This window comes from Homo sapiens, chromosome 2, assembly GCF_000001405.40.
Source record: "Homo sapiens chromosome 2, GRCh38.p14 Primary Assembly".
NCBI lineage: Eukaryota > Metazoa > Chordata > Mammalia > Primates > Hominidae > Homo > Homo sapiens.
In genome coordinates this window covers 84411683-84885422 of record NC_000002.12, presented here as the reverse complement: position 1 = coordinate 84885422, position 473740 = coordinate 84411683, and the positions used below count along the sequence as shown (strand labels likewise).

Below are 473740 nucleotides of genomic sequence, written 5' to 3'. Positions count from 1 at the left end.
TTCATCACAGAGTGGCCTTGTCTGATGTTGATGCTCTGTGAAGTTGTTTATGTTCAACAGGAGAACACCATGGCTTAGCTGTGAGTGCCAGGCCAGCTTGTAGCAACACCAAGGCCTGACTGATAAAACCAGACCAGTTCCCAGCTGTCCAGGGATGTTTTCTCTTTTTCACAATCTGGTACAAGCAGTGTGCTGCAAAGCAAATGCAGCTTTGGCATACTTGCCACTCTTTCCTACTTAGAAATTCTTGTGCCAACACTGGGTGGGCGAGGGAGTGTGGCAACATTCAGCCCCTTTCCAAGAATGCACGGAGCCTGCACACCTGGCAGTGGAGGGAGTAGGTGTTTCCACACCTCCATCAACTTAGGTCTTCAACTGCTCACCTTGAGGACGGACACAGCCTGCTGGCCGAGCACCATGCTGGAACTCCTGGGAATGTGCTTAGCATCCCACTTCCCCTGGTGTATTAGTTATCTATTGCTGCTGCAACAAATTACCACAAACCTGGTGGCTTAAAACAGCACACATTTATTTTCCCAGTTGCTTTGGATCAGGAGTGTAGACAGAGCTTAATTGAGTCCTCTGCTTAGGGTCTCACAAGGCTACAGTCAGGGTGTTGTTGGCTAGGACTGGATTTTCATTGGAGGCTCAACTGGAGAGGGATCTGCTCCTGAGCTCTCTTAGGTTGTTGGCAGAATTCATGTCTTCATGAATTCTGTAGGTCTCATGGCAACTTGCTTAGCAATGGAGAGAGAGATTTTCACTGCTTCTGAACCTTCCCCTAGTCCTTTCTCTTTCCCCTTTCATGTATGGTTGATATTCTTGGCAACTCTCCCATATTAGTCCATTTTGTGCTGCTATAGAAGAATAGCACAGACTGGGTCATTTATAAGTAACAGAATGCATTTCCTTACAGTTCTGGAGGCTGGGAAAGATAGCAATGGAGAGAGAGACTTTAGCAAGACTAGCAGTACATGTTTATGTAGTCATGTACAAGTAATCACAGCACTGCCCATGACCTTTGCCGTATTTCATTGTTAGAAGCAAGTCTCAGGTTCTGGTTACAATAAAGGACAGGGTATGAAACATAAGTGTGAATATCAGGAGGCAGAATCAAGGGGAACTGCCACCACACCTCTGATGTCCCGATCACCTCTGGAAATCTGTGGATGACTGCAGGTCAGCCAAGCCAGGTAGAAAAAGGCAGGGTGAAGGCACAGAGTGTTGCTGAAGCCATAGCAAATCCTCTGCATACTCTGAAAACTTTATTTTTGAGGGTAAATCTGATTTTGGGGAAAGAGCAAAAAGGTATCAGCAGTATAATTTTCTCAGGTACTGCTATGAAGGGGACAAGCCTCACAGGTTTGTGTAAATTCAGAAAGTCATTACTAGGGGCACAAAAGAAGCACTTAAGAGTAGATGGACCTAAGCGGATGCTATACTTTGAAGGTGTCCTCCAAAAGCATATGTTGGAAACTTAATCCCTAATGCAACAGTGTTGGGAGCTGGGACATCATGGGAGGGCTTTACCCTCATGACCTCATGAATGGCTTGAGGATGACTTTAGCTCTCAATCTCGATTTTTCTCTCTTTCTCACTCTCTTGTGCTCTCACCTTCCACAGTGGGATGATGCAGTAAGGAGGCCCTTGCCAGATGCTAGGCACCTTGATCTCAGATTTTCCAGCCTCCAGAACTGTAAGGAAATACATTTCTGTTCTTTATAAATGACCCAGTCTGTGGTATTCTTCTATAGCAGCACAAAATGGACTAATATGGGAGGGTTGCCAAGGATATCAACCATACATGAAAGGGGAAAGAGAAAGGACCAGGGAAGGTTCAGAAGCAATTCAGGGCTCTGGCAATGGGCAGCCAGAGGTATGATCCAGTAACAAAGCTGAAGTTAAGGAGCTAAACTTGATACAGAAACTCGGCAGATAAGCAGAGAGGAGGACATGGGTACATTTAACATCTCCTTCCTAACCAGGAAGGGAAAGGCAGAAAGGCCTGCAACCCAGATGTCTGTATAAGGCAAGTGAGGACCAGGCCATGTCAGCCTGTCACCAGGTCTGGGTCAGCACTGTGGGATGATAGTGAACTTAGGAATGTCTGTGGAAACATGTAAGTAGAGTAGATGTGATTCTATAGAATATTCGGACACTGAGTGTCTTACAGAATAAATCCTACTTGATGATGGGTCTGGCTAAGAGAAAAAACAAAACGAAACAAAGCAACAACAGCAACAAAAAAAACACTTCATTTAAAAACTGTCAGAATCAAACAAAATTATCTAGGTACTTTGGATATGGATATGATATTTCATACTCAGTATCTGACCATATGCTGAGCCATAAAACAAGTCCCAATAAATTCAAAATAATCAAAATCATACAGAGTATGTTTTCTGTTTACAACAGAATTGGATTATAAATCTGTTGATATTGCAAAAACCACAATTACTTTTGCACCAACCTAATATTTAGGACAATTCCATAGTTTGGAAATCAATCAACCTACTTCTAAATAATCCACGGGCAAAGAAGAAAATCACCAGGGAAAGTAGATAATGAAAGATAATGAAATACAGTTTTTCAAAATTTGGGTGATGTAGCTAAAGCAGTGCTTATAGGGAAATTTATAACTTTAAATGCTTATATTACAAAAGCAAGAAGACTTAAAGTCAATGACTTAAGGTACCACCTTAAGAATCCAGAAAAAAAGCAAAGTAAACCCAAAAGTAAACAAACAGAAGGAAATAACAAAGATAAGAGCAGAAACCAACGAAATAAAAGAGAGACAAACAACAGGAGAAAATAAACAAATTCAGCCATGTTTTGTGTGGCCAGAGAGAAGCCCAGCTCAGAGAGAAGCTGGGCGGGCTTCTCTGTGGCCACACGGATTGATTCATTTGGAGTGGGAGAGATAACATGAAATAATAGGTAATTACATCCTTTTGAGTTTTTTGTTTTGTTTTGTTTTGTTTTATTTTAAATAAGAGACAGGGTCTCACTTTGTGGCCCAGGCTGGAGTGCAGTGGTTCGATCTTAGCTCAGGGCAACTTACGTTCTTGATGCTTTTTGCTTTTCCCCCTCACAACCGAAAGAGAAAGTTTTTGCCAGCAGGTGGCAGCGCTGGTGCCTGAAAACGCCAAAAAGCATCGTCCTGGGTTGGCCCGGAGACTAACGATTGCCGCCGGGCTGACACGGGGCAGTCATCTGAAGACAGGAGACAGTCAATTCCAGAAAGCAAATCCCCACTCAAACTTAGAAAAAAGCGATTTTACAAAAACATCTGAACTCTAAATGTTGGTGGAGTTAAATCTCGAAAGACTTGGCTCTTCAAAGCCAGGGGTTCTTTACGGGAAAGTTGGAAATGGGCTTCAGAAAACCTCTCCCCGCATTGTATGCAAATCTGCCCCCCCCCTTTTCTTTTTCCCTGGGAGATCGTCCAGTTATCAGATTCTCAAAATGGACAGCGACTTAAAGCAATTAAAGACCACTGCGACAAATGCTCCTGCGAACACCACTCCGAAGTTAATGGCGCAGACGTCTGGACTTTAAAAGGTGGTGGTAAAGTGCGCTCAGGCATGGGTAGGAGGTGCGGCAGGCGGGGCACAGCTACTTGCTTTCATAATTTTTTTTTCTTCCTGATGGACCAATGCTGTGAAAAATCCTCAGTGGGGTTTTGGAGCCGAAAGGGAGCGACTGCAGTTTGCAGGCTTGCTATGTGTGCCAATCAAGGTGTTTCTCATAAATTTCCTCTTTTAATCCTTGCGGCAATCCTCTGAGTTCGGTGTTAACATCCTTAATATTATTCCTAAAAATCCATTAAGAGGGCTCTTAATGGAGTGCCAGCTTTTGTGGTCCTGGATTTTCAGTGGATGCACACACTGACCATTCCCCTCTCTCTTTTACATTCAAAACTTCCGTGAGATTTCCTTTGTTTAAATGAACTTTCCTTTATAGATAGCCTTTCATTTGTTTATTTTGTCTGCCTCTTTCAATCAAGAGGCACCCTCCCCTCACAATCGGCAGCATAAGCACAGACGTAAACGCAGGAACCAATGCGATTTTAGGTTGAATTTAGGACAGCGCTGGAACTTCACTTTACCCCTCTTGCGGTCACACGAGGTGGGCGGCGGCCCCGGCAGGGTTTGGGCGGGAGAAACGCGGTTCGGGACTCCGCTGCCGCCTAGGCGCGGGGCTGACCTGCGGGGGTGGGGTGGGGGGAGGGAGGTCGAGGCCCGGCCCCACGTGGCCGCTGCTGCCGGGCTCACCCCAGCCCCGCCCGGAGGCGCCCCGCGGCCCCGGCTAGCCAGGGCGGGCGGCCACCTCTGCCCTACTCCTTCCCTCCGCGTTCCGGGCCTCGGAGCCGCCTTGAGGAGGATGAGTCCCTGGAGCTGGTTCCTGCTGCAGACCCTCTGCCTCCTGCCCACGGGCGCAGCTTCGCGGCGCGGGGCGCCCGGCACCGCCAACTGCGAGCTCAAGCCCCAAGTAAGGCGCGCGTCGGGTGCTGGAGAGCCGGCCTCTCTGCACCTCCTTGGGATGGTTTCCCTCCGAACCCCGCGAAGCAGCGCTTTCGGACCCCGAGCCGACTTCCGCGGCTGGGCTTTCACCTAGCACCGCGGCGCTCCTTGCTCGCTCTCCTCTCCGTGCCCTCGGGTTCCCCTTTCCCGCGGGGGCGCAGCCCGCAGGCTCCAAGCGACTCAGTGCCCTGGCCTTTGCCCTCCGCCAGCCCAAGGGCGTCCGAGAGAGCCTCTGGGGTCTCGCCAGCCATTTTCGCGAGCTTTCGGGGGACGGATCCGCCAGGGAGTACCGGACCAGGAACTTGGGCACATTTATTTGAAGTTTCTTCTTCCCTCTCTTCCTTAAGAGTTTAATTTCACCTGCTCTTATCAAAATATTAACAGCGCCCTGAAGCTGCTTGGCTTAACCTTCATATGTTCAGTGCCTGAGTTAGAAGGGACTTTAGGGAGTTGAAGCCATTTCCCTTGTTTTTACCGATCTGGGAAACTGACACTCAGCGGGGGACCTGTGTGCTCCAGGTCACAGAGTGCGTTCGCGGAGTGACCACTGTCCGAGCCTTGCGTGTCCAGCCGGGCGCTTTAGATGTTCGCATCAACGTTTTGTGGGTGAGGGAAACCCAGGCAAGGGAGGCTCAGTGACCTGCCCGAGTCAACACAGCTCTATAGCGGACAGGTCTTGCGTCTCCGAGGCTGGACCTCTTTCGAGATGAATATTTCCTTCTCTGATCAGTTTTCCTACACTCAGAATTTTCTGTGGTTCTCGAGTCCCTCTCTTCTGAGTGCGGCATAGGTTGAATTTCGCGCATTTGTTCCGGTGGGTTTGATATCTGTGCGTCCCTGGCTCTGGAGAGGGCCATGCCAGGCTTATCCTTCTGGTGCGCCCGCGACGCGGGGGTGGGGGGGGTTGGGGGTGGGTTGAGGGAGTGGGGGCTGGAATTTAGAGGCCCACCTTTGATGACACCTGCGCAGCTCCCCGGTCTGCCTCCACCCCTGGCCATTCGCAATTTTATTCCTCATCCCAACTGCAGCAAAGCAGAGGACGGCCAAATAGAGCCGATCCTGGAGCTCCGGGCTGGGAAGACGCACGGTGTTCGCCTCTGTAAGGCGTCGCGGGGCTGCGGACGGCCCTCTACCAAGGCAGGAGGCGCGGCAGCTGGAGAGGGGAGTCTGCACCAGGCATGGTTTCAAACTCTGTTGCGGTGTGGCCGCTTCATGCTTGTTAGACAAGGCAGGAGTCCATCTCCTCACAAGAAAGCACATTGCCTTTCACTTCTGCAAAACCTATTACCGACTGGTAATTATGACGAGTGAGTCTGGATAAGATCTCTCTCCTTTAGAATCTGTCTTTATGAGTCCTTTATTCCATCGTCCTACCTTTTGGTCTCAGGACTCCTTTACGTTACAAAAAATTATCAAAGAAGCCCGGCATGGTAGCTCACTCCTGTAATCCCAGCACTTTGGGAGGCCAAGGCGGTGGATCACTTGAGCCCAGGAGTTGCAGACCAGCCTGGCCAACATGGCGAGACCCTTGTCTCTACAAAAAAATAAAAAAAATTACCAGCGTGGGGACATGTGCCTGCAGTCCCAGCTACTCCAGAGACTGAGGTGGAAGGAAACCTTGAGCCTGGGAGTGGAGGCCAGTGAGGTGTGATTGTGCCACTGCACTCCAGCTTGGGTGAAAGAGCGAGACCCTATATCCAAAAAAAAAAAAAAAAAAGTATTGAAAACCTCAAAGACTTTTACTTTATGTGAATTAATGGAGATAGTAGTAAAACACAACATAGCACACATTCCATTAGCCATCAGAGCAGTGACCTCATCACACACATGTAGCCTCCAGAAAATTCTACAGTACCTTGTGAGAAAATGAGGGTGAAAGGAAAATATCTTAGTTTTATAAAAACAGTTTTGACCTTATAGACTCCCTGAAAGGCTCTTGGGGACACCCACAGGTCCCTGGACCATACTTTGAGAATTGCTGTTCTATTCTGTGGGCAAACTCTGTCTTACCCCCTGCGGAATTGGGAAGGCCAATCAGCGGCACACATGCTGTATGTCTGACCCACATGCTGTAAGGGCATTGTGGTTGGGTTCCTCAGTGGGTTGGGGTCTTGAGATTCTAGAGTGGAAGTCCTGGGATCCAGCCTCCAATCCAGTGCAGCAGCCCCTATAGGATTCTGCAGGACTGTAGCCTTGAGAGCTGGTTTGGTTTTCATGGTTGGTTAATCATTAGAGAGGTCTTCTGAGCCCAAATTGGCCCCTAGACACTGCAGGGTTTACCCTGAGCACCACGCAGGTTGAGTCTCTTTCTTGTCAAACAGAACTCTTAGTGTTCTTTCCTATTCCTGCCTGCTGCCTTTTTTTTTTTTTTGAGACAGAGTCTTGCTCTATCTGTCACCCAGGCTAGAGTGCAGTGATGCTACATTGGCTCACTGCAACCTCTGCCTCCAGGGTTCAAGTGATTCTCCTGCCTCAGCCTCCTGAGCAGCTGGGATTACAGGCGCCCACCACCAAGCCCGGCTAATTTTTGTATTTTTAGTAGAGATGGGGTTCCACTATCTTGAGCAGGCTGGTCTCGAACTCCTGACCTCATGATCCACCCGCCTCAGCCTCCCAAAGTGCTGGGATTATAGGCGTGAGCCACCGTGTCCAGCCTGATGCCTTTTATACTTGCTCTTTCTTCCCCCTGGGAAATTCTCCCCTCATTTATCCACAGGCTTGCTCCCTTACCTCCATCTGGCTTTGGCTCAAGCGTCTCTCAATGAGTTTCTTCCTGATTACTCTCGTAAAGGTGACATCAACTGCTGCCACCACTACCATCTGCCTTCCCTGCTTTATTTTTATTTATAGCACTTAATCACCATCTGATAAAAATTTTTGTTTATTGCTGCCCCTTCCCCTATGTCATCTTCATAAGGGTAGGGATTTTTGTCTGTTTTGTTTGCTTCTGCATCCCCAGTATCCAGAAGAGTGCCTTGCCATAGCAGATGCTCAAAAAATATTTGTTGAATGAAAAGGATAATGTAAAGCCAGCTTCATTGTGGCTGGTCTGCTGAAGAGTAATCTTGGAAAAGTGCAGTTATTGCAGGTCCAGGGATGCTAGGATGGGAGGAGCTGAGGGTGTGCTGGGTGTTACGGAGTTAGCTTGCAATATGCAGTTGTCATTGTGCCTTGTTCTTTTTCACTGGATGGACTACACAGGTGTCTGTTAAAATCTCAGTTTGATTCAGAAGCTTGTAGCTTCTGTGTCTCAGTCACCCATGGCCATGTTTTCTCTCTCTCTTTTTTCTTTTTTGAGACACAGTCCTGCTCTGTCACCCAGGATGGAGGGCAGTGTCGTGATCATAGCTCATTGTAACCTTCAACTCCAGGCCTCAAATGGTCCTCCTGCCTCAGCTTCCCAAAGTCTTGGGATTACAGGCATGAGCCACCATGCCCGGTTGTCTTTTCCTTCTGGGAACAGTTGCAACAAGTTAGAAGGGACATGTTAATCGTGGTTCAGTTTTTTTTTCTTTTAAACCACCCTAATGTTAAAATCTATGGCTTCTTCTAATTGCCATATATTTTAACAGTGAAATGGGGTAGTGAAGGATTTTTTTTTTTTGTAGAGATAAATAGCCCTACCCTGAGGATATCAGTATGAGAGAGGCAGAGGCAGTTGCACCAGTACAGTAAGTGCAAGGGTCCGGGGGCTCGCCAGTGGGCAAAGTAAGGTAAAGAAGAGTCCTGAAGACTCTTCTTTCAGCCTGTGCCCTGCTGAAGACATGTCTGGTAGGGCAGGATCAGTGTTCCACAGGAATGGTTATTGGTGCACACAGTGGGAATCCGGGTGCCCTTTGGTCAGAACAGATCTGTAGGTATTGAAGAAATTGTACAAGATAAGATTCATTTCTTTAAAAAACTCTTTTTGAGCTCCTATGTAGTAGTATATGGCAAGTATTTCAGTATTTGGGGATATGAAGGTGAATAAGATACAGCCCTTGGCATAAAAAAGCAGAAAAGCCCCTGAGCTGTGTTAACTTGAAAAGAGAAAATGGGAAAGGTGGCACCTGAGGATGTAACAAGGTCAGTGTGGTTTATCTGGGCAATCATCTGGGATCGGGAAGATGAGCTGGACAGAGCCTTTCTAGATTTGGAATCAGGTGGTGCTCCTCAGCAACAATACAACTAGCAGGGTATTAACTGAAAAAAGATATGACTCTGAATCAGAGGTAAAGTCTATTGCATGTTAAGGCTGCATAAATATGGCGTTTAAAAGCTTGGACTCAGGAGTCAGCCTACCTGTCCACCACTTAGCATGGGGCATATTTTTGCTCCCACCACACCACTAAAACTGTTCTTGTCTGAGTCCCTAGTGACTTCAGTGTTGCTCAATCCAGAGGTCAGTTCTCAAATTCTTGATTTATTTGGCCTACCATCCACATTTAACCCGCTTGCTTACTTTCTGCTCCTTGAAGTACTTTCTTCAATCGGCCTCCTACTCTTCTGATTTTCCCAGCAACCTTGCTGGCCACTTCTCATTCTCCCTTGCTAGCTGCTCTTCTTTCCCCAGACTTCTTAGGGTGAGAGGGCCCTGAGTCTATTCCTAGAACTTTTCTCCTGTGGACATCCTGTTGGAGACCTTGTCTAGTCCCATGGCTTTAAAGAACATCTACATGGTGATGATGCCCTCATCTTCATCTCTGACCCAGGCCTCTCCCAAGCTCCAGACTTACATATTCACCTACCACCTGGACCTTGGCACAAGTTGTATGCTTGACATGTCAATTGGACAGATCCAAAACCAAATTTCTGACCTTCCCCTCTAATCCTGTTTCACCCCCGTCCTTCTCCATATCTGTTAATGATAACCTCATCCTTTCATCAGGAAGTCCTGTTTTCTTTCCTTTTTTTTTTTTTTTAATTTTGAGATAGGGTCTCACTCTGTTGCCCAGGCAGGAGTGCAGTGGTGCAATCATAGCTCACTGCAGCCTCATCCTCCCAGGCTCAAACCATCTTCCTACCTCAACCTCCTAAGTAGCTGGGACTGGAGGTGCCTGCCACCATGCCTGGCTAATTTTTAAATATTTTGTAGAGACAGGGTCTTGCTATGTTGTCCAGGCTGATCTCAAACTTTTGGGCTCAAGCTTCCCAAAGTGTTGGGATTACAGGCATGAGGCACCGTGCTGGCCAGCAAATCCTGTTTTCTAGACTACATCTGGAATTTGATCACTTCCCATCAATCCTGTCACTCCCACTCAGATTATTTTGGTAATGTCCTAACTGACCTACTTGTGTCTGCCCTCATCCCTCTATTCATCCCAGCCTCCAGGGCGAGCCTTTGAACACACTGTCAGCTGATGTCACTCCTCTCTCAAAAACCTGGGCTAGCTCCCATCTGAATCAGTTGAAAGCCTGAGCCCTTCCTGGGGCCTTTCCAGAGGCCCACCGACCCTGCATGGCTTGACCTCACTCACCTCTCTGACCTCTGCCTCCTGCTTTTCTGTTCAGCTATCCCTCTCTGTCGTGCTGGCCTCCTTGCTGGTCTTCCAGTACATGGAGGCCCTCCCTGCCTCAGGGCCTTTGCATGCTGTTTCTGCCTCCTGGAGGGAATGCTCTTCTCTTAGATATCCCCATAGTGGGCCCCTCGTCTCCTTCACGGCAAGGCTTAGATGTCTTTATAGACATTCAGTGACTTTTCTGGTCCCCCTACTTAAAGTCACCCCTGCAACCCTGTGCCACAGTACTCACTGTCCCTTTTCTGGCTTACATGTTCTTTTTGTGGTTTTTGCTGTCAAATGATCCCTTATTGAAATGTTTTCCTTTGTGCTTCTTAACTAGCTGGGCATTCCACTGCACCATTGTTGATGTCATGAGTGTGGCAGCCATCAAGATTCAGCCCACAGACTGGGAAGTCCCCAGGATCTCTTTAATGGTTCCAGAAAGTTCTCTGGCTAAAGATTGGTGATGCATCTGTTGAGCAACGTTGACGACCTCATCAAAAGTGATATTTCCACTGTGTTTAATGTTTTCCTGTTTCTTTCTATTTCTTGGTGGTTCCTTGAAGGCTTCGAGGGCAGAAGCAGAAGGTACCACCTCAATCTGGGCCTCTCTGTTCTGAATGGTCAGTTTCACTGTAGTCCTCAGACCCCTCCAGTCACTGGTTGGCTTGGCAATGTCATCACCAACCTTTTTTGGAGACAGACGCAGGGGGGCTGATCTTGGTGGCCAGCACAGATGAGGCATTGACTTCACTCCCGGTGCAACTCAGGTATACGACTTTGATCTTGTTAGGGTCCAACTTAGGTGGCATGGTCAAGTCGGCTGGTGTCAGATGAACCCAGATTTGGGACACTGGAAGAAAGTTACATCTTGGCCTCCTCCAGGCTGAAAGACTTAAAGCCAGCTTACATGTTCTCCACAGCAATTGGCACCAACAGGGAACTGTGTGTCACTCACTGTTGTATTCTCTGTGCCTAGAACAGTGTCTGGCACATGGTAGGCTCAGCAGAAATAATTGTGTTGAATGCAGGCAGTGGGACAGTCCAGGCGAAATGCTTGGGTGGAGGCTGGCACACAGTGAACAGCTGCTGTTAGCATCGGTACTGCCATTACATGGCTAGAGGCCAGACGTGTATGTGCGTGTGTGTGTGTTTTTAAATTTAATCAGTTTTCAGTGAAAAGATCATACAGTGACCTTATTTCTAGACCAGTAATAGTTGAAAAGGCAACAATAAATAAATAATAAAATGAAAATGGATGCATACTGAACAGACTGCTTCTGAAGAGAAATGCAGGTATTTTGAGGTAGGATGGGGACCTTAGGCAGATTAAGTGTATTGGATAAAAACAAACCAAAACCAAACCAAAACGAACCCCACCCCTCCATTATCCTGCAGTATGGGTTTGATTTTCCTGGGAATATATTTGTTTAACATGATGGTGTCCTGATAGATGACAATGAATCAGGTGTCCATGGGTTTAATAATAACATTTCAGCTTGTTTGCTGTGTCTCCCAGTTGGAAACTATGTAGAAGTTCTTGGGTAGACTGCCTGGACATTGTGCAATTAGATCTCTTATATAGGTCAGTGGTCCCCAGACATTTCATGAACCAGACCTCTAAATGAACAAATAAACTAAAATTACTCTTCGAAGGCTGCCTCTACCTATTTGTAGGTAATAATTCTTACCTGTTTACAATTAACCAAAGACATAACTGTCAATCTCAACTTTTGATTAGCATCTATTTTAGTTACCCAGTGTCTTCTACCCTTTTGATCTAATTCTAACCAACAGTGAGACATTTGATTGCTTAATTCGCCTTAGCAGGCGTTCTTGGTAGATGTACAGTTTCCATTTCGTTTTTGAAGTATTTAAATAACCTCAGGGGCCCTTATTACTGCATAAGAGGATGCCTAGGGGATGGGGACCCTGTACGTGATTCATCTGTTAATATTACTTCAACAATCAATGGTTTTTAATTTTTTTTTTTCTTTTTTGAGACAGCATCTTGCTCTGTTGCCCAGGCTGGAGTGCAGTGGCGGGATCTTGGCTCACTGAAACCTCTGCCTCCCGGTTCAAGCGATTCTCCTGCCTCAGCCTCCTAAGTAGAGTAGCTGGGACTACAGGCGCTTGCCACCATGTCCGGCTAATTTTTGTCTTTTTAGTAGAGGTGGAGTTTCATCATGTTGGACAGGCTTGAACTCCTGACCTCAAGTGATCCACCCTCCTCGGCCTCCCAAAGTGCTGGGATTATAGGCGTCAGCAACTGCGCTCGGCCTAAATTTTTTTTTTTTTTTTTTTTGAGATGAAGTCTCGCTCTGTCCCCTAGGCTGGAGTGCAGTGGCGCTATCTCTGCTCACTGCAACCTCCACCTCCTAGGTTCAAGCAATTCTCCTGCCTCAGCCTCCCAAATAGCTGGGACTACAGGCGCAGGCCACCACACCTGGCTAATTTTTTGTATTTTAGTAGAGACACGGTTTCACCATGTTGCCCAGGCTGATCGCGAACTCCTGAGCTCAGGCAATCCCCCCGCCTCGGCCTCCCGAAGTGCTGGAATTACAGGCGTGAGCTACTATGCCTGGCCAATAAGGTGCCTTTCAGTAGAAGCACACATAAAACAAGGCTATGTATTGATCAATTGATGAAAATGTTATGAACAAGAACTTAACCCTATGTTTCCCCTAGGAACAACAGTTTAGTATTTGCTAATTTTGTGGCAACTTTATAAAATATAACTACCATGAATAATAAGAATTGCCTGTAGATAGAAACTTCATGATCCAAGGGAAGCATGTTACTTAAAAGGCTGAAGTCAAATACTTTAGTAAAGGGAATATGTTCCAAATATTTCTTTCTCCCTCCCTTCTTCCCTCCCTCCCTCTAGTCCTTCCTTCTCTCTCTCTTTCTTTCTTTTTCTGAGACAAAGTCTCATTCTGTTGCCCAGGCTGAAGCACAGTGGTGCAATCTGCAGACTCAACCTGATGGGCTCAAGCAATCCTCCCACCTCAGCCTCTTGAGTAGCTGGGACTACAGGCATGCACCACCATGCCCGACTAATTTTGGTATTTTTTGTAGAGATGGGGCTTTGCTGTGTTGCCCAGGCTGGTCTCAAACTCCTGAGCTCAAGTGATCTGCCTGCCTCAGCCTCTAAAGTACTGGGATTACAGGTGTGAGTCACCATGCCTGGCCGAAATATATATAGTCTTTCTATAACCCTAGATTTTCACATTTCCGGCTTTCTTAATACATTGTTCTTGTCACTGGTATGTCTGCCATTTACACCTAATTCCTTGAGCACTGCACTTCTTTGTACAGTGCCTCTTAATAAGCAGATATGTTATAAATGCCAGTTGTTGAGGATGAGAGACACTCAGGGGCCAGGAGTGAAATGGCCTGGCTTCAGACGAACATGCACCGCTGCTCAGCATGTGCAACTGCTTGGAGAGAATCCATCCAGCAGAGATCATCCAGATCTCTGTGATTGAAACTGAAGGCTTTGTGAGAGAAATAAGTGTGATCCACGTCCTAAAGGGACAAGAGCAAACTGTAAAATCATAGGCTCATTAGGACCCTAGTTTCAACCTTGGCGGTACATTGGGGTCACCAGGGGAGCTTTAAAAGTAGCATCTCTGTGGCCGGAGCAATGGCTCACGCCTGTAATTCCAGCACTTTGGGAGGCTGAGGTGGGCGGATCACAAGGTCAGGAGTTTGAGACCAGCCTGGCCAATATGGTGAAACCCCGTCTCTACTAAAAATACAAAAATTAGCTGGGCGTGGTGGCGAGTGCCAGTAGTCCCAGCTACTCAGGAGGCTGAGGCAGGAGAATTGCTTGAATCCGGGAGGCTGAGGTTGCAGTGAAGTGAGCCAGGATTGCGCCATTGCACTCCAGCCTGGGCAACAGAGTGAGACTCCTTCTCAAAAAAAAAAAAAAGTAGCATTTCTGAGTTCCACCTCCAGAGATTCTGATGTGATTGGTCTGGGGTGGGACCCAGGCATTGGACTTTCAAAAGCTTTGGGGGTGATTCCAGTGCATAGCTAGAGTTGAAGCCTCTGCCTTTGGGGATGTTGGTTTTGAGATCTGAAAGAGCAGGGATCATCAGGTCTGCCTGGGAGACAGTGGGCTTCTCAGGTGTCTCTTAGATGGTATCAGGTATATCCTTGGAGGCCCCTGAGACTCACTTCTTTAACTCTTGCCCAGTTCATTGCTAGGGCAGGCATGGCACAATCTCAAAACTGGTGACTGCTATTGCTTTCTCATCTTGGAATCAACATTTTGATTGAAAAGGGGGTCCCATCCCCTTTTGATTGAAAAGCTGAGTCTCATCCCAGACCAATCAGATCAGAATGTCTGGAGGTAGGACTCAGAGATGCTTCTTTTAAAGCTCCGCTGGTGATCCCAACATACAGCCAAGGTTGAAACTAGAGTCCTAATGAGCCCCTGATTTCATAATTTGCTCCTGTCTATTTAGGGCAATGGATTGTCCTGGCAGGTGAATCTACACGGACTCAAAAGTCTAAATTCTACTTTGATATCTTTTCTCTTGAAATGTGACTGATTCATTTCCTCTCACAGGTTCCTGACCATGCCTCTCCCCCATATTATACCTTGATGTTACCTCTTTTCTTTTCAGCAAAGCGAGCTGAATTCCTTCTTGTGGACCATTAAGCGAGACCCACCATCTTACTTCTTTGGCACAATCCATGTCCCGTACACCCGAGTTTGGGACTTCATCCCCGACAACTCTAAGGAGGCTTTCCTGCAGAGCAGCATTGTGTACTTTGAGTTGGATCTCACAGACCCCTATACCATCTCAGCTCTCACCAGCTGTCAGATGCTGCCACAGGGCGAGAACCTCCAAGATGTGCTCCCCAGGGACATCTACTGCCGCCTCAAGCGCCACCTGGAGTATGTCAAGCTCATGATGCCCTTGTGGATGACCCCAGACCAGCGCGGCAAGGGGCTCTACGCAGACTACCTCTTCAATGCTATTGCCGGAAACTGGGAGCGCAAGAGGCCTGTCTGGGTGATGCTCATGGTCAACTCCCTGACTGAAGTGGACATTAAGTCCCGTGGAGTGCCTGTCTTAGACCTGTTCCTTGCCCAGGAGGCTGAGCGGCTGAGGAAACAGACTGGGGCAGTGGAAAAGGTGGAAGAGCAGTGCCATCCATTGAATGGGTTGAACTTTTCACAGGTAAGACTCTCTTTGCATAAAAGACTTAGTGGCATTTGGTTGTATGGGTGAATCTGTTGAGTTTCAGGGCAGGTGATGGATCACGGGCACAGCTTGTCTAGAAATTGTCTTTGCTTAAAAATGCTTTTCCGGGGGTTAAAAAAAAAGCCAAGTGGTCAGTTATATCACTTATTTGAGTATTGCCAAGAAAAAAAACTTGTTTTTTTCTTATCATTCCAACAAATACTGTGTACTTTTTTTTTTTTTTTTTTGGGACAGAGTCATTCCACCCAGGCTGGAGTGCAGTGGTGCGATCTCAGTTCACTGCAACCTCTGCCCTCTGGGTTCAAGCATTTCTCCTGTCTCAGCCTCCCTAGTAGCTGGGATTACAGGTGTGTGCTACCACGCCCGACTACTTTTTGTATTTTTAGTAGAGACGAGGTTTTGCCATGTTGCCAGGCTGGTCTCGAACTCCTGACCTCAAGTGATCTGCCTGCCTCGGCCTCCCAAAGTGCTGGGATTACAGGTGTGAGCCACTGTGCCTGGCCCATACTGTGTGCTTTTAAAATGCATCTTAGTTCAGATCCTTCATTAAAAAGCTGCTTTGAGACGTTGTGGACATGTGGATGCCACACTGGTTGTCACAGGGCATGGCCTGGTTTGAAAATATACTGGCCATTGCTACTTTAGGAGACAGCAGTCTCTTTGAGGTCACTACTGTCCCTCTTTAGGACACTGCCCCAGGACAGTTCCTTTCCTAGGCAGAGTTATGCTCTTCTTACCCCTGGTTTAAGGATCCTACCCCAGGGCATTGGAATTTAATTTGATGTTCAAGAAGTTGGTTCTTCAATTCTCATAAGTAATACTTGATTAAAGTGCCATGGTTTAGTTGTTTCCATAAAAGTTGTTTAAAGTGCATTAGACACTTCTGGAGACCAATGGGAGTCTTGCAATATGAAATAAAGTGTTCTTGTTTTGTAAATGTTCTCATTGGGTCACGTTGAGGTTTTGTTCCTCAGAATTTGAGATTACTGTTAATCCAAATAGCTCAGCCTTAGCAGATCTTGACATACTGAACTAAGGTTGTTATTTAAAAGGTGTAAGGACATGTAACAATCTAAAAATAATGTTCCTGAGTTGATAATGATATCTTTAGGGAATTTATCTTGCTAAAATTCTATAATATTAATAAGTAATCCGATGCTATTCTATATGCTATAGTATTTGTTTGGCACACTAAGATTTATAGATAAGATAAGGGATCATTAATTGTCTGCATTGATCTCCTGGGAAAGATTTTCTTGCATTATTATGGAAACCCAAAGAGCCAATGTTATAACCTTTTCAATGTCTGCATTTAATATAATATTTTGAAAAAGAAAGGTGCTTTGATTTGAAGGCTTATTGATTTTGACGGAATGAATTTGAAATTGGTGAGCATTTTAACCTGAGCCAAAGCCTTCTTTCATACTCCCAATTGGGGAAAAAAAGCTTGGAAGTAAAATATTAGCTCAAGCAAGGTATCTTTGAAGGAAGGTGTGCAACACTGTCTCTTTTTTCCTTTCTTTCTTTTTTTCTTATACTTTAAGTTCTAGGGTACATGTGCACAACGTGCAGGTTTGTTACATATATATACATGCGCCATATTGGTGTGCTGCACCCATTAGTTAATTAGTTAATGTTAATTAGTTAACTAGTTAATTAACTAATTAACTAGTTAACTAATTAACTAATTAGTTAATTAGTTAATAGCTGCACCATTAGTTAATGGGGGAGGATAATGCTATCCCTCCCCCCTCCCCCTACCCCATGACAGGCCCTGGTGTGTGATGTTCCCCTTCCTGTGTCCAAGTGTTCTCATTGTTCAATTCCCACCTGTGAATGAGAACATGCGGTGTTTGGTTTTTTGTCCTTGCGATAGTTTGCTGAGAATGATGGTTTCCAGCTTCATCCATGTCCCTACAAAGGACATGAACTCATCCTTTTTTATGGCTGCATAGTATTCCAAGGCGTATATGTGCCCCATTTTCTTAATCCAGTCTATCATTGATGGACAATTTCGGTTGGTTCCAAGTCTTTGCTATTGTGGATAGTGCCACAATAAACATGTGTATGCATGTGCCTTTATAGCAGCATGATTTATAATCCTTTGGGTATATAACCAGTAATGGCATGGCTGGGCCAAATGGTATTTCTAGTTCTAGATCCTTGAGGAATTGCCACACTGTCTTCCACAATGGTTGAACTAGTTTACAGTCCCACCAACAGTGTAAAAGCGTTCCTATTTCTCCACATCCTCTCCAGTACCTGTTGTTTCCTGACTTTTTAATGATTGCCATTCTAACTGGTGTGAGATGATATCTCATTGTGGTTTTGATTTGCATTTCTCTGATGGCCAGTGATGATGAGCATTTGTTCATGTGTCTGTTGGCTGCCAAAATGTCTTCTTTGAGAAGTGTCTGTTCATATCCTTTGCCCACTTTGTGATGGGGTTGTTTGTTTTTTTCTTGTAAATTTGTTTGAGTTCTTTGTAGATTCTGGATATTAGCCCTTTGTCAGATAAGTAGATTGCAAAAATTTTCTCCCATTCTGTAGGCTGCCTGTTCACTCTGATGGTAGTTTCTTTTGCTGTGCAGAAGCTCTTTAGTTTAATTAGATCCCATTTGTCAATTTTGGCTTTTGTTGCCATTGCTTTTGGTGTTTTAGTCATGAAGTCCTTGCCCATGCCTATGTCCTGAATGGTATTGCCTAGGTTTGCTTGTAGGGTTTTTATGGTTTTAGGTCTAACATTTAAGTCTTTAATCCATCTTGAATTAATTTTTGTATAAGGTGTAAGTAAGGGATCCAGTTTCAGCTTTCTACATATGGCTAGCCAGCAACACTGTCTCTTAAGATAACATATTTCAGAGATATTTTAGAGCACTATAATTATAGACTACAGTGTCATGTTGATTTTATAACACATTCTTAGGGTTTGTGTAGGTGTTTAAGATGTATAAACTAAATTTCTTATAAGACCTTGAGGTTAAGCTAGCAAGGTAGAGTTGTTTAAATTCAGGAGGAAAACGACTTGTTCTTAAAAGTCTTTTTTTCATGTAACTTCCCCATGTTTCATTTCTAGAGATAAACAGTAAAATACTCACAACCTGAGTATACAGCCCAATGACTTTTTTTTTTTGAGACAGAGTCTCACTCTGTTGCCCAGGCTGAAGTGTAATGGCACGATCTCAGCTCACTGCAGCCTCTGCCTCCCAGGTTGAAGTCATCCTCCTGTCTGGGATTACAGGCACCCGCCACCACGCCTGGCTAATTTTTATATTTTTAGTAGAGATGGAGTTTCACCATGTTGGCCAGGCTAGTCTTGAACTTCTGGCCTCAAGCGATCTTCCTGCCTCAGTCTCCCAAAGTGCTGCGATTACAGGCGTGAGCCGCCACACCTGGCCTCAGTGTATGACTTTCAACCATCACTTAACTTCTCTAAACTTTAGTTTTCTCATCTTTCCAATGGGGATAATAATACTTGCCCTACCATCCTGTTGTCAGAAGCAAAAAAAAAAAAAAAAGCAGGAAATTGGAAAGCACTTCATAAATAAGATATAAGCAGAAGGGAGTGAACATACAGTGCCTACCATGAGACAGTCCTCACTGATAATTTTATATTTAACTCTCAAACTTCTCAAGATGAGTGGTATCATTGATTTTGCAAAGGGAAATTGTTTTTCTTCTTGGTTTCCTATAGACAAAGATTTTTTTTCAAAGAAGTTAAAGGAAAAGAGGACAGAAGCATAAAACAGAAGGGCTAGCAGAGGTTGCAAATAAGAGGCATATGGGCTGAATCCGACTTGCAGTTCTGTTTTATGTGGTTAGCATGATTTTTTTTCTTTTTTAATGACTAAGTTGACAATATTTAAAAATTGAGAAATACCATATGGAGAACAGCCTGGATTCTCTTGGGCCATGCTCCCACATAGCAGCAGTTGGCTGGACTGAGCACTGGCCGCCCCCTTTAGATGTGGCCAATATTGTCTTTCCAGTTTGGCCGCAGTCCCCACTCCTCCCTGTTACCTTTCACCTAGACATCTTGACTTCTTTTAACTCATCTGCCTGGCCCCTGTAGGCCTTGTGGCTCTTGGTTTGTGGGGTGTAGTCCCTGAATCTAACTGAAGTCTGGCAACAGGTTAGGACCCTGACACGGATGCCTGGATTTGATCTTGTCATCTCAGGGCAGACATCATCCTTGCCCCTCGGTATCGAATCAAGTTATGACTCCTGTTCTCCTTCACCTGAAGTTCATGCCTGCTTGGTACTGCCAGCTGCATTGGCATTCCCTATGTGAAGGAAGCACATAGCTTGGACCTGGAGGCTCAGCGGAGTGGGCTCAGCAGGGTGGTGTCTCACTTCTTCTCTGTCTGCACAGGTAGGTTCCCCTAGAGAAATGGTCTTGCTAAATCCCATCTCCATGTTCACACATCACCAGGCATCTATGGACAGGCTCCGGGCATAGGGAATTGCAATGCCTGCTCTGCCCATCTAAGCATAGGACTCTCCTGTCCACTTCCCCACCAAGTGATCGGACGTCGTGGTGGGGTGGGGCAGGAATCTGGGAAAGCTCCGGTCTCCTCAGCATGGAATCTGTCCTTTGGGACCCAGTCACATCTTGGCTTGGGCTCTTTCTTGTCATATCCCTAAGTGAACATGAATGTAGCCAACAGTTCTGGAGTTTCCCTCTGCTTTCCACATGCAAAGCCTGCATCTTTGGGCTTTCAACATCCTAAGAGGCAGTTAGTTGGATGTAAAACTCCTTTTGCAAACCCCAGAGTTGACGCTGAGGTGCTCTTATTTGAATTGCTACTGTGCAAAGCATCACTTCTTTGTTATTGTTTACTCTTGCCAATAGATGGCACTAACATATTTCATATTTGCCTTTTTGGCTGTCATTCTTTTGTACTTTCCAGGAGGATGGTCACTGCCAGTTCTTGTTCTTCAGGACCCTAACAACTCACTTTCTCTTTTTTTTTCCCCACAATGCAACATTCAATAGTGGTTTGGGCTCAGTGGACATACTTCCAGATTGTATGAAACTGCAATTCTTGAGCTATAGTTTTGGGGTGTTGGAGAAGATGGGGAGCAAGTTGTCTTTAGTTTGGTCGGTCACCTAATAGAAGAAACAGATGGCTCCAGGATGATTCTCTGGAAAGGTCCAGGGCAGAGTGGAGTGGTTGAGGCAGCCCACTCCCCAGGAGCCCTGTGGTCTGACTGAGGAGGAAGGGGAAATTCCTAGAAGGATGCCACCTCTCTCAGCCTGTGGTTATTAAGGGCTAGGTGGATGCTGGAGGAGTGGGAGCTGGGGAGGTGCTAGATGGCCTGAGGAAGACTCCTGTGGAGGAAGGGGTCAGATTCTTTGAGGATGGGGTGGCCTGCCAGGCCTAAGGAGAGGATCCCGGGGATACCATGTGGTGCCTTGTTTTGTACTTTGCAGGTTTCTGCATATTCTCACATCAGTGCCATGGGTCTTAAGAACAACCCCTGGGGCTAGGAGGTCTCTGTTCCTAGAGGCCAAGGCAAGATTGTGGGGGGTCAGCCAGCAGAGGTCACTGGGGATGGTTTCCTGCTGGACTAACCCGAGAGAGGCCCATCTGGAAGCAGAGGGTGGGCTGGCCTGGGGTCACAGCAAGAGTTAGTGCAGGACAGGCCTAGGTTCTCAGATCTCCTGTTTCTAATCCAACTCTGCCTCTGAGTGTCATGCGGGACCCCTATTGACTTCAGTGGGGATGGCACTAGGTTCAAAAGGCGGAAGAAGAGACCCAGAGCCAGCAAATGAGACACAGGGTTTATTGAGAGGACTGACTTACAGGGTGATCCAGTGGCAGTGGGCTGGACAGGAGAATCCCAATCGCTTGCAAAAAGCCTGCAGTTGATAAATCACCTTCACTTAGCACCTGCTCCTACATGGCAATCCTCATTTAACTCAAAGCAAAGGGCCTCAATCCCTTGTGTGGTCCATGTTCCACAGGATGGGCCAGGGGTTCACATGTTCCTTATAGACAAGGAATGAATCTCTGGATTCCTTAGCTCGGAATTCTGAACACACATTCTTCTTCTGAAGTTATTGCTGTCAGGTGCACCTACACTGAATGCTGCCAACTGCCAGACTTAGAGGAGTAATTGGCTGAGGGATTCTGGCTTCCCCATCATAAATTCCAAAAAAAGCAGGAGATCTCATTAAAAAAAAAAAATTGACTATGATGCTCATAGATGACTTTTCCACATTTTCCATGATCGATTTGGAAGTTGGTTGAAGATGGAGATCCTGACATTCTATTTTTCCTCGATAGTCTTGGTTTAAAATAAAGGCCTAGGAAAAATATGTGAACTTTCTGAAAGAGAACTCTTCCCTTTCTCGTCAGGAGATCGAGACCATCCTGGCTAACACGGTGAAACCCCGTCTCTACTAAAAATACAAAAAATTAGCCAGGTGTGGTGGCGGGCGCCTGTTGTCCCAGCTACTCAGGAGGCTGAGGCAGGATAATCACTTGAACTCGGAGGGCAGAGGTTGCAGTGAGCCGAGATTGCGCCACTGCACTCCAGCCTGGGCATCAGAGCGAGACTCTGTCTCAAAAAGACAAAAAAAAAAAAAAAAAAAAAAAAGAAAATTTGAATAGAGCCTTTCTAAGAGCTATGTAGATATAGACTGGCATCTTAAGATTCACATGGGGCCAGGCGCGGTGGCTCACACCTGTAATCCCAGCACTTTGGGAGGCCGAGGCGGGCGGATCACGAGGTCAGGAAATCGAGACCATGGTGAAACCCCGTGTCTACTAAAAATACAAAAAATTAGCCGGGCGTGATGGCTGGCGCCTGTAGTCCCAGCTACTTGGGAGGCTGAGGCAGGAGAATGGTGTGAACCCAGGAGGCGGAGCTTGCAGTGAGCCGAGATTGCGCCACTGCACTCCAGCCTGGGCGACAGAGCGAGACTCCGTCTCAAAAAAAAAAAAAAAAAAAAAAAGATTCACATGAAGTCTAACCTTTTGGGAGCAATTTGCTTTTATCTCAGTCTTTTGCTTTTTTACATAATTTCCCAACACTGCTATGTATTATTTCCTGTTCTTAGGCATGGTTGGGCTGAAGTGCTGCAGTTACTGTCGGTACCCTGGGAGTCTGACACGTCTATTCCTTGGATAAACCATGTCCCGGCTTTCACATAGGCGTCAATACAGATGTTGTACGTGGACCGTGTCTTCACAAATTAGAAGTCTGGGTGGGTTCTTAGCTCTCTCGGGAGTGTCTTTTGCAGTTATTTTTTTCATGTTGGACATCCCTTTAGTTTCTGATTTTTTTGAGCAGAGCAGAAAATCAAACCAACGTTGTACCTGAATGGCTGGCTGTGAAGCTCCTGGGCTCGCAGGTGCAGACTTTAGCTCTGCTTCCCCCTGGGCACAGGCCTGCTCAGGACTTGAGCTGTCTTTCATTTTATGGCCCCTTTTTATTTGGGACACATTTCTTAAGCACTCAGCATAGGTGATGCACTCTGTTTCTAATTTTGGGGATTCAAAGACAAAGCAAGTGTTGATTCTCCCTTCCCCTGGCTCTGGGCTGCCCCTCTAAAGTCCAAAGCGAACTTAAAAAAAACCAAGAATAGGTATTTTTGTACCTATTTTTGTACAGGTACCTGGATGCCACACATGCTGCTGGGGTTCTGACCATGTTGTGGCTGTGTCTGACCCTGCCCAGCTGCTTTTGGGGTCCTAAGAGAGGCCCTTCAAGGGAAGTGCAGCCTAGTTTCTGCCTCATATCCCTGCCTCCTGCCCTGGTGAACTAGGCTGGCAGTAGAGAGCTCCTTTGAAACCCTAGCAGCCAGCTCTTCCTTGACACCTGCTTGGTGGATCAGCCCAATGACACGTCTAGACTTCAGGAATAACTCCCAGCATGTCTCCATGCGAGAAAAAGTGAGAACACGAATTCTTCATCCCTCCTCCAAAGAGTCCCCCTGCCAGGTAGGGGTAGTTGAGGCAGAGTCTACCCCACTTGGGGGAGAGGAAGAAGGGCAAGGAGCCAGGTGGGACTGGGGCCAAGTTGTACTGGGATCCTCCAAGGAGCTGGTTAAGGTGTTGGGGTCAAGGTGCTCCATGGCCCAGGGACAGAGGAAGTGGGGGCTGCCCTGGACCCTGAGGTGGTTACTGGTGGTGTAGCATCACGTCATGCCACGGGCATTAGGGCGCTTCTTCTCTGTATTCTTTTTCTCTGTCCCTCCTGACACTTTTTGTGTACCTCCCTGAACTCTTCCACGAGGCTCTTCCCTTTGCATTCACAGTCATTTAGAGCTTAAAAGGGAGCTTCAGCAAGAGCTTCAGAATCATAAAATGAGGAATCCTAACAGGAGAGACCTCATTAGCCTCTCAATGCTCAGGTGAGAACTGCAGCTCACACTGAGCTTCTGCTCTTGCGGGTGCTTTGGGCAGGTGAGGTTGTTTATCGCTGAGCAGAATACAGGCAGGTAGGTTGCTGCTGCCTGACTTTCGGGGAAAGGACAGCTCTGGGATGCTCTGTGCTCTCTGGGGCTTCAGTGCTGTCTGAAGAGGCTGCCGATGGTTGTTGACACAACCCAGGCCCAGAAGTGACTTTGAAATGCTGTAGAGCAGGGGTCCCCAATCACCACGCCACAGATGGGTACTGAAGCTTCATCTGTATTTACAGCTGCTCCCCGGCCATTCCCTATCACTCGCATTACTGCCTGATCTCCTCCTCCTGTCAGATCAGTGGCAGCATTAGATTCTTATAGGAGCATGAAGCCTATTGTGAACTGTGCATGCGAGATCTAGGTTGTGTGCTCCTTATGAAAATCTGATGCCTGATGATCTGTCACTGTGCCCCAACACTCCCAGATGGGACTGTCTAGTTGTAGGAAAACAAGCTCAGGGCTCCTACGGATTCTACTCTATGGAGAGTTGTAGAATTCTTTTATTAGATATTACAAAGTAATAATAATAGAAATAAAGTGCACAATAAATGTCATGTGCTTGAATCATCCCAAAACACTCCCCCAACAGCACCCCTCACCTGCTCTGTGGAAAAATTGTCTTCCACCAAACTGTACCTGGTGCCAAAGGTAAAGCCCTATTGGCCTCACCTCCCTGTAAATCGATCTACGGCCCTGTAAATCGATCGCCAGGCTGATGGAAAGTGTTTGCAGATGTCTGAGGCATCTTGTGACTGAATCCAAGCTCGAGGGCCTGATACCTGCCTGAGCACCTCCCCACTGCTCCCACCTCCCTTTCTGGATCCAAGACTTTCAAGATCCTGTCAACCCTTCACATTCCTACCCAGCCCTGGCTCTGCTTCTCAAATGTGGCCTACATCTGGCTTCTGCCAGTGGGTGATCTGGGGATGACCCCACACACCTTCTCCACCTCACCAACAACCCCCAACCCTGACTCTGCTGTTGCTGTGACATTTCAGAAAGCAGGCGCCATTGCCTACAAGGCAGAGAGGAGAAACTGTGGAGGATGAAAGAGAGAAGGAAATAAGCAGAGAAAAGGAGGCTTAGGAAATGGATTCTAACAGCACAAGACTGGAGCTTTCTTCTTGCTTTTCTGGTCCTCTCCCTAGGAGATGATGTAGAAATCACTGTTAAATAACTGCAGTGGACATGAGGGTTTGTATTAGTTTGCTAGGGCTGCCATAAACCAAGTACCACCAACCGGGTGGCTTAAACAACAGAAAGTGTCGGCCTCATGATTCTAGAGGCTAGAAGTCTGAGAATTTCTAGTGTCGGCAAGGCTGGTTTCTTCCAAGGCCTCTCTCCTTGACTTGCACATGGCTGTCTTCTCCTTCTGTCTTCACGTCTTCGTCCCTCTGTCTGTCTGTGACCTAGTCTCCTCTTCTTATATGGACACCAGTCATACTGGATTATGGCCCGCCCTTTTCACTTAAAGGCTCTATCTCCAAATAGTCATTTCCAGAGGTATGGGGGGATGGATGGTTAGGACTTGGGCATATGAACTTAAGGGGTACACAGTTCAGCCCATAACACAGACCCAGGGTAAAGTTGCAAAGTTTGAGCAACTTTGACAGGAAGGAGATTTTGCATCATTTCAAAGCTGTCTTTAGGTGTCCAATCAAAGTGAAAACATTCTGTAGAAGGTTTTTCACCTTGATGCGTGTGTGGTGGGGAGGAGAGTGTCCAGCTGTGCCAAGTTCATGGCAGGTGCTTGCATTGTGGCTAATTCTCTTATAGCAAAGTTCACTTGAGCCCAGGAGTTCGAGACCAGCCTGGACAACATAGTGAGACCCCCCCCCATCTCTCCAAAAAATAAATGAGACCGAGCCATGAGCCAGATAGGCCATTTGGACTGCCAGTTTCCTACCTGTGATGTAGAATGTTCAGGCTAAACCAGTGGTTCTCAAAGTGTGTCCCTGGACTGGCAGCATCAGCATCATCTGCAACTTATTAGTAATGCAAAATTTGGAACCCCCATCCCAGACCTCCTGAACTGGAAACTCTGGGGTGGGGCCAGCCATCTTTGATCTAACCGGCCCTCTGGGTGTTTCTGATGCACAAGCAAGTTGGAGAACCATTGGGTCCTATTCTTGGTCCCTGCTCCAGTCCTGTTCTTGTATTGCCACAGTGCGTTACCTCAAGTTGCAGGGCTCAGAAGACCCTCTTTTCTCCTGAACTCATAGCGTCTGCTGTCCATACCACCAATGAGAAGTTATTCATTTGCTTCCATGCGGTGGCTGTTGAATTATCACGCTTATGGTTATTTAATTCTTTTGTTGGTGATTAACTTTCCAGATGTTTATTTTGTCTTCTGGCCTGGCACATAAACTTCTAGAGAGCAAGGATCTTGATTTACCCCCACTTTTTTTTGGTATGGGTCTAGCATAGTGCCTTGCACATGTGGGTGTTTACTAATTGCTGGGTGCAATTGGAGGGAGGTAGTTTTCTGATAGCTCAATCCGGCCATACTGTATTAAAAGACCAAACTACAGCATTTACTCTTTGCTGGCTGTTTCCATCTTTACCCTGACTTTTTCTCTTCTGTTGATCTTCCCAGAATCATTTCCTTCCTGCCACCAGGGCAGAGATGCTGCTTACACAATAATGTTAGTGTGCCATTTTCCTGGGGAGTAACTTCTAAACAATAAAAAAGTGAAAGTTAAACACACCCCGAGGGCAGTAGTCGGTGTGTGGCTCATGGGCTGTGGGGGCAGAGACCTTCCTTCCCTTGTGAGGGGTAGTTTTTGAATCTGTGATGCAGGTTTTTAAAAAATTTTTTATTTCTGTAGAGATGGGGTCTTGCTATGTTGCTTGGCTGGCCTCAAACTCCTGGCATCTAAAGATCCTCCCACCTCTGCCTCCCAAAGCATGGGGATTACAGGTGTGGACCACTGTGCATGGCCAAATGGGAATCAACCACCCCATGGTTCCACTGGAGTTTGAACCCAGGACCTTCAGTGTGTAAAGCAGACATGATAACTGTTACACTATGGAACCATGTGTGGTGCAGCTTTGTAGCTTCTCTCCAAACCAGTCCTGAACTTCAGGGAGCCTCATATTGATTGAAGAGCCTGAAAATGAAGGCTGCCCCGAGGCCCTTGGTTGCTGGGAGCAGAAGTGACAGACATCCCTGTGGTGGGGTGGATTTTGGGCACAGCCTATCCTCATGAACCCAGTTTTAGTCCCTTCCTCCTTCTCTGGGGCTGTCATGGTAGAATAACTGCCTAAGAATGTGATTGATGAGGAAAAGGTATACAAACTTTATTTTCTAAATGTTATCCAGATTAATGAACATACTGGAATTTGAGCTGGATTTTCAAGGGAAGGCTAGCATTTAGTCAGGTAGGAAAAACAGACAGCTATTCTGAATGGGCCAAAAGCGCAGGCAAATCTGGGAAAATTTGTGCTCTGCTGGCCACAGGGTGGCAGGCTGGGTTGGCTATATGAGCATTTGTGTAGGGGTCTGGTGGGAGACGATGTTGGAGGGAGCTAGAGTGTGGGGCTGGGAAACTCAGGTGTGTTCTATGCATAGAACGGCTATACAGAAGCTATTTTTAGTGGGGAGGGAGAGGCTGGACATGGTGACTCAAGCCTTTAATCCTAGCATTTTGGGAGGCTGAGGCAGGAGGATTGCTTGAGGCTGGCTGGGAGTTCAAGACCAGCCTGGGTAACATAACAAGACCCCGTCTCTACAAAAAGTGAAACATTAGCTGGGCATGGTGGTGAGCGCCTGTAGTCCTAGCTACTCAGGAGGCTAAGGCAGGAAGATCACTTGGGCCCACAAGTTTGAGGCTACAATGAGCTATGATTGTGCCATTGCATTCTGGCCCGGGTGACAGAGCAAGACTCTGTCTCTCTAACAAAATAGAAAATAAAGTGGAGGGAGGGATAGCACACAGCAGTGCTGCAGGACAAGGCATTTGACCGCTGAGTGTGGCTGGGTAGGGGGAGACACCCATCTACCTGGCAGTGGTGTTGGAGGTTGCCTCTTTGCTGGGATCCCGGGCCGTCAGAAGGAAGACATCGGGAGTCTGGGAACTAAGACAGCTGGGGAGTGAGATATTTGACTTATTGAGTTGCTTCATGTGTGGACTTGATAGTGATTGTCATGTAGTTTGTTGTACAAGGGAAAACCTGACATGGATGCTGATCATGGATATTGCAGAAAATTAAGAGAAATGCCAGGGACTCTGTGGAACTGATATAGTTGATAATCATTCAGATGAACTGCTTAGCACTCATGCCTAACTGGCCCCAGGCACAAGTTCACATGCGGTTAAGGGTGGGTTATTAGCTTTATTGTGCTTTTGATTTGGTTCTTCATATGATTCTTCATAGTTTGTTGACATAGTCTTGAAGCTGGGTTGTCTTGTCACAACTTTATAAAATGTAAAGGAAACTTACCTACCAAGCAGTAAAAGTTACAAGAATGGAGACCTTCTGAGACAGTCAGGAAGTGCTTGGTAGAGGCTGGACATTTACTAGGCCTTGGAGATGGAGAAATTAGTATTTATTCTTATTGTTGCCCCAGCATTGTGTGGGATTTGGGGGAAGGAAGTGTATTAGCCTGCTTGGGCTGCTGTAACAGAATACCACAGCCTAGGTGGCTTCAACCACAGAAACTTATGTCTCACAGTTCTGGAGGCTCCAAGTTCAAGATCAGGGCGAATCCTCTCTCCTTGGCTTGCAGACGGTGTCTTCTTGCTGTGACCTCACACAGCCTTTTCTCTGTGTGAGCCTCAGGAGAGACAGCTCTGGCGACTCTTCCTCTTTTTACAAGGTCACAGTCCTGTTGGGTCAGGGCCCCGCCCTTATGACCTCATTCAACTTTAATTACCTTCTTAAAGGCCCTTTCTCCAAATATGGTGACATGGGAGGTTAGAACTTCAACATGACCTTTGGCGGGGACACAATTTAGTGTGTAACGGGAGAAGATGGATGTGCTCATTTAGCCCTTGGAAGTCAGGGCTGGAGCTGAACTGATTGAAAAGGAGAAAAAATGGTCAGGAGATGTGACCAAAGCGAGCAGAAGACTTCGGGGGTGTCCAGGAGGCAGCGGGAAGAAAAGAGAGGGAAGGTCCAGCTGGCCATGTGCATTCTTCCAGGCTGTGTGCCCTCCTGGTGTTCAGGAACCGTCATCATTGACAACATAGCACTTCTTCAGATTAAAATGTCACTGAAGATCAGTTTATCTCGTCCTTATGCTTGAGTCCTTTTGTTGAGAACTCAGGTTCAAGTTTTGAGAAGCGCTTCCCTGCTGCCTCTGCCAAAAAGCAGACCTAGACATCCAAAGAAGTGTGTGGAAGCTTTAGCTCCCGAGTCTGGCAGCATCCATTCACATGACAAGAAGGAGCAGGACTTTCATCACCTCCTTGGTTTGAGGGGCCAGTCTAGACTCTTCCAAGGGAATAGTCCCTTTTCAGGTAAGGGAGGAGGTATTTGGAAGAGTGGCTGCGAAGGTAGAAAATGAGCCTGAGAAGGACCTCCCCACTGCACGGAGACCTAGGTGAGGTGGGGAGGCAAGGACCAGACACCCTCAAGATGTCTTAAAAAATTATCTGGGTGAATGGTCTGAGGGCAAGGGAGACCCTTCCCCTACTCTTCTTAACTATACTTCAAGGGACTGAATGGCTCTCAAAAGTGAACTAAGATAAAAAGAAGACACAACAACTCCACACTCCAGAAGGTGAGGCCTGCGCTTGAACAGATGCGAGGCCCTTTGTTTGAGTGCGGGGAGGCTAGTGGGGTGGTGCGGGCCACTGTGAGCCGCGTAATGGGCGGTGCCTTTCATATGCAGAGCAGGTCTTTGATCTGAGGGGAATGAAAGTGCTGGAAAGAGGAGAGACTCGCTGGGGGGCCTTTGTTTTTGACAAAAAAGACATCTGCCGGACTCGAACCCCCTCACCCACCCCCTCAACCCCTGGGCTAACGCAACAATGCCCCAACTGGGACTTGGGTCTCCCCACAGCTGAACAAGTCTCAGGAAAGAGAAAAAGGTCTGCTGCAAATGTGGACAGGAGCTTAATCGATTCTTTCCACAGCCCAGAAAGAAAGGGAGAGAGAAGAAGGGCTGTGGGGAGGCAAGGGGAGAGTGGAAAGGGGGACGTGGGGGCTAGGGGGCAAGGAAGGGTAGAATTTGAACCCTGAAGTAAACTGTCTGGTGATAAGCCTGTAAAGTATTCTCCAGTGAGCACAACGTTCAGAAGGCAGTGCAGGTGGAGTGAATATGTGTCATTGGAGGGAGGGAGAAGGGGATTCAGCTGATGATAAGCCATGATTATGGTTAGACTGATAACCATTTTTTTTTAAAAAAAGGGAGTATAATGTTCGGCAAGCACTAATGTGAAAGTAGCAATCTGTGTATCTTACTTACTGTGTTTTCCAAGGGGAAAATTAAGTCCCTTTAGTTTTTGCACCGTAGGAAATGCCATATCAGGGGTGTTTTATCTTAGTTGTAATATTTCCAATAGTTCTTTTCTTGTGGTCTCCTGTATCTTGCCCTTCTTGAAATCTACACGAATGCAAATTAAAAGAGATTTGAAATGAGGCAATTGGTATTTGGCCTATAAAGATGAGCATTTTCTGCTTGTGGACGATTTTAAAGTCCATTCTGTGGGGTAGATGTACTCTTTGAATGTAAAGCTGATGATTCAGCCAGTGCCATATCATCGAGTCAGGTGTCCACTCAGGTGTAACTGGCATGGCTTGGGGAGGGAGGGGGCACGTGGAATCATGTCCTACATAGGGCTGTCCCTTCAGAGGCTGTGGTTTGGGTAGGGGTTGGTAGAGGAAGGGCACAGTGATTTGACACCTTTGGTACACCCAGTAGGAGAGAAAGGTCTGTAATCCAAGGATGGTTTTGTGGAGCTTTTCCCCAGAGGTGGACCTGACACCATGATCTCTGGGGGGGCAAGGGGCATTAGTTAACAGGACAGGAAGGGTGAATTTGAGGCTGTCTGTGCATCTTACCTGGTGGTGCTGTCATAACCAGGACAGGGCATTCAGGAGAAGTAGGTGTATTGCCTCTCCTTGCCTTAGAGTTGCATGGGTCTGGGCAGTCAGGCAGGTCTTGCCTGAGGAGAGGTTGGCTTTAGAGGCCTGGGAGGCACCAAGGCCAGTCTTCCTGCCTATTGCCCTGTTATTCTGTGCAGTTTCTCAGTGGAGAGTATCAACTTTGGAGACCGTGGATCTGGGTTTGAATCCTGGCTCCCCCATTTCCTAGTATTGTGACCTTGGGTGAGATATTGAACCTTTCTGAGTCTGTTTTCTTATTTCTAAAAGGGGTATGATGAAACAAACATTGTCAGTTTGTAGTAAAGAATAAATAGAGAACCTTTGTAAAGTGCCCAGTGCATAATGTTTTGGTAAGTTTGCTGTTGCTTTTGCTCCATCCACTGTAAGTGGTTGGGCTTACTCGTATCTAGCCTGTACAGTTGTCCCTCAGTATCCATGGGGGATTGGTTCCAAGACCCACTTGGATACCAAAATTCAAAGATGCTCAAGTTCCTGCTATAAAATGGCAAGTTGCATTTGGATATAACCTACGCACACCCTCCCAAATACTTTGTCATCTCTGCGTTACTTACAATACATAATACAATGTAAATGCAATGTAAATAGTTGTTATACTGTATTTTTGTTTTTAAAAATTGTATTATTTTTATTTTTTCAAATATAAATAATATATATTTATATATAATATATGAAATATAAATAAATAAATATTTTTTGAGATGGAGTCTCGCTCTGTGCCCAGGCAGGAGTGCAGTGGGGCGATCTCTGCTCACTGCAACCTCTGCCTCCCAGGTTCAAGTGATTCTTCTGCCTCAGCCTCCCAAGAAGCTGGGACCACAGGTGTGCGCCACCATGCCTAGCTAATTTTTGTATTTTTAGTACAGATGGAGTTTCACCATATTGGCCAGGCTGGTCTCGAAATCCTGACCTTGTGTGCCTTGGCCTCCCAAAGTGCTGGGATTATAGGCGTAAGCCACTGCACCCATCAAGGCTGGAAATCTTAAATTGAGGTATTGGCCAGTCAGTGTTCTCTCTGAAGGACCTAGAGGAGAATCCCCCCTTCCAGCTTCTGGTGGTTGACACCTATCCTTGGTGTTTCTTGTCTTGTAGGAGCCTCACTCCAGTCTCTGCCTGATATGGTTTGGCTGTGTCCCCACCCAAATCTTACACTGAACTGTAGTTTCCATAATCCCCATGTGTCATGGGCGGGACCAGGTGGGAGGTAATTGAATCATGGGGGTGGTTACCTCCATGCTGTTCTCCTGATAGTGAGTTCTCATGAGATCTGATAGTTTCATAAGGGGCTTTTCCCCCTTTTGCTCAGCACTTCTCCTTCCTGCTGCCATGTGACGAAGGACATGTTTGCTTCCTCTTCTGCCATGGTTGTAAGTTTCCTGAGGCCTCCTCAGCCCTTCAAAACCGTGAGTCAATTAAACCTTCCTCCTTTATAAATTACCCAGTCTTGGGTATGTCTTTATTAGCAGCGTGAGAACGGACTAACACACTGCCTTTGGCATCACATGGTGTTCTCGGTGGGTGTTTCTGCATGGTCTTCCCCCTGTGGGTGCCTGTCTTTCTGTATCTAAATTTCCCTTTCTTATAAGGACGCAGTCATATTGGATTAGAACCCACCCTAATGATCTTAACTTAAATATATCTGCAAGAGCTTGTTTCCAAATAAGTTCACATTCATAGGTCCTGGGGGTTAGGATGAACATATCTTTTGGGTGGGGGGAAAAATTTAACCCACAACACCCTCTTTTGCCCTCTCTAGTGGTTCCACAGCTGGTTAAGGAGATGATTTTCAGATTGACCTGTCTTCTGTGTCCTGCAGTGACCTTTACCCTCCTGGGCTAATGGAAACTTCTCCCATTGGGAGATCTATTCTTCTTTTTCCTTATTTCCTTCTGGTCTTGCCATTGGCCCAGGAGGCTCTGGCTTCCATCTAATTCACTCAGGGAGCTGTCACTCTGCACAATGGAGATAAAGGTCTCATCACTGGGCCTTTGGCTGCTCCTACATTGGGCATATGGGTCATCTTTGCAGTTGTCACATTCCTGCTGCCCTCTGGGGAAAGCCTGGTGGCTCTTGCTGAGGTGCTGGAAGCACCTCCAGGTACAAGCTGCAACACCCTCCTCCACCCTGCCAACAGCCCCTGAGGACATATTGGCCCTGCTGCTGATAGCCAAGCTAGCAACTCCTGCCACCTCATGGTCATTCTGGCCACCCCTCCCCCCAGCCCATGGTCATTTTGGCCATCCTCCCTCAACTCTGCGGTCATTCTGGCAACCCCTTCCCCAATCCCATGGTCATGCTGGCATTCCTCCCGTAACCCCATGGTCATTCTGGCAACCATCCCCCACCGCATGGTCATGCTGGTTGTGCTTCTTCCTGGACCCTTGGTGGCTACTCCTGTCCTTGCTGCATTGGTCTGTCCTGGGTCTGCAGACTTGGTTGCTGCTACACTAAGAGAGCCTGCTGCAGTGCCTGTGTCTACCTGTGCTGCCACCCCTGTTGTCCTTTGCCAGGCTTCACAGGTTTATGACTGTAGAAGAGTATGTGCTGGGGTAGCTATACTGGCTGTTCCATGAATAGAGTTTGTGTGTGGAGGTTACGTTGGTGTCCCTCCCCACAACATAACCAGAGGAGATGACTCAGACATCTCAGGGACCACGTGGAGCCTCCTGATGCCAACCTGATCCTGACCCCCTTCTCTATGGAGCTCCACAGCCTGTGCCAAGGGGAGGAGAATCAAGCAAGGCAGAGAGGTCAGGATGGAGACCAGAGAGCTCTGCTCCCATTGCTTCTTGAGATGGAGCAAATTAACGGCTTATAAATGTAATTACATTTGAGGTCATCAAATCCAATCTTCCATTCAATGTAGGAATCCCATTTATGGTCAATTCAATTTTGACTGAACAGCCCCAGTACCAGCAGAGCACCATTACAGTTCCCCAGGGAACCTCGTTGAACATGTGTATATTACATACTTGTGCTGGTATTTCTATGGGGGAGACATTCCTAGAAGTAGGACATGCACATTTTCCATTTTGACAGCTACTACTAACAAATTATGCATGTGTGCAAACACACAATGTACTGATATATGCAAATGAGTACATGGCAGTCATGGACAGGGAACTCAAAAAGAAAGGACTTTCTAATAGTTAAAAATGTCTTACAAGACATTTTACAAGTGAGTGACTTGAGAAGGTAAGTGTTCAAAAAGAAGAGCTTGGATGGTTGGGATGCTATGGGGGGATTAAGCATTGGGTAAGAGATTAGAACAGCTGACATCTAAGGTCTTAAATTCAGCCTTCTGGTACACTCTAAAAAAGCACTGAGACTCTCACCAAGGTGACATCACCCACTGGTGGCTCATTTTTTTCTGGGTCCTTCCAAATGCAATGCCTCTTTCAGGTAAGCCTCAGAGAACAACAGCTGTGTATGACCCTGAGCCCATCTCCTTGAGTGTTTGCAGAGACTTAGACTGGGCTGTGCTTGTCCTCTGCCATAGATACAGACGTCCATTGTATCCCTAGTTGGGATGGCCTGGATTTTGCTGGGACCCTCCACTAGTGGCCTCCAATGATAAAGAGTTTTTCTCAATAAATAAGGCCTTTCTGTGTATCTGAAGCAGACACTTTTGCAGGTAGCAAGAATGGCAAGTAGCAAGCTTTAAGCATAGCTACTGTTTCTTATAGCACAGGACAGGACAGGACAGGACAGAAATCTTTATAGACTTCTAGGGAAGCAGCCTGGTTAGTGCTAAGGTCTTGGAGGTCTCTGGCTTCTTCCCCTAATGGCCTGGCCACATCCAGCAGGCTTTTCACAGCCTGTGGCTGGTCAGGCCAGCAGCATGATGTTAGGTGGTGGAGGAAGGGGCTGGTGGAAGCCATGGCCACTGTTACCATTTGGATGCAGTTCTGCACATCAATCACTTCTCTTTTGCTAATCAGGATAATGTTGCTCTCAAACACTCTCCTTCCTTGGATCATTGTTGCTGAAGGCCCCCCATGGAGGGGTTGAGCATGCCTACTGCTTGGCCATCAGGAGCTGGTAATACAGTAACATAGATTCACCGTTCATGGCGCCACCTGTTTTTTGATGAGGGGAGGGGCAAACTATAGTTCTAGGGCAAGGGAGTGACTGAGACAGCTCATCTCTCTCTGGGGCCTCCACCTTGACCCCAAACTCCTACTGAGTGTTTGCATTACCCGCTACTGCCCTCTGTGACTGGTTGCTGTCACACGCCCATTGGTTCTTGCCCCCTCTCCAACCCAAGAGCTACTCTGTCAGGGTAGGACCACCACCATCTTCTTCCCCAAGTGCAGTTCAACCTCCTAGAGGACAGGCGGACTCTGTGGGGGTGGAGGAAGGGTGAGGAATACTATTATTATTATTGTGATGATTATTATAATTGTAAACCCATCCTGCTAACAGCTTTGAGTACTTTGCTGTCCATCTCCTGGATGCTCAGAGTTCTAATATTCCACCACACTTCCTTTTGTCCTTTTTTTCCCAGGGGATTGTGCTTTTCCCCCAGGTGCTGTTGAAAGATTGACAGTGAGTGACAAGGACCTAGGTGAAGGCATTTGCTACCTGGCAATTTTTTGTTCAAGAGAACCCGTTGGAGGTACATCAGTGTTAGTAGCTTGGCAAGACGGCATTAGAGAGGAAATCTCCTTGGAACATTCCACCAACTGGACTTGGAAACTTAAAATGTGAATTTCTTTTGAAATAATGTTTTAAAGGGTGATTTCTAGGCTAGTCCATAGAAAGGCTTATGTTTCTTTGGAAAAACCGTAGAAAACACTACGACTGGCGGAAGCATGCTGGCCCATTCTGCCAACACCTCAACAGCCCACATCCCTTCTGGCGAGAGTGAGTCAGACTCTAAAAGCTATGGTGCAGGGAATTGGCATTCAGACACCTGTTGGCGACTTGAGCCAGCAATTGATTGCAGTGCAGCAAGACCAGCACCTCTCTAAGGCATTTTTTTATTTGCAAGAGTTGGACATGTCGGGTATTCATTTCTTCAGGTTCTTGAGGCTCTAACTCTGACAAGTCCTGTCTGTGGTTTCCAGCCTTGCCTGTGTATTGCAGTCACCTGGGGGTGGAGGTAGGTGGAGATTCATGAGAGCATAGCTATGATTACAGAAGATGCCCATCTGGTGTACAAGCTGGTGTACAAAAGAGCTGGTTTACAAGCTTGGCTTGGTTTATATGCAGCAATTACTCAGCATGGAGCAGCCCTGGATGCACGATGTGAGCTGGTGCCTAAGATGAAGGGAAATAAGCAAGCTTATGGGTGGGTAGATCATGCCAAGGTTTATGTCAACAATGAAGTGGTGGAGAATGAGTTGCAATCTGTGGTTTGGGAAATATTGGCTTCGAAGGCCTCAGGGCAAATCAAATCATCTGGGTGTCTGGAAGAGGAGGCTGGTCTGAGATCTGGGAGAAATGAGCCCTGAATCCTTACAGGATTGTCTGAAATACTGAGCTGTAGAATTCTGCTTGGGTTTCTCCTTGGAGTCAGCCAGGGGCAGCCTGAGCCCAGAGCAGAGGTCTCAGGACGGCTTTGGGTTGGGACAGTAGGGGATACATCTGGGGGTCTGCAGCAAGGGGTTTCCTAAACTGCTTTTTCACTTAAAAGACTGCAGGGAACCTTGATTTTGTCCCTTTTTGTAGTCAGAAATTTTCCTTCTCCATTTCTGTGATTTGCCTCAGTCATTGATGTTATCCTATGGCTAGGATAGCTCGGGCTGCATTTCCTTCAGAAACAGTGAAGGCTACTCGTTCACCAGACTTGGGCTTTTTATTTCCTGCTTGTTTTATCTTACATTATAATATATAGTTTCAGGACCAGGCAGTGGCTTACACCTGTAATCCCAGCACTTTGGGAGGCCGAGTTGGGTGGATCACTTGAGGCCAGGAGTTCAAGACCAGCCTGGCTAATATGGCGAAACTCCGTCTCTACAGAATTACAAAAATAGCTGGGCGTGGTGGTGGGTGCCTGTAATCCCAGCTACTCGGGTGGCTGAGGCACAAGAATCGCTTGAATCTGGGAGGCAGAGGTTTCAGTGAGCCGAGACCATGCCATTGCACTCCAGCCTAGGTGACACAGCAAGACTCCATCTCTTTCTCTCTCTCTGTCTCTCTCTCTATATATGTAATATATATAAAATATATAATATATAATATAAATTATATATATAAAATATATTTTCAGTATTTGTTCATGGAAAGGCTTTTATTGACTAAAGCCTTTGTTTGAGTTTTATTGGCCAAAGCAGCAAAACGAAAGTGGAGACTATCTATCTGTCTGTCTGTCTGTCTGTCTGTCTGTCTGTCTGTCTATCTATCTATCTATCTATCTATCTATCTATCTATCTATCTATCTATCATTTTTATGTGCAGACAGCATCCATGGAAAGAGATACAATGTGTTGACAGCAGTGGTTGCTGATTGGGGAACGGGAATTGGAAGGCAATCTATTTCTTTACACTGTTTAAAATTTTTACCATATGCATACTGTTAGAAAAAAAGGAACGCTGAGATCGACATGTGTTATGGGTTGAATTATGTCTTCATCCCCAAATTCTTACATTGTAGTCCCAATCCCAAGTATCTCAGATTGTGACTATGTTTGGAAACAGGGTCTTTGCAGGTGAGGAAGTTAAGATGAGGTCATTAGGGTTGGCCCTACTCAAAAATGACTGTTCTTATAAAAAAGGGAAATTAAGACACAGAGATAGATACACATGTGGGAAGAACACTATGTAGATCGGAATTATGTAGCCACAAGCCAAGGAACCACCAGAAGCTAGGAGAGAGGCCTGGAATAGATGCTTTCCCAACTTCTTCAGAGGGAGCATGACCTCGTCAACACTTTGGTTGCACACTTCTAGCATCCAGAATGGTGAGGCAATACAATTCTGTTGTTTAAGCTACTCAATTTGTGGTATTTTGTTATGGCAGCCCTAGGAGCCTAACACAACACATGAAAAACGTTAACAGAAACTGTAAAGGAAGGATTTGAATGGAGAAAGGGAGGCACAGTGGGAGGCAGTGAGCACTGGCCGGGTGGATCCATCCAGGACCCTTGTGCCTGCTCCTTTGCCTTTCTCCCCTCCTGGCCACTGTCCCCAGCTCCTGGCTGAGCATACTGCTCATGGCACCTGGCCTTTTTGGATCTCCAGGAACAACAGTCCTTGTACCCCAGGTGTGTTCAGCTGATTCATGTGAGGTGACTTAATCAGTGACAATGCCCCATTCAGGATGGCCCTCCTGGAAGACGCCCTGGGGTCAACTTAACTGGTGGGAGTTTCTGAGCAATTCTCTTATCCACAAGCCACATCCTGAAACCCCAAATTTGTTAGACTGGTTCAGACTTCTCCAAGCACAGCAAGGAGAGTAAATTATGTAAGGATGACTGACAGTCATTAGTTCTATCAGAGAGGGGTCCTTCAGAGATGCCATAGTAGTTTATGAGGATGCTATATCTGGGCCTCAGTCATTTGAATGGGAGTGAGTTTAGGGTTGTGCATTGCTCCTGTGGTGCCCATGGAGATTTCCCTTGGAGCACCGCCCTGCCCTGGACTTGGCTCCTCACTGGAGAGGGAGTTACCTCCTCTAGCTCCACAGATGGCTACCCATGGCCTGACCAAAGGTTCACTCCAAGGGAGGCACCTTCAGCAGGGCCCTGCCCCTGCCCAGCTTCCCTCCAGGGCAGCCTGAGGCATGGACTACTAGGTCTGGGCAGTGCAGGTGATAAAGGGCTGCCATCTGGAGTGGGACAGCTGGATAGCAGTGACCTGCCTCCCTGGTTTGTGGTGGTAGTGTGCGAACAGGCACCTTGAGTCATCAGGGGAGTATTCTGGCTCCAAGGAAACCCTGTAAGGACACTTTGATCCCACTCAGAGACTGTTTCTTCAGGAATCCGTCTTGGGTCTTTCTCCAAGGAGTCTGTTTCAGTGAGGGCTTTGCCTTGCTTAACATAAACAGTGCCCCAGAGACTTCCCCACATCTCAGCTAAGCCAGCGAAGGAGGGATTTGGGGTGGGCTGCCTTGTCTGATGACCCCAGGCCAAGCTGTCTTTGAGGCTCATCATGGAGCCTTCCTCTGACTTTCATTGACTGCGTCTCTTTGGACATACAGCGACCACTGTGTTTGGTGTTTGGCACCTGCTGGTGAGCACAGTGGGGGCAGGATCCTTGCTCTTCTCAGCCAAGGAAATCCAGCCCCTTCTACCTCATCACTTAGCTGGTCTCTCGAGGCACTGTATCTCTTGATCTTTTAGGTCAACGGCTTATCTTGTGCTGGGTTTTAATCTGTGAGAAGCTTAAGGCCTTTCATAAGTAGTTGGGGTATAAATAAGCACACATGAAAGCCATGCTTCCCCTGGGTTGTTATTTGGATCATTGCAGCAGCTCTGAAAGGAAAGGCGTGTGGTGATTACAGGAAATCATGCTAGAGATTTAAAAAGTACATTTCTGTGGTTTTTAGCAACAAAAGAAAGATTCAGCACTAACTCTGATGCACAGCCCACTGTTCAAACTTCCTTAAAAGAAGAGTGTTTATAGTATGGTCTCCTCACCATAGTGCTCAGTGACACAAGGTGACCTCCCTCCCCTCCAGGAAAAATAGAAAGCAATGACCCTGGGATGATCAAGGGTTTTGATTTGCTTGTGTATGTGCTGTCCTGGCAAGCCTGAAATCAGAGAGTTTAACTTTGGGCCTCTGCCTTTCCTTCTCCTCCCAGAAGCTTCTATGATACACTAGACCTCCTTTCCACCCATCTTTTCAAGATTTTTCTTGAAAAATGCCCCCTTTTTCAGGTAAAATGAAAGCTCCATTAAAGGCAAGGATCTTGTCTTGTTCATGACTGTATCTTCAGTGCTTGGAACAGTGGGCATATAATAACTATTTATTGACTGAATTAATGAATAGAAGGGATGAATGATTGAAATTTAGGATCATTTAGTACTGTGACTTGCCTTGATTCTGTCCTTGATTAGTTGACACAGAATGAACTCTCATGATACCCTTCATCATCCCTTATGCCCTTCCATTCTTGATGTTCAGTCTATCAACCACTCAGTTTCCAGAATCCTAGAGTAACTCAGGATCACAGTTGGCATTTTGCTACCCTTCTTCCCCCGCCCTTGTCTCCCCCAACTTTGCTGTTCCCAGGCCTTCTGGTCCTTGAGGACCACAGGGCCAGAAACCTGTCACTGATGAACACCATTAGCCAGGTCACTGTCCTAATGTCCATCTTCCACCAGGGATTGTGTGTAATTCTCAGTAGGGGAGTACCTGATATCTTAAATCATTATAATGCACAAAACTCTCCAGTAGTCATTTTATTTATTTATTTTTTGAGAAGGAATCTTGCTCTGTTGCCCAGGCTGGAGTGCAGTGGCACAATCTCAGCTCACTGCAACCTCTGCCTCCCAGGTTAAAAGCGATTCTCGTGCTTCAGCCTCCCAAGTAGCTGGGATTACAGGCACCTGCCACCATGCCTGGCTAATTTTTGTATTTTTAGTAGAGACAGGGTTTTACCATGTTGGCCAGGCTGGTCTTGAACTCCTGACCTCAAGGGATCCACCTGCATCGGCCTCCCAAAGTGCTGGGATCACAGGTGTGAGCCACCGCGCCTGGCCTAAAGTTCTTATTTAATCTGTGATGTGGCCCATACACAGTCTGCCCCAGTTTGCAGACTGACATGTCTGTTACAATGGGTAACTCAATCTTCTCCAAATACCAAGAAAACCTTAAGAAAGAAAAATGTTTCAAAATTAATGGACACTCTTTGAGGAAGGTATTTAAGCACCAGGTAACCTGGGCTTGTGCTCAATGCCTTTAAGAGAATAGCAAAGCTCATCAGCAGGTATTTGTGAGCCAGTCAGACTGAGGATTTGGCTTGGATGAGTTAGATGGAGACAGAATATGTGGGACTTGGGCCTGGGGCCAGGCATACCTGATAGGTGTTTCATAATGCCCCTCTCTCTTCCCTCCCAAACCTTTGAAGGTTTGTTCCTCCAGCTGATCTGAAGTCAGTTGGCAATTCCCAGTTGTTGTGGGTAGGCCCTAATTGTATGGCTTTAGAATGCAGGGGCTTATACCTGTGGAAGGCTGAGTTGTCTCATTTAGATCAGTTTGCAGACAAGCACCCGGGTGTATCTGCTTTTCTGGCAAGGCTGTGATCCCACATGTACCAGTCTGTTCTCACACTGCTAATGAAGACATACCCAAGACTGGGTAATCTGTAAAGGAAAGGGGTTTAATGGACTCACAGTTCCACTTGCCTGGGGAGGCCTCACAATCATGGCGGAAGGTGAAGGAGGAGGAAAGGCGTGTCTTACATGGTGGAAGGCAAGAGAGCGTGTGCAGGGGAACTCCCCTTTATAGAACCACGAGACTTATTCACTATCACGAGAACGGCATGGGAAAGACCTACCTCCATGATTCAATTACCTCCCACTGGGTCCCTCTCACAACACGTGGGAATTCTAGGAGCTACAATTCAAGATGAGATTTGGGTGGGAACACAGCCAAACCAAATCACCGCATGACCAAGCAGATTTGTTACCTGCTCTGGCTTGTGACCAATAGAGGGATGGGAAGGATGGGAACACAGTATGGTCTAGAGGGTACCAAGACAGAAGAGGCTATTGTGCAGAACCTTGGGGAGACGCCTTCCAGAGAGACTGGAGGTGCCTCTGCCAGAGAAAAGGAGGAGGTATTGAGAGAAGAGAGGATGGAGGGGTTTTACAGAGAGATCTGTCTCCTTTGGTTAAGGTTGCATCACAGGCACAGGAAATATTAGAGTAACTGAGGGAGGTAAACTATGTGGAAGGAGGGATGCTGTGGTTTGAATGTGTCCCCTCCAAAATTCAGATGTTGCTAGTGTGATGGTATTAAAAGGTGAGGCCTTTAGGAGGTGATTAAGCCATGAAGGCTCCTCTTTATAAGGACCTTTTTGGGATTAAGACTCCTCTTTATAAGGCCTTTATGGGATTAAGGCCCTAATAAAAGAGGTGTCATGCAGCCATTCAGTTAGCTTGCCCTTCTGTCTTCTTCCATGTGAGGATGCAGCAAGAAGGCCCTCACCAGACCAAAGGCCAGTGCCTTGATCTCGGACTTCCCAGCCTCCAGAATGGTGAGAAATATATTTCTGTTCCTCATAAATTACCCAGTCTCAGGCATTTTGTTGTAGCAGCACAAATGGACTGAGACAAGGGGTACGCAGTGGGCCTGTGCCACCTTGGCCCATGGGAGGCAAACCAGGAAGCCTTGTCTCCTCACCACTCAGAATGAGGAGAACATGTGAAAGGAGAAAGGGGTTGGGGCTGGGTAGGGTCATTTGCTGACTTAAGACCTCTAATGCGTTGTCTCTGGAGAGTTGAAACATCTTGCTAAAGACCTCATAGTCAGTCTTTGCTGCAACACAGATGGACCAAGCCTGTCTGTATTGCAGCAAAGAGTGAGGAGATATTCCAGCAAAGGCAGCATCCTGTATGCTGATTACTGGGGAAGCACAAGAAAGGGGAGCTGTCAGAGGCTATAGAGCTGCATCTGTACCTGGGGAAAGTGAGAGAGAAAATTCCACGGGTTGTAAGTGTTGTCTGGAGCCTCGTAGGGGGTGGCCAGCCCCACTACCCACCTGATACCAGGAACCCTACCTCCCCACCTCTGACCCAGCTCTCCAGTGCCCAGGAGAATTCCCTGCTTTGTAAAATGAATTCTCCTGGACACTGGAGATCTGGGTCAGAGCTGGAGAGATAGGGTTCCTGGCATCAGGATCTTGAATCTGGATTTTCCCAAAATATGTTTCAACAAAGCTTTCTCTTGTGATGTATGCCTCAAATATGTTTGGGAAACCTGGCATACTCTGTTCCCCATCAAGGAGACCCACATCGCACATTAGTATATTAAAGACTCTGAGAAGTTCTGTAAAATTAAAACCTGTTTAATTTTCTTTTCTTTTCTTTTTTTTTTTTTTGAGACAGAGTCTCACTGTCATCCAGCCTGGAGTACAATGGCACAATCTTGGCTTACTGCAACCTCTGTCTCCTGGGTTCAAACGATTCTCTAGCCTTAGCCTCCCAAGTAGCTGGGACTAGAGGCACATGCCACCATGCCCAGCTAATTTTTGTATTTTTAGTAGAGACATGTTTCACCATGTTGGCCAGGCTGGTGTTTAATTTTCTTTAGCCTTCATTTCCCATTTTTTCACATTAACTTCCCTTAATATCCCATGGATCTAATGACGCCATTAGCTGGGAATGCTGCATTGATGGTTAGAAAAGATGTGGATAATGCACTGGTTTCTGCCCAGTCCTTTACATAATTGGGACCCACTGGTAGGTGTGTCTGTGAGTCCCCAGCCCTCTCGCTGCCCCACCTCCTAGCTTCTATTCCTCACAAGCCAGCTCTTGGGTTCCCTCACCTCTTGGTCACACTCATGGAAGAGTTCCAGGTTGTCTGTGTCCTCCATAAGGCAGTTCCCTAGGTGTGTCTGATTGGGGCTGATTTGGGAAGGACTGTTCTCCTTTTCTTTGGATGCTGTCCAGGGATTTGTGTTCCCTTTTTTAAGTAGCACTATCCACGTCCTTACATAACGAGCACAAAGGTGAAGGTATTTCCAGCCATGGACAAAAGAAATAAGATGGCAGCAAACAGTTGCCTTGTTAGTGAACTTAAAAGAGACCTTTCTTTTAGGTCATCTTTGCTTTGAACCAGACCCTCCTGCAGCAGGAAAGCCTGCGAGCAGGCAGTCTTCAGATCCCCTACACGACGGAGGATCTCATCAAACACTATAACTGCGGGGACCTCAGCTCCGTCATCCTCAGCCATGACAGCTCCCAGGTGAGCACCCTTTCCCCCTGCCAAGCTCAGCACACATTTAATTATAGGAATAAAAACATTACCTGGCAACATGTACATCCTGTGTACAAAGGATTGAGGTCATGAGGGCTCTAGAAATAAAGTGGGCAGATTTAGATGTCATTGAATGAGGCACTACAGCGAATGAAAGCTTTACAAACCTTGTAAGAACAGAGAGGGGCATTGATGAGGGTTAATTCCAGTATTCCAGCCAAAGGATGAAGCTTCAAAGGATTTAACAGTAGGCCACATGAACCAGCCTTGAGGAAGGGAAGGGTTCTGAGTCTGATGGCCTCCTGGCTGACTTAGGTCATACTTTTGCAAAATGATGGGGCAGAACTTTGACTGCAGCTTCAGTGGCCTCTAGGAACATGTGAACATGATATAGCTGTGTATTCACAGAATGCTTACAGGCTTAGGGCATCAGAGCTGGGAAGGCTGCTAGCATTTGCAGACGTGGATCATTGCATCCTGTGGTATTGCAGGATGAGTGTGGCTGAGCTGGTGGATTGAGTGTTTGCCCAGCTCAGGCCTTACCTGTGGGCCATTGAGTGGAAGGAAGTAGCTGCTCAGCCTCAGAAGATCATGGTCTCCTTCCAGGAGGGAAGTGGTACGGATCTTTGTTATGCTTTTATCAACAGGCTTCCCATGGGACAAGCCATGGTGCCTTCGCCTCCTCTCTAGGACTACATGCAAATAGCAAACACCAGCTAAACTTCTGAGGTAGGGGAGTGTGTTGTTTCCCCCACCCAGGACTGGTGTCCACATGCATGAAGACACTGGAGAGGGGAGACAGGAGCTAGTGGGTGTGGGTGATGCTGTACAGGTCTATGTTAAATCTGGGGACCCAACCATAAGGAGACATGTGTGAACATGAGAGCTGAAGGAGGAATAGCAGCAATGGGGAGAAGGACAGTACAGGCTGAGTGCAGCATCAGCCCAGAAAGGTGACATTTCATTAATGACAGAAGCCTCAAAAGATGTAAGGAGCATCCCCAAAAATCTAGAGGAAAAAAAAGTCAAATTGAGACAAAGTGAAGCAGGAGGAAAGGGAGAACAAGAAACACATTAAAGAAGGAAAAATAGAGTTGGTGGTGGTGATAAATCTTACCTGCACTCTTGCTGAGGGTAGGGAAGGGGGGAGAAAAGTCAAGATCAATTGGGAAATTGACATTTGAAGCAGCAGAAAAAAGTTAATGTGGGCGGAGGATTTGGTCATTACGTGGGCAAATGGTGAGGCTGATGGAGCAGATAATACAGATGTCTTATGCATTTTTCTCCTGTGGCTTTCCCATATCTGTTCTGCCCACAGGGCCCCTACAGGAGGTCAGGGAATGTGCTGTCACTGTGAGTGAGGGCCAGGCTGGCCAGCAGGGAGTGGTGCAGGCTTTGGGTGATGTTTGGAATTTAGAAGGTGGAGCAGGATGTCAGAGGGAGGTCACCCTGTGTATCTGACGCTGCCTCTGTAGAGAGGCTGGTAGAGAGGGGGGCTCTGCTGAAGAGAAGAGATTTTGGGAAATGGGCAGGGGATCTTACATAAATGACATGATTAAAAAAAAAGATGACAGAGTAGAAGATGAAGGCTGTCGATTTGAAAATGAAAGAATATCATTTCGAGGCCGTCGCAAAAGGAGATCTGTTATCCATAAGATGGAAGTTAATGCTGTCACAGAGTCTGAGGACTTTGGAAAGCTTTTTGAGAGGCTACTGGAAGCAGCAGCAGCAGGCAGGGTAGATACTGACCAAGATAATGGGTAACATTGTTAAGTCCCTGGGTGGAGGAGAGAGCATGCACCCAGGGGGAGGAGTGGGAGGCTGAGGTTTGGGAAGCCAGACAGCTGAGGGGGTGGGGAGAAAACACAGAGTGCCAGCCTTACCTGTAGCTCCTGGGCTGCAAGAACCACGCTGATTGTCACAATTTTGATGCACTTTCATCCTGTTATTAGCCAAAATACTGAAACTGGCTAACATGTATACCAGAATCAGTGAAATATTTGCCAGGAGGGCAAAGAACATTGGGGAAAGCAAGAGAGAGAAATAGGAAGTGGAGAAATAATGAAAATGTAAAGTAGAGGATTTATAAAACATTTAAGTGTTTATACAAATTTCATGTTTTCGGTAATAGAATCTAAAATATGTAACTATATAAGACTATTTTTATAAGAAAAGCATGTATGAATCACACAAGTTAAAACTATGGATGTACTGTGCAAAGACAGTGTCCTTTTTTTTTTTTTATAAACACACGGCATCAGACAGAGCCATTTAACTAAAACAGAAGTGCAGTTGTAAATAGTGTAAGAGTTCATTCAATGCACTTCACTTAATATTTTTTTCACTTTGGTTACAGGGAATGTGATAGAGTGGGAAACATAGCAGACAGGAAACTCCAAGAATGGTGTCACTCTTCTCTTGACAACGTCTTGACCATCTAGGTTGGGGGATTTGATGCTCCAATGAAGTAACTTTGTTAATAACTCTGTTGCCCCTTATTTTTTTTTCTCTTTATTTTGGTGGAGGTTCCCAATTTTATTAATGCCACGCTACCACCTCAGGAGCGCATCACTGCTCAGGAGATTGACAGCTACTTACGCCGGGAGCTGATCTACAAGCGGAATGAGAGAATAGGGAAGCGGGTGAAGGCCCTTTTGGAGGAGTTCCCTGACAAAGGCTTCTTCTTTGCCTTTGGAGCTGGTGAGTAGTGGGTCACCTCTGATTAGCCTCTGAAATCTGAGGCTTCTCCCAAGAAGGGAATGTTGAGGTGAGCCCCTGCTTAGGGCCTGTGTTAGTCATGAAGCGAGATGAAGGGAGTGACACCTTCCTTGACTTATTTCAGTTGCAGAGTGGCTCCAGCTGGGGATGGAGCATCCAGCATGGTTGAAATGTTGCTGGATGAGCTGGTGCATGTGACATCACCCATAGCTCTCTCCACACATAAGCCAGCTGGGAAAACATTTTTGTCCTCTGAATTTCATACTTAATCCCAACTTCTTTCTGGTACTTTTCACTTTGTAAACTTTCACTACAAATATGTTTGTCTTTACTCTTCTACCTGACAATGAGCCTCCCAAGTCCAAGGCCTGGGGCTGATACATCAGCTGTTATTGACTGTTAGCAGCACACATGGAGACAGAATAGGACAATTATTTTCTTTTGTGGGCTTCTTGAAATAAATTCTCTCCCCCGGAGTGACTCTGACACAGAATTCTTTGCAGCCTCAGGAAATGAGGATAGAAATGCCAGAGGCTGGACAGTATGCAGAAAGATCATTTGCTGGGCTGGGCTTTGTTTCATATTTTTCTGCTAACTTCATAAACTTAAACAAGTCATGTCACTCAGTTTCTTTACCAGTAAGATAGGGGGTTGGAGAGAAGCAATTCTGAAATGGTGGAGTGAGGGCCTCCAAAAACCTGTTCTTCCATAGCAGCAATAAGAACACTGGAAAAAATGGTCAAAATCAACTTTTCCACAGCTCTGGAAATTAATTAAAGGCTTGCAACAATCCTAGAAGTGTTTATTTAAGAAAACTGGATGAATTTTGATAGAAGCAGTGGGCTTTGTGGCATTTTAACTTGTTCTGTTTTTATCTCCCTTTTCCCAGCTTCACAGTAGCCTTGAAAATCAGGAGCCTTGAACTACAGTAGCTGTGAAAACTGTTTGCCTAATGGTTACTGGAGGGGACAGAATGGGTTCAAAGTTCCTCCAAAGCTCCATCCTTAAAGAATCATCACTATTTGACATGTCCAATAGTTCCCTGAAATTTCCATTCCCAAGCTTGTCTTCATTTGACCTGACTCAGAGCTTGCTCTGTGTGAATAGCCCTATTCTTAGGGTGTGTGTTGAAAACAATCAGTAGCAGCTGTTTAACATCATAGTTGCTGGAAATAGCAATATTAATTGAAGCTTACAAGGGGCTGCCCAAAAAACTTAAAAGCAAAATCCCATAGGGGGTATAGAAAAGCTCTAAAATATTCCTAGAGAGTCACATGCATGAGAAGAGCTGTGCACATGCCCAGGAAAGACCTGAGAAGGTCCTAATCTCTCACCTCTGGCTGATCTTGAGGCTCTGTGTAAGCAGAGTGTGAAAGCTAAGGCAAAGTCATAAATTGCCTGTTGAAGCATCAAATACATGCCCCCAAACTCACACAGCCCCTCTGCAAAGGTTGGGAAACTTGCAAGGAATTTAAGGAAATCTCTGTTCAGTCATTAGCCAGCCACTAAACTAACTGAGCAGATCCTTCAGTGATCACACACAACAAAGAATACAGACTTTACAGACTTAGTCCTAGAAAATCACTACACAAACAGCAACAACAATGCACCTGGGACTAAGGGAGAGGAGATGAGTTCCAGAGTTGGTATATTATTTAAATGTCTAGTTTTCAATAAAAACAATTATAAGACACAGAGCAAAACTAGAAAGTATGGCCCATACCCAGGGAAAAACAAGCAACCAATAGAAGCTGTCCTTGAGGAAGTTAATATCTTGGACTTACTAGAAAATGACTTTAACACTAGTTATTATAAATATGTTCAAAAAACTAAAAGAGGCCAGGTGCGGAGGCTCACGCCTATAATCCCAGCACTTTGGGAGGCTGAAGCAGGTGGGTCACCTGAGGTCAGGAGTTTGAGACCAGCCTGACCAATATGGCAAAACCCTATCTCTACTAATAATACAAAAATTAGCCAGGCGTTGTGGCGCACACCTGTAATCCCAGCTACTTGGGAGGCTGAAGCAGGAGAACTGCTTGAAACTGGGAGGAAGAGGTTGCAGTAAGCTGAGATCACACCACTGTACTCCAGCCTGGGCCACAAGAGTGAAACTCCATCTCCAAAAAAAAAAAAAAAAAAAAAAACCCTAAAATTAACCATATCTAAAGAATTAAAGGAAAGTTTGAGAACAATATCTCACCAATACAGAATATCAATAAAAATATAAAAATTATTTTAAAAGAACCAAATAGGAATTCTGGAATTTAAAGTGTAGGAACTGAAATGAAAAATTCACTACGGGGGCTGAACAGTAGATTTGAACTGGCAGAAGAAGAATCAACATACATGAAGATAGGTTGATTGAGATGATTCAGTATGAGAAAGAGAAAGGAAAAGGAATGAAGAAAAATGAATAGATCTTCAGATACCTGTGAGACACCCTCAAGTGTGCCAATGTATACCTAACGGGAGTCCCAGAAGACAGGAGAGAAAAAAAGAAAGAAATAAAAAGAATATTTGAATTTAAAATTGCTTGAAAATGTCTCAAATTTGATGAAAAATATTACTCTGCACATTCAACCCATGAACTATAAGTTGTATAAAATCAAAAAGTTTCACACCAAGGCGTGTCATAGCCAAACTGTCAAAAGCCAAAGACACAGAATCTTGAAAGCAGTGAGAGCAAAGCAGACAAGGGATCCCCAATAGGATTAACAGCAGATTTCTCATCAGAAGCCATGCAAGCCAGAAGGCTATGGGAGACATACTCAAAATGCTGAAATAAAAGACTGTCAACAAACATTTCCACATCCAGCAAAAATCAAAAACGAAGGAGAAATCTGTTGCATGTGAGCTGAATAGAATTTGTATTCTGCTGTTGTTGGATGAAGTATTCTTTAAATGTCAATTAGATCAATTTGATTGATGATGCTCTTCAGTTCAACTATATTCCCTATCTGATAATTCCAGAATCTCTATCATGTCTGAGTCTGGGTCTGATGCTTTCATTGTTTCTTCAGATTGTGATTTTTCTTGCCTCCCAGTGTGACTTGTAATTTTTAATTGAAAGCTGGATATGATGTATTTGGCAATGGGAAGTGAGGGAAATATGTTTTTAGTGTGAGGGTTTATGTTAATCTTTCTCAGAGTTGGGCTGTTTAATGTTTTGCTGTGGTCTGAATGTTCCTTAAAACTTGTGTGTTGAAACTTAATTATTATTGTCATGGTATTAAGAGGTGGGGCCTTTGGGAAGTGATTAAGACATGAAGGCTCCACATTCATGAGTGGATTCATGCTTTTTAAAAGGACTGGAGGAAAGTAGTGTAGGCTATTTTTTTGCCCTTGTGCCTTCCACCATGTGAAGATATAGCATTAGCCCCTCCTGCCATGTAAAGACTCAGGAAGAAGGCCCTCAGCTGGACATGGTGGTGCATGCCTGTAATCCCAGCACCTTGGGAGGCCATGGCAGGAGGATCACTTGAGCTCAGGAGTTTGAGACCAGCCTGGTCAACACAGTGAGACCTCATCTCTACAAAAATTAAATAAAAATTTAGCTAGGCATAGTGATGTGTGCCTGTAGTCCCAGCTACTTGGGAAGCTGAGGTGGGAGGATCACTTGAGCCCTGGAGGTCGAGGCTGAAGTGAGCTGTGAACATGCCACTGCACTCCAGCCTGTGTGACAGAGTAAGACTCTCTGTATTAAAAAAAAAAAAGGCTCTCACTGGGCACTGAATGCCTATGCCTAGATTTTGGACTTCCCAGCCTCTAGAACTGTGAGAAATAAATTTCTATTGCTTATAAATGACCCAGTCTGTGGTATTTTGTAACAGCAACACAGACTAAGGCATGTTTGCTGTAACTCTAGGTCCCAGAGGCTTCAGTTTCCTCTAGTGACCTCTAGTTTTTCCTCTAGTATTTTTTGTCTTGTGCTTTCTTAAGAACCTTCTTAAATAGAGTCTGAGTCTTGCTGCACTTTCACATATAATCCACTGTTATTTTACTGGAGTCCTATTGTTGTGGTGCTAAAGTGAAGATACCATTTCATACTCACTAGGCTATAATAAAAAAGATGGAGAGTAAAAAGTTTTGGTGAAGACATGGAGAAATTGGCACCCTCATACATTGCTACTGGGAATTTAAAATGGTGTAGCCATTTTGGAAAACTGTTTAGCAGTTTTTAAAAATTAAACATGGGGCTACCATTTGATTCAGCATTTCAACTTCCAGATATATGCCTAGGAGAATTGAAAACATATGTCCACACGAAAATTTGTACACAGATGTTCATGGCAGCATTATTTATAATAGCCAAAAAGTGGAACCAATCCAACTATCCATCAACTGACATGGATAAATAAAAGGTGATATATACACACAAATGGAATACTATTTGGCCATAAAAAGGAAAGAGGTACTGATATATGGTACTACATGGATGAACTTTGAAAACATTATGCTAAGTGAAAACAGCCAGTCACAAAATCATATGATTATATTTATATGAAATGTCCAGAACAGGCAAATCTATAGAGACAGAAAGTATTCATAGATTAGTGGTTGCCAGGGGCTGGGGTCAAAACGATGAAAATGTTTTAAAATTAGATAGTGGTCATGATTGCATGATTTTCTGAATATACAGAAAAAATCACCGACTGGCATACGTTAAAAGGATGAATTTTATGTTATGTGAATTATATTCAAATATTAATAAAACTGTTATAGAAATATAAGGGGTTTGGCTCCCACATTATGCTCATTGAAAAGTTCTGCCACAAACAAACTGCAGTTTGTGCCCTCAGCAATGCCCGTGAGTATGTGGTAGTTTTCTTCTTCTGTAAGTCCTGTGTTTCATGTCTGGATTGGGCACCGTGTGCACATTTGTACTGTCTCAACAAATGGCTTCTTGGAACAAAGCTGTTAGCCTGGGCCTCACTCTTGAGGCACCGTAACAGTGGTGCAGACCCCAGATGAGAAAGTTAGGAAACAGAGCCAGTGGTGGTGTCCCAATGCACCACCCCGGGTCTGTGTGGATGGAAGGTGCCCAGGTGCTGGAGTGTGGGCTTCTGCTTTCCACCCCTGCCAGACTTAGGTGAGCTCCCAAAAACTTCCCGTATGTCCCGTGGCAGGGGTAATGGGGCGCTGGGGAGAGGGGAAAGGTCGACTGGGTTCTGGGCTGGTGGGAGGCTGGGGCACAGCTTGGTCTGAGCAGTTCGGTGGGTGGGCCCTCGTGGTGGGGGTTCTGCCAGGCAGGTGGAACAGGCAACACCAACACCTGAGCTTGCCCAGTACTCAGGGCTTGATTTGTCATACTGATGCAGGGCTAGATTGGGGCTGACAGCCCCTGGGCACTCCTGATGCCCGAAGTGCCCAGGGGCTGTGAGCCCCCATCTAGCACTGGCTCCTTCTAAGGCAAAGTTATATTCCTGTAGCTGCTTTCTCTCTGTGCCTTCTGAAGGCTAAGTTGAACAGAGGAAACTACAGAAATTGCTCCGAAACACATTACCGTGTGCTTTTAAAACTTAAAAGCTGTGTGGTTAGCAAACTTTTAATTGCAAAATGAGGATAACTGAAAATGGAAAGTACTGGAGTTTTAAAATCAAGCAGCGACTTTTGTCATGGGGATCTGGATATAAAATGCGAAGATTAGAAATGGAAATCACCTTTGCAGTAGAAGAAAAATTGAAGTCAGAAGTGCTAAGTGGAAACTATAATCACTTGTTCTAAATTGCCAGTTCCTTATTTGCAAATGAATAACCTAGGATCAGTGGTGAAAGACATGACTTTTTTTCTTATTTAGGTGTCGATCTTAAATCAGCTCATGCTGATTTTTGGCTCCTGTTTGCCAGGGTTACTTCTCCAGTGGCCTCCTCTCCTACCCCACATTTCTAGGTTACAGCTATCGCCCCTGCACTGGCAGCTGTCTAGGCTGGTCTAGGCTGTGGGGAGGAGAGGGGAGGATGGGAGGGAATGGTTTTGCCAAACTTCCCTTTCTGAGCCCCTGCTGACCCATGAACACCCCCTTTGATGCATGAGGGTGAAAATGAAAGCAGGAACCATGGGCCTTCTGCTTCCTTCTCGGGGCCTATTTGCTGTACTGCCGCAGGCTCCCAGGGTTCCCTGGTTGTGACTCCTGAGACTACAGTGGGTTTGTCCTATGCAGAAACCTCCAAGAATGACAGATCTTAGATTAGGTTGCCTTTACTTTTTCTAGAAAGTGGTGATTGGGAAGTAGCCATTCCTTCCGTCCCACCAGCCTCCCTGTTTTTTCAGAGAGCACAATTGCATTCCATCCTGTAGTTGGGAATTCCCCCCCCTCCTTTTTTTTTTAATTGAGACAGAGTCTTGCTCTGTCACCCAGGCTGGAATGCAGTGGCATGATCTCGGCTCACTGCAACCTCTGCCTCCCGGGTTCAAGTGATTCTCCTGCCTCAGCCTCTCAAGTAGCTGGGATTACAGGTGCCTGCCACCATGCCCGGCTAATTTTTGTATTTTTAGTAGAGATGGGGTTTAACCATGTTGGCCAGGTGGGTCTTGAACTCCTGACTTCAGGTGATCCACCCGCCTCGGCCTCCCAAAGTGCTGGGATTACAGGTGTGAGCCACTGTGCTCAGCTTGAATTCTTGTATTTTCTCCAGACCAGTGTCCTCACCTTTCAGGATCCTGCTCACATATCACCTCTTCTGGGAGGTCTTACCAGGTTGCAGTTTGATGTCCAGGCTATCCCCTTAGCTTTGTGACTTCAGGTAACTTGCTGCATTGTTCTGATCTTCAGTGTCATTGTCTCTGAAATGCTACTGATGCTGCCCTGCCTGCCTTGCAGGACTGTTGGCAGGCCTGATTCCAGAAGCTCTCTAGAACTGTACTGTGCTGGACAGATAGGCAGGGGGCTTGGCAGGGTAATTTCTTGGTTCTAGGGTGTGTGTTTGGGGAGTATGTTTGGTGGTCCTGAGAGCTGCAGCATTTCAGGTTGTTTTTCTCACTGCAGGTCATTTCATGGGCAACAACACAGTGCTGGATGTTTTGCGGCGTGAAGGCTATGAGGTAGAACACGCCCCTGCTGGACGACCCATCCACAAGTAACCGTCCTGTGCTTCTATCTTGGCTGGGGAGCTGAGACCCTCATGGGGCTGCCTGGGCACCAGGGTGGGCTGCTATCTTGAGGAGCTCCAGAGAACCCCTGCCTCGTCATTTCCCCCACACTTGACCTTACATGGACATTTGGCACCAGCTCAGCTGGCTCTGTGTGGCTGGGGCTGTGTCAGACGTGGTTGGCAGGATGGACACTTTGGGCTGCAGGGGCCACACTGGCGTTTTCCTCAGTGGTGTTTGGCAAGCGGGGGAAGGTGAAGGGAAGGTTGCCCAGGGGTTGAGGGGTAGGGGAAAGGAGGAGTAATTAGGCTTAATGCCCAGTGTCCTTTGCCCTAGGTGTTTTGGAAGTTTTCGGGAGGCAAAATCGGGCCATGACAGTGGTAAACAGGCCAGAGGGGTTAGGGGTGCAGGGAGTGCATGTCTCACCCTTCTCAGGGGCAGGAGAAAGCACCTTTTCTCTGAGCTGTTTCCTCCTCCCTAGGTTTATTTCTCTCTCTTTTTTTTTTTTGGCCAAACTGCCCTCTGCCCTTTCAGACCTTTCTGTAAAGAACTCAGGAGGCCCAGCCCCCAGCCCTCAGCAATGCTGTCCACCCACTGGCCTCCCAACTGGTCGTCCATCCTGGTGGGCCCCAGGTGTCCTTCCCCTTCCCCTGTAGTAGTCTGTTTGGGCTGTCATAACAACAACCACAGACTGAGTGATTTAATCAACAGAAATGCATTTCTCACAGTTCTGGAGGCTGAAAGTCCCAGATCAAGGTGTCAACGGGACTGGTTTCTCTTGGGACCTCTTTGTTTGGCTTGTAGATGGCCGCCTTCTCTTCCTGCCGGCACATGGCATTTTTTTTTTCTGTAAGCGAGCATCCCTGGCCTCTCTTCTACTAAGGACACTAGTCCTATTGGACTAGGGCCCTCATGTGAACTGAATCACCTCTTTAAAGGCCCTAACTCCAAATGGTCACATTCTGAGGTACTGGGGATGGGGCTTCAACATGTGAATGTGGGGGGCACACATCAGCCCCTAATATCCCCTCCATTCCTCTGGCCCCCACTGCCTCCCGATCTGTGGTCAGCAGCCCCCTCTCCTGGCAGAGGTCTCAGCTGTAGCGAGAGAGTTCCAGGATGCAAATGCCCATCCCCTGGCAGAGGATCCAGCAGTTGTGTCTGCCCGAAGGCCGCCCATCTCCAGCTGCCCTCTTTCTCCTCAGAAGGCCCCCCTTCACTGCACCTTGTCTCCCTGTTCCCCCTCACCCCAGAGGCTCCTGCCAGTCTCCCTTCAGGCGGGAAATCCTGGATACATCCTGGACTTCTCTCATCCCCACCTGTCTTCATGCCCTGTATTCAGTATGTCAATACTGACCGCCCTTCACAGAGCACTTTCTAGTTTACAGAAGCGCTGATGTGAGACTGCTCATTTTCCTTCTCCACCAGGCTTTTGGCTTCCTCCACTAAAGACTCGCTGGGATTTGTCCTTCTCCATTTCCATGGCCACCGCCCCCTTCCAGGCCCTTCTCCCTCTGGTTCACTCTTCGCCCTTCTGTGGGACTATTCTTTCCAGTGTCCTATATTCAAACCCTCCGTGGTTTCATGTTGTTCTTTTTCAAGGTCATTGTCTTCACGCGGAGGTCTTGGCACTCAGACCCTACCCTTCCAGCATGGATCTGCTGCTTGCTTCAGAAGAGCCTCCATCCCGTCCCCGCCTCTCCTTTACTGACGCTACTTCCCCCTTCTGAGGAGCCCTCCTCTCCTCCCCTTGACCGGGAGGATCCCGCCCCTGCCTGAGTCAGCTCTGTTGCAGGCTCACGTCTCCTGCCTCTCTCCTTCCTGTTCTCCTGCAGGTCTGGAGGAGCCAGCCCTTAGGGGTTCTCTGCGCCCTGCAGGACTGTGGGTCTTTCCTCCCTCACTGGCCTCTGGTCCCTTCTCAGCTCTTCCCGCTGGGCTGACTGGCCTGGGGTTCAACGCACTGTCCTTAGGGTGCTGGAGAGGGCCCTACCTGGGGAGTGTGTACGTGTGTGTGGTGTAATGTGTGTGGAGTATGTAATGTTTGTGTTTGTGTGTGTCTGGTGTGTGGTGTGTGTGAGGGGTGTGTTGTGTGTGATGTTTGTGTGTAGGGTTTGTGTGGTGTGTATCTAGTGTGGAATATGTGTGGGGTGTATGTGTGTGTGTGTAGTGTGCATGTGTATGGTGTGTGTGTGGTGCATGTCTGGTATGTGTGTTGTTTGGTACCTGTGTGTGAGGGGTGTGTGTGGTATGTGGGGTGTGTGTGGTGTAGTGTGGATGTGTGTGGAACATGGCTGGTGTGTGCATGTGTGGGTACTGTGCATGTGTGTGGTGCATGTTTGGTGTGTGTGTTGTGTGTATGTGTGTGGGGTATGTGTGCTGCATGTCTGATGTGTGTGTTGTGTACGTGTGGGGTTTGCGTTGTGTTGTGGTGTGTGTGGTACGTGTGTTGTGTGTGTACAGTGTGGTACGTGTGGTGTGTATGGTATGTGTGGTGTGTGTATTGTGTATGTGTGTGGGGTATGTGTGGTGCATGTCTGATGTGTGAGTTGTGTATGTGTGGGGTGTGCATTGTGGTATGTGTGGTGTGTGTGGTACGTGTGTTTTGTGTGTGTGTAGTGTGTGTGGTATGTGTGGTGTGTGTGGTGTGTGTGTGTGTGTGTGTGTGTGTGTGTGTGTGTTGCTGGTTGTTCCCAGGCTCCCTAATTCTGCCTCTAACCCTGACACCTGCCCTTGGGGAAAGGAAGGTCAGGAATCCGTCTTTTTAGAAGCTCTCTAGGAGATTCCGATGCCCAGTGAAGGCTGAGAACAAGTGTTCTCACTTCCCCGGGGAGAAAAAGAGCATTTATTGGTGGATCATCAGGTGGTAGCCAGGTTTATATGGGCTCTCTGTTAATTCTCAAAACCAGCCCGCAAGGGAAGTGTTCCTTCTCATTTACTAACGAAGAAACTGTGAAAGGCCACACTATTAACCAGGACCAGGAAATAGCACAGACCCCTCCACCTCCCAAACCTTTTCTTTCTACCCTTTCTTCTCCCACCTTTTACTTCCTAGCCTCTGTCTTTGTTCGTGCAGTTTCCTCTGCCAGAGATCCTTTCCCTACCCACACTACCCCCAGTTCTCTCTATCAGAATCTGTGAGATCCAGCACAATTGCCACATCTTCCTCCATTGCTCCAGCCTGGGTTCATCCTGTGCATGACCCCAAGGAACCTATGGTTTGTGCAAGAGCTCTCTCTTTCTTCTAGAGCCTTCCGGACAAGGATCTAATTTTCAAAATTGGATTTCCAGGAGTACCTATCCTGGCATCTGGCACATGATGGGATCTCAAATAGGATTGATTATGTGTTAATATCATTGCTGGTACTGCTCACATGCATTCATTTATTCAGCCAGTGGGGGACCTGAGAGGTTTTAGGGGTGAACGTGCATACAGTGGTCCCAGGTGAAGCCATGAGGGAGGATGAGGTCTCCAAAGGAGCTCCTGTTCAGGAAGAAGGGACAGGGTCCCGGGAGGCTAAGGGCCCAGGGAAGTGGGTTGGGGAGAATGCCCACAAAGAGGGGCTGGCAAGGAGGACCAGGGCAGTGGAGGGATACCTGTTTCCTTCTTCCCCTCCTCGGCAGCCATCTGGTAGTCCTTAAGGGATGATTCTGGTCATGTGGAACTTGAATCCAGGGCAGGCTGGTGTGGCTGGGGACATGAGGGCTGTTAAGTGGTGATTTAGCTTACTTAAGGCCCTGCCAGCTCCCTTAGTCTTGGGGTAGGCCAGTATTGGGGAGACAGAGATGGGTGTGCATGTTGGTGTGTGGGGAGGGCAACTAGCAGCTGCCACTCTCCACCTGTCAGCAGGCTGGAAAACACAGGAAATGCTCCTGAAGGTGAGGTTGCTGTTCTTAGAACAGAGAAGAGAAAGAGATGGGGTTCCTGTTGGGCTAATCTGCAGAGGGCTTAGCCAGTTCCTCCCTTCTCCCCCTGGGGTAATGGATACTATGTTAGTTTTCTATTGCTGCTATAACAAATTATCACAAACTCAATAGCTTAGAACAACACAGATTCATTATTGTATAGTTCTGGAGATCAGAAGTCTGACACAGGTCTCACTGGCTGAAACTAAGGTGTGGGCAGGGCTGCATTCCCTTCTGGAGGGTCTAGATAATTTGTTTTCTTCCCAGCTTCTAGAGGCTGCCCACATTCCTTGACTTGTGGAGCCTTCCATCTTCAAAGCCAGCAATATTGCATCTCTATAACCATTCTTCCATAGTCATATCCCCCTCTGACCACAGACGGGTTCTCTGCTTTTAAGGGCCCGTGTGATTGGATTGGGCACCCCTGGATAACCTGGGCTACTCTCCTCAACTTAAGGTCCTTAACTTAATACACCTGCAAAGTTCCTTTTACCGTGTAAGGTAATGTGTTCACAGCTTCCAGGGGCTAGGTCATGGACATCTTTGGGGATCTGGCAGATGTCCATTTGGTTACACAGCGGGGTGCTCTAAGGTTCTGGTCAGCCCTGCTAGGGTTTATACAGCTTCATTCATTCTCAGAAGACTGGGAGAAAGGGGGATGCACTTGAAGTAAGGATCTACTGTGTGCTCAGCACTGTGTGAAACATGGTGCTTGGGCTGTTTTAATCCTCACAGCAATGAGGTAGGATAGGTTAATTTTATGCAAGGGGCAGAGGCTCAGAAAGGTCAATTATCTTGTCTAAGGCTCCAAGCCTGGGGTCTTTTCCTTGTCAACCAGTGTGTTTCTTTCTTGGAGACTTCCATGAAGTGAGGAGGCTGCGTGAAATGCAGGTAGGGGGCAAATAAGCTATCAGCACAAGGGGGTAGCCCTATATTGTAGCCAAAATGACCATGGGCTTAGCTTTTGTGGGTAGAAGTTTAGCTAAACTGTGAGAATCCAGGTGGGTCAAAACATGGTAATCTAGATCTTGAGCCTGTGATGGGATCCAGCCCAGAGGCTCTATGATGGATTGGGTGTGTTCAGCAGCTGGGATTTTCTATTTGAGACAGAAGAGCAGCCACCTCTATTGACCTAGGGACCCTTAAACCCCTGTCTGAGCCCATGTGAGCATTTGTCTGTAGGATCTCCCTGGAGATTACAGTGACACTAATTTATACTCTCTATATTTTCTACAATGAGAATGGATTAGCTTTATGACCTGAAAAAAATCTCAACAATGAATGTTACTTAAAAATGGCAAAGAATTGGCCAGGCACGGTGGCTCACGCCTATAATCCCAGCACTTTGGGAGGCCAAGGTGGGTGGATCATGGGGTCAGGAGCTCAAGACCAGCCTGGCCAAGATGGTGAAACCTCGTCTCTACTAAAAATACAAAAAAACTAGCTGGGCGTGGTGGCATGTGCCTGTAATCCCAGCTATTTGGGAGGCTGAGGCAGAGAATTTCTTAAACCTGGGAGGCGGAGGTTGCAGTGAGCCAAGATTGTGCCACTGCACTCCATCCTGGGGGACAGAGCAAGACTCCATCTCAAAACAAAACAAAACAAAAGATGGCATAGAATCCTTCTTGGAACCTTGTGCAGGTCAGTTTCCTCCCCCTGGTCTTCAGTTTCCTTAATTGTAAAGTAGGTGTTATGATTCCTCAGGACTCCTTAACTCACAAATATAAGGGAGATAAAAACCAGGAAGAGTAAAGCTAATTCCTTCCTGATCCCTACTCTCCAACCCCCACCCAGGGCTATTAACTTGGCTCTTAAGCCCTGGCCTTGGCTACCTGGAGTTTCTGGGGTGAGGTCTTTGTTTGTTGTGAGTTGAACAGAAACAAAGCTATGATTTGTCTCACTGTGAGGATCCACTGTTTCAAACCATAGAACACAGCCCTAGTGAGTTAGAGACCATGTTCCTCACTAAATCAAAGCAACAGACTTTTCTTGAGTGCCTACCATGTACCAGGACCTGTTTGGGTCATATGGAGGCCAAGACATAGTTTCGGCCATGGGCAGAGGGCTTGATGGGCATGGAGCTACCTGATCATCTGCTCTTGAACCCTCTAAGACAGTGGCCCTCAACGTTTTTGGCACCAGGGACTAATTTTGTAGAAGAAAATTTTTCCATGGATCGGGGAGGGGGGGATGGTTTTGGGATGAAACTGTTCCACCTCATATCATCAGGTATTAGTTAGATTCTCATAAGGAGTGTGCAACCGAGATCCCTGGCACACACAATTCACAACAGGGTTTGCGATCCTATGAGAATCTGATGTCCCTGCTAATCTGAGAGGATGTGGAGCTCAGGTGGTAATATGGTTGCTTGCCTGCCACTCACATCCTGCTGTGTGGCCCAGTTCCTAACAGGCCACAGACTAGTGCTAGTCCATGGCTTGGGGGCTGGGGACCCCTGCCCTAGGAGGCCACCTGAATCCTAGAGAGCCATGATGGGGGCACATTCCCTTTCTGGGCTCTAGTTTCTTTGTTGTAACAATGAAAGGGTTCATTTAAGTGGCTTCACAGTTATGTACCAGGCATTGCGCTGAGCTCAGGAGACAGTAATAATATATTAAGCCCTGTCCTCCAGGAACCTTCTAGCTATGAATTTATGTTTCTGGGGTCCTTAGTCTCAGGTTCAGAGTAGGGGCATTTTTTAATCCTTTGCCATTTTAGGAATTCCCTTCTTTTAACTTTTTTGCCCAATATAAGTCTTTCCCTTTTTTGCTTTCCTTCTTGTATACCTCCTCCCTTCCTCACACACGGCCATTAATACTAACTGACTTCTCAGGTTCTGCCATGTCGTGGCTCAGAACTGGGACCCACTCTGGTAAGGTAGATGGTTCCTCAAGGCTAAGTAATTGAGTTCTTACATGTGCTGGTCAGTGGCACCTACATCATTGGACGAGGAAAGCCCTAGACATGGCGCATCCACTGCTCCCCTTCCTCAGGCAGATGTGAGTTTCAGGACTCTCACTACCTACCTACATCAGGAGACCAATGGGATTGACATCTAGTAGAATTCTTCTCTTTCTGCTCCCCCATCCCCTTCACCAAACCCTTGACAAAAGTTCTGTTGTTGGAAGAAACTTGGTCCTTATAGTAGCTTATTTCTTCACTCAAAGAAGTATTTGGTGACTATAGTCACCTTTAGGGGAAAACTAGAAGTCAGTCTGAGTTTCCCATTAGTTGTGAAAATCTCTCTTTGGGAAAGATGATTTAAGAACAAATCTGCAATTAAGTGGTTAGAAGACAGCCCTGAGAGCCTCTTCCTGAATAAAGCCCTCATGAGGGTTCAGAAAGTGTTAAGAGGGTTAAGAGCTACTTCAGTGGTTTTAAGCAAATGGCATTTAAACATTTTCCATCTGTCTTTAAAAGCTTTACTGTTCACTAGTCAGATTCGTGACATTTGCTTGTATTTGGGAGGCTGAGGTGGGAGAATCACTTGAGCCCAGGAGTTTGAGGCTACAGTGAGCTATGATTGGGCCACTGCACTCCAGCCTGAGCTACTGAGGGAAACCCGATCTCAAAAAAAAAAAAAAAAAAAAAAGCTATAATTGTCAGTGTCTTTCTAGACAGTGCTGACCTGTTCATTGTTGGAAAACTACAGTAATTACTGTACATGTAATAGTTTAAAAATCTTGGATCTTTCTCCCCAGGACTAGGGGATTTGGAGAAGGTAGGGTGAGGATATCTGAGGGGAAAAAAAAGGCGTCAAAGAGATAAATTCCCAAGGTAATTTCAAGAACTGGGTAATTTCTGCCCTTCCTGGCCAGCTTGAACTTTCAGGTTATCTGCCTTTGTCTTGAAACCCTGAGGTGTAAGAGAGCTGGGGAGGGCGCCATGCTGTGTGACCCTCCTCCAAATACCTTCTCCTTCCACTTGCGTACAGAGGGAAGAGTAAAAAGACCTCCACACGGCCCACTCTGTCCACCATCTTTGCTCCAAAAGTCCCTACCCTGGAAGTACCGGCACCAGAAGCCGTATCCTCAGGGCACTCAACGCTGCCTCCCCTTGTGTCCCGGCCTGGAAGTGCCGACACGCCCAGTGAGGCCGAACAGAGGTTCCGGAAGAAGCGGAGGCGGTCACAGCGGAGGCCGCGACTCCGGCAATTCAGCGATCTGTGGGTCCGCCTGGAGGAGAGGTCAGGCGAGTAGGCTGGGTCGGGTTGGCATCCACCTTTACCCTAGTGAGCGGACCCAGGAATGCCCCTCACACTGGTTGCAATGGGAGCCCCCCTCATGGAGCAACCTTTCCCTTTCCTCATGACCCCAGGCACCCTTTTTCTGTCCACTGTGACAGAAGCGAATCCAGATTTAAGATAGTTGCTTCAAGCCAGGGCAAGGGCAACATGTTTATGCTTGTTAAAGAACAAGTTTCGGGGTAGGATGAGTCTGTTAAAAGTGGAAGGCATCTGGAAAGGTTGCAAAGAACTAGATATTTCATATCTTTCTCCATGGCAGACTTAGGGAGAATGTCATAGACTTGCAGAGCTGGAAGCAGCTCGGTAGGAATGGGCATGTTTAACCCCCACATTGTAAGGGAAGGGTCGTGACCCTACACCAAATGTAGTCTCAGAGATGGCTGGGGAGTAGACCAGAGGTGGATAGGCGAGCCTGAGTCTGCAGGGCACAAGGCTTCTGGAAGAACTACCCCAGAGAGGCTGGGAGCAGGAATCCAGTTAAATTAATCTCAGCCTTATTGAGTCCCTCCTTTGTGCCTGCTGTTGTGTCGGATGCTATGTGTGTGGGGCCAACCAGACACGGGCCCTGCCTTCATGGAACTTGCAGTCTGGTGAAGAAGATGGATTTTTGAATAGATAATCTGCAGTGGAAGTGTAAGCTGCTGTGGGTGTGTGTGTTTGTGGTGCATGCATATGTGTGTGTGTGTTGGAGGTTACTACTTAGGGTCAGAGGTCAGGAAAGTCTTCCCTTGAGGAAGCATCCTTTTGGCTTATACTGAGTAGAAGCCAAAGTGGAACCTTGTGAATAGAGCTTCTGAGTCTGGATCAGTAGACGCAGGGATTCAGGGCCTGCACAGGTGCTTAATAAATGTAGAATGAATGAGTGAGTGAGTGAACAACTGAATAGGGAAGGAGAAGAGTTGAAGGCAGAGGGAACAATGTGAAAGCCTGGTTGGAGGGAACGATTGCGTTAAAGAAGCTGAGATAAAGTAATTCTGGCTGGAGCCTGGGAAGTGAAGGAGTAATGGGGTGAGATGTGTCCAGAGAGGTAAACACGGAGGGAAGTAGGGAGCCATTGAAAGGTTTGAAGCAGATATGTGATATGCTGTGTGATCTGCATTTTAAATGGACAGAAGCTGGCAGCCAGATGGGACCTGGAGAATGGGGACAGCTTCTGATGGTGTTCATGTCCCAGGGTGACTCATGAACCATCCTCCATTGACAGAGGAATAAATTGACCTGTTTAGTACTTTTTCAAACAAGGCCATTGGTGACTACGGGGTTGGGCACTTTATACCTCAGCTGAGTTGAAAGATCTGGGTAAGCCTGAGGTCATGGGCCCCTCAGCTTGAACTGTCTTGACCTGGTATGCCTATATGCTGTGCACATCAGGCCTGGACTTGGGCAGATGAGAGAGGCAGAGACCCAGGGAGGAATCTGCATGGTCTGGCTCTGCCTCTGTGGTGGCCAGTGAGGAGGGTCCCTGCCTAAGATTGCCCAGAGACTAATGTTAGCAAACTTTGAATTCGGCCTTATACGAAGACTTTCACTAATCTTTGAATAAAGAGCCAAATAGCCAGGGACAGTTAGCCAGTCTGCTGGTCTTAATATCCTCTGCCATTTGGTTTTCTGGTAGCAGTGGCCAAAGACATGAAAGAGGGCCAGAGATATAGGAAGCCTATTAATATACTAATACCCATTCCTGTCTATAAGGAGGGGAGATGAAGAGAAGCTGTGTGGGCATTTGGGGGCCTTGGCGTGTGCAGTGGTTTCTGCTGTGACTTCAGACTCTGTCTTTCTCTTTGCCTCCTAGTGACATAGTCCCGCAACTCCAGGTCCCTGTCCTGGACAGGCACATCTCCACTGAACTGCGGCTCCCTCGCCGTGGGCATTCCCACCACAGCCAGATGGTGGCCAGCAGTGCCTGCCTGTCTCTCTGGACTCCTGTGTTCTGGGTGCTGGTGCTGGCTTTCCAAACAGAGACACCCCTCCTGTAACGACTGGAAGCACCAGGCTAAGAACCTGACCCCTCGGACTTGAAGAATGGCCATTCCTGTACTCCACATTCTGGTCTAGCCTTGTTGGGCCCAATCCAGAAGAGACTGCTCTTGAAAAAGCGGCCCAGTGTTGATTCTTCTCTTTCCAAGGAATGTGACTTTGGGTTATCCAACTTTGGGGGCAGGTGTACAGTTTTGTAACATAGTGAGTTGTGTGAAAATAAATTATAAATGAGTTGTATGAAAATAAATACCTTTTTTTGTATAGATTTTTATTCATGATATATATATATATCAGGCAGACAACTTCTTCTCTCACACCCTCTGAATCCTTCCACTGCCTCCCCCTAGGCCCTGCACTTCTCAGCTGCAGCTCTGATCCCTTCAGGCCCTGGCTTTGTATCCTGACCCTTTCTTCTTTCCACTCTCTTTCTTTGTGTCACTCTTGGTTCTGGATGCAGGGGAGTCAGTGGGCCACGGAACTTGTGGTCTGCACCTCTCTATTCAAGCTCTGGTGAATAGGGTGCTCCCTGTGTCCTGAGAGATGCTTTTATTTTGTATAATGTGTGTGTCTCACTGACATGCTGGAGGCTGGGTGGGGGGGTTGGGGGGCGTGGGTAGGCTTTGTCAGAGGTGCTGTGCAAGAAAGTGGTTTTCAAACTACCCCCAATCCCCATTTTGTTATTTATTATTTACATGTTTATTGTCAATGTCTTTTCTAAATACAAATCTTATTGGGACTCTATAAAATGTGTAAGAGTAGAACTTCCCCAGTTGAATCTGAAATGGGAGCTTTTAACCCTGCCCAGGTGATCTCCCTCCCCTAACCACCATGGTTCCAGATCAGGGTCTCCCACCTGTGGCAAGTGTCCTTTATGGTCCTGGGCCTCTGAATAGCCCATAAAAACCCTGGGTAGAAGGTCTGTCCAGGACTTGGGTGGGGTCAATAAGAAGTAGTTGTATTTGTCCCCTAATCTGGCTTAGGGTAAGGCTGATTGCCTGGGTTTGTAGCTCTGGCTTCCCTTCCTTTTCTGAGGCTTTTGTGGGTTCATGTTCAGTTATTTCTAGGGCCCAGAAGATCTCAGTGGCCTTACTAAAACGGTGTGATGGCACTCAGGACCCATGTCCACCACTTTGGTTCCATTCTGCACCACCTGTATTGCAGGCGTAGGCGGGCAAAAACTCCCAAATCCCCTCGCTGCTATGTTCGATTCTCCTAATGAGATACACTCATGGGATATTTGGAAAACAAAAGTGGGCAGAGGGAATTTTTCTTGAGCAGGGGGCGTGGTTATGTGCAGGCTTCAGCAGACACAAGTTTGTGCAGTAGCCAGTCTCTGCAGCCCCCTCTATTCCCCTGCTTCAGCGTGAAGTAGCTGTGAGGTTGGCATAATTTTTCCTTCAGGGTTCCCACCTTGGAGTACAGATGCTGTGATGCCTGATATCAACTCTTTGACTTCTGCAGTGGCAGCCATTCCTGTGCCCATGTTAGTACCTATTTCTGCTTGAAACACCAAGAGTAGTTTCTGATTTGTGCACTGATTTCTGGTAAAAGTGGTGTTCCCTGCTTCTCTGCGACTTGAGTCTGCTCTTAACTTCGATAGGTATGGGGATGAAGTGGGGAGGCAGAGATAAACTGGGAGGGTAGGATCACTGTGGCTGACTCTGTTCCTCCAATTCTTTGTAAGAGGGTGGTATGGCTCCTACCAAGGGCTCAATCCTAGCTGGGTGATTTCCTTGTTTCTTGGGTCACATTATGGCCGAGGAAGCAGGCAGACCATTATTGGCAGGACTGACACAAGATGGTTTGTCACAGTGGCTGCTCCATTTGAGAACTGACCCACCAACCTCTGCTTTTGAGGTGGCAGAGGCTCAAATGCACCTGGCTGGGACTTGGTTAGTTTTCACACAGATTCATCCTAAAGTGGAAGGGGAAAATCCTCCGTACTTGGGCAGGATTGGCCTGCCCTTTTGTGAAAGCACAGGCTCTTCCAAGGATTGTGATGAAGCCCCACAGAACAGGGAACTGACATCATAGGCCAACTTCTTCTTATCCTGCTCATTTGCTCTACCAGTTGTGCTCACTGCATCAACCTCCCATGCACTGGACTCTGAGAGCCTTCATCTTGTCTAGAAATGGAAGCACCTGGGGCCTTTCATATCAGGGTGAAGAGGAAAGGAGCCTGTGAGGGGAAGCGAGTGCTGAGTCCTTACTCTTCCTGGGGGTCCCAGAAAGTAACTGATGGGAAGCTGCCTCTCACTTAGGGTGGGGGAGCAGGCTTAACAGGTGGGTTGTTGAACCCACTGCTTCTACAGCAGAGCTTGGATTGCCAACAGAAAGAACTCAAACACTTTATTTTAAGGTCATAAGAGAAATAAAAGTCACAATACGTTTAAGTCAAATCAGAATTAACACCGTTTTGCTCACATATAAATTATTCAAACCTTTTGCTCCCATTAGGAAAGATCTCTGGCCTGGTTCTTTTTCAGGGCTGAGGTGGCACCTTTTCATTCGCTCAGCTGGCAGAGCAAAGCTGATCCCTTGGCAATCCAGTAGTCTTTGGACCGCTTGGAGGGTAACAGGACGGTTACCACAAAATTGGTTGAATGTCCTAATTAAGGATATAGGAAAAAAAGGTTGTTACTTAAGAGAATAACTTCCTCATACAAAGAGAGAGGCTACAAAGAGTCAAGACATCTGGGTTCCAGGCCTGACTTGCCCCTAAAGATGCTGGACAAATAGTCCTTTATGGGTCTGTTTTATGCTCTATAAAATGAAGATTTTAGAACAAATAATTCTTTAGGACTTGTCCAGCTTAGACTTCATAGAATTTTTTTTTTCGAGACAGGGTCTCACTCTATCACCCAGGCTGGAAGTGTAGTGGCGTGATCTCAGCTTGCTGCAACCTCTGCCCTCCTGGGTTCAAGTGATTCTCCTACCTCAGCCTCTTGAGTAGCTGGGACTATAGGTGCGTACCACCATGCCTGGCTAATTTTTGTATTTTTAGTAGAGGCGGGGTTTCACCAGTTGGCTAGGCTGGTCTCAAACTCTTGGCCTCAAATGATCCGCTTGCCTTGGCCTCCCAAAGTGCTGGGATTACAGGCATGAGCCACTGCACCCAGCCTAATAATTTCTTAATAACCAGGATTCAAATGAGTTTCATATCTTGCAACAGTGATGTGTCTCTTAAATCTTTCAATTGGTAGGTTTCCCTCTGCTTCTTTTGCCGCCCCCTTGTAATATATTTGTTGAAACAACCAGACTGTTTGTCCTGTTAAGTTTCCCAGAATCTGGATTTTATGACAGCACTGCTGTGGTGATTTTAAATATATTCCTCTCTTCCTGTAAGGGGTGGTTAGATCTAGAGGCGTGACTACATTCAGGTTTGAGGTTTTTTTTCCCTTTTTTTTTTTTTTTTTTTTTTTTTTTTTGAGATAGGGTCTCATTCTTTTGCCCAGGCTGGAGTGCAGTGGTTTGATTATGGCTAACTGCAGACTTGAACTGGACTCAAGCGATCCTCCTGCCTCAGTCTCCCAAGCGGCTGGGACTACAGGCGTGTGCACCACACCTTGCTAATTTTTGTATTTTTTGTAGAGACGGGGTCTCGTCATCTTGCCCAGGCTGGCAGGTTTGAGTTTTATGGCAAGAATAATTCTTAGGTAGTAGGTACTTCTATCAGGAAGCACATTATGTCTGATTGTCTTTCTTTTTTGGGATATTAGTGGCCATTGATGACTACTACATAGGACTACCCCTCTTTTAAATAGCTGAAAAAGAGTTTCTTTTGATCCTTGTACAAGATGGGGTTTCTGTCACAGTTTCAGATAATGTTAGTTTGTTGGTCCCCTCTCCTTACTGATTTGTAAGAATTCTTTATGCCAGGCTTCTATAGTTTGGATGTTTGATCCCTCCAAATCTCATGTTGAAATTTGATCCCCAATGTTGGAGATGGGGCTTAATGGAAGGTGTTTGGCTGATGGGGGTCAGATCCCTGATGAGTAGATTAATACTCCTTGGAATGGGGGGTGAGCTGTCACTTTATTAGTTCTTGCGAGAGCTGCTTGTTAAAGAGTCTGGCGCCTCCCTCCCATCTTGCCTACTTCCTCTCTTGCCATGGGACCTCTAAACACCAGCTCCCTTTTGTCTTCTGCTATGAGTGGAAGCATCCTGAGGCTCTCACCAGAAGCAGATGCTGGCACCAGCCTGCAGAACCATGAGCCAAATAAACTTTTCTTTAAAGTTACTCAGCCTCAGGTATTCCTTTATAGCAACACAAACACAAACAAAGACAGTTGGATTTTTTTTTTTTAATTGAGATGGGGGTTTCACTATGTTGCCCAGGCTGGTGTTGAACTCTTGGGCTCAAGTGATCCTCCCACCTTAGCCTCCTGAGTAGCTGGGACTACAGACACATGATACCACACCTGGCTAGACAGCTGGATTGTTTTCAAAATAGAAGGTCAGTGATGATTAATTTAGCGCCTCTGTATGTTCAAAACTGTCTTTATTCACTTCCCTTTTGAAAGATGGTTTGGTTGTGTTTTGAATTCTGGTTCAAAGGTATTTTCCCTCAACCCTTTGAAGGTGATTCTCCATTATCTTTTTATATGCACGGTGGATAATGGGAGTTGACTGATATCAATCTGATTCTCATTCTCTGGGATTTCAGTTCCAGCATATATTATACATTGTCTCTTCTCTTTGGTTATTTTGAGCATTTTTTTTTTTTGGTCTCTGACAGTCTTAAGTATCACTTTGGTATATCTAGGTTTCTTTGAAGATTTGATTACTTGTAGGTTGCTAAAAATCATTCCTTCCACTTTGTGAGACCTCACAATCTAATGATTCAAGTGTTTCTTTAGTTTTGGGAAATTACCAGCCATTATTTTTTCAAACATTCTCTCTCCTCCATTCTTTATTTTCTCCTTTCAGGTTACCTAGAAAACAAGAAAAATGTTGCAATTTCTGGCTCCTTCCACAGGGTCACTTCTTTCCCCTCTCACTGTGCTGTATTCAAGGCGATTTTCCCAGTTCATTCTCTCTTCTCATTCTTCAGCTGTCCCTTGGTGTATCTGTTGAGGTGGCTTTCTTTCTGTCTGGTTTCTTTTTTCAGGGCTGTATCTCAGTTTCAGATGCACTCAGAGTTTTGCATCAGGGCTGTCCATTTATTCATTTGTTTATTTACTTATTTATGATGGAGTTTTCGCTCTTGTTACCTAGGCTGGAGTGCAGTGGCCCAATGTTGGCTCACTGCAACCTCCGCCTCCCAGGTTCAAGTGATTCTCCTGCCTCAGCCTCCCAAGTAGTTGGGAATACTGGCACCCGCCACCATGCCTGGCTAATTTTTTGTATTTAGTAGAGACAGGGTTTCACTATGTTGGTCAGGCTAGTCTTGAACTCCTGACCTCAGGTGATTCATCTGCTTCGGTCTCCCAAAGTGCTGGGATTAAAGGGGTGAGCCACCTTTCCCGGCCTATTCATTTATTTTAAAATTTCTTTTATGATGAGTAAAAATGGATTTAGTGAGAAAAAAGAGATTTTCGTGTCTATTCAGGCCGCCATTTTGAAAGTGGAAGTCTCTACTTGTTAAACTCTATTTTCTACTCCTTGGATTCTAATAGAAGCAAGAATTAATTCTATAATATTAATCTATACTCAGAACAAATAGAATTTATAATTACATTTACGAATTTTGTATGTTATAGGTGGCTTCATTTTAAGTCTAGTTTATTGGCCCAAGGGAGATCTTGAGCCAATCACAGCTTAGTGTTTGGACTTTGATTGAAGATTGCATTTGGTCATTATTTGAACTAATCTTAAGAACATCCTCACCTGTGGTTGAGAGTGTTCCTGCCCGGGCTCCTGTTTTATAAAGTGGGCAGTGGTAAAGTGTTGGGCTTGGCTTATAGTTTTGTTGTGGTTCAAAATGCACCACAGGCAGCACTGGATTCATCTGTCCGGGCAATGCATCTTCTATCACCATCTCCTTATCATCCCATCGAGAAGCATCCATGAACATCCCATGAACAAGAACACCATCCTCAGGAGAGGGCAACTGAAAGATACCCACAAGTCTCAAAGTGAGATGGGGGAAAAGGGATCAGCAGGTGTGAGCCACTTCCTATGTCCCACATCCTCACCAGGTAATTCTAAAAAACACTCTATACATTGCTGTTATTATTCACATTTTAGAGAGGTCAATCCTGAGGCTCTGAGAGGCAAAAAAATGTAATAATAATGTGATGACTTTTCCCCTTTTCATGGGAGGTGGAGGAGTACTGAGATCATCGTCTGTTATTCTTAGCAAGGTTTTTCAAGGATTTGGATGCCCTCCTAGAAGACAGATTATATATCTGCAATAATATTTGCAGAGTGCCCATGGACAATTCCTTTTTGTTCTTTCTCTCTTTTTTAAAAATTATGCTTACTTTTAAATGTTTGTATTAAATAAGAAAGAGGGAGAGGGAGAGACCCTGCCCATCAGATTCCTGTGATGTGATTGGATGTCTCCACCGGTGCACACTTTTTTTTTTTTTTTTCCAATTGTGGGCATCTGAGTCATCCTTCCTCAAACCCTGAGTGGATTTGGCCATTTCTGGCCCGAGGTCTTTGGATAATTGGAGCCTCACGTCTGCAGGCAGAGGACTAAGCTGTTTGGATAATATGTAGTGCATTTTATAGTGAATAAAAGGATGGTAAACTAAATTCTTTTTAGCTGGTCTTTGCTTTTTGGTGTCCTAACCTTTCTGTTTCTTGGGTGCAGCAGGATGGGACTTCCTGTTTTTGGGCTGCACATATGTTTATGCAGGTTTGCCTGAAAACTATCCTGCTACCTACTGGGTGTCCACCAACTGGGCATCACCCAGAGGGAGCACCTTTTCCTATGCTGCGCCAAGGCGGCAAATGGGCTGACAGTGGTCTTGCCTGTTTGCAACAGAGATAAAGCTGTTTAAACACATACCCTGTGTTTAGACCAGTATATGTGCTGGTCACATGACACTGGCTGTTTCTTTCACACCACACTACTGGCCTGTCTCCTGGTCTGTTGGTGGCAGACATTTGCTAGGTGGGCCAGGAGACAGGCCAGTTAGACAGTCTGAAGTCTCCCCAGATCTCAGAGATTGTAAGGCATTGTCATGGCTCAGCGCACATGACCCAAGCAGAGACATGGTATGAACTAGGGTGGAGGGACAGAGCCCTGGTGGTCACTGTAAACTTCTGTCTGTCAGAATCAGCCTCTGTGGCAGATGGAGTGTGCTGAGCATGGACCAGGGCAGGCTGGTCCCGGAAAGCTCCGGTGGGGGCTTTTATGTGGGTGTTGCTTTACCTTCCTGGAGCCTCAAGTTTTCCTGACATGGGAAAGTTGACACTCTCTTCTTAAGACAAGAAGGATCTTAAAATAATATGAGGTGCAGACATGTTAACAATTGCTCCAGCACATGCAGCTGGTGAAAGGTAGTGTCAGAATTCAAACTCAGGCTTCTCTCGTTTTTAAACCCTTGCTTTTAACTTCTTGCTATATTGATTCTGTAAGATGAAGAAGGTTACTAAAGGTAGCTAAAAAATAAAAAAAATATTGCTTTAAAAATATTTCTATAACTTAGACTAGTTTAGGCAGTTCCCATCTGGTCATTGCTAATTGGGGAGCTTATCTTGGAGGTGTGATTACTACCCTGCCCTTCCTGCTCCTGCCAATGGGAGGTGGTGGGGGAGTGGGGCATGGAAGGTTGTCTGAAATCTTCAAAGACAGTGGGATAGAAGCTGCTTTGCCATAACAGCCAGGTGGACAATACCTCCATGTCCATGGGCAGTTCTTGTCCAAATTGCACTGTCTTGGCAGCTTCTATCACTGCAGCTTGATCCCGATAGGTGGGAATTACGCTGTATTTGAAACTCAGCTCATCTATAGGCAAATTGTATTTTCGAGCATGATTTTGAAGAGTTCCTGTAATTGTGAAAATCGGAAAGCTGCGTTCAAACAACACTGCTACTCCCCAGGCACTATTCCCCTTCATCCAAACCAGGCTGCCCTGGCATTAGAGAGCCTTCCCACCACAGAGAAGACCCAACTCTTAATACCTTCCTCTGAGTTAGTTCACAGGGTCAGGAAGCCTGCGGGTCATGTTGGGAGGTAAGGGCCCAAGGGATGGACAAGCTCTGGTCCTGGCTGGGAAGGGAGGGAAGGCCAGTGTTCAGTGCATTGCCCTGTCATGAGGGAGACAAACCAGTGAGGCAGTTTCAGAGCCCAATCTCGCTAACTTTAGGATTTTGCCCAGCTTGTTTTATATGGGCTGTTTAATAGGTATTAAGAATGAGAGAGATGAAGGGCTTGGGTAATTAGCATTGAGTTGCTCACAGGCTCTAGCCCCCTCTGAGGCTCTCTAGCCAGATTCCCCAAGAGCTGATGGAGGCACATCAAGAGAATTTCTCAGAGGGAAGGGAGCTGCTCACAGCTGGGGCCTGAGCAGGTGGACAGCAGTTGATGCCCTTGAGCGTGGGTCATATGGGGAACTGAGGCACATTCTGTGTTTGTGGAGGCAGCAGTGCCTGCACTTATGTAACCTGAGAGGGGCAGGGATTAGGTTGTTGGGGAACATCTGCTATCTCTGCCATCTTTCCTCTGCCCCCCACAAGTGAGGAAGAGCACGACCTTGTTAGATTGCCCTATGATCAATAGCCTCATTGCTAGAGCATTAGCAGCCATGTCATTTCCCCAGCACCTCAAAACCCTGTGTATGAGAAGTCATGGCCATTCCTATGGGGTTTTTCTAGAAAGCGCTGGTACCTGTTAGAAATCCTTGAGGAAAGAAGAAACCAGAGATCCAGTAGGACTTAGGCTGTCCTCTTTTGAGCCACAGCTGAAGGAGAAACATATTCATAATAAACGTTATTTCTGGGATGGAATTTGTTTTCTAAAGCAAAGTCCTATTTGGGGAGAGTTTCTCAGGAGGCAGAATCTAAAGCAGCCCTGAGTTAGTCACCACCCCCATTTCACTGCCTGCCGCATTCCCCTTCCTGTTCTGCCAGCCTGATGACTGTGGACACAGAGCCTGGTTATTGTGGGGTATGTGAGAGGGAGACAGCAGCAAAGTTATCTGGGATCTGGACTCATCTTGGTTGGTCTATACCTCACTGTGGGGTCCCATGAATTAGAGCTGAAACCCCAAGGATGCCTGGAATTAAAGTGGAAGGTGGGGATGAGTGCCTAGGGCAAACGATATTATAATCAGTATAAGACTTTTAAAGTGATGCCATTCTGGACATCTCTTTTTCTCTGGGCTCAGATTATCCATCAGTGACTGTGGATATCTTTAGCCAGTGCTTCCTAGGGACCTTAGGCCAACTATGCCATCAGATTCATCAAAACCCAGTGAAAGGAATTTTCTTACATCCACAAATGAGGTCCTCAGGATAAGGTCTTTGACCCATGATCCTAGTGGCTTCAGGGATGGGTAGGCTGTGTTGGACCACAGAGCGGGAACCTGGTTGTTGAGGAAACTGTTATACACTTTTTCCATTTCTTCAGACATCACCACAAATCCAGCGATGGCTTTGTTGAGTGTTTCCAGAGAAGTCTGAAAGAACAAAAAAGGGGTTGGTGGCCTTTGCAGATGTCATTATCCAGTGTCAGTGACACACATTAATGACAGCAGGGGCTGCCTTGCCTGGAGGCGCCAGTTGCTAGGTTCTATCCTCTTTGCACACTGTCTGCTGGGCCAGACCCTCCAATATTTCACGCATTACTACAATACGTGACCGTTGCGGTGTAACACTTGAGGGTGGCAGTTGAAAGCAGAGTCCAGTGCAGTGGAAAGAAGGAAGCAGAAATGTCTCCTGAAGCCTGGAGAAGTGGCTGGGAGAAATGCCACTGTCCAGCACTCCTCCAGGCCAAAAGAAAAATAGGCCTGACTGTGATTTGGGAAGCACAGAGTGTGAGGAGGAGGGGGAGATGGGGAGTGAGAACCACCTCATGCTACTGGTCATTTTTGCTCAGAGGGTTCCCCCAAACCCCAGAGTTAGTGCAGAAAGAGGAGATTCCTTTTTTTTTTTTTTTTTGAGACAGAATCTTGCTCTGTCGCCAGGCTGGAGTGCAGTGGGATGATCTCGGCTCACTGCAACCTCCTCCTCCTGGGTTCAAGTGATTCTCCTGTCTCAGTCTGCCAAGTAGTTGGGATTACAGGCATGTGCCACCATGCCCAGATAATTTTTGTATTTTTAGTAGAGATGTGGTTTTGCCATGTTGGCCAGGCTGGTCTCGAACTCCTGACCTTAGGAGATCTGCCCACCTTAGCCTCCCAACATGCTGGGATTACAGGTGTGAGCCACCGTGCCCGGCTGGAAAGGGGAGAGTCTTAGATGAGACTAATCTTCCAGCTGGCATCAGAGGGTCTCCTTGAACTGGAAACACCTCCTTAAAACATGTCTCCAAGCCTCTCCTTCTCTCACCAGAAGATGGAGGCAGGCCACAGTCCTGGGAGACACTGGGCTGGAGTGGAGTACAGGGCGATGTTTGCCACCTGGCTAAAGACAAGGGAGAGCATATAGTTGGGTTATGGCCCCCATGGGTCGCAGTGTTGTGAAAACTGCCATATATTGGGAAAATATAATAGGAAGACGTTAGAGGCAAAATTTATGTTGACTAAGCAACCAAATAAGGCCTGGGACCACATGCACAGCATCTTAGCGACAGGCATTGTGTGGATGAAACAAGGCTACGTGTCCTTCCATTCTTTCACAGATTTATTTGTTGGTTCCCTTCTCCCTGTACCTCTTTTCACAAGAGGTAGTGGTAGAAAAAAGAAGTGTTTTACTTAGATTTGTCCTTAGGATCTGAGGAACCATCTGCAGCAGAGTGCAGGAAAGAGGCCCTTAGCCAGAGCCAAGACCATCCTCCATGATAGACCTGGAAATAGGAAGAAGTAGCAGAAGACTCATCTAAAATGCAGAGAGAACACAAAAAATGATAGAGGTGGAGGGAGCAGACTGCTGAGATCTTCAAGGTCTGCTTAAAATAGAAAGAGGTCATGTTGCAGTCGATTCTCCCAAAGGAGGCAGCCAACACACAGATGTATTAAGTGGGAGAAAGAGTACTTCAAAGGCTTTCCTTCTCCTATGGCTCGAAGCCTACACAGGGTGGCCTTGTCACTCCTAGGACCTGTCCTATCCCACGGTTCTGTCTGGAGGAGAGTGGGTTCACCAGGATGGCATTCCCCAAGACTCCTGGGTGCTGCTCCCTTCCCCTGGCTTTCTTATTGCCACCATAGTACTGCCTGGCTGTTCCCAAGGGGAAGGGAAGGTGAGGCTGGGAACAAAGCCATGGCAAGGCAGGACCAGGCCTGAGGTCTAGGACTAGAGGTCAGGTGAGGAAGGCCTCTGGCAATTACAGCATGCCGTGGTGAGCACCTCCCTTCTGATGGGAATGCTTGGCTGTGATTCCTGATGGCCCTGCAGGTCACCTGTCCCTGGGCTCCTCCCCTTATGCTTCCATTAGGGGAATTCCTCTGTTAGTGGTGGACTGGGGTTTGTTTGACCAGAAAAAGTGACCAAAGGAGACCTGAGAGTCACATTTGTTCACTTGTACATTCAAATATTCACGGAAGATTTAGTATGTCAGTTACTAAGGAAACAAAGATGACGAGTGTAACATCTCCCTTGTTTTTAAGAAATTCTTTGTTAGAGTAGCCATACTCATAGGGGGGAAATTACAAAAAATGTAATGAATACAGTGGTGGACACAGAGACCTGAGATGATGGGGCCTTGAGGATGGGACCCTAATTCATCTGGCAGTAGAGGGAAGGGCTGGTCTCCAGGAAGACATTATGGATAAGTGACATCTGGACTTAAATTCAAGTGGGTGAAAGTTCATGATGTGGAAAGGGCAAGACATAAGCTGGTGTTCCTCAGAACAAAAGCACCTCCTTAGTGTTAGCTGGGCACATAGCACCCCATCGAGAGACTCCTTTCCCAGCCACCCTTGAGGCTGGGCTGTGGTCATGTGACCAAGTTTTGGCTAATGGGATATAAGAAGAAAGGATGTATACTACCACTGGATCACATTTTTATAAGGAAGCTGCTTTTCCTTGCCTCTCTCTTTCCTGCTTCCCACTGGCTGGCAAAAGGGGACAACTGGGGCAGCCACCTTAGACCCAGACACAGAAGTTGTCTGTTGAGACTGGAAGAGCCAACCTGTTTATCCCTGGATGAGCTCACAAAGCAGAATTAACTACCTGCCCTAGACAGGGCTCCCTCAGGGCTGTTAGGGGAGAGTAAAGTGAATTTTTCTCTTGTTTTGGACTATGTTATGGGGGTCTTTATCATAGCAGCTTAGTCTGTACCCCAATTCATTCAATATAGAAGGAAATAAGCCCTGACCTGGTGACCTGACCAGGAGACTGAGAGAGGAGAGAGACTTAGCCTGCTGACTTTGGTGCATACCTGACTAGATGCCATAGTCCCAAGGTGAAGACTACATACTCAGCTGACCCGCCTAACCAACAAGCCTAGGTATTGCCAGCCAAGCAGCAACTTCCGGAGACTTTGCCTTTCTGATAGGGAACAGAAATGGTCTTTAGCTGTAAAAGATCTCTCCCAGTTCTCCCCCAATCTTATCCCCAAGTCTTGACCTTGAAGTAGGTGTTTGGTTCCCTGCTTAGCAGTAACACTTTTCCTGTCAATGCTCAATATTTTCTAATAGTTATTCTTTTTCTCTTATCAAAGTTATGCACAGAGAAACTAGGAAGGCCTTTGACCATCATTACAAATGCAAGGCAATGCAGAGAGAAAGTATCTATGAACATAAAGCAGAAGATCAAACAGGTGTTTGCAAATTTTAGTGACATTAAAATTATCTGGGGAGTTTATTTAAAATTCATATTCCCAGGCCCTGCTTCAAGAAATTCTAACTCAGTAGGTCTTGAGTGGGATCAAGTAATCCACATGTTGAACACACCACAGGGGACTCTAATGCAGGCATTCTGTGGCCCACACTTTGACAGATTATGGTTTTCACAGTCTCGCTTAAAGACTATGTTATGAAATGCAAACTAGACATTAGGAACAAACACTGAATTACTCTTAATTGAGTGCTTAGGTCTCTGAACAATTTCTAGTGAGTCAATAGAATCTAAGGGTGTAAGGATAAGGAGGAGACTGAGAATTTGTAATGTTACATATTCACTCCATCATTATTAGAAAATGGGAATACAGATTCATTAGAGAAGGATAAATTCATTTTTAGACTCATTGGGCTTGAAGAGTTGTTAGTGTATCCAAATGGAAATGCTGAAGTGATGGGAATGGAAGAATTTCATATTATACAACTCTCTACAAAGCTTTGATGCTCAATAGCAATGATGAAAGTAAGCTCTCATACATGAATTAACTTCAGCAGGTTGTTAAACCGGTCCACTTCCTGTCCAAGAACGGTGGTCAAGGAGTTCAGACGTCCTTGAAGATCCTTGACAAAAAGGCTCTCAGAAGCACCCTCCATTTCCAGTTTTTCTGAAACATACACAGCGATTCCTCAGGCCAGTCACCATTGATTTGTTCTCACAATATTGCTAAGGCAATGTGCTTATCTTAACATTTTTAAAAAGCCAGCTTCTCTCATTGTTTAAGCCAGATACATAGGATTTAAATGTGATGTTTCTATAATTTAGAATGCTTTTGTGATTCAACTGTGTTTATATAGAAGCAATCACAGAAAATTATGTTTAAATTCATGTGTATCAGTGTATCAGGGCATACACACACACACACACACACACACACACACACACACACATATATATACACTTTTTTTTCTCAAACATTAAACCATTGCATTTTGTTTCTTCCCTTAAAGCATGTTCCCCATGGGTATTTTCATCTTCCCAGCCAGTGTGAGCTATGTGATCTATGGCCCTGGGACAGGAGAGGTAGGTCCTTGTTGCTTAAGTGAGATCATAGAAAGACTGGCTGTGCTAATGTAGAAGGAGGACTGGAAAAAGGAAGGAGAAGCCTGCTTATTTTCATTCTGGTTGACTGTGGGGAGGAGGTGAGGGGTTGAGAGGGAAGAGGATGTAATGGAAGGTCAGCATGGCTCAGTGGTATCTGCAAGTTTGATGAGGGGTTTGAAAGGTCTCCAATGTGGAATGAGGGGGTTGGCAGGAGGGCATAGGAAGGTGTGCCTGGCTTTGGCTGATTGGGAGGCAGAGCCCTGAAGGCTTCAGTGGTAAATGCTAGCAGGATGAAGCGGTTGCCTGGCAGACAAGGAACATTCCAGAGACTAGACGGCCCAGGGACCCTAAGTCTCCCCCTCTACCATACAAGCGTTTAAATCTCCCACTTCCCTGCTCACCTGCACTGCATAGGAAAGGTTGGGGGCAGGAGACTGAGACAGGAGAGAGACTTAGTGTTTATCGCATGTTACTGGGCATTATTTAAAGGGACTGACTGCATTATTAAACAGGCCCATAGTTCAAACTGGATGGAAAATGTAGCTCTTCTTTCTCCCTACAATCCACCAAATGCAGGCTCAGATGAAGAACGATATGAGCTACGAAAGAGGAAGGAACAGCCTTTTTCTTGCGTATTTGAGAAAAGTATGTGTAAACAAATGGCTATGACATACATGTATCAAATTCCTTCTTGACCACACACATTTGGCTGCTGGACAAAAATCCCACAGCAGTGCCAATGAGTCTAATCTCTTGGGTCCGCTGTGCTGTGGTTACATGTCCCTGGTCTTCTCTTTCCACCATTCCTCTCAGGGCTATTTCAAACCCTCAGTTCTTTTGCTGAGCCAATTGTTTTCCTGCCCCTTCAGTCTCAGCAGATGATCTGCTTAGCATTTCACAGTAAAAGTACAAGCTTTATGAAGCCTGGAGAGAAAACCCTCCTAGGTGTCAGTGGGATTCTACCAAACAAGTGCATGGTCTCTGCAGCTATCCATTCATCTCTCCATCCTTTTCCCAACCAGCACTCTATCTTATATTTATTGATCTTATATTTAATGACTCTGTTTGCTTCAACAACAGAATTCTCTACCCAAGTAGACATTCTCTTGAGGGCCTGCTTCTAGGAGGCAGATAACTGACTTCTGAAACCACAAGGCTCCTTTTCTTCCAGGGGCTTTAAGGGCATTAGCAGGACTCAGTTGCTGTTTTTTCTGCCTCAATTTTCTTTTTCCTATAATGACATCTCTTCCAACCATGAATAATGAAGACATCTAAATCTCCTATCGATCTAAGAAAAGTGTTAAAATAGATCTCTTGTGATCATTCAGGAAGACCTTTTTTTTTTTTTTTTTTTTTTTTGAGACTGAGTCTTGCTCTGTCACCCAGGCTGGAGTGCAGTGGTGTGATCTCGGCTCACTGCGAGCTCCGCCTCCCGGGTTCACACCATTCTCCTGCCTCAGCCTCCAGAGTAGCTGGGACTACAGGCGACCGCCACCACGCCCGGCTAATTTTTTGTATTTTTAGTAGAGATGGGGTTTCACCGTGTTAGCCAGGATAGTCTTGATCTCCTGACCTTGTGATCCGCCTGCCTTGGCCTCCCAAAGTGCTAGGATTACAGGCATCAGCCACTGTGCCCGGCCTGGGAAGACTCTTTCACTTATCAGAAAACAAGGTGAAAGTAATTTAGCCATATGTCTTCTAAGTGGAGAAAAAATTTAAATGGATTCTACAGCAGGACTGTCTAGTAGAGCTTTTAGTGGAATTGTTCTCTATCTCTATACTGTCCAATATGATAGCACTTGAAATGTGACTGGTACAAATGAGGAAATGAATTTTAAATTACATTAAGTTTAAATTTAGGTAGCCATATTGGCTAGTGGCTATTTTCTTCCACAGCACAGGTCTAGAGACAGTAGAATAATGAAACCAAGGGAAGCTCAGGAAAGAGTCTGGTTAAAGTTACATTGAGCTGGAAACCAATTTCCTCCTAATGCTTCTGGCAGTTGAGATGTTGAGATGCTGTAAGCTTCTAGTCTATAAATGAAGAGCTCCATGTCAAAAGAGCTCTTTAGGTTAAAAAAAGTCTACATAATAAGCAGGTTTTGACACCTGTTTATCACTCAGTTCTCTGAGTTTATTCCTAAAATTCCCATTACATACAGATTCCTAGAATTATTTATTACCTGGAACTCTGGTCTGGACAGAAGCAACAAGTTCTTGAACAATTTCGTCATTGCTTTTTCCCTCTCCACCAGTAGATGACCTTGGCTGAACCTCAAGTATGGTGTTGATTAAAGTGCTGGTCTCTTTGTACTGTAATGGCAATAAGAGACAGAACAGTGAAGACTCAAATTCTCAGAAAACAAATTTGCAGCACACATAATTATTTACAAAAGTAAAGGCAGTTCTCTAAAACCATATTATTTATTTTCACTTTATTTTATTGTGGTAAGAACAATTAACATGAGATCTACCCTCTTAACAAATTAAGACAGTAATTATTGCTGACTATAGGTACAATGTTGCACAAAAGATCTCTAGTGCTGATTCATCTTGCTTGACTGCAACTTTATGCCTGTTGATTAGTAACTCCCCATTTCCCCCTCTCCCCAGCCCCTGGCAACTACCATTCCACTCTTTAATTCTATGAATTTGACTATTTTAGATAACTCCATAAAAGTTAAATCATGCAGTATTTGTCTTTTTGTGACTGGCTTAAGGAAATTTTATTTTCTGTCTTGGAGGTAGAGTTGGTAAAATGTGGTCATTGGAAATGCCTAGTACATAGTTGTTACTGTTATACTAAAAATTTTTTTGTTGAGCAACAATGTAAATGTACTTAATGGGCCAGGCCCAGTGGCTCATGCCTGTAATCCCAACACTTTGGGTGGTCAAGGCAGGAAGACTGCTTTAGCCCAAAAGGGATTGCTTTAGCCCAATAGTTTGAGACCAGCATGGGCAACATGGTAAGACTCTGTCCCTATAAAAAAAAAAAAATTAGCTGGGTGTGGTGGTGTATACCTGTGGTCCTAGTTACTTGGGAGGCTGAATGGGGAATAGCTTGATCCCAGGAATTAGAAGTTGTGGTGAACTATGATCTCCCCACTGCACTCTAGCCAGGGCAACAGAGGGAGGCCCTATTTCAAAAGGAAATAAAATAAAAATAAATAAATAAATGTACTTAATGCCACTGAACTGTATGCTTAAAAATGATTAAAATGTATATTTTCTGTTATACATATTTTACTACAATAAAGAATGGTTAAACATTTTTAAGTTGATCAGTTAAAAGAAATTATGAAAGTGAGGGAAAAATCATGAGAACACAGTTTCAGGTCATTCTTTTATTCAATTAACTTTTTTTTAAAATTAGAAAAATACGGCTTATTACAGAAAAATTTGAAGGTAGAAAAATATAAATAAAAAATATTCATGATACTTACTTTCCAGATATAATTACTTATAATGAAGTAATATTTAATTAAATAAACTATAGCTTACTTCAACTTGGACACTTTCTGTATATATGTGCATAAAGTTTGCAAAATTGAGCTAATAAATTTATGTAATATTAATTCATTTTCAATATTATGAGTCTTCTAATATCACTGAAAAATCCTCATGAACCATGCTTTAAGTGACTGTGATAATTTAAGTGACAATGTGATACTAATTATGGTATAAATGCATTGTAATTAATATGAGTTACTTATCTATTTTTTGGAAATTTCTAGTTTTTTGATTTTATTAGACTTTTTTTTTTTTTTTTTTTGAGATGGAGTCTCACTCTGTTGCCCAGGCTGGAGTGCAGTGGCGTGATCTTGACTCACTGCAACCTCTGCCTCCCAGGCTCAAGCGATTCTTCTGCCTCAGCCTCCAAGTAGCTGGGATTACAGGCACCTGTCACCACGCCTGGCTAATTTTTATAGTTTTAGTAGAAACAGGGTTTCACCATGTTGGCCAGGCTGGTCCCGAACTCCTGGCCTCAAGTGACTCACGTGGCTTGGCCTCTCAAAGTGCTGGGATTACAAGCGTGAACCACTGTGCCCAGCTGATCTTATTACACTTCGGGAATAGAATATGTTTGTATGAATTTCATCCACCATTTTTGAAATTCTTTAAATGATAGATTAAGTAGAGGCGATATTTTAAAACTGGGTATTACCATATTAATTTCTAAAAACATTGTATCAATTTATATTTCCAACAATAGTGTATCATAAAGCCTTTCTATGTCTTCGCAAGAATTAATATTATTACTTAAACAAATGTTTCTAATTTAATGGATAAAATAGTTTCTCATTTTTTGCACTTTAAGTATTTAAATATTGAAAAATATGTTCATTGACCATCTATATTACTCCTTTATGAATTATTCATAATGTTTTTTTAACATTTTTGATTTTTAGCATTTTATTATTTATTATTAATTTATAAGATAATTCTATAATATAGAAAGCTAAATTTTCTGTTTTTTGTTTCAAAAATGTTTTGATTTGCCACTTGTCTTAATTTTTAAAAAAACATTTTAGATTCAGAGGGTACACGTGCACATTTGTTACACGGATATATTGCATGGTGCTGAGGTTTGGGCTTCTATTGAACTTCATCACCCAAATAGTGAACATAGTATCTAACAGGTTGTTTTTCAACTCTTTTCTTCCTTCCTTTTCCCCCCTTTTGGAGTCCCCAGGGTCTATTGTTCCCATCTTTACGTCCATGTGTACCCAGTGTTTAGCTTCCACTTGTAAGTGAGAACATGCAGTATTTGGTTTTCTGTTTCTGCATTCTTCGAGTTTAGTTTGTTCTTATTTTTCCAGTTCCTTTGGGTGCAACATTAGGTTGTTAATTTGAGGTCTTTCTATTAATACCTTTTTGATGTAGGCAGTTAGCTTTATACACTTTCCCCTTAACACTGTTTTTGTTGCATCTCAGAGCTTTTGGTGTCTTGGGTCTCTTATGTTCATTTGTTTCAAATAATTTTTTGATTTTTGCCTTAATTTCTTTGTTTACCCAAAAGTCATTCAGGAGCAAGTTGTTTAGTTTCCATGCATTTGTGTGGTTTTGAGAGTTCCTTTTGGTATTGATTTCTAATTATATTCCACTGTGTTCTGAGAAGATGCTTGGTATAATTTTGATTTTTTAAATTTGTTGAGACTTGCTTTATGACCAAGCATGTGGTCAATATTAGAGTATGTTTTGTGTGCAGATGAGAAGACTGTATATTCTTTGGTTATTGGTGGAGTATTCTGTAGATGTCTATTAGGTCCAATTAGTCAAGTATTGAATTTAGGTCTAGAATTTCTTTGTTAATTTTCTTCCTTGATGATCTAATGTTGTCAGTGGAGTGTTGAAGTCCCCCCACCCCCTGCTCCTCTGATTATTGTGCGGCTGTAAAAGTCTTTTCTTAGGTAGAAGTAATTATTTTATAAATCTGAGTGCTCCAATGTTGGGAGCATATATATTTAGGATCATCAAATCTTCTTGAATTGAATTCTTTATCATTATATCATGCCCTCTTTGTCCTTTTTTATTCTTGTTAGTTTAGGGTCTGATTTCTCTGATACAAGAATAGCATCCTCTGCTCTTTTTTATTTTGTTTGCATGATAGATCTTTTTCCACCCTTTACTTTGAGCCTATAGTTGTCATTACATGTGAGATGGGTCTCTTGAAGACAGCAGAACGATGGGTCTTGTTTTTTAATTCAATTTGCCATTCTATATCTTTTAAGTGGAATGTTTAGGTCATTTATGTTCAAGGTTAATATTGATATGTGAGGTGTTGTTTTTGTTGTGGTGTTGTTGGCTAGCTGCTTTGTAGTCCCGATTGTGTAGTTGCTTTATGCAGTCTGTAGGCTATGTACTTATGTGTGATTTTGTGGTTACATGTATTGTTCTTTCATTTCTATGTTTAGGATTCCCTTAAGCATTTCTTGTAGAGCTGGTCTGCTGGTGCCAAATTCCCTCAGTGATTACTTGCTTGGGAAAGATTTTATTTGTTTTTTGTTTATAAGGCTTAGTTTGGCAGGATATGAAAGTCTTTGCTGGAATCCCTTCCCTTCCCTTTCTTTCTTTTTTTCTTTTCTTTTTTTTTTTTTCAGAGCCTCACTCTGTCACCCAGGCTGGAGTGCAATGGCGTGATCTCAGCTCACTGCAACCTCTGCCTCCTGGGTTCAAGCAATTCTCCTGTCTCAGCCTCCTGAGTAGCTGGGATTACAGGTTCACACCACCACGTCCAGCTAATTTTTTGTATTTTAGTAGAGACAGGATTTCACCGTGTTGCCCAGGCTGGTCTGGAACTCCTGAGCTGAGGCGAACCACTTGCCTCAGCCTCTCAAAGTGTTAGGATTACAGGCATGAGCCACTGCGCCTGGCCCAGGAATTTCTTTTCTTTAAGAATGCTAAAAATGGGCCCCCAATCTCTTCTGGCTTCTAAGTTTTCTGCTGAGAGTCTGCTCTTACTCTGATAGGATTCCCCTTATAGGTAATATAGCCCTTTTCTCTAATGCCTTAAGATTTTTTCTTTGATTTGACCTTGGAAAGTCTGATGACTATGTCTTAGGGATGGTCAGCTCATACAGTATCTTGCAGGAGTTCTCTGGATTTCTTGTATCTGCATGCCAACTTCTCTAGTGAGATTGGGGAAATATTCCTGGATTATATACTCAAATATGTTTTCCAGTTGCTTACTTTCTTTTTTTTTTTTTTCTTTTTCTTTTTCTTTTTTTTTAATTATACTTTAAGTTTTAGGGTACATGTGCACATTGTGCAGGTTAGTTGCATATGTATACATGTGCCATGCTGGTGCGCTGCACCCACTAACTCGTCATCTAGCATTAGGTATATCTCCCAATGCTATCCCTCCCCCCTCCCCCCACCCCACCACAGTCCCCAGAGTGTGATATTCCCCTTCCTGTGTCCATGTGATCTCATTGTTCAATTCCCACCTATGAGTGAGAATATGGGGTGTTTGGTTTTTTGTTCTTGCGATAGTTTACTGAGAATGATGATTTCCAATTTCATCCATGTCCCTACAAAGGACATGAACTCATCATGTTTTATGGCTGCATAGTATTCCATGGTGAATATGTGCCACATTTTCTTAATCCAGTCTATCATTGTTGGACATTTGGGTTGGTTCCAAGTCTTTGCTATTGTGAATAATACTTTCTTTTCTCTCCAAGGAATGATAATAAATGGTAGATTTAGTCACTTTACATAATCTCATATTTCTCAGAGCCTTTGCTCATTTTTTAAAAAATTCTCTTTTCTTTATTTTTTTCTGACTGGGTTGATTCAAAGGACCAAACTTTGAGCTCTGAAATTCATTCTTCTGCTTGGTCTAATCTGTTGTTAAGACTTCCAGTTTCATTTTGATACTCCCGTAGTGAGATTTTCAATTTCAGAAGCTCTGTTTGGTTCTTTCTTAATATAGCTGTATCATCTTTCAAACCTTGGATTATTTCTCTGGCTTCTTTGCATTGGATTTCAACTTTCTCTTGGATCTCATTGAGTTTCCTTGTCATACATATTCTGAATTCTGTATCTATTATTTCAGACATTTCAATCTGAATAGGATCCATTGCTAGGGAACTAGTGTGATCCTTTGGAGGTAACAAAGCACTCTGGCTTTTTGTATTGCTGAAGTTCTTGTGCTGATTTCTTCTTATCTGAAGGAATTGATGCCTCTTTATCTTTTTGAATTTGCTTGTTTGGATGGAGTTTTTTGACATTTTATTCTTTTTTTTCCTGGAGGATATGACTGTGGTGTATGTTGTGTACAATCAATTGGCTTTGTTTCTGGGTGCTTTCAGAGGGGCAAGGCTCTATATGGGTTCTTTGGTTACATAGAGGTTTGTGCAGTGTGTTTGACAGGCATTGCTTGTAGCAATGTTATTTTTGTTTGGTATTGTAATTCAGGCTGTAGTCCTGGCTTAAAAGAGCCAGCACATAGGCTCTTAGCTGCAATAGCCCTCAGTGGGGGTGGAGGCAACAGAGAAGCATGCTCCTCCAACTCACAGTTACTTTCAGCAGGGTGGGTCCAATGGAGAATCACAGAAAAGCAGCTTACTGAAGTACACACACTTACCAGGCCCCAACAGGAAGGGCTCCAATGGGAATGTGGGTGAGGGTGGAAAATGAGAGACGCTCCCTCTTTAAGTCCATTCCTAGGCCTTGGTGGTGTCTCTTTTAGTGGCTGGCATCACACCCCCATTTCCTTTTTCCCAAGTGGGGCTTTGGTGGAGTGCGCTCCCTCCTTTCTTAGGGGTGCTTTGCACCAAAGACTGTCTCTAGAAGACCATTTACTCCTTAGGTAACTGCCTATCCCCTGTGCTTGCCAAAGTTAGAGTGAGTTGTGGAGTATGTCTGCAGGTGGTTTGGTGATGCAGTTGTTCAAAGGTGGAGACTCCCTGGACAGGTTAGTGGCACTGCCAGTGTACAACCAATATGGCACCTGCTGCCTAGGCTTCTCAGCCCAGCGGATGGTTGTGGGGCCTGCCCAGCTCATGTTCCCTGACCTGGTGGGTCTCCCTCCAGTCTCTGCCCAAGTAGCAGGCCCAACCAGCTAGGCTTGTCCCAAGCCATTTTTGTCCAGATCACTGAGCCAGCCCAGGCATTCTGGGCTATGGAACTCAGTAAGGGAAAAGTGGTGGCTGTTAGGCCATGCTCATCCTGGAAAAAGAGGGGTGGGCTGGGCGCAGTGGCTCATGCCTGTAATCCCAGCACTTTGGGAGGCCGAGGCAGGTGGATCGCCTGAGGTCAGGAATTCGAGACCAGCCTGGTCAACATGGTGAAACCCTGTCTCTACTAAAAACACAAAAATTAGCTGGGCATGATGACAGCCACCTGTAATCCCAGCTACTTGGGAGGCTGAGGCAGGAGAACTGCTCAAACCTGGGAGGTGGAGGTTGCAGTGAGCTGAGATTGTGCCACTGCACTCTAGCCTGAATGACAGAGCGAGACTCCGTCTCAAAAAAAAAAAAAAAAAGGAAAGAAAAAAAGAGGAGTGACCAGCTCCCTTGCTGGCATACAAACCTATGCCATATTCTTCCTTGTGTTCCCCTACTCGAGCTCAGGCCACAGATATCAACTTGATATCCCTGGGTGGTGTGCTTGAGTCCTGGGGAGTTGGGACCAGAACTGTGGATTTTTCCCCTGGCCCCTAGGGGTCAAGCACTGGCTGTGATGGGGGTGGTGAACTACTCCTGGGCTGCCAATAAAACACTCAGGCAGGGCCGTGGAGGCTGTGCTGTGGGCACTCTCCCACAGGAGCGGCCTCAGAGGTGGTCTTGGGAGGGGCCAGCAGGCAAAGGGGTGCATGGAATAGATGCACTTTGGGCCTGTAGCAGTGGTGGTGGGGCCTGTCTTGAGGCATGAGCATGCTCAGGACCTGCTCTTTCTTGGCCTGGCAGATAGCAGGAGCTGCAGCCACTCAGTGTAACATGGAGAGCTTTGGGGGATGAGTGTGGTAGTGTTATCCTGCAGCTGCACAGCACAGCAAAGCCTTCTGGGCTGTGTGTGGGTTCAAACTGTGCCTCTGCTTATTCTTTGGGCTGCTCTGCCTGCCAGTCCAAAGGTCTGTGGGGGTCACAAGAACTCCTGTGTCTAGGATCTCAGAGGTCCATGGCAGGAACGTGGTGCCCTGGGGTTCCTTCACTGACTCCTTCTTTAGGTCCAGTCCAAGTCCAGGGGTTGCTTCTGGTGCCTGGTGACTCTGAGCAGGCCTAGGTCATGGGAGAGCTTCGAGTGCATGCTGAAGAGCTTGGACTACCCTTAGGTAATGGTGCAGCATCACAAGGTCTTACACAGAGGAGTAAAACAACCCAGTTTGCTCTGGGTTATGATCTGGCACTGTGATCATGCTTTTAATAAACCATGTTTTAATTTATCTGCTTTGGACATTTGTCACTGTATTTTTATAATTGAATCACGTATGGATCCACAGACCTTTGTGTAATATGACACAAATGTGCCCAGCCTGGTAGAAGAAGGGCAAAGGGAGAGGGTTATATTATTATTGAAATCCTCATGTAATTGTTGGACTGTGATCAGGTAGATTATGGATGGACTAGGCAGAAGGCCTGGAGATGTAGGGGCTTGGCCAGTGACAGGGAAAATGCATGATGGTCTTAGGATTCTGTGAAGGACCCAGAGGTAACAGGCTAAATTGGAACCAAATGTTGAAGTCAAGGTGAAACAATTATTTTATTTGTTTATTTAGGAAGATTATAATTTCCAGAGTGAGTGGGGGTGATTATTGATGTTTTGAGTTTACATACACAACATAAATATGTATTTTAAGATGAAAGGCCACATACCTGGAAGACTAGATTAGCATTTTCATGCATTCCAAAAATTTCTGGGTCATCGATCAAAGGCAGATTTTCAATGTAGTCCTTAAACTCTTGTAGGCTGTCAGCCATGGGTGCAAAATAGATGCCTGTTATTAAAAACACAGAAGACAAATATGTCTCAAATAGACTGGCTTTGTACTGCCAAGTTTGATTTTTCTTTGTGTGGTGCAGATGGTGGCTGCAATCAGCTGGCTCATGTAGAAAGGGGGATTGTTTTTCCTAAGCTTTCATGCTTTCATTGCTGTGTCTAGTTTTGTTATCTTTTCTTCAGGCCTTGAGAATCTCATTACTGTCCTAACTTGTCAGATGCCTTCTCCAGCGCATTTAAAGATGCGGAGAATCCAGGGATATGCTGCTGAAAGGTGTAACTCATGAAGGGCTCCAAATTTATGTTGAAAGGTGTAACTCATTAAGGGCTTAAATTTATGCTTGTGTTAGAGATTGCTTTTATATTTGTTTGATAAACAACAACAGCCCTCTCTAATTGCCCAAACTAAAAGCTACATTGAAATCTAGGGTTATTCAACTATCTATAGTGATTGCAGGATATACAGTTGAATCCAGCTCTGACTGATGCTCTATGGTAGGAGCTTTTATGAGCTTGTACTAATCAAGTTGCTCCTTCCAAGGGGATCACTCAGGACAATTAATCTGTTTGCTGTCTGACTCATAATAAACTATCTCCAACTCACAGATCTGGTTTTTACTCAACTTGCTGTAATAGACATTTTCTTTTCTTTATTTTTTTAAAAACTTTTATATAGTAGTAATAATAATATTTACTATGATTTAGAGACTGGGTCTTGTTATGTTGCCCAGGCTGGATTTGAACTCCTGAGCTCAAGTGATTCTCCTACCTCAGCCTCCTGAGTATCTGGGACCACAGACATGTGCCACTATGTCTGGATGTTTTATTTGATTACATTCAAAACATACTAGAACATAACATTGAAAACAGATTTAGACACAGTGCAATAAGCTTTAAAATCGAAGTAATTCAAAGTAGTTACCATGTACTATGTATCTCTGTGATCCTACTATCAAACCAGCTCTGAAGGTGGCCAAGCATGGGGATAGGGTGTGGCTATAACAGCGTTGTGGAGACCTGACACAGACAGCCCCTGGGTGGGAAACTGAGAGATGCTGTCAACATCTTCTTGGGAAAGGCCTTTTCTGTAATATTGAAAAGTCATTCACCTGATTCAGAGTATTTATAATCTTCTTCTAATGTTTCAGGAGAAAAAAATCTTTTCAAGATAGTACGAAGGCATCTTTGGTCCCAGCTGTCTGTGACTCTACCACCATAAGTAATTTCACCTGAAAAGAAATTTGTATTTTGAAATTATTGCTGTTTTTAAAAAATTGATAGGCATACCTAATTTTAAATTTTTAATGTTTATTTATACACACATTTATTTGGTACTGAAAATGGAAAGCACACAACAGAATTTCCTTCCACCACCCCCTCAAAGATAATAGAAGTCAATTTTTGAAAAGTAGAAAAAATCTACTATATGTACTCTACTCTCATTATTTTGCTGTTTTAGTTTTCAGAGACTAAAGCCACTGAGCTCTATTTACATATTTCTTTTTTGTTTTTGTTCTTTTGCTTTGAAATACTGATTTTGAGTCTTATCATTGATTGCAGTATTCTAAAACATACACACTTTCCATCAAACAGTGCTTCTTTCGGAGACAATGAGTAAAATGGAATCAAGTATTTGCAGCAAGGCATTCAACCTCTATACATTTCTTATTAATTATTGCTATCAGGGTAAGGAGGAAAGATAGATTCAAAGCAAAAGGGACAATTCACTTCACAGTAATTATAAGGAATTATAACTGATTGGTATCCCATCTCTCTTTCCACAGAGAAGCTACTTTCCATGTGCCCCATTGTCATCCCAAAATTATGTGTAGCAAGGAAGCACACTGGAATCTATTGCTGATATAATTTCTTTAAAATTCCAGATCCATTGCTACAATTCACCATTCACCACTGTAGTGTTCCTGGAAGGATTTCACCTGTGATACCTACATTGTCAACCTCTGAATCCTCCAACTGTTGATCCATTCTTATCTCTATTTCTTCCATCATGTCAGGAAGAAAAAATTGTTTTTTCTTTCTCTTTCTTTTTGTTTTGTTTTATAATTAGTTTATTTTCCAATTTATTAATCATATGAATCTAGACTTTATTTAAATATGAATAACATTTCATTGAATATTTACAGAGCATGTACACAAACTAATAAATTTATGCACTAAACAGATTAAATTTATTTTATTTTATTTTATTTTATTATTATTACACTTTAAGTTTTAGGGTACATGTACACAATGTGCAGGTTAGTTACATATGGATACATGTGCCATGCTGGTGTGCTGCACCCATTAACTTGTCATTTAGCATTAGGTATATCTCCTAATGCTATCCCTCCCCCCTCCCCCCACCCCACAACAGTGATGTTCCCCCTCCTGTGTCCATGTGTTCTCATTGTTCAATTCCCACCTATGAGTGAGAACATGTGGTGTTTGGTTTTTTGTCCTTGCGATAGTTTACTGAGAATGATGATTTCCAATTTCATCCATGTCCCTACAAAGGACATGAACTCATCATTTTTTATGGCTGCATAGTATTCCATGGTGTATATGTGCCACATTTTCTTAATCCAGTGTATCATTGTTGGACATTTGGGTTGGTTCCAAGTCTTTGCTCTTGTGAATAGTGCCGCAATAAACATACGTGTGCATGTGTCTTTATAGCAGCATGATTTATAGTCCTTTGGGTATATACCCAGTAATGGGATGGCTGGGTCAAATGGTATTTCTAGTTCTAGATCCCTGAGGAATCGCCACACTGACTTCCACAATGGTTGAACTAGTTTACAGTCCCACCAACAGTGTAAAAGTGTTCCTATTTCTCCACATCCTCTCCAGCACCTGTTGTTTCCTGACTTTTTAATGATTGCCATTCTAACTGGTGTGAGATGGTATCTCATTGTGGTTTTGATTTGCATTTCTCTGATGGCCAGTGATGGTGAGCATTTGTTCATGTGTTTTTTGGCTGCATAAATGTCTTCTTTTGAGAAGTGTCTGTTCATGTCCTTTGCCCACTTTTTGATGGGGTTGTTTGTTTTTTTCTTGTAAATTTGTTTGAGTTCATTGTAGATTCTGGATATTAACCCTTTGTCAGATGAGTAGGTTGCAAAAATTTTCTCCCATTTTGTGGGTTGCCTGTTCACTCTGATGGTAGTTTCTTTTGCTGTGCAGAAGCTCTTTAGTTTAATTAGATCCCATTTGTCAATTTTGGCTTTTCTTGCCATTGCTTTTGGTGTTTTAGACATGAAGTCCTTGCCCATGCCTATGTCCTGAATGGTAATGCCTAGGTTTTCTTCTAGCGTTTTTATGGTTTTAGGTCTAACGTTTAAGTCTTTAATCCATCTTGAATTAATTTTTGTATAAGGTGTAAGGAAGGGATCCAGTTTCAGCTTTCTGCATATGGCTAGCCAGTTTTCCCAGCACCATTTATTAAATAGGGAATCCTTTCCCCATTGCTTGTTTTTCTCAGGTTTGTCAAAGATCAGATAGTTGTAGATATGCGGCATTATTTCTGAGGGCTCTGTTCTGTTCCATTGATCTATATCTCTGTTTTGGTACCAGTATCATGCTGTTTTGACTACCGTAGCCTTGTAGTATAGCTGAGATGGTTGGTTGAGAGAAAGTTATTTCAGTCTTTGGAATCTCAATAATTTATTTCTTCCAAGACAGCAATGTCTTTATCTGCATATCCTGTAGAGATGCCTGTCTTCCCTCTCCTGTTGGAGTAACTCTTGTCAGTCTTGTTGGACAAGCCACTCAGGGAGAGGGGAAGGGAAGTAGGTACCAGGGCTGATGGTTAAGTTGCTGAATCCCTGTATCGGCAATTCCAAGATGTAAAAAGGAGATGTTCTGTAGCTTCCTAGGAGTATTCTTTAGCGACCCTCTGGGAAATCTTGGAACATAAAGTTGGGTTAAATCTCTGTCGTGGGTCCATCTAATATGGTCGGACTTGAAGCTCCTCTTGGGTCCTTGGCGCTGGAACATAAAGCTCTAGTTTCTCCAATTGCATGATGATGTCAGGGGAAGAAGGGTGTCCTAACATACATTATTCTAAAATAAGTTTCTAACTAAAATATCTGCATTTTGACAAGCAGCACAGAAGTGTTTTCCTTACAAATCAACAGATTTTGCGCTTCTCCATCCAGATTTGACTCTATCCTTTTTCATGGGTCAAACTGAGTAAACAAGGAAATCTGTCATTTTGACTCAGGGTAGATGACTCACAGCTCACTTTCAAGAAGGAGTCTTCTGGCTTTGGTCTTCTTAGAAGAGGGACCGCTTGTGTGTGTGCACGCCCGTGTGTGTGTACGTGTGTGCATGCGTGTGTGTGTGTGGTGGTGTCCACCATCCATGCCACTGCCTGGTCTGGCCCCAGCATCATGGTTCCTGTGGGTACCATTGCAGAACCCAACATAGTGGCTTCCCCTTTCCCTTCCTTTCCCATCCCTGTGGGCTGGCTTGGGCATGGTCCAATAAAAACTGGAGAGGCCTGAGGTCTGACTTTGTCTTTGCCAACTTTGAGCTCAGATCCACCCCCAATACCACTCCTGGATGTATGTATTGCTGTAACCTACACTATAAAATCTGAAGGTCCTCCTCCAATCCCAAACACCTTCCAGTATTTAAAGCCTCCTAAATGTTTCTCTGTTTATTCTCTCCTGTCTGGTTTTCCCATGGGTATTGCTATATCTCCATGTTCAATCCCTCATTTTGCTTTTATTATAGCTTTGTGAATTGTTGCACTTCTTCCTAACCTAAAAGACCATAATTGCTAACCAATGTTTGTAAGTTAGAGCAAAATTTATTAGCAAGACACATAGGCCTTTCAGGATATGCCCCCGGCTTACCTTTTTTAGTGTTGTTGAAGACACAACTGCCCTCCATACACACTTCCTTTTTTGGAGCTACTAACTGTTTCTCTAGTAGTGCCATGTCCCATACACTCTTGGCCTCCCCTCACCCCCGCGCCTTTATTGAGGTATAATTGGTATCCAAAAAACTGCACATAATTAATGTATACAACCTGGGGAGTTTTGACATACGTATATACTTATGTTGCTATCTCCACAATCCATATGGTAAACATATCCATGACCTCCGACAATTTCTTTGTGCCACCCACTTTTTTATTGTGGTTAGAATACTTAACATGAAATCTACTCTCTTGATAAATTAATTTAAAGTACAAAATACCTTCTGATTAACTGTAAGTGCTATATTGTACAACAGATCTCTAACTTACTCATCTTGTATAACTATAACTTTATACTGAACAACAACTCCCCATTTTCCTCCTCCTTCTATCCTGTGATACCCACCATTCTCTTGTCTACTTCTAGACTTTTGACTATTATAGAGGCCTCACATAAGAGGAATCATGCAGTATTTGTCCCTCTGTGACTAACTTATTTCACTTAGCATAATGTCAGTCAGGTCCATCCATGTTGTCACAAATGGTAGGATCTTTCTTTTTTAAGGATAAATAGTATTCCATTGTATGTATATACGATACTCTCTGTGTCCATTTATATGTTGATGGACATTTGGGTTGTTTCCATATTTTGGCTACTACGAATGATTCATTATCTCCATCAGCTTTTGGTAGGCAGAGACTATGTCATCTTTGATATCCAGCATTTATCATAATAGTACTAATCAATATTTTCTGAATTAATCCATAAATGAATGCCTAAAAAAACTCGCCATTAGCAAGTATCGTCACCTGGATAAAGCATTGTCTTTTTACTCCTATCTTTTTTAAAAAACCAGTTTCAATGAGATATAATTTAAAAAACCATAAAATTCACATAAAACATATATAAAAGAATATATATTGAAAATATGTCTATTCTTATATATATAATTATATATATATAAATTCATTAATTTTTGGTAAATTTACAGAGTTGTCCAACCATCATTGCAATCTAATTTTAGAACATTTCCATTTCCCCCCAAAAGAAATCTTGTGTCCATTTGCAGTCAGTCCTCATGTCTACTCCCTGTCCCATGAAACCACTGAACTACTTTCCATCTCTATAGGCTTGACTCGTCTGGAAATTTCATATACATAGAATTGTACTTGTGGGCTTTTGTGTCTGGCTTCTTTTACTTAGCATAATGTTTTTGGGATTTATTTATGTTGTTGTATGTATCAGTACTTTATTCCTTTTTATGGTGGAATAATATTCTATTTATGGATATGCCATATTTTACTTAGCCATTCACCAGTTAATGGACATTTTTGGCCATTATGAACAATGCTGTTATGAACATTTGTGTACAAGTTTTGTTTTTGTGTGTGTTTTTTTTTTCTTTTTTCTTTTTTTTTTTGAGATGGAGTTTTACTCTCTCGCCCAGGCTGGAGTGCAGTGGCGTGATCTCGGCTCACTGCAACATTTGCTTTCTGGTTTCAAGTGATTCTCCTGCCCCAGCCTCCTGAGTAGCTGGGATTACAGGTGTGCACTACCACACCCAGCTAATTTTTGTATTTTTAGTAGAGACAGGGTTTCACCATGTTGGCCAGGCTGGTCTCGAACTCCTGACCTCATGATTCGCCCACCTGGGCCTCCCAAAGTGCTGGGATTACAGGCGTGAGCCACTGCGCCCGGCCTTGTGTACAAGTTTTTGTGAGGACATATGTTTTAATTTTTTCTAAGTACATATCTAGGAGTAGAATTGCTAAGTCATATGGCAACTTTATTTAAAATTTTTTTCAAAGCAGCAGGACAATTTTACATTGCCACCAGCAGGTATGAGGCTTCCAATTTTCTCATATGCTCACCTGCGTTTGTTATTATCTTTTAAAATTATAGTCATCCTAGTAGGTGTGAAGTGGCATTTCATTAGAGATTTAACTTTCATTTCCCTCATGACAAATTGAGCATCTTGACATGTGTTTACTGGGCATTTGTATGTCTTCTTTGGTGAAATGTCTATTCAAATAAAATCTTCAACCATTTTAATATTGAGTTATTTTTCTTATTGTTGAGTTGTAAGAGGTCTTTATATACTTTGGATACAAGCCCTTATCAGATATATGATTTGCAAATATTTTCTTTCAGTCTGTGTCTTGCCTTTTCACTTTCTTGATGGTGTGTGTTGAAGTGTAAAAGTTTTAGATGTTGATGAAGTCCAATTTATTTTTTCTTTTTTGTGTCATATCTCGGAAGTCAGTGACTAACCCCAAATCACAATTCACTCCAAAGCTTTCTTCTAAGAGATTTACATTTATCTGTTAATTGTAGGTCTGTCACCCATTTTGAATTAATTTTTGTGTATGGTATAAGGGTCCAAATTTATCCTTTTGTATATGGACACCCAATTGTCCCAGCATCATGTGTTGAAAAGACTATCCTTCCCCCATTGAATTGCCTTGGCACCTTTGTTGAAAATCAGTGGTCATAAATATAAAGGTCATTTTTGGATTCTCAACTCTGTTCCATTGATTTATAAGCCAATTCTTTTTTTAAAAAATATATATGTTATTTCTCAACACAAGGTCCATCAATTCAAAACATTTTTGTAAGCAATGATACCAGCCATTCAGTCCATCCCCAAAGAACTGATGGTCCTGGGAGTTTAACCATGTCAATGCAGTCTTTTTTTATATTAACCGAAGAAAATGGGTGCCCTTTAACAAAATTTTAATATTAGGAAGCACAGAAGTCAGAGGGAGCCAAATTAGGTCTGTAAAGTGAATACCTAATGATTTCCCATAAAAACTCTTGTAAAAGTGCTCTAGTTTGATGAGAGGCCTGAATAGCATTGTTGGAGTGGAGAAGGACTCTCTGGCGAAGTGTTCTTAGGCATTTTCCTGCTAAAGTTTTGGCTAACTTTTTAAAAATACTCTCATAATAAGCAGATGTTATCATTCTTTGGCCCTCCAGAAAGTCAAGATGCAAAATGCCTTTAGCATTCCAAAAAACTGTTGCCATGAGCTTTGTTCTTGACTAGTCTGCTTTTGCTTTGACTGGACCACTTCCATCCATTGGTAGCCATTGCTTTGATTGTACTTTGCTTTCAGGATTGTACTGGTAAAGCCATGTTCCATCTCCTGTTATAATTCTTCAAAGAAATGCTTCAGGATCTTGACTGCACTTGCTTAAATTTCCATTGAAAGCTTTGCTCTTGTCTGCCTCTGATCTGGATGTAAGAGTTTTGGCACCTATGGAGTGGAAAGTTTGCTCAACTTTAATTTTCAGTAAAAATTGTGTAAAATGAACCTATTGAGATGTCTATGGTGTTGGCTGTTGTTTCTGCTGTTAATTGTTGGTGTGCTTCAGCGAGGGCATGAACAAGATTAATTTTTTCTTTGCAAATTGATGTGGATGGCCTGCTGCTGTGGCCTTCATCTTCAACACTGTCTTGGCCCTTCTTAAAACTAGTTATCCATTTATAAATTGCTACTGATTTGTTTGGGGCACTGTCCCTATAAACTTTTTGTAAAGTATCAATATTTGCCTTTCTTCCACACAAGCTTCACCGTAAATTTGATGCTTGTTCTGCTTCAATTTTAGCAGAATTGATGTTACCCTGGCAAGGGCTCCTTGCAAATTGATGTCTTATCCTTCTTAGTGCCTCAAACTAGATCCAGAAATGGAATTTTCAACATAGATGAAGATCCAAATTTGTAAGAACTACAACACCTTTCTTAATTTTCCCATAAAATCAGTCTTATTTACAGCAATACTTTGGGACATTTGTTGCTGAGATGTCCTGTTTTCTTCAGCGCAACTTTTTGACAGCTCTGAGACTCTTCTGACCAAGACTAGGTGCTGGCCTGGAAGGAACAGTGGATGGGTGCCACATAAAAATAAATCGACCTGATAAAGGCTCTGCTCCCTTCATGCCAGAAACAAAAAATGTGATAAAGCTATGGTCACCACTGCCAAGTCAAAATCTGTCTATTTTTATGCCAGTGCCACAATGACTTGTTATAATTTTGCAGTAAGTTTTGAAATTGGGAAACGTTATTCTTTTGACTTCATTCTTTTTTTCAAGATTGTTCTTGCCATTTGAGGCCCTTCACATTTTCATATGAATTTTATAATCAGCTTATCAATTCCTGCAACATGCTAGTTGATCTGGGTGTAACAGTCTGCTGTTACATAGGGATTGCATTAAATCTACAGACCAGTCTGGCAAATTACTTTTTACCTCCACAATTACTTCCACAGCAGTAGACACTGAGGTAACCTGAAACATCAAGGATTCTAGGAGAGGGAGAAGGAAAAGGAAAATGAGAAACAGGAAAACTCAGGGTAAGCAGAGGATACCAGAGAACAATTTTGCCTACATCATCACTTTGCTAAGCAATTTCGGCCCCATTGGGATGGCTTGGGGCAGGAGTACAAAGTAACCTCCCAAATTCCAGGCCTTTCCCTATTGGTTCACTCTGGGGACTGGTCCTAATCTATTTTTACTGTTATTTTGCTGCCTTCATCTCAAACATGTTTTAAGGTTTCATTTTACCTTTTAGGCTCTAGATCACCTGATACCCTTCTGCTGTTCTCCATTTCCCTTACTTGCCAATGAAAATCATCGATTTCCTTTCTGTCCCTTTTCAGAGCTCCTCCTTCCCCCACTTCCCAGTGCAAATATCCTCTCCCTTACTACTTGAGCCCACATGGTCCAAATTGGTTCTAATTTTGGCAACAAGATCCCTATGTAGTCACAGTTAATATTTACCAAAAATTTAATTCCTGAAAGGTTTTTCCTTTTTTACAGGTATATCTGAATTAACAGGTCTCTACTAGTCAGTTAATGTTTAGGTTCTTTTGAATTTAAGATCATGGACTCTGGAGGCTACACTGTTTGGGTTCAAATCTTGGCCCCAGCACTTTGTAAATGGTGTGCCTCAGTTTTCTCATGTGTAGCACGGTGATAATAATAGTCCTCACATTGTAAGGTTATTACGAGGATTAAATCTGCTAATTCTTGGGAAGTGCTTAAAATAGTGCTTGGCATGTAGCAAGCACTATTTTTCCTATTATTATTATTATTGAGAAAGCAGCTGTCCCATTTTCTGTGTGTGAATATTCTCATGATGTCCTTATATATTTTTGTTACAATCTTGTCTTCACACAAGGAACATAAAATATCATCATCACCACCATTAAACACTGGGGGAGGACACCATCTTTGTAAGGGCCAGGTGGGAGTAAACCAACAACTTTGTGGTACATAGATGGAAGGCCTGGCCACAAGGACGTACTCACCAGTAATGTAAATTAGTGCATCCCAGGGAATCTTTCCTTCTTTACAATAGAGTTTGAGATTCAGTAAAGCACATTCCCTGTCACTGTCATTAAATTCATAGCAGATATTCCAACCAAGGGGGCCAAACTTCTTTCTCTCCTAAAATGAAAAATGAAAATGATCTGAAATAAAATTTGATAAAATTAATTTTGTGTAAAATACTGGAAACTAAAAAGAAATTTCCATTGAAAATGGGCATCCCCACACTGCAAAATCAGTAAAATCATGTGGCTCAACTTCAGCTAGGCTTTCACCAAACAGAGAAAGCACCTCTTCCTTCAATACTGGCTCCTCCCCATATTTCCAAAAGAAAATTTGCTATTACCAGAAATTTGAAAGACCTGTCAAAAGAACATTTTTCCTTCAGGATAAAATAAAGCATTTTCTCATCAAAGCAGAAAAAAAAATTTCACCTACAGTCTTTTGGCATAAAAATACTGACCCTGCAATCATCCATCTGGTGGAGAGAGCTACTCCCTACTGTTTTAAGGAGTCTGTCCATGATTTTTCAGTTATGCCACACACAGAATCATATTTTTTTGTTTCATGGCATACCATCATGAAATCCTCCCCCAACTTCCTTTGTTATCTCCCTATCCTACCTTAATTTCTTAAATTTGAAACTGATAATTATGCCAGAGGTTTGATTCCAAGTTCCTAGCTCTTGATCTCAAAATTTTCCTAAAGCTTAAACTACCTCCTCATCTCAGCTGCTTTTGTTAGCGGAACAAGGGCCTCACCCAGAACCTCTGATCCCAACCTGTCAGACCTCCTCTAAGACCTTTTAACCTATTTATCTTATATCTGGCATCTTTTCTTTTTTTTTTTTTTTTTTTTTGAGACAGAGTCTTTCTCTGTCACCCAGGCTAGAGTGCAGTGGCACAATCACTGTTCATTCAGCCTTGACCTCCCAGGCTCAAGCAATCCTCCCACCTCAGCCTCCTGAGTAGCTGGGACTACAGGTGTGTGCCACCATGCCTGGCTATTTTTTAAAACTTTTGTAGAGATGGGGTTTCGCTGTGTTGCCCAGACTGGTCTTGAACTCCTGGGCTCAAGCGAATTGCCCATGTTGGCCTCCCAAAATGTTGGGATTACAAGGATGAGCCACTGTGCACAGTCTGATTCATTCATTCATTCATTCATTCATTCATTCATTCATTCTTTCTTTCTCTGTAGACCACACACGTTTGAAAACTGGGAAGCTAATATAGTAAATATGCCACCTATGAGGAAATCTATTTTGTGCTTGTTGAACTGAATTGAACCTACTGCATTCATCCAATTGATGGTATTCTGTAGGCAGATCAGACGAGAGGTGAGAGCTGAAGCTGTGAAATACGAAGGCAAGGGGAGTATAGAGATTGAATGAAAACAACTTGGGTTCAGACACAGAATGGGGCCTTCAGCATTTCACAATGACATTTATAAGCTTTCACTTAATTATTACTATTTATTTATTTCATAATACACTTCCTTGTTGCTATTGAAAAGCAGAGTTGAGTGTACCTGAATAATTGCATGGAAGAAACAAATGCCAAATATTATTTGTCTCCATTTTTTTCCAAGTATATTTTCTTCAAAAAACGAAGGTGTCATTTCAGTAAATGCTCGTCTGATATTTGCACGTAAGCCTTTTGGAGGCTCATTGGTCACCTGGATTTAGATAGAATATATGTGGCAGAGAGAGTGATTTTATAGATTTGCATTATTTCTGAATAACACACATAGACTGAAGCCATTGAAATGATGTAGATTGCTGATGTTCATGGGGAGGTGGGGACCATTCCTGGCATGTTCGAGCCTGCTTTGTATCTTGCTCAGGCACAGTCCAGGGAGAATAGGGAATGGCAGGTTTCTCAGACCTACAGTGGTTGAACCACATGACAAGAACCTCAGACACTTCCATTTAGTGTCCATTTTTTCTAAACACAGGTCAGAAAGCATGCTCAGGGTTTCCTCATTGAATTTTGCATCATCCCTACATAGGGCATTGTTCCATAGTTTGTCCCCTGATGTCCCATGACGTGGGACAGGGAGGGAAGAAGCAACTCTTGTTCCTCATATGCAGAGGCTTGCCACAGATCATAAACTTCCAGCATTGAAATCCAGCAGCCATACTAGTATGGCTTGTAGGCCTTCCTGTCTCTCAAATACTGAAACATTCCCTTAACACTAGAAGGGGTTCTCTTCTTATCACTCTGTACCCTTAACATTTTCTTGTGAGGGTGACGGCTGGGAGAGCTGAATGACCCATAGGACTAGAATATGCAAGGATGGGGTTGGGAAATCGTTTCTCTGCTTGTTATAGGTGAAAAGATACTGACTTCACCTCCCCATGCTGGCCACACAGACCTCCACATGCTTCTGTGCAGGCTCTGATCTCCTGGGAGGCACTAGGTGAATATTCTGAAACCAACCATTTCACATTGTTCCAACCATATGCATACATTACCTTGACAGAATTTTGAAGAACTGTAACAGGAAATGTATTACTAGGCATGGAGCTTAAAAAAAGTCGAAAAGTGTCCTTGATAGCACTATCTGCTTAAAACAAAGATAAAACAACAAAAAAGGAAAATGTTTAGTTGGTAGTAGCACTTTTCTATAAGACATGATTATTTCTAGAGAAGGAAAAAATGCTATAAGCTTTGTTTAAAGATCTAGTTAATCTATTACAAGTATAGTGTAAACTGTTTCAAAATGGGAGTAAGATGCATTGTTTTAGAAACTTCACGTTAGGAAGGTTTGGCAGTCTAGAAGCAGGCACATTTGGGTAAATAAATTAGGAACACGATAATTTTTAATACTTGCTGAACTATTAAGGGCCTTATCTTTGAAATAGGAAACATTTTCAGTTGAAAAAGAGGGCAGTTATTGCCCATGTATTTATTTTCATGAGGATTTTTTGACCCTTCAATTTAACACAAGTTGCATGAAAATGGCCAAAAACCCCTACTGAGAAAATTCTCCCCTCAGCAGAAAAGTTGCAAAGGAAACAAGGGAGCCAGGATATGGAGAGACCTCATGTGTGGCATTAGCACGTTAAGTCAATGCACTTACTTTCTGAGATATGGACAGAGGACCCAAGAAAGAATGAGCTCCACTGTAGGTTCAAAAGGCCAAAGTAAAGTTGGAAAAATCATTGTTCCCATCACAGGAAGACACAGGCATCATTCAAGGACAAATTCCTTGGCATTGGTTTTTAAGTACGTATTATGCTGTTTCTCAAACATGCTAGGCTGGCTCCCTCACTAGGGCCTTTGCACTGGCTGTTCCCTCAGATTCCCTCACTTTCTTCATGTCTTGGTCAAATATCACCTTCTGAAAGAGGACTACTCAGATTAAACCACTTAAAATTGCTATCTTCCTTGCTCCCTACTCACATCCCATCTCAATCTTTCTGGTCCTCCTTACCTTACTCTCCTTTTTATTTTTTCCAAAGCACAACCATGTTCTAACACAACGTATACGTTACTTATTTACCATGTGGTTTATTCATTGTCTGTCTCCCCCCAACTAGAATGGAAACTCTACGAGGACAAATATCTATGGTTCTTTTGTTTATCAACATATCCTAGAACAATACATGGTACACTAGGCCCTTAATTATTTATGGAATGAATGACAACAAGTCAAAGCTGATTTCATGCTTCTTGGTTTGGTAATCTAAATTCACAAGCCACATTAAATAGCCCAAATTAAAAGTTAGTTCTACCAAATTCTAGAGCAATACTAACACTGTTTGCATAGTAAAAACTATTAGGCAAAGAAGTCAAACAACAACCAAAGTCTTAGGGCCAATGATTTCAGTAACCAAAAAACCAAAGAAAGAAGAAGGCCAGGTTTGGAGAAGGATTTTTTCCATACTTTTGTTCTTATAATTGCAAAAGCACCAAGCTTCTTAACTTTCATAGACATCATAGAATTTTAGGGCTGGACTAGAAGAGCATCTTAGAAATCATCTTAGTACAGGACTTTTCATGATGATGTCATGTAGTCATTTTATAGCTGGGGAAACTGGCCCAGAAAAAAGATATGACATGCACAGTCAGGAAGTGGTGGGGCAGAACTCTGTGGAGGTGTTAGGATTTCAAGTTCTGAGGTTTTATTTGTTTTGTTTTTTTTCTTTTTCTTCCTTTTGTATTTTCAGCTTATTACCTGAATGTATTTTATTTCCTACTGGTTCAAGTTAAACATCAGAACTTAAATGGTTAGGTGATAAATGATTATAGCAAGGGCCATAAGAGGATTTTTTCTATCCACTTAAGTTTAGTAAGCACTTAAAATACACAAACAACTTCAGCTGGCTTCATTAGCCGATCCAGTCTCCTTGAAGAACTGGCAAATGTTCTTGTCCTAGTTACAGTGAAACTGAATGGCATCTCCATATTCTGGAGCCTCATGTAGTACCACCACAGTAAATTGCTTTTTTGCTGCCTCTCTAGCATTTTTTTCTTAATTATATTCCTAATCACTGGGGACCCCTGACCAGTACTGAAGACCTCCTTGTCATTTCTCTTTAATTATTTAAGTAGAAATAAGCCACAGGCCCAGCAGGAAGCAGGCCCTCTCTTATTTGACAGCAAAAGAGTGGAAATAGTGGAGATTCTGAATGGTGGATAAAAATGAGTCCTTACCTTTGTCAGAAGCAGCCTGCAGAAGGCTTGTGGGTGAGGGCAGGGGGCCAGGAAGTGAAGGGCTTTTAGGGGAAGGCTGCTAAACCCTGAGCTGGCTCAGTGACCAGAGCAGACTGGGGACTCTGTAAAGGAGCAGCTCTTCACCTTAATAAGCAGCACTAAATAAAGTGATTTGCAAGATCATCTGCAGAGCTTTCACCTTTCCAGAAAGCTTTCTGTAGGGAGGGCACAAATAAAGGCCTCAGAGAAAGGGCTCTCTCTGGATATGCTTGCCTGGAGGTTCTCTCCCAGGGCTTCACAGCAGAGTGGTAGAGTGGGACCCACACAATTTGTTACCAATAAAATAGTTCCTGAGGTTTTGATTATTTTTATAGTAACACTTTAAAATGAGTAGATTCTAATTCCACTTCCTCTCTTTGCAGCCCGTTACACTTTCTTGAGTAGGCAAAAAAGTGGTGAGATAAAACTAGTGCTAGCAACTATGAGTAATGCTGAGCACGCCCATGGGTTAGGTGTGGCTCTGAGGCACATGTAAAGGTTAGTTGCCATGCGGGTTACAGAAGATAAAAGGTGGTAAAACACTACTCTAAGGGAATTGGTGGTAATTTGAACTCTGTTCCTTTACATTTCTCATTTTATAGGGAAGGATTTAATTTCCTTTGTTTGTCCTAAGTATATTTTTCTTTTTATTATGCCTATAAGTAATATATTTCAAATTCAAATGACCTCTCATAGAAGGCAATAAGAAACAGAAATGATCCAGTGGATCCTAGCCTCAACTTGGAATTCTGAAGGCCTTTTATCAAACCCTGGTTGTGTAAATTAGCTAAATCTGTCTAGGCCTCAAATTTCTCCTCTTTCATATATGGAAACACAGTGCCTACAATAATGAATTACTATAAGGAATGAATTCAACAAGAAAAGGTTACATAAAAATGTGATTATTATGCAAGGGCTATATGCTCAACATACCTGGATCTGTGAAGGTTTTAATGAGCTCTTCCATTGCCAACATCCAAGAAACAGCAAGATGGCAATTTTGCAAAAATACCCAGTTTCCTGATTTCATTGCATCCTTGACCATTTTTTCAGCAATAGGTCCTTGTCCTTGCCCCAGTGAAATTGACTGCACCCTGAATTGAACAGCAAGAACACAATATCATCTTATGCTATTTTAAAGCAAAATCAATATGAAGAAATATAAATACAGTAGACTCTTGCTTAGGATATATAAACATTTTGAATCCTCATTCCAATAGGAGTACAAGTATGTTTTCCTTATTTCTTGTTTTTAAAAATATTTTTACCATGACCCACATAGAAAAGTGCAAAAACCGAATATACAGCTCTACAAATGATCACAAATCAATACCTGCGGTTGAGAAGAGACCTGTGCTGATACACTAGAGACATTTCTCTCATGCCTCTCTCCACCGCAATGATTTCCCCTTCCTTCTTCCCACAGGTAATCATTATCCTAACTTCTAACAACACTATAGATCAGTTTTTAAACACTTAAAAAATTAAAGTCTAACATATACAGAAAAATACATATTATTAGTGTATGGGTCAATGAATTCTCACAACGCAAATGTGCACATGTACCACCACCTAGGTCAAAAAACAGTACCCCTCCTTATCCCAAAAGGCAAAAACAATTTTGAATTCTAATGCCATTGATTAATCACACAACATCTGTGAAAGCCAATGTGGGAAACTAGCTACAACTAAGAAACCTGTGCAAAGTGTTGGCTCTCTGAAAGCACCCAGAAACAAAGCCAATGAACTATACACAACATACACCACAGTCAAGCCCTCAAAGGAAAACAGGAATACAAAAAAAAAAGCCTCAACGAAATGACAGAAACTTGAAAATGATAAACACTAGCCCCCTTGGATAATTAGGAATCAGCAAAAGAATTCTGGCAATTCAAAAAATCAGTGTTTCCTTACCTCTAAAAGATTGCAATGTATCTAACCAGATTGAAATGTCTGAAATGACAGACATAGAATTCAGAACCTGGATGGCAATGAAACTCAATGAGATCTAACAGAAAGTTGAAATCCAGTCCAAAGAAGCCAGTAAAATGATCCAAGAGTTGAAAGATGACATAGCTATATGAAGAAAAAACAAAACTGAACTCCTGGAATTGAAAAATTCACCACAGGAGTTTCAAAATACAATTGGAAGCATTAACAACATACTAGGCCAAGTCAAAAAACGAATTTCAGAGCTCAAAGACTGTCCCCTCAAAACAACCCAGTTAGGCAAAAATAAAGAAAAAAGAATTTAAAAAATGGACAAAGGCTATGAGAAATATGAGATTATGCAAATAGATAAAACCTATGCCATACTGGCATTCCTGAGACAGGAGAAAAGGTAAACAACTCGGGTAACATATTTGAGAATATAGTCCATGACAGTTTTCCCAATATTGCTAGGGAGGTTGACATGCAATTTCAAGAAATTCAGAGAAACCCTGGGAGATACTATATAAGATGACCATCCCCAAGACACATAGTCATCAAACTTTCCATGATCAATGTGAAAAAAAAAATTCTTAAAGGCAGCTAGAGGAAAAGGTCAGATCCCTTACAAAGGTCGTCCTATCAGGCTAACAGCAGACTTCTCAGCAAAAACATTACAAGCCAGAAGAGATAACAGAACTATATTCAGCATTCTTAAAGAAAAGAAATTCCAACCAACAATTTCATATCCTGTCAGACTAAGCTTCATAAGCAAAGGAGAAATAAAAGCTTTTCCAGATAAGCAATTGCTAAGGCAATTCTTTACCACTAGACTAGCGTTACAAAAGATTCATAAAAGAGCTCTAAACACGGAAATGAAGGAGTGATACCTGCTACCACAAAGACACACTTAAGTCCAGAGCCCATAGACTCTATAAAGCAACTACACAATCAAGACTACAAAGCAACCAGCTAAAAACATCACAATAGGATCAAAACCTTACATATCAATATTAACCTTGGATATAAGTGGTCTAAACACCCCATTTAACAGGCACAGAGTAGCAAGTTGGATAAAAAAATAAGACCCAACCATCTATCTTCAAGAGACCCATTTGTCATGCAACAAAACCAATAGGCTCAAAGTAAAGGGGTGGAGAAAGATCTATCATGCAAAAGGAAAACAAGAGAAGAGGAAGTGACTATTCTTATATTGTAGAAATAAGACTAAATTGACAACAGTAACAAAGGACAAAGTAGGGCATTACATAACGGTAATGGGTTGAATTCAACAAAAAGACTTAACTATCCTAAATATAGATGCACCCAACATTGGAATACCCAGATTCATAAAACAACTACTTCAAGACCTACAAAAAGACTTGGAAAGCCACATCATAATAGTGGGGGTACTTCAAGATCCCACTGACAGTATTAGACACATCATTGTGGCAGAAAACTAACAAAAAAATTCTGGACATAAATCAGACACTTAATCAATTGGATCTAAGATCTATCTACAGAATACTCCACCCATCAACCACAGAATATACATTTTTTTCATCTGTATGTGGAACACAGTCTAAGATCAACCACATGCTCAACCATAATAGATTTGATAGATGCAAAAAGATCAAAATCATACCAAGCATACTCTCAGACAACAGTGGAATTAAAATAGAAATCAATACCATGATCTCTCAAAACCACACAATTACATGGAAACTAAACAACTTTATTCTGAGTGACTTTTGGGTAAACAACATATTAAGGCAGAAATAAAACACTTCTTTGAAACAAATGAAAAGAGAGACACAATATGCTGAAATCTCTGGGATGCAGCAAAGCAGTGTTAAAAGTTTACAGTGTGTCTGGGTGCAGTGCCTGTAATCCCAGCACTTTGGGAGGCGGAGGTGGAGGGCACTTGAACTCAGTTTGAGATCATCCTGGGCAACCTGGCAAAACCCTGTCTCTACAAAAAATACAGAAATTAGCCAGGCATAGTGGTGTGTGCCTGCAGTCCCAGCTACTTGGGAGGTACAGGAGGGAGGATCACCTGACCCTGGGGAGGTTGAGGCTGCAGTGAGCCATGATCACTCCACCACAGTACAGCCTGGGCAACAGAGTGAGACCCTGTCTCAAAAAAAAAAAAAGTTTATAGTGCTAAATTCCTACATTGAGAATTAGATTCATGATCTAATATTGCAATTAGAGGAACTAGAAAAACAAGAACAAACAAATCCTGAAGTTAGCAGAAGAAAAAGAATAACTAAAATCAGAGCAGAACTAAATGAAATTGGGACCCCAAAATCCATACAAAGAATTAATAAAGCCAGGCGCTGGAGCCACTGCCACCAAGTCCGGATCTCATTGCCACATGCCACCGATGCCCGCCGGACATGCATTCCTGATTCCTTTTGGTTCCAAGTCCAATATGGCAACTCTCAAGGATCAGCTGATTCATAATCTTCTACAGGAAGAAGAGACCTCCCCAGGATAAGATTATAGTTGTTGGGGTTGGTGCTGTTGGCATGGCCTGTGCCATGCCACAACTGACGGGCAGTTTAACTGGAAGATAAACTGAAGGGAGAGATGATGGATCTCTAACATGGCAGCCTTTTCCTTAGAACACCAAAGATTGTCTCTGGCAAAGACTATAATGTAACTGCAAATTCCAAGCTGGTCATTATCACTGCTTGGGCATGTGAGCAAGAGGGAGAAAGCCGTCTTAATTTGGTCCAGCCTAACGTGAACATCTTTAAATTCATCATTCCTAATGTTGTAAAATACAGCACGAACTGCAATTTGCTTATTGTTTCAAATCCAGTGGATATCTTGACCTATGTGGCTTGGAAGATAAGTGGCTTCCCCAAAAACTGTATTATTGGAAGTGGTTGCAATCTGGATTCAGCCCGATTCCGTTACCTGATGGGGGAAGGGCTGGGAGTTCACCCATTAAGCTGTCATGGGTAGGTCCTTGGGGAACGTGGAGATTCCAGTGTGCCTGTATGGAGTGGAGTGAATGTTGCTGATGTCTCCCTGAAGACTCTGCACCCAGATTTAGGGACTGATACAGATAAGTAACAGTGGAAAGAGGTTCACAAGTAGGTGGTTGAGAGTGCTTATGAGGTGATCAAACTCAAAGGCTGGGACATTGGACCCTCTGTGGCAGATTTGGCAGAAAGTATAATGAAGAATCTTAGGCGGTTGCACCTAATTTCCACCATGATTAAGGGTCTCTATGGAATAAAGGATAATGTCTTCCTTAATGTTCCTTGCATTTTGGGACAGAATGGAATCTCAGATCTTGTGAAGGTGAGTCTGACTCCTGAGGAAGAGATCTGTTTGAAGAAGAGTGCATTTACACTTTGGGGAATCCAAAAAACCTGCAATTTTATATTTATTTATTTATTGTTATACTTTAAGTTCTAGGGTACGTGTGCACAACGTGCAGGTTTGTTACATATGTATACATGTGCCATGTTAGTGTGCTGCACCCATTAACTCGTCATTTACATTGGGTATATCTCCTAATGCTTTCCCTCCCCAATCCTGCCACCCCACAACAGGCCCCAGTATGTGATGTTTCCCTTCCTGTGTTCAAGTGCTCTCATTGTTCAATTCCCACCTATGAGTGAGAACATGCGGTGTTTGGGTTTTTTGTCCTTGCAACAGTTTGCTGAGAATGATGGTTTCCAGCTTCATCCATGTCCCTACAAAGGACATGAACTCATCCTTTTACATGGCTGCATAGTATTCCACGGTGTATATGTGCCACATTTTCTTAATCCAGTCTATCACTGATGGACATTTGGGTTGGTTCCAAGTCTTTGCTATTGTGAATAGTGTTGCAATAAACATATGTGTGCATGTGCCTTTATAGCAGCATGATTTATAATCCTTTGGGTATATACCCAGTAATGGGATGGCTGGGTCAAATGGTATCATTAAAAAGTCAGGAAACAACAGGTGCTGGAGAGGAGGTGGAGAAATAGGAACACTTTTACACTGTTGGTGGGACTGTAAACTAGTTCAACCATTGTGGAAGACAGTGTGGAGATTCCTCAAGGATCTAGAACTAGAAGACCTGCAATTTTAAAGTCTTCTGATGTCAGATCATTTCACTGTCTAGGCTACAATAGGATTTTAGTTGGAGGTTGTGCATGTTGTCCTTTTTATCTGATCTGTGATCAAAGCAGTTATATTTTAAGATCCACTGGGAAAAACATCAATTCCTGAAGTTGGACATAGGAATGGTTTGTAAAATCCTACAGCTATATCCTGATGCTAGATGGTACTAATCTTGTGTAGTCCTAAACTGGTCAGTATGAAATAGTTCTACCACCTCTGAGGCACCACTGCCAATGCTGCACATGCTGCAGTTGCCCCTTGAGCCAGATGGATGTTTAGTGTGTCTTATATAACTTCCTGGCTCCTTCACTGGACATTTCTAGTCCAACATTCTTTCCCAATCAGTCACATCCTGGGATCCAGTGTATAAATCCAGTATCGTATGTCTTGTGCATAATTGTTCCAAAGGATCTTATTTTGTGATCTATATATGTCAATAGTGTACATTACAATATAATGTGAAAAGATCTACATATAAACAATACAACCAACTATCCAAGTGTCATACCAACTAAAACCCCCAATAAACCTTGAACAGCAAAAATAAAAGAATTAATAAAACAGTTTGTTTTTTGAAAGGATAAACAAGATTGATAGACCACTAACTATATTAACAAAGAAAAAAGAGAGAAGATCCAAATAAACACAATCAGAAATGACAAAGGTGATATCACAACCAATGCTACAGAAATACAAAAGATCCTCAGAGACTATTATTAATAACTCTATGCATTGAAACATGAAAAGTCTAGAGGAAATGGATCAATTTCTGGAGACACACCCAAGACACTCCCAAGATTGAACCAGGAAAAAACAGAAATCCTGAACAGACCAATAATGAGTAATGAAATTGAATTGGGAATAAAAATCCTACCAAGCAAAGCCCTGGACCAGAAAGATTCACAGTGGAATTCTACCAGATATACAAAGAATAGCTGGTACCAATCCTACTGAAACTATTCCAAAAAATCAAAAAAGGAAGGACTCCTCTCTAACTCATTCTGTGAAGTCAGCATCATCCTGATACCAATATCTGGCACAGACACAACAAAAATGAAAACGTCAGGCCAATATCTATGATGAACATAGATGCGAAAATTCTCAACAAAATACTAGGAAAGTGAATCCAGCAGCATATTAAAAAGTTAATTCACCATGACCAAGTAGGCTTCATTCCTGGGATGCAATGTTGGTTCAACATACACAAATCAGCAAATGTGACTCACCACAAAAACTGAATTAAAATAAAAAAGCATATGATCATCTCAATAGACACAGAAAATGCTTTTGATAAAATCCAACATTTCTTCATGACAAAAATTATTAAAAAAGAAACTAGGCATTGAAGGGACATACTTCAAAATATTAAGAATCACCTATGACAGATCCACAGCCAACATCATACTGAATGGGAAAAAGCTGGAACCATTCTCCTTGAGAACTGGAACAAGACAAGGATTCCTACTCTCATCACTCCTTTTTAACATAGTACTGGAAATCATAGCCAAAGCAATCAGGCAAGAGAAAAAAATAAAAGACATCCAAATAGGAAAAGAAGAACTCAAACAATCTTTCTTCTCCAACCATTTGATTTTATAACTAGAAAACTGATAAATGTCTTCAGTAAGTTTCAGGATATAAAATCAATGCACAAAAATCAATAGCATTTCTATACAACGATAACATTTAAACTGAGAGCTAAATCAAGAAAGGAATGGCACTTACAATAGCCACAAAAAGAATAATACATCTAACCAAGGAGGTGAAAGATCTCTACAAGGAGAACTGCAAAATACCACCAGGAGAAATCATAAATGACACAAACAAATGGAAAAACATTCTATGCTAATTCACTTGAAGAATCAATACTGTTAAAATGACCATACTTCCCAAAGCAATATACAAATTTAATGCTATTCCTATCAAACTACCCATATCACTGCAAAACTATTCTAAAATTCATATATAACCAAAAAAGAATCTGAATGGCCAAAGCAATCCCGTGTAAAAAGAACAAAGCTGGGGCATTATATTACCCAACTCCAAACTGTACTATAAGGCTACAGTAACCAAAGCAGCATGGTACTGGTACAAAAATAGACACACAGACCAATAGAATAGAATAGAGACCCCAGAAATAAAGCTGCACACCTACAGTCATCTCATCTTTGACAAAGTTGACACTAATAAACAATGGGGAAAAGATTTTCTGTTTAATAAATGGTGTTAGGATAGCTGACTAGCTATATGCAGAAGAATGAAACTGGACTCTTATGTTTCACTATATACCAAAATTAACTCCAGATGGATTAAAGATTTAAATGTAAGACCTCAAACTATAAAAATCTTAGAAGATAACCTAGGAAACACCATTTTAGACATCAGCCTTGGAAAAGAATTTATGATTAAGTCCTCCAAAGCAATTGCAACAAAACCAAAAATTGATATATGGGACCAAATTAAGTGGAAGACCTTTTGTGCAGAAAAAGAAACTATCAACAGGGTAAACACAACCTACAGAATGGGAGAAAATATGTATCTGAAAAAGTCTAATTTTCAGAATCTATAAGAAAGTTAATTCAACAAGCAAAAAACAACTCCATTAAAAAGTGGACAAAAGATATGAATAGACACTTCTCAAAAGAAGACATACAGGCGTCCAAAAACATATAAAAATTCTCAACATCACTAATCATCAGAGAAATGCAAATAAAAACCACAATGAGATACCATTTCACACCAGTCAGAATGGCTATTATTAAAAAGTCAAAAATTAACAGATGCTGGTGAGGCTGCATTGAAAACGGAACACTTATACACTGTTGGTGTATAAACTGTGCATTTGTTCACAATGTAAACTAATTCAGCCACTTTAAAAAGCAGTTTGGAGATTTATGAAATAACTTAAAATGGAATTACCGTTCAATCCACCATTCCCATTAATGGGTATATATCCAAAAGAAAATCAATTGTTCTACTAAGAAGACACATGCACTTGCAGTATTCACAATAGCAAAGATTCACAATAGCAAAGATATTCAGTCAACCTAGATTCTGTCATCATGGTGGACTGGATAAAGAAAATGTGGCACTATAAACCATGGAATATGATGCAACCACATAAAGGAATATAATCAGGTCCTTTGCAGCAACATGGATGCAGCTGGAGGTCATTATTATAACTAAATTAACACAGAAACAGAAAACTAAATACTCCATGTTCTCATTTATAAGGGGAACCTAAACAATGGGTACACATGGACATAAAGATTGGAAAAATGGACACTGGAGACTACCAGATAGGGGAGGAAGAGAGGGTTGAAAAACTAACTATTGGGTATTATGCTCACTACTTCAGTGATAGGATCATTTGTATCCAAACTTCAGCAACATGCAATATGCACGTGTTAAGAAACCTGAATCTAAGGTAAAAGTTGAAGTTTTAAAAAAATGAATAAAGTATTTTCTAATTTCCCTTGTGATTTCTTAAAAGTGTATCATTTTATTTCCATATATTTGTGAATTGTCCATATTTCCTTCTGTTATTTATTTCTAATTTTATTCCTTTAGTGTTTGAAAGGATGCTTTTTATGGCTCAATCTTTTTAAGTTTATTGAGACTTGTTTTGTGGCCTGACGTATAAACTATCCAGGAGAATGTACTATGTGTACTTGAGAAGAATGTTTATTCTGATATTGTTGGGTACAGTGTTCTATATACATCTGCCAAATCTATTAATATTAGTTTTAATGTTGTTGAAGTCTTCTATTACCTTATTTATTTTTCGTAATTGTTCTATCCCTTATTAAAGATGGGACATTGAAATTTCCAACTGTTTTCATTGAACTATCTCTGCCTTCAATTCTGTCAGTTTTTAATTTATATATTTTGGGACTTGGTTGTTAGGTGCATATGTATTTACAATTGTTATGTCTTTTTGATGATTGTCTTATCATTAAATTATATCCCTGTCTTTTGTAACAACTTTCGTCTTGAAGTCTATTTTTTTCCTGATATTATTATAGCCACTTCAGCTCTTTTAGTCACTGGTTGGATCTAACGTGAATCTCTTGTAGGCAGCATGTAACTGAATTGTGTGTGTGTGTGTGTTTGAAATCCATTCTGCCAATCTCTGTCTTTAAATTGGAGACTTTAATCCATTTGCATTTAATATAATTACTAATAAGGAAGAATTTACTTCTCTGATTTTTTTACATGTCATATCCTTGTTGTTCCTCAATTCCTCAATCACTGCCTTCTTTTTGTTAGTTAGATATTGATTTTGATTCTCTGCTGATTTCTTTTACTATATTGTATATATTTTTAGTTGTTTTCATAGTGATCATGTCATGGACTACAATTGACATCTGAATTCATAAAAATTTAAATTTGAAATAATACCAGCTTAGTTTCAGTTGTATAAAAAATTTGCTACTACATAGCTCTGCCCTCTCTTGTGTTGTTATTGTGTCACAAACTATATTTTTATACATTGCATGACCAACATATATTTATAATTATTGTTTTATGCTTTTGCCTTTTTAATTATATACAAAATGAAAAGAGAAATTATAAGCCAAAAGTATATTCTTAGTGACATATATTTACCTATGTAGTTACGCTTACTTGTGTTATTTATTTCTTCGTGTGAATTCAGTTTACTGTCTAGTGTCCTTTCATTTTAGTCTGAACAACTCCTTTTAGTATTTCTTGTAGGGCAGTTCTACTAGTGACAGACCTTCTCAGTTTTTGTTTATCTGGGAATATCTTAAATTTTTCTTCATTTTTGAAGGATCATTTTGCCAGATATAGAATTCTTGGTTAACAGTCCCTCTTTCCCCCACAGCACTTTGAATATGCCATTCCATTGCCTCTGACATCATGGATTCTGATGAGAATCAGCCATTAATTTTACTGAGAATCTCTTATCTGTTAAAATTCACTTCTCTCTTGCTGCTTTCAGGATTATTTCTTTGTCTGGTCTTTTGATAGTTTGATTATAGCATGTCTTGGTATAGCTGTCTTTGAGTTTATCCTACTTAGAATTCATTAAGGTCTTTGGATGTGTAGATTCATACCTTTCATCAATTTGGGAAGTATGGACCATTATTTCTTCAAATATTCTTTCTTTCCCCTTCTCTCTCCTCTTCTCAGATTTCCATTAGTGTATGTTGGTATGGTTGATGGTATCTCTCAGGTATCTTAGGTTCTGTTAACTTCTTTTTGTTTTTTTTTTTTGAGACTGAGTTTCGTTCTTGTTGCCCAGGCTAGAGTGCAATGGTGCAATCTCAGCTCACTGCAAACTCTGCCTCCCAGATTCAAGTGGTTCTCCTGCCTCAGTCTCCTGAGTATCTGGGATTACAGGCATACACCACTACACCCGGCAAATTTTGTACTTTTAGTAGAGACAGGATTTCTCCATGTTGGGCAAGCTGGTCTCAAACTCCTGACCTCTGGTGATCCACCTACCTTGGCCTCCCAAAGTACTGGGATTACAGGTGTGAGCCACCACGCTGGGCCCCCATTTTTTTTTTTTTGACAGAGGATCTTGCTCTGCCACATAGGCTACAGTGCAGTGGCATGATCTTAGATCACTGGAACCTCAAAGTCCTGGGCTCAAGCAATCTTCCTGCCTCAGCCTTCGAAGTAGCTGGGACTACAGGCGCATGCCACCATGCCAGGCTAATTATTATTATTATTATTTTTTGTAGAGGCAGGGTCTTACCTTGTTGCCTAGGCTGGTCTGTAACTCCTAGCTTCACATGATCCTTCCACCTTGGCCTCCTACAGTGCTGGGGTTACAGGTGTGAGCCACTACACCTGGCAGGTTCTGTTTGTATTTTTTTATTTTTGCTCACCAAATTGAGTAATCTCAATAGACCTATCTGCATGTTCGTGACATTTTCTTCTGTTTCTTAACATCTATTGTTGTATCCCTTTTGTATATTTTTCATTTTAATTATTGTACTTTTTATCTCCAAAAGTTCTACTTGTTTCCTTTTAATAAATTCTATCTCATTGATATTCTCTATTTTGGTGAGTCATCATTCTCATGTTTTCCTTTAGTTATTTGTTCATGTTTCCTTTAACTGTATGAGCACATTTAAAATATTTGATTTAAAGTTTTTGTCTAGTAAGCCCAATGTCTGGCATTCATTAGGGTCAGTTTTTATTGTTTTTGAATGGGTCATAATTTCTTATGTCTTTGGATGCTTTGTATTTTTTGTTGTTGAAAAGCAGACATTTAGAATATTATAATGTCACAACTCTGGAAATTAGACGGTCCCCACTTCCCAGGGTTTCTTGTTGCTGTCTTTGGTTTGTTTAAAGACTTTTATAAACTAATTTTGTAAGGTCAGTATTTTTTGTTGTATGTCTCTATTCAATCAGTTTAGTGTTCAGCTAGTAATTCAACAGAGATTTCATTAAATGTCTGAAACAACAACAAAAATTTCCCAGGTTTTGCAGATGGGCTCTGTGTGTGCCTTGGGGTATGACTTCAACACTCAGCTGGGCAGTTTACAAATCTGCATTAGCCTTCACTTCCTGGTTGGGCCAAGCTGAAGGTTAGCCAGAGGTTAGAGCTTAGTTCTTCTCATGTCTTTTGTGAGTACACACTCAACCTTGAGCATGAGTGTGTCCTTCTGGATTCCCAAAAATATGTAGGAGATTTTCAAAGCTTTTGTTTCCCAAAGCATCTTACTCTCATCTTTCCTCCCAGGCTTTCTGCTTTGTCTGCTAGTTGCCTCAACTGTTATCCCTTGGGCCACGAGGCAGTGGCTCATATATTTGCCTTTATATAATTTTGACAAAATCTTCCAGGGTAGTACCTCTCTACTGGAGCATTCCTAGTTAGATTAAATAAAATTAAGACCTGTGAGCTAGTCCTTCAAAGAGCCACCAGACAGGCCAAAACAAACAACTACAATCCCCCAAGAACAAGATATTTTCTGTTCACTATGGCACCAGGAACTCACACCATTGCTAAGCTAGAGAATGAGGGTTGGGGTAAGTTAAAATGCCACAAAGCTCTCCTGTCTAGATTCAGCTGCTTTTTCTTTATTAAGCATTCACTTGGTTGCTGAAACCTTTGGTTATTTTCCAGAGTTTTGATAAAGTTGATTAGGACAGTTTTTGCCAGACTGTTATTTTTGTGTTGTCACGCCAAGTGTCAGGTTCCAGCCCATGCTGAGGTCTGAGGGGAGTGGGTGGACGGATGGCAGATAGCTGAAAGAACACTCAGGGGGCCATAGGCACGTAAAATATGGCTTTTATTCTCTGGCTGCTCTGTCTTTATCTTGGTTGCCCGCTCTGGCTGCAGCCCTTCTCAGCGGCTGGATCCGCAGCTCCTGCCATCCCCATGGCTCTCCCTTACAGGGTCAGCAGCTCCACTCTCTCTTTCTGGGTGTGAACCATATGTACAGCATCAGCAGGGCAATTGTACCTTTTACAGACAATAGTGGCTGGGAGCCAAGTATGAGTTTACATGAACAGGTTATATAACAAGTAGAGTTTTGCACCTGTGCTCCAAACTCACTGAGTCACACTGGCCCAGATATCTGACTCAACTCACCATAGCACATAGATTTTCCTTACACGTGTAGAGATAGATTTTTGGAATTTCTACTCTGCCATTGCTGATATAACACCTGGCTTGGTTATTCTTGGTCCTTGCATTTATATATAAGTTTTAGAAGTATCTTGTCAATTTCCACCCAAAACACCAAATGGTATTTTGATTTGGTGGCATTGAATATATAGATCAACTTGAGGAGAACTGATATCTTTACAATATTGAGTCTTCCACTTAATAAATATGGCATATCCATCCTTTATTTAGGTATTTTTGATTTCCTTCAGTAATATTATATACTTTTCTGTGGTGAGATCTTGCATATCTTTTATTATATTTGTCTTGAAGTATTTTATTTTTTATGCTTTTATTGTGGGAGGGTTTTTAATAATAAATTTCTTTTAAAATTATTGGACTATTCAGAAATGCTATTTATGCTTATCAATTTTAAAAGTTATGTTTTTTGAGGAACTTTAAATTTCACTAAAATTTTCAAATTCATTGGCAAAAGTTTTTTTTTTAATAATACACTCATTTTAATGTCTGCTGATCTGCAATGATATTCCCTTATTCATTTTGATAAATATTTTTAGACTCTCTCTATTTAATCAGTTTCAGCAGGAATTTTTTAGTTTTATTAAGTTTAAAAAGTCAACTTTTGGTCTTTTGGATCCTGTCTATTGTGTGTTTCCTAAGTCATTAATTCTTGCTCTTATTTTTATTTTTTAAATTCTAGTAGAATTTAACTACTAAGTTTAGATAGTTTTTTATATAACATATATATTTAAGCCTATACATTTCCCTCTAATTCTGAATTTAGGAGCATCTCACAAGTTTTGATATAGTTCCTCCATTATTCTGCTTAATTTATTTTTGGGTTTCCATTTTCAATTTCTTCTTTGTCTAAAAGAGGCTTAATGTTGACTTTATTTTTTAAGAGAAGTTTTGACAGTAATTTGCTTTTCACACGTAGAATATATGTCTTCCAGATTTCATTATTTCTGCAGAGAAATCAGTCAATGGCATATTTGTTGCATCTTTGAAATTAATCTGTTTTTAATATGTTCTTTTTTTTCCCCCCACAATTCACTGTAATGGGTCTAGGTAGAGAATTTTCTTTGCATTTATTATGCTTGGGGTTTAGTAGAGTTTATATAATCTGTGGATTGATGTCTTTTGTTTTGGAAAATTCTCAGTCATTGTTTATTAAAATATTCTGCACTCTTCTCTCCTTCTGGGACTCAAATTACACTTTAATAGATCTTGTCACTGTATCTCTGCCTCTTATCTTCTCTTCCATCTTTTCTATTGTTTTGTCTCTTCATACTTTCAATTCATCAAATTGATATATTGAATTCTTACTTTCAGTTTTATATATATATATATACGCTTATAAATATGTGTATCTATATATATACATTTTTTTTTGACACAGGATCTCACTTTGTTACTCAGGCTGGAGTGCAGTAGCATGAACATGGCTCACTGCAGTCTCAAGCTCCTGGGCTCAGGTGATCCTCTTACTTCAGCCTTCTGAGTAGCTTGGGACTACAGGTGTGCAGCACTCCACCTGGCTAACTTTTTTGTAATGATGGGGTCTCACTATGTTGTCCAGTCTGGTCTCAAACTCCTGGGCTCAAGTGATCTTCCTACGTAGACTCCCAAAGTGCTGAGATTACAGGCATAAGCCACTGTGCCTGGCTCAGTTATATTTTTACATTCTAGAATTTTATTTGAAGTAATTTAAATTGTCTGCCAATTTTCTCAATTTTTTATTTCCTTGAACATTTTAAAGTTATCTTAAAATTAATGTCGTATATCCATTATCAGGATACTCTGTGCTCTGTTTCTAATAGACACTGTTTTTCTTGGTTTTTAAACATGTAGTCCGGGGTTCTCTTGTATACATTTCCTTGTGCAGCTAAAATTTTCTGTTCCCCCAGATAAGATTTATGTTTTCTGGCAGGCATCCAGAGATACTAGTAGTCAGGGATCATCTTCACCTCTTCCACAAACCATTTATTTCTTACCTGGCATTATTTGTTTTGATAAATCTCCTTGGAGTGCAAACCTAAAGTAAGGGGGTTTACCAGCCTCCCCTCCTACTTAGTGGGCTTTGGGTTCTTATTTTGTCTCCTTTGTCCTTTGAAGCAATCAAAATGTCTGGCTCACTTCACAGCCCCTTAGCCTCCTCCTCTGGTGCCTCTAGGAAAAAAATGGCCATGAGTGCCGGGCTCATTGCTCTAGGTTTTCCTTTCCTCCTAAATATTCTTCACTATTTTATTAATTCTCCAGACCTTCAAACATATATTTCCTTAAATATTTTGTCTATGTTTTCTAGGTGTTCTTAGTGGAAATATTGATCTGAGTCCTTAGTTTGTTATTACTGGAATGAGAAGTCCACAAATATGCATCAATTTACCTCTAAGTGCCACATTACTACATCCTACAGGTTTTTATATGTAATATTGTTTTTGTCATCTACTTCCACTTACGGAAATTCCCATTTTGTTTTCCCTTTAACACATGGATGTGCAGAAGTGCATTTTTTTGTTTCCCAAAATGTTTAAAAAATAATGTTTTAAGATAGATTCCCAAGATTTTATTGTGGTCAGAGAAAATATCTGTCTTCTTTTAGAAATATGTGTCTTTCTAAAAGCATGGCTAATTTTTGTAAATGTTCCATGGATACTTGAAAATCTTGCATTTGTTATATTTGTTAAGTATAGAAATCAAAGTTCTTAATTTCACTGTCTGAATATTTTATATTTTTACCCATTTTGCAACTTTTGTTTGCTTCATGACAGTTTCTATCGGATGTGTTAAAATTTTCCATATTAATGTTGATTTATCAATTTTTTCTTGTATAAATTTCTCCATTTTTGCTTTATAAATTCAACATTTGTTGTTAGTTGTGTACAGTTTCACAATTGGTGTCTCTTCTTTGTGGATTGTTTTGTATACCATGTAGTTTTCCTTTTAATCCTTAATAAAATCTTTTGCTTCAAACGCTGTTTTGTGATATACATTGGAACTGTTACTAGCTCTCTTTTCATTAGTATTTGCATGGCATATATCTTTTGAATTTCTTTATTTTCTACCTTCTGTATTGTTTTTGTATTGTACATGTGGTTTCTAAATAGCATATAAATAAAAATTGTTTTTGAAATCTAACTTGATCACTTTTATTTGTTCTTAGGTGAGATATTTATACCTATTTAGGTATTTGCATTAATTTCTACTCTCTAGTTTGACTTTTTGGTTTACTATACTTCATTTTTGATTTTCTTTATTCCTATCTGCTTTTGGATGGAAATATTCGACTGTATATCCTTTTTCTCCTCTGCTTGTTTGGAAACTACAGATCATTTATCCTTTTAGTCTTTTCCCCTAAAATTTTAACACTTACATGAAACCACGAATTTTCCTAAGCGAATATAGTGATTCTATACTTCTTTTTTCCTCCTGAATATATCAAGAAATTAGCACTCATTAGCTACTGATTAATAACCTTCCTAATTTTCTAATTGTCATCTTGAATTCTACCTTTACTTTAAAAATTATTATGAAATAGTTAAGAGTCACAAAAGCGATGAAGTTAATACAACGCATATTCATGTATCCACAATCCAGCTTAAGAAATAAAACATTATCTACATGATCTGAGCCTTCAGTCTGCCTTTCCTTGTTTACTTCTCTCTCATTACCTAACCTCCACTCCCAAGGTCACTTCTATTCTGGATTTCATATAATTTCTCTACCTTTCTTTACACTTTTTAAAAAAATATGAATTCCTAAATAATACATGCAATTATTTGCTTGTTTAATAATTTTACATATTTTATTCTACTTCTTGAATATTTAAGTTCTTCTGAAATGTAATTTTTTTGCTCAATATTAGTTTGTGTGACATAGTCATATTGATAGACATTATTCTAGTTTATTCATTTTCATGGCCATAGTGTATTATATTACATTTTATGAATATATCAATTTATATACTCATTTTCTAGTTGGAAATTTAGGTTATTTCCAACTTTTATTATTACAAACAATGTTTCTGTAAATGTTCTTGACACTATTCACAGTAGCAACGATACGGAATCAACTTAGGTAGGTACTCATCAACAGTGGATTGGATAAAGGAAATGTATATATACACCATGGAATGCTATGCAGTCATAAAAAAGAATAATATGTTCTTTGCAGCAACATGGATGCAGTGGGAGGCCATTATCTTAAATGAATTAATGCAGGAACAGAAAATGAAATATCACAGAAGTCTAAAAGTTGAAATTATAAAAAAAGGACTTGAATGTGGCTTCTCATACAAATATGATTGATTTTTTCTCTATGATGCAAATTCAGTAGTGAATTGTTGAGCTATTGAAGATGCCCTCCGACTTTAATATATACTGCCAAATAATTTTTGCTTATTTTTTACTCCCCTTGCAGTATGAATTGTTTCCATAGCTCCATATCTTTGCTACCATTTTGCCAGTTGGATAGGTGTGAAATGGCATCTTTTCATGGTTTTAATTTGTTGTTTCCAAATTACTAGTAAGGCTGGACATCTTTTCATATGCTCATTGGGCATTTAGTTTTCCTTTTCTGATAATTCTGTTTGTATTTTTTGACTTTATTCCTTTTGGGTTGTTTTCTTTTTCTTACTGATTCACAGAAACTCTTAATAAGTCTGTAGTAATACTTTGTTGAGATTTCAGAACCAAAGGCAAATGTTTAGGATCATTTGATGATTAATTTTGTGTGTCAACTTGTCTGAGGCATGAGATATTTACATATTTGGTCAAACATTATTCTGGATATATCTGTAAGGGTGTTTCTGGGTGAGATTAGCATTTCAATTAATAGATGGAGTAAAGCAAATTGCCCTTCCTAAGCTAAGTGAGCGGGACTTAGCTAATCAATTGAAGACCTGAATATAATAAAAAGGCTGAATAAGAGAGAACTTCTCCTGCCTGACTATTAAGCAGGAACATCGGTTTTTTTCTGGCCTTTAGACTCAGACTGAAACATTGGCTCTTCTTGTGTCTCAAGCCTGCTGAGTTTTGGACTGGTACTTATACCATCAGCTCTCCTGGCTCTCAGGCTTTTGGACTCAGACTGGAACTACACATCAGCTGTGCTGAGTTTCCAGTTGTTGCCTGTAAATCTTGCAACTTCATACACACACACACACACACACACACACACACACACACACACACACACACACACATCCTATCAGTTCTATTTCTCTGGAGACTGCTGACTAATACAGAACATGAACTCCAAATGAAGAAATGGAATCCATCCTTAATTCCACGTCCAGGGACCAGGCCAGACCAGCCACTCCATGAAGGAACCCATCAGAGCTGGAGGCTACCTCGTGGATCTGAGACCCCTATTCTCCTCTGCCATTGTGTGGTCTTGCATACTTTTTTACCTACCTGGATGACATCTTGGAGAGGATTAGGGATAGAAAAAGGAGTCAGGAAGACTGAACTTTCATTAAAAAAAACCAAATCAGCTTACTGTAAAGGAGACATTTAAGTCAGAAGAAAATAATGTAAATGGGCAAGTTTAAACATCCCCCTTGTCCCTATTACCCAGAAGAGTGAAGACTCATGAAAAAGAAGAGATTAATAATAGAACATGAAGAGCTCTTTTTTTGTACATTTGATTATAGAGAGTAAACTGCAGTACCTTTTTGGTTATGTTAAAATCCTGTCTTAAATACCAAACAAATTTCAATAATTATTCCACTAGATTATTAAACTTTAATATTTTAAGCAATTTCTCCTTTGCTTAAATAAAATTTACAGCTACGTTTATGACTTTTGACCCTGTTTTAACAATAGCTAACTATTAACATATCTTAAATTTATGTAGTAAGTGATACCTGAATGTAAGAATTTATGCTCTACAAGGGGAAGAACAAAGGCAAATTTTAACAAAGAGATGTTCATATGCATTTGCATTATTAAAACTGCACAACATGAACTTACCGTTCTGAATATCCACTTTCCCTGGCAAACCTCTGAAATGCACCCATGGGATCTGAGCCTGTGCTTAGGATGAATACCAGGGGAGTGTTGCATGACATGTCTTGATACAGGGTAGGCAGGTCCACAGGTGGTGTCTCTATAAACTGTTTTCCAAGATTTTCTATCACAAAGTCTGTAAGAGCAAAAACCACCTGAAAGTTGAAAAGAAAAAAAAAGTATGTTGAATGAGGATCCTTCATAATTTTATCCTAATTTTCTCCTTCAGCTCCTCAGAGGTTGGTGTCCTGTGTTTTTGTACTTATTCTGTCTTGATTGGGTATACATCTTTTTATAGATATTGTTTGGTGGATTTGTTCACCAAATATCTGTGGACAGCTATGGTTCTCATGACTCACAAGCAGGATGAAATATTAGGTAAGAGGGAAGTCCCTCAACATTCACTCTATTTATGAAGCTGCTGTCTCCCCTTCCTTGCTTCTTCTGTCCTGTTTCACATTCTTGTGGACTTTACTTTCAGCCCCTCCATTGTCTCTTTCTGCATTATTGATCTCTGTTTCCTTGATATTCCTATCATCATACAATTAAGCATTACTATATTCCATCCTTAAAAATAAAACCAAAACAGAGATCTTCCCTTGATGGCAGCTACTTTTCCAGCCACTATTTCATTTCTTTGTAAGCACTCACAAGCCAACTTTTCAGAAAATTGGCTCCATTTATTGTCTCCCTTTCTTCATCTCATTCACTCACCAGCCTCTTCTGACCCTTCTCTGGAACCAACCTCAGCCTTGATGATTACGCCCAGGCCTGGCCATTTCCTACATCAATTTGGTTCTTTCACTGATCCTACCCTACCCTACCTACCCCATTCCTGTTCTTGCTGGCCTTGTCCCTCCCCAACCCATATGGAGCCTTTGTGTGAGATAGAAAAAGGTGTCTCCTCTTCAAGGGACTTTTAATGTGCCAGAAAGCTGTCATGATAAATACACAGCCTATAATATCTACAATGTGAATGGCTCCCCCATGGGTTATTCAGTGGACATCCTGCATAACTGTTAACAGCAGCCCTCCCCTTAGCCCTCCACTAGCTATCAACACCGTTCTGTCCAAACAAGCCTTATTCTGTGTGTGTGTGTGTGTGTGTGTGTGTGTGTGTATGTGTGTGTGTGTATGTAATGCTGTTGGGCAGGGAGGTGTCCCAACCTGGTCTAGGGCCATGGCCTTGGATCACACCCTTCTGTGGCCAACTTGGGAAAAGATGGTGTTCACATGCCTGTTCCTTTAAGTGAGGATGTATTATGGTACTAACTATAAAGGTGTAAAGGTCTAGAAGGAACAGCTATGCAATAGGGCCATCACGTTTGGAGCTTAGTTCTACTTCTAGTTGTGTTACTGTGTGGCTAAGTATAATTCACTTAACCTTTCCAGCATCAATTTCTTTATATTTTTTTTGGGTGGACACTCTTTTCTGTATAAATTTATGGGGTAAAAGTAATTTTGTTACATGTGTAGACTACATTAGTGGTTGAGTCACAGCTTTTAGGGTTTCCATCACCTGAATAATGTACACTGTGCTCATTAAGTAATTTTTTTTTTATCCTCCATCCCCTTCCCACCTTCTCACCCCTCTGAGTCTCCATTGTCTACCATCCCTTTCTCTACATTCATGTGTACATAATATTTAGCTCTCCCTTCTGAGTGAGAACATGTGATATTTGCCTTTCTGTGTCTTACTTGTTTCAATTAAGACAGTGGTCTCCAGTGCCATCTACGTTGCTGCAAGAGACATGATTTTATATATTTTTATGGTCGAATATAGTATTCAACTGTGTATATATATGACATTTTCTTTATCCAGTCATCCATTGATGGACATGTAGGTCGATTCCATGTCTTTGCTACTGTGAACAGTGTTGTGATAAACATATGAGTGCAATTATCTTTTTGATATATTGATTCCTTTCCTTTGGGTAGATACCTAGTAGTGAGACTGCTGGATCAAATGATAGTTCTTTTTACTTCTTTGCGAAATCTCTGCCAGGCATGGTGGCTCATGCCTGTAATCCCAGCACTTCAGGAGGTCGAGGCAGGTGAATTGTTTGAGCCCAGAAATTTGCGATTGCAGTGAGCTGTGATTGTGCCACTGCAATCCAGCCTGGGTGACAGAGTGAGATCATGCCTCAAAAAAAATTTTTTTAAATACTGTTTTCCATGGAGGTTGCACTAATTTACATTCCCACAAAGAGTGGAAATGTGTATTCCCTTTTCTCTGCATCTTCACTCACATTTGTTATTTTTTTACTTTTTAGTAATAGCTATTCTAACTGGGGTATGATAATATCTCATTGTGGTTTTAGTTTGCATTTCTCTGATGATTAGTGATGTTGAGTATTTTTCATATACCTGTTAGCCATTTGTATGTCTTTTGAAAAATGTCTATTTATGTCCCTTTGCCTGTTTTTTAATTGGATTATCTCTTTTCTTTGTTATTGTTGTTGAGTTCCTTGTGTATTGTGGATATTAGTCCCCTGTCAGATGCATAGTTTGCAAGTATTTTCTCCCATTCTGCAGATTATTCATTTATTCTGCTGATTATTTCTTTTGCCGAGCAGAAGCTTCTTAGATAATTAAGTCCCATTTGCCTATTTTTTGTTGCCTGTGCTTTTGAGGTCTTAGTCATTAATTCTTTGCCTAGACCAATGTCAAGAAGAGTTTCCCTTGGTTTTCTTCTAGTATTTTTATAGTTTCAGGTCTTACTTTTAAGTCTTTAGTTCATCTTTAGTTGGTTTTTGTATATAGTGAGAGATAGGGATCCAGTTTCATTCTTCTGCAAATGGCAATCCAATTTTCCCACCACCATTTACTGAAAGAGGTGTCTTTTTCCTATTGTATGTTCTTGTTGACTTTGCCAAAGACTGGTTGGCTGCAAATATGTGGCTTTATTTCTGGGTTTTCTATTCTGTTCCATTGATCTATGTATTTATTTTTATAACAGTGCCATGCTGTTTTCATTACTATAGCCTTGTAATATAATTTGATGTCAGCACTTCATTTATTACAAGGCTACTATAGCCTTGTAATATAATTGATGTCAGATAATGTGATGCTTCCAGCTTTTTTCTTTTTTCTTAGGATTGCATTGGCTATTTGGGGTCTTTTTTGGTTCCACATAATTTTAGGATTGCTTTTTCTAATTCTGTGAAAAGTGATGTTGGTATTTTTTAGGGTTTACATTGAATCTGTGGATTGCTCTGGACAGTATGGTCATTTTATTGATAGTAATTCTTCTTATCCATGGGCATCAGATGTTTTTCCATTTATTTCTGTCATTCACAATTTCTTTCTTCAGTGTTTTGTAGTTTTTTTTGTAGAGATCTTTCACTTCCTTGGTTAAATATATTCCTAGGTATTGGGTTTTTTTTGTTCGTTTGCTTTTTGAGACAGAGTCTTGCTCTGTCGCCCAGGCTGGAGTGCAGTGGCACAATCTTGGGTCATTGCAACCTCTGCCTCCTGGGTTCAAGCAGTTCTCCAGCTTCAGCCTCCCAAGTAGCTGGGATCACAGGCAAGCACCACCACATCTGGCTAATTTTTTGTATTTTTAGTAGAGACAGGGTTTTGCCATGTTGCCCAGGCTGGTCTCGAACTCCTGAGCTCAGGCAATCCACCCATCTTGGCCTCCCAAAGTGTGAGGATTACAGGTGTGAGTCACTGCGCCCAGCCAGGTATTTTTTTTTTTTTGGTAGCTATTATAAATGGGTTTACCTTCTTAATTTCATTCTCAGCTAGATCATTATCAATATCTAGAAATGCTACTGATTTTCGTATGTTGATTTTGTATTCTGCAACTTTCTAAATTCATTTATCAAATTTAAGCGTTTTTGGTGAAGTTTTAAATTTTATTTTTTGGATATATCATACTATACCATATCATCAATAAACAGGAATAATTTGACTTCATCTTTTTCAAACTGTATGCCTTTTACTTCTTTCTCTTGCTTGATTGCTCTGGCTAGGACTCTAGTACTATGTTGAAGACAGGTGGTAAAAGTGGGCATCCTTGTTTTCTTCCAGATTTTTGAGGAAATGTTTTCAACTTTTCCTCATTCAATGTAATGTTGGCTGTGAGGTTATCTTACATGGGCTTTGTTATTTTGAGATATGTTCCTTCTATGCCTAATTTGTTGAGGGTTTTTATCATGAAGGGGTGCTGAATTTTATCAATGCTTTTCTGAGTCTATTGAGATGATCATATGATTTTTGTCCTTAAATCTGTTTATGTGATGTATCACATTTATTGATTTGCATACGTTAAATCATCCTTGCATCCCTGGATAAAACCCACTTGATATTGTCTTTTTGATATTATCTTTATATTATATTATCTTTTTGATGTACCATTGAATTAGTTTGCTAGCATTTTGTTGGGGATTTTTGAGTCTATATTTATCAGGGATATTGGTCTATATTTTTCTTTTTTTGTTGTGTCCTTATCTGGTTTTGGTATCAGGATAATACTGGCCTCATAGAATGTATTAGAGAGAATTCCCTCCTTCTCTATTTTTGGAACAACTTCTTTTATAGTTTTTATTTCAAAAGGCCTTGATTATATAAACCATTTGCTTTTTACTTTGCTGAAAAGTGTTCCAAGAGTTTACAATGAATTACAATATACAAAACACAAATAACTTATTTCTTGGGGTTGCTATTTAAATACCAAAATGGTAACACACTCATGAAATGCTTTTGAACTTAAAAAGTTGGAGAAATATTTTTCTCGCAAACAGGACAAACTGTCATTAATATTACATAGTGATCTTGGTTCTCAGTGGCTTTATCACAAGCTATTGGTCTGTTACAAGCATATGTAACATGTGCAATTTCTCATGTATGTGAACTAATTTTCTTTATGAAACATTTTAAATATGCAGAAAATAAATGTGCATAAAACATACCCTCATGTGGGCTCTAGTCACCCAATACATATACCCAAGAACATGGTTAAGTACATAAAATACAGAAAGGAGATGCATCAGTTAAAGCCATGAAGAGGATTCCTGCAGAATTAGCATGCGGTTTCCTGTCCTTTGATTTGTCCCGGTGATAGTTGTCTCTCAGGAAGGTGGAAGGTGAATGATTCTCAGGTGGAAGAAGGGGCTGTACCATAGAAGTGAGTTATGTATGCATGCCAGCCCAAGGGTTGTATCTCACAATCATTGCTAAATGGTTCTTCCCACTTTCGTATTAGGTGGTTTAGAGTTCTCTGCTGTTTACAATAGTGTATTAAAGATCTTGTTCATACAAAAGATAACATAGTAACTCCTATCTTAGTTAGTCACTTCTTTGATTTTAGTTATTCTAGTCAGTATAAATGAACCAGGCCTGCTTCCTGATGTTGAAACCATCAGTGGCATAATGGCCTGAATAGAGAGTGTTTCCTTATGAACATGCTGAGATGGCAGGAGTATGGAAGATTTCCTGGCTTGACATTTTTGATCAGTTCTTCAGCTTTAGCTTTTGTGCAGTCTGTATATACATTTCCTGACTTTCAAAGTCCGTATCAGATCTCACTCTACCCAGGAAAGTCTTGCCATCCTGCAGTGCACTTGCAGTGGACTTAACTCTGTAGTTATGCTGAGGTCTTTCTCTCTGTGCTCCACTGTACTGTGCTGCTGTAGGTTCCTAGATAGTGACACTGACCTGCTTGGTCCTCAAGGGCTTCTTCATATCACATGGCTGGAACTGATCAACTTCTCCCTGTGCCTCTTTTGGATATTTTTCTGTCCTATTCTCATGGAGATCTTGATGGCAGTAATGGCAAGAATTTGCTGTGGAAATGGCTTGGATTTCTTATAATCTATAAGGCCTAGATATACAGGCATTTCTTAAAGATCACCCTCTGCAAAATCCCATGTCTGGATTGCGGGATCATTAGAGAATGGTCAATCTCTTCCCTCTTTATCACCAAGTTCTTTGCTAGGAGCTCCTCTCTCTTTTTTATAAAAGTAAATTTCCCATTATGATATATGTGACTCTATTATGTTTTGCTTAAAACCCTCTTTTTAGATTTGCTGTTTGATCCTTCACACAGTCTCTGACTGAAGCCCTCAGAGCATTTTTCAGTTTATCCTTTCCATCAGAAGCCATCTGGCATTTCCAAAGGCAATTCCTGGCTTCAGAGGAATACTTTTTTGAAGGTATTGATGGGTGAGTGCACAAATTCACCACTGAAAACTTCTCTGTGACTGGGAATTCCCTGCCCAGAGAAAGGGCATGGTTCTGTGTTTTCTTTGGATGAGAAGATAAGTTTAAATATTTGGGAATAAGGATTCCCTGCTCATCCTTCACTAGTGACAAATCTTATTAAAGCTATAGTGTATTAGGTGACCTATCAGAATCCTGGGTGACCTACTGAAATTGTGCATTATGATAGAACCCTTGTCCTTACACTTCTTAGCATCATACTCAAGTTCCTGAGACCTACAGAAAAAATAAGAGAATGTTAAGTGGAATAAGGAAGTGTATTTTTCCTTGTAGAAGGCTAATGGATAGGTCATTAAACAGGTTATGAGAATTACAGTAACTCAAACTTTAAATTGGTAATAATTATTGCATACTCTTGTAGCAGTATTATCAGCAAAAATCCATCAAAGTAAACTTTCTTTCTCAAGTTCAATATTAGTCTTCCACGATTTATTTAATTTTTCTGTCTTCCTTCACTTGATCCAAATAGTGGCCTAAAAATTCTTGAGAGAAACACTCCACATACTAGGAATATAGAAGAGAACTTCCTCAACCTGATAAGGGATAGTGTATGAGTCCATTTTCACGCTGCTGATAAAGACATACCCAAGACTGGGCAATTTACAAAAGAAAGAGGTTTAATTGGACTTACAATTCCACGTGGCTGGGGAAGCCTCACAATCATGGCATGGCAAGTCACGCCTTACATGGATGGCAGCAGGCAAAGAGAGAATGCTTGCGCAGGGGAACTCCTCTTTTTTAAAACAATCAGATCTCGTGAGACTTATTCACTGTCACGAGAACAGCACGGGAAAGATTTGCTCCCGTGATTCAATTACCTCCCACTGGGTCCCTCCCACAACACATGAGAATTCAAGATGAGATTTGGGTGGGGACACAGCCAAACCATAGAAGATATCCATGAAAAGTTGACAGCTAACATCATGGTTAATGATGAAAGACTGAATGCTTTTCTTCTAAGATCAGGAACAAGGCAAGGATCTGCTCTTATAACATCTATTCAACATTGTGTTGTAGGTTCTATCTAGGGCAATTAAGTAAGAAAAATAAAAGCATCTAGATTGGAAAAGAAGAAGTAAATTTATCTTTATTTGAAGGTGACATGATTTTGTATATACAAAACACTAGGGAACTCACTCAAAAACTATTAAAACCAATAAACAAGTTAGGCAAGATTACAGGATACAAAAATCAACTGTATTTCTATACAGTAGTAATGAGAAGGGAGAAAATGGTTTTAGTCTGTTTTGTGCTGCTATAATAGAATACTTGAGACTGGGTAATTTATAAAGAAAATAAATTATTTGGCTTATGGTTCTGGAGGCTGAAGTCCAAGAGCATGATACGGTATCTGACAAGGGCCTCTATATTGTCTCATTCCATGGTGCAGGGCAGAAAGGCAAGAGAGGGCAAGAGAGCAAGACAGCAAGAGAGGCCCAAACTTGCTTTTATAAGAAGCCCATTCTTGTGATAACTAAATCACTCATATGACAATGACATTAACCCATTCATGAGCTCAGAGTCCTCATGATCTAATCACTGCTTAACACTGCTGTACTGGGGATAAGTTTCTAATAAAGGAACTTTGGGGAACACATTTAAATCATAGCAAAAATTAAGAAAGCAATTCAATTTACAATAGTATCAGAAAGAATAGATTGCTTAAAAATAAGTTTAACAAAAGAAGTATAAAACTTCTTCTCTGAGAACTATGAAATATTGTTGGATAAAGTTAAAGAAGATCCAAATAAGTGGAAAAACACCACATGTTCATAGATCAGATGACTTAATGTTGTTAAGAGGTAAATATTCCCCAAATTGATCTTCAGGTTCAATGCCATTCTTATCAAAATCTTAGCTGGCTTCTTTTCAGGAACTGACAAGCTCATTGTAAAACTCATGTGAAAGTTCAAGGGACCTGGAATAGCCAAAACGATCTTGAAAAAGGAAAACAAAGTTGGAGGAGTCATGCTACTGGATTGTAAAACTTACTTCAAAGCTGCAGTAATCAAGATGGTGTGACATTGGAATAAGGATAGACATATAGGCTAATGGAATAAAATTGAAAATTCAGAAAAAAACTCTCACAATTGTAGTCAACTGATTTTCAGCAAGGCTGCCAGAATCATTCAATGGGTAAGGAGTAGTCTTTCAACAAATGATGCTGTGACAACTGGTAGCAACATGCAAAAGAATGAAGTTGGGGCCAGGCGTGGTGGCTCAGGCCTGTAATCCCAGCACTTTGGGAGGCCAAGGCTGGTGGATCATCTGAGGTCAGGAGTTCGAGACCAGCCTGGCCAACATGGTGAAATCTGTCTCTACTAAAAATACAAAAAGATTAGCCAGGTGTGGTGGTGGCCACTTGTAATCCCAGCTACTTGGGAAGCTGAGGCAGGAGAATTGCTTGAACCCAGGAGGTGGAGGTTGCAGTGAGCCGAGATCGTGCCATTGCACTCCAGCCTGGGCGACAAGGGCAAAACTCCGTCAAAAAGAAAAGAAAAGAAAAAAAAAGAATGTTGGACTCTTACTTCACACTTGACATCATATACAAAAATTAACTCAAGGCCAGGCGTGGTGGCTCACACCTGTAATCCCAGCACTTTGGGAGGCCAAGGCAGGTGGATCCTGAGGTCAAGAGATGGAGACCATTCTGGCCAACATGGTAAACCCCATCTCTACTAAAAATACAAAAATTAGCTGGGCGTGGTGGTGCACACTTGTAGTCCCAGCTACTTGGGAGGCTGAGGCAGGAGAATCACTTGAACCTGGGAGGTGGAGGTTGCAGTGAGCTGAGATTGTGCCACTGCACTCCGGCCTGGCGACAGAGTGAGACTATGTCTCAAAAAAAAAAAAAAAATTAACTCAAAATGTATCAAAGATCTAAATGTAAGAGCCAAAACTGTACTTTTTTTTTTTTTTTTTTTTTTTTAACAGAGTTTCACTCCTGTTGCCCAGGCTGGAATGCAATGGTGTGATCTTGGATCACCACAACCTCTGTCTCCTGGGTTCAAGCCAATCTCCTGCCTCAGCCTCCTGAGTAGCTGGGATTACAGGTATGCACCACCACACCTGGCTAATTTTGTATTTTTAGTAGAGACGGGGTTTCTCCATGTTGGTCAGGCTGGTCTCGAACTCCCGACCTCAGGTGATCTGCCTGCCTTGGCCTCCCAAAGTGCTGGCTAAATTCTCAGAAGAAAACATAGGTGTAAATATTTATGACCTTGGATTAGGCAATGGTTTCTTAGTTGTGACATTAAAAGCACAAGCAACAGAAGAAAAAAAAATAGATAAACTGGACATCATCAAAATTAAAAGCTTTTGTGCTTCAAAAGGACACTACCAAGAAAGCGAAAAGACAGCCCATAGGATGAGAGAACATTCTTGCAAATCATATATCTGATAAGAAACTTGTAGCTAGGATATTAAAAAAAACCTTTTACAACTGCATGATAAAAAGACAAATAATCCAGTTTAAAATGGTAAAGAATCTGAATAGACAGTTCCACAAATAGCCAAAAAGCACAAGAAAAGATGCTCATTATCATTAGGGAAATGCAAATCAAAGTCATAAGGTACCATCTCACACCCACTAGGATGGCTATAATAAAAAAGATAATAACAAATGTTGTGAGGGTGTGGAGAAATTGGAACCCTCATACACTGATGGTGGGAATGTAAAATGATACAGCCTTTTAGGAAAACAGTCTGGCAGTTCATCAAAAAGTTAAACATACCATATAATGCAGCAATTTCACTAAGTAAATACATAAGATAAATTAAAACCCATGTCCACACAAAAACTTGTACACAAATGTTTATGGCAGCATTATTCATAATAGTCAGAAAGTGGAAACAACATAAATGTTCATCAACTGAGAATGAATATATAAAATGTGGCATATCCACGCAATAGTATATTATTTGCAATAAAAGGGAATGAAGTACAGACACTTGATACAACAGAGACGAATCTTTAAAATATTATGTTAAATGAAAGGACAGGATACAAAAAAAACAGAATAGGCAAATCTGTAGAGACAGAAGTAGACTAGTGTTGGTGATGATGGCACTGGGGGATGACGGCTATGGGTATGGCGTTTTTTCGGGGGGTTATTAAAATGCTCTAAATTGTGATGGTTGCACAACTCTGTGAAGATCTTAAATGCCATTGAAGTGAATATCTTAAATGGGTGAATTGTATAATAAGTAAATTATCCCTCAATAAAGTTGTTAGAATTGTTGTTACTACACATGATCAAAGAGTATGTCTGTGACAGCTAACGTGGCATTTTTAACATTTTCAAGTAACTCTTGCTTAATCTGTATGATATAGAGATCTTTCTTACTTAGCAAGTAGTTGTGCCAAGCATCAACGAGACTCTTTTGGGGAATTTTCTTCCATGGGATATTCTGCTTAAATAAATAGTCAGCACATGGCAGAATTAACAATAAGGACTTAACACTGCATTCATACATCTGGGTTTTACCAAATTGGGAAAAACTTGCAATTGTTGCTCTAAGTGAGATTCATCATAATTCTGGTTTCTCTATGGTTTTCAACAGAGAAAACCAGCTGTCACAGAAACTGCCTTCTTTGTGAGGTGGAGGAAACCTGGATGGAAACACCAGTCCTGCCAACATTTGAGTTCCCAGTGGATTTAGCCTTGGAAACCAAGATGCTTCAGGGAACGATGTATGACCTCATCTCTCTGACAGCTTTGAAAACAGTTTCTCCTTATGTATATTTAATCACCTTAAAACAGTGGTTCTCAAAGTATGTTTGCAAAATCCGCAGCATTAGCATCACGTGGTAACTTGTTAGAAATGCAGGTTCTTGGTCTTTAGCCCAGACCTACTGAATCAGAAACTGGGGGATGGGCCCCAGGAGTCTGTTTTAACAAGACCCCCAAATGATTCTGATGTACACCAAAATTTGAGAACACTGGTGTAGAGAACTTGTCTTAGCTTTGTTCTGTGGTGATGAATTATTCTCTATCAAGCAAGCTTTATTCATCTCTGAATTACGGTAGTTTTTTTCTCTTTCTAGTTCAAATTCCTAATAACCTTTTCCTGAGAAGTTGATACTATTGATGCCAAAGAAAGAATTATTGGGATGACAAGCATTCTATTTCCTGTTGCAGTTCTAATGAGCCTATACCATGGGGCTTACTAAGAGTTTTTGAAATGAAATTTTATCTTTAGGTCTAAACACACTATTTATGAAGAAGGCTTGGTTTTTGTGTAAAACTAGAGTTTCCCACAGAAGCCACTTTGTTGGACTATCCTCCTTCTCCCAATAGAGCAGTTGATTCCACCATATAGAGGCACTGGTCACCCAATAAGCTCCGCTTGTGAACAGACCTGGAAACAACAGTTTGGTTATCCTGAACTCTCTCATCACAGAGGTCTTGTTTCTAGTCTTGTCTTAGTTATAAGGCTTCTTCACATACTCTTTTTCTCTAGTCAGGGAATCCAGATCTTCAGTTTTGAAATGGAATTTGGATTCTTCACTCTTGAGCCCCAATTTCTTCAGCAAGTTGTTCTTTGGCATCAATAGCAGGGTAAGGATTGTTCCTAAATGCTTTGATGAGGACTCTAATTGGTAGGAGGTGTAGCTGGGACAACACTGTCATACTTGAATCTTTTCTTCAGGTGATACTGTCCTTGGTCTTGGCTGATCCAGGTTCCTGTGTTCTCTGGAATGGGTGTCTAGCTCTTAATTTCTGAAACCTAATCTGGGTTCTGATTAGTATTGATTTGTGAATATATGCTACCAACTGTTTGGTATCATAACCTGGGTAAGGTTTTTGGTTGAAGGCATTGATAAGAATTTTCAATGAAACCTCTGTGAATTTGGTATGACAGTGTCTACTGTTTGTAGCTTTGGTCACATGTGGACAGCTATGTTATACATGTTGCAAGAGAGTTTAGGTGTTCAAGGATGTGACTAAGAGTCAAAATATTTTTTTACTATGGAAAATTTCAAGTAAATATAAAATGAGAGAATAGTGAACTTGATGCTTCACCCACCTTCAACATTTTTTAGTACAAGGCCAATCTTATTTCATTAACACACCCACCCACTCCCTCAGCCTCTAGGATTATTTTAAAGTAAATCTAAGGCGTCATATGATCTTATCCTTTAGTAATTCAATATGTTTCTACAAGACAAAGTCTCTTTAAAAAAGTATAACCACATAGGCCAGGCATGGTGGCTCACACTTGTAATCCCAGCACTTTGGGAGGCCAAGATGGGAGGAACCCCTGAGCTCAGGAGTTCAAGACCAGCCTGGGTAACATGGCAAAACCCCATTTCTACAAAAAGAATACAAAAATTAGCTGGGCGTGGTGGTACATGTCTGTGGTCCCAGCTACTTGGGAGGCTGAAGTGGGAGGATCCTTTGAGCAGAGGTTGCAGTGAGTGGAGATCATGCCACTGCACTCCCACCCAGGCAACAGAGAGAGACTCCATCTCCAAAAAAAAAAAAAAAAAACCAAACCAAACAAACAAAAAAACCATAATCACAGTACCACAATTACATCTAAAAAATTAACAATAATTCCTTAATATTATCAAATATGTAGTGTTCACATTTCCCTGAATAAATTATAAATGTATGTGAGCGTATGTTTAAATAATGGTATGTTATTGTGTATATTTAATAGTATGTAATTATGTATATTTAGTATGTTAAGTTAGGATCTAAATAAAGCTTATACATAGAGATTATTTTGTCTCCTAAGTCTCTTCTAATCTATAAACTTCATCATCTCCTATTTACCTTTGAAAAGCAAACAAACAAAACGTGTTGTTAAAGAAATCAGATTGTATGACTTGCAAAAATTTTCATAGTCTATAATTTTCTAGCTTCAATGTCTTTATTTGGAAAATTCCTTTTTTTGACTCATGGCATCTAGTCATCCTCTCATGTTTTCACCATCCAACCTGGTAGCTATTGTCCATATTCACTGGAGACTTTCCACCTGGATCACAGCCAGCCTTCTTTTCTATTACATGTCTGTTCCATTGAACAAAGTGTTACTGATTTATCTACTGCATCCCAGGCACCATCTGAGGTGACACAACCCAGGTTCAGGGTTCATGTGGACATCCAACAGCCTAACCTTGCAGTTCCTTGGCTTCTAACTTCAGTGCACATCCTATCTCTTTCACAGTCACCCATACCCATGGTCAACCTCAGAACATTGTCATCACTTGGAACTGCTCCCCATTAGAAATTTTAAGCTCAATTTTGATTATAACCTCTCCCATCTTTCCAGCTGTGCCACATCCCTAGTCTAACTACATCATTTCTCAAAGAAATTTCCACCTACTTGTTCCTTTTCTCCCAGTCTATAAGCCCTTTCTATATCTCTTCTTTTTCCTATAACTACTCTTACCAACACTCTCAATGGTCTTGCATTCTCTATTCTTTTATTATAATCATCTGTATTTAAGGTCAACCACATAACTTATTTTCTGTCTTCCTACAGAATGACAGAGTTTGAATGTTTGTCCCCTCCAAATCTCATGTTGAAATATGATTCCCAATACTGGAGGTGGGGCCTAGTGGGCGGTGTTTGGGTCATGGAGGTGGATCCCTCATGAATGGCTTGGTGCTCTCCCCACAGAAATGAGTGAGTTCTCACTCTATTAGTTCATATAAGAGCTAGTTGTTTAAAAGAGTCTGGTGCCTCTCTCCCCTCTTTCTTGCTCTCTCTCACACCGTGTGACATGTTTGCTCCCCCTTTGCCTTTCACCATATGTAAAAGATTCCTGAGGCCTCACCAGAAGCCAAGAAGATGTTGCTGCCATACTTGTACAGCTTGCAGAACTGTGAGCCCAATGGACTTCTTTTCTTTATAAATTATCCAGCCTCAGGTATTTCTAAATAGCAATGCAAAATGGACCAATACAGAAAGTTGGTACTGAGGAATGGGGCATTGCTACAAAGATACCAGAAAATGTGTAAGCAGCTTTGAACTGAGTAATGAGAAGATACTGGAAGAGTTTGGAGGGCTCAGAAGACAGGAAGATGAGGGAAAGTTTGGGACTTCCTAGAGACTGTCTAAGTTGTGACCAAATGCTGACAGAAATATGAACAGTGAAAGCCAGGCTGATAAAGTCTCAGATGGAAATAAGGAACTTACTGGGAACTGGAACAAAGGTCACCCTTGTTATGCCTTAGCAAAGGACTTGGCTGTATTGTGTCCATGCACTAGGGGTTTGTGGAAGGTTGAATTTAAGAGTGATGACCTAGGTTATCTGGTGGAAGAAATTTCAAATTTTTCATAATCTAATTTTTTCACCACAAAGTGGTCAATAAGTGCCATAGCTCCTTCTAACAGCCTACAATCAGATATGGAAGGAAAGAAATGACTTAAAGTTGCGACTTATAATTAAAAGGGAAACTGAGGGTAAAAATTTGGAAAATTTGTAGCGTGCTTATGTGGTAGGGAAGGAAAGAGCATTTTCAGGAAAGGATTCTAAGAGGCCTGCAGAACAACCACTTGCTAGAGAGATTAGCATGACTAAATGGGAGCCAGGTGCTACCATTCAAGGCAGGGGGAAAAAAGACTTCAAAGGCATTTCAGAAATCTTCCAGGTAGTCCCTTCCATTGCAGGTCCAGAGCCCTGGGAGGCAAGAATAGTTTCAGTAGACAAGCCTTGGGCGTCGCTGTCCTGAGCCACCTATGGAAGCTGCTCCCCAAATCCCAATATCTCCAACTCTACCCTTGGCTCAGAGGGCTCCAGGTACAGCTTGGGCTGCTATTCTGGAGGGCAAAATCCATAAGCCTTGGTGGCTTCCATGTGATGTTAAGCCTGCAGTTGGGCAGAATGCAAGAGTGAAGGAGGCTTGGCAGCATCCACCTAGATTTTATATTGGAAAAATGTATTGGATGTATTGGAAAGCCTGGGTGTCCAGGAAGAAGCCTGCTGTAGGGGTGGGATCCCCATAGAGAGACCCTACTAGAGTAGTGTCAACGGAAAATGTGGGGTTAGAGCCCCCACACAGAGTCCCCACCAGGGTGCTGCCTAGTGGAGCTGTGAGAATGGTAGAGATATTGGCAGTGCGCACCCTCAGTCTGGGAAAGCCATAAGCATTCAACTACAACCCAGCAGGGCAGTCAACATGGACAGCTCCCCAAAAGGCCATGGGGACAGGGCTTACTAAGGCCTTGGGAGCCCACACTTTGCACCGGTATGCTCAGGATGCAGGACATGGTGTCAAGGATTATTCTGGAGCTTTAAGATTTAGTGTCTTCCCTACTGGGTTTCAGACTTGCATGGAGCCTGTTGCCCTTTCCTTTTGGCTGATTTCTCCCTTTTGGAATAGGAATGTTTACCCAATGCCCAAACCATCATTGTGTCTTGGAAGTAAATAACTTGTTTTTGATCTCATGGGTTCGTAGGTGGAAGGAACTTGCCTTGGGTCTTAGATGAGACTTTGGACTTTGAAACTTTGAGTTAGCACTGGGATGAGTTAAGACTTTTGAGGACTGTTGGGAATGCATGATTGTATTTTGTAATATGAGAAGGACATGAGATTTTGGGGGCCAGGAGTGGAATAATATAGTTTGGATGTTTGTCCCCTCCAAATCTCATGTCGAAATGTGATCCCCAATATTGAAAGTAGGGATTAGTGGGAGGTGTTTGAGTCATGGAGATGGATCCCTCATAAATTGCTTGGTGCCCTCTCCATAGAAATGAGTGAATTCTTGCTCTAGTAGCTCACATAAGAGATAGACGTTTAAAACAGTCTGGTGTCTCCCTCCCCTCTTTCTTGCTTCCTCTCTCACCATGTGATGTGCCTGCTCCCCCTTTGCCTTTCACCATATGTAAAAGCTTCCTGAAGCCTCACCAGAAGCCAAGAAAATGCTGGTGTCATGCTTGTACAGCCGCAGAACTGTGAGCCAAATAAACCTCCTTTCTTTATAAATTACCCAGCCTCAGGCATTCCTTTATAGCAATGCAAAGCAGACTAACATACACAGATAGCAGAAAATCCTACAACATAGCATCAACACCTCCCAAATATGCTTTCATCTTTTCCAGTTAGTTTTTTCTCCCTTTTCCCAAAGGAACAATCTCCATTTTTCTCTAATGCTTCCTGAAACTCACCAATCAAATCCTTAGCAGATAATATTATACCCTTATTAACAATAAAATTAGGAATTATATCTAAATGCATAGAAACTGGAACTGCCATGAATGCTTCATTCATTCTGTTGATAACTTGTGCTGTGTTGAAACTTGCACCTCCTTGGCTTCCATGACACTTTTTTTTTCTCCTAGAGCTTTTCCTGACCCTCTGCTATTTCTTCTCATGGGCTCCTTATCCTTTCTCTCTGCCTTTTAAAAGTTGGTGGCAATCAGAGCTTCACTTTTTGCCCATCTTTCCTCTTATTCTATTATGTCTTATTCCTCTACGATCCTAACAACTCCCATAGTTTTACTTTCCAAATGAATGCTGATTCCCAAATCTCTATTTCTAATTCATATATCTCTCTACAGTTTCCTACTTCCATATGAGCTGACTTTCAGACTGCTAACCACTCTGATAGCTGTAGAATCAATAGCATCTCTCTCTCACACATTACTCCTTTCTCATTTGCTTAGTTGTTGGCACAACTATCCCCTTTGGCATGCAAACAGAAACTGGGGGCCATATCAGTTGCCTCATCTCCATGCCCCCCTTCATCTCTCTAATCTACTACCTCTGTCTTAATTCAGACTGTCATAACTTCTTTCATCTTCAAACAGGTCCTGGTAACTATGGCTTTGTACCCTTCAAATGTCTCCTCTCCATTGTTGTCAAGATCTGAAAGGCCCATTACTTCCCTTCTAAAGCTTCCCAACAGACTCCATCCCTCCAGCAGAGAGCACGGTACTCTAATGGCACACACCAGGGAAAGGATAACCATGGCCCTGGCTGGCTCTCTTTCATAATTCTCTACATAAAACATTATGTTCTAGTAATAACACAGAACCATGTTTCTTTTTTTTTTTTTTTTTTTGAGACAGTGTCTCGCTCTGTTGCCCAGGCTGGAGTGCAGTGGCGCGATCTCGGCTCACTGCAAGCTCTGCCTCCTGGGTTCATGCCATTCTCCTGCCTTAGCCTCCCATGTAGCTGGGACTACAGGCGCCTGCCACCATGCCCGGATAATTATTTTGTATTTTTAGTAGAGACGCGGTTTCACCGTGTTAGCCACGATGGTCGCGATCTCCTGACCCCGTGATCCACCTGCCTCGGTCTCCCAAAGTGCTGGGATTACAGGCGTGAGCCACGGCGCTCGGCCCATGTTTCATTTTTTTGAGTCATCTCCCAAACTTGGCCATTGTTACTCTCAAATAAATTTATAAATCATAACTGGCTAGTGAGCTTTAGTAGAAATAATTGTAACACAGTCCTTTAATTAAAAAAATGCCCTACCTTTTCTTCTTTACAACATTTAATAAGAATTAGCTTATGGAAAGAACTCAATCCTGCACTCCATGGATCTTGGTGTGCTGCCTCCTTTTCCTGTCTCATGTGTTTATCTTCGTGTTTCATTTTAGAATAGCCTTCCCATTTCTGTGGGTTAATATAAGTCTCAAAAGATCCTGGAAATACAATTTAAAAAAGATAATTTAATTAGATTTGTTTTGGCTTTGAAATTAAATAATGTTTGGTAATTTAAAAATATCTCTATATTTACTATCAGTTTTAACCACAAGTATACTATAAATACATCAGTCTCCCCTGCTACCCAACCTAATCAAAAAGTAAAGAATTTAAAATGTAATCAGAAAATAGCAGCAAACCACTTACAAAAAACAAAAACAAAACAAAATATTAGGAAGGTTAAAAATAAAAGGATGCATAGAGATACTTAAGCAAATGTGAGCAAAAAGAAGATTGAAGTGATAAGGGTAATATTAACTAGAATTCAAAGCAAACATAATTAAATGGGACAAAGTAGGTTCTTATATTAATAAAAATAACAAATCCATAATAAAAACATAATAAAATGAACCCAGGTGAGCCAGAAAATAGCATAAAAATATGTCAAATAATAACTGTTAGAGGTAGAAGAAAAAGCAAGAAAAAAATAAAATCAGTCTATGATAAATGAAGTAAACTGAAAATTCTAGCATATGTAATTCAAACACTATAAATAATAGCTGAATACGTTGACATATTTACATTATGCCCTAATAAACGATACATCATCCCCTGCTCCCTGGCTATAGAATATTTATAAGAAATGGATTTGTATCTTGTATGAAAGTTAGGATCACAGTTAGTTCTTACAATGGTTATAACATGTACTAAGAATTCGCACTGACATTTCTGTAGGTACAGAATGCATATGGTATAAGCCTTTCAGAAAGCCAAAATAACTAGTGTGTTCTCCAGTAAGGAAACAGGTTTCTTGGGTTGGCCGTTAGGCACAATTGTTGGCTTGCATTTCAGGCTAGAAAGCAACTTTCTCTAGCTTGTCTGCAGGGGCTCTCCTCTGGGGGCTTAATCATAGCAATCAGAAAGCTAGTGACACAAAAATTTAGTGACACTTCTGACCATGGCCTTGGGGTAGTGTTCATCTTTGCAAGATTTATAATTTATATATGGAATATAGACAATTACAAGGTATGAGACGACAAAGCATACCATGTCACAATACTCTTTAGTTAAAGGTGTCTGCATTATTCTGAAGACCAGGTAGCAGAACCATGTATTGCAAAAGGACTCCTTTTCCAGTGAGGTTCTCATTATTTATTGTGTAATCATTAGGACTCCAGGAAATGATGGGAGAAAATAATGTATAAAATATGCATTAGAAGATGGTATCTAATAATGCATTATTTATTTATTCATTTGGAGACAGATTCTTGCTCTGTTGCCCAGGCAAGAGTGCAGTGGCGTGTTCTCGGCTCACTGCAACCTTTGCCTCCCAGGTTCAAGCAATTCTCCAGCCTCAGCCTCCTGAATAGCTGGGACTACAGGTGCACACCACCACACCAGGCTAATTTTTTGTATTTTAGTAGAGATGGGATTTCACCATGTTGGCCAGGCTGGTCTCCAACTCCTGAGCTCAGGCAATCCACTCGCCTCAGCCTCCAAAAGTGCTAGGATTACAGGCATGAGCCACCACACCTAGCTTAATAATGTATATTTTAAATAACTCCCAATAGGACACGAAGCACTTAGAAATCAAGAAAGACAAAAGATTAAGGCAATTAGGAAGTTTCTGAAGGTAAGATTGACAATGGAATTAGACATCACTTGTAAATATCTAAAGCTCACTTTTAGAATACCAGCCACCTATCAAACTATGTACAAACCTTCATAAGTCTGTAGCATTTCTGGAACAAACCTTGAAATCTAACACATAAAAACAGGAAAGTTTTTTTAAATTGTTGCAATTTTAGTCTCAAAGATATGGATAACACATGGTGCTTTCTATGAAAAAATTATGAGTTGTCCCTATAATTACTTTGCTTTTCAACCTCCACACCTTCCCTCTTCCTTTGCCTCTGTGTAGATGAGGCTCCATCTAGCCCTTTCTGCTTTGGGTCTGTCCCTAACTGTCCATCTCTGGGTTTCTTCTATGAGTATTTTTCTTTTTGTGTTCTATCTCTACCTCTAGCTGTCTCATTTAACTGGTGCATAACATAGAAACAATTTTTACTAGTGGGGGACAAAAGACTAGGGGGGAATGCACTTTTCAATAAGTTAATGCATTTATTGAACAGCTTTTTCTCCCCCTAGTCTTCATTTAGAAATCCAATAAATCTATTAGGATCTTAGAAATTCTGGTTAATGTAGACTTTAAACCACCACACTTAATGGGTTTACTTAGTTAAATAAATATTCATATTAGAAGTATAAGAGTAATTACCAAAAAATAAAAATAGAATTTCAAATCAGTAGAGGGGAAAATAAAGAGTGTGGATGATGCAACTGAAGAAGAAAGGAAGGAGAGGAGAAATAAAGGATATAAAGAAAGGAAGAAGGAAGAAGAAAGAAGAAAAAAGGAAGCAAAGAAAAAGCTGGCAGAAAAATATGCCCAAAATAAAGATGACCAATGTAAGTCCAAACAGATCAGAGTTTCTTAACTTTACTAATATTGACATTTTGGATGCTGTAGTTATTTGTTGTGGAGGGTTGTTCTGAGCACTGTAGGATGTGTAGTAGCATCTCTGGTCTCTACCCACCAGACGCCAGTAGCACCACCCCAGTTGTGGCAAACAAAAATGTCTCTAGACATTGTCAAATGGAAATCTTCCTCAGTCAAGAAGAACTTAAATAAATCAATAGCCATAATAAATATAATCAAATTAAAATTTGTCTGTTAAAAGAAAGACTTTCATGTTCCTCAAAACAACAACAAAATCCTACTAAGATACACCAAAAACATAATGATGACACACAAAAAATGGAAAGTAAAGAGTGCAGAAATATATAGAGTGGGAGTACTAAGAGAGGCTTGCTGTAATAATATTAATATTAGAAGATGTATTTTGAGGTTTTAGGTCAGGATGGCTGACTAGATGCAGGTATTGCGTGCTGCCTCCATGGAGAAGAGCCAGAATAGTAAGCAGATACTCACAGTTCAAACAGGTAATCTAGGAGAGAATGCTTGGATTCATTAGAGAAGAGACATGAAGTACCAGAAGTAAGTAAGGAGAGGGTTCAAGTTAGCTTGCGCAGCCAGGAACTGACTGGGCTGGGAGATGGTCCTGGATGCAGGGAAACAGTAAGAGGGAAATCCCTGGAGCTCCAAAACAGGGTTTTAAGATCTTGGCTACAGGAGAAACCCTTGACCCACTAGGGCCTTGTGCCTGACATATGGAACTGCCTAAAGATTGTACAGAGACATTTCTCTAGAAAGGGAACCCACACACAATCCCACAGGAATCCGAGCCTGGTGCAGCCTCAGCTGGGTGCCATTTTGAGAACCCAGATCCTGGGGATTTACAGACACAGCTGCAGCCACTGTGCTGCTCCAGGGAGGGAGAGGGGAGAACGGGCACACTCATGCACCCCCTAGAGGGTACTTGCTGCCCTGCTATGAGCTGCTGTTGAGACTGAGATATGAGTTGACCACACTTCTCACAGCTTCCTGCTTATGCTGCTTGCCTGAATGGTGCCCCACCCTCTTTAGCCCCAGGCCCAAGGTGCCCTTTTGAGAGTTTAATGCTGGGCTGAGCTCCATGCTTTGTTTAGTTTGGGCTGATGTGGCTGTAGCCTCTGCTTGGCTAAGGAAGAACAGGGAGACCAGGTCATCCTACTCATACCTAGGACAATACTCACAGCTCTGTAGCAGGCTGCTGTGAGACAGATGTGAATGAACCACACTCCCCACAGCTTCTTGATCATGCTGCCTGCCTGGGCAGTGATCCGCCCTCCCTGTTTTCAGGCCCAAGGCACCATTTTGAGAATGTAGTGCTGAGCTGTGCCTCATCCTTGGCCTGAGTTTGGGCTGATGTGACTGCTGCTGCCACCCAGCCAAGCAGGGAAAGGGGACCAAGGCTCTCCTATATATACCTAGGACAATGTCCAATGCCTTGCTACGAGCTGCTATGAGACTGAGACTTGAGTGGACCACACTCCTCACAGCTTCTCGTCCATGCTGCTCGCCTGAGAGGGGCTCCCCACTCTCTAGGTGCAAGCCCATGGCTGACACCATTTTGAGAGGTTAGAGCCATTGTTTGGTAACCTGGCAGCGGTGGCCACAGCAAGCATTTTGGTCTTAGGTGAGATTAAAGTGCTTGTTCTGGAAGGGGAGAAGGGTCCCCACAGGCAGAATTGAGCAGTGAGTGTGGAGAGTGCCCCAGTAGTAGGTGGTGGAATTACGCTCTCTCCCATCACAAGACTGGAGTGGGAGGAGAGTTGCTGAAGCTGAGGTTTTTCCCAGAGGGCAAGACTTTCAGTCAGAGACAGCTTTGCAACCTAGAACTGGTCTGCATGGGTCATAACGGGGTGTCCCAGCCTGTTTCCTTGGTCAGTTGGGGAACAGTGCCCCACCAGCTCTGAGGCGTGGGAGGGAGGCAGACTCCACTCCCCTGGAGATCTAACCCTTGCTGCAGACTGTCCCTAAAGGAGGGGAGAGTGCAGCCCACCAAAGACCCCCTTGGATAAAAGAAAACATGGGTGCAGTGCCAGCCACTGAAGGTGGTACCACCAAAGCCTGGGAATGGACATGGAGAGGGGGTCACACTTGCTCCGCCACCCTTCTTCTCAGTGCCCTGTCATGGATTTGGAAGTGACTCTTCACTTTGGAGTCTGGGGAATGCGGGTTGAAAGAGTCTGTGTCTCAAGCTTCTCCAGCAGCTCTGCCCTACTGAGGGTGAATGTGCTCTGCAGAGGTGCTTTTTGTACTTCTCTAGTGCTTCCACCCCTGCTTGTACCCATCAGTTCTTACTCTTAAGCACCATCTACTAGACTGCATCCTGAATTACGCCACCAAATAAAATTACATTGCTACAACAAACAACCTCTGAGAAAGTCACTGCATGAACCTACTTGCAACCAAGGAACCTGTACAGAGAGTTGGCACTCTGAAAGCACCTAGAAATGAAGCCAATTAATCATACACAATATACATCACAGTCATACCCCCAAGGGAAAAACGAATAAACAAGAAGCCCCAACCAAGTGATACCAAATTAAAAAAAAAAAAAAGAGAAGTATCAGCTCTCTCAGATGAGGAGTAACCAGTGCAGAACCCCAGCAATACAAAAAGACAGAGTGTTTCATCACCTCCAAAGGATCCCACTAGCTCCCAAGCAATGGATCCTAACCAGAATGAAATGTCTGAAATGACAGATATAGAATTCAGAATATGATGCAAAGAAACTCAATGAGATCCAGGAGAAAGTTGAAATCCCACACAAAGAAGCCAGAAAAATGATCCAAGATATGAAAGACAACATAGCTATATTAAGAACAGAACAGAAGATATGAAAGACAACATAGCTATATTAAGAACAAAACCAACAGAAGTCCTGGAATTGAAAAATTCGCATCAGGAAATTCAAAATACAAATGGAAGCCTTAACAACAGACTAGACCAGGCAAAAGAAAGACTTTCAGAACTTGAAGACCAATCTGTCAAAATGACCCAGTCAGACAAAAGTAAAAAAGAATTTAAAAAATGAACAAAGCCTTTGAGAAATATGGGATTATGTAAAGTGACCAAACCTATGACTTACTGGCATTCATGAGAGAGAAGAAGAGAGAATAAGCAACTTGGAAAACATATTTGAGGATATAATTCAGGAAAATTTCCCCAATCTTGCTAGAGAGGTCGACATGCAAATACAAGAAATCCAGAGAACTTCTGTAAGATGCTACACAAGATGACAATTCCCAAGACACACTTGGGGATGGATAGGAGGGATAGGACTAACCCAAGTCCACGTGAAAGAGAACTTTAAAGGCACCTAGAGAAAAGGGTCATGTTGCTTATAAAGGGAAACCTATAAGACTAAAAACAGACTTTTCAGCACAAACCTTACAAGTCAGAAGAAACTGGGGCCTATTTTTAGTATTCTTAAAGATAATAAATGTCAGCCAAGAATTTCATATCCTTCCATGCTAAGCTTCATAAATGAAGGAGAAATAAAGTGTTTCCCAAACAAGTAATCACCAAGGGAATTTTCCACCACCAGACTGGCCCTACAATGCATGCTTAAGGGAGTTCTCAATGTGGAAACAAAAGAATAATGCTTGTTACCATGAAAGCACATGAAAGCACATAGCCCACAGTACCCATAAAGCAACTATACAATAAAGACTACAAAGCAACTAAGCTAACAACATTATGACAGCAACAAAACCTCATATATCAATTTTAACACTGAACATAAATGGCCTAAATGCTCAACTTAAAATACATAGAGTATCAAATTGAATGAAAAAACAAGACCCATTCTTCTTCTATCATCAAGAGACCCAATCTCACATGTTATGACACCTATAGGCTCAAAGTAAAGGGATGGAGAAAGATATGTCACGCAACGGAAAACAAAAAAAAGCAAGGGTTACTGTTCTTATATCAGAATTTAAACCAACAAAAATAAAAAAGGACAAAGAAGGGCATTAAATAATGATAAGGGGCTCAATTCAACAAAACATCTTAAGTGTCCTAGATATATGTGTATCCAACATTGGAGTACCCAGACTTATAAAACAAGCACATCTAGGCTTAATGAAAGACTTTGGCAGTACACAACAATAGTCACACAACACACAACACCCCATTGATAGCATTTGATAGATCACTGAGGCAGAAAATTGACCAATTCTGGACATAAATTCGACATGACCATTTGGACCTAATAGACATCTACAGAATACTCTCCCTAACAACCACAAGATACCCATTCTTCTTATCTGCATATGGAACATACTCTAAAATTGACCACATGCTTGGTCATAAAGCAAGTCTCAATAAACACAAAAATATCAATATCATACTGAGCATCTTCTGAGACAACAGTGAAATAAAAATAGAAATCAATACACAGAAGATCTCTCAAAACCATAAAATTACATGGAAACTAAACAAATTGCTCCTGAATGACTTTTGGGTAAACAATGAAATCAAGGCACAAGTAAAAAACTTTTTTGAAACAGATGAAAACAGACATGGAATGTATCAAAACCTCTGGGATGCAGCAAAGCAGTGTTAAAGGAGAGTTTATAGCACTGAAAAACTACATCGAGAAGTTAGAAATGACATCGAGAAGTTAGAAAGGTCTCAAATTAACAAACTAACCTTGTACCTAAAGGAAATAGAAAAATAAAACAAATGAAACTCCAAACTAGCAGAAGAAATAAAAGAACTATAATCAGGGCAGAAATGAACAAAATTGAGACCTCAAAAACCATACAAAGGATCAATGAAACAAAAAGTTGGTTTCTCGAAAGGATAAACAAGATTGATAGACCATAAGCTAGATTAACAAGGAAAAAAATACAGAAGATCCATAATCATAATCAGAAATAACAAAAGTGACATCACAAATGATCCCCCCGAAATATAAAGGATCCTCAGAGGGTATTATGATGAGCATCTCTATGCACACAAACTAGAAAAATCTAGAGAAATGGATCAATTCCTGGAAACACACAACCTCCCAAGATTGAACCCGAAAAAAACAAAAATCCTGAACAGATTAATGATGAGTAATGAAGTTCAATCAGGAATAAAAACCTACCAACCAACCAACTAACGGAAAAAAAAGCCCTTTACAACCAAATTGTACCAGATGTACAAAGAAGAGCTGGTACCAATTCCACTGAAACTATTCCAAAAAATTGAGGAGGAGGGACTCCTCACTATCTCATTCTATGAAGTTAGCATCATCCTGATACAAATATCTGGCACAGACACAAAAAGAAAAGAAAACAAAGGCCAATATCCCTGATGAAAATAGACTCAAAAATCTTCAACAAAATACTAACAAACTGAATTCAGCAGCATATAAAAAAGTTAATTCATCATAATCAAGTGAGCCTTATTCTTGGGATGCAAGGATGATTCAACATATAGAAATCAATAAATGTGATTCACCTCATAAACAGGACTAAAATCAAAAACCATATGATCACCTCAATAGACGAGGAAAAGCATTTGATAAAATTCAACATCCCTTTATGATAAAAATCCTCAACAAACTAGGCATCAAAGGAATATACCTCAAAATAATGAGAGCCATCAATGACAAACCCACAGCCAACATTATACTGAAAGGACAATAGCTGGAAGCATTCCCCCATAAGAACTGGAACAAAACATAGATGTCTACTCTCACCACTCCTATTCAATATAGTACTGGAAGTCCTAGCCAAAGCAATCAGGCAGGAGAAAGAAATTTATCCAAACAGGAAAAGAGGAAGTCAAATGATCTCTCTTCACTAACAATATGATTCTGTCCCTAGAGAATCCTAAGGATTTGACTAAAAGACTCCTAGATCTGATAAATGACTTCAACAAAGTCTTATGATATAAAATGAATGTACAAAAATCAGTAGCATTTCTGTATACCAATAATGTTTAAGCTGAGAAACAAATAAAGAATGCAATCCCATTTAAAATAGCCACAAAAATATTGAGGAACACATCTAACCAAGGAAGTGAAAAATCTCTATAAGAGTAACTACAAAACATTGCCGAAAGAAAGGATGAAACAAACAAATGGAAAAACATCCCACACTTATGGGTTGGAAGAATCAATATCATTAAAATGACTATGCTATCCGAAGCAATCTACAGATTTAATGCTATTCCTATCAAATTACCAATGTCATTTTCCATAGAATTAGAAAAAACTATTCTAAAATTCATAGGAAACAAAAAATATGCCCAAACAGCCAAGGCAATCCTAGTAAAAAAGGACAAAGCCAGAGGCACCATGTTATTCAACATGTAAATATACTACAAGACTACAGTAACCAAACCAACATGGTACTGGTACAAAAGTAGACACATGGAACAGAATAGAGACCCCTGAAATAAAGCCACACACCTACAACCAACTGATCTTTGACAAAGTGAATAAAAATAATGTGGAAAGAATACTCTATTCAATAAATGAGCTGGGAAAACTGGCTAACCATATGCAGAAGAATGAAACTGGACCCCCTACTTCTTACCATATATAAAAATTAACTCAAGGTTGAAGAAAAACCTCAAACTATGAAAATCCTAGAAGAAAACTTAGGAAATACTCTTCTAGACATTGGCCTAGGCAAAGTATTTATGATGAAGAGTCCAAAAGCAAATGCAACAAAATAAAAAATAGACAAATGGGATTTAAACTAAAGAGCTTCTGCATAGCAAAATAAAATATCAACTGAGTGAACAGACAATGTACATAATGGGAGAATATATTTGCAAACTATGCATCTTACAAAGAACTAATATTCAGAATCTATAAAGAACTTAAATCAATAAAATGTAAATAAGCCCATTAAAAAGTGGGCAAAGAACATGAATAGACACTTCTCTAAAGAAGACATACTAACATGAAAAAATGCTCAACATGACTAATCATCAGAGAAATGCAAATCAAAACCACAATGAGATACCATCTTACACCAATCAGAAAGGCTATTATTAAAAAGTCAAAAAAATAGATTTTGGCAAGGTTGTGGAGAAAAGAGAATGCTTACATACTGTTGCTGAGAATACAAATTAGTTCAGCCTCTGTGAAAAGCAGTTTAGAAATTTCTCAAAAAGCTGAAAATAGAATTAACGTTTGACCCACAATCCCATTACTGGGTATATACCCAAAGGAAAAGAAATCATTCTACCAAAACACACCCGCACTCATGTTTATCGCAGCACTATTCACAACAGCAAATACATGGAATCAACCTAGGTGCCCATCAACAGTGAACTGGACAAAGAAAATGTGGTATATATACACATGGAATACTATGCAACCATAGAAAGAATGACATTACGTCCTTTACAGCAACATGCATACAGCTGGAGGCCATTGTCCTAAGTGAATTAACACAGAAACAGAAAACCAAATACTGTATGGTCTCACTTACAAGTGGGAGCTAAACATTGGGTACACACAGACATAAAGGAGGGAACAATAGACCCTGAGGACTCTGAAAGAGCAGATGGAGGGAGGCAGCAAGGGTTGAAAACCTGCTTATTGAGTACTATGTTCACTACCTGGGCAATGAGATCATTAGAAGCCCAAACTTCCCCAGCATGCAATATATCCATGTAACAAACCAGCACACGTACTCCCTGATTCAAAAATAAAATAAAAATAATAAAAAAGAAATATATTTAAGGCAAAAAGCATTATTCAGAGTAAAGAGTGATATTATTTAATAAAAAGGAACAATTACTAAGAACTTAACTGTAAACCTATTTTTATATACTGGCATAGTTTCACAAAGTATAATGGGAAAAATTCTAAAATTACAAAGGGAAATTGCCAATCATAGTGGTATACCTTAATATAGCTGTCTTAGAATCTGACAGATCCAGTATAAGAACATTAGTAAGGTAAATACCACAATTAGTAAGTTTGAGCTAAAGGTCACATATGGAACCTTGCATTCAAGAAATGACATGCATGGAATATTTTATATAAACAAAACATGCACCAGGCTGCAAAAGAAGTGTATATAATTCCAAAGAGTCAATTTCATGAAAACCATGAGTATAATTTCCAGAATGTAATTAAATTATAAATAAGAAAAAGATGGTCCCCTAAATCCTAAAATGGTTTTGAACTAAAAAGTGTAGTTTTTCCCAGCACTTTGGGAGGCCGAGGCAGGCGGATCATGAGGTCAGGAGATCGAGACCATCCTGGCTAACACGGTGAAACCCCATCTCTACTAAAAATACAAAAAATTAGCCGGGTGTGGTGGTGGGCGCCTGAAGTCCCAGCTACTAGGGAGGCTGAGGCCAGAGAATGAACCCGGGAGGCGGAGCTTGCAGTGAGCTGAGATCGCCACTGCACTCCAGCCTGGGCGACAGAACAAGACTCCGTCTCAAAAAAAAAAAAAAAAAAAGTGTAGTTTTAGAATTGAAAGGGCTATATATTAAGACTTGCAGGGAAAAATGAATACAGAATGTTATAATTCAGAGTAGTCGTTACCTCTGAGGAAGAGAGAAGCGAGAGAGAATAAGGGGATTCTGGGATGCTGGTACTGTTCTATTTCTTGATCTTGGTGATGGCTCATAAATAAATCTACACAGTTTGTGATAGCTAATCAAACTATAATTTTGATTTGTCCATTTTTCTGGATTTATGTTATCCTTCAATAAAAAGTAAAAAAAAAAACCTATGGGATACAGCTAAAGCAATACACAAATGTATATTTACATTCTCAAATATATACATAAAATATATGGTGTGTGTATACATATATATAAAGTAAACATGAAATATTAAAAATTCATGGGCCAAGCATTCGACTCAAGAAATTGTGAAAACAAATAATTTACAGTTTCTTAGAAATGAAGGAAGTTCCTAGTGAAAAATGCTGACATTACAGAAGAGGTTAAAGAAAACATTAAGATTAGGATTCAAGAGCCTGTTTATAAGCCTCCTCAGCAGGTTCTTTTTGTCACATTACCTAAGCGTATGGAAATAGGATGTGACAATATATTTTGGGTAAGTCCGTGAAAAACTGGAAATGATTCTTCCAAGTCACAGCATGCGAACCATGTAGCAGTAGGTAGCCAGGGAGCTTCAGGCTTAGGTGGGCGTTCCTGTTTGAAGACAGAAAATGAATAATAATTCACAAAGGCAATCACAAAATATACTTTCACTTTGTCCAAGTGAAAAATCAAGCTCTAATAGTATGTTAAAATAACCATTTTCCTAGGACAAGTAGTACAATATGGTGAAATAGAAATGGTGTTGAATCAATTCTAATTGTGGACCTTTGCACAGAAGTACAGCTGCTAAAAACTTTTCAGATTGACATTTACAGAAAACAAAGTGGATCAATTAAATCTGCTACTTTCAGCCTGTTTTCCAACACCCAACATCGATCTTTCCCCACTTGCCAAATATTCCTAAGGTTAATAATTTTTCTCTAGAGAACTAGTCTCCCAATCAGATTCCCAGATGTTCTCACCCCTAGAAGATACAGAAAGCTGAGTATGGAGCAGTATCAGTAGCAAGACAAATGGCAACCTTATTCTAGCTGTGGTAAGAGTTTGTCTAATTATTTTAGATACTCTTAGAAACTTCTGGGAGAAGTGTTATGCCATCTGGCAATATTCCATGAAGCACTTACATGTGGGCAAACAGTTTTAAAAGAGACAGAAAAATAGCTGTGATTGTAAGACTGAAACTAGTTCTTCAAAATTTCCTGAATATTTGCCTGAGGTTCCTTACTATAATTAAAAGCAGGTTTATTGAGATACAATTTATATGCTAAGCAATTCATTCATTTGAAGTATATAATCTAATGATTTCAGTATATTCACAGATATGTACAACCACCATCACAATTTAGAACATTTAATTTCCTCAAAAAGATACCGTGTACCCCTTAGCTATTACTCCCCTTTAATCCCATCCCTTGAGCCCTAAGCAACTGCTAAACTACTTACTGTCTCTATATATTTGCCCATTATGGACACTTCATGGAAATCAAATTATATAATATGTGGGCTTTTGTGACGGACGTCTTAGCTTAGTGTTTTCAAGGTTCATCCATGTTGTAGCATGTATCAGTACTTCATTCTTTCTTATGGTTGAATAATATTCCATTGTATAAATATACCACATTTTATTTATCTATCAGTTGATGGACTTTTGGGCTGTTTCCACCTTTTGACTAGTATAAACAATGCTGTTATGAATATTTGTGTCCAGCTTTTTGTGCAGACATACGTTTAACCAGTAAGTATAATGGAAATATTCCAAAAACTGAAAAAACTCCAGATCTGAAACACTTCTGGGCCCAGGCGTCTTGAATAAGGAATCTTATTCAATCTGTAATGTATTGTAGCAACTCTGAGCATGCACCCTTTCCCCAAAGGTTTCTTATTGTCACTTGCTTATTTGTTTAACAACTGACTGGATTATTTTAGTGGAGGCTCCCCACACCCCCTGCACAGCATTAAGTCTCTAATGTTGCTCCTCAAGGGGTGCAGCCTTAGGAATGCTCACAGTTACCCTGGGATGATCATAGCTTTTTCAGGGCTCTTTTTGATAGTTTCTTTCCCTGACTGCATCTAGCTGTTAAGCACCACTAATTGTGGGCTGATTGCTCTAATGTTTTTAACAATGCTCTTGGGGATATAAATTTCTCCTCAGACTAAAACATTCAAATTTGGGCCCCTTTGAAGGAGTTGCTGGAGTCAGTGTTTGGGTTTCCTTCTGGTCTTTGGCAGGCTTCAGTGTCTTCTCCTAAGTTATCTCTGGCAAACCAGCTGGCTTATAATGTTGTGTCTCTGTCCAGTAATTCCATCAACCTCCTTTCAATTGCTTTTCACTACAAACTTTATTGTTTTAGACAGCATCATTAGGCTTAAACTTTTCCATACTGTGTTGGAAATGAAGTCAGTTACTCTGTGAGGAGATAAGGAACTATCTGTTTTATAGGTTGCTTCTCCCACTCAGGAAAAACCTCCAAGCCAGGGGCATGACAATGTTGCACTTTTCGCAGGGGCATATTCCAGTTCTAGGAGCTGAGTACGCCATGGATGGGAAGAGAGTAGCTTCAGGTCTCCTCAGCTTGCCTCTGCCATTGAGGAATTACTATCTTAGGAGCTGGGACAACAGTGATGCTGCACCAAACGTGGAGCCTCAGTCTCCTCAGTGGAGGCTGGGTGGAAGAAGGCAGCCCCACCTTTTGGCTACACTCAACTGGGACTTATCTTCAGCAGTAGGTAGCTGTGGGCAGGATGAGAAATGCTGCTGTCTTGTCCTTTCCAGGAATATGGCCCTTTAACTGGCAGTGGGGAGTAGGCAGGAGCCCTGTGCTCTTAGCTGCATCAGTCTTGAGTGCAGTTCCTATCTCACTAAGCTGGGAGCAGGAAGGGAGGGAGTGGGTCTAGGTTCAAAGACCACAAGATTTGCTGTCCTTACTGAACCTCTAGTAAATTTTCTCAAATAAATGTTTATTCATTTGCTATATGTGCCTGGGACCATTTCCAGATGCTTTAAATGATCCTTATATAATTTTCAACAGTTTTGCTGGGGAGCCAGTATGCGAAGATCCTCACACTGTCATGCTGGAAGTGGCATTTCCCTGTGTTACATCTTGATCCTAGATAAATCCCTCAAAGACTCTTAGATTAGTTAACGTTCATAGGCATTTATAAATATCTAATAAACAATTCTGAGTGGTTTTGCTGTATTTTGATCTCTAATAATAATGTGTAAAACAAATCACTGGTCTGCGCAAATTTTAATGAATTTTCCAGGAAATAGATTTCATGTAAAGTTTTCTGATTATGCTATTATTATGTACTAGCATCATTTTTTGGATTCCTAGCATTAAGAGAAAATGCTTTAAAAAAAGCTTGTCCAACCCATGGCCCACAGGCCACATGCAGCCTAGGACGGTTTTGAATGTGGCCCAACACAAATTCGTAAACTTTCTTAAAACATTATGAGATTTTTTTTTTGAGATTTTTTTTTTAAGCTCATCAGCTGTCATTAGTGTTAGTGTATTTTGAGTGTGGCCCAAGACAAGTCTTCTTCCAATGTGGCCCAGGGAAGCCAAAAGATGGGACACCCCTGTTTAAAATATCATCATTTAAAAACATTAGTTGTATGGACTGAATATACCCAATGAGAATAGCCTGGAGACCTCAATTTGCAGAAATCCATTTACCTTGTCCACATGTAATAGAAACCTGCAGATGCTTGAGGCTTTGTGTATTGGTTCCAGTTGTTTTCTGTTTGTCCCTAAACTCTAACTGTTGTGGTTCAATCCTGGAAATGCCTACTTCTGCTCACACCAGCCAGTCTCCAGCTGCAGATCCCAGCATCTCTGCCCACCTTTTGTTGTTGTTGCCACCTTCTAGAAATCTGTGTTTTGCTTATCTGGATTTTCTTTATCTAGTGCATCCAGTCAACTCCAGATTCCATCGGGCATGTATCTCCTTCCTCTCTCTCCTCCCATCCTGGACACTCATCTTTTATTCTTTCTAGGTCTCTTCCAGGGCCCTTTTGCTGCACCATTTCCTTGCATAATGACACAATCTTGTCATAGGTGTTTGGAACTCACTGCACATTTTTCCACAGAAAAAGTTTTATGCATGGAAGTTGGCTTCTGAGGTTATTCCAGAAAATTTAATTTAGATCATAATGAATGTAGCAAAAAACAATGTAGTACTTACGATAAAAATAGAAAATACTAGTGTCAAAATATTAAATGAAGTGACCATATAAAATACACCCCAAATACATTTCTAAAAAAATTATTAGTCAAGAATCATTCCAATTTCCTCATGACAGAGGAAAAGACAGTTTAATTAAAAATAATTCAGAGAGGTTTCTGATGATGGTAATTTTAAATTTTGAGTTTGATGGTATTTAAAACATATTTTAAACTTTTCAAGATATGCTGTTCATGAGAAGTAGGTGGTGCTGGAATGGACATGGGCTTTGGGAGCTTAGAACACAGGTTTGAATCAGACTGTGTTATGCATTATTGTGATTTTGGAAAGCTCTTTAACCTCTTTGAGTTTCTGTTGAGAAAACTGTAAGCAGAGCTGTTGATAAGGCTGCAGTGAGGAAGGAAGGGCGAAAACACACAGGGCAGGGCCTGGCTAAGTGATTGGCTAACAGTCAGCAGCAGAGTGAACTGGTTAAGAGAGCAGGCTTTACAGACTGCAAGTGTTCAAATCCCGGTTCCAGGTCCTGTTAAGTGTGTTATCAGGACAAGTTACTTAACCTTTCTGTGCCTAACTATCTTATCATAGACTAGAGATACAAATTAGGAACTTACCTAAGAAGAATACTGAGAGGAATAAGGGAGTTGATATATATAAAACACATAGCAAGCTCTCTGTAAATATGAACTGTGATTACGAGGATAAAACACATTAAGAGAGGAGTCACAGAATATGTGTGTATGCAAGATGGATGGGGGTCAGGGAGGAAGGAACATCTGGTGGAGAGATCTTGTCTCGGCTTTTTCTGGGAACATGGGGTGCTGAGAGTCAAATAAAAGCATCAGGTTCAACCTCCTAGTGATACACTGGGGTTCAAATACTGGCAAACAGGTGCAGATGTCACTTCTGCAGGGGCCAAGGACAGGACTTGAGATTTGCAGAGTTGGACAGAGCCAAGAATTTAGAGTGGAGCAGAGATCAAATTGTAGGCAAGGTTTGGGGGCTCACCTCTGTGGGCCACTAGCTTTGTGGTATGTGTGTGGGTTAAGCCAGTTTAAGGGACTAGAGCAAGCAGGACAAGCAGATGAACATGAAGGAGGGAACTGTAGCAGAACTCGTATTACAGTATTACAGAAGGCGACAATCAAGTCATTTTGTCACTTCCCATGCTTTATAATGAGATACATCTCCAGGCAAGAGAGGGTCATGGTTTTTTAAAAAAAACTATTGCTAAATCTGTGAATTACAACTTTTATTGGATTTTAACTCTTTACATTTGTAAGAGGTTCAGCTTTGCAAAACATGTTCACTTCTACTAGCTTATTGGTTACTCCCAACATTCCTTTTCTATAGGTGAGGATAGTACACCATACAGAGGTTAAATGATACATTACACAGTTAGTTGGAGGCAGAGCTGAGTTATAACATGGGCCTCCTGACCTCAATACCCCTCCACTGGGCAACACAGCAAAATGTATGGCCTTCGGCCACCAGAGTCACCACAGAGCACTGGTAGGTGCTTGTGGGCTCTATCTAGAATAACGATCATAGTATTATTCTGTTTTCATGCTGCTGATGAAGACATAGCTGAGACTGGGTAATTTATAAAGAAAAAGAGGTTTAATGGAACTCACATGGAACTCACAGTTCCATGCAGCTAGGGAGGCCTCACAATCATGGCAGAAGGCAAAAGGCACATCTTACATGGCAGCAGGCAAGTGAGAATGAAAACGAAGTGAAAAGGGTTTCCCCTTATAAAACCATCAGGTCTCATGAGACTTATTCACTACCACGAGAACAGTATGGGGGAAACTGCCCCCGTGATTCAGTAATCTCCCACCAGGTCCATCCTACAGCACATGGGAATTATGGTAGCTACAATTCAAAATGAGATTTGGGTGGGGACACAGCCAAACCATATCAATCATCACCTAAATGGGAATCAGGTACCTTTTCCAATCCTGCAGAACCTCGGAGAAAGAAATTCCATTCAGCATCAGATAGGGTTCCTTGCTGACGCATCATCTCAACACAAAGCATAAAGCTGTAGATGAGTTTATGTTGCTCAAAAAGTCCTCTTGAAACATTGACATAAGCAGTTAGGAGAGTTTGTTCTAGTAGTACGTCCAGGCGCTGTTGTAGATTTTCTGTCTTTACAGAAGTTTCAATGGTGGTATTGAACAACTGTGTGAAAGAGAGCTCTATCAATGTCTCTGATTTAATTCATTCTCTGCAGAGAACAAAAAATCTGTCTCCCTTGTTCGCATTCAGTGAGTAAATGGCAGCATGGGAGATGAATACAGTAAGTCCTCAATGTGCCCAATAGGTTCTTGGAAACTGAGACTTTAAGTGAAATGATGCACAGCAGGTCTTTGAATTATGAACAATCTTGCATTCAAAGTCATTTTGCTATTACATTGATGAGACCAAAAAAATTGGTTTCATTATATGTCATTTTGCTAAACAAAGTCACAGTTTCCAAGAACCTATCCACAACATTGAGGACTTACTGTACTATGAAAAAGTCTAGAATTCATCCCAAAGTGATATGTGATATTTGTTTTCTACACTCCCCTTTCTCTCCTATTTTTAAGAAATGGACCAACACCAAGCTCTTGACAATATTCAAGAGGCATCATCTTGATGTGAGACATGAAACTCTGGAAAACAGAGGTGAGCTAGCAGGACCAGTTTTTTCACATCTTCAACCCAGATTTGATAAACTCTGCATTTTGGGGTGAGAGATGTAAGAGCAAGGTAAGCTCATGCTTATTTCTTAGCACTTCCCCAAGATAATTTTTAGGGTGTAGAAGTAATGTGCTAGAATTTTCCTGGAAATTTAAGAGAAACTGATTTTTGTGATTTTAAAGGAGATTTCTACCTTGTTTCCTACCTGGAAATTTTGAAAGGAGAATCACTACCACAAAGGTGCCCCATATTATAAAGATACTGGGAAGGCAGTAGAGATGGTGGCATTGAGGGATTAGGCCTGAGGTAGTCCTACCCATTTTCTGCAACTTTTAAGTGGAGTGGAAGGAAGATCAAAAAATTTATTTTTTATTTTATTTTTTTTATTATTATTATACTTTAAGTTTTAGGGTACATGTGCACAATGTGCAGGTTTGTTACATATGTATACATGTGCCATGTTGGTGTGCTGCACCCATTAACTTGTCATTTAGCATTAGGTATATCTCCTAATGCTATCCCTCCCCACTTCCCCCAGTCCCGGAGTGTGATGTTCCCCTTCCTGTGTCCATGTGTTCTCATTGTTCAATTCCCACCTATGAGTGAGAACATGCAGTGTTTGGTTTTTTGTCCTTGTGATAGTTTGCTGAGAATGATGGTTTCCAGTTTCATCCATGTAGGAAGATCAAAAAATTTCTAAAGGTCCCAAGCTGCGTGAGGAAGCTGAGCAGAGCCTGAATGTGTGGCCTTCCATGGAAGTCACGGGGCAAGGAGGGATCTTGCAGCAGAGACTCAGGGGAAGTCCCACCAGGGCCCTGAGGGGCATGTGTTTGCAGTCTCAGGATCCACAGCCTGAGGGGCAAAGGTGGGAGGTGAGGTAGTACCTGCCCAATCCCTGGGATCAAGATATATTGTTCATGGTGAGGGCAGACCAATCAAAACAGACTGGCAGCTAGAAGCCCACTAAGGACCAAAGCAGATCAGGGTCAAGAAGCATCCTCCACTCCTCCCTAGAAATACTGTGCGGAGGCTGTGCAGGCCTTTCCTACCCACCTCTTCTACTAATAGGATGGAGCGCAAAGGTAAAGGGGCCTGATTGTGTCAGTCTCCTCACCAAAATAGGTCTCCATTCCCCCAAGTTAAAAGGGCTTAGAGGAAGCCTACAATTATTTCAGGAAATTGGGAAAGTCTTTGTTGATTCTCCTGAAAGTTTTGTTGACAAAGGTAATAGAGTTTTGTTTTAACACACTCAGGAGAAAAGAGGACTCAGCCCTCTTTAACAACCTGACAAGAACCATAGAGGTTAAAGCCCAGTGAATATGTGATAATATGGTACCAAAATAAAACTGGTAAATCTCAAAATTCTCTAAAGAATTTCACTGTGAAATGGGTTTGGTAGAGGGTATCCTGGCCAAGGCTGTCACCTACAAATATGTTTTGGATTTCTGGTTTCCCTTCTAATCTGTAAAACTCCAGAGCTTTCATGATTCATCCTATATCACTTTTACTTTCAGCCCAAGATATTTTAGGGCCTTTTCACTTTTATTTCTTGAAGGAGATTTTAAAAACTTGAAGAGCATAAATTCCAAAACACCCAAGATAAGAAAAGTATTAACAAAAAGTCATTTAGGTGGCATTACAGGATTTGGTAATCCTTATTTTGCTTGGGTTAATACCTGTCAACTGAAGGAAGGGAGCAGAGATATAAGAACCCAAACCCTTGCCTCTAGGAATTGAGGTTTGAACCCAGCACAGATGGCTTTCAAAGGCTGCTAAAATGAACATCTTGTTGAAAGACAACCCAGGCCTATCTAAACAACTTGACTCCCATTTCTTTCAATTCCTCATTTCCATTCTTTCCTGGAAATAGAAACTGTTCCTGGACCTCCAACCATTATCGAGGGTACTAAATAAGACCTCTAGAGGAAAAATCAAGCTGTCATAAGAATTGTTTGACTATCTGAAGTTCAATAAGAATTGTTGGAATGTTATATGCAGAGATCAAAACAGACTCTTCATTCATGAAACACTCGAGCATTATGTGGTGCTAAGCACCATTGGGGATATGGGATTGGTGAGGCTTCATTTTTGCCTCCTGGGAGTTCAGGCTCCAGCAGGAGAGAGAAGCCAACCACCCAAGACAACGTGGGGTAACATTATGCCAGATGAAGCATATCAAATATTTTGGATAAAGACTGCTGAACCTGTTTGCTACTACTCCCATTGAGAGGTGGAGTCTAAATCCCCTTCTCTCAAACCTGGACTATCCTAGTGATTTGATTGACCAACAGACTGTAGCCGAATTGATGGTGCATGAAATCCAAGGTTAGGTCAGAAGAAGTCCTGGAGCTTCCATCTTGGTTTCTTTGAACGTTTACTTTGGGGAGAGGCCCTCTTGGAACCCAGTTGCCCTGTAGTGAGAAGCCCACGCCACAAGGAGAGGCCATGGCAGGTGCCATGAGTGACAGCCCAGCCATGTGAGTCAGCCATTTTGGATGTTCATTCCAGTCAGCCTCTAGATGTTTGCAGTCCCAGCAGCAGGCTTTGCTGGAGAATTTAGGAGAATTTAGAATGCAGTCCCAGCAGCATTTAGGTTGGGAGGAAGGCCATTTTAAACAGAGGGAGTGTCAGAAACACAAAAGCATCCAGTTAGTCTTGGGAATGTAAGTGGATCAATTTGGCTGTTGCACAGGAGTTGAGAGAAATGTGACTGGAGAGATGAAACAGGGACAGGCTGGATTTGGCTTTGAATTCCAGGCTATAGAGTATGAATTGTGTTGATGGGCAATATCTGTGAAAATTCATTTAGGACCTAGGTCTGTGGAACAGTGTTTTGAAAACACTAGGACTAGGCTGGCCTGGCTTCCAGGTGTGTGAGCCAGCATTGACTATACAGGGGCATATAACAGGAAATAGAGATGTGTTGCAGGGAAAAAGTGTTATGTTTACAATTCTCCACTGTTTTCTACTGAGTGGCATGTATGGAGGGAGAGGCCTTCGTTGGCTGAGTTGTGTCATGGGTAGGGTATAAGCATGGATGAACAGAAAAGTGAGAGTAAGTTAAACTGCTCTGCCCAGAAAAGGAGACAGCACTGCCAACAGGAAGTAGGAGCTGATGGGAAGACTGAGCCAGGGAGGCTTTGGTCGGGTGGGCTGAGAAGAGGCCACTGGCACCTGAGAGAACCTCTGATGCAGATGCTTGGTAGTCTTGCTGTATAGTGAGTAATGCAAACTCTCTGTCTTCCCTGGAAGTCTTTAGCAAAATTGGCATTGCCTGCTGAAGCTTTGTGGCATTGAATTTGCTTTTGAGAAAAAATGAATGCTGCTACAAAGAGGATAAGGGGTGAAAACATCCTACTCATGAGACAGCAGATGAAATTCAACTGTGAATATGAGATAAAGAAGAGAGGCTGAAATAAAACAAGAGAGTCTCATAGTCACATGGTGAAAGTGGGACAGAAACAAAGGAAAGAGATCCCTCTAAGTCAGAAGTGGGCGCAGGGAAGGAAGAACAGGTTGTTGCATAAAAGGTTTGGGAAATAAAAGATACATAAACCAATTTGGTTAAGGTCAGTGCTGTTTGGACTTGAGATACAACAGAAAACACTAATAGTGGAAAGGAATCTAGATTACTGCAGAGGATGTCTAAAGAAATGGGACTCAGCTGTGACTCTTAAAAAAGAGAGAAGGGCAGGCATGAAGGAAAACAAACATGCTAGCTAGTTGAGGAAGTCAGGAGCAAATGAAACTTGCAAAGGAGCTTTCTTCTCTTCCTCTACAGAGTGTTCTGTGCATACTGGGCAATCAAATCTTTAAAAAAAATTCAAATTTTATATATACCTTTTATATATATATATAATAATCACTAACTCTACTCTAAAAACTGCATCTTTGGAAGGGCTGGTGAAACCACTCTTTTTTATTTTTTATTTTTTTTGAGACAGAGTCTCGCTCTGTCGCCCAGGCTGGAGTGCAGTGGCACGATCTTGGCTCATTGAAACATCCACCTCCTGGGTTTAAGCAATTCTCCTGCCCCAGCCTCCCGAGTAGCTGGGATTACAGGCACCTGCCACCACGCCTGGCTAATTTTTGTATTTTTAGTAGAGATGGGGTTTCTCCATGTTGGCCAGGGTGGTCTTGAACTCCTGACCTCAGGTGATCCACCCACCTCGGCCTCCCAAAGTGCTGGGATTACAGGTGTGAGCCACCATGCCTGGCTGGAACCACTCTTGAACCTTGCATGCACCTGGGAGATTTTACCTGATAACTAGACTTATGGCTTATGTGAAGCAAGAAGTAATTCAACAGGTGTAATGGAGGCCAAAGAGATGACTGTCATTAACAACATGAACACACTTACCTGTTTAAAGTATTTTAATGAGTACTGGTACATAGGATCTATTTCTGAGAGGCTTGCAATGACAAAGTACATTACAGAGCCTTGAGTGGCCACTGGACGATACTTCTCACGAGCCACATTGATCATCTGCTCAGTGGACTCTGCTTCTTCCAGCCTGGTTTTAATGGCACCAGAAGTGATCTGAATAAACATACAATAACAAGTTCTTAGGGATCTGTTCCAGAAAAATAGTGGGACTTCTGGAATGTATCCAGTTAGGTCTAGGGAAGAAATAAGGATAGAATGAGTTGGTGATTATAATAAGGGGTCCCCAGGTGGAACGACTGAGTCTCAGGGCTCAGTGACCTTCTGAATAAGCTGACCTTTCTTCCTTCCAGAGTTAGGAATAGGCAGAGGGCAGCAGGCAATACAAGTAGCTTTGAAAACATAGAAGCAGCATGTCTCTGAGACTCAATCTGAATTACTCCTGCAATGCAAACACCATCACAGCACTCCTAATTGCTCCCGAACTTCTTTGTGAGCAGTCCAGGGCAAGCACAATGAATAAAGGAATGAAAGGAGAAGGGATACCCAGGAAGATGCCCAAAAGAAGGGAGTAGAGAGTGGCTGGGAGGCAGTGGCACCACATCCCTCCCTGGAATAACAAGGGTGACTAATATTCTTGTTCTTTACCTAGTATTCCCAGGTATAGACATATGGGATAGAAGCTGTTGTTTGTGGAGGATTATAACCCCAAATGAGTTAGCGATGCTTTCAAGGTCTTTTGGTTTTCTGCATTTTGGGTTTGTGGGTCTGGGGAGCCCTCTGGCCAATGGGCCTTCCAAGATTCCCTTCTCTATGTCTCTCAGTCTCTCTCTTTCTACTGCTGTCTGCCCCTGCCTCCTCTCTCTTCCCCCACTGTTTTTCAGAGGTGGATATCCCTGGGTTGGGAAATCCTTTTCTCTCTAGAAAGTCAAAGGGTCTAGAGCAGGGACCATGAAAAATCACCAAGGGAACTGACTGCTCAGTATTTGCTCCATCAAAGCTAAAAGGAATCATCAAGTTCCTGTATAGACCAGTGCTTTCCAATGGAAATATAATGTGAGCCACATAAATAATCATACATTTTCTAAATTTATTAAAGATAAAAAGAAATTTTAATAGTATATTTTTAATCTACCCAAAATATTATATCAACATATAATCCACATAAAAGTTACTGAGATATTTTGTTTCTTTGGATTTAGCCCTTGAAATCTGTTGTGTATTTTACACTACCAATACATCTTAATTCAGGCTAGCCATATTTGAAGTGCTCAACAGCCACCTATGGCTAGTGGCTACCTACCATAATAAAGAGTATAAGTCTAGACTATTTACCCCAGCCCACCAGGAAAGGGAGGGGAAGGATTCAGTGCAGAAGCTGTTTCCAGGAATCAGAGATCAAACTCTCCCTGTAATAACCCCTTAGGGAGCTGAAGGGGAAATAAAGGGCAGAGTTGAGTAGGAAACCCCTATGTTAATATGGGACTCAACTAAAGCTTTCAAATCCAAGTAGAAAAAAAAAGTTGATATGGGATCAGTTGGTGGATCATGTAGGCCCACTAACAAATAATTCTTTATGTCTTAGGGAGCACAAGGCACTGATAATGTAGAAACCAGGGCTAAAGAGAAGGAAAGTGGATTGTTTTCATCTCCTTGCCAAAGAATATTAGAATACTATATGCTTCCGTTGAGTTTGGCAACTACTTGTAGACATTATGCCCTACAGGCTTGAGGTTTCAGCCGCGTTTAGAGAATATGAGACATATTTTTATGTAAGGATTCTAAGAGCTGAGAGGAGTATAAACTGTAGCCAAGAAGTGGCAGGAAACACAGCCAAGGATCAGTTTGATCCCTGCTGTATAGAAAGGATGACTCCAAAGCAACTCCTTGCAAAACAAATAAACCAGCTTATAGATAAAGATGGCAGTCATCACATGTGTATCTACCTTCACTTCCTACTGAAACTACAATAAAATTGTAGGAAAAGGCTTAAAAATGCAGAGTAAACCAATAAAGATAGGAAGAATGGGCGAGGAAATATCAACGAATTTTGGGAGCTCGAAAGCAGACAGAAGGGTGGCAATGACTTAGCAGACCCAGAAAAATGGATTCCTACACTGGCAAAAGTGGATAGCCACGAACTCACCCGATTTATAAAAATAATCCTCCTCAAAGGCTTAAGAATTAGTAGCAAGAAGCACTCGGCCGGGCGCGGTGGCTCACGCCTGTAATCCCAGCACTTTGGGAGGCCGAGGCGGGCGGATCACGAGGTCAGGAGATCAAGACCATCCCAGCTAAAACGGTGAAACCCCGTCTCTACTAAAAATACAAAAAATTAGCCGGGCGTAGTGGCGGGCGCCTGTAGTCCCAGCTACTTGGGAGGCTGAGGCAGGAGAATGGCGTGAACCCGGGAGGCGGAGCTTGCAGTGAGCCGAGATCCCGCCACTGCACTCCAGCCTGGGCGACAGAGCGAGACTCTGTCTCAAAAAAAAAAAAAAAAAAAAAAAAAAAAAGAAGCACTCTTGGAAGTGGGAAGGGCTTAAAATAAGAATTGGTTGTAAGAGGACCCCCTAGGTCATCTTCCCACACCACCCATGGCCAGGGGTTTGTCCCTTTCTCACCCTGGCAGAAAAAATAGAAATTTCCTTTGGAGAAAGTAAAAGAGAGGGTTTTCTGATGGAAGGAAGGAACTAAAACAGAGTGACTGGGTGACTGCAGACTGGATGCTGAGACCCTAGCCCTTCTCCTCTCAGACCCCAAATACTTAAAGCCAGATCTTCACCCTTAGGCAATGTTAACATTTAATGTTCAGCTATAATCAGGATATAACTACAGTGGGAGGCCAGAGGATGGGAAGGTGTGTGTGTTTGTGTGTGTGTGTCTGTGTGTGTGTGTGTGTGTGTGTGTGTGTTAGAGGTACAGATAACAGTTAAGACACAAAATGAAAGTAGCTGCCTTGGCCGGCACAGTGGTTCACTCCTGTAATTCCGACACTTTGGGAGGCCAAGGCAGGAGGATTGCTTGAGGCTAGGAGTTTAAGACTAGCCTGGGCAACATGGTGAGACACTGTCTCTACAAAAAATAAAAAAAAAAAAGTGAAAAATTAGTTGGGCGTAGTGGCGTGCATTTGTAGTCCCAGATATTCAGGGGGCTGAGGGAGGAGGATGGGTTGAGACCAGAAGATGAAGTCTGCGGTGAGTCATGATCATGCCACTGCACTCCAGCCTGGGTGACAGAGCGAAACCCTGTCTCAAAACAAAACAAAACAAAATAAAAAACAAAAAAAACAAAAACTCAAGAGAGCTGCCTCTGTGAAGGGAGGCATGGGTGGCTGGTGGGAAGAGAAGGCACGGAATGCTATTTTTCATAATAAGCCTTGTAGAATATTTCATTCTTTAAAGAGTTGGCATGTACAACTTTGCTAAAAAATAAAAATAAGTGGGTTAACACACAACCGCCAGAAATAAAAAAATAAAAAACCCAAGGAAGAATGAACGACAGGAGGATAAAGAGATCTATGAACAAACAAGCTAAAGCAGAGAGGAAGAAAACAGAGGCCCAAAATTACTTGCTTATTACTGTTTTAATACTGCAATCTCAAGGGACTATACAATATAAAGCAGTCAACCAGTTTTGATGTCAACAAAAGCAAAAAACATAACCTATGTGTTTCTGGTTTAATAAAGTCAAGGGGATTTTTTTTCAGTAAATTATTTGTTTCTCACAAGTGGATGAAAATCATTTGTTCTTAGTATGCACTCCTTAAATGATAGTTTGAATCTGAGAAATAATTTACTGAAGAATTTTAAGTTTAAGGTAAAACTTCATCTTACTATCGACACGTTTTTGTTGAGTACCAATTGTGTGCAACCACCATGTGTAATCCTTGGAGAAGGAATATCAAAATGAACTATTCACAGATTCCCACTGCATAGAACTTAACAACACAACAAAAGAGATAAGCCATGTAATTGGATAACTGTGACATAGGATAAACAGTGTCAAGTGCTGTAGTAGAGATCCAGATAAGACACTATAGAAGTTCTGAGGAGGAGGAAGTTAATTCCAACTGGGAATATCAGACAGAGGCTTCCTGCAGGTGATGGCATTCATATGAAAGTTTGTTGTGTTTGTTCCTTTCGATTTATATCTTGTCCAGTTCTTTATGTGTTTTATTTAAGAAATGCAGACAAGACAAGAGAAGCAGTGGTCTACAGTTTCTCCAGGTTTCTTTGGTTGGCAAGGAGCCCTGACAGGCAGGCACCCGTCTGTGTGTCCATGGAAGCCCAGTGTGGCCCCCGTCTTGCTTTAAAAGCCCTTGCAGGACCCTCAAAGGCTGTAGTTATAACTTTTGAAGTAACATACTTTCCATAAGTACTAAAAATATTTTACTTGCCTTTGAATCCTGGAGTGTGTCAATAAGTTCTTCATTGTCCAGAATATTTCCTTCAGAGGTAAAGAGCATTCTCAGGATTTTCTCTTCGATAGTTTTCAACTGGTTTTTATCAGTGTTGATCCTCACGATGAGCTTAATTCTTTGTTCTTCCAACCTGGGTTTTTCAAGTCGCACCACATCACTAAAACCAAAGTTCAGATATCTAAATTATGTCTCTGCCAGTGCCTCAAAGTTGCTTCTATTTTTCTTTCTCTGTTTGTAATCGTTCTTATTCTGAATACTATTCAGCTGAGCATTAATGCTGATGGCCATATCTGAATGCACACCATGTCTCTTTTGCTGGGTTTACACAATAGCTTCTGACTCAACTACATGTCAATTCTGATCTTTTATCTTGTATTTTAGAGATGCATACTACTGAAGTTCCCACACCTTCTGCTCATCTCTTAGGAAGACCTGCTTAATACTTGATCTCTCTAATCATTCAATTTCTGTCTCTAACGCTTGCTTGTGCCAAGATGAAAATGGTGCCTGGAATATTTATGATGCCTTGAATATTCTTTCTGTACCAACATGGCAGATTCTGAAATCACACCACCTCCATGAAATGATTTTTGATTGCATATGAGAAAGGAGCCTTACCTCCAGCTTCACCCTTGTATAAACAGGTGAACTTATATCTCCCTTCACTTGTTCTCTCATAATTTGCTCCCAGTCTCCATTTGCAAGTTAATCTTTATTAAGTACTACTCTATGCAATGCACCCTGCTAAGAGTTTTACGTGGATTATCTATTAATCCTTTGAATGCCCCCCCCATAAGGTGGGCACTGTGGTTATCATCCCCAGCTTGCAGGTGAACAAACAGACTCTAGTGGGTCACTTCTTGAGATCACATGGCTATGAGAGGCCAAGCTGGGCTTGTACCTGGGTCTGCTGGCTCCAGAGCATGCACTGTTACTAGTATGCTGCCTTAAGTAACAACCCATTATTTACTTGTTATGTACATGCTGAATTCAGACACCTTGAAATTATTATATAAAGAATACTAAAAATCATAACCTCAAATTCAATTGTTTAAATAAGTTTTTCAGAAGACAGTAGTTTAAGGAATTTTTAAGATAAAGGTAAGCTCAGGAAACAGCTTGAGAGAAACATTAATCAAATTAATCAAGTTAAGAATCAAAAGAGCCTGCCAAGGAAGTCTGTGAGGTGAGTTACAGTTTCTGGAAATAGAAAGGAAGACAGAAGGAGGTGGACAGTCTGGGTGGCTGAATGGAATTCCTTGAAGTTGAAAAATGGCCTTGTGCTGCCCCAGAAGGACTAAGGCATTGTGGTTGGCATTTTCCAGGAGGCAGGGAGGTGAACTGTGGTGTTCAAAATTGAGAGGATCTGAGGAAAATTGCAATGAGAAATTGAGCACAATGTGTATCACTGCCTGTCCAGGAGCTCAGCAGAGCAGAGGGCAACTGAAATAGGTGACGGCCTGTCAGAACACAGGCAGACCCAGCTCCATCCTCACCCTGGCTAAGGGCTGTTAGCTTCCCTTTTCAATGCCATCAATCTAGGAGAAATAGCAGGGAGATACTGCACACCATGACTGAGTCCCAGCATTTCTCGTGTTCTTATCAGGGCACTTCTCCTTCTTGTCCCAGGCAGCCTAACATGCTGGGAGCTTAGTGACACAGCTGAGCTTAACTATGCACAGGAATAAACTGGTATGCAAAGTGTTCAGCCAAGTCCTTAGAATATATTCATAAAATATGTTGAAATAAACTTTAATTGGAAAGAAGTTAACCTAGTGGAAGGTAAGCAAGTTAGCAGCTGGCAGAATAATTCCTAAAACAAACTAGAGAAATAAGACTTAAGCTCATTAGTGACAACATAGGTAAGTCAGGACGATCTTGACTTGAATATAAGGGATATTTCTTTTGAACATGGGTCTAAATTATGTTTCTTTAGAGTGAATAAAAATACATACATAGGTATTCCTATATACATACATATGTGTATATATGTGTTGGTTAAATATATATATTAAATATAAAATTAATTTTGAATCAACATCAATGTTATTATTTTAACAAATATTTTTAAAGTTTGTCTCATGAACCTCTTGGCTAATTCTGATGATTAATATTAACAACTCATAATGCAATATTTGGGAAATAGGGATTTAATCACATACAGAATATACTAAGAAAGGGCATACATATATATATATACCCATATATATGTATATATATGGGTATATATGTATATATGTGTATATATATACACACATATATACATATATATACACACACATATATTTGAAGTGGACAGTTAAATACACTAAGAAAACACCTAAAAACCAGTGAAGCTGGAACAAATATATTTGGAGAAGCTGTTTTTTCACAGGTATGGACCAGTGCATTTCTAGGAACAACAGAAAGACTGACTTCGTTCACTTGCTCAGGATGGAAATCATAGTGAAGGGAAGAGGCAGGGCTGGGCTGCCAGCCTGGTTCAAACAGTGGGGGTGGGGAATTAAGGGTCTATCCTTGACGTCCTTGAGAAGACGGTAGACAAGATCAGCTGCTCTGAACAGCTATGGAAATGGTAAAGAACTTGGCCACTTACTTGTATTTTTTTTTGATTAAGGGTTCATGTGTAGTGCTCTTACACAGCAGAACATTGTCTTTGTCAATATTTCTAAACAAAATATTTAGGAAACCCACAATACCCCCTTCCCTCCCCTCAACTCCCTGTTTTTTTACCTTAACAACTGATCCTCCAGGCCTGATTTTGTTACAGTGAAATTGATAATGGTAACTTTAATGCATACCTGGAAGAGAAGCACAGAGTGCATAAAAATGCTTAAGTGCAAACTAATAAAATACCTTTCTTTATTAGAACACAGCTCATTACTACCCAGGCGGATGTATCTCAGGTCTAATTGCACACACACCTACCCCCACACATACTTTAGGTGTACTGTGGCTTATAAAATCCTCATATGTTTTTCCCTGCCAGTATGAGTAACAATCTTGTTCCTCAAACACCACAGTTACAGAATCCTACATTGTGTTTAATGGAAAGGTGAGCCAGCGAACGATTAAAAGCAGTATTTTGGAATTGATAGCTTGGGTTCAGATTTGAGCTGCACCCTTTAGTGACTGTGTCATCTTGGATGAGCCACTCATCTGTGCTGAGCTTTAGTTTCCGGTATTTAAAAATTTGGATAATTATAGTAAAAACTCATAGGGTAGCCGTGAGAACCAAATGAGGTAATAAAATCACTTAGTTACTTATGATACAGTGTGTCTTTGCTTGAAAGAAGCTATTATTGATAAACAAATAAAGTTTTATATGTTTTGTCTAATAACATTTTAATGAGAAATTATTACTATAATATATTCTGACATCACTCGATAAGTCAATAGCAAAAACCAGTAAGTATAACAAGAGTGTGTGAATGAACATATGGCATCGTACTTCAAGGATTTTGTAATATGGTAAATTACATATTGTAATTTTGTAATATTTACCATATTACAAAATCTTTGAAGTAGGATTGATCTCTTTTTAGAGATGATTGACGTGAGGTTCCTGGAAATGGGATAATTTGCCCCCTGTTACAGAGCTAGGCTTGGGTCTTGTGGGCAATACACCCTCTCAAAAGTTAAATAAGTGAGAAATCAAAGAGTGAAAGTTGGCACGTTGGTCACACTTCTTTTTTGGAGGTGGTATCCATCACCTCAAGCATTTATCATGTCTTTGAGTAAAAAACATTCTGATTATGCTGTTTTAGTTATTTTTAAATGTACAATACATTATTGTTGACTGTAGTCGCCCTGTTGCACTATTATATACTAAATCTTATTTAGTCTATCTAACTATATTTTTGTCCCCATTAACTATCCCTACCTTCCTGCTCCCCTCCATTCTCCTTCCCAGCCTCTGGTAATGTTGGTCACTTTTCTAAACTCTGAAATGGGACTTGGGACATGAGCCCTGGCAGTGGCTGTGTAATTAAACTCCTCGAGGCTGACAAGGAAAATCCTAACTTAAACTTTCAATGATATTTCCCCATCTTATTCAAGAAGTGTGTCAATTTCATTCAACCTGAACACATCTGGTGAAGACAGATAGCTATGAGCAATTCAACAGCTAAAATGAAAGTGACGCTCTTTGGAATGGTATATTTAAGGATATTGGGAGGGTTGTGGTGGTGAAGAAGTAAAGTTCTTGAGGTCAAGTTCCTTTCCTAGGTAAGAGCCTGCAGAGTGCACAGACATGCCTGGAGCTGGGGCAGCACCTGGGCATGTGAGGGGGATTGTGGCCAGGGAGACTCCCGTGGGAGCTTGGTGGGAGGGGCAATGGAGTCCCAGCTGTCTTCATTTCTGTTGCAACTACCTTGGACACTGTAGTACTAGAGTAGGGGTTCTTCTAGAGTCTTCTGAGTCTCAGGGACATATGTATGGAGTGGAGCTCACACAGCTCCACTCAAAGAATCTAAGAGCATGAGAAGGGGACAAGATACCCCCACCACCCATAACTCTAAGTGTAGACACTGGACCTCTAGATCATGATTCTCTAGTGTTGTCTTGTTCCTAGAGTTTTCAAATGGGTGACCTCTTTATTTGGGCACATATGCTGTGGGCATTTGCACATTTAAGTAATGACATCTCCTCCTCCCCCCAACCCCAGCCCCATGGACTCTCAACTAAGCTCTGATTCATTTACTAGTCATAATAACAGGGACAAAAATAGTCTTTGCTGATGGAGGAAAGAGAGAGTTTAAAAGGGGGATGCCCTATGTTTAGGAGGAGTGGCTGTGGACCAGGAGGGAGATGGCGAGGGCACTGGAGAGGTGCACAGTGGAGCGAGACAGAGCATCGGCCTGGGCCCCAGTGGGTAGGGGCTTGCAACCTAACTAGATGGTGATGACAAGGGTGATTGGAATCAGAATCAAAGCTCAGAAGGGAAGCAAGAATGGAAGATGGTGGAAGAAAGGGGAGTGTATAGGAGACAGGGGAGAATGGGGGAGCACTTTCCCTCCGGGTGGGAGCCCATCAAACTTCAGAGATTCATTACACCATGATAATCCAGTTAAGTTGAGAATTCCAGACCAGTAGTTCATACCTCAGGCAGATAGTGGGGATTTGGCATTTTGGTTGTCATATAGAACCTAAAGTTTTTGTCATAATCAATGTCTGAGTCTCCAAGACGGATGAGTAGTCGGCCACCACTGATAAAAATTTGTTTCAAAAGAATGGGTTCTAGAGCTGGATCCAAGGTTTCCTTAAGCTTAGAAATTAAAACAAAACAGGACAATACAAAAAGAAGCAATTAAAATGGATAGCATGAACTTCACAAAATTCCTTAGGCCTCAAAATGTACTGTGAATGAATAATTTTCCAGTGATCTGATGGATATTTATTAACATCCTCACACTACCTCTAACAGTACCTATTTTCCAGTAAGCATTTTATTAGCAGTCTAAGGAAATAAGAGCATCTGAAGGCAATATATCTATTTAGATCAATCTTACACACTATTCATTTCCATGAGAAGAAGAGAGAAACTGGGTAGATTAAGTCATTGTGGGTTGGACTTCAACAGGCTCCACACAAATGAAGATCTGTTCATTTTCATGGTTGTTTAAAACCAGGGATTGGCAAATGACAGCCTATAGGCCAAATCTGGCCCCATGTAGCCATTTTTCTATGACTCTTGAACTACGAATGGCTTTTACCTTTTTAAGGGTTGTAAAAACATACAAACAAAAAACACTAAACCAAAACAAAACAAGGAAGAATATGCACAGAGACTGCATGAGGCCTGCAAAAACTGAAACATTTACTCCCTGGCTCTCTACAGAAAAAGTCTATGAACCCCTATTCTACATGATAGTTATGCCTTTTTCCTCAAAGCAAATCTGACTGTTGGTAGGAACGTGGGCATGGAGACATTGCCCAGGGATCCCATCAGAAACATCTTTATGTCAGGACGTATGTGATGGGGGTCCCATGGCCCAGGGGCTTTCAAAATTTGACTGTCATCCATTTTAACAAATCTGTTCCACATTGTGACATGGTACCCACACATGTAAATTCTTCAAACAAAAGTTTATGAGATAAAATTTACCTTTATTCAATATAATTTTGAGTTTAAAAAATTTTATTTCATTTGAAAATGTTGATTGAGATGGTCTAAACTGATTTCATACTCATGAATGGGTGGAGACAAAGTTTGAATACACCACCCTAGCAAATGTAGAAAGCAGCTAGGTGTATAATGCTGATGACCCCAAGACACAGAGAGTTGGGGAGGACTGGTCAGAGTGTCCTGTTCCTGGCTGGGGCCCTGACAAGGGCCCACCCCCTCTCCCAAGAGCACTCTACTACAGTTAAAACACTCTTCTGTCCAGAGGTAGAACATCACAGAAAACCTTTTGTCTGCTGCCATGAAAGAGGAAAGTCCCTCAGGATCTCTCGTGTCATAAAGTAAACCTGAGTTCAGGAGTCCAGTTTGGAGCTAAAATACCTGTGCCAAAGTTTTCTGGAGACTTCACTCTCTCCTGTGACTGGGATCCATTACAGAATCACCCTTGTGTTGGTCAAGGCCAAGCTTGGTCACACTGAGGTCCCTTGTGCTCTTTGTGGCTTGAGTGGGGAATAGTGTAACCTGTGGATTTCCTAGGCAGGCAAGGTTGCTTGGATAGTTTATGCAACCCTTCCATGCCTCAGTTTCCTCATTGACAAAATGGAATAACAATAGTAACTATCTTGTGATGGGGCAGTGAGGATTAATGAGTTAAAATACATAAAATACTGAGAACAGAGTCTGGCATGGAGTGAACATGCAATAAATATTAGTTAATGCTAACATATTAATTACAATTCCTAGTCATCATGCAGGTGCTGCAGCTAAACTGCCCTGGTCCATGGTCTTTTTGAGCTTTCTTTCTTTCTGATGACGCAGTGATACTTCTAGGCACGGTTAAACTGAGACTCAACTCACAGTCCATGTTTTGGCTCGCTTGTTCTTTTATTACTTATAGGAAAATAAACCATGATCATTAACCAATCTCTTTTGTGCCCAGGGCCTTTGTGCTGTTCCCTTTGCTGGGGAAGCCCTTCTCTCTAAGCCTGGCATATGGCTGAGCTCATCACATAGGTCACAGCTTAAATTACTCCCTTTATCCACATATCTAAGTCAGACCAGCCTTGGTGGCCTATCCATTGGTGACTATCCCAGCCCCCTCTTTACCCTTTCAAACCTCTGATAACAAGTTTCTTCCCCTCCCTCTCTCATTTCTTCTCTCTTTCTTTCTCTGTTTACTGTCTCTGTCCCCACCTCAATTGTAAGCTATTGAGAACAGAAACCACATCTATATTTTTTGCCACTGGTTCCCAAATAATGTTTGAATGAGGGAACAATTTTAAATAACATCCATTCTTGCAATGATAGCCAAAGAAATGGAGCACCTAGACTCAACAAACAACACTGCCCTCCCTTCTTCTTCCTCTTCTTCTTTTTTTTTTTTTAACAAAAGTTAATTCTTATCTAATTCACTTAATCCAATTCTGACTTATGCCCAAGTAAAAAATAATGTTTGTATCCACTAGAATATTTTACTGGCTTCGCATCATTATTGTATGTACATAATCCTGACTGCACTACTGTTGTGAATTTTCAGCGCAGCTCACCATCAAGGGCCATAATGAGGCCTGTGAAACAGCAGTGTCAGGAAACAGAGGCCAGCCCTCTTAACACTAAAACAATGTCTGAAAGTCAACAGGTCCTCCCTCCCACCCCTCTTGCAATGTGATAATGTATTGTTTAAGGAGAAGAGGAACTGGTTTGACCAATTTGAAAATGGAGTTGACTGGTGTCTTTAGCATGATGGGGATGTGGCCTATATAGGATTCCAGATATGATTTGAAAGTTGGGAACTGACATGAGAAAAGGAAGTGAAAATCAAACCTCTTCCAGTAAGACAGGTAAACCAAGTCGGATTGAATTCTCGAGTATTCGTAAGAAATTACTATCTGTAAGCTTAATGATCTTTAAACCACTTTTGCTTTCCTTGTTCCTTATCCAACGGTTTGCCTGTTTGGAAAAGCACAGAGCAGAACATTTGCTTCAGAGCATAATAAATGGCTAGAAAGCGAAAGCTTTAGAAGAAAGTGTGGAAATGTTATTCAATCTAGAAACAAATTTGAAATATATAAACTGTACTCCCCTGTCCCCCGACAATAAAGACATCTTTTAAGCCCAATGTTTGGGACTCTTCTCTTTGTTTAGATGTGGAAGAAATAAAGAAAGAGTCATCTGGGAACAGAGTTCATGCTTATGGTATTCATGTTGGTCTCCCTTGCTTCCACAGTGGCTCCCTCTTCCAAACCCTATTTAGTACAACCTGATCCATGAACTTAGGGAGTCAGAAAATGGGATGCTGTCAACCGTAAATTCCAGTCAGGCTTGCCCTAAAATTTGATCATACCCTGACTTCACTCTCATTCCTCAGACCTTTTAGGAACAAGGACTACAGAAGAATGAAGATCTGTGGATTTCTGCCCTCACAGAAAACAAAAAATGAATGGTCATTCCCCTAAACAAAACCAATCAAAATCAAGTACGGGAGCACTTCAATTCTTCCTTTCTTACTTTCTCATCCACAAAATGAGGGACTTGGACTATAGGACTTTAACACTCTCTTCTAGGTCTAAATCTCCATGTATGTTAAATCTAAATCTCCAAGTACATTGAGGCCCACTTTTATAATTTTTAATAGCTAGCTCAACATTAAGCAGAACCAAAAGCCACTCTCTTAAGCATTTGCTACACACCTGATCTTGGGGATCAATCATCAAAGGCCATCTTCTGCCTTGAGTAACCAAAATGCCATTTTCTGTTGATATCAAGTCACGGGGCAGCCCATCAGTGTTCCACTGCCGTATCTCGTAGGGATCTCCAAGAATGTTAATGAGACTGAAGGAAGGATCGATTGGGATCTCCAGAGACTGACAGTCCTGGATCCAACACTCTATAAGCTGTAGAAGGGGGAAAGCTTACTTGAGTAGAGTCAGGAACACTCAGTAAACGAGGGCACATGCAAAATGTGGTGGGCAGTGGTAAGTCAGTGGCTGAAGAGCTAAGCCCTCCCAGTCTCCACAGATGTGCTTGCATCAGAGCATGGGACACAGGAAGTAGACCAAAATCAGGAGGCCTAGGTACTCTGACTATACCATTAGTTAGATGTGACTTTGGAAACATCATTCCCTCTATTTGGACCTCAGTTGTCTCATGTGTAAATGACTGGGTTGTCGCAGTGGTTTTCAACCAGGTTTGTATTTTCCCTGTTGGGAGAGTCTGAAAGCATATGGAGAAGTTTCGGGTTATCACAATGACTGAGGGTGTACAAGCAATCAGTAGATGAGGGATAGGGATGTTGGCATATGACCTCCTTCAATGAGTGGTGCAGTCATGCAGAAGAGAGAGCTGTCTGTCCCCAAAAAGCACAATTGGCCCCAGTGAGAAACATGGCACCCTAAGAGCTTAGAGCTCCTGGAGAGTCTATATGAGAGTATTATATCAGGTTTTATAACTGAAGGACAAGGGTAAACATTTTTAGGAAGACATTTCAAAAAAATGACTAAAATTCTTTCAAATAATTTCATTTCCTGGAAAATGCATGTAGATGAAACTTTTATTCTCTGATAAATGAAAGGCTCTTTCTTTCTTTCTCTCTTTCTTTCTTCCTCTCCTCTATCTCCCTCTCTTTCCTTCCTTCCTTCCTTCTTTCCTTCCTTCCTCCTTCCTTCCCTCTTTCTTTCCTTCCTTCCTCCTTCCTTCCTTCTTTCTTTTTCTTTCTCTTTCTTTCTTTCCCTTCCTTCCTCCCTCCCTCCCTCCCCCCCCCCTTTCTCTCTTTTTCTCTTTCTCTCTTTCTTTCTTCAGAGTTTTGCTCTTGCTGCTCAGGCTGGAGTGCAATGGCGCAATCTCCACTCACGGCAACCTCCGCTTCCTGGGTTCAGGCAATTTTCCAGCCTCGGCCTCCCCAGTAGCTAGGATCACAGGCACCTGCCCCTACGCCCAGCTAATTTTTGTATTTTTTTTTTTTAGTAGAGACGAGGTTTCACAGTGTTGGCCAGGCTGCTCTTGAACTCCTGACCTCAGGTGATCCACCCGCCTTGGCCTCCCAAAGTGCTGGGATTATAGGCATGAGCCACCGCACCCAGCTGAGGCTTTCTTTCTTATAGAGATAAAAGCCTAAGGAAGCACAGATTCCTCCTGGTCCTGCCTGCTCCTTTCTTTTGACTGGCCCTCTTGCAGTTTCACCAATTGAGAACATCTCATCCAGGCTGGCTTTACATGCCACTTGTGATCATAAGGGTAGGGGACTCACTGTCTCTTTTCCTTCCCCCAGGTTTTTGAGCTGTGTAAATGATGAATAGCTTTCTAAGACAGGAGAAGGAAAGGGAGGAACGTGTTAAGGAAAGCCTAGGGGTAGACCATCACTGGCTTATTGGGGAGTGAAGCGCTGTGAAATATATAAAGAAATTCCACCATGAAGAACCTCTACAGTGGAGAGCCTCCATCTGAACTCAGAAAAATGAACCACCCCTGGCTCCAGTTTCAGCTGCTTCTTACCCCTCCTTACAGAAAGCAGGGTTACTCACTGACTGCCTGTACTGGGCTGTGAAAGCCCCATAGTAGGCCACACAAGCTGCTGCTATGAACACGTTCCCAGTGATATTTGATATTTCTTCCTCAAACTTCTGTATGCTTTCTTCCCATCGAACCTGCTCATCTTCTAATGCTGCTGTCAGCTTTCCAGCACGTACTAGACGTGCTTTTGTCAGGGCCATGGTCTTTGCTAGAAAAATTTTAAGAAAATCAGATTATACTATTAAATATTTTCATAAAGTATTAAAAGCTTATTTACCTGTTTCTTTTTATAGCAGAATAGCATTATTTAGCTAATGATGTCAATACATCTCTATGAAACCTTACACCAATTCAGCATTAATTCCCATTTCAGAACCAAGTCTAAGTTTGCCTTTTCCTTATCGAAAACTCTTTTTTGATACTCCATTACTCTGGTTGAAGACAGTGCTTTCTGTATCCTTGTAGTATTTAGCTTCTGGATCAAATTCACATACTGTTTTGTGTTTTAACGTAACATGCTCCAGTAAGGCTTGTTCAGGTACAGGATGTTGAATATATAAAACACATGAGTTCTTATTTGATCCTAGGAGGCTAATGAAAATACATTCTACACATTGGATAAAAGCTGAAACCTGATTGCCAAAAACTTCTTCCTACTTCTGAAAATCAGGCATTTCCTGGCCAATGTAAATTTTATGAGTTACTTACCCAGGCTTTCTTTTTCATTTACACCTTTGTCATATTCATCTTGTAAGGCCTGTATTTGATCTTCTACTTGTCTTAGTAATGCTTGCTTTTCTCTCAGGGTAGCCATGGTAATGTCAAGTTCAGCCTAATAAAATCAAGCAACTGTTTAAGAACAGGGCCAAAAAAAGGCTGAATTTGCCCATTAATAATACAGATCTAAAAAAAATTTTATATATGTTCCTCTTTTCATGTCCAAAAAGACTTTGATGTGATACATAAAGTTAAAACAAATATAAATTAGAGTAAAATACAAGAACAGAAGTAAATGAAACAAAACAAAATCAATAATAAAGCCCAACAAAATAAATCATAATAGAGAAACAGGTGTACTGAGCATTTGGGATGAATTAGGTATCATAATGGATTATTAATTTTAAATGATGCAACAAATTAAATATTCATGCCATAGTGGAAACTAATATTTCCTAACTAGTTCTCCACATCAGAGGTCGGCACACTATGGCCTGCAGGTCAAATCTAGCCTGCTGCCTGTTTTTGTACAGTATGCAAGCTAAGAATGGTTTTTACATTTTTAAATAATTAGAAAAAAATCTTTAAAAGAATAATATTTCATGAAATGTGATAACTGTGTGAAATTTGAACTCCAGAGTCAATAAATAAAGTTATATTGGAACATAGTCATGCTTATTCATCTATGTATTGTCAATGACTGTTTCTGTGCTGCAACAGCAGAGCTGAGTGCTCGCTGCAGAGACCATATAGCCTGCAATGCATAAAATATTTATTCTCTGGGTCTTCATGGAAAAAGTTTGCCAACCCCTGCTCTATAGCCACAGTTCTTTCAGTAACCTGCTCCACTAAATGATCATTCTTTTTTCTTCTTGGGAAGATGAAGGGCCTCACATCCAATGACAGGGTTAAGCTGGTTCTAAAACCTCAGATGACACCATCAAGCACGGAAGTATTTAGCAAACGGAAATACAGACCATCAGATGGTTGAGCTAAAAAGTACCTTAAAGAAAGAGATTAATTCCTTTTTTTTCAGATGAATATACTGAGGAACTCATGTTCCTCTTATGCTGAAAGAAGGCTGATTTCAGAGGCAATTTCTGAAAAAAAATTGCCAGCTCTTGTTTAAAACAAAAGCTAATTTCCAAGAGTTTTGTCACTGTCTATATTGCGTAGGACCACAGTAACATTATACAGAGAACTTGAAATGACTGGCGATCATGGCCTTCAATTCTATAAAATATCACAATACAGAAAATGTACCTGTGCGGCGCGGAGCTTTTGTCTTTTTGGTTCGACGACCTTGACCACTCGAGAGTACAAATCCATAGCTCTTACCCACATGCACATAGATTTACATGCTTTGGACACTTTCTCCACTTTTTCAGGCACAAAATCAGGATTATTAATATACTTTTGAAGCTTTGCCAATATCTGAGGCTTTATGTTCTCCTTATCATATTCTAAAAGCCTTTTTAGAAAGTTAGAGTCACCAAGAAGTTGCTTTGCTGATGGCCAATCAGGCCTGAAAGACAGACATGATATATTAATGGCACTGAAATGAAGTAATATAAGAACAAAAGAATGTATTTCTTTGAGAACATTATGATATTATCCCAATAAGTGGATAATTTTAATCTTGGTACTATAATTTTAGTAATTGGTAGTTAGGTGCACCACAATTAATTCAGGGGGCGAAAAGAAAATGGGTGACTAAGTTTCCATGCGACCCAGCTTTGGTAGAGAAAGAATTACAAAATCACAGTTTTAGAAATGTAAGGCATTATAGAAACAATAGTTTTATTTTTAAAACGCCGCAGGCACTCACATTTTACCTCCTTTATCATAGTTCCCACCCTTAAAATCACCTGCCAGGACACTACAATTGCTTTCTAACTGGGCTTTATGTCTCTTTGAACTTTGTTCTTCTGAACTTTTGCCAGATTGATCTTCCTACCATGAAAATCTGATTAGATAAAAAATGTTCAACGATTCTCAGTCCCTTCTGCCCACAGCTCTCTATCTGTGCTCTGCAGAGCTCTCTGGGTCCTACCGAGGTACCAGTTTAAGGGTCAGTGGGAACCTCTCCACCCTGTCTCCTGGAAGCCTGGTGGTGATGTGGTGCTCTGAGCCCTTTGCCTAGTTTTACACAGAAAGGTTCATTACAACATAATTTTATTGAAAAAAAGTTTGTATCACTAAAGAAAGTTTGAAAACTACATATCTCCAAGATGAAATCTGAAGTGTTTAGTGCAGCTTTTAAGACCTTTCGTGATGCAATCACTGGCCTCCTGCCCAGCCCCATCCCACTCCAAGAACATTAAAGCTCATTCCTGAGCTCGCCTATGGTCCCACTATCCAACTGAGCAGTGTTTTCCAAAAAACCTACTTGCACATCCCAGCTGGGCTTAGGCACTGTTTTCTCAGCACTCCCAATACTACACAACTCTCACATTGCAATGAAATTATTAGTTTTCATGTCTGTCTTCCCACTAGCCTGTGTATATCTTGCAGAGAAAAACATATCTTCCACCATCTAGTACAAAATAGATGTTGGGGAAGAAAATGCTCCTTGAATCAATTTGTTGAATGACCAACTGAAGCAATGAGAAGGTGGAGAAGGGAATGAATATATACATTACCATGGAGGAAAACAGTAAAGAACTCTTACCAGGTATCATGGCAATACATGACTCTGAATTACTCACTTGGCATTCAAAAGAATGGAGATTGCTTCCATTACTGTCATGACCAAATCTGGGGGCTTTGTAAAAACTCTGATTTCAGATATATCTGCCTTATCTAAGGAATCCAGTGCTTTATTGGCAGCATCTAGTGCAGGTAGTGCCTCGTCAAGATCTCTTTGAGCATCATCAGCTATTGCTTGGGTTTCTTCAGCTTTGACTTTTGCTGTTGCTTCATCCTCCTGCACAGTGTTACGGACCTAACCATTGAAACATGACTGCTTAAGTGGCCTCATTATTTGAATTTTAATATTCAAAACAAAGCCAATAATAGTGAGTCATATTTGCCCTTTGGATTAGAATAATGATGAAAGGGAATTAGCTAGATTGCATTTTATGCTCTCCTTTGTCCATCTATGCCATGCCAATAGCATAATGAATATAAACTTATTATAACAAACAGTTCCATCTTAGGAGAGACATAGTTGCTTTATATTTGTAGGTGGTGCTTTTCTCACAATTCTCTGTCCTATTCATTGGGCTGCATCAATTCTTGGGGACAGAGCCAAACTGATTTAGTAAAGGGAGATTGTTTACAACTTAAAAGCATTGCTAAATTGCTAAAAAAAAAAAAACTTTGCTAAATCTATCACTTAATTATTTTAATAACATATATAATAAAAAAATCCAATCGTGTCTCATTATATATAAGTGATCAGTTGCTGACAGAAGCCTTTTCCACATTCTCAGGAACTGCAGCATACCTGATCGGCACTTTCTTGATCCACTGCCAATTTTTCCATCAGGGCTTCAACATCTTCTGATTTTGCTAAAAGTACAGGCTCTAAAGCTGAAAGATCTAGTTTCATTTTATCTACTAGTATGTTTGTTTCTAGTAGCTTGGTGAGACCATTCTTCACCCGATCTCGTGCCTAAGTGACAATGAAAATTTATATTATAATGAGCATTATAAACTCTAAGTTTACTGGTATCGAACACATATTACTCATGTATTAGACTTTTACGTCTACAGAATTGTTAAATCAGTTTGTAATAATTCAGGTTGTGAACATATTACAAATTGGGAAATGTTCAGATAATGGAACTCTAGAAATGGCCATGACATTCATCACAGTTGTTTGGATCCATGCCCTCTGGCCACAGCAGTGGGACGTCACTGGGCTGTGGCTCACTGAGAGTAAGGACCACATGGTACTGTTTTTATTCCCTGTGGTAGCATGTTGAATGAGTGAGGAACAGGTCCAGATGTGAATCCCTGGAGGCTGCAGCTCTGGGAGCTTGTTTGCTCTGGCCAGCAGGGCTGAGGACCCCTAGGGAGATGAGGTCCAGAGGGTGTAGCTCTAGCTGCTGGATTTGAAACCTACTTCCCTGTGGTAGAAAACTCTTGACCATGATCAAAGGGCTGGTATCTGGTAAAGGAGACACCTGGGAAGAACTGTTTTTCGAAGGTGAGTCAGAAAGCTTGGCTCATGGCTGGGGCAGGGGCTCACATCTGTAATGCCAGCACTTTGGGAGGCTGAGGTGGGCGGATCACGAGGTCAGATTGAGACCATCCTGGCTACAGCAAAACCCCATCTCTACTAAAAATACAAAAAATTAGTCGGGCGTGGTGGCGGTTGACTATAGTCCCAGCTACTTGGGAGGCTGAGGCAGGAGAATGGCACGAACCTGGGAGGCGGAGGTTGCAGTGAGCCGAGATTATGCCACTGCACTCCAGCCTGGGTGACAGAGCGAGACTCCATCTCAAAAAAAAAAAAAAAAAAGCTGGTTCAAATGGGCAGATTTCAAAAATATCAGTCAAGTTATTTCACAAGGCAGGCATTTAACCAGGTAAGAACCCTCTGAAAAAATTTAAATATCTATATTGTAAGTGCTTCCATTTTTAGTGTGTTTAAAATGTAGAAAATTGTAGGTCATGTTAATTTCCTGATGATGATGATGACAGCAGCTTCTATTTTCTGAGCACTTTATATGTGTCAGATCATAGTTTCAGGAATTCACTAACAAAGTGTCCTAAATTCCACGACAATCCAAGAGGTAGATACAGATTTTCTTTTAGCCTTATTTTCTACTAAGGCTTAGAGAAGTTACTAATGTGCTCAAAGTTGCATAGCCAGAGGCAGAACATAGGCTGTACACAGTTTGGCTGATACCCCAGTCCTTGCTCTTAGTCGGAACCACTGGCACATGTTCTTTAAAACACCATCTGTATTGCTTAACAAAATGTTTTCCTCTGTATTAAATACCATAGAGATGACCAGTTCACTGCATAACTTTGATGGTCTTGTGATGCCCATATCATTCTACTGAGTCAAGGATACTTGCATAAATGGCAGAAGGAAAATATATATAATTATTGAAAAGGAGAAGGCCCTCAGACCAACAGCAGGAAACACTTTTTGGTCATATTTTAGGTTGTCAGGGGCACATGTCATGATGGAGAGGGCCTGATATGGTTTGGATCTGTGTCCCCACCCAAATCTCATGTTGAAATGTAATCTTCAATGCTGGAGGTGGGGCCTGGTGGGAGGTAATTGGATCATGGGGACAGTTTCTCATGGCTTACCACCATCCTCCCTTTGGTGCTGTCATCATGATAGTGAGTTCTTGTGAGATCTGGTGTTTAAAAGTGTGTGGCACCACCCCCCTCTCTCTCTTGCTCCTGCTCTTGCCACATAAAATGTGCCTGTTTCCTCTTCACCTTCTGCCATGATTGAAAGTTTCCCGAGGCCTCCCCAAAAGCTGAGCAGATGCCAGCACTATGCTTCCTGTACAACCTGCAGAACTGTGAGCCAATTACATCTCTTTTCTTATAAATTACCCAGTCTCAGGTATTTCTTTATAGCAGTGCGAGAATGGACTAATACAGGGCCCTGACAGGTAAGACAGTGCATAGAGTTTCCATGCATTCTCAAAAGTTCTGAGTTCAAGCAAAACAATATTTTCATGGATAATATTGAACCTACTGAAATAATCTGCTTCCTTTTTTCAGACAGCATAGACAGGTAAAGATTGATAAGCTCCAGGTAGGAGGTGGGTGTCGTGTAGTACCGCCTGCGCAGCTCATTGTAATAGCGCTCTGCCATGCTGGAGACACTCAAGTGAACGTTCACGCACATCAAGGGAAGCTTTTCTTTCAGTTCTTCATTTCCAGCATCGACTTGTGAGAAAAATGTCTTTGACACAGAAAGAAGTGCTTCTCTGGGCCACTGTGAATCAAGGAAAAATCTAGAAAATCTGTTGTGTCATTTCAATAACATACAGTTTAATACCAAGAAAAACATATTTCTCGGGAACTCCTCCCTGCCCAGTCCCCTCTTCACCTAGTTAACTCCTACTCATGTCTATGGTGCTTAATGAACTGAAGGGCTCTGTCCATTTGAGGGGTGCCTGGGTCTGCATTTAGTGACCAGTATGTCTCCACAGTATCATGCACACGGAAGTTGCTCAATACATATTTGTTGACTGAATGAATTAATGATTGGGTGCTTCTAGAATTCCATAAATAAATCATATATGTTACAGGGACCTTACGTCCTCACTCTGTTTGTTACATAGTTGGGACCTCACGTCCATCATTATAATCACTGCCCTGCACACCTCAACTCCTTTGCTCCTCTCTTGCTTCTTTGAACTCACTTGAACATTGGTCAAATGCAACTCTCTTACTTCATGCCTGCAACTGTGCAGCTGAGCATGGCTGCCAATTAGTATCACTTTAAATTTTTGATAATTAGCTTAGTGCAGCCCAGAAATGCTTCTACATTTTCTAATATATCAGTTTTATGCTCTCCTGAGTATTTCACACCGGATTCTACTTCCTTAAACTGCTGACACTTAGTCTTTCTTTTTCACTCTCAGCTGATGATCCTACTGCCCATATCACTAAAAAACAATAGCAATGAAAACAGAACTTCAATGACCTCTTACCCCCACATCTTCCTACCTACCTGCATCTGTGCTCATATATTCTGCCTCCCTACCTGTTACTCAGGGGTAGGCTGTGGATGCACCCTGACCAGGTCAGCCCCTTCTTTGATGACTCATTCTTATCCCTTCTTGCTTATTCAAGGACACTGGTCCCACAGCGCTTAACTCGGTATGCTGCATCATCCATATATTTATCTTTTCTGGATCATTTACATCAGCACACATGCATGCCGCTTGTGTTTCACATTTAAAAATACTTCTCTCTTGACCTCACATGTCCCCTAGCTCTTGCCCCATCTCTCTGCTTTCCTTTGGGGCAAAACTCAAAAGTGTTGCCTATAACCACTGACTCAGATTTCTCTCCCCTCTTCTCTCTTGAACCCTTTCTCCCACCATCCATTGAAACAGATTTTGTCAAGATAGCTGATAACTTCCACATTGCTAAATTCAATGGTCTCTTACTTTACAAATTCTGTTTTGTCTTTGTTCTATGATTGTCACGGTCATTCTCTATATGAATAAATTCCTAGTAGGCTTTAAAGCTAATACAAGTACCCATGAGTTACTCTTGGACAATGTGTTACCCCTTTAAAGTCAAGCAAGTCCAACTTCTCAAAGAGATATCCTGGGATGTCACCAACCTGCACAAACCAGTCAATGGTGCAGCAATTCACAAGGGATGGAAACATCCTGCATCGGGACCGAAAGGCCTCCCCAACTGGGCTCATGCAGAGAACAATGTGCAGCTTCTGACGCACTTTGCTGATAAAGTATTGAAACACCTGACAAAAAGAAAGTTATTTTTTCAGTTTAAAATAATGATTAAGCAACAATGAAAATAAGTGTTGGCTAATGCATCTGAGGCTCCCAATATCAAATATAAAATGTCAGCATAGTAGATATGTAAATTTTCTTGTTCAACATTCACTCCAACCTCTTTCTCTCACACAGTCTGGAAAGATTAAAAATGACATTTTGCAAACTCCATCGTGGCTAGGGTTCTGGATGTGATTTAGGTCCCTTTCACCCGTGTACTTGAGGAGATCCTTTGAATAAAGGGCCATTCATACAAGGTTTTGCTGTGGGGCAGAAGACATCTGGGAGAGAGGGGCAGGGTGCTGCACAGTTGTACAGGTGCAGAGCCTGGCAGAAGTTGCATGGTATGGGAGTTTTTTTTTTTCTTTTTCAACTTTTATTTTAGATTCTGGGGGTACATGTGTAGGTTTGTTACAAAGATATATTGCGTGATGCTGGGGTTTGGAGTATGACTGATCTTGTCACCCAGGAAGTAAGCACAGTATCCAATAGGTAGTTTTTCAACCCTTTCATCCCTCCTTCCCTCTGTGCTCTTTTATTCTGCGTTGTCTATTGTTCCCAACTTTATGTCCATGTTACCCAATGTTTAGCTATAAGTGAGAACAGGTGGTATTTGGTTTTCTGTTTCTGCATTATTTGCTTATGATAATGACCTCCAGCTGCATCCATGTTTCTGTAAAGGACACAATTTCATTATTTTTAATGGCTGTGTAGTATTCCATGGTGTGCACATACCACTTTTTCTATATCTAATCCACCACTGATGGGCACCTGAGTTGGTTCCGTGTCTTTGCTATTGTGAATAGTGCTGCAATGAAACATACAGGTGCATATCTCTTTTTGGTAGAATGATTTATTTTCCTTTGGGTATATACCAGTAATGGGATTGCTGGATCAAATGGTAGTTCAAAGTTCTTTGATAAACTATCCTGGAGCTATTATTTCTGGAAGTGGCTCCTGATTTCAGCTGCTTCCTGATGTGATGGAGGACACATGGCTCTGGAGCTGGCGGCTGATGCAGAGGCACACTGACTGGTTTAGTGGCTCCCTGCTTCAGCAGGAATGGTTGTGGCAGAGGCAGCTACCTCCTTGACCATTGACTTCTACAGTGTACATTTTATATTCATTCCAATCAGTTCAGTCTGGAATTTCTTTCTTTGGCCCTTCCAATGATTCTGTGTCCCTTTAATAAATCCCTTCCTGCTTACATTAGCAGAAGTAGACTTGCATCTGTACCTATAATCTCCGACCTAGCAGGAGAGACAATTCTCACAAAGGGAAACAGTAAAGATATAAGAAAGAACAGCCAGAAACTTAAAGAAGGTGCAAAAACAAGGAAAAAAGCTGGGGTGAACAAGTAGTGGTGTATGGGATCTAGCATGGTGCTGGAGAATGGAAGTGTACAGCAGCCACACTGTTCCCGAGAGAGTGAGAGAAAACACATTCCTGCTTTGTTGTGTCATAACATTGCTGCTAGGCAAGGGCATCAACAATGCTGGACCTATGCCTTCAGCCCGCCACAGGTAGGGTGCTGCAGTGTGTGAAATAAACTGGTGCTTAAAGAGGAATAAGAGAGGCTGGCCAGTTTGGACAAGACTATGACCTCTGTGGGGCAATGGGATTTCTGTTTTCTGCTTCCCACAGAACTTTCTGGAAGTCTGGTGACCCAATGCTTTAAACACCGAAAATAAAATACATCGAATACAAAGGAAACCAATTATATTGAAAAAAATTTTATTCATGGACCCCTTCAGGCAATCAATGAATGGTTAAATAAAAGGTGAAGAAACGTTTTTGTGATAAAGCCACATAACTACTCTGGCACATCCTACCTCGTCTCTGTTCCCCTCAGAAATTCCTACTTCTTTTGCTCTTGGTCTGGTGGCCGCTAAAACCTGCTCCAGTTCATCCTTTTCAAATAAATTAGGCACTTCACCTGAGTTCAGGATGTTATTTATATCTTCTAGGAACTCCTCCACTACAATCTGTAGAAGAAAGCAGTGATCATTACAACTTGCTCAATCATTTTCCATTTATTATAAAGCAAATATTTATTCTAAAATTCACATGAATCAATTTCATCTTTAAGAGAAGATAATCTTAAAAATTTCATGGAACCCTGAAGTTCTAACATAGCAAGTACACTGATTTTTCATTTTTCCTTTGTGTTTTGTTTCTTAGCAGGCATTCCCATTTTACCTTGGTCAAGTCATATGTGCAAGTATTTTATATTCTGCCCCTTTCAGTTACCATTTTATCATTAATACTAACCCATAGTTCTGTAATGTACTCATCATATTTATCAAAAATATAGAAGCAGAATGCACCATTGAGCTGATGCACCATACATTTGCACGGACAGAGATAGTTTACAGTCTTGTTTACATTATAAGAACAATTTTAGGCATATATCTTTTCCCCTTAGTTGGATTATTTTCTTGAAACAAATTCCCAGGAGTGAGATTACCAATTAAATGCACAAATATTTTCTGGATTTTGAAGATTTTACTATTTCTCATTCAATTCAAGTGTGACTTCATCAATTTTTAACATTTATTTTTGTTAATTTGGGAGATATAATAAATGCTTTCTTTTGGAGAATTTATTTTGGATGTTTTTGATTATTAGCAAGGGAAAATATTATCCCACATTTATTATTGTCCATTAAAAAGTCAGTCTAAACTTTGCAACCACCTGCATCTTGGAGTTTTCTTTCAAATTTGCATGAGTAATTTACATATTTTGAAATAGACTTTTTGTCTTTCAACATTGATGCAAATATTTAAAAGCAATCTCTCGTTTACCCTTTATTTCAGTTAACTTTTTAGTTATATAAAAGTTTGAGTACTATATATTTAACTATGACAAGATATCTGTTATTTTGTTTTCTTCATTTGAAACTTTTTGTTTTTCTTAATGAACTTGGTATAATTGTGTCTGTCAATTTTCCCCAAGAGCAAACACTAGTTTTCTGTGTTCTAATTTATTTTTGCTTTATCTTGTTCCATTTTCTTATGTGTCTTGTGACATTTGTTCCCTCCTAAAGTTTTAAGTAAACTAATTTGTGTAGTTTCTAATTTTTGATTCAAATCTACAAATGTAAATTTGAGAACTGCTGGGTTGCATTCCATAGATTTTTATTTATATTAAGTTCATTTTTCTTAGTCTCTAAGAGATTTTGACTTTCTTGATCTTTATATGAATGTTTTAAAGTCCTAAGACACATCATTAATTTCTCCCTTAATTAAAGCATGGGCAAAGAATGTTACGAGTACAGCTTATGCTTTTAACAATTTAATAAAAATTTCTTTAAATCTAGTATATGATTAATTTTTGTAAACATTCAGTAGTATTAGAAAATATTTGCTTTCTCTGTAAAATATGAAATATAGTATATAGCTATTAATTGTAGCTTAGAAATTATATTATGTAAAATATCTAATCATAGTTATTTCTACTTTGTATTTGTTAAGTTACAGCCAATTAAACTCTATTTTTAACATCTTGTTTCTCTCAATTTCTTCTCACATTTATAATGTTTTGTGTATATATAAGTTCATGTATAGACACATGCATTTTTATTTTTATGGTTACGTTTACTCTTCATTATTGTAGAACATTTGAGATTGATTGGGGCTTCCAACAGAATGTAGTAACTTTTTGTCTAAAGAGAAGCAACACAATATGACTTGATCTTTGGAGCTTTAATACTTGGAGACTTTTTACATAACTTGTTTGATTTTTAAAAGCAATGTTAAAAGCACTATCAGAAATATCTTAATTTTAGGATAATCAGAAACTACAGATAAGCAACTAGACAATAAAAATCACTCACAATCCCAAGATTCAAATGTTTTCTCTTTGTACACAGGGCATACATGTCTAGATATACATTAAAATGTGGATGCTTCTAAAATATAATTTTACAGTTTTTACACAGTGCTCTAGTATATGGTTATATCAGATATTATGTATATGACTTTCTCTCACTGGACATTAATACTCTCTCAGATTATTATTTAAAAACATTACAATAGATATTCTTATACATGCAACTTTGTACATAGCTTTGAGTATAACGTAAAAGAAATGTAAAGGCTTTACCTACATATTGCCAACTACCTTCCAGAAAGATTTTGCTAATTTATAATCTCCCAGTGAAGAATAAACAGGCCTATTATTCCCACACCTCTGCCAACTCTGTATATTATGATTTTTTACCATTATCAACTTGCAAGGCCAAGTCACTCGCATTTTTATTTATTACAATTTCCTTCATTAATGGTGAGGTTGAAAATTTCTTCAGGTGTTTAAAGCCCTTTGTTTTCTGGAACTGTGTATTCACATTCTATCACATTTTTTCTATTTCTTCTATAGATGTGCTTGACTTTTCCTTTTTCATTTGTGATAAGTATTTTTATAATAAGATATAAACTCATTGCATGTCATAGATACTAAAAATATTTTTCCAATTTTTTCTTTGTATTTAATTCTGCTTACAATATTTAAAACATTTATGCATCAAATCTATCACTTTTTTATTCGTTGGCTAATTTCTAGATGGGTTTATTTTCTCTAAAGAAAAAATACCCAAGAATAATCAATGTAGAAAGTCCTCTGCTATAGAATTAATTCAAGATCAGTTAATTTAGCTGTTGTAGATATAGATGTAATCCTACTTCAATTTTAAAGGTAATTTAACCCAAAAGATAGCCCTTACTTTTTCCTTTCTGTAGGTAAAGTCATGTTTCCCTAATTGAATTTTTGGTAAATTATTTTCTTATATGCACTTTTATAGTTTATTACCTTCTGTTATCTTTGCCTTTTCCCTCAAAGAAAAGTTAAAAACTTACCTCCTCGACCTTTGATCAAATTTAATTACTAAGAATTTAAAGAGGGAAACAATACTTGGTAAAATAAATAAAAATGTATTATAAAAGTCTTTTACAAGCTGCAGGAAATCTGTTATCAAAGGGAACAATCCCCTTGAACTTCATCCTACAAACTGTTCAAAGCACACACCCGATTGTAACACCCATACATTTCCTGTTCTCACCCATGGGCTATTTAAACACACACCTGGGTGTCAGTGAAAAGGAAAACCATATTCTTGTCTTCTACACCAGCCATTTTGTACAACTTCCTCAGGTCTTCATGAAAACTATCATAATTATATCCCCGGCTGAGTTCAATCTGCAAACATTTGTAACCGCATATATGAGCTGCAAGTCTCGTGAGTGACTGCTTTCCTGTGCCTCCTACTCCAACAAGCAGGGCATTGCCTCTTTCTTGACGTATCATCCGAGCAATCCTGCAAACATCAGAGCAGAGGGTTTATTTCAAGTTCACAGACATGGCTCCTGCTCAGAGAGCCTGCCCCAGAGCCAAAGGCTGGTGGCCAGTGGAGCCTCCTCCCTGGGCAGGATGCTGCAAGGGAAGAGCAGGCTGCATCTGAGGCCAGGGTTTGGTGAACAGCACTGCTGGGCTTTTCTCTTTTTCATTCTTTCCCCCATTCCTAACAGGCTGTTGGGTCTCGGCCCTAGTCGTACAAATTTAGAATAAAGTAAAATCTCTTTTTCCTGAAGTCTGAAGGACTTTGTTGGAGACCCTAGCCGATCTAGGCCACAACTTATATTGTCAATTGCTAAGCCCAGGTTTCCATTTATAAGAATGAGCAAGCAGAAAAATCACTGAACCTAGAAAAAGACACCACAGTGCAGAAGGAGAGACCAACAGAACACTTTGAAATGGATTTACTGCAGGATACCAACAAAATTTTAGAAAGTTTCTGATTCATGTTAACAGGAATTTTTTTTTTTTTTTTGAGATAGAGTCTTGCTCTGTTGCCCAGGCTGGAATGCAGTGGTGTGATCTCGGCTCGCTGCAACCTCCGCCTCCTGGGTTCACGCCTGCCTCAGCCTCCAGAGTAGCTGGGACTACAGGTGGCTGCCACCATGCCCGGCTAATTTTTTGTATTTTTAGTAGAGACGGGGTTTCACCGTCTTAGCCAGGATGGTCTCGATCTCCTGATCTCATGATTCGCCTGCCTTGGCCTCCCAAAGTACTGGGATTACAGGCATGAGCCACCACGCCCGGCCAACAGGAATTTTGAAAAGCCCTACAATGATGATACTAGAGAGAGAGCACTCAAAAAGGAGGGAAACCCCCCCAAATTTAGGAAAAGTTGGGTAGAGATGGAAAATCCACTAAACTGAAAACCTGAGTGGAAGGTGATAAGTCTCACAAATAGAGTACCGTGGAGAGTTGAACAGGAAAAGTAGAGGCCAAACTCCAGGAATATACCCAGAACTCAGAAAAAAGATAGCAATCTTAAAATAATGGGAGAGAAAATGGAAGATAAGGAGGGCAAATCTCGGAGAAACAAATGGCATCCCAGAGGCCACATCATAGAAATTACAGGAATGAGAAGAAGGAATAGAACTGAGGCAATGGTGACTGACATAATAGAAGAAACCACTGGGACTGAACCCACGGACCCAAAGATCAAGAAAGAAAACTAGAGGAGAGACAAAACACTAAATGTTTCCTAGGAGATCTATAAGTAATTTACATGCAGAAGTTTTATAGTAGAAATCTATGTTTTAAACACAATTGAAAAGTTTATGATTATCTAATGCAGAAGTAATAGATTATCCCCAAAGGAAAAAATAATTTTAGGCTGGCTTCAGGCATCTACTCGACAAGATGACATTTTACAAGACAATGGTTGGAGAAAAATACCATGTTATGGCTCAGAGAGTAAATAATCTGCAAAGCCTCCCTAAAAGATTCCTTGAAGATATACACAAGTATGAATGAAATTTAAAAACCTGGGAAGGGGGAAGGGATATTAGTATAAAGGTGACCAGTATGTATGAGAATCAACTCTATACATTGTTGTTAAGATGATAGAAAAGGGGGTGATAACATCAATAAATTCTTCTTAAGAAGACATAAAATATAAACATAATTTAAAACTTATCATTACCATTGTCTAAAATCTAGAAATCATGGGATAAATATAAAAGCAGGTTTAATTATTTTTCCTCTTCCTCCCCTTCCTTCTCTGGGAAATTTATCTATCTATCTATCTATCTATCTATCTATCTATCTATCTATCTATCTATCTATCTATCTATCTACCTTATTTATATTGTTGATAATTGAAGAAAACAATGTTCAAATATTTTAAAATTATAGTGGCTTTATTATTTTTTGATTATGAAAACATCACATGGTCACTGTAACTCATGAGAGAAAACCATTGCTAACTATTTCCCACATGTAAGCTTCATCATGGGGGCCTGGATGCTGTCCATTTCTCTATGAGAACAGTGCATAGCATTTGGCGGGTGCTCCATCAATTCCACATTCAAGTAACCAACTTCTAGAGACTGTAACAGTTAGTTACTATATACATCATCTTTGGTGGCAGGAGATAGGAGCTATGTAGTGTAAGAATACAACAGGGAGTCTACGAGGACTTATTTAAAAAGTCTTCCTCCAGGACAAGGCACAGACTCCCAGTCATTATTTAGGATCTTCTGAAATAAGAATCAAACTTTGAAATTTGTTTCCTCCACCTTTACACCCTCTCCTGCTCCTCAGACAGGTCCACTTTTTCCACATCTTGAGTGCCTTGGTAAGATGGCTTTGTCTAAAACCGGGGTCAGCAAACTATGGCCTGTGGGCCAAATCCTGCCCCTTAACAATGTGGTTTTTTAATGACCCATGAGATAAGAACGGTTTTTAGATTTTTTTTAATGGTTGAAAAAAATTTTTAAAGAGTAATATTTCATGATATGTGAAAATCCTTTGAAATTCAAATATTAATGTCTATAAATAAAGTTTGTTGAAACATACCCAAGCTCATTCATTCACTTACTGTCTGTGGCTGCTTATGCATTATGACAGCAGGGTTGGGTAGTTACAGTATGATCTGCAGATACTGAAATAGTTTTTCTATCTGGCTCTTTACCAAAGTAGTTTGTCAACCTCTTCCCCAGAACTTTTGGCCAACTCCTCTACTAGAACAACGAAGACCCATAGGCACCATTGTCATTGCTATGTGTCTGCCACAGTACACATCTACTCAAAGACACATCAGATGTCTATTTGCTTTTTTCTCTTCAGCTGCCCAGGCGAGCATAAAATTGAGGGCAGAGTGAATAGATAATAATGCTTTCTTATTTTTCCCATAATGTACAAGTGTCCTACAGTTGATGAAATATTGAATATGATAAAAATCTTGCACTTTATATGTCACTCTTTCCTTATTTCATGTACATTATTATTTATAGCAGTTTGATTATTTCTATCTGAAACTACTGGAAACAAATTACTTGTCCATTCTGCTTTGTAGTATTATTTTTTTCTGGCAATTTACTTATAAATGGATTGAAAACTTCCCCTAGTAAGAATCCTCTAATGTAGTAGCTAAGTTATATTTTCTCTCACGTGGTAGGCAAGAGATAGTTCTCCTAATTAGTGGCTTAAAGACTAATAGATTTGTTCTACTATCTTTGGAGTGTGGTGACAACGTTAGGGGCATACAATGGGCAGAAACTGCCTGGTGCATTTGCTCTTTGAAAGCACAGGCTCTGAAGCAAATTTTTCCCCCCGAGTTAAAAGACTTTTACTTACCCTACATTAAAAAGCCAAAAACTAAAATGTCACCAGCAAATGGAAATGTAGTGTGTGCTAAATTACTGAGTATTTAGTAATTAATCCATAACTCACTTTCATAACAAAGACCTTTCCATTGCTAATCAGCATTAGGTGTTTGAACGCTCTTAAAAGCAGAAATATGTTTTCTCTGATTCCTAACTACTGATCCTCTCTTGAATAAAAGAGAACAGTCTACATCATTATTTACATGGCAGTCCTTTGTGCATCTGAAAACCAAATCTTCACCATGCTACAAATGGTTTTTAATTTCCGTCCATAATATTTTAAGCAAACCTTGAGGGGCCTGGTAATTCTCTTTCACAAAAGTAAGAAAGATTATAAATAGAATTAAGCCAACTTTGCTTACGGTCTGGTCTATTCTCCAGGAAGTTTCTCAGACCAAAATGCTGCCATTATTTTTTTCCTTGTAGGCTTAGGGCCTGCCTGAGCGATGGGAATAAAAGTTGTTAGGGGATAGCATGTGGGTATGCTGCCAGGGGGACAGAGGGGAAGCAAGTGGCATCTGGACAAGCCAATGACAAACAACCTATGTTATAACACTTAAGCTGTGACAAACATAAATCTTGAATTAGGGCTAATTAAAGAGCTGAAATATGGAACAGGTGAAGACTTTATTTGCTTATGGTTTATGTGAAAAAAAATTCTAGGGATTTAACTGTCAGTATTAACAAGGACCAACGCTAAAATGTAGTTGACACAGGAAAAAAACCAAAGCCATGAAAATCTTGCTGCAGCAGTAGACCATGGGAAATCCTACTCTCACTGTATTTTACTGTATTTATTCCACAGAATATGATATCAAATCTGGATGCTGCATTTTAAGTAGAACATTGAAAAATTATAAAGTGCTCAGTATGTGAAGACTGGAAATAATCTCCAACACGCAATAAGAAAGATGTGGGATAATTTTGCCTGGAGAAGATAAAGCTAAGAAGAATATGGGAATGATCTTCAAATATCTGGAGAGCTGTTATGAAAAAAGTGAGCCCATTTTGGGTAGGGGCACCCACAGTGGAGTTAGAGCTGAAGCACTGGCTGTGATCCCCACCTGCCACTCACTGACTAGAAGACTTTGGACCATTTACCTAATCTCTCTGTGGCACACAGCGTTGTCCAAAAAGTGGCTGCAATAATGCCTCTGGTCCTACTTGCTCTTTGATTCCATCAAGAGATAGGGTCTCCGTCCTCTTCTTTTGACCTTGAGTGGGCCTGTATGACTGCACTGACTAGAAGAGCACAGTAGAAATGATGCTATGTGACTTCCAAGACTATGTCAAAAAAGCCATTTGGCTTCTGCCTGGCTCTGTCTTGCAGCACTTGCTTTTGGAGCCCTGAGCCACCATGTTGAGAAACCCAGATACCCTGATGCTGCCATGCCGAGAGACAAGTGGAGAGACTATATGGAGGCGGAGATGCTCCAGGCACTCCAGCGGCGGTCTGATTACAACTGTAAGAGAGATGCTCAGAGAACAGTCGCAAAAATTGAGAGATGATAAAATGAATCTGCTAAGGGTAGGAGTGGCTTATTACATAGCAATAGACCACTGGGACATTCTCTGAGCCTTACTTGTAAAGAGATTATGATCCTGAGCTATAGAGAGATTGTTGTACCAGGTAAATGAGATGCTCCATATCATGGTTTCATACCCACACTGAGTACCTTAATCATGACTGCTTCACAGGATGGGATGGATACCAGAAGCACAGGAGGCAGATGTTGGCTTATCCTGGAAGGATCATTTTAGCATTAGAACTGTCAAACAGGACAGGAGCCACTTCAGGAAGTGTGCCCCAAGGACTGCAGATATTTAGGCTGGATGCTCATGAATGTGTCAAGGTTGTCCCTCATAGGACACTTGTAGTGGGTAAGAGTCAGACATGCAAGCAGGTGAAACCTTTGATCCTGGATTGAACTTGTTTTGCTATAATTTTGAAGCTCCTCTTTCTTTAGGCATGCATGGAACTAGCATTGTTATACCGTACATGTATCTCTGTAAACAACCTCATATCCTTTTTGTAACAAGACAGAACAGATAAAAACAAACAGAAACCATCTACTAATATTTAGCAAAAAAATGACTCTGGGGATTCCATAGAAAGCTCATTCCACAAATATTTAAAATATGTTAAACAATAACTCTTAAGTTATGGTGAGAGTTAATAAAAGACCTCTGACCATCTAGCAATCTGTTTGAAGAGTTTATACAACTTATTTTTTTACCCTTTAATACAAAAAATATTAAATCAATGCATTATTGGGCGCCTTATAGCACTATACCTTGAAACATGTTCTATAGCATCCTGGAAGAACACCAACTTTACTTCTTTGGGATTTGTGAGATTATAATCATCAAGATAGTCCTGTAGAACATTTGCAGTTTTCTCTATATCAGGCATGTCATCATAAATCCGATCAGCTTTATCTGCTCCAAACTATAATTTATGGGAGAAGAACCAAGTTGGATCAATTCTGATAGACACATAACCTGGAAAATCCATTTCATTTAACTTCTTCAAGAGCTACACTGGAATTTTGAAGGTCTTTGCAATAAAATTTACATAGGAGCTCAGAAATAGGGTTTTGATTTTTCTCACAATGCTATATTCTGATTTCACTTTTTTTTTTTTTTTTTGAGATGGAGTCTCTCTCTGTTGCCCAGGCTGGGTGGGGTGCAGTGGTGCGATCTCAGCTCACCACAACCTTCGCCTCCTTGGTTCAAGTGATTTTCCTGCCTCAGCCTCCTGAGTAGCTGGGATTACAGGCGCCCACCACCACGCCCAGCTTATTTTTGTATTTTTAGTACAGACGGGGTTTCACTATGTTGGCCAGGCTGATCTCGAGCTCCTGACCTCAAATAATCTGCCCGCTTCTGCCTCCTAAAGTGCTGGGATTACAGGTGTGAGACACTGCGCCCGACCTGGTTTCATTTTTTTGCTGTTAGGTTATTGACATTGGAAAAGCTAACTGGTTAAAAACTATGCATGGCAGACTGCTATTATTATAAAAAATCATGCCAGAACTATTTGTAGTTTTTAAATAGCAGTCATTTAGGGTTACCTAAATTGTTGAGAATGAAATTCAGGTGTGAAGTGTAGGGAGTCGAGTCCTTGTTTTAATCTATTGATGATATCCCTTCTCTATTGTATGTAGCAACGGCCCCAGGGGCACTTTCTCCTGGAATGTTTTACTAAAACACACAGAGGCAATGCAAGAAGAGTCTAGCTGTTTTTTTTCTGTGTGTATTCCCTCATGTGATAATACAATCAACTAGAAACACACAGGAAAATAATCTTTGAAAACAAACTTTGGACCATACTTTTAATAATAAATATAAATATATACTTTACAAAAATACGTAGTTTATCTTTTTTATTTGTCGGGTGGTAATACTTATCTAGAGTGGAGTTACCAGAGTGGTGAGGTATTGTCTACATATAATATAAAGACGAGTTCCTTCATGTGTTGAACCAGCATTGATTGAGAGCCTGCTACGTACCTCTGTGCAGGAACCTGGGAACTTAAGATGAACAAAAAACAGACATGGTCTCTGCCCTCTTGGAGACACTGGGAATGTTTTACTCGAACAAGAGGCACCTTAGTAAAACAACATGGCTATCTGCCAATGTAGGCAGGGCAGTGAGATAGAAGATTTATTCCAGGCAGGTCAAGAGGGTAAAATTTACCAGAGGGTAAAATTAGGTCCAGAGGGTAAAAATTAGACAGAGAGTATTGCAGAGACAGGCTTGAGGAACTCATAAGGGAATAAAAGGAAGTTAAATATATAAAAAAATTTGCTACTAATTAGAGTTACTCTGAAATGAAGAGAACAATTCTCTTAACCAAGTAGCTTCACTATGTAGAGTACAATAAAGGGGAAGTCCTGAGTTAAAAGACTAGACCTCTCCGCTTCCTTCCAAACTGAATACCTGATACCTCTCTGATTCAAACCGTTACCAAAATGAATGTAATTAGATCAGGAGTCAGCAAACTTTTTCTGTAAAGGGTCTGATAGTAAATATTTTAGGCTTTGCAGGTCATATGGTCTTTATCACTACTACTGCACTCTGCTGTTGTAGAGCAAAAGCAACCATATAAAAATCATATACATAAATGGCTGTGGCTATGTTCCATAGAATTTTGCTTACAAAAATAGGCAGCAGGCAGATGTGGCTCATGGGCCATAGTTTGCTGACATCTGGCCTAGATCTTAACTCCTCACACATGTAAAGTTTTTATAGAATATTCATTTGAATTGGAAAATAATAAATGCTTTACAATTTTCAAATGAGGTCAAGTCAATCTAACATACTTGCCTTAATGAAATCTCCAAATATGATGGGCTTATTCAAAAAATATTCCAGGTCAATTGCAATTCCAAAATGTTTGTCTATTTAAAGAACAAAACCAAGTTTTAAATATAATGATAATCTTGAATGGAATATTTTAGTGATAAAACATATAGAATAATAGCTGCATTTTACTTAGAAGACTTAATTAATATACATAAAAACTGAGAGAATACTGTGTTAACTCCATGCCGCTTTAGTTTAGCTGATAATCTCCCAAGTTTAAGATTAAGAATACTTAACAAAGAATTTAAAACATTTGTTAAATAATGAATATTGGATACTTATTTAAGAAATAAGAAGTACTTTAAAATTATCCTGGCTTTTTTTTTTTTTTGAGACGGAGTCTTGCACTGTCACCTGGGCTGGAGTGCAATGATGCGATCTCGGCTCACCGCAACCTCCGCCTCCTGGGTTCACATGATTCTCTTGCCTCAGCCTCCTGAGTAGCTGAGATTATAGGTGCACACCACCACACCCAGCTATTTTTTTGGATTTTTAGTAGAGACAGGGTTTCACTACATTGGCCAGACTGGTCTTGAACTCCTGACTTTGTGATCCGCTTGCCTTGGCCTCCCAAAGTGCTGGGATTACAGGCATGACCACTGCGCCTGGCCTATCCTGGCTTCTTATCAGACAAAATGCTCTTTCTCCTACTTTCTCTCCTCTACTTAAAACTTTATAATAAATTAAAATACAAACACTTCCTGAATTTACTTATTTATTTTGGTATTTTTAGTAGAGATGGGGTCTTGCCTTGTTGCCCAGGCTGGTCTCGAACTCCTGAGCCCAAGGGATCCAAGTACCCAGCCACCGAAAGTACTGGGATTACAGGCATGAGCCACCATGCCCGACTGACCCTTCCTGAATTTTAATAAAATTATTTTATAATATTGCATATTTCATATATTTTAATATATATTTGAACCATCAAAGAAAATAACTTTTACTCATAAATTATGAAAATTCTTTTTGTGTTAATTGTTCTTTGTAGAAACCAAATTGCTTTTCTACTCAAATAAAAAAAAGAATAGGTAAAGATTCATATTTACTGGCCATTTCTGTCAGAATAACATGGAAATAGTGCTTATCTTCATTATTAATCAAGCGATCATGGAAGACCCTTTGGCACTCATGGCAAAAGAGTCTAAATATCTGAATTTCTTCTCTTATTGTTCCTGGATCACATTGGAGGATACCTGTTTTTTAAGAAAAGGAAAAAAAAAAAGAAAAATTCTACATTTGTAGAATCTCCAGTAATAGTTTAATTAGGAAACCCTTAAGTACAACTTTACCCTCATATTGCCAAAAATGACTGCTTCCCCAGTGGATATACACATATACTAATAGTGACCTCATTTTTTGATAACAAATCTGGGATACATTATTTGACAAAAACATTTTTTCCCTGTTTTGTGATGTTTCTTTAACCGAGCATGTGAAGTGGTCAGACTTCACAATATAAGCAAGGTTTATCTCATTATTACATGAATTGCAATATGTTAAGTGAAGGGCCTCACATTACTTTAAAATATACTAAAGTATATATATTTACTTATCTTGCAACTTTCCTCCTCTCAATGCATATACTGTTTTTGAAACTCCCATTTCTCTCTTTCTTCCCCAATGTCAGTCCTCACCAAATGCCCCTGGCCCTTCTGGCTTCTACTAAGATTATTCTGAGTACTCATTTCATTAGTGTAAATTGTTATTGCAAACACAGTTCTAATGATTTCAAGTTACAATCAAAGCAACAATGTACAGGAATTCCTGGAAATGGTACTTCTCCACAGGGACCACCAATATGGGGCTCCTCACACTGTAGACAGGGGCAGGGAGAGTGTCTACTGTGCATGTGGGCACACACAGCAGAGAGTGGGTACCACACAGCATGGTAGGTACTGCTCATGTTGCTTTGGAATACTAGGGTATTTCTATAGATAATGATGCTACCTGTTTTTTGCATCTCACATTGGTGTTTGTGTGTTGTTTGACATATATGTTTCTTGAAATGCTTGAAGTTTTAATTATTTTCAGTTAATATTTGTAGAAATAAGGAAATTTCTAGGACTTTTGATGAAATGCAGAAACAAGGAGAAAGAGATTCAACATTGGAATTTCCTGTGTATTTTATGATGCGTCATTTCAGAAATAAAGTGGATCCTGAATTTTGAAGCTCAAAAATTATCTTAAAAATAGGAATAGAAAGGCAATGGGGAAGGATAAAAAATAAATGACTAGATTAGACAATGTCTGAGGATCAGTGAGTCTGAAGCGGTTCATGAAAGAAACGAAGTCATATTCTAATGTTTTCTAGGAAAATTGAGTTCATGAATCACAGGACTAAACTGCTAGTATAAGAGGGCAAGATTTCAGTGGAGGAAGAGAAAACAAATTATTTTGTCATCCTGTGGCAAGGATGGTGTGCCAGCTTTGAGAGTCCTTCAGGCTCTGGAAGGAGGAAGAAAAAGAAGAATGACAGAGCCTTCAGATCGGGAGTTGGGAAGATCAGGAACCTGTGTGAGAACTGTGCATTAGGAAGAAGCAGGAGGGGTCTGCAGGGTTCTTAATGCCTAAGCTCCTGCCATGGGCCAGCATCTCCCAGTTCATTCCCAGACTTGTTAATGCACAACAGGTAATGACTTAGATTGTGATGAAGACAGGAAAGAGAGCTGGCTTTCAAAGAGGCCAGTCATTGCTTCACATGAAAGCACTCCACAGCTTCTACTTTGGCTACTTTGCAGATATTAAAAACAAACTTATACATGTTAGTTAGAATCTTTTTAGAGAAAAAAAAATATTGGCCGGGCGCAGTGGCTCACACCTGTAATCCCAGCACTTTGGGAGGCCGAGGCAGGTGGATCACCTGAGGTCAGGAGTTCAAAACCAGCCTGACCAACATGGCGAAACCCGGTCTTTACTAAAAATACAAAAATTAGCTGGGCATGGTGGTGTGCACCTGTAATCCAAGCTTTTTGGGAGGCTGAGGCTACAGAATCGCTTGAACCCAGGAGGCGGAGGTTGCAGTGAGCCGAGATCACGCCACTGCACTCCAGCCTGGGCAACAAGAGTGAAACTCTATCTCAAAAAAAAAAAAAAAAAAAAAAAAAAATAAGAGTGGTGTAGAACAAAGGGCACTGGATGGGGAGTCAGGGAACGAAGCAGATTATGGAGCAACTAAGAGTTAGTGTCCTTGTATACAAAATCAGGGGAGACTTGTTTATTCATCTAGACATTCATTCATTCAGTGCCAGGCCCGATTAGGCACTGGGATACAGTGGTGAACTAAGCATACAGCCCTTGGGGAGCTGATGTCCTAATGGGAGAGACAGATACATGAACACACATATATGCAGAGAAATATGTGCGATATGATTACAGGTAATAGGAGCTATGAAGGGACATGGGAAGTTTTGCTGAGAAGGTGACATTTGAGCAGGGAAAGTGAGCTTATGTGGCTATCTGGTGTCAGAGCATTGCAAGCAATGTACAGCGGTCCCTGGGCAGGCCCGATTTCAGGAATGGCAAGGAGGTGGCAGTAGCAAGGAGGAAAGTGGTAGGCAATGAAAGGGAGAGGGAGCCCGGATCCAGATCACACAGAGACTCAACACAGGCAGGTGCTAGAAGCAGCCTCAGGAGGGTCTCAACAGGGCCCATGCTTGGCTGCTGTGCAGAGGGCAGAGCTGGGTCTCTTTGAACAGGGTAAACGGATAATCAGAAGCAGGAGATTAGAGAGGAGGTTAGAAGGGTAGTGGATGGAGTGGTGAGGAGTGGTTAGATTCGGGATATATTCTGAAAATAAAGCTGTCAGGACTATTTGTGGATTGCATAGAGGTTTTCAAGGTTCCTAGCCAGAGCAACTAATGGTAGTCTCCTCTGGGGCCGGGGTATGCATGGCCAAGGTGGAGGGGAAAAGCAAGAGTTCCATTTAGACATGCCAAGTTTAGCAGGCCAGCTGGATGCCTGAGGGTGCACACTGAGAAGGAAGCTGGATATGAAAGTCAGACTCTTAGAGTAGGGGTGGGAGCTAGAGGCAGGCACTCCAGTGCCATCTCTGAGTAGATGGCACTTGATGATGTAGAATTGACCAGAATTACTGAGGGAATATGTGCGTAGATCTAAAGACCGAGCCCTGCGGCCCCAACATTTTGAGGTAGGGAAGAAGAGGAGCAGCTATCAAAACAGACTGAGTGACAGCAGGCAGTGAGGGGGGACCCCAGGAGAGCCTGCCCTGGACCACTGGAGAAGGCGGGGAGGGGAAAGTTGCGTGGACATTGCTGTAAGTTAAGGTGCCGCTGAGAGCTGACCAGTGGATCTGAGCAGATGGAGATGGGACTCAGGTAGAGCAGTTGAGCACAGTGTTGGGTATCACAACTTTGATTGACGTATAGTAAAGGGAGAACTTGAGGGAGTAAGTGAGACAGGGAGGAGAGACCATTCTTTAAGAGGTCTTTCTAGAAAGAGCAGAGAAATGGGAGGGGTACCATCAGGGGATATGGGTCTTAAAGAAAATTATTTTTTTTTAAGATGGGAGGTATGATAGTGGCTTTTTATGCCATTAGGCATGATCCAATAAAAAAAGAAACTTTGAAGATGAGAAGTGGGAATTATGATAGCAAAATCCTTGAGTAGACAGGAGGGGACTGGGTTCGGTATTAGAAGGAGCATTGACACTGACAGATGGAGGGGGAGCTCAGCCCAGGGAAGGAAGATGCAAGTTGTCTGGGAGATTTAGAAGATGAGGCAGCTCTGGTCCAACTGCTTCTATTTTTTTTTTTTTTTCAGTGAAAGACAAGTAATCAGCTGGGAGTGAGAAATGGGAGGCAGTGTTGGCCATGTGAAATAGTTGTGAAGCACTCAGCCTGAATAGGAACAGGTGATGGGATTTCTGGGTGAGTCACCAACACCTGCATACATACAATGTTACTGAGATATTTGGGGGCCAATGGAAAAGTAGGGAGGGTGCAGATCAGAAAACGAGGGTTCAGTACACTACCTTGCACACATTTGGATAAGTCCCTCAAGTTAAAGACATAATGGGACTTGGCGGGTGTTGGCAGGAGGTCAACACTCATTTTGTTATAAATCTCAACTGAGGCTTCTACAATGCTTGATGCAGTTTGCTTTACAGCTGGTGGAAAGTCACTCAGGAAACCATTTAAGATGGCCTAGAACCAGAAACATAATATGAGAGGATTAGATTTATTTTAAACCAAATATCTATCTTTTAAATACTCCGGATGATAACGTTTTCTAATAATAGAAAGCCAAATTCCAACACAAAGTCTTCTGGTATCAAAGCTCTTCTGCTCATTTCAGAAAACATTCTTGAGAATGCGCTCACTCCTGTCTTCTGTGATTGTTTTGTGATGCCTGAGTGGCATTCATATCTGACTAGTGAATTTACATGAACACACTCTCAAGTAATTTAGACCTCTGCTTGAGGTGAGTCCAAGGGGTCATCACGAAGGGCACAAACCCACCTGGAAATGAACAGAAACCCTCTCTCTCACTTTTATGGATGAATGACCACCACTCTCATAGACTTTCATCTTCATGTATATTTTAAATGCGACTTACTTGCAATGGTGAACTCCCTCACACTTCAGCTTCCCCATCTCAGTAGCTGGCCATTCCCTCCTAAGCTTAGATCAGGAGCTTGGAAGTCTCTTTATACACCTCCCATTTTCTGTCCTGCAAAATCAATCTTGAACACATTTCTTGGATCTGTTTGCTTCCCTCTGTTTCCCCGGACATCACCCCATCCTGGCCCCTACTCTTTTTTATCTGGACTTCTCCTCTCTCTCCTTCACTCTGGCCTCTCCATTTCCATTCTGGTCTCCCTGCTGGTCCACCCTTCCCCCAGCATCCTCACTTCACCCCTCCCTTCCATTGCTCCCCATGTCCCCGCCACACTAGTCTGAACACCCACACTCCTTCCCACCTCAGGCCCCTGCACTGCTGCTCCCCTCTTCCTGTGCCCAGCCCTCTCTGCTTGGCAGGTGCCCTTTCATCCTTCATGTTTTAGGTTACATGCCGTCTCTCCAGAGAGGCCTTTCCTGACCACTCAGTCTAAAACAAGTCCTCCCATCAGTCTCTTTGATCTTCTCATCCATAACATCACAACTTGAACATGTGTATTTATTAGCTAGTCCTTGACCCGCAAGTGCTTGGAAAAATCATTATTGTTTTTTAAATAGATAAATTCTTATTACCATTAACCCTGGAGTAACTAATGGGAGAAGCCACGAGAATGCATATCAATGGTTGCAAGTTAGTCTAATCTGAAGTTGTGACTTCAGATTTGGTGTCATATATGAGATCTTTTGAAATAAACCTGAGTATTTGTTTTCAGTGGGTCTCCTGTTTAACATTTGCTTTAACTTGTGAGGATGACCTCTTTAGGTATCCCCTCCTGGGACCCCAACATGAGTTTAACATACTCCACATGGTCTGTATTTTATGTAGGACCATCTCAAACCCAATCTTTAAATTTGATGAAAATCTGTCCATTTGTATGTGTATGATGGAGAATAGACAAGCTGATAATTTTATTTATATATATGTTATATGTATGTAAAAAGCTCCAGCCTTCTGTTCTCCATGACACAAATACAAATAGTTTCTAACATATACATGAGTAACTGTGTGTCTATATCTAGATATCTCATTCATCTCTTCATTATCTGTGTCCATGGAAGAAGATCCATGAGGACAGGGATGATACACCAATATCAGGCGTATGGAAGGTGCTCAACAAATATTTGTTTAATGAATGAATTAAAGGCTACTAAACTGGTATCCATACATTAAAATTAGCGTATCATTATAGAATTTACTGAGGACCACAGCCTAGTATTCTACTTAAGGATCTGGCTTACATGATCTGTTTGGCAACTTTGCAAAACTCTTACTAAGAACATGCACGCAAGATGCAGCCAGGTTTCTTAGTTTTGGGAGGATTCTTTGGCATAAGCACATTATCACTAGTTTATGGAGCTGATCACGGTTTTCAGTTACTGCGTTATAGCTTTCTAACTAGAAATTTCATTAAATTTAATTTACCTGGTTGTGTGCTGTTCGGTTTACCCTTAGAATGTATAGTGATGCATATTTTGGCACATAAATTTCCAGTAAGTAAACATTCAGGTTTGTATGAACTATGGTCTGAGAAAGAGTCACTTATAATGTACATATTCCAACGGTGCAAATCGTGTCTGGGCATTAGTGGTGCGCTCCCTGCATATATGCACTATTTAACTAATTTGCAACAGACTATCAAAGAAAGTACAATGATAGGACTAATCGTGTTAACACTAATAGGTTATTGAAAACATTATATATAATATACATGTACTATTTAGACTCATAGGCTTCTTTTATACAGTAGAAATAAATCTATTTATATATGTTGCTAAAAATAAATTTACTTTATTGATTTTGCTCTTCTTCAATTCTTGATTATATCCAAGTTCTTTTTCCTCCAAACAGTAATGAAGGACAGGACAGACGGGTGATGAATTCTTGGGTCCTGCTAAGGTGGGATGTGATGAAAAATGAAGTTTGAGATCCATGGGCCTAGAGCAAGTTCTTTTTTCCTACAGGCAAAATACCCTGTCCGTTGTAATGAGAGCAATATTCTTTCCCACCTGAATTCAGTCCAACCTGGTAGCCCCCAGAATCTCTCAGTTTTGCCACATATCATTTCTATTTCCCCTTATAGCTAGTGTGGGTTTTAAATGTAAACCTGTAAAGTTACAGTGGGAAGAAGCAGCCTTATCACAGCCAGTTTTTAGCTATGATGTGCTTGCTGGATGATGTTCCCATGGGTGACACATTTCCATGGACATGATAATCCCACAGGAGGTTGAGAGTTGGGGACCATGTCTTTCCCAGTGGCCCAGGCTTCACTGTATTCTTCCCACCCACAAAATGGAAATCATTCCATTTTGGAATGATGAAGAACGATGTTTTTGTAGTCATAAACCTGAATTTGCTTTAACTTAATAAAAAATGAAATAAATTGCAAATTCAGTCTCTTCTAACCAGGCATAAGTTTCTTGAGACACCCCTCACCACTCACCACATCACAGTGTATCTGTGGTGTGGTTGGGAATCACTCACTTCAAACTTCAAAATATAAATATAAAAGTTCTCAAAAAAGTGTGCAGGCCTTAGACAACCCTTCTAATGGCTTTGGTGGTTGCTGTTATGTCTTGTTTTATACTCTGGTGCTTAATTATAGGAGTGAAGCTCCCATCTTTTCCTATTTTCTAAAGCACTCTCCGAAAGTTTTTCAAAATGTGGCAGTTTTTATATACCATTTTGGCATTAGCTCCTAAACAGCTTATTGGAACTACTTCAATTTATTAAAAATAATTTCCCACAGAAATAAGCTATTTCAATACAAACAGAAAATTCCTTTCCATGTACTGAAGGTTGTATACATGCGGGGTCTGTCCCTCTTGAGAGAGGGCTTCTACTGGAAGAAGTTGATGCTGGTGAATGTGGAGGTTCACTTAATTGCCACATCCTTGGGCATCACTGTCCACGTCACTGTCATCAGCTTCTCCAGGCCAGTCACCTGAACTGTCTTATTCTACCTTTGTGCCCACCTTACCATTTCCTGCCTCTGCAGTTGCGTTCACCCAGCACTTCCTGTTCCTAAGATCTGTTCCTCCCTGTCAATTCCCAGCATCCCCAAGACTCAGCTCACAATCTCTCTTCTCTAAGCAACCTTTGCAGGTTGGTTATGCGGGGCTTTAGTCATGCTGCTTCATATTCTCTTACTGTTCTACTCAAAATAATGCCTCTCAATCTGTTGAGCACTTGTAGGGCAGGTGTTATTATTTTTCCCATATAAAGGATGGGGAAGTAGCCTATTAGGGAAGTGAGTACAGATGGACAAAAGATAGGTTATCATTCTTAGCGAGAGTGGCCAAGGAGATGAGTTCTGTTTTAGGTGTGTTGAGCTTGAGCTCTCTGGCATATCAGGTGCCAAGTTTGGTGGCAAGTGGACACGCAGACCTGGTGGTTAGGGATAAGATGAGCACAAAGGCAGGGGCTGGGTAGTGATGAGATCTGCCAAGAACTGTGTGTGGAGTGCTAAGTGGCAGGGACCTAAGATGCAGCCTTCTCTAAAGGTAGGGGTTTTGTCTGCACAATCTTTCTGCATTTCTAGAACTCTCTGAGACCAACAGATACAGAAGGCAGTGATGCAAATGCCTGCCAGCTACTCTCCAGGAGTCCATATTTACCTGCTTCCTGCTCAGGAAAGAGACGGATAGATGGACTCCTTAGAAACACAAGACACCACTTTGATTGTGGGAGCCTTGGAACAAATATGCTTTCTTTTCCTCCTGTTGCCTAAGTTAAAATCGACACTCACCTGAAAAATCTGTTTCAGACTGTGCTCTGAGGGCATTGGGAGGCACAGCATGCTGAAGTGTCTGATGAAGCGGGGAGTCACAGGGTTGCGGCCACCGCCTGGAGGTGCACATGCCGATATGATTGTTACATCCTGTGTGCAGAGAAATCCACTTGGATCACTCAGCAGAGAATGAAATGAGACCTGCCTATCCTAATGGTAGGACTTCCCAAATGCCAGCATTGCATTACATTTTTTTTTGTGCATGTTAAATGACTTAATTCTCACAATCACTCCAAGAGATCACTATAATTACACCTATTTTATAGATTAAAAAACCAAGGCCCTGGATGGTTAAGTAAGTTGCTCAAGGTCACTCAGCTAATTCATCTACTTTGTATAAATACCTTTATGTGAAACTGTAATCCTAAAAACTTTGCTATCTGAAGATAAAACATAGCCATTCTTTCAACAAATATTCATTATTCATGGTAGTTAAGTTTAGTAAAGTTGGCTGGAGCACTGGATTAGTGGTTACTGAACCACTGCTCCTAGGGTTAGGTTTCTGTGAGTCTCTGGTGATGACATTTTTGTCAACCGACCAATCTATAACTTTGTTTTATGTGTGTTTCTGTTTAAAATGCCTTATTTTATATTGTTGAGTCATTAACATTGAACTCATGGACCACAGCACTATTAGTCATGCCTAAATGAAGCTTATCAAACTCATTCATTTTTTTCAGTAAGGCACATCACAGCCTTTTTGTGTTTAGAAATAGTAGACAGCACTTTAGCACCACAACTGGGCCATTTTACATAGCAAAATCACCAACAGAAGGCACAAAAATGTGAAAGTGTGGTCTCAAGTAGACTGCGAAAAGGGCAGTTGTTTACAGCATGGGAGCTGAAAAAGAAGGCAGAGTGTTGTCTTGTTCCACCTCATCTGGGAACTGTGGGTTGGACAGCTAGAATTTTTTGCCACTCCATACATGTCTGCAAAGGACAGAATAAGTGCTATGAATATTGATTTTGCAGTTACAAATAAATTTTGTGAGCATGAGAATCTTCAAACATGGAATCCACAAATAGCCTGGGCTATTGTGAGTTAAATGGAAAGCAAAAGCCCTGTGGGTCTAATGGAGAGAACATGCCACCTATTCCGTCTTAAAGCAGCTTTAGTGGGAAGGACAGAGGTTAATACCATAAATCAATGTTCTTAAAAATAAATATGCAACTTTGGGAGGCTGAGGCAGGCGGATCACTTGAGTCCAGGAGTTCAAGACCAGGTTGGGCAACACGACGAAACCCAGTCCCTACTAAAAATTCAAAAAATTAGCCAGGCATGGTGGCATGCGCCTGTGGTCCCAGCTACTCGGGGGGCTGAGGTGGGAGGATTGCTTGAGCCTGGGAGGTTGAGGCTGTAGTGAGCCTCTATTGTGCCAGTGCAGTCCAGCCTCAGTGACAGAATGAGACCCTACCTCAAAATAAAATAAAACAAAATTGCAATATAAATCACAGTAAGTTTTTTGAAGGAAAGGGATATAATGTTGAGGCAATGCTTGTTGGGGGAACCTAACTTAGTCTGTGAGTCAGAGAAGATTTGGCCAAGGAAGTGGCACTTGCAGTGGAGAGCTGGAAGGTGATAGTAGCAGAAGACAAGGCCATAGGGGTGAAGGAAGCAGGTGCATTTCTGGCAAAGGGAAGAGTGTGTGCCAATTCCTTTGGTAGGAAGAAGAATCTGAAGACCAAGAGGAAGGCACTCTTGATCCCAGATCTAAAGCACCAAGGCTTGAGGTGGACAAGTCCCTGTCTCTACGTGAATCAGTTCCAATAAACAACGGCTTACTATATACAAGGTATTAAGCTTAGCAGGGGCCATAAAAATGAGGGAGATGGAGGTCAGGAGCTCAGAGTCTAACATGAAGGAATGCAACACAAGATGAGCACATCAACAGCTCTGATTCAAGAAAGAATGTGAAGGCCATAAAGACACACAGTGCTCCATGAGGGTGAAAGAGGAGCTCACACTGGAAATGGGGGTTTAAGGAAAGGCCCTGTGAGCAAGGCTATTTGGAGATGGGCCTTGAAGGAGTAGGAAGATTATAAGGGAAGAGCTGGAGAGCAGGGCCCTTCCAGGTAGAGGACACCATCACAAAGGCATGCCGTGGGGGATATGGGTGCCTTCAGAAGACAGCAAGCCTTATGCCTCAGTGGGACTGTGGGGCATGTGCAGGGAGCAGCAAAAGACCCTCGGATCAGAGCAGCCATTCACAGCCATATGTGGGAGCCTCAGAGTGCCAGGGAGAGGCATTTCCATGTGATTTGTTTGGCAGAGAGGAGCCACTGAGCGCTGGCCTGGTGGGAGGTTTGGCAGTCATTCCCTTCCCACCCTCATCCCCATGGCACTGAGTCAGGGGAATTCTAAACCTGCAAAGGGCACGTGATATTCTCTCCTCACTGCGTTGTTGGGAAGATAAAGTTAGATAAACTTATTTGGAAAGTAAAAAGCCTTATATGCAAAAGACTGCTTTGTTTATAAAGATAAAGTTCCCAGGAACTGAATATGCGTTCATCTTGCATCCGGGGCTCCCTGTGTTGGTGACCAAGGCCCCTTTCTCGAGACCTACTACCTGTGACCCCATCAGTTTTCACCTCTGCACAGCCTGACCCTCTCTTCAGTCTCCATTTATCCCTCTGCCTCTTACACTCATCTTATTTTTTCACTTCAAAGAATGTTTATGCCTTGTTTAAGCTCTCATTTTGATAGACAGAAAGTGCTCTACCTGGATTTCCCAGGGAACTGGAGCTTAGCAATGGGGGCAGGGAGGAATCTTAGCTGAAATCACATATTCAGCAGCCAAATGGCCTGGGCTCTAATCCCAGTTTTGCCACTTGCCAGTAGTGTGACCTTGGACCAGTCACATTACTCCATACTCTTGGTCTATTTCTTGATCTATAAAACAGGGCTGATAGCATTATCCATCTTGTAGGGATGTTGGGTGCTAGTAGGTGGGAAATCCTTAGAATAGTGCCTGGTACAATTATTTGTTTTTATTGTGAGCAAAACGAAACATGCCCCCCGCCCTTTTCTTGTCAAGGGTGTTGGTTTCTCCAGAACAGAAATTTTCTCCAGAACAGAAATGGGACAGTTAACCTAGGTTCCCCCTTCTCCCTCTTGACTCTATACCCCACCTGTGATGGTTAATACTGAATATCAACTTGATTGGATTGAAGGATACAAAGTATTGATCCTGGGTGTGTCTGTGAGAGTGTTGCCAAAGGAAACTAACTTTTGAGTCAGTGGGCTGAGAAAGGCAGAATCACCCTTAACCAACCCTTAATTGTGGGCACAATCTAATCAGCTGCCCATGCAGCTAGACTATAAGGAGGCAGAAAAGTGTGAAAAGAGAGTGGCCTAGCCTTCCAGACTACATCTTCCTCCCAGCCTACATCTTTCTCCCATGCTGGATGCTTCCTGCCCTTGAACATCGGACTCCAAGTTCTCCAGTTTTGGAGGTTGGACTGGCTGTCCTTGCTCCTCAGCCTGCAGACAGCCTATTGTGGGACGTCGGGATCATGTGAGTTAATACTTAATAAACTCCCTTTTATGTATATATGTCTATCCCATTAGTTCTGTCCCTCTAGAGAACCCTGACTAACACACCACCAGTCCTGCTGATCTGCCTTCTGGCTTCTAAACCTTTCTGACCACACACATTAGCACAGGAGGCTCGACCCTCATCTCTTGTCCTCTAGGCTACTGCAGTTGCCTCTGGTCTTGCCTCCTCGTTAGCTCATCCCTCCCCTGCAGCCAAGGGGATCTTTCCATAACATTTCCTTCAGCAGCTCCTCAGCACTTACAGGATAAATCCAGATTCCTCCTCATGGGCCCACGGCACCATGGGATGTGACCTCTGCCTCTCCTGTTGGTTTGGTGCTCATAATTCACACCACCGTAGTATTTTACATTCCCTGCTTCTGGGGTGTAAAACGCTCCCTTTCCCTGCTTTGGCATGCATGCCTTCAGAATCCATCACTTCTGGGAGGCTTCTCCCATCCTCAACCCAGCCCCACCCCTGAATCCCTCCTGTCTCTCCCCTCTCACCACTCTGCATTAGAAATGTCTGTCCACCCTCTGAAGCTCTCTGGGAGGCAGGGACTGTTTCACTTGTTCATGGATCTCCTGAACCAAGCATGGCAAAAACTCAATATAGACTGAATACACTGAATTACATGGAGGAAAAACTGAGGCCACATGTTATGGACTGAATTGTGTCCCCTGTCCCCAAATCATATGTTGAAGTCCTAACTCAGGGTCTCAGAATGTGACTGTATTTGGAGATAGTCCAAATAAAGAGGAGATAAGCTAAAATGAGGCCATTAGGGTAAGCCCTAATCCAGTATGACAGGTGTCCTTATAAGAAGAGGTTTGGACACAGACAGACACAGAGAGAAGCCCATGTAAAGACATAAGGAAAGAGTGTTCAGAAGAAACCAATCCTGCAGACACCTTGTTCTTAGACGTCTAGTCTTCAGAATTATGAGAAAATAAATTTCTGTTGTGTAAGCCACCCCATCTGTGGTACTTTGTTATGGTAGTCTCACAAACTATACATCATATTTCCTTGTCATTTAAATTTAAGCACACCAAGTAATTTAAAAGCTAAAGTAACCTGTATTTCTTTCCAAAACAGTTTGTTTCTGTCATAAAATCCCCCAAAATCTTGATACTGCCGAAGTAATTCAATCGGAGGCTGAGAGCCATAGCGATCCAGTCTGGGCATGTTTAAATCATCAACAAAAATCACAATTCGTTTGTTTCCCGGTGCTCCTAGGGAAATAAAATGAATTTAATTTAAGAATTATGATTTTCCCTTAGAAAATGTAAGACAAAGCTAGGGTATGACTTTGGACTCAATGACATCCTACAGGTCATAAAGAGCTCAGTTCTGAGTCCTGCCTGGAGGAGGAGAGACTTCCTTCTGGCCCCACCCAGGCCCCTGCAGGAAGATGTGGTCCTGGTCAAGACGTCCACGTTGTCATGCCAGGTGGCCCCTTATCCTCACTGTCAGGGCACAAGATGGTGGCCTCTCTCCAGCAAGGAGTGAACCTTTCTCTGTCTCAGCCACACTCACTGCCCTCAGCAACCATGTGGCTTAGGCATGAATGAGGAACATCATTTTCTTTCCATAGTAGGAAGAGGAAGAATGCCAAAGTTTCCTTTCATAAATGTCATCACAGTACCCTCACAGGGAAACCAGATTAGATATTCAAAAGCATCCTGATCACATCAAAGGGAAATCCAGTGCAGTGGGGCTGCACAATGCCACATTTAAATGAATATACACACTCATTAGAAAAAGGAATGAGTGATAGCAGAGGAAAGAGAAACCCGATGGGCAAATAGCCATGTCCTTGTGGTTGGGATTACTACAGGAGGTGATTCCAAGGCAAACTGAGTGCTCCACTCCATCCTGTGGCCCCCTGGAAGCCAAGCAGCAGGAAGGGGTGGGGGGTAAGGAAGGGGTCTAAGATAAACCTTTGTAAGAATTTGGGGCCCCCACCAGAAAATAGACTGGCATCTGTTGCCCTTTGCCTACCTAAGCAGGAGAGAGGGGACAGAGACAGAAGGCAGTGAAGCAGCTGGCAGCACCATTGTTTGGCATGACAGGGCCTGCTGGATGGTGGGCAATGTGGGAGGCAGCCAAGCCTGAGCCCTGGCTGGTGCACCACCCCAGAGACTGTGGACTGAGCAAGTGGGGCCCCAGCTGCAAGAGGGTGCAGATGGACTGCTGGAGAGTGAGGGCTGAGGTCCTGACTCCCACCCTCAGGGAAACTTCCAGTGATAAGGTCAATGCCTGGCTTGCAAACAGCTCTTTTGGGAGTTGCTTACAAGAGCCCACTCCTGAAAACCTGCCTCACAGACAGCATAGACACCACTCAGTGCCAGCTAGAGAAGCAGGGACCAGCCACAGAGAGGCCCATCTGAACACTGGCTAGGGAGAAGAAACTTGTCCTTTCCTTCTTCTCCTCCCATTCCCTGCATACTCCAGCCTCCTACAGGGAGGGTGGGGAGGAGTGAAGAGCATCCCATGACCCCTTCACCTCCCATACGTACCTGGAGCCACAAACCTGGCTTAGGACAGATGAGAGGAGGAACTTTGAATTGGGTATTGGATTGAGGCTTAGACTGGCCCAGACTCCAAATGTCTGAAGGTGACCAGAAAGTTATGCTAGTTATCTAAGCAGTTAATAAGGGAGGGTGGGGAAGCTTCCACAAAACCTGGCTGAAAGTACTGACTGAAGAAAAAACCAAAACAGTCTCATACTTATTCCTCACTGAATTCAGATAACCCAATGTGCCAAATATACAGAGGTTTGTTTATTTTAAATAAGGGGAAATCAGTGCATGTTGGAAGAACCTGGGTGGAGAGAGGGAGAGCCATGGAGAGGCAGAGATTGAAGATGTTCTGAGTTGAAGGTGATGACAGAAATAAATGACTTGCTTGGCAACACTAAGACATCTACATAGCTAGCATAAAAATGCCATGAACAGAATCACCTTTACAAGTAAATTAAGCAAATAAAATATCCAACTGTCATTTTATTACATGCACTATTTATGTCATTTATTAGCTTAATGAATAATTTGTGTGGGACAAACTAAAATAATGATTCTTACCTAGAATATTTTTTCTTTTTCTCTCCAGTTTTGACTCAATGATCTCTTGTGTCCTTGCAGATGAAGTTTGAGCAGAAAAATTTAGATAAACAGGGACATAGCCAGCTGATTCTTGAATTTTATTTAGCAATCCTTTTGCAATCACAGACTTAAATTAAAATAAGTTAATTAATGTCACATGAATATAACCTCTTTCAGTTATATCTGTAATAGTTTGGCACAATGAGTAAGAAACAGGATAAAAAGAGAGAGGTTAAAGCCAGATTGAAATGTCTGCTTTCTCTTACTGGAGATTCCATTTAGTTATATTTTTCAGAACCAAAGAGATATTCTAATCAGCACTATCTTAGCAAAAAGTTTTAATTTAGTTTCATGCCAAAATCCATCTTGGCTACTCTTCAAGCCAATATATGGAAAGAGTCATAGAAAGATCCAAATTTCTTTTAGAATATTTTTTTGGGGAAACGGTGAAGTCCTGTTTACGTGGATTCTCCAAAACCAAGAAGCCCAAATCATCAATATTCCTCCCTCCATTCTACTTTAACAAAAAACCCCAAATAGTCAAGGATACCACTGCTGTATCAGGTATAAGTGAACAGGCCAGAGGGGATGAGCTGATCTCTATCAACTGTCTTTTGGGCATGCAAACTCCTCTGCCCAATTCTTATCCAACCAGTGCAGTGGCAGCCCCCAAAATACCAAGGGATAAAGCATAAAAGCCCCTAAACACAAACGCTGGCCCTCTAATTCATATAGTATCAACTCCAAGAATGTGTTCAGAAACTGGCAAACTTTGGAACAATTCCCAGGATCAATATAGATTCAGCATAATATTCTTCCTGCAAAAGTGCTAAACGCTAAACAAAATTCCTCTCAGAAATAATATTACTTCTGGTGCTAACGATTCTAAGTCCATCATGCCCTCACATTTGGAGAGGACTTCTTGTTTGATGTAAGTTTCCTACCTTGCCCACTCCAGTTATTCCAGTAAACAACACGGAATGCTTGACTGCCAGTAGTTTTTCCATTAGATACCCATAGCGCACTGTGTCAGTTGTGGGGACAAGCATTTCAAAAAATGGAACATCTCGGTTGTATTTGAAAGTAGGTATGATTCGTTCCCAGGGATCCAGCCGTTTGGTGTCAAAGTCCATATGAATGCTCCACAGATCACCAGAATTGGGAAGCTAAAGTACAAAATTAAACACCACTTTCAATAGGGAATAAGCAATATTGACACACAGTAGTAGATACACTCACATAGAAAAAAAGGCAGTCAAAAAACCTAACTGGATTTGGATTTCTTTTTCCTTTGTAGATACATAGTTATTTAGGTATCTGAGACTAGTTATTTAAACAAAATCATGCAACACAATGCATGGAAATATCTGTTATACCGATTATATTAAAACCCATGTCAGAATTGTATAGCTTTTTAATTAAATTTAACATTCACAGGGCTTACGCCATGCCAAATACTGTCTGTGATGCTGAGGACAAGTGCTGAATGAGACCCAGCCTCTGTCTTCAATGACCTGGTAATCCCCCTGAGGGACATAAGCACTTCAGTTAATACCCATGGGGAAATAAGGGCTCTAAAGGAGTTTATTACAATCATACACACACACACACACACACACACACACACACACACACACACACACAGAGGGATGGCTCATTTCTACTTGCAGGGGAGTTATGGTGATGGCTAGAGATTCAGGAAGGCTTCCATGGGTGGTAATGCTAAAACTCAGACTTGAAGAACACGCTGGAGTCAGATGGGCAAAAAAGGGATGGCATGGGGTGGGAAAGAAGGGGTTCAGGATTCAGACTGAAAAAACAGGATTAGAAGTCTGATGCCATGGAAAATATGGTGTATGCTGGGAAGCATGAGAGCGCTGCATACAGTGAGATGAGGCTGGAAATACAGATGGATCAAATTATCAAAAGCTTTACTTATTAAAAATCTTAGAGCAACAGTCCAGTGAGGGATTCTAAGCAGGTAGGTAACATAATCAGACTGCATTTCAGAAGTTTCATCCTGGCAGCTGTACAGAGCAATATTGCTCCAAGGTCATTTGACAGTGACTTTTAGTAAGAAATTCATTTTTCATTGTGACTCTGTAAATACATACATATGTGTATCTACAAACATGTAAAATATTTACCTCTACTATGTGCAATTCACTCTACTTTCTTTTTTTATTGTTATCCAGAATCAAAGTTTTTTTTTATTATTATACTTTAAGTTCTAGGGTACATGTGCACAACGTGCAAGTTTATTACGTATGTATACATGTGCCATGTTGGTGCCCTGCACCTGTTAACTCATCACTTACATTAGGTATTTCTCCTAATGCTATCCCTCCCACCTCCCCCCGCCCCACGACAGGCCGTGGTGTGTGATGTTCCCCACCCTGTGTCCAAGTGTTCTCATTGTTCAATTCCCACCTATGAATGAGAACAATGTGGTGTTTGGTTTTCTGTCCTTGCGATAGTTTGCTCAGAATGATGGTTTCTAGCTTCATCCATGTCCCTACAAAGGACATGAACTCATCCCTTTTTATGGCTGCATAATATTCCATGGTGTATATGTGCCACATTTTCTTAATCCAGTCTATCATTGATGGACATTTGGGTTGGTTCCAAGTCTTTGCTATTGTAAATAGTGCCGCAATAAACATACTTGTGCATGTGTCTTTATAGCAGTAGAGTTTATAATCTTTGGGTATATACCCAGTAATGGGATGGCTGGGTCAAACGGTATTTCTAGTTCTAGATCCTTGAGGAATCGCCACACTGTCTTCCACAATGGTTGAACTAGTTTACAGTCCCACCAACAGTGTAAAAGTGTTCCTATTTCTCCACATCCTTTCCAGCACCTGCTGTTTCCTGATTGACATTCTAACTGGTGTGAGATGGTATCTCATTGTGGTTTTGATTTGCATTTGTCTGATGGCCAGTGATGATGACCATTTTTTCATGTGTCTGTTGGCTGCATAAATGTCTTCTTTTGAGAAGTATCTGTTCACATCCTTCGCCCACTTTTTGATGTGGTTGTTTGATTTTTTTTCTTGTAAATTTGTTTAAGTTTTTTATAGATTCTGGATATTAGCCCTTTGTCAGATGGGTAGATTGTAAAAATTTTCTCCCATTCTGTAGGTTGCCTGTTCACACTGATGGTAGTTTCTTTTGCTGTGCAGAAGCTCTTTAGTTTAATTAGATCCCATTTGTCAATTTTGGCTTTTGTTGCCATTGCTTTTGGTGTTTTAGACATGAAGTCCTTGCCCATGCCTATGTCCTGAATGGTATTGCCTAGGTTTTCTTCTAGGGTTTTTATGGTTTTAGGTCTAACATTTAAGTCTTTAATCCATCTTGAAATTAATTTTTGTATAAGGTGTAAGGAAGGGATCCAATTTCAGCTTTCTACATATGGCTAGCCAGTTTTCCCAGCACCATTTATTAAATAGGGAATTGTTTCCCCATTTCTTGTTTTTCAGGTTTGTCAAAGATCAGATGGTTGTAGAAGTGTGGTATTATTTCTGAGGGCTCTGTTCGGTTCCGTTGGTCTATATCTCTGTTTTGGTACCAGTATCATGCTGTTTTGGTTACTGTAGCCTTGTAGTATAGTTTGAAGTCAGGTAGCATGGTGCCTCCAGCTTTGTTCCTTTGGCTTAGGATTGTCTTGGCAATGTGGGCTCTTTTTTGGTTCCATATGAACTTTAAAGTAGTTTCTTCCACTTCTGTGAAGAAAGTCATTGGTAGCTTGATGGGGATGGCATTGAATCTATAAATTACCTTGGGCAGTATGGCCATTTTCACAATATTGATTATTCCTATCCATGAGCATGGAATGTTCTTCCATTTGTGTCATCTTTTATTTTGTTGAGCAGTGATTTGTAGTTCTCCTTGAAGAGGTCCTTCACATTCCTTGTAAGTTGGATTCCTAGGTATTTTATTCTCTTTGAAGCAATTGTGAATGGGAGCTCACGCATGATTTGGCTCTCTGTTTGTCTCTTATTGGTGTATAGGAATGCTTGTGATTTTAGCACATTGATTTTGTATCCTGAGACTTTGCTGAAGTTGCTTATCAGCTTCTTCAGATTTTGGGCTGAGACGATGGGATTTTCTAAATATACAATCATGTCATCTGCAAACAGGGACAATTTGACTTCCTCTTTTCCTAATTGAATACCCTTTATTTCTTTCTCCTGACTGATTGCCCTGGCCAGAACTTCCAACACTATGTTGAATAGGAGTGGTGAGAGAGGGCAACCCTGTCTTGTGCCAGTTTTCAAAGGGAATGCTTCCAGTTTCTGCCCCTTTGATATGATATTGGCTGTGGGTTTGTCATAAATAGCTGTTACTATTTTGAGATACAGCTCATCAATATCTAGTTTATTGAGAGTTTTTAGCATGAAGAGCTGTTGAATTTCGTTGAAGGCCTTTTCTGCATCTATTGAGATAATCATGTGGTTTTTGTCACTGGTTCTGTTTATATGATGCATTACGTTTATTGATTTGTGTATGCTGAACCAGCCGTGCATCCCAGGGATGAAGCCCACTTGATCGTGGTGGATAAGCTTTTTGATGTGCTGCTGGATTCGGTTTGCCAGCATTTTATTGAGGATTTTTGCATCAGTGTTCATCAGGGATATTGGTCTAAAATTCTCTTTTTTTGTGTGTGTCTCTGCCAGGCTTTGGTGTCAGGATGATGCTGGCTTTATAAAATGAGTTAGGGAGGATTCCCTCTTTTTCTATTGATTGGAATAGTTTCAGAAGGAATGGTACCAGCTCCTCTTTGTAGCTCTGGTAGAATTCAGCTGTGAATCCGTCTGGTCCTGGACTTTTTTTCGTTGGTAGGCTATTAATTATTGCCTCAATTTCAGAGCCTGTTTTTGGTCTATTCAGGGATTCAACTTCTTCCTGGTTTAGTCTTGGGAGGGTGTATGTGTCCAGGAATTTATCCATTTCTTCTAGATCTTCTAGTTTATTTGTGTAGAGGTGTTTATAGTATTCTCTGATCGTAGTTTGTATTTCTGTGGGATTGGTGGTGATATCCACTTTATCATTTTTTATTGCATCTATTTGATTCTTCTCTCTTTCCTTCTTTATTAGTCTTGCTAGTGGTCTATCAATTTTGTTGATCTTTTAAAAAAACCAGCTCCTGGATTCATTGATTTTTTTGAAGGGTTTTTTGTGTCTCTCTCTCCTTCAGTTCTGCTCTGATCTTAGTTATTTCTTGCCTTCTGCTAGCTTTTGAATGTGTTTGCTCTTGCTTCTCTAGTTCTTTTAATTGTGATGCTAGGGTGTCAATTTTAGATCTTTCCTGCTTTCTCTTGTGGGCATTTAGTGCTATAAATTTCCCTCTACACACTGCTTTAAATGTGTCCCAGAGATTCTGGTATGTTGTGTCTTTGTTCTCATTGGTTTCAAAGAACATCTTTACTTCTGCCTTCATTTCATTATGTACCCAGTAGTCATTCAGGAGCAGGTTGTTCAGTTTCCATGTAGTTGAGCGGTCTTGAGTGAGTTTCTTAATCCTGAGCTCTAGTTTGATTGCACCGTGGTCTGAGAGACAGTTTGTTACAATTTCTGTTCTTTTACATTTGTTGAGGAGTGCTTTACTTCCACCTATGTGGCCAATTTTGGAATAAGTGCGATGTGGTGCTGAGAAGAATGTATATTCTGTTGATTTGGGGTGGAGAGTTCTGTAGATGTCTATTAGGTCTGCTTGGTGCAGAGCTGAGTTCAATTCCTGGATATCCTTGTTAACTTTCTATCTTGTTGATCTGTTTAATGTTGACAGTGGGGTGTTAAAATCTCCCATTATTATTGTGTGGGAGTCTAAGTCTCTTTGTAGGTCTCTAAGGACTTGCTTTATGAATCTGGGTGCTCCTGTATTGGGTGCATATATTTAGGATAGTTAGCTCTTCTTGTTGAATTGATCCCTTTACTATTATGTAATGGGCTTCTTTGTCTCTTTTGATCTTTGTTGGTTTAAAGTCTGTTTTATCAGAGACTAAGATTGCAACCCCTGCTTTTTTTTTGTTTTCTATTTGCTTGGTAGATCTTCCTGCATCTCTTTATTTTGAGCCTATGTGTGTCTTTGCACGTGAGATGGGTCTCCTGAATACAGCACACCGATGGGTCTTGACTCTTTATCCAATTTGCCAGTCTGTGTCTTTTAATTGGAGCATTTAGCCCATTTACATTTAACGTTAATATTGTTATGTGTGAATTTGACCCTGTCATTATGATGTTAGCTGGTTATTTTGCTCGTTAGTTGATGCAGTTTCTTCCTAGCCTCGATGATGTTTACTATTTGGCATGTTTTTGCAGTGGCTGGTACCGGTTATTCCTTTCCATGTTTAGTGCTTCCTTCAGGAGCTCTTGCAAGGCTGGCCTGGTGGTGACAAAATCTCTCAGTATTTGCTTGTCTGTAAAGGATTTTTATTTCTCTTTCACTTATGAAGCTCAGTTTGGCTGGATATGAAATTCTGGGTTGAAAATTGCTTTCTTTAAGAATGTTGAATATTGGCCACCACTCTCTTTTGGCTTTTAGAGTTTCTGATGAGAGATCAGCTGTTAGTCTGATGGGCTTCCCTTTGTGGGTAACCCGACCTTTCTCTCTAGCTGCCCTTAATATTTTTTCCTTTATTTTAACTTTGGTGAATCTGACAATTGTGTGTCTTGGAGTTGCTCTTCACAAGGAGTATCTTTGTGGCGTTCTCTGTATTTCCTGAATCTGAATGTTGGCCTGTCTTGCTAGGTTGGGGAAGTTCTCCTGGATAATATCCTGCAGAGTGTTTTCCAACTTGGTTCCATTCTCCCCGTCACTTTCAGGTACACCAATCAGACGTAGATTTGGTCTTTTCACACAGTCCCATATATCTTGGAGGCTTTGTTCATTTCTTTTTACTCTTTTTTCTCTAAACTTCTCTTCTCACTTCATTTCATTCATTTGATCTTCAATCTCTGATACCCTTTCTTCCAATTGATAGAATCGGCTGCTGAAGCTTGTGCATGTGTCACGTAGTTCTCGTGCCATGGTTTTCAGCTCCATCAGGTCATTTAAGGTCTTCTTCATGCTGTTTATTCTAGTCAGTCATTTGTCTAATCTTTTTTGTCAAGGTTTTTAGATTCTTTGTGATGGGTTTGAACATCCTCCTTTAGCTCGGAGGAGTTTGTTATTACTGATCGTCTGAGGCCTTCTTCTCTCAACTCGTCAAAGTCATTCTCCATCCAGATTTCTTCCATTGCTGGCGAGGAGCTGTGTTCCTTTGGAGGAGAAGAGGTGCTCTGATTTTTAGAATTTTCAGCTTTTCTGCTCTGGTTTCTCCCCATCTTTGTGGTTTTATCTACCTTTGGTCTTTGATGATGGTGTCGTACAGATGGGGTTTTGGTGTGGATGTCCTTTCTGTTTGTTAGTTTTCCTTCTAACAGTCAGGACCCTCAGCCGAAGGTCTGTTGGAATTTGCTGGAGGTCCACTCCAGACCCTGTTTGCCTGGGTATCACCAGCAGAGGCTGCAGAACAGCAAATATTGCTGCCTGATCCTTCCTCTGGAAGCTTTGTCTCAGAGGGGCACCCAGCTGTATGAGCTGTCAGTCGGCCCCTACTGGGAGATATCTCCCAGTTAGGCTATTCAGGGTTCAAGGACCCACTTAAGGAAGCAGTCTGTCTGCTGTCAGATCTCAAAACTCCATGCTGGGAGAACCACTACTCTCTTCAAAGCTGTCAGACAGGGACGTTTAAGTCTGCAGAAGTTTCTGCTGCCTTTTGTTCAGCTATGCCCTGCCCCCAGAGGTGGAGTCTACAGAGGCAGGTAGGCCTCCTTGAGCTGTGGTGGGCTCCACCCAGTTTGAGCTTTCTGGCCACTTTGTTTACCTACTCAAGCCTCAGCAATGGTGGGCACCCCTCCCCCAGCCTTGCTGCTGCCTTGCAGTTCGATCTCAGACTGCTGTGCTAGCAGTGAGTGAGGATCTGTGGGCGTGGGACCCTCTGAGCCATGTGCAGGATATAATCTCCTGGTGTGCCGTTTTCTAAGACCGTTGGAAAAGCACAGTATTAGGGTGGGAGTGTCCCGATTTTCCAGGTACTGCCTGTCACGGCTTCCCTTGGCTAGGAAAGGGAATTACCCAACCCCTTGTGCTTCCTGGGTGAGGTGATGCCCCACCCTGCTCCATGGGGTGCAGCCACTGTCCGACAAGCCCCAGTGAGATGAACCTGGTACCTCAGTTGGAAATGCAGAAATCAACCATCTTCTGCATTGCTCATGCTGGGAGCTGTAGACTGGAGCTGTTCCTATTTGGCCATCTTGGAACCTCCTCAATTCACTCTACTTTCTGTTCTATTTTTTTTTTAAACCTCAAGGTATAACATAACCTTTTTTGTCAAATTTTAAGAGTCCATTTTAGAGAGTTTCATATATGTAAATATCAATATAACCACCCTAGATTAAAATATAGAACATGTACAGCACCTCAGAAGGGTTCTTTCTTCCACTTCTTTGTCAATACTAGTTTGTCTATTTGATATCCTTTCACCAATGCCACACTCTGAATTGCTGCTGTTTTATTGTCTTGAATTATTCAAGTCATGTAGTTAAGTCCTCCAAATGTGTGTTCCTTCAAGATTATCTCAGTTATAGATCTTTTACATTTTTATATAAATTTTAGAATGAGATTGTCAGATTTCATGGAAAAAATCTGTTGGGATTTTGGGATTGAAGTTGCCTAAAATCTTCAAAATATTTTGGAAAGAACTGATAACTTAATAATAGTATCTCAATCCATGAACATAGTATATCTCTCCATTTATACAGATGTTTTAAAATTTCTCTCAACAATGTTTTGTAATTTTCAGTAGAGGCCTTTCACATCATTCATTACTTTTATTCCTAAGTAGTTGGTATTTTGTTGCTTATATAAATGGTATTCTTTCAAATTTTCATTTGTTAACTCTTTGTGGACCTTATATCCAAGGGCCTTACTAATGTACTTATTAATTGTAATCATTTGTTTGTAGATTTTTTAGGTATTTCTACATATTCAGTCATTTTTTTCTGCAAATAATGACTATTTTACTTCTTCCTTTCCAAAGTTTGTATGTCTTATTTCTTTTTCTTGCCTTATTGCACTGGCTAGACTCTCCAATATAGTGTTTACTAAAAGTTGTAATAGAGGATATTTCCTTTTTAAAAACTGGGTTGTGACCCTTTCACTTGATTTCATGACCAGTTAATAGACTGTGACCTTTAATTTTAAGATTACTAGTAGAGAGGGTGAATTAGATATGACTCTAGCAAAAGGAACAATAAATAGGCTATTTTAATAGCCCATGAAAGAAATGATAAGAACCTGGGTTATCCAAAGGCAGCAAGGATGAAGACAAAAGGACATATTAAAAAAATACTTAGGTGATAAAATTTATTGAATACTGACATATTATTATTTAATTTACATTCTATATTCAAATATTGCCATTTTTTCCAATAATATAATTTATAGCTATATTTTTCCAAGTCTAAGATCCATTCCAGGATCATACATTGCATTTAATTATCTCTCTTTAGTCTTGTTTTATTCAGAGAAGTCTCTCAACTTTGTCTCTTATGACATAGATATATTTGAAGAATATAGTCCAGTTTATTTTATAAAATATTCATTGGTTTGGGTTTTCCAGGTGTAACCTCATGATTAGAATCGAGTTATACATTTTTGAAATAAATATCACAGAAGCAAGATTATATCTTTCACAGTGCCCCATATCAGGAAGCAGGCACAGGTTTGCCTTGATGCTAGTTAAATTAAATTGATCATGTAGCTAAGGTGCTGTTTGCAAGTTTTTTTTTTAAGTAAATACTTAGAAACTATGTAAATACTGCTTATCATGAAACCTCTACCCACTAATTTTAGTATTCATTGATGATTCCTGCCTAAATCAATTATTACAATAATGGTTGCAAGGTGATGACTTTCTAACTTTATCCATTATTCCTTCTGCATAGGTTAGTTGGTATTAGCCATAAGAAAGAGTTTTTCTTTCTTCTCTACTTATTTACATAGTCATGCATATTTTTATTATGAGTATGGACTTACAGATTTTTATTTTACTAAAAGGGTTATGATCCTATACTATGATTATTGATTTTGATGCTTAAATCTATCCATTTTTGACCAGTGGAAGTCTCTTCAAACTGCCTTCTGTGTTCTTTTGACATGTCACATCATTCTTTGAGCACTTTTTTACTATGCAACATAAAATAGTTGTTTTGTATTTTCCCTGATCCAGTCTTGAAATCAACTATTTTACTAAGAATTTCTCATTTTCTTTAGTGGAGGATGACAATAGTATTTAAAAATAAGTATACTAGATATGCTCATTGCTGCTATCAAGGTGTCTTTGTGTCTAGTTCTTTTCAGCACATGGACTGGAAAATTTACATGTATGTATACACACATCAATTTTCATACATTTACTTATTTATTTAAAGACACAGTCTTGCTCTGTTGCCCAGGCCAGAGTGCAGTGGTAAGATCATAGCTCAGTGCAGCCTGAAATTCCTGGGCTCAAGAAATCCTCTTGCCTCAGCCTCCTACGTAGCTAGAACTACAGGTGTGCAATATTGAGCTTGGATACTAAAAAAATTTTTTGTAGAGACAGAGTCTTGCTATATTGCACAGGCTGGTCTCAAACTCCTGGCCTCAAGTGACCCTCTTGCCTAGCCTCCCAAAATGCTGGGATTACAGGTGTAAGCCATGTGCCCAGGCAATTTTCATACATTTACATGTATGTTAACATTTTGAATATCAATGAGTACTGAGACCTGCAATACCAATCCAATAAAACAGAGTGCATTCTAATTTTTCTCCTTCCATACATATTTGTAAATCCCTTCTCTAACAGTGAGAAATTCATTGCCATTATTCTCAACATATTTACTTATTTAGTCAATCTTAGAATATATAGCAAGTACATTCCAGCAATTCAGGATAGCTAACCAATCACACTGTTACTTTCACACTGTGAAAAATAAATTTACTAACTAGAATTCAATATTTGTTTACAGTAGAGAGTTTTTATATACTTATACATCTTACTTTTTTAATATGACTGGGAGAGGGCTCCTAACTTAAAAAATATGATAAATGTTGTCTATGGTTGGAAAAACATGAATAATTTTAGGAACCAGTTTAGTGTATAAGTTATATTTTCAATAGAACTAAAGCTTTTAAAGTTTTAATCTTAAAATTTAAATAATTCAGAATTATTATGTTAAAATATAATTTATTTGGTTCTTACCCTGGCATCAGGATTATCATCAAATTGTGTTCTAATAAATGTATCAAAAGAATCATAGTAGTTTTCAGTTAGGTTTCCACCCAAAGACCACAAATAACAGAATACAAAAGTCTGACATAGTATAGTGTTCAATTTTGTTTGTTCCTGAAAGAATAAAGAGAAACAGACTTAATATTTTATATATGAACATAAAAAGAATCCTAAGCTGCAAAGTGTAAAGATATTTTTCTTTCATTTAGACTCACACATTTTTAAATGGGCACAGTGTATATTTCTTATACTTCACTCAATGGTTCACAGAGTAGTGTTTTCTTATAGTTATACATTATAACCACTGATGAGAAAATGAATGAGAAGGAATATGTAGGGAAAAAAAGTCCAAGTTTGTCTTTCAACTGATTATTATAACTTTTTAAATGCCTGCATGAGGGTATGTAAGCAGATTGAGAATATCTTGTATTGGGAATATGTTGTAGACTGTAAGAGAATTCAAAACTGAGTAGAGGAATAAACTATACATGCTAACATTACTTGTAGCTTTGAGATTCTAAGAATGACATCATAGCTATTAGTCCCCTGAAAAATTAACTTAAAAATCAAATGGTTATATTTTAGAATGGAGTCATTTCTTTGCAAAGAACTTATACAATAATCTAATTTTTCTAGCTTCATAGCAATAAGAAAACTCTTCATACCATTGCCAAGTTAACTCCATCTTTCCCAAGTATCAAGGACTCCAATAAGCAACAGAGTGTAGTAACTTTGCTGATGTCCACTTGTGGAATTGCTTGGCTGCACTTTTTATTGATAAAATGTAAACCTTCATCAACATAACGTTGGAAAAGATTCAATATATATTCTTGGGTTTCCTCAGTCAGCTGAAAATGAAACAAATGATAGTTTAGCAAGACCTGATAAATATATAATTAAGTTTAGAATTAGGTTGGTTAAAATCTGGATATTTCTATATATTCAGTGACCTTTAGACCAAAGGCTATAACTATCACAACATATTAAACAAATTAAATTTTAAGGAAACCTTTTATGACTGGGAAGGGATACATGGGGGAAATTATGGGTAGTTGATGGTGTTCTATTTCTTGGTCTGGCAATGGGTTCAGAGGTGTTAATTTCATAATTATTTCTTAAGCTGTCAATACATATTTCATGCACTCTTCTATACTGATGTTCTTTCACAATTATTAACAATGAAAAAGAAGAAACACAGAAGACAACATTTTAGTATCTATGTAAGGTAGAAAAATAATTTCCAAATATTTAAAAGTGAATTCAGCCCCTCTCACTACTCTTATTCAACTTTGTCCTGAAGTCTTAGCTAATGCAATAGGACAATAAAAGGAAATAAAAGGTATACAGATTGGGAAGGAAGAAGTAAAACTGTCTTTGTTTACAAATAACATAATTGTCTATGTAGAAAATCTACCTAAATTGACAAAACAAAACAAATAAAACTGGAACTCATAGGTAATTATAGCAAAGTTGCAGGATATGAGGTTAACATATACAAGTCAATCATTTTGTTATACACCAGCAAGGAGCAATTGGAATTTGAAATTAAAAATATAACACAATTTACATTAGTGCCAAAATAAATTAACTATAAATATGTACTAGATCTATATAAGACAAGCTATAATACTCTGATGAAAGAAGCTAAAGAACTACTAAATAAATGGAGAGAAATACCACATTCATGGATAGGAAGACTAAATAGTCTTAAGATGTCAATTTCTCTGATGTTATCTATAAATTCAACACAATCTCAGTTAAAATTCCAGCAAGTTACTTTGTGGATTAATTGACAAACTGATTCTAAAGTTTATATGGAAAGGCAAAAAACCCAGAATAACCAACACAACAAAAAAGAACAAAGTTGAAAAACTGACACTACCCAACTTCAAGACTTACTATACAGCTGCAGTAATCAAGACAGTGGGTTATTGTTGAAAGAATGGACAAGTAGATCAATGGAACAGAATGGAGAGCACAGAAATAGACCTGCATAAGTACAGTCAATTGATTTTTAACGAAAAAGCAAAGGCAATCTGATGGAGAAAGGACAGTCTTTTCAAAAAATGGTGCTGGAACAACTGGATATACACATGCAAAAAAACAAATCTAGACACAGACCTTATACCCTTCCTAAAAATTAACTGAAAATGGATTATAAATGTAAAGCAAAAAATATACAGTTTTTAGAAGATAACAGGAGAAAATCTACATGACTTTGGGCTTGGTGATGACTTTTTAGGTATGACACCAAAGGCACCATCCATGAGGGAAAAAACTGGTAAGTTGAATTTCATTAAAATTAACTTCTACTCTGTGAAACACACTGTTAAGAGAATAGAAGATGAAATATTTATACAATCTGAAGAGAAACCGGAGTATTGTTAAGAAAATAAAAAGACAAGCCATAGACTAGGAGAAAATATTTGCAAAAGATATAATCTGATAAAGAATTGAATTCAAAATATATAAAGAACTCTTAAAATTCAACAATAAGAAAACAAACAACCCAATTTCAAAATGGGCCAAAGACCTTCCTTAATAGGCACCTCATGAAATACGATACATAGATAGCAAACAAACATATGAAAAGATGCTCAAACCATTTGTCATTAGAAATTGCAAATTAAAACAATATACTACTACGTGCCCATTAGAATGCATAAAATCCAAAACACTGACAATGCCAAATGCTGGCAAGGATGTGAACAACAGGAATTCTCATTCATTATTGGTGGGAATGCAAAATGATACAGCCACATTAGAAGACAGTCTTGACAGTTTCTTACAAAGCTAAACATATACTAAATAATTCAGCAACCACATTCCTAGGTATTTACCCAAATATGGTGAAAACTATGTCCACACAAAAACCTGCACATTAATGCTTATTAAGAGTTTAATTCATAATTGCCAAAACCAAGATGTCCTTCAGTAGGTGAATTGGTACATGAACTGTGGTACATTCATACAAAAAATATTATCCAATGCTAAAAAGAAATAAGCTACCAACCCACAGAAAGACATGGAAGTATCTTAAATGAATATTACCAAGTGAAAAAAAGCCAGTCTGAAAAGGCTATGTACTATATGATTTCAACTGTATAACATTCTAGAAAAGGTAGAACTACAGAGATAGTAAAAAGATCAGTGGTTGCAGGGGTTAAAGGATGGGGAGTAGGGATGAATATGTAGAGCTTAGAGGAATTTTAGAGCAATGAAACTATTCTGCCTGATACTATAATGGTGGAAACGTGACATTATGCATTTTTCAAAACCCATGAATTGCACACAAAGAGTGAACTCTAATGTAAAATAATAATGTATCAATAGTGGTTCACCATTTATGCAAAGTGTTAATAATAGGCGAAACTGTTTGGGGGTGAGGGAGTGCATGGGAACTCTCATTTCTGTTCAATTTTTCTATAAACTTAAAACTGCCCTAAGCACAAAAATGTCTGTTAATTTTTAAAAAAGTGAATTCAGAAAAGTTAAAAATCTTAAGGTAGCCAATGACAAACTCTCAATTCTGAGAATTACTGTCTTTAATAAGGTACTCTGAGACTAGACCATAATATTCTTAAAACTGTTGATGCCTAAAAAGGAGGAAAACAATAGTTTTCTGGCTCATCTTTGGAGGGGGAGAGGCAGAGATGAAGATGGCTTACTTGGAGTAGGGGATGAGATGTGGGGGAAACATCTCAAAGGACTACTTGTTAAGCTAAGCTAAAGAGGAAAATTCTGTGTTAGAATGCAGAAGCTACAGAAAGTAGTATGAAACTGAGTTGTTTTGAATAACAATGTATAAGCTTTCCTTCACTTTGGGTGGAATTGTACCTCTGAGGTTAGAATGTGTCTTAGGTCTTGCACCTACTATTGGGGTAGGATGTAAATGAGTTTTCTTTTATCTTTGGCTGTCATAGGTGTTAAGGGCTCTCAAAATCCAAAAACAATGACAGTTAGGGTCTGGACTTAAATATTCTTTTTCTTCATTTTGCTTCCTTTTATTACTCCCAAGCTTTCTGCGAAGTCTCAATGCCTCAGGCTGTTGTAGCTGTGTTTTTAGGGACTCAAAAAAGTGGCTTGTGTTTCTAGTCTGGGGAGAAGCCAGGCAGAATAGGCAGGAGGCAGGGTGAGTAGGCAGGCTGGCAGGCTGGGGTAACAAGAAATGAGGACAGATTTGGGGAGTATATAAACATTCCTGGACGATTCCAGGAATTCACAGGGAGGACTAGGTAAAATAATGAAGTCCCCTCAATCAAGAACCATGAGTCCTTAACCTATTGTTATTTGTGCACTAGAAGGCAACATGAGTCCTGACAGATGGAGATATTGGGGAATATCTGATGGCACTTACTTTTTTAGAAATACCCTTCATCCAAGTTTTAACATAAGGCATCCATTTCAGTTCTTCAGGATCCACAAACACCATTCCACATCGACTGACTGTTGCAGGGGAGGCAACCCGCAGATCTTGCACCTAAAGTTGAAGAAAATTGAACAGGAAACAGCTAATATGATACTTCCTTATTTCTCCAACTTCAATGTTCACACTTATAAAATGATTCACACTTTTAAAGTCTAACAACACTGAAGGGCTTCATGTGGAAGAGAGTGGGAGAGCAATAAGTAATTAGAAATGGAGGAAGAAAGTTAAATGACGTATAAGGTGAAAAAAATTCCCACAACTACAGGAGGATACTGTCAAACTCTATGGGCAGGGCTAGTTATTTTTTTCTTTCTTCTCTTTGCTTTTCTCTTTTCTCCTGTTCATTCTTGTATTAGAATCCCTAGCACATACTAGACATTCAATCAGTATTTGATGAATGAATAGAACACAGGTGGCATCCTTCATAATGTTGGTAGCTGTACTTGGTCCACATTCCTCTCCCAATCCCTCATCAAATATTCATATCATGGTGGGATAATTTATTCTTATTAAATGCAATAATTTTTAATTTAAAATGCATTTCAAATGATACAAAGCTCTCTCTCTCTCTCCTCTTTCTTTCTCTCTCTCTCTCTCTTTCTCTCTCTCCCTCTCTCAGGGAAGCCAGAGTTTATTGTACTTCCTATTTATAGAGACAAGAACATTTGAGACTTTGACTGTCAATCTATTACAAAAGGATGACTTAATAAGTAAGTAAACAGAACACAATAATAGACATTATAGATAGTAAAGGCTACATCAGTGTGAGAAAAAAATGTAACGATAGTATGCCAATTTAATGAATGATTTCACTCCACAGTAATGTGTACACTTACCTCAAAAAGCATGTGAATTTGAGGTGTGAGTTTAATCCTCTCACTGTTAGCCAGGCAAAGCATCTTGTTATCATCCAGCACTGTATTCATGTTTTCAATCCAAAGAGCATCTACTGGCCCATCACTGATGATCCATTTATGGTCTTCTGAAGTATCATTCACAGCTGCTCGGACACTTAGTGCCATCAAACCATCTTTCCATTCCAAGGTTAAGTTATTAACCTCTCCATATAATTCACCCATGGTAATTGATTTAGGGTTGAGAACATATGTTTTAACTGCTTGGTAAAAGGAATTTTCTATCCCAAGTTTTTGTAAATTCCCTAAAGTTTCTGCTAGTATTCGGTAAACTGTGGTCTTGCCGCCTCCTGTTGGCCCGACTAACATAACACCATGCCTTACTAGCATAGTTTCATAAAACTGTATCACCTTTCTAACCATACACATCTCAGGCTGAAGATTTTGTCTATTCATGACATCCACAATTGTTGATTGTAAAATACCATAATCATGTTCTGGAATTTGGACTCCAGGAAAAAGGTCAGATATGATTCCACTGTCAAAACAAAAATAAAATCAATTAGGAACAACTGGTCATTGATATTTTCCCGTATTTGTTACAATCAATGAAATATTATGAGTCTTATTGTTTCTCATTGATCTTTCTCTTCTGACATGTACAGTATTAGTTTGTCCTATGTGCTGTACCAGAATCTATCATTTCTCTGATATCATGTATGATTTTGTTTGTTTCCTGTACAGTAGACCAATGTTCCTAAGTATATTAGGAGCTTCTTGGGAGTAAGTGATATCTCTTATGTTTCTTTCTGTATTTCCCACAGTACATGGCATAGTACCAAACATATAGAAGGTGATGAACTTATTTTTAATTATTAAAAAAATTATAAAATATCTCACTTAAAAATTTAAAATTATTTTAAAATTTTGTTTAAAAATTATATTTATAGCTCAACTTTTCCTAAAATCACTTACATATACTCATTAACTGTATGTGGCTATTCAGAAAAATAAGATGAATGTATAATTAAAATTAGCATCATGCAAGAAGGAAGGAAAAATGTGACTATTTCTATAGGAAACAGTTAGTATGAGATGTTTCAATGGGAAAAAAGAAGCTAAATCTTTACCTCACATTATATACACAAATACATTTGTGATACAGTTAAAACCTTACATAAAGTGATGAAAGTACTAGAAGAAAGTAGAAGAGCTAAATTTTGCAACATTGTGGTAAGGCGGTCTTTCTAAGAAAGGCAGGAAATCTACAACTGTAAAAAAAGTTGACAGTGAACAAAGAAAAACAGACAAAAATCAAACTTCTGTGAGATAAAAGGCTTTATATACAAACTTAAAGCATGAATGAGAGACTTAGAAAAACATTTCCAATGTTTATATCAGATAAAGATTATGACTTTCTATAAATCAATAAGTAAGAGTACAATAGGAACATGCTCCAAGAATAATAATTATAAATAAATAATGAACATAGGAAATGATTCCCAATGACTCTAATAGTTAAAGAAATGACTATTAAAATAGGCTACTACATTTGGCCTCTCTTTAAAACACTTATGGGGAAATAGGCGCCTTCGTAAAACCACTTATGTTAATATAAAAGGGTAAGTCATCTTTGGAAGACAATTTGATTTAATCTATTTAAATAAAAAATGTGCAAACCCTATGACCTAGGAAACTTACTTCCAGGAATCTCCCCTGTAGAAATATCATACGTGTGCAAAGATATATGTATAGGAATATTCATTATTAGAATAGAAAACAATTAGGAAAAAATCTAAATGTCCATATAGAAGACCTTTCATGTTAAAGTAGTTCTATAGGTTTATTATGTCTCAAAGTACCATCTTATATAATAGCAATCTAGCAGCAGTAAAAAAAAAAAGACTCATGCATATATACTAACATGAAAAAGATGCTCAAGATATATAACGAATTGAAAAAGCAACAGCTGTAAAAATAGAAATGTATTAAAGGTAATACATGAAAGTGTCAACCAACTTATTTCTCCAGAAAGATGGAACAGATTTACTTTTCCCTATTCCTTCCATTAAGTACAACTAAAATCCCTGTACATTAAATAAAATAAATAAAAGAAGACTCTGAAAGGTAGAGAGAAGTCAGACTGGCTAGGTACCTTAAGATGCAAGCAATAACACAGTGACTAGTCCCTTGTGTCTTTTTGTCTTTTACATCCTGGCAATCTAGAAATGCCAATGGGCACAGATTTAAAAAAAAAAGCCCCAGGAAAAGCTTACTGTCTTTATCCAAAGGACCAGGAAAGGGGCAGCCCAGGAAAGGGGCAGCCCAGCAAGACAGAAAACTTTTAGGCAATAACTGCTCTACTCTAACCAAACACCACAGAAAAATCCTGAGGTATTTATTCCTACCCTCACCAGCAGACACTGAGTGCGGAGCCCAGACTTCCACTCTAGCTAGGGTGTAACAAGTCTCCTGAAATTCCTCTTCTCATTCTCCCACGGTGTCAGAGAAGGCCAAATAGGGATGTACTTTCATCCTCACTGGGAAGTAATGATGCCCCCTTTGGTATTAGTGTAGACCATATGGGAAGCCTGGACTTCCAGCCCTACCCAAGAATAATGAAGCACCCCTTCTGCTCTCTGACAGGTGGAATCAGAGGAGGATCAGTGGAGAGTCAGGACTTTTACCACTGTCCAGGGGTAATAAAGCTGTCTTCCCTTGTGGCATCAGTGGAGGTCACGTGGGGAACAGTAATGAGGCGCTTCTACTCTTCTATCCAGGACAATATCACTGGAGGACTGCCAGGGAGCTGGAACTCCCACCCCTACACAGCAGAAATGACTGCTCCCACCAGATATCAATAAAGCTTGAATTCTATCCCCACCTGGCAGTAACAAAGTTGCATTTCTAATTTCTCTTGCTGGTGTGGCATCAGGAAAAGCCAGCTAAAATAAGTTTAAATAAGATCTAGAGTCTCATAACATAATACCTCAGATAAGTAGGTTTCAATGAAAATCATTCATCACATCAAAAGCCAGAAAGATCTCAAACTGAACTAAGAGAGACAATCAATAGATGCTAACACTGAGATGAGAGAAACGTTAAAACTGTCTGACAAATTTATTTTATTTCTTAAGGGATAGGGTCTCACTATACTGCCCAGGCTGGCCTTGAACTCCTGGGTTCAAACAGTCTTCCCGCCTCAGCCTTCTGACTAGCCAAGACTATAGGTACATGTGACTACACACAGGTGAGATCATTATCTTAAAACAGTCATCATAAAAATGTTTTAAGGACCCATTATGAACACAATAGAAACAAAAGAATATAAGGACATCTCAGCCAAAAAAAAAAAATACAGAGAGCCTATTAGAAATTTTAGAACTGAAAAAATACAATAACAAAAAAATCAATAGATGGGTTCAAGAGCAAAATGGAAGGGACAGAGGAAAGATTTGGTAAACTGCAAGATAGAATAATAGAAGTTACCCAATCTGAACAAGACGGAGAATATTGTCTGAAAAAAGAAATGAGAAGCTCTTGGGGACCTGTGGAAATATAACAAAAGATCTAATATTTGTGTCACTGGAGTCTCAAATGATGGGGAAGGATGAAAGAGCTGAAGAAGTATTCAGAGAAATAATGACTGAAAATGTCACACATTTGCCAAAAAGCATGAACCTACAGATTTAAGAAGTTGATCAAATCTAAAACAGGATAAACCCGAAGAAATCCATATGAAGATACAACATAGTCCAACTTCTAAAAATGGAAGACAAAGAAAACAATTTTAGCAGCAGCCAGAAGAAAAAAAAAATGACACCTTATGAACAGGGAAAAAAACACATAAAATGACAACAGAATTCTCATCAGAGACCATGCAGGCTGACAGGAAGTGGAAAACATCTTTTTAAAAAAATGTTTTATTTTCAGTTCTGGGGTACATGTGCAGGATGTGCAGGTTTGTTACATAGGTAAGTGTGTGCCATGGTGGTTTGCTGCACCTATCAACCCATCATTTTTCAGCTCCCACTTATAAGTGGGAACATGTGGTGTTTGGTTTTCTGTTCCTGCGTTAGTTTGCTGAGGATAATGGTGTCCAGCTTCATCCATGTCCCTGAAAAGGAACATGATCTCATTCCTTTTTATAGTTTGCTGAGGATAATGGTGTCCAGCTTCATCCATGTTCCTGAAAAGGAACATGATCTCATTCCTTTTTATGGCTGCACAGAATTTCATGGTGTACCTGGGAAGTATATGGTACAACAGCTTTCAAGTCCTGAAAGAACTGTCACTCCAGAATCCTATATCCAGGGGAAATATCCCTCTGGAATGAAGGGAAATCAAGACATTCTCAGATAAAGGAAAAGGAAATGAATTTGTAGCCAGCAGATCTACCATGAAGAATGGCTAAAGGGAAGTTCTCTAAGCAAAAAGAAAATGATGAAAGAAGCAAACTTGGAGCATCAGAAAGGAAGAAAGAACATGATAAAATGAAAATATGAGCTCCTATTATGAACATCGTATTACCATTCATTGTGAAACTTAATCGTATATTTATATATAAGCATCCTTCAGAGATGCTGTGGGTTCAGTTTCAGACCACTACAATAAAGTGAATATAGCAATAAAGCAACTCATATGAATTTTTTGGTTTCTCAGTGCATATAAAATTAATCTTCATGCTATACTGTAGTCATTTAAGCATGCAATAGCATTATGTCTAAAAAATGTACATACCTTTATTTAAAAACGCTTTATTGCTAAAAAAGGCTAATGACCATCTGAGCCATCGGCTTTTGCTGGCAGAGGGTCTTACCTCAATGTTGATAGCTGCTGACTGAGCAGGGTGGTAGTTGCTGAAGGCTGGAGTGACTGTGGCAATTTCTTAAAATAAGACAATAATGTTTGCCACGTTCATCGACTCTTTTGTGAAAGATATCTATGTAGCATGTGATGCTGTTTGATAGCATTTTACTCACAGCAGAACTTCTTTCAAAATTGAAGTCAGTTCTCTCAAACTCTTCCATTGCTTTATCAACTATATTTATGCAACAGAGTCTTTTGTTGTCATTTTAACAACGTTCACAGCATCTTCACCAGGAATAGATCCCATCTCAGGAAACTACTTTCTTTGCTAATCCATAAGAAGCAACTCCTCATCTATTCACGTTTGATCATGAGATCGCAGCAATTCAGTCACATCTTCAGGCTCCACTTCTAATTCTAGTTCTTTTGCTATTTCTACCACATCTGTAGTTACTTCCTCCACTGAGGTCTAAAACCCCTCAAAATCATCCATGAGGGTTGGAATCAACTGTTTCCAAACTCTTATTAATGTTGACATTCTGTCTTACCATGAATCATGAATGTTCTTAATGACATCTAGAATGATGAATCCTTTTCAGAAGGTTTTTAAATTAACTTTGCCTGGATCCATTAGAGAAATCACTATCAATGGCAGATAGAGCATCACAAAATATGTTTCTTAAATAATAAGACTTGAAAGTTGAAAGTACTCCTTGATCCATGGGCTACAGAATGGATGTTGTGTTAGCAGACATGAAAACAACATTCATCTTGTACATCTCCCTCAGAGGTCTTGAGTGACCAGGTTCATTGCCAATGAGCAGTAATATTTTAAAAGGAGTCTTTTTTTCTGAGTAGTAGTTCTCAATGGTGATTTAGCCCTTTTCTCATTTAGAACAAAAAAGGGCAGCTTGCTGCCAGTGCTCATTTAATTTTACATAAACATGCTCTTTGAGGCTGAAGCAAATCTGACTGCTTTTCAGTGTGAAAATAAAATATAAAAACTGTTCTTGGAGTTATTTCTAAACAGAACTAACATTAGAATCATCCAAATCATCAGAGTCATCTATTTAGGAAAAATCAGATTCATCAAATGAATCTTGGGCCAACAACTATTAAAAAAACAATGTTAACATCATGCATAGGAATGTTATGCTTTCTAGGATTTGACATTTTCAGTGATCAAGAACTACTATGTTTTGTAAGCAGAAATACCACTACTAAAAACAGAATGCTATAGAATGATGCCTTTTGTTTCCAAAGTCAGTATACTACAGCAATGTGAAAATAATAATAAAAGATAATTCATGGCAAAGTTATCTCGGGTTAAATTCTGCAGCCACAAGTGCTGCCAGCGAGTACTCTTGGGGCAAATGGGAAAAGGGTTAAAATATTCAGTAAACCATTCTCTAAACAGACATACTGTCATCCATGCCTTGTTGTTTCATTTTTAGAGCACAGGTAGAGTAGATTTAGTGTAATTCTTAAGGGCCCTAGGGTTTTTGGAGTGGTAAATGAGCACTGGCTTTAACTTAAAACCACCAGTTGCTTTAGCCCCTAACTAGAGTCAGCCTGGCCTTTAAAGCTTTGAAGCCAGGTGTTGGTTTCTCCTTTTTCACTATGAAAGTCCTATATGGCATCATCTTCTAACAGAAGGCTGTTTTATCTACATTAAAAATCTGTTGCTTAGTGTAGCCACCTTCATCAGTGTTCTTAGCTAGATCTGGATAACTTACTGCAGCCTCTACATCAGCATTTGCTACTTTACCTTGTACCTTATGTTATGGAAATAGCTTCTTTGCTTCAACTTCATGAAGAAACCTTCATGAAGCTAGCGAGGGAAAGAAGTTTGAAGCTAGCTACTTCACCAGGAGTAGATCCCATCACAAGAAACTACTTTTGGCCGGGTACGGTGGCTCACACCTGTAATGCCAGCACTTTGGGAGGCTGAGGCGGGCTGATCACTTGAGGCCAGGAGTTCAAGATCAGCCTGGCCAACATGGTGAAACTCTGTCTCTACCAAAAATACAAAATTAGCCATGGGTGGTGGCATGTGCCTGTAGTCCCAGCTACTCGGGAGGCTGAGGCAGGAGAATTGCTTGAACCCGGGAGGCAGAGGTTGCAGTGAGCCAAGACTGTGTTACTGCACTCCAGCCTGGGGGGCAGAGTGAGACTATCTCAAAGCAAACAAACAAAAAAATGACTTTCTTTGCTAATCTATAAGAAGCAACTCCTCATCCATGCAGGTTTTATTATGAGATTGCAGCAATTCAGTCACATGTCTGCTAGCTTTGAACTTTTCTTCTGCAGCTTCCTCACCACTCTCTCCTCCTTTATAGAATTGAAGAGAGTCAGAGCCTTGATCTGGATTAGGCTTTGGCTTAATGGAATGTTGTGGCTGGTTTAATCTTTTATCCAGACCACTAAAACTTTCTCCATAGCAGCAATAAGGTTACTTTCTCTTTCTTACCATTCATGTATTCACTGGAGTAGCACTTTTAATTTCTTTCAATATCTTTTCCTTTGCATTCACAATTAGGCTATTTGGCACAAGAGGCCTAGCTTTCAGCCTATCTTGGCTTTAGACATGCCTTCCTCACTAAGCTTAATCGTTTCCAGCTTCTGATTTAAGGTGAGAGGTGTGTGACTCTTCCTTTCACTTGAACACTAGAGACCACTGTAGGGTCATTAGTTGGCCTAATTTCAATATTATTATGTCTCAGAGAAGAGGGAGGCCCAAGGAGAAGGAGAGAGATGGGAGAATGGCTGTCTGTGGAGCAGTCAGAGCACACACATTTATCAATTAAGTTTGCTGTTATGTATGGGTGCAGTTTGTGGTGCTCCCAGAACAACTGCAATAGTAACATCAAAGATCAATGATCACAGATCACCATAACAGATACAATAATAAAAAAGTTTGAAATATTGTGAGAATTATTAAAATTGCCACATATACACATGGTGAACACAAGCTACTGGAAAAACTGTGCTGATAAACTTGCTTCATGAAGGGTTGCTACAAACCTTCAATTTGTAAAATATATGATATCTGCGAAGTGCAGTAAAATGAAGTGAAATAAAATGAGGTATGCCTGTAGATACCTCTGCCCTCAACTTTGGAGACACAGACAGTCACATACACAGGATTACAACAAACTAGTATGGGAGCCAGTGCCAGGGTAGGAAAATGTGAGCTGTAATTGATAAATTGCTTGAGGCTAGATGTGGAGATGTCTGAGAGTTAAAAACTCCAGGGGCATCCAGTCATGGGGTGGAGGGGCACATCTTTTGTGAGTTTTACCTCTAGGAGCTCAACCAAGTCTTGGAGTAAATATCTGAGAGAAATCCCATCATGTGAATATTTTTGCAATCTATGCATTTGGCAAAGGTCTAATATCCAGCATCTATAAGGAACTTAAACAAATTTACAAGAAAAAACAAACAGCCCCATTAAAAAGTGGGCAAAGTGCATGAACAGGCACTTCTCTAAAGAAGACACCACATGCGGCCAACAAACATATGAAAAAAAGCTCAACATTACTGATCAATAGAGAAATGCAAATCAAAACCACAATGTGATACCATCTCATGTCAGTTAGAATGGCTATTATTATTATTATTATTTTTTGAGACAGAGTTTCACTTTTGTTGTCCAGGCTGGAGTGCAATGGCACAATCTCGGCTTACTGCAACCTCCACCTCACGGTTTCAAGTGATTCTCCTGCCTCAGCCTCCCAAGTAGCTGGGATTACAGGCATGTGCCACCATGCCCAGCTAATTTTGTATTTTTAGTACAGACAGGGTTTCACCATATTGGTCAGGCTGGTCTCAAACTCCTGACCTCAGATGATCCACCTGCCTCATCCTCCCAAAGTGTTGGGATTACAGGCATGAGCCACCACCCCCGGCCTAGAATGGCTATTACTAAAAAGTCGAAAAAAAACAGATGTTGATGAGGTTGTGGAGGAAAAAAGAATGCTTTTACACTGTTGGTGGGAGTGTAAATTAGTTCAACCACTGTGGAAAGCAGTTTAGTGATTCCCCAAAGAGCTAAAAACAGAACTACCATTTGACCCAGCAATCCCATTACTGGGTATATACTTAAAGAAATACAAGTCATTCTGTTATAAAGACATATGCATGTGTATGTTCATTGCAGTATTATTCAAAATAGCAAAGACGTGTAACCAACCTAAAAGCCCATCAATGATAGACTGGATAAAGAAAATGTGGTACATATGCACCTTGGAATAATACACAGCCATAAAAAGGAATGAGATTATATCCTTTGCAGGAACGTGGATGGAGCTGGAGGCCATTATCCTTAGCAAACTAATGCAGGAACAGAACATCAAATACTGTATGCTCTTACTTATAAGTAGGAGCTAAATGATGAGAGCACATGGACACATGGTGGGGAACAACACACACCAGAGCTGTTGGAGGGTGGGGAGTGGGAGGAGGGAGAGGGTCAGGAAAAATAGCTAGTGGATGCTGGGCTGAATGCCTGGGTGATGGGATGATCTGTGCAGCAAACCACCATGGCACATGTTTACCTACATAACAAAACTGTACATCCTGCACATGTATCCTGGACCTCAAAATAAAAGTTGGAAATGAAAAAAAAAATCACATTTGAAAAAGAAAAGAAATCTCTTCATGCTTCTGTCAGGGGAGGGGAAAAGAAACCATTCTGAAATAGGCTGGAGCACTCTGCTCTTCCTAATAAGGAGAAGCCAGGAGAGTTAATCAGAGCCTAACCTGCTAGAGTTTTGTCAGAGCTTAACAGATCCGGGGGAGGGGAAACATCAACTCCAGCTGGCGCTAGCCTTTCACTGGGAGAAGGGAATTACCCAACTCTAGGCCACTGTAGCCACCCTGTACCACCTAACGGGGAGAAGAAACTGAGAAACACTTATGAAGCCTACCATTCAAAGGCATAGGCTCATTAAAAGACTGAGTCCTAATCCTAGGACAATAGAACACTTTCTCTCCTGCTGCACCTTACCACTACATTACTTACAGCCAATTTACTTTTGGCCCAGTTCCTTTTAACCAGTACATCATGTCCAGCTATCAAGAAAATATTATGAGGCATACTAAAAGGCAAAAAAACAAAAACAAACAAACAAAATAAAACAAAAAAAAACACAATTTGAAGAGACAGAGCAAGCAGTAGAACCAGACATGGGAGGGATGCTGAAATTATCAGACAGGGATTTAGAACAATGATGATTAATATGTGAAAGGCTTTAATGGATAAAATGGACAGCATGCAGAAACAGCTGGGCAATATAAGCAGAGATATGGAAAGCCAAAGAAAGAAGCAGAAAGAAATGAATTATAAAAACCAGCACACTATAACAGAGATGAAGAATGCCTTTGATAGGCTTATTAGTAGATTGGACACAGCTGAGGAAAGTATCTCTGAGCTTGAGGATACCTCAATAGAAACCTCTGAAACTGAAAAGTAAAGAGAATAAAGACTGTAAAAGCAACATAATACCCAAGAACCATGGTACAACTACAAAAGGAGTACCACGTGTGCAGTGGGAATACCAGAGGGTAAGAGAGGGAGAAAAAAACAGAAGAAATATTTGAAAGAATAATGGCAGAATTTCCCCAAATTAATGTCACACACCAAACCTTAGATCCAGGAAACTCAGAAAACACTAAGCAGGATAAATACCTAAAAATTATACCGAAGCAGGTCACTTTAAAACCATAGAAAATTAAAGATAAAGAAAAAATATAGAAATAAGCCAGAAGGAAAAAAAAAACCCCACTTTACCTATAGATGAGCAAAGATAAGAATTACATTTGACTTTTCCTCAGAAACTATGCAAGCAAGAAGAGAGTGGAGTGAAACATATGAGGAAAACCCCACCAACCTAGAATTCTGTACCCTGTGAAATTATCCTTCAAAAGTGAAGGAGAAATAAAGACTTTCTCAGACAAATAAACATTGAGAAAATTTGTTGCCAGTAGCCTTGCCTTGCAAGAAATGTTAAAAGCAGTTCTTTAGAGAGACGAAAAATAACATAGGTCAGAAACTCTGATCTACCTAAAGGAAGAGCATGGAAGAGCATGGCATAATTGAAGGTAAAATGAAAATTTTTATTTTTCTTATTCTTAATTGATCTAACAGACAACAGTTTGTTCAAAATTGTTATAGCAACAATGTATTTGATTATATATGCCTGTGTATATATTATATATGTGCTTATGTGTGCTCATATATAAGTAAAATGAATGACAGCAATGACACAAGGGATGGAGGGAGGAATTAGGATAGAAGGGAGAAATACGATTGTTATTATAAGGTACTCACACTTCCCATGAAATGGTATAGTGTTAATTGAAAGTGGGCTTAGATTAGTTGTAAATGTATATTGCAAAATCTAGGGCAACCACTGAAAAAAGTCAAAAAAGGAAAAAAAAGAAAAAGAAATGGTATAAATGTGGTATTAAGAAGTTTGGAGGGGGATAGCAGAATAAATAAATAAAAGAGTTAGAAAATGATTGTCTTTGGGAAGTGGGAGTTGGTGAAAGGCTGGGGACTGTTGCTTTCCATGAGACTAATTTATGAAACTATTTTCTTTTTAAAACTATATACATGTATAACGTGGAGAAATGTAAAACTAAACAACAAACAACAAAATGGATAAAAGCAATTGTATTTATGTTAAACCCCAAGTCTGACTTTTTTTGAGTCAGAAACTTCTCTTAGGTCAGGAACTTATGGCCAAATGCTAAGTTGTACAGCACATAGTCTGGTGATAAATATTTTGATAAAAAAACACAAATGATTGTAATTATGCCCAAACTTTAGTATCTTCATTTTAAATGAGTATTTCTTAAACTGCAAAATAAGTTTCTCCAGAAAAGATAGGAAAGTTTTCAGCTTGTTAGAGAAAGAAATAATTGAAGAAAAGACTACCATTTGCCTCTACGTGATAGCCATGCTTTACTTGGTAATGTCTACAAACTTACCTGAACAGAAGAGCATCATCTGTTAGAAATTTTGGCAAATTGGAGTCTTGTAAAGCTCTTATCAACACCACATCTTCATTTAGGTCTGGGTTTTCTCTTTTTAAAGATCTAAATTTAAAGGAATATTTCGGATAATATCACAAGAACATAAGGTTGAACATGATTTTCTAAACCTGTGGGGAGGGCAGAGCCCTTCCCCTGAGGATTCCTGTTAGAAGGAGAAGATCATTTTCCCTCGTGTGTTCAGCGTTCATCTCCATCAGAGCATACTGACAAGTCCTGCAATGGCTATGCAGCCTTGGAGAGAATGACAAGGACATCTTCTCATCACCCTCCCCAATCCCGATGTTATTCAACCTGAATTTATAGTTCCCTGAATACACCATGATGATTCCTATCGCTGTGATTTTCTTTTCTCCCTGCCCAGAATATCTTGCCTTGTTCTTTGCCTGCTCTTATTTCCCCTGCGAAACCCAGCCCAGTGACTCCCTTTTCTAGAAAGCTCCTGTCCTCTATCCTCCTTCTCAGTGAACCTCTGGTGGGTGCAGCCCTGTTGCTGCCCTCCCTGCATTGCAGCTACATGACTACACATTGGTCTGTCTCTACGACCCACTGGACTGTAGTTGTGCTCCTCCAGTGCAAGTGTATCTCAAGTTCTTAGTATTCCTAGTCCTTAAATGGCCATCCTGTAAAGAGGGGACATACTATATCTGAGAGGTTAAAAGATAGAACAGAGGGTAGGAAAGTGCAGGGAGATTCATGCAGAGCCCAGTGATGCAGGAGCCAGGCAGAGGGTTCCTGGATGTGCAGAACCTGAGCCAATGAGTCATGGCCTGAGAGGAAGGACTAGAGATAAAATAGGTCTCCTTAGAGGCTCTGGACAAGTTGGGGATTCCAGATGCAGTAGTTTCAAGAAGTTATAAAGAGAAAAGTGGGGTCTGAGAAGAGGAAAGACTCTTTCTTTACTAGATACTAGAAAGAAGCTTAGGCTTGGGCCACGTTATAAAGACAGAGGTGAAATCTAAGACATAAGCTGAACTGAATTGGAATTATGAAGTTTCTTTAAACTCCTGAGGCTTTCTCAGGCAACAAGTATGACTGGCTTTGTTGCATATGCATAACAGACTGTGTGTCTTTTAAGTCTAGTCATACCATCTTATGGTGGTAAAGGTTTTTGTACACAAAAGACCGATGTTTGAATTTGAGTTCAGGAGAAGTGAATATTATCCTAAGCCTAGCTGGGGATCATTTTCTGTCGAGGACAACCATGTTAGGACTCACAGTGAAGAACTGTCACAGGATAAAGAGAGAGAGCCTGTGTCAATCTGTCATGGAGTGTCAAGGTAAGAATGATGACAACAGCAGCAGCCAACATTTATTAATCAGTTACTCTCTGAGAGCCTTTCCTGAGTTACCCATTTAATGCATTTGATCACATGGTTTGGGATTTCACTCTTGACTACTTTGGTTTCTTACCCAGCCATGACCAGGACAGACTTCACAGCTCTCATGCCAAAGTCGTAGTGATCCTGCTGAGACAGCTGCTCACTGCAAAGCTTATACATCTGAGTCATTTTTCTTGCTAATATTTTACTGGATTCAAATCCTTCAGAATATAGAATTACCTAGAATAGAAAAAATAATGCAATGCTTATTATATTGTATTGATAACAATGTATTAGCATGATACCAACATAGTCAAAATTGACTCTAAACATTATACTTTCCAAGTTGTTATGTCTTTTAATCAAGAAACATAAAGATTGAAGGGAAAAAGGCTTTCTGTGCCACAGGAAACGGGAAGGCAGAATATTGTATGGGGATACCTAGGCACTGATTCTGTTTTCCATGTGTAGATGAAGATGTAGCTTTGGGGACATTTGGTTCAAGGAACAGAAGAGCCCAGCTTTTGAAAATGTTCCCATCGTGAAAGTTGGATGGTGTCATTAGGCCCGAGTACAAAAGCAAGAACTGAGCTTCTCTGATCTGACAGGAACACCACCCTAGTGGAGAGTGATTACCACCAGCTCCCTTAGTTTCCCGAGGAGTCAAGGGAAGCCATGCAAAGATTGTCAGCCTCTCCTCTGCCTTTCTTCTGACAAGTTTCTGCATCCTTGGTTAAATTAATCAGATGATGCTTAGTGTCTCTGACAGTGGAGCTGGAAGCGGACCCTTTTTTCTATTTATAATCTGCCTGAAACACTGCAGTTGGCCTCAGATGCAGAATTTAGAATGACGCAGAGTTCTTACTGGTGTCTGTTTTGTTTACTGCCCTATCCCTGCTGATTAGCACAGTGCTCTGCACACAGTAGGTGATTAAAAATATTTACTAACAGGCCAGGTGCAGTGGCTCACACCTGTAATCCCAGCACTTTGGGAGATCGAGATGGGTGAGTCACTTGAGGTCAGGAATTTAAGATCAGCCTGACCAACACGGTGAAACCCCATCTCTACTAAAAATACAAAAAATTAGTCAGGCATGGTGGCAGGAGCCTGTAATCTCAGCTACTTGGGAGGCTGAGGTAGGAGACTTGCTTAAACCTGGGAGATGGAGGTTGCAGTGAGCCGAGATCGTGCCATTGCACTCCAGCCTGGGTGACAGAGCCAGACTCTTTCTCAAAAAAAAAAAAAAAAAAATTACTGACAACAGAATCTAATTCATTTAAACTCTAAAAATAATAGGAATAGCACTCAGAAGACTAGACTTTCAAATTCGTCCAATCCATTACTGAGTACTATAACAACAGGACAAAGCATGAGATATGGAAAACATGTTGGACTGGACTCTAAACCTGGTTTTCTTCCTACCAAGTTGGGACAATGAGCAAGTCATTTATTGTCCCTGTTTGTAGAGAGGGTCAAGAGTAAAGATACTACCTGTCCTAACTGCCCCCCACCCCACCATGCCCACAGTGGGTATGGGGGACCCCTGAGCTGCTGTAAGCATTATACTAATTGACATAGTTTGGATGTTTATCCCAGCCCAAATCTCACATTGGATTATAATTCCCAGTGCTGAAGGTGGGGGCTGATGGGAGGTGTCTGGGTCATGGGGGTGGATCCTTGATCCCTCATGGCTTGGTGCTGCTTTGCAATAGTAACTGAGTTCTGAGATCTGGTCATTTAAAAGTGTGAGGCACCCCCTCACCCACTCTTTCTCTCTTGTTTCTGTTTTCACCATGCACAGTGCCTGCTCCCACTTCACCTTCCACCATGAGTAAAAGCTCCTTAAGGCCACCCTAGAAACCGAGTAGATGCTAGCACCACACTTCCTGTACAGCCTGCAGAACCATGAGCCAATTAAACCTCTTTTCTTCATAAATTACCCAGTCTCAGGTATTTCTTTATGGCAATGCAAGAAAGACCTAATACCCTAATATAGGTTGTAATTTTTCTAATGATAGGATTTGGCACAGTCTACTCTATTCTTAAGCAATTACTTTTATTTCACATAGAAGAATATTTAAAATTAGCTGTTATCACAGGAATTTATTAGCCAAAGGAGTGATCTGTGCTTTCTGAGAAATTCCATCCTAAAGGGGTAGTGTCCCTTGTTATGAAATGTAGCATGGAGCACACAAGGGGTCTTCTGGAGTCCTAAAAATGCCTTATATTTTGGTCTTGGTGGTCACACAGATGAATGCATGTGTAAGAATTCACTGAGCTGCACCCTGTGAGCTGTGCTCTTTATTGTGTATAAATTATACCTCAATAAAAAGTGCCATGAAAAATACGTATAAAATTTAGCTGGATATAGTGTCATGTACCTGTAGTCCCAACTACTCAGAGGCTGAGGTGGGAGGATTGCTTGACCTCCATTTAGTTCCAGCCTGGGTAGCATAGTGAGACCCTGTTTCTCTTTTGTAAAAAAGTACAAAATGTGAATATATCAATTCTTTTTAAAAAACTATTTTATTTTTAACTAATTAAATATTTATTTATTTATTTTGAGACTGGGTTATGAGACTGGCTAATTTTTATATTTTTGGTAGGGACGGGATTTCACCACATTGCCCAGGCTGGTCTCTAACTCCTGGACTCAAGCGATCCTCCCACTTTGGTCTCCCAAAGTGCTGGGATTACAGGCCTGAGCCACTGTGCTTGGCCAAATACATCAATTTTTGGCTAGCATTTAAATTCTTGGCTATTTAAAGCCAGTTTAAATAGAAAGATGCCTAAGTAGATACAGAAAAAACAAACATGATTATAAATAATTTGTTAATGATTACTATTTTTTGACTAAGTTGATACATACTTATAAACCAATCTCCAACCACTTCATAGTGAGGAGGCTTCTACTTAGCATCCCTTGACTCCAGTAAAAAATAATGTGCAAAGAGAAATAAAAATAATCTGTGTTTTTGTAATGAATCCAGACATTTTAATTCCTAGAGAGGAACTGAAAAACCCCAATGAACTGGTTAATTAACTCATTGATTCTTTCCAGTTTTAGGGGCCTATTATATTCCAGATACCATTTTGGGTATTATGGCTATAGCAGTAAACAAACAAACATGCAGAACTTAACATTCCATGTGATAACAATCATATCTACACTTAATAATGTGTAACCATTAATAGGGGCATTCATAAAGGAAACTTTCTACCTTGATAGAATCGAATGGTAAATAAAAGAAAGAAGTTTACATTTCTGCTGCTTTATAATGTGATGCTCACCTCTGCAATCAAGGCATAATTTGGAACCATCATCGCAAATGGTCTAAACAGGGCTTTCAAATTATCTGGCAATTCAGTTCTCCCTGCATAGCCAGGATTCATTGTGATGAAGGCTGCACAAGTCATCACCAACTTTATTTCCCGCCCCTCAAACATGAATCTAGAGAGCTGTTCGAAGATAAAATATAAGTTAACACTCTTCCAGACACTTGTAAAATTTTTCACCTAATTATTACTCGAATACAAGACTCATGTAATGAAGCACTAAAGCAAAGACTACTGAATACCATTGTTGGACAACAGGGAACATTTCTGATTCTGTCCTGTCTACTTCCAATCTCTTCTGGGCTCTGTGTTTCCTGATTTCTGTCTCCCTGCACCTGACTTGCCCAAACTGTCTCTTCCTTCCTAGCCAAGTCCTGAAATCTTCTAGGTCTGAACATATACTGAGCCTCTTCAATTCAACTTTCTATTTTTTTTTTTGAGACAGGGTCTTGCTTTATCTCCCAGGTTGGGGTGCAAGTGGCATGATCAGAGCTCACTGCAGCCTTGACATCTCAGGCTCAAGCAATCCTTCCACCTCACACCTCAGCCTGCCAAGTAGCTGGGACCACAGGCACACCCCACCACGCCCCACTAATTGTAAATTCATCTTAAACTTACTGACCATTAAACCTTCTCCACTCCCACTTTCTGGTATTCCCCAAGAAATTCCAACTTAATCTTAGTCTGAGTTGTTGAGGCCCCACTGTCACTGTTTTTGTCACCACCCCTTCACTTTTACTTAACAGCAAACACTTGTTGAGCACCTGTTGCAGGTGAGGCAATAGGTGAGGCATGGAGGCACACAGCTGAAGGAGCCTCACTCTTGAGATCTCCAGAAACTCCCAGGCTTGCTGTCTGCAATCAACCTGGAAACCATGACCACACAGTGCAACACATACTACAGTGCAGGTGTGTGCAAAGCCCATGGGGGTAGTAGACAACCTGCTTGGGACCTGAAGAAGGAAGAAGGATGTTTCAGGTGGAGGAACAGGGGCAGCCATTCCAGGAAAAGGGAGCAGGAGCAAGAAACAACACTGCATGTTCCGGAAATGATGAGCAATTTACTTTGCTAAAGGGCAAAGTTCCAGAAAGCATAGCTAGGCTGGGCCTGAGCATCAGGAGTCCTGCACACTAAACTAAGGAATTTAGATTTTGTCCCATGTTTGGGGGGAAGCAGAGTGATAGGATCAAAATTGGCAGCAGAGAGGTTGGACAGGCTACAGACAGGGAGACCAGTAAGGAATGATCATTAGGGACATAATGAGAGCCAGAATTCAAGAGGTGTAAGTTGGGAGGAGAGGCATCTAGCAGATAAAATTAACAAGACTTGGTGATGGCTTAGATTCTGGGATTAATAGTGATGGGTCAAATCCAAGGTGAGTTCCAGGTTTCTAGTTGGGCACTAGATGAAGATGCTATCAACAGACATGAGGAATACAGGGAAGACCAGGATGGAGTAAGGTGATGTGCCACAGCCTGGAGGAGAGAATGCATGGTACAACTGGAGACCATTTCTGCTGCTGCTGAATGGTTGCTTGTGCTAGCAAACCTCTCAATTTCTGTGGTTTAGTTTACCTATTCTAAACAGTATACCCCACCCCAACTGTCTCATAGGGCACTGGCAGCTTCAGGACGAGGCTGGTTATTTGCAGATGCTCTCCTGTCTCCTCTGTCCTCATGTAGCTGCTCTCCAGTGGGCAAAGCTTCAATCCTGCCTCTACTCTCTCTGGTCCCTGTCCCCTTACTCCATATACTTTGCTTTCAGTGAATTGCTCAGCCAGATGATAATAACTTGCACAATATAGACTATGCTATCTCTGTATTTAAAGATCTTGTGTTTAATATAGGCCTCCCCAGAGTATGCGGGAACAAGAGGGAGTACAGATAAGGGAGCTTAGACTTTAGAGTCTAATAATTTTTGGTGTCTATGAAAATATTTTTTTAACTTTGAATTCTTTTCACCTATTACCTTGGGGGAAATGACATATACTTCACGTAGATTTGGTGTAAGATGAAATAAGTGTGAGCACATACCATAATGACTTACACAATTTAGTAGCTCACTATAGTCCAAGTCATGATTTCTTTTTATTTGTTCTGTAATTCGCTTTTTTGCAGAGGGCGATAATCAAAATATTTAACAACTCTTATCAGGACACCTTCCAATGAGATAGCCTCTGCCTCTGGAGCTAGAGCTGAGTCCAGAGTCCCCCGTGCTGTGCCAGGATGAACCCTTATTGTTGAATCGAGAGGACGTCTGGGGCTCTTCCGAAAGGGCCAAGGGAGTAGTGGGGGCCCTCACAGGGCTTGGAGCAGTGCTGTTTTGGTTTGTAGAGGCTGAACACCAGTGCTGCCCATTGTGACCAGATCTCCAAAGGTCAACACAGAGTGGTAGAGACTTGGTCCCAACCTTCACTGCCATCAGCTTCTGAATATGAAATCCCTTCTCTAGAGACATGCTAATAAGGGGCTAAAACAAATTTTAAATAACAGGACCACTCAGTGTCTTCATCTGGCACCATATTCCTTGGATTTTCTAGTCCAGTGAGCTCTGGAGAGCCAAGGTCCCCTTGGGCTCCCCAGGATTCCTCCCTAACATTTTTAGCATCTCCTTCCTAAAATGTAACATTCTGTGAGTTAATGACAAATTTAAGGATTGCTACCTTGAAAGTCGATTGCCCAGTGCCTTACCTTTGCCGCTTTGGCGTTCCTAATGGTAATGAGTTGCTGCGCGATGACGGACAGAACTTCTATGTCAATTCGATTAAATTCATCAAAGCAGCACCAGGCCCCTGACTGTGCCAAGCCACTGAAGAAGCGCCCCATCATCTGAAATCAAAATAAAGCAGTTCAACTTTGTATTGTGTAGTTCAGCTCCTTCAAAAATTAAATTCTGAGCTGAAATATTAAAGAAAAAAGAGGTGGTATCTGCAAATAAGCAATAGTTTTATGTGAATACTGGTCTATGTCAGAAGTAAACACTTTTCTACAAGAGGAAATATGTTTTTGAGTCTCTCTAAGTGATTTGAATCTGTTTTATTTTTAAACAAAATGACAATCTGACCAATTTTCCTTCTTGTTTATAACCTCCACTCACCTCTGCAAATACTTGACAGATTCTCAAATAGTTTAACACATGGAACATACAAACTTAAGAACTTTAAAAAAACTTGAAAAATTTTACTAATGGAAGCTTTCATTGTCTTTAGAAGGTATTCTACATGGCAGACACACACAAGGACTACTGAGCAGAAGGCATAGCTGTGCAGATTATAGTAGTGATTCTTAATTTCTTCTACAGCAGAATCCTAATGGTGGAGGAAAATAAGAATGTACCATCTAAAGTGTGGCATTTCTTTTGGGCACTTGAGATATTGGTTAAGCATGTATATAAATCTTGCATTATACCATATATCTATCTCTTTAGTAATAGAACTAGTGGTTTTAAATTTCAAGGTGGTCAACTGAACACATACTACTTCCCCCCTTCCTCCGATTCCCACAAATCACAGAAAGGCTGATAGATCTGTGTGCATATCTCTCTCCTTTTCTGTGACCACACTTATACCTGTACCTGCTTGATAAAAACATAATGGAAAGGGAAGCCAGCAGGAAGAAGGTTTTGAAAAAAAAAAAGCTGGAATATGGAAAGCATAGGGAAACAGACTGTTCAACTGAGAAGGGAGAATTGCAGCCCCAAAACAGAGGGAGAGGAGTAATGCCCATCATGAGGTCTCTAAGAAACTCCAAACCCAATATCAATATACACAAGTTGCAATTCATGCAACATGAATACATACATGCAGCAAAGCAGACACAGGCCCTAGAGAAATATTTGGAAATGAGGCAAAGATCCACACTTGGAATGATTGGGTTTATGGGTCCTTCCTCTCTCTGTTCTCCCTTCCTCTCACCCCAAGCAGACTAAACAGGGCTCTTGAGATTTTAGTGCTGAGATCCCCACCAGGCTAAAATGAAGGACTGCCTCATAAGCAAAGGGGGAGATCTGCCTTGGGGAGATATTAATATTAGGAGATACTGGGAGACGATATTAGGCTTGGGAGATAAGGAAAGCAGAGACAAGGAGAGAAAGATGGTTCCAGACTTCCACTTCAGTCGCCGAGATTCAAAAATAATAAAAGAAAGTGAAACCCACTGAAATGTACTACTTTAGAAGGAAAATCCTTATTATTTGGCATTCGATGTGGGCTTTCTCACTTACTGGCTGCTCCGTGTGCATACATTCTATGAAGAAGCCTGCTGGCCACACATTCTATACTTCCACAGAGCTCTTGGTAGTTCTTTCATTCAAGGAAGGGGCATTTGGGGGAAACAAGCTGTTTACACTAATTAAATTAGTCCTTCATCTATACTTATGAACCAATAGGTGAAGATTCAAGAAAGAGAAAGAATGAGAAGAATAAACTAACGGGCAACTTTGGAGAAAGTGGAGATAATTTAGGGAACAGAAAGTAATTTTACAAAATTGAAATGGAATCCTCAGAGAGATCTGGGAGGGAAACACATTCCTAAAATAAAACAAGATACTCTAAAAAAAGGGATTAGTCAGAGATAAGAAACAGTCCCTGGAAATTAGTAATAATATAGACAAGGTAAGAGAAGTTGAATGAATGCATGGAATGATAGCATGGACAGGACTAAAGACTAAGTTGGTGTTCTGTACAACAAAGCTGCAGAATGCTTCCATATTGTAGAGGAATGGTCTTCATACTTAGCATACATGTAAGTCCTGGCATACGTGGAGACTTCCCAAGGGATACTTTTGAACAGTTTTAAAGGAAGTAACAAAGAAAATTCCAGATCTTGATCTGTGACACAGACTCTTTGCTAATATTTTTCTCTTTGAGAACATGTCTGTGGTCATGGTGGTTCTTCATTTCCGTTTGCTCTTCAAAAATGACCCTCTTTCTCTGCCACTCCTGGCTCTGCAGTTTGTGCCTGGCTGAGGAGGAGAGTGGGGGGTTTGAAATCCAGCCCTGACACGGCTGGTGACTTGGTGAACGCGTGCCACAGGTGTAGAGGCTCAGCAGATGATACTGGCAGCCTTGCTCTTATCCAAACCAGATCTTACTGTGGTGCATTGCCCCAGGATGCAAAAACCTCCAGGGTGCCAAACAAAGGAGCAGTTCCAAATATTGATCATGAACGCAGGAATGCTTGCAATGACTGACTGGTTAACAAATACTTTTTCAAGTCAGGTGATCTCCAATTCTTTGTTTTCAACAAAAGTGAAGGACAGGGTCAATGCCTACAGGCCAAAGATAACCAGGACATACCTGTAGTCAGACGCAATTGGGTTTACCACTTGTTCCAACAAGGGAGACCACACTCTGTGGGGAACCAAGGTTTCTCTTGGTAAAAGGATATTAGGAGGACTTGTCATAGGATTTGGGCTTATGTTAGAAAATTCTGGGGAAGGGTCAGTGAAGAAGGGTTTTGCTCTATTAGTTTTTAAGAGCTACTATAACAAATTGCCATAAACTGAAGGGCTTAAAGCAGCAGAAAATTATTCTCTCACAGTTCTAGAGGCTAGAAGTCTGAAATAAAGGTATCAACAAAGCCATGCTCATTCTGAAGGCTCTTGGGGGTAGGATTCTTTCTTGCCTCTTGGTAGCTTCTAGTGGTTGCCGGCAACCCTTGGGATTCCTTGGCTTCTTGTACTGCATCACTCTGATCTCCACCTCCTGTGTATCTTCACTTGGCTGCCTTCTCTCTGTGTATCTATATCTACATTTTTCTCTTCTTACAAAGGCACTAGTTAGTTATTGGATTAGGGCCTGTAGAATTCCAGTATGGCCTCATTTTAAACATCTGAGTCTTTATAAATGTAAAGGCCCAAATTAGGTAACATTCACAGATATTAGGCATGAGGACTTGAACATATTTTGAGGGGACACAATTCAATCCACAACACTGTGGATTAGGTGCTGGTAGGAAGCAGGGGCAAGTTTATGATGGATATAATAATAACATTATACAGGAGGCTGAGGCTGTCATTGGTAAAGGTGAAGCAGTTACACAGCTTAGCCTGGAGAGGGGGATATTAGATTATTTTTTGTGGTTTGGACAGCATTCTTGTGTGTTTTCAGACACGATTATGGCATCTCATTCCATAATGGATGCATCGTGACCTGGTCTGTAGTTGGTGGTCTGTGAAATTGTTTGTGTTCAACCGGAGAAGCAAATAGTCTGAGTCAGGTCGGCTCTCAGCGGAGAGCAGTCAGGGGCTATTTTGTTTTGTTTTGTTTTGTTTTTCAGAGACGAATTGTGTAGCAATTAATTGACCATTAGAAATAAGTTTTGGTGTTATTTCTATCATTTTATTTTGTGATGATTTCTACTTTAAAAAAACTTTTTATTTTGAAAAATTTCAAACATACACAAGAGGTGAAAGAAGGTATATGCCACCCAGCTTAAAATTACCAACATTCTATTTTCAAAATACTCTCCAACATTTTTTGTTGTTATTTTAAAGCAAACCCTAGACATCATATTGTTTCACAATAAACTCTGTAACACATAAGAACCCCAAATTACCCAAATCAATACTGCTAACCTACCCAAAGAAAAACCCATTACTTAATATCTTGTTCAATTGTCCTCAATGGTACTGATATTATCCTTTTACAATTGGTTTGTTCCGACAAAGATACAAGCAAGGTACAAACATTGCATTTGGTTACTGTGTCTCTTAAATCTCTTTAAATTTATAGCAGTTCCCTGAATCCTCTCTCTTTTATGCAATTTATTTTTGAAGGTCTGTAAGTTATTTTCCCTATAGAATTCCCCTGATTCCATATTTAGCTGATTGTATTCTTGTGGTGTTAACATGGTCCTTTATCTCATACACCTGTACTTCTTGAAAACTGGTATTTAAATCTAGAGACTCCATTAGATTCATTAGGTTGAAGTTTAATTTTTTTTTGAACAGGAATAATTCATAGCTTGTATATCATAACAGGAGATATGTATTTTTTGATTGTCAAAGTTGTGATCGATGGATTACTAGTCTGATTCGTCCATTATAAATTTTCCAATTAGTCTTTAGTGGTTTTAGCAATGATGGCCATTGCTAGATATATTGTTTTTTGAAGGTTGCAAAATAGTAATTTCTAATGTTATCATCCCTTCTGCATTTATTAGTTGTGATTATTCTATAAAAATTTTTCCTCATCAACTTTTTTATTACCCCAAAAAACAGTCCACAGAAAAGGCAGGATAAATACTTAATTCTTTTTCTTTATCAATTTTTCAAATAAGTTGTTTCCCTGGAAACCTCTAAGGTAATCAATGAGTTTTTTGTTTTACATTTTTTGGTTAATCATTGTATATTCATGAATTTAAAAATGTTTTATGTGTTTTGATCCATTCCAGTTATTATTATCATTCTTGCATTGTCCCATCTTTGGTCAATGAGATCCTCTTTAGTAACATTCTGATTATTGATATGGTCACATCAATTTTTGGTATTTTGTTGTGGCTATTTCAGATAGGACAGGATGTTGCAGGCTCATTTTATGCATTTCCTGCCCCAGACCTAGAACCAGCTCTGGTTACTTTCAGTAGGAAAAGGTACTTAAGACCACAGTCTGGGTACTAGAGGTGATCACTATTTTTAGGCTGTCAATGTCCCTTTTTAGAGGACAGAACTAAGAGATAATACCTAACTGAGAGAAGAAATCAGTATCAATAACATATTAAAAACACTATTAATCAATTTAAAAAAGCATAAGCAAGCCAAGAGAACATGGAGAAAAGATGTAAATAGGTATTTCACAGATGAGAAATCCTACAGTATAAACATTTGAAAAGACATTCAACCTCATTAGTAACCAGGAGAATACAATGGGATACCATTTCATACTCCTCAGACTGACAACAGTTATGGAACCTGACAGCATGGGCAAGGATGTGGAGCATAGGCAGCTCTTATACATTTGCAGGGGGAGTATAAATTACCACAATCACGGAAGAAGCATTTGTCCTTATTGAGTCAATATGATACGTATATGTACCTTGAGACCAACTCCTATATTCCAAGCCAAATAAACCAGGCACCCATTCACCTGGAGATCTGTGTAATAATGCTTATTGCAGCATTGCTTACAGTAGCAAATACTATATTAGAAACAACCCAAATACCTATCAGAAAGAGAATGGATGAAAAAAATCATAAAAACAGAGCAGTGAAAACGAATTAAAAAAATAGAGCTATAGTATTAGCCTGGATGAATCTCATAGACAAAGTGCTCAGTGGAAAAACCAAAATGTAGAATGTAGCACACAGAATGATACTACGTTTTAAATTTAGGACCACACACACACATATGCACACATGTGAATAATAACCCCCAAATTCAGAATAGAAGTTACCCCTGGTGAAGAGAGACAGAGGATTTCAAGTGCGCTGGTAACATTTTATCTCTTAGCTGGGAGGTGGCTAAGTAGATATTCATTATTTTATTCTTCATATCTTTTTATGTTTCTAAATTTGCATATAATATGTATTTTTTTTTAAAATGGGAGAGAACATTTGACTTGAATCAAAGGACGTGTTCAAATTCTTTCTCTGACATTTTCTAGTGGTGACTGCTGGCGAGTTACTTCACTGCTCCAAATCTCACTCCCATCTGTGCAGTGATGACAACACCTATCACAGAGGAATGCTGGGAAGGTAAATCAGATAATATGCCTTCTGCTGAGTCTAAACACAAAGTCTCAACCCAGTGCTTGAATATTTCATTTGCTTTTTGTAGAAAGGAAGAGCTTCAAAGTAGACCAAATCCTGAGGAAAACTTTAGGGCAAAAGAGTTCCTGGAGAAGCAGGAACTAGGTCTTGGGAAAGGTAGTGCATCTGACCAAGGATCTGTAGTGTAACCTCCTCCTGCCCAAATCTCTCCTCTCTCTTATGAAGTTGTCAGGAACCGGAAAAAGCAGGTAGAGAAAACAGGAAAAGGGGACTGGTCAGAGCCCTGGGGAACATCCACACATGAAGGGACATTTAAGGCAGAAAATAACAGCCCTTGGAGACAATCTTGTTTTGCTTAGAAATCTTATGTTGCAGAAACCGTTAGAGGATACCATTCCTCTTTCTCTGGAAACTGCTTACCACATCTAGCTCTCAACAGCCATCCATGCCTGTATGAATCAGACTATACCCCCTTCTTCTGGCTATTGCTCACGAATCTAGGGGTGATCACTTGAACCCACTTTGCCAATTAGAATCCTACTTTCAAAAGTTGAAATGTGACCTTGCTGTTTTCTTGGCGAGGTTCTAGAGAGAAGGCTCTAAAGTTCTCAATGCCAAGGAGTTGGCTGCCCTAGTTCCTACTCAGCCTGAGTCATGCTCACCTCTTCTCTGGATTCCATGAGATATCCCACTATCTCAGTAACCTTTCAATAAGTTTATTTATTTTTATTGTTGCTTAAAATATAAAATAAGTGTGTTTATGTGTTTAGCAATCTAAACAAATACAAGAAAATTAGCAACAAGCAAGAGAAAATATGAGGGTAAGAGAAGTGGAGAACAGAAGTAGGAGGCCCAGAGCAGAGAACAGAGACATAATGATAAGCAAAGAAGCAATAAAATGAGGTCTCACTAGGCTGACAAAAGACATATTTTTCTCATTAAAGAGTTCCCCAAAATGACAAACCAAATGAATAAAGAAAATTATTTCATCTAGACACATCCTGGTAGATTTTCATAATACCGAGGATCAAGAGAAAATCCTATAAGCTGCCACAGACAGAGAGGAAGCAAAATATTATTAAACCTCCAAAATGTATTAAGCCATGATCAGTTTTATCATTAGCAAAATGCACACTAGAATACAATGAAGTGAGGCCTTCAAAGTCAGGTGAGAAAATCATTTTAAACCTATAATTCCACCCTCTACAAATTATCAATCAAGTATGATGACTCAGTAAAGACAGAATATTTATAAACTTGAATGGGAAAAAAATTGCTCAAGGAAGTATTCCAACAAAATTAAAATGAAACATAAGAAAGACGCAAAACTGAAATACAAAAAACAGTGGCAGCTGAATCTACTCTAGAACAGTGGTCCTGAAATCTGAGTGTGCATCAGAATCACCTGGAAGTTTGTTTCAAAAAAGCCTCTTGTTGCTGTGCTCTAGCTCCAAAGTTCTGATTAAGTAGGTCTGAGGTGGGGCTTTATAATTTGCATTTCCAACAAGTTGTCAGGTGATGCTAATGCTGTTGGTTCAGGGTTCACGCTCTCAGAACCACGGTCTCAAAGTGGACCAGTATCGATTTGCACCACCTTGGCGGATGTCAGAAATGCATAATTTCAGGCCCCACCCCAGACCTGCAGATCATAATATGTAGTTTAATAAATATCTCCGGGTGATTCACAGCACACAGTAGTTAGAAAAATAATGGTTCTGGCCGGGCGCGGTGGCTCACGCCTGTAATCCCAGCACTTTGGGAGGCCAAAGCGGGTGGATCACGAGGTCAGGAGTTCAAGACCAGACCAGCCTGGCCAAGATGGTGAAACCCCCATCTCCGCTAAAAATACAAAAATTAGCCGGGTGTGGTGGTGGGCACCTGTAATCCCAGCTATTCAGGAGGCTGAGGCAGAGAACTGCTTGAACCCGGGAGGCAGAGGTTGCAGTGAGCCGAGATTGAGCCACTGCATCCTGGGCAATAGAGCGAGACTCCGTCTCAAAATAAAAAATAAAAAAAGAGAAAAATAATGGTTCTAGAAGAAGTAAAGAAAGTGGAAAGAAAACACAGTCCACTAACCCTGAAGCTTAGGATGTTTACTTTGAATGGCAGGGGTTTGTGATATATGTATTGATCTTTCTCTGTGGGGCCAATTATTCTATTAAATTCCACTATGAACAATCTTTGATATTATAAGCACTGTATAAGGGATTTACATTTTTATGTTCAGCCCCCAGACAAAGCAGTGAAGACATAATTTAGTTATAGAATAAAATACAAATTTTATAAAACTTGACATGGTAAAAGTGAGGTTGAAATAGAAAGTCCAACTTCATTAGACACACAAAGTTGTGTCTAATAAAATCCTCATCTATTTAATATGTTGGCAGATAGTGTCCAAAGTGGGTACATAAAAATATAGAAACAAATGTATGTTTTTACAGTTTAAATAGCAACCACCAGAAAAAATAAAGCCAAACAAGGATCCCTGCAAATCCATGAGTTTTTTTTTTAGGGGATCTGTGAGGCCAAAGTGTTTTCATAATAATACTAAGGTGTTATATGCCTTTTTCATTCTCACTCTCTCATGAGAGTATAGAGTACGAAAAGATGTGTATATGGTTTAAGTTTTAACATAGCAAATAACCTTTAAGAAACTAACATTTGTCAAGTTTTGGTGTAGTTCAAAGAAGAGTATAAACAATTAACTGAAAAAGTTATTTAAAAAAATTCCTCTTTTCAGAGTCCATATCTGTGTGAGGTTAGATTTTCTTCAAATGTTCAACCAAAAAAACATATCCCAACAGACTGAATGTAGAAGCAAATCAGAGAATCTGGCTGTCTTCTATTATGCCAAATATTAGCATAATAGCAATATCTTGAAAATATTAGAGATTTTCAAAAATATAAAATAGTGGGACAATGTTTTTTGTTTGGAAGTTTTGTTTTACAAAAACATGTTTAAGTTAACATATAATGGGCTTACTGTTATTTTTTTAACAAATAAATATATAAAACATATTTTACTTAATTTTTTCTAACATGGTAAATATCAACATACGTAACCCATATGAACAAAAGCTCTTTGGAAGTCTCAATAATTTTTAAGAGTGTAAAGGGGTCCCATGACCAAAAAGTTTGAGAACCACTGTATTGAAAAACCTTACCATGAATTCTCACCTCCCACATATTTCATGTTCAATACACCATTCTCTAAATTGCCAATTTCCTACTCTAAGCTTAGTCCTTGTTCTTCGGTTTCCCTGCTATTCTATCTTGTACCTCATCTCGTTTCTTTCTTCTTACTGACATGTACAGATTTTTATTTTTTTCACCATTTGACAAATCATCCCCTGGCCTTGATTCTTATCCAGACTACCCAGACCACCACGTGTTGACTCTTCTCCCTTGCTCTATTTATTCCACTTTAACCATTATTTACCCCATTTCTTTTCTCTTGCTTGTCATCACTCCATTCTTGCCTTATTTTGTTATGTCATGTTGCAAATAGAGAAAGACACATAAAACACTTAATGTTAATATTCAGATGCAAGAACTGTACCTTGTAGTCCAAACCATCTGAACAGTTAAAGACCACACACTGGATGGCAAGAGCTTTTGCCAGATCTTTGGTAGTCTCTGTTTTCCCAGTGCCAGCAGGACCAGCTGGTGCACCCCCAAGGTCAAGCTGCAAAGCTCCCATGAGGCAAAGATAGCAGCGATCCTGAAGAAAGCAATGCATTATCAATATGAAGGGAACCAACTCTGGCCACAAATTAAGGCATTTCCTCTCTATGGGGGAAGGATTATTATTTTCTATGAAAAATATAGCAATTGAAATACACCAAAAGATCCATGCACATAATTAAATAATGCAAATATTTGCTTTACAAAGATGTATTCATAATAAATTCTTTCAAGAGTTAATGTCATATGAAACTTTTCAAGACTTTTGATTGAAAAGCACTCTTGTGTCAATATTAACCCAAGTGATCAATAACTTACTGTGAGTGGAGTAATAACCAATCTTGGGCATGCACCCAAATATTCATAGCCATAAGTGTACTGAGAGAGCGCCATTCTAGCCACACAATTATCCAGGTCTATATCCCAGTAATAGCGCAGTTGTCTCTGCCAGTCAAAAGATTCAACTGTCTCCACCTATATGTGATATACATATTAGATACACTAATTTCAGAAAGAAGTATATAATTTTACTTAAATGAAACAGTTACCTTGGATTGAACAAGTTCAGTGACTATATCTCTTGCATGCACATCAATAGTAATCAATGCAGTTAGGATGTTTCTGTGTAATTTAGGAAGACTGCCTTGAACTATTGCAGCTAGGGCATTTAATCTCTACAAATAAAAAAAATTGTCATGGTGAATTTTCCAATATCAGCTTACATATATACATTATCTCTTTCACCATTCAATTTGGAGAGACATTGCTAAAAACCAGCTAATTTTAAGAATCTATAATTTTGTGACCAAACAGGACAATACTTTTATTTAATTCTCATAAGACTTCTGTGAAATATATACTGTCTTTACCCCTATTGTACATTTGAGGAAACTGAAGGTCAGAGAGCATAAGTAACTTGATGGCAGTCACAGAGTTATGAAGCAGCAAAAATGAGACCTGAGTAGACATTTGCCTCGAGGAAAGCCCACGTTCTTAACCACTATGTGATGATTCTCTAGAGGAGAGTGTCCTCCCTAAAAATTAAATGTGGTTAAAGGTGATACTCTTCAGTTTTAGGGGTGGTTTTCCCATTAATATTCAGAAAATCTGAGCATTTTAAGCTAGCCAATGACTGGTTAAATGAAAACATTTTCAGAAAGAGTTAGCTAAATTTTTACTTGAGTTTTACCTTAATAATTAAATCTTTTTCAAGGAAGAGCAGCGCCTCTGAGGACCTTGCACCATTGTGCTGAAATGTCACTTGGGCCAACCCTGATGAGGGACCACCTCTACACAGAGGCAAAGGAACTTTTTTTAGGGAGTCATTCCTCTTTTCTGAAGCTATGGAGATGAAGTTTCTTTGAGGAATTTCATGAGAGTGTTTTCTCTTACTTCAATAAAGTTGTTTTATTTGATAAATAAATATTGAAAATTTACATATAAATATATATAAAGTTGTTGTATTTCAATAAAGTTGTTTTATTCAATAAGGTTGTTTTATTTTTCTGTTTTAAGGGTGACTCTTTAAAAATGTAGTATTGCTTGGAAGTAGAATTGAATTTGGAGTCAAAAGAGTCGGCCTAGGTCCTTACAAGATATACCGTTTGTAAATATTTTCCTTTATTCCCCAGATTGCCTTTTCACTCTGTTGATTGTTTCCTTGCTGTGCAAAAGCTTTTAAGTTTGATGCAATCCCATTGATCTATTTTTCCTTTTGTTGCTTGTGCTTTTGGTGTTATATCCAAGAAATCAATGCCAACGCCATTGTCAAAGCTTTTCCCCTATGCCTTCTTCTAGGGATTTTACAGTTTCAGGTCTTACATTTAAATCCTTAATCCATTTTGAGTTGATTTTTGTGTATGGTGTAAGACAAGGGTCTAATTGCTCCTACAACTTATGAGCAAAAACCAAATAACCCAATTAAAACTTGAGTAAGGGAAGAGAATAGACATTTATCAGAAAAAGACATATAAAGGGCTAACCGGATATATGAAAAAATGATCAACATCACTAATCATAAGGGAAATGCAAATCAAAAACATAATGAGATGTCACCTCATAACTGTTAGGGTGACTGTTATCAAAAAAACAAAAGATAACCCATGTTGGCAAGGGCGTGGAGAAAAGAGAACCCTGGTATTCTGCCAGTGGGAATATAAACATGGTACAGGCATTATGGAAAACAATATGCCGGCTCCTCAAAAAATTAAAAATGGAACTACCATATGACCCAGTAATCCCACTCTGGTACACATCCAAAAGAAGTGAAGTCAGGATCCGGAGGAGACTATCTGCACTCCTATGTTCATTGCAGCATTATTCACAATAGCCAAAATGTGGAAATAACACAAGTGTCCATCAATGGATGAACGGATAAAGAGAATGTGAGTTGGGCATGATTATCACGCCTGTAATCCAGCACTTTGGGAGGCCAAGGCAGGAGGATTGCTTGAGGGAAGCTTTTGAGACCAGCCTGAGCAATACAGTGAGACCCTGTCTCTACAAAAAATAATAATAATAAAAATAATTAGCTGTGTGCTATGATCGCATCCCTGCACTCCAGCCTGGGCAACAGAGTGAGATCCTGTCTCTTAAAAAAGAAAAAAATAAAAGAAAATGTGGTATACACATACAATGAAATATTTATTATTCAGACTTAAAAAAAGGAAATCCCATAACATGTGGTAGCATGAATAAACCTGGAGGATATTAAGCTAAATGAAATGAGTCAGTCATAGAAGGATAATCCTGCATGATCTATTTATATGACGTATCTAAAATAGTTAAATTCATAGAAAAAGAGTGGTGATTACAGGGAGCTAGGGAGAGGAGGAAATGTGGAGTTGCTGTTCAACAAGTATAAAGTTTTAGTGCTATTTAAATGCTATTTAGCAAAATAGCATTTCCCAGCTATAGCTAAAAGTTCCTGATGGTATTTAAATTCATTGAATTATTTATTGTTTTATTGTTAATTGCCTGACAGTTTTACAAAACAGCAGAAATAGAATTAGAGCCTAGAAATAGTAATGGCATGAATCTGGAGGTTTTCCTGGACTGAATAAACTTCCCTGAGAGGTATCCAGGAACTAGTGAATACAGTTTGTCCTTAAAAGTTGCAAACAATTATAACCCTGGTGTTTTGTTCTGGAATTGTTTTTCCTCCTATTTTCACAAGTATTCACATAAATACTACACAAAAAGTAAGATAGTGTCTCTAAAAAATGTAAAACAAATAATTTTAGAATTGTAAAGCTTTGTAAGAGCTATTACAAATGTCAGAGCATTAGAATTTCTGAAATAAAGTGAATTTGCATTAACTGTGCTTTAAAAAAAAACCCACCAAGACCATCTTGCAGGACAACAATGTCACTTTGTTACAGATCTCACCTCAAAATTTACTTTTTCAAAATTCTTCAGGGCCTGTATATGATTACTGTGTTCTGTTTCCAGACATTCAGTCAAATCACGGCACCACATAATTTGAGAAACAGTCAGGATAACCTGCAAGAAAACATGTTTCTTAAATATGTGATGCATATCACCAAATAAGAATTCAGGGATATGAAATGTGAGTGTGAGTTACTTGAGAAGGGTGGCCAGCAACCACCCAGTCTGTCCTCAGTTTCCCCTGATAGTCAGCGATGGCAGCTTTGCACAGGCGACGCAGAGATGTGAACATGGCTTCTTCCACTTTACCAAGCCATTCCTCTACATTGCCTCGGGCCTTGAGGCCTTTCCCCAAGCTAACCTAAAAGGTAATCAGAGCATTGATAAAGTGGCTTGTGTGGGACTTGTAAGCTGTATGCCTTCTGTATTTCCATTACAGAATCCTAAGCTACATAAACGCTGAAGCCTGACCACAAATACTGAAACTTCTATTGACATTCCACTATGCATCTATCTCCTTTCACCCCACCTATTGCTTTATTTTACTGCTTCCACTTGGAGTCAACTCCCTGAAAGAGGAGTCTATATGCACTGCATGGATTTCTCCACTTATTTTCACTTTCCTACTTGCTGCTATCTGATTTTTGTCCCTGATCACTTCTATTCTCAAGTTTTCCCATGTCCTCCCAACTGAAAAGTCCAAATGACACTTCAGTTCTTGTATCTATTTTTTTGGACTTCCAATGGCTTGACTGTCATGGCTGTTTTGGCTTCCTTCATCTGCTCTTCTTCTAACTTCTCTTTAAATTTCATGTTTTCCCAAGATTCTATCCTTGGTCTTCCCCCTTCTCTTCTGCACCAGTGATGAGCAAATTCTTTTGCAAGAGGATCAATTCAGAACAAATAAAATGTTTATATGTTCCCATAGATACACCACTGTGTTCTTACTGGACCCAATTCCTTAGCATTTCCCTACACAGTTCCTGTGTGTGAAACGTCTCCCATGCCCACATAGAAGATACTCTCCCTTCCATCATACTTGACTTTGTGTGTGTGTGCATATGTGTGGCTCTCCTCTGTGAAGTCACTTGGTTCCTCACAGTATGCTAATATATTCACTCTCTTGGTGTTCCCCATATGCCAGGGGCTGTGCAGTGCCCTGGAGATGCTGCTGCCAGCAACTAACACTTAAATAGTGCTCACAGGGTACTGCTTTAAGTAATTTACATACACTATCCCCTGAACGAGCTCATCATTCCATTAATCAGATACAATTACTAATCCCCATCTTTTGGCTGAGATTAAGGGATGGGACTTAGTCCAAGTGGCCTGATAGTAGAACCAGTACTCTTAACCAGTCCACTAGCGTGCCTCTTGTGGAGAGTTAAATAAGACATGGTTCTAGTTTTATACACTCTATTTCCGGCAACAGAACACATGTTTTTGTTGTTGCATTTTCTGTGGTGATTTTCAGTTGTTTGTTCCACTACTTCTCTGTTAGACTTTGAGCTCTTTGAGGGCAAGAATTTTATCTTGGTTATCCTTGAAACTGCTGAGCCAACAGAGTACCTGTATGCTTAGAGTGAGAATAACCCTAGAGGAGTAGCAAAGTTCATCAATAAAGAAATATAAATAAAAGCACCTCACCCTTTCTCCCTCTGGTGACAGCATTGCTAAAATATCATTAGTATAAACCTTTTCTGGTTCTCCATCAATACCAGGAATCTTTCCTTCGGCAGGAGGCATGAGAGCAAATTCGAGCTTTGAAATGGAGTCGAAGCATTTCCTTAAGTGTGGCTGCACGGCCTGTGGATTTCGTGTCTGGGCCAAAATCTCCAGAAGTTCATCATTTGACAAGAAGTAAAACCTGGATTAAAGAACATCCTTAAAATATAACTTGAAATGGAAGTAAAGTCTTAGACAGACATAAAAGATAAATTCCTTAGCCACATCTCTTCCCTGTCCACCAATTTCCTGGACCTCCAATTATACTGGTCATGGGTTTCTGGGGAAGCCACATATCTCTAAACATGATTTCTGTGAAAATTAGTGATGACGCATTTAGGTGTGATGATGCACACCTAGAATTAGTGTCTAGTACATAAAAGATAGATATTGTTCATAAAATTGTAAAAATGCTAGAAACTGATGTGTTCACATATCTGTCTTACCTGGCTTTAAGCCTCCAGAGTGAAGATGTATTATTTGTTTTCCCTAAAATGTAGCCTAGTATGTCACACATACCTGGTATTCAATACATTATTTGCTGAAGAGTTAACAGATGGATGGGTGGTTGCAGGAGAACCTTATTGGGTTGTGTGAATGTGTACTGGGCCATTCTCTTAACCCAAAGGCATTTGCTATTCCCTGCAGCATGTGCTACTGTGAAAATTGGCATAATGTAATTTTGCCAGCACACCATTTCCAACCATGTGAGGCTATACCTATGTAGAAATAAAACATTTATATATATTCCATATTATTACCAGCAAGATAGGTAAAGGAAATTGTAAACTTAAAGAAGATTATTTTGCTATAGATTGGGGTTGGCAAGTTACAGCCCCAGGCCAAATCTGGCCCACCACCTGTTTTTGTAAATAACGTTTCATTGTCACACAGCCATGCAGACGTACTGTCTGTGGCTCCCTTTGTGTTCCAATAGCGGACCTGACTACAGAGAATGTAAAGCCTACAAAGCCTTGAGTATCTACTATGTGACCTTTTATGAAAAAAAATTGTTTGTCCCTGCTCTAGATAACCAAAAATATTCTAAATGCCAGACTTCATGTAATATAGTTCTTGTATTATGTTTAATCTCTCCAAATCACTCAAAAGGAATTTGATTTATTATCCCAACTGACTATCCTAGTTCATACTAGAATAGGTTACAGCAATTAACTATTAACATTTAAGACAGTGATTTTCAAACTTTTTTTTTTTTTTCCAATCACGGGTCCTTTTTACTGCTGTTCCTATCCCCAACTCTCTCATGTTCTGGAGGACTAAATGTATAAACCAGCATTTAGTGAATGCTCTAGATTGTTGATTGTCAACTTAGCAATATCCCTGCATCAGGGAAAAGCTGGAATGACATTTCTAGAATCTCTTTCCAGTAAGGTTTCAGATTAAATGCTGCCTATGAGATGCTCTTCTATGTGACTGAGAAGGTGGGAGGAAGCAAAGCCATTATTCCCCAACTTGAGCATGGATGACTGAAGCTGGTGGGATTTTATCCTTGGTTTTCAGGTGTCCTCCTGACAATCCCTCCCTTTCTTGTTGCAGGAAGCCGAGACTTTGGTGGCACTTCCCTGAGACCTCTGCCTGTATTTCCAGATTTCCTCAAAGTGGTCCTCAGTTCTTCCCTTCTTCTGCCTCTAGCACCAGTGAAAACTTCTAATTCCCTGCATGAAACTTGCTCTAAACACTTAGAGTGGCTTCTGTGTTTTTGACCAAATCTTTCCCAAGTAATATAACTAGATGTTAAAATTTCAGTTTCAGTTCTGGCTGAAGTTCTAGGACTAGAGTTGTCACATTTCAAAATGAGATGTCAGGTCACCTGGGGCTGACTCATGGGGAGATAGGTGAAGACTCTAGAGTCCTCACTCACTTGAGGGTATGAAAGTGTTAAAGCTGGAGAGGCTGGACAGCTAGAGATAGGAAGATTTTTTGGTAGAGAGATGTACTAAAGGTGCTCGCTATGCCCACGAGAAAGGGTGGGGTTCACTCTCCTCAAGACTAGGCATCTTGGAGAGCTTAACATGCATCCCCACCAATTAATCTAAAGAAAATTGCTCAGGCAACACCGGTCTCTCTTAACTTTTTACACACATGTTTGTGCACATATACACACACACACAGGCACACATATTCATTCAACAATAAAACAGTAAAACAATGGGGTGATCAAGAATCATTTCAATTTGTGGGATCTAAAAATCAAAACAATTGAACTCATGGAGATAGAGAGGAGAAGGATGGTTACCAGAGGCTGGGAAGGGTAGTGGAAGGGTTGGGGCTGGGGAGGTGGGGATATTTAATGGGTACAAAAAATAGGAAGAATGAATAAGACTTAGTATTTGATAGTACAACAGGGTGACTATAGTCAATAATAATTTAATTTAATAATCAATAATAATGATAATTTAATAGTAATAATTTAATTGTGCATTTAAAAATAACTAAAAGAGTATAACTGGATTGTTTGTAACACAAAGGATAAATGCTTGAGGGGATGGATACCCCATTTTACATGATGTGATTATTATGCATTACACGCCTATGTCAAAACATGTTATGTACCCCATAACACACCTACAATATACTGACAAAAATTAAAATAAAAAAAATTGTTTCAGCATCTTACTTACCCACTTAACTATTTATTGAATATTGTATTTTATCCTTGAGACTTATACTCCTCAATTACGATAACTAGTTGGATTTTCATTATCGTAGATCTTTTTTGTTTCTCTCTCTAGTTCCTTCATGCTTTGAGGTTATAATTATAACCTCAACTTGATTGACAGTCATAACTACTAAAAAATATCTTAGGTTGCTTTATAAACTTACCTTGGAAAGATAACTCTTTTTGATTCTAAGTATGCCTCTAGGCACTTCTGAATTTGGTCAAGTAATGCATTATTGTTTTGAAAAGTTTCCAGAAGTCCTGTTCATTAAAAAAAAATAGTATTGGTAAAACTGTGTTAAAATCAAATTTTTTTCTGAAAAAATATCACTTTAAAATGTAATCAATTTATGAATCTTCTCCCTAGAAAACTATTTAATAAAACTCTTATAAAAATATGCTTTGAATTATCCAAACCTAAAGTTAAAATGAGTCATGGAATTGTAATGGCAATAGAAAAATTACAATCACATTATCAGCAAAAGCTGACAGTTTGACTCCCTCTTTACCAATCTGGATGTCCAGACAGTAACTGCTGTCTTCAAGAGACTCACCTAACACATAAGGAATCACATAAACTTAAGGTAAAGGGGTGGAAAAAGATATTCCATGCAAATGGACACCAAAAGTGGGCAGGAGTAGCTATTCTTATTTAAGACAAAACAAATTTTATAGCAACAACAGTTAAAAAAGACAAAGAAGGATATTATATAAGGATAAAAGGACTTTTCCAACAAGAAAATATCACAGTTCTAAATATGTATGCACCTAACACTGGAGCTCCCAAATTTATAAATTTATAAAACAATTACTACCAGACCTTAGAAATGAGATAGACAACAACACAATAATAGTGGGGGACTTCAATACTCCACTGACAGCACTAGACAGGTCATCAAGGCCGAAAGTCAACAAAGAAACAACTTAAACTATACCCTAGAACAAATGGACTCAACAGATATTTACAGAACATTCTATCCAACAAATGAAGAATATACATTCTATTCATCAGCACAGAATATTCTCCAAAATAGACCACATGATAAGACACAAAACAAGTCCCAATAAATTTAAGAAAATCAAAATTATATCAAGTACTCTCTCAGACCACAGTGGAATAAAATTGGAAATCAACTCCAAAAGGAATCCTCAAAACCATACAAATACATAGAAATTAAATAACCCTAAAGACTTATCCAAAAAGCTCCTAGACCTGATCAATGAATTCAGCAAAGTTTCAGGATACAAAATTAATGTACTCAAATCAGTAGCTCTGCTATACACTAACAGTGACCAAGCTGAAAGTCAAATCAAGAACTCAACCCCTTTTACAATAGCTGCAAGAAAATACAATAGCTGCAAAAAAAAAATACTTAGAAATATACTTAACCAAGGAGGTAAAAGACCTCTACAAAGAAAACTACAAAACACTGCTGAAAGAAATCATACAACACAAACAAATGGAAACACATCCTATGTTCATGAATGGGTAGAATCAATATTGTGAAAATGACCATACTGCCATAAGCAATCTATAAACTCAATGCAATTGTCATAAAAATAACACCATAATTCTTCACAGAGTTAGAAAAATATAATTCTAAATTTCATATGGAACCAAAAAAAGAGCCCACATAGCCAAAGCATGACTAAGCAAAAAGAACAAATCTGGAGGCATCACATTACCTGACTTTAAACTATACTACAAGGCCATAGTCACCAAAACAGCATGGTACTGGTATAAAAATAGGCATATAGACCAATGGAACAGAATAGAGAACCTGGAAATAAAGCAAAATACTTATAGCCAACTGATCTTTGACAAAGCAAACAAAAACATAAAGTGGGAAAAGGATACCCTATTCAACAAATGGTGCTGGGATAACTGGCAAGCCACATGTAGAAGAATGAAACTGGATCCTCATCTCTCACCTAAAAATCAAATCAAGATAGATCAAAGACTTAAATCTAAGACCTGAAACCATAACAATTCTGGAAGATAATATTGGAAAAACACCTCTTGACATTGGCTTACGCAAGAACTTCATGACCAAAACCCAAAGGCAAATGCGACCAAAACTCAAAAGCAAATGCAACAAAAGAAAGATAAATAGATGGGACTTAAACTTAAAAGCTTCTGCACAGCAAAAGAAACAGCAAGCAGAGTAAACAGACAACTCACAGAGTGGGAAAAAATCTTCAGAATCTGTACATCTGGCAAAGGACTAATAGCCAGAATCTGCAAGGAACTCAAATCAGCAAGAAAAAAACAAACAATCCCTTCAAAAAGTGAGCTAAGGACATGAATAGACAATTCTCAAAAGAAGGTATACAAATGGGCTATAAACATGAAAAATGCTCAACATCACTAATGATCAGGGAAATGCAAATCAAAACCACAATGCGATACCACCCTACCCCTGCAAGAATGGCTATAATAAAAAAAATAATAGATGTTGGTGTGGATGTGGTGGAAAGGGAACACTTTTCCACTGCTGGTGGGAATGTAAACTAAGACAGCCACTATGGAAAACAGTGTGGAGAATCCTTAAAGAACTAAAAAATTGATCTACCATTTGATCCAGCAATCCCATTACTGGGTATCTACCCAGAAGAAAAGAAGTCATTATATAAAAAAGATTCTTGCACACGTAGTTTATAACAGCACAATTTGCAATTGCAAAAATATGGAACCAGCCCCAATGCACATCAATCAATGAGTGGATAAAGAAAATGTGTGTAGATATACCATGGTATACTACCTCAGCCATAAAACGGAATGAAATAATGGCATTTGCAGCAACCTGAATTGATTTGGAGACCATTATTCCAAGTGAAGTAACTCAGGAATGGAAAACCAAGCATCATATGTTCTCACTCATAAGTGGGAGCTAAGGTATGAGGACACAAAAGTGTAAGAATGATACAATGGACTTAGGCAAGTGGGGGAAAGGATGGGAGGGAGCTGAGGGATAAAAAGATAAAAGACTACGCATTGGGTACAGTACACTGTGCGGGTGGTGGGTGCACCAAAATCTCAGAAATCACCACTAAAGAACTTATTCATAGAACCATACACCACCTGTTTCCCCCAAACCTATTGAAATAAAAATAAATAAATAAATAAATAAATAAAATGGAATGGCAGTGGTATGGTCTTTTCAATAAAAAGTACTAAGTTAACTGAAAAATAACGAGATAATTTAAAGTAAAAGTAAAATATACTGTTAAGATTTTAAAAGCTTTGGCATTATTTGATAAAGGAATGCTCTATTACATTAAAATGGGGGGAATTGACTAAGAATTTTAACTATTACCTTTAATAATAATATTAAGTATTTACCAAGTATGAACAAGTATATTTGATATGAAACATATTTAGCTGGTGTATCCCACTTTTGAGGGGCTAGGAGTACAAAACCAAAGCCAAGCAGTTGCCTTCTCCTTGACTCTCCAAACCAAGCCAGTCTCTATACCTACTCATTGTCACTTTCTTACTGGTATCTTTTCTGTATCCTCTGCCATCTTTAAATGCCAAAATTGTGGTGATGGGATACTATTTCTTTATCACTAAACTACAGCTCCTTAAGGGATAAGATCCATGTCTTGATTATCTTTGTAGTTTTGGTGCTTATCATAGCAGCTGGTGTCCCCACCTGCCCAAGAATCAAATCCGCAGTCTTGATCATGGTTTCCAAGGCTCTATGTAATCAAGGACCCAGTCTGATGCCCAGTCCCCACCTAAGCACTCTTGCCTCTCTTGCTTCACCTCCTAAGCCCTTCTTCTGCATTCCACTTCAGCTCGCATTGGCTTCCTTGCAAACAATTGGGCATGTGAAGCATGCACTCACCTTGGGAGCCTTGCCTTTGATCTTCCCTCCTCCTTTAACAATGCTCCCTTTGATCACATACATGACTCATTCCCTCATTCCTGCAGGTTTCTGCTCAAAAGCCACTTTATCAAAAAAGCCTTCTGTCACAGACACACACACACACACACACTCTCTCTCTCTCTCACCAATTTACCCTACTTTATTTTTCTTCATAGCTTTATTATCCCCTGAAATGATCTATATAAGTCTCTATTCTTATCTTACATCCTTAGGAGCAGATGTATTTTTGAATCAGATTTTTTTTTCATTTCAGAAGTTATATTTTATAACAAGTCTAGTAGGGACTGGGACAGCACTCTGTAATCTAACATACTAGTTTTCCCAGCACAATGTTTCAACATGACAAGTGAGTGCAGTAGACAGAATAATGGCCCCCTAGAGATGTTCATGTCCTAATCCCCCAAACCTGTGGATATGTTAGTATACATGGAAAGGAACTTTGCAGGTGTGATTAAGTTAAGGATCATGGATGGAGAGACTGTCCTGGATTGTCTGGTGGACTGATCGATCATACATGGGCCATTATAAGCAGGAGGCGGGAAGGTCAGAGGCTGATAAGGAGATGTGATGACAGAAACAGAGGTCGGTGTCCTGAGGTTACAGGCTGGAAGAAGGCCATGAGCCAAGGAATGTGGGCTGCCTCGAAAAGACCCAAAGAATTTTCAATTCTATTATTCCATGTAACATTTCTTTTCCATTTCTGTCTTATGTCAGAGTTTTTGGGCAAAGAGTGCAGCCCAGCAAACTTCAGGGAAGCTGTCTGAGGATATTTACCAGGATGGGCCATGTGCTGCTGTTTCCTGAACAACAGGCAAGCTTGCCAAGGCTTTTACTTTAAGCATGAAGTTCAACAGCCACATATATGCACCCTGAAAGACTTTGATTCCACATCCACAGAAATGGAACTTATTCAAACACATTTCAACCTAGAGACTAGAAATGTAATAAGTGGTAATATTTTTACTAGTTTTAATGAATTCATTAAAAATAAGGTGTGGACATTTTTGTGGCTATAAATCTGTGGAGGAGCTTTAACTGAATACATCAACCGAAGGCAAATATTTGTCTCGTTGTCAAAATTCTGAGATGAAAACATTGCTGATACACGGAAGCAACATCCCCCAATCATAAAAACAGCAAAAATAGGCAGATTCTCCTTTTCCGAAACTACAAACTAAGCTGAGAGATAATAATAATAAAAAAAAGTCCAGTGTTCCGTTGACATTGCTTAGCAAGTGTGTCAAATGCAAGGATTCCTAGTCATCCATGCTGACTAGAATCAAGGGTTGAATGGACCATATGTTATTAGATTCCCAGAGAAACATTTTAGTCTGGGACTAAAGTCCCAGACTACTAAAAGATTGTAGTCTTTTTGCTTGTTTGGAATTTTGTTTCATACCTGGCTGAGTAGCGGCTCGAAGAGCATTAGGCAGCCGATTCACCTTTCTCATGATTTCTTTCCATGACTTATCCACCTGAAGGAACATCTTGGCCTCTGCAGGCAATTGCCTCTGAATGTCTGGAGCATTGAAAATACTTTCTAGGTAGAGCCAGTTTCTCTGGCAGGTCAGCCACTCTTCCTAGGAGAAAAATATGGACACTGTCAAATTTTAATTCCCCAATTAAAAACATATGGTTACAGTAAAAATCATGACACAGGGAATCACTGTATCTTTTTCCTTGAGGGTGGTGTTATGACTCCTCACAGGTCCTTTGAAATTAAATTCCTTACAAGGTCCAAGATTCACCTTAGTCTGATTTCATCCCACTGTCTACTGAGCAGAGTTCTAATGGGTCTTCCATATGGTTACCAGAATGGATCCAGAGAAACATGATTAAAATACCCACAGGAGAGATTCAGGGGGCAGCACGATGCCTACTCAAGGAAATCTGAAGGGAAGAGGAAAGTTCAGTGACCATTTTCAAACATACACAAGATTTCCACGAAAAAAAAGTTTGTTTCTTTTATCTCAACCATGTGTTCATTTTTCATTCACCTTTCTTTAAAAAAGAAAATTTTTTTAAAAAACCCTGCTCATGTCAGCATATGTAGTAAATATAGAAGACTGGAAGAAGAAAATCATGCATTCCCTCTGCTTTTAGACAATCACTGTTAATAAAATAAATCAGAAATACACGGTCAGAAATTAAATGTCTATAGACCTCACCTTTCCTCCATGCCTCCTGCTATTACTGCATGTGTGTGCCCAAAATCCATGAAAGAGTTCCTCACTTCCCACTCTAGGTTTGGGAGTAAGCCCAAATGTTACAACCACTTCCTGGTTTGTCTCAGGTCTCACACTTTCCAAGCAATTCATTCTCTGGGGGTTCCTCACTAATCAGCTCAGGCTTCTTTCAGGTACCCTGTATGAAAACGTCCCCCTTGACTTTGATCTGTAGTCCCTCCCTTCACAGGGCTCAATCATCAGTCCAGAAGGCTGGACAGGACTCAGACAATGTGGTTTGTTGAAGAAGATGAATTTCTGAGAAAGTTCTCTTTGAAACAAAGTTGGCACAGGTTATCTTTTCCCTCTTACTGCCTGTATTATTTCATAGATAACTTATCATATTAGCATGTCTAGAAATGTAAACATAATTAAGTCAAGCTAAATATCTGAAGTCTAAGAAAGAGATTGGATGGGAACAAAATGAGATTAGTGTAAGTGGGTTCTTTGTTTTGCTATGGGACAATCAAAGGTGGAATAAAATCAAAAGAACATGTGCACCACAAGGAAAGATTCCAAGGAGACTTCAAGCAACAATGAGCATTCTTCCAGTAAATATAGTCGTTGTAGCAAGACTCATAAGGTGGCCCCCAAGATGTGGCATTCACATCCCTGTGTAATCCTCTCCCCTTGAGTGTGGGTGCCATCTGTGACTTGCTCCCAGGTGCTATGGGATGTGGCAAAGGTAACAGAATGTACATAATTATGTTTATGTTATATAAGACTGTAATAGTCATCTTGCTAGGATCCTTTTTCTTCCTTGCTAGATTGATGCAGCCAATGGTCATGTTGGGGAAGCCCACACATAAAGAAAAAGCTGTTGGCAACATCTAGGAGCTGAGGATGGCCTCTAGCTGAGTGCCAGCAAGAGATTGAAGCCCTTAGCCCAAGAATTCCAAGAAAATAATTTCTGCCAACAACTGGAGTGAGCTTGGAAGTGGATCATTCCCCAGCTAAACTTCTGATGAGAACCCAGTCTGGCTGACATCTTGATTGCAACCTTGTGAGACCCTGAGCAAGAGGCCTCAGTTAAACCATGCCTGAACTCCTGAGCCACAGAAACTGTGAGATAATAAAGGTATATTGTTTAAGTTTGTAGTATTTGTTTCACAGCAAAATAATAATATGGGCATGCTTTGTTTTATTGTGCTTCATTTATTCCATTTTGCAGATATTGCATTTTTCACAAATTGAAGTTTTGTGGCAACCCTGCATCAAGAAAGTTAATTCATGCCATTTTTCCAACAGCATGTGCTCACTTTGTCTCTGGGTCAAAATTATTACAATTACCAATTGTCTTTGGTAATTCTTGCAATATTAAAAATATTATTATTAAACATTATTATTATTATTATTATATCTGTTATGGTGATCTGTGATCAGTGATCTTTGATGTTGTGATTATAATTGTTTGGGGTGCCATGAACCATGCTTATATAAGATGGCAAACTTAATTGATAAGTATTATGTCTATTCGTTCTTTCTGCTCCACTGACTGGCTGTTCCCCTGTTCCCCATCTCATTTCTTCTCCTCCGTGCCCCCTGTTATTCCCTGAGACACAACAATATTGAAATTAGGCCAATTAATAACACTACAATGGCCTTTAAGTGTTCAAGTGAAAGGAAGAGTCACATGTCTCTCAATTTAAATTAAAAGTTAGAAATGATTAAACTTAGTTAAGAAGGCATGTCAAAAGCCAATATAGGTCAAAAGCTTAGCCTCTTGCACCAAACAATTAAGACAGCTGTGAATGCAAAGGAAAAGTTCTTGAAGGAAATTAAAAATGCAACTTCAGTGTAGACACAAATGATAAAAGCCAAAACCCTATTTCTGATATAGAGAAAGTTTGAATGGTTTGAATAGAAGATCAAACCAACCATAACATTCCCTTAAGCCAAAGCCTAGTCTGAGGCAAGACCCTAACTCTTTTCAATTTTAAAAAGGCTAAGAGAGGTGAGGAAGCTGTGGAAGTAAAGTTTGAAGGTAGCAGAGGTTGATTCGTGAGACTGAAAGAAGCTATCACTGTAACATAAAAGGGCAAGGTGAAGTAGCAAGTGCTGATGAAGCTGCAGCAAGTTATCCAGATGATTTAGCTAAGATCATTGATGAAGGTGGCTACTCTCAACAACAGATTTTCAATGAAGACAAAATAGCCTTCTATTAGAAGAAGATGCCATGTAGGACTTTTATAGCTAATGAAGATTAGCCAATGCCTGGCTTCAAAGATTCAAAGGACAGGCTGACTCATGTTAGGGATAAATGCAGCTGGTGACTTTGAGTTAGAACCAATGCTCATTTACCATTCAAAAAATCTCAAGGCCCTTAAGAATTATGCCAAATCTACTCTGACTGTGCTCTAAAAATGAAACAACAAAGCCTGTGTGACAGCACATCTGTTTACAGCATGATTTACTGATTATTTTAAGCCTACTGTTGAGACCTACTGCTTAGAAGAAAAGGCTTCTTTCAAAATATTACTGCTCATTGACAATGGACCTGGTAACCCAAGAGCTCTTATGGAGATGTACAAGGAGTTTAATGTTGCTTTCATGCCTGCTAACACAACATCCGTTCTGCAGCCCATGGATTAAGGAGTACTTTCAACTTGAAAGTCTTATTATTTAAGAAATACATTTTGTAAGGCTATATCTGCCATAGATAGTAATTCCTCTGATGGATCCGGGAAAAGTGAATTTAAAAACCCTCTAGAAAGGACTCATTATTCTAGATGCCATTGAAAATATTTGGAGTTTGGAAGAAGTTGACTCCAACCCTTATAGATGACTTTGAGAGATTCAAGACTTCAGTGGAGGAAATAACTGCAGATATGGTGGAAATAGCAAGAGAACTAGAATTAGAAGTGGAGCCTGAAGAGGCGACTGAATTGCTGCAATCTCATGATAAAACTTGAATAGATAAGGACTTGCTTCTTATGGATGAGCAAAGAAAGTGGTTTCTTGAGATGGAATCTATTCCTGGTGAAAATGCTATAAACATTGTTGAAATGACAACAAAGGATTTAGGATATTACATAAACATAGTTGATAAAGCAGAAGTAGGGCTTGAGAACATTGACTCCAATTTTGAAAGAAGTTCTGTCATGGGGAAAATGCTATAAAATATTGCATGCTACAAAGATTTTTTTTAAATAAAAGGAAGAGTCGATGAATGTGGCAAACTTCATTGTTGTCTTGTTTTAGGAAATTGCCACAGCACCCCCAACCTTCAGCAGCCACCCATCAACACTGAGGCAAGATCTTCCACCAGCCAAAAGATGATGAGTCACTGAAGGCTCAGATAATAGTTAGCAATTTTTAGCAATATAGTATTGCACACTTAATGGACTACAGTACACTATAAACATAACTTTTAAAAAATAATTTCAACTTATATTTTAGATTCAGGGGTTACATGTGCAGGTTTTTTAAATGGGTATGCTGTGTAATGCTGAGGTTTGAGGTATGAATGATCTTGTCATTCAGAGAGTGAGCATAGTATCCAATAGGTAGTTTTTCCACCCTTGCACCCTTCCTCTCTCCCCTCTTTAGTAGTCTCCAGTGTCTATTATGTCTATCTTTATGTCCATGTGTTCCTAATTCAACATAACTTTTATATGTTCTTGGAAACCAAAAAATTCATGTGGCTTTCTTTATTGCAACATTTGGGTTATCATGGTGGTTTGGAACCAAATCTACAATATCATTGAAGTATACCTATGCAAGGGTGATGGTAATAGCATTAAGCTGTATAATTATATAAAGAAGAGCTTAATACCTGTGCATTTCCCTTACATTCTAAACACAATAACATGTCCACAATTAAAACTTACATTTTAAAACCATATAATATTTAAATAATGAAACAAATAATTTCTAAGGTCCTTGTGACTCTCCAATTCTCTGAGTGTATGAATCAAAATTATTCTTACTCACCAGTGTTTGATTAAATAAAGCAAGTTGTTTTTGCCATTCATCCACTCGAGTTTTCAGTGGACCAAGGTAACGTGATGAGGCAAGAGTTGCAACATTGATGGTGCTATCATCAAGAAGGACCTTTAAAGGAAGGGGAAGAAAATACATGCAGCACCCAGTATTTGTGCTTTCAGTAATATTTCAGATACATAATCCCAAGTGTCTACTTAAAAGTCAACTCTTTGAATTAATAGCTTAGCCCCTCTTACTGTTTCCTACTCATCAATTTCCCTTCATTATTCACATCCTTGTGGCACCATGATGTTCTTTCAAAGGTCACCTAGGACTTCTGATTGCCAAATTTCTGCTGATCCTGTAATTAATAATGGCACAAGTTTTTGTTTGGTTTGACACTCTTTTCCTCTCTCCCTTCACTATTAGGTAACTTTTACCTTCTTAACACAATTTGGTCACCTGGGCTTGCCTTTATTTCTCAAAATATCATATACTGGCAAAATTAGCTGTCTTCTGTCCAATGAATTATCACTTTCTCTCAATTATCTCAAGGAAGAGAGAATTGAACTCATTCATATCAAGCTCTGAATGGTTATACAGTTTCTCCTCCACCTCCCTCCCCTACTACTCCCCTTTATACAACAGCATCTCTCACGGAGCATGTGAATTTTTAAAAATGTGCTTGTTAATCTGAAAGATTTAATGGTCCATTTCAATTATAAGCTTTTTGAGAGTAGAACCCTCACCACATGACATCAATTGGCCTAAACTTACTGACCTCTTTGAGTCTGCTCTCCCATCCCCTGCGCAGAGTGATGTCTGGTCTTTCTCTTCCAACCTACACCTGGAAAAGCTATTTTATCTCTAATTCTGGCCTGGATACACCCTATTAGGCCAGGGCTTTGCCTTTTAAGTTGGGCTATGTGACCCAGCTCCCTTTGCTAAACAAATGTGCCTTCAGATTTTAAATGAGAAAGACTATTCCAAACACATGAATTAGATTTATTTTCTTTTGTGGTTGACAGAGCGTGGCCATTGTTTCCTAATTCCAATAAACTCAAGTGAATTTAGCCTTTTCGTGTGCTATAAACAGGAAATGCTCATTCAGGTTTCTTTGCCTTGTTTACAGGGTTTGAAGTGCCCTTTATTTTTTTTTCTAAGTCTTTCAAATCCCATCTAATATTTAAGATCCAGCTTGTTATGACTGGTCTAGGGAAAATGCTCTGATCACTTCAGCTGTAACTGTTCTCTTTGTTTTTCTAAATTCCTCAATAGTTACCAACTACAGGTTGCAACTCTTACATATATATGAAATTTTTAATGCTTTGTTAAATATTTCACGTACAAGCATTCACGTCAATTATTTGCATTCATTTTGCTTTCCCAATTAGATTTTTCTTATTAAGTGACTCTCATGTTTTATTCCCTCATCATAATCTCTCACAGAAGATTTAAGACTAGGTGTGGCTGGGATCTTTACCATAAGTTTTCAATAACCCAGTTACCCACCTGTATGTCATCTGTGCCGCCCAGTATAAACACATCTTTGGAGTCACGGTGAGGCAGAATGACAAATTCAGTTGTTTTCCAAGAGTCCTCCACCTTAGAAATAATTCAAGCCTTAGGATATCTAAATTCAGTGTGTTTAGATACTCAATAAATGCACGTGAAATGAAATAAATAAAAACTCCATAATTATCCCATTTTCCTCCTTATTGCTCTCTAAAATTCTTTTTTTTTTTTTTTTTTGAGATAGAGTCTCACTCTGTCACCCAGGCTGGAGTGCGGTGGTGTAACCTCGGCTCACTGCAAGCTCCACCTCCTGGGTTCACGCCATTCTCCTGCCTCAGCCTCCCGAGTAGCTGGGACTACAGGCACTTGCCACCACGCCTGGCTAATTTTTTTTTTTTGTATTTTTAATAGAGATAGGGTTTCACCATGCTAGCCAGGATAGTCTTGATCTCCTGACCTCGTGATCTGTCTGCCTTGGCCTCCCAAAGTGCTGGGATTACAGGCATGAGCCACCACGCCTGGCCTGCCCTTTAAAATTCTTAAAATCTTCTTCTTGGATAGATGACACTAATTTGCTTAATTTTATTTGATTGACATTAACACATATACTTTGACAGAAAAAGAATTCCTTTTATGCAGAGGGTTAGTAGGTGTGTATATATTTTTGGGGTAAGGAGATAGTATCATAACTAGGAAAATCTTAATGTCTTTTGAAGCATTTAACAGATTTCTCTGGTAGCTTGGAAGATAACGTATTTGGGTTTAAAAGATCATTCTTGGTATATGATTTCTTATATAAGCATGCACATTTCAAACCTTGTGGCCATCAAGTTCCTATGTGTTATAGGATAAGCAGAAGGAGGAGATTTTTAGAGGTGATAACAGTAATATCTGTTGTAAGGAAACAACAGAGGGATGACTGATAATGAGAGAGTGAAAGCTGCAACGTTGAAAAAAACATCCAGATCACCAAATGTTGAATCTGAAAACTTTCACATTCCCTAATGGTATATAGATAAATATATATTCCAGATTTACCTTTTTAAGAATTGCTTCTAAGGCAGCTTCTCCAGAAGCCTGTCCAGATATGTCCTGGATTTCTTGACCAAAGTCAAAAACATGCAACTGGGAGAGCCTCTCCAAGGTTAATGGAATTTCAGCATCCACTAGAGTGGCATCAACTGTTTGTTCAATAGCTGCCCAATGTCTTGCCTTCAAAGTCGGGTTCCTCAAGTCAATGATAACTGGAAGCTGAAAAACAAACACTCTCAGAGACATGAAGCTTTTTATCTTAAAAATATAACCCACAGGTTCTGGTTTCAATTTGTGCATGTAGAGAGCTGGAAAAGAGCACCACTTACCCTCTTTCCACAGAGCAAAATCTGGATGACTGCAAATTAATGACTCTAATTGAGCCTATTAGAAAACCAAGTTTGCGGGGGCAGAACAAACTCCAAATTTGGAGAGAGATTGATACCGACAGGTTTCTCCACAAGGAGAAACAGCAACTGAAAATTTTCCTACCTGGGGCAGATTCCTTGGGATGACATACAAACTATTAAGAAGATTCAGCTAAATTTTAAAAATAGAGCGCTAAATATTAAGTGCGGGGTAGAATGAGAATGGAAAACCTCTGAGCCTACAAATACAGTGGAAATTGACAGTGAAGACTGAAAGGACTCCCAAGAAAGCTTCCCTTATGATGCTGGCTTGGGGAGGGAAACAGCGTCCATTATAGTAGCTCCAACAAATTTATCTGCCTTAGCTCCCTTGTGGAACAAATCCCTTGATGTACAGGGAAAAGAGTAACAAACTGTGCCACCTTAAGGCACTAGTGATAACTCATTGAAGATATCTCTTCCTATAACTGGAGGAATAGAACATGGAAAAAAACAATTTACCCTTGAGGGAGGGACAAAAATAAGTGCTAGGCTCAGCACTATAGCTGGAAAAGGGGGAGGAGCACCTGTGATAGGAATTCTGAGAAAAAGAGTTACAGTGCCTCGTAAGATGAAGGTTTAATGAGAACATGAGGGAATGTTCCTTCTCACCTCTGCCACCATGTTATCAAATACTGAGTAAAAATAGCAGTGGGATACAGAGTGGAAAGCTGCGGGTGACAGATTCTCAGTGAGCACAACACAAAGGGAAGACCCAAGGTCAGAGGAAAATAGAAATTGAGAAAATAACCTTTGGTAAACCAGCCCCACCCGAAATTCGAGGTATCACTAGAAAAATCTGAAGCCTGTGGTGCACTGAGGGTAACCATAGCAACATCAACCCTTAAACCTAGCCCAATTCCTAATTAGATTTAATGCAACATGTTGCACAAAAATCCAAGTAGAAGAAGAGGCATGCTCATTTCCAAGCACAAATATTATTTGCTTTGGTATTTACTGTACTATATAAGATACCTGGCTTTGAACAAAAAATTAAGATGCATGTGAAAAGGCAAGAAAAACCACACATCTAAGAGGCAAGGCAATAATCAGACCCAGAAATGACACACATGTTGGAAGTAGATAATTAAAAATAACTATGATTAACATGTTAAAGGTTCTAATGGAAAAGATAGAAAAGCAAAATCAGTTGGGAAATGTCAACAGAGAGGTGGAAAATACAATTACAAATCGAACAAAAATGCTAGAAATAAAAAAAACAGTATAAGAGATAAAGAATGCCTTTAAAGGGTTTAACACAGCCACGGAATGAATGAACTTGAAGATAAGTGAGTATAAATTCCAGAAACTGACACACAGAGAAAAAAGAGGGAAAAGAAAAAAAAAAAAAAACAGAGCATCCAAGACCTGTGGGACAATGTCAAACAGCCTAAAGTACATATCACAGAAATCATAGAAGGAGAAGAGAGACAGAAAACAGAGCAGAAGAAATGCTTGAAAAATAACAGCTGCAAAAATTTTCAAAATTAAAAACAAACACCAAATCACAGATCCAAGAAACTCAGAGAACATCAAGCAAAATAAATTTGAACAGTAACAATAGCACATGCACACCTAGGCATACTCTACTCCTAACTGATGAGAATCAAGATGAAGAGAAAATCTTGAAAGTAGCCAGACCAAAAAAAAAAAAAAAAAAAAAAAAAAGGGACACAACATCTATAGAACAATGAGAATTTAAAACTACAGCAGACTGCTTGTCCAAAATCATGCAAACAAGAAAAGAATACCTCCAAATTACTGAAGGAAAAACAGAAACAAAAACTGTTGTCTCAGAATTATATACCCAGTGAAAATATCATTCAAAACTAAAGGATAAAGACTTCCTCAAAATAAAAACCGAGGAAATTAATCGTTAGCATACATACTCTATAAGAAATATTAAAGGATATTCTTTAGGCTGAATGAACATGTTATGAGTCAGAAACTTAGATCCACACAAAGCAATGAGGAACACTGGAAATGTAATACTGGTAAAGTAAAATTCATTTTCTTTCTTATTTTTATTGCTCTAAAAGATAACTGTCTGGAGCAAAAACAGTAAAAATAAGTTATATTTATAGTATATGTAAATATAGACATAACATCAGCACAAAGAATGTATGGAGGAATTAATTGGGTGTGTACTATTATAAGGTCTTTACAGTACATGTGAAATAGTAAAATAATTGATTTGGATTAATTATAAATCTATATTTTAAGCTTAGGATAACAATTTTAAACAATTTTCTAAAAAATTGCTTCTAAAAATTATTGAAAAAGTGGTATGAATGATAATCTCATTGAGAAGATAAAATGGAATCATAAAATATGCAATTAAATTAAAAGGCACAAAAAGAGAAAAAAGAAACAAAGAATCAATAGAATAAATAAAACAGCTAGCAAGATGGTAGATTCAATCCAACTGTATAAATAATGACTTTAAATGTGAATGGTCTACACACACCTGTTAAGGGACTAAGAATGTCAGACTGGATTAAAAAAATAGGAATCAATTCTATGCTATCTAAAAAAACCTATTCTAAATATAAAAACACAGATAAGTTAAAAGTAAAAAATGCAGAAAGCCATATCACACAAACACTAAAAGACAGCTGAACTAGCTATGTTAATTTCAGAAAATGTAAATGTTAGAACAAGGAATCTTATCAGAGATAAGAGAGAAAATTAATAATGATGAAGGGGTCAATTCCTCAAAAAGAAGTAACAATACTAAATGTGCACATGTCCAACAACAGAACATCAAAATAAATCAAGCACCACTATCTTGAGGTGGCAGTATCATCATAAAGTTATTCACTCATTCATTCAATCACTCATTTATATCAGTATGAATTCATGGATATTTACTTTATAACTTGGGTTATAATACAATACTACATTTTTTTTTGCCTAAAATTCTTATGGCTTTGGCCATTAAGTCTTCCTTGCCCTTTTGATATTCTCCCATCATTTTGTTTTCTGAGCTCTTTCTTACTTCCCAGCACCTCAAGATGCTCCAGGTTCATCTTGTATATTTCCTGACTCATCCATATAATCAGCCATTTCTACAAGGATTCCTTATAGTATAATAATAACATTATTATTATAGTATAATAATAACATTATTATTATAATATTATTATAGTATATTATTATTATTATACTATAATAATAATATAGTGTTATTATTCCTTATAGTATTATACCTTATAGTATTAAAAATGAAAATCTGGATACAAATTATGCTCATTGCTACTGGGGTGTCAATGCTTTTAGGAGGTGGAACAGAAATTTCCACCCCTTAAGTATGGCTGTGCGTAGTAACTTCCTTTCAAAGAATACAGTATGGAAAGGGCAGTAGTAACTGTACAGTTAAGACAAATGCTACTTCAGCCATGTGGTCAAGCTGAACACCATCAGTGAAAAGTCATGTTGATAGCATGTATTTTGGATATGATGTGATGAAAATGGTACTTTACCTGTCTTGTCTTCTTTGTAAGAATCTATAATTCCAGTGTAATTATGAGAAAAATCTCAGACAAATCCAAATTGAAGGATATTATACAAATTACTTGACCAGTACTTTTCAAAATGATCAAGGTCATAAAAAACAAGGAAAGTCTGAGAAACTGTCACAGCCTAGTAGAGCCTAAGAAGACATGACAATTAAATGTAATGTTTTATCATGGATGAAATCTTGGGATGGAAAAAGAAAAGGATGTTAGGTAAAAACTAAAAAAACTCAGATAAAGCATGGACTTTAGTTACTAATAACGTATTGACATTGGTACATTAGTGGTGACAAATGTATTATACTAATGTAATATGTTAATAAAAGAAATGGAATGTGGAGTATATGGGAACCCTTGGTATTATTGTTATAACTTTTCTATGAATCTAAAACTATTCTGAAATAAAAGTATATTAAAAAATGCATAAACTGATAGAATGGAAAGGAGAATTAGGTAAACCCACAATTATAGTTAGAGAGTTCAACACTCCTCTCTGAGTCCCTAACAGAACAAGCTGGCAGAAAATCAGCAAGGGTATAGATGACCTGAACACCACCACCAACCAAGTCCACCTAATTAACACTTGTAGAATGATCACTGAGCAACAGCAGAATGCACATTCTTCTAAAGTGCATATGGAAAATTCAACAAAATTGACCATATTCTGGGCTATAAAACAAACCTTAAAAAATTTAAAAGGACAGAAATCATAAAAGTATGTTTTTGGACCATAAGACAGTTTTATAGATATTGAGAAGCTAAATATAAAATAGATATGGAAAGGCAAAGGAATTAGAATAGACAAAATAATTGTAAAAAGGAAGAACAAAATTGGAGGATTAAGACTACTTGATTTCAACACTTACTAGCTATCGTAATTAAGAAAGTGTAGTATTGATGAAAGAATAGGCTTATAGAACAATGAAACAGAACAGAGTCCAGAAATAGACTAAAAAATATAGTCAATTGACTTTTGGCAAATGTGCAAAGGTGAGTCAATGGAGAAGAGTGCCTGGGGAGGATAGTCATTTCCAAATAATGACTGAAGAAAAAATAATCATTTCAAATAATGCTGTTCCTTTAATTGGATATAATATGTACAAAAGTACACCTTGATACCTCATATTTATGAAAAAATTAACTCAAAATAGATCATATACCTAAACATAGAAAACAAAACCTTTAAACTTCTAACAGAAGAAACATAGAGAAAATATGTGTGACCTTAAGTTTGAAAAAAAAGTGTTTGGATACTATACTAAAAGCTTGATTCATAAAAGAAAAAAATTATAAATTAGAGTTTATTGAAATTAAAACTTTTTGCTCTGTGAAAATCACTGTACAGGAACTGAAAAGACAAGCAACTGACTGGAAGAAAATATTTTCAAGTTACATATCTGAAAAAAAACTTTTATGCAGAATATATGAATAACTCTTAAAACTCAATTATAACCAAGCAAACAACCCAATTAAAAATGGGCAAAAGATCTGAACAGACATTTAATCAAAGAATATAGATGGATGGCAAATAGCATATAAGAAGATGTTCAACATTATCAGTATTTAGAAAAATGCAAATTATGACTTTTTTTTTTTTTTTTTTTTTGAAACTGAGTCTCACTCTATGGCCCATGCCTGAGTACAGTGGCGCAATTTCGGCTCACTGAAACCTCCACCTCCCAGGTTCAAGCGATTCTCCTGCCTCAGCCTCCCAGGTAGCCAGGACTACAGGCACAAGCCACCACGCCCAGCTAATTTTTGTATTTTTAGTAGAGACGGGGTTTCACCATGTTGGCCAGGATGGTCTTGATCTCTTGACCTCGTGATCCACCTGCCTCGGCCTCCCAAAGTGCTGGGATTATAGGCATGAGCCACCGTGCCCGGCCAATTATGACAATTTTAAGACACTACTATCCATTGGTTAGAATGACTGAAATTAAAAAACAAAACAAAAAGGTCCCTCAAAATAACAAGGGCTAGTGATGATGAGGAGAAACTGGAATTCTCATAAATTGCTAGTGAAAAGCCAAAATGTTGCAGTTCTTTGGAAAACATTTTGGCAACTTCTTATAAAGTTAAACGTATGCTTACTATACAACCTAATAATCCTACTTCTAGTTATTTACCCAAGTTAATAGAAAACTCATGTTCACACAAAACAAAAAGCTGTACATGAAAGTTTATAGCAGCTTTATTAAAAATCACTACAAAATGAGACAGAACTCAGATATCTTTCACCAGGTGAATGGATAAACAAACTATGGTACATCTATATAACAGAATACTAGAAAATAAAAATAAATGAACTGGCTGGGCATGGTGGCTCAGGCCTGTGATTCCAGCACTTTGGGAGGCCAAAGCAGGAGGACTGCTTGAGCCCAGGAATTCAAGACCAGCCTGAGCAACACAGTGAGATCCTGTCTCATAGAAAGAAAGAAAGAAAGAAAAGAAAGAGAGAAAGAAAGAAAGAAAGAAAGAAAGAAAGAAAGAAAGAAAGAAAGAAAGAAAAGAAAGATAGAAAGAACCACGAGTTCCACGAGTAACCACGAGTTCACTTTCTCACTATAGATTTCTTTATTCTGGACATTTCATATAAATGACATATGCTATCTGGCCTTTTTTTTTGACTGGCTTCTCTTACTTGCATCATGTTTTTAAATTTTTTATCTTATTTGTTTGCAGACATCAGGTCCCACTATGTTGTACAGGCTGGTCTTGAACTCCTGGGCTCAAGTGATCCTCCCACCTTGGCCTCCCAAAGTATTGGGATTACAGGCATAAGTCACCTCACCTAGTCCAGCATCATGTTTTTAAGGTTCATCTATTCTGTTGCACATACAACTTAATTTCATTTTACTACTGAATAAAACTCCATCATATAGATATGCCACATTTTATTTCTCCAATTTATTAATTGATGGAAATTTGTTTTTTCCCCTACTTTTGGCTATTATGAACAATGCTGCTGTGAACATTTGTATTGAAGTTTCTGCGTGAACACACGTTTTCAATTATCTTGGCCATATATCTGGGAGCAGAGTCACTTGGTAATATGGTAGGTCTATATTTAACATCTTGAACAAACTGCCAGATTATTTTCCAAAGTGGCTGCACAACCTTACGATCCTACCAGCAACATGTGGAAGTTCTAATTTCTGCATATTCCCTACAACACTTATTCCTATATAATCTGTCTCTTTGATCATAGCCATCCTAGTGAGTGTGAAGTGCTATCTCATTGCAGCTTTGATTTGCATTTCCTTAATAACTAATGGTGTTCAGCATCTTTTCATGTGTCTTCTTTGGGGAAGTGTGTATTCAAATCTTTTGCCCATTTTAAAGGGTTATTTGTCTTTTTATTTGTAAGAGTATGTTACATATTTTAGGTACAACTACATAGAGGGATCTTAAATGCATTTTGCTGAGTGAATGAATCCAGACCCAAAAGGCTGCATGTTGTATTATTTCATTTATATAATATTCTGTAAAAGGCAAAACTATAGAGACAGAAAACAGATCAGTGGTTGTGTGGAATTGTGATAAAGGGAAAGGCTGACTACAAAGGGACAATACAAGCAAATTTTTAGGATAATGAAATTGTTCTGTATGGTACTATTGTATTGGATACATTACTCTACCCATTTGTAAAAACCCATAGAACTGTATGCCACAAAAAGTGACCTCTACTGTATTCAAGTTTAAAAAAATATAAACTAGGATTTCGAGGGAACCCAAGATGGAATGCAGACTTTAACAAATAAATTTGTTTACAATTATATGATGTAATCACACTAAAGGCAATAAAGAAAGAAGCTGACCTAAACAACTTGGGAAAGTGTTTTGACTAGATATTGTAAGCTAAAGGGAAAAATATTATGCAAATAACACTCTTTTCAAGCTGGAAAATTTTCTTCTCATTGTGTCTGAAGCTTTGCTTACTTTTCTTCTCCACATTTGTTTTTTTTTTAGTTCTTTATTTCATCTTTAAAAAAATACCCTAAAATTGTCCAGGCGCAGTGGCTCACGCCTGTAATCCCAGCACTTTGGGAGGCCGAGGCAGGTGGATCACGTGAGGTCAGGATTTTGAGGCCAGCCTGACCAACATAGTGAAACCCTGTCTCTACTGAAAAAACACAAAAAATTAGCCCAGCGTGGTGGGTGGCGGGTGCCTATAATCCCAGCTACTCAGGAGGCTGGGGCAGGAGAATCGCTTGAACCCAGGAGGCCGAGGTTGCAGTGAGCCGAGATCGTGCCACTGCATTCCAACCTGGGCAACAAAAGTGAACAAAAAACAAACAAACAAAACAACAACAACAAAAAACACCCTAAAACTGTTTAAAAAACTAAAATCATATCCCGTTTCTTAACCATTTCAAGCACTGGCTTAGCTGAGATAGTTTCAAAAATTCAGACCTGTACACCTGCAGCCTGGCTTCCCAACTTCCTTCACATCATAGCACATCTGGAAAATGGCATAGTTGTGTGGTGCACTGATGCAAATGGACAAGGCCGATTGGACAAGTCTACCCCAGCCTCATCTGGCTCCCTAAGGGTTTGAGCACATCAGTATCTTAGCATAACTACAACCTATTCCTGCACTATTTCCCTTACCACTTGGGAAACACTCTGAATGCCCCTCCTAACCACAGTATTCAACTGCATGATTTGGCCAAATGAAGACAGGAATGCAGTCTGTGCCACTGCAAAAAAATGAATTTGACTATTGTTTTTTCTGTCTGCAAAGCTGACTAACTTAATCAGGGAAAAATTCCTGATTTTGGTCTCATTAGCATCAATTAATAACCAACTGGCCTACAGTTTTTGAAATAACTTCTACCAACCTTACCTTTTCTTTCATTTTTTCCACCTTGTATTTGAGCTGGGGCACTACACTGTTGGGTGGCAAGCCTTTTTCCAGTTGAGTCACAAATTTAGCATATTTAGAAACTTGACCGTTTAGGACTTCTGGATCCAGGCAATCAAATTTGGACTATGAAAAATTTAAAAACAAAGCAAAACAAGTTAAAACATAAAGTAAAAGTCAGGTTTGAAATACTAAAAAAACTTTTAAAAGTTAATCCAAATCTACACTATGCTTTTGGAAATGGCTTTACTTATTAAATTGCTAATAACATTATATATCCAGCATCACCTGTTTATTCCTTTCATGTTCTTGCCTCCCACATCATCAAATGTAGTACTGGAATCTCCGTAATTTATTTCTGAGGGTCAATATTCATAAAGTCCTCTAAGGAGACAAATAGCTATTTTTTTACTCTTGCTAACCAGAAATTTCTCACCTAGTAGTCTTCTATTATTTGATTATATACCTGTTTAACATACATATTTTAAATTCATAAATTATTCATAAAATTATAGATCTATATACTTACAGATCTATAATTGTTTTTCTCAATTATGTAAACATATAAATATACACATATATTGACATGTCAGATAGCCACACATATATATTGATGGCAGTAGAAAATTTGTAAACCTTCATTTTTCTTTTTTTCTAAGTCCATCATTTTTCTTCTGCTCCCTAGTGTGTTTTCTTGTGCATTTCCTAGGGTGAATGCATCCTACGGTGGAAGCCACTGCTCTAATCCATGGTGGTAATCAGAAAATCCTTTAAGCTGCTTCTTCTCAAGAATATTTTCTTACTTCTGAGATAATTGATAAATGAGTTAAAGGAGAGCACTTAAAACTGTCTGGTGTTATAGCATATATTTGTTTTTTATTTTCTATTTTCTCCACCAAAGAGTTCTACGTTTGAACTTTGTTCTTCTTATTCTCCACTGGTACTCCCAGCACCTAGAACATTACCTGGAACATATTTCCCATGTTACTGTTTTTTAACCAAGACATGTGCCTTCTAATTATAGGCATCAGCACAGGAAGGATGAATAAGAAGTGTAAAACAATATTTGTGAGGTTGATAGTATTTCTAACATGTCCATACCACACTTGAAAGTATAGGTGGCCATCTATTTTGCCTTGTAGAGAGTTGACCTTTGTTAAGGATTGAATATAGGGTAGATCCTAGAAACAAAACTCTCTGATGGCTGTTGATATTTGGCTCTCTAATTTAAAAAGTTTACTATTGAGCTCTCAAAGGAAGATCCTAGATTTTATCACTCTATCCTATTACAGTGAACAAAATGGCTTCCTTTTTTAAAGGACAACAAAAATAGAAATCTAAAGTGTGTAGATCACAAATAAAATCCTACAATCCTCAAGAACACTGAAGTGTATGATGACAACATTGTGTTTAGAAACCACAAAGTGATTAAACGTCATACAGCATTGTCCATTGATGCTTCCACTATGTAGCCTTCTAATATGGAGCCTGTAGCATACAGTGACATAAGGACCTTTGTGCCTTTCACTGGAAAGCTTATAAAAATTATCAGAAAATGATACCATTGCATATTTTACTGACATTAAGAAAAGCACCAGATTGTTAAAAGTTATAATTCAAATTATTAGAATTTTAAGATTAATTCATACAAAAATAATTTGAGAACTGAAGGCTTTTTTCCCCTACCTTTAACCATTCTTGTTGGAGTTTATCCCATTCAGAGAAAGAATCCCAGAGCAATTGTTTGAGCTTCAGTTCAGCACTGACTTCTTCCAAAGCTTCAAACTTGGACACTTCTACCTTTAAAAATGTAGTAAACAAAATGCGTAATTTAGTTTTCAGATATAATGAGCATATGCTATTCTCCTATTAGTAATTCTTGGTACAGTGATTGCTTGGAAGAATGTGCATCCTAAATGGATTAAGAAAAGGAGCACTAGAAACAGATGAAGAAAAAAAAAAAAACTCCACAAAACCCCACATATATTAGACTTTCCATTAGAGAAACAAAATACAACTCCTGGTATTTCCTTAGAACTTAGAACTTAAATATTCTCCAAAGACATAAATATTATAAGAGTAACACTTTTTTGAGTTGGATTGTACATGCACATATATGTTAGGTCTTCTAGGGAAAGCAGATGAGTCTTTAGAGGCACTGATTTCCATTGGGCTTCTGTACTTAAAGGGCAGAAGAGGGAGATGACTGTGCGGTAGCTGGTGGGGAAGATGGTGAAGTTTAAGATGGAGAGGACAGCGTGGTTTCTGACTCTTTTCTAACCACGACTTTATATGAACCCCATGGAGAGGAAGGGTGCAAGAAAATCTGAAGAAGGTGTTTTCATGAGAAGTGTTTAAGATTGCCTTGGTTCAACGCTGGGGAAACCTTCAGGGAGTTGGTTGCACAGAAATTCTTGTGCTTTGACATTAGGAATTTAGTCTTGTCTTCTATTAAGAGTTGCAAATGATTTCCTGCAACCTAGATTAGTTAGGCTTTCACTCCTATTCTCCAAATAATTGAGAGCCACAGAAGGAAGGCTAGATCAGAGACAATCAGGAAGGAATCAGTCTTGAAGTCATAGACATGGAAGATGGAAGGAGGAAGACACAGTTTCATTTCAGGTTCTGTGTTTTTTAAAAATTTATTTTTTAACTTTTCTTTTTATTGTGGTAAAAAACACATTACATGAGATCTATTCTTTTAATAAATTTTTAAGTGTAAAGTACAGTAATGCTAACTATAACAATGTTAACAGGGTTATTTAATGTACTTTTTCTAGTACTTTTTCACCTGGCATAACTGAAACTTTATACACCTAGAACAACTCCTCATTTCCCCTTCCTCCCAGCCTCTGGAAACCACCATTCCACTTTCTGCTTATATGAGTTTGACTACTTTAGATATCTCATATAAATGAGATCATGCAGTATTTGTCCTTTTGTAGCAGGCTTATTTCACTAAGCATAATGTCCTCCAGGTCATCCATGCTGTGGCACAGCAGGATTTTCTTATTTTGCGAGGCTGAGTAAAATTCTATTTTATGTAGATACCATATTTTCTTTATCCATTCATCTGCTGATGGACATTTTAAGTTGTTTCCATATCTTGGCTACTGAGAACAATGCTGCAATGAACACGGGAGTGCAAATATATCTTTAAGAGCCTGATTCAATTATTTGGGATATATGCCCATAAATGGGATCATTGGGTCATTTGTTTTTTAAGTTTTGAGGAACCACCATGCTGTTTTCCATAGTGTTTGCACCATTCTAATTCTCATCTACAGTGTAAAGGATTCCAGTGTCTTCACATCCTTGCCAATATTGGTAATTCATTTTATTTTTGTAATGGCCATTCTAACAGATGTGAGGTGATACCTTCTTGTGGTTTGATTTTAATTTTCCTGATGATTATTGATGTTGGGTGTCTTTTCACATGCCTGTTGACCATTTGTATGTCTTCTTTAGAGAAATGTTCATTCAAGTCCTTTGTCCATTTTAAAAATTTGGGTTTTTTTTTTGGCTATTGTGTTGTAGGAGTTCCTTATCTATAAGGAGTTTAGATAATAACCTCTTATCAAGTATATAATTTGCAAATTTTTTCCCTCATTCTGTATGTTGCCTTTTTACTCTGTTGATTGTTTCCTTTGCTTTGCAGAAGCTGTTTAGTTTGATGTAGTTCCACTTGTCTATTTCTGTTTTTGTTACATTGGTTTTTGGTGTCACATCCAAGAAATCATAGCCAAGGCCAATGTCATGAAGATTTCTCCTACCTTTTCCTCTAGGAATTTTATAGTTTTAGTTCTTTTGAGTCTTTAACCCATTCATTTTGAACTGATTTTTGTGTAAGGGTTCAGCTTCATTCTTTTGCATATGAATATCCAGTTCCTTAACACCGTTTGTTGAAGAGACTATCCTCTCCCTGTTGTGTATTTTTGGCACCTTTGCCATAGATGCGTTGACCATATTTGTTGTTTTGCGGTTTTCCATTCTGTTTCATTGGTCTATATGTCTGAATGCATGCTAGTACCATACTATTTTAATTACTATAGCTTTGTAATATGTTTTTAGATTAGGAAGTGTGAGACCTTTAGCTTTTTTCCTATTTCTCAAGATTGTGTTGGGTACTCGAGGTCCTCTGTGGTTCCCTATAAATTTTAGAATTTGTTTTTAATATTTCTTTAGAAAATGTCATTGGGAAATTGGTAAGGATTGCATTGAATGTATAAGTCACTTTGGGTAGTACAGGTATTTTAACAATATTAAGTCTTTTAATCAATGAACATGGGATATCTTTCTATTTATTTGTGTATTATTTCATTTCTTTCATCATAGTGTGTGAGTCTTTTACCTCCTAGGTTAAGTTTATTTCTACTTTATTATTATTATTTTTGATTCTGTTGTAAATGGCATGATATTTTTTATGCTATTGTAAATTGTTTTCTTTATCTTTTGAATTGTTTGTTGTTAGTATATAGAAATGCAACTAATTCACGTAAGTTGATTTTGTATTCTACAACTTTACTGAGTTTATTTATTATTTTTAAATTTTTCCCCCTGGAGTTTTAGGGTTTTCTACATATGAGATGTCTAGAATATGCTGGATCCTGTCACTACTCCAAGACAGATGATATAGAAGTTTGTCCCTTGAGCAGTCCCCTGATAATGTATCACATTGGACAGCCACTTCAAATCTTCCCCTGTCCAGGTAGAAGCTGAGATTTGGGAATTCTTGCTTGCTTACTCTGCACTGAGTCAGGGGTTTGGGGAGGGGTGTTAATGGCTAGTGAGTGCAAACTGGTCGAAACTGTTGCTTTTGTTCTCAGCGGTTCCAACCTGGGGACCTTTCCTGTCCATAATCAAATTCAGGCAAGAGAGAAACCAATCTCTCAGCCAGACCCCTAAAGTGTCAGAATGCCATGTATTCCATCCAGTCTGTCTTTCCCTCCTTCGCCAGGGAGAAGCTGAGAACTTCCTCCTAATTGTGTAACACTGTGCTGGGGGCAGGAATTATAGTGAAAGGGTGTTAGGAATTATTCTACTGGCTTCCATCAGCTGATTTTATACTTGCCCAGGGTGCAAGAGACTGTCAACTTGCCTTTGTATTTCTGACAAAATAAATTGGTTCAGGGGTTGTTGAGTCAGTGTGTCCAAGGGAAAAAGGAGGGGCTGGGGCTTCATGCTCTGCCGTCTTGCTGACAGGACCAAAGATATTCTTTCTTGCTCAAGGAGTGCTCACATGTGAGTTGTAGCTTTTTTTTTTTTTTTTTTTTGAAATGGAGCCTCGCTCACACTGTCACCCAGGCTGGAGTGCGGTGGCACGATCTCGGCTCACTGCAACCTCCACCTCCTGGGATCAAGTGATTCTCCTGCCTCAGCCTCCCAAGTAGCTGGGATTACAGGCGCCTGCCACTACGCCCAGCTAATTTTTTGTATTTTTAGTAGAGATGGGGTTTTATCATATTGGCCTGGCTGGTCTCGAACTCCTGACCTCGTGATTTGCCAGCCTTGGCCTCCCAAAGTGCTGGGAGTACAGGTGTGAGCCACTGCGCCCAGCCAAGTTGTAGCTTTTTATCAAGTAGTATTTCCTCCATACCTTGCTCCTTACTACATACCTTCCTGTCTTGTAGGTCAGTTAACCCAACCTGGGAACAACTTTGAACTCACACAAATCTGCCTCAAGTATCACCAGCCTTATTGGCTGGTATCAAATTCATTATTTTCAGATTTCTCTACCAATCCCTGGACCCTGGAGTAGACAGCATATCAGATCACTTTCTGGTCATCCATCTGGGGCTCTGAAGAGACAGGTGCATTCCCCTGTGAGGTTCAAGCATGTTCCTCCGAGATTTTTGGGGAGACCAATGGCATCTTCCTTATTGCTAGGGGCTCCCTGGTTTTGACCATAGGAATATTTTCTTTTCTATTCTCTTTTCTTGTTGTTGGTCTCTCTAAAAGCCGTTGAAAGCACCTGCATCTCTTACCCCTTTCTCTTCATGTTTTTTGAGAGACTTCTATTAGCCTTTCAAATATACCTTTCTTTTTTTTTTTTTTTTTTTTGAGACAGGGTCTCACTCTGTCACCTAGGCTGCAGTGCGGTGTCACGATCTTGGCTCACCGCAACCTCCGCCTCCTGGGCTCAAATGATCCTCCCCGTTTAGCCTCCCAAGTACCTGGGACTACAGGCATGTGCCACCATGCCTGGGTAATTTTTGTATTTTTAGTGGAGATGTGGTTTCACTATGTTGGTCAGGCTGGTCTCGAACTCCTGAGCTTAAGTGATCCAAGTGCCTTGGCCTCCCAAAGTGCTGGGATTACAGGCATAAGCCACTGCTCCTGGTCCTCAAATCTACCCTTTTACACCCATTTGTCCCTGGCTTAGCTGGGGATGTCATTTTTATCAAATTGGCACATAAAACCAGGGTAAATCAGGCAATATTAATGGAATCATAACGTACATATGAATGTAAAGGAAGCCTGAATATTACTTAAGAAAGGATAGTGTGGTTTTAATTGACCACATTAAAAAATCCACTTACATTTTAACATAGAAAGTACAGTTCCTTGTCTGAAAGTTTTGCATAATTCACAATTATTTTAATAAGAAAGATATTCGGTATCTCATGTGTGTTAGTCTTTAAACACTTCGAAGGCAAGGAACATATCATATTTTGTATTTGAGACTATTTGTAGCATGCTGACTAGCACATAGTTGTCCAAATATTGAATGTTTACAGTTACATTATTGAAGTCCTTGTGCATATACGCCATTTCTATACACACATTTCTAAGACAGATGGTGTAAAACTGTCATTACCTTAAAATTCTTCTGATAGGACTTATACTGAAATGCACGTTTCTGAAGATCAGCCAGAACAGATTGCAGATTATTCAATATGAGCCTTATTTTGTCTTGGTCAGCAGAGATATCTAAAATCTGTGGATCCTATAAATTTAAGACAGTTTTTGGTTAGCCATTCCTGCTTTTTGATAAAGACCAATTAAATTAAATGAATTAATAAACATTTTTAAAAAGATTCCTTTCTCTTTTCTTTTTGATTTTTAGAAATGATGTTTAAAATTATTGTTTTCCTGAATTTTAAAGCAATGCATAGACATTATAAAAAGTACACATTTATATAAAGTGCCATGGAGATAAAATTGTTTTAAAACATTATCTAATATATTTTCCCTCATCTGCTTTCATTTCCTACACTTCTTCAACCAACATGACCTTAGATAAGGAGAGGTGAATGAAACAGGGAAGAGAAGGAAGGGGATATGATATACGGTAAATTTCCACTTTACAATAAAGGAATGGAAAGTCCTTTGTATTCTAAAATGACAGAAGAGAGAAAATGAAAAATATAAATGGCAAGACATGTTTTATGGCTGACCTGTTAGGGTTGAAACCCCAGTGAATGGGAATGGAATAGTTCAGGAGCAAAGCAGAAGCACTTAACTAGGTTTGGGATAATCTGAGAAAATTGAAGGAATCTGAGAACCTTTATAGCCATAGCTCAGGGAGGCTAGTTAGTCCAAGTCTTAGTCAGCATGGCCATGCATTCAAACTTGCAACATGCTCTAGATTAGAAAAAGCCAAGGGATGTGTCCAGGAAGAAGGGGCTTATATTGACATTCTGGTGTCTTGTGACTTGGCATGATATGCAGGGAATCCTGAAGTTCTCATGTGTCTTGATTCTGGTAGTGGGAACTGTTGAGAGAACTGGTGGACCAGAAGATGTCTGAGGCCAGGATAAGAAAGCCACAGATTACTTGGGATTGTAGGCTATGGAAGAAATTATGGATTGCAGCATAGGGGCTAGCATGGTGCCTAAAGAACCAGGAAAGACCCTTAGTTAACAGCAACCTGGGACAACCAGGTGCAGCCCAGCCAAACTGCACTGGACGCTGCTATGGCCCAAAAGGTAGCATGAAGAACAGATGACCTGCCCCTCCCATCTATTCGCCATGAGGGAATTCAAGCTTCCCTTTATGGGGCAATAGGTAGGAGGGGATGGTGGCATAGGTGAAAAAACGCCCAATAGGAAGTTTAGATTTTCAGCTGAATTAAAATCTATCCAAAAGAGACCCAGGTAGAATGGAACAGACATTTCAAACTGAAATAAATTATCATTAATGGTCACATTTAGGTTTTCTCCCTAATTCTCTGCAACAGCAGGAATGAGGGTCTTGATAGCAAGATAGTATCATTTATGTAAATGATGAAGTTACAGTCCTTTGCCAAAGAGAACTAATTTCAAACCTTCTATAGAAGAAGCACTAGTTAGAATGGGCCATGCTTTCATTTTGTGTAAGTGCATCATGCTATTTAAAATGCATGATTTGCATGCAGATATTCATTGCAGCACTATCCACAATAGCAAAGACATGCAATCAATCTAAATGCCAATCAGTATCAGATTGGATAAAGAAAATCTGGTATGTGGACACACGGAACACTATGAAGCCATAAAAAATAACAAGATAATGTCCTTTGCAGGAATATAGGTGGAGCTGGAGGCCATTATTCATAGCAAACTAATGCAGGAACAGAAAACCAAGTATTGCATGTTCTTACTTATAAGTGAAAGCTAAATGTTGAGAACACATGGACACAAAGAGAGGAACAACAGACACTGGGGCCTACCTGAGGGTGGAGGATGGGAGGAGGGAGAGGATCAGAAAAAATATCTATTGGGTACTAGGCCTTGTATCTGGGTGACAAAATAACCTATGCAGCAAACCTCTGAGACATGAGTTTACCTATATAACAAACCTGCACATGTATCCCTGAACCCAAAATAAAAGTTTCTTAAAAAATAAAAAATGCATGATTATACATCAAGCATGTGCTGGCACTTTTGCTTTCTCTAATGATCTATGTATACATAGATATTCATACTTTTTAACCATATGCTGTGTATAGAATACAGTATATGGTAGAGCAATTAATAGCAGACTATTAACCATTGACAGTAGACTGCTTACGCTTGAATCCAGATTCCTCCATTTAGTAACTGCGTGACCCTTGGCAAGTTACTTAACCCTGTCCCCTAATTTCCTTTTCTGTAAAATGTGAATAATAAAACCCTAAAGTGTTTTGAGATTTAAATGAGTTAAAACATGAAGACATACATAAGAATATTTCTAGGACTATTACTCATGATTGCCCCACATGGTAGATAATCCCAATTTCCATCACCCATGAAATGAATCACTGTAAAATACAATAAAACACTACATAGCAATAAACATGAATAAACTACATCCACAAATAGCAATATGCATAAATCTTAGGAACATACCAAAATAAAATAAAGGGCACACTGTGTGGTTCTAATTAATAGAAGTTCAAAAATAGGAAATTTATAACATTCCCGCTCCAGATGGCCTGCCACTGCCAACACGCCTGCTGCAGCAGGGAGGCATGGCCAGGGCTGCACACTCCATGGAGCCAGTGGCACACTCCATGGAGCCAGTTAGGGACAAGTGGGAGCTTTGCCCCTTCCAAGTTGGGGTGGGAGTTCCTTGGGCGCAGCTGTAGCCACCCAAACTGTTGCTGCAGACTCAGGCAGTCCTGTGCTCTTGGGGGCATGGGAAGACCCCTTTGCCCTCTCAGGCTTGGAAGTGCCTGCTTCTGCAGCCTGGTCTCTCCCTGCTCTGATCTTGGAAGGGAGAGAAGCCAGGCAGTGGGAGCAGGCACTTCTTTGATCTTCTCTGATCTTGGAGCAAAGTCAAGGCCCAACCCTGGTGCCATGAACAGCAGCAGGAGGCAGATAGATTCCTGAATGGAAGGGGGTGGGTCCCCGGTGAGGCCCCACATTGGCCTGAAGGCTGGGGGCTGGGCTGCCAGTCCCACAGACCAGTGTAGGAACTTGTGATGCCTTTTCCAGCCTGCCCATTATCCCCCATGGGCCAATCAGTACACACTTCCTCCCCTCTGAGGTCCATAAAAGCCCTGGGCTCAGCCAGAGCTGAGCAGATAATGGGACAACCAGCTGCAGAGGGCAGCTACCCTCTCTGCTGAGAGGTTCAGAGACCTGCAGAGATGTCGGGGCTACCAGCTGCAGAGAGTAGCAACCCACTTCAGGGTCTCCTCTCTGCTAGGAGCTGGGCATACATCGGGAAAACCAGCTGCAGAGGGGAGCTACCCTCTCCAGGCCTCCTCTCTGCTGAGAGCTGCAGAGATGATGGGACAACCTGCCTGCAGAGAGGAGTCACCCATTCCAGGGCCTCCTCTCTGCTGAGAGCTGAACACTCAATGGGATGACCTGCCTAGAGAGCAGCTACCCACTGCGGATTTCCTCCGAGCTGTTCTAACACTGAATAAAGCTCCTCTTCATCTTGCTCACCCTCCACTTGTCTGCATACCTCATTCTTCCTAGATGCAGGGCAAGAACTTAGGCAAAGGTACTACTGGCCACAGAGGTTTCCAGCCAGAAAAATGACACCCCAAATATCCCATAACAAAAGGATGAGTAATTAGGAGGGGACACTAAGGGTATCATAATGCTTTATTGATATGAGTAGTGGATACATAGATGTGTTTACTTTCAGATAATTCATTGAGTTGTACAGTAATTAGTTATGTACACTTTTGTCTGTAAGAAAATACAAAAGTGCTTCAATACAAAAGTAACAACAGTGCCAAGTCCTTCGAACACTGCTTGAGAAATAGGCAGCACACAATGTGAGCTGTTTTTACATTTCCACGTTAATACATGTAAAGGTATACTGTAATCTTTAATGTCTGTATTATATTCTTTTGAGTCAATGTACCCTATATTTTTTCTATTGTAAAAGTGGTACAAGGTAACCAAATATTCTTCACTACCAATTATCAATGTACACTCTGTCTCTTTCTAAATGGGAATTTTCTAATATACCAGCAAAGTTTATTTTTATTTTTTATTTAGCTTTTATTTTAAGTTCAGGGATACATGTGCAGGTTTGTTATACAGGTAAACTTGTGTCATGGGGGTTTGTTGTATGAATTATTTCATCACCCAGGTATTAAGCAAACTTTAAAATTGTGACAATAGCTGTAAAATGTGCTAGCAAGTCATTAAAACACTCTTCAAAATAATAAATACAAGTTAGGACTAGAATTTAATTGGCTAAATTCAATTTTAATATTACATATATGCTTTGTGATAGTCTGAAATGTATTCACTACTTAAACAGAGATTTTGAAACATTAATTTTTAAGTAGCAGCTCAAAGACATTGTTGATTGGTTAGAATGATACTATAAAAAACTAAAGCTACATCAGTTAAATGTGTTCTCTAAATGGTTTGAAGAGTAGTCTTAATTATTCTCACCACAAAAAATGATGTATGTGACGTGATGGACACATTAATTAGCTTGATTAACAATTTCACAATGTATACGTATATCAAAACATCACATTATATATTGTAAATATATACAATTTTTATCTGTTGATTATACTTTAATAAACAAATGTAATAGTAAAACTTTGCATAGATTATTTTTACAAAATAATGATTTAGCTTACCTGTGCTTGCAGTTTTACTTCATTCACTTCGTTGTTTAATTCTTCAAGATCACTACCCAAATGCACACAAAATTGCTTAATGCTTGATTCTCTATCACCCACTGATTTATCAATGGCATTCCGAACAGCAACAATGGATGGCTTCATAGTTGCAAAAACAGCAAAGTCTTCAGGAGGTGTGGGCACCTGATATTGTTCCATAAGCTTGTACATTTGAGTCACTATATTCCCCTCATCTTCAAGGCTTTCAATCTAAATGGAAACATAGTTTGCTCATTAAATGTAGCAGAATCCTAGTTTAGTCTTGAAGTTTGTTCTAACAGGAGACAGACACTGTACAATATGAACATTGTATTAGTCTGTTCTGCTGCTGCTAATAAAGACATATCTAAGACTGGGTAATTTATAAAAGAAAGGTTTAATGGACTCACAGTTCCACATGGCTGGGGAGGACTCACAGTCACGGCTAAAGGCAAGGGAGAAGCAAAGGCATGTCTTACGTGACAGCAGGCAAGAGAACTTGTGCAGGGAAACTCCCATTTATAAGACCATCAGATATCATGAGACTTATTCACTAGCATGAGAACAGTATGGGGGAAACCACCCCCATGATTCAATTATCTCCACCTGGCCCCATCTTTGACATGTAGGAATTCAATTCAAGGTGAGATTTGGGTGGAGATACAGCCAAACCATATCAAACATCAAACTGAATAGTCAGCACAGAAGGAGTGTATTATAATGTTACGGTCAAATTGGCTAAAGCCTGCTGGATGATAGTCATTGCTATAATACAGGTAATCAGGTTAGGAGGTAAATTATTCAGAGCTGAGCTCTTATAAATGTTTCCTCTTTTTTTCTGTTTTGTTCTTTTGTTGTATTAAACAGTGCCAATATTTAAAGTTTTCTAAGAAAACATGTGCTGTGGGGTTGTTCAGCTGTAGTATCTGAGCTTCCAGGCATGTGTGATGGGCAGTGATCATCCCAGAGCAGCCCGAGGGATCGATAGGCTGTGGACTTGGCTGCATAGGTTAAGAACCCAGATCTATGGTGAGATTCCCACTATCCTTTAATAAATTATTTTACTACAGCCCAGTGACTACTAAACATCTTCACTTTGGTTTCTCACTTCCAGTGGACAGTATTGCTTGTCTTTCCTAATTTTCTGGCAAGGGATACCCCAGTTTTGGGAATGCTCCTTACCCGCAACTCTGCCACATGGTTATAGAGGGAGCAGCCATGTTCGTACTACTTGGCCCAATTTCCTGGCCACAGGCTGAACCAAGGAGCATCAAACTGTGATCTAAAGAACTTGGCTCAGTCTGACCTTTCTCTTGAACACAGGAAGAGTTAGGACTGAGGCCATTTACTTTTATGTGGAAACATAACAGGTCATTAACACGAGAAGATAACTGCAGACAGGCTTTTAGAGAAATAGTTCTCAATCTTTAGCTTCCATTGCAATGACCTTGGAAAGCTTGTTAAAACAGATTGCTGGCCGGGTGCAGTGGCTTACTGCACCTGTAATCCCAGCACTTTGGGAGGCTGAGGCAGGCGGATCATGAGGTCAGGAGATCAAGACCATCCTGGCTAACACGGTGAAACCCCGTCTCTACTAAAAATAGAAAAAAATTAGCTGGGCGCAGTGGCGGATGCCTGTAGTCCCAGCTACTCAGGAGGCTGAGGCAGGAGAATGGCGTGAACCCGGGAGGCGGAGCTTGCAGTGAGCTGAGATGGCGCCACTGCACTCCAGGCCGGGCGACAGAGCGAGACTCCGTCTCAAAGGAAAAAAACAAAAACAAAAACAGATTGCTGAGCCCCTCCCGAGAGTGTCTGATTCAGAAGGTCTAGCAAGTCATAAAAACACTGTAGTCATGTAGGGTGGGTCCGAAGAATATACATTTTTAACCCATTTTCAGATGCTGCTGCTGCTGCTGATCTGGAGTCCCCCTTTGAGAACCACGGTTCTAGAATAGCAGAGATGAGAGAAGGAGAGAGGCCTTTTTGTAAAGACCTGGCTCTATCCATACTTTAGGATTCTGAAAGATATTCCTGCAAACTTAGAATAAATCTTCCCATTTTTCTAAGCTATTTATGTGAGTTTTTGTGACTTTCAACCAAAGTTTCTAACACCTCGAACAAGTTATGTATAGAATTAAGTCTCTCTACATCAAGATCTGTTCATCTTCCTCTATTTCCTCTATTTTGGGCGAGTATATATCCAGGTTTCTCTGGGAATGTCCTGGGTTTACACTTATTGTCCTAGTACAATGATTAATAGTGTCTCTTTCACTCTCAGAAAAATGTCCTGATCGGACAATGAATTATGTAGCCTACCCTCCCTATACCGGTATGAAACTGCTAAATACCCATTCCCTGCAGAATGATACCTATAGGTCACCTCATTCTCCTCTCACTGTCCCCTCATTCAGTTGCCCATTAAGTCCTTTCAATTCTACTTAACATCTTTATAATTAATTTATTCTCTCCTATCTTTGAAAATACTGCTTTAGCTACATAGAGTTCATCAACTTTCAACTAAACATTCTTTCTCCATAGCTAAATCTGTTTTTTAAATTGCTAAATCCTGTTTTTGTCACGTTGCCTCCTGTTTTTGCACATGGCTTTCCCTCTCCCTGGAATGCCCACCTGAATGTTTCATGTATTTTATGACAGCTTAAATATTCCATCCTCCACACAGTCTTCTGTAACCCATAGGCAGGAATTACTACAAACTTCCCAGTGTTACAACAGTATCTTATTCCTATGCTCTTTGTATGAAAATTATCTGCTTGCATTCAAGACTCAACTTCTTTAAAGCAGGTTTATTCATTGTAATTTTTGCACCACGCTAAGTGATGCTCACTAAACTTGCTGACTGAATGAATGACATTCCAAAAAAAAGTTTTTGTGTGTGCAGAGAATCTCCCTAAAGGAAGCTGCTTTCCAAACACACCACCCAGCAAACACAGACAACCTCCTGGAGATGGGACACAGTCTATGTTTTCTGCATACTGCATCAACTAGCTGTTCTGGAACCACAAGGTGATAGCAGCTGACCCTCTGCAGCCATTGATTATGATGTGACCCTACCTTCCTGACATAGTTTATAGAACAGAATAGGAGCTCTGAATCAATTTACTAGGCCTTTAGAATCAATACTGAAAAAGAGAGATTATCTCTTTCTTGCTGACTGGCTAGACTTGCAAGCTATAGCTTGGGAGCTGCTGGTGGCCATGTTTGCTGCTGTGGTAAGAAGAAGCAGAAGTAGCTGTCTGCAGAGGGAGAGAAGTGAAGCAGACCCTCAGAGAGATGCAGAGAGGAGAGATGGAAGGAAGGACTACTGGGGCGTCCTACAGCTGTCCCATTCTGGGTTCTGGTCAGTTCCTGAGCCTACTTACATTCTTGATAGGAAGTTCCATGAAGCACCCCTGAATCCTTAAGTAGGATCCCTATTTTGGCCTAAGCTTTCTCAAGTGGGTTTGGGTTATTTGTTTGAAGTGGCTTAATGAATACAAACAATAATAAGCAATTCGCATCTTTAGACTCCTAGGACAATTTATAAGCAAATCTGAAGAGAACCATGATCATCTGCCTTTTTGAGAAGGCACGATTTCTTGAAATGAGAAACACTGTTACCTTTGTAGTCATGTGAAATAGCATTTATTATTAATTTGGTTAATAATATATAACATTCAGTTTACTTTTTTAATTGAAGCATTTCTTCAATTTTCAGATATTTAAGAAAATAATTTATCTATATTTTAAATGCCAACATAATATGAATGGAAGTTTATGAAAAAACTATTGGAGCCAAATGCTAGATTGCTTCCTACAGGGAAGAGGCTGAGAGGAGGAAACCAAGTTTCCGGAGAAAAAGAAGCAAAAGAGACAAAGGAGTGTGTGTGTGTGTGTGTGTGTGTGTGTGTGTGTGCGTGTGTATGTGTGTGTATAAGAGAGAGAAACAGAGACCTGATTCCATCTGCATCATTTGAGTCCCCATATCCACTTTTTTCTCCCCACCTCCACCTCCCCACTTAAGCGGGTTTGTGTTGGGTTTCTTTCATTCTTAACAGTAAGTTTCCTGACTATTATGCAGCCAGACTTCCATTATGATTAACATCTAGATTACAATGGTATTACCATTTACTAAAAATTAGAATTCCAATAACCTATGGCTGAGAACATTGGTTTTGCAGTCAAAGAGACTCAAATCTAAATTCTAACTCTATCACATCCATACATGTTTGTGATCTCGGATCACACATCCTGTTTTGGTTTCTGTTTCCTTATCTGCAGAATGAGGATAAATATCAACACTTTTCAAGCTTTTGTGAGAATTAAAAATGTAATGCATGTAGAAAGTGTAATACGATGCCTGACTAGTACTAAGAGTCTGATAACTGTCAGCTGGCTTTATTCCTGTGATGTAGAACATCCACTTACTTTGAAAGTGTTTCTGATATTTGACAGCTGTCTTTTGCCCCTTAGTCCTTCACTTTTTCTTGTCCTATGTCTTCCTTCCTACTATAAGATCTGGAATATTGAGTTATATGAGATAATCAACTCACCCGTTCCTGAATTTCATCAAGAAATAATAAGCTATGAACATATTCTGTGGTAGTAGTTGGAACAAACTCAAGTTTATACTCTGCATCTTGTGCCTCAAAGATAATGGCATCCACTTTTTTCTTGCTTTGACGAGGAAGCATAAAATTTAGCACCTAAGAAAGAAACACCGTGTGAATTGTAAATAGTCGAATATTTTCATTTTATTATGTATTTCAGACAAATCCTAATTGGATTTGTTAAATCAGCAGGCATTGGAAGCAGCAGTGAATACGAAGAGACTTTTTTTCTCTTTAAATCACTGCTAGTTAAATGAGCCAACAGGAAGGCCAGGTTTTGAAGATCATTTCCACAGCTTACCAAAAATTTTCCCTAAATGCTCTAATATTTTGCAAGTATGCTTTCTGCTTCTTTGTCCTATGTAGTGGACATTGTGCTGCCCTGTCCAGCATCAGTCCCACTCCTTTCATGTTGGGCGCTAGCCATGCAGTTTGGGGGAATTTGATCTCTCCTTCAGAAACAAATATGCAGTCTGACTGATGACTTGGCAAATAGGAACATGGCTTTTTTGGCCAAACTGATCAGATTAAGATTTTCACGCTACTATAAAGAACTGCCCGAGACTGGGTAATTTATAAAGGAAACAAGTTTAATTGACTCACAGTTCAGCATGGCTGGGGAGGCTTCAGGAAACTTACAATCATGGCAGAAGGTGAAGGGGGAAGCAAGGCACCTTCTTCACAAGGCAGCAGGAAGAAGTATGTGAGAGTGCAGGAAAAACCACGATTTATAAAACCATCAGATCTTGTGAGAATTCACTTACTGTCAGGAGAACAGCATAGGGGAAACCACCCCCATAATCCAATCACTTTCTATCAGGTTCCTCCCTTTACACCTGGGGATTACAATTCAAGGTGGGATTTGGGTGGGCACACAAATCTAAACCATATCAAGTGTGAACCTCTGACTTTAGTTGATTCAATCAGATAAAGGCCCACACTTTTATTTATGGCTGAGAGAGACGTGTACTCAGAACCCCAGGCTTTCTCTGTCTCTCTCCATACAAACAAATAATTGGCTTGTGGAGCTTTTGACAATCACTTTACAAATGCCTTAGGATGAAGCCTGCACATAAGGAGGCTCAGGAAAGAGAAAGAAATAATTGGTTCCTTGGTAACACCACTGAGCCACTAGATCATACCTCCTTGATATCGACCCAATCTCTGGACTTTTTAGATACATATGCCAATAACTCTCCTGATTGCTTAAGCCAGCTTGAGTTCAGTTTTCTTGGGCTTACAGTAAATACATATCCAAGTATTTCTTGAGCATACAGTAGCTAAAAAGTGCTTGTTGAAATTGAATTAAATTTGCTCCAATTATATACATAATTATATATATATTTCTTTTTTTTACCAGATGAAGAAGCAAAACTCTAGAAGGAAGCCCAATGCCATACAATTAATTAATAACAGAAAATACTAGCACTCAGGTCTGCACTCTTTTTTATACAGTGCTCTATCTTCTATCATCTACCAGGGGCCAGAAAATGTTTTCTATAAGGGCCAGATAGTAAATATTTTAGATTTGCAGTCAATACAGTCTCTGTCACAACTACTAAACTTTGTCCTTGTAGGAAGAAAGCAGCCATAGATGATATGTAAACCATTGTCATGGCTGTGTTCTGATAAAACTGTATACAAAACAAGAGGCAGGCTGGGTTGGCTCTGTGGGCTATAGTTTTCCAATTCCTGTTTTATATCATTGTCTTTCTGTGGGCATTGGGAAGACACAAGTATACTCTGGCTCCAAAGGAAATTATTGTATTGGTTCTGAAACTTATTACAGAAATTTCCCTAGTTCTATAACTTACCAAAACATAATCAGACCTGTAGGGACAATTCCAGATCAGAAAATGATTTCCTAAACTTGATCTCGGTGGTCTAGAATCAACCATCACTCCCTCTAGGATATTGAGCTGTTATGGTAGTATCCTCTCTGCAGGTCTTGAAATGCTCCGACAATGGAAAAAGGAGTAGGAGCAAGAGGCCAGTGTGAGGCCTGCAGTCCCCTCCATTATCTCATCTAAAAAGCTGATTATGCTTGTGACAAAAAGACTATAGAGCTTTTCTTAGAAATTAAGGATGTCCAATAGTCTTATGTTAATTTTTATATTTGCAATACTATAAAATAAATACTAGGTTTTTGTGCAGTAGAAAAATCATAAAATAATTGTAGAGGAATAATTATTTTTTTTTCTAGTTTATAGTTACCTCTAAGCATCGCAAAGGTGATGGAATTAATTTTTCTCTTAGAAGCCTAGTATCAATGAGCAGCAATCCTACATTTCTGGTGGGTCTGAGCGCTACTGCGTCCTTGTGCTGTTTGTGATATTTTTCCAGTTGTTCACTAAAAAAGTTAATATCTACATAAAAAAATTCACATAAAGCATAAAATATACCATATTGGATTTTAAAAGATCATTACAAAATATATTAAAAATCATTGCATTGATAAATTTACACATATATGTATAATGTTATTATCTGTACTTAGAGTATCTCATGTAACTTTAAAATGCTAATTGGATTGCTTTATAGGATTTTATTCTTGTGATAAAGAAACTAATATTTTATAATGTAAATATGTCTTCTGGCTCCTATGAAGAGATGACAGATGAAAATAACTTGTAAGTGCATTAGAGAATCTAGTCTGGAATTGACTAGATTTCAGAGTTAGGTTGGTTTCAAGTTGGGATTAATCTAAATGTTCTCTCCCACATGGTGTCTCAAAGTAAAGCATTTTGAGAATATAAACAACAACAAAATTTGAAATATAAGAGATCACACATAGCTAAAATTATCTCTGTTTCTCTTCCCAACACATCTCTCTGCCATTCCTGCACCCTACATCATGGTCAAGGCCTTTGTCAATTTGCATATGCTGCAGTTGCATTTTGATAATCTTCTTGCCTCCATTTCCTCCCTCATCCAATCCATCTGGAACCAATGGAAACCTCATTATCCTTGAATATACTCTCATCATACTATCAGTCAAAAATAGCTCTCTCTCTAATGCATATACAGTTCTAAACTTCTCTGCTTGTCTTTCAAAATTCTGTACCCTCTGGGCCTCTAAAAATTTAGCTAATTTTATTTCTAATTACCTCCTACATTTGGGTCAAATTGATTTCCTTACTGTCTGCCCTTTTTCCTCCTTCCATAATCTTCCTCCACCACCCCAAAGAGAAAGGGGTGCTGTTTCCTGCCTTTATTCATGCCATCTCCTCTCCTAATTATAAGGGGTAGTTTGATATAGTATAAAGAACACACCAGAGAAAGTATTGGAAGACCTGAGCTCAGGTCTTTAACCCATGTGTGGCCTTGGGAAAGTTACTTAGTCTTTCCGAGCTTCAGCTTCCTCATAATATAAGACAGAAACAGCAATTACCTCCCTTACTCACTTCAGAAGGTTTTGATTTGTGTATTTTTGAAAGCCGACTAAATTAAGATGTTAAATGATCTGATAAGTCGTATGGTAAGGATACCCGTATAATGCTGCGCTGTTTAGTATTTTCCAAATTTATTTGAGCACCATCTTTTTTCATGGTATCATGTAATTATCCCTCAGAACAGTGCCAATGAACACAACTTTGGGAACCATTTATTTGGTCCAAAACTCTTATTTCATAGATAGAGAAATTGAGGTCATATGACTTGGCTATGGCCACATAGCCAAAAAGGAATAAAAGATTAAAGCCGATAGTTGAGAAATACGATTTCTTTCTCCTTTTTTTTTGAGACGGAGTCTTGCACTGTCGCCCAGGCTGGAGTGCAGCGGCGCGATCTCGGCTCACTGCAAGCTCCGCCTCCTGGGTTCACACCATTCTCCTGCCTCAGCCCCTGGAGTAGCTGGGACCACAGGCCCCCGCCACCACACCCGGCTAATTTTTTGTACTTTTAGTAGAGACGGGGTTTCACCATGTTAGCCAGGATGGTCTCAATCTCCTGACCTCGTGATCCCCCCGCCTCGGCCTCCCAAAGTTCTGGGATTACAGGCGTGAGCCACCGCGGAGAGGCAGTACGTAAAACGGTTAAGCAGACAAGCTTTCAAGTCAGAGAAATTAGATCTAAACTGCTCACTAGCTGTTTAATCCTGAGGTTGCCTTATCTCTATAGATCTCTGTTTTCCTTTTATAAAATGGTAATACTAATACTCTCCTCAGAATTGTGAGGATTGGATGAAATGTCTAAATATTACTTAGAACAGTATCTATCATGCTGTAAGTGCTCAGTAAAGTGTAGAAATTATTAGTAAATGCTGACATTTATAGGAACTTGGTGGTGAGATGTGGCTGCTTGTCAGGAAGCCAGAACCTATCTGCTGGTCGTTCTCTGAGGCAGGACAGGGAGCAGTCTGGCTAAAAGTTCAGTTAGACATTTATTAAGGATCTACAATATGTGCTAAGCAATGTTGTAGTCGTTTGAGGATATCAAATAACAGGTAAGGTTGATATCCAAGGGCAAAGCCCACCTCTATAACCCTCTGGCAAACAACTGGATTTAGTGGTTTAGGACGTACTGGGGGTTCCAAACAGAGGAGGAGCACAGAGGTTAGGAGTCCAGGCCAAGGTACTCCAAAGTCGCAGCCATCAGAGTGTTGGGACTGGGAGACCTGGTTCCAGGATTGGGTTTCAAAGGCAGGACTGGCAAGACAAGATAGGACTAGCTGAAGAGCAACCTGGGAGTCAGGGGACTGCATGCTGATGGGAACTTGCTGAGGGATCACAGTTATCCAACGTGAGGACTGTGGTAGCAGGAGGCTAGGAAGCCTTGGGCTCAGGATATGAGTAGAAGAGCTCAGGGATTAGAACTGGCTATTTTGATCAGGCCTCCTTCTTGTGCCAAAATTCCAGGCTCCATACCCTGCTGCCACTGTGATGCCATGACATAGCACAGGAGGCATCATGTCCTCACGTCCCTGTCGGTATGCTTCTGTTCAGCACACACTAAGTCTCCATGTGATAGTGTTGTCAAAGAACAGTGGAAGTAGGCTTGTCTAAATTTTGTTTTCTAAATTGGGGCCACATTTTGGTCTAACGACTTAGTATCTTGAAAAAAAGGAGTCAGTTTCAGATTTTTAAAATTTAAGGGACATAACAATCAGATACAATGACTGATCTTGGACTTGATCCCTGGCCAAATCATCTGGAAGCTGCTTTACTTGAGGAATTTTGAAAATGGAATAAGTTAAGATATTAAGGAATTGCTATTTCGGTGGAGGATGATACTATTTTCATTCTGTAGAAACATGTTTTAGAGATGCATATTGAATTATTTAACTTAAGAATACTTCAGCATAGTAAACAATAAGGAATTGAAAGAAAAACATAAAAACATAAAGAAAAAATTAGTGCTGGTTCATAGAGCAAAGTATCAATGTAATTGTAATTATATTTATATATAAGAAAATAAAGGAAGCTCATGAAATAAAAAAGAATATGAAAGACATGCATCATGATTTAAAATAGCAAACAAATATACTTATTTTTTATAATTTTCTGAGAACTTGCTTGCCTGAAATTGCACTTGGATATTGTAGATTATCTTCTATTGTTAAAGACAGTGAAATAAAACAGTTTTCTCCTAGGTCTTATTTCATGACTAAGAGTTGTTGATTCACACCCACCAGATCTTAATGTAGTCCCAGAAGAAAAAAGAATAAGTTCCTGAGATAGAAAAGCTTATGTAAACTTTATTTAATGGAATTGGTAGAGGTATCCATTCCTTTCAACAACTTCTCATATGCAGGCTATATACTCTTAGCACTGATACAACTTTAAACTAAATGATAAGCGATTAGGAAGGAATTGCTTTCCATAATATCCTGAAATAAAAGTAATACTGAATAAGGAGAAAGGAAAAAAGTGATTCTATAGAAAATAACCTAGAAATGAATTAACTCTTGCCTTATGTCAGGCCAACTCTTTTGGGCTACCATTTGTGTCCCCAGACACCACCAAACAGAATCCTAAAAAACAACAAATCTCAGTATCCCTATAAAAATAATTAGTAAGTACAAATGGACAAGTTACCAGGTTCCTGAAGTTTAAGAGCTTGTAAATCAAGACTTTCATTTTCCTTGAAGAATATCTGGAACTTTTCAAAGGTAGCTGCATAGATGCGGGCTGATTCAAATGCGGCCTGAATGGTTTCCTAAATGTTATAAATAAGCAGACAAATATGACCATATTTTTGTTAAGCAGAATTTAATTCAATACAACTAAACAAAGAAACAAGCAAGCACACAAACTCTATGCCCAATAGTATGTTTTGATTTGGGAAACATGAATGAAGAAAGATATATTCTTGATGTCGAGGAGTAATTGATGGATTCAAGAAGAAATTGTTATGAAATAAAAAAAATTCATCTTTAAACCTGACTTTTGAAGAATTATTCCTGTGACTGAAAGGAAACACAATTTGTTTCTGCTTCATGGTGAACTTATATATTGCTAGTAAACATATGGCAAAGAGGCAATACTTGTTTATTTTCCCAACTGCATATTTTATGTCACTGTGTTTTTAAGCAAAGGCAAACCTGTTTAGCATGCCCAGAAAATCACTTGCTTAATCTTACTATCAAATCTTTGGCATTGGCCAGTCTCTTACTCCAAAATATCCTTCATACTTTGCCATAATAAAAACTTTTTCTTCACCCCTCTTAAACTTGGTTCTAACCCATATTTCCCCACAAAGTTTTTTTAAACCAAGACAACGATTTCCAATCACTTCAGTCCCTTTAATAACTGTGTCAAGATATATTATTATATGTTCAAAGTCTATGAAAGGCAGTTAGGATTCACTTGCTGTTGGTCTTGGTCCATGTCTACTTGGCTGTGCTCCACACCTTTTCCTTGTGTTTTCTACTAAGACTTGTAAAAGTCTGCAATTTGTCCCAGGAAAACTAGAGGTGACCAATGGAATTGCACAAATCCAACACACCAATGCTAGGGAAAGTGACTCAGTTATGCCTTGTGGTAGTAGAAAATTTAATTACAAAGAATAGCACACACCCTGTATGTTTACATTTAGTTATTTGTTCATTTATTTTAATAGGCTTTTATGAATATTCCAGAATGTTTCTGCTGTTTCTTCTTTATAATAAACATTGAAAAAAAACTTTATCAAACTATGTTTCCTTTGAACGGACTAAATAGTATCTCTCATATGTCATCATGCAGGTGCTAGAAACAATATAAGGCTTGTAAATGGAAAGCCCCACCGATGTTCAAAATATGATTTCAAAACATTTTTATTTTGAAACAATGTATGATTCACAAGAGTGTTACTGGAATAGTACAAAGAACTGCATATCTCTGTCACCAAAATTCCCTAAACTTCAACAATTTATCATATTTACTTTATAAGTCTGTCTATATACACATATTATTATACTCTGAACCATTTGGGAGAAAGTTACAGACATGTGGCACATTGACCCCTAAATATTTCAGGGGTTACTTACTAAACACAAGGACATTTTCTTACATAACCACAGTATAATGGTCCAAATCAGGAAATTAACATGGATATTAATACTGCTATCTAATTACCGACCTCATACAAATTCTACCATTTGTTCCAGTAATGAATTTCATAGTAAAAGGAAAAAACATTTTTTGTTCTGGTCTACTTTTCTACCTAGGATCATGTATTGCATCTTTTCATCTTTTTGGTTTTCTTTTTTCTTTTTTTTCTTTTTGAGACAGAGTCTCTCTCTGTCACCCAGGCTGGAGTGCAGTGGTGCCATCTCGGCTTGCTGCAACCTCCACCTCTCGGGCTCAAGCAATTCTCCGTCTCAGTCTCCTGGGTAGCTGGGATTACAGGCGCCCGCCACCACGCTAATTTTTTTTTTTTTTTTTGTAATTTTAGTAGAGATGGGGTTTCACAGTCTTGGCCAGGCTGCTCTTGAACTCCTGACCTTGTGATCCGCCCACCTAGGCCTCCCAAAGTGTTGGAATTACAGGCGTGAGCCACTGCGCCTGGATGGTTTTCTTTAATGTGGGACAATATCTCAATCTTTCTTTGCCTTGCATGACCTTCACATTTTTTAAAGGTATCTCAGTTGTGTGTATATGTGCATGTGTGTGTTTTATATTTCCTCATGATTAGACTCAGATTTAAATTTTTGGCAGTAATGCTACATAAGTGATGTATGTTATTTGCAGCATCTCACAAGGCATTTGTTGTCTCATTACTGGTAATACTAACACATTGGCTAAGGCAGCGTTTGGCAGGCTTATCACTGTGAACTATTTTCCCCTTTGAAATCAATAAGTAGCTTATGGACAGAGAATTTGAGGCTATGTAAATAACCCATTTCTTATTATACTTTTGCATACGCATTTTAGTACACATCAGAGATTCTTGGTGATTGCTGATGGCTTCTGTAGTGAATTTTCTAATTGTGTTTTCTTTCTACATTTATTTGCTTGCATTCTACCAAAGAAAAACTTTCTCTTCTCACTCATTCAATTAGTTTGTTAATTCATTATTTCACAACATGGACTCATATATTCTCATTTTATTCAAAGGATTTGGTAGTGATCAAATTGTCCCAGCGTGTCCAGAATTGGTTCCTTCCGGTGGATTCTCGGTCTTGCTGACTTCAAGAATGAAGCCCCGGACTCTCACGGTGAGTGTTACAGCTCTTAAAGATGGTGTGTCCGGAGTTGTTTGTTCCTCCCAGCGGGTTCGTGGTCTTGCTGACTTCATTAGTGAAGCCGCAGACCTTCCCAGTAAGTGTTACAGCTCTTAAAGGTAGTGCGGACCCAAGAGTGAGCAGCAGCAACATTTATTGAGAAGAGCGAAAGAACAAACCTTCCACAGCGTGGAAGGGGACCCGAGTGGGTTGCAGCTACTGGCTCGGGTGGCCAGCTTTTATTCCCTTATTTGGCCCTGCCCATATCCTGCTGATTGGTCCATCTTACAGAGTGCTAATGGGCCCATTTTACAGAGTGCTGATTGGTGCATTTACAATCCTTTAGCTAGAGACAGAGCGCTGATTGGTGTGTTTTCACAGAGTACTGATTGGTGCATTTATAATCCTTTAGCTAGACACAGAGCACTGATTGGTGCATTTTCACAGAGTGCTGACTGGTGCCTTTATAATCCGTTAGCTAGACACAGAGTGCTGATTGGTGCGTTTTTACAGAGTGCTGATTGGTGCATTTACATTCCTTTAGCTAGACACAGAGTGCTGATTGGTGTGTTTTTACAGAGTGCTGATTGGGGCATTTACAATCCTCTAGCTAGACACAGAGCAATGATTGGTGCATTTTTACAGAGTGCTGATTGGGGCATTTACAATCCTCTAGCTAGACAAAAAAGTTCCCCAAGTCCCCACTCAACCCAGGAAGTCCAGCTGGCTTCACCTCTCACCAGGGAGACCCTTCGAGGTGGCTTTTTGTCTTTTTTACATGTCTCCATTGTTATTTGGGCATGTTCTTATTTTTTTAGGTGAATAATATTCTCTAGGCTCATATTGTACTATCCTACCCCACCCCTTGAAGAAGAGAGTACTGCAAAGAGAACAAAGAGAGTTCCTTTCAATTGGGAATGATACATAGAAACTAACATGTGGATACTAGATGTGCTCATTGGTATTGGGATGTCATTGCTTGTAGCCTATTTCAACAGACAGGTCTAGGAAACGCACATACACCCCACATACAATCACAAAACCCTACACATTTCTTTATCTTTCCACAGATCAATTAAAATCCATGAGTTCACAACTCTATTCCAATGCAACAACATAGGGTTCATTCCAGCCTTCCCTCTTCCATATTTGTAACTCCCTTTCTGAGGATGAGTAACCTCATCTCATCATTCACAATATATTTATTTATTTTGCTCAACTCTAAATAAAATACACAGAAAGTAGTTTCAACATTGCGAATACACTAATACCACTGCAAAAAACAAACCTACTAACTAGAGTTCAGTATTTGCTGCAGTTATGGTGGTTTTTCATCCACAGGATACATGGCCAAAATACTGTGCTCAAAAGTTACTTGGTTTAGTTATTTTCCCCCATCCATTTAGTGTGGTTATGTATTTCACTTGAAATACATGTGGGTTTATTTCTTTTTGTTTGTATTTTGTTTTAGGGTTTTGCTCTCCATTTTGTTGATTTTTTAAGAACTATATTAAAAGGTATACTCAGAAAATAGTCACTTCCCCATTTTTTTCACTTTTTACCCACCATCCTCACCCTTCCTACACCATTCACATTACCTCCTCTAGGTAACTAATTTCCTTAGTTTCTGGTTTATCTCCCTTTCCTTCCTACTTCTGACATAAACTTCTGAATATCTATAGTATACTATAGATATTCTTTTGTACTTTGCCTTTTTCATCTAACAATATATCCTGGAAATCACTCTATATTAATTAATAACCAACTTCTTCATCCATTTATTCAGCTGCATAGTATTCCTTTGTGTAGATATACCATAGATTATTCAATAATTTTTCTATACATGGCTATTTTGGTAGTTTACAATATTTTGCAGTCATAAACAATGCTGCAGTAAGTAATCTAGTGCATATGTACTTACGTATTGTTGAAAACGTATTTTTAGGATACATTTTAAAGGTTGTATTGTTGGATCAAAAGGTAAATGCATGTATAGTTTTGTTTTGCAAAATGTTCTTTTATTTTTTGCATTCCCACAAGCTTAATGTGAGAGCGTTTGTTTACCCATAGGGTAATCACCAGAAAGTGTTGGTATATTTTTTAATTTTGCTAATCTGATAGTTGAGAAATTATATCTCAGTTTTAATTCGCATTTATCTTATGAGTAGACTATCTTTTCATATGCTTAGATGCTATGTTTGGTGAATGTTTTATCATAAGTTTTGATCATTTTTCTTTTTTTAAAATTAAATTAAATTTTAAGTTCCAGGATGCATGTGCAGGATAGGATGTGCAGGTTTGTTACATAGGTAAATGTATGCCATGGTGGTTTGCTGCACCTATCAACCCATCACCTAGGTATTAAGCCCCACATGTATTTGCTATTTATCCTGTTGTTCTCCCTCCCCACAGACCCTGATGGGTCCCAGTGTGTGTTGTTCCCCTCCCTGTGTCCATGTGTTCTCATTGTTCAGCTTCTACTTATAAGTGAGAATACATGGTGTTTTCTGTTTCTGTGTTAGTTTGCTGAGGATAATGGCTTCCAGCTCCATCATGTCACTGCAAAGGACATGATCTCATTCTTTTTTATGGCTGCACAGTATTCCACGGTATATATATATCACATTTTCTTTATCCAGTCTATCACTATGGGCATTTGGATTGATTCCATGTCTTTGTGATTGTGAATAGTCCTGCAATGAATGTGTGTATGCATATATCTTTATAATAGAATGAATTTTCCTTTGGGTATATACCCGGTAATGAGATTTCTGGGTCAGATGGTATTTCTGGTTCTAGGTCTTTGAGGAATCACCACACTGTCTTCCACAATGGTTGAACTAATTTCACCAACAGTGTAAAAAGCGTTCCTATTCCTCCACAGCCTCACCATCATCTGTTGTTTCTTAACGTTTTAATAATTGCCATTCTGACTGTGTGAGATGGTATCTCACTGTGGTTTTGATTTGCATTTCTCTAATGATCAGTGATGTTGAGTTTATATATATGCCACATAATGTATTATATAATATACATATGCCACATAAATGTCTTCTTTTGAGAAATGTGTGTTCATGTCCTTTGCCCAGATTGCAAAAATTTTTCCTATTCTGTAGGTTGTCTATTCAGTCTGATGATAGTTTCTTTTGTTGTGCAGAAGCTCTTTAGTTTAATTAAATCCCATTTGTCAATTTTTGCTTTTGTTGCAATTGCTTTTGATGTTTTGTCATGAGATCTTTTTCCATGCCTATGTCCTGAATGGTATTGCCCAGATTTTCTTCTATGGTTTTTATAGTTTTGGGTTTTACATTTAAATCTTTAATCCATCTTGAGTTAATTTTTGTATAAGGTGTAAGGAAGGGGTCCAGTCTCAATTTTCTGCATATGGCTAGCCAGTTCTCCCAGCACCATTTATTAAATAGGGAATCCTTTCCCCATTGATTGTTTTTGTTAGGTTTGTTGAAGATCAGATGGTTGTGAGGTTTAATTTCTGAGATCTCTATTTTGTGCCATTGGTCTACATGTCTGTTTTTGTACCAGCACCATGCTGTTTTGGTTACGGTAGCCTTGTAGTATAGTTTGAAGTTGAGTAGTGTGATGCTTCCAGCTTTGTTCTTTTTGCTTAGGATTGTCTTGGCTATACAGGCTCTTTTTTGGTTCCATAGGAATTTTAAAGCAGTTTTTTTCTATTTCTGTGAAGAATGTGTTTTGACCATTTTTCTACCTAGTTTTGGTTTCCCCTCTCTCTAGTATTGGAAATATTAGCCCTCAGCTATAATATGTAATACAAATAGATTCTCTCTGTTTATAAGTGTATTTTTACTTTGTTTACAATTTTTCATTGCAAAAGATTTATTTGTTGTATAATCAAATTTATCAATTCATTCTATTCTTGCATCCAGATTTTTAAGTCATAGTTAGATAACCCTTTTTATGAACAAATCATAAAATAATTTGTCCATCTTTACTTACAGTTTTATTTTATTTTTAGATCCCTAATTTATATATTGGTGTGTAGAATGTGAACCATAGATCTAATTTTATCTTTATCCAAATAGCTATTCAGTTGTACCAGCTACGTTTATGAAAAATTCATATTTGTTTCAGTGATTTGAGATACTATATATTTTATACATTTCTACATGTATTTTGGCGTCTATTCTACTCTACTGGTCTGACAGCTATTCATGTGCCAGTACCACGTTCTTTTAATTATAGAGTGTTTACATTAAATATTTGGGCAGTATAGTACTCCTCATAGCTATTCTTTTTTCAACATTTTTGGTAGTTATTCTTAGACGTCTATTTATGCATATAAGCTTTATTATAAACTTGTCAGTATTTTCATAGGCATGTGTTAAAATTATAAATTAACCTAGAGAGAAAAAAAATCTTTATCATGTTGAGTCATCCCATTTAAGAAATTTTTATTGGCATGTATTAAAATTATAAATTAACTTAGAGAGAAAAATCATCTTTATTATGTTGAGTCATTCCATTTAAGAAATTTTTTCCAAGCCTATTTTTGTGTCTTCCAGAAGATTTTTTAAAAACATAAAAGTGTCCATCATATGGGTTTTTAGCATTTCTTATTAAATTTATTCCTAAATATATTACCTGCTTTGCTGCTATTATGAAAGAAGTATTTTCTATCAGGCATTTTCAATATTCTAGAATAACTGAGGTGGCATTGTGAATATCTAGTCTTTGGAGATTTGATAAATTTCCCCCATTTGGGCCTGGTGCTTTTTGTGGAGTATTTCTTTGGTAACTTTCTCTATATCTTCTGTGGATATTGGTAGGAGCTCTATTTCTAATGTGAACAATTCCAGTAAAAATATTTCCCTAAAAAATTCTCAATTTTAACTAACCCTGAATGTGGGGTTAGTTAAGCGGTCTAAATGCTCCATGTAAAAGACATAGAGAGGATAGCTGGATAAAAAGACAAGACTCAACCATTTGCTGTCTTCAAGAGAACCATCTCACATGTAACAACACCCATAGGCTCAAAATAAAGAGATGAAAAAGGACCTACCATGAAAATGGAAAACTAAAAAGAGCAGGAGTCACTATTCTAATATCAGATAAAATAGAGTATAAACCAACACCAATTAAGAAGGAAAAAGAAGGACATTACATAATGATAAAGGGTACAATTCAACAAGACTTGGCTATTCTAAATATATACACAGCCAACATTGGAGCACCCAGATTTATTAAAAGATTTATTAAAAAAATACTTCTAGACCTACGAAAAGACATAGACAGTCACACAACAATAGTGGGATACTTGAACACGCCCACTAACAGTGACTGATCATTGAGGCAGAAAACTAACAAAGAAATTGAGGACTTAAACCCAGCACTCCAACAATTGACTCTAGATTAACAAATAAAAAGAAAAAAGAATAAACACAACAAGAATTGACAAAGATGAAATTACAACAGATTCTAGAGAAATAAAAAAGATCCTCAGAGACTATTATGAACAATTCTATATACACGAATTAGAAAATCTAGAGGAAATGGATAAATTCCTGGAAATATACAACCTGCCAAGACTGAACCAGAATGACAGTGAAACCCCGAACAGACCAGTAACAAGTTCTGAAATTGAATAAATAATATAAAAAAACTACAAAAAAAAAAAGCCCTGGACCAGATGGATTCACAGTCAAATTCTACCAGATATACAAAGAGCTGGTACCAGTTCTACTAAAACTATTCCAAAATATCAAAGAGGAAGGTTTCCTTCATAACTCATTCTATTGAATACTAAGCTAGTATCACCCTGACACCAATATCTGGCAGAGACACAATGAAAAAAGAAAACTTCAGGCCAATATCCCTGATGAACATAGATGCAAAAAATCCTTAACAAAATCCTAGTGAACAGAATCTAGAAGCACATCAAAAAGTTAATACACCACAAACAAGTAGACTTTATTCCTGGGATTCAAAGCTGTTTTAACATATGCAAATCAATAAATGTGATTCACCACATGAACAGAATTAAAAGCAAAAATCATATGATCATCTCAATAGACACAGAAACAGCTTTTGATAAAATCCAACATCCCTTCATGATAAAATCCCTAAGCAGACTAGGGATCAAAGGAATAGACTTCAAAATAATAAGAGCCATCTATGACAAACACACAGCCAACATCATACTGCATGGGCAAAAGTTGAAACCATTCCCCTTGAGACCTAGAATGAGACAAGGATGCTCACCCTTACCACTCTTATTCAACATAGTACTGGAAGTTCTAGTCAGAGCAATCATGCAAGAGAAAGAAGTAAAAGGCATACAAATAGGAAGGGAAGAAATCAAATGATCTCTCTTTGCTGATGATATAATTCTATACCTAAAAACCCCTAAAGACTCTGCCAAAAGGCCCCTAGAACTGATAAATGACTTGAGTAAAGTTTTGGAATACAAAATAAATGTACAAAAATCAGTAGCATTTCTATACACCTTAAATGGTCAAGCTGAGATTCAAATCAATAACTCAATCCCATTTATGATAGCCACATACGCACAAAATGAAATGCCCAGGAATACAGCCAAACCAAGGAGATAAAAGATTTCTACATGGAGAACTACAAAACACTGCTGAAATAAATCAGAGATGGAAAAAGATTCCATGCTCGTGGACTGGAAGAATCATTATTGTTAAAATGGCCATAATGCCCAAAGCAATTTACAGATTCAATGCAATTCCTATCAAACTATTTATATCTTTTTTCACAGAATTAGAAAAAACTATTCTAAAATTCATATGGAACCAAAAAAGAGCCAACTAGCCAAAGCAATTCTAACCAAAAACAACAAAGGTAAAGGCAGCACATTACCTGGGCTTCAAACTATGCTACAAGGCTACAGTAACCAAAACAGCAAGGTATTGGTACAAAAACAGACACATAGACCAAGAGAACAGAACAGAAAACCCAGAAATAAAGCTGCACACCCACAACCATCTAATCTTTGACAAAGCTGACAAAAACAAGCAATGGGGAAAAGATTCCCTATTCAATAAATGGTGCTGGAATAACTCACTAGCCATATGCAGAAGAAAGAAACTGCACCTCTACCTTTCCTAATATACAAAAATTAACTCAAGATGGATTAAAGATTTAAATGTACAATCTCAAACTATAAAATTCCTAGAAAACAAGAAAACCTAGAAAATAACCTTTTCGACACAGGCTTGGCAAAGAATTGTTGGTTGTTTGCAAAAACAATTGGAACAAAAACAAAAATTGACAAGTGGCACCAAATTAAACTAAAGAGCACCTGCACAGCAAAAGAAATTTTCAATAAACACACAACCTACATAATGGGAGAAAATATTCACAAACCGCATTTGACAACGGTCTAATATCCAGAATCTATTAAAAACTTAAATCAACAAGCAAAAAACAACCTCATCAAAAAATGGCAAAATACAAGCAGCCAGCAAACATATGAAAAAATGCTAATTATAACTAATCATCAGAGAAATGCAAATCAAAACCACGATGAGATGCCATCTCACACAAGTCAGAATGGCTATTATAAAGCTAATAAATAACAGTTATTTCTCCATACCTAGGGAGGCTATGGAGAAAAGGGAATGCTTATACACAATTAGTGGGAATGTAAATTAGTTCATCCACTATAGAAAGCAGTTTGGAGATTTCTCAAAGAACTTAAAACAGAGCTACCATTTGACCCAGCAATCCCATTATTGGGTATGTACCTGTATTAGTCTGTTCTCACACTGCTAATAAACACATACCCAAGACTGAGTACTTTATAAACAAAAAGAGGTTTAATGGACTCACAGTTCCACATGGCTGGGGAGGCCTCACAATCATGGCAGAAGGCAGAGGAGGAGCAAAGCTGCGTCTTAAGTGGCAGCAGGCAAGAGATCATGTGCGGGGGAACTGCCCTTTATAAAACCATCAGATCTCCTGAGACTTATTCATTATCACGAGAACAGCACGGGAAAACCCGCCCCCATGATTCAATTACCTCCTACCAGGTCCCTCACACTACACTTAGGGATACGGGAGCTACAATTCAAGATAAGATTTGGGTGGAACACGGTGAAACCATATCAATACCCAAAGGAAAATACATCATTCTGCCAAAAAGAAGACAGTCCTCAAATAAAACCTTCCTCATTGAGACCCTAATGAGCTTCCCTGCTAGGTGATATTTCACTTGTGTTGTCAAAATCCACTGCTGGAGGAATTAAGTGCCTCCCGTGTGACTCCAATGGAGAGGACTCTTGGAAGCTGTGCCTGGTTTCCTCTGAACTTTATCCCATGTGCCTTTTCCCTTCGTTAATTTTGCTTTATATCCTTACACTGTAATAATCATAGCCATGAGTAAAATTATACACTGAGTCCTGCGAGGTCTCTTAGCAAATCATAGCATCTGGCATTAAGGATCCATGACTCATAGGATCACAAGCCCCACTTTCTTATTGTTTACCTTTGCCCCTACAACATTGAGCATCTTTTCATTTTTAACCTTTTTGAATCATTTTCTTTTGGATTTCTCTCTTATATCCAGCATACTGTTTTGTCTTGTCTTGTGAGCCAAACTGAAAATCTTTTTCTTTTAATAGATGAATTGAGCTCATTTATATTCATCACATTACTGATATATTTGGTTCCAGCTTGGTCATATTATTTTCTATGTGTCTTATGGTTATATGTGTGCTTCTTTCTTTCTTTCTCTGAGTGACGATATATTTTTTAAAAATACCATTAGTCACTTGTTTCCTTATTAACCTTTCATACTTTGATTTGTTGGGTTTTACTGATATTCTTTAATTCCAGCCTATTAACTGTACCTCAATCAATAACCTTATTCTACTTTTCTCTTATTCTCCTCCTTCTCTATTTTTACAGTTGCACTATTTCTACTTCATTAGAACATACATTTATATACTAGTTTCCTATTCTTGTATCTATCTTTTTTTAGGCTTATATAGATCTACAATTAAATATGTTAAATATTCCCCATCAGCATCAGCTTTTTTCCCCCAAAGTTATTTCTTAGCTAGATGAAACTCATCCTGTAGTAGGTTCCTAATAAGCACCAAATTCCCTGGGTTCTTGCATGTTGAAAACTATTTTTGTATCTCATTGTGGTTTTGATTTGCATTTCTCTGATGGCCAGTGATGATCAGCATTTTTTCATGTGTCTTTTGGCTGCATAAATGTCTTCTTTTGAGAAATGTCTGTTCATATCCTTTGCCCACTTTTTGATGGGGTTGTTTGTTTTTTTCTTGTAAATTTGTTTGAGTTCATTGTAGATTCTGGATATTAGCCCTTTGTCAGATGAGCAGGTTGTGAAAATTTTCTCCCATTTTGTAGGTTGCCTGTTCACTCTGATGGTAGTTTCTTTTGCTGTGCAGAGAAGCTCTTTAGTTTAATTAGATCCTGTTTGTCAATTTTGGCTTTTGTTGCCATTGCTTTTGGTGTTTTAGACATGAAGTCCTTTGCCCATGCCTATGTCTTGAATGGTAATGCCTAGGTTTTCTTCTAGGGTTTTTATGGTTTTAGGTCTAACGTTTAAGTTTTTAATCCATCTTGAATTAATTTTTGTATAAGGTGTAAGGAAGGGATCCAGTTTCAGCTTTCTGCATATGGCTAGCCAGTTTTCCCAGCACCATTTATTAAATAGGGAATCCTTTCCCCATTGCTTGTTTTTCTCAGGTTTGTCAAAGATCAGATAGTTGAAGATATGCGGCGTTATTTCTGAGGGCTCTGTTCTGTTCCATTGATCTATATCTCTGTTTTGGTACCAGTACCATGCTGTTTTGGTTAGAATGGCAATCATTAAAAAAGTCAGGAAACAACAGGTGCTGGAGAGGATGTGGAGAAATAGGAACACTTTTACACTGTTGGTGGGACTGTAAACTAGTTCAACCATTGTGGAAGTCAGTGTGGCGATTCCTCAGGGATCTAGAACTAGAAATACCATTTGACCCAGCCATCCCATTACTGGGTATATACCCAAAGGACTATAAATCATGCTGCTATAAAGACACATGCACACGTATGTTTATTGTGGCACTATTCACAATAGCGAAGACTTGGAACCAACCCAAATGTCCAACAATGATAGACGGGATTAAGAAAATGTGGCACATATACACCATGGAATACTATGCAGCCATAAGAAATGATGAGTTGATGTCGTTTGTAGGGACATGGATGAAATTGGAAATCATCATTCTCAGTAAACTATCACAAGGACAAAAAACCAAACACCACATGTTCTCACTCATAGGTGGGAACTGAACAATGAGAACACATGGACACAGGAAGGGGAACATCACACTCTGGGGACTGTTGTGGGGTGGGGGAAGCGGGGAGGGATAGCATTAGGAGATATACCTAATGCTAAATGACGAGTTAATGGGTGCAGCACACCAGCATGGCACATGTATACATATGTAACTAACCTGCACATTGTGCACATGTACCCTAAAACTTAAAGTATAATAATAATAAAAAAAAAAAGAAAAAAAAAAGAAAACTATTTTTGTATAGCCTTGATACTTAAAAGACTAGGTTGGCTAGATAAAATTCTTGATTCACATTTTCTTTCCATGAGTTTTTTTTTAAATGCTCCTCCATTATTGCCTTACTTCGTATGTTGTTTTTGAGAAGTCTGATGCTAGTCTAATTCTCTTGTCTCTGTAAGACCTGCAGAAAAATTCTTTAGCCTTAAAATCTAATAATTTTAAAAGGCTATATCTTAGAGTTGATTGTTGTGGGTAATTTTCCAAGAAACTCTGTAGGCCCTTTCAATACACAGATTCAAATTTTCTTTTCCTGAACTATAGTTATAAATGTTTGCTCTATCCTCTTCTTTTGATTTTCTCTTACAGACACACCAATTATATGTATGTTATTTCTTCTTTGCCTGTCTTCCATTATAATTATTTTGTCTCTGAACCATTTTACTGATTTCTCTATCTTATTTTCATTCATTCTCTTGGTTGTTTTCTTATCTTTCTTCTATACTCATTACTTTTTCCCATCATTCTTCTATAGTAGTGTTAAACTTTTGAACTTATTCTCCTTTGAGCACTATATAATTTAGTCTTCATTTCTGAGATGATTTTGTCTTTTTTCTTTTCCATTTGTATTTTTAATTTTTAATTCATTGTGGCTTTTTGTATATTTGAATGCTTCTTTGAGAATATTTACTTCAGTGTGTAGTGTTGTTTTTGCTTCATGGCTGTTAGTAGACTTGCATGTAGTTAATTTTTTTAATTTCTTTAGCTCAGGGATTGGGTGATTTATAAAATTTTTAGTTCAAGAGCATTCTGTTCTGTCAGTAGAGCAAAATGAAATATGTTTTATTTTATTTTATGGTAACAGGAAAAGAGTTGGATATACTCTCATTTATTTGATTTTTTCTTGAGACAGAGTCTTGCTCTGCTGCCCAGGCTGGAATGCAGTGGCATGATCTTGGCTCACTACAGCCTTTGCCGCTGGAGCTCAAGTGACCTTCCCACCTCAGCCTCCCAAGTAGGTTCTTTTTTGTTTTGCAGCACTTACATTTTCAGTAGTTGCTTCATTTTCTCTGCACCATCCAATGTTCAAATAATGCCTCATCTTCTTTAGAAATTTTTTAAATTTTTAAATTTTTATTTTTAACCTTGTTTCCTCCCCCAGAACTAATGGCATCTTGAGTAGCTTGCACTTTTAGGCCTCCTTCCTGTAGACAGTCCTCTGATACACCAGGACTTTTTAAAATCATTTCTGCATGTAGGATGGGCTTCTTTCTGGCTGTGACTTTAGATTAACCTCAGCTCCTTAGATTAACTGCTAGCTTATAAGAATTCCACCATAAGCAGAGACAGTAGTAGGTGGAAAATGTTGTTTGCTTTTAAAATCATACCATGACAGTTACAATCATATGTTGATATGAAATAAAGAGATTGAAACACTATGCTAATTTTAAGTTACATAGGAATGTATATATAATGGATATTTATGACTGACAAATGGGTAAATTTTAGGTTTGAAAATTACAGTATCATTTTGGTGTCAAGAAGAAAAGGCATTTGCAGTATATTGAGGGCTGCATTCCTATTTTTCCATACAGGAGATTAGGTTACCCAGAAATGTAGGAGAGAAGCAAGCCGAGGAATAATGCTTGTTTCTTTACCTTCTCACATCGATCACCTCAATAAGTGAGCTTTTGAGTTTAAAAATTGGGACAAGATAAAAATTTTATGTGTAGAATACTATTTTCAAAGTCTTCAAGCATGCTTTAGTTAGTGCTTGCATTTGAGTGGCTATGGCCCAAAATAGTGAAACACCATGTTTTTGTTTTAACAAAACATTAAACATGTAATGAAAAAATGACTTTAGTAAAAGAAATTGTGTTGGCTGGTGAGTCACCCTGGCTCTGCCTGTGTCTCAGCATCCTCAACAGCCAGGATTACTTCCCCAAAAACACATGCATGTGGATCGATGGATTGCTAATGATAAGTAACTGTTTCTCCAGATATTTTAATGCCTTTTTTTTTTTTTTTTTAGATGGAGTCTCGCTCTGTCACCTAGGCTGGAGTGCAGTGGCGCGATCTCGGCTCACTGCAAGTTTGCCTCCCGGGTTCACACCATTCTCCTACCTCAGCCTCCCAAGTTGGGACTACAGGCACCCGCCACCACGCCTGGCTAATTTTTTGTATTTTTTAGTAGAGATGGGGTTTCAATGTGTTAGCCAGGATGGTCTCGATCTCCTGACCTCGTGATCTGCCCGCCTCGGTCTCCCAAAGTGCTGGGATTACAGGTGTGAGCCACTGTGCCAGGCCCTATTTTAATGCTTTTAAAAAATTATTTCATGCTTAACAGGACAATTTCTAGAGAACAAATATTATTTTCAAATTTTACCATTTAGAGATTTAGGCATATGCCAATTTTCACATGTAGAACATTTAAAGATAAGAAAGAAAAAATATATATTACTTAATTTCATAAAAATTGAGAATATTATAGAATAGTTTTAGTCAGAGTAAACATACCTTTATTTGAGAAATAATTGTGTGAAAATTCTTATCATCCTCAAATACTGCTGCTAAACTTGGCCCAGTTCCACAGGTTTTTCCTTCAAGTTTGTTGTTAATATAAGGGCTGGTGAAAGCATCAAAATACGAATCAGGCACGAGATTAGGAACTGATAACACAGTGTTTTGACAGTGATTAACTGCACCCAAAATACCATCCTGTTAAAGAGAAAAGCATAAACATAAATGTGAACACATATATTTATAAATTTTTTTTTTTTTTTTTTTTTTTTTTTTGAGACGGAGTCTCGCTCTGTCGCCCAGGCCGGACTGCGGACTGCAGTGGCGCAATCTCGGCTCACTGCAAGCTCCGCTTCCCGGGTTCACGCCATTCTCCTGCCTCAGCCTCCCGAGTAGCTGGGACTACAGGCGCCCGCCACCGCGCCCAGCTAATTTTTTTTTTGTATTTTTAGTAGAGACGGGGTTTCACCTTGTTAGCCAGGATGGTCTCGATCTCCTGACCTCATGATCCACCCGCCTCGGCCTCCCAAAGTGCTGGGATTACAGGCGTGAGCCACCGCGCCCGGCCTATAAATATTTTTGAATTTTATGAAATGCTAAAATAAATAAGAATAACTGATTCAACCAGGCTAGGTATTGTGCTGATTCTGAGTATATGACAAATCAAAAGACATGGCCCTAACTTCAGGACATATGTTTTCTAATTGAGAGAGACAAAAAAATTGCAACACATGGTGATGAGTTCTATATTTGAAGTGTGAACAAAACACTAGCAAGTCATAATGGAAGGAAAGCCAAGGAAGTCTATGGGAAAATTTAAAGGGAGGGTTCAAAGTTTATATTCTTTGAGTAGTAATCTATATTCCAGAAAGCTAATCTATGGGAAAAATAGACGTGTAAACAAAGATTTATGTGCAAGGACAATCACTGCAGTATTTCTCATATTAATAACTAATTAGAGAAACCCTTAAGGTTCAAAAGTAGAAGTACAGTTATATAAGTTCTGGTGCTTTTAAACAATGGAAAATTACATATCCTTACAAAATGGCATCTCCCAAAAATCATTTAATGACATGAGAAAAAGCTTATGATATAATGTTAAGTTCGAATAAAAGAGAGTGAGCAGGATATAAAACTGGCATATAATATCTCAATGTAAACATGTATCTATATCTATCTCTGTACATAACCTCATGGTAAGTTAGGTATGTCAGCATATCAGTATGCACTAAAACAAGACTGGACAGAAGCATATAAAAATGTTAATGGGTTTTCATTTTTGGTACATAATATTATGGATTATTTTAATAATCTTTTCCTGTGTTTTTCAAAGTCTCTTCAATCAGCATGAATCAGTTTGTAATTTATAATAAATATAAAGTCTAATTAGAGAAAATGAGATAAAGAAAAGGTAAGTCTTTAAATGAGTCTCAAAAGATGAAGAGGAGCTTGTCGAGTATATCAGACAACAGTATAATCCTTGCTAAGTCATTGTGTGTGGGGCCCAAGGGGGCAGGCAGGTGAGTCATTTAGGTACTGGAGCATCAGCGCTACAGTGCAGAAATAGGATACTCTGCAGATGCAGTCAGCCCCTTCATGAAAGGCCTTGTGCATGATGCCAGTGTTAGCCCATAGGCCAGCAATACCCAAACTGTGACCGGGTACTACCCAGAGGATAAAGGGTCCCAACTTCCAAGGTAAATTTGAGAAGAAATCTTGAGTTACATGAAGTTGAACAGGAATTTTCTCAGGACCTGCTAAACAGGATTTTTTCTATCTGTTAATATACAAATGTATATCACAACCCCCTTTCTCCTGGAATGCTTATCAACAACTCACAGAACATCTTGTGAAAGATGCTACTACAGGCAATGGAGAAATTTTAAGCAGGAAAGGGACATGATTAGATTTGCTTATGAGAATAATCTTGCTGTCAGTAATGTGGAAAATGGACTAGAAGGGAGAGAGGCAGGCAGATCAGAGCAGACTATTTCAGGAGGCCAGAAGAGAGATGATGAGGTCCCGATGGAGAGGAGTGGCAGAGTGGGTGCAACCATGGCTCAGCACACAAGAGCTGATGATCTGATCTCAAGGAGGTAAGGGAGACTCTAGGGGAACTCCCAGATTGCTGGCTTGGGCATCTGGGCATCTAGGAGAACTCTCAGATTGCTGTCTTGGGCACCTTTCATTGAGATGGAGACAGGGAGGGAGGAGCAAGTTTTCGAAGAAATCGATAAGTTCAATTCATATTGGTGGGACGTTCAGGTGAAGATTTCCAGATGACCATGAGTGGGGCTTAAAAGAAAAGTATTGGATCTATAGATAGAGACATATAGATATAGGTAGAGATATAGATAGGTAGATATAGATATAAATATATGTTTACGTCTGCATCCTTGGCACAGAAAAAAGCACCCAGAAAGAACTGTAGGGTGTGAAGAGGAGAGAGCCCTTAAGGATAGCAAGAATCAAGGATCAGATAAAAAAGAGGCTCTTGGAAAGATGACTGAGAAGGAAAAAATGTTGCTACAGAAATAGAAACCAGAGGAGGAGTCTATTTCAATTAAACCAAAGGAGGAGTCTATTTCAAGAGGCAGAAGCAGTAAACAGACTCAAATGCAATGGAGGTTTGTCTCACACACCAAGAAATATTAGAATTCAAAAGTATATATTGAATCAAGTATTAGGAAACGATAGGTAACCTAAGCAAGAGCAAAGTAAGAAATCATGACTTAAGTATATAATTTTCCTTTAGATTAATCTCTATGTGTATGTGTGCTTGGAATCATTGGGAATGATTAAGGCTAATGACTAAAATAATAGCGAAAAAATAGAAAATTTATGAATGATAGTCCTATTTATACTTCTATTGGCTGATTTTGGGTTATATGAAATAAAATCTTATTTTGGTATGAATAGACAAGCATGCTAATTATTCCCAGAGCTTGACCATGTATGTTTCATGTGTAGAAGTTAAAAATACCCATGTGGGGAACAGGGTCCTATAATAGGAAATGAGAAGGGTATCCAGTTTTTTGAGGCCCACCCCTTGGGGGTAAAGGACAGCAAGCTGCTTGTGACAGAGCCTCCTTTTGTCATCTGCAGTCTGGGACACCTGCATCCCATGTGAAGGACATGAGTCTTGTGGCCAGGAGGGGACATGAGAGCCCAGTGCCTCTTGGCATGAGAGCTCCTAAGCGAGCTTCCAATCACAGGGACCTCAGTAGTCTGCTTGTCATTGTAAATGCCTTCAAATTGCCTATCCCATAAATTACAGAATCATACACTGTGGAGGAGGAATCAATGCTAGAACTCATATGCCTTCTCATCATATAAACACAGAAACTGAACCCCAGAAGCGGTTTTCCTAAAGTCAAATAGCTTATTAATTGTAAAGGCAGGACTAAAATCTAGAGATCCTGATTACTAGTGCTTTTGAATCAGAGTACAGCAGCTAACAACAGAAGATACAGACATTGACTGGTTTACTAACCTATGCACCTATGCAAATGTAGTAGGCAGAATTCTAAGATGACCCCCAAAATTCCTGCCCCTGTGTACATATGCTGTTCAATCCCCTCCTCTTGAGTATGGGTGGGAATTGTGAATATGATGGGATGCCAGTCCCATGATTAGGTTACGTGATGCAGCAAAGGTAGGGGGATATTGCAGGGTCCCAACTCAGTTGTTTTCGAGTTAGTCAAAAGTGATTATCCTTGATAGATGTGACTGAATCAAGTGAAAGCCCTTAAAAGAGGGATTGAGCCCTTCCTAAGAGAGTGGTCCATCTGCCCTTGAAGAAGTGAATGGCCATATTGTAAACTGCCTAGAGAGTGGGCCACATGGCAAGGAACTACAGATGGTTTCTCGGACCTAAGTAGGGTGGTCCTTGGCTGACACCCCTCAAGGAAATGGGGATCTCAGTCCTACAGTTGCTTAGAGCTGAATTCTTCCAGCAGCCTGAGGGAGACCAAGACTTTGAAACAGACGATAATCTGAGTAGCCAGTGAAGCTCCTGACCTACAGAAACTGAGATGATTCATGGAGGATGTTTCCAACTGCTAACTTTGTGGTAACTTGTTACACCGCTATGGATAACTAAGACAACAAAATTCTCTCAGTTCCAGCATACCTTTAAAAAGATTTCACAAATGGTATTTACAGGCTGGGCATGGTGGTTCACACCTGTAATGCCAGCACTTTGGGAGGCAGAGGCAGGTGGATCACTTGAGCCCAGGAGTTCAAGACCTGCCTGGCCACCATGGCAAAGCCGCATCTCTACAAAAAAAAAAAAAAAAAAAAAATAGCCAGTCCTGGTGGCATACACCTGTAGTCCCAGCTACTCAGGAGGCTGAGGTGAGAGGATTGCTTGAGCCTTGGAGGTTGAGGCTGCAGTGAGCTAAGATCACATCATTGCATTCCAGCCCGGGTGACAGAGTGAATCCCTGTTTCAAAAAAAAAAGAAAGAAAAGAAAGAAAGAGAGAGAGAAAGAGAAAAAGAAAGAAAGAAAGAAAGAAAGAAAGAAAGAAAGAAAGAAAGAAAGAAAGAAAGAAAGAAAGAAAGAAAAGAAAAGAAAAGAAAAGAAAGGAAAAGGTATTCACAAGTGATCTCTTCAGTTGTCCTTAAAGGGATCCCTATAGACACTTTTAAATTTTGTATAGAATGTTTTTCTGTACCTTACCAAGCCTCTAATCTGACTCAAGTTAAAGATAATGTGCTAAACTTTTAGATAGTTTATATATAGCTATAATGCTGTGACAAAACAATGCTTTCTCTCTTTCTCATGATCATCTTGGAGTGGTGACAACTGCAATTCTGACAACCAATTGACAGCAAAACAGCTGCTTCATTTTCCAAATAGGTGCTTGCATGTGGATAATACATGAAAAACACACACCAGAAAGTCTTCCAGAGAAGGCTCAAAGAGCAGTGACTGGACTGTCAACATTAGTTCTGTGAGAAACATGGGGATGAGAGATTCATCTTCTTCTTGCTTTTCCACCATAAGGGTCCCCTGAAATGAATATATGTACAGTGTTATAAAGACACAAGTATCAAGGTCTAAAACAAAATAAAAAAACAAGGGACATGTAAACTGAAGTTTATATAATTAGCTGAATTCATTATCTTGGCATGTGGAAAGTGTTTCAGAGAATAATAAAGAACAGAAAGAAAAAAAGGCAAATATTGAAAGACTACATAACAATGTAAACCTTCTCTCCTTGTAAAAATACTACCAACAAAATGGAAAGGCAAACAAACTGGGAAGACATATCAATAATGTATATAGAAGATAGAAAGTTGATAATATTTGAATAGAACTATAGTTGATATACTTAATAGGAATATATGCCAATAATATATTAATGAATCTTTACATAGAAATATATTCAAATACAAATATACTTAAGTAAAAAAATGGGCAAAGGGCATAATCTGAGAATTCTTGAAAGCAAAATACAAATGATGAATTCACCTCCTTATTCTTCTCTTCCTTAAAATAGTTTATTCAGTAACGACATTTGCAGAGAGTTTACTGTGTGCCAGGCATAGTGCTGGGTATTTGTGTAATTTCCACACCAACCTTCTTAAATAGGTTCCATTATTGTTCCCATAGGGTGAAAATGGGATTTGCAGAAGGTAGAATGTTTCATCCAGATCATACTAGCTAGTAGGCGGCAGACCAGAATTCAACCCAGATATTTCTGATTCCTAGATCCATGCCCTGCTTCCTGCCCTGGGGTCATAATTAGAAGAATACAACATTTGAAAGCAGTGATATACCACCTTGTGTATTACCGACACAGATTAAAACGAATGGTAATATTTAGTATGCATGTGGGTAAATGATCATTTGAGCATTCTTTTTTTTTTTTTTTTTTTGAGACGGAGTTTCACTCTTGTTGCCTAGGCTGGAGTGCAATGGCGCGATCTCAGCTCACTGCAACCTCCATCTCCTGGGTTGAAGCAATTCCCCTGCCTCAGCTTCCTGAGTAGCTGGGATTATAGGCACCCACCACCATGCCTGGCTAATTTTTGTATTTTTGGTAGAGATGGCGTTTCACCAAGTTGGCCAGGCTGGTCTCGAACTCCTCACCTCAGGTGATCCACCCGCCTTGGCCTCCCAAAGTGCTGGGATTACAAACATGAGTCACCACGCCTGGCCTAAATGCTCATTCTTAAACATTGCTGTAAACTGACAAAGCTTTCTGGAGAGTATACGTCAGTGTGTACGTATCAAAAGCCTTAAAAATGTGCATATTTCTGACTCAATTCCACATCTAGGAATTTTTTTCTAAGGGGAAAAATCTGAAATGTGTGAAAAATGTATAGACAAGGATACCCTTTGCAGTATTATTTGAAATAGTGGGAATGTGATCAATAATAGAAAATTATTTACAAGAATTATACATTTCTTTGTGAGAATATCACATGGAAAAATATACATTGACATTGGAAATATTTCATAATACTGTATTGCTAAGAGGAAAAAGCAAGGGATAAAGCAGTAAGGAAAGTATAATATCTTTTTTCCCCTTTGAAGTAATTATCTTTGGGTAGCAAAGGTGCTTTTCTTTGTATATTTCTGTGTTTTCCTAATTTTGTACACTTAGCATAAATTACTTTTAGAATAGAAAAATAAATGTGACTTTTAAAATTTTGATACTATTTATAAAAAGGAGAAATTCAGAATAGGGGAGAAGAGAAAGCTATGAAAAGGAGTTCATGACATGATTTAACTTTTGGAAGAAAGGGAAACTCAGGCTGAGAGCATCAGGTTGTGTATTGCATAATTAGCTTTCTGTGGAGTGGGAGATTTAAGCTGTGAGGGTGGGAGGTTTGATGAAATGAGGTGAGCATGTAGGTATTCTGGAAAGAAGCTATTAGTACTAAGGATGGAGCTAGGGCAAAACTTACTGGGAAATTTGAATATGAGATAATATGATCTTTCTTTTAGCTATGCTGGAATGCACGAATTTGTACTACTTCATCCAAACATCTCATAGTACTCTGTGTCTTTAAGATCAACATCCTCATAAAAGGCCATCCCCTCAAAGCACAATAATTTGCTTCTTTTCACCTCTAAACTATTGTTTATCTCTTTTATTTATACCACTTTTCCTGCTTCTCTCTGCCAGTTTATGCCCACAAGGAGCATTTATGTCCCCACGAACTATAAGCTTTTGGGGACAAAGATCCTATCTATGCTTTTCATCACTATATATTCGACATCCAGCACAGGAACTGGCACACAGTAGATACTTAAGAAATATGTCAATGAACACATGAGCAAGCTTTAGCAAGTTCCTGTGACAGGAACTTTCTCTCAGTATGGTGGATTTTTACTCTATTATTAGATACTTGTTGATATGCTGATTTTCAGTCTGCCATTTCATGTGTATTGTAGGCTTTGATTATAACATGAAATACTCTATGCCAGGGGTCCCCAGTCCCCGGGCCTTGGACCAGGTACTGATCCAGGCTGCACAGCAGGAGGTGAGCAGAGGGTGAGCATTACTGCCTGACTTCTGCCTCCCCTCAGAACAGTGGCGTCATTAGATTCTCATAGGAGCCCAAACCGTACTGTGAACTGTGCATGTGAGGGATCTAGGTTGCATGCTCCTTATGAGACTCTAACTAATGCCTGATGATCTGAGGTGGAACAGTTTCATCCCGAAATCATCCCCCACAGTCTGCAGAAAAAATTATCTTCCATGAAACTGGTCTCTGGTGTCCAAAATGTTGGGGGCCGCTGCTCTATGCATTTCTCTTTTTTTTTTAGTGCACAGAAAATAGCATAATTCATAGAGCGTAGTTTGCACTCCTCAATAAATGCTGACCAATAAAATATTCTTAATTTTGTGTGAGTATACCTTTTTATCAGGGACTTCAGGCTTCTCTTCAGTAATCCATTTCTGAATGACATCTGCTGAAGGTGTTCGTTTTAGCTTGTCAGTGAGATGGTTCAAAAGCGAATTAACAGCATTTACCGTTAAGATGTGCATTGTGTTCTCAATTAGATAGTCGTTTAGACGAATAAAGCTTGAAAAGAAAAAAAACTAATACAATTTCGGTTTCTTATATTCACTACATATTTTTGACAGTGTCTCTAAAGCAAATATTTAAAATGTAAAATATCATAATTTCTCCTTGAATTTCCATTTAATTATATTACAATATCAGAAATGTACTGTCCAGAAGAGTTGTCCTTAGATATTCTTCCTTTTAAAACACAAATATATTCAAATATGTAGCATTAATTCAGTTAGATATTCTAACTTTTCAATAGAATATTTAATGAGTGATATAGCTGTTAGGGAAAATGCATCTAGTTTATCTAGCTAAAAGGGCCATAATATTTTTTAAAAGATGCTTTAAAGGAGAAATCGATGCATACAACATCTGTAACTTGCATTCTAATAGTAAAAGTGTAAAATCTTTGCTATTGAATAAATGTTGATGGCAATTGCTAACCCAAAGGTTTGAATTTTACGTTTCCTTACTTGAGTGCTTACTTAGAATGCAGACTGAGTCAGCAAGACATTTAGAATAGTACTATTCTGCTCAAGTGGAGCTCTAAGGCCTCTAATACTTCTAGGTCCACTATGGTAGCCTCAGAGACCGCTTCACTGATTTCTGTTGCTACACAGACATTTTCATATATAAACTGAGATATAGTTAAGATGTATTACATAATTGCAAAAGTTGGATTAAGTCAGTGAGCACTGAATAACAATAATCAGTATTTTATAGTTCCAAAGACATGCGGTTTTAGAATGATGGGAAATCCAAATTCTGGAACAGTCAAGGTCAAGATCCAGTTGGGTAAGCAGGTGTCAGAGCTAGTGCTAATGAGAGTCCCCTGGTGAGGTCCTAGGAGGGATATTTCTCTCTCTGGCTCCCAGTGGCAAATCCCATTTTAGGGATTGGGTGCACCTTTGTGATGTTATGCAGCTGCCTATAGTTCTTCTGTGACCAAAAAGATGGAGCAAGTCCTTCAGGCCCACTTGAGGAGGTCCATAAATCTGTGTGCCTGATTTCTCCCTGCCACAGTCTGCTGTACTGCGAGTCTCCATGCCCAGGCTGGGCCAGAAGGAAACAAAGCCAGAGAGATCAAAGAGGAGCTCTTGGCCTTGGCCTCATGCTCTGTCTCTACCAGCTCACAGTCCCAGAGCTGCTTTGGTTGGTGGCAGTTTGAAAAGGGGGTCTTCTGGGCCATGCATTCAGGTTACCATGTCCCACAAATTTCTCATCACCATTCATGAACAATGTGGTGAAGGGTTCCATTTTTTTTTTCAAGTGAGACATCACTTAGGTCCTAGAAAAGATTCTACTTTTCATTTTAATTTTTTATTGTGTGTACTTAAGGTATACAACATGATGCTTTGATATACATAGTGATATGATTACTTCAGTTATGCAAATTAACATAGTCATCACTTTCTGGGGTTTAATTTTTAATGCAGCTTAAGATGGGTACTACAATTTTTCTTGAAAATGAGAATAATCTTACCACGTCAGCCTCATGCAATAATGCCTTTTGCTGGCCTGTTCTGTATATGTCATTTTCTCAGAGTCTCCATAAGTGGGCAACTCATGTGGTGTATTAATGAAACTTCCACTGCTCTGCACTTTATGATAATCTAAGAATAACAGAAGGAACAACAACAAGTGTACTTGTGTAAAAGTTCCATCTCTTTCAATATGATTCAAAGAAAAGATAAACAAAATTCAAAAACAACAAAATATTTTGGTACACGAAGCAATTCAAACCTGAAAAACAGCCCAATTATCCAAAATAAGTTTACATCAAAGGATTTCAATTCAACAAGATTATAGATAGTTTACTGACATTCTCATTAACAGGATTTGATCTGTATATTATGCTACCTCTTTCCTAGGAACATCTTTACCCTCCTTTTCTACCTACAATTTAGTCAACCTTTATAGTACATGCTAACTGAGTCAATCCTAAGGTCAATCCAGTTCCTTAATTTTAACAAACCTATTGTCTGTGCTAGTAGGCTGGACATATCTTTAAGCAGAGAGATGCTGAGTCCACTCTAAAGTGCTTATTAATCAAGATTCTGTATCCAGTTTAGAAATACTATATACAAACAGGAGTAATGGGAGAAACATGCAGTATTTTCTATTTCCCTCCCTTCCACAAAATACATTAAATTTATAATATCCATCAAATGTTTGGAACAATTCAAACATAGAATCATTATTTAAACTTAAGAAAAGTCAAATAAAAAAGGGCTGAAATTTTAGAAAGCCACCACTTCTGATATATTGAGGTTCTTTCCCCTTCATACCCTCAAAAGGTCCAAATGCACAGTCATCAGGAACAAATCCTGCAGCACGCAAAGCAAATCGACAAGCCCTCCTGACTACATATTTTGCCTCATTTCGAAATTCTCCTAGGCGTTCTGTCACCTAGATATTGTTGAATATGTACAGTTAGTGATACTGAAGTATCAAAAATAGGGAAAAAAGCTTTGATTCTTATAGACAAAATTTGTTACCTCTGCTAGCCGTATGACTTGTGCGGCCTTAAATTCCTGCAGGGTGTAGGTGTGACACTTTTCAATATAACAAAGTCCCATAAAACTCAAATGATAACACAATTCATTTATTTTAAGAAGAGCTGGTCGCAAATGCTGAATGAAAATAGGAATTTATTATTTAGTAAAAATATTCTGTATTTTAAAAGTATAGAACATTCAAAAAGCAAGAATAGTTATTAAGGATAATAAACACCTCTGTGTGTTAACTTTTGCTACAACTACAAAATGCATATGTTAAAAGATCACTTTTATAACTCTTTTCTAAAAGTACTCCTTGAATTATCAGATATAATTTGTCTGAATTCCTTTCTTTTGATTTTGAAAACACATACATGTCTTCCAGCTATTTAAGGAATAAGGCAAGTGATTTAAGGAACTGAGGGCAAGTAATAGAAAACTGGGTGTTACCTTAAGTACTTTACAATGTCCGGTCATAATGATAATGGAAAGGCCCATCTATTAATTTAAGAGGCTGGGACACAGAAGAAAGCCAAATTTAACATTAAATTGTTATTGGGTAACAAGTTGCTTTGGAAAACTGCTTCATGTTTTCTCAAAAGGTTAAACGTAAAGTTGCTAATGACCCAGCAATTCCACTCCTAGGTATGTGCCAAAGAAAAATGAAAACACATGTCTAGACAAAAACTTGTACATGCATGCTCATAGCAGCATTATTCATAATAGATAAAAAGTGGAAGCAATCCAAATATCCATCAATAGATGGACAAATAAAATAGGCATATCCAACATAATTTGCCAACTTTTAAAAATGCTATGCTACAACATAGAAGAAGAACCTTGAAAACATTAGTTAAATAAACAAAAGTCAGTCATAAAGGACCACATACAGTCCTTCTGTATCCTCGGGTTCCAGAGTCATGGATTCCACCAACTGTAGATTAAAAATTTAGTAGGGTCGACAATGCTTGTGTCCATATTAAAGATGAATAGACTTTTTGGGTCATTATTTTCTAAACAATATAGTATAACAACTATTTACATAGCATTTACATTGTATTAGGTATTAAAAGTAATTTAGAGATGACAAAGTATATAGGAGGATTTTTGTAGGTTATATGCAAATACTGTGCCATTTTATATAAGGGACTTGAGCATCCGTGGATTTTGGTATTTGCTGGGGTGGTCCTGGAACCAGTTCCCCAAGACACTGAGAGCCAAGTGTATTGTATGATTCCATGTGTGAAATGTACAGAACAGGCCACTCTATGGAGATAGAAAGTAGATTAGTGGTTGCCTATAGTTGGGGGAAGGGACAGGTAGGTCAGAAAGAAATAGAGAGTGACCACTAATGGGTAATGAGGTTTTCTTTGGAGCGATGCATATATTCTAAAATTGACTGTGGTAATGGTGGATCAATTCTGTGAATATACTAAAAATAATTGAATTGTGTACTTCAGATGTGTGAATTGTATGGTATGTAAATTATATATCAAAACTGTTATAAGGGAATGACATAGGCACGGGTGCCAACAAAATTGGTTATTTTAAAAAAAATCATAAAAAGAAAACGAGGACAACTCGTATGTCTCCCTTCAACCTTGTCTAGGGGAATCAGCCCTAGTTAACTAATTATAAATATAAGACTAGTGGTAAGTGTGTGGGTGATTATAGCATTTAATACATATTTAAACGACTGCAATGAGTCTGTTATTTAGGCCAATCCTTGCTTAAAAGGATGAGAGCTTTCTAGTCTGCTGGGACTAAATTTAAGAGAAGATACTATAAAGGCCGCAACACCACTGGTATGAATGATGGACACAGAATGAAAACTGTCAGCACATAAAATAAGAGAACATGCCTCGAGGACTGATAGAAGTAATTTCAAAGACAAATCAAGAATGAACTATTTTACATACCTAGCAACAAATGTATGATATATGTAGTGTTCAAGACATGGTAAAAGATGAAAGATGGTAAAATAACTTCAAATGACTGATGTATCCTTAATGAAATTTGAGTTTCATGTCAAGAAGGACTGGAATATTTTTTCACAACTCAGAATGCACAATGGAATGGATGACTTGAGATAGTCCCTCTTATATATTTGTCTTGTACTAATATTTATGTTAGCCAGAGACCTTGAATGTTTCCCTATTGTGTGACTGGCATGTTGATAACAGTCTTTCATATTATCATATGCAAAGTGAAGGAAATGACTAGTAAAAAGCAAACTTGAGATAGTGTCATAGAAATAAGACAGCTGAGGACCAGAACTCTGAGTGTGACAGTAATGATGATTGCAGTTTATTCCTAGGGGCCAAGTAGGAAACTTCCAATGCAAGTTGAAATTCAATAGATAGAAATTATAAATATGGTCACACTTTTTCACAGTTTTGTTTTCATGATCACCCTGTTGTCCAAAGTAAATATTAAAAATTTTCCTACTGTATAAATCCATTGTAAAGGAAATATATGATATATTAGGAGGTACTGACCCATGAAAACAAGGCCCTGACTTATTTTGGACTATAAAATCTAGAGTGTCTCAAAGATGAGGGGAGGTAATAGAGGCTACCAGCCTACTCTGCTCAAAATGACATATAACTTTCCTAATCAACAACAAAGGGGATCACAAATCCAAAAACTCTGAGGTGACTTCTAATCAAAAGGGACCTGTGCAACTCTCTTCTTATACTTTTGCATTTTGCAACCCTAGTTAAAATGTAGAAACACCCCTAGATTGCTAGACTCCTAAATGACAAGACAGGATGAAAACTGGGAATTCTCTTAAGAATATAAAATATTTGATTTCAAGAACAGTCTATACCAACAGCTTAATAGATTCACACTTTCTTTTTTTGTAAGTAATTATTTTAAAATATAAATGATAAATACATACAGGATTAACAATGAACAAATTTTTTTGTAGAGATTTTTGACATCCAGTGATTTTCTTGGAGCGGACATTCTTCCTCCATACACTAAAAGCCTTCCATTTCCGGAACAGTGAAAATATGGGAATCTTAGTGAGTTCTCTGTGATACAGATATTCCTGTTCCCATCGATCAATTTCGATAAATTCAATGTCTTCATTATAAATGTGTGTTACTGCCCTTTGGCTAATAGTATAGTAGTCATTTTTATTGATGTTCTCATAACTTACAACTCTATAAACAAATAAAAATTGGGACTAATAAATAAAGTATTCAATACAAAATGAAGCAATTGCATTGCTTTTTTATTCTACAGAGATAAAACATTTCTGGAAAGCAAATATTATTTAAAGTTAAAAAATTCTAACCAACTACTTTCACATTAAATACATTACTCAAGAAAATGAGTTAAACAAGTTGTGCTTATTAAAAAGATTTCACAACTGTGGCAATATTGGCTTGATGATTTCAGTTACATGATTTTTACATTAAAATGAATTGACTATAAATTAATAAAATTTAATAGTTCTACATTAAAACTATCTGGAGCTATTATTAACTCTTCAGAAACTATTCAATATTAATAGCATAAAAGAATTTGGCACTATTAAGTAATGACAGAATTATGAGAAAGATAAAAGGAAACATTAATTAGGTGAGATAAGAATCAAGACCAATATTATATGCCCAATTTATCACCAACAAAATATTTATTATTGATAAATTGTTTAGTTCATAATATCTCTCTTTCAACTGTTGTCATGGACATTCTTCAACTGTATGATTAACAGAAAACTGATCAAGTAAAGAAAAGAAGCAAGAACAGAGTAAAAACAGAAGAAAGGACAGGAGAAAGAAATGAAGCAATGAAAATAGGGCCGATTCTCTAAAACTGCTTAAAATAAAATTTTTCCTACAGCAAAACGATATTCTCTGTAATTTTAGCTATAATGCTGAAATATTGAATGCAAGAAATATTCAGTAATAGAACAAGTGTGAAATATGATATAGCACCTTATTGAAATATATTTAGGAATTTAGGAAAATAACATTTTTCTAAAATGTTTCTCTCTGTTAGGAGAGCTTAGTAAAACAAGATGAAGGTTAAGGGCAAAAACAAAGCCTTAAATTGTTTCTATGTTAAAACTATGCAAAACTTACATGTACTAGGCAGAAATTAGGAACACTCCAGTGAAAATCAGCTATTTTCCACGGCTTTCAGTCCTTGGCTCTACATTCTGAACCTGGAGTCCATGGTCCTTTATTTTATTTATTATTACTATTACTACTATTATTATGATTATCTTTGAGAGGGAGTCTCGCTCTGTTGCCCAGGATGGAATGCAGCCGTGCAAACTTGGCTCACTGCAACCTCCGCCTCCCGGGTTCAAGAGATTCTCCTGCCTCAGCCTCTGGAGTAAGTGGGATTACAGGCGCCTGCCACTATGCCCGGCTAATTTTTCTATTTTTAGTAGAGATAGGGTTTCACCATGTTGACCAGGCTGGTCTCGAACTGCTAACCTCAAGTGATCTCCCTGCCTCAGACTCCCAAAGTGTTGGGATTAAAAGCGTGAGCCACCATGTCCGGGCCACAGCCCTTTAACACAGCCTTCAAGTTATTCATGAAATCCCTGAAAATGTTGTATGGAAAATTCATGTATATATGTACGATAAGTTTTTAAGACATTGGAACAAAATTCTATGTTTTGGGTCTGTTAAAAGAAGTTAAGAACCACTGGTATAAATCATTTTTAGTTTTTAATTTCTATTTTCATTTTAATAAAACTGAGTAACAAAAATATTTTTAAAATTATGGCACACGGGACCAGAATGAAAGCAAACCCAAACCAACAGCTGTTCATGTGAGCCTGCAAGGAGATGTGGGGGGCTGATGGTGCTGTGCGAAGTGGGAGAGGAATAGTCCCTCCAACTTCAGGGCTGCCATGGAAAAGCTTCAACCTGCTCGGCTTTTACCTGATACCACTATCTGACTTTTTGTCTGTGTTCTAATTAACTCACCCCAGAAATGTCTGGAAAAATGCCAGGTATTGCACAGGGCTGGTGAGGAATATGGAATACATTTTACATGTCTTTCCTTTTCTCGTTGTCAATAGCTAAAGATATAATTAGGGTATTCTTGGGGTGATTCTCTCTAAAATGTAAAACTTCAATTTGCCACTGAAATTATAACAAACTTCAGATGTTTCATTAACATCAGGCATCAAAGCAACCTAAAAACAAGAACAAATTGCTGACCACGGCCCTGGTGCATGTCTGGAAAACTTGCTCTGTGTGATCTATCTGCTACTGATGGCCCTTCTAGAAGATGGTAGCTGTGGTCCATGATGTTGAATTCTAACTTGGTGCTCAGTGCCACTTAGGAATTCCTTTTATTTGTATTTCTCTTCTTATCGCAGAACTTCATTCTCAAGCCCCCAAGTCTTTTCCTTCTTTACACATCTGTACTGTTCATTGAACAACTGAACACACGAGAGCCCTTTCAAAGGTTGGATCATCAGCATCAAAATCATCCGGGGTGCTTATTAAGAATCTAGATTTCTGAGTCCATCGCAGAATGAGAATCTTTATGTATTCCAAGACTCAAGGATAGTGAGATGCCTGGGTGATTGCGATACACAATAATGTTTGTGAACCACCAAACTTTATTTCAAAGCAAATAACAAAAAAAATGTGAAGACAAGGCAAGCTCCCTCTCACATCTTCACTTGAAGTTCAACATACCATGTTTTTTCCCCCTGATTGTTTCTCTCATGCTTTCCTCCAAATGGAGATGGAGAGGTTTCACCTCACTTTTCTCTAACTCTCCCTAGTTTTTTGGTTTCTTTTCCTCCACATCTAAAAGTGTGCAGAATGTCCCTTTAGCACATAGAAAATCTTTTCTTGACCCTGCCACCTACTTAACTAAAATCCCACACTTTTCTTCTTCTTTTAAGTTTCCTTTATAATGGTGTGTGTCAATGGCCACATCCACCTTATCCATTCCTTCTTAGAGTTCCAGAAAAACGGTTTTGTTTCCTGTTACTTTAATGGAATTATTTTTCCAAAGATCAACAGGACTTCCCTCAAGCCCAATCCAGTCGGTAGGTAGAAGGGGCCGCAGGGTGAGGAAAAGATTTGCTTAAAAGACAGTGTATGTACATTTCTCTGTAATCCTATTCTTAGACTTTCCAGTTCATTACTGAGAGGTCATCCCCCAGATCTACTCCTTGGACTGGTGTGTTTTGCTCTAAATGCTCTGCCTCCAAGTGTTTATCCATTTCAGGAGTTGAACCACGACTCCTATGATGATGACTGCTCCCTCGGCATTTCTTAGCACTCAGGATCAAACTTCAGCTGCCTCCTAGAGAGTGGTTTTGGATGTTTGTTCCACTAAGGCCTTTCTTTGAGGAGATAATCAGAAAAAGTAGGCTTCCTTTAAGAAACAAAAAGAAAACTTTTTAAAAATTCAACTGCTGTGTTATAAAATTCCTACATTTCAGATAAAGAAGATGACTTTAGGATCTAGTTAACTAGAGATCCTTGGATAGTTAACTCATTAGATTGAGATGGAAGTCTCAAATAAAATTATATTTAACTATGCTGTACTGTCTCATACTTGCAAAAAATATATGTAGTGCTTTCTTGCTGTTCAATGAAGATCAAGGGGTCCCTTGTCAAATTATTTTACAGTAGAACCTGTCTGTATCCATCTTAAATGAAACTTAGACTTCAAGACTTCTATTAACTTCTAAAAGTATGTGTGTCCCATTTGAGATAACCACATGAACTGAGAGAATTTTGGGGCCCTTGTGGTAGGTCAATCATTGTCCTATTATTATTAGTCATTTCAGATATAACTCAAAGTGAACCTACTTTGGGGCTTAGAACCCCTCTGGGGTTTAAAAAATTTTTTCTCCTCCTGAAATCAATTCATTGACTTCCAAAACAATAAAACCTCAATGTGATGTTATTTCAAATAGCAGTTCAATCTGTTATACACTGCAGTGATTGAAAATGCTTCTATTCATCCTTAAACCAATCTACCAGACTAATATTGCAGAAACATAGTTTGCCTCATGTGACTGTTGTGCTCAAGAACCTTGAATAGCCTCTTATTGCTCCTGTCATTAAATCCAAGTTATTCTCCCAGGTATTTGTGGCACTCTCTTCCTGTTTCACATTAGTTCCTTCTCTGTCAACACAAATCATCCTCTTCAATCAGGCTGATTTCTTCATCATATTCATTTTAGGCCATGCTTGAATGCATACATCTGTCTTTGTTCCCTGTTACCTCCTGCTTCTTTCAAATTTCTGATATCTACAAGAAAGAGAGTTATTCCTTACCTGCTTTAAGGCTGAATTAGATAAGCTCTTGTGGCCCTATACAACTCTAAGTGGTCTATTTTCATTATTACATGGTTTTAAAGTATTATGATTTGGGTGTATTCATTGAATAAAGGTAAGCAAGCAAGTGCTTGGGAAGAAATAGGCCACTTCCTGAGTTCTGCATTTATCAACCTCAATCTGTTTGATGATGGTCCTTGCCATGACTCAATATGAGACTAGATCTAACCTAACCTGGGGAAGAGAAGTGCTTGCTTTACTTCTGGTTTGATTAACCAAAGATGGCAAAATATCTGGTAAAGAACTCTTTTTTTACCTGGAAAATTAAACAAAAGCAAAACTAAGAGGAAACTTCCAAGTTTCATCACCAGGAGAGTGCTCTATGGTCAATGTTTCTCAATGTATGGTCCTTGGAAGAGCAGCATGAGCACAATGTGGGAATTGCACATTCTCGGGCTCCACCCTAGGCCTGTTAAATCATCTAGGGGTTTAACCATCTGTGTTTTAGCAAGTCTTTTAGGGCTTGAGAAATGCTGCTGTAGGTCCATGATGCATAACTCTAATTGAATCTTAGAATCAACTGGTAAGTTTTAAAGAAAAGCTGTTGCTCAGGCTCCACCACAGACTGATCAGATAAATCATAATTAACTGGAAGTAGAGCCTGGGTGATTCTAATGAGCAGCTAAGGCTAAGAGCTACTGCTCTAGTTTCTTCAGATTTTTGTATGAAATGAAACCATCATCCACTAAATCACCATAGCTCCAGAGCAGTGCCAGGATGTGTGTGCATGTATGTTTGTGTGTGCATGTGTTTGAAGGAAGGGTAGGGAGACAATCTGGAGTCTAGATCTAACTGTATTGGGAAAAAATAGATCTAATGTAAACCAGGGAAGAGAAATGCTTGTTTTATTTCTGGTTTGATTAACCAGAAGGAGGGTTTTTGATTATTCCAAATGAAAATCCAAACGGCCCATAGTGTTTCCACTTGCTGACTCAAATTTGACTTAATAGATTTAAATTTCTTCGTAGATTAGCCTAAGAAAACTGCCACTGTGTTAGACAACCTGGTGAGGTTTTTTTGATAATATGGCTTCAAAATGATCTGTTCCTTATTGCATAATATATATACCTAATTCTAAAGTTTTTTTAAAAATAATTATAACTTCACACATAAACTAGAATGCCTCTACTTCAGAAGGTTTCAAGCTGGCATCTGTGTTTTCTGTTCTTGGCCACTAAATAGTAATATAATTTAAAGGATAAAAGAGCTTTAGTGTGAGATTTTAAAAGCTGCCTAAAAAGTACTTTTAACAAGTTTAGAAACAACCAGAGACCAAAATTAGTTGTTTAGAAGGAACATGTCCTAAGCTTAAAGTAGAAGTTGATATAGTTCTAATATCCCAAGTCATGTACCTGTGTTTCAAAGATTCTAATTGGAATCCTAATCCTAACTACTGACTTAACAAAGTTTCTCAAATTTACATGATCACAGAACACATCTGTTAACCATCTATCAATGAGAATCATTTAGGTCTAATGTTCTTGGAAAGACACATAGGGAAACACTGAGGTATAGGAGACATGGTGTCCTGTTTCATGGCATTCTGTGGACCCAAAAGATGCTCAGATTTGGGGGAAGGCTCCGCCATACAATCTGAACTATCTGTTAGATTTTAATAGCTTTAAACTTGACATTGCACAGAGAATGAAATCATAGAATTGAAAGATGGGAGCATCAGACATTATTCTGAATTTCCTACTGCAAATCACAAAACAATATCAAATAGAAAAGTCTTTAATCTATACCTCAATTTTCTTATCTTTCCACTACATATAATGCCATTCTAATGGGATGTTTATGAGGAAGAAAGAAGATTAATGTACAGAAAGCACTTGGCACAATGCCTAACACAGTGTGTGTGACACAAATGCAGGAGTAGTTGTCATTATGAGGATGAGTATATTAAGTGGCGTGCATGAGGACTTGGGTTCTAAAATCCAAATAATCTGAATCTCAGCTCCATGACTCACTAGCTATGTGAACTTAATTCTGTGACTTTCATCATTTGTAAAATGGGTATATCAATCCTACCTACCTTAAAGAGTTGCTGTGGAGATTAAATGAGCTAATACATATAAAACATTTAGAACAAGATTTGGCATATACTATAGTTGGTGTTAATACTATCATGTTGCAGTACTCACCCATTAACATCACAAAGACTTAGTACCCCACTATGCCTTATAAAAGCACCCACAGTTCCTTATCAGTGTGAGCAAGTTTATATTTCAATGGCCAAAACAAAAAACAGCAAAATGTGAATTTATATAATTGAAATAATGGTGAGGTGAAGGGTTACGTAGATATGAAAAACACCTACCATCTACTAGGGAGAGAACTTTTTAATATCAACAGTGGGTCCTTTTATACCAACCTGAAAAAGGAATACTTAAAAATTGCCTCACCAGGGGTCTTCTTAGATACAACTAAATGTTAAAACTCACAAGACTTTCATATACTTCTATTTGGCATCCATCTACTCAGAAAAACCCGGAACCACTTATTGCCTTCAGGGCAGCATCAGACATTACTTTCCCATTGGAGTCCTTGCAGCAGTCTAATAGCCACCTGGGAGCTATCTTCTCCCTAGGTGTCAACTCAGATGCAAAAAGATGAGATCCACATTGAGTGCATATGAAAGCCACTCTGGCCTAAAAGCCTTATTACTCACAGGAGCCAGCATCTCTTGCAATAACCCCATAAGCATAGATTTCAGCATTCCTACAGGGCACATGCTCAGAAAAAAAGAATCTGAACTATGGGAAGTCAAAAGCTATGACTCCCCATAAGGTATTTATAATTATTTCTTAGTTCCTCCTAATGCAGCTATAATTTACTAATTGATGTCATTTTTATCATAAGCAATGTTGCCTATAAACAATATTTTACGTTTTTTAGGTTATTGAGGGTACACAGCTGCAGGATTAGCCAAAGGTCAGATTCTTATGCAGGAGAAAATCATTCTACAATCCTCTAGCACAATGCTTCTCAAACTTTGAATGTTATAAAACCCATGCAATAATAACATTTTATAAGGCACACTGATATAAACTGCAGGGGCTTGGTGAAGACATTAATTACAATTTCTTTATATAATATGACAAAACACAATGCACATAATATGTGAGATTATATAATTTTTAATTTGGGACATAATTATCCCAAATTAGGGATATAATATTTGATAAAACTTCCAATTATGTCTAGCTCATAAGCAACCACAGCTGTGACCATAACTTTTTTGAAGTAGCTACATCATGTCTAATCAAGACATGATGAATGATCTGTCCAAGTTCTTGAAGTCACCACTCCTAAGAAACTTTGTAAAAGTAGCAGGCAGCAAATGGCAGAAGATGATTTATTTATTGTTTTGTCTCTGACAGATGAAAACTCCCTTTTCGACTAGTCAAAATTTGGATACCTTGTTCTCTTGAAATTATTCACCAAAGGTACCACCACTCTTTAACTCTAACAGTTGTTACTTGTCTTTCTTTGATGCAGTGTTGACATTTCTTGTAATGATTTTAGAAACAATGGTGAAGATTTCTCTCAAACACAGAAGTTATTCTATTTGACTTAATAATCTTTCTTTAGGTTCAAATCCACAGCAGCGTCTAAAAAATCATGAGAACCATTTTAAACATTACGTTTCCCAAGTTGAATTTTTGCTGTCGATTCCTAATCTTTGTCAGTAAGTGTTAATATATTTCCTGGCAGCTGCCGTAATTTTTCAGTTAAGCTATTCAGGTGGTCAAATGTCAATTAAGTAACCCAGGTGTGTAACTAAGAACTAACCTTTACTAAATCTGCAAAGTTGGATCATTTGCAAAATACTTCCCAATTCTTGATAAAACTCATCCTTTGGATTGCCAATGCACTTAACTATGAAACAACGAAAAATAGTATTTGTTCTCAGTTTTTTGTAGAAAGCTAAAAACAAATGGTTATGTGGTTGATAGCTTGGATTTTATCATGGACATCATTTTGACAATATTTTTAAATTTGTAATTCATAATTTTAGGAAACCATTTACATATGGAAGTCCCTCTGCAAATAACATATTACTTGAATACCAGTGCTATCAGAGTAAACCTTGGTTGTAACAAACATTTTTAAGAAGTATTTTCATAATACCTCATTTGCCTTGAATATTTAATCCCCAGAGAGTTCTTTTTTCTTCTTCCTAAACAAAGTTCTTCCAGACATTTCACCTCAGAGACTCTAAATAGTGCTGTTGTCTAGCAGTTACTAATGTCTACAGATTCATCAATATGCAATTAAATATTGCAATAAAACTTTAATAATGTCTTGGATTATGATCATCTATATCATCTAATATGTTGGTCTACTAATGATGTTACTGATTTTTTTTTTTTTTTGCTTTTCTGGTTCCAAGTAGTATAAAAAACTTCCACACAAGCTGGTAAAATCACAATTCTACAATAGTGATTCATTCTGATGTTAGATATTATGTGTTCTTGCACTCCTAGCTTCTTGAGCTTCTTTATCTGATACTAATCTAAAAACAGAAATTTGTTTCATATTTTGTTCTTGTAATGCTTTTAAAAGCTCAAACCCTTTTCTGGGTGGGGTGGATATCTCTGAAAAGGTGTTGAAATAACTTGTTTGACACCACTGGTTAATTTGATAACATTTTTATACAAATAAGATATTTAGGCAAAAGGACAGGTCTATTACTGTAGTTTACAAATCTAAGTTTGAGATAATCCTAATTATGCTGCCTAATTTCTCATCTCTTTTGACTTCTGTGTTTGCCATATAGATCTGATAGTTTTCTAGCTTTAACAGAAAATTTTCCTTATAAATGAGCAAAAAGATAAATAAATGTCAAAATTAAATCCATATTACCATGAAGTATTCAAGAGAATTGTAGACCTTAATATCAGCAAATGATTTAAAATTTTTTAAAAACTCAAGGATGTGGTAAGAAAATATAAAGTATTGGTATATAGGTTTCATTAATTTAAGAAGTAAAATTATAAAATTAAAAAAATAAACATTAATTACACTCATATAGGATCAAAAAGACCTTTGAAAATTACGAAAGCCTACAGTGCTCTTTACCAAGATAATTTTATTAGAATATGTTTTCTAATAAAGAAATGTTATTTCTAATGCTAAATCTGTTATTCTATTTGACTTAATAATCTTTCTTTAGGTTCAAACCCACAACAGTGTCTAAAAAATCATGAGAACCATTTTAAACATTACATTTCCCAAGTTGAATTTGAAAATTAAGCTTTGAAAAATTATTTTTTAAGTTTTAAAAACAATTAATTATGAAATTCAATTAAAATTCAGATTTTTCCCAGTTGGTAACATCAAAAACCAAACAAGAGGAAAAGAGGAAAGAAGGGATAGAAAAAATAATCAGAAACATCTTGTTGCTTATTTTTTTAGGAACACCTAATATTGTGTCAAAAGGAAAACACACAAAAAAAGAGCAAATGAAATTAAAAAAAAACTGAACAAGGATTTCTTTGTGTTTCTCACATACACAAAACAAAGAGTTTTGCTGATAAACTGAGTTTGTCTTAGAAACCTAAAGGAAGTGTTTACAGTAACAATCAAACTCAGTGGGATGGTTCAACAGGAAGGTGGCAGAGGCTGTGTTGTGTTCCCACTATAGAGCTGCTCTCTGGCAGCGGGGACTACACAGTCTTACCCACGGAAATATTTTCTGAATTCAGGAAGTTTGACAAGGTAACCATACAAATATTAGAAAAAGAAAATTTCACCCATGGTAAATTTCTGAGCGATTGTGTTTTTTTTTAAAAAATAAGTTTTTACCACCATAAACAACTAGGGCACACTGGGAGTCACTTGCTTGGCTGCAGTACACTCCTTGGGAAGCTTTGCCTTATAGCTGTGTTAAACATTTAGCATCTGGAACCACTGACTGGGCATTTGATACTCACTCAGACCATCAGTGTTATGTAAATTTTGTGAAGGTCTCATTGCAAATTTTAAAATAATAAATATGTCATAATTTTAAAAAATTAATAAGAAGGTTCTCTTTAGCCATCTGAATGATGGGTAGTGTGAGCCACAGATGAGGGTTCACACACAGCTAGCTCCTTTTCCCCATTGTAATTTTTAAAAAAAATTAAAAGATCTTCAATAACAACCTTAGTTTTTGGAAATGAGACCATGTAACTAGAACTTCTGTCACATAGTTCTGGACCTCTAGACAATCTATGGATCCAGAATTTCTTGATCATTTCACTGGAGTCTGCTTTTAGCACTGAATCAGATGGTAAGCCAATAAGTACATTATGCTATAAAGCTGCAAGGCTGAGTGTTTCAATTTAGAAAATGGAAGTAAACAAATTCTTATCAGCTCTTTGGTTAAATTTGGATTGAAAAGTTATCTCCTCAGGTTTTTGAGTTTAAATATGATTTTTGGATAGATATGCCCACTAATACATGATCAATTATTTTCCTCCAACTAGTAAAATCATAAGATGCTGGAAAGAGCCAAATCCGTCCTAAGGTACATTCGCCATATACACTATAATTCAGTCAGCCTAAAATTCCAATATTGTATTCTTATCTTCAAAGTATTTTGGCACCAAAGTGATAACGCTGTCTACTCAAAATATTGAACATATCTCTAAGACATGACCCTTGAGCAAGCCCCCTAAAATCATAGAAATGGTCTTTATTAGTAATATTAGTTTCACAAAATGTTCTAAATCTTACTCTTCATTTCCTGCATATTTCATGATTGAAATAAAATCTTTTACTTGTTATTTCACTGTATGACCATGGAAAAGTGCACAGTTAGTATCCTTGATTTGAGGAGATCCACAATTTTCACTCTCTGTCAATGCTAAGTCAAAAAATGAGGTTTACTGTTGGATGTGAATGTTGTCTCTGAGCAGGGCAAAGCCTTTCTTGCTGCACACACAGCTAAGTGCTCAGACACTACTGATTCCTACATGCCTTTTGCAGTCTAAATCCCTGCTCACAACTAAATGAAAAAACTCTTCTATAGGTTTTTAGTGACAATTGGAAAAAAAATTGTCAAGCATATTTTTCTCATACGTGTACTGTATATACAGCAAACACTGATATCTGCATTGCACATTTGTGATTAAAGCAAAATACCTGTCAGCACACTTTATAATGATGTGCATAGAGTTAGTTAATAAGGGAATTTTGCAAATAACTTATAACTTATTCTATTTTCTCTCTAAGCATACCTTGCCATAGGTGCTTCATCAATAGCATGACATATCATTTTTAAAAGTTTTTTGCTATAAGAAGTGCAACTTTAAATGATTTCCATAGTTTAGATCTCAATTTCACCTTTATTCAGTTCTATACTGAGAAGCATTATTTTGCATTTTGCTCACGTATTTTTTCTGGAAAAATTCAATAGGCTTATCAGAGAGATAGATTATTGCTCTAGATTGAAAGATTATAAAAAAATCCTTCCACAGCTTCACCACATTTGTTGGGTAGTGAAGACATTCTTCAACAGCAAACTCACAGCCTTACAGTTATTTTATCACATTACTTTTAAAAGGAGTTTGGTAATAACATGACCTCATCTTGTTGACACAGTATATACTATGTTTAACTTCCAGTTTAGCTGCTGCCAACTCCATAGCATCCAAATAATTGTCTTTACTCACAAGGTTTATGATATTTGGAGTTCAAGTTAGGGAGGAAGATTCAACATCAAACCCTAAACTGCAATAATGATAACAAACCATGATTCCAAAATATCTTTTTAAATGAGAACTTACATATTACTATTAAGCGTCACTTCTGTGAGTCCAAAAAAGTATAAAACATCAACTCAATTTCCCTAGTAGAAGTGCTCATTAGTCTAGAAATAAATCTCCAGAACTGAACAAAAGCAGTTTTCAGTCTCCTCTTCAATACTTTATATTGTGCTGGTAAATAGATGAGAATCAGTTCTACATGGGGCAAAATCTGGCTCTTCTCACAGTGGAAAATGAGCATCACAAATAGTACTCTTTGATATCTGGGTTATTAGATGATTATTTTTTTCCTGAAGAGAAAACTATGAAAACATTTTCACATATGAATCAAGAATTATGTTTTAAAATCACCAAATAACCCACTTTCCATCAGTTTCCACTTAAGATCTACAAGTTCTTCACCAAAAACTTACAAAGAACTATACAAGCGAGTAAAGTAGTGGTAGGAATGACAATATTATTAAGGGTTTTTTTTAATTGAAGGGCTTTAAATTACATTATATGTTAATTCTTCCATCTTAAAAAAATGAATTCTCTCATGTTGGAAAAATCCTCTTTTTTTACCCCAATTCTCCTTCGTCTACCATCTCTTCTCCTTTTGACATCCCAAAATTAATGTATCCGAACCCAAACATGTATTTTTCCCTGATGATTCTGCTCCATTCAGTCTTCTATGTCTCAGTTGTAAAAGGAAAATAAGGGAGGCCGAGGCGGGCGGATCACGAGGTCAGGAGATCGAGACCATCCTGGCTAACACGGTGAAACCCCGTCTCTACTAAAAATACAAAAAATTAGCCGGGCGTGGTAGCGGGCGCCTGTAGTCCCAGCTACTCGGGAGGCTGAGGCAGGAGAATGGCGTGAACCCGGGAGGCGGAGCTTGCAGTGAGCCGAGATCGCGCCACTGCACTCCAGCCTGGGCGACAGAGCGAGACTCCGTCTCAAAAAAAAAAAAAATAAAAAAAAATAAAAAATAAAAAAAAAAAGGAAAATAAATCTTGAGGCCCCCAAATCACTAAACGAAAGGTAAATGTCAAGCTGGGAACTGCTAATGGCAAACCTGCCTCCCATTCTATTCAAAGTGACCCCTGTGCTCACTGGGATAAATGCATATCTCATTGCCTCATTTGGAAAGGCTAATCAGAAACTCAAAGGAATGTCTCTCATCTACCTATGACCTGGAAGCCCCCTCCTCGCTTTGAGTTTTTCCATCTTGGCCTTGAGTTTTCCCACTTCTCCAGACTGAACCCATGTACATCTTACACATATTAATTGATGTCTCGTGTCTTCCTAAAATGTATAAAGCCAAGCTGTGCCCGTACTACCTTGGGCACATGTCATCAGGACCTCCTGAGGCTGTGTCATGGGCGTGCCTCCATGATCTTGGCAAAATAAGCTTTCTAAATTAACTGAGAACTGTCTCAGATTTTCAGGGTTCACAGTCAATAGCAACTCTACCCCTCTTGCTCAGACAACTGGATCATTAAACTCATCCTGTACTCCTTTCTGGTTGTCTACCCTACACAATGTCTGTAAAGACATTCCGTTGGCTTCACCTTCAAATTGTTTTCAGAAGCAGACCTATTTCTTACCACTTCATCATCATCCCCAGTCCCTTTCTCCCCTGAGTAACTACGGCCTTCAATTTGTCTTCCTGTTTCAACCCTTGTTGCCTCAAAGCCTATTCTTCACACAGCAGCCAGAATGTTTCCTTAAAAAATGTAAATCAGATCGTGACACTTTTCTGCCCAAAATCCTTCCATGGTTCTCCATTGTTGTAGCCAACAAGGTCTTGCACGATATATCCTTTATCTCTTGTTCACTCTACTGTAGTCACACCAGCCTCCTCTTTGCCCTTTGAGCATGCCAGGTCTGCTCCCAGTTCAGGATGTTTGTATTCATTTTCCTGCTGCCTGGAATGCTCATAACTGCACCACCACATAATTCATTTATTCTCTTTCAAGTCCTTGTTCAAATGACAGCTTCTCAATGAGGCCCACTCTGACCACCCCAGTTAATTCACAACCTCTTCCCCAGCACTCCTAATCCTCTTTGCCTCTATTTTTTTCCTCCAATACTTATCACATTTTAGTATTCTGCATAATTTACTCATGTCTGGTTTATTATTGCCATCCTCTGCTAAAATGTCAGTTCCATGAGGGCAACAATTTTGATATGGATGGTTTACTAATGTGTCTCAAGCACGTAAAACAGTTCCTGCTACAGAGATCATGCTCAATAAATTTTGCTGAACGATTGCATTTTCATAAGCATTTCTGTCCTTCCTACAAGTTATTGTTCACTGCTGTTAAGCTCTTTAAGATTTACAACACATCTGTCATTTTAAATTTTGATTAAAAAGCTTTTCTTCTCTACCCATTTTCTGCAGCAGGAGAGCTGCCCTCAGTGTCATCTTCTCAGTTGAAACTATGGTGCTGAATAAGGGAGAATAAGAGAGCCATGAATGGGGAAGGTAGCTCAATGAATTTTGTGGTGAAGCTAAACTATTATCACCATCAAGAAAAGACCATCTCAAGAACTGCTGTCAGCCCAACTAAATAACAGAGGAAAGCCAGTATCATCTTTAAGTCCTACTATTATCTGTTGTGCTGAACTTCAAAGCAACTTGCAGACTCACAATTATGTGACTTCCAATTATATCAACAACAAATGTGCGGCAACAACACACAGAAAGTGTGTGGATATTATTCATTTATATGAATACCCTAAGTTATCAAGCTCATTTTATTAAAAAAATCCTTATTTCTACTCTATAAAGCAAAGGTGAAATAACATGAAAAACAAATCGTGCATCATCTGCTTTTTATATGTTGCCATCCTCTTTTCTCAGTAATCATAAAGTATCAAAAATACATATGTAATACTGATTAAAAATATATGGTATAACATTACATAAATATATGAGAAGCTCAGTAGTGCAGGTAAGATAGTTAATGTTTCTAAATAGATAAAGGGAAGATAAATGAAAAAATACAAAATTGTTGTGATTAGGATTCATTTATCATTGAATGATAACCAAAATTATATTTGATATTGTTATTATTAATATCCAATCAATTATAAATAATATGTGAAATCTTATTTGTAATTTTTATGTTAAATTGCATCATAAAAAATAACTCACTTTAGATTATATGTATCATATTCAATGGATGATCTTGGCACTGCAGGGATCATATAAAGAAATCCAAGATGTTCATTTTCACGTATTATTTTAATGATTTGCAAGGGATCACGAATGTTGGCTTTAACAACTTCTTCTCGGTCGTGAAAAGTGTACTTAGGGTAAGCTGAAGATCTAGTCCCAAAGAGACCTCTTTTTCCAATACCAGTATGTGGCAGTTTAGGAGGAGAGGGAGAGAACACCTCAACATAGGGCCGATGAATCTAAACAAAGCCAATTTTTGAAAAAAAAAAATGAGTCTTTGCACACATACACACAAGAGCAACAAAATATTACCTTCAAGGACTAATTGCCATATTGCATGAGATGTCTAGGGCTCAAAGGCAAGCATTTTGGCACTGAAAATTTTCAAACTATTGTTAGGCAGTCATATTCCTTCTCAGTACTCCCTATCCAGATACGCATCCTTTTACCACAAAGCAGTCCCAGTTTCAGCTTCCATTGCCTTCTCCTCTCCTTTAACTCAATGTTTATTACATCAAAATATTACCAGGTCTTTGATGTCCATGGGAGCCCTCTTCCCTCCTTGCTTAGTTACTCTGCATCTATCTTTTCTGGGACCTCTCCTCCCAACCTCCCCCTCTGTTCTGACCACCTTGATGCTCTTCAGTGAGTGGAGTCTTGGACAGCTGTTATTGTAACTCATAATAACTTTACTTCTTTGTGAATATGAGGGGCGGTTATATTGAGTGTTGGGAATCACTATGCGATAGCCTTAGAGAAGCATTGATTTTATCAACTAATATCGGCTGTTTTTTAGACCAGTGCTTCTCAAACTTTAAATGTGCAATGAATTACCAGAGTTTCTTATTAAAATGCAAATTTTGATTCAGTACAGCTAGGGTGGAACCTGAGATTCTGCCTTTCTAACCTGCTTTCAGGGGTTTGGATCCTGCTGACCATGGACTACACTTGGAGCAGCAAGGCTGAGTCCCACTGTGCCATGCCCACACACTCCAGCTTTGCTCTAGTCTCTGGGCTTCACTGTCTGTGCTCTCAGTGCCACTCACACCCCCCAAAAAACTTGGGTGGCATCACCCATATCTGTTCCTCCCATGGAGGAGGTTAATCACTGTGTTTGAAGAAATTTGACACTAACTCCAAAGGTCATCACCTTGCCTCTCTGATAGTATAGGAGTAACTGGCTTTAAGATAAGAGTCACCATAGTAGAACTGCTTTGTTGAATAACTATTGTAAATATACGCATGAGTATTTTATTGCCTATTAACATAGCTGGCAGAGGCTGCCATTTCTGCAGGGATGTATTACTACAAGCTCTGTGGAACAACTTCTCCAGAAAATTTGTACTCACAGGGAACATTATACCCCAACTCTGATTAAATATACTTTGTCCAATAGCAGTTTGACAACACCTAGCAAGTTCAGAGCTGAAGGAAACACATCTTTGAACGTAAAAGGTAAAATGTGTGTCTTTGACTTCTTGGCCAGGGATGGCAGCAATAACACTGTTCTCTTCTGAGAATGAATAGGCCAAACCTGAACCAGAGAAAACACACATCACCTTATCTCAATGTTTCAATGAGGGCTAGTCCACTTTAGTATTTTTATGAGACTAAAGTGTTACTGTTTTAACAGAAAATGCATTTATTTTATTTGTTCTAGTCTTTAAAAAGTCTTACTGCATTCTAAGTGGAAGACTTCTTCCATAACAGGGTTAGATATTTTCCTCTGAGCCCTAATTTCTCATTATGTAACTCAGTGGGAAAATGTGATTCACATTTTCCTCCCATGGAGGAGGTTAATCACTGTGTTCTGCTGTGTTCTTCAGCAGTAACATAGGTTCAGATTTGGGGGTGGGAAATAAAGAAAGCATTTATTCATAAACTGTACAATGCAGTACTCCTCCCTGATGGATGCCCCGTCTGATTCGATAAGTCAATTTCTTCCTTAATTAACAGAGGCCTCCAACTTTCCTTCCTGCCTGCCTTCCTTTACCTCCCAGGAAATCCTCCTTGTTGCATTTCTATTTGAAACTCATTCAGATAAATCAATATCTGAAAAAATTACCTTTTTCTCAGAATAAATACCTTTCTTATTTTATGTAAAACATCCCATTTTTCATATTTCTCTTTAATTCCTAACTCTTTACTGAGTTCTTCACTGAGTGACAGCTACAACCAGGAAGCATAGCTCACAACCTAATATTCCTTTTCAGCCCCACTTTTATCCCAGATGTCTATACACGTTCTCTCCTTTTCTTTAAATTCAAATTTTTGAAGCCCTCTTTATGCCAAATGAATTAATTTACAGGCAATTAAATCTTTCCTGGCTCAGATCTTTTCTGGAGAAAGAGCTCCCTCTGGCTCCACTTCACAGACACCATAGTAACTGAAGCTTTATAATTCCATCTAGTTCATCATATGATTTCATTCTTTCAGGATGATCTCACCCAAACCCAAAATAAGCTCCTGTCCATCTAGCTTCTCCTAGAGCTCCCACCTCTCTCATCTTATCTATCCCATTAACTTTCCACTCATTCTTCTCAGCTTAGTGCAACTCCCAAAGGTGGCTTTTTATTCACTGACTGGCCCCCCGATGGCCAGGTGTAAAAGTCCCTTTTATTTAGTTTTTCATTATTTTGTACCTTAAACAACTAAGGAGAGCTCTTATACCCCACTGTGCTGAGTGTTCACTTGTCCACCTACGTACCTCCAGACTCTGAAATCCTTGAGGACAGACCTTGTCCTCAACTGTGCACGTCTAGCAGTTCTAATCCAATGGTTGGACCCAAACCAGCACTCAGTGTGTGACTGTCAAAGTTATCCTCTCAACCAAAACCTCAGAGAAATCTTGGCTCTACTGGTATCTTTACTGTAGGTATGCCTTTCATATTTTCTCCCCTTATTGTTTTTTTTTCTTCAGTTATCTAGAGATATTCATTTAAAGGCAAGCTCTGGTGATTTCTTCCCTGAGCTACCATTTCTTTATGCCTTTCAAGGCAACTTCCTCGCTCTACAACTCTCACCAGCTACACAAATTGTCTTGCTAGCTGGCTTTGTCTCACTTTATTGCTCTTCACCAGGGTCTTCAAAGATTACCATTTTTGGTAAAAATGATGAAAATTTCAAAAAAGTTATAATAACATTCAAAATACTATTATATCTTCTTTATCATACAAAAGAAGGTCAGAAGGCACTGTACAGATGGTGAAAGTTTCCTTTATGATTTTCTTCCACTGTAAGAGTTTTCCTTAAATAGGATGAAGAAATGTTATATTTCCCAAACTCATTATGCAACCTTATAGAAAATGACTTTGCTTCTATTCTTATGAGTTAAAAGTATGCTAGCAATGCTATACAAAACAAAATTAAGTTAAAAGAATCAATTAAGTATTTTAATATTATACCTGCATTTTTTTCACAGCATCTTGATGCTCAAGAAACTGAGTAGATGATGTGGCAAAACTTTTTTTTGCTATGCTTACTGGACGTTTAATGATTCCTGCAGTCATTAACTGAAATCGGTTCTGTTCATGTATGTATTCTGGCTGCTTATGATCTTGGTAGACTTTTAGCACTGGCTTTGGGAAATAGAGAGACATGTTAATTTTTATTAACATTCGTATAAACTTGTTTTATTTTTCACTACCTTTGGACTCTTTCTCCTGTTGGAAATTGATCTCCTTGGACTAATTTCCTATCAAAGATGCAGTCCTAATAGTTAACTACCACCATTGCCTGTCCCTGGCCTATTGCTTGAGTAAGACTTTTCTACCTAGCTTCCATTAATTTTATACTTGAAATTATCAATGAATACTTAGAAGAATAAATTACAACAGAAAAGGCTCAGAAGTATGAAATCATATACTCCCTAATTATCCATTACAAACCCCCATCATTTACTAATACTGCTACTATGGGAAGAAGTGCAGAATTCTCCCACCAAAATCAAAATCATCAACCACTTCTCATAGCCATAACTTATTGAAGATCTAAAAAAAATAGGTGGCATTATCTTAGGCTATTCAACTGAAAATTATGGCAATAAAACCCCAGCTTTTAACATAATAAAGTGAAGAATTCATTATAATGGCTTTTTGTTACTAAGCATTATGAGTTTATCATAATTGCTAGTCTCTCATATACTGGGATAAGAAAAAAAGGCTTGAGATTAAGTAAAGGAAACAGCAGTTAACTTTTCAGTTACATTGCACTTGTTTTTAGATAAAAATCCCTTTTGAGCCACTCACTGAAGAAAGGAAAAGGCTAGCTGTTGCTACAAAGATGAAGGAGAGCTAAGTTATGTAATAGTGCTAAATAGGAATAGAGAACAGGATCACAAGTTGAGAACAAGAAGAAAAAATGTCTGTTTACACAGGGTGACTTCACAGAGACCAAACAATGATCTATAAAAATGATGTTAAGATTAATGCACATTTGGAAAACCCTTCTCTAAAACCTACTGAAATTAATAAGGAAAACAAATATGCAGATGTTGAGGGATTTCATTACCACCAGATCTGCCTTACAAGAGATCTTGAAGAAAGGCACTAAATACAAAAAGAAAAGTCTATTACCAGCCAATACAAAAACACACTTAAGTATATAGACCAGTGACACTTTAAAGCAACCACACAAACAAGCCAGTGTAATAAACAGCTAACAACACAATGACAGGACTAAATCCACACATATCAACACTAACCTTGAATGTAAATGGGCTAAATAACCTGTTTGGCAAGTTGGATTAAAAAAACAAGACCCAATGATATGCTGTCTTAAAGAGACCCATCTCACATGCAGTAACACCCAGGGACTCAAGAAAAGGGATGGAGGAAAATCTACCAAGCAAATGGGAAACAGAAAAAAGCAGGGGTTGCAATCCTAATTTCAGACAAAACAGACTTTAAACCAGCAAAAATTAAAAAAAAAAAAGACAAAAAAGGGCATTACATAATGGTGAAGGGTTCAATTCAAGAAGACCTAACTATCCTAAATATATATGCATGCAACACAGGAGCACCCAGATTCACAAAGCAAGTTCTTAGAGACCTACAAAGTGACTTAGCTCCCAAAGAACAATAGTTGGAGACTTCAACACTCCATTGACAGTATTAGACAGATCATCAAGTCAGAAAATTAACACAGATATTAAGGACCTGAACTCAACATTGAACCAAATGAATATGATAGACCTCTACAGAACTCTCCACCCCAAAACAGCAGAATATACATTCTTCTCATTGCCACATCTTCTAAAGTCAACCACATGATCAGACATAAAACAATCCTCAGTAAATGCAAAAGAACTGAAATTATACCAAACACACTCTTAGACCACAGTGCAATAAAAACAGAAATCAAGACTACTAAAATTGCTCAAAACTATGCAATTACATGGAAAATAAACAACCTGCTCCTGAAAGAATTTTGGGTAAATAATGAAGTTAAGGCAGAAATTAAAAAGTTATTTGAAACTAATAAGAACAAAGATACAACATACTAGAATCTCTGGGACACAGTTAAGGCAGTGTTAAGAGGGAAATTTATAGCACTAAATGCCCATATAAAAAATTAGAAAGATCTCAAATTAACAACCTCCAATCACAACTTAAAGAACTAGAAAAGTGACAGCAAACCAACCCCAAAGTAGCAGAAGACAAGAAAGAACCAAAATCAGAGCAGAACTGAAGGATATTGAGAAATAAAAAAAATGGAAAAGATCAAAAAATCCAGGAGTTGGTTTTTTGAAGACATTAATAAGACAGATAGGCCATTAATAGCTAGATTAATAAAGAAGGAAAGAGAAAAGATCCAAATAAACACATTCAGAAATGACAAAAGGGATATTATTGCTTACCCCACAGAAATACAAATAACCACAAGTGATTACTATGAATACCATATGCACATAAACTAGAAAACCTAGAGGGGATGGATAAATTCCTGGACACATACACCCTCCCAAGATTGAACCAGGAAGAAACTGATTCTCTGAACAGACCAATAATGAGCTCCGAACTCAAGTCAGTAATAAATAGCCTAGCAATGACCAGATGGATTCACAGCCAAATTCTACCAGATATGCAAAGAAGAGCTGGTACCATTCCTACTGAAACTATTCTAAAAAAAATGAGGAAGGGGGACTCTTCCCTAACTCATTTTATGAGGCCAGCATCATCCTGATGTGAAAACTTGCCAGAGACACACACACACAAAAGAAAACTTCAGGCCAACATCCTTGACAAACATTGATGCAAGAATCCTCAACAAAATGCTTGCAAATCGAATCCAGAAGCACATAAAAAACTAATCCATCATGATCAATTAGGCTTTATCCCTGAGATGCAAGTTTGTTTCAACATATGCAAATCAATAAATGTGATTCATCACAGAAACAGAACTAAAGACAAAAAAAACATGATTATCTCACCAGATCCAGAAAAAGCTTTTGATAGAATACAATATTCCTTCATGTTGAACACTCAATAAACTAGGTATCAAAGAAACATACCTCAAAATAACAGCCATATATTACTCACAGCCAACATCACACTCAATTGTTAAAAGCTGGAAGCATTCCTCTTGAAAACCGGCACAAGATAAGGATGCCCTCTCTCACCACTCCTATTCTACATAGTATTGGAAGTCCTGTCCAGAGCAATCAGGCAAGAGAAAGAAATAAGGGGCATCAAAATAGGAAGAGAGGAAGTCAAACTATCCCTGTTTGCAGATGACATGATTCTATATCTAGAAAACCCCATAGTCTGCCCAAAAGCTTCTTCAGCTGATAAACAATTTCAGCAAAGTTTCAAGATACAAAAATTAATGTACCAAAATTACTAGCATTCCTGTACACCAACAGCAGTCAAGCCAAGAGCCAAATAAGAAACCCAATCCGATTCACAATTGCCATAAAAAAGACTAAAATACCTAGGAATATTTTAACCAGGGAGGTGTAAGTTCTCTACAATGAAAATTACAAAGCACTGCTCAAAGGAATCAGAGATGACACAAACAAATGAAAAAACATTCCATGCTCTCCGTGATAGGAAGAATCAGTATCATTACAATCGCCATACTGTGCAAAGCAATTTACAGATATAAGGCTATTCCTATCAAACACAAATGACATTCTTCACAGAACTAGAAAAAACTATCTTAAAATTCATATGGAACCAAAAAGGAGGCTGAATAGCCAAGGCAATCCCAAGCATAAAGAAGAACACTGGAGGCATCATGTTACCTGACTTCAAACTATACTACAGGGCTACAGTAACCAAAACAACATGGTACTGGTACAAAAACAGACATGTAGACCAACAGAACAGAATAAAGAGCCCAAAAATAAGGCCGCACATGTACAACCATGTCATCTTTGACAAAGCTGACAAAAACAAGCAATAGAGAAAGGACTCCCTATTCAATAAATGGTACTGGGATAACTGGCTACCCATATGCAGAAGATTAAAAATGGACCCTTTCCTTACACCATATACAAAAATTAACTCAAGATGGATTAAAGACATAAATGTAAAACCCCAAACTATAAAACCCCTGGAAGACAACGTAGGCAATACCATTCTGAACGTAGGAATTGGCAAAGATTTCATGACAAAGATACCAAAAGCAATTGCAACAAAATCAAAAATTGACAAATGGGATCTAATTAAACTTAAGAACTTCTGCATAGCTAAAGAAACTATCAACAGAGTGAAAAAACAACCTACAGAATGGAAGAAAATATTTGTAAGCTATGCATCTTTGAAGGTCTAATATCCAGAATCTACAAGAAACAAACAAATCTACAAAAAAACCCACAAACAAACCCATTAAAAAGTGGGCAAAGGACATGAACAGACACTTTTCAAAAAAAGACATAGACATAGCGAACAAGCATATGAAAAAAAGCTCAATATCACTGGTCATTAGAGAAACGCAAATCAAAACCACAATGAGATACCATCTCATACCAGTCAGAATGGCTATTACTGAAAAATTAAAAAAAATAGAAAAGTAAATTATGGAATATTCATACAATCAGATACTATGCCACCATTAAGTGTAAAAAGCTAGATGGAGAGTATTGTATTTATTTGTAATATGACAAATAATAAAAAAATTAAAATAAAAAATAACAACCATTGTGGAAAGTAGCATGGTGACTCCCCAAATAGCTAAAAGCAGAACTCCCATTCGAGCCAGTAATCCCACTACTGGGTATATACCCAAAGGAATATAAATTGATCTATCATAATGACATATGCATGTGTATGTTCATTGCAGCACTATTCACAATAGCAAAGACATGGAATCAGTCTAAATGCCCATTATTGGTAGACTGGATAAAGAAAATGTGGTATATATACACCATGAAATACTACACAGCCATAAAAAAGAACAAGATCATGTTCCTCAGAGGAACATGGATGGAGCTTGAGGTCATCATCCTTGGCAACAGAAAACCAAATATCACATTTTCTCACTTATAAGTGAAAACCAAATGATGACAACACATGAACAAAAAGAGAGGTACAAGAGACCCTGGAGTCTACTTGAGGGAGGAGGGTGTGAGGAGGGAGAGGAACAGAAAAAAACAACTATTGTGTACTACACTTAGTACCTGAGAGATGAAATAATCTGTGCAACAAACCCCCATGACCTCAGTTTACCTATGTAACAAATCTGTACATATACCCCTGAATCTAAAATAAACGTTAAAAAAGTTACACATAAAAACACTAGCTGCATCCTGTGTGAAGGTGCAGTTTCACCTATGCAGATCAGGCAACAAAAAGTTGGAAGAGATTATAGTATAACTTAGGTTAAGGGTGAAAATGCAATTTAATTTAGGCAACATGTGTACATTGGATTGAGAAACTGGTTTCCAGGTAAAATATGTGTGAATTAAGTAAAATTGTATGTTAAATATAATTATATGGAAATTAATATACAATTAAATACAATTATACATATATGTAACTTTTTCATCAACTCCACAACACCACTCACAGGGCCCTGTCTCATAGGAATATAAGCACCAATACAAAAGGATAATACAATTTTACTGTACCATTTGAAATACTGGCAAAACAACTTGAATGTCTCAAAAGAGGAGAATGATTTAGTAAATTATGGAATGTTCATACAATCAGATACTATGCCACCACTAAGTGTAAAAAGCTAGATGGAGAGTATTGTATTTATTTGTAATATTTTCATGAAAATATTACAAATACACACAATTACAAATTGTAAGTTTCATACATTTGTAAAATTACAAAATTACAAATAAATTTGTATAAAATTGTTTCAGCATGGACAAAGGCAAGAAAAGACATATACTAGATGTCATCAATGTTAGATGGCATAGAAAAGGGGGTCAGAGATTGGGGAATTTGGAGGTAAGGAAAAAATGTAAAAGAAGAAGAGTAGAAAAGAAAGAGAGTAGGAGAAGGAGGGGTAAGGGAAGAGAGAGAGGAGGAAGAAAAGAAGAAGGAAGAGGAGGGGAAAGAAGGGGGGAAGAGGAGAATAGGAAGAAGAAGGGGAAGGGAAAGGGAGAGGAGAAGGCAGTTGAGGGGAGGGAAGTCAATAACAAAAATACATTCTTACCAACTCTATAAAAAGAAGTCAAACTGCAGACACCCACAGGTGTGAAATTAGTCACTAGACTATTAAGCTACTTTCTCTCTGCATGGTGAAACTTCAGGTCATTTTCACTTTTTTCCTTGTTATTTTTTAATATTGTATGAATTATTTTATTCATGTATTATTTATACTGTGCAAGTTATGTTAGTATATAACATACTGCCTCAAACTTAGTAACTTAAAAACTAACATTTATTTTGCTAAAAATTCTGTAATTTAGGCAGAGCTCAGTGGGGACAGCATCAATGCCTCAGCTGGTGCCCAGTGGAGTAGAGGCAAGCTGTCCCCACTGAGCTCTGCCTAAATTGCAGATATCTGTCAGTTGATACAGGCTGTTGGCTGAGACTTGTTCAGATAAAATCTCCTCAGAGAGACCTTTCTAGTCACCCAATCTAAAGCAGTCTCTTCTGAGTCTCTACCATAGTCCATGTGCTCTTTTCTTTTCTTTTTTTAGAGATAGGATCTCACTCTGTCACCCAGGCTGGAGTGCAGTGGTATAAGCACAGCTTACTGCAGCCTCTACCTCCTGGGCTCAATGACCCTCTCCCTTTGCCTCCCAAAGTGCTAAGATTACAGGCATGAGCCCATGCGTTTGGCTTATTTTTTAAATAGTTACTATCACTAGGTGAAATTGTTCAGTCTGCTTATTTAGAATTACTAGAATGTCAACAGGAATCTTGTCTGCTTTGTTCATTTTTGTTCATTTATATTTGTTTATTTTGTTCATTTATATTTGTTCATTTGCTTTGTTCATTCCTCAGAGCATGGCTCAAACCCTGGCACAGAGTACGCACATAACAAACTTTTAATATACATGAGTAGATGGCATTGGTGACAAATTAAACAACTTTAATCATCAACGGTTAGTGATACACTTTTGTCAAGTGAAGGCAAATACGTCAGAGAGAAATAGATGTAGCTAACGTCTAATGGTGGAGAGGACAACTTTTACTTTTTAATTTTTTCGCTTTCACTGCTCTTTACATGCGTTTATAATTATCCAAGGGCATAAATGGTTTCTAAAAATTAAGTATTTTCAACATGCACACAATTTTTTAAATACAAAGGCATGTACTTTGAAAATAATAAAACTATATAACTAAATATAACATTTGCTAAACTTCTCAGTGTTAAATGGTACCCTAATATCTAAAAGTGCCTAATAGCATACATAGTTAAGTATCTGTATTGTACATAATCCTAGAGAGGACTTATCTGCCTGAAAACTTTGTTCACCACTGTATCCTTCAACTTAAACAGTGCCTAGAACTTAATATTTGTTTAATAAATATTTACCGTATTTACAACTACATAAGCAGTTATTATCTTTTAGCTTTTCATTCCTTCTTTGTCAGTTCAGAGTCTGGACATGACTTCTATCCTCCAAAGCAATTTTACAACTTCCTCTGTGGCTACAGAGGCTAAAACAATGGTTTTTGAACTTACCAAAGGCTCTAGTTTTATAGGCTGCTGTCGTTTTCTTGTCTTCTCCTGAGCTTTTGTAATGTGCCTAAACGTTAGGATTTGTGTATCAGATTCATTTTCTGTGGATGTCACATAACTCACTCTTTGTTTGGCTTTTATATTATTCAGTCTTGAAAGTGCAGAATTTTCGGCATACTCTTCAATATTTGTCAGGTCAAATTCACTATCTGTGGCCCGAAAAGTCATCCTTACTCCTGAAAAGAATAGGTGAGGAAAAAGAAAATGAAAAGTAGATCAAAAGGATTGGGGAAGGAGGCTACTGGAGAGGGACTTAAGGACTAGGAAGAGTTGAATTCGCTCACTTCCCTCAAATAAAACCCATCAAAGTTACCCCAGTCTTCCCGAACTGAGGACTTGAACCAAAGGAATAAAAAATTAGAAACTGTGCCTAGGCTTCAAGAACCCCTGTAGCTAGGGTGGAACCCAGGAATTTGCATTTCTTGCAAGTTCTTGGCGGATGCTGCTGCTGCTGCTCATCTGGAGACCACACTGGTCTAGATTTGGAAGGACAAAAGGAAATGTAATTAGTATTGAGATCAATGTTTCTCATCTCCTGCGGAACTTGTTCAAAATGCAGCTAATTCTAGTACACGCAGTCTGAAAAATACAGTATAGGTACTCAAGAAGAAACAAAGGGAAAAAAAAGAATTGAGGGCTAATTTCTTACACAGTGCTTCTGGAGCTTTAACGTGCAGGACAATCACTTGCAGAGCTTGTTAAAATGAAGGTTCTGATTCATACACTTTGAGTAGCAAGGTCCTAAAACACTAGAAATATGAGCCTTTTGTAATGGTCTTGCACTCTGCACCACCACGCACACTTTCACCCCATTAGATGAGTGGAGATACTTCGAAACACCTTCCAAAATAGGGTTAGCACAAGAGGTCTTGAATCAGGTGTCGGCAGACCTAGGTTTTATATAGATCAGTGCTGGCCAATAGAAATATGAGAGCTTTGTATGCAATTTTAATTTTCAAGCAATAGCATTTTTAAAAAAGAAATAGGTGAGATTAATTTTAATAATATGTTTTATTTACCATATACAAAACATAATCATTTGAACACACAGTATAAAAATTATAGTGATATCTTATGTTGTCTTTTGGTACCACGCCTTCAAAATCCAGTGTGCTTTTTACATATGAGCACATTGCAATTCAGACTAGCCACACGAGGTCTAAAGATTACCGTATTTAACAGCGCAGGTCCAGATTTGACCACTCAGCGTGAGATCTTGGACAAGTCTTTTGATATCGCTATTGCTCACTTTCCACCCCTCTAAAATGATGGGCGGATAGCAGACAATCACTGAAATGCCTTTCCATTGATTTTCTCTGCCTCTTTGAGCCTTTATGTTCTCCGAAAGTCAGACTTTGTTTCTGGCCCAGAAATCGGAGCCCAGGCCCGAGGGTCGGTTCCCAGGACTCACCAAGTCAAAATACAGCAACCACCGCCGAGGGTCTCCAGAGAGAGCAATGCCTGGTCGGGAGTAGAAAGTACTCGGTAGCGCGGAATGTTTCCTGTTGCTGCGTAGCAACCAGCTGGCCTCTACGGAAGCACTGCGCCACTGAGTAACACGTCGCCAGGCAACGCCTCAACCAGCCACAGCTTTCGGTCCAGGAGCGCGCCAGGCAATCGAGCCAATTAGTGTCTCCGAAACATTTCCTACTTCGCTGATTGTTGGAGAAGCCGCACAGCCTGGTTCCTCCTCTGCGCTGGGAATTGAGTACTGTGCCAGGAGGTGTAGGCAGAGCAGCCAAAGGAGGTGGTTAATTCTGTTTGCTTCGTTGCTTATCGACCACTCACACCCATCTCAACCTCTTACAGGAATTTCTTTTCTGTTTTCCTTCAAGAGGCGTAAGACTGACTTGACGTTCACTTTAATAGAAATTTATCCGAAAGAGTCGAGAATTTCAGGAGAGGAATGTGGGTTGTGTAGACAAATGAGGTCCCACTCTCCAAGGAAGCAACCACTCTGCATCCCTGCCCTACCCGCCAACCTCCTCCCGAGTGTCTTAAGGCTCAAGAAATGTGGCCTCCTCTTCCCTTAAACTCCACTGTGGCCTTCCAACTAATGTCCTTTTCCACTTGGAAGGTAACCTAGGTGTCAGGCATAGGATGAGCCCGTATTACTTGGTTCCCGTGCCCCTTCTACCAAAGCAGACCCTGGATCTTATTCTGGCGTTTAATCTCACTTAAGTTCCCAAGTGACTGTTGCTAATTTTGTATGGAGCGACCCCATCGAAGGCCAGGGCCTGTTGCTTACTCGGGATGCCTTATCCCAGTTACTGATCAGGGGAAGAAATCCTTTCACCTGTCTTGATGAATCCTTACACCACATGGAGGAGCTCTGGTTTTCAACCTTGTCTCCAAAATGACATAATCATCATTTTCTTTTGCTCTTTTCGGTTGCTCTTTGTTACCTTGATATTTGTTTCTTGCTCTATGTGAAGTTCTTTACATTATTGTACTCACAGCCTGCATCTTCTCAATCTTAACATATTCAGTTATGTATTTGATATGGTAGTATGATTCTCTAAATCACAGATAGAGCTAAAATGGAGATTACAGGTCACATAGTCCAACTCCCCTATTTGATTTGTAAGGGAACTGAAGCCCAGAGAAAGCAAGTGCTTTACTCCAGGTCAGGCAGCTAGTTGTGCCACAGACAAAACTAGAATGCAGATCTCCCAATCCCTAATGAGAAACTGGAAACAGCAAGAGAGTAAAGTCAGTTTAGAAAAAATTTTAAAAATTCTGAAAAACTTCAAATGTAGACAAAATAAAGATTAATTCCCCAGAGATGAAAAATACACACAAAACTAGTCAGCTAGTAAAATGCAATCATTGATATAAACTAATAATGGAAAAAGAAATTCAAAGCCAACTCAGTACATCGAAGCATAAAGTTATAATAACAAGCAATGTTAGACACATCCTCAGAATAGATTTCATTTCAGATGTGCAGTGAAAATTTTAATCTGTTCCCTTCAAAGTTTATGCAATGGAGACAAATCTATTGCTCCTCAATCCTAGACTCCCTTTTTTAGATTAAGGTGGATTGTACACAACTGTTACCATGTGCAGCTGAAAGCATTCCAAAAGCTAAGAAGTGTGTGTGTGTGTGTGTGTGTGTGTGTGTGTGACTGTGGTGAAGTGGGGGTGGGAGGATTGGAAGACACAGACATAGTTTTACAAAGATATTACTATATGAAACACTACTCATCAAATCTCTCCAAGCTTATTTTTTAATGTGGCAAGATGTTATCTTCATTATCAACTGACCACTTACTAAATCAATGTAGCAGCTTTGTGTATAGCCTGCTATTTTTATAGTTCTTATAGATAATTGTTACATTTCATTGGTTGTTTCTTATGTGCCAAGTACTGTGCTTTATATTTCCCATTCATTTTCTTAAGTACTGCTAACAAACATGAAATTCCCATTTCACAGCTAAAGAAGTAGGTTACAAATGGTTACTCACAAGTTCACATCTTTAATAGTAAAAGGAAATGCAGTTAAAATTTTTTTAGCATTAGGTTAAGATTTATATACCAGGCCATTTGTGATGGGTGCTATTCCACTAATCATTGCAATAACCTTATGTTAGAGGTATTATTATACCTATTCCACAGATAGGAAATTGAGGCTTAAAGAGGTTGTGTGACTTTCCCAAGTCACTTCAGAGGTAGTAAGTGGCAGAGCTGAGATACAAATCCAGATCCATCAACTTAAATTTCTATATGAATTTGAGCCCAAGATTATTGAATCATAGAATTCTGCTTCTGGATATATAGTGGAGTATAGCAGGGCTCACAGAAATAAGGGAATCCTCAAGTGTCAAAATAATAATCAGATGAAACCAGAGCAATAAATAACATGGAAGCTGTGGGTGCTGTGGGTACAAATGCCTATACAAAGAACATATAGCTTCAGGGATTAATGCTGAGGAGAAATGGAAGACTAGGCCTTGCTTGAGTCTACACAAAATGGAAGAGCAAACTACAGTTGCCACACACATCTGAGACTGTTGGAAGAATTATCCCCTCAGTAATAGGTTGGACTAGGAAAAAACTGGCAGTGACAAAAACCTACAGGAAAACCAGCATATTTCTACCTGTAGATCCAGGTGGGAAAAAATTGTTAAAAATATAATAGTCTCCCCCAGGAATTTAGGAGTATAGACAAAACTAGTTCTGGGTTTTTCATTTACACTACCTATGTGGTCTGGGGAAAAAAATGCAAGCTACTAGGAAATACCCATGAAGAGAAAGGCATCATCAACTCTGAGTCCTTAGAATTCTCACAAGTTAGTTTCAGCCAAATATAAATTTACAATTAAAAAAAACCCAAGCATACAAGAAAACAAGCCACTCCAAACAAGAGTTAGCAGAATAAACAAGACTTAAAAGGCAAACACATTATATATTAGAACTCTTAAATATAGAATACATAAAATATTTATGAAATGTTCAAGGATAATGACAATATAAAATTTAAAAGTAATTATGGGAATAACATTAGCAAAAATGGTAGAGTAAGGAACTCTAAAAGTCCATCCTTCCACAAAAGTTGTAAGACTTCAGTGACTTTAGAGATTTCAGTAACCACATGTGACAAAGCATACAGTCTTTAAATAATAGTTTACAAAAGTCAGCAACAAACAAATACAACCTACAACAGGCAGAAACAACAAATTCTTAGAAGGCAGGAGAATCTGATTTCCCGAGTTACCATATTATAATATTCAACATATCCAATATCCAATTTTCAACCAAAAGTATGAGACATGCAAACAAAGAAAGTATGGTCCACTTACAGGAAGAAAAACTTAATTAATTATAAATTAAGATGTTAATTGTAATCACAGGGCAACCACTAAGAAAATAACTAAAAAAAAATAGATAAAAAGTGAACCAAAATGGTACACTTAAAAAAATCTACCTCATACAAAAGAAGGCAATAGTGAAAGAATTGAAAAATAACATATAGAAAACAAATACAAAATGTCAAAAGTAAGTCCTTCCTCATCAGTAATTACATTAAATGGAAATTGATTAAACCTATCAGTTAAAAGGCAGAATGAATAAAAAACATGACTCAAATACACATTGTCTATAAGAGACATACTTTAGATTCAAAAACAGGATAGGTTAAAATAAAGGAAAAAAGATATTTCATGCATACTGTAAGCAAAAGAAAGTGGCAGTGGCTATGCTAATATTAAACAAAATAGACTTTAAGACAAAAATTGTGATGAGAGATAAAGGTTATGAAAAGAGTCAATCCATCAAGAAGCTAGAACAATTAAAACATATGTTCACCTAAAAACACAGTCCCAAAACATATGAAGTAATAACCAACAGAATCGAAGGGAGAAATAGACAATTCAACAACAGCAGTTGAAGATTCTAGCTTTCAGTAATGATAGAAAAACCATTGCTATGGTTTGAATGTGTCCCCTGAAGTTCATATGTTGGAAAATTAATCCTCAATGCAACAGTGTTGAGAGGTGGGGCCTAATAAGAGGTGATTAGGTCAAAATGGAGACGTAATGCAGAGACCTCATGAATGGATTCATGTCGTTTTCTTGGGAGTAGGGTAGTTATTGAGAAGGCTTGTTATAAAAGTGAGTTGGACCCTCTCTTGTTCTCTCATATATTCTCTTGCCCTTCCATCTTCCATCATGGGGGAATGCAACATGAGGTCCCTTACCAGATGCCACTGGCCTCTCAACTTTGGACTTCCCAGCCTCCAGAACTGTAAGAAATAACTCTTTGTTCTTTATGAATTATCCAGCCTGTGTTATGTATTCCATTATAGTCACACCAAATTGACTAAGGGACTATAGAAAAGATTAATAAGGAAATAGAATAATTGAGAAACACTATAAAACAAACACGCCTGAAAAACATCTATAAAATGTCCCACCCCCCAAAAAAACAGAAAACACTTTCTTTTCAAGGGCACATGAAACATTCTCTGGGAAAGACCATGTGTTAGGTCACAAAACAAGTCTCAATACATTTTAAAATTCTGCAATCATACAAAATATCTTTTCTGACCACATGAAATAAAATCAGAAATACTAGCAAACTGAATCCAGCAGTATATTCAAAGGATTATACACCATGGGTAAGTATGATTCATCACAGGAATGTAAAAGTATTTCAACATAAAAAAATCATAAATGTAATACATCATATTAACAGAAGAAGAGGGAAAAAAGACAGCATGATCAACTCAATATATGCAGGAAAAAGCATCTGATAAAAATCCATCACTCTTTCATTATAAAAACATTAAACAAGGAATAGGAACAGCTCCAGTCTATAGCTCCCAGCGTGAGCGATACAGAAGACAGGTGATTTCTGCATTTCCAACTGAGGTACTGGGTTCGTCTCACTGGGGAGTGTCAGAAAGTGGGTGTAGGACAGTGGGTGCAGCGCACCGAGAGTGAGCCGAAGCAGGGCGAGGCATCGCCTCACCCGGGAAGCACAAGGGGTCAGGGAATTCCCTTTCCTAGTCAAAGAAAGGGGTGATGGACGGCACCTGGAAAATTGGGTCACTCCCACCCTAATACTGTGCTTTTCCAACAGTCTTAGCAAACGGCACACCAGGAGATTATATCCCGCGCATGGCTTGGAGAGTCCTATGCCCATGGAGCCTCACTCATTGCTAGCACAGCAGTCTGAGATCAAACTGCAAGGCAGCAGTGAGGCTGGGGGAGGGGCGCCCGCCATTGCCGAAGCTTGAGTACGTAAACAAAGCAGCCAGGAAGCTCGAACTGGGTGGAGCCCACCGCAGTTCAAGGAGGCCTGCCTGCCTCTGTAGACTCCACCTCTGGGGGAGGGCACAGCCAAACAAAAGGCAGCAGAATCCTCTGCAGACTTAAATGTCCCTGTCTGACAGCTTTGAAGAGAATAGTGGTTCTCCCAGCACACAGCTGGCGATCTGACAATGGACAGACTGCCTCCTCAAGTGGGTCCCTGACCCCCGAGTAGCCCAACTGGGAGGCACCCCCAAGTAGGGGCGGACTGACACCTCACACGGCCGGGTACTCCTCTGAGACAAAACTTCCAGTGGAATGATCAGGCAGCAACATTTGCTGTTTACCAATATCTGCTGTTCTGCAGCCTCTGCTGCTGATACCCAGGCAAACAGGGTCTGCAGTAGACCTCCAGCAAACTTCAACAGACCTGCAGCTGAGGGTCCTGACTGTTAGAAGGAAAACTAACAAGCAGAAAGGACATCCACACCAAAACCCCATCTGTATGTCACCATCATCAAAGACCAAAGGTAGATAAAACCACAAAGATGGGGAAAAAACAGAGCAGAAAAACTGGAAACTCTAAAAATCAGAGCGCCTCTCCTCCTCCAAAGGAACGCAGATCCTCACCAGCAATGGAACAAAGCTGGATGGAGAATGACTTTGACGAGTTGAGAGAAGAAGGCTTCAGACGATCAAACTACTCCGAGCTAAAGGAGGAAGTTCGAACCCATGGCAAAGAAGTTAAAAACATTGAAAAAAAATTACACGAATGGCTAACTAAATAACCAATGCAGAGAAGTCCTTAAAGGACCTGATGGAGCTGAAAACCAAGGCACGAGAACTACGTGACGAATGCACAAGCCTCAGTAGCCGATTCACTCAACTGGAAGAAAGGGTATCAGTGATGGAAGATCAAATGAATGAAATGAAGCGAGAAGAGAAGTTTAGAGAAAAAAGAATAAAAAGAAACGAACAAAGCCTCCAAGAAATATGGGACTATGTGAAAAGACCAAATCTACGTCTGATTTTTGTACCTGAAAGTGACAGGGAGAATGGAACCAAGTTGGAAAACACTCTGCAGGATATTATCCAGGAAAACTTCCCCAATCTAGCAAGGCAGGCCAACATTCAAATTCAGGAAATACAGAGAACACCACAAAGATACTCCTTGAGAAGAGCAACTCCAAGACATATAATTGTCAGATTCACCAAAGTTGAAATGAAGGAAAAAATGTTAAGGGCAGCCAGAGAGAAAGGTCGGGTTACGCACAAAGGGAAGCCCATCAGACTAACAGCTAATCTCTCAGCAGAAACTCTACAAGGCAGAAGAGAGTGGGGGCCAATATTCAACATTCTTAAAGAAAAGAATTTTCAACCCAGAATTTCATATCCAGCCAAACTAAGCTTCATAAGTGAATGAGAAATAAAATACTTTACAGACAAGCAAATGCTGAGAGATTTTGTCACCACCAGGCCTGCCCTAAAAGAGCTCCTGAAGGAAGCACTAAACATAGAAAGGAACAACCGGTACCAGCCACTGCAAAGACATGCCAAATTGTAAAGACCATCGAGGCTAGGAAGAAACTGCATCAACTAAAGAGCAAAATAACCAGCTAACATCATAATGACAGGATCAAATTCACACATAACAATATTAACCTTAAATGTAAATGGGATAAATGCTCCAATTAAAAGACACAGACTGCCAAATTGGATAAAGAGTCAAGACCCATCAGTGTGCTGTATTCAGGAGACCCATCTCACGTGAAGAGACACACATAGGTTCAAAATAAAGGGATGGAGGAAGATCTACCAAGCAAATGGAAAACAAAAAAAGGCAGGGGTTGCACTCCTAGTCTCTGATAAAACAGACTTTAAACCAACAAGTATCAAAAGAGACAAGGCCATTACATAATGGTAAAGGGATCAATTCAACAAGAAGAGCTAACTATCCTAAAGTGCATATCCTGTATATGCACCCAATACAGGAGCACCCAGATTCATAAAGCAAGTCCTTAGAGACCTAGAAAGAGACTTAGACTCCCACACAATAATAAAGGGAGACTTTAGCACCCCATTTTCAACATTAGACAGATGAACGAGACAGAAAGTTAACAAGGATATCCAGGAATTGAACTCAGCTCTGCACCAAGTGGACCTAATAGACATCTACAGAACTCTCCACCCCAAATCAACAGAATATACATTCTTCTCAGTGCCACACTGCACTTATTCCAAAATTGACCACATAGTAGGAAGTAAAGCACTCCTCAGCAAATGTAAAAGAACAGAAATTATAAGAAACTGTCTCTCAGACCACAGTGCAATCAAACTAGAACTCAGGATTAAGAAACCCACTCAAAACTGCTCAACTACATGGAAACTGAACAACCTGCTCCTGAATGACTTACTGGGTACATAACGAAATGAAGGCAGAAATAAAGATGTTGTTTGAAACCAACGAGAACAAAGACACAACGTACCAGAATCTCTGGGACACATTCAAAGCAGTGTGTAGAGGGAAATTTATAGCACTAAATGCCCATAAGAGAAAGCAGGAAAGATCTAAAATTGACACCCTAACATCACAATTAAAAGAACTAGAGAAGCAAGAGCAAACACATTCAAAAGCTAGCAGAAGGCAAGAAATAACTAAGATCAGAGCAGAACTAAAGGAAATAAAGACATAAAAACCCTTCAAAAAATCAATGAATCCTGGAGCTGGTTTTTTGAAAAGATCAACAAAATTCATAGGCCGCTAGCAAGACTAATAAAGAAGAAAAGAGAAAAGAATCAAATAGACGCAATAAAAAATGATAAAGGGGATATCACCACCAATCCCACAGATATACAAACTGCCATCAGAGAATACTATAAACACCTCTACGCAAATAAACTAGAAAATCTAGAAGAAATGGATAAATTCCTCGACACATACACTCTCCCAAGACTAAACCTGGAGGAAGTTGAATCTCTGAATAGACCAATAACAGGATCTGAAATTAAGGCAATAATTAATAGCTTACCAACCAAAAAAAGTCCAGGACCAGACGGATTCACAGCCGAATTCTACTAGAGGTACAAGGAGGAGCTGGTACCATTCCTTCTGAAACAACTCCAATCAATAGAAAAAGAGGGAATCCTCCCTAACTCATTTTATGAGGCCAGTATCATCCTGATACCAAAGCCTGGCAGAGACACAACCAAAAAAGAGAATTTTAGACCAATATCCCTGATGAACATCGATGCAAAAATCCTCAATGAAATACTGGCAAACCAAATCCAGCAGCACATCAAAAAGCTTATCCACCACGATCAAGTGGGCTTCATCCCTGGGATGCAAGGCTAGTTCAGAATATGCAAATCAATAAATGTAATCCAGCATATAAACAGAACCAAAGACAAAAACCACATGATTATCTCAACAGATGCAGAAAAGGCCTTTGACAACATTCAACAATGCTTCATGCTAAAAACTCTCAATAAATTAGGTATTGATGGGACGTATCTCAAAATAATAAGAGCTATCTATGACAAAACCACAGCCAATATCATACTGAATGGGCAAAAACTGGAAGCATTCCCTTTGAAAACTGGCACAAGACAGGGATGCCCTCTCTCACCACTCCTATTCAACATAGTGTTGGAAGTTCTGGCCAGGGCAATCAGGCAGGAGAAAGAAATAAAGGGTATTCAATTAGGAAAAGAGGAAGTCAAATTGTCCCTGTTTGCAGATGACATGACTGTATATCTAGAAAACCCCATCGTCTCAGCCCAAAATCTCCTTAAGCTGATAGGCAACTTCAGCAAAGTCTCAGGTTACAAAATCAATGTGGAAAAATCACAAGCATTCTTATACACCAATAACAGACAAACAGAGAGCCAAATCTTGAGTGAACTCCCATTCACAATTGCTTCAAAGAGAATAAAATACCTAGGAATCCAACTTACAGGGGACGTGAAGGACCTCTTTAAGAAGAACTACAAACCACTGCTCAATGAAATAAAAGAGGATACAAACAAATGGAAGAACATTCCATGCTCATGGGTAGGAAGAATCAATATTGTGAAAATGGCCATACTGCCCAAGGTAATTTATAGATTCAATGCCATCCCCATCAAGCTACCAATGACTTTCTTCACAGAATTGGAAAAAACTACTTTAAAGTTCATATGGAACCAAAAAAGAGCCTGCAGTGCCAAGTCAACCCTAAGCCAAAGAACAAAGCTGGAGGCATCACGCTACCTGACTTCAAACTACACTACAAGGCTACAGTAACCAAAACAGCATGGTACTGGTACCAAAACAGAGATATAGACCAATGGAACAGAACAGAGCCCTCAGAAATAATGCCACATATCTACAACTATCTGATCTTTGACAAACCTGAGAAAAACAAGCAATGGGGAAAGGATTCCCTATTTAATAAATGGTGCTGGGAAAACTGGCTAGCCATATGTAGAAAGCTGAAACTGGATCCCTTCCTTACACCTTATACAAAAATTAATTCAAGATGGTTAAAGACTTACATGTTAAACTAAAGCCATAAAAACTCTAGAAGAAAACCTAGGCAATACCATTCAGGACATAGGCATGGGCAAGGACTTCATGACTAAAACACCAAAAGCAATGGCAACAAAAGCCAAAATTGACAAATGAGATCTAAGTAAACTAAAGAGCTTCTGCACAGCAAAAGAAACCACCATCAGAGTGAACAGGCAACCTACAGAATAGGAGAAAATTTTTGCAATCTACTCGTCTGACATAGGGCTAATATACAGAATCTACAATGAACTCAAACAAATTTACAAGAAAAAAACAAACAACCCCATCAAAAAAGTGGGCAAAGGATATGAACAGATACTTCTCAAAAGAAGACATTTATGCAGCCAAAAAACACACGAAAAAATGCTCACCATCACTGGCCATCAGAGAAATGCAAATCAAAACCACAATGAGATACCATCTCACACCAGTTAGAATGGCAATCTTTAAAAAGTCAGGAAACAACAGGTGCTGGAGAGGATGTGGAGAAATAGGAACACTTGAACACTTTTACACTGTTGGTGGGACTGCAAACTAGTTCAACCATTGTGGAAGACAGTGTGGTGATTCCTCAGGGATCTAGAACTAGAAATACTATTTGTCCCAGCAATCCCATTACTGGGTATATACCCAAAGGATTATAAATCATGCTGCTATAAAGACACATGCATATGTATGTTTATTGCGGCACTATTCACAATAGCAAAGACTTGGAACCAACCCAAATGTCCAACAATGATTGACTGGATTAAGAAAATGTGGCACATACACACCATGGAATACTATGCAGCCATAAAAGATGATGATTTCATGTCCTTTGTAGGGACATGGATGAAGCTGGAAACCATCATTCTCAGCAAACTATTGCAAGGACAAAAAAACAAACACCGCATGTTCTAACTCATAGGTGGGAATTGAACAATGAGAACACACGGACACAGGAAGGGGAACATAACACACCGGGGCCTGTTGTGGGGTGGAGGGAGTGGGGAGGGATAGCATTAGGAGATATACCTAATGTTAAATGACAAGTTAATGGTGCAGCACACCAACATGGCACATGTATACATATGTAACTAACCTGCATGTTGTGCACATGTACCTTAAAACTTAAAGTATAATAATAAAAAAAGAACTTAAAAAAATAAAAACATTAAACAAACTAGGAATAGAAGAAAACGTCTTCAACCTGATGAAGGGCATATGAAAAACCCATAGCTAACATCATACTCCATGCTGAAAGCCTGAAAACTTTCCTGCTAAGATTAGAAATAAAGTAAGTATGTCTGATCTTGCCACTTCAATTTGATATTGTACTGAAATTTCAAACCAGGGAAATTAGTCAAGAAAAGGAGATAAAATGTATCCAGGTTGGAAAGGAAGAAGTAAAACTATCTGTATTCATAGATCAAATTATCTTATATAAAAATCTTAAAGAATTGACAAAATATGATTAGAACTAATAAATGAGATTAACAAAGTCACAGGATACATGATCAACCCACAAAAATCAGTTGTATTCCTATGTACTTGCAATGGACAATCAAAAAATGAAAAAGAAAACAATTCCATGTATAATAGCATTGCAAATGATAAAATATGTAGAAATAAATTGAATCAAAGACATGCAAGACTCATGCTGAAAACTGAAAAACATTGCTGAAAGAAATTTAAGACCTATGTAAATGGCAAGGCATCATGTGTTCATGAATCTGAAAACTTACTATTATTAAGATGGCAATACTCCCCAAATTGATGTACAGATTCAATACAATCCCTGTCCAAACTACAACTGTCTTTTATAAAAGTTGACAAGCTAATCCTAAAATTCACATGGAATTGCAAGGGGCCTTAAGTAGCCCAAACAATATTGAAAAGGAAAAACAAAGTTGCAGCACTCACATTTTCCCATTTGAAAACTTACTACAAAGCTACAATTATCAAAACAGTGTGGTAATGTAATAAGAATAGACATATAGATGAATATAATAGAATTCTTCTGGATATTAACCAAGTCCATCAAGGAGGTACCTCTATGAGTCTGCAAAAACCACAGTGTTACTGGGCTTGGGGTGCTCCCTCAAGCAGACACAGCTTAGATTACAACACCCAAGTCCTTTCAAATATCTGGAAAGCCTTTTGAAGAAGGATAGCTACAAACAAGCCCCAACAGTGAAGACTACAATAAATACCTAATTCTTCAATTTCCAGACACTGAAGAACACGTACTAGCATCAACACCATCCAGGAAAACACGACCTCAGTAAATGAACTAAATAAGGCACCAGAAACCAATCCTTGAGAAACAAAGATAGTGACCTTTCAGACAGAGAATTCAAAATAGCTGTGTTGAGGAAACTCAAAGAAATTCAAGATAACAGAGAGAAAGAATTCAGAATTCTATCAGATACATTTAACAAAGAGATTGAAATAATTAAAAAGAATCAAGCAGAAATTCTGGTGCTGAAAAATGCAACTGACATACTGAAGAATGCATTAGAGTCCTTTAATATTAGAATTGATCAAGCAAAGGAAGGAATTAGTGAGCTTGAAGACAGGGTATTTGAAAATACACGGTCAGAGGAGACAAAAGAAAAAAATAACAAAAAACAAGTATGCCTACAGGATCTAAAAAATAGTCCCCAAAAGGCAACTCTAACAGTTATTGGCCTAAAAGAGGATGTGGAGAAAGAGATATGGGTAGAAAATGTATTCAAAGAGATAATAACAGAGAATTTCCCAAACTTAGAGAAAGACATCAATATCCAAGTACAAGAATGTTACAGTACACCTAGCAGAGTTAATCCAAAGAAGACTATCTCAAGGCATTTAATAATCAAACTCCCAAAGGTCAAGGATAAAGAAAGGATCCTAAAAGCAACAACAGTAAAGAAACAAATAACATACAATGGAGCTTCAATACATCTGCCAGGAGACTTTTCCATGGAAAACTTACAGGCCAGGAGAGAGTGGCATGACATTTAAAGTGTTGAAGAAAAAAAAAAAAAACTTTTACCCTAGAATAGTTTGTCTGGTGAAAATATCCACCATCAAACACGAAAGAGAAATAAAGCCTTTCCTAAAAAAATGAAAGCCGAGGGATTTCATCATCACCAGACCTGTCCTACAAGAAATGCTGAGGGGAATACTTCAGTCAGAAAAGAAACAACATTAGTGAGCAATAAATGATCACCTGAAGCTACAAACTCACTGGTAAGTCACAAAAAATCAGAATATTATAACACTGTAACTGTGGTGTGTAAATGACTCTTGTACTCTTGTCCTAAGTATAAAGACTAAATGATGAAACAATAACAAAAATAGTAACTGCAGCAACATTTCAAGACACGGTACAATAAGATATATCTAGAAACAACAAAAAGTTTAAAATTTGGGGGATGAAGTTAAAGCATAGAGTTTTTATTAGTTTTCTCTTCCTTTGTTTGTTTATGCAAACAGTGTTAAGTTGTTATCAGGTTAACATAACATATAAAACAGTATTTGCAAGCCTCATGGTGATCTCAAACCAAAAACATACAACGAAGACACACACACACACACAAAACTAAGTAATATCACCAAGGAAAATCACCTTTACTACTGGAAGACAGGAAAGAAAGAAGGAAGGGAAGACCACAAAACAACCAGAAAGCAAATAACAAAATGGCAGGAGTAAGTGCTTAGTTCTAAATAATAACATTGAATGTAAATAAACTTAACTCTCCAATCAAAAGACATAGACTGGCTGAATGAAGGAAAAACATGACCCATTGATCCATTGCTTATAAGAAACACATATTCCCTGTAAAGACACACATAGATGAAAAATAAAGGGATGAAAACAGATATTCCATGCCTATAGAAACAAAAAAAGAGCAGCAGTTGCTATACTTACATCACACAAAATAGATTTCAAGACTGAAACTATAAGAGACAAGGAAGGTCAGTATATAATGATAAACGGGTCAATTCAGCAAGAAAATATAACAATTATAAATATATATGCACCCAATGCATATAAAGCAAATACTGTTAGAGCTAGGATAGGCTCCAATACAATAATAGCTGGAGACTCCAACACCCTATTTCGACATTGGACAGATCTTCCAGACAGAAAATCAACAAAGAAACATCAGACTTAATCTGCATTATAGAGCAAATGGATCTAATAGATAAATACAGAACATTTCATCCAATGGCTACAGAATGCACATTCTTTTCCTCAGCACATGAATTATTCTCAGGGAAAGCCGATATGTTAGGTCACAAGACAAGCCTGAAAACATTTTTAAAATTGAAATAATATCAAGTATCTTCTCTGACCACAAAGGAATAAAATTAGAAATTAATAACAGGAGGAATTTTGGACCTATACAAATAGGTGGAAAGTAAACAATACGCTCCGAATGACCAGGAGTCAATGAAGAAATTAAGAAGAAGATTGAAAAATTTCTTGAGCAAATCATAATGAAAACACAATATACCAAACCCTATGGGATACAGCAAAAGCGGTACCAAGAGGGACGTTTATAGCTATAAGTGCCTACATGAAAAAAGAAGAACTTCAAATAAACAATCTAATGATGCTTCTTAAAGAACTGGAAAATCAAGAGTAAGCCAAATCCAAAATTAGTAGAAGAAAAATAATATAGATCAGAGCAGAAATAAATGAAATTGTAACGAAGAAGACAATAGAAAAGACCAATGAAACAAAAAGTTGGTTTTTTGAAAAGTTAAACAAAAGTGACAAATTTTAGCCAGAGTAATGAAGAAAAAAGAGAGAAGATCCCAATAAGTAAGATCAGAAATAAAAAAAGGTGACATTACAACTGATACTGCAGAAATTCAAAGGATCATTAGTGGCTGCTATGACCAATTACATGCCAATAAATTGGAAAATGTAGAAAAATGAACAAATTTCTAGACACTTACAACCTACCAAGATTGAACCAGAAAGAAATCCAAAACCTGAACAGACCAATAACAAGTAATGAGATCAAAGTCATAATAAGAAGTCTCCCAGTAAAGAAAAACCCAGGACCTGAAGGCTTCACTGCTGAATTTTACCAAACTTTTAAAGAAGAACTAATCCCAATCCTACTCAAACTATTCCAAAAACTAGGAAAGGACGGAATACTTCCAAACCCATTCTGCAAGGCCAGTATTACACTGATACCAAAACCAGAGAAAGACCCATTTTAAAAAAAGAAAACTACAGGCTAATATTGCTGATAAATTTTGATGTAAGAAATCCTCAGTAAAATACTAGCAAACTAAATTCAACAATACATTAGAAAGATCATTCATTACAACCAAGTGGGACTTATCCTTGGGATGCACGGATGACCCAACATATGCAAATGAATCAATGTGATACACCATATCAACAGAAGAAAGGACACAACCATATGATCATTTCAATTGATGCTGAAAAAGCATTTGATAAAATTCAACATCCCTTCATGATAAAACCCCTCAAAAAACTGGGGATAGAATGAACTATCTCAACATAATAAAAACCATAAATGACAGACCCATAGCTAGTGTCATAATGATTGGGAAAAAATCAAAAGCCTTTCCTCTATGATCTGGAACATGACAAGGATGCCAACTTTTCTCACTGTTATTCAGCATAGTACTGGAAGTCTTAGCTAGAGCAATCAGACAAGAGAAAGACATAAAAGACATCCAAATTGGAAAGGAATAAGTCAAATTATCCTTCTTTGCAGACAGTATGATCTTATATATGAAAAAATGTAAAGACTCCACAAAAAAACTATTAGTACTGATAACCAAATTCAGTAAAGTTGCAGGATACAAAAATCAACATACAAAAATCAGTAGAATTTCTATATGCCAACAGTGAACAATCTGAAAAAGAAATTAAAAAGTAATCTCATTTATAATAGCCACAAATAAATTAATTCCCTAGGAATTAACCAAACCACTGAAAGATTTCTATAATGAAAAGTATGAAACACTGATGAAAGAAGTTGAAGAGGACACCAAAAAATGGAAAAATATTCCATGTTCATGGATTGGAAGAATCAATATTGTTAAAATATCTATACTACCTAAAGTAAGCTACAGTTTCAATGGAATCCCTATCAAATTATCAATGACATTCTTCACAGAAATAGAAAAGACAATCCTAAAATTTATCTGGAACCATAAAAAGACCCAGAGTAGCCAAAGCTATCCTGAGCAAAAAGAGCAAAACTTGAGGAATCACATTACCTGACTTCAGTTTATACTACAGAGCTATAGTAACCATAACAGCATGGTACTGGCATAAAAACAAACACATAGACGATGGAACAGAATAGAGAACCCAGAAACAAATCCACACACCTATAGTGAACTCATTTTGGACAAAGATGCCAAGAACATACACTGGGGAAAGACAATCTCTTCAATAAATGATGCTGGAAAAACTGGATATTCATATGCAGAATAATGAGACTAGACCCCCATCTCTCACCATATACAAAAATCAAATAAAAATGGATTAGAGAGCTACATCTAAGACTTCAGACTATGAAACTGCTATGAGAAAGCATTGGGGAAAATCTCCAGGACATTGGTCTCGGAAAAAACATTTCTTGAGCAATACCCCACAAGCGCAGGCAACCAAAGCAAACATGGACAAATGGGATCACATCAAGTTAAAAAGCTTCTGCACAGCAAAGGGTACGATAACAAAGTGAAGAGACAACTCACAGAATGGTTGCAAACTACCCATTTGACAAGATTACTAACCGGAATATATAAGGAACTAAAACAACTCTATTGGAAAAAAAAAAAAACTAATAACCTGATCAAAAAAATGGGCAAAAGGTTTGAATAGACATTTCTCAAAAGAAGATGCACAAATGTCAAACAGGCATATGAAAAGGTGTTCCACATCCTTGATCATCAATGTAAATCAAAACTACTATGAGATGTCATTTCACCCCAGTGAAAATGGCTTATATCCCAAAGATAGGCAATAACAAACTCTGGGGGATGTGGAGAAAAGGGAACCCTTGTACAGTGATGGCGGGAATCCAAATTAGTACAACCACTATGGAGAACTGTTTGGAGGTTCCTCAAAAAACTAAAAATTGAGCTAACATATGCTCCAGCAATCCCACTGCTGGATATATCCAAAAGAAAGGAAATCAGTATATTGAAGAGATATCTGTACTCCTATGTTTGTTCCAGCACTGTTTACAATAGATAAGATGTGGAAGCAACCTAAGTGTCCATCAACAGATGAATGGATAAAGAAAATGTGGTATGCATACACAATGGAGTACTATTTAGCCATAAAAAGAATGAGATCCAGTCATTTGCAACAACATGGGTAGAACTGAAATCATTATGTTAAGTGAAATAAGCCAGGCACAGAAAGACAAACATTGCATGTTCTCACTTATTTATGGGATCTGAAAATCAAAACAATTGAACTCATGGATACACAGAGTAGAAGGATGGTTACCAGAGACTGGGAAGGGTAGTGGGGGGTTTGTGGGGAGGTGGGGATGGTTAATGGGTACCAAAAAATAGAAAGAATGAATAAGACCCACTATTTGATAGCACAACAGGGTGACTATAATCAGTAATAACTTAATTGTACATTTTAAAATAATTTGTAGAGTGTAAATTGGATTGTTTGCAAATGCTTGAGGGGATGGATACTCCATTCTCCATGAAGTGCTTATTCCCATTGCATCCCTGTGTCAAAACATCTCATGTACCCCATAAATATAAGTACCTACAATGCACCCACAACATTAAAAAAATTTAAAAACAGCAAATGGATGTGTGCCTCTCTTTGGTGACAATTGGGAAGATGAAAGATAAGAGACTTTACCATTTGACAGCTAACCCAGTCAGTAAGGAAAAACCTAAGGGACAGTGAGGGGTGACAGCCACCAAATAAGAGGAATGTGAACCCCATGTCTGAGGCTGTGGTGCTATTTAAAAAAAAAAAAGTAGCACATGAATAGCAGGGCAGGTGCTGAGATGGGACTCTGGGTCTGAGCAGTACAAAATGCAGTGTGCTCTTGCTTATTTTTGCTGCTTTTGAATTCTGCTCACTGTCACTTTAGAAGCAGGAGGCCTTTGGCTTGAATCTGGGTGTTTTCCACAACCTCACTAAATTACTCAGTTTTAAAAGAAACCCAACTTCTCAAATTTTTTTTTTTTTACTTGAGCAGGTTTCTATTCTAAAAACAAAAAAAGCTTTAGATTTAGAATTTTTTGATGAAGCAAATGTAAAATGATTCAAACAAATACTAGGGCTTTATGCACACCAAGAAGCCTTTTTGAGCCTGCTCTGAATAAGCAATACATCAGGGCCAGGTGCTCTGAAGAGTAAGGCTGAGAGTCTAAAGACAGGGTGATGTCTAGACATGCTGCCAAAAAAGTGAGTTTGAGAACTCTATTAGTGTCATAACTGGTGTGACCTAGCATGAGACTCCTTGGTCCCTTAGCCTACAGATTCATGGAAGAGGGATTGGGAAAATATCCCAGCTGTAGTATCTAGTCTCTGCAAGACCTTTGGGAAGTACAGAATGAAGCACAGAGATTCAGGACAAGTTGTTTGGTTTTCTGCAGTACCTGATTGGTGGCCCTATGGAAGTTTAGGTACAGAAACCTATCTTGTCTGGAAGGACCTTGCTGTACATAGTGTACATGGCCCAGAGCTCATGGTGGAGAACGGAAGGGCTGGGAAGGGCCAAGACCTCTTCTAGGGATGTGGGCAATATGCCAAAGGGTAGGGACAAGCTGAGATCTGGAGGCCATGTTGCTTTTCAGGGATCACTTTTGGGTCTGTGGCTGCAATTCTAATGCCATCTATTGCCAGTTTGCCCAGATGCCTTAATACTCTTACCTGGTTCCTTTCTGCTTATTTTCATCCTAATGTTAGGCCTTTGGTTATTCAATAATGATTTTGTTGCTAAATTACAGTATGCCTACTCATAAAAATATGTTATCATACTAATGTTCTGAGCTTATAAAAATCCAATTTGCCAACTTGTTTTTACTGTTTTAAATACACCCTAGCAATAGCCTATGACAGAGAATCCTACGGCAGTTCAATGGCTTAAAATTCTGGGTTGGTAATCCTATTTCACAGCTAAGATTCAGAGAGGTAAAGTTACTCTTCCAAGGCTACACAGTCAGTAAATTGCCAGTAAAGGACATAGTCACCATATGACCTAGGTATTTTATTCTTAGGTATTTACCCTTGCGAAATGAAACAAAGTCTATATCTGTACAAACACTTGCATGTGAATTTTCATAGCAGCTTTATTTGTAATACTTCTCAGCAATAAAAAGGAACAATCTGTTGATACATACAACAACATGGTCATATCTGAAAAACATTAGCTGAACGAAAAAAAAACCCAGACACAAAAGAGTACATATTGTTGTGACTGGGCGTGGTGACCCATGCCTGTATTCCCAGCACTTTGGGAGGCCAAGGCTGGCGGGTCACTAGAGGTCAGGAGTTTGAGACCAGTCTGGCCAACATGGTGAAACTCCGTCTCTACTAAAAATATAAAAATTAGCTGAGCATGGTGGTGCGCACCTATAGTCCCAGCTACTTGGGAGGCTGAGGCACGAGAATTGCTTAAACCCGGCAGGTGGAGGTTGCAGAGAGCCAAGATCGTGTCACTGCACTCCAGCATGGGTGACAGAGCGAGATTCCGTCAAAAAAAAAAAAAAAAAAAGAGTACATATTGTCTAATTACAATTATATGAATCTCTAGAAAATACAAATCTAATTTACAGTGATAGGGAATAGATCAGTTATTACCTGGGGCTGGGAGAGGGGTAGGAGATTAACTGGCAAGGGGAACAAGAAAATTTTGGGGAGTGATGGAAATGTTTTATATCTTGGTAACTTTGGTGGTTACATGGGTATATAAATGTGTACAAATTCACTGTACTGAATTTCTTAGAACATGTGCATTTTATAATATGTAACTTATAACAATAAAATTGATTTAAAATTATATTTCTAGTATTAGACCTCAAAATCACAGGTGGGAGTTTCTAAACATACAGATTTCCAGGACTCATGCCAGATCTGATGAATTAGAATCTTTGGCATTGGCACCCAGGCAAGTATTTGCTTGAAAAATTCTTATAGGTGATTCACATGAATATCTCTGGTTTAGAACCACATCTGCAGGTGAAGAAATATAAAGATGAAAATATTTTAAAGTTACATTAAGTATTAATGTCATAAAACAGTTTGCATAACATGATTATATTTTTGTAAGCCCAGAATATATATAAACTCAGAAACTACATAGAAGAAAAACATAAATATTTAGGAGATTTATGGTTATTTTTATGTGATGCCCTTTGCTATTCTGTGTGTTTAAAAATAAAGACCATATCCTACTTTTACAATGAAAAAATTAGTTACTTTTAAATTAGCATAAGAAGGCTTAAAGTGGAGGGACCATGAACTTGGTGGAGGCCAGGATGAAATGGATCAGGAGCACTGCTGAAAGATTTAGTTTTTGATAAAAAGAAATGACATCTGTCCCATGTAGATGGAAGAAAGGTGGCAGTGGGTTAGGTAAAGTGATAGATTTGGGGCCTTATTTATTCTATTTCCTCTCTGAAGCAGGAGATGTGGTCAGCTGCTGAGAAGCGTGGAGGTGGGAGTGGGAGAGGCGTCATATAATTTATACGGGAGTTAATGTCTCTTCAGCCTTGGCTGTCCAGTGTAATTTCAGGGTCTGTGAACTGCTTACAATTGTATTCATGTTTGTGTGCGTGTATTTCTTTGTCTGTAACGTTGATAAGATTCTTAAAAGAGTCTGTGACCAATCACCTCTCAAAGATGAGAATTAGACATAGTCTGCAAGTGGGGCACTCTTAAGTGTTGGCATAAGTCACGGGCTGCTTAACTTTCTGAGGGGTTTGTGATATCGTATTCTGTTGCTTCATCACCACCTCGTGGTCAAATATATGCATTACCAGATTTTGTATCAGGGCAATGGTTTCTTAAATCTGAAAGGAACTTGAGGCATTATATGGTCTAATGCCCCATTAGTTATGAGAATTAATAATTATTATAAAGTTTTCCTTCAAAATATTGAACCAATGTGAATATGTATGAGTGATGAGCCCTGCCAAGCCTAGATAATTACATTTCAAGACTTAAAGGTCTTTGCAGAGGTGATCTCTAAGTTAGTGTTTTTGTGATTTGAAAAGGTCAAAGAGGCTGGACGCAGTGGCTCATGCCTGTAATCCCAGCACTTTGGGAGGCCAAAGTGGATGGATCACCTGAGGTCAGGAGTTCGAGACCAGCCTGGCCAACATGGTGAAACCCTGTCTCTACTAAAAATACAAAAATTAGCAGGGCATGGTGGTGCATGCCAGTAATCCCAGCTACTGGGGAGGCTGAGGCAGGAGAATCGAGTGAACCCGGGAGGTGGAGGTTGCAGTGAGCCGAGACTGCCATTGCATTCCAGACTGGGCAACAGAGCAAGACTCTGTCTCAATAAATAAATGGTCAAAGGGCATTTAAACTTAGTTGCATATTAAGATCACTTAGAGAACTTTGAAAAATTCTGATGCCCAGGCCACACATCATATGAATTAAACTCTCTAAGAGTGAGAGATCCAGACATTGATAGTTTTTCTAAAGTGTCCCCTACCCCAGGTGATTCCACAGAGACACATCTGAGAGCCTCTGCCACAGCAGCTTGCTATTCAAGGTGTGATCCATTGACTAGCAGCATTGGCATCACCTGAGAGCTTGCTAGTCATGCAGAATCTCAGATCCTGCTCCAGACCTCATGAATCAATCTGTATTTTAATAATTCCCAGGTGGTTCAGTTCATATTAAATTTTAGAAGTGCTGCCATGGAGAACAGAATTGGTGTCCAGTAAGTCTGCTGGATATGGAAGGCTGGAATGGTGCCTGGAAGGTGAGTTTCTCATCTTTGATCACATCCAGTTACAGGAAATGCATTATATCTGTGCCTCTGTTAGATAGTTCTAATTTTCAGAAAGTTCTGTTTTGGGTAGATGTCAAAATCTACTCTCTAGTCACTTCTACAAACTGTCCCCGTGTTTTTTTCTAATGTTTGAATGCAGATATTATTCTACTCTTAATTTTCCTTCTTTAAATCTCTCCCTCCTAACCTTCCAGTTTCTTTAGTCCGTGTATGATATTTTTGCAGAACTCTCTTTAGTAATTCTACACTAAAAATGGCTCTTGGGACTGAAAGTGGGATTTTCGATGTGATGTGACATAATGAGTACAGTAGGAAAATGATTCCCCTTCATCTAGAAATTCTGCTAATGTCTCCTTTTTGCTTCCTGAAAATCAGGATATTAGTCATGGTCTTCGTCAAATGCTACATTATAGAGAACCTGTATCCGGCAAACAAATCAACATTGATGGTCCCAGGGCCTCAGATGATTCATATGCTACCACTAATAGTGTCCTGAGCTCTCAGAGAGAGACCAACGTGTGAGTCCTGGGCTGAGGTTTTTTGGACCTTTGTCTCCAGTGCAGCCAGACTCTTGTCCCCAATCCCCTTCTCCTAGGACCACATCCTTTCACAAAGACAGCCCTTCCCTCAGTGTGGCTGACAGGGAAAACCTGCAAAACGCAACTGCTGCCTCTGATCTCACTCTGTCCATTCTGTCTTGCCTTTGACTCCAAACTCAAACTAATGACAACCACTCCTGTTCTTACTGTGGCCTTAGTTCCTCGTGCTTGACCATAATACACCTTGTGTGCCTTGGTGGGGAGCCTTGCTTGTTGTCACAGTCTCTTCAAACTGAACAAACAGCCTATCATGGACCAGTTTCATATCAGTTATCCTTGTTAGAATATTTGATATCAGCATCTCACCCCTTTACTCATCTTTGGGCCTGAAGCTGTTGTGTCTACCAAGGATGTCCCAGCCTAGCTTCCTCTTGGACCATCTGCGTCACTTGTATAGCCATCCAGTCTTCTGGCGCCGATTCCTTCTGGAGCCTTTCAGTGATGACTCATTTACATAACTTTTTAACTCCAGGAATTTAAACTATGTAGGCTCAGCCAACGATTTTTGCTTATAGAGTTCAAATTAGCATCTTGGAGAGAAATTTTTCAGCATTTGTTGAGTTTTGAAAGCTACGTGTATCTTTTAAAGGTAGTTCCTCTTTTATAAATTTGACTTTAAAAATATGTGATCAGAGGCACAAAGATATTTATTTAAGGATTTTAATGGAAGCTACATTTAAATAAAATATAGTATCTAAACTATGATTCCCAATAAGTTGCTCTAGCCAATTAAAACGATGAAGGAGAGTTATATGTATTGACATGACATGGGGCAATATACTCAATATACTGCTAAGTGAAAATGTGAGTTTCAGAATATTATACATTATTTCATTTTGTTTAAAAATATACATATGGTATATAGTCTATATTTATGGTACAGAATTTGTATACATATATTATCTACATATAGCACAGAGCAGGGATTAGCAAACTCTAATCTATGGGTCAAATCCAGACTTCTACCTGTGTTTTTGTAAATAAAGTTTCACTGGATCATAGCCATGCCCCTTTAAAATAGTAAATAAAAATATTTACTATCTGGTCCTTTAAAGTAAAGATTTCCCAACCCCTGCTATAGTAAATATATATACATGTAGTATATAGAAAAATATATAGAATATACAGTATATATAGAAAGCGGTCACCATGTCAAGATAAAGTACCATTTTTATTTTAGGAGACTGAATCTTCTAGAAAATTTCTCATTGCTGTCAGCTTTTGCTTGTGTTATGATTTTGTAGTTTGTGTCATTATTTTTTATTATCTTTAGACATATTGGAACTCAGTAAGTTAATACTAGAAAGACTCCAGAAATTGTGGTTTCAAATGGTAAGAAGATAGTGACACACAGTGGGCAATAGCAGTAAGCTCTGAGAATTCATTCCCCGAGGCACTTAGGTATTTGGATAAAAAGTGTATGACAAGATTATTCCCATAGATGTAAGAGCAATATGGCATTTTGACTATACCAAACTAATTTTATTTCTTCTTAAAACCCCACTAAAAGAATTTCTTTAAAGTTGGAAACTCAGAAAAATTAGAAGAATGGGAAAAGAAACAAAAATATGAAATATGAATAGTAAGTGATTTAACAAAAAATAAAGGTGGACTCTAAGCAATAGTGAGAAAAGAAAATAACCAACTAATATACATAATAGAATCCTTCAAGCCTCTGGAATTTGTGGCACCACACAGGTCTGGAAATAAGGGTTGAAACAAGGGGGTTGGTTGACAGTCTGTTCAAGGATTGAATGGGTCTTCAGATTTGCTCCATCCTCCCCCAGTTACAGGACAAGACTGGAAATTTATTCTCTGGAATGAGTAAAACAGAAGGTCTCTACTCTAAGGGACAGTAGGCACATTTGAAGGTGGGTAGCCTACTAAAAACAGTGTCATTATCTGAATGTGAGCATGCAAAATGACAAGATCACCCAACCCTCTTTCCCTACTTAGCTCTCAGAAAGGTGACATAGTGTGTTGAATCATTACAATTTTCTTTAGACCTAAGGCATTCCCAAGATGGGGTCTATTTTAAAATTATGATAGGCCTGAGCAAACAAGGATGAGCTGGTTACCCAAGCCTTAAAGCACTGGTAGTTAGACCTCCACCTTCTGAGCAGTAGACTGGGAGAATCTTCTCGGCGGAATCTGACCGGCGCAACGGGGAAGACCTGAATGTGTGGGCAGCCAAGTTCTACGACTAAGTGGCCCAGCCAGATCAACCCTGCAGTGAAGCATACAGTAAACAAGTTTTACCTGGGTACTGTTTTGTGTTTTTAGACCCTCTGTCTTAAAAATAGGCAGACAACTAAAGACTGTTAGAAAATTCAAGGAAAGCCTCTAACACCAAAGACAGAAACCAAAACATTCAACAGAAAAAACAACTTGAGAGGTAGGCACATGATTCAAATTGCAATGATCAGAGTCTTTATCTTGAATTCTAAAATGTGGATCTGGGAGAAAGAACACTTCTTCTGCAGTCCCAGACATCATGTCCACAATGAAGATAGAATGAAGGGAATAAGCTTAAAGAATATACTTGTCCCTTTACGGCAAAAAAGTAAAAGCTCTCCCAGAAGCCCCTATGTTTGATTTGGACTTATGTCTCATTGGCCAGGACTGGATCCAACAGTCACACCTTGCTGAAAGGAATGCTGAGAAGGTAGAGAACAGAATTGTTGTAAGTGGCTTTTAACAGTCATGATCCATTCCCTGGGCTCATGGCCACTCCCCCTCCCACCCTAAAAAAGAAACAACATAGGATTCTACTGACAAGAAAGAATAGGCAAAAAAGAAGCTATATGGAAAATATGTCTGCCATACGAACCAAAGTAAGCAGGTTAAAATGTTAAAAATATAGTTGAAACTGGAACTCACATACGTTGCTTGTGGAAATACAAAATGATACAGACACTTTGAAAAACAGTTTGGCAGTTTCTTATGAAGGTAAAAATACACTCTCTGGATGACTTACCTACTCCACTCCTGGACAGTTTCCTAGATAAAATAAAAATATATGTTTACCTCAAAACCTGTATTGCAGATGTTTTATAGCTACCTTATTTTTAATCTCCACAATTGGAAGCAACCTAAAGATTTATCAATGGATGAACTGATAAACAAACCATGGTACATTTACCCAATGCACTATACAACTCAGCAATATAAAGGAACAAACTACTAATATGCAACAACTTGGATGAATCTCAAATGCATTATGCTAAGTGAAAGAAACCCAATTAAAAATCATATATTCATGGGCCAGGGACAGTGGCTCACACCTGTAAATCAGCACTTTGGGAGGTGGAGGTGGGTGGATCACTTGAGGTTAGGAGTTTGAGACCAGCATGGCCAACATGGTGAAACCCCGTCTCTACTAAAGATATAAAAATTAGCCGAGTGTGGTGGCACACACCTGTAGTTCCAGATACTTGGGAGGATGAGGCAGGAGAATTGCTTGAACCCGGGAGGTGGAGGTTGCAGTGAGCTGAGATAATGCCACTGCACTCCATCCTGGGTGACAGAGTGAGACTCCATCTTAAAAATAAATAATATATTCATGATTCTACTCATATATCATTCTGGAAAAGGCAAAACTATAGCAATAGAAAATAGGTCAGTGATTACCAATGGTTGGAGGTAAGAGGAGGGGTTGACTTCATTGAAGCATGGGGAAATTTGGGAGGTGAGGGAGGAGTTCTATATTTTGATTGTGGTGATGGTTATATGACTGGGTACCTTTTTCAAAATGCAAAGAATTGTACATTAAAAGGGTGCTGTTTACTGAATGCACATTAAATTATACAAGAAAAAGTGGAAAAGAAAAGAAAAAGAGAAAGAAAAGAAAGAAGAAAGAAAAGAAAGAGTCAGAAAGAAAGAAAACCAAGCGTTAAGACTTTCTGGAAGAAGTTCAGCAATAACATGAAAGTAGAACACTAAAGACATATCCTATTTCTGTGGAAAACAATATGTGGTAGATACAAACATTTCTGCTGCTGCTTCAGGCCAAAAAGTCCAAGTATTAAAAAAATGTAAAAAACTGAAAAAATGCTTTGTTCTGGGATTCACAGTGTATGGTGGGGGTATTGGTCTTCACTGGGGCCTGAGGGACACAAGATTCAGAAACATCAACAGTGGTGTCATTTCAAGCATCTGTTGATAGTGAGTCTCTATGTTAGTGGTTCTCAAAGTGTGTTCCCTGGGCAGCAGTATCAGCATTACCTGGGAACTCGTTAGAAATGAAAATTTTGCAGCCCCATCTCAGAACTACTGAATCAGAAACTCTGGGGATGAGGTCTAACAACCCATTTTTTAACAAGTCTTCTGGGTGATTCTGAGGCATGCTAAGTTTGAGAACACTGCTCTAGATTAAACAAATATAGGTCAAGGAGTGAACTGTGGGTCTAACCAATTCAGAGTGAATTCTAGCAAGTTCACAGACCATATTCTCTAATCAGCCTTAAGAATAAGGAGGTGCAAGGCAGAGCTAATTTTATAGAGCTTCTTTAAGAGAAAGAAAGAAGAATAGAGAAAGAAAGAAAAAAAGGAAAGAGAAAGAATACATTTGTAGAAACCTGTGAGTATGTGAAGATATCGCTTGGGGCCTTTGGAAGGCCTTGGAAGGAACTTGTCCAAGCAAGGATCCTAAAGCCTAAGCTCCATTCAATACTTACTAAACCTGCATCTGTAGGTTTAGGTTTATCATATCATAAAAGATATGATACATATCTTTTAACTTCAAAAGTATATCATATATAAGGAATGAATTTTTTTCAGCATCACTCTGACTCCTATGTCTTTCTCAAGAAATAATGATGCCTCCCTGATTCAACAATTGAAGAATACATAATTTTCTAGTGGGAATGGGAATTACAATGTGCCCCAGGTAGCAATTATTCAATTAGATGTTGACCCTAAAGACACTCTCATGTTCTCTACCAATAACTTCCAGAAAGTAAAAAAGAAATTTAAAAGATAAAAAAGAAAGCAAAAAAGAAACTCTTACATATGCACACTGTTGAAGTTATAGGGAGGCCAATAACATACCCCACTTTTCCCTGAATGATTTCAGACCTATTTGAGAAATAGACACAGGAGCTAAGTAAATAATCTATATCATCTTTATCATTGATAAAGCTATTATGAGGGAGAGAGCTTATGGTGAGGGCTTATCTGTGCTCCCTGCCACTCATCATCTACATTCCCACCTCCAATCTATACCTAGAGGTAGCTCACCCCAAATAAAGTTTGGATCAGACGTAATGGCCCTACATCACTAATTTAATGCCTGCTATGGTAGACAGAATAATAGCTCCTAAAGATGTTTAGGTCCTCATCCTGGAATGTGTAAATGTGTAAATATGTCTCCTTACATGGCAAAAGGGACTTTCCAGATGTGATTAAAGTAAGGATCTTGAAATGGGGAGATTATCCTGGATTATTCAGGCGGGCCCAATGTAATCATAAGGGTCTACATAAGAGGGAGGAGGCAGGAAGATCAAATTAAAAAAAGAAGTGACGGCGGAAGTAGAGGTTGGAGTGGTATACTTTAAAGCTGAAAGAAGCGGCCAGGAGCCAAGGAATGTGGGTGGCCTCTAGAAATTGGAAAAAATAAAGATTCACTCCTAGAGCCTCCAGAAGGGATGCATCACTGCCAATACTTTAATTTAGATTTAACTTAATTTTAGATTTCTTTTTTTTAATTTTTTTAATTTTTTTATTTTTTTATTTTTTAATTTTTTTTATTATACTTTAAGTTTTAGGGTACATGTGCACATTGTGCAGGTTAGTTACATATGTATACATGTGCCATGCTGGTGCACTGCACCCACTAACTTTTAGATTTCTGACCTCCAGAACAGTAAGAGAATAAATTTGTGTTGTTTTAAACAACATTACCTTTGTGGTAATTTGTTACTCCCACTGTAGAAAACTAACATACCTACCTAGTATTCCCATCGTTGGGCATCTAGACCAGTTCTTATTTTCCCTTGCACATCTTTGTAAGCATGGATGAATTATTTTCTTAGGATGTTTTTTTAATGCCTAAAAACAGAGTACTCAATTTATATTCCTCAAACTGAGTACAAAAGTAGACTGGAATCCTAAGAGTGTGTCAGTTGACAAGACAGGATCTCTTTTAAAAGACAGCTTTGACATGTACAAATATCCCACTGTGTCAGGATGTCCTAGATTAGGTTGTTTGTCCCCAGGAATGTACTTTTCTCTCTACACAGTTATCCCCATAGACAGGGACTTGGTACCAGGTCCAAAGAGTATAATCAGCAATTCAGTAACAGGTTTTAAGTGCTGACCTCAGGTCTCCCGCTGACCTGGAAAGGGGCCTGCCCTTGCTCTCTGGCTTCTTCCACCAGTGGGCCCAAATATTTGTGAAATTCAAGCTGTGCTTCATTACGGGCAGACTTTAGGCCCCTATTCACAGGCAGCATTATTTGGCAAGTGTCTACAAGGGCTGCTCAAGATTTAACCACAAATCTTTCCTATATTGTCTATGACTTTAATACAAGAGATAAGTTTGAGTTCTGTCTCCTCCATCCAGGGACTGGAAATAACAAGCATTGTTGGCTCTGCAGGAATTACTTTTTGTTAGCCAGGGATACAACAGGAGCCAGACTCCATGTGGCTAGGGGGATGAATACCATTGCAGTTGCTCAAGCTGTCAGTGATAAGTTGGGTTTTCTCAACTCTTCACAGGGTTCATATTATTCTAGTCGAGGCTGTGGCCATGATAACTGTGGTGCCTGGATTTGAGGCATTCAGATAATATCCTATATTTATGTAGCAGCATCTTCTATTGTCCAGTGGAATTTCAATGCACATTGGATCCTCGAAATAGTTCTGGACCAGAGGATGGGTAGATATAAATGTTGCCACTTGGCAGATGAGAAATTTAATGCAAAGAGAAATTGTACTTTTAAAAGTCTTATGTAATCAATGCCAGGACAAAAATTTTGGGTCTCCTGATTCCCAGACCACATTTACTCTTTTTGTCTATGGTAAATGAATAAGAAAGAAAAATGCAAACCTGTGTGAAGCTAAATTTTATGTTGTCAGACCTGTGGCCGGGTTTTTCTGGGCTCCTTTGGCATCCCCAGTTGAGTCTTTGCTCTCCAGGTATCAGAGAGCCTCTTTTGCTCACCCTTGTAACCCGCCACTGAGCACTGGTCCAGACTTATAAATGATGCTAAATAAATATTTGTTGAATGAACAAGTGATTGATTGATTCTAATCATTAAACTCCTAAGCCACTGAGTCCAGGGAACACTGTATATGGTTTTGTAGAAGCAGTTTCCTCTGGCCTCCTTGTCTCTTGTCTGCTGAATGTTTTGTTCTTCTATTGCATATGTGGTGAAATAAAACTCCTTCTTTCTTGCCATGGGAAAGGCAAACAGCCATGTAGACCTGGAAGACTGCCAGGTTTGTATGGGCAATAAAGGAGGCAAGCCAGTTAGCTATTAACTAACAGAGAAAATAATTCAGCTGCTTATCACACTCTAGTCACTTGCCTTTGGAGGCCTTTTCCTGACTTTTTCCAGCCCAGAGTGGTAAGATTAAGGCCTTGGGCAATCACAGTGTACATTTGTTTTCCCTACCTTTCTCCAACTGTATCCAGGTGTCCCCAGGTTATAATAAACACCAGGCAGCTTGAGGTGGAAGAAGTCAGGCAGGCAGTCTGCAGGCTAAGGGGTGAGTAAAGCTGGAGGAGGCGGAACCTCAAGAAACTGATGACTTCAAATTTATTTGGGCACCATTTAAGGAGAGCCCCAAGCTTATTCCCCACTGGTGGCTTTTAAGGTTTTGGGGTTCTTGTATTCCATACTTAAAGTAAAGGTACAGAATTGTGAATATGTTAGCATGTGTTTTAGAAAGGTTGAGTAGTTTAAGGGTAGTGTGTGGGATAAACTAATGTTTTTCATGAGAAATGAGGCAGGAAAGGGAGTTTGAGCTGAAGCTCTGGAAGTCTCAAAAGGGTAAATGTACCAGCTAAGATAAAATATTTTCCATATTATCACACAAAGTTGATATCATTGGCAAAATCACAGTTTTAACTCCTTTTTAACAACTTAGTATCGCAAGTATTTATCCTATGAGGAATGAAGATTTTTGAACATGGGGACACATCAAATCATTTAAAACTTTTGTTTCAATTCTGCTTCTGAAAGCATGGGAATCAATTTAGGAGGTTGGAGTTTGGGGACAAGGCCAGCAATGCATCTTGTGTGCCGTGAAATATTTCCAAGTCCCACAGATGAGCAGGAATCAGTGGTTGGGGGTGTATTAGTGTGGAGAGGGTGGAAGATCCCAAAGAAATATCAATTCAGATGGGCAGACATATGTTGCACTAAGACCCACTCTTGCCGTAAAGAGATAGAGCTGGGTTGAACACTGAACTGGGCACATAATTGGCCTTTAGGAAGAGTTTGGGAGGGTGTAAATCTCCAATATTGGAGAAAAAACCAAAACCCCTCGAGCAGAAAGGATGTTTACAGCAGCACGTAGTACAGCCTCATGTAATCTTGTTGTTCTGCCCCTCTATAGGTTCCACCCACTATCCAACTTACTCATCCTAGGTCTTAATGCAGGAAGATGATGAAAACATCTAGAGTCCAGATGATGGTGCAAATCACTTCTTTACTGTCCCCATAAGGTCTTTCATTCCATCAGAGTCAGCCCTGAGTGGACACCCAAAGGCCCCAGTCTCCTTCCCTTCCTTATTCTCTCCTTTACTTTCTACCCCTCTGCCCTCCCCAGGGTTCTACCTGCATCCTGCCCCACTTCCATGCTGTGTTTGAGACAGTGAAACTCATTCCAGGCTCCCTCCTGGAAGGACAATGGTGAATAGACTAATACGCTAATTCTTAAGAGTACAGCACCTACATACAAACCCCCCATCGGATAACATTGATCACTGTCATGGCATAAATTCAACACATTATTGTTTTAAAAATTCCCCTTTCATTAGAGATTAGGATGGAGAAGAATAAAGGAGGTTAGAGAGACTCAAACTCTATTCTGTCATACTTTTACAGTTATTTAACTGCTTCTTGTGCCTTGGCCTTATCTTCTGAGTTAGACTGTTAGCAAAAGCTGAATTTTTGCCCTCTCTTGAATTTCCCGAAGCACTCAGAACAGGACTGGGTTCAGAACTCAGAATTATAGAATCTCTGGAATACAAGAAAACCTGTTGATATCATTTAGTCTGGTATTTGCAACCCTGATGCACACTTGAATAACTGGAGTGCTGTGGCAGGTAGAACAATGGCTCCCCAAAGATATCCACATTCTCATCTGTGGAATCTGTGACCATGCTGCCTTACATGGTGAAAGGGACTTGCTGATGTGACTAAACTTAAGGACCTCAAGATGAGGAGATTATATCAGATTATTCATGTAGGCCCAATCTAATTGGATGAGTCCCTAAAAGTGGAGGACCTTTCCCAGCTGTGTTCAGAGGGAGATGTGACTACAAGAGAATGGTCAGAGTGATGCAGCATTACTGGCCTTGAAGATGGAAAAAGAGGCCACAAAACCAAGGAATATGGGCAGCCTCTAGAAGCCAGAAGAGGCAAAGGAAGAAACTTTCCCCCACAACCTCCAGTAGAGAAAGTGGCCTTGCTAACATCTTGACTTGAGCTCAAATACCAACTTTTGGTTTTGGTGAACATTGTGTCTGCATCATGTAGTACAACACTTTGTTCTCAGATTTTGGTTTAAGACCAAGATGAAATAGACACACTTTACCCTATTCTTCTAATTGAGTACAGCTACAATTCCTGTACATTATAAAATAAGTATAAGGAGACTCTGAAATGTGGAGAGAAGATGGCAGATTGACTAGGGATCTAGGGACCTAAGGGATGATGTGATGATGGGTTTCCTGGATTTTCTTTCTGCCTCATATATCCTGGACTAGATGCAGATGTCAGCAACCCAGACACGCTGACAGGAATAGAAAAGCAAGCTCTCTCTAGCCAAAAGATGGGGAAAGGGTCAGCTTAGCAAGACAAATCTTTTAGAGTAGTTATACCCTACCCCAGCCAAACACCATGGGCAAAAACACAGTCTCATCCCCATTTCTGTCAACAAAAACCAAGTGGGTAACCTAGATTTCCATTATTGTTCAGCTGTAACAGGTGTCCCCTGCACCCCCAGAAACCAGGATAGTAGGGTGATATCTTTGTGGGGAGCTGGGACTTTTATTCCTACTCAGAAATAATAAAGCCCTCCCCCAAAGGTGTCAGTGGAGGTCACACACGAAGATGCTGGACTTCCCGCCCAACAATAATGAGGTACCCTTCCCTCTTCCTGCCTGTTATATCAGAGGAGGGCAAATGAGAAGCTGGAAATGTCACCATTAGGCATACTCCATGTCCTGAATGTTTATGGTACTTCCTATAAATCTATAATTATTTTAAAATAAGGTTTTTATATTAAATCCATAAACTTTGCTGTGCTTTCTCATGCCCTCATACTTATTCTAGGTGATTATATATCTCGGGGAGGTGGGGGAGTAGGGAGAAACATGGGGAAAGAGAAGAGGAAAGAGAGAGAGCACATAACCCACCATGACTGTGCAAATTTCTAAGACCCATCTCCAAGTCTGTGCTATCTCTAGGTTGATTGTTTCACAGTTGGTAGGTAGTTTGAAACACTGTCTGTCTTTATGGCATTCTGTTATCCTCAATATTGGCTGGCACATATGTAAATAGCATAAGGAGGAATATCAAGGCTTTGAGTATAAAATCCTGAGAGCTACTGGTCAAAAGCAGGGAGTTGCCAAATGCCAGGGACTGGATAAGAGTCAGGTGGGGAGTTTTTTAAAAATACAAATTATTGGCCAGGTGCAGTGGTTCACACGTGTAATCCCAGCACTTTGGGATGCCAACACCTGAGGATTGCTTGATCCTAGGAATTCAAGACCAGCCTGGACAACATAGTGAGACCCCGTATCTACCCCCCAAAATTAAAGAATTAGCCAGGCATGGTGCCACATACCTGTAGTCCTAGCTATTTGGGAGGCTGATGTGGGAGGATCACTTGAGCCTAGGAGTTGGAGGCTGCAGTGAGCTATGATCATACCACTGCTTTCCCGCCTCAGTGAGAAAAAGAGTGAGACTCTGTCTCAAAAAAGAAAAAAAAAAAAAACCGTAACATAAAATATGTTATCCTCACTGCTTTGTGTTTACCTCCCACTTGTCTGACACCTGCATTTTTAAGTGTCTCCTCCTCAGGGCTTGAATCCTGCTGGCAGGAAAGTAAGCCAAGGAGGCATGGAAGGCTTCCCAGGCCCCCTACACTCAATCTGTGCTCCTTCAGAACTATGATTGCCTTCAACAATAAGAACGAGTTGACCAAAAAACCTAGAGTGTCATTTAGAGCCACATCTGCTAGGCCCTGATAAGTCACAACCACGTCTGCCCCAAGGGGCTACCTCCTGAGTAGCAGTTGTTGGAGAAAATAGAGCTGTGAATCTGGGGTTGTTGCCTGTCATGAGTGAGACAGTGGTTGGTCTGGACAGATCCCTCGGACTGTCTTAAGGCTGCAGGAAGACAAAGAATTCTCAGCTTCCTCTAGAAGGGAGCAGTTTGCATTCTCTCTTGGTCTATCTTTTTAAAATGAGGTGATGCTATTCAATAGCCTGACACATTAAATGCCTGTCTGGTTTTATTTCACTTTCAGGAAGATCCAAAACTTTGGCCATCTATTTCACCTGGAAGCATGACTTAAACGTCAGCTCCAATACCACTGTAAAAATAAGTTAATTGGATCAGAGGGAAAGAGAACTGACATTTGCCAAGGACCTTCCTTGAGCCAAGAAGTGTGCAATATACTTTTTTTGTGTGTTGTTCTTTCTATTTTATATCACAACCCTGTGAGGTAGGCGTTATGATCCATATTTTATATATAGTGGAAGCTATACAAGAGGAATGCCCCCTAAAAATTAAATCTGTGAAGGTGTTTGCATATGTCTGTGTTTGTGTCAGGAGGTGGGTTCCCTCTTCTTTGGCAAAAAAAGTTGCTAGCTATGTCACAGGAGAGGCAGAGGCAGGAAACCACTTGGGAGCCTTTGAAAACGGCTGCAGGGTGGACCCATCTAGCATCACGGGGTGTGACTTCTCTTAGAGGAATGTGTAGGGGCAGAGCCACAATTGTCTGGTGAGAACAGAGTGGGTCACAGAAACAAGGGAGGATGGTGGATGTGCAACGTGATAGCTGAACCAGTACTCTAGGGCTACTGTGGTACTGCTCAGTAGGAAAGTGTTGCTCAGCAATGCTGCCTGAGAATGCAGGCTTCTACGGCCTAATCTCTGTCACCTCTAACTCTTTGTGCCAGAGTGGCATAGACCGGTAGGTCACTTCCTGCCTCCTTATGATTGTCATAAGCATCAAGAGGCACAAATGGGGATAGAGGAGGTAGACCTGAACAGCTGACCTCCTTGGTGTTTGCAGCATATGGGGAACAAAGCCAAGCATATGAGTTGCTCCTTGTGTCCTGTTAAATTCAAGTGGGGAATCTAAGACTCAGAGAAATTAGGTGATCTTCCCAAGGTGACACTGCTGTGATCTCTGCTGAAGCAGAGATCTGAGTTCCGAACTGTTGATGGTGAAGTCCATGTGTATTCTTTTCCACATGTTAGTGAGCTTTATCACTTTCATCAGCACTGGGTGAACATGTGAGGCTATTTTCATTTGTTTTTCAAAGTACATCTTGTTTCTTTTCTACTTACCATTTTATCTTGTTTCTCTTAAGTTCACAGAGAAATTTTTTTAAAGGATGGATATCATCTCAGTGTTAGCATGCATTTGAAAGTCTTTGCCTAAAATCATAGAGTAAATGAAATAATCTGGGACACAGGGGTTAGTGTAAGGCTTTGGGGTCTTAAGTGGTGGTAGCAGGACACAGATTCAAGGATATGGAGCTATCTGCCTGGCATGTCTGCTGCCCACTGCTGCCCAACCCACTAGCATCTGGCCCTACAAGTACACACAAGTCTTTCCAATCCGTTAGTCCTGATGTGTTTGCTAGAGGATCCAAGACAGAGACATTCTCTTATTGAAGGATTTGGATGGAACTGTGAGGATGCAGGCCTGGAGTGAGATAAGCCCTCACGACTTTTTTTTTTTCTTTTTTTTTTGAGACAGAGTCTTGCTCTGGCACCCAGGCTGGAGTGCAATGGTGCAATTTTAGCTCACTGCAACCTCCGCCTCCCAGGTTCAATCGATTCTCCTGCCTCAGCCTCTCCAGTAGCTGGGATTACAGATGCCTGTCACCATGCTCAGCTAATTTTTGTATTTTCAGTAGAGACGGGGTTTCTCCATGTTGGTCAGGCTGGTCTTGAACTCCTGACCTAAGGTGATCCACCCGCCTTGGCCTCCCAAAGTGCTGGGATTACAGGCGTGAGCCACCGCACCTGGCCATGACTTCTTTAAGTAACTGGATCCAGCTATGTCTGAAGGCTTGCACTAGTTTTTCAGTTAAATGAGCCTAAGAAAATAATGGTCTACATCTGTTGAGTATTTACTATTATCTACTAGGATTTAGTCTCTCTTCTACGTGCTTGACATAGATTATTTCATTTAATCCACATAACAACTATATGAGGTAGGTACTATTATTATCCCTGTTTACAAGTGAGGAGCTGAGGCACACAGGTTTCCAGGTGAGATATAAAACTGAGGAATGTACTTACAGTGCAACAAAACCATAATCTTTGGGGTTTTCTTTTCTGCTGGATAGAAATAATTTGCATTTCTATCAGAATAAAAGTCTATAAGTCAACAGAGCTTCACAGAGTCTGGGTCCTAACCACATCTCTTCATCTATTAAAAAAAACCTACTGATTATTCTTTCTTTTATAAAAGTAACGGAGTAACCTCGGGGAAAATTTGGAAGACAATATTAAATCCCAAAGTAGAAATTATCTATAAAATGTATAATGAAGCAGCACATAATTTTTGTATTAAGTGTAAAGCCAAATCAAGTAAAGGCTCATCTTTGTATAGAATAACTCTTTGGTGGGCTTGTTAGACAATGTTGCAGAATGGCACTGAAAGGGCATGCTTCCTTTTAAGGCCAAACAGACCCCATCAATTGCTGTTAAGTGACATCACTCTGCAAAGCCCAGCACTCTCACTAATTTCACAGCTATATAAAGCTCCAATGAAAAAGGCAACTATTACAGCCTTAAGCCACGAAAATGCTGAAGAAGATGAATGGTGGAGCCTGAGCCAGAGCTTCCATAACCTGGTAGCTTTGGGTTTGATTTTTGTGGTATCCTTTGTCCTTCAAGAACAAGGGGGGTTATTCTCTTCTACCTTGGAGTCCTTTCTCAGGCCACAACCAGCTTCCCAAGAACTCTCTTCTTTCTTCTCCATAGGCCCCAGGGCCCTACTTTCTCTCTTTTCAGTAGCAACTCTTGGGTCTCTTTTATGGTTCCCTTCCCACTACAGAGTGGGTACGGAGTGGGTTACAATGTCTTCAGCTACATTCAGGGTCTCAGGGAATCTTGCTTTTTTCTGGTTCTTTCCAGAAATTTCAACATGAATCACTTCTTGTGTGTAGACATTGGTAATCTCTGTTAGATTGCAAACATGTAATTTGGGAGAGGCTATCTATTAAACTAGGTAAAAGCCCTAATGTATCTAATCCCTCTGAGACAGCATTGCCCTGAAAATAGGGCAAAAGTCTTCAGAAGTTCAGAGAAGTGGTGGAAGAATGGCTGGATCCAGTGCTGGACAGTATGAGAGTGGTAGAGACAGGAGGCAGGGACATTCTGGGCAGAAAAGGTTCCCGGCAAGGGCCCCACCCTCAAGCCGAAAAGTCTAATACTGCAGCCCAAAGTGAGACCATACATCCCTGTTTTACTGCTTGAATGTTGCCTTTTCTAAAACCACCTGCCCTGAACCCGATCCTGTGCCTGTAAAACCCCCAGAACTCAGCTGGTAGAGGGGATAAGCAGCTGAATGTTGGAGACTACGGTTGGACATCAGAGAGAAGCAGCTTGACTTCAGAGGGACAGCTTGATGGCGTAGCATCAGAGAGGAGTCCAGCTGGGGACAGCTGATAGTGTAGCATCAGAGAGGAGTCCAGCTGGGGACAGCTGATAGTGTAGCATCAGAGAGGAGTCCAACTGGGGACAGCTGGACTCCAGGGGAAGGTTACCTTCCTGCTCCATCTGCTTTTCAGCTCCCCTTCCTGCTGGGAGCCACTTTCAACAGCAGTAAAATTCCCCTCATTTACCATCTTCAATTCATTCATGTGACCTCCTTCCTCCTGGATACTGGGCAGGAACTCAGGTGGTCTGAGCATCTTGGCCCAATTCAGGGAAATTCTAAGGGTTTTGGCCAAGATTGTTGTTGGGCCTATAACAAACAGCTGGACCTCTCCCACTGCCCAGTCTTGCTCTCTTCGCTTCCTTTCAACATGCTTGGTCCCCGGGGTACTCTTGCACACAGGGTATTCAACTTTGGCTTTTCAGGGGGCCAAATCTGCAATAGGGCTCAAATATGAGGAAAGAAAACTATATTTGGAATCCATTTCTTCTGGAGGAGAGGTCAAAGTTCTTGACATTCCTATAAGGTCCAATGCAGATGGAACCTCCCCTTCAGAGGTGCTGAGTGGATCAAGCATTCAACAAACTGTCACTGGATTCCAAGAGGGCCCTGTAGGTGCATTTCAGAAAGTTCCTTGTCCTCATTTTTTGGGAAAGGCAACCTCCCAACAAGCAGTGCCACTCTCTGTCAGAGGAGAAGGAAAGAATCTGCCTCTGCTCAAATCGCCCAGTGGTATTAGCTGGTTCTTTCTTAGAATTGTGCTGTGTGATTCTGTCTCTCTTGGAGGCTGCACTTCAGATGAAAATAATCCATGGCCCTCCTGATTCATCTTTCCTCATAGTTCTCCTAGGAGGAAGTGTTAAGTGTTTCTGATTTGTGTTGTACCATCTTCCCTAAATAAGGTGAAGGATACAAGCTCCCTAATCCCTCTGCTGGTTTTATGAAGGGATTAGTAGTACCTACAGTGGGGCCTGAGGGCTTAAGCTGGCTCATCAGCCCCGGAAGCCTGTCTCTCTTGGTTACACTACATTTCTCTTCAAGTGTACATACAAGTACACTGGGGACAAAGCAGCTGTTTTTCCTTTAGAAGGCAGATTTTCTTTTTCCAGAAAGAAGTTGTCAGAACTGGGCATAGAGAAGGTTCTTTTTGTTCCATTTCCATGTGGCAGAGTCAGATTGCCTGGGTGAATTCATACAAAGCTTTAGCACATCCCGATTCTAGAGGTAAGATACTTTGTAATACTAGCAAATGCTTTTCCTTCCCATATTACCTTCTATTCTTTCACTCTCTCCTCACAAATATTCAGCCCCCTTTCCCCAGTCAATTTCTGTTTGGCTTTCTTGGTCCATTGCTTCAGGAAGGGAATGTGTAACTTAAAGACCTCAGGAAAGAAATAACTTAGATTTAGGACAAAAATGTGAGTCAATGTGTCCATGATCAGTAAAGGATCCTCGGGTTAGGGAAGAAGGGAAACCATGAGAGCTTAGGTGCTATCCCCCCATCCCCACTACCCCAGCATGTACTTGAAAGGAGGTGGGTAGTCAAAAGAATTACCAGACAGGTTTGAGGGGTCTGTCAGAGGCATGTGAACCAGAGAAACGCCATCTTAAATAGTATTGGGAAAAAGCTTAGTGTTGGGAAAAAAGCTGAGGCAGGGCTTGCATGTCTGACATAATGTCCTCTGGAATGTGTCTAGACTTGCTGGCTCCTTGCTTCTAGCCCTCCTAGGCTCCTAGATTGATTGTATTCCCATTATCTCAAGTAGCAGAACATGTTCCATATAAATGCTAAACCATCACAGCTGTAGATCATGAGCCTGCCCTTTTGACCCCCACATTCTCACCACCTGTTTCTTTGTTGGATTACCAATAAATAGCATGGGCTCCCAGAGCTCAGGCCTTTGCAGCCTCCACAATTGCAATGGCCCCCTGGTCCCACTTTCTCTCTCAAACTCTTTTTCTCAATCCTTTGACTCTGCTGGACTTTGTTGCCCCCACCTGCCCCCAACATTCCTGGCTGCCCAACGTGGGGCGACAAAGACCCCAGTGAAGGAACGCTAGAGCATGTGAAAGTGGAGGATGCGCCGTCAAAGGACACCTGAGGACATTTAAAAGAAGCTCGGTGGGAAAGCTGAGTGCTTGGAAGAACCAGGGTAACAACAGGACAAAGTGAAAGCACACATTCTGCTTATTTAAATTTCCTAAGGCAATTATTACAAAGAGGGGGAGTGAAAGTTAGTATTCAGAATTTGTTAACACTCTGTAGTGCAGTAAAGCAGTTTTGCCCATGGTTCACGGAACGAGGGACTATGGAGTTGGATGAATGGGAGAGAATTGGCAGAGATTTTAAAAACGCGTATAAGGATGGAGCAAAAATTCCAGTCTCAGTTTGGTCAATGTGGGCGCTAATAAAAGCAGCTCTTGAGCCATTTCAAACAGATGATGAGGCAGATTCAGATGAAGAAGAGGAGGATGAGTGTAAAAATCTAACTTCAGATTCTGAATGTGAGGAACAGAAAATGGAGAAAATTAAAGAAAAGAAAGGGAAACTGAAAAAAGTATGTTTTACTAGCCCGTCGGTTCCAACTGCTGAATTAAGTGAAAGGCCACCTCCTTTCTCTCCCCTTAATGGGCCAGAAGATGAATTAGCTACAAAACTTACTGCTCCTGTAGTTGCAACATTAAAACCTGGAGCAATTGGTGGTGCTATACAAAATTCTATTCAAAAGGCTAGAGCCGAGGGAGACCTTGAAGCATGGCAATTTCCCGTAACTATAGTCCAGCAGGGAGGAAAGAATATAGCTAATTGGACCACCTTTCCTTTTAAGCTGTTAAAGGAATTCAAGCCATTAGTCAATATGGGCCAAATTCTCCTTTTGTGCAAACTTAATTGAAAAGTTTCTCTTGATAATAGATTAATACCATATGATTGGGATACTTTAACAAAATCTGTTTTCACTCCACCTCAGTACTTGCAGTTTAAAACCTGGTGGGCTGACGAAGCTCAAACTCAGGTAAGGGAAAATACACAAGCACAACTACCTGTGCCTGTTTCCTTTGAACAGTTAATGGGAGTCAGACCTGATTGGGGTCGATTAGAAAATCAAGCAGTAATGGAGGATGTTGCCATTGTTCAGCTGTGCTCTGTGTGCTTATGGGCATGAGAAAGGATAAATGTTACAGAGGAAAAATATCCTTCTTTCAGTTCTGTCCGACAAGGACCTAAAGAATCATATATTGATTTTATTGCTCGGCTCCAAGAGGCTGTGTATAAAGCCGTAACTGATAAAACACCTCAAGATGCTGTAATACAGCTTCTTGCATATGACGATGCTAATGCAGAGTGTCAAACTGCTATTAGACCCCTGAGAGGGAAGACTCATTTAACTGAATATATTAAGGCTTGTGATGGCATTGGAGGTAACTTACATAAGGCTACTCTTTTAGCTCAGGCTATGGCTGGATTAAGAGTAGAAAAGAATATGCCCCGTTTCTCAGGCTCTTGCTTTAATTGTGGGCAATTTGGACACACAAAAAAGGAACGTAGAAAAGGAAATAAAAAGGCAAGAGCTACCATCAATCAACAGAAAAGTCCCAGTGTATGTCCCCATTGTGAAAAAGGCCATCACTGGGCAAGTCAGTGTCATTCTACATTTAGCAAAGATGGACTGCTTTTGGGAAATGGGAAGAGGGAGCTGCCTTGAGCCCCTCAACAAACTCAGGCATACCCAGCACAGCCAGTGCCCTTACAAATGTACAAAAATTGTCCCCTGCCTCAGCAGGCAGTGCTGTTGTAAACCTCTGCAGCACAATTCCTGTCTCCCTACTTCCTGGGGAGCCACCAAAAAAGGTCCCCATGGGAGTTAGGGGACCCTTACCCTCAGGAACAGTCAGTCTATTACTTGGAAGGTCTAGTCTAAATTTAAAAGGGGTTACTGTACATACATGAATAATTGACTGTGATTATACCAGAGAAATTCAATAAGTTATTAGTTCCTCAACTCCGTGGTCTGCCTCCCCAGGGGAAAGAATTGCTCAGTTGTTGCTGTTACCTTACATAAAACTAGAAGAAGCACAGTGAAAAGAACAGGAGGCTTTGGTAGTACTAATCCAACAGGAACGGCTGTATATTGGGTTAATCAAGTGTCTGACAAAAAACCTATTTGCACAGTAACTATTGAGGGAAAAGATTTTGAAGGACTAGTAGATACTGGAGCTGATGTCTCTATTATTGCTATAAACCAATGGCCCGAGCATTGGCCTAAGCAAAAGGCATCCATTTTTATTGCTGGAGTAGGAGCTGCCTCAGAAGTTTTTCAAAGTTCCTTGATTTTACCATGTCAAGGGTCGGATGGTCACGAAGGCACAATTCAGCCTATCATTTCATCTATTCCTGTTAATTTATGGGGTAAAGACTTATTGCAACACAATGGGATGCTGAAATATCTATTCCTATGGATCAATATAGTAGTAATAGTAGACAAATGATGAGAAATATGGGATATAACCCAGGAAAAGGACTAGGAAAAGATAAAAATGGCCAATCAGAACCTTTAGAGTTAATAGGACAAACAGATTGGACCGGATTGGGGTGTCATTTTTAGAAGCAGCCATTGTTGAGCCTCTGGCTCCCATTCCTCTTGTTTCGCTAACTGCCAAACCGGTTTGGGTAGAGCAATGGCCACTGAAACAGGAAAAACTGGATGCTTTAAAAGAGCTGGTGCAGAAACAATTGCAAAAGGGTCATATAGAGCCTACTTGCTCCCCTTGGAATTCTCCTGTATTTGTCATTAAGAAAAAATTAGGGAAATGGAGAACGTTAACAGATTTAAGGGCTGTTAATGCTGTAATTCAACACATGGGTGCACTACAACCAGGGTTACCCTCCCCAACAATTATCCCAAAATACTGGCCTCTCATAGTGATAGATCTAAAGGATTGCTTTTTTACCATTCCTTTAGCTGCCCAAGATTATGAAAAATTTGCTTTTACTGTTCCCGCCATAAATAATAAAGAACCAGCAAATAGATACCATTGGAAAGTACTACCCCAAGGCATGCTAAATAGTCTGACTATTTGCCAAACTTATGTCAGGAAAGCTATTAAGCAAGTTAGAGAACAGTTTAAAAAATGTTATATCATCCACTACATGGATGATATTCTGTGTGCAGCTGAAACTAGGGAAGAATTGATGTTGTGCTACAAACAGTTAGAAAAGGCTGTAGATATGACAGGGTTAATTATAGCCCCCGATAAAATCCAAACTTCTACCCCTTTCAATATCTAGGAATGAAGGTAGAACAAAGTGCTATTAAGCCTCAAAAGGTTCAAATTCAAAGAGATAATTTAGAAACCTTAAATGATTTCCAAAAATTATTAGGAGACATTAATTGGATTCATCCAACTTTAGGCATTCCTACCTATGCTATGTCTCACCTCTTTTCTACTTTACGAGGTGATTCTAACCTTAACAGTAAACGCTCCCTGTCCAAAGAAGCATTGGAGGAACTTCAATTAATTGAAGAAAAAATTCAGTAAGCACAAGTAGAATGAATTAATCCAATACAACCATTACAGTTTTTAGTTTTTCCTACTAAGCATTTGCCTACAGGAGTTATAGTTCAACAGGATGATCAGGTTGAGTGGCTTTTTCTACCTCTCAATACGACTAAAACGTTCACTCTGTACTTAGACCAAATTGCTGTGCTAGTAGGACAAGCAAGACTGCGCACAACAAAGCTAATGGGATATGATCCAAATCAGATTATAGTTCCATTAACTAAACAACAAATTCAACAAGCCTATGTTAATTCCCAAGAATGGTAAATTAATTTGGCAGTTTTTGTCAGCATTCTTGGTAATCATTATCCTAAATCTAAGATATTTCAGTTTCTAAAATTAACATCCTGGATTTTGCCTTCTATTACTCAAAAAGCCCCTATCCAAAGGGGCCGTTACTCTTTTTACTGATGGATCTAGTAATGGAAAAGCCTCATTTGCAGGACCTCAACAAGTTTTGCAAACTGACTTTGCTTCTGCTCAAAGGGCTGAACTTATGGCTGTGATAACAGTGTTAACTTTTAAACAGCCAGTAAACATTGTTTCCGATTCAGCCTATGTAGTGCAAGCCACACAAAATATTAAATGTGCCTTAATTCGAAATGTGACTGATGAACAACTTAATCTTTTATTTCATTCTTTACAGCAAGCAGTACAACAAAGGCATTCACCTTTCTATATCACTCACATGAGAGCACATACTAACCTCCTTGGCCCTTTAACTAAACTTAATCAAAGGGCGGATGCATTGGTGTCTGCAGCTTTTGCTGATGCACAAACATTTCATTCTTTAACCCATCTTAAAGCTGCAGGCCTTAGGAAAAGATATGATCTATCATGGAAACAAGCTAAAGAAATTGTGCAACACTGTTCTGCCTGCCAAGTCCTGCATTTGCCACATCAAGGAACAGGAGTTAACCCTAGAGGTTTATCTCCAAATTCCCTCGGCAGATGGATGTAACACATATTCTTGCTTTTGGAAAATTGTCCTCTGTTCATGTTTCAGTAGATACCTATTCACATTTTATCTGGGCCACATGTCAAACAGGGGAGGCTTACAGCTCATGTTAAAAGACATCTTTTATCTTGCTTTTGTGTTTTGGGAATCCCAGAAAAAAAATCAAAACTGATAATGGCCAGGATAGTGTAGTAAAGCCATGGCTACCTTCTTTCAACAACGGAATATTGCCCATACTATGGGTAATCCATATAACCCACAAGGACAGGCAATAGTGGAAAGAGCTAATCATACTTTCAAAACTCAAATACACAAGCAGAAGGCAGGAGACCAGGAACATAAAACACTGCATATGCAATTGCATCTAGCTTTATTAACATTACATTTTTTAAATTTACAAAAAGATCAACCCATAACTGCAGCAAAACAACACCTGACAGGACAAAAGGAAAATAAAAAGGCTGGACAAGATATATGGTGGAGGGATGCACATACTAAGAGCTGGGAAAGAGGAAAGAATTATATGGGGAAGAGGATTTGCTTGTGTCTCTCCAGGTGACCATGAGGTGCCTGTGTGGGTGCCCACCAAACATCTGAAGATCTATCATGAGCCACAGCATCTAGTGGACCCACCTGTACAGTGTGAATTGAAGGTTTGAGAAGCCTTGATTTGCTTTCTCTGTGCCTTCTGTTAGAAGGGGTCTGTTTCTCATTATCAGTGGCCTCTTGGCTACAGCCACAAAAATTTTTGCTTCTGTTTCAGTAGATTTACTAACGTGGGGGTAAGGGTATGCTTGTGTTTTTGCAGGAGATGAACGAACCACGTGGATGCCCTCAAGATGTGTACGACCATGGAACGGGAGACTGGAGGGACCCATGGATCCAACCATGGATGGGGTTACCCCTGTATGAGCCAGTTGAATCTGAATGCGAGGATGGAATGAGGACCGACCAGAGTCACAATGCTTAATGGACCAATGCTTTCTGACTGAGCTCCTCTCTACCCTGAATACAAGAGACCCTAATAGTTAGGCAGGAATATCATCGCCCCTATTCAGCATGAAGAAGTTACAGAAAATGGACCTTCATCCTTCTGCAACTCCTAGGATTAAGGGTCCTCTTGTAAAAGGGAAAGGGGAGATATGTGCGAAACATTCAAACCAGAGCGACTCCATTTTGAATAAGGGCTAAGAAAAATGAAGCTGGAGCACTGAGCAGCAATTAAGGGCTGCACAGCCTGCAATTGCCTTGCTCAGTTAAAAGAGGCCACATTTTATGCTAGTAATAATGATAGCTAGTAATAATGATAGTAATAATGATACCTTCTCCTTTACAAAAAAGAGAAGGGGAGCATGTTGGGAAAAAGCTGAGTGTTGGGAAAAAAGCTGAGGCAGGGCTTGCATGTCTGACATAATGTCCTCTGGAATGTGTCTAGACTTGCTGGCTCCTTGCTTCTAGCCCTCCCAGGCTCCTAGATCAATTGTATGCCCATTATCTCAAGTAGCAGAACATGTTCCATATAAATGCTAAACTGTCACAGCTGTAGATCATGTGCCTGCCCTTTTGACCCCCACATTCTCATCAGCTGTTTCTTTGTTGGATTACCAATAAATAGCATGGCTCCCAGAGCTCGGGGCCTTTGCAGCCTCCACAATTGCGATGGCCCCCTGGTCCCACTTTCTCTCTCAAACTGTCTTTTTCTCAATCCTTTGACTCCACCGGACTTCGTCGCCCCCATGACCTGGTGTTGGGTGTGATCACCCCAACAAACAGGAGCTGGGTAAAATGAGGCTGAAACCTACTGGGCTGCATTCCCAGATGGTTAAGGCATTCTAAGTCACAGGATGAGATACGAGGTCAGCACAAAATACAGGTCATAAAGACTTTGCTCATAAAACAAGTTGCAGTAAAGGAGCTGGCCCAAACATACCAAAACCAGCTGACCAGAGGTCACTCTGGTTGTCCTCACTGCTATACTCTCACCAGCACCATGACAATTTACAAATGCCATGGTGATGTCAGGACATTACCCCACATGGTCTAAAAAGGGGAATCAGGAATAACCCAAGCTTTGATGAGCATATCATCAAGAAATGACCATAAAAATGGGCAACCAGCAGCTCTCAGGGCTGCTCTGTCTGTGGAGTAGCCATTCTTTTATTCCTTTACTTTCTTAATAAACTTGCTTTCACTTTGCACTGTGGACTCGCTCTGAATTATTTTGTGTGCAAGATCCAAGAACCCTCTCTTGGGGTCTGGATTGGGACCTTTGTCCTGTAACATATTTCTGGCAGCCCATAGGGGACTATAGTGCAGAAACCCTGACCCAATGGCTACCTTTGGGTAAGTGTTGGTGTCCTGTAACATATTTCTGGCGAACCACAGAAGGGATGATACTGAAGAGACCCCCGACTCATAGGAAAATCATCTGCATGCACCGACTGGCTGACTTTGGGTAAGTGGAGTGCATATACTCAGGTAAAGAATGGGATTGGGTTAGAGGCCCAACTTAGGAGAGTTAATGTCTCTCCTTAAGACAGAGTGGGTTAGAGGCCCCTCTTCATAAAAGGCAAGGATGCTTGACCAACGTTGGGTTAAAGGCCCAACTTATGAGGGTTAGAGTCCTTTCTAAGATTTAGGGGGTTAGAGGCCCCATTTGGTAAAGTCCCTCTTGGCTAAGTACAGGTTTGGCACTATAGGATGTTAAATGCTATTCTCTTTGGAATAATCTGCCTTGCATGCTTTGCTGTTGGCTGTGGGTTACAGGGTTAGGCAGGTACAGGATTGTGGGGCATGGGGAGCTTTTTCCTCCCTAAAAAGAGAAATTTGAGAGCTGATGGGACTGCTGGAAAAGATCCCTTTGTTACCGACAAGCGGCCAACTGTACTTTTCATTGTTGGCTGCAATGAGGGGGTCTTTTCTCTGGCCTCCCTAAGTGCTTCACCTTCCCCACGCTGCCACAGGCAATACTTTACTTCTCTACTTTTCTTTTCCTATATTTTCTGTTACTCAGGGCAACCATCTTGCCCAGAGACCACATGTTGAAACTCCACGTCAGAGGTTGGATTAAAGATGACGGGGCCCATCTAGGGGCAAATTTAAGCCTTGCCAGTTTGATAATGGGTGCTAAGCAGAGTGGCTAATGACTATGTTTTATCACATGTATTTTGCTTTGGCCAGAAAAAAAAAATTTTTTCCTTTATGATGTGGCTTGGCCCCCAGGGTGATGGTGCAACAAGCTGGATCACTAGGGCCACTCAGGGAAAGAGAACCCAGAAACCTGGCATGCTGGCAAAAGGGTAAGAATTTCTTACCAGTCAGATTTCTGGCTTCTCTCTCTCTGTGCAAACGGTTGAACGAATGGGAAAAAAAATCAGTGTTTATCTCCTCTGTAAAATTTTGATCAATGAGAAAAAGAATTCTAAGGCTAGTCTTAAGCTGGTATATTTTGTGCTATGAATTTGTTTTTCTGTGTCAAGGGGTACTTTAGGATAAAACATGGGCTTAGAACACCTGTAAGCCCACTTTTCAAGACAACCCAACAAGCTGGTCAGTAACAAACTTGGCTGCAGGTCCCTGAAACAAACAAAAAAACCGGATGAAGTCTCCACCTCATTATATGTCCTTGGAAGCTTGACCTTTTGATCATGTGGCGGTACTTTCTCTTGGTCTCTGCCTTCCAGGGAACAGAAATTTTAGGGTTCATGTCATAGTTAGCTCTAAAAAATCATATTAAATAGTTAAAAGTCTTTGAAAACTCAAAATTAATGACCCTAGACTTCTTCTAGGAAAGGAAATGGAGACTGCCCCATGCTGTAGCTCACTAGCCAAGGTTTTGCACTTTCACAGTGGCAATCCAGGTTTGATTCCCCACCTACGAAGTAAGTAATCTCTGATTTAATATATGCGTGACCTTGTCTATTCTCTTCTCCTCCCTGTACTGTCTTAAATTTTCTTTTCTCTAAGCACCTGGGAGGTTATCTTTGGTAAAGTTCAAAAGCCAGAAATATCAGTCATTTGGCATAAGAAATTCTAAAAGGGCTTTATTAAAGAGTGCTATGGTTAAAATCAGTTTAGTTAAAAACAGATATTCAAGCTCTAACAGCCTGGACTCCTTGGGGTAAACAGGAGGCACCACAGACCCTTTCCTGGCCCTGTTCTTCCAAGGGCTCCACCCTAAAGCTAGTAATCCAATTAAGAAACTTAAAAACCGGCAAATGAAAAATCTTACAACTACTGTAGTAATCTTCTTCTGTCTTTGTGTGTAGCTATATATGTGTTGTGTGTAATGTTTATATAAAAAAACTCTAATTAATTGCCTTAAATAAAAATAAGCACTTAAATCAAATATTTTGAAAGTTAAATAAAAACTAACGCTTTTTACTTCAGGTAACTTTAGTAATCTTTGGGAAATAAAAACAGCTTTAAAAACTATTGATAAAATAAAAACATTTAGTCTAAATTATGTAGGTCAGATATTAAGTTTGCTAAATGCTTTAAGGTCATATAAACCACCTCTTTAACTTTTAAAAAGTGTTCAATTTATTAAAAATTATTGATAAAAGAAAAACATTTAGTCTAAATTATGCAGGTCAGATTAAGTTTGCTAAATGCTTTAAGGTCATAAACCACCTCTTTAACTTTTAAAAATTGTTCAATTTACCTACCTTAAAGCCATTAGATTCTAGATAAGGCCTGGGGACATGTGGAATTAGCCATGTCCCCTAGCTACACAAAGATTATAAATAGAGAGATTTTATATAAGAAAGGATCTCATATGTTAAATTCTTGTCCTAAAGTAAAATGACTGGTTGTTTAAAAGGAGGGATGTTTAGGGCAAGTCAGAAAGTCCAAGAATGTCTCAGATGGTCTGTGTAAGCCATGAAAGGGTTTATGCAAGAAATGTTGTACAATTCAAAGGTTGTTAGACCTCCTAAATGCCTCATAAAATGCCACTATGACTCTCACTCTACAACTTGCTTGCTTAAGTAAGGTACGGCCTTGGGACATGTGGAGTTAGCCTCCTAGCTATGCTGGAGTCAGCTCTTATCTGCACTTCTGCCTGTTGTCTCCTAGGCTAGGCTCCACACCTGGCACATAATTAAAATCTTGAACTTGTCAAGGTTTTCATCAAAAATAAAAGTTGCTAAGCGTTAACACTGTAACATGTAATTGAGACTCTTGAAGAAACAGTTTTATATGCAAGATGTGTAAGAAAAGTAAAATGTGTTTATGGTAAAAAAAAGATTGTAAGAAGGCATGGGAATGTGGATTTTTCTTGCCTAGATTAAAGGATTAAAGGATTGTTTTAAGTTAGGATAAATCTGAAGGTTTAAGCAAGTTGTAAAAGTTTTGTGAAACATTAATTGTAAAAGAGATTCTGCGTGAACACACTGGCTAAAGTTAAAGGGGTATTCAGTTTTTCTGTAAACTGAACATTGGAATAAATGCAAACCAGGTTTTTCTTAGAGCAAAAACCTGCTTATGATCTGCTCTTTAACAAAAATTTGTAAAAACGGTGTTTGGTTTTCTTTGGGCTGTATTTCTATAAATGTGTTATTGGTATATGTGTTCCAAAACTATGGGAAACTCCTATAATTTTGATATGACTTAGTGTACATTATCAGTAATGATTATAATTGTTGTTTTGAATTATTGTATGCCACAGAGGTAACCAAATTTCTTTGTCAATCATGTTTTTAACTGTGGCTATCCTAAGACGTTTTGTCATCCACAAATGATTGTTACCTTGTTTTAATCCTCTTTAGAAGTTGGTTTATAATCAATTATAGAACTCTAACTGGTATTCTTAAATGCAGGTTTTCTGATAAGTGGAGACTGTGACATCAGAATAGAGGAAAACATTTTCAGAACTCTCATAGAGAGCTATAATGTTCATAACTATTAAACAGAAGTTAACTACATGAACTAAGCTGAAGAAGCCTAATCTTTTTAACTTTGCTTAAAATATTGCTGATCCTTTGTTTTGTTTTTCAGAATCGAGGAAACTTTTTTTTGAGCTATTTACAGGTTTTAGCAATTGAGTAGAGTAAGCTACTGTGAACAAAATTTGCAGCATATTTGTTTCTCTCTACCTGATTTCTCCAAAATTTGGAAACTGAGAGTATTCTTAATTTATAGCAATATAGTTATTTGCATAAGTGCAATAAGAATCTGTTTTCTTTTGTAACAGGACACAATTGGAGAAATTGATTATTTTACCAAGGCTTTGACTGGAATGGTGTGCTTTCCTTTAAGGAATCAAACTTGACTTGTAGAGCCAATAAAAGCCCTTTGGGGAACTGGCCTCATACCTTGCCTACACAATCCCTGTACAGGGTTTCTGGCCTGTAAGTAAAGAAGTTAAGTAAATAACGGTAGGTAAAGAATGCCACGTTCTCACAGGTCCAGGAGCCCCAGGTTACCTTGGGACCTCAAAAGGAGAGAAATTTACCCAACTCATAGGTATTTGAGGATAAAAACCTATGGCAGGGCTCGGCTTTAAAAAAGTCTTATCTGAGATTGTTCTATGGAAGAGAGTTCCATCAAAGCCAACTTAAAAAGAGCTTACATGAAAAATAATTATTCTTGCTGTACTTTATACAAATAATCAGGCCAAGTATAATAAAACAAATTGGTCTTATCATGCTTTGTCTTTAGTAAAAATTGGAATTATTAGATTCTAGTCTTATCAATTGTTTTTAAGTTTGTCTTTGCAATTTAGGCTAACCCTGCTTATTCCTGTGAAACAACTAGTAATCTCTGACTGCTACTCAGAAGAAACAAGAGGGTTGGGTAATGTAAAAATTTGGATCAATACTCTAATCCTGGGCACATATTGGAATCATCTAGCAACCCCGTATCAGCTTGGTTCCAACAATTCAATTGCCCAGTCCATGGAAAGCTTTCTAATTTAGTTTTCTTGGAATAACTTTACTTGTTTACCCTTGTGGAATATATTGCTGTTATACTCTTTGTGTGGGAATACAGGACAAGCTTACTGAATGTTTTCTTTTTTTTTTCTTTTTGTTTTGAGACAGAGTCTCACTCTGTCGCCCAGGCTGGAGTGCAGTGGTGCAATCTTGGCTCACTGCAAGCTCCGCCTCCCGGGTTCACCCCATTCTCCTGCCTCAGTCTCCCAAGTAGCTGGGACTACAGGTGCCTGCCACCACACCCGGCTAATTTTTTGTATTTTTAGTAGAGACGAGGTTTCACTGTGTTAGCCAGGATGGTCTCGATCTCCTGACCTCGTGATCTGCTCACCTCAGCCTCCCAAAGTGCTGGGATTACAGGCGTTAGCCACCACGCCCAGCCTGAATGTTTTCTTAAATTAAACACTTACTAATCTTCCAGATATCACTTTTTGTCAAAACTCAAGCGTTATGAATGGACCTTACCATAACGAGGCCTTCTGACTGAGCTCCTCTCTACCTTGAATGCAAGAGACCCTCACAGTTAGGCAGGAATATCATTGCCTCATTCAGCCTGAAGAAGTTAGAGAATATGGATCTTTGCCCCTCTACAACCCTTAGAATTAAGGGTTCTCTTATAAAAGGGAGGGGGGAAATGTCAGAGGCGTGTGAACCAGAGCAATTCCATCTTAAATAAGAGCTGGGTAAAATGAGGCTGAATCCTACTGTGCTGCATTCCCAGACACTTAAGGCATTCTAAGTTACAGGATGAGATAGGAGGTCAGCACAAAATACAGGTCATAAAGGCCTTGCTGATCAAACAGTTTGCAGTAAAGGAGCTAGCCAAAACCCACCAAAACCAAAATGGTGACCAGAGTGACCTCTGGTCATTCTCACTGCTACACTCCCACCAGTGCCATGACAGTTTACAAATGCCATGGCAACATCAGGAAGTTACCCTATATGGTCTAAAAAGGGGAGATATGAATAATCTACCCCTTGTTTAGCATATCATGAAGAAATAACTATAAAAATGGGCAACCAGCAGCCCTCGGGGCTGCTGTGTTTATGGAGTAGCCATTCTTTTATTCCTTTACTTTCTTAATAAACTTGCTTTCACTTTGCCCTGTGGACTTGCCCTGAATTCTTTCTTGCATGAGATCTAAGAACCCTCTCTTGGGATCTGGATCAGGACCACTGTCTTGTAACAAGTCCACAAAGCTGGAACTTCTGGGGGAGTAGGAGAGACAGAGCAAGACAGCAAGAGTGCATGTCAGAGCAAGGATGCAAACTGGTGGCAAGATGCAGCTAAATGGTATGTTTTGGCGAGCGGGGATGTTTCTTGTAGCCCACGGAGGCTGAAAGGTTCTCATATGCCTGAGAAGAGCCCAGAGAGAGCTGACAGAATCAGAGCAAAACAGGCCTTCAAAGTAGGAGTAAATGATGATGCAGCAGTAGCTTGGACCACAGCTAAGGACCAGATAGAAGGATGTATGTATCAGGAGATGCCAGCACAGACAGAAGACAAAGTACTCCTTACACTACATCCACCTCACCCTAGCATCACTCCAGGAATTTAGACAAAACTCTGGTGAAAGGAAAAGAATCTGACATTCTGGTAGAATGGGGGGTCACAAAAAATCAAGGTAAGATATAGAACTATAATTGCTTTTCAACATAAGGAGCCAAAATTTATCGAATAGGCAGAAAACTCCAAATCTTGGTCAACTCTTCTCCCTTCTGCTCTGACTGGATTCCACACATGAGGGACTATAATGAATTTATTTCGTTAAAAACAATGCAAATGAAAAAAATGCAAATGAGAGACTTTGCTCCAACAGATTGAAACTCATTACTTAGCTCAGTCTTGTCAAGATTCTTGGTTGCAGAAAAGATACCCCCTGGAGCTGCTACTCTACACACCAGCCACCCAGACTGCTGAGTCTCCTGACTCCGCACATATCTCTAATTGTCCCTGTTTATTCACACATTAGTGAGAACATGGAAGGGTGGGGTAGGGGGAAGGGATATATGTATATGCTTGAATACACACACAAAAAACGCTCTGGAAGGATACACAAGAAACTGGATAGTACTGGCTTCCCTTTGGGAGAACCAGGTGGTGGGGAGACTAGAAGGAAGATTTCTCACTGCTTATATTTTAATACTTATTGTACCTTTTGAATTTTCATCCACGGTAATAAATTACCTATTTCAAAAACCAACAACTAAAGGTTCCATCCAATCCAATTAAAAACTTCAAACTTATACCTAATTTAAAGCTCCTCCCTCCCTCCCAGGTCTGGCATGATCTGTGGCTCCACAACCTGCAGCTGGGAAGGAAGGGGCTGAGGTCTGTCTCCCCCTCTTCTTTTACTCCTCCTCCCTTCACACCCTTGCTGTATGTTCCTGCAGTAGTGGGGTTTGGTTTGGATACAATCTCTTAGATGGTATTATTTGTGGTTCTCTCCTGATGTTCTATTCTCTCTTTGGAATGCTGGCTCTTTCTGAGCACTTCATGGATTTTTCAGAAACTCCTCCCCCACTCCCCTGCACAGTATCCTGACGTGAGTTAGGTACTCTTTGGCTGGCCTCCTTGTAACTCTTCCTGCCTTCCTCCTCCCTCTGGGGGTTTTCTACAGTCTTTTATGCTAGGGTTCCTTGCCTCAGAGGATGGCATGTCTCTCAGGGGGAGGTTCAACTTTCTTTCTTGGTATGCATTTTACTCACAGGAATATTAACACATCTTGATACACCAAATATTGCCCTGCCTGCTGATGAGGACTGCTCCAGCTAGCTTCCTGCCATTGCAATTCTCTAGGAAGGAGGCAGACATAGCCTTAACAGTTAGGCCTGCCTTCCAAATTCAGGTTTCCTCAAGCATTCTCTGACCAAGACCTATCTAGCTAACTAAGGTGGACTCATGAATTTCTGCAGTTCTATAGGGATTTATCCTGAGATTTAATACCAGTAATGTTTTGGTAAGAAGCCCTCACCCACAAACTTGGCTGGGAGTGGAAGGAAACAAGAACATTAAACTGCCAACTGTAGACTCAGAAGCATCAGTCCCCTTGTTAATCCAAAATATCTGAGACAGGTCTCAGTCAATTTAGAAAATTTATTTTGCCAAGGTTAAGGATGCACTCGTGACTCAGGAAGTCTGGATGACAGGTGCCCAAGGTGGTTGGGGGTACAGCTTGCTTTTATACATTTTAGGAAGGCATGACATATCAATCAATATTTGTAAGATGTACATTGGTCCATCCAGTAAGGCAGGGACTTCCTGGTTAGAAGTAGATAAGAGACAAAAGGTTGCATTCTTTTGAGTCCTTGATCAGCCTTCCACTGAATACACAATTTAGTCTGGCTCAGTGAATCTGCATTTTTACATAAACAATAGGGCAGAGGGAGCAATCAGATATGCATCTGTCTCAGGTGAGCCTCAGAGTGATGACTGAGTTCTGCCTGTCCTTTATCCACCAGGAATTTCCTGTGGGCAAATTGTGAGGGAGGTATGTAGCTTATTATCTTTGTAGCTATATTATTTAGGAATAAAATGGGAGGTAGGTTTGCCTCAGGCAGTTCCCAGCTGGACTTTTCTCTTGGCTTGATGACTTTGGGGTCCCGAGATTTATTTTCCTTTCACACCCTCATACAGTGAATTCTAGTCTTTTGCTTATCTGAGCCGGCTGGGATGTGGGGGTGAGAATTCAAAGACAAGTTTGGCCACTTCCTATCAAACTTCAGAGAGAAGTAGCTCCTAGACTGCCCTCCTTATGGATGTGGAGGTAAGGCTTGTTGTCTTCAGCTTTAGAGCTTTAGACAAAGTTTTGAGACAAATAGAAATATCCTATTCTAATTTGGTTACTCACTTTAGTTAAAACCTTTAAAACATGATCCTGCCATGTAAAAAAGACAGTTCTTTAATGATAATAACTACCATTATCGACTATTTGGTACAAGGTGACAGTAGCTTTATATACTAAATGTATTAAATGTTCACAACACTCTTATGAAATAGGGAGTTTCATACCCATCTCAGTAATAAAACCTGAAACCCAGAGGTCATGTAGCCAGTGGCAGAGTTGGAATTTGAACCCAGACCTGTCTGATTTCCAAACTCAATCTGCATACAAAGATGAGTGGTGTGGTATTGACTAGTGTGGTTGTCCCCTACCTATGAGCTACAGAATTGAGGTAGGGGTGTTCCCGGACCAAACTGAGGGTTGGGCTGCTATTTTTTGTGGCCCAATAATGAGATGTAGATGAACTGGGGAGGAAGAGAGTTTTTATTTCTGCAACCGATTACAGGGAGAAGGCCTGGAAATTATCATCAGACCAACTTAAAATTACAGTTTTCCAGAGCTTATATACCTTCTAAGCTATATGTTTACTTGTAAGTGTGCATTTATCTAAAGACATAAGTGATTAACTTCTTTTAATCTATAACTAAGGTCTGAGTACTGAAGACCATCCTCTGAAGCCTCAATAAATTTACTTAATCTACATGGGTTTAGGTGCTGGGGTGATTACCCTTATCTTATCCCCTGCTAAATCACAGAGGTTTGGAGAGTTCTTTCAGACCTCCAATAAACTTGTTTGTGGAGGCCTGGGGAGTTTCTTCGGACCTCCAATAAAACTTGTTTAATCCTAAATGGGTCCTGTTAAGAATTTCTTCATTAATTTGTCATGCTTCAAGGCCCAGGAAAGGCCTAGGCAAAACCCTTGGTGGGTTTCTGTTACATCTCAGCCTTTGTATAAGGGCACTGGCTTTTAATATTTAACTTAACCACTCAGTCAGCACTGAAACATTGTTATGGAGGCCTGCGTTAGTGAGACCTGGTCTGCCACAGGGGTGCAGTTATTACAAGAGGTTGAAATATCCTAAGTCCATCAAACATTGCCTGTGGATCCAAAAAATAATCTATATACTACTATTTCTCCTATATATATCAATTCAATTCAACGATGAGTTATTTGTGTAAGGCATTGTTCTAGGTGCTGGGGATACTCCAGGATACAAAACAAACAAAAATCCCCGTCTTCATGGAAATACAAATTTTCATTAAAAGTGTACTGAAATTATATTTTTTGTCATCATGCATTTTATCAATTAAATGAAACTAAACATATAACTTATCAAGCGACAGCTCAGGAATAATTTTGCTATTTAAAATAGCAAGGGATTTTCTATTTATTTGCCATAAAAATGTCCATTTTGTTATAATGGATATATCTGGAAACCACTGATACTATTTAACTCTGAGGAATTTAGTTATCACAAGAACATGATCCATGAGGGAGGAGTTTATTTGCAGTGAAGTCCAACCTGTTAATGACAATATTTGGATCATAAAGGAAGTATTGGGCAATCTCCTGGGGTAATCCCACTCATCCATCCCACAGCTCAGTGCCAATTATAATGACTACCTAAGTAAATTAGGATTGCAATTTTATTGACAATTCTGATGAGGAATCTCAGGAGCACGATTTTCGGCAGAGACGCAGATTACTTCATCTCTTGTTTACCTTTTGACTCTGGGACTCTCTGAGGTTCCTTCTAAAGCTGTTACAGAAGAGGGAACTGTTTGTCCAATCAGGGAGCAAAGTCACATTTGACCTCGAATTTCAGCCCTTAGGATCCTCAGGGAATAAACACTCATGCACTTAGTGCTAGTCAAAGACTGCATGATTATTTAACTAAAAAAATTCACATTCCAAGAAGTTAACTGTCAGTAAGATAGGTTTTGGTCTTTCTCATCACATCTTTCCCTTCACAGGCCACCAGTGCCAGTTCGAATTCCCGTCCCCAGCGGCAACCCTTCCGGGTCCAGGCACAGGTACGCGGTGAGAAATATTATTCTCTCTAATAGCAAACGAGGAAAACGAAGGGGGAAGGAGATGGGCCTGGGATACAAAGTTCTGGCACTGCTCTTCGCACCTCACCTCGCTGTTTCTTCCCTCCTAGTCTTCAAGTCCCTTGTCTCCCCGGTCTCACTGCCGCTCTTCCCTCGCTCCCTTCCCGCCGCCTCACTCAAAAGCTACGAACCAGTCGCGGCCGTCAGACTACATTGCCCACAATGCCACGCGCTGGCCAGTCTCGCGTGGGGTTTTCCCTCAGCTGCTGTTATAATTAATGTTAATCAAACCCACATTTCTAGGAAGGAGCCGAGTTATTATCTGCCTCTCCGATAGGATGCCTCTTTGTCTTCACCTGCCATTCCCGCTGTTTCGTGAAGAATCCTCTGTAAAGGGAAATTTGTTCAGGCGACTGCTGTGGCCACCCTCTGCCTCCTCCGGCCTCTGCCCCTGGGAGGTCCCCGGGGGCCTGGGAGTGTCATTGGCGTATGACCGCAACCCTTGCCGCTGCCGCTGACATCGCTACCATGGTCTCCGGCAGCAGCGGCCTCGCCGCCGCCCGTCTCCTGTCGCGCAGCTTCCTCCGTGAGTCCAGCCAGTACTGTCTTCCTGGCGCCCGCGGGTTATTGGCCCCGCCGGACCCAACCTCCTGGCCCAGGCCGCGGCTGGGCCCTCAGGGCTGGACCTCGGCGGGGGCCTGGGAGCCGCTTGGGATTCCGGCTTCGAGTCGGGGACCCCTACGGTGGAAGGAGCTTTGCTGGATACGTGGGGCGGGGGGCATGACTTAGGCCGCTGGCAGATGGAGATATTGGGTGGCTGAGCCAGGATTCGGGTCCGGGAGCCCTGCAAATTTGGGAGCTTGCTCTCGGCCCCGCGGTGACAAATGACAGGATGGGGGTGGCGTCTAGACTGGCCTTATTTGGAGTTGGGGATGAAGAGGTCCAAGGTGAACTTGGTGGGGAAGGTAAGGGTCTGGGTTGAGAGGTAGAGGAAGAGTGTCTCAGTAGGAAGTTGGGGGATGAGGCTGTCCCTAGTACGGAAAGGTCCTGCACTTCGAATTCCCCCTCTGCAGGATTGTATGTCAGGGAAAGATGGTTTCTGCACACGGAGTGGGGTCGGCATAGCCGCATAGACTACTAGAAGCTTATGGTTGGCTGGGACCTAAACCAGCTTATTTGCAGTGTCTCCACCAGGCGATTTGTGGACACATCCGTTCCCGAAAACTTAGTACCCAAGGTTGCTAGTCTTTGAGACACGCTGACTATGGAAAATTCTTGCCATATTCAAAGTCTCTGTGCTTGTCAGGTAGGTTATAGTAGAAAGAAACTTTGGAATCAGCCACATCAGGGTTTGAAGTCTGGCTAGTCCCTTTTCAGTCTGTGTAATAACCCTGGACACTTAATCTGTTTTTCAGTGTTTCCAATCACATGAAAATATTAACACATTTTAAGGGGCCTGAAGCACCATCACTTGTAAGGTGGACCATTATTTTGTTTACCACTAACAATGAAGAACGATTGCTTATTAAAACTGTGACACACCAGTGGTTGTCACATGTATCCTGGTTTTTTAAAAAGTGAAAAAAAATGTGCATTTTAGCAATGATGATGTACAGGATGATCTGGGTTCACTGCAGAATAAGTGGAGCAATTTATATAAAGCATCTCGTATGTAACAAACACTCAAAGTTAGTTTTCTTTTTCCGCTTTGCTCTTAATTCTGCTTGTACTGAATATTTTATGAGACTTAATTCCTTTCTTGAGAAGATTACATTCTGAAAGTGTACATTGATGAGTGTGCACTCAATAGCTAACACTTAGTTGCCAATCACTTGAGGACAAAGGTCTGGCTAGATAACGTTAGCAAGTATGAAATGGTTTGTTTGGTAAAGCTTTCTGGAGATTCTTGAGAGTGTTGTAGGCAGAAGGACAAAAAGAATTCATTATACCCAGTAATCACTCAGGTCAATAAAGTTTGAGCACCAAGAATGAAGTATATTGGATATGGTTTTAAACCAGCTTAATTTGAATAGATAGTGGGTTAGAATGTAGAAGATCAGATGTGCAGCACAGCCACTGTGGTGGGAAACCCTAGGAAGAAGTTGCCCACCTGTGTCTTTCGCTTCTGTGGTCTTGCTAGTCTGAGGTTCTGAAAGATCCTAGCCTCAGGTAGGTCTGCTGTCTAGAAAAATCTAGAGAATAAAGGAAGAGTGTCTAAAAGATCTAGTTCCTTACTCCACCCTTAGCAGTCCTCTCAATCCTCTTCCCACAGAACTGGAAGTGTGTTCTTCCTAGACTCCCAGGATCATTTGGCCCTAGAGTGACCATCTGGTTTAGTTTTGTTACTGGAGTGGGCTTGAATTATTCAAGTCATGTGATTAACTTGTTATTACGGGTCTGAGATTTAAACCAAGATGTATTCTATATTAAGAGGGGTTACAGACAACAATGCTTAATGTGTAAACACCTCTAAATTCACAAAACTCTAACTCCTCTTTCCCATGCCACATTTCCGAGCCCATTTTCACTCCCACTAGAAAAATAGCAGCTACAACATCACCTTGCAAACTTTTTTTTTAAAAAGGGACCAGAAATTATTTAGTCTGTGAAGCTAATAGAGCTACAGATGTTAGGGAATTTTGTTCCCTCTGTTAAGTTTCAACTTATGGTACATTACTTGCTGAAGGTCATAGTGTTGCAATATTGATTAGAGTTAACAGCCACAGAAAAAACTCAAGTGAACACTGGTAGATGCCTTCCGGAGCCCTGTTTTATAGCTTATGAAAAAAGGAAAAGTGGCCTGGCACGGTGGCTCATGCCTGTAATCCCAGCACTTTGGGAGGCTGAGGCGGGTAGATCACAAGGTCAGGAGTTCAAGACCAGCCTGGCCAAGATGGTGAAACCCCGTCTCTACTAAAAATACAAAAATTAGCCAGGTGTGGTGGCAGGCGCCTGTAATCCCAGCTACTCAGGAGGCTAAGGCAGGAGAATTGCTTGAACCCGGGAGGTGGAGCTTGCAGTGAGCTGAGATCGTGCCACTGTACTCCAGCCTGGGCAACAGAGTGAGACTCTGTCTCAGAAAAAGAGAAAAAAGGAAAAGGATCCAGTTGAAGTGGAGAGAGAAAATACAATGAAAAATGAGGAAGAGTTCTTCCATGAGAAAGTTTAAGGATTTCATAAGCACCCTTGAAGTTGAAATAGTGAAGTTTTAAGAGAAGCATAAAGTAATGCAAGGTCTTTTTAAAACTGGTCAGTAGTTTCTGTAACTTGAATCTTTTAGAATAAATAGGGAATAAAAGCCAGTATTTTTGAACCTCAGAATTTTGGTATTTTAATGCCAGAAAGTAAACCTTAAAACCCAACTGGTCCCATACCTTTGTACGGCAGATGAGGAAATCCCAAAAGTTTCCAGTGAGTATCAGAAGTGATACTAGCACCCAGGTCTTCTGACTCTGCAGTATCCTTTCCGCCAGCATGTACCATGTGATAACTTAAGCTTTTTTCGAAGCTCTGATTTTTTTTTGGCAGTCTTAGTGATGTGTTGAGAAGGTGACTATCCTGCTCAAAGGTGTTGCCTTCCTTTTCCCCGTGTTTGCCAAGTGCGTAGGCCTGTTTTTCGAATCAGAGATGCATTTAAAGTGTAGTTTGGAAAATGAGATCCTCAACAGTGATGTTGTGGATATTAGCATCTGTTGCCATTGCATGTAATAACCAAATCTTTATTTCAGAAATACAAAATAGCCTTGATTCAGATGTACCAGTGTAGCCATGAGAAAGTGATTTGATTTTCTGACATCAAATTTGTTTCTCCATAGAAATGTAATTGGGAATATTAAAAATAATTTAAGTACAGGGCAACAATTTCATTTCATCAGGGGACTGGCATACCATAGACCCACATTTTTTTTTTTTTTTTTTGTTTTGAGACGGAGTCTTGCTCTGTCGCCCAGGCTGGAGTGCAGTGGCGTGATCTCTGCTCACTGCAAGCTCCGCCTCCCAGGTTCAAGCCGTTCTCCTGCCTCAGCCTCCCCAGTAGCTGGGACTACAGGCACCCGCCACCACACCTGGCTAATTTTTTTGTATTTTTAGTAGAGATGGGGTTTCACTGTGTTAGCCAGGATGGTCTCGATCTCCTGACATTGTGATCCGCCCACCTCAGCCTCCCAAAGTGCTGGGATTACAGGCGTGATAGACCCACATTTTTTTACATTATAACATTTCTTACATTAGGTTGTGTCTTATTACTGATATATATGTTTTTTTTGAGACAGAGTTTTGCTCTTATTGCTCAGGCTGGAGTGCAATGGCACAATCTCAGCTCACCGCATCCTCTGCCTCCTGGGCTCAAGCCATTCTCCTGCCTCAGCCTCCCGACTAGCTGGGATTACAGGCATGTGCCACCATGTCCGGCTAATTTTGTATTTTTAGTAGAGACGGGGTTTCTCCATGTTGGTCAGGCTGGTCTCAAACTCCTGACCTCAGGTGATCCGCCCGCCTCATTTTTTCTTTTTTACCAGTAATTAATAGTACTTCTTAAAAATCAATGGTGTTTTATATTTGATGAAATATGGTACTTACAGCTTATTAAACTTCACTCGTAAGTCAATATTAAATGAATATATAATTTAACATTTGAATAGTGGGTTGTTTGGAGTTTAGGGGTAAGTGGCTGCTAGCTACTCTGCTGTATTATAAGGTCCTGTAGGTGTAGACTGCAGTAGCCTGTGTCTTACATATGCATAATACATATGGTTAATAAGTGTACATTTGTTAAATTCATGAGTACGTGCACGAATAAATGTTTACCAGGGACACAGTTTGAGAGGTGAGTTGAAGGAGTATTGAGTATTTCATGAATAGAGCCTTGGGTTATTGGTTAGGAGCATGGTACTGGTCATACAAGGCCCATGGTTTGAGTCTCTCCTGGGCAGGTGCTCTTTGACCATAGATTGCATCATTCATCCCACCAGCCATTTTATAAATGATGTGTTACTATCTGTGGTAAAGAGGACCAGTATGTGGCTGACAGGTACAAATCTATCACCCCTGTTGAAAACACATCTCTCTCAGATTACTCAGCCTCTTTCCTTCATTGTCTTTATTACAGTTTGTACTGTTGGTAGTTTTGTTTTTTTTTGTGCAATGTTTAGCTCTTTTACAGGGCAGGAAACTTCATGTGGGTAGGGCCTGAGCCTGTCTTGTTCACCTGTGAATCCCTAGCACCTGACAGATAGCCTGTCACAGTCAACATCTCAAAGCAGTTTGGTCTGCTCATTCTGCATCGGTAATAATAACGCTAATAAAAAGCTCTTAGGGATATAACACTTGCTGTATCTGTTTTAAATGCTTTATATATTACTAACTCATTTAATTCTCACATCAGCCTATGAAGGAGATACTATTATTGTCCGTGTTTTACAGTGAGGGCTGCGCCTTTACAAATGTATTATATGTTAAAAACTTAGAGGTATATTTGTGCATACTGCACATTATATGCAGACATGGATTAGTATGTTTATAAATAAACATATAAGATGTACACAAGGACATGTAGAAAACATTTTTGGCTAGACTTATTTGATTTTAAAATATGAACTATTTTTTCTCTCTTTTTAGGGATAGATTTGCCTTTGTGTTCATGTAGGGTTGTAAACCCAGTTTTGGGAGTGTACCAGAGACTGTGCTACCTGGTGCCAATTTAAGGAGTAATTTCATATTAATATCACAGCCTCCCAGGGGCAGCTGTTATTCCACTTCTAGATGGGAAGACTAAGGCTAAGGGAGATCAAAAGGTATGCTCTGGGTTACATGGCTGCTGGAAGGCAGAGCATAAACTCAAGACCAGGCCTGTCTGATTCCTGCGATGATGTTCTCAGCTGCTCCTGGGACGCAGTCCCAAGGTTAAGCTGGACAATTTCTAAGAATCTGGAAAGAAGGAGGTGGCCTAGGATGTGGCAACTACAGCATTCGCCATCAGAAATTTTTCCTGGTGGCCAACCTCACCTTTCCTGCTCTAATATTTAATTTAAAATACTTATTTTCGGCTGGGCATGGTGGCTCCTGCCTGTAATCCCAGCACTTTGGGAGGCCAAGGCAGGCGGATCACTTGAGGTCAGGAGTTTGAGACCAGCCTGGCCAACATGGTGAAACCCCGTCTCTACTAAAAGTACAAAAAAATTAGCTGGGTGTAGTGATGTGGGCCTATAGTCCCAGATACTCAGGAGGCTGAGGCAGGAGAATTGCTTGAACCCGAGAGGTGGAGGTTGCAGTGAGCCGGGATCGTGCCACTGCACTCCAGCCTGGGCTGCAGAGTAAAACAACGTCTCAAAAAAAATAATAATAATACTTATTTTCTTCTTATTAGTAAAGCTAGGCATCTCATCATATATGGATTTGCAGTTTGTCATCCATTGTGTTTCTTGTTCATGGCCTTTATCAGTTTTTCTCTTAGGCTTTGGGCTCCACTTTTTGTTGGCTCTTCATGTTGCTCACGTTAATTCCTTGTCTGTTAAATGTTAGGAAAACACTCCCCTGGTCTGTCATTGCCTTTAACTCTGCCTATGGTGTGTTTCACTCTGTCTGAATGCTTGCTTTTTTCATGTAGGTAAAGATTCAATTTGTATTATTGCTTTTGGGTTTTATTTATTTAAAAAAATGTCAGCATGGCGTTTGTACTAGATTAATGTAGCTTTGGGGACCGCCAGAAGCATTTTAGGGCCGAACTTCCATGCAGTCTCTATATGAATTTTAGGGAAACCTATGATCTTTATATGTACAAAAATAGATATAGGGTTCTTTTCCCTCTTTGCTGATACGTGGGAGTTCAAGATTGACTTTTTCCAACTCACCGAAAAAGAGACGAACCTTATGGTGTTTAGCTTGGTAGAAGTGTTTCTTTTGGAGACCCTGTTTCTTGTCCTGGAATTCAGTGAAATGTTTCCCATAGACCTACTGTGTGTAAGGCACTGACCATATACCATAGGAGACAAGATGAGTAAGACATGGTCCTGACACTCATGGAGTTTACAGTTAGCAGTGGGAAAAGTATTTAGATGGTACTTGAAATAGTCTTGAAATAAATTTAAGCTTAGATAATTTCACTTAAAAATAACATGATGAAAAGAGTAAGAATATGTGTGCACTCAGTAATGTAGTGTGTGATGGTGTTTATTGTATACCCACATGAAAGCGTTTGTAGCTTCTATTCTTCTTAATCTCAGATCCCTTTTAAAGTCCCCCAGTATACTCATAAATCATGTATATCGTGTGAAGATATAGGAATTCTTGACTGTGTAATGTTTTATTTAAATGTTAATTTATATGGATCAATGTAAGTGAAATTCTCAGAAAGTTGAGGACATTAAATCTTTAATTGAAAGGTAAGAGATATTTGCAAGATGGTTTGGCCACCAATGTATGCCTTGTGTTCTAAATTTCACTTTAGGAAGTCACTTACTGTAGTAATTTGGTGGCTTTGTCACCCTCCCCACCTCTTACACATTCATAGACTTCTCTACCTTGAATAGGTGTGGGGAGTTTATCCACCCCAAATGCCCAAGGCTTTTTTTTTTTTTTATTATAGTACTTCACACACCACGCAGTTATGGCCCACTTTTATATGAGTTCAGATAGATTGTGAATTATTTGAGGGCTGAGACACTGTCATTCATCACTTTATCCTTGACACCTGACATTATGGCTTGGTATGGGTGCTCCTCAAATGTTGATTGAATCAATGAACGAACTCACATTTCAGTACCAGATGATAACCTTGTCTGGCATCATACAGGTTTATTGTCAGGATGGAATGTGATCAGGAATTTCACTTCCTTGCCATTGAATACATTTCTTGGATTTGCCTGTAAGACGATAATAGTCTGTTAGTTCCAGCTTATCTAGAAGTGGGTCTGTATGAGCCCAGGCCTGGTGTGTAGATGGGGAGATCACACATGCATGAGCGCACACACATCTACACCTGTGCATTAGAGGTTTCCCAAGATTTAGTTAATTAGATGCTGCAGGCTCTCAGGGGCATTGCACAGGCTGAGTAACACTAAAAGGCTAGGGGATTGGGAGGTAAGCTGCTGTTTATCACACTTCTGATACACTTTTTATGAGCACCAAAGATCTGATGTTGTAAAATCTTGAGCTCCATAGAATTGATCCAGGAGATCTGGAGTTACTACGAGAAAGCAGAGATCTTCGTTGGTCTGTTATTGGAGCTGTGCTTTAGGGACACAGACAGACCTGCCTTTTCTCAGGGTGACTTCTGCTCCTGTGGAAGGAGAAGTGAATTGTCTGATCTTTGTTAAGTTAGTGAGTATAAGAGTACTTGTGCAGAACCAAACTTTACCTACAAAAAGTATTTTATGTTAACAAGTAGGGACTCCAGATATCCTGATCATAACATCTGATCTTATAATCAAATCTTCTACCTTCTGGTCTGAAAACATATGGTATGATATGATATGATATGATATGAGCATTTGTTGAAGATGCAATGGGAGGGACTGGTAAAGCCAATTCCACTAGTCAGAAATTGTAGCAGGGTAGGAAAGGGTGTAGCTTCTACACAAATACCATGGTTGTAGGTGTTCAGCTGGGAGAAGTGGAAGCCAAGGGCAAGAATGGGTCTCGAATGCAGCACTGGCAAGGGTGGGCTGTGCTGCACAGCTCAGTAGGGACAGGGTCTCAGGCCATAAATCCCTGCTGTGTCCACTGGCCTAGAGTCAGATGCTTAGCTGTGACTGATGTGCCAGAACTTGACCTGCAAAGCCCATGGCCCCTTGTTGAGCACAGTCTAGTATGAGAAAGCTGCCTGTTACGTAGCAGTTCTTTGTGTGTACCAAATATTATCCAGGTGGTAAGGGCTAAATCTGGGCCTGTCTTCTCCCTAGAGGTGTAAGGGATTCCATATACTTCCTCCAGAAGCAGATGTTGTTGCTCTTTCAGTTATGTAATGTGAGGTCAGGACTTAGGTGGGTATGAGGCAGTGATTTAAGGCAGAAAGCATGGAGTGGACTCTGGGCAAATATGTGACAGGTGTTCTTTTTTTGTTGTTCAATAGAGATTACTCCTTATGTTCTTTTCTTGGGCTAGCTTCATGGGCTACCACAATGATAGGTAGAAGGCCTGGCTACTTTGAAAGGGCCAGGGATGGGCCACAGAGAAGTCAGGTTGTTAGTATTAATGGACATTTAGAAGGTAGCCCAAAATTTTAAGTCATCTATGTTCCTCCTACTGTGTTTTGAAATGTGGGGAGCTGGTTGTAGTAACTATTTAGATTTCTCAATTTCTCTTTTAGGTAGGTTGCTGCAATAACCTAGGGTTTTTTTTTTTTTTTTTTCCTAACAAGCTTTTTCCTGTCTTGTCTACTTTCCTATTTGTTTTATTTTCCCTGTGTCTTTTATACATGAGTTCATATCAGAAGAGATTAAGTGATTTTGTATTATATTTTAGATAAGTTTTATCCTATGACTTAACATTTAATATGTTGTTCTTACTAGAGAATGAGTTGCTGAGTGATTTTTACTTGTATTCCTGACAAAGTTTGCCTCTTAGCTTACCTATTTAAAGGTATTAGGCTTTAAAAATTTGGGTCAAGTGGGGAAACGTGGCTGTTTAGTAAACATTGTTAATAGGGGTGACATTTTGTTTTCAGTCCCTGGATTTAATTTTAACCATTTATCTTTGAGCCCCAGTTTTTTTCTAGGAAATAAAAATGATAAACATTGCTTTTTTTTCCCTCAGTTCAGGAAAAAACTACAAGATCGTGGTTCTTGATAAAGAGAGGATCCTGGAGAATGGAACAATGTCTTGTCTGTTTTTCTTATTTCTGTGGTCACTGTGTCTTATTTAAAAGGTGGCATTTAGGTTTGCCGTGATCACAGGATAGCGCGTGCATTAAAGAATTTTTTTTTTGTGATCAAGTTGAATTATTGTTCAAAAGTTTAGAAAAATTATAATGTGTCTTTTTTTTTTTTTTTTTTTTTTTTTAACCTCTTAGTGCCGCAGAATGGAATTCGGCATTGTTCCTACACAGCTTCTCGGCAACATCTCTATGTTGATAAAAATACAAAGATTATTTGCCAGGGTTTCACTGGCAAACAGGTATGTATATCTAGATTTTTATTTTCAAATGTAGACTAGAGATATAACAAATTAACTATTTTTTTATTTTTAATATCTCAAAAATAACACATGATTGTTGCAGAAAAATATACTGTACAGCAATGGGGTTGTATCTCAGGAGGAGGTTAGTTGCTATTGTCAGCCTATAACATAAAAATTGTGTTTAAACTTACCTTGCAAAGGAGTATATTGTATGCTTACTAGGAGTATATTGTTTTGGAGGCCCATACACTTTCTTTCAGCAAATACAACACTAATGATTTTCCTCCAGTGTTGAAAGAGATCACCGTTTCTTTGACTAAGCACTAGGTCAACTAGATTCTTGTGTTTAGGTTTTGTACAAACAGACAAAAAACCGTATTGTTAAACACAGAATCCATATTCAGTGTGGAGAAATGCTCAAACCCAGAGAGGCTCATGGATACTGAGACAAGGGAAGAACCCGCCCACTGACTTTTTTCATCTTATACTTTCTCTGGGATGATGGCCTGGGACTAGCAGGCAGAATTGCCTGAAGTGTTTTAATTTGTTGTCATTTATTTATATTCATTCTCTCATACTCTTTCCTGTTCTTTTCATAGATTTTGTGTAAGTGTAAATAAATATATCTGTGATGCAATTCTATAATAAAATGCCACATAAGAATCTTCTTTCCTTTTTCCTACCTTTCTACTCCCCAGGAACTCCTTCTGTTAACAAGTTGGCATGTATCCTTTCAGATATTTTTCTTGTGCATGCAAACATATTTATATAATATGTGTTTTGTAGTATTTATTATATAGAATTATATATATTTATATAACGTTATCCAGCATATAATATATATACAATCCATATTTCTATAAAATAGATACCTAAAAGTAAAATTGGATGTTATATGGTCTGTGTATTTACAATTTTAATAGCTACTGCTAAATTGAACTTTAAAACATTGGAACAGATTTATTCTTCCACCATAGTAGATGCACAGAATTTTTTTAAAAGGGAATACTATCAAATCAATTAGAGTATAACCACGTGTCTTAACCCAAAGTATCCCTTTTTTTATTATTAAAGGAGATATGGCAAGATAAAAGCAGTCAATTTTTTTTTTTTTTTTTTTTTTTTGGTAATTTAAGGTTAATGATTTTTCTGTAATTAAAAGAATTGTCATGTCAATTCTTCAGTATTTTGGTAATCTAGAGCAGAGGTCAGTAAACATATTCTGCAAAAGGCCAGATTGTAAACATATTAGGTTTAGTGGGTCATACAGTCTGTGTTACAACTACTCAAAAGTATTTTAACAGCAAAAGCAGCCATAGAAAATATTGTCAATGAATGGGCCTGGGTGCGTTCCAATAAAACTTAATTTACAAAACCAGGTAGTGGGCCAAATCCTATAGACTGCAGTTAGCAGATTGTTTCATGTAAAATGGTCCTTTTGCTTTTTGTTTTTTGTTTTTTGTTTTTTTTTTTTTCTGAAATAACTGAGCACACGAATGTGTTGCAGTGGACCTTCTTTTTCTTCTTCCATTCCTCTATTACTGTAAAAAAAAAAATCCAATATCAAAAAATGAAACACCCATAAAACCATGAAACTTTGTTCCTTGTAAAAATGGCAGGATGTGGTAGCCCACACCTGTAATCCTAGCACTTTAGGGAGCCAGAGCAGCAGGATTGCTAGAACCCAGGAGTTTGAGACCAGCCTGGGCAACATGGTGGGATTCCATCTCTACAAAAAAAACAGAAAAATTAGCTGGGTGTGGTGGTGCATGCCTGTGGTCCCAGCTACTCAGGAGGCTGAGGTGGAAGGATCACTTGAGTCCAGGAGGTTGAGGCTGCAGTGAGTCATGATTGAACCACTTACTCCAGCTTGGGTGACAGAGTGAGACCCTGTCTCAAAAAAAAATGTTTATTCTGATAGCTAAATAATCTTATGTATGCCACTTCCCTTATATACATTCTAAGGAAAGTAGATCTTCATCCAAGATTTGAAGTGCATTCTATTATCCCCTTCCCAGTTGATGTTATATCCAGCCTGTTTTTTGTTATATATTAATATGATTAGCATATAATCAAATGTTTGATTAACCCAAATTCTCCACATAAATTTATTATATATAATTTTTTCTGTTTGCCAAATATTATATGATTATGTGACATTTTAAGCTGTGAGCTTTTTTGTAAGAACCATTGCCCATGGTGTAAGCACTATTCAGAACTGTCTCTATATTCTAAATAAGGTGATAGTTTGCCTAAATATTTAAATCCAGAGGTAGTTACAGCGTTTTTCAGTTACCTGCAGTTAACATTGTTTCTCATTCACTCTCCTTTTTTTTGTTGTTTTTAAAGTAAGTGAGAGTGTTAATTGCCTCAGGTTTGTTGATTCAGATTCATTTTAGAGATAATGGTGAGGTCTGAAGTTTAGAACTTACTTCCACAGTAAATCTGCATATTGTCTCATTAGTTTGTTTTCTCAGTACACACATTGTTCCACATATGAATTAAAAATCCTTGCATTTTTAGAGTATGTTTCAGCAATGCAGTTTTCCAGTGGGTGTCATCTTGTTTCTTTTACTGGGTTTATAAGCTGCTAAAATGATTACTGTTCCTAACATTGTACTGGCTGGTGATGATGGTAAAACTAAGAAACATAAGCTTATTTTGAATAGATGTGTTATTCCTGTTTAGCACTACTTTAGGATTAAAATTTGGTACTTCTGAATTTACCTGGCAGTGTAGTCTAGGGCAGTGCTTCTCAGTGTCTGTAGCAAAAAACCAGTGTAGGTGCTTGTTTTTAATTTTCAGTCTAATGTAGATCAATATTTTTATAAAATACAGTAAAAGCTGTAGCAATGTCATACAAACATTTTTACTTTTTTAAATTGCAAACATTTTTACTTTTTTAAAAATTAGATTTTCCCCCTCCCTCTCTCCCTTCCTTCCTTCCTTTTTTTGTTGTTTTTCTTTTTCCTCTTATCTCATTGCAGAGCAGCAAGAGTCTCCAAACTATACTTTGAATAGCACTGCTTTAAGAGAGAGAGAGCACTGGCCTGTGGTTCTTTCAAAACCCTGCCCCTGACTTTAGACAAATTAATTAACATGCTTGGGGCCAAGTTTCCTATTTTGAAAAAGAATTTGAATCAGAAAATTTCTGAGGTCCTTCTTAAGGCCCTGATTTTTATTCCTTTAACAGAACGTGAATAGTTGGGACCACATTTTGAAGGTCCTTGAAATGATCACATAGATTCGTTCATTTTTCAACAGCTATTTATTGAATGCCTACTGTATATTGATTTAGGTGTCATATTGCAATGAACAAAGTGGACATAAATCACTGTCTTCATGGAATTTACATTTTAGTGGTTGGTGGGGAATATATCAACAAAATCAATGAGTATATTATGTGGTATGTTATGAAGTATAATTGCTATGGAAGAAATAAGCCGGGGAAAGGAGGAGTGTGTGTAGTCCTGGTGGTTAGGATGGAGGAGAGGGTGATTTTATATCAGGTGGTCAGGGGAAGTCTGATCTCTGAACTAAGATGTTAAGGAGATGTAGGAGTGAACCAAGTGGATATCTTAGGGAAGGATATTCCATGCAGAGGGCACAGTGAGGCCATGAGGCAGGCATGTGCCTGCTGTGTGGAAGCCACAAGGCCAGCGTGGCTGGAGTGTAATAAGTAGGCAGGTACGGGATTCTGATGTGGGGAGACAGCTTGTAAATTGACTTGTAGGCCAGTATATGGAGTTTGGCTTTTACTTGACTGAAATCTAAGACAATCAGAGTGTTTGATTAGAGGAGTGCCGTGATCTTCATTATGTTTTGACCAGATCACTCGGGCTGCTGTGGGGATTAGATTGAAGGGGAGCAAGGGCAATAACCCGTCAAGAGTTGAAGTGACTTAGACCAAGGTGATAGCAGTAGAAGGGGGAGGAGTTGTCAATTATACTTTGAAGATAGAGAAATAAGCTCTACTAATGGATCTAATATGGGACATATGAGAAAGAGAATAATCAAGGATGGCTTCAGTATTTTTGGTCTGATTATCTGTAAGGCGTGAAGTTGTCTTTAACTGAGATGGGGTAGATGGAGGGGAGTGATTGGGAACTCAGTTTTGGACATGTTGAGTTTGAGATGCCTGCTAGTTCTCAAAGTGGAGGTGTCAGGTAGGCAGTTGACAATGTGAATATGGAGTTCAAGGCTTAGATATGTGGGGTGTATGTGTCTTTGTGTATGTGGGAGGGGTCACCATATGGATGATATGTATTGCCATGATAAGGGATGACATCACCAAGGGCATGAATTTAGATGAAAAAGAGAAGTCTAAGGTGTTGCGGGAAGTCAGGAACCCTGAACGGAGGGACCGGCTGAAGCCACGGCAGAAGAACATAAATTGTGAAGATTTCATAGACATTTATTAGTTCCCCAAATTAATACTTTTATAATTTCTTACGCCTGTCTTTACTGCAATCTCTGAACATAAATTGTGATGATTTCATGGACACTTATCACTTCCCCAATCAATATCCTTGTGATTTCCTATGCCTGTCTTTACTTTAATCTCTTAGTCCCATCATCTTTGTGAGCTGAGGAGGATGTATGTCGCCTCAGGACCCTGTGATGATTGCATTAACTGCACAAATTGTTTGTAGAGCATGTGTGTTTGAACAATATGAAATCTGGGCACCATGAAAAAGGAACAGGATAACAGCAATGTTCAGGGAACAAGAGAGATAACCTTAAACTCTGACCACCGGTGAGCCGGGCGGAACAGAGCCATATTTTTTCAAAAGCAAATGGGAGAAATATCTCTGAATTCTTTTTCTCAGCAAGGAACATCCCTGAGAAAGAGAATGCATCCCTGAGGGTAGGCCTCTAAAATGGCCACTTCGGGGGGCGGCCATCTTTTGTGGTTGCAGCTGTAGGGATGAAATAAGCCCCAGTCTCCCGTAGTGCTCCCAGGCTTATTAGGATGAGAAAATTCCCGCCTAATAATTTTTGGTCAGACCGGTTGTCTGCTCTCAAAGCCTGTCTCCTGATAAGATATTATCAATGCAATGCGTGCTGGAAACTTCATTAGCAATTTTAATTTCGCCCCGGTCCTGTGGTCCTGTGGTCCTGTGATCTCACCCTGCCTCCATTTGCCTTGTGATATTCTATTACCTTGTGAAGCACATGATCTCTGTGACCCACACCCTATTTGTACACTCCCTCCCCTTTTGAAAATCACTAATAAAAACTTGCTGGTTTTACGGCTTAGGGGGCATCATGGAACCTGCCGACATGTGATGTCTTCCCCGGACACCCAGCTTTAAAATTTCTCTCTTTTGTACTCTGTCCCTTTATTTCTCAGACCAGCTGACACTTAGGGAATATGGAAAAGAACCTAAGTGAAATATCGGGGGTGAATTTTGCCCAATATCTGGCTGAATTTCCCCCAATACTAAGGAGAGAGAAAGAGAAGAGGAAAACCAGGGGAAGTCAAGCCCCAGAAGCCTAGTGAAAATGAATCAGTCCTTGGAGCTGTTTTTGGTTGTCATTAACTGGATGGAATTATGAGAGTTAGGAGGGTGTGCTACTGGCATCTAATGAGTGGAGCCCATGGATGCTGCTAAATGTCCCACTAGGCACTGGATGACCTCTCATAAGAAAGAATCATCCTGTCCAAAATGTCAATAATGCTGAGGTTGAGGAGGAAAAGTGAATGGATAGAGAAATACAGGTTGGTGGGTGGGCAGTATTGAAGGCTTACTTAAGGTGAGTGATCATTAATTTAAAATGAGACCAGTTGACATGTTTTTTTGTTTTTTTTTCCCTTAGCCACTTTTTGGCTGCACATGTATAGGCTTAGAAGTAGGGGAAAAATTGGATTTGACCCAGGTTGTGGTTTTGCCAGATATTTAAGTTGAAGTGAGAGAAAGCCAAGATTGTTGTGGGAGGGTAATGATCTACCATGAATTTTAAACTGAGGAGTGTGAGCACATGAGGAGTTGAGAAACAGGGAGTTTCTGGTTATCAGCCAAGTTTGAAAACAGGGAATCAAAGAGGCCTTGTTTATAGCTATTTTGGCTTTTCAGAGGCTTGTTTTGCTTCAAGATTCAAAGCTATGTTTAGTAAATATATGTTATTGTCTGGGAATAGTTAACCTATTTGTTTTTCTTTTCCTAAGTTGCTAAGATTGCTTTTGCTTCTCTTGGGCTTACCAGTCTGCTGTTTCTCATGGATCTTGTGCTTTTTCCCCTCAGGGCACCTTTCACAGCCAGCAGGCATTGGAATATGGCACCAAACTCGTTGGAGGAACCACTCCAGGGAAAGGAGGCCAGACACATCTGGGCTTACCTGTCTTTAATACTGTGAAGGAGGTAATTAGTGGTACCTGAGTTTGGCAAGACAAGAAAAGCAAGGGAAGAGCGAGCATTCTTTGGGTAGAGATCTTAATTATGTTTTTTTGGTAGAGTCACTTGCTATTTGAAAATTCAGTAACCTAGAGAAATTTGAATTGCCATCAAAACCAGTGTGTTATTTTTGTTTCTAGGTATGAATCAGCTATTAAGGGAGGAAGTACTGTGGCCAGGCTTCTGTTGGGCTTTTTACGCTTTCCTTACCTTTCTTCTTCCAGTATGTTAGTAGTACAAATGTCAGCAACCACCCCTTAATTCTTCCTGAGTGGGGACTATGCAGTAGGCACTGTGCTAGGTGTTTCATTCAAATTGCCCTGTTCAGGCCTCACTACAACCCTCGGAGGTAGGTGCTGTTATCATCCTCATTTTAAAGATAACGATGTTACTAGTGCAAAGAGGTTAGAGATCTTGCCCATGGTCTCACAACTGATTAAGTGGCAGGCTTAGGATGGCTTGGAGTAGAGTGGTCCCGTGTGAAGAAACTAAATTGTAGAGTCAGATTTACAAATCACAGTGTCCTAGATTCTCCGCAAACTGCTGATTTCTTAATAGTTACCTTTTAAAATGATTTTTAAATTAAATTTTATTATTTGTTACAAAACTGATAGGTACTTTTTGTAAAAATTCAGACGATACAAAAAGTAAGTAAAGTTAAATTTTACAGTGTTTTCGAAATCTCAGATTTTGCCTCTGTAGGGAGCTAATTTAAGCTCAGTGTGTAGTCTTTCATTCTCTTTTGACTCTTATATGAATATATACAAAACTAATAGTATTTAAAAGAAACTATAGTGTAAATTCTTGGGTATTTAATTTTAAAAATCTAGGAAATAAACTTAGTTCTTTGGGATGATGTGTTGATCAGCCTTAAATGTATTCTTCCTCTCTTCTTTTGCATATTTTTAAGGTATGTTTTAAAGCATTACATTTTTTAAAGCACAAATTTAAAGTCCTTCCTGCCTTAAATTCTATTATGGCTGATTTTATAACCTCAAAATATAGAGAGGAGATGTTTTTTTACAATTCCTCTAGGTTGACTTTTCTTTTGTCATGAGCCTCTTTTTGCTTTTTTTTTTTTTTTAAAGAAAGTTCTTCTTGCTAAGCAATCCATTTATAATTTATAGTGACACAAATAGTTGTGACATTTGGAATATTCTATAAGTTTTTTGACAGATATTGTTTATTTTTCACCCGTTCTGCTCTTACAAAGGGCTTTTTGAATGAGTAGGGTTGGTACCTTTCATCCATATGACGTCCCAGCACAATATTTGCTGTTGTCACAGTATAGCTTCTGGCAGTATTTGTAGACTTTAGAGGTAGAAAACTATGTAATGTAGGTACTTTTCATTAAAGTACCTACATCCCCATGATGTGACTTTTTTTGATTCCATACTAGTTTTAATGTTTTTTGTGTCTCCCCCTCTGTTATCATCTTGAACAGAGTTTTAAAAAATTATTTTTAACCCCCGGCATCATTTGTGGATGATATGTTGGCATTCTTTGACTCTGTTCACTGTCAGGCTGCTTTCAGATTTACTGACATGCCATAGAGAGTGAGATGTCACAGAAGCTTTCAATTCACAGTGGCATTCAAATGGGCTGAGAAAGGGCTATGCTTGATTCTGTTCTACTCTGACAGTGTAGCAAATTTGAGAATGGGAAGAATGCTATGTCTCTGGGTAGTGTCCTTTTCTTACCCCAAGACATTATTAAAATGATGGTATTGAATTTATTTTACAATGTTTATGATTTAACAAATAATAAGGTGCTTCGTCGTTAATGTTTCAGGCCAAAGAACAGACAGGAGCAACGGCTTCTGTCATTTATGTTCCTCCGCCTTTTGCTGCTGCTGCCATTAATGAAGCTATTGAGGCAGAAATTCCCTTGGTTGTGTGTATCACTGAAGGAATTCCCCAGCAGGACATGGTACGAGTCAAGCACAAACTGCTGCGCCAGGAAAAGACAAGGCTAATTGGGCCCAACTGCCCTGGAGTCATCAATGTGAGTGCAAAAAAACAAAAAGAAACTCAGATTAAGCCTCTCACAAGGCTAAACAGCTTTGAGTGAATGCGAGTGTATTTGTGTGTATGACCTGTGAGTGACTTTTTTTTTTAACATTTCTGAAAACTATGATTACTTTCAGCCTGGAGAATGTAAAATTGGCATCATGCCTGGCCATATTCACAAAAAAGGAAGGATTGGTGAGTTTGTTTGTTACATTCTTATAGATTAAAACGTTATTTGCCTTAAACCCTCAAAACTCACAAAGAATTTTTGACTTTGCAAATCAAGTTTAATTAATTTGACTTGAGTAGAATTTACCAGGGAAGTTTTGTAGTCTATCAATTCTGTATCTTGAATATAATGAGTTTATTTGAGAAGCCGTTACAATTCTGCAGAATCAGTGAAGATTTTTTTGGTGGTGGGAGTTTAAAGATTTTTTTCTGCTCAGCACTCTGTGGATTACTCCATGTGTTTGCATATATCAGTAGTTAATTTCATTAACTGTTATAACTTAGTTATTGCTAAGGAGTATTCTGTTGTATAATTATACCACAGTTTGTTTATTCATTCTCCCATTAATGAACATTTGGGTTGTTTTCATGTTTGAGCCTTACAAACAAGGCTTAGGTCAACATTTGTGTACAGGTCTTTTTGTGGAAACATTTTCGTTTCTCTTGGGCAAAATGTGTAGGAATGGAATTGCTAAGTCATGTTCATATGAACATAAGTCAAGTATATTTAACTTTATAAGAAACTGCCAAATAGTTCTGCAAAGTGGCTATATCATTTTATATTTTCACCATTAATGTAGGAGAGTTCCACTTGCTCCATATCTTCACAAAGATTTGGTATTGTTAGTCTTCATTTTTTTGAGACAGAGTTTTGCTCTGTCGCCCAGGCTGGAGTGCAATGGCTCGATCTCGGCTTACCCCCACCTCCGCCTCCCAGGTTCAAGTGATTCTCCTGCCTTAGCCTCCCGAGTAGCTGGGATTACAGGCATGCGCCACCACGCCCAGCTAATTTTGTATTTTTAGTAGAGACGGGTTTCTCCATGTTGGTCAGGCTGGCCTCGAACTCCCGACCTCAGGTGATCTGCTGGCCTCGGCCTCTCAAAGTGCTGGGATTACAGGCGTGAGCTACCATGCCCGGCTATTAGCCTTTTTAAATGTAGCCATTCTACTGAGAGTAAAATGGTATCTCTTGTGGTTTTGAGTGTCCCTGATGACTAATAATGTAGAGCACCTTTTCATGTGCTTATAAGGCCATTCACATACCTGCTCAATAATTACCTTGTTCTTTTAGATATCACAAACTTTCTCAAAATGTTTTAGGTTTGTAGGCACCTTAGAAAGCAGGGCAGTGATCAGAAAGGGAACTCAGATGGCCTGTCAGGAAAATTGCCCTGCTACTTGGTTAGTTCCTTGAGGAAATAGCCAAAGTAACATTTCAAAGTTAGCCACATTAGGCTTGTGTTTAGGCTTTACACCAAAATTTCTCTAAACTATACTGTTTTTCAGTCATGAAAGATGATTGACCATATTTTTCTCTATCTATAAACCATGGCTACTAATAAGGGTAATTAATTGTCACAGTGGGTGTCGGCTGTGCAGTTTACAGAATTGGGTTAAAGATCATGATTTTTCTTTATTACCAATGTCTCTTGGAGCTGTCAGCCCTGCTGCCAGTGGCAGTACTTGATAATTTCATTTACAAGAGAGATTTCAGGGAGCTCCATAGGCCATCTGAGTTCCAGTGGGGCCAGATCCATGTATCACTGATGCTCTTGTACATATTTGAATATTTCTTATATTCTTGGGTCTGTTTTGAAGGCTGTGGTCTTAAGGTGAGCATGGAAGGAATGCTCTGTGCTGAGTTGCCTTTCTGATCACTGCTCTGCTTTCTAAGGTGAGCATAAACCTAAAAAATGAAAATCAAGAGAAGTTCAGGGAAGTCCTTTAGACCTTGCCTTTGTGAATGGTCATAACCCATTGATGAGACAGTCGTCTGGGAGACTGCTTTTAATTCCTTTGAAAAAGGACTTTTTTTTTTTTTTTAAAAAAAAGAAGAAAATATGTGACACTGTGTCCAGAGTTGGTTCCTTCCAGTGGGTTCTTGGTCTCGCTGACTTCAATGAAGCCGCGGACCTTCGCAGTGAGTGTTACAGCTCTTAAAGGTGGCATGGACCTGAAGAGTGAGCAGCAGCAAGATTTATTGTGAAGAGTGAAAGAGCAAACCTTCCATGGCATGGAACAGGACCTGAGTGGGTTGCAGCTGCTGACTGGAGTGGCCAGCTTTTATTCCCTTATTTGTCCCCTGCCCGTGTCCTGCTGATTGGTCCATTTTACAAACCTCTAGCTACAGAGCGCTGATTGGTGGGTTTTTATAGAGCACTGGTTAGTGCATTTTACAAACTTCTAGCTAGCTACAGAGCGCTGATTGGTGCGTTTTACAATCCTAGCTACAGAGTGCTGATTGGTGCATTTTATAATCCTCTTGTAAGACAGAAAATTTCTCCAAGTCCCCACTCAACCCAGGAAGTCCAGCTGGCTTCACTTTCAACACTACAAGATTTTTGAGGGGGTGAGGAGAGAAAGATGGTTATTTGTGCCAACTCTTCCTATTTTGGTACCATTGCTAATAGTCTCAATAGCCTCCTTGACTTCAGATCCTTAGGTTGAGAGTTAAGGGAAAGGAAGGACTTTTCAGTCCCTTGGATATTTCTGAATGGAATATAATGTAATGTAATAGCAGTATAATAGTGTAATGGATTTCCAGTTTTTGTTAATAACAGCTAATATAATTGCATATCTGCTAATTGAGTGTTATCGAAGAAAGTGATTGGATTCCAAATTGATGATATTTAACTGCACCATGTTATTTATTTCTCTTATGATAGACAGTTTGTTACTCTCAACCACATGTCACATACTTGACTCTTCTGGCCTCTTTTAAAATTTTAAACTGCCTATATTGAGATAACTATAAATTCATGTGTAGTTGTAAGAAATAATACAGACAGATCACCCTTTATCCAGTTAGCCCAATGGTTAACATCTTGCAAAACTGTAGTATAATTTCATAAACAGGATATTGACATTGATACAGTCAATATAGAGAACTTTTCTATAACCACAAGTATCCTTCATGTTACCCTTTTCTAGTCACGTGCCTCCTGCTTCCACCCCCTTCTCAGTTCCTGACAACCAGTAATCTACTCTCCAATTGTATAATTTTGTCATGTCAAGAATGTTATATAAGTGGAATCATACAGAATGTAGCCTTCTGGGATTGCCTATTTATAGTCAGAATAAGTCTCTAGAGATTCATCCAGCTTGTTGTGTATCAATGGTTTGTTTCTTTTTATTACTGAGGAGTATTCATGGTATGAATGTACTTCAGTTTGTTTAACCATTCACCTGTTGAGAGACATCTGGGTTGTTTTCAGTTTGGCCTATTACAATTACAGCTGCTATAAACATTTGTATACTGGTTTTTGTGTGAACATTGTCTTCATTTTTTTGGAATAAATGTCCAGGAGCATGGTTGCTGGGTTGTATGATACTTGCATGTTAGTTTTTTAAGAAACTGCTGAATTGCTATCCAGTTTAAGAAACTGCTAAATTGCTATCCAGTGTAGCTGTGCCATTTTCCATGTCTACCAGCAATGTATGATCCAGTTTCTCTACAGCCTTGCCAGCATTTGGTGGTGTCACTGTGTTTTTATTTTAGCCATTCTGGTAAGTGTTTAGTGATAGCTCACTGTAGTTTTAATTTGTATTCGCCTAATGGCTAATGATATTGATTATCTTTTTATAGATTTTTAAAATAAATTTATTTGCCATTTGTTATCTTTTTCAGTGAAATGCCCCTCCTTGGGTTTTGCCCATGTTCTAATTGGATTGTTTACATTTTTATGGTTTATTTTTTACAGTTCTTTGTATGTTCTAGATACTAATACTTTGCTGGATATCCAGTTTACTTTTTCATATTTATTTAAAAGTATCTTGTTTGTATCTATAAAAACTCTTCTTGGGATTTTGATAGGAATACACCATTACATAAGTAGGTAGGCATTATCCACCTAATCTTCTCAATGATGAAATGTCCCATAGAGGGGAGGGACCGTGTTGAAGACAGAGGATGTGGATGGGACAAAGGCACTGAGAATAGGGGAAAAGTGATAAATGAGACATACGTGGGGTGGAAGTTGTGGTGGTTGTCATTTGTTATGCATTAGGGTTCAGTAAGTGAATAATCTTAAAACTATTAAAATTAAATTTCACTTAAGAGGGTGGTCTTACTCCATTGATGAGTTTTCAGTTTCAACTCACTTAGTAAACATATATGTTTACCTTCTGTGCCTGGAACTGTGCTTTAAGCTGGGAATATAGGGGTTGTGAAGACTCTTATTTATTGACCCATTGAAAATTATAGTCTAGTGAAGAAGGTAGCTGCTATAGAATCTCAAGCACCATTGGTGGTCTTTTACTGAACCAGGTGGTAGGAGAACATTGTTCTTAATTGGAGAATCAGTGTGTGGTCAGGATATTCAAATTTCAGGCTGGTTGATCAAGCCTGACTATGAATTTATTTTGCCAAGCCAAGATTATTAGATAAAAATTAAAACTTGAAATTTATCCTTCCCTTTTTTCCTTATGGACCTTTTACAGATGGATCATTCCATTTTACTGTGTCAGCAGTAGGAGGCCATGTTATGTGGCAGATTCGAGGGCAGGGCTCAGGCCAGCAGGTAGTCTCCTTAGAGATGTTAAGCTGTTGATCGGAGGCACTGTCTTGCCTTCTGAATAAAAAGTTTGTGTTCGTTCCATCCCAAGGCAGTCTTTCTGTAAGGCAAATATAAATATCTGCCTGTTAAAGCTAGGTAGAATCAGTATTTTAGATCAGCTTTTCAGGATTTCTGCTCTTGATAAAATTTTTGTTTTTTAAAAAGCATTATTATGATTTTAATATAATTCTTAACAGTGCTGAAAGTTAGCATTACCTAAAAGTGACCTCAAACTTAGTAGTGTTTGCTGTAACACTAGAAAAAAATAATTACCTGTAGGTTGCTGTAGGCCATTCAGTGTTCTCTTCTTGATCCTCCCTCTGTCCTCAGTATTTGCCATCAGTACCTGCCTTGACCTCAGGAGCAAGAAGAGTTGACAAGAAATGAGCCCTCTTGTTACCGGAAGGTACTGGAATTGTACTGCAAGAACTGCTGTTCTTGTTTTCTTAGAAGAAAAAATTCAACCAAGAGATGCACAACAAGGGTTAAGTAGCAGAGTTTATTGAAGGAAGATAAAATGCATTCAAAGAGAGGAACGGCTGACTGGCTGGCTGACCTCCTGGAAAACAGTAGTGGCAGTGTTTATTTAAAGAGACAGCACACCCTGAGAGATGATTCAGAACAGGCTGCTGGAAAGAGAGGATGAGCTAGCAGCAGCTAATGCTGGGGGACCCTCTTTATGAGAATATTGCATGATTATTCATGAGGGGGGCATGAGAGGGTATCAGTTGCAACCATGTTTTAAGCAGTCTCCTTGTGTGTACATGCTACATGCTCTGTAGTTGTACATGCTAGTATACACCTCGCATGTCTCATTAGCATTTAAAATCTCCACACAGGGATGTGGTTTTTACTATTATAATGAACAAAAGCCTACTGTGTAGTCATTGCCTTCTTGCAGACGGTCAGCAGGCAGCGCCTCCAGGACTTTTCCCAGGGCTCCCCTGCTTGCTTGTTTCTGGCCATCTGCCTAACATTCTTACGTGTCTTATGGTAACATTAGGGCTAATAGTGAACCATTCAATGAATGACGTTGTTTCTACCCCAGAAATACTCTCACAGTGGTAGGGAAGATATAACTTCTGCTTATTTCTTAGTAATGAGGGCAGTAGGAAATATGAAAGCATTGAGGAGATTTAGAGAAGGAAATTATATCTCACTTCTCTTTGGGGGTGATCAGGAAAGACCTCAAAGAGAAAGTAGCATTTAATGTGGACCTTGAAGGATGATTAGAAGTTTTGTCAGATGGTGGAGGTGAAACACTCCATCTTAAGCAGAACAAATATGAAAAGATAGGAGAGCATGAAATATCAATGAGGAATAACCCAGTTTCACTAGGTAGGGAAATAGTAAGAAACAAGTCTGGAGAGGGAAGCTGGGACTCTGCTGGGCTGGCGAGTTAGAGCAGAGTTCCACGTGAAGTGAGGCATCGTCGAGGATTTAGTTGTCACTGTCTAGTGAAATGCATCTAAAAGAGCAATCTGACAGTGTTCTGTAGGGTCTGCTTAGCAATGACTAAGTTACGTACACACCATTCTTTGAATTTGACTTTGAATTTGGTATGTAGAACCTGAAGTTATTGTGTGCCCAAATTCATAGTGAGAAGATGTGTTTATGCATAGGTCACACACTTAGTACGCATTAGTATACAATAATGGTGACATAGCACTTTGTTTAAGAGTGTAAACATGTAGCACGGAAGTTGAGGTAACTTATAGTTATGGTTTTTGTCTCAGGTTGACAAGAATTCTACCTGCCCTGGTAGGGTGATCATATTGTTAGAAAAGGGTCTTCTGAGTTCTTCAGAGTTGCTCCAAGGCAGGAGTTTAAGGAAAGTAAACCATGGACACCCTGGATTAATTTTTTTGTTTGTCTAAAGTATTACATAGATTGTGGCTTTGAATAAATTACCTTTCTGGAAGCTCAGCCAAGCATAGTAAACTACAAGAGAAGACATCTAACTGTCACTCCTCCCTGGCCCCCACTGGCTCTCCTCCCTCGGCGCACACCTAATCCAGATGTGAAATTAAGTGCTTTCACACAGGTCCATTTATAAAGGAAATTAGGTGGGAGACTTGATTCCAGAGGGATCTTGACCTTATTCCCCAGTTTTCTTTATATTGATTTTAAAGCCTATATATTGGTTGAAAATCATTGGGAAAATAGTTGTGGAGAAGATAGGTAGTATTTTAAAATGTGACTAATGCTAGTTTTGATGGTTTAATAGTTTGGGTACTGTATTATTCTGTTTTATATTGCTACAAAGGAATATCTGAGCCTGGATGATTTATAAGTAAAAGAGATTTGTTTGGCTTATGATTCTGCAGGCTATACATGCATGGTGCTAGCATCTGTTCAGCTTCTGGTGAGGCCTCAGGAATCTTTTACTCATGGCAGAAGGTGAAGGGGGAGTAGACGTGTCACATGGTGAGAGAGGGAATGAGAGAGGCCAGGATCTTTTCAAGAACCAGCTCTCATGTAAAGGAACAGAGTGAGAACTCACTCATTACCATGGAGAGGTCACTAAGCCATTCATGAAGGATCTATCCCCATGACCCAAACACCTCCCACCGGGCCCCACCTCCAACACTGGGCATCACATTTCAACCTGAGATTTGGAGGGGACAAATACCCAGACTACATAAGGTAGTATAAGTCTAATCTATTACATTCTGCCACTGTAGGTATGATTAGTACCTACCAAATTTATACTGATACTAGCTTCTTCATAAAGATTCTCAGAAGAGGTAATTTAAGTCTTTCTTGCATTGTTTTTATAGTCATAAAATAACCTTAACTAATAATATACTTTCTCCTTTGTCTAAATTAAAAAACCCCCCTGCTTGAATTTAAGCCTTTCCTTTTCATTTCATCGTTTGAAGATACTATTGATTTTGATGGCAAATCATGGAATGAATTTTATACCTATGTTAGTCACTCGAAGTGTTTGGTAATTTAGTTTACCATGTTTTAGTCTAACATAGAAACACAATCTAATATTTTTGAATTCTCTTTCGTTAAGGCATTGTGTCCAGATCTGGCACCCTGACTTATGAAGCAGTTCACCAAACAACGCAAGTTGGATTGGGGCAGTCTTTGTGCGTTGGTGAGGGACTTTTGCTAAAATCATTTTATTGGAGTGTGGTGTCTTCATTGGATGAGTATAATAATAATTATTGATTTTATTATTTGCAAAAGATTTTGATACTCTTATGAAAAGGATGTTACGATCTCAAATTTAATTTGCTTAAGTGTAAAGTTATTCTGTAGTTGTTTCAAGATTCATGGTCCAAGATTTCATTTCTAGGTTGAAGAACTAACATCTTGGAACACGTGGCTCCCGAAGCACCTTGGTGCCTGAAAACATCACTTGGTTTGATTGCTCTGAAGAAATGGTTCCTTATATTAGGACTTTTGTTATCATTGCCATTATGTTCATCAGTGCTTTATAGTTACTGAATTCTTTGCCATTCAGTGTCTCATTCTTGAGGGAAGCCTCTCAGGTGCCTCTGAGCTGGAAAATTGTACTGTTAGAGCCTTATTGGTGAGAAAGTCAAGGTTGAGGAAGGTTCATTTCCTCAGAACCTCTCTTTTTATCACACTATACTGCCTCCCATTTGAAAAAGTAAAAATTACAAATTTTTACATTTTAAAATAATTTCATTATTTGTTGCCAAAAGCCAAGGCAAATTCCTCCTTTTCATATTAATAAATATTCTTTCAAGTTCTTAGAATACCTGTTAATGTTTTAGAATTATCTTTACGAAAAAGTAACATATAGCTCTGGAGTGTTTTTATTAAGATTCAAATTCATAAATTAAATATTGAAAACATTAATTGAGCATTTGTACATGCAAAGCACAATATAAGTGGAAGATACTTTTTAGTGTGACAGAGAATAAGAAAAGGTTTGAAACAGGCTTACCGATTCCTTCTTTTCCAGCTTCAGTTTTGAATTTGTAAGTGGAGGATAATAATGCCTATCTCACAGAGAAGTTGAGAAAATTAGGAAATGACAGATCTAACGTGTGCCAAAGCATAGGACTTGACACACGGTTGGCACTTAATAAATGCCGGTTCTCTTCTTCCACTCCATTTTTCAGAGATGCAGTGAAAAGAAAGAAATCAATCCTGCCCTCAGTAAGTTTGTAATTTAAAAATAAAAAACGGCAGCCTGTCTGTAGGGAACATTTACTTTAACCCTGTCCATGAATTTGTTCTTAAATGTGGTGTGTAGTATGGCTCTGATATGCATGCTCTGTCATCATCCACTCTGGATCCAGAACACGAGCAGTCAGGGTACTCACTGTCACTCACTGGCACTTGTGTCTTAAAACTTGTGGGTGATTTATCTGCAGCATACTTCATCAAATAGTTTCTTTACTCAAAGAAATTTGTTAAATGTTTATTCTTTCCTCTGGTGTAACATCAGCATGCAACACAGATACACATTTTCTTAAAATGTTCATTTCTAAGGAGTTATCTGGGAATAATTTTGTGGGACAGAAGAGGCTTGATAAAGGAGCTAAAACAAAAAGAGGGTTGTCTTCGTTACAGCCCTAGAATATTCCTAGAATATCAGGAACCAACCACCATTTAGCATTTATATAATATTACCAACAGAAATAAATGTAGCATTTTGTGATTTTTTAAATATTAAATGCAAGAGCAATGATACATTTAAAAATATAAGAGAGAAGGGTAAGAAAAATGACAAACTAGTTAAAAACATTTATTGACCTAAATTCCATGGTTCACCCTTAAATTTCCAGCTATTGATATTTTTCAACTTTTTCAGGCATTGGAGGTGATCCTTTTAATGGAACAGATTTTATTGACTGCCTCGAAATCTTTTTGAACGATTCTGCCACAGAAGGCATCATATTGATTGGTGAAATTGGTGGTAATGCAGAAGAGAATGCTGCAGAATTTTTGAAGCAACATAATTCAGTAAGTTTGGGTTTGGAAAAACATAGCTCTTTGCTCTTAATATCAGAGGCTTGTTTCAGAAGTTATTTTTATTTTTTCAAAGGTGAATTTTTTGAGAAAACATGAAAGATAAAACTTTCTGAGCAGGGCCTTCTATACTGGACACTCAGACAATTCTGTATTATTTCTGGGTTGATTCTCTGCTTCTCTATTCTGAACTCTCCTCCCCAGGCATCACCCCACACTTTGTGGTAGGTAAGTCGTTCTCCTGCTGAACAGATACATTCAGGCCATCAGCCCGAGAGCCCGCACTTGACCTGCAGACTTGGTTTTCACCTGTGACCAGTATTCTTTCTCCCGATCTCAGAGGGAAATAAGTGGTTTTTTCTCTTTTTCAAGGCTGACCTAAAGATCCTATCCCTTGTGCTTTTTTTCAGGCTCTGGCTTCCTTCCAGTTTTAGACTTTCCTTGTGGAATGGCACTTCCCTTCAGAGATCAAGTAGAAAAGCTTTACTGTCTATGTCCTGGGGAGGCTTTCCTTGTTGCTTCTCACTTAGAATTAAATGTAAAGGAGTAGTGTTGAGTTATGTCATCATTTCATTCAGCTTGAGGGAGTTAAGCCCTGTTCCTGTGGTGAAAGGAGAGATGGGGGTGCGGTAGTGACTGAAGCAGTGTGGTGGCCACCAGCCCCCACTCAGTGAATTTGTGCTGTGGCCATTGTTGTGTCAGAGAACTGTGGGAAAAAAATCAAGCAACTGATTTTCAGAATTTCTCTTATACTGAGGAATGAGTGAAAATTTTTCTTCAGGGGACCAGGCAAGAGAGTGGAGATCACTTTCTCTCTATATGTATGAAAAAAATCCACCAGTGAATGAATTAAATGCCACATAAAATAATACTGGAGAGTTAAAGGAACCAATAATATCATGTACAGGGTGGTTTACACAAAACAAGGCATATTTATTTGTGTTTTAAGGAATTTTCAAGGGCTATTTTGAATATACTTGATTTTCTTTTGTGGTGATTTTAAGCCCTAACTCCCATATTAGATATGACTCAGGTTTACCCTCATTCTCTCATTCTCTTTCCTTACTTTTCATTCATTCTTGAATCCTCAGCAATCAGGCTCCTGTCTGTCACTTAGAAGCTATATGACCTTGGGAATGCTTAATCTCTCGTTGCCTCAGGTTCCTTATTGGAAAAATGACGATATAGTAGTGCCTGCCTCCTAGAGTTATTGTAAGGACTGCGAAGTTTAAATGACTTAGTAACGTATAGCAAAGTAGTGCCCGGCACTTAGTAAGCACTCTTACTGAGCCACTGGCTGCTGTGGAATCTTCTTACTCTCCTGACATTGTGTTTGCACAGAGGTCACCAGTGGCCTTGATTCATTCGTCATCCTCTCCATCCTCTTGGTTTCTTTCTGGTTTTCCTCCTCTTTATCATTCCCTGGATCTATTTTCTGTGCCTATTTCTATGGCAGAAACCTGAGAACTAACTTTTATTTCTCTCTTATCCTGTTTCTACTCAGTTACCAAGATCTGTCTCTGAGACATCAGAGGTTTGTCTGGATTCAGAGCCTTGTCTGTACTTAGTCCATCTACTTTGGTTTGGGTCCTCATCCCATCTCATCTGGACCATCTCAGTGGTTTCCTTCTTGATCTCTCTTATTTTCTCCAACCACCCCCCTTTACTCTTAGGCCATTCTGTTTATGGCCACCCAAATTATCTGCCCTTCTGAAACATGGGTATTGGTGCTGTTTGTCCTTGGTTCACATCAGACAGTGTTTCCCATGTAATGTTTCCCATTACATGTCAGCTAAAGGCAGATTTAGCATGGTATTCCAGTCCTTCACATACCATCCAAACCTTCCCTTTTAGATCAGTTTTCCATCTGACATGCCAGTTTTCATTCTCACTTGCCTTTGCTTGTTCCTTCTGCAAGGAATGCTTAGTATCTGACTTTCACTCTAGACTGTGTTATGGACTGCAGGGAACTGTTAACTTCAGTGCCCTGCCCAGTCCCCTGGCACAGTGGGCACCAATACAGGTCATGTAAATGGAAGAGTAGATTGTTAAGGATTGGAGTAAAATGTTAGATTCCCTTGTGTTCAGAAAGTTGTACAGTTTGAAATATAAGTAAAAACTGACTTCTTTAAAAAAAAAAGTTTCGGTTAATACAGCATTGTGCTGTGTTAAGTTGAATTTAAAATGTATTTGGGCCCAATTCTGAATCCCTGGAATAGCCTAGTATTTAGTGGGAAAAATGAAACATAGACATTTTGTTTCATTTGGCAACATGTTTCCTATTCCTGGTTAGTTGTTATGGAATTAATTTTTATTGAGAACCTAATGTGTACAAGATTGTAAGTTAAGCAGTTCAGATGCTGCATTATATAAAATGCCTAGTGTAATACTTGGTGTAAACACTCGATAAACATGATCTGCTGCTGCCTTTCTTGTTATCATTACAATGATGATAATTATTTGCAAACGTTCTGGTGTTTAACTTTTATCCTGATGCTTTGGTAAGTTGTTTTTGTTCTTTCTTTATGAATGAGAAAACTGGTACAGGAAGATTAGTAACTTGACAATGGTAGGTATACAGCAAACGAACTGGGGTGAGATTCATACCCAGGTTTGTCTGACTTCTCCATTTCACCATGGAAGGATGAGGTGTCAGATTGAAGGAGTTAAGGACAAAGAGTCATCAATCCTGGGCATAGGCTCAGACTACACTGATAGCATTCTAACTGGCCTTTCTGTTTTTAGACATACCTTTCATCATTTTTGTGTCCTATTTTCAGACTACACTTCCCCATAGTCTTTTAGTTGTAGTTCTCTCCACTTAAAAAACAAAAACAAATAAGCCTCCAATGGCTCTTTGTTAATGGGACAGATGCAAATTTGTTTGCCATTCTAGGCTCAACAAAGTCTTGATCCTTTCTAGTGCAACAATATTCCCACTTTTTGGGGAACAGGGGAGTGGAATCAAATACAAATTAATGCCACTCAAACATGAGATTCTCATATTCTATGTAGATCTTATGAGTGAATGAGTAAATAATTTGTGGAGTCTTTTCTTTTTAATTCTATACCATAGGTACTACAGTAGGTGCCAGGCATACCGAAGTTAGTGAAAATATAACCTCTGTGTTCAGGGAATTCATAGTTTAGTAGAAGAACACACGGGGAATAGGTTATAGCCAGTGTGCTGAATTTAATAGTAGAAGGGTGTAAAAGGCACAACAGGGTCACTGATGAGATGATCACCTATGAGGGCATTTGTGGGGAGGGTGGGAGGGAGAGATAGAAAAGGCTTATGGGGAAGAGGAAGCTAGAGTCAGATCTTAAAAGTTAAGTAGGAGTTTGCCAAGCATCCAAGGAGGGTGGAGAGCATTCTCAGCAAAGGCACAGAGCTAGAGCATTCTGGGGTTACTGGAAGATAAGGAGAAAGGGAGGAAAGGTGGCAGATGAGGCAGGAGTAAGCAGTGTCTGACCATGTAGCTCCTTGCATGCTGCATCTTAGTGGGAATCAGGGCAGTCAGTCGAACCAGAGTAGCAGTCATTCACTGCCATGTACTACTCACAGTGCAAAGAAAAAAAAAGCCAGTTTCACTTATGAGTGTCCTTGATGAAGCAATGCAAATTATTAATTTTATTAAATTATGACCCTGGAGTCAGTATTTTGTGATAAAATGGGAAGTAAAGCATTGTCACAATTGAGTTGTGAGCTGAACTAGCTGCCCTTTTCATGGGACACCAATTTTACTTGAAAGAATGACTGGCAGACGAACTGGTAATTCAGACAGATCTCTTCTCAATAATGAACAAAGTAAACCTGCTGTGTCAAGGGAAACAGTTGATAGTATTTGTTGCTAATAATAACATTTGAACTTTCAAGTGAATATTTAAAATTTTAGAAAATTTGCATCTGCAACTGTGAGCTTGACAGCTTCCTCCTACCTAGAGGCTTTTCTAATGAGCTTGATGGTGATACTGATAACTGATTTGTTGTTATTAAATGATGAAACATGTCAGCATTTGGAAGATCTGCATAACTCAGTGAACCCATACATATTTCCTAACTGAGGAATGCATGTTACAAAATCACTGTGGTTAAAAGATCACTCAAAGTGCAAGACAGATTAATGAGTTTTAAATTAACAAGGGACAGAAAGTTCACTGCTATGGTTTCAGATTCCAACATTGCACCTAACCTGTAAGAAATTACCACTTGAGAGATTTGGTTAGTATCAAAGAAGAATACTCCCAATTATCTGTAAGGCAGTCATTTAAAATACTTCTGCCTTTTCCAGTTACATATCTGTGTGAGGCTGGATTTTCCTTTTATACTTCAGCTTAAATAACACACTACAACAGATTGAATGCAAAAGCATTTATCAGAATCCATTTGTCTTTCATTAAGTTAAACATTCAAGAGTTGAAAATATAAGTGGTAAAATAACGCAACTCTTCTCACTAGAATGGTTTTTAAAGTGTTAAAATGTTATTTTTAAGTGAATTAACAAATATTTATAAAATTTGTTTTAATTTCTAATATACTAAATATCATTAGATATAATACATATCAACAAAAGCTCTTTGAGATCGTCAATAATTCTTTTAAGTATAAGGGATCCCTAGACCAAATGATCTGAGAACTGCTGGTCTAGGGGAAGATGATGGTACCTAAGTGAAAGCTCTCAGGTTCCACTTGTGCTCAAGTTCTGCCTTTTCAGTCCTCTCTGTTTTACCTGGTTCCTTATTATCTCTGGACTTCTGTTATGAACATGATATTACCATTAATTATGAAACTTAATCATATATTCATATATTAGTTTATGGTATCTTTTTTTTTTTAAGACAGAGTCTTGCTCTGTCGCCAGGCTGGAGTGCGGTGGCATGATCTCAGCTCACTGCAACCTCCGCCTCCCGGGTTCAAGCGATTCTCCTGCCTCAGCCTCCCGAGTAGCTGGGACTACAGGCGCGAGCCACCATGCCCAGCTAATTTTTGTATTTTTAGTAGAGATGGGGTTTCACCATGTTGGCCAGGATGGTCTCGATCTCTTGACCTCGTGATCTGCCCGCCTCGGCCTCCCAAAATGCTGGGATTACAGGCCTGAGCCACCATGCCTGGCCTATGGTATCTCTTAATGGATTGAGGTATATACATATTTTATATTATTTCTTCAACTACTTTGCATGTCTAGAGTACAGACATTTTTATATTTTCTTTTTTTTTTTTTTTAAACCTCAGAATCTAGTATATAGAGATTGTACATTAGAATGGATTTTTGCTGAATAAAACCAATTCTGATCTTCCCTCTTAGACACAGAATTCCAGAGTGGAAAGGGCTTTTGGGCATCAATCCAGTTTGGCCATTTCATTTCATAGATGAGGAAGCAGAAGTCTGGTTCTCAAGAAGCCTTGTCCAAGGTCGTGCAGCTTTTGTTACTAGAAAATTAAGTCCTAGGTCCTTTCCAGTATACTTCCCACCTCATCTTTTTCTTTTAGCACATTTATTAAGGGTGAACTAATAATGAATTAAGGCATAATATTAGGTTGAAGTAAAGCAACCCAGTCTTGTGTCTTAAATTATTATTATCGCAAATCATATTTTCCAGTATGCTCTTTTACTTTTCAAATGATAGCGTCATGTGTATTTGTGAAGTGGAAGTTTTATATTGAACAGATACGGACATTGGCACAGTGTTGTATTCCTGAGTTTGTATGGAAAGTTAACTCAAAGGAGAATGCAGTGGTTTCAATCATGGTTTAATATTTGTGTTGGTTTTCCTAAGATGAATGGTGGGCTTTCCCCTGCCCAAGCCATTTACCATTTACCAGCAGAGTCATGAATTTGAGGTCCCGTTTTGATTGACTTCTTCATTAGAGCATTTAAAATATTACTTTCTTTCTAGGGTCCAAATTCCAAGCCTGTAGTGTCCTTCATTGCTGGTTTAACTGCTCCTCCTGGGAGAAGAATGGGTCATGCCGGGGCAATTATTGCTGGAGGAAAAGGTGGAGCTAAAGAGAAGATCTCTGCCCTTCAGAGTGCAGGAGTTGTGGTCAGTATGTCTCCTGCACAGCTGGGAACCACGATCTACAAGGTGAGCTCCAACAGTGGCCCAGGTGCTCTGAGGTTGCAGGCTTTCTCTGTGTGTGGCCACACTGGATACCTGGAAATCATGGCCTTTGCTTCTGGGACTTAATTGGTTTTCTGATGTGCAGCTTAATAGTTTGTATCAACTCTATTGATGTCCTAGTGCCCTAATTAGGCATGACCAGGAATAATGTTCTTATTTTAAAGCTTTCTTCTTTAAACATTGGGATTTTTATTTTTGTAAGTGGCAAGATACAACATACACAAAAAGCATCTTGAAGATCGTAAGTGTCATGATTTCCATTTTGAGAGTTTGGAAGGTAGCTGTGCAGAGAACTGCTTTATGTTTTGTTACTTGTTTTTTCCTTTGGGATATAGCCACCCTGACCCCATGGGTTTCTGTTTCTAGGGAGAGGAGGTTGGAGGCTGAGTAACAAGAAATGGAAATTGGATGAAGAAGGAGTTTGGGTGGAGGGAGATCTAAAGAGGATGGGGAGATTGGCCCTGGCTATGTTGTGATACCATTGTTAACCATTTTTTTGGTTTGTTTTTGGTTTTTTGTTTGTTTGTTTTGCTTTTCCTTTTTTAATAGGACATTATGGGTTTAAATATTCTAAGTAATTTGATGTCTTTTGTAATCTCTTTGCACTGATTTTCAGCTTGTCTCTTTGAGTGATCATTTAAGGCTCTCTCTCCCTCATTATTTTTATGATGGTATACCCCTGCCACACACACACAAAAAGCAAAAAACAACAAAAAATCTCCTCTTAAGCATGCTGAAAATAGGTACCAGTTGGTTTCCTAGAAGGGAACAGCATTCAGAGAGAATTTCAAAATCCTGATTTGGTGGTCTTCTTTGCCCTTGTCTTAGAGATAAATAAAGTGGACTCCTTTTTTTATTGATCTTTGCATGATCCTGCTCTTGGAATATAACACTATGTGCCAAAGTGTTTGAAAGAAATCTAGGTGCTTAGTGAGAGTGAGAAATAATTTTATTTGAAGGTGGGGTAAGGAGAAAAGCAAATGCTTAAATTCACATTGGAGATGTGTGTTACCATTTTCTTCCAGTAAGTGGCAGCAGGGATCTACACATTTTATCCTAATTGTTACAATCTAGAAAAATATGATTTTTGGTATTGTTTCCTTAAACACTACTTTGCTTAAGATATTTGTTTGTTTCAGGTATTTCTAAGGTTCTTGACATTTTGTTCAAATCCTTGTAACAATCTGTCTTTAGCTTTATTCTCTGAGAAACTGAGCAAACCTGTTTCCATTGCCTTCTTAGAAGGGTTCATGTATATAGCACTACAGAAGCATAATGAAGTTTCTCAGCTCCCAAAATTATTGTTATTATACTGCTGTGAAAAAATAAATATTATTCAAAACCTCCCTCTCTGCTTCTGGATTTAGGAAATGTAAAGTTGAAGCTCTGCATCTGTTTCGTGAAATTCAGGCTGACACAGACTGATTTTGAAAGCTGTTATTCTGTGTTCAAACACCCTCATCCTGGTACATTTTTCTTCTGTAATTTGATTGTTCAGGGGATCCTAAAGATAATAGGTTTCAAAATCATTTTGATCCTAAATGTGATTTGGATCTTTTATCTTTATTCATTCCATCTCTCTTCTCTCTCTCTTCTGTTTCTGAAGGAATTTGAAAAGAGGAAGATGCTATGAAAGAAAAAAAAAATTCCTAAAACTGTGGAATGGATCACGTAGACATGTAACCCAGCAGCAGTTTGCTTCTGTTGTCCACTGATTAATCAGCCTATGTGCCTGACACTGGTCTTGCAGTACAACTGGAAGCCAAAACAAGGTGGAAGATGTCCTGAATTAAGATGTTTTCACCACATTGTATTACAGAGACAGCCAATAAATCTACTATTTGATTTCAATATGGTTTTGGAGGCTTATTATTGTTCCAGTGTGAAGGATGAGGAGAGTGGGAGAAATGGAGGTGTATTTATGTGTGTGTATGTTTTAATATGTTCTTTTTGTTTGTTTGTTTGTTTGTTTGTTTTTCTTGGAGACAGAGTCTTGTTCTGTCACCCAGGCTGGAGTGCAGTAGTGTGATCTTGGCTCACTGCAACCTCCGCTTCCCGGGGTTCAAACAGTTCTCTCTGCCTCAGCTTCCCGAGTAGCCGGGATTACAGGCACCTGCCGCCACACCCGGCTAATATATTTTTTTTGTATTTTTAGTAGAGACGGGGTTTCACCAAGTTGGCCAGGCTGGTCTTGAACTCCTGACCTTGTGATCCACCTGCCTCGGCCTCCCAAGGTGCTGGGATTACAGGCATGAGGCACCGCGCTGGGCCTTTAATGGGTTCTTTAGAGAACATTGTAACCGAAACCTCTGGGAGAATGAGGCTGTAACAGTGTCAACGTGACATTTGTCTATCTTAGACATAGAATGACTTCAGGTATCTTTTGAATTATAGTTTTCTAATGTATGTATATATCTCCATCATGCAGGGTAGTTCAAAGGGTTGGAGATAATGTGTGAAGTCCCTGGCATGTAATAAGGCAACTTAATTGTCATCAGTGCCTCTATCATCACTACCATCCCCACCACACCATCATCATTATCATCATCAGGATTAGAGGCAGAAGCTCATTTATATTTCAGTTTCTGCCTCATTGGGAAATGGAGAATCTTCACCAATGCCATGCTTTTCTGTGGTTCTGCAGAGGGCCCATCCAGAGCCCACATTCTTTGAGGTTTAAGACATTTCACTGCAAGAAAACTGGAAAGCTGTTAGCCATCCTGTTTTGTGTTTAAAAGAACTTCTTAACAAGAAGTAATCCCAGTGGGTAATTCCCACTAAACAAGACAGAGGTGGTGCCTGTCATCAGGAACTTACATTCTGGAACAAAATATTATCAGATAGTGTAACTGTCCTGAAGGAAACAAGTAAGAGCTTCAAAAAAAAAAAATAATATTAGGGAGAAGCCCCTGAAGAAACGCAGACGGGAATTCTCCCTGGGGAGGGGATGTGAGTTGGGACCTGAGGACTGAGAAGGTACCAGCCATGCAAAAAGGGAGTGTGAACACTCAGGTAAGGGAACAGCCTGTGCAAAGTCAGGGAGGGGGAAGGGCTCATTTTGAGGAGGTGAAGGAATACTGGGGGATTTGAGATGGGTTTGGGGAGGTTTGATGGGCCTGAGGAACTGTGTTTTGGGAGCTCGCATGGCCATGCCCAGGCTGCTGCTGAGAACACAAAAAGCAGGTGTTAAGTGTCACAGACCAAGGAATTCTGCCCAGACCAAGGGACACATGGTGATTGACTTTCAGATCAAGTAGACTTTAGTTTCTGCTTGTTTCCTCAGCTTGAAAATGTGGATAATGGCTTCCATGCCAGAGGGTACCTGGGTATACGTTATGTGGTGTGTGAGGGTGCTCATCACAGGGCAGGCTTGGCTAGGGCTTGGCATTTCTCCATAAACTTGAGTGTACTCTGCTCTTGTGCTTAGGACATCCAGGGTGACACTACTGGCCCAGGAAGGAAGGCATTTCCTCTTTCCTCTAAACCAAGGACCCTATAGGGAAAATGTCTTAGTTGAACTCAATGGGGTTTTGTGACAGGGACACAACTCAGATGATAGGTAGGTGACCTGTCTTAGCTCAGACTGCTATAACAAAATACCATAAACCAGATGGCTTAAACGTTTATTTCTCACAGTTCCAGAGGCTGGGAAGTCCACTATCAAGGTCCAGCAGGGTTGGGTTCTTGGTAAGGGTCTCACCCTGGTCTACAGACAGCAATGTTGTATCCTCACAAGGTGGAAAGAGCTAGCTAGCTTGCTGGTCATTTATAAGGGCATTAATCCCATTCAGGAGGGCTCCACCCTCATGACAATTACATCCTAAAAGCCCCACCTCACAATACCATCACATTCTGATTAGGGTTTCAACACGCAAATTTGGGGGACATAAACATTCAGTCCACTGCACGACCCTAACAGAAGGTATCCTTTTCAGGGTCCACCCTGACCCAGGACTGCTCTGGGATTGCCTCAGCACCCTGCCCTGTCCTCTGAGCATGTGTCCCAAGACTACATCTCTCTTTTCACTCCTCTGCTCCTGTTGCCTAAACCAGGGAGCTCAGTGTCCCCATGACTCTTTCATCTTCTTCCACCACCACCTCCATTTTCCCATTCCCTTTCATCTTCCTTTTCCCACCCACCCTCTCCACTCCTCCTAGGATCCTGTGAGTCCACCTTCTCCTAACCACCTCTCTCACCTCTCTTCCCTCCTACAACACCATCACTACCTCTGATCTGAGAGCTCAGACAGCAGTGGTTGGAATTTTAGGTTGTGGTGTTTCCTATTTCAGTTTTATTAACAAAAAAGTGAAAGGGCTACTCACAACTCCAGTAAATTTGAAAAACTTTGGTTATGCAAACTTTAAGACATTTACAAAAGAATTGTGATAGCATAATGTACTCCCATGTACCCATCACCTAGCTTTGAAAATTATCAACATTCTACCATTATTGTATGATCGGTAAGTAATCTCCAATCCACGTCCCATAGCAGTGATGTTGTTAAAAGAGTTCTTTTGTTAAGGTAAATTTTACATACTTTGAAATGCATAAATCTCAGCCATATACATTAGAGAAATGGATGAACCCATGTAACAACATCTTCCTCGTAATATAGACCATTTCATTATCTCAGAAAGTTCCATCATATCCTACCTAATTGCATCCTCTCTATAGGTTACCTGTATTCTTTTTCACCTGAAATTAGTTTTGTCTGTTTTAGAAATATATATGAAGGGAATCATATAGTATGTCGTCTTTTAGATCTGGCTTCTTTCACTCAGCATAATATCTGTGATGTTCACCCATGTCATTGTGTAAGTAGTTCATTCCTTTTTATTGCTGAGTACTATTCCATTGTGCGGATACTCCACGTTATGTCTTTCCATTCTCCAGTTGTTGGCTTTTTTGTTGTTTCCAGCTTTTGGCTGTTAGTAAATAAAGCTGCTATGATCCTTGTGTGTAAATCTTTTTGTGAACATACATTTTTTTTCTTAGACATACGGAGGAATAGAATAGCTAGATGTAATAGCATGTGTACATTTAACTGTCTTTTTTCCAGAGTGATTGTACTATTCATATTCTATCCCAAGAAAATATGAGTGTCTGTTTTTCCCTACCTTCTCTGAGATTTGGTATTTTTGTTCTTGTTAATTTCATTCTAGTGGGGATGTCAGTGATATCTCATGCTTAAATTAGTATTTCCCTGAATAATAATTGCGCAGAGAGGCTGAGAGCTTTTTTTTTTTTTTTAGAGATGGGGTCTTGCTGTGTTGCCCAGGCTGGCCTCAAACTCCTGGCCTCAAGCTGCCCTTCCACCTCAGCCTCCCAAGTTGCTGGGATTTAAGCCATCAGGTCCAGCCTAAAGTTGAGCACTTTCAAGTGTGCTTTTTGGTCTTTGGTATTTTTTTCCTTGAGAAGTGCCTTTGCCTATCTTTTATTTCTTTGTCTTTTTAGGACTGAAGTTCCAACAATTCTTCCTATATTCTGAATACAAGACCTTTCTCAGATCTATATTTTAAGAACATTTTCTCACAATCTATGCCTTGCCCCATTCATTTTCTTACTGGTGTCTTTTGGTGAACTAAGATTTTAAATTTTGATAAAGAGCAACTGATCATTTTTTTTTCTTTTTTGTTTACTGCTTTCTCCTCCTAAGAAATGGTTTTCTACCCCAAGTTCATGACGCTATTCTGCTTTCTTGTAAAACCTATATTATTCATTATTTAATTCTTATATCAACTTTGAATTAGTTTTTGTTTATTGAGTGAAGTAGAGGTCAAGATTGAGTTCTTTCTTTATGGATATTCAAGTGGGTCTGGCAATATCTGTTGAAAAATCTGATCTTTGGCCATTAACTGCTTTCATTTATAGTAGAAAGGTCCATTGACCATGTATATATGGGTCTGTTTCTGGACTGTATTAGGCCTTTTGTAATTTAATATAAATTTTAGAATAAGTTCATCAATTTCTATGGAATTATGATTGTGATTGAGTTGAATTCTGTATATTATTTTGAGAAAAATTTTCATTTAACAATAGTTTTCCGTGTTCTTTTTTGCTGCAGAAATACACAAATATGCATTGATTTTTACATTGAATCTAAAGCTTTGCTAATAGCATTTATTAGATCTAATAGTTTTAAAAATTAGATTCCCTAGGGTATTTTTTATATAGAAATTTGTCATCTATGAATAGGGTAAGTTTTACTTATTTTCCAATCTTCATGCCTGTTTTGAAGATTGCTAGAAGCTGCTAGCTTAAAGATGTTCATAGATGTCCTTTAACATGTGAGGTAAATCCCCCTTTATTCTAAGTTAACTAAATGTCCTTGTTGTTGTTGTGGGGCTTTTTTGTTGTTGTTTCCTTTTCTTTTTCTTTTTTATGGGGAAGGGGTTTCACTATGCTTCCCAGGCTAGTCCCAAACTCCTGGCTCAAGTGATCCTCCTACCTTGGCCTCCGAAAGTACAGGCATGAGCCACTATGCACAGCCTTGTTTACTTTTAAAATCATGAATGGCTGATGAATTTTTTCCAGTGATTTTTCTGAGTCTATTGAGATGACCATGTATAGTTTTTACTTTATTTTGTTAATATGGTCAATTTAAATGTTTGATTTTTAAATGTTAGCTTGCATTCCTGTTTGTAATTGCCACTTGGTCATGATCTTATCCTTGTCGTACATTGATGGATCAACTTGCTAATAGTTTGTTAAGAATTTTTATGAACATGATCATGAGGGGTATTGATCTTTATCTTCTTGTAATAAATTTCATACACGTCCTTGCCAAGTTTGGTATCAGGGTTTTATTGGCTTTATACAATAATTTGGGAAGTGTTCTTTTTTCTTCTGCTTTCTGAAAGAGTTGGTGTAAGGTTGATAGTTTCTTCCTTAGATTTAATAGAATTCGCTAGTAAAACCATCTGAGCTTGAAATTTACTTTGTGAAAGCTTTTGATTATAAATTCAATTTCTTTGATAGATAAAGGGCCTTTCAGATTTCCTATTTGACCTTGTACCAATTTTTGGTTTTTACTACCTACTGCTTATTGGAGAAGGCCTTTAAGTGAAAAGCTACAAACTCAGAAATCTCACCCATTGTGGTGCCCCCTGCACAGGTAATCTCCTTCACTGCCTGCATGATTTGGTCACTCCACAATGCTTTCAGGTAATTGTTGTCTTATAAATAATTTGTCCAGATTTAATAATTGCTATCTGCAGGAAGGTTAAGGATGGATCAAACTATTCCATCATTGCCAGAAGCTGGAACTCTACTGCATCTTTTAACAGAAATGAAAAGCCCCTCTTCTTGGCCAGCACTGCTACTCCCCTGGAATGAGTAGCAGTGAACAGGGCAAGGCATGTCATTCTCACATGTAATCAGATTTTTCAAGTTATTTCACTGAGGGTGTCAGATTTCACCCTGTCCTGTGAAAGTCACATGCAATGGCTTTCAGATACATCCACATCATGGATGAAGTCCAAGACCAATATTTTAATAGATTTCTGTAGTCTAAAGCTCTCTTGGTCACTTCTTGTCTGGTGTTATATTGCTACTGCTTTACTGCTTTGAATATCTCACACATTTTCCATCTCCCTAGGTCTACACTTCCCCAGCGCAGAATGTAGCCCCTTCTTGAATTCTCCACAACCCATTCTAGAAGCTTAGTTTGTGGTCGAGTTTTGTCAAGAGAAGCAGCAGGGTGTGCTCAAGCTGGGAGTATCAGTCATACCTTTCTTGAGTCATACCAAGGCCACAGAGAGATCCTTTCCAGGAACTCTTCTCCTGCAGCTCCTGTTGCAAGCCTTCTCCTGTCTCAGCCTCCCCAAGCTCCCCTGCCACAGCTCTGCATCTCCACGCTGCTCCAGTGCCAGCCATTGCCAACTCTGAAAATCACTTTTATTTCCTCGGTAGAGCCTTTAGCACTTACTGCATCTTTGCCCCAGCATGTCCCAGCTTTTCAAGACATCCTGATCTTCAAAATTAAACACATTAACACTCAACAATCACAATTACAGGTGTCCCCCTGGGGGGACAAAAATACAAAATACAGTACAAAATAGGACTCTCTCTTTTTGTCCTGTTTCCCCAGACTCCAACCTGTAATCTGGCTGATTCCAGTTCAGTGTTACATTCCAACACCAATTAGGTGTTCTACAGTTCAATTCAATTCTGACACTAACTACCTGAAGTTAACACAGACTTCATGGGTTAAGGCGCTCAGCCCCACAAGGCTGTTCCCACTTCCAATACCAGCCAAAAGTACTGGTCGTGCCTTTGCCACCCATGCTTTTGTCTTATTTGGTTATGAATCTGGGGCTTCCCATAATCCCCTTAAGATTCAATAATTTGCTAGGATAATTCAGAGCTCTCTGAAGCCACCATGCTTATGATGGTTACAGTTTTATCATAAAGAATACAACTCGAACAGCCAAATGAAAGAGAAAGGCAAGGTCAGGAGGACCTTCTGTCTATGCAGAGTTGAGGTGTACCATCCTTCTGGTACACAGTGTTGGTGCTGAGATAGTAGACAGGAGCTGAGATATTTTCCAAGAAAAAATAACGCTGAGTGGTAAAATAGGTTTAACTGGAAATGATTATCATTTTTGTCCCCAGATCCCTTTTCAAATTCAATGAATGCTATGGACTCTTTGCCCAGAAGTGCATACCCTTGCACATCTTGGGCATTAGGGTTAGATCCCTTGACTTAAAGCTCTTCCCTGAGGCATGTGTATCATAATATTCAGCTCTTGGAGAAGGAAAAACTAAATCTTACATGGGAATTACAGGATTCATTGTGTCCCTCATCCTTGAAGCTAGTCTGTATTATTCAGGCAATTTATACCTGCTGCTAGAAAGTTGAGGATAATTTCCCATTGTCAATCCTTTTGGCAGCACTTTTGCTTGTTTCTGACTGGGTGTGTTTGGTCCTATCTTTTCTAGGTTCTGGCCTTCTGGCTTTGCATCTCCTACTTTGATTCCTGGTCTGACTCTTGGTATGGACATTAGGACCTATTCTCCCATGTAGTTGAAAGTTGGCTTTCCTCAGTGGATTTTGGCTTGGGTGACCCTTTAGTTTTCACCACCCTGAATTGTCCCTGGTAGGTATCCGATGGCACACCCAAAGGTGAAGCTCCCTGGGGTCAGCAACAGTGAGACATCGTTACTGTCTTTAGACCTGAATTGTCAAGGAGTGGGAACTATTCCTAAAGCTGATTAGAGGCCTCAGGCAAAAGCTGTGGCCCTGTGTAGAGGAAAGCAACCACTACCCAAGCCAAACCAGACATGGAGGGGTGAAGGGAATAAATGCCTCACACCTCTCACAGCTCCTGTCAGTAGGAGGATTGGCTGAACTCAACTGGAAGGCAGAGAGAGGGCAAGTGCCGATCATGCCATGCAAAGAGCCGTCTTCTGGGGGTACATGGCAGGGCAGAGAAGGGTGGAAAATGGATCCAGAGGGCTGACTGGAAAAATCCCAATTGCAAGTCATCTACCCTGACTCTCACACTTGGCCAACATCATGGCCAGTGTAGCAGCAGGTCCATTTTTGGGGGAATTTGGGGAGAAACTAGATGTTAGATACTGTGGGAGGTTAGTGTGGGGCACATTTGGGACAATACCTGATGCCTCCATGGAAGTTCTTGGTGGAATTTGGCATTACACCCTATACTAAGGGGTATTCTCCAGGAAAAAAAAAATGTTAATATTTGCTGTGCTCTCAGAAGATAAAAGGGCATTTGCAGGGAAGTATACCATGGTATTAGGTTTCTTGAGTGACCCATGAGACAAGTAAAGATAGCTTTAGGACTGTTCAGGAAGTGAGGGTTGCAGCTGCAGATGAGCACCCTGGAGCCCAGGATGTGAAGGGCCTGGGACCTGAGAGGGGAGAGGTCAGGAGGCTGGACCAATGCAGCGTCCCTGGAGAGTCCAGGACTCACACTGTATAGTTTCCCAGAGTCCTGATGGTAATTGTGCGGTTGTAAGTTTTTTGGTCCTAGGCTGGTCTCTGATTGGGTTTTCTTTTTCTTTTTCTTTTTCTTTTAGTTTTTATTTTCGTTTATTTTGTTTTGAATCTTTTTTCCTTCAACTTTTATCTGAATTTCTATGGTACATGTACAGGATGTGCAGGTTTGTTACATAGGTAACAAACCTATGCCATGGTGGTTTGCTGCACAGATCAACCCATTACCTAGGTATTAAGCCCGGAATCCATTAGCTATTCTTCCTGATGCTCTCCCTTCCTGCCACCCATAACTTTTATTCAAATAAAGGAGTTCTACCTTTTAATAACTTTTTAGATCATTAGTATTCTGATATTATGGAAAGTAAGGCATCTTCATAATGGCTGAATTAATGACGTTTCAATATTTGAGAACTTTAATTTCAAAACAGGGTAGGGAAGGCCTCTGCAATACTATCTGGTTTGTTTCTGGCAATTCCTAGCAGCTGGGGAAGGTTAAGCAGTGGCTCAGAGAAGAGTATGTCTCCTCCAACCAGGCATCTGCTGGTGACAGGTTTCCAGTGATGGGATGAAGTGAAGGAGGTACCCACAGGAGAGTCATCCTCAAATATCATCCAAGCCTGGTGTTATATTGTTGGCCAAACCCTAACACAAACCATGTATGTTTTGTCCTTCCCTTGACCACCTCAACTGCTTAAAATCCATCTTCTTATAAGTCTATACTTTAACCCAAATACCCCCCTTCCTTTCCATCAATATTTTCCAACCCCAATGTCCACCCAAAAGCTCTTAGGGACTATGATTGGTGTTTGAATTCCTGTGACCCAAATTATCTGTGCTCCTCCTGGTGTTCAGCTGGGCCTGCAATTTATATTTCTTACATCTACCTGTCTTGTGCTTCCAAAGCAGACTATGTTTCTCAAGGGCAGAGCCTGCATTTTATGTTTCTGTGTGTCTCTCAGAGTCATGCCCTATACCTATGTGGTGTTCAATAAATATTAAAGAATAAATGGTACTTTTTAGACCCAACTCTGCAGGCTCAAAGGAATGTTTTATGCACAAAGTTAAGAAATAAAAAGCCAAACTCCAGCAAAATCACTTTCTTTTGCATTCTTCATTTTGATGAAGTCTCTAAGGTGTGGTTTTCTAGATTCTTTATGCCCCTAATATATTCCAAATTACCTTATATTTCTGTTTTATCTAAAAATAGGAGGTGACATGTAAGGATACAGAGCCCCGGTCACCTAGAGTCGTATACCAAAATCTGTCAGAGTAATCTCAAAGACAGATCATGCCAGAGCATTTTATTAAAGGCATTTACCTTGCACCAGGTAATTAGGCACTATAAAGTTAATTCATACTGGAAGGAAGCAACAGGAATTTTGGGTGCGTTGAATGTACTTCAGCCAGTTGAGACAATGATGATTAGGATTACTCTGGGAGAAACTACTATATATCATTCTGGTCCAGGCACTATTTGGAGGTCATTGAACAGATGCCATTTGAGATACTACTATACAGTAGGAGAAGAGGAAAGGGAGAAAACAGTAGATTTTAAATGATTCATATTCTGTGTCCAAGGTATTTAAACTTATAAACTCTTCAACTTGCCCTCATTGCAGGGGCATTCAAAGTCAATACGTTGGACCTTCAACCTGAACTCGTATTAACCTACACTTTACTTTTATGCAGTAAGTAGATAAATGATAATAATTGAGGATATATCTCCCTCTAAAAGCATTTTTTAAAAAATGAGAGCTGACCCATTTCTCTCTCACAGTCATTAGTCACCTGAGTTACTTTAGGGCAGTTGGTTACTCAGAATCAGCTCACAGGAATCCAGCTTTCAGCCAGCCATAGCCAAATCCTGCTCCTAGCCTTCTTTGCTGAAAAAGACCATTACCACATGACCACAACCCCACCTACAGAAATTCTGCCCTTTACTTCCTAATCCAGGCTCTATTTCCACTTATAAAATCAAACTTAACTAATTGCTAACTCCACCTAAACTGTCTTACACAGAGGAATGGTTGTTTATTGTACATAATATATATGTGTATATGAACACACACACACAATTTGCAAAGATGCAGCAAGCAGCAGAATCCTAGGGGTCAAGTGCACCCATTTCTCTCACAAGCCAGTCTTTCTATGAAAGTCTTGGAGATTGTCCTGCTTTTATAGGATGTCACAATCTCAGCTTTCTCTTTATCAAAAATTGCTAAGACAGATGAAAAATGCTCAATTTCTGAGACCAACAAGTGTGTCTATCTAATTCATAGCTGTAGCCTCAGAATCTGGTACACAGTAGATGTGAAATACTCCTTGGGTCATGCCCATAGACTGCTAAGTGCTTTATAATAGTCAATGAAGATGATACTTTAAGATTTAATCTAATAAATACATGTACATTTGTTAAAGACCAAATGAGTCCTGACTGCCTACACTATTGCTTTCTTCTGGATGCTGGCCCAAATGGGAATGAGTGTGGTTAGAAGGGAGTGTTAGGTCTTAATTAGGCAGTTCCATTGGGAAGCATTCACCCAACTCAAGGCAATAGGAGCAGGATGCAAATAGAGGTATCTAGGCAGGCTTACCATGAAGCCACTCAAGCTTAACCCTCAAGGCTTCTTATTGCCCTTGCCCTTCCAAGACTCTGTGAGGGGCCCTGGCGATTCTGCATTCCCCACCTTGCATTCCTGTAAAAAAAATATTTCATTAACACATTCATCACTACCCATAGTTACTGTGTGTGTGTATGTGTGTGTGTGTGTGTGAGTGTGGTGTGAAGACACTTAAAATATGCTGTCATCAAATTTTAAGTAAACAGCACAGTGTTACTAACTGTAGTCACCATGCTGTAGAGTGATGTTGAGCACCTTTCCATATACCTGTTGGCTACTTGTATGTCTTGTTTGAAAAATTGTCTATTCAGGTTTTTTCCCATTTTTTAATTGGGCTATTTGATTTTTGCTATTGAATTGTGTGAGTACCTTATATATTTTGGATTTTAATCAAACCTTTGTCATACACACGGTTTGAAAATGCTTTCTCCCATTTTGTAGGTTGCCCTTTCATTTTCATTGTTTTCTTTGCTGTGCAGAAACTTTTTAGTTTGGTGTAGTCCCACTTGTTTATTTTTGCTTCTGTATGCTTTTAGTGTCATGTCTAAATAATCATTGCCAAGACCAATGTGAAGGAGTTTTCCCATTTTCCTTTAGGGGCAACTGTAAAACTCCTAAAAGAAACTTTAATGCATTTTGATGTAATATAAGGGTCCAATTTCATTCTTTTGCATGTGGCTATCCAGATTTCCTAACATCATTTATTGAAGACACTATTCTTTCCCTATTGTGTACTTCTGAAGACTTTCAGGATTAGTTGACTGTATATGAGAGGATAAATTTCTGGGCTCCTATTCTGTTCCATTAGTCTATATGTCTATTTTTATGCCAGTGCTATGCTGTTTTGGTAACTATACCTTTGTAGTATAGTTTGAAATCCCAGCTAGTATCATGCTGTTATGATAAATATACCTTTGTAATATAGTTTGAAATCAGTGTGATGCCTCCATCTTAGTTCCTTTTTCTTTTTTTCTTTTTGAGACAGGGTCTTACTCTGTCACCCAGGCTGGATTACAGCAGTGTGATCACAGTTCACTGCAGTCTCGACTTCCTAGGCTCAGGTGATCTTCCAACCTCAGCCTCCTGAGTAGCTGGGACTACAGGTGCATGCCA

General features: G+C 39.8%; 3 protein-coding genes and 4 pseudogenes across 19 annotated transcripts, besides 10 other annotated features; 3 read left to right on the top strand and 4 right to left on the bottom strand.

Moving 5' to 3' along the window:
* Positions 4094–4594: an enhancer, noted in NCBI's record as "H3K4me1 hESC enhancer chr2:85107953-85108453 (GRCh37/hg19 assembly coordinates)". NCBI's record gives its function as "activates a minimal SCP1, AML or CMV promoter by ChIP-STARR-seq in naive H9 embryonic stem cells {active_cell/tissue: H9 hESC(naive)}" and the evidence as "EXISTENCE:reporter gene assay evidence [ECO:0000049][PMID:30033119]".
* Positions 4235–4364: a silencer, noted in NCBI's record as "silent region_11688". NCBI's record gives its function as "represses an Ori minimal core promoter by ATAC-STARR-seq in GM12878 lymphoblastoid cells {active_cell/tissue: GM12878}" and the evidence as "EXISTENCE:reporter gene assay evidence [ECO:0000049][PMID:35858748]".
* TRABD2A (TraB domain containing 2A) lies at positions 4339–63757 on the top strand. 4 transcript variants are annotated; one of them, NM_001277053.2, is made up of 7 exons: positions 4339–4491; positions 14638–15198; positions 43416–43562; positions 46100–46274; positions 53278–53368; positions 61219–61470; positions 63323–63757. In NM_001277053.2, the coding sequence occupies exons 1-7, from the start codon at positions 4384–4386 to the stop codon at positions 63504–63506; spliced, it is 1518 nt and encodes a 505-aa protein (NP_001263982.1). In that variant the 5' UTR covers positions 4339–4383; the 3' UTR covers positions 63507–63757. The 4 variants fall into 4 exon arrangements, with proteins under 4 accessions (NP_001263982.1, NP_001074293.1, NP_001294907.1 ...); NM_001080824.3 differs by lacking the exon at positions 43416–43562; NM_001307978.2 differs by lacking the exons at positions 53278–53368; positions 61219–61470; positions 63323–63757 and adding an exon at positions 47182–49504.
* Positions 4595–5097: an enhancer, noted in NCBI's record as "H3K4me1 hESC enhancer chr2:85107450-85107952 (GRCh37/hg19 assembly coordinates)". NCBI's record gives its function as "activates a minimal SCP1, AML or CMV promoter by ChIP-STARR-seq in naive H9 embryonic stem cells {active_cell/tissue: H9 hESC(naive)}" and the evidence as "EXISTENCE:reporter gene assay evidence [ECO:0000049][PMID:30033119]".
* On the bottom strand, positions 10295–10896 carry RPL12P18 (ribosomal protein L12 pseudogene 18; annotated as a pseudogene).
* Positions 37901–38400: an enhancer, noted in NCBI's record as "H3K4me1 hESC enhancer chr2:85074147-85074646 (GRCh37/hg19 assembly coordinates)". NCBI's record gives its function as "activates a minimal SCP1, AML or CMV promoter by ChIP-STARR-seq in primed H9 embryonic stem cells {active_cell/tissue: H9 hESC(primed)}" and the evidence as "EXISTENCE:reporter gene assay evidence [ECO:0000049][PMID:30033119]".
* Positions 38401–38902: an enhancer, noted in NCBI's record as "H3K4me1 hESC enhancer chr2:85073645-85074146 (GRCh37/hg19 assembly coordinates)". NCBI's record gives its function as "activates a minimal SCP1, AML or CMV promoter by ChIP-STARR-seq in primed H9 embryonic stem cells {active_cell/tissue: H9 hESC(primed)}" and the evidence as "EXISTENCE:reporter gene assay evidence [ECO:0000049][PMID:30033119]".
* Positions 65834–425851, bottom strand: DNAH6 (dynein axonemal heavy chain 6). Of its 14 annotated transcripts, none has more exons than XM_011532650.4 (77): positions 425748–425851; positions 367372–367604; positions 359685–359858; positions 356257–356519; positions 340923–341190; positions 338021–338155; positions 337811–337931; positions 337006–337135; positions 335366–335534; positions 332389–332505; positions 327488–327688; positions 311836–311956; positions 308015–308166; positions 305744–305896; positions 301173–301424; positions 296469–296597; positions 291338–291451; positions 289634–289777; positions 280872–281084; positions 279831–279923; positions 278328–278447; positions 273569–273749; positions 268441–268537; positions 265519–265738; positions 264068–264232; positions 263872–263985; positions 261033–261158; positions 260803–260958; positions 260360–260521; positions 250782–250919; positions 248046–248213; positions 244845–244993; positions 243369–243476; positions 231549–232104; positions 230641–230763; positions 226949–227131; positions 226254–226397; positions 215913–216134; positions 214948–215095; positions 212939–213096; positions 208287–208418; positions 203895–204066; positions 199951–200097; positions 198866–198939; positions 196830–196984; positions 190943–191174; positions 187696–187848; positions 185689–185829; positions 184084–184326; positions 181861–182028; positions 181121–181356; positions 179676–179937; positions 178404–178527; positions 177707–177903; positions 175877–176080; positions 175011–175136; positions 172164–172328; positions 169796–169863; positions 167039–167219; positions 162619–162798; positions 157521–157754; positions 151844–151979; positions 140174–140343; positions 122478–122668; positions 103770–103930; positions 100613–100701; positions 99667–99813; positions 98121–98259; positions 88998–89117; positions 87765–87886; positions 79629–79758; positions 76881–77008; positions 72897–73082; positions 72293–72365; positions 71301–71452; positions 69340–69562; positions 65834–66118 (listed from the first exon to the last, which is right to left on the bottom strand). In XM_011532650.4, the coding sequence occupies exons 2-77, from the start codon at positions 367594–367596 to the stop codon at positions 66015–66017; spliced, it is 12477 nt and encodes a 4158-aa protein (XP_011530952.1). In that variant the 5' UTR covers positions 367597–367604; positions 425748–425851; the 3' UTR covers positions 65834–66014. The 14 variants fall into 14 exon arrangements, with proteins under 14 accessions (XP_011530952.1, XP_011530951.1, XP_006712019.1 ...); XM_011532649.3 differs by having other exon boundaries at positions 425753–425851; XM_006711956.3 differs by lacking the exon at positions 425748–425851 and adding an exon at positions 368599–368925.
* Positions 67823–67972: a silencer, noted in NCBI's record as "silent region_11687". NCBI's record gives its function as "represses an Ori minimal core promoter by ATAC-STARR-seq in GM12878 lymphoblastoid cells {active_cell/tissue: GM12878}" and the evidence as "EXISTENCE:reporter gene assay evidence [ECO:0000049][PMID:35858748]".
* Positions 68123–68172: an enhancer, noted in NCBI's record as "active region_16101". NCBI's record gives its function as "activates an Ori minimal core promoter by ATAC-STARR-seq in GM12878 lymphoblastoid cells {active_cell/tissue: GM12878}" and the evidence as "EXISTENCE:reporter gene assay evidence [ECO:0000049][PMID:35858748]".
* On the top strand, positions 107104–109434 carry LDHAP7 (lactate dehydrogenase A pseudogene 7; annotated as a pseudogene).
* Positions 127748–129227, bottom strand: LOC100420432 (ubiquitin specific peptidase 26 pseudogene; annotated as a pseudogene).
* Positions 134162–134696, bottom strand: DUXAP1 (double homeobox A pseudogene 1; annotated as a pseudogene).
* Positions 143861–143910: an enhancer, noted in NCBI's record as "active region_16100". NCBI's record gives its function as "activates an Ori minimal core promoter by ATAC-STARR-seq in GM12878 lymphoblastoid cells {active_cell/tissue: GM12878}" and the evidence as "EXISTENCE:reporter gene assay evidence [ECO:0000049][PMID:35858748]".
* Positions 425597–425786: a silencer, noted in NCBI's record as "silent region_11686". NCBI's record gives its function as "represses an Ori minimal core promoter by ATAC-STARR-seq in GM12878 lymphoblastoid cells {active_cell/tissue: GM12878}" and the evidence as "EXISTENCE:reporter gene assay evidence [ECO:0000049][PMID:35858748]".
* Positions 425967–426106: an enhancer, noted in NCBI's record as "active region_16099". NCBI's record gives its function as "activates an Ori minimal core promoter by ATAC-STARR-seq in GM12878 lymphoblastoid cells {active_cell/tissue: GM12878}" and the evidence as "EXISTENCE:reporter gene assay evidence [ECO:0000049][PMID:35858748]".
* SUCLG1 (succinate-CoA ligase GDP/ADP-forming subunit alpha) lies at positions 426143–461895 on the top strand. Its single transcript, NM_003849.4, has 9 exons — positions 426143–426250; positions 435671–435774; positions 442023–442139; positions 443964–444176; positions 444319–444376; positions 451988–452071; positions 453764–453915; positions 459820–460008; positions 461651–461895. Exons 1-9 carry the CDS (start codon positions 426154–426156, stop codon positions 461675–461677), a joined length of 1041 nt encoding a protein of 346 aa, NP_003840.2. The 5' UTR covers positions 426143–426153; the 3' UTR covers positions 461678–461895.

Excerpts from the sequence above, each read along its gene's own strand:
- TRABD2A (NM_001277053.2), top strand. The coding sequence starts at position 4,384 with ATGAGTCCCTGGAGCTGGTTCCTGCTGCAGACCCTCTGCCTCCTGCCC. Across the intron at positions 46,275-53,277 it reads CTTCTTTGCCTTTGGAGCTG|GTCATTTCATGGGCAACAAC; the intron begins GTGAGTAGTGGG and ends TTCTCACTGCAG. Across the intron at positions 61,471-63,322 it reads TGGGTCCGCCTGGAGGAGAG|TGACATAGTCCCGCAACTCC; the intron begins GTCAGGCGAGTA and ends TTTGCCTCCTAG.
- DNAH6 (XM_011532650.4), bottom strand. The coding sequence starts at position 367,596 with ATGACTTTTCGGGCCACAGATAGTGAATTTGACCTGACAAATATTGAA. Across the intron at positions 291,452-296,468 it reads CCTATCAGAAGAATTTTAAG|GTAGAAGTGTCCAAGTTTGA; the intron begins GTAATGACAGTT and ends ACATTTTTAAAG. Across the intron at positions 100,702-103,769 it reads TAAAACCTTCACAGATCCAG|ATAGTGCTATCAAGGACACT; the intron begins GTATGTTGAGCA and ends TGTTTTAAGCAG.
- SUCLG1 (NM_003849.4), top strand. The coding sequence starts at position 426,154 with ATGACCGCAACCCTTGCCGCTGCCGCTGACATCGCTACCATGGTCTCC. Across the intron at positions 452,072-453,763 it reads GGGGCAGTCTTTGTGCGTTG|GCATTGGAGGTGATCCTTTT; the intron begins GTGAGGGACTTT and ends CAACTTTTTCAG. Across the intron at positions 460,009-461,650 it reads TGGGAACCACGATCTACAAG|GAATTTGAAAAGAGGAAGAT; the intron begins GTGAGCTCCAAC and ends CTGTTTCTGAAG.